The sequence below is a fragment of the Candoia aspera genome, chromosome 4, assembly GCF_035149785.1.
Source record: "Candoia aspera isolate rCanAsp1 chromosome 4, rCanAsp1.hap2, whole genome shotgun sequence".
In the NCBI taxonomy this organism is placed as follows: Eukaryota; Metazoa; Chordata; class Lepidosauria; order Squamata; family Boidae; genus Candoia; species Candoia aspera.
Genome location: NC_086156.1, coordinates 11,538,015 through 12,114,730, shown reverse-complemented (window position 1 = coordinate 12,114,730; position 576,716 = coordinate 11,538,015). Strand labels below are relative to the sequence as shown.

Genomic DNA, 576,716 nt, shown 5'->3' with positions numbered 1-576,716 from the left:
TTGGCCTGTGAAATTGTCATCTTTGATAGCCAATAAAGACCAAGAGACAGACAAACTGATAAGAAAATAGACTGACATGCAGATCATATTATCCAATAATAGACTAGATTTAGTAGATGCCTTTTCACACTTGTCACAGACATAAGGTAAACGATTCACATTAGAATCTCATACTTTCAAATGTAAGAATTTATTTTCAGTGTTTTCACAGCTCTGTATGCTATTATTCTTGAAGCATTATAAAGCACCAAAGGTATCACTGGAGATCAGAATTCAGTTTCTTCAGTATATATGTTTTAATATGAAAATCAGGAAGATTCTAGTCCTCAGCCTGAGAAATTAGGCTTGAAAATAGGCAATTTCTATTCATAACTCAGTTACGTAGGGTTGAAAAATGATATTTCTAGTAGTTATGAATAAATGGACCATATAACCTTCAATAAACCATAGAAAATTAAATCATGGAATCATAAAGTTGGAAGGTACTTCAGAGGCCATCTGGTCAATCCCCCCCTGCTCTGGACAGGATGTGCTATAGCATTTTGGACTATCCAGCCTCGGTTTGAAGACTTCCAGTAAAAAGGCATATACCACTCAATGAAGCAACCATTTCCGCTGGTTGGCAGCTCTTTGACTGATTATGTGCCATCAAGTTTGTGTCAACTCTCAGTGACCACATTGATAGATTTTTCTCCAGGATGATCTCTCCTTAGCCAGGTCTTTCAGGTCTTCCAACGGTACACCATCACCACTGCAACTGAGTCCATCCACCTTGCTGCAGGAAATTTATTTTAACATTTAACCCAAATCTACTAGACCATAGTTTTTGCTCACTGGTTATGGTCTTGCCCTTCAAGGCATCAGAGAACCCTATGACAACCCTTTAGATATCTGAAGACTGCTGTCATCTTCTCTTTTGCAATTTAAACATACCCAGATCCTTTAATTACTCTTCATAAGAGTTGGTTCCAGTTCCCTCACCATATTGGTAGCCCTCTTCTGAACTTTCTCCAGTTGGTCAATATCCTTTTTAGGATATTAATCAACTCACACCTGAACACAATTGTCCAAGTGCCAACACTTTGCCAACACAAAGTAGGGTCTTCCTGTGATTAGGACTGTATGGTTCTGATAATACATCCCATAATAGCATTTGTCTTTTCAGTAGCTGCATCACATGGTTGGTGCACATTCAACTTTTAATCTACTAAAACTCTTAGATCCTTTTCAAGTGTACTATTTCTGTCTTTCCTGTTTTAGAGCCAACATCTGCTCCTCTTCAGTCTTCTGGGGCTTCCCCAGTTCTCAGACATCACACTTAGTGGTGTGGTGATCATCTCAGCTAGTTCTTTCAGTTTCCCAAGACATAAATTCATTTGGCCTAGGGGACTTGAATTCATTTAAATAAGTTAAGTGTTCTTTTACCCTCTCTTTTCTATCCCGAGATAGAAGGGAGCTGAGATGCAGCTCCTTCCTTCTATTAGTGTCAGGATGGAAGGAATGTGGCACTGGAAGTCCTGGAATATGCAAACTCTTCCTTTCCATTTATTTTCAAAGGAGAGTAAATACAAAAGCAATCCACCCCCATCTTTTTCTCTGGAACCAAACACAGAAATTCTAGAAGGAACAAATCCTTCCTTCATCCTCAGTAAGCTATACAAACTTTCTGGAAGCATCAAAAATCTGTCCTTTCTCTACCTTTCAGCAATCCAGGCAAGTCATCCAAGAAGGGGGTGCTAGTACTGGCCTACCACATGCCAGTTAGGGCACCTGTCTTCTCACCATCATCTATTATCAATTCATTCCTTTCTGCTTACAACTTGACTTACCACCTCTTTGTCTTTCCTTTCACTTCTGAGGCACCTGAACAGACTTTGTTGTTGGCAGCATTTCTCACAAGCCTCAGCTCGTTCTGCACTTAGGACTTTCTGACACAGACCTTTATTCTTCGGTTACTCCCTTCCTTCCATGTTTTACACACTTGTCTTTTCCTTTTCAGAATTTTGGAAAGCTCTGTGTCAATCCACACTGACTACTGGAGATATTCCCCCCCACACTTTTTTTTTTTTTTGTAGTAAGACTTGTTTCCAACTACACCTTCAGCACCTCATTTTGCAGATTTCTGTCATGAGCACTGATGGTGAGCAGGAGGGGGCCCCTATCCAGGGGGAAAAATGCATGCGAGAATTTGAGCTGTCATTCAAAGAGACACAGAACAGACCCGCCTTGACTCTTGGGGTTTATCTGTCTGGGTTTTTCCCACGCTTCTTCAGTTTGTTAGGATTTTCTGTCTACTGTAGCAGTAATAAAACACTAGAGACCTGTTCCTCGTCTTGGAGTGGTTACTGCTTGTCAGGACAATTTCCCATCCTACCCACTTACTTCTCTACTCAACAATTTCAATCTACCACATCTCACCTACTTTCTGTCCAAGTTCATTGAAATCTATTCCTCTGGAATCCAGTATATGAGTCTGAATCTACTCCATTCCTCCTCCCCTTGATATTAACTCAAGGAAAAATAAATTTGCTCAGAATACATACTTGATGCATGTTGCAGAATTCAGCATGTCAGTGCGGCACTGGAATTCACCAGGTGAATGTAATGCAAATATATATTTTAGCTTAAAAGAACACACATCCCCTGTTGTATCCTTGATCACCAGAAAGGAAATGTTATGATACCTTTCTTTTCCTGAAAGAAGCAAATAATGTCAAGTGAAGAAAACAAACAGTGGACAAGATCTTTAGTTAGGTAACTCCTTCATAATTCTTCAGACAGGGTGGTTGTCTTTTTTTTCGCTCTCTCTCTCTTGAATTTTACAGAATGCTTACAGAATATTGACACCGCGGAAGAGTTTGTTCATGCAGACTCATTCTCTCTTTCTCTCTCTCTCTCTCACACACACACACACACTCACACACAGTTGTGCACTTCCTATGCTGGAAAGGAGTCCCTTGTGTTTAATTTAATCTTTTGTTTACTTGTACAGGTAGTTTAAACTGCACTGACATCTGTTTCATTTTGACATCTTAATGTAATCCTCACAGACATGTTTTGACAGTGCTTATTGGTGCTGTGACAGTTTGGATGTCTCTTTGCACCCCCTCTGAAACTTGCACACATCCTGCCATGGCACTGCATTCAAGCAAAAAGGCTGCTGCAGTTACTCAAAGGTTAAGGCTGGGACTACTCAACAGTTAAATCATAGTTTCAGTCTGAAGTAGTTGCAAGACCAATACTGGAGAGGGGACATGGAGCTGAGGAAAGAGATAGCAAAGTTGCTGTAAGTAAGGTGGCTAGTCTCAAAGATCAACAAGGAATCTGTCTATCTAGTAATACTTAAGAAAAACAACACTTTCTACAATTATCATTATTTAATTCCAGACGCTTCCCTGGATTGCAAGAAACATCCAACAGGATTTCTACAGACATTCTGAGAGCTTTGGAAATAACAGTCTTCTTTGAAACAAGGCACGGTTCTGGTTGGATCTCCCTGCTGCTATTTGTGGATCGAAAATGCACCCCAGATATGAACTTAACACACTGGTATATTTGTATCTTAACTCCAGTTAAGATCAACAATTATGGAGCTTTTCCTTTCTTTTCTTTTTGAAGGAAAGATTGCTCACTAGCATGCACTGAGCAATCCTTGATAAGCTTATGAAAGCCAATCAATACAAAGGTTTTTCTATAGAAGAAAAACAGAATAAATGGAATGTGAATGCTACAACTTCCTTTGTTCCACCCAATCCAGATTGGGGCTAGCAGGACTAGGTGTTTGCCAGAACATCATCATGATGATGACGATGACGATGATGATGACGATGATGATCTGAAGAATAACATACTATAAAGAACAAGCAAAAAGAATCACATCTTTGATTCATGTTCTTTGGAAATTCAAGTTTCAGTCAGGAACCTAGGAATTATCCAAGTAATGTCTTAAGATATAATATCTACCCAGCAAAGATTTTTTGTTTGTTGGTTTGGTTTGGTTTGGTTTTGTAAATCTGCTGGTGATATAGTTGTAGTATTTAGTTCTTCTCAAAGCTTGTTTAATCCGGTCACTAATCCACCTAATGCACCAATAATTATACAGATGATTTTGCAAGATCTTTGCCATTTGCAAGATCATTTCCATTTCAACTGTTAAATCTCTGTATTTAGAGAATATTTATATCCTGTTTCTGCTGTCCCTAAGTATTGCCAAATCTACAAAAATTACTCTTTTCTTTTCAATTATTGTTCTATCTCGTATGTTATGTTCTAGATAGTGAAAATCCTATAAAAGTTTAATATTGCCATTTTCAACAACTTTTTCAATTTTATGATTATACCACATTTGGGAAACTCAGAAATTATAATTTTTGCACAGATGCCAATGGATTGTACTGGCTACTCTGTAATGACTTGTTTATAGTCAGTCTGAGCAATTTTCTTACATCCATTAATTATGTGATTCACATTTTTCATCTTTTTCTTATTCATATCATTATCATCATACCCCCTCCAAACACCCCATATATGGTTTGTATGGTTTTCAGATTTGGTTAGCTGCCCAAAATCACATTTGCAATATGGGCAGCCTTATAAATTGATTAAAATAAATAAATGAATTCACCATTTTTATCTTATCTTGCTTTAGGAGCTCATGACTGTGTCATGGTCTCAGCCCTCACTTTATCTTCAGAACAAAATCCCTGAGGGATAGTTGGGCTGTATTAACTATTATATAATTAATAAATAATTATTTTTATTATTAAATAATGACAGGTCTAAAACATCCAGCTGACAATCCTTGGCTGATGGGACCAGCAACAACCTGTCCAATCTGTCAAACCAAATTGGACGGATAGAAACTATTGGGAGAAGGTGGTCCCTTAGGTAGCCTGGTCCCAAGCCATGAAGGACTTTAGGGGTGACAACCAGCACCTTGATTGCACCCAGAAACATAACAGCACCCAATGCAACTCATGCAATAGTGCTGTTACACAGGTTGCATTTCCAACACCATTTACTACCCCTGCAGCCGCATTCTGCACCAGTTGAAGGTTCCATTTTTAACTATAAATACAACTGAGAATGGAAATACTGTAAGTACTGTATAGAATACACAGGAGCTGGGTTCATACCAGATATTTAAATTGGTTACTGAGTTCAGCTATCTTTTGGGTGAAAAATGCCATCAATTAATGAAAAGGGTTGGGTTTGCACATACACTGACCCACAAAAAGAAACTCTTGAAGCTTAGCAGGTTAGACCCAATCAGGACTACTCTGTTTGGTCCTTGAAGCAACATGAAAAGATGCCTTATGCTGAGACTCTTGCCCAGTCAATTTCATTTCAGGCTCCTTTGAACCCAAGCCTTCTTAGTCACATGTCTTGGATTTTATTTGCTGTGTCTGCTTGTCCCACGTATCTTCCTACCTGGTCACTCTGCTATAATTCCATCATTTGTTTCTCTCCTTTTCCCCAGCAGTCTTTCCCCAGTCTTGAAATATTTCCTTGAAAATAATAAAAAAGTTGAAAAATAAAATAACCTCTAAGGTTATTCAGAAATGACAGTGCAATTATCTCAGGAGAAAAACCCAACCAGAGTCCATTATTATCCCCAATTTCTTTTTGAAGCACTTAGGGGAACTTGACAGATGAAAGGAATGGTGAGGACTGAGCTGCTAATTCTTCAACATTATGCATTTTGGCGCTGCCTTTCACCTGACAACAATCACTTCTTGAACTGGAGAAAGCATTGCTGTTGTATAATTAGAAGATGTAAGAGTTAGCAAAAGCTATTTGCTTCTCCCCACCACCACCCCACCTTTCCAATTTTATCAGATCAGAATTCTTTCAGACCAACATGTACTCTTCCCTGAATGTGTTATGTATAAATCAAAATCTATTAATCCTGTCCATGATTAGAATTGCAACAACAACCAGATTGGTCATAAGTATTACAGAAACGCTAACAAGCAAGTTGTTTTCCACAGAGATTGAAATCCAGCTTTGCTGCTGGCAAAAAAAACAAGAACAAAACAAAAGACATGATTGAAATGACAAGGAAAATTGCACACATATATAGAAGAAAACATAGGAATATGTTTTCCAATATCTAACTACTTTTAATCACTCTTTTATGTCTACCATCTTGACTTGAAGAAGCTGAACTCTTCACAAATGTTGTTTAGTAGGTTTTTTTTTTCCCAAAATAAAAGCCACCAGTCATATCTTTCTCCAGGATAATCCAGTCCTTTCACTTCCTCCTTCTCTCCTGTGCTTTCCCATTATTGTTCATTTTGCACCCACTGGGGCAACTTCCCTAATTCTTTAAGAAGCTCTAGTGGCAATAGGGAAGCAAGAATGGTGCAGAATCACTGGTGGAAGGAAATTGGGTTTCCCCCCCTGTCTGCCCACTCCAGTGTTTCTCAGCCCGGACAACTTGAAGATGTGTGGACTTCAACTCCCAGAATTCACCAGCCAGCTTGTTTGGCTGGACAATTCTGGGAGTTGAAGTCCACACATCTTCAAGTTGTCAGGGCTGAGAAACACTGGAGTGGGCAGACAGTGGGGGAAACAGGGAGGAGATGGGGATCCAGGCTTCTCCCTTCTCCTAGCACCCCTGCTCCAGTTCCTCACTGGTAATAGTTCAGGATCATTGGACAGGGAGTTCATCTCCAGTGATCCTGTATACGTGCACATCTGTGCAGATATACTGTGTATAGCTGTGTCACTATTCATAATGGTCTATTTCAGGTTTAAGAGAAAGGAGTAAAGCTGGGTGGTAGAGCATTCTTCCTCTGTTTAATCCCTAGAACCTCCAATTCAAGAGATCAGATCAAAGGTGATGGGAAGTCCCCTTCTGGAGTTTTCGGATAATTGCTACTAATCGGAGGAGGAAACATTCAGATGCACATGGATAAAGAATCGGACCTGAGAAAAAGCAGCTTCCCATGTTTGTGAGCACAATGCACACACCAGTGTTCCCAACATGAAAAAGTTTCCTGTTCATTTCTACCCCTGTATGTACCATGAGAAACAGGCAAAAGTTTGTGAGGAGAGGAATATACTCTTATTTATACTATCTCTGGGTACCTATCAAAAGGCTCACATACTGTAGATTTTGTATCAAATGTATCATCTGATATCATTTCACTATTTCACTTATATTGAAAAAAGGATGTGCTGCATTCATATATTCATGGATGAGCTCATCTGTTGCCATAGGGTGGGGTATCATCAGTACACTGATGATAAGCAATTATACATCTCTGCCCCTGGCAAATTAAGCGATGCTGTGAACACCTTATCCCAGTGCCTGGAGACTGTGAGGGTCTGGATGGAGAACAACAGGCTTCAGCTGAACCCTGGCAAGATGAGTGGCTCTGGGTTTTGGTGCCTGCCCATTCTAGGACTACTCCATCTTTGGTTCTGGATGGGGTTACACTGCCCCAGACAGACCCGGTGTGCAATCTGGGGTCCTCCTAGTCTCATGACTCCTGCTCAAAAAGCAGGTGGCAGTCATGGCTGGGAGGGCCTTTGCATAGTTTCGTGTTGTGTACCAGTTGCACCCATTCCTGGATCGGGAGGTTCTACTCATAGTCACTCATGCCCTAGTCACCTCCAGATTACTCCAGACTACTGTAATGTGCTCTACACTGGGCTGCCCTTGAAGATTATCCAGAAGCTCCAGCTAGTGCTAATTGTGGTGGCGTGGGCAGTTATGTGTGCTCCCAGAACAGCACATGTCACACCTCTGCTCTGCGAGCTGCATTGGTTGCCAGTTTGCTTCTGGGTCCAATTCAAGGTGTTGGTTTTGATCTTTAAAGCCCTTCATGGGATGGGGCCAGGTTATCTGAGGGACCACCTCCCCCCAATTATAGCAGCCTGTCCCATTAGAACTGGCAGAGAAGGCATGCTGTAGGTATCATCTGCTAAGGACTTACATTTGGTGGGTCCCAGGAGGCAGGCCTTCTCTGCCATGGTGCCCACCCTATGGAACATTCCCCCCCTGAAGTTAGGTTAGCTCCATCCCTGTTAATGTTCCAGAAGTCCCTCAAGACCCGGTTATGTCACTAGGCTTGGGCGTCCCAGGCAATCAGTAGGATTCTGAGAGGGCTCCACTATTGTGGTTGATATATTCACTCTCTCTGTGCCTTGTGGTTTGTATATTTTAGTTTTTAATGATATTTTAATTTTTAATAACGATTGTTGTATATTTTATACTGATTGTTTTATATATTTCTTGTTTTATTTGATTGTTATACGCTGCCCAGAGTCACTTCTTGTGAGATGGACGGTGATATAAATTTGAAAATAAATAAATTCATATATGAACATATTCCTTTTCATGCAGAGAACGCTTCTTCCCATTGAAATAATGGTATGCAAATTGCACCTCTGCCTCTGAGTAATCACTTGAATGCAAAGGGGGATTCAACTTCTTAATTGCATTAAAATTTATTCAAGTAATTTAAGCCAAGGCATTGTAACTAAGAACTTGCAAACAAAATAACTATTAAACAAATAAGGACAAAAGCAAAGAGAAAGATATTCACTGCGCTCTATGGGTTGCTCAATACAATAATTAAGAATTACTGTTTACTGTTTGGAAAATAATCTTGATTCTCCATTAAGAAGACTCAGCTAGTTATTTATTTATATATTTATTCATTCGATTTTTGTCACCACCCGACTCCAGCCGACTCTGGACAGCTCACAGAGTGAAGAAAATAAAAACAATGAAATACAATGAATTAGACCAGCCTTTCTCAACCTTTTGACCCTGGAGGAACCCTTGAAATATTTTTCAGGCCTCAGGGAACCCCTGCACATTCAGGCGCAAATATAGGCCATAAGTTACAAAATTATTCTATTTGTTTCATGGGTAGGCCTGTATATGTGCATCAACAGTGTTCTTAAACTAAAAATAAAGAATGAAACTTGCCTCTTTAATGTGAAGTTGCCTGAATTTGAAATAATTTTTAAAATTAATCATGATCTCCCAGGGAAACCCTAGTGACCTCTCGCGGAACCCTAGGGTGGCACAGAACCTGGTTGAGAATCCCTGGATTAGACCAAAACAAATGACAAAATAATTGTAAGATGGCAATCCAGGCAATGCCTCAAAATATTAAACTTCACAAGCAGGGCCTTCCAGAATCCCATCAGGGCAGGAGCTGTATGGATCTCAGGGGGAACCTCATTTGAGATGGCAGGTGCCACTGCAGAGAAGGCACACTTCCAGGGTCCCTAACAATGACAATGTTCAGTTGAGGAGAGCTGGAGTGTGCCCACTGTGCCAGATCAAACTGGCTGGGCAGACAACATGGGAGACAGCCCCAAAAATGACCAGGTCATGTGCCATGTAGGGCTTTATAGATAATAACCAGCACCTTCTGAAGTAGTCAGAAACAAATCTCTATAGACATGTGCAAAATTCTTTGGGAAACAACTCACATTTCTGAAAGTATTAATCACATGCTACTTTTGCAGGGATTTACTTCCCTCCTGTTTCCTTATATATTCTTAATTAAAAGAAATATGAAGACATGAAGGATTCTGAGGAAACTTAATAAGGGAGGCTTCCTGTTTTTACTTCGATATTGATTGATTGACTGATTGATTGATTATTCATTTATTTATACAATTTATAGGCCACCCAACTCCCAACAGCTTACAATTTAAAAGTTTTTTTTTTAAGGACGAAAGACAAAAAAGAGATCAAGCAGCCCCAAATCAACACAAAAATTTTAAAAAAACCCATCCAGCAAGGGCTCAACCTTCACCCTGTCCCAAAGCCTGGGAGAATAGCCAGGTCTTTAAGAACTTCCTGAACATTATCAGGGTGGGAGCAATCCAAATCATTGGGTAATGACTCAAACTATTAAGTGGTGCACATTTTCCAGGGCAAGACATATGCTGCTCCCAGAATTAAATGCTGGTGGTCACACTCCAAAAAGTAATTGCAATGGTATGTGGGAATGACCTTGGGAAACAAGTGGAAGAGCCACAGGCTAGGCAACGGTCAAATAAGAGGCAGCTGAGCCCACAGAAGGAATGGGAGCATGGCAATAGTCTCAGAAGGGACCCTCCCTAGTTTCTTGGACTGTAAAGGTGGGTGGGGGCGGGATGTACTTTCAGACTTGCAAGATCCTATTAATGTAGCCTTGCAATCAAGTTAGAGCTAGTACTTCTGGGTGTGCTTCTAGTCTGGACTAGTTTGCAAGGCTGACAGTAATGGAAAAGAGGGTAAGGAATAGAAATAATTGATTTATTTACATATAAGCTTAATGAAAGTAAATACCATTAATGTAATTACTCTCCAGTTATGTATACTTTTCCCTTTCCCTCACAATAAAAATTGCCATTTCATACTAATAGAGTGGTATGATGGCCATGTCCACATGCCTCCCAGGGCAGGGGTTTCCACAAGGTGTGGTCAAAAAAAGTCAAGATGGCAGCCTCAACAGTGTGATTGAAGCTCTACCTACTTTGTGTGTGTATGTGTGTGTGTGTGTGATTGCACCATCACAGCCACCATCTTAACTTTTTTACCATGCCCTACAGACATCCCTGTGCCAGGGCTATGCCTTGTGTAACACTGATGTAAAATAAAAGTAGAAAGGCAAAATAGAAGAGTTTCATCTTTCTTTTAATGTAGCAATTCATCACTATTACATCAACAGTCCTTGGAATATCCGATGCTTTTCTTGTGGAACCCCAGAGATTTCCAAAAGGACCTTTAGTTGGTTGGAAACAAGACCCCCCCCCCCCTCATAAAATAGGGGAATGCTGTGTGATCTGCAATTTTCTGGAGGAGAAAATTGGCCATTGTTCTCCTAATTTAACAAAATATTCAGCCCAAATGATGAAGAGAAAATGATGTGTTCTGTAGCCTTATCAGTGCCGCTGTTTTTCTTTACTGTTAGCAAGGTCTGTTCTTCCCACCTAATTAATTTAGTTCCCCACCTGCTTTTCATCCCCTCAAGCCTGATATTATTATTACTATTATTATTATTATTCTAACTTGCACTGATCTTAGTTTCTGGTCATCCTGACCTTAATATCCTTTATTCAAAACAAGTGTACAGAAGGAAATTATTCAGGAAGGAAATGAACAGTTTACTTTTATTCCTCCCAATATAAAATGACGATGCAGTAATTTATATCTGCCCTCCAGTAAAAGTGATTCAGAGAGAATCATGATTTAGATCTATGGGAAGAATTCATTGCATGACCAAAAAAATCCTCATCTTTATTATTTATTAAGGCTTTCTTGGTTACCCAACATTTTGAGAGAATCCCATAGTGTGTTTATGCCTCACAGCATTTTTCAGGAGAGGGAGGACTTCTGAACATTCCTAGCAGAATGCTATTTGTCATACTACATAGGGGACAAGTTGGTTTTTGAAGGTGTCTTTTATTTGAAAAGTTGGGTAGCCAAGAGTGGACAGCAGAAACCTGAGGTAGTCATCAAGACTTAAGACCTCAGCAGGACACTGACCACAATCTCCTCTTCATGGAACAATGAGGGGTGGGAAGAAAGATGCTAATGGATCCCACCATCATTGTCAAGCAAAGTACAGTAACAATAGAAGAGAACATCTGTAGCTTAGGGTTGAACTGTGGAGTTCTCGGTGCTCTCTAAGCTTGGTTATTTGCTTGCAGACTTTTCATTACCTGACTAGGTAACATTATCAGTGCTACTGGGTGTGAGTGAGATGTTACCTAGTCAGGTAATGAAAGGTCTGCAAGAAATCAAGCAAGTTCAGAAAGCACCAAGGACTTCAAAGTACAGCAAATTGGCAAAAATGGGAATTCCACCACTGCCATTTCTGATCCCAGATAGTGACACCAAAATTGTACCTTATTTACCTAGATAATATTATTGGCTGTAGAAGTAAGGATGACACAATTAGAATCAGAATTTAAACATGACTTTTTTTAAAGTAATGATAAAGAACTTCGTTCCAATTATGTTGATGTATGTCTGCTAGAATGGTGACAACAGACAGATCGACACCACATTGGGCCCAAAATAATTCCCAGTTTATATGTATTCATGAAGGAAGGTTAGTTTGCTGCCACTTTGGGGCAAAGATATGCATTCCAACATGATGGAAACTTCTCCCTCAAAAACAGCTCTCTACAATCCAGCTCCATGCTCCTTCTGAACCAAAGATATTTTTCTTATACACCTGAATCCTCTCTGAACGCAAATGGATGCAATTGATAAGCATCCTGTGCTGGACTGATAAAGATATACTTGAGTGATAATAGTAATCAGGTACATCAAACAAAGGCTGGAATCATAGAGAATTCTTGGTAGAACAGATTACTTTCTAGGAAAAACATGTAGGTCATTGTTACTTCCTTCCTGACACACAGGTGCATCTGCCAAGGTTTTCCCATTTTTCTTCTCAGAATTTTGGCTCAGCTCGTTAAAGTGGGAACTAGCCTTTTACTCAAACCACACTGCTTCCCACTGGCTTTCCAGCAGAGACTGTGACTTTAAGTCCTTTTGTTTCAGAATTTGATCTCTCTGCTTCAATGCTGCTTATTTCTTCCAAATATTTTGTTGATGCTGGCACCTCCCAATGGTATATCTTCCCCTCAGCTGTCGTCAACCTCTTTTATTCAGTTTTCTCCAAGCCAGCTTTCTTTAAGTTATAGTAATTCTTCTAAATGTGTGCCCTCTTTGGTGATTATGCATTTCTTTTCTTTTTCTTTTCTTTTAGTAATCTGTAAGTGCCACCCTAATTCCTAATCTGCTACTAGATTCTGTTTTTAAAATGTGTCAAATGAATTCAGGAGCTTGTTTTAGATATCTCAGACGGTTTGAAGAAAATTGATTTTTTTAAAATATAACTTTAGCTAGGCCAACGAAATACCTGGATGTCATTTGGACCCATTCCTACATTGACATAGAGTTCATTGTTATGTCCTTGATTTTGTTAGCAATTATAAACTTAATAAATTGAAAGGTGGTGGGGGTTTTCTTTTCCTTTTAAATTACCTTTTCTGAGTCATTTTGCTTTACCTTCTGAAACATTGCCTCTGGGAATAATCAGCCATGTTGTGAATTGCTCCAAGTTAGCTTGATAAAAAGCTGCTTGATGACTGCCAAAATCATTTCTTTTTCATGCCTCTAAGGCCAAACGTGGAATAGGAGGGAGAGGAACCTAATACGGAATTAGCAGATTGGTAAGATTTTCTTCAAGAGGTGGGAAGGGAAGACATTGATTGAGATCTGTCGGGGTCTCATTAGCATTGTTTGTCTTTGAGAAAGTTCTTGTCAGGATGACAGATGAAGAGATGTTGCAGAGAGAAATGAAAATGAAGATAACTGTTGCAAAAAATAGAAAAATAATGAAGGGCCATACTGTCGAGAACTAATTATATTAAGACTGATATCACTTAGTAGAAGAATGTTGTTTCATCATCCCCAAATGCTTGATTATTTAGACAGCTCACTAAGAGGCTTTAGAGTCTGAGACATCATTAAATATCTCACAATTATGACTTTCCGAGGGCTTGGGGCACTCAAAATAGATGTGGGGGTTTAGCAGTTGGAAAAGTAGATCTTATTAATTGCCTCAATGGCAATATCAAAACAATCTCCCAAGATCTGAAGACAAAGCCTGTGTTTATGTGTTCATATAGACAGAAAGGGGACGTGAGGCACCTAAATAGATGCTTTTGTTTATTTTGGCTGAAGGAGAACTATGCTTCTCCTGCAGTTCAGAAGCCCAAATGGCAATTTAACTCCCTTTGTTGGCTGAGAAAAAATGATAAGGGCCATTTCACCAAATTTCTGCCAGGAGATGAGAAATCCATTATCCGTTTTTCAGAGCACAGCTCAGCATCAAGATTGGGAGCTGGAATTCTCTGGTGCTGATTAGAATGAAGAACAGAAGAGAAAGGGGTGCATGGAAAGTTGAGCAGATGAGTTTTGTTTCAGATGCCCTAGAAAATTACAGTTAGAAAGTTCAGGTTTGCAAGGAATAGAGTGTGTAAATTTCTCTTCTGTGACCTTAGGAAATCATGGGAATGTAGATTTCTTATAGACAGGCTCCAACTGTCATAGTTTGGGCATAGTATGCAGAAAGCAATTGCCTTGAGAAGTCCACAGTGCTTAGAAAAGTTGAAGGAAAAAGAGGAAGAGGATGGCCAGAGATAAGGTGGATGGACTCAATTACAACAGCAATGAAGAGGGATCATTCTGGAGAGATTCTGTCTATGTGGTCACTAAGAATCAGCACCAACTAGATTGCTTGATAGATAATAGATAGATGAGAAAGAGAGTGTCAGAGGCTTGGCCCCAGAAGCCATGAAGCCCCTTCTGGTCCTTCTCCTCTGTCATGGGTTGTAAAGGAAGGAGGGGGAGATTTGATTGCTGTGTAAAAAGAGACATCACAGAGAACTCAGCAAGCTGAAGCCAAAGTTGTGACTAAATCCTTATCAGCAAACGGACAGTGAAGAATGCTGCTGGGAATCATGTTGTAAAACCAATAGCAGTTGTAAATATTCAATTTCAAGTGAGGGCAGGAAAACTTGGGTTAGAAAAGGAGGGAACTGGGGGGGGGGATCTCATTCACTTGAGTCTTCAGATGAAGATGGAGATGGTACTGTATCTTTCAATAAAGGAAATACTTTACTGAGACCTGACAGTTCCAGAGAGATTTCTTACTATTGGGATATCTGAACCTACGATCCTCACAGAGAGTGAGAAAGAATCTGTCTCTGGCATTACTTATAACTGAAAATATAAATGAATTAAAGAGGTTCTCTGGGCCAATTATTACCTTTCAGAATAGGACTATCATAAATATCATGTTTACATTTTTATTTAGTTATCTAAGAACAATTATGCTAGATACCATGTAGGATCACCTCTAGTTCAACACTAAAAGCACCCAACTAGATTTAGGATACGCATCTTCAGAGAAGAAAGTAACTGCCATCCCATAGTAACTGTTTCTCTTACATTTGGAAATAACTGATTAATAACTAATGAATAATAATAACTGATTAATGTGATGTGATAATGCAATCTAAGACTGCCTGATACTCTGCCCTCACTGCTACAGGAATCTGGAAGAGTAGTTGTGGAAATGTAGAGTTAGGCTGTGAATTTGGCCCATTAAGTTAAGCTGAGTCCATTAAAATCAATGGGAGTTTTGCCATTTATTTCAATGAGAAGTGGAATGAAACCATTACTGCCTAATTTATGTGCGGACTTTATCTCCTTTGTAGGATATTTGAGATGCACATGCTGTTCCAAAGGGCCTTGGGATACATCGCTTGAAAGGCACTCTGAAAGAACAGTTGTTGTCCTTATTAGAACACACCACAACAAGGCAGATTAAACATTCAATTAAACAGGAAATTTGCCCATGTAAAAAGCTCACAGGAAGAGGCTTAACAATGTTCATGTTTATGAGCTGCTAAAGCTTTCCAAATTAATCATCTAAAAAAGTCCCTACTTTTGCTTGCTGGTGAAAGACTCATTTGCTTCAACTCAACTATTCAAAAAATAAAATAAAATAAAATGCAAAATAAAATAAAGTCAAGTCAAGTGTTTTAACCATTGAGAATTTAGTGAATAGAATTTTAACTGGCTCTAAGAACTATTTTAAAAATCAGATGGCAGGAACATAGTATGCATATGCAAAAGCACAGTTCTGACTCACTCAAAGATTAATTTTATGCTTGTAGCTTAACAACACTTTTGAATGATTTATTCAATATTATGCAAATGTGACAGAGATCAAAATCTTTATTTCTGTGAAAGGAAATAAAGCATCACCATAACAAACTCACATGGCAAAGCTTTTGTTTGATTTTTAAAGATGCTGTATTCCAGAGATGGTTAACTATCAAGCAGACCCATCAATCTCCTGGTAAGGTGGGATCCTGACCTTCTTCCAGGTGAGTATGCATTTTTTATGTCTATTCATTGCCTATTCATTGCATCCCAGTTGTGCCTATTCATTGCATCCCAGTTGTTTTTCCTGAAAATACAAATCAAAGATAGAAATCATTACTATCTTCTAAAGAAGGTAAACTTCTACCAAAAGTATTATATAGGAGGGCTGAGCAATATGTGGCAGTTAGGTATCATCAGACTGTAATTCCCCATCTCTCATTTTTGTCCAGGCTAGCAAAAGGTGATGGGAACAGGTATAATCTGAAGCGCATGAATTGCCCATCTTTGCTAATTATAGGAGAGAGAGAAAAGAGAGGGAAGGATGGAGGGAGATAGATTACTCTCTACCAAGAGTTCTGGTATCTATGCACTAGATGGCTATGAATGCGCTAGCTTACAGTAGTTTGAAATCACAACATCAAAGCATACCATAAAAATATTATATTAAGCTGGTGATCTTCATACTAAGCAAAACCAAAACTAGCAAAGAGAAAAAGAGCAAAACTTGTAAAAAAAATGGCTGCAAGGACATCTGCCAAAGGTGGGAAAAGGGACAGACGCCAACATGCATTCTGACATTATGATGCAAACCCTGAGATTTACTGAATTTTCTTCTGTTCACTGACAGGATGCAACTATGACAGTCCGAGGGGGTTGTCTTGTCACAATGCATATTTTGTCATTTTTTTCATCATTGTGGTTTGTAGTGGTTACCTATCAGTTTCACACAGGTGCCAAACAAAGGATACATTGGGACCTTCTATCTTCTTCGTTGTTTTTATTATTGTAGACCTTGGTTGAAATACTGTACATTTAGGCCCTTTTATTCATTTAAAATATACTTCATCTGATCCCCAACTGAGCTGACCAATTTATGTTTTCTATATGCATATATATTAGGAGAGAGAGTAGCCATTCCTCGGGATGGTTAGTTTCTTAGAAGGACCCTGCTCTGCTTGCAAATCACAGAGAACTTCCAGCCATCGGGGTTTTTATCATATTTATTTTATTGTGTATTATAGTGTTTTACAGTTTTATATTTTTCTTATTTATGTTTTATTGTAAGCCGCCCAGAGTCCCTTTTGGGAGATGGGTGGTGATAAAATTGATTAAGAAATAAGAAATAAAAACAAATTTGTCCAAGCATCAAAATATTTCGGAAAAGACAAGCATGGCCAATATTGATTAAAAGAATCCATCCATACATTATTCTCTACACAGGAAAAATGAAATAAATAAATCAGAAATGGCATGCTCAAGGAACATCAGGTGAATGGTGTAGGTCAGGTAACATTCTAATTCATGAGTATGCAAGAAATAGCCACCATGTGATATGTGTAACCTTGAGATTCTACTCACCTTTGTAAAATAAAATGATTCTGTCCTGGGGCTTAAATCAAGAACTATAGTATATCTGTACTGCCACTTTATGGCAACCTTTGAGGGATGGTGGTTATATTTGGAACTTTGAAAGCAAATATTGGGCAGTCTCACAAAATGGTGCCCTTGGTTGCAAGAAAAAAGATGGCTTTCCATAATCTCACAGAGCTCTAAACCTGCCGGAGACTGCTGTCTTTCAATCTCCTCACAAGGAGCAAGTGTGTGGAGCATTTGTGGGTGATCTCAAGTCCTCTCCCTATCCAGAGAGGAATTACGAAGAGCGGGTCTACTGCTGACTCTTCGTTCTGCCATGGTCAAAGTGGAGCTGTCTTCAGTTTGCCATTTCTTCCCTGGACCTGCTATTTTCTTTTCTGAAGAATGACATGAGGCCTACTAAGGATTTATAGGCATTCTTGGAAATAAAAACAATGCTAAAAGTTGAAATTTCACTTTGCAGCTTGACTGTTTCCCATTTATTTATTATGGGATCATTTAAAAAAATTAAAGCCAGATTGAGGTCTCCCTGGGATTATGTAGTCTCTTCTTATGGTACTGTACAGATTCAAGGGAGACTATTTATAGATGTGAAATAATCCATAAAGCATTTTGCACAGTAGTGTATATAGGAATATATACATTTACCTAGGGGGGAAATATTTCATTTTTAAGAACCTCTTTTTTATGTCTCTTAATAAAGCTTTGCACTTTCTTAACATCAAAATTACATTTGGCCATCATGGCTGGAGGGATTACAAGGCAAAGTGACAATTAGAAATTGAGATATGAATGGGAAGCATGCTGAAGAGAGGTGTTAATGCATCACTTGAGGGTGAAAGAGGTCTACCTCAGCATATTAACATACAGAATATAAAATAATTGGCTATTCTTTCATACAGTTGAACTGTATAAATATGTATATGTAGAATATGTCTCTTTGATAGGCTTTTTCATAGTTTATTTTTGAACAGTTATTATTGTGACAGTGTGGTTAACTCTCCTGCTGGAATGAAAGTTGTGTTTCAATTTTTCTTTGTCAGATAAGATCAAAGACTTATGGACCAAAGACCATAAGATAAGTCCATAGGCCAAAGGTCAGTTTTCTTGTACTGTTTTCAGATACAGCAAATTAATTATTCACTGACTCTGTAAATAAAAACTCAGTCTTCCTATATCTTCTTCCATCTTATCCTTTAGACCAGAAGAAATCAGATGCAGTCCTATGTTAGAAGCAGGGATGTCAATGCACATATAAAAGGGCAGGGCTTCAGCTGCACCATCATGACCACCCTCTTGACATCTTTGACCCCACCCTGGTGAGAAGGCCACTTAGGAAATTGAGTATAGTCTTATAAACAAACCATTTAAGTTATCAAGAGAGTACCAATCAAGTTTAGGCTGTCCTGAAAGAAAACTTGCTTACCACCATGAATTTTCTTCTTGCAATAGGCAGCTCTACATTATTGTTAGATATAAGCTAGGGTTCCATCTCCAGGTACAGCTGGAAAAGTGTTCTATCTGAATTAGACCTGACCCAAGCATTCAACTTTTTCATTTTTCACTGTGGAGGGAAGAGGAGGTGGGGGACATTTGAGCAGGTGAACATTTATCTGTGACAGATCCATGATTCAGATGTAAATTGGTCAGAGTTCCAACCCTGTGCTATTTAGCGTAGGCAAGTTGTTACTGCAAAAATGATATTTAGTGGATCATAAGCAGCAGCCACACAGCCTTTCTAGCTATGAATACAAAGACCAAAATTTTTCATTGGAACAGAATTCCCCTAAGAAATTTGAGCCACTATTTGCTCAGGAACTGCAGTACAGCCAGCAGAAAATTCACACAGTTAGCATTTACATGGAGTGAACTTTATTAAGGGGTGGTGGGGTAGCTTTAGAGGAAAATTTGTGAAAATGCAAAGAACCTTCAATTTTTTCATCACCTTGTGAATTTTCAAGGTGAATGCCACAAGTTCCAGTTCTCCCTAAAATTTCACCAAAATTCTGCAAGCATAAAATCAGCAAAATGTTCTCACATATATGTTCTTTACTGGATGAATACGTGAGACAAAGATTTTCACAAAATCTGTAATAGGTATAATTTTAGTCTGCATAAGCTACAGAATGTCACAACAAGATGGACTAAAAGTCTTGACTTGGTATCTACCAGTTTTATGTTCTATTTTTCTGGGAGTTGAAGTCCATACCTCTTCAAGTTGTCAAGATTGAGAAACACTGGTCCAAAGGATGCCAGTGACAAAAAAACAGGTTCTGTGGTGACATTGGTCATAAAGTAGTTGCATCATCTCTTTCTTTTTGCAATCTGATTTAAAACATTTGTTGGTGAAGATGTTTTGCTTCTGCTGGGCAGAACCCTCTTTACAATCTCTATCCTTATGGGCTCCCACAGCTACATCTGGCATCTCTCCCTTTCTTATGGGGATGGGAATATTTCAGAGAGTACAGATTGGAACCTGCATATCCTTCTTATATGCCAAAGCACAGTTGGTTCAGCTGTGCATAGTGTGATCTTTGCAGAAAATTTCCTCATATGCATCACATTTCAGAAGAAAAAATCCAGCTGTTTTCAGGTCTTTTCACAGCAGTGTTTTCCTAGGTCTAGGAATTCCATTATTCAGAAGCCACAAACTTCTCAGAATTAACTGGTCACCACTGCACCAAGTGTTCTTTTTTTTTTTTTACACAAAGTATTGTTAAACTCTGGAACTCACTGTTTTCAAAAGAAATGGTGGCCACTAATTTAGATAGGTCTAAAAGATGTCTGGACAAATTCATGGAGGGGTGGACAATCAATAGCTAATAGTCCTAACACCATGAATACGAGCTTCCCAGAAGCATCTGTTTTGTCACTGTGTGGGCTAATGGTCCAGACGTCCCTTGGCCTGATCCTCCAATGCTCTCTATTTTATTGAACATTAAACCATAGAAATAGACTACTAGACTGCACCCATTTGCTATATGTACCCTTAGTAGGTATGGATGAATCTCTCAGTTTAAATTTGTCCTGTATTCAAGTTTTTTACATGCCATTCATGAAGATATCCACAAATGTTAGTAACATAAGAAATGCATTGTACAAAATTCCTATCCATCCCTACCAGCCAAATTCAGGAGACACAACTATTATATGAAAAGCAAGGGGCACAATGTATCTATCTGACATAGAGCCATTAAAGATGAGGAGGCTGTCATGAGTTAAAACAGAACAAAAGATCCAGACATTTAAGAACTAAGTTTGAAAGCTCTCTTGCTGGATGAATGAAGCTGTCTCTTTTCTTTTCTTTTTTCTTTTCTTTTCTTTTCTTTTCTCCCAGAGTTCATTTTTATCCTTTTTTTTAATCCCAATCCTGAAGAATTGTGCAACTTTGGAAAGTTCTTGTGTAAAGTAAACAACAAATAATCTTGAATGAAATTCTTCTGCATCCCTAGCCTTTAATTGGCAAACTTCTGTAGGTTGTAACTGGCACTTGATTCCTGAAATTTCAGTGTATACTTGCAACAACTGCCTGGGATATGCACCATTGTGAGAACATAAACTTTGAGAACAGCTAACCCAAGTTCAACTATCAGAATTTCCAGGAAAAGCTGGAAAAATTCACTGCTGAAACCTAGAGATTTGTTTTCAGTCGACCTTACCAGGCCAACTGCATTGAGAAGATGGTAACTTCTTGTGTCTTTTGGTGTCTGGTTCCTCTTAGCAATGTAAACACTTAAGTTTTTTTGTGACCACAACTTTTAGAATCCTCACCCAGAATGAGAAAGGTTATACTAAGTCCTGGGATGTAAAAAAAAATAGGACTACGAACATTCCCAGAATTATTCAGAAGAAAGGATTTGAACTTAATGGAATACTATGAGCCTAGGATAGGAACTGATGTTTGAAGAATATTGTAGGACCAGAACAGATGTATGTTCCTTCCTTCTTATCAGGCAAATGGATAGCAATATCTCCCCTGCACCAAGAGACAGTTAGGAAGAGGTTCAAAGGCATCCAGAAGGCTCTACCTTAACATGTTTACTGATAAATGGGGGATAAAATATACATATTCAGTCTCCAAGATTCTGTAACCTAATTCTTTTTTCCCTTGCAATAAATCTGACTAATGGGATTCAGTGAGAAGCTACCTTTCTTGATTGTAAGTGGCTGTAGGGGCTTGTCATGGACCTTCTAGGAGCACAGGCCCTGTCTACTACTCATTAAAGCTGCTGTGCCTTTTTCCAGGCTTCCATACAAGTCTACAGAGTGATGATGATGCTTTAAGGAATCCGTACCTTAAAACTATGATGTCTCTTAAAGCAGTGGCATTTTTTTTTTCCAGGTTCACCCAGAACCCTGAAAAGGGCCAGGTGTCTTTAAGGAATAGCAAAGGGAAGCTGCACTCATGTCAGGTCTACAGCACCTCTTCCAAATAATTTTCGAAGCACAGCTCGAGTAGCTAGATGTCTGCTCCAGCAAATGCATAAATGAAAAACCACTGCCTGTGTGTGCAGCTCAAAGCTATCAGATAATGCACTAATGCACATAGACAGCTATAAAGTCAACTCCATGTTTTTCACATCAGGTGTCACAGAGGCCTCTTTATTTAAAGCCTATGGAGAAAAATAGAGAAGCTCCTTCTCTGAAGGATTTTCATGCTTACGACTTCAAACAGCAGATTTATTATCACTGTTATCACTCTGAAGTCTGGGCAAAAATACTATCTTTTGTCTGCAGACAGCAGAATCTGTAAAATGTCATACGCTTCGGAAAAACCAGTGCAGAATATTTTCAAGCATAATAGACAAAAGTTAACTTGTTTCTAAGTCCACCACTGATTAGCGAAAGCTGTTTTAATTTGTTCTTATCGTAGCCATCTTTTTAGCCAGTGGGTATTAAAGAAGTTTGCCATACTTCAATTTCCCAGCTAACTGCTTTGTTGGCTTTATATTTCTTCTGGTGACCTGGCAGAACCCGATCAGAAGTGGTGAGGCCTAAATCTGAAGCATATTGGATAACCTTGGGTTGATCACAATCTCTCTATCTGACCTACATTAAGGAGTTGTACTATGAATTAATGGAATAAAGAACCAGGCCAACAACCCTGAAAATCTTGGAGAAAACCTAGATATAAGTACAATAAATACAGTTATTAAATTTATTTTAGATATCAAATAAATAACATTGAAAAGCATTTGCTTCCCACAAGTATTATTCTGCAGGTCAGGACAGTGGATCATACTTGAAATCAATGGGATGAACAATTTATGGCTAACTTGATTTAAATGGCTTTAGGGTAACGATGACTAAGCCTGGATGCATCTCATATTTAAACCAAAGAGAGGGTTCAATTCTGTGTGCCTTTTAACTGTACATGCAATTAATATACATGATGATGCCTCTTCAACACAAAATCTCTCACTATAGAAAACAAGGTTGCAGAAAAATGTACATGTAGAATAGAATACAATCATTAACATTTCTACCTGAAGTTTAAATGATATACTCCATAGAGCTTTTGCCCACACAGAAAGGACTGTAGCATATCTAGGGGCCTGCAGGCTAACCAGTGACTCTAAGCACAGCAAAAAAAACCCTTGATTTAACATACCAACCAAGTTGCTGGGAGCTGGGCGCTGTAAAAGTTTAATAAATAAATAAAGAAACTGGGGGAAGAGAGTATCCAATATTCCCAAGTGACTGTTGGAATCTTTTGTGTGATGACATTGCTATGGAAAAGGCACAATTTACATAATCTGCTTCATTTTACATCATCTACATAAATAACCTCATCTGTCAAGCCCTTCACAACAGCAAAACACAGGAAATAAGAACCATTTGGATTTCTGGGAAGGCCTTTATTGCTAGTAGGATGTTGTTCCAGGATTTTGAACATTTGCAAAGTAATTCTCCAGCTCAACTTATACCTAGCATAATTAAGATGGAGTTACTCTGAGTCTCTTTTCCATGTTTCCTGCCTTCCTTGGACTCAGGAATCTTCTTTGCAACAGTCAGGCTCCCTGTTCCCTATTCCCAGGGTTTGTTAGACACTGCATCAAAGCATCATAGAAATGATAGAAACAATATCATTATTCAAAGGATATGGACTTCTGCAGAAATCTGGTCTGCTACCGTACATCCATTTTACAGAAGCCCAGTAAATCAAGGCTTTGTTGTATTCTATCGTGAAAGTTACTGTTTTCTTTCATTAATAGTTGGGGGACTGAGATTCAGGATGAGAAGTTTCTTTGTCCCCAAGCTGTTTGAGACTGCAGCAAAAAAACTGTAAAAGCACATTTTCCTGATTGGACCTGGCACTAATGCTTCTCAACCCCTGGGAGAACTGAAACCAGTAAAGTAAAATTGGCATTAAAAACATAAATAGATGAGTCAGGAATCTTTCTAATTTTGTTTTTGCTCCCATTCTCTATCCTTCTGTTTCTTTGTTTGCTCAGTCTGTTTACATGTTAAAGATGTCTAATTTTGGTATGCAGAGCTATGCCTCATGTAACTTGTCTAGTCTACTTTCTGAAGCCCTCATTTTGTTGTCTTTATGAAAACAAAAACAAAATATTATTCTTTATTACACTCCAGAATTCCTTGAGCCTGGAACTAGTTCTTGAAAAGCTTAATTCTGTTCTGCCCAACCCAGATTTCAAGGTAGGGGTCATTTCCCCATGCAAGAACAGGTGATAGCAGTGGAACTACCTGTCCAGAGGAAGCAGGTATCTGGGGAATTGCTCTATCCAGATACCTTGGAACTCAAGAAGAGGAAACATGAGATTGAATATCTCAGGAATATATCTGGGAGGCTTGAGGGAGATACACCTCTTCCTCTTTCCTACAAGGATGCTTAGACAAAAGCATTTCAGTGGGAGTAACATGGCTGGCAGTCTGATGGATGCTCGGTTGGGTTGTTTATCTGATGATTCCACACACGGAAGGTAGCACTGAATTGAAAATGAGATGCTAATTATTAAATGGCTGTTTACTCCCAGCCATAGGTAGCAGTTATACCAAGTCACGTGGTTAATCCTTCTAGTTTAGTAAAGTCACTACTGAATATCAGAAGTCTCCTGGCAGGATTTCACTATCTGGATCTGCAAGGTTTCCTACCTGGAGTTGCCACAGATTGAACATCTATGTTGTGCCACTAAACGTGGCCCTTTCCTTTATATGAGATCTGGATAAAAGCAACCTTGACTCAGATGAAGCTGTAGAATGGCCTGCACTGACTGGTTGTGGTTCTAGCTAGAGATGCTGGGGCCGGACCTAGGAAATGTTTCAAGCACTGAGCTACGGGCCTTCTGATTTCTGATATCAGGATATAAAACTACAACACCATACCTGAACCACATCTGGAGAGAGAGAAGGAGATTCAACTAAAATCAAGAGGACTTAAAAACAGTTATGCACAGAAACTCTTTGAACTGACTACATTTTCCTGTTCTAACTGGCAGAAAGAAGAAAAGTTTTGGGTATATAATTTATTGAAATGAAATGCAGCACAATGGTATGCACCTAGGCTGTGTTTAATCTTTTTTTTTTAAAAGAAAGAAAGAAAGAAGCGACAGAAAATTTCAACTGCACAAGTTGAAATTTCCTCCTTTTTTATTTCATACATTCTTTGAAGATTTGGAAAACTTGAAGAATCAAGCCGTACTGGGGAGAAAAAAAAAGGTTGATGCCATGGTCTCTTTCTCAGTGAAAGAAGAAAGCAAGCTACTTCAAACCACAGTCTTCTCCAAAAGTTAGACAATATTTTACTCAACCTATAGAAGAAAAAGATACGGTAATGGATTTGCAGGTTACCTGAGAATTGTAGTTTGGGTTATTAATCTAAAACCCAGGAAAGTTTCAGCCTGAGATTTGCTAGGCTAATGATCCCAAAAGGTGAAAGAAGATCACATTCTAAATATATAAGGATCACATATATATCTACGGACATGTGGCTTTGAAAGAATAGATTTTGTGACCTCAGGAAGATAGCAAAAATGTTTTGATTTCAGGCTTTATTCTTAGAAGGCTAAGAAACCACCTGTTAGCAAATGGATACTAATTGGGAGCAAGCTATGGACAAAACTGAAGAAAAGCAGAGAAGTAAAACAAAGTCAATATAAGAGCAATTGAATACACAAGAATGTGAAACCTTTTATGATCTCACCAGAATCTCAGGAGATTTCAGTTATGATGTTCAACATATAGCAATTATGGAGAAAAGAATCCGAGTAGGGAGTGACTGCACCTTCTCAAAGTTGCAGATACTGAAAACATGGGTGGAAAACTTTCTGAAGTCGGGAGCTACATACTGGCCCTGTGGCAGGTGGATGGGATAAACAAAAAAGTGACATGAGAAGGTAGTACCCATGTCTCAAATATATTTGAGATCCAAACTCAAAATAGCAGAACTTCCAGACTGCAAGAGCACTTAGGGAGTGGAATAGAGTCATGGGTGCTCCATCACTGAAGGTTTTTAAGCAAAGGTTGGACAGTCATGGACTCAGCATTCCTATCCTGGGCAAGAGGTTGGACAGGAAGACTACTGAGGTCCCTTCCAACCCTATGATTCTATGATAAACCCTATCCCCTTTTTTTTCAAATATCATGTTTATCCCCCACCCCTTTCTGCATTCACCCTTCTATGTTATCTGAAAGCTATTAATAATATTTTTAACTTGCAAGTTGAAGCTAAATGTTGTTACAGTCAAACTTAATGAAAATTGTGCAGTGGTGAATCTGGCCACAGAAACGATCAGACTCCAAGTTGTGCATCCTCTGTCTAAAACAGCAGTATGCAATTCATGGGAATCAAGACCACACTTGGATGGAGTGATACACTTGGAGAGTGATCACTTCACCTGGGGATGGCTGGCGCCATAGCACCTCTTAGTGATTGTGTTCCATCTCCACTTGGATTTTACATTTGTTTTTATGTATATTTTAATGGTAATTTTAGGTGGTTATGTTTTTAGTGTTATTTTATTGTAAACTGCCCAGAGTCCCCCATTGGGGGAGATGGGCGGTGATATAAATGTAATAAATAAATAAATAAATAAATAATAAATGTTAGGGCCATACTCCCAAAGAAGTGACACTAAGACAAAGACATTGGTGGGACCAGCAGAAAACTCAATTTGATTTGATTTAATGTTTGTACATTTCATGCTTTTCCATGTATTCAATATTCCCTCCCTTCTTATCATATTAAAAAAAATACAATTTAGAGGCAACTTCAGAATGAAGGCAGGGATCTGGGGGATGTATCTCATATGGGCAACTTGTGGCCCTGAGATCTGTGGTTGCACACTCATAATAAAAATGCATGTGTCTGAGTATTGCCTCCCATTTGAGGCATCTTTCTGGCTTTTAAAGCAACTAGGATAGGAAGTTGAAAAATTAAATCAAAAGCCTTCAACAAAACCCAGTGATCCTTGGGTGGGACTAGGAATACTGATAGAATGGCCACTTTTTTCCATATTGATAGCTCTGTGCACTAGCAAGGGAGGGGCACATACTGTCTGCAATAATGCAAAGTTGCAGTACATTCCTACCTGTACCCTTCATGGTCAAAGACATTAAATGTGACAAGAACAGCTGCCTTATCACTCTTAAGTCATTTGTAATGGCCTTGCAGGGAAGGAATGCCCATGATATATTGTATATTTATGACAGGAATCCAGGAGGTGTTTTGTTCCTGTGCGAAATAGTCACTGTGCCTTGGAAATAAATGGAATGCTTGAGAAGCAGTTGAGTTCAGGGGGGGAAAACAGCCTTGTGCAGAAGAAGAGAAAAAAATAGGCTTCACCCAGGCAGATCACATTGTGAACATACGTCCAACTCCCCCATGACAAAGAATCATTGGCAATTTACAGCTGAGAAGAAGCCCTTACAGATCAAACAACATGTGGAGGTATTGTTGCCATTTCACATCTAATGTTAATCCCTCTGAGCTTACATCTCAGCCCATCTCTTTCCTGGCTCTTGGCTGTCCACCCTCTCAATCAAGGAGAGATTGTCCCCAATATGACTGGTTGCATGTACATGTTTTTCATAGCAAAATCCTCCTTGCTGGAAAGATTGATCAGAATTCCAGTTCCCATATCTGCAACAACAATTCTGAAAATATCTGTGTCCAAAGTCAAAATCTACAGCCACCTTCATTCACCTGGTGTGGCTACTGTTAGCAATAAGAAATAGGAAAGTAATGTCTTGTACTATTATAATTAACACCTACCTTAAATGCAAGGAAAGGTGTATGAATTTATGAAAGTTACTGAATCATAGAACTGAAAGACTCCGTACAGGATGTCAAGTCTAACCATCTGCTCAGCACAAGAATCCAGTTCAACGCATCCCTAGCAAACATCTATCCAGCCCCCTTAGTGAAAAATTTTGCATTGTTTTTGGACCAACTCTGTAATCTATCATGATTGTTCTGACTTTTTATTTCTTCTAAAATATTAACTTCCTTGCTCAATTTCATATAATCTAAAAATCTGAATTATCATTCCCACTATGTCTTTGTTCAAGTCATTAATTTAAGAAGCTGAAGAGAAGTCACAGCAAATGACAATACAGTACATAGTTGAACAGTCATGGTAGCTACATAGTTATAGTTGACCAATCTTGGCTGCCCCCCCCCCAAAAAAAGTAATGGTGCACCACTTCCATACTGTGTGGTACAATGAGTAAGTGGTTGGACTAGGCCCAGAGCGATTTCCCAACCCCAGCCATGAGAGCTTACTGGGTGACTTTGAGCTAGTCATGTTCTCTCAGCCCAGCCTACATTACAGGGTTGTTGTTATGGGGAAAACAGGAAGGAGAGAATGCTATGTACACCACCTTTTGCTTCTGGAGGAAAAGCAGTATATAAATCTAAGAAACTTGTAAATATCATTGCTGAAAAAACAGTTTGGATGAATGTATGTAGTCACTGGAAGATTTTGCATTTGTGGGGGGACACTTATAGGTTTTGTAAAGGCCCCTTTGAATCCTTATAATGTAATATAAAGCAAAAGCAAAAAATATCTGTCCAATTTGGTTGTATTGGGATTTTTTTAAAGGGATGGAATGAATAAGCATCTGCAAAGGGTATGGCAAACGTTTTGTCCATAAAACACCAAAGATGCAAAACACACTGGTCTAAACCAAGGACATTGGTGTGTGTGGGGGGTCAAAATGTCAGGATGGCATCCATGACTGCACAATTGAAGCCCCACCACTTTTTAACATGTAGGTGTACCTGCCATCTTGATTTTTTTGATACTTTCCTCCAACAGATGACCCTGGTCTAAAATGTTGTCCTTGCTGCCTCTAGGGAATTCTGAGAAGGGGGGGGTAGGTTCCACATCTCACCCCATCAGACCACATGTACCAGATGCCTTCCAACCTACCACTCAGAAGGAAGCAGGGCCCAAACCAGAATGAGATAGGAAGCCACAGAAAGAATGGGCACACCACCTTTTCCTTTTATTTTCTCTCATCCTTGTTGATTCATCTGTGATACTTTCATTCTCCCTTACATTCATTCTTTCTTGCTCATGCACACACATTGAAATGCAACTGCACACAAGCACAGAAGAGCAAAGTTTCAAGTGTGCAGCAGACTAGGATATCCACAACTCCTAGCAATTCAGTTTTTGCAGATCCCAAGACAAGTCAACTTGCTCCATGCCTCCTAGTCTAACGGGCAGATTAGAACTTCAGTTCTAATCTTCAGGATGTTCATGCTTCCCAATGGTCAAACTCTCCAAAATACTAGTAGACATCTAAATTGTCTTAACTGAAAGAAAATATACTGAAATATGTCTGTTTTCATACCAGTCTGAAAGCAAACGTTCATGTTTTCCTTTCTCACACCTCAGATTGATGCAGAAATGGAACAGAATGGATTGGCAGGAGAGCACTAGAGACTGGTATTCAGCTAATTTGCTTCTATCTACTGAGTTACACCGGCCTTCTAGGAAGCCCTGTGGAAAACCCTGCCCTGTCTCCAGCAAAGAAAGTCACCTGTACAGACTAGGGACACACAAAGCCTGCTTCTTGTCACTGTCAGTGGGAAAACCTCCCAAAAGAACTCCAATCAACTAGGTTTGATGGTTCAAAGAAAAGGATTTATTTGTAACGCATTTGCAAAGGCGGGTTCCTTCGTGCAAGAAGAAGGAACCCTGAACAAAACCAGCTCAAAGCTTTTATACCCTCTCTGCCGCCCCCCCCCCCTTAGAGGGCTTGGCTTACAATCTTTCTAAATTTCTTCTTTTGTCCGTTGAGACCCATGTACAACCCCATGAATTTGAAACATTTACCCGTTTTATGAATTCGAAACATTTACCCGTTTTATTTCACCCCCAGCTCACAATCCCCCCTTTTTCTTTCTGCCCACTTTGTCTCGAATTCAAGTAACATTGCTTGCTCATCTCTCCAAGAGATACAACAATTCCCCCAACAATTCTTTAAGCTTTGAGTACATAATGGGGCACACTGAATACAGCAACACATACACAGAAAAATACAAATTACAACAAGTATAATTAGCAAAAGCTGTTTTACCCATCCAAACCCTGGTAGCCAATTCCACAACCAATCCCAGTCACCCTTTTCACTGGACGAAAACCACTCTTTGTGATGTTGACTAATGGAATTCTCCATCTCTTTGATTGTGAGAGTGATATTGACCTGATTATCTGATATATAAACACAACGGTATTCGTGTAGGAGTGCACACACTCCTCCAGTAGTGGCCAATATGTGATCCAATGCTTCCCGATTTTGAAGGGCTACATACCTCATCTGTCCCACCTCCTGATTCAAAGCCTTAAAGTTTTTAATGGATGAGTTAAACATCCCTTCGATCCAATTGCTTAAGAGGAGAATATCTCTATAGTATAGGCCTACTCCAAGGTTCGCCCATATTGCTCGTCCTACTGCTGTTCCCACTCCTTTCTCTCTCCCACGAAGAACTCAGCAGGGTTCAAGTTCTTGTCCGTCCCTACCATAATCATAGGGTCCGTTCTCAGCAGGGTCTCATATTTTAAAATTCGGCCCTCATTCATCCAAGTAGTAGCTAGCTGGCTTAATACAGAAGTTATCTGGTGAAGGGAATGTACTATGATTGCCCCTCCAAAAGTTAGCTTCTTACTTTCAACCACCAACACTGCAGCTGCCGCCACTCCCTGCACACAAGCGGGCCATCCCTGGGCCACGGGGTCCAATTGCTTACTTAAGAAAGCCACAGGTTGGAAACAACCTCCTCTCTTCTGGGCTAGGACCCCAATGGCGGTTCCAGCATTCACAGTAACATACAAATGAAAGGGCAATTTTAAATTTGGTAACGCTAACACCGGAGCCGAGGTCAGCGCCCTTTTCAACGTTTTCCACTTTTCCTCATCAAGTTCGGTCCACCCAACCTGATCTCCCTGGCTCTCAGTTAGCTTTCTATACAAGAATTAGGCTAACACTGAATATTGATCAATCCACAAACGGCAGTATCCTAACAACCCCAAAGCCCTTCTCACTTCGGTGTTATTCTGTGGAGGTTGTAAGCTCATTATCCCTTTTATCCTTTCAGGGTCCAGGGACCTGATCCCCTGGGAAATATAATGTCCCAAATATTTCACCTTGTTTTCCACAAACTGCAACTTTTCTTTTGACACTTTCAATCCTTGCTCTTTTAACCAATTCAGCAATTGAATCGATCTTTCAGTCACTTCAGCTTTCTTTTTCCCTGACAACAATAAGTCATCCACATACTGGAGCAATGTTACCCCGCCCTCAGTACTTCCTGTAAACTCCTGAAATTTTTCCTCCAACGCCTGCCCAAACAACAACGGACTCTCAGTATATCCCTGAGGCAACACTGTCCATCTCAACTGCCGGTTTCTCCCTGTCTCCGGGTCTTTCCATTCATAGGCAAAAAGTGGTCGGCTGCCTTCATCAAGCGGGCAAGACCAAAAGGCATCTTTCAGATCTATAACAGTGAACCACTTATCCTCCACCGGTATCTGCCCCAGAATGGTGTAAGGGTCCGGGACAGTGGGAAAGCGGGGCACGACTATTTCATTAATTTTTCTCAAATCCTGCACCAGCCGGTATTTCCCATCCTTCTTGGGCACCGCCAAAATAGGAGAATTAAAAGGGGACATAGTTGGTTCCAACAGTCCTTGTTTCAAAAGAGTGTCTATCACTGGTTTGAGTCCCTCCCTTCCCTTCTTACTTAAGGGATACTGCAGGGTCCAAAGTTTAGTGACTCCTGGTTTAATCATGATTTGAGTAGGAGGAATGTTCATTTTGTCTATTCCCCCATTCTCTGACCACACACTTGGATCTATTTTCACCTCCTCCACTTCCGTTAAAGGACACATTTGGGTATCCTCCTTTTTATTCCAAAGTTCAAACCCAAACACATGCCACAAATCCCTTCCCAACAAATTAATTCCTGTCTGGGGTAAATACAATACATCCATAGATACATGATCTTCACCCCTCTCCAATTCCACTTCCTTGAGCACTTCAGCCAGTTGCAGATTTCCACTAACTCCCACAATTCTGAGACTGCTTCCTCGGACCTTTTTTCTGCCAGGCACCAGCTCACAAAGCGAAGTTCGGCTAGCGCCCGTGTCTACCAGGAATGTCTGTTCCTGGCGGTCGGGACCCACTAACAGTTTTACCAGTGGCTCTCCGTGGGTCCCTCTTGGAGAGCCGGAACCTCCCTAATCGTACAGGGCATAGGCCTTCCCCCTCCCTTCCTTGACTTCATCCCAGAGAGGGCATCTCCGCACATAATGCCCTTCTTTGCCACATCGGAAACATTTACCGGCAAAATGGTCACCATTATCCCTCTTCTCATCACCCCTCCTCCCCATATTTCTACTATCCCAATTCCTCCCAGACCTCCCCAAGTTACATCTCCTGTCCCCCCCTTCTAGGGTGACCCCTCTCTTCCCACCTTCTCTGATTCCCCTGGTCCATCTCATTTTTAGCCGTGGCCCGAACTGCGGCCATCATCATTTGAGTTTTTTGCCGTGTCCTTGTAGACTCCCGATTCACAAAGACCTGTTGGGCCACCCTTAACAATTCAGTAATCCCAGTGTCAGTCCACCCGTTGATCTTCTGAATCTTCTTCTGGATGTCCGGCCAAGCCTTCGTCACGAACTGCATTTTTAACATGCTCTCGAAGGCTGGCGATTCAGGCGCAATGCCAGAGAACTTTGTCAACCCTTCCCACAGATGATTGCAAAACTCACCCGGAGATTCCTCCCTCCCTTGAGTTATTTCAAAAGCCTTTGTCAAATTCTTGCCCTGTGGTATAGCTGTTTTTATTCCTTCTAGGATTATTGATTTCAAGTCCCTCATATGTTCTCGGTGAATTGCATGGTTAATGTCCCACCCTGGGTCAGCTGCCGGGTATTTCACATCAGCTGCCACTACCTGAGGTCTCCCACCTCCTCGCCTTCCCCACACTGCCATGGCGCTTCGCCTGATCAGCTCCCTCTCCTCTGGGGTGAACAGGTGAGCCAAGATGAACATCAATTCCTGGTAGGTATAATCGGCAGGCCCCAGGAACAGCTCCAACTGTTCCACCACCCCATGAGCGTCCTCATGAAGTTTCAGAAGAGTTTTCTTTAAATCCCGTAATTCTGCAGGTTTTATAGGTATGGCCACAAACACGGTGACCAGGGCTCCTTGGGCATCTAATCCATTTGGGACTTCTCTGACCGGGAAGGCCGGGACGGGTTCACCCGGTCTTCCTCCTAGAGGCAAATTCTCCAGGTCTTTGTGCAATTGAGCCAGTTCCCTTCGTAAGCCCGGATAAGCCGGGGAAGCAGCAGGAGCCGATGGTGCTGCTTGAGGAGGAGGTAGAGGAGGAGGAACTGGCACCAACGGCACGTGTCTCGGAATCCAGTCCTCGTCACTACTATCTCCTTTGCTTACAAAAATATCCACTGGCGGGTCTGGCCCTTCCCAAGACACATGGTACCAGACTTCCACATAGGGAACCTGGTCCGTGAGACCATGTCCCTCCACATAGTTCCTTAACTGCATGATCCAATACCCATCGGACATTCCCTGGGGGTCCCAAAAATAGGGATGGTCAGGGTCCACCAACGGGTATTTCGGCCACTGTTTGGTGCACAATCTAATCATCTTCACTTTCTCTAATACCTTTTTAGCCATGGCATATTCCACTGATTTATCACCTGTCCCAGGGGCACATCAGGATCTGGCCCCTTTCCTGGCGCTCCTGCACCAGGGCCCTCCAGTCTCCTAGGTAGTTTACTCTGTCCTTTTCCCATGGTTGGTCAACCTTCTGGTGGTTTGTTCCCGAGGTAGAGCACTCCAGCCCGCGCTGGATTTGCCTTTCAGCAATTTGAAGCCTCTGACTGTCGGGCAAAACCGGGCCGGTCTCCCAGCAAGCGCTGGCTAGTTTTAAAGTCTGACCCACAAAGTTCCCGTCCCCAGTTGGATACACTACAGCCGACCTGGGGCACCGGACTCTCATGGCTGCCTTCAGGAACTGCGACTGTTTAACCACCCACAGTTTAAACTTGACCAACCATCACACTGATCACACAGCAGCCAGTTATTCTGGACAAGCACTTACCTGCTCCAGCTCTCGTCAGAGCCCTCGCCTGGCTTGCCCACACTCCGGCCCCTCTGCCGGGTTTTCTCTGAACCGTCGCGTTGGGTCGGAGCCCTGGGAGCCGAGCTAAGAGGACCGGGCGGAGTCACTTCATCAACGGGGAGCGGTGCGCACTTACCCCACCCGGGTCCTACCAGACCAGCATCTCTCAGAGGGCCCCTGGCTGGCTCACCAAAATTGTCAGTGGGAAAACCTCCCAAAGGAACTCCAATCAACTAGGTTCGATGGTTCAAAGAAAAGGATTTATTTGTAACGCGTTTGCAAAGGCGGGTTCCTTCGTGCAAGAAGAAGGAACCCTGAACAAAACCAGCTCAAAGCTTTTATACCCTCTCTGCCGCCCCCCACCCCTTAGAGGGCTTGGCTTACAATCTTTCTAAATTTCTTCTTTCGTCCGTTGAGACCCAAGTACGACCCCATGAATTTACCCGTTTTATGAATTTGAAACATTTACCCGTTTTATTTCACCCCCAGCTCACATCACTCAGTAAGAAGAATGTGAAGTTAATTGTACTTTCTTCTATTCCTGCTCTAGATCCAAGTTAGCCAAATGAAGCTGCAGGATGCGCTCCAGAGTCTGATGACATTAACAGATTGGATGGAGCTTCGCATTTTGCTAATTTCACTTAAATGCATTCTGTCGGGGGGCAGGCTGTTGGGACCAATCTTGGCCTGTATAAGCAATTGCTCCAGAAGGGGGAAAAAACTGTTCCCTTTGGCTATTTCTACTTTCGCGATTTGTAGCATCTTACTGTATCGTCCATCCCTTGCTGTGGCGATATAACAGCGACGAAGGCCGGCGTTACATCGCCACAGCAATGGCTGGATGACGCTATGAAGTCACAATAAGTCACCCGTGTAAAAATGGCCACTGATCGTGGCCAAGAGACTCTGCAGAAGACCACCGACTGTCTCATCACCAGAAACTTAGCAGAGTGACAAATCATTTCATCCTGAATAACTGCCTTAAACCCAAACACGGAGCAAAACAAAGGACGACCATTGTTCAAATGGCTTTAAATCTACATCTGTTTAAAGTTGCAAACCCAAACATTAAATGAAATGTATTTGAACTCAATCACAGAAGCCAACCAAGTTTCCAACAACGCCATTTCTATTTAAAGTTTAATTACTCTTCTGCTGCACATGCATGTGAAAAGACGAAATAAGGCTACATTATAAGTTTACTGTCCTCAGAGGTGTCTGCAGGGGAGTAAAAAAAATCAAAAGCGCAGCCACAACATTCAAGCCCCCCTCTTGATTGTCCTTGTCCAAACTGCTTGCCAGGTATTCTCTGGGATGGTGTAGCTCTGTGGCAGAGAAACCCCATCTCTGGATTCTTCCAAAACTAACTCCAAGAAAATCTAACCAGTCACGCTGTGTGAACATATTTCATACTGTGCTTTGTCAGGAGAAATATAAAAGCAAGTTGGATGCCATGGGAATGGGATACGTAAGAGGTGCGTGTAGTAAAACAAGAGACAGGGTCAAATGAACGTGGACTGAATACAAAAGTGAGTGGTCAGAACAAAGGAAGCGCATTGAGCTGGCTTGGACATATACAGAGAATGAATGAGGGTTAAATAAAAAAACAAATATATGAAGGAAGATCGAATGGGCTGAGAGGAAGGGAAAAAATAAGGAAGTTGTGGTTGGATGGAGATGACGAAATCATCAGAGAGAATGAGAAGTTTATGAAACAGGAAAGAATGGATGAAACAGTAAATGGACATGGTGGAAACAGCGATGGTATATAAGAACACTTTTGAGGGAGATGGGCAGTGATGAAATCTGATAAATAAATAAAAAAGCACAACAACATCTGCAGTATGTTGCTGCTTTCACCAGTCTGACCCCCTGTCCTCCCACCCCTCAGATGCCACCACAAGAACAGAAGAGTCTGGAGAAATACAGAGAATGGTAGATTGATTGATTGATTGATTGATATTTATTTATCAAATTTATACAGCCACCCATCTCACAGGAAGTGACTTTGGAGGGCATACAACCATTAAATAAAACAATAAATATTTGTTAAAAATCATTATTAAAAATATAAAACAGTCATATTAAAATATACAAATCACCAGACACAAGAGAGACTAAATTAATCACAAGGATGGCACCATCTTAGAATAACACCAGTCCCCAGGGACCTCCAGGCCTGATGACCTAGCTGAGCACCTGTCTGACCAGTTCTATATGTTCCTCCATTGTTTCAGTATAGATTAACACATCATCCAAATATACCAAGACCCCTTTGAATAAGTGGTCATGCAAGACCTCATTGATCAGTTGCATAAAAACCCCTGGTGCTCCCGCCAGCCCAAAAGGTAACACTTTATACTGGAAAGAGCCCAGAGGACAATTGAAAGCAGTTTTCCATTCATCCCCCTCTCGTATACGAATGCGGAAATATGCCTCCCTCAGGTCCAACTTAGAGAATATTTTCCCCTTCGCCAGATGTGATAACATGTCCTTGATTAATGGGACGGGATATTTATTTAATATTGACACTGCATTCAATCCACGGAAATCCGTACATAATCTCAAAGTCCCATCTTTCTTGGGTCTAAATAGAACAGGAGCACCCACTGGGGAACTGGCTGGTTCGATAAAACCCCTGGCTAGGTTTTTATCGATAAACTCTCTTAGCGTTTATCGATAAAACATTGGAACGATGAACATGACGCTAGCCAGGTCTTGAGGGACTTACAAAACATTAACATTTATATTTTCTCTTATATTATCTCCTGCCTTAATTTATTTGGCTGACGACTTCTTGCTCTTTTTCTGCACCTTGCATAACTTTGTTTCCCCTGACAGGGAACAGGTAGGTGGGTAGGTACCTTAAGAGAATCTATGATTGGGATCTAGAACTAAGGATATTTAGAGCAGACCAATGGAAAATCTACACAACTCTTCCATCTCGATGAAACGTTCCAGTTGTTCAGTAGATCTGCTATAGGCATTACTAAGTCTGACTCCAACTTACATTGACAACAAAAGTTTGTGCCTGGTAGGGTAGGGAATGCCAGATCACACATCGACTAAGGATAGTAGCACAAAGCCAAGAAGAAACATTTAAGAAAGGAATTACTTTGATGGTCATTGATAAATCAATGAATGAACTGAAATGGAAATATAATCTAGGAAAGGTCTTGGTCTCTTTCTCCATAAACAATTAATGAACAGGCATTACATTTACTTACTAAGATCTGGAGAGAAAATTTATCCACCTGTCATCCTCTCACGGATTTCCTCTGTTACATTATATGGGTAACATAATTAACTGAACAATCCAGCATGTTTCAATAGGGCCTATTTTCTTCCAGGAATGAATAAAAGAATGATTGGAGGGCAGATGGAGTGGGGGGGTTTATACTGAGAACTAACAACAAGGGACACACAGGAATCTTAATTCCTGCTATTAGGCAGGGCATTTGGGTGGGAGAAAAAAATTCTTTTTCTTGGATCATTCTTTGTACCACATCAACAACTCCCGTCTCTGAAATGTGACAATTGCTGGTGAAGCGGAGTGTGTCATTATTTTGTTATCTTATTGTGCATTATTCCCTGGATTAAAGAAGCATGATGGAAAGGGTTACTCTAAAACAATCATCTCAGAAGCAATGAGGGATTTGGAGAGGACCAATCTTGAGACTGAATTACAGCTGGATTCCTGTCTCCCAACCTGTCATAGATAAATACAAACTGTATATCTTTGCATGAAACCATCTGGGGAAAGTTCGGAGCAAATGGCTGCAGAAGATTCAGCCGATGGACACCTTTGCCCCGTGTTCTTATTCAGTTACCCTAGTATATGCTTCTTTGAATAGTGAACCTGGTGTGTTCTTTTCACAGATACTGTATGTTTTAAAGCCTTTATCATTAAATGGTGAAACATGTATGCATTTGCAACAACAAAGGGAGTTCCTTTATGGAATCAGTCCATCAATTCATCATTACTGTCAGTAGAAAGAGGCAGAAGTTCTCCAGAATTTCAAAATGGAATTTCTCCCAATCCTATCTCAGGATGTGATGGACTGATTCTGGGGGAAAAACTTTACATTCTACCATATATATTTTTTTCTTCTGTTTCTGGAACCTTCAAAGGAAAGAAGAAGCCTAGCAGCTTGCAAAACCACTGGTGCAGTCTCCAATTTTATGTATGTATGTATGTATGTCTCAAACTTGTACTACTGCCCCTCTCCCCCCAAGGAGGGATTTTGAGTGGTTTACAAGAAATTCCTCTCATGCAGGAATAATGTCTAGATAATAGTTATTCTAGATGATAAGTCTTCCAACCAAATTTTGCCATCTTATACTCAACTAGTTCAGCTTCTTCAGCCAATCCTCTCCACTCACCCAGCTGGTGTAAATAGGAATCAGTGCTCTTTCAACCAACCTTGGTTTGATAGTGAATATCATGCAGCTAAGAAACAACTGATTGCCTGTTTTAAGGAATATAACAATTATCATCTCTCTTTTTCAACCCAGGATCTGTTGTTCCTCAAGAGGAAATATAAACAGTTGCTACAGGCAAAGAAGAGGCAGGCTCTGAGAGAGTCTTGGAATCAACTAATTTCTGCTACTTGTTCTAAGAATTCAGTTTTATTCTGGAAATGTGTAACTCCCCAATCTGCTTCCTCTAATTTACGAATCTTGTCTCTTATTCCTGCTTCAGCCTGAGAAGACCACTTCAGATCACTGTATACACAGAGGGAACCATTTCACCCAAAGAGGGGATTAGACTAGGAAGCTCACTTGCTCCCATCCCGGCCCACTGTCTCAGGCTCTGTGATTATAAACCTGATTAAATATCTGAAATTGAACAAAGCTCCGGGATATGACTTCATTTCAGCAGAGGTCATTCACAACAATTTAGATTGGTGGGCACCGGTTTTGGCTTCCTTATTCACCTATATTGACAACTATGCTAAGGCCCCTGATGATTGGGGTCTAGCTGTGGAGATTCCAATCTATAAAAAAGAAGGCAGAGATTTACCTGCCAATTATTGGCCCATTAGCCTTCTAAGTGTAGTTAGCAAATTATATGCTAGACACCTATACAACAAGCTCCTGGATCGAGTTATAACTGAGAATATCTTGGCTGATGAGCAGGCAGGTTTTAGAGAAGGCTGCTCAATCTTCGACCACACTTTAACTCTTCAACATCTAGTCGAGAAATATTCCTCCAGAGCTCGCTCAACACTCTATACAGCATTTATTGACCTTAGATGTGCTTTTGATTTCATTGCTAGAGCCAAACTATGGGAGAAATTGAACTCTTCCTCGATTGATAGAAGATTACTTGTTCTTATATATAAGCTTTATGATAATTCCTGGATGAAGGTGTGATGTAATATGTATGGACATTGCACCAAGGAAATCCCAGTCAACCGAGGAGTGAGACAAGGGTGTATTCTAGCTCCCCTTCTTTTTAATCTATATATTAACTCTCTCATAAACAAACCGAATAGCCAATCTCTTTATCCCCCAAAACTGGGAAATAGACACATCTCTGTTCTTTTATATGCAGATTAGGCCATGTTGCTTTCTCGGACACAGGCGGACCTGAAGCGGGCGCTCTGTATACTTGCTGAACGCTGCCAAGAAGAATGGTTGGAAATAAACTACTCGAAAACCAAGGTTAGGGTTTTTGCCAAGCACCCTAAGAACAACCATTTAATAGAGTAAGTTAAGACCTTTAAATATTTGGGGATTGTTTTTCATGCCACAGGTAACTGCAAATTCCACACCAACTATGTCAGCCTGAATGCACAAAAAACAGCGTCAGCACTACAATCTTTCTATTTCCCCAAAGGAGCTCAACATATACGAGCAGCGATCAAAGTTTTCTCAGCTAAGATCTGAGCTCAGCTCCTTTTTGGAGCTCAAGTTGGGCCCCTCCAGGTCATTCCTTTCTCTTGAAAGGGTTCAATCCAAGTTTCTAAGATCTATCTTTCAAATACCTTGCTGGGTCCCCAACATGGTGCTTTGCCGTGAAGCTGGCCTACTAAAAATAGAAACTTCTGCTTGGATTTACACTTTTTCTTACTGGCTTAAGCTTTCTTTCTTCCCAGCTGGCTGATTATGACTGACAGCTTTCAGTCTTCTTGGTGCCAGGCAATACACACAAAACTGCAATCATATGGCTTTCAGGGGCTGCCATCATCTTGTTGGGCTATGAATGTGCTCTAGCTGATCACAAACAACGGGCCATTGACGTAGAGCTACAATCAGATTTATCAGTTCTACCTAAAAACTTATTTGGGGGCCGTTCTGCACATCTTCTCCAACCAGCCAGGTATCTTAGCTGCATAACGATTCCAGAATTTAGAAGGGCCTTATCTTTGGCTAGATTCAATGCCCTTCCAACAGCTGTTACTGAAGGGAGATATCGAAATATCCCTTTCGATCAAAGGCTGTGCCCATGTGGCAGAGGAGTAACTCAAATGATGGAACATGTCATTTTGTATTGTCCTCTCTAGGCAGATGCTCGCCAGGAATTATCATCTCAGTTTTTTTACTAAACATCCAGGTCGTTCGGATTTGTTTTATCTCAGGTTGTTTCTATCAGACCAATCTGATTTTACTTCATTGACCGTAGCTAAGAACTGCTCTATAATTTGTATAGCGTGCGGCAATATCTCTTCCAATTTTTCTTAGATTTTTTAAAATTTTAAGTGTTTCTTCTTTTATTCTAATCAGATGTGAATCTTCTGTTTTATCTGCTGGCCTATGACCGAATAAAAATTGATTTGATTTGATTTGAATTTTCATTCTTCTAATAGAAACAGCTACACCCTTAGCTTACATCCAGGGTTGGATGGTATCCTTTTGCTTCATGAGGATGAGAAATACATGACCTACTGGACTGTGTAACCAATGACAACCCTTGGTATATTTGAAACAGGCAGCATACAGGTAATCCTCATTTAGTGACTGCCTCATTTAGCAACCATTCCTAGTTACGACAGTGATGAAAAAGTAACTTTATCACCAATCCTTGCATTTACCATCTTCGCAGGCCTGTAACATAAAAGAAAGCTGAAGTAAAATCATAAGCTCAGTCAAGTTTCACTTAGTGACCACTTCACTTAATGACCAAGTTGCTGGTTCTAATTGTGGTCACTAAATGAGTACTACCTGTATTTCCCTCATCCATTAAAATAGATCTGTATTGCTAGATTTTAATCTGCTCCCACCCGTTTATGCCACAACAGCATAGAGCAAGAAAATATAGTTTACAGTACATGGAGGATTGATCTTAATCAATTTCTGTGGTCAAGGGAGTGATAATCATCCGTGAAACCAAACCAGTCAAGATAAGAGTTTACTTTTACATTTATTGCTTTATTTTCATTTTTACATTTATGCTTGATTTTCATTTCGGTTGGGAGAAGTGTCTAGAGATTGTTCTCTTGTGTGAGGGAATACTCTCAACAGAGCTGTGTTCTTTCTAAAATATTAGTTTGCAGATTTGAGGTTCTCTTGGATAAAGGTTATTAATTAGGACTGAGAGCTATAGAGGGTGAAGAAGAACTGCTGAAGTTGACAACACTCAACTGAACGCTGGAGCAGGGCAGAGAACGTAGTATCATGTCTAAAATTATGCAAAGAGTGAATTGGCTGATTCAATTCAGAAGCAATTCAGCTGAATCTCAAAATCAAACTGATTTTTTTAACTGAATAGCCAGAATGGTTAGGAATTTTTAACTGCATTGATTCAGTTCATCCATCCAATTGTGTCGTACATGCATAAAAGGACCTTCCTCTGAATCAAAAGATTTTAATCGGATTGGTTTAATTTGATGATTCAGATTGATACCTTGAATCAAACCTTTTCACCATTTCAAGTTACTTGAATCAAAATGATTCAACATTTCAATCTGAATCAGTGATGCAAATCAGGTTGGGGTGATTCACAGACCCACAGCAGTGTGCAGAACTCACCCAATGGCCACACTATTTGTCTCAGATAACTCAGTCATTAGCAGAATGATGGAAGGGCTCCTGAGCATTCCATTCCACATCAGCACCTACGGAGGACGCAGGAAGCCATGGCTGCGTATCATGGAAGGCTCAGGTTGCCTCTGTGCTGCAGTGACTTCAGCCAGCTGTATTTTCTTTCAACATGGCAGAAAATGCTGGTGAAATTCTCACAGGTCGGTGGCTGGGTCCTTGCACCTTATTAATTATCAGGGGGGGGGGCAAAGTATGTTGTGAGTGTTCTCTTCTTTATTGTACAACCATTTCTCCATCACTCCGTAGCTTCCCTGGGTTCCCATGCTTCTCTTAAAGCCAGGAGGAACTTCCTAAAGCAGAGAGCAACCTGTGGCCTGTGAACCCCAGGCGTTTTCCTGGACCATCAAGTTCTTGCCACCAGGGTTGAACGACAAAATGACCCCATTTCAGTGGACCAAATGGGGGTTTAAGCAAATTGAGCTCATTTTTTTTTAAAAAAATATTGTTGTTCAAAAATAAGAAAGGAAATAGAAATGGGAAGTAGGAATGGAAGTAGGAATGGAAGCAGGAGGCCTCTAAAAGACATACCTGTCCTGTTCCCACGTTGGAAAAAAATGGGCTCAACATATTCAATCCTGCCTCTCTTGGTGATCTCACCCAGCCTCCCGATGGCCTCCTGCGACCCTTTAAAATGCCAGGAAGCCAAATTGTGGCTTCCAACCCCCGGAATGTCACTCACCCTCTTCTCAGCTAAGTGTCCCTATGGCTGTTTCTGGAATCAGGGATGATTATAAAGACACAGAGAGTGGTATTACCCAAAATAAGCAAACAAACAAATAAAAAATCCCTGATGGTGAGGCAAAGAAGAAAGAGGAGGAGGAGGAGGAGGGAGGGGGGGGGAGGGCTGGTTCAGAGAAGAAAAACCTTTAGGAGACTGAATATCACTTTTCCATGGGTATTAATTTTAATATTAAATATACTATTTTAGTGATAAACAGCTAGGAGAACCAGAGATGGGTGACTTTATGCTGATAATAGTTAACCTATTTGGGATTGTCTTTTAATCTGACGCAGACAGTGTGAATACAAACGAGAGCCACTCACTCAGGGACTGGCTTTGACTCACAGCTGCTAACTAGAGGCAGGCGAAGTTTTCTGGAAGCCGCTAACCATCAGTTAAGCAAAACAAACCACTGCTTCTTCACATCACTTCTGTCCTCCCCAACTGGGACAATCCATTTGGTTAAATCTTATCTTTATTTCCCAAAGGTCTCAGGAGCCCCGGCCTTTTCTTTCCGTGCTCCTGAATGTTCCAGCACACCATCCCTGCTGTGGTAACTATGAGCAACGCATTGGCCTCAAGCCCAGATGAATTGGACCCTGCTGTTTCACAGAATACGGAGATGATATTTGCCCACATCATGAGCTAACGTTGCCCTCGGACTTCTTCAGTCAAATGCAGCATTATAGGGCAAAAGCAGTACAAAATGTTATGGCAGTGTTGCTGGCCAACTTTCATACAGTGAGGAGATTATCAGATCAATATATAGCCCTCTTTATCTGGGAACAGACTGTGACTCTTCTGTGTGTTTGTTGTTCTCTGTCAAATCATTTGTGCCCATACATAAATCGAACTTCATAATCCCAGCGCTGTAAACTTCAGGGTTCATAGTTAGGATGCCCCACTCACATCTATGTATCCATGGGAATCAGGACTACATATCAATGGTTGACTCAAATAAATCAGAAAACTCTAAGCTGTTATTGCCAGGAGTCAAACTTTGCTGCAACTCTAATAACTTCTTTTGTTCCCAGTGAGAAACCCACTTCTTTCACCTTTTTAAAATTAATTCACAGTCTTTTTTTTATTTGTAATAGTTTCTTCAAAATCTCTAGATGAGATATTAAGGAAGGGAAAAAGCCTACAATTGCTTTCAGAAAATCAAGCAATTTCACTAGTCCTAGGACCGAACATTCCCTACCAGATTGTCCTCCAGATGTGGGACTTCAACCTCCAGAAGGCTACCCTGGCTGAAGAATTCTTGAAGTTTTTGAAGAATTTGAAGTCCACACATGGGGACTTCAACCTTCAACCAGGTTGAAGAAGGCTGCCATAATGTTGCCATAACATGTCAATCAGACAGTTTTGTCATGATCTTAGTCTTAAATAAAAATCCTCTGGGTTTCTGGGCTTAGCCTAGTGATTAGTGAATCAGTAAGGTCACATAATAAAATGGTCTCCCTTCTTAATTCCCAATGTGAGCCTACAGCTGGTCCGCCTTCGGTCAACTTCCTGCTTTCCTCTACAATATCCCATTTTCCCCTATTATTGGGGCAGTGTGATGGGACAATCTGCTTTAAGGGAGTGCCTAATGCGGAAAAGTGAATTATTCTGCTACCAACACATCCGATCAAAATGTGAGGTGGGCCTCCCACTTTGCTGAAACTGTCTTCTGCAAATGCATATGCAGCAGACTGTTGAAGGCCAGCAAAGCATCCAGTTCAATATGATAGTTTCAGTGCAGCTCTTATGAAGTACTTCTCTGAAAACTCAGTTGAACCAAAGTCCTCATGCAAGCGTACTACTAGTTAATGTATTGCCCTTTTTTAAAAAAAAAATATTAATTTTTCAAGATATAATTAAGAAATAATGCAGAATATAAGACCGATAGAATACAAGGCCTTTTTTGTTTATTCCTGCATCGTTTTAGTTAATGTATGGCCCTTGATCAAATAACAACCCCCACACCCCTAAAGTATTTGAAAATTCCCTGGATAAGCTTCTAAGTGGAATAGGTATACCAGGCAAGCATGATAATCCAAGCAGAATTATGCTTCATTATATATTCATTATATAACTAAGCAGTGAGAACTGGGCTATCATCCAGGCCTGCATTGGAATAAACTTGTTTTATGAAGCTGAGTTCAGCAGTTGCTTAAAACAACATGTGTGCTGGTGTGGAGCAATCCCTGGTCTTACCATTTTCACTTCTGATCATCTCTGTCAACTTGCTTAAATTAGTACAGGTAGTCCTCACTTAAGGACCACAATTGAGGCCAGAATTTAGGTCACTAAGCAATGCAGTCATTAAGCGAATCCAGACCCAATTTTATGGCCATTTTCATGGCAGTCATTAAGCAACCCACATGGTCATTAAGCAAACCACGTGGTTGTTAAACTAAACACATGGCTCCCGATTGATTTTGCTTATCGGAAGCCAGTTGGGAAGGTAGAAAATGATGATCAAATGACTGCAGGATGCTGCAACCACCGTAAATGCGAGCTGGTTGCCAAGTACCCAAATCGCAATCATGTGACCGTGGGGTTGCTGCAATGATCGTAAGTGTGAGGAATGGTTGTAAGTCGTTTTTTCAGTGCTGTTGTGACTCCAGACTGTCACTAAACAAATGGTTATTAAGCAAGGACTACCTGTACAGGGTTTCTTGACACATCTGTTCTAACCCTATTACAGATGCTGAGTGTCCTTTTGCACCCAATACCCTGTAATCTTGAAGCCCACCAATAAATGATATTTCCTTCACATTATCCAGCCTTCTCAAAGTTGGGTGAACTTTTTAGAGTTTAGGTCCTCAGCATTGCCTAACCTATTGATTTGCAGTCTCTGCCAGCCTGGTTTCATGGCCTTAAATTGACTGATTCTGGGCCTGAGTGTCTAGGAAAGTAGCATTTAACCTAGCATTCCTTTTACTCTTGGGAATGTCTGTTTACCACATTTTTTTCCTGATTACACCTACTGCTAATTAGCAAGGAAGTGCAATTATCAAAGAAGGCCAACAAAAATGGTGTTATAAACCAAATTGCTCACAAGCCTCAGGTTCATTAGGCTGCACATAATTTCCAGTCACCGTCCCCTTAGTGATCTTCCAGCGTCTGCAGGAATGCGCTGCTCCGTTTGCACCAGGGCTGAGCCAAATTAACATCAATTAGCATCTAAATTGCATTCTCAGACAAATGCATTAATACATGCATGCTGTTTATCGTCCCTGGCAGTTTTTCTCATGCTCCAGAGTTATCCATCTGACTTGCAAGGACTTCTGGCCTGCATCAATGTAGGTGGCACATGCTGATTAAAAGAAAATTCATACAGGTTTTGTCTAAATTTATAGCCGTGTCTGGCATGTATTTCACAGCAGATACCTGGCTTTACTACCATAGTCCAAGGGCCAAATCACAGTGTGATTTACAACCAACTCCCAGTGATTGGTTCCTTTGGGTGTTTTCCCAGCAACTTGTTTGGCCCCATATATCAAAACAAATGTGCCCCACTCTGTGGCACGACACCTCTTGATTGATTCAATGGATATTCAGTGGCAAAGCCTCTCAATTTCGTACAACGAGGAGTTACACGGTTTTCAGTCCAAACAAGTGAAAAACTCATCTAATGTTTCACCTGATCCTCTACTACCTAGTCAAAGGTGAGATATAAATATTTTAAACATATGCTGCCAAACTTGGAAAGAATAGCACAGAATCAGCAGAGGAGCTTGGCCTTGTACTACTCACTCTGGCCAAGTAAAAAGTGCCATTTGCCCTGATTCCTGCCAGTTCAGGACTTTCAGTGGGCTGGAAAGCAAAGGCCAAGGGGAGAAAGTTAATCAGAGAGAACGGCTTCCAGAAGCTTGGAAAATCCTGTCCTTATCTCTGTAATGAACAAATATGTCATCCTTTTTCATAGCATAGCTTTAAAAATGATATATGAAATGTGGATATATGTATATAGTAATGAATGCAATATTGTGTGTGTGTATGTGTGTGTGTGTGTGTATGTATGTGTGTGTATGTGTATGTATATGTGTGTGTGTGTGTGTGTGTATGTATGTGTGTGTGTATATATATATATATAGGGACAAATCCTAAGAGTTTGCACAGAACCCAACAACTTGTTCTTCCCTGGCAGATGGAAAGGGCATTGAAAATATCCCTGTGATGAGGTCTCCTCCTCATTCTCCAGACTCCTAAGATGACTTATCCCATGTCATGATGTCACCATTCTGAAAGTTTCTTTGACTCCCTTCCCATCAACAATAGCCAATGGTACTCAGCACAGAAGTTCATGGTGTGATGACATCACAATGGGAAGGAGGGTGGTCATGCTTGAAAATGTCACACAGGAAACAATGAGGACTCCCTATATAGACAGCCTATGTGGTCCAGAGCCATGGTTCTTAACCTGGGGGTAATTGCCCCAAAGGAGTAATTGGGGCATATCCTGGGGATAATGGGGCGATTTGTAATTGCTTGTTTGTGAATCAAGGATCCAGTTTGGGACTGCTGCTACTGAGATACATGCGTAAAACAACAGTCTGATTTTTTTGTAGGGATAATGAATTTTGAGATTGAGAAAAGGGGCCATTGGGCCAAACAGTTTTAAGAACTGCTGGTCTAAAGATTAAGGCAGCATTTCTCAACCTTGGCAGCTTGACGATGTGTGGACTTCAACTCCCAGAATTCCCCAGCCAGCATGGCTGGCTGGGGAATTCTGGGAGTTGAAGTCCACACATCGTCAAGCTGCCAAGGTTGAGAAACACTGGATTAAGGTGTTGGGCTGGCACTGGGAAGACCCACATTCAAATCTACATACAGCCATAAATCTCAGAGGATGGCTTTGGGTGGCGACTATCTCTCAACCTTCCCCACAAGGTTGTTGTAGTGGGGGGAAATGGGAGGAGAGAGTGCTGCACCATCTTGAGCTTTTGTCCTACGAAAAGTAGGATATAAAGCTAACAAGCAAACAAATACAGTGGTATCCTTTGTTGCTGGCCATGATATGCTATGCATCAGATACACTTTCAGCCTTAGCTCTATTCAGTGGCATCACATGAACTTATTCCAGATCTTTGTGGTGCATTTCAGAAGAGAGCCAACTTAGTTTTCACTTTTCAGCTATTCACTTTTATTGTTTTTCATTATTTTTTTAAAGATGTGTTTCCTTACATTTGATGGTGGCTGCTCTTTTCTGCTGTGTTTTGCACAGCATTCACTGAAAAGCATCTACAATCGTAAATAAGTTCATGCGTTAATAACTTGAGTTAATCAGTTGTTCTGGCCCCTGGACTCCTGCAGTTATCCCCATGACCTGGGAAGAACTGAGGAACCCCTGTTGCATTTGGGCCTGGTTGCTGGAAAACTGCATTCTTCTAGGTTCAGAACCTTGACTATATAAAGCACCATTCCACTCCTTTCAAGAAGAAACACTTGTATGTAGCTCATTGGCAGCATATGGAAAAGCTAAAAAAGCCACTTAGGTATATCAGGAAAGGCTGTGTGTTGGAACTATTTAGAACTGCTTATGATACATGGGTTGGTGAAACAAGCTTAGCAGCAAGATGAAAAGACTTAATTAAAACTTCACAAACAGAGAATATGCAGACAAATTAGAGCCACAGAAAGGACAGAATGTGGCCAACTAAGCTTTATGGTGATAGGATTTAGGGGTGGAGGTGTAGGGAGAGAGAAAGAGAAAATCCAAATGAAAATGAAGCACTCTCAGCAAAGCAGAATTGGTATAGCATAGAAGATAAAACCATTGTGTGATTACTAGGAAGGAGTTAGTTCTAGATTAAATCCAGATTCACCCACACAATCTGAGCTATTTCTATTGCCTTGGCTCTATTTCAGAGTGGATGGGAAGCTCTTAGACTCCAAAGTGGGCCTGACTTGGAAGACTTGAAGGTCCTAGCATGACCATGAGGTTTGCCACCCTCCTCATTTTCCACCAGACTCCCTACTTGAGCAGCAAGAAGTAGCCAAATAGATATTTATTTATTTATAAGCAGCTCTAGATGGCTAACAAGACATTAAAAACAGAAGAAAAATAAAAAGAAACAGACATACAATCCAGCCATTAAACCATATCATACCATCTCCCAAGATGAGCATATCTAACATCCTGGCCTGAATGACTGGGGGAAAGACCAAGTTTTTAATGCCTTATGAAAAGCTAGTAGAGTTGGAGCCAATCGAATCTCAGGTGGGGGAGGTCCTTCCAGAGGGTGGGCACCACCATGGAAAAGATATGCTTCTTAGGTCCAGCCAGATGATATTGATGCAGAGCAGGAACCTGGACCATGCCCAACATGGAAGAGGGATGAGATAACCAGAGATAAAATAGTCCCGCAGATAGCCCAGTCCTCTGCCATGTAGGGCTTTATATGGGTAATCAGCACCTCAAATTGCAGCCAGAAGCCTATTTGGAGACAGTGCAACTTGAGAAGTAGTGGTGTTACATAGACACTGCAGTCTGGGCTAATAGCAGCTTCCAGATGATCTTTAAGGTAGCCATATAGACTACATTATTGTAATCCAATCAGAAGGTAGCCAGAAGGCCATGAGTAACCATGAGGAAAGCCTCCCTGCCCCGGAGCAGGTGCAACTGGCTACTGCAACAACATTCTACTTGTTCAAAGCTTTCCTGGCCAAAGCTGCTACCTGTTCCTTGAGCATGAGCCATAGGTCCAAGAAGACCTCCAAACTGTACATAAGTTGGAAGTTGGAGAGTGAAGCCCCTTCTCCCATAACCAACATTGGAAAAGGTCCCATTCCACGATCTGAGGAGCCCAAGAGCCATTCAGTTTTGGTGGGACTGAGTTGAAGCCTGTTCTCCTCATCCAGACCCCCATTGCCTCCAGAAAACTAATTTGATAGCATGACTTGGCCAGTCCAGCATGGAGATGTATAACTGATTGTACTGATTGTACTTGACTTGTACCAACATATTACCTCCCCCAGCAGTTTCATGTAGATATTGAATGAAAGTGGGCAGAGTGTGGTGCCTTGAGGAGCCTAGGGCTAGACTGCTCCCCTCCCACCAGCACTGACTAGAACCAACCTCGAGGAAGGAGGAGAACCACTATAACACCATGCCTCCTTCTCCCAGGCCACCAGAGATGGTCCATGATACAATAGTTGACAGTATCAAAAGCCACAGAAAGGTCAGGGAAGGCTAACATGGATGCACTCCCCCCATTCCAAGCCAGCCATGGGTCATCCACAAATGCAACAAATACCAGTACTATGTCTTTGTCTGAACCTGGACAGGGATCAAAATAATCTGCTTCCTTCGGGGCCCTCTGGATTTATTTATTTAAATTAAATTTATATACTGCCTGACTCCTATATCTCTTGGCTGGATGTGTATGAATACATATGTTTTACCAAATCCTATCTCACATGAGAATGTGAATGTCTTATCTTCCTATGAGGGAGTCAGATGACCCCAGAATAGCATTTGCTTACTATTTCTTTTTTCATAAATATATGGAAAATAATATTTTGGAATAAAAGCAATCACATCTGAAATTTAAAACTGCAGTGTTTTAAATGGCTGCTGAGATGTTTATAGGAGAATGTAAAGAGCATGATAAAAATGATGTAGGGTTCCCAAACAATACTACACATTTGGTATGCTAGGGTGAAGTAATCAGGTTATTTTATTGTTAGCATTTGTAAGAAATATATAGCACTATTTCTCAAGAATGATGGAGGATTCTTGTTGTTTCTAAAGGCACAGTCCTAGATCTTTTTTCCTAACCTATGAGAGGGAGAAAAACATACTTCACGCCTGAAAGTAGTCACTGCTGAGAAATCTCTACTCGAAATAAAGAAATACATAAGTGTAGACCAGTCTGGACTTTATATCCATTTAATACCAGTTTGTTTGGCTTGGCAAAAGAGCCCTAATCTTGCATGCTACAGGTCCTAGAGCCAACCTTCTCCATCATAAACTAGGAGCTGAAAGCACCCTGTGTGCCTTTGTCAGTCTGCATTGCAAGTAGTCCTTACTCAGACTGACCAGTGGTTTAACTGAACATAGAAATGGATGAATTAATTAATATGTTTGATGTACATCCTGCTTTTCTCCCAGAAGCAAAAGGAGATATACCTACCAGCACTCCCCCTTTCAATTTTATCCCCACAGCAATGACCCTGTCAGGTTGTTTGAGCTGAGACCAAGGGACTGACCCAGATCATCCCAAGAGCTTCTGTGATTTAGGATGGACTTCAACCTAGCTTTAATCCAGCATCTTAACAACTATGCCTCACTGAATTTCAATATTGCAACTCACTGACGAGTATTTCATGGAGTGCTGTCAGATGCTGACTCAACACATGTAAAATGGTGGTGACCTTACTGTCACCTGACATTATCTGAAAGTGTATCCTAGAATAAGGCCTAGATTCCCCTGACTGCAGACCACTGGGAAAGTTTATTCTTCTCAGGAGTTTGCCTCTCATTACCAATTCATATGGGGCAGCACAAGAGAGCAGGCTGCAAAAACTGTAATGGTCACTAGACAGCAGTAAAGAGATACAGAAAGCTCAAACTTATTGCTTCCATCTAGTGGTCTTCAGGTTTACTGCAGCCTTAATCTGATAGCCCTACTATCAGATTAAGAGGTCTCATTACTTGAGGTGAGAGGACTGTCCTTTACTTACTTCAGCTGCCTTCTCTCACTCACCTTCCTTTGCTAATACCTCACTTGGGTAAGCAGATATTGTTCATCACTGATCAATTAGGCCCATTTGTTCACCCTGGTGATATGCATGAACAACCTCTGCTGGATGAGAGTGTGGTTCAACAATTGATAACAGGTATAGAGAAAGGTACAGAGGAATCTGGACTCCTTTGTGTCAGGAAGAAGACACAATGCAGGATAGTTATCCTTTGAAAAGTGTAAATGATCATTGTACTGATCATTATTCTAACAGTTTAGTTGTGCATCCCACTTTGAATGGGAAGAGTTGTAAACACACCCATTATCACCATCCATGAGAATACTGCAGTTTATGAAGATACAAAGTTTGTGAATCAAAGGCCATTCATTCATGTAACAAATGTTACAAATTCAGGAAGATATATGCATCATGAGGGAGTGGTCATGGCATGTATACAGGGAAGATACTTAGCAATTAAGGCTGTTGGTTTAGACATAGTAACATTTATGTCAAACAGGAAAACAAAGACAGAACCATTGTCAGATATGCATATCAAGAATAAATAACCGGCGAGATCCTTAGATTTGTCCCCAAAACTTCTGTTGAGTAATCAAGTGTTTAAAACAATGAAAACAGGAAGCCTTACATACCAATTGTAGGATTCCAGACCTTGCCAATCTTAATATGGACAGACATTCCGACCTAAAGCACAGAGTGACACAACATGAATGCTTATTGGAGTGTACATTAAAGGTTCCAGCAAACATCACAACTCAAAGGATGTAGCAAAGTAAGTTTGCTTTTTTTTAATGATTCAGGTTTAAATGAACATTTGCAGGCCACTTTTTCACAGATAAGACAGGATGCAAAATGACCTGGAAGGAAAACAGTGGCCATATACAGGCATTACACAGGGGAAGTCCTTAATAGCCCAATCCCACTTGTGCTGTTCAGTTGGTTTCAGATACCCTGGAGATGCATGTATACACTGAGCATAAATGATACCAATGAACAGTGTTATTAACTTATTATTTACGAGTGCACTAATTCCGATACCAAGTAAAAATGAAAATACTCTTGCAGATCAGTGAAGTTCTCCATTGCCATTCTTGAGTGGCCTGAAGAAGCTCATTTGTAGATGTTATTCATTCATTGACCCACCCATCCACTTTCAGGGACATATTAAGTATTAAGTGTGTTTTTTATGATATGAAATATGGATGGTATGTGGGGCACAGCAGTATTCTTCAGACCATCCTGAATCTTGTTCTTTGCTCTGTTCAATGCCAGTTTCCTTAAACAAATAAAGCTTAAAAAGAGGGGGGGGAGGGGGTCAGAGAGCCTGGTGCACAGAAAGAGAAGTTTCTGTGGATGCACTGGAGCCCATGGACACCACGTTGCTTCCCTCTGCATTATGGGGTGAATTCAGTGGTGGCCTCCCTTAGCAGAATTCACTTCTGTTCATATAATTAGGATTCCTGCTTTCCATTGGTTTAAATCCTCCAGCTGTCCCTAAAGGGCTCTAAGTCAAAAGGTGGCAGGCAGTGTTTTTGCATGACGGGGATGGTATTCCAACCATAAACAGTTCAAGATCTTAGCCTTTTGGAAGATATATTTAGTTGGTTTACTCACTGAGGAAAAAGTACGTGGTCAAGGTTACTATTCAAAATAAGGAGAATAACCATAATCATTGCCATAGTTCTGTCATTATCCAAAATTGATGGGATTGTGTTTTCTCCTGAAGATGTCAAACCTAGAAACATAAGGTGCTTGGCCCATTTTTGAAAGTTACCTACAGATTAAGATTTGCATTACTTTATTAACGTTTTGTACAATTTTAAGTAAAATCATAAGATTTTTTAAAAATGCTCTCAAAATCAAATTCATCTGCACATTCCTTAATCAACAGTTGTATCACTCACACATTCTGTGCGATGAAGAGAAGCTCATTTTATGCCTGCCAATTATAGCTATAGGTTATCTAATGTAACTTTTATAGAACTTGCAGAATAAATTTCTGTCAGGTTTATAAACCACACATGCATATACATTCAGATATGTTTATCTTGGCTGGAAAGGATATCTGATGCTAAAGCTGTATCTTATATAATCCGCATATGATAATGGAAACAAATGTCCCTGAATGTTCAGTACTGTTTAACCTACTTACAATTACAATGTAATTTTTAAAAAATCCTGAATTAATAATATAAAACACATGACACTTGTATCCCTCATATAGAGGTGTTTTAACTTTGTAGATAGGATCAAGATTTAAACTCTTTCTAATTTTAACCCAAAATAAGTGAAGGGGTCACCATATCAGGGATCACCAAAAACCGAGGAAAATATTCTTCTACATCAAAAACAAAAACAAAAAAACCCAGCAATTGTCCACTGGGTTTACTATTATTACAGGAGTTTGGAATTGCCAGGTGTACCCATGAGATAAGGATTCCAAATTTAAAACAAGTGTGATAAGACGGCTTAAAAAATAACTTTCTAAAGCTAATCCTGGAAAGTTTCCCTTGGTATTTTGTAACTGCCTTAATGGCTGTTGCAGGGGTATCCATGGGGGGGGGGAGTTTTTAAAAAGTCAAGATGGAGGTCACAACCACGCAGTAAAAGCTCTTTCCATTTTTCACATGTGACACATGATTGTGGTTGCCATCTTGACCTTCCCATGAATGCCCTGGCTTGTTTGTTTGCTTGTAGATGTGTCATCATCAGTGAAACATTGATTGACAACACCAAAAGCTAGAGTACATTTAACTATTCTACCTGAGCTCCATTATAAACCAAAGTCTTTTCTTTTTATTGCAAATCATAAATAAGGGCCATAGGTCCATGCTGTTGGGTTCCTGATAGAAGAACAGGATTAAAATTCCCAGCCCATGCAAATAACCCAAGCTATAATGAAACTGAATGAAAAAAAATACATTTATGTTGGCTATGATGGTCTAGGCCTAAGGCCAACAGCCTAATTATCACATGTAACCAAAAATAAATATTTTGTTAGGAGAGGCCCAATACTTTATAAAAATCCAATGTTGAGTTCTGCCCTGCAGTTTCCTGCAAATTTTATTTTCCTGCAAAACATGCTACATTTCTTTCTCTACCTTTCTCAGAATACATTATTATGGCAAGAAGGCAGAGGAAAATGCTGCTGATGTTTATTTCTCCCATATATTCAGTCCTCGAATTACTCTGTGATCTCCAAAATTTCTCTGCTTTTTGAGCTGAGAAGAAGAAACATGAAGGAAGCTCTCTTAGAATTCTGGGCATTAAGTTGAAGCCACAACATCACTTGTATTGTGACATCATCATCCCAGTGACACAAATGACGTAAGATGAGTCAGTCATGTCATGATGCAAATGACACACAGTATGGCATTTGAGTGATGACATGCTTCTCCAGGTGGATGTGATGGTATGTGAGAAAGACCTTGGGAGACTGGGCAAAGAGACGCTGCCAAGGGAACAGTCAGATAAGAGACAGCAGAACTCGCAGCTGGATAGTGGGTGGGGCAAAAGACCCAGAAGAGACCCTCCCTAGTTTCTCAGGCTTTAAAGGGGACAGGGGACAGGATTATACTTTCAGACTTGCAAGATTCTGTCAATGTAACTTTACAATAAAGTAGAATTAGCTCATTTGGTTGTGATTCCTATCTGGTTTACCCTATGAGGCTGACAGTGGAGGACCATGTTGATGACACCTTCACTCAGGAATTATTGGAGGCAAAGGAAGCCATAGAGGAACAAACTTCTGGACTCAGACACACCCTTTTTGGCAACCTTATTACTAAAGAAGATGAGATTCTGTATATAAGCAGTAAATTATACCCATCAATGAAATTTTTAAAAAAGAATATAACATTGTTTAACTGAATAGAACTTGATGATCTGAATGTAGTTTCTCAATTTCAGATTGATACAGGTGGACACATGAGGGCTGGACCCTAACTGTCTTTATAGGTGACCCTGTTGGATTTCATTATGGCAGCTAAGGAAATGCAGTTAGGTCACTGAAGTCCACTCAGAACTAATACTCTCCTTTTCAGCTGAGTGGAACTGGGGAGGACCTACTGCATCAGATCCTGTTTGGAGAATATGCTTTGGGTTAAAATAAAACAAAACTTCTTGCAAATTTATCTGTCACATCATGAGTGCATGAAGTGATAACACCTTTTTCTTGGCATCCTGGAAAAAGATTCTAAAGGAATAATCATCCAATGAAATGGAAAAAAAACATAGGCATTGCTCCTGATTAATATTCAGAGGAAAAACTTTGAAAGCATCATTTAATGTTTTTTTACCATGAGCTGAAAATTCTAACTGGCATTTTTTTTATAACTGGTCAAAATATCCCTGTTGTAGGAATGATTTTTTTTTAAAGGAGGCTTTCAAGGATTTTTTTAAAAGAGAAAATGACATTTGTCTGGAGCAAAAAATGGAGTTTGCTATGCTCTAATCCTTGAAAATGTCAAAATGGTGGTGATGAAAGTTTTGGAATTGCAAAGTGGCAGTGACATTTCACGTCTTCCCCGTGACAGCCTCTTTTGAATAGCCTTCGTCAGGGAGCACTCAAACCACTGTATCTGCTTACCCAATTGTACAGTTGTCACTTCCATTTTTATGATATCTGCTCTGAAACCTACGAAATGCAAACCCACTGAAAATGGATTTAACCACACCTAACAAAGGAGCCCACAGAGGGTGAAGGATCGAAACAGTATGTTGTCCAAAGTTGCATGGGGCAGTTGGCTGCACACTAGGAGTATTGTATCCAATCATCAGATGGCAGCAGGGAGTTGGAGATTTCACTGTCTCTTTGTTGCCATCTAGTGGTCAACCAGATTTTTCAAATTACTTTTTAATTTTTTTAAATCATTACAAAATAAACACATGAATAAAAAAAAAACATTTATAGATATGAGAAACAAATAAACTGACCAACCAAAACCTGAATAAAATTCAACAATAATTACTGCTTTGTGAAAATATCTACAACTTAGGTAAGATTAGCAATAAGAGGACCCTTATTGCAGACTGATCTGGCATTCAGGAGCAACAGCCTAAAACCCGGGCAATTGTAGATCTGCTGACCAGGCCATTGGGTTGAGCTCAGGAGGGTGGAACATGAGATCGGTACGAGGCATTGAGATCACGTTCCCTGAAAACAGTGCCCCCCATCTCCCACCATATTTCCCCGTACCCGACACCACTGAGATCTGCTCCCCCATCCTATCCACCCCACGCATCTCTCCACCCTTGAACCTCCCTTCTTGATCTAAAGACAGCCCCCTCCAAACAGCATACATACAAAATACACCCAGCCAAGGGGCAAAGTAAAGACCCAACAGGTGCTACAGCACTAGCTCTCAGCACCCGTAGGTCATCGCCCACCCCCACTCATATCCCAACAACCATAAGCGCCCCCCTGCCTGGTCACTCTCACCCACCCAGTAGGGAGCCACTCCACCACCACCACCGGTTCTCACCTATAGGAGAGAATGAACCACACACACTACAATCCCCATCTGCCACCCCACAGGCCCTGGATCATCCCCAGGTAGCTTGACGGGGCAAGATCACAAGCTCTGCATCCCCACACAGAGCAGTCCAGGAATAGCTTCCTAAAACCCAAAGTACAGGCTTCTCATGAACAGCGTGGGGTGCCCATGCAGCCTCTTCAGCAGCTCAAGAACAGATTTCACTTCGCTAAATGCTGCTGCTGCCAGTGCTGGCCAATCACCACATAGCACTGATCTGTAAAGCCACCGTCTTTGTCACCTCCAAGAGTCCGAGGCTTCTAATATCCGGAGCAGAAAGTCCAGCCAGCAGCCCACTCTCCTCCACGATGCCTCTAGCATCCATGCAGGTAGCTCCAGCTGCCACCCTTGGAGAGATTGTCTTCCCCACCTTCTCTGCTGCCATCACACGGCCTGCATCATCTTGCTGGAGCCGCAGCTTCAGAAATCCAGCTCCCAGACACTGGCTCTCAACTGCATCAAAATGAAGCCCATCCAAGAGGAGGTCCCAGTGAAGCCCACAGGGGATCCGGGGGGTCAGGCAGAAACCAGTCTTCAACACCAGCTCAGTCCTCCAAACAGTCCCACATGGCCTCTGCTCACCACGCTCTCTCCCTCCTGCCGCATGCGAGCTCTCCGTCCCAACTCCACTCCACCTTCCCCTCCAACTCTCCAACAGGTTCCAACTCTCTCCAAAGCTCAAGTCACAGCCCTCCACACTTCACAAGGCCTTCAAAAGCCTCATGATCAACCACATTTCAAAAGTTACTACGGAGCCCCTCAAACAACCACCCTTACCGCCACCATCTTTAAAAAAAAAAATTACAATGGTGCATCTCTTGGAAGACCTGAGGGGCCAGGCTGACGACAGATCATTCTGGAGAAGGTTTATCTATGTGGTTGACCACAACTTAATGGCACCTAATCCATCAGTCAATATGTGCTTTCTGGGGGCTCATGTCTACTAGATCCTTTAAGAAGAAAACGATGGGAAAGACAGGGGAAAAGGAAGGAGAAGGGAAATAAATGCCTGAAGCACCTTGTAGAAATTAATAGGAATGGAGTGCAGGCAAAGTTCCAGCCTTCATGTTATTTTTCCCATGGAATGCAGATCCCTTGAATTAATTCAATCTGCTTAATCAGATGTGTTAAAATAGAACATCTTCCCTATGTAAGAACCAGTGCCTGCTTTTTGACTGCCATCCAACTCACTCCAAGATATCACTTCAGTGTCAGATTAAATGACCTGATGTTCTGCTTTCAGCACCCACACACGCCAAACAATTTGCTTTAATTAATTTTCTCTAAGCGATAATAATGCTATTATAAAATCATAGCAAGAAGACAAACAGCTCCATTACCTAGTACAGTGAAGTTGTTTCACTTAAACAAACATTCCCATTAATGTTGCATGTGAAAGAATCCCTCAATCTGCCATGCAGCATAAAGGCACCACCACCCCGGGCAGCTGCTCACCTGAAACTCTTATGCCACTAATATTTAAAATGGCTGGAATGAGACTTAATAACATGTATTGCAATAAAATTCAGGGGAATATTTTAATACCCACAGAGAGCACTTACAAAGGTGGAAATTTAAATGCAAGGATAATTATGGCACAATGCGATAAAGAGAGGGGAAGCGTTAGAAAGCTATTCTGAAGCTCAGCAATGTTATACACGCTGAGTGCATGTTGCGTAGCAAAAAAAAAATTGAGGTTCTTTTTTTTTAAAATGTGGTTTTGATACTAAGATGAGAGTAACACTTCAGAGTAGAGCTCAGGAATAGAGACATCCCCAAGTTCAACAGAAATCCTGCTGGAAAATGCACAGAAATTGGGTACTGTAGGATGAGTGAAGGTGATAAGTAAGGCGGGACCCATCTAGCTCTCAGCCAGAAAGAGAAAGGAGTTTAAAGTTGTACTGATTATTCAGCTACAGCATATGCTGGCTGGGGAATTCTGGGAGTTGAAGTCCACACATCTTAAAGTTGCCAAGGTTGAGAAACATTGACCTACAGTAAGGACTAATTGTCTGGGGCTGCAAAAATAGCCATCACCACTAGATGGAAGCAAGGAGATACAGAAAATAATAACCATTTGTCTCTATCTGCTGGTGGGCTGGGGTTTGTTTGGGGGTTTTGTTTTTTGTTTTTTTGCACTCATCTCTAAGAGCCCTAATCTGAGTGCACTTCTTGAAAGTGTAATATACTACATATTTATGTCTTTAAGTTTGAATAAGAAATCATTCTAGTCCCCCTCCTTCTTTCTAACCTCCCAGACGTGGTTCATATTACATTTCAAACTATTGAAAAGTATAGAGGTCCTAGGCTTTATATCAGACTCAACATGTTCTTAAGGTACAATCCTTTGCTTACTCAGCTGGGAATAAAGCTCTACTGAATCCAACAGGTCTTGAGGAGACATGCATAGAAGTCATTATAAAAAACTAGAACAAAGAAAAGAATTTCAGCTAAACTGAAAAAAACATGAAGGTAGCCACTAGCCAACCTTCTTTGGGAAGTCATTGCCATATTGGGGTTGCTGTCCTTAAAAAGGCTGTACCTTCAATGACTCTGCTTTACCTCATCATCCATATGAAAGCCAAGTAAGGTAGATGTAGAGAGAAGGGAGAAGATTCCTAGATGTTCTCCAAGCAAGGTTAGAATTTGATCTAGAGCACTTTCAGATGTCATCCTGGAGAAGGTCTGTCTATGCAGTTGCTAAGAGTTGACACCAACTTGATGGCATATATCAATCTATCAACCAACCAACCAACCAACCAAAGCATTCAGATTAACAATCCGCCATGCCCATTCTGAGATAGTACAGTTATGTCAGATTACATTGCCATGGTTCAGTCTGAACAAGGCCCAATAAAGCTCTCTGAATTGCAGAGCATTCACAGACAGCACTAAAGCTGCTGTTGGCTAACCAAGAAAAGAGGGTGGAAGCTGTTTCTATAGCAGGTAACAATATGAGCAACATTAGATAGCATTTACATTGTCCACTACACATACCAGAAGAAAGCATGGACATCAGGGGTGTCCTCAGGGTGTGTGAAAAAAAGCCAATTTCTTGGCTGTGACAGTGCGATCAAAGCTCCACACAATGCAGACAAAAAACAAGCACAGCTTTGATCACATCATCAGAGTCATCTTCTTGACTGTTTTTACCATACCCTGTGGACATTGCTGTGTGAGGTTTCAGATGGCTTCTGACTCAGAAAATGAAACTCTGAGTCAGAAGGGGAAACAGAAACTTACCAGGCAGAAACCAGGAAAGCAAAACCCAGAAGTGACTCAGCAGCACAGGAGAAGTTACAGATGCTGATTGGCCAGTCTTTGGAGGATTTGAATCCTCCAATCAGCATGCAGGAAAGGCATGCAGAAAAGGACGTGAAGGAGAAGGCAGCCCAATTGTCTGGAGAGGGTAACAGGTGCACAAGGGATCAGCATAAAAGGCAGACATGTGAAGAGCAAGCTGCCAGAGAGAACCGATCCTTAAAGCTCACAGCCCCAGCAGAAGAGTCCCTACCTGCATTGGAAACCTCATCTATAGCTGGAGAGGAATCAGTGCCTGCATTTCCTAGCATCAAGGACCTGCCCACTGCACAAGTTGCCACAGAGGATCTTCTTCCTGCCGATTCTTGCAATCTCAGCCTCATGTCCAGTTCCAGACCTCATCACCACCATTTAGAGCATCCCAAGCATGTTCCCAGCCTTGTCTCTAGCTCTCAGCCTAGTCCAGGATCTCCAGTCCAGTCTCATCATGCTCCAAGCTTCCAGCCTTGTCCAGGAACTCCAGTCCAGTCCGGTCATGCTCCAAACGCCCAGCCTAGTCCAGAATTCCTAGTCTGGCCCAGTCCTGCTTCTAGTTCTCTGCCTTGTTCAGAATCTTGAGCCCAGATAATTCTGGCCTCAAGTTCTCAGCCTTGCCTTGAATCTCCAGTCCAGTCCAGCCTAGCCTCTAGAGCCAAGCCTTGTCCAGTGGTTCCAGTTCAATCTCGTCTAGCCTCCACATGCCAGCCCAGTTCAGTTGGTGTTCCAGATTGTGGATTCTCGTCTTCAGTTCCAGTCTTGCCACATTGCCTAGAATCATCCAGTCCCACATCTCTGGTCAGCGAATCCTGCCCTGCGGTTCTGCCACAGTGTGATCCTGCAACCTTGCCTGTTCTTCCGTTGTTGCCTGGTGTTCTTGGTCAGAAACAGTCTTATCTCACTTATCACATGGACTTATTGTTGCAAATAGTTGTCTTAATAAAGAGTTGTTTTGACAACAATCCTGCCTGGCCACCTCATAGTCTGAACAGGACACGCTAATGGACATTCTTGTGATGATGATGATGATGATGATGATGATGATGATGATGATGATGATGATATCAATTCAATCATGTCCAATTCCCGGCGATTCTATGGACCAGCTCTCTCCATATTTTCCAATCTTGTACCACTTCTTTTAGTTGCTTTATGCTCTGGCTGGTGTCAGCATGAACAACTAATGACAGTAGGTGCATAAAGGCTACTGTGGACATCATTACAATTTTAACTTGCACTTTCCTTCCTTCTCTCTTCTGGGTGATAAAGCAAAAAAGGGGCCCTTAAATCCTGGGAGAAGGGTGCAAAAGCAACATATCACATTTGTTTTCCCCAACAAAGTGCCTTTTGTAAGCTGCTGGAGTTGAGAGGTATTTGTGAGGTGTAGCGGCTCCCTCCAATTCATTTTAAAAATGCACACCACACTCACCAGCTTAGAGGGAGCTTAATTACAATCAATGGAATAATTAAAGGGGGGGATGTGCATTACAGAACAGAAATGAATAGGAAGCATATGCGCAAGTGCACCTTTGGGCAAATGCATTAGAAGCACAAGACTGTCATTAACCCTCTCAAATCACATCTCTATTTGCTTACGTGCCTGGGAAAGAGACATCTACTGCTTTTTAATGCAAAGCCTGAATTATATTAATGCTAGATGATGGGGGTTTGTTTTGTTTTGTTTTCCTCCTGAGCATCTGTAATTCCAAGTGTGCAGAACTGCTCTCAATGTATTATAAATACTAAAATTAAAAAGATTGTCCTGAGCTTTAAGCATCATCTTCTCTCTCTCTCACTGTCCATTCCCCAACCCCAAACTCAGGATATATAGGTGGTCCTCTCTTAGCGACCACTTGTTCAGCGACCATTCAAAGTTACAATGGCACTGAACTAGGAGACTTACAGCCTGTCCTCGAAGTTGTGGTCACTGCAGCATCCCCATAGTCACATGATCGAGATTTGGGTGCTTGGCACCCTGCACAAATTTACAATAGTCGCAGTGTCCCGCAGTCATCTGATTACCATTTGCAACCTTCCCAGCCAGCTTCTGACAAGCACAGTCAATGTGGAAGCCAGAGGAAGTCGCAAGTCACAGTCATGTGATGTCACAATTAATGGCCATACTTGATTCTCTTAATGACAGCAACCAGAACTGCCAAAACTGCTGTTGTAAGTCGGCAGGGGCACATGATTTTTCACTTTATGACCATGTCATTTAGTGATGGAGCTCCCAGCCCCAATTACAGTTGTTAACTGAGGACTACCTGTAATACATGATGGAGGGCTAGGCATGATCACAGCCCTCTCCCTGTCTAACCCCTGTCCTGATCCCAAACTCAAAACTTACCTCTATCTGCAGTGTATAGCATCATAGTTCAAGCCAACATTACTTCATCACAGTTCGTTTTTCCTCAAAAGCAAAGGGTGAAACCATCCCACTCAAAAAGCAAAATTAGTACTGGCATAATTATTCCAAGATCTTCTCCTCTTGGTTCAGTTTTATTGGTCTCTACAAATAATAATCGGCCTAAGCAAAGCATTTATTACTACTTTACAATACATTTCAGATCACTGAAGACCTTATTAAATCAACACATCTATAAAAGTAGTCTGTGATTAAGTGACTTTCACAGAAAAGAGGGCTATCACCTTGCCTTAATACTGACACCAGGTCTTACGTTCAATTTGAAGCATCTTTTATTAATCTGGAATTCCATGAACTAGAGGCAAATATTATAGAAATTAAACAGCCCACTTGCAATGAAGGGATTTCAACCCTCTGTGCCGTAAGACACTTTTTTTCCTTTCCAGACAATTGAAATTGGCACAGTGGGGAGAAGCTGCATCTGCAAAACAGTTTTTACAAACTTCTGTAATACTTCAAGAACCTGCAAATATTGTTTCTTTCCACATCGGAAAAGATAGGACAAAAAAAGTGTCCAGGTTACCTGTGGAACCGTCTCACCCCCATTACATCAACCTGTCCCACCTGATCATGCAGAGAGGGCATGCTACGGACCCTATCCATAACAGAATTCCATTTGGCGGGGTCCAGGAGGCGGGCCTTCTCTGTAGCAGCTCCCGCCCTTTGGAACATCCTTCCTCCAGAAGTGAGTTTAGCCCCCGCCTTCCTGGACTTCAGAAAACAGCCGAAGCCACCTCACAGCCCAACCAACCTCACAGGGTTGTTGTTGTGGGGAAAAGAGGAGAAGGAAGGAGTATTAGGTATGTTCGCCGCCTTGAGTTATTTATAAAAATAATGAAGGCGGGATAGAAAATAAATAAATAAAACAAAACAAAAACAAAAAACTGGAAAAAATAGGAAGGCTATTTTGGATAGGGAGGAATATTTTGGAATCTCAACATAATGTGGAATCCTGGGTTCCAGATCCCATAAAGGCCTCCATGTCTCAACCTGAATATCTCTACAGATTTATCTCTTGGCAATGAGAGAACTTGGCAGAAACATAGACTCCTCCCAATTTCACAAAGAATTTAAATCCGGGCCCAGCTGTTCTCCCTGAATAAGTTTGTTGCTCAGTATGGCATAAATCTCCTTTATGATCATTTCACTAGGCTAACCTGTTGGCTTAACTGATGAATGTGTAAAGGAAAAGGAATACAGGGATTCAATTTAATCCATCTTTGTAATATTGACAGCCTTGCATGGTCCCCAAGGGAACATCCTGCTATGCTATGCATTTCACACTGGTTAGCATACGCTTGTAGGGCTTGGGTGTTGAATCGGATTGATGAGCTTTGTTATGGTTATATAAAAGCCCAATAAATTAGCAGCTCCTCAAAAACAACAATAACAAAAAAGATCATGTGTAACAATTTTGAAGTCAGGGAAACTCCTCTCTGTCAGGAAAATAGATCAGGTGCGCTGCTCCTATTTTACTTCTTTGAACAAAACCTAACAGCTATGCCAGCTTACAAAACCTTTGCAAAGTCACAAAATCTGACAGTGACCCCTCACCGTGAGACCAGAACTGCAGATGAAAGAATGATAAATTATACCCCCAATTTTGGAACTAGGCATTTCAAGAGATTTTAAATATAACGGCACCCATTTTCCCAGGAGCATCCATTGAAGAGAGTCAAGAAGGCAGCCACAATGGCACAATCAAAGCCCCAGCCTGCTTTTACAGGCACAGCCACTGTTGTTCATATTTGACTCCCCTGTCCCTCCACGGATTCTCCTGCATTTTCCCCTTCAATACGCTTCAAACTGCTCCTGTTTACTGGAGACTGTATTTTCAGATGCTTGCTTTGGATGAAGTGTTGGTTCTCCTTGGAAAGTTTGTTTGATTTGCAAGAAAATTATTACTCTGGGATACTAAAGTTATAAACTTTCCATTGTAATTTTGCAATCTCCTGTGGCATCCTATGTTTCAGTCCTCCATCAATTAGTTATGGAATCAGCATCTAGCCATGAGTGACACCAAACGCCTAATGCAATGGTATGTGAGAAAGACCTTGGGAGGCTGGGCAAAGAGACGCTGCCAAGGGAACGGTCAGATAAGAGACAGCATAGCCCGCAGCTGGACAGTGGATGGGGCAAAAGGCTCAGAAGGGACCCTCCCTAGTTTCTTGGGCTGTAAAGGGGACAGGGGGAGAAATGCACTTTCGGACTTGCAAGATTCTGTCAATGTGGCTTTACAAGAAAGTAGAATTAGTTCATCTGGTTGTGATTCCTACCTGGTTTACCTCACGAGGCCAACATCTATAATGGTCCCAACAATTAGAAATAGCGACAGTTAAGTCTGCTCTGGGAACCCGGTGATTTAGAAGGCAGATCACAAATGGACCCTGTGATGGATCTTCCAATATTCATTTGTTAAGGAGCATTATTTTTTATAAATATGGTGAACTATATTTGTATTACAGATATTTGAGAACACTATAGCTCAACACATTGGGAAGGAAAGATGCCATTAAACATCTGTGAAAAAGAAATGGTTCTGATATGATCTCTTCTTTCTTTCATACAGGCCTACTTAATCTTTGCAGTCATTACGTGAAGCTCTTCTTTTTATTGTCACCACCACCACAGTTAGGACTTTATTCTCTGTTTTATTCATTACACTAATATCCCGTCTTTCTTTCAGGTCATATGGAGAGTCATGTATGATGGAGTTTTTAAATGTTAATAAAAGAACTCGAAGCAGCTAACAGGAATCTTGCAGAGTAGAAGCGTGGAAAAAAGAGAACTTGCACATCAAGCTTAATTATGTTCAGAAATAAATTCAGTCTTCTCCCAGCAGTTAGATGAAGAAAAGTAGAGGTAGCTTACTTTTATTCAGCAGATCTGGGTACAGGTAGGTTCATGGTAGAAAGTACTTAATCATCACTGGTTCTTTGGTAGACACTCTCTATCTGGAATAGAAAGGCTGTGTGCAAGCAAGATGTTAGAGAATGAGGCCTGCATTATGCAGCCCTCCTGCCTGCATGTCTGCCCGTGAGGTAAAGATGGAGGCTGTGAATCTCCCAGACCAAGGAGGAGGAGGAAATCAGGTGACCCATGTGACTTCCCAGAAGCACAATAGAGACACGCCTGCAGACAAACCCTCTTATTATGCTCGTGGGACTATGCTGAGTTGACCCCTGATAATTCCAACAATGTACACGGCATATGAGTCATTGGCAGGACTACCGCCTTTAATTATTTCTGCCCACTCCATGAGATCTGACAGGCTGACCATGCTCTAGGTCCCTTTGATTAAATAATGTCATCTAACAGGACCTAAGAAGCATGTCTTCTCTGTTGATGTATCTACCCTGTAGAATAGCATACCACCCAAGATTTGAATGTCCTCAACTCCAGTCTTCTTTTATAAGGCTTAAAAGCTTGGCTCTTTCCCCAGGCAGTGGGCCAGGAAGCGTGGTAAGCCCATTGGTTATTGATGTGGATATGCATGCCCCCAGGCAGGATGTATTGACTATGAATGTTGTATCTACAAAAATGTCCTTCTCTTCATGGGTGATATTTTGGAGGAGGTACATTTTGACATTTGGTTCCAACCTTTCGGGTGAACATTAGCAATACAAGTAATTCTCAGGTTACAACGGGACAGGAATTTCCATTGTTAAGCGATGCAGTCATAAAGTGCAATGTCACATGACCACATCACTTAGCAACGGTAATCCCAGGAGTCCCAGTTGCTGTCGTAACCTCAGGACTACGCAGGTTGTTAAGTGGGAAGAGGTGGGAGTCCCAGGCAAAGAGCACAGGGAGGTGTGCGGGTACCATGGGAGGGGGTGACACGGGAAGGTGCTAGGGAGCGCAGGCGGGCCAGTGGGGACCACAGGCTGGTGAGAGCTACTGGCAAGGGCTGCGGGTGGGTGGGGGTGTGCTGTGGGCGAGCACATGCTACGGAGGGCAGGAGGGCAGGGGGTGCTACAGGGTATGAGATCCCTGGGATTTATGTCGCTACATCAACTTGCAAGGCCTAGAATGATGGAGCTAACCCAGAGGAACAGCCTATTGTTGGGGAAGGTACGTGCCACAATAAAGCTGTGGGTCCAGAGATCTGCTCCGCTGCTGCGGTGTGTCTGGACCTTGGAAAGCAAAGAACCCTCACAGCAGGGGAGCCTCTTTTCTGCCTAGCCAATGACAAAAAATTCAGACCCAAAACTCTCTGAAAGAACTTCTTTATTATGACATTTTCTACATCCCCCATTCCTACTGTATAGCTTCAGTCAAGGAAAAAAGCTGCTGGAGTCAAAAACTGCCATTTTAGTTTCCCTCCTGTAGGCGGTTCAGCAGCATTTTTTAAAAAATTTTATTGATATTGTTCAGTCAAAACTCACTGTAGGCTTGCTGCCATCTGGGCGTAATAACATAAGGTATTGATTTATTCTCCTAATATAGGAGGAAAACAGGCTATGTGAAAGCATATGTGGGGTGTTAATATTTCACCAAGTGATAATAATGAATCACTGCAGGGATTTTTTTTAAAAAAATTCATATGCAGCATACTATTTGCATATATTAACCAGTGTGTTTTGCCTGCTTCCTCCCTTCCTTCTCCTGTCAGAAGGATAGGAGCTGAGTTTGGTAAACTCCGCAGCTGAAACCTCCATCCCCTTTTTATATACTGCACTTAGTAGCCTCACTCAAGCTGGCTCAGAACAGTTCACACCATATACACTGTATCTCTCAAGGATACTAATGCTTGTTTTAAGGTGATGGCAATTCCTTAGGTCAGTGTTTCTCACCTCAGCAACATTAAGATGTGTGGACTTCAACTCCCAGAATTCCCCAGCCAGCATGGCACGTCTTAAAGTTGCTGAGGTTGAGAAACACTGTCTTAGCTGGATGAGAGTAGAAATCCATGCAGGCTGGCATCTTTTCTCCAACAATGCTAAGGAGTATCTACCTGCGAAATGTGGATTTATTTCATTTCATTTCATTTATTTCATTTATTTCCTTTTCCCTTTTCCCTTTTCCCTTTTCCCTTTTCCCTTTTCCCTTTTCCCTTTTTCCTTTTTCCCTTTTCCCTTTTTCCCTTTTTCCCTTTTTCCCTTTTTCCCTTTTTCCCTTTTTCCCTTTTTCCCTTTTTCCCTTTTTCCTTTTTTCCCTTTCCCTTTTTCCCTTTTCCTTTTTCCTTTCCTTTTCTTTTTCTTCTGCCATTCCAAATACCAAAATGTCCAAGATGATCCAAAATATATGGAGTTGACTGCCCACAGTAGTTATAAATGTTAAGGCAAGTTAACATATGGTGACTGAACGAATGAATGAAAACTTTATTATGGTCTTAGATCAGAGTGCAACTGAGCATTCCGAAACTGCAAACAGATGTACAAATCTATCATTTCTGCTCATTTGTCCATGATTTTATTAATAATTCAGTTCCACTCTGGCTTCAATTTGTATCTGTTTTGGAAAAAAATGTTTTAAAATATAAACTTAACTATACATTTTCTCTTCAGACTGTTGGAAACTATATTGCAGCATTTAAACAAATGAAAAAGTTCTTGGATAGCTAAATGTTGATTTGCGCAATTGCCTGGGAGAAGCAGAACAGCTAATTTACAATATTAATTTGCGAAAAAAATTGCATCCCTAAAACCGTGGCTCTGTAAAGCACCATTGAATAATTTCTAAAATGGCATTCAAATGCAAATCACTGCACTTGTTTTGAGGAAAATAATGAGCCCAACACTGCAGAACATAGATGTTGTGGGAGATACACAGCTCCTGTGGAAAACAGCAGCTCAAATAATGTTCAGTGACATCTTGGAAAGCAGTGGCCAGTTGTGTTTACTATTTATATGAACATTTATAACCTGTCTTTCTAATGTCTATGTATCACCAAAGAGCAAACTACAGTATTGCCATGATGATACCATACAATGTAATAGTCTCCCAGATAAATGAGAGATTAATGCTCTTCCATCTGTAGCTTTGCTGGTAAAGGGAGGGAGGGAGGGAAAGAGAAATTCATGTGGAAGATATAGAGAACAGATATATGTTTCTTCTGAAACTACTTTATGGTAATGGCATTATGATGCAAAACAGTTCATTTAAAGGGGGGTCAAAGAATCAGAGAATGTAAGGTTGTAAGTAACCTTGAAGATCATCCAGCCCACCCCCTTGCCCAATGTAGGAGTCCATTACTCCAGCATCCCTAACAGATTGCCATCCAGCTGTAACTAAAACACCTCCAGGGAAGGAGAGTCCACCACCTCCCTTGGCAGGCTCTTCCACTGTTGAACAGCAATTAGGAAATTCTTGGTGAAAGGTGAAAGGTCCCCTGTGCAAGCACCAAGTCATGTCTCACCCTTTGGGAGGACGCCGCTTTCGTGATGTTTTCTTGGCAGACTATAGCGGGGTGGTTTGCCATTGCCTTTCCCCATCGTCACCTTCCCCAGCAAGCTGGGTGCTCATTTTACCGACCTCGGAAGGATGGAAGGCTGAGTTGACCTGAGCCGGCTACCCGAGAATCCAGCTTCCGCTGGGATCGAACTTGGGTCGAGGGGAGAGTTTTGGTTGCAATACAGCCGCCTACCACTCTGCACCAGACAAGGCTTCTTAGGAAATTCTTACTGATGTCCAATAAAACTCTTGTGTGTGCACGCGCGTGCACGCGCTCACACGCACTCATGCATGTGAGTGTGTGCCTTTGAGTCAGTCTTGATCCTGGCAGCTGTCTGCACAAGTCCATGAAGTTTTTTTAGCAACGTTTTTAGAAGTGTTTTGCCATTGCCTTCTTCCTAAGATTGAGAGAGAAGGATTGGCCCAAAGTATTCTGCAGCTGCATAATACTGTTGGCTCATGTTCAAGTAGACCCCCAGATTCTTGTTGCATGTATTATATTTGTATTTTTACTGTATTTTGTATTGTAATGGTTTTGAATCTTAATCCTGTTTTATTGTAAGCCACCCAGAGTCCCCCCGTAGGGGAGACATGGGTGGTGAATAAATTTATAAAATTAAATAAAATTAAATAAATAAATAAATAAATAAATAAATGTATTGTTACCCAAGATGGTCTCCTCCATCCTCTATTCAAGGCTTTGATTTTTCCTACCCAAATGAAGGACTTTTCATTACTCGCTGATGAAATTGGGTTGGGTTTTGCCTATTTTCCAGCTTGCCAAGATGTTCCTAAATCATTTCTCTTACTACTGGCATAGCTCACAAAACCCCTTTTTATTGCCATTAGTTTTCCCCTTATGAACCTAAGATTGATTTGCACATAAGTTTTCCTGACTTTCTTCCTGCAGATATTAGGTATCTGCTGGTACACCTCTGAGTGAATATTCCCATCGTATTTTCCCTGCACATGTTCCTTTTAACTAGCTTCCTGTGCATCTCCAATGGTTCGCCAGGCCCCTCATTCTTTTTTCACTGGAAAGTAGTAACGATAATACTAGGAAATTGTACTCCCAGCATCTTATTTCTAAGACCTTCCCAAACATCTTATGCTTCGTTTGACTTGAGCTGGTTGAAATGGACTCTCCTGAAAAACCAGAGGCAAACAATTTTTATGTAAACATTGCAGTTATGTTTTTTCCATTTTTATTATGTTGTTATAAATCTTAATACATTGTGTTGTTTCAATACATTGCTGTTTGTATAATACGACTGAAGATTGTGAACATTCTATTATTTAGATAGCTTAGGGTATTTAGACTAGAGAAGAGAAAGAAAAAATATTCTATTAACAATTACACTTTAGGGTGTCAATATTACAAGCATAAAAACATTTGGCTTTTTCATACAAAATTGAGTATAAAATTGAAAAGAACCACTACAATTCACATCAAAATATTTGTTATATACTAGAGGTTTAAATCTTAAACTAATTACTTAATATTAAAGTCTCCCTTGTATACACACACACACACGTCATACGTGTTAGTAAAAGGAAAAATAGATACACAGAGCAAATTTAACAAGAATTAAATACCCCAAAAATAGGAAAAGAAAAAATAAATAAATAATAAAAATAATAAAAATAATAAAAATACCAGTTGGGTTTCTGACTCCCCGTTTCTTATACATCTGCTAATTTGCAATATTTGTAAATGTTTAAACCCTCTTAGAAGTCAGATTGGAAGTGATTATATACAGTATTTGCCATGCTGCGTGATGTATTGTATGCATAGGAACCGTTCTTGCTTCAATTTAGTTAAACTTCTATTGTGTATATATAGTGTTAGCTTTGCCATTGCTGTATGTGTTCTCCAAGTTAAGTTCCCAATCAGATATTTGTGGAATTATGCCTTTCTTCCAGTGTTGGGCAAAATTTGTTCTTGCAGCTGTAAGCTTATATCTCATTAAATGTTGATATGTCTTGTTCGTTTTTTCTGAGATAATACCAAGTAGGAAAAGTTGTAGTTTCATTTCACATTTAGATTCCATGATTTTCTGCATTATAATATATATGTCTTTCCATTACTTCTGGGTTTTTTTTACACACCCACCACATGTGATAAAATATTCTTTCTGTTTCATGACATTTCTAACATTTGTTGCTGTATGATTTGTCTGTCTTAGATATTATTGATGGAGTTGTGGACCATCTCTAAAACATTTTCTACCAATTTTCCTTCGATTTATAACTTGGTGTACATTTTATAGATTTAGTCCATAATTCTTCCCACTGTTGTGTTGTAACTGTTCTTTGAAGTTTTTCATCCATTTTATCATAAGGTTTTTTGTTTGTTCTGTCTGTCATATCTAAGTAAAACAGAGGCAAACATTTTAATCGGGTTTTTTTTAAATTGGAAACTTTGAAAAAACTATTTAATCAAATACAAAAGGCAACATGACAAAAGGATGAAAGAATATAATATAGATACATACCCCAGAGGTTATAGCTGCCCAATATATCATTAATTAATTGTAAATAGTTAGATACATATCACAAAAGACTAAAAAACACTATTAAACTTAAGCTAAAACTGAATATCAAGAACTGTGCTTATTACTATATAAATCACCAAAAGGAATTGCACACTGTAGTAAGTACAGTTCATATTGCTAAAAATTTATTCTGATTTAGGTATCTTATAAAATTGAAACATATATTCTTTCCAGAAATAAACCACAAAGTTGGATGCAGCACCAATGTATTAGATTATAATTTAAGAATAATTTCCAGTCTGAGCTGGTGTTAGCATCAGATTTCCATTTATGGTATGAAGTTAGTCTAGATACCAAGGCATACAGTTGCAGCTTGGTTAGGCGTTCTCCACCGAGGGGATAAAACCACCTTTCCAGTGAGAAAATGTAGTATCCTTGCAGCAGAGTATATGGTACATAAAGCTAATTCACTTGCCATTGAAACCAAGGTTTATATCCAGAGTGTTCATACGGCACAGATCTTTTGGGATTACAGCATTTTAGGATAGAGGGGGTAGGATAGATCAATGGTTTCATGATTCCCTGATGGTGGTTGTTCTTTTCTTTAATATCAACCTTTTGTATGGACTGGTGGAAGACATAGTCTCCTCTAGCATTTAATGGGATATGTTGACTTTGAATGTGTATTGGACATGTGAAAGTCATGCAGGCTCATGCTTGCACATCCAGTAGGTGAAAAGATGGATAGTACTTAACTGCACATCTGAAAAGAAGGATCTAGGTTAAAGTATGAGATGTTAAAACAAAACCATTTTAGCGATGTCTGCAAAGGATGATATTAGCCATAGCAGCTTGATGCTATCAACGAACCTCTTTCTCTTTCTGGAATGTATTAGGAGAGTTGGGCTTGACTGAATTCTGTACTGTGCTCTTGGGATGCAAGAGCATCCCTCCACCCTGCCTGCCATTTTAGTTGCCTCTGTAAAGAATTCTTTGCTTTCCAGTCTCGCTGGTCCTATCCATTCTCTGCTGCTGAGATGTTTCGCCATAGCCAACGTCCTTTTCCAATTTGGAAATCAGTTTGTAAAGACCTTTGGGATGGACTGTGCTGCACAAATGTGCATTCAGTGTCATTCTGAAAATGTCTGGTATTAAGGGCAATTGGCCACATGTATCCCTGGGCAGCTCAGCAAAGCCGCAGGGTTAGCCCTGAGATGAACTTGATACCCTGCGTGATTGTATTCTAGCCTGCAAAACAGGAAATGAGAAATTGAATGCAAGTCTTCCAGTCTCCATGGGGATGATCATTACCATCCTTTTTTTGAAAGAAAGCCACTGATGGCTGGCAGCCCTGCCTATACTATATAGACAATTGTCTTCTGCTTATATAATCTGAAGTGATAAAAGATGTATTTGGTTTAAAGAGTTGCAGGCACCCCAAAGCACTCTGAAGCCCTCTTTTGCCTTTAGGCCTCCAGTACTACACAGCTCTAGTAGCAATTTTCTTCTTTTCACACAAGTGCTAATGAAAACCAAAGCAGAGCCAAATCAAACTTGTGCTTCATGAAATTGAAAACTGAGCAAAAGAGTCCAGTTTAACTTATCTATACTGTACTTACTCACCGTTTTACAGGATTAGATTTTTTTGTCAACAGAGCAAAAGTTGGATCACTTTTTATTTATTTATTTATTTATTTATTTGATTTCTATGGCAGCCCATCTCAGCGAGTGACTCTGGGCAGCTTACAACATCCTGCTCAAGATACTTAAAACTATGTTTTTTGTAGCGCTAAATTAGATTTCTATTTCTCTTTTTTGTGACTCATCAGACTTAAGCAACATTCTCCTCATTAGGATGAGCATTGGGCTGGTGCAGATGGGTGAAAATACAATCCAGTTTTAGACAACAAAGGTTTAATACATTCCTTTATCCTTAAACCCTGAGATTTTAAAAAGTGGTGTGGGAAAAGTGCAAGTGAGGATTCATCATTCTTTGGAAATCATGTGGTAGATAGAACCAATCACCACAAGAGCATGATCAACTGGATGGCAGGCAGGGATAAACAAATCTAGCCCCCCACTTCTCCCTGCTATAACATATGCTGTTCTCTTAATCCATCCAATTGTGTCCGATTCTCGGAGACTGCCTGGACCAGCCCCTGCAGTTTTCTTGGAAGGTTTTTCAGAAGTGGTTTGCCCTTGCCTGCTTCCTACGGCTGAGAGAAAGGGACTGGCCCAAGGTCACCCGGCTAGCTTTGTGCCTAAGGCAGGACTAGAACTCACCATCTCCTGGTTTCTGGTCTGATGCCTTAATCACTACACCAAAGTGGCTCTCTACATATGATTACCAATTATTTGACTAGGACCATATCTGTGTACAGTACCAGTACCTTGATCAAATCAGAAACCAACTTTGTTTACCGTAGATACGTACGTGTCTTAAGTGGATCAGGGTGAAATTGTCTACAAGGAGCTCTGGCGAAAATGAAATATTTATTTATTTATTATTTCACTATATATACAGTATATTGCCACATCTTAAATTCATGACTCTGGCCAGCTAACAATATTAAAAAAAAGAAAAAGTACAAAAACACCTTTAAAAAAAATGAAAGATAATGTACTTTAAAAAAAAACACAGCCAAGGTGAAAAAACAAACTCATTGTTAACTAATCAGCATAATCAATTTATGGGCTCAGCCACACCTTCTGACCCCCAGACCTAGTGACAATGCTTGCATATGAAAATAACTCAGTCTAAACTCTGTGTGCTGAAAAACAAGCTCAGTGATGTTTACTTCCACGTAAATGGATAGAGAATTAGGTGCTAACACTGTGGTCTTCTCCAAGAAGTGAGTCCCATCAGGTGGGATCAGCCATTGTTAGACTGAGAAACAATAGAACTGAACCTACTCATAGGGTTCCCTTAAGTATGATTAAATCTGGATCCAACCAATTTTGAATGAAATACGGAAGTGAAGCTTAAATCCCAATGAAATTAGTAGCATTTGGATCAGGCTGTAAGAGAGATAAGACTTGTGAGAATGGGGAGCAATTAGTGTCAAAGAGTGAAATAGAATTTCTTGTGGTGATTTGATCTAATCAGCAGTATTATTTTTTTATATGTTTTGGCTGCTGCTCTTTAATAATATACAGCTCTAGTTGACTGTTAATAATGAATCAGATTCAGTGGCATATCATGCTCAGATAATCACACTGGGTATTTCTTTCTGATTGTGTGTGGGTTGTTTTTTTTAACGGGACCTTTGACTCCAGAAAATACAATAGCAGCTTCAGAATGGAGCATACTAACTGCTCTTGACGTGTTTGGCTGTCAGTTGCAGAGAATCTGCTTTCTTACCACTATAGAAAAAGTTTTGTGATGACCCAAGTCAGCTAGGTTACCTTAACTTATGAAGAGCCTCCTAAGCAAACAACAGCAAAGAGAACACTTTATAAACTTTAGAAAGTTAAAGAGGGCAAGATAACAGGAAAAGCAGGAAACGAAGAGGATTTCTAATAATAATTGTACCTCCAGGGGGAAAAAAAAACCTTGTGAATTTCAAATCTATGTGACAAAAAACTTTAATAATTGGAGCAAGGTTTAATTGCTTTTTTTAGACCTGCAAATCTAAAAAATCATCTAAAAACTACTTCAATTAAATGATTAGAAACTGTTAATTTACTAAAGGTGTGCTTTTCAGTCAAGCAGCAGGGACTCATGTATGTTAAAAGAAATAAAATATTGTGAGAAATAGATGAACAGGATCTGTACCCAAGGAAAAATGCAGAGGCGTAGATGGGGATGAAAAGCAAAGGAAGCATCTAGACTGAGTCTGGATACCAGCTACCAGAGATAAAAATTGCCATGCAGCAAGTTGTAGGGAAACAATGCATCAAGATCAGACAAGGCCAAGAATGAAAGCTACCATGAAGCAGGCTTCATGTAATGAAGTAATGGTAATGGTCAACCAATGGTTGAGCTGATGTAGAAAGGAGTATGTGATGGATACTCCTGGCAAGGGATTAAAATTTCACCATTTGTGCACATGACCACCAGATTTTTTGCGCCCTGTCTCTCCCAACACCCTTCATGAACTTGGCCAATTCAAAGTGAGGAAAAGTAAGTATGTGAGTGCATGGGTGTGAGTGTGATACTTAAGCAACCTGTTGTGGTGGACTACAGTAATGCAGCTGGTTCTCAGGAAGGAGGGAGCACATTCCAAGGAGGGGAGCAAGGTAAGAGACAACACAGTCCGGAGCTGGAACGTAGGAAGACTAAGAGGTTCAGAGTAGCCCCGCCCTAGAACCTTCCCAGGTTATTTCCCTTTACTTTAGGGTAGAGTAGGTTTAGTCTGGCAAGATTCTATCTATATGGTGTGAGCAAATAAAGAACTGAAGTTTGGCTGGATTGATTCCTTGTCCTTCTTGGGCTGGGCCTGGCACCTGTAGCCAATAAAATGTTTGTAGGTTGACAGTAACTCTCTGTGTTTCATTGCTGCATAAGATCCTGAACTCCTACATTTCCACTGAATGTGTGTGTGCATCCACTAAGAAATTTTCCCCCCATTCCCAACCAAGACTATGTGCTGCTAAGCCTCAGTTGCCCCTATCTAGCCCCAGAGACCTGGATACATCCAGTGGTGGCTAATTTCTTTGCTGAATGAGCAAGAAAGCAACAAGTTTATCCAGTGGCCAAAGAATGCTTGTTGGGACAGGAACAGAGGGAGATAGGAAATGGAACTGCCCTCTAAGCCAACTCAGAGAAGATATTATATGTTGTAGACCAACCCTGGCCACACTTTGCCACAGGTCTTTTCCATAATTATGGGATGTAGACTTTATTTTCGTTAGAACCTTTGAATCCACATAGGCCAGGGTCTTTTAGCTTTGACTATCATCACAACTTGCAACAGAAAATAACAACATTGACCTACATTAATTTCAGGTTGCCAGTAGGCTATTGTATATCTTTCCTAGCCTGGTAAAATCCAGATGGATTGCGGTTACGATACCTAGAACTCCCACTTAGCACGTCCAGTAGTTCAAAATGCTGGGCATTGTGGTCCAAACACAGTTTAGGAAAGACTAACATTGGTAAATATTTTGAACCTCCAAGGGTGCTCTACAGAGGTGTAACACACATCAGAATGAAAAACGAAAGGGTGCTGCTGCTGCTGCTGTAGATAGGAGTGTCAACATGTGTTTTATTGTCTCAAAATGTTTTTTGCTGTAATTCCTTTAATTGTTGTAAGCCACCCAGCCATTGAGAGTTGGGCAGCATATAAGTTTAATACATCATTATTATGATGATGATGATTATCATCATCATCATCTCAAAATGTGTTTTATTGTGTTCACCAAAGGTATCTTTGCATTATTTGAGTCCATGTATTATTATAGCTTACTATAAAAATTGATGTTGTTGTTTATTCGTTTAGTCGTTTCTGACTCTTTGTGACTTCATGGACCAGCCTACGCCAGAGCTTCCTGTTGGTCGTCAACACCCCCAGCTCCTCCAGGGACAAGTCCGTCACTTCTAGAATATCATCCATCCACCTTGCCCTTGGTCGGCCCCTCTTCCTTTTGCCCTCCACTCTCCCCAGCATCAGCATCTTCTCCAGGGTGTCCTGTCTTCTCATTATGTGGCCAAAGTATTTCGGTTTTGCCTTTAATATCATTCCCTCAAGGGAGCAGTCTGGCTTTATTTTCTGGAGGATGGACTGGTTTGATCTTCTTGCAGTCCAAGGCACTCTCAGAATTTTCCTCCAACACCACAGTTCAAAAGCATCGATCTTCCTTTTCTCAGCCTTCCTTATGGTCCAGCTCTCGCAGCCATATGTTACTATGGGGAACACCATTGCATTAACTATGCGGAAGATCCACATTTTGTCATTGTGATGTCTCTGCTCTTAACTATTTTATCGAGATTTGTCATTGCTCTTCTCCCAAGGATTAAGCGTCTTCTGATTTCCTGACTGCAGTCAGCATCTGCAGTAATCTTTGCGCCTAGGAATACAAAGTCTTTCACTGCTTCTACATTTTCTCCCTCTATGTGCCAGTTATCAATCAAGCTGGTTGCCATAATCTTGGTTTTTTTGAGGTTTAGCTGAAAGCCAGCTTTTGCACTTCCTTCTTTCACCTTCATCATAAGGCTCCTCAGTTCCTCTTCGCTTTCAGCCATCAAAGTGGTATCATCTGCATATCTGAGATTGTTAATGTTTCTTCCAGCAATTTTAACTCCAGCCTTGGATTCCTCAAGCCCAGCATGTCACATGATGTGTTCTGAGTACAAGTTGAATAGGTAGGGTGAGAGTATACAGCCCTGCCGTACTCCTTTCCCAATCTTAAACCAGTCCGTTGTTCCGTGGCCTGTTCTTACGTTGCTACTTGGTTGTTATACAGATTCTTCAGGAGGCATACAAGATGACTTGGTATCCCCATACCTCTAAGAACTTGCCACAATTTGTTATGGTCCACACAGTCAAAGAATAGTCAATAAAACAGAAATAAATGTTTTTCTGAAACTCCCTGGCTTTTTCCATTATCCAGCGGATATTGGCAATTTGGTCCCTAGTTCCTCTGCCTTTTCTAAAGCCAGCTTGTACATCTGGCAATTCTCGCTCCATGAACTGCTGAAGTCTACCTTGCAGGATCTTGAGCATTACCTTACTGGCATGTGAAATGAGTGCCACTGTTCGATAGTTTGAACATTCTTTAGTGTTTCCCTTTTTTGGTATGGGGATATAAGTTGATTTTTTCCAGTCTGATGGCCATTCTTGGGTTTTCCAAATTTGCTGGCATATAGCATGCATTACCTTGACAGCATCATCTTGCAAGATTTTGAACAGTTCAGCTGGGATGCTGTCATCTCCTGCTGCCTTGTTATTAGCAATGCTTCTTAAGGCCCATTCAACCTCACTCTTCAGGATGTCTGGCTCTAGCTCACTGACCACACCATCAAATCTATCCCCAATATTGTTATCCTTCCTATACAGGTCTTCTGTATATTCTTGCCACTTTTTCTTGATCTCTTCTTCTTCTGTTAGGTCCTTGCCATCTTTGTTTTTGATCATACCCATTTTGGCATGGAATTTACCTCCAATGTTTCTAATTTTCTGGAAGAGGTCTCTTGCCTTCCTATTCTATTGTCTTCTTCCACTTCCACACATTGCTTGTTTAAAAATAATTCCTTATCTCTTCTGGCTAACCTCTGGAATTTTGCATTTAATTGGGCATATCTCCCCCTATCACTGTTGCCTTTTGCTTTCCTTCTTTCTTGGGCTACTTCTAGTGTCTCAGCAGACAGCCATTTTGCCTTCTTGGTTTTCTCTTTCTTTGGGATGTATTTTGTTGCCTCCTCCTGAACAATGTTGCGAACTTCTGTCCATAGTTCTTCCGGGACCCTATCTACTAAGTCCAGTCCCTTAAATCGATTCTTCACCTCCACTGCATATTCCTTAGGAATATTAGTGAGCTCATATCTAGCTGATCTGTGGGTCTTCCCTAATCTCTTTAGTCTGATCCTAAATTGTGCAAGAAGAAGTTCGTGATCTGAACTACAGTCAGCTCCAGGTCTTGTTTTTACCGACTGTATAGATGTCCGCCACCTTTGGCTGCCAAGGATGTAGTCAATCTGATTTTGGTGTTGTCCATCTGGTGAAGTCCATGTATAAAGCCGTCTCTTAGGTTGTTGGAAGAGAGTGTTTGTTATGCAGAGTGAGTTGTCTTGGCAAAATTCTATCAGCCTATGTCCTGCTTCGTTTTGTTCTCCCAGGCCATGCTTACCTGTAATTCCAGGTGTCATTTGACTGCCCACCTTAGCATTCCAGTCATTCTATCATTTTTTGTATCCAAGCACTGCTTTAGCCACTTGACTATTAATTATGAAGGCTACTCCATTTCTTCTGTGGTCCTCTTGTCCGCAGTAGTAGATCTGGTGGTCATTTGATGTGAAGTGGCCCATTCCAGTCCATTTCAGTTCACTGACGCCCAAAATGTCTATCTTTAATCTTGACATCTCACCAATAACCACATCCAATTTGCCCTGGCTCATAGATCTTACATTCCAGGTTCCAATGGTGTGTTGATCCTTAGAACATCGGATTCGCCGTTCACCACCAGCACCGTCGGCCGCTAGCCGTCCTTTCAGCTTTGAGCTAGCTGCGTCATCACGTCTGGGGCTAGTTGAACACATCCCCTGTCCCTCCCCAGTAGCATTTTGACCGTCTTCCGACCTGGGGGTCTCATCTTCCGATGGTATACCGACATATCTCTGGTTGTACTGATCCATTTAGTTTTCACGGCAAGAATACTGGGGTGGGTTGCCATTACCTTCCCCAGGGATTGCATTTAGTCTGACCTCTCTGTCATGACCTTCCCGTCTTGGGTGGCCCTTCACGGTTTAGCTCATGGCATCACTGAGGTGCTCAAGCTCCAGCACCACGACAAGGTAACGATCCTTTGCTGAAGATAAAAATTGATGCAAAGCTAAGATAGCTAAAGGAAAGATACAGTACAAAAAAGTATTGCCAACACTCAAGTAAAATCTGTTTTGCACATGTGTGTGCACACATGCACATACACACACACACGTGTGTATGTGTTAAACAATTAGTAGGAGGATGTTAGACAGAGATGTGCTACAGTGGGACCTGGGCCAACTGCAGGGGGTGGTCATAAGATGCTGGATGACTATACAGGTAAGACGATACAATCAAAGCTGTCTCATAGCTGAGTGAGTCTCTTAAAATCTTTACTGGAGAGTTACAACAGGGTCTGTTTCAAAAAATTGGGACCTTTGCCAATTGCAAAGAAAAAAAATGCTTATTTAGAATTACAGAGTTAATTTCCACCCCCTCCATGCAGTAACTGAGTGTTTTCCTGTTGCTAAGACTATATATGTAAATGTCTGTTCTCAAGAGGAAAAATGTGATGTTGCAAGAGTTGTTTGAGCAAGTGCCTTCTTCAAGAATTTGGGCTTGCAGGAATTTCTGTTACTATATACGGTTCACAAATATAAAAATCACTTCTTTTGCCATGGCAACTAGAGAAGGCTGACTCTCTTCATTTGTGAACAATTGCTGCAGAATTCCCAAAGAAAAGTCCAGCTAGAATGAGAAATACTTAATGTTCATTGAATCAATCAATAATCAACTTGTACTTTGTATTAGGAGCCTTGTTTTCTATCCAGGATGTGTCATTTCCAAGTTCTGGATAGTAAGGTTTTATTTACTACAGTTGTAGTAAATAAAAAAGCAACAAGCAAAAACTGGCCTTTATTCCTGGAATTGGGAAAGCTGCCATTCAGAAATACCTTCTACTCCAATCTGATTAAGGTCTGATGTGGTGCCAAGGTACCTTCCAACAGACACCTTTTTATGTCACTAATGCATGCTTACAAAATGTTTGCTGTGCATATTAATTTGTCCTCAAATAGTATTTCTGTTTGACTTGACTTTGCTTCTTACCATACCTATTGTTTTGCCTAGAGAGCGCTGAGCTTGCATTGGAAGCAATGTAAATTTGATTGCATGGTGGTCCAGTAGTGTGGCTTGGGACTGCAGAGAATAAGTTCTCCTTTTCTCCCTCCACGTGCTAGGGGTGTGGGTGTCATTGTGCGTCATGACATCATACCACAAATAACATGAGTTAGGTACCTGTATCATGACACAAAAAGATACAAGGATGTCTCTTTCGGGTGAAAGAGAAGGAAACTGTGCGTGTTTCCTTCCCTTCAAAAAATTGTGATTGTGATTCTGTTGTTCTGCTCTCCATTGATTGGGACAATTCCATTGTAACTGTAAAGGTGGCTGTGTATCACACAGTCCAGATCTTGATGATTAATACCCTCCTGGTTAGTTTAAGTCAGAGAAATCCTCCAGAGGACTTAGGATGGCTCTCCTGTTTTGCAGAGATCAGAGAAGAAATCGTTTTTCCCGAGTTGTGCGTGTCTTGTGTAAAGAGGATTTGTACAAGGGAGTCCCTCATGTAAAAAGTATTGAAAAATTGTTCTAAAGGATTAAAGCTCATCTAATGATGTGACCCAGGAAGTCTTTTAACAGCCTGCATGGGTGTAGCAAAGGATTCAACTTCAAGTAACAAGGCCATAAGTAGCAATAACAGTTACTGAAGTTATGAAAAACGTAGGTGGAATCCATTTTGTCTTATTTACAGCACTGAGGATGAAAATTTATGATGAGAATCGAAGTACAGAGTTGTTGTGGATGAGCAAGGTGTTTAGAGCACCTTGATCGGGCTTCAACCCTTCCATCTCAACCTTAAAGGCCTTGAGCATTCCTTCTCTTGGATGACAGATCCCTCAAAAGAATAGAGATTGCACTTAAGATGGTATATCATTACTTATTTATAAACATGAGTCCTTTTTCTTAACTCTTTTATTATAATGTCATTAAGAATAAATATAACAGCAAGCTGCGCATAGAAAAGCAATTATTGTGAATCAAAGAATAGCTTAGATTAAAGATTCTCTCTCATACAATCCCATTTGCCTTCTAGTAATTTTTTATACAGTGCAGGAATACAATTATGAGTATATAAAATGAGTGAAATAGAGCTCCGGCATATATGTTGTATTTGCAAATCTGAATTGGTGATAATGTCTTCACAGACTTCATAAACAGCACACACGTCTAGGTACCAGGTAAGTGATGTCAGGCTGCTTGCCCAATAACAAAAAGAAAAGAAAAAAAGGCTGAATGAGAAGGAAGGGACATCAAATGGCAGAAATAACTCAGTATGTATCTTTCTATAAAGATCCCAGCAAAGCCGAACGGCCAATCATTCCACAGCATTAAAACAAACCTTGGAAAGTGTCTTCTGGTATTTGGGCATAGTTAAGAGGACAGTTCCCAAGTGGGATTCAGCCTCCAAGATTTGAACTGTTGAGATATTCATAGAAAAGTTCTACGTCAAAAATATCCTTCTTAAGATATTTGGCCCATTCATTGTACATAAGCATTCCACGCACGTGTGGAAGTCCAGACAGCAGCAGTTTCCTCAAAATGGCCTTTAGGAAAGGAGCCAACCCAAACAGAAGATATTTAAATTTTAACCAGTAGATAAGTTTGGATAGCAGAAGTTCTGCCAACCACCTCCGGCTTCCAAGCAAAAGACTGCATTGCATGCACATCTAGCCATTTGAAAGAGGTGTCTGAGAAATTTCAGCTGCATCCCTCAAGTCATGACAAAAACAAGAAGAATTGGGCCAGTGCTCAGGGCCCAGTGTTTTTCCTGCAAAGAGCATTATTGTTGCAAGGCTAAGCTCTCATAGCCTTTGGGAGCCAGTTCCTGTTTAATCCGTACAGGAAATTTGCATTCTAGAATAAGATAAGCTTATTTGCTGTAAGACATGGGGACAGGGGGGTCTGCCGAAAGCCTTGATTTCATACAAAGTGACTTTCTTTCGCGTGAAAAACACCCCCAAAGTGTAATGGTTGCCTATTCTAAAACACCATCAGACTCATGAGCAGGAATTCAAAGATATCTGATTTATTAAAGAATAGTATGCAGGACCACAGAGAAAGCTGAGAATGATGAAAGCGCGCCAAATTCAAACTAAAAACCCTTGGTGCAAACGAGATCCCTCCCCCCGTAGAATCTTCCCAGGCTCACAATCCCAGGTGCTCCTAACGGCTTCTGATGGTCTGTGGGAAAAGGCCTTGAACAGATAACATAACCCAAACACATTCCATTGTAATGAATTCAGATACAGAGCTTGGTACAAGGTTTCACAGCAGCTCCCTCCCAAACAGAAACGCGCATCAGCGCCATGGCATGTGAAACGTTACGATGTATGAACTACATTGAATCAGTGAACTTGACACAAAGAACTGTTGCGTTCTTTTGACCCATAGGGTGGTATAATTAACCAAAATTTATTTCTTCCTGAGTCCTGAAATACCATGCCTAGGTATTGAAAATATTTGACCTTTCAATAGGGTTACCATCAATGTTCACTAGAATAGTCCTGGTCTTGTAGCAAGACCCTAATTTTTGTCTTGTGAAAATTTGTCCAACAGCAAGTGGCAGCAGAATCCCATTGGTTAATTTTTAGAGAAATTGTTCTGCCTGAAAGTATATTCCCCTTTCTCTCTATTCTCTGTTCTCCTGTTTGTTTGTTTGTTTGTTTGTTTGTTTTATTTAGAGGTTAATTCACCTCCTTGAATTCATGGACATCCAGAGGTGGGGGGTAAGGCAGGCAAATGACAAAACATACATCACAATGATCATACATCATGGGCAGAGTTTGCATTGTGATGTAATAATAATTCATCCTGTTGATGAAATCATGGCTTCAGCAGACACCTCCATTCCCGTGTCTTACAATAAATAAGCTCATCATATTCTGGAATGCAAGTTTCCTGTGATGATTAAACAGGAACAGTTTTCCAAAAGCTATGACAGCCTAGATCTCAATTATTAAACAAAATTCTCCTTCCCATCATTTGTGAAAGGCAGAGAAACTGGTGTCGATGAAGTAATAGAAGGGCCAGAGCTCCAACCTGCTCCTTAGATAATAATCCATGATGAAAGAAGGCAATATACTCATGCAGGACAGAGAATCTAAGGAAATCATCCTTTGTATCTGTATAATGACAACCCTCATCTGCCTTTGGAAGTGGATGCAAACTCAGAAATATCATACATATACTGTATGGAGGGGAGGAGGGACTTGAGTGAACTTAGCAGCAAGACTGGTAAAGCAATGAAAGAGTTCCTATCTTTTCATTTCAAAGACAATATTTTTCTTTTTAAATCTCAGACCATGTTCAACATCACTTCTATTTCAGTAGATGTTAGAACTTCAGACAACTGTCAGAATAATTGCTACAATTCAGGGAACCTCCCATAACCCAATTCAGATGGGATGTGTGTATTTCCTATTGAGCCAGGCCTGATTTTAAGGAGGGTTCCTCTATTACTGTGTCATAAGTAGGCCTTCAATGAGAGGTCTGTATTGATGCACGGCCAAATATCTGAAGGCTTGCTAATGTCTGGTTGCTACTGTCAGGTTGAATCCAGGCTTAGTCATAGTTAAAGTAAAAGCACTGAAATAATGGGATGAGTTGCCATTAGTAACTTAAGGCTCAGTAGGTTATCTTTAAGTATAATTAAACTGGAACTACATTTATTTGCCAACATCTTTCATTTATCAACTCTTGCTCCATTACTTTTAATAAACAAATTGTTCTATAGCTATTACCTAATGGAAATCCATCTTTCCTCTACCTCATGAAAACCACAGTCAGTTAACCTATGCTCTACAGAAGTTTTTTCCTGTTGTTTGTTTGCTCAGTTTTGATAGCCACTCCTCATCAGGCACCTTCAACCAATTTGGCCAAAGGCAAAAGTTTCTGGGGAATTATAATCCCAAACATTTCAAGAGCACCATATTACCCTGATATGAATATTCCCCTGGTAATCTTCATCACAGTTCTGTGAAATAGGTTTGGATGCAAGAAAATAACTCATCAACAGCTACCCAACAAGTTTTGTGCTTGGATGGAAACCTGAACCCATCTTTTGCTTATTCCATTAGGCAAAAATGCTGATGACCACCAGGTGGCAACCAAGAGATTCAGAAATGTACTTCTGCTGCCATCTAGTGGTTATCTGGGTTTTGCAGCCCAGATATAGTACACCTAATCTCAAATCAATACTTTACGAAGTACACCATAATGGCCTCTTATATTCATAATGCGTGAAGCTTTGCTAGCTGATATAATTACTGTCATTTCGTATATAGCAGAACAGTTTATGGGTTGTTTTGTTTTGTTTTGTTTTCAATCAATCAACTGCACCTTTCCTCCTATATTCTTCTCATTTTTCTGGGTCTGGACGCTGGGAGATCAAACAGCTCTGCTTCCCAACAGCTATTTCTGCCTTTTTACAGAAAAGACATTATTAGTTCATGAATAAGCAGCTCACAATCAATCCCCTGTCCCATTGATTTCAGACAGCAGAGCTATTGCCACTGCTGCTATATTAGTTACGCATCTCAGCACTGGAGCTTCACCACCCAGGCGCACAGGCCAGGAGCTTGGTGCTACGGTACAGCCAGCGTTGGTTCACAAAAGTATATAGCAAAGAATTAAACTAAATGTTTTTGTGGTTGCAAAAGTCCACATCTTAAACTGCTTTGGGCATGGAGGGGCACTTCACAACGTCCATACTGTATAGCTAGAAACCCATTTAGTATTGTTATGGGGGTGTCTGCAGAGGGGCTCACAAAAGTCAAGGTTGCATCCAACACTTTTTGAAGTGCATCATTCATGCCGTCATTATGACCACCATGACCTCTGACCATCAGCTCCCATGGACAACCCTTTATAGTTATGGACCTATATTTTCTTAAATGGTAGTAACAAAATATGAAAAAGAGTAGAATTTTCCAAAATAGTATCAAAGGAGCAGACCATGCTTTGTAATTTGTTAGGTACTTCTAGTTCCCTACCTTGCATTAAACCATGGCTCAATTTGTCCAGGGTTTGTTGGTGGATCAAGTCACAGTGTCCTGGTTAACACACCATGCTAAGCCATAACCCATGGTCTACAAACCACAATCTGTAGGTTCATACATGACACCAAGCCAAAACCAAGCCAACTGCATTACCATTTAGTGAGGTATGTGGACCAATTGACCAAATCAATGTTGAATCCATCTGGCTCTAAATGGTTAGCACTGGTCAGCAAGTTTCTCCAGGCTTCAGTCATTGTCTCTAGCCCTATCTGGAGATGTCAGGGATTGAATCTGGGAGCTTCAATACATGCTCTGTGATTTAGCTTCCCAATTCAAGAGCTACCCTAAAGCAGAAGGAAATTATTCAGCTAATAGCATATCTGCAGAGTCTGTACTTTGGCAAACAGCTGCTCCAATAGCTCCACAGCTCAACAGAATAAGGACTTGCTGGCAGCATCAGTCATCCTGCCAGTTCTGAAGTGTCCACTCCAAAATTAGTACCAACTTGAGAATAGCCTCTCCAAACACTAGCAGTGAAATTGTTTCAATGTGAAAATTACAGTGGAGGTGATTAAAACTGCAGCAGGCAGTGAAAAGGCTTGTAGAAACAAACACCAAAGATAAATAATACACTATTTCTTACCATCTCTTACACTTGATTGGAAAACACAACTTCCTCAAGTCTCAAGTGGTTATGGCCTGGGGGAAAGATGTGTTTCAATCCAGACCCTCCAAGGTCAGTTGCTGGAGCTGAAAGGTAATAATGGAGCCAAAGGAAAGTCGAGGAGAGTTTGTGGCTAATAATACATGGTTAATATTTTTATACCAGGCTTGGCCAGTCCAGAAGCTCTAAGCTAAGTACCAGTTGGAAGGGATACAGTTTAAAATAAATAGATGTGGTGATGATGGAGGAGGAGAAGGAGAGACGATACAGAAACACTTGCAACCATGATCCGTATCAGATTTAGAATTATTCTTACCTGTAAACATTTTCACATGGCTGGAACACTAAGAGTTGATCCCACAGGTTTGCTCCAAGTTTTTGTTTATTCACCTTTGGATGTGGACTGAACATCTCTATTTGAACATCTCATTCTGAACATCTCCATCTGACCGAGTTATGCTTGTAGCCCCCACTCATCCATTTATTCAGCAGTTCTTGAGCTTCCGAGTCCAACCCTCTCTTTCCACAGCACCTTCTTCTGTTCCTTATCTGCCAAATGCTATTTGCCTTTCTCAGTCTTTTATAGCTGGTCAGGAATGGAATTATTAAACGTGAATGCCATTCTTTCACAGCCAGCAATCACCTACTATAGAAAATATCTTCCATCACCCCAAGCAGCCTTACATATTACAAGTAATTCTGTAATACAACACAACCTTTACAAACTTCAAAATGCCAAGGAACTGGGAACCATATGTTTGAGCATACAGAGTCACACACACTTGGTAAGCACATGGAAGTATCTTGCATGTACGATTTTTGAGCATGGGATACAGAAAGAAAGCCCATGTGGCATGCTTTTTAGCTCCTTTCACATCTACTCTCTCTGCATAATTTGAATAGAAAGATCTGGCTGAAAAGAGGATTTGCAGATGTACAAGGGAACATTTTCACTCACTCTGATAGTCTGAATGTGGAATAAATGGTTAGCAATTGAAACAATAGTTACTGAATAATCAATAAAGGCAGCTACTGGTTTGCATTAAATGAATTGGGAGGGATTGTAAAGCCAGTGGCACAGATGAATAAGTGATTTGGAAACCTCAGCAGGAACAGGTTCAGCATTGATGTGGCTTGTAAACTTGTCATCTCCCAAGGGTTTCGGATTGTGTAACATTATTTCATACTCAGCACTTGTATGCTAAAACAAAAAACATGAGCTAAAATTAGAAAAGTAAAAGAACAGGCCTGCACAACCTTCAGCAGGCAGTTGTAGCTCCTCATTGTAGCTAAGCAGAACCACAAGAAAAATATTTGTGGTCTTTGACTTTCTGCAAAATTCTTCAGAAGTTTTAACTCACTCAGATCAATTCCCCGTGACACTTTCTGTGTCTTTCTACCTTGAACATATGCTTGTACTATATAAGTGAGCTCAAAGAGATCATACAAATAGAGCATGCACTGGACCATGGCTGTACTTTTTAGTTATATCTCCTGGCTGATGAATTGCTTGCTTTCCACCTTGTCTGGGTTTACTGGCTCCATAATTCACAATTTCCCAGTAAATGTGTTTACCTCAAAATGATATGGTCATAAAATGAACTGAGAATTATTTCTTTCTGTTCTTCACTGGCTCAGGTACACATGAAATGGGACTTTACACATTTAGAAACAGCACTAGTTCACATAAGAAGGCAGGCTACAATTTTATTTATTTCTTAATTTTGAATTTCTGCTCCAGTGAGCCTGCTGACTTCCCTAGAAGATCCTCACTCTGGTGAGCACCCACTTTTCAAGAGCCTTCTTCTTCAGGAGCAGATAAATTGCTTTCTGAGAGATGTTTTTTTACAGGATAAATAGATCCCTGAATTCTGAAAAAGCACCCTCATCTGCCATGAATCTATGCCATCTCAACAACAGATAGCTGCTGAAATAGAATAAATTGAAGTGTCAGAACTGCCAATAGGAAAATGTAAATAGATATTTTGCTATGAACATCAATAACTGGGCCAATCAAAGATTTCCCCAGGTATGATTTGCTAAATGGATGGATGGATGGATGGATGGATGGATGGATGGAGAAGGAGCGAGAGGGAGGGAGAAATTCATATAAAACGTGTGGCTCCTTTTCTACATGTAGCCAATCTGAATTTTAAGGGTTATTCCACTAGATAAATGCTACATAGTGAAGTGGAGATTATAAGTTACAAGAGGAGTCTTTGAATGGGTACTCCCAGGGTGCCCTCCAGCTAGGTCTAGAATGCCAATCAATTGACCAACGGGAGGAACCATTATGTACAGTTAATCCTAAAGTAGTCAAGCACTTTTTTTTCAGATTCACTGTAAACACTGGATGGAATGTAGAAAGACCTACATAATTACACAGCACACAAGGCTTACAATCCTGATGTCAGGCATACACAGAAGAAAGTTACATTCATGGCATCTGATAGCAAATGGGTCAGAGGCCTCAAATTCATCTTTCACTCTTCCAACCATAATATAAACATGGTTCAGCTCTAGAAGAAACTGTGTGTGTGTGTGTGTGTGTGCGCATGCACGCGTGCACCTTCAAGTCAGTGTTGACTCCTGACTACTGCCTGGACAAATCCTTGCAGTTTTCTTGGCAAGATTTCAAAAGTGGTTCATCATTGCCTGCTTCCTAGGGCTGAGAGAGAGTGACTGGCCCAAGGTCACCTAGTTGGCTTGATGCCTAAGGCAAAGCTAGAACTCAAAGTCTGCCAGTTTCTAGCCTGGTGCCTTAACCACCACACCAAAGGTAGGGTCAGAATTAAGCCCTCAAACAGGTAGGAATTCCATTAGAATGAAATATTTTTCCCCTTTTGTGTTCTCTCAAGCACAGATAGTACAGTATATAATTTGGAAATTAAACATGTCTCTGAGAAGCTTACCACGTCAATCTTCATTTGAAACAGGAGAAAGTTCTAAAAAGGATAGTTTAGGATTGCTATCAGAGAGTGAGGATGGGAAGGATGTAGGAAGGGGGGTGCGGGAGAGAATCAAGCAAAATCAAGTCCTTTATTTAAGAACTCCAAGTCAGAGACTGGAGTCAATATCCTTGAAGTGCCAATAGACCTTAGTGCCATGCAATAATAATCCCAACAAAAATAAGTACTGTCTTTTTATCCTGCCAGTCCTTGTATTGTTTGATGAGAGAAAAAGAAAGCTGCTTTCGAAAGTTGTTTCCAATGCACAAATGTATTTATTCAAAAATAGGGAAAGAAGAGAATTTCAGTTAAATTCTCAAGGGTGACATGTGGCGTTCTGCATTTGTTACATTAGAAGGCGGCAAGGGGTATGTGTGAACCTGCTATCTTTCAAGGCATTATCGTCTTCCCAATCCTTTGATCTGGTTTTCCATGTTTGCATTTAATCCTGAGAAGACTCTTATTGGGGATTCTTCAGACTGTGAAGCAGAGGCAACGAGAGCAGCTACAAAGTAATGGAAAGAGATGGAGAACATCAACCCTGTTGTACTTCTGCCTGTCATCTCCAACAAGAAGGAAGCTCAAAAACCTCTTCCTGAGAAATTCTCAAAAACCCTGAGAATAATTAGAAAAACAGCAGCCCCTTTCCCAGGGATCAGAAACCAGCAAGACAGATTTCAGCACTGTACTATTACATCTACCATGGCAGTGTTTCTCAACCTTGGCAACTTTAAGATGAGTGGACTTCAATTTCCAGTATTCCCCAGCCAGTTCTGAAAATTGTATTCAATAGATTGAATAAAAATCCCTATACAAAGTTGAAGTTGCCTGAGAGGATAGATAAATAATCTCATGTCGTTAGCTCACACCCACCACCAAACATGCCAGAGCAATCAGGTTTGTTGATTTACTTGCTTCTGGTAAGAGATTTTACGTCATTTTGGTTTTCACCAAGAAAAGGACAACTTGAGTGCCAGGACTAGGCAAACCTATTTATTTAATTTTATTTATTTAATTCAATCTTGAGGCCCCCTGACTCCTTAGCAACTCTGGGAAGTTGACAATTTAAAAAGGAAGAAACAATACATATTAAAAAAAATTCACCACCCAGAAGACTAATTCAGTAACAGTAAAAACAACAACAACAACAAAACCCCAAATGTATCGGGATCTGCAACCATCTTATCCTGAGGTTGGGGAGAACAACCAAGTTTTTAATGATTTTCTGAATGTCTGGGAAAGTTATCCTGGAAAGACAGAGCTTGCTGGTTGCTGGTGTGTACCAAGAGCATTCTGCAGATCTGGTGCAAATGCATGTGCAAAATCCCCCAAGGCCTGTTACTGGACAAAGATCACATGTAGAGATGAAGGCCATGATGAGGATGCTGGTGATGATACCAAGTATGGGGTACAGAGATAGACAGGGCTAAGGTTAGCTTTTTTAAACTTTGGTTTGGGAGTATTTCCTACTTTTTTTTACAATGTCTTCAGGGTTTATTCTATTAGGTTTGTGTCTCATGCTTCAAGCATCTGCAGAAGGGGAGGCGGGGAATGATGGCGGAAGTAACCTCACATCGATACGATGCAACCCCCAGGCCTTTGTAATGGGGAGTTTGTGTCACAACACCACAATGCCACTTTTGTCATTTTGACAAAAGTATAGATCCTGTAGACACATCTGCCTCATTCCAGTGATTTTCAGCCATTAAGATTTTATGGCAGCTACAGACTATTAAAAGGGGATTTAGGGGTGATTTGCAGGCCTGAAGCCAAAGATTATCCACTCCTGCAGAAGAGGCACACATAAATGGAAAAATTCTAAAATTCCTTGCTCTTTCAAGATTCTGAATTAGCAAAGATTTAAACTAGAGACAAGCAGATTGCCTTTTCTCCATTCATTAATCCTTATGGTATCCTGAGGTCTCTACACCCTGAATTAGACACCTCCCAGTTTCAGGTTTAACCAGGGAGTTTCTGAAAATGATTTGCAGGATGTGAGCATGGAGAGATTTCCAACTTATTTTGGAATTGGCATCTTATTTTTTTTGTTACTGATTTGATGACAAAATGACTGTGCATTTTGTTATTGAATATGCATTAAAAATAAAAGACTGCAAAGATGCACCAAATCATTCTAATAAATATCAGCATGATCATCATAATATAACATTCTTCTCTAGAAGGTGTTGTTTTATAGTAAGTTATAATGTTTATGATTACCATGATTTTAATGATTTGGGGGTGACTATATGGGAGTGACTATTTGGGGGTGATCTTGTCAACTGCTAGCAGGAGCATATTGATGTACAGTAAAACCCACCAAAAAATAAAGATGTGAGGTTTCCTTCAAGTCGAGCTGCATTCCATGTACAGATCCATGTAGTTTTCTTGGCAACCCTACAGAAATTGTTTGTTACTGCTTTCTTTACTTCCTACTCTAACTTCCCTTGCTTGAAATCTACTATCAACTTTGAAGCCCCTATATATTATCTTTGGGATAACTCTTTGTGCAGGGGGTGGGTTGGACTGGAAAGCAATACAGGTAAGATGGTTCTACAAACCAAGGCTAAGTGGATCAACACAGGCTTCAAAGTTGTAAGTCAGGAGATGGCAACCTGCAGCCCACAAGCCCCCTTTTAGTGCCTCCAAAACCTCTCAAAATCTTGCTGTCAAATTTTACCAGCAACCACCAAATTATTGTGATGCAATTTCCCACTAATGTTTGGCAGAAAAGAAATAGATCCATTGAATCTGCAACAGGTTTAATGTATAGTTATTGTTAAAAATAGCTCCCAGTAAGGGAAGTGAAGGGAATCCCATCACTGCCAAGAACTTTGGATTATCTGTTATACCTTATGCTATAGAAGCGAAACAATTATAGATAGGTTGAACAGACTTCCATTGTTTGTTTTGAGCAAAGGTTGGAGGGAGAAAAAAAGAAAAGGGTCATTAATTGTATAACTGCAGCTTTTAAAGCCAAGGTATTTATAGTTAGAGAAAATTATAATATCTGCACTTGTAAATTATAACAGATTAATATTCAGTTATCAGCTTACAAACAGGCCTGTCTCTATTGTGCTGAAGCTTAGTAAGTTGTGAAATAATCACACTAATGGAATTAATGTTTGGTTTTCTGAGCCACCTTTTTATAGGAAAGAATACAGGACATCAGCATGGACAGGACAGTTGAGTGTGGCAGTAAGACTGAAGGGCATGACAGCTAGGGGAAAAACCTCCTTCCCTTGGTTCCCTAAGCATGGACTTATTTTGTTTAATGCAGTGTTTCTCAACCTTGTCAACTTTAAGATGTGTGGACTTCAATTCCCAGAATTCCCCAGCCAGCATTGCTGGGAGCCAAAGTCCACTCATCTTAAAGTTGATAAGGTTAAGAAACACTGGTTTAATGGTTAAGCTAGGGCTGTCCTCCAGATACTTTAAGACTAACTTCCATCAGGACCAAAGAGGAGGGCCAATGATCAGAGATGATAAGGGCTAAAGTACAGAGCATTTGGACAACCAGCCTTCCTGAAAACAATTTAGAAATGTTCCAAATTAACAGAAAATTGGAATGTATACAGATGGAAAACCATTTATCATTGGACTGACTTGAAAGAGAGAGAATTGTTTACCAAAGGATATTGTAAAACTCAAGAAGTTTGCTTACAAGAAAAGTATGTGTTACCTTGGATCATTAAAAAAAATGGTGAAACTTTTCCTCACAGATGCAGCTGGGTTGTTTTGGGATTACTTTTACAGGAAAGTGGAGTTTCAAATAAATAAGGTATCAATAAATAAATTAAATACATAAACAGTAGCAATGTCTCATTCCGGGAAGAATGGATCCTGTTTCCAAATATGGAGAAAATACCATACCATTAAGAGGAATGAAATATGAAATTCAACATCTCAACAAAAACAACAAAGACAAAGAAGCTTTCTGAAAGTGCACAAGGTTTTGGAAGTTTTGGGATGGAGTTTCTTAGCTTTTTTGTTTTTGTTTTTCTAACTTTTTCCTTTCCCCCAAATCCCTCTTTCCAAATTAATCCTATGCTAAAATCCATATTCCTTCCTGAAATCCCCAAATTGTAAAGATTGCATTTGCACTACCTTTCTGCATCTGCATATCTAAAGTGCACATTGCCTCTGCTTTGATCAAAAGGAAGGAAAAAAAATACGGTAATTTCCAAATGATTGCAAATCAGGTGAGCTTCAGATTTTCCAAGGCCAGATCCCAGGATGGATTGAGATCAAATCAAGCAGCCTCTGAAGTTGTTCACCAAGGAGCAAAAGTGGATTTATTCTTCTCTTAAAATAAAGAGAGAGGTTAACTTAGGTTTTTGCTAAAACCACATTGTTTCTTCTAAATAAGAAACATGCTTTTGAATTCCTAATAAGTATTGAAAAATGCCTAATGAAAAATAAGACCATCAATATTGTAAAATGGGAACAGGAAAAATGGAACAAGTTAGGCTTGCAGCATTATATTTATGTAAAAGAGCTGTTCCTATTTTTGCCCTTCTAAAGAAGAAAAATTGTCTGAAAAAGCAATATTTTTTCAGAAACTATTTTCCCAACTGCAGCAAAGGTCACACAGAATACTTAGCTTGGGAGTTACTAATCAGCCTCTCTGGATGATTAAAGGGAATCCGGTTCTGTCCCAGATCAGTACAAGTCCCAACTCTGATGATTAGGAAGGTTTGCCAAGCATCCATGGCCTGCCTTTCACCCACCTCATTGCAATCTTTTGTTCCAATTTGCAGCCAACATTTTTTTCATGAAAAGTTGAGGATAAGGCTCAGATAAATGAAAGACAGCTGTTTTTAGGGTAGATACATAATATATAGGAATTTTTGTGGAGGGTCAAAAAAAGTCAAGATTGATGCCCCATGATTAATGCCCCACACTTATCTTTACATGCATGAGGGCTTTGACTGCCTGTGTGGTGAAGGGAAAACGTTGGCCTTCTTTTTGAGTGAAACACAGCAGCAGGGTATGAGTACCATAGACTCAGTGTCTGCTGAACAGAAAGGCTGCTCTGATGAAGGAACAGGAAGAGGCTGGAGAAGATGGTTGAGGGAGATGGCAGATGCCAGAGGACAAGAAGGAGAAACCTGAAGAAAAAGCCCCCTCGAAGAGAATATTTGTAGCTCCTGCTGGATTACCCTGTACAAACACATCGCCCACCCTTCTACCCTGCCTGGCATGGACCCTACTTGTTGCTCAGGCAGAATAAAGAGCTGATTGCTCAAGCTGGGAAGCCTTCCTCAGGAGGAAAGGGAAGGCTTTGCACCCTAAATATTAAAATAGCACAGTGGACAAATGTTTTGTGTAGCATATAAAAGGTTGCTGATTCAAAATCCAACAGAAGGCAGTTTTCTTAATTGCTATGATCGTTCCCTCAGCTAGCATGTTTCTTTATTTTGATTTGAATTGATTTGATTTTTTAAAAAGCCTTCAGTGAGCTAGGGAAATCTAGATAGACAGAGAAAAGAATACTGTAACTAAAAAAAAATCAACTGTGTTTTGAACCAGCAATTTCTTACATACTAGGTAAAGCTCTTAGCTACTGTGCTGTTTCAGTTCTACTGACAGAGGGAAGTTATAGAAGATATTACAGTGGAAAATAAGGGTCAATTTTTATTTTATTTTAAAGGTAGTTGTTGAATTTCATATATCTATACTTTGTATATTTGTGTGTAAGATAGATAAATAGATATCACATATCACATATACACTGAATGCATACCCATATAAGATATATGTGATCTATTATCATCTCTAGTGCATTGAGAGAATCATATTCTATGGCATATATGACATGACTATGAAAACACAGCCTGCCATTCTACCTGTTCCCATTTCTGGAGTATATGTTCAATGTTGATCAATAATATGGCAAGTCAGTGATTTTGCACTGAAGATGGACTATTTACTTTAAATTTGTATTTAAATACATTCTTCTGGCACAGATGCTGCTCCATACACAACATAATTGAGAACTTCACTATCCTGAAGGAAATATAGGGGCAGCCAGTATAGGAAGGGCAAAGATGCTGGGCTGTGCCTGAGGAAACTCAGGTTCAAGGCCACCCTAAGGTCATGCACAGAAAGACTTCATTTCGAGATTCTAATGATTATTGCTTTTTATCAGACATTATTAGCAAAAGAGAATTATTCTACACAGGGGGAAAGACAACAGCACTCCAGATGTCAGACAGCAGATTAAAGTAGACATGTTCTTTGTCAGTTTTTGAAGCATCTTTACAATATATTGTAAAAACAGGAAAATGGAGACACATGTTTCCATATGATCTAGTTCTAATAATATGTTAAAGATCTGAGCTGGTTGTATATTAATTCTTTATGGGCATTTCTTTCTTTCTTTCTTTCTTTCTTTCTTTCTTTCTTTCTTTCTTTCTTTCTTTCTTTCTCTTTTCACTATTATGAAATATTTTTATTGTAATACCACTATTTATTCTTATATAAACACTGCTTGTTAATCTCACCATAATCTATAATTTTTAAATATAATTTTTTAAAAAAGACCTTTATTAGAAGACAAAATCCATGCGTGCGAAGTGCTGATATCACAGTGGTGGGTTCTAGCCAGACTGCTACTGTAGCAGAGTTATGACTGTCATTATTACAGACGGGAAAATACAGTCTGAGATTTGATTACAAGGGTGCTACTGTCTAAGCTTAAAAAAAAATCAACTCCTTATCTGTATTAGAAGCTGGCTTTGGACCAGCTGCTGCAAATTTAAAGCTAATTATGTGGCATCCTGGAAAAAGCTGCATCTTCTCATTGGTGGATGGTGGAGAGAATTTGGATCAACCAGTTGAGAAAGGAAATACAGCAGCAGGTCAAACCATCATGTTATTTGGCAGTTGATCATATTAATGTACCAATTCAAAAGACTGGGAAATGATAAAACTAGGACTTCAAACTTTAGGACAATAAAATGTACACACACACACAGATACCCCAAAATAATGAAGAATGGATCATCTGGAAAGCTGACATTTTCAGTGAAAATAAATTAAAGCCAAGTCAGATTAACTCTAGGATTTAGAAATGCTCCTATGAAAGTGGGGAAAAAGATAAAAAGGAGTGGGTTATGGAAATGCTTATATACAGATGGAAAAAGCTTATTAGTAAAGCTAGAATTGCTGGCAGCATGCAAACGTTCCTTGCTGGTGATGATGTTATAGGGCGAGTCAGGTCTCAGCCAGGGAATTGAAGGAGGGGGAAGGTTTATCTAAAGACGAGATGGTTTTGAAGAGAAAACTAAGGCTGAAAAGTCTGTGTGAAATAGTCCTTAAGAAGTAAAAGAAAGGGAATGGAGCCTTAAATGTGATTATAGCACAATATGTTGCTAAATACTAATCCTCTAGGGCAGTGTTTTTCAAATTTGTCAACTTTAAGTTGAGTGGACCTCAACTCCCAGAATTGCTGAGAATTTTGAAAGTTGAAATCTATCCTCCAGAAGTGAATTAGGGCAAATTTCCCCAAACTTAAAAGTATTAAGTCCAAAAGTATTGAAGCTGGATATTCTGAGAGTCACTAGTCCAGATTGGGTAAAGCAATTCTAGGGACACAGTGACCTGGTTCTTGGTAAATAAGACCACCTTCATTGACCGACATGGTTTCTTTTGCCCTTAAGGCCAAGAGATGGAATAGGTAACAAGGCCCTTCATAGATTTCCATGGACCCCTACTTTTTCCAGCCAGAGTACTACTGTTGATGGCCTTCCTTAAATTGTGTAGGGGCAATTTTGTGGGGGGGGGAGGGGACAACCTCATAAGAGTCATCCCTGCTGGTTCTTTCTATGGAGCATCACACTCAGATGGTATATGTATAGATTCCTAAGCTTGCTTAGTCCTTGAGACTTTAAAGAACAAACTTGACACATTTGCTCATCAGACCATGATGGTCAGACTACATGCAATATTAATCATGAAGTAAGCCACAGTTCCTCTTTTTTATTATTAGTTTGTTTCATCTGTAATTATGCCCCCCCACACACACACACACATGAGAATGGTTAATCTTTCTCTCCATCATGCACACTTAGCATGCAACTTTAAAAAAAAAAACTTGATGGATACAAAGAAAAAGAAAGCTAAACCAGGAGGTCAAAAGATATCCTGGGGCTTGGGCGACCGTAGATGATCATGGGGAGCAACCTCATCAGGTGGTCTTCTGGTAGATGGGCATTAGCTCACTGGCCACATCCACCCCTTTGTGACTAGCAAAACCACATCCTTGTTTTTTATTTGGTAGGGATGCCCACACTGAGCTTTTAAAATTCCAGATGCACCATTATGTTGGCTACCAGAAATGGATTTATATGTGCTACATAGTAAATTTTAGAATTGTAATAAACATGGGGTGGGGGGGTGAAGCATGTGTGTGAAATGCTGAAGGCTGAGGTCAGACCACTCTATAGAAAAGATTAAGCTAGACATATCTGTGTTCTTTCCCTATCCCTAGATTTCTATGGGAAAGCCACTTTGTTGAGTGAAAATGCAATGTAGTGGATTAATAGTGAATTGACAATCTGGATTTTTAAATCCTAGTATTTGCTGTGCTTTGTGCATTCTGTGTTACACACATAACCTAAAGTCTGAATAGTCACTTGCAAGTAGTCATCAACCAAAAACGATTACCGAAAAGCACTCAATAAGCATCTATCTAATCTTCTGTGTCTAGGCTTCTGTAGGCTACTAGCTACCTAGTCTGTTGCTCTGATTACAAGAAAAGTGGTTACATGAAACAGAGCAATTTCCAAGTAGCTTCTTACTATGAGGTTCATGTACACCTCACAGTAAGGGACAGCCTGGAAATTGCTCCATCTGTCTTCTTCTCTGTGTGTGCGTATTTTCAGTTCTCATTTTTCTTTTCTAACCATTCTCATTCAATTTGGCTGAACTTAATTTTCTTTTGATTTCTTTTTCCTAGAAGAATTAATTGTTGCTGAGAATGCTACTGACATTCTTATAGGAGAATGTAGACATCCAGCATTTACTATGGTTACAGAGTAGGTGAAGAGTATGTGTAAGTACTCTGCCTTTCATAAAAGGGTCATCTCTCCAGCAGTCTGCAGCCACCCTGGCTTCACCTTGGTTGAATTAAACCCAAAGGAAACCAGACATTTATATAAGGATCAGAGCTATGGGAAGCCAGGGTGGTTGCAAAACAATGGAAAAATGTAAAAGGAGCGGGGGAGGAAGAGACAGCAACAGACTATTCATCTGTCACCCCACAATAAAGACAGCTGAAAAGAAATTCTGTCATCTATATTATCTCTATCTCTATCTCATATAGGTTTTCCTGTGGAAAAGGGAAAAGACATCTATTTAACAGTGGAAGAAACTTTCTGGAAATTGTAAAGAGGATTACAAACCAGTATTCAGTCTCACACAGGTGTTACTTACCTGATCCATTGCAAAGAATCCAAATCCCTGCCTCACTAGATCATAAGCCTATTTCTATCTTCCTTCACAATGATGATACCATCGTCCTTTCCCTGATTCAGACTGGCATTCAGCAGACACTTCAGTATCTAGCAACATTCTGCCAGGATGAAAAACTAGGCATTATTTATTCTAAAATGAAGGTGGTCTTATTAACCAAGAAACATACCAACTAGCATCATAATTGGAAAATCAATTACGTCCAAATTGACCAGATTAAGGGTTTCAAATATTTAGGAATCTGTTTTCAATCTTCTACCACTTGGGAATAACCAACTCAAGAAATTACAACATGTGCCCCCAAGCCTCCAGTGTTGTAATTAGATTCTCCAGTTGTAATAATAATAGCTTTGTCCCTGCAATACTTAAATTATTTAGTGCCTAGGTACTGAGCTTTCTGCTGTATGTCACACAGCTTTGCACCTACAAATACTGTATATAGCAGCCTTAGAAGTGGTCCCAATTTCTAAGAACGATGCATACACTTCGTTCCAAATGCATTTCTGTGATGGGAGCTGAGTTTTGTTCAATGGCTAGTTCTCAGACTGATAAAGATTTAGAAGATGGTTTTGTAAACACCTGGCTGCAAACTCTTGTGCTAACAGTGAAGAGACCAGCCACTTTGCTGATTCACAGAAAGGCTCTGCTCTATTTTACTCTTGATATCTGGATTTTTATTTGGGAAATTCTTGGGATCCTATCCCTTTCTTCTCAGTGAATCTTGCTAAAGAGATTATGTAAGAATCATGCTTAGAAAAGAGCTACTTTCAGTTTGGGCAGGTACAAAGAGCATGACACTGTGCTTCCATGGAGGCCCCCATTAATTTTTTGCTGTGGTTGTTCAAAATATTGTCTGAAACCATTTTTTTGGAGTGAGTCTCTGGTCCAGAGTAACTTCACTGATTGGTCTGTTTCCTCTTGGAAAAAAGATGTGACCTTTAATTTGTCCTACTGGGGCCTTCTGCTCAATCCTAGTTAATGCTCGGGCCAAAGCTATGTTGGGGTAACACCGAAGTACAGAATGACAGATCCAAAGTTTTAAGCTATTGTTATGGGACCCTCTGTAGCAGATCTGTCCCCATACCTAGTTACTTGTCCAACATTCTTTCCATCTCGCATACAAGGTCATTGACACTAGCAAGGTTTAATGTGAAGCCCTTGGTGCTCTCTGAGCTTGCTTGTTTGCTTGCAGTCGTTTCATTACCCGACTAGGTAACACAGTCAGTGCTCGGCACTAGTTGGGCAACAAAACATCTCCAAGCAAACAACCAAGCTCAGGGAGCACCAAGGACTCCACAGTTCAACCCTGAGCTAAAGATACCATCTCCTATTGGAAGGTTTAATGTCTTACTCTCCAAAGTGTTGGAGGGGAGGGGCAGTAATATACCATATTTGAGTGCTTCTTCCATGCTTGAACAAATCCATCAAGACAGTTAATACATCTTGCAGTGCCTTCCCTTGTACCCCATTTGAAGCTCTGAGTTAATATTCTCCCTCCTTACTCATTACTTACTTATTCATAGGTTGGGCTAAAATAGAGGTTGCATGCTTTCCAGTAGCACATTGGTCTTTCAACATGTCTACAAAAATTGCTCCATTCTGTCAATTATGACTGCTGTCAGAAGTTGGTGGGTTCGCATTATGCTTCGACTTGGATGGTTTGGTTACCTATTACAGGCTGGGAAGGGCAATGCTTTTTACCGATTATCTCTTTCTCCGTCTCCCTAATGTGTAAATGCCTCACTTTTTTATTGTTTTCCGTTGTACCTGTATTTTCTGTTGGTCTTTGATGGTAAATCAATAAATAAAATGAAATGGAAAATGAAGTGAAAACAGTAGCTTTAAAATCAAATCCCACGGAAAATGAAAGAGCTGCAGCCACAGTGGATACTGAAACAGATCTTTAGGGAGTGATTAAGTGCTTTCCAGAAACACTGTCCACTCTTCCACAACTTGGATGCGCTCCTTAAAATTGGTGATAGTATTACATAGACCTTTAGTGCATTTCAAGGGATCATTGCCCACAGATTTTTTTTGAACATTTTTCTCCAAACCACTTTCTCTCTCTAAGAGGGGGGAGATGAAATGGATGAATCCATATTTAGCTCTTTTTTTGTTATAGAGTAACAGAAAGATAATTTTCAAAAGAAAGTGGATTTCATGGGCTGAACAAGAAGCAAAACACATAATGAATGTTTATAAGAGTCTGAGAAAGTGTTTGAGCTTCCGCAGTGATCCCAAACCTTCACTGGAGCACAGGACCAAAGAACTAGTTTGGTGTAGTTGGTAAGATGTTGGGCGAGGAACTAGGGGACTGAGTTCTAGTTCTCCCTTAAGCATGAAAGAGTGACTTTGGGTCCAGTCAGTCTCTCTCAGCCCAACCTACCACACAGGGTTGCTGTTGTGGGGAAATTAGGAGGCAGGAGCTTTAAGTATTTACACTACCTTGAGTTGACCCCCCAAAATTTTTATTTTATTTATTTTTATTTATATTTCAAATTTCATCACCGCCCGTCTCACTCGAGAGTGACTCTGGGCAGTTTACAATAAAACTAAAATAAATACAGGTTAAAATACAATAAAAACAGTATTCTTAAATAACGATATAAATGTAAATGTAAATTTAAAAATAAAAATAAAATCCAAGATGGGGATGATAAAAAGTTCTTAATAAAATTTGTGTAATTCACGGGGGCTCTGAAGGGCATTAACACCCCCAGGATTGATTACTCCAAGTGAGATGGCAGAGCCAGGTGTTCACCCCTTTCTGGAAGGCCGGGAGAGTGGGGGCCTGTGATGGTTGCCTTAATTCCAATAAAACGCTCAGACTCAAAATGACAATTCAGGTTCTGAGTTTATTTAGAAAAGGGTGCAAACAGGTAAAAAGCTGAGAATGAGAAAAGTGCGCCTAAACTCAAACTAAATAGCATCTTTACAAACAGCAGCCCAGCCCCTCCCTCACATACAGTTCACCCCACATTCCCAGGTGCTCCTAACGAGCTCTGCTGCTCAACGGGCAAAGCGACCTTGACATTTCAGAGATAGTCTAAACACATTCCTTCTGGCACAGATCAGCACGTTTTTAGTACAAGGCTCGCAGCAGCACCCTCCCAGTCAGGACACGTATCAGCACCATGGCAAGTGAACCGTTACGATGCAGAAACATTGGAACCGTGAACATGACAGGGCCTGCCTCACCTCTGGGGGAAGAGTGTTCCACAGGGCGGGGGCCACAGCAGAGAAGGCTCTCTTCCTGGGCCCTGCCAATCAACACTCTCTCCTGGACAGCGTCTGTAACATGTCCGTAAAATGTGGGATAAAAATCTAATAAATAAATATCCAGTCAGAGCATTGGTCCATCTACATCTATATTGACATTAAGCATTAATTTAAAATACTCTATAGACATTGTGGCAATTATACAAACTATTGATCAATATTAGCTTGAGACTACTCTTCATCCAACTCATAAACTGCCTAGAGTCCCTCTTTTGGGGGAGATGGGCGGCAACAAAATTTGAATGAATGAATGAATGAATGAATGAATGAATGAATGAATGAATAAAATAATCCTGCGATTAATAAGCCACTTACAGAAGCCACATTTCAAACTATGATTTTAGAGATCAACAGCTTTAAAGATATTTTCAAGAAGAAGAAGATACATTTCTGGAGGGTGGAATAGTTATAAGCCCCATAGTCATTTGAATTCTATATGTTTTGAGAAAGAAATATCACTGATATAGCTGTACATTGAAGAAATGATGGTAGTCTTTCAGCCATGGATCAGCTTGGCTAGGGTTGACAGGGACATCTTGACTGGAACTTTGCTTATCCTGGTTTATCATGGCTTGAGCAAATCTCTCCTCCGCTGGAGTTAACATGCATGTGCTCCTTCATCCACATAGTGTAACATATGAAGCTGATTTGTTTCAAGTAGCAATAGTTATTAGCCATAATTAATATTAACTCCAATTCCTGGTTTGGATAAAATTACAAACTAGGTTAACTAAAAGTAGAAGCAGAAAAAAACTATAGAGAGAACTGCCAAATTGTGGAAGGAGGCTGATTTCTTTAAGAAGTGTAAAATCATGGTTTAGAGCAATCTTCCCATAATACAATGCCCTCCAGACATTTAGAACTCCCTTCTCCACCATTACTAATTGTTGTCTATGCTTGCTGTGGCTAATGGGAGTTTTAATTTAAATCGTCTGAAATGAACAAGGTTGTGGAAGATTATTCAGAGTCATTTCCAAATATACCCAATACATGTAACTTGCTGTATTTATTTCGCTATTAACCTTAACATATGTCATTTTCATTGGCTTTGTTTCATTCTAGGTCTTTTTTTAAAATAGGATGGGTTTTTAGGATATCTCCTCTTTTTGGATGATCCTGCTTGAGGTCATCCTAAAATAAGACAGCACAGCACTGTAGAAACACCATCTCCTCACTAAGTGATGATTCCCACTGAGTCTAGAAATATCAGAACATATCTGACTGCTTTTTATTATTCAGGTTGTTGTCTGAAATGGTAATAATCAGCGTAGCAATAATCAGGATGAGAACATTTCCCAGAGGATCCACTGCTTAAAAGACAAAATAATAATAATAATAATAATAATAATAATAATAATAATAATAATAATAATAATAATAATAGATTACAAAGTAAGAAAACAACTGAAATTAGATGCTGTTCACCAGGTAATATAAAACATGTTTCCTTAATTCTTATGAATTGATGGATGGATTGCATATAAAACTGAGTTAGTAACAGATGTGACAGGGGAAAAAATTGTCTGCATTTGGAAAACCTTTCCATCACAGCTGATTTTTCCCCATTCCTTTCAATTTTTGCTTTTTGTAAGATTAAAAGCCTTGGACTCTTCCTATCCAGAAACACTGAAATGAAACAGAGCTAACAAAGAATTTATTCACATCACCAATATCACATCTGAAATGACAAAAAGCATAGGGACAAGTTATACATTTAGACAATTAAAAGCTGAATTTCTGAATGCTTTATTTCAGGCTGTTGCGCACATCACTGGGGTTACTATAACTGCTTTGTAACTAACCAACGTGGGCCTAGAGCAAAGTGGGAATTTCCCTTGGATCTTTGTTGACAGGAAGTTAGCAAAATATGCCTTGTTTTTTCATAAACAGAAAATGTGAAAAAAAATCTCTTGCATCTGGCCGGTGCAGATGGGTGACAACATTGCTTCAAAGAACTATCAGAACTTATTCCAATTCACATGTTATTTAATCAACAACACATAAAAGCTTTTTTTAAAAAAAAACCTGAATGCGAGCAAAAAACAAATGATCCACAAATCTGTCATATTTACTGCTCTTACACATCATTCCCATATTCTGTTCACACCATGACAGTCGGGGAATAGCTATGAGAGGCTTCCTTTTGATGAAGTGCAGCTAAAGGTCCTTCATCCATTAGTTCTGACAGTTTCTAAAAGCGAAAGTTGGTTGTCTCTTTTATTTATTTGCCTATTTCCGTCACTTTTGGTAAGCTTACTTCATTCATATCATGCAACTAATTTGGCAGAATCACTTCTAAGCCTCTTTGCTTTAAGTTGATACTTGGTGTGTTCCTCTGCAACAATATGCAGTGACAACAATAATTACACAATATCTGATTTTGCACATGCTTACATAGAGCACAATAAAAATCATTGATGCATTATCTGCACACTTACACCCTTGATACCTATTGTTGTTGAAAGTAGGTAGCACAAGAAAATAATACTTATTTTCCAGAATGAATGAGTTTCCTGTGTTTCCCTTTCGAAGAGAGATTCCTTCTCAAAAAATGCAGTTGCTTTGCTTGGTAAGATAATTTCTGGGGAATGAAGAATAAAATTATTCCCTCCCCCAACAACAATATCCAACAATCTGAAAAGGTCTGTGAACTGTCTCAGAGAGACTTCATACAGGAATCCCGCAAGGAGAGCACGTAACTCGCTTTCCTCAAGCCCTCTGTGACATTGGAATCAGTCAGCTTTTGTGTCTCTTCTGGATAGATGTCTGAAGTGTAACTGGACTGGAATGACACAATGCATCTTTTAAAGGAGAGCTTCTAAAACTCTTGCTAATGTTTGCATGAGTTCTTTAAGGGCTGCTTTTTCCCTATAGTAACCTGGTTATCAGTTGATAGGCTACGGAAGTCTTTTTTCAAATGCTTCTAAGGGTAGGTAGGTAGTGGCCAAGGAAAAGGCCTTTTCCGTTGTGGTAAAAAGAAACACCATCTCCAAGATAGATTCAAGATGAACATCAACACTTCTTCATTTATGAAAGCAGACAATATTTTTTTCCAGAGTCTTCTCCGGGTTGATTGGTGAGCTGTTGCTTTTAGAGCATGTTCTTCTTGTTTTCCGCTGGTTCAAACTGTTGCTGCTGCTTCCAGGTGGAGTGTCCTATCAGTTTGTCATGGAGCTTGACCTTGGAGAGCTAAAATGATACCTAAGATCCAGGTTGGATGGAAGAAGATGCCATATTCACTGTTCTTCCTGATTAATTTTAACAACAACCCTCCCAATTTTCTCTAGGTAGAAGAGGACTGGAAAGGCTTAGGATATTTTGGGGCTTTTTCAGGGGATCTTTAGAGGCAAGCCCAACCCTAACTCTACCTCATCCTCAAGAAATCTCTACCATTCCCCAATCTGATGTTGGGATTTCCCAATGGTGCAAAGAAACAATCTTTCCAAGCGGGTTCTGAGGTGAGGTTTTCCACTTATTTCAAAATCCCTGTGCAAAATGTCCAGATCTCAGGTATGAACTTTCTCTTCATGTTCTGAAGCCTGCCGCATCAGAAAGAAAGAAGATGGTATTAAGGAAAACGAGAAGTGTCAGGCACTTTTGGCTCTGGTCCTGCCCATGATGCAGCGCCCATCAGAGTAGCCCTCAGCTTTGGGCCAGTTACTCTCTTTCAGTCCAACTCACCACCCAGCATGGTGGGGAAAAATGGGAGGAGGAAGTACTGTGTACAATGCCTTGATCTCCTTAATTAAAAGTAGGGCATAAAGCTATCAAGTAAATACAGTAGATATAACTAAAACATTATATACATGCTGAGGATTAGGTCTGATCATTAAATATGGTTATGCTTGATAAAGGCAGGCAAAAATCAACAGAAGGCATGTATCTTTCTAATAACATATCTTTTTTTTTCATATCAAGTGATTTCTATTCTTATTTTGTTCCATCCTCACCTTCATTTTTTCCATCACTCTTTCTCCTGATAGCTCATTCTCCACTACCATGCCCACCATTCAGATTGTAAATCATAGCTTCTCTCTGTGTGTGTTTGTGCATGTGTGTGTGTAACCACACAGTGAATCCAAATGCAAAGATTCAACTGCTCTTTTCTAAAAAAACAGCAATTATAAAGAAAGAGGGGTCAGCATGGGATGCCAGAGAACAGGTAAAATAACACTTGTTATATTTAACCAGAGACCAAAAAAAAAACCCCCACTTCATTTTCAAGAACATATCTAAGTACTACAAATGAAGAGTTTACCAAGTCATGAATTATTGAAAGAATGAAAATCTCATTGACACTATCGTAACATATGTTTAAGACACACACCATTGGTACAGTATGTATGCATTCCCCTTGGAGTTGAGCTTAATTCCTAGTAATTTCATGAATATTCCATGTAGTTTTCAACTATGCAAAGTGATTTGCTATGGCCTCCTTCCATTTTATTTATTTATTTTATTTTCCAGTCCTGATATTCCCAGGTCCTTGGAAGTCTCTCATCCAAGTACTATCAGGTCTGACTGATGTGCAGCTTTGCTTTTCAACATCTGGGTATAGAATGATCACCCCCAGAGATTATTCCTCAGTGGCCCCACATCAGCACAGAGGAGTATTGAGGAGGACAGGGCCACACGCTGTTTTTATTAATGACCTGGATGAAAAGGTTGAAGAGAGGATTATCAAGTCTGCAGATGTCACAAAACTAGAAGTGGCTAAGAAAAAAAAGAGTCAAGAAGGTCTAGACAGGTTTGAATAGTAAAATGAAATGAACATGATGCCATTTAACAGGGAGAAATGTAAAAGTTTTGCTTCTGAAGAAGGAACTTGAAAAACAGAAGTATCACAGACTGAGAAACACAGAGTTGCTGGGAGTCAGGTGGCATGTAAATGTAATTTATTATTATCATTGGTATTATTATTATTAATTACAGGATTATTATTAATTATTTATTAAGTATAGGATGGAGAAGACCTGGCTTGGCAGTAGACCTGATTGGCAGTGTGAAAGGGATCTGGGTGTTCTAGTAGATCACAGGTTGAACATGTGCCAACAGTGTGAAACAACTGCTAAAAAGACAAATACTGGTGGGGGGGGGGTTAGGTTTTTAATCCCACCTTTATTATTGTTTTGTGAATAACTCAGGGTGGCAAACATACCTAATACACTTTCCTCCTCCTATTTTCCCCACAACAACCCTGTGAGGTGAGCTGGACTGAGAGAGGGACTGGCCCAAGATCATCCAGCCGGCTTTCATGCCTAAGGCGGGACTAGAACTCTCATACCACGCCTGATTGGCTCTTGGGCTGAGAGAGAGGGACAGGCCCAAGGTCACCCGGCCAGCTTTCATGCCTAAGGCAGGACTAGAACTCTCAGTCTCCTGGATTCTAGCCTGGAGCCTTCACCACTAGACCAAACTGGCTCTAGTTCTGGGGTGTAAACAAGAGCATAGAGTCCGGATCAAGGGAAGTAATTATTCCACTCTGCTCTGCCTCCCTCTAAGATTAATGTAATTAAGTTTGGGTCTCCACAGTCTAAAAGGGACATTGACAAACTGGAGCAAGTTCAGACAGTGGCTAACAAGATGTTGGAAATAAGTCCTCTGAAGAATGGGAAAAGGAACTGGGCATGTTTAAACCAGTGTTTCCCAACTTTAGCAGCTTTAAGATGTGTGGACAAACAATCAAGCAGAAAACAATACCCTAATCAAGGAACTACCAAGGAGAAAACCACAGTCCCACCAACACTGGCAGGTCAAGCTACTGTATATAAATAGGGAGCCAACCCCACACTCCCTCACCCTGATGATGTTACCCAGTCAGGTAATGAAATGTCTGCAATCAAATAACCAAGCTCAGAGAGCACCATGGACTCCACAGCTATTCTGATTTCCCAGGAAGCAAAATATACAAAGCAGTAAGCTAAGCTTCTAACATGGAGTTCCTTCCAAGGAAGGAATTCCAACCACTTCATCATCAAAATGTTTTCTACCTTTCCACAAATAGACCTCTAAAATCATAATTACTATCAAGAAGAATGTTTGTGCAAATTTTAGTTACTGAACAGATTCCCAACCTCCCTTAAAATAGTGTTGCTCATAAGTGTTTAGGATGTTAAAAGTCAGAAACCAATATTTTGATCTTAAAGTGAGCCCAGAAAAAAATTGGTGATATGATTTGGATACCATGATTAACAGAAGCATAGGATGAAAATAACACACTTTCTCAGACCCACATTTATTTAGTAATGTCACTTTTCATATCACAAATACTTTGAAGTAATTTAAATACAAAAGAAATATAAATTAACAGGTAAACAGTGCAATATGTTTAAACATTTTAAACCTCAAACCATCTGCATACCCTGAAGATTCAGATGGGAAAGGCCTGGTTGAAGAGATGATCTAAAATAGGTGCCACTACAGAAATGGCCTGTTTTTGTACAACCTCCACTGGACAACCTCCAGTGCACAGGGTAGGTGAGATCTCCTTCAAAGGGTGTAGCAATTGCCCAAATCTGTAATGGGGAAAGCATTCAACCAAGTAACCTGATCCCAGGTTGTTCAAAGCTTTATTTTTCTTCAAAGCAAAGAAGCAGATAATTTGTACCTCAAAAATCCAGGAAGAAGTGTTCATAAGGAGGATAATGGAGGCATCCCAGAGTTTAGGAATGCAACCCCCCAAGAGAGAAGAATGATTTTCTATCATCAGAACATTGGGTCTGCCTGTGCTAAGCGGGGGTAGCTAAGCATTTGCAGGCAACTGATTTAGCTGGTTCCCAGCTACCCTGCGATATTTTTCCCAGTCAAATCTCTGTTTGTTCAAGTGTTTGTCTTCGCCAAGCAACAATTATATGAAAGGAGTCACAGGGGAAGCACTTTTTGACTTTTGCTCTTCAACGCAAGCGGTAATTTATGTGGTCCTGTTCTAGGCACACTTGATTTGGGAGTCCCACTTAAAACTCCCTCATGGGATTACCTTTTCATACTGCCAAGTAATCGCTCATTACAAAAGCCACTTCCAGACTAAAACTCCATTTCTTGCTTGATTTAACACTCTCCCTTAATCTGGTGTTTGGGATTAGCAAAATTGCATGTGCACTGAGGTTCTGCATGCCCGAAGAGATGGGTAGAATATTTTGACCATGAAATGAAAAAGAACCTGTAAGTGGAGGGGGAGATATTGGGGATGGGGGTGACTTTTGGCCTTTTGCCGAAACTGAAGTTTCTGCCCTGACAAAGGAACACTTTAAATTAGCTTTGTGCCAAACTGTTTGGAGGACAGTTCAATTGCTTATCCAAATTGCTAAATGGAGCTGATATTCCTAGTCAGCCCTGCTCCGTGCAAACAAGTTACAGGGACAACTGCTGTAAAAATTCTATCTGCAATGACCAACAAGAGATTGTGGATTTTTCTTCCTTTAAGTACCCTTTTTACAAGATCATACTGAATTATTGTCAGAATAAGCACCCTTCCAGCTTTCACAGGATTCTTAGGCCAGCATGAGGGACTTCTGGACTGTGATCTAAATGAGGGATAATCAGTCTTCTAAATAGAGACTGAAAGGTTTTTCTGGTGCCCCCTTTCCTGAGAGAATAGCTCAGTATGATTATGAGCTGTTTCCAGTTAAGCTAGCTACTGCTGTAGGCTACTACAAGCTAACTCCTGCTTCTGTTCTTTCTGGTTTCCTCTTTTGCTGCTGTCACTTTGTTAATTTGCATCCCCGTCTCCCTTCTCTTTGGAGTCCTCGGTGCTCTCTGAGCTTGGTAGTTTGCTTGCAGACCTTTTGTTGCCTGACTAGGCAACACCTTCAGTGCTAGAAGGGAGTGGGGTTAGTTCTCTTTATAGACAGTAATTTGCCCTGCCTGTGTTGGTGGGGATGTTGTTCTCTCCTTGGTAGTTCCTTGATTAGGCTGTTGTTTACTACTAGATTGTTTGTCTGAGTTGGTACCAACTCAGAGAGCAAATCCCACTCCCTTCTTGCACTGAAGATGTTGCCTAGTCAGGCAACAAAACATCTGCAAGCAAACTACCAAGCTCAGAGAGCACCGAGCACTCCACAGTTCAATCCTGAGCTATAGATATTCCCTTCTATTGGTCCCTTCTCTCTCTCTGTTCCTCCCTCCCTCCTCCCTTCTCTTTTGCAAAACAATGAACATAAGAGAGATCTCATAGGCCACTAGCTATACCTGACTACAAACGTTCAGATTGAGCATTAGAATCTTCAGTATCTTGTTCCTGCCTGATTTTTGCAACCCAGATCTAGTAGCACTTCCATTAGCAAGCAATTACAGGATCCCAGAAACCTGACCATTGTGTGACAGCTGGAGCAACTGAAGATGCTCTAACATCTGTGGTCCATAGTCAGTTTTCATACTTCTACTACCACTCCATTGTTACTCTGAGTAGCTGCCTGGGCTCTTCTGTAGAGGTGTATTTGGATGGCTGTGTGCCTGTGGGTAGATGAATTTGTGCCTGAGCCCCTGTGTGTAACCCCACCAGACTTAATCTCCTCCTCCTCCTTCCTCCCCAGATATATTTTTAATATATTTTTATTCTGGTTTGAGCTGAGAGCTGCACTGAAACATTTAGGAAATGTGAAAAACACTGAATACATTGTGACCTACCTGTTAATATGGGTGAAAAATGTCAATGAAATCAGTTCCAAAAGGTCCAATTTTTCAGTTGGATCATTATGGTTAGGCTAAATGTGAACCCTAACTTGCTGTTTTAGTTACAATAGCAATTTTTTCAAAGGAAGCTTCTAAAACATCTCCTAAGTTTCTATGTAAAAAGAAAAAGATAGTCAGAAGCATTAAGATAGATCTGGGTATAACAATGCAATAGTTCAAGTCTCAACTCCAAATGAAGCCTTTTTGAATTCTATGGGACATCCTACATTTTAAATGTCTTAGTCCTTATTCTATTTCTTTTCAAAGCATGCACACTGATAGAAGTATTTTATAGAGCTTTTTATCAGCTGAAGTATCTATGCTAACACTGAATAATGTGTGAAGCCAAAGCATGGAATGTGTGCTGATAAATTCATATTACGGAAAGTATTCTAAGAGTGGATATGTTTCCATAAAAATATGTCAGCTCATAATGCAGATAAGATCTCTTCAGCTCTCCAAATAATTTCAATGCATATATCCTATGTATACAAATTCTTGCAATGATCTTGAAGTGCAGTGAAATGAACTTGCTGCCAATCCTGTGTTCCCACTCCACTGAAATGGAAGGAAGATTAATTTTGTTTGCACCTTGCTGGCTTTTGAAGCTGGGAAATCTTTAAAACGAGGATTGTGCAAAGAAAATCTCTCTTGAATTGTCATCTCCATATCACCAACATTTTCATATTTAATACTTTTGCACCTATAAAAAAAATAATCCCTCATGGTAAACTGTAAATGTATAACTAAGAGAACAAAAGGTTAATTCTGAAGGTGGGGATTACTTTTTAAAAAAATCTACCAAATATATCTGGGCAAGACACTCAACATACAGACTGTAACTTTTGCTATTTGCATTTTGTTTGCTGTTAAGTTTCTGGGATGATTCACAACCTTTATGTACCAGTTTGAGTATTGAATTGCTTTATGCTCTTAACCTGGACTTGTTCAGATCCTCTTTGTCCAAACTCAGCATTTGCTTTCACAGTTCTTGCCCAGACAGTTACTCCAACTCAAAGGGTAGCAGACAAAGATTCAAGGACACAGCTCTTTGATAAGCTAGTTATATTATAGCTACTAGAAAAGCTGTAATTAAAGCAGAAAACAAGCAACTGCCTATTATAAGCCTGGAGAGGATATACATGTCTCTGGGTTCAAATCTTACATTTCTTTTTCCTACTTGTGCCCTCCAGTGGGCTGATATCAGACCTCCAAAGTAGACCAAACTTGGGAACCAAAGACACACAAGCTAATACTACTTTGATTACAATGTTATAGTAACAGAATCTTGAGAGTCTGAAAACACTTCCCCCCTCCCTCCCATTATCTTTATAAGAGCTGGGGAAGGTCTTGTCTGAGACGCTTTCTCAGGTTACAGTTCTGGCCCAGAGTCAGAATTCTTTCACCTGACCATTGTCTTGGTTGTAGCTCTTCTTCCTGTTCCTCAAGGTTATTCCTTCAGCCTGTTACAACTGAGAATGGGTTTCTGCTCAGTGCTCCCGCTGTGTGGTCAAGTTCTGGGCATTTTTGCTATAAAGGACCTGTCTAGTCTCCCATTTTTTTGCTTCTTCTGCGCTTGGTCCTTCTGTTCTTCACAGTTCTCCTGAAGCAAGAATATTGTTTGCTGCAAAAAGAAGAGGCTGTACAAGATGCAGAAAGCTATGAATCTTGAACATATGGAGGTACCCACCACAAGATGGAGCAATGTAGCTGTAGAACATCCCACTGAGAGTGTTCTGTTTTTCCCTCAAAATGGACCAGTCCAACTGTGGTTGAGGGTGGGCTAAAATCTGTGTCTTCCTAATGCTAGTCCAAACTTTAACTAATACACCACACTGGCTACATGCAGAAACCCTATCTCTATCTATCTATCTATCTATCTATCTCTATCTATCTATCTATCTATATCTATATCTATATCTATATCTATATCTATATCTATATCTATATCTATCTATCTATCTATCTATCTATATCTATCTATCTATCTATCTATCTATATCTATCTATATCTATATCTATCTATCTATCTATCTATCTATCATCGGTGACCAAACTACTGTGATGAGAGAGGGAGCCTAGGATAGTTTGCTTGCTGCAATTCCTTTTCCTAGAAATGAAATTCTGTAATAGCAAGGTCCACTTTTTAAACCGCATGGCCTGAATAATCTGGAATCCATTCCCTAAATGACTCAGAAGCAAGATCCTTTCTCCTGTATTATTGCTTTCAATAAAATATGTGTAAAACTTCATATTTCATTAACATTATTAGTTTTATAAAACTAATTATAGAAATTAGAGATTTTGAAAATGAAAGATCCAAAAACATCCTTTTGTCATCACTGTCTGTCAGCCTTGTAGGGTAGGAATCGGACAGGAATCGCAATCAGATGAGTTAATTCTATTTTATTGTAAAGCTACATTGACAGAATCTTGCAAGTCTGAAAGTACAATTCTCCCCCACAACCTCCCACCCCCATCTCCTTTGCAGCCCGAGAAACCGAGGAGGGTCCCTTCTGAGCCTCTTCCCCCTCCCACTATCCATTTGCGGGCCATGCTGTCTCTTATCTGACCATTCCCTAGGCAGCATCTCTGGGCCCAGTCTCCCAAGGTCATTCCCACATACCATTACACTTTCTCTTCTTTACAATGATGATATGGAATATTCACCCAAATGAGGAGATGAGTCATAAATTGAGTTATGAAAGTCACAGTCTATGAAGTACAAATGTTTTCAATTCTTCTACAAAAGTTGTAGTGTCAGCTTCCCTTGACAGAAGTGACTTTTGTTCATGATGACTTTAATGCCTATGTAACAGGTGGAAGGATAAAGATTGTGTTTAGAAGTCTATATAGACTTTGAAATGGAGGCATGTAAACCCTCTATGTACTTGATTCATTTTTTCTTTTATTTTTAAGCATCTTAAGCCTCTAACAATACTCCTCCTTAAATCACCAAGTTTTTAAAAAAGTGTTGAAAGCTTTCTTCTTCATGATGCCACAGCTGTGACAATTAGATTATTTTTCTGTGATGTTGCCCATTGTGTGCTGATTAGAAGCTTTGAAACTGGTGAAGTGATTAGATCAAAAAGAGATACTTCTTTAAAAAATATAACATTCAGAAGAAAGATTAATGTTATTTATTACGATCTCTCAGCTTTATTGCACACATTGACAAATAAAAGCTTTGCTCCAGGATCTTAGATGGATGTCAAGTACTCTGGGGGGAAAATCCATCTGAATATCTGAAACTTCCTTTCAAAGAAGCAAACCATGGCTATCTGCAAGGACTCTGTTGAGCCATGCCAATCACTTGCGGCCACATTTGCCCCATCTCTGGAGCCACAGCAGAGTACAAATTGCATTGATTGGCATATAGTACAACCAATGACATCACTGTGCAACCTGAATTGTGATGTCATGAGTGACAAGGCATGCCACCTTCTTTGTCCTACTGGTCAGACACAATGAGCCATTGTGGTTCCTCCCTCATCTTCCACCAATCTTCCAAGCATTCCTTTCACTGACATCACCCGCTCTACCCTAATGGTCGAGACATGGCTGATGCTATCAAGAACAGAAAAGGAAAGGAGGAGGAGAGACACATTCTTTGGCTGTCGGGACTTCCATATTGATTTGCATTTCAGAAGTTCAGGCAATAGCGCAACATTGTTTAAACAATCCTTAAAAAGCCTTGCCAGATAAAAGAGAACTATTATCCAAAGGCAGGCTATTAATCAATATTGTCTTGCTACACTTTATATAGCCTGGCCGTTGGTTGTTACCTAAACCCTAAATATGGCTGTGAACCAGGGCTGGGAAAAATTGAGGTTTAACATTATTCTTCCCAGCTTCTAATCAAAGTTTGGAATCTCCAGGAATCAGGGGGAAAGTCTAGGTAGCTTAAAGCAGAGGAAAAATATGTTTACAGAGTTTTCTATTGCTGCAGGAATAGATAAAAAAGGTTTCATCAGGATTCTGCACAAAATTGTCGATTTGTTTTTCTGTGTGGCACTAACCATCTCTATTTCTCTGTCCTAGTTATGAATTTGGGTTTCAGGTCTACCTTGAATAATCAAACCTCAGTCACATGGAAGAATATTCATTGTGTTTAGAAACGTCTTGTTATCTGTGATAATTTGAGTATTGTTCAAATGACATGTGAGATTTTGTAGCAGACCAGCACCATCTTATGGTCTGTCTGGAACATTGCAGTTTTGTTCTGTCATTCACATACCAGGTAAGGGGGAGGACAGCAAATAGCTGGTGGCAGAAGAAACTATTAAGCTGTTTCCCCAAAACAGGAAGCAGGGTCTGAGTGTGAAAAGAGCTACTGGGAGAGGACATTCGAGACCTCCAGTCTTCCACCCTATGGACTCAGCAGGTCCTGCTATAGGAACATATTCATGACTGCTAGCCACTGTTCAGAATTCCTAATGCAGGTTTCTCCAGGAACATTTTTTTTTCCATCGAAGTCCCTAAAATTTCATTTTTGTGGGTTCTCTGGACCAGTTCAGACCATACATTCAGGGTAAAGGCAAAAACACTTTTTAATCAAGCTCACCTTCTGGTGACTATCTGGACATCCCTATGTAGTTTTCTTGGCAAAAGAATGGACCTGGCTTGCCATTGCCTTCTTTGTTGACATCTATTCTAGCCTTCAGCCTGAATTCAGAGATGGTTCATCATCCAAGCGTTGATCAGTCCCACCCTGCTTAGCCTCTAAATCCAGACAGGTTCAACCAGATATTGTCACCTTCTTTACTCAGTATCTCCTCATTTTAAAGGTCTCCAAATTGCATAATGGTAATAGTGTTAGACTAGGACTTGGAAGTTCTCTCTCACCCATAGAAAGGCACTGGGTGATTTTCAACCAGTCACAGTCCCTTAGCCTATCTCACAGGGTTGTTGTAGTGAAAATAATTGGAGGGAGGTCTTACATGGACAGCTCTGCAAGAAAAGCCAACATATTTTTTTTTAATGTTAAAAATTATTTTACACTTAAAACTGTACCTATAAAACAATTCTCTTTAGAAGCATTTGAGGAGAACAGAAAAGTTCTTTCTCTAGTGTGTTAATGAGGAGAACTGCCCGATATTTGACCCTTGAAATCTCTGGTGGTAGATTACTGGAGATAAATCTTAGGAAAGAGCAGCAGGGTCCCAGAATCGGACGTTTTGTCAAAAGCAGCCTCTTACTATTGCAACCCAAGCTCCCCTCCTTTTGCATATGAGTGCAATGTCACGATACAGATACAAAAGGGGTGGAGCTTGCATCACAATGGCAAAATTCTGCTTTGATATTTGGACAAAAGCTTCAGATCCTGCAGATGCCCCTGGAAAAGAAAAAGGATGTATGTATGTATGTATGTATGTATATTATCGTATGTCATGTTCCTCCTTTCAATGTTCTGTTAACATCGTAATGTTTCACATGTCAAGCCGTTTTCCGTGTATACCCGCCTTGCTCCTTTCTGGGGTTTTTCCATTCCTGCGCTCCCCTTTGTTTTAGATCTTTGGAATGTATGTTTGGGTTTGCAATCCTATTCAAGGTTACTTTCCCAGGCGCGTGTAACGGCTCCTAGCACCTGGGAGGGGGTGCGCACTGACGGGTGATTGGGGCGGGACTGGCTCACAGACAAAGCTTTTAAGTTTGTATTTGGCGCGCTTTTGCTCATTCTCAGCTTTCTCTGTATTTGCATACTATTCCTTTAATAAATCAGTTATCTTTAAGCCCGGGCTTGTGAGACTGAGTATTTGGGATTAGGCAACCATTACACGTATGGCATAGCAGTTTGGTGTTCATGCTGCTTTTTCTTGCTGGGAAATCCTTGTGAGGTCCAGAGCCAGATGTGTAGACTCTTTAGCCATGACAAGTCATGTTGCCTGGGGTGCACCATGAGGAGACTAGTCTACATGGCACTGAGCTGGGCTGAGAGAGAGCAACTGGCCCAAGGTCACCCAGCCATCTTTCATGCCTGAGGCGGGACTAGAACTCACAGACTCCTGGTTTCTAGCCTAGCACCTTAACCACTAGACCAAACTGGCTCTATAAAAAAGGATTGTGCTTAATGAATAGCTTAGCCCTGTAGGTAATATATATGGCCATACCATTATGAATATTTATACATGTGCAAAACTTACATGCTGTATCACTGAATATGGCCTGCGTGTTAAGCTATGGGTAACAATACTGTAGTACATTCAGATGCATTTTTCTTAATTTCCAATAGCAGTTGTAATACAATCCAAATTATATGAACCCAATCTCCAGACAACAAAGTTGCATTAATATAAAAAGGCTACCTTCACGTAGATTTTCTCCCCACCCCACCTCTCTCCAGTAGCAGCTTAAGTATCTTCTTCGTTATAAACTTCAGAATTAGACAAGAATGCAAAAGATAAAGGAGATGTTTAATTTGGGTCAAGAAGTTAAAAAGAGACAAGGGAGAGGGGAGTAAGTGATTACAAACCACTGTTGTTTCCAAATGTATAATCACATTATACTTTCTTGGTCTGGAAAAGCTCTAGAATGAAAGAGCGAGGAATCTAAATGGCATTGGAGAGGTTCCTGCTGGGGTATGAAATGCCACCGAGGGTGAAACTTTAGCAATTACATTTTTCCCTTCTCAAGTAAAGTTTAGGCCACAGATGATCCTTCAAAAGAGAGGGGAGGGGAGGGGAGGGGAGGGGGCAAGCAATCCTCGATTCAGCTGAAGGTTAAGTGGAAATGGGGAAAACCTTCTTTGGTTTTCTTCAGAGCTGTTGCTTAGATGCCCAAGTCACCTACCTTGCTCTCTGCTTAAATGCTCTTTATCAGAATTCTTTGCAAGTCACTTTAATTGCTATCTCCCAGGATCCATCTGCTTAGTTAGAGCACCTCACATTCTGCAAGTGTCCCAGTAGAAATACGAAGATTTTGGCCTCATCAGTCCCACACTGAGACCTTTATCAGTTGCAAGCAGCAGTGGCTTCTGATTGGATTAGAAATTGATTATATACTAATCAAACCATCTTGACAGATAGACAGGCAGCTTGTGGTCAATGGGATCTTGTAATCAGCAGCAGGATAATTAGATGCATGCAGCTAGGCTTGTCAAACAGCAGGCTTTGACACACAAGCCACTGCACTATTTGGAAAGAACCCATTTATATCAACAGGATTTCAAGAGAGAAACAGATAGAAGATCTGCATGCAGAGGCACGAAGTTGTAAGTATTTTGCAAAGTATAAATCTGTGATCTACAAAGAGATGCTCCAGGAAAGAAATCTAGAAGTTGTCAACGTTTTCCCCCCAGGCACTGGGACAGTAAGGATGGAGCCCAGGGGATCGACCTTGGCAACTTTAAGATGTATGGACTTCAACTCACAGAATTTCCCAGCCAGCATGGAATTCTGGGAATTGAAGTTCACACCTTAAAGTTGCCAAGTTTGAAAAACACTAGTATAGATGAATGGGTGTAGTTGTTGGATTGGTGTCTGTTTTTTTCTTGTACTGTTTTTCTTGTTGTCTTTTTATCACTGTTGTTAGCCTCCCAGAGTTGTATGTCACAGGATGCCATCTAAATCTTTTAAATAAACAAATAAATAATGCTTTCTACATGTACAAGATCCCTATTCTCATACTCTAGTTTACTGCATGACATGAGGGATGCATGGCCCTCCAGTGCTTCCCTATGCTTCATTAATTCAGGAAATAATACTGCTGAATTTCACCTACAATTTCACCTACACCTACACCTGAGAAATGGCTGCACAATTTCCCACCAGCTTGTGTGAGAGTGGGCAAAAGCTTCTAACGTGTCTCTGTGTGTGACTTTTCTTAGTATTTTTTTTACTTTTATTAAATCTAAGAACTCCCTTGACATTAGTCACTTCTTCCTGATCATATTGGTCGCTGGCCACCAAAATCAATCAATCTCCCTTCCTCCAGCCATCAAAAAGGCCTTGCAAGAAAATTTCAGGGCAGTTGTTCAGGTGAGAAGCAAGATTCTCACACTTAACTTTGATGCTAATGGATAGGAATGATGCCCCACCTTTAATTTCCTAGGCATTCCTTCCACCTGTTTGTGGTCTTCTAGAGAGCCCAAGGAGACATAGCATGAAGGAAGTCCTCCCTTAAGGCTTTTTCAAATTAGGAAAAAGAGGTGCAACAGGTGCATAGCCAGTGGCCACTGGTGATGAGGCTGACATCAGCTAAAGGAAGAATGAAGCCAAAATTCAATAGGCAGACACTGTTCTACCCATTCTATCCACAGGGCCTAATTTGCAAATAATCCATCACTTCAATGTCAGCCCTTCCAGAAGGCCAGGTCAAGAAATAGATAATACAAGAAATACCAGAATTCTACTCTTATTATGGAGGCTATAATATGTTTCTCCTTCCCTCCCTCTTGTGCCAAAGGGAGTCAAGGCAAGGCAGTCTTAGTTTCATTCTGATGCTTTTTTTGTTTTTCCAGGCTTAACTTTTATTTTACTAATGGATGCCGCCTAGGTCATCCCTTTATGCCCCATAAACAGACATATCATTTATGGAATCTGCTAGCATCCGTCTTGAACATTCTCTCACATTTAAACTTATACCCAAACAAGTGCGTATTTGGAAAAGTAATGTATACAAAATGTGTGGGGTGGGAGACATTTCAGAAACGTTGCGTGTGCAAACGCATATATTAAAGACTGTTGCCAACTAGCAATTCAGGGGGAAATGCTTATGTTGGAGAGTAAGTTGGAGAAAATTTGATGGGATGGACTCATGTTTGGTTGCATCTGTAAAAAATATATATACATTAACTGCTCCTCCCATCCCTAATCCTAATTCTTGACCTTGGTCTAGCCATCTTGTGAGCCAATGGACCAAATGATGCACTTTGCATGTTCCAGTCTGGCAGGGCCAGTCATTGTACCACGCAGCTAAGCATTATTTCCTAAGGATATACTACATTTTGAAAAACATTTCACTATCTCCAGAGAGAGAGGGAGAGGGAGGGACATATTTCACCATTCCTCTCAGCTTGTAAACATTTGCAGGTAGTGATTATCGCGTGTCCTCAGCTTGCAGGCTATAATTACCAGGCCTAGTACTGCAATGAATAGAACCTTAATCAGGAAAGAAGGCTATTAACCTGCAGAATTTAAGCAACATTATATTCCCCCCCACAAAAAAGGAAGCATAACTGCAAACTCTTGACACATCAGTCACACACACACACTTTTTGTTAAGCTTGCTTTAAGAAAGAAATATGTAGGGGAGATTAGATTCCCCCAAATTCTGCACATTTTAATGAGCAAATTAGTCACATTTTTATGGTAGGGGTTTTTTTTTATGATACCAATTTCCAGCATTCCTTCTGCCTGTTTTTAAATGACTTCTGTATGTTATGAGGACTGCTTATACTGTATTGCAGTCTTATATGGTGATTCACAGAGTCTGACTGTATTTCTTTTTATTTGCACAATGTTGAGGGATGGATTTCCTATGTGTATTCTATTTTTGCATTATTATTTTGCTATTCTTATGATTATTGGTGTGTTTAATTTTTTTTTTTAAAGGATGAATCACTGGGATAAAATCCAAGACAACCATCAAGACATGGGTTGAAAAGGATATCATTTGATAGTTGAAGCTTGACACAACTTATTTTCTTGTTCTTCTTGCATTTCTAAAAATATTATGTAGAGGAGCAGTTGACAAGCATGTGCATAATTGGCTCACTATGTATTCTTTAAAAACAAAAGGCCAGGATCTAAAACTGCCTAGCTACACTACCACTCAAAACCTTTGCATTTAACCTTTGTTAAGCATTAATCACAGCCTCCCCTCAACTCAATAATCCATATCACGTATCAGTTTTTAAACTGTTAAGAAAAGCACCTAGTTTTCCTGCTCAGAACCAAGGAGTCACCTGTCCCTTCAAGCCTTTTCCCATTGATTCCTCTGTTCCAGGGTTAGATCTTGCTTTCAAAAAGAAAATCAACTACAAATGAGCAGCCCATCTCCCAACCAAGAAAACTAATCCTGCAATATCTTGGGTATTTATTATGCAGAAAATCCATAATTAGTCTCCTGGCTTTTAAAGAAAATTGCACTCCAAAATGTTAGAGAATGAGATGGCAGCATGCCATGATATAAGAAAATGGGTTTATGAGTTTACTTAGCCAGAAGATTGGGGTCTCTGTTGGATAGGAGTGGTTAGAAGCATGCTAGGCACAATGTAGGAATATTTGAGCAGTCCCAATTTCTGCATCTCCCATTCTACAGTGCAAGAAGAGGGAAATTTGCCTCTTTGAACACATGACTAATATTCCAATGATTCTTCATACAAATTGATAGAATATATATCTTGATCAAAAATGAGTTCCCAGTAATCATACCCCAGTGCCTATTCATTCATTGTTCGTGAACTAAGGACCATGTATCTCCTTTTCTAGTACAGGTGACTTGACTGACTAGATCAGGGCTTCTCAACCAGGGTTCCGTGGCACCCTAGAGTTCCATGAGAGGTCACCAGGGGTTCCCTGCAAGATAACAATTTATTTAAAAAATTATTTCAAATTCGGGCAACTTCATGTTAAAGAGGCAAGTTTCGTTCTTTATTTTTAGTTTAAGAACACTGTTAATGCATATATATACAGGCCTACACATGAAACCAATATAATAATGTTGTAACTTCTGGCCTATATTTGAGCCTGAATGTGCAGGGGTTCCCTGAGGCCTGAAAAATATTTCAAAGGTTCCTCCAGGGTCAAAAGGTTGAGAAAGGCTAGGCTACAATGTGAGTACTATCATCAGACTAAGCAAAGTGTAGTTATAGGTACATGAGCCTTAATCCCTCAGGGGTTCACTGAATAAAGGAGGGGGGTATTGGAAAATCCTGATAATTTTATAGGGCATATAATTATTCTCACTTAATCCTTTAGCACAGTATTCTCCTGATGTGAGACCTAAAACACAGAATCCTTAGGAATGGCCAGGCACATTAAGAAAGCTGGACCTAGTGTAGTATAACATTGATAGCTTTTTAACTCAGGAGTAGGACAAGGATGGCTGTGGCTGGAATGGACTTCAGCTCTCCTAGTGATGCCCAGGATTTGAGAAGATTCTGGTCACTTGTGTTTGTATATGTGACTGTTTAACTGTAGTTGATCCAGGGTTTTTCTAGAGTTGAGTGGCCTTGAAATTTGATAAATAAATGAGCACAAGCAGAAGACAGAGTTGGTGCTACATTGAGAAATAATAAAACAGTTTCAGTAAACAGAGAGAAAGAGATTTGCTTTTAAAAGGAAATGGAAAAGAACACACAAGAGAAGGTGTTACAATGGTGGTTAATTGACCAAGTTACAACAGAACCAGTATACCATTACTAGTGGAGAACTAGTAATCTGGAAAGTGTTTCTTCCTGAAACTTACAGGGATTCCTGGTCTTTTAAAAAATCCACAGAAGAGTAAATGAAGGAAGCAGCTAATCAAAGAATGAAAGAACAAACCCAGTGAAAAACCTTATGAATTTGCTTGACTTGCAAAGATGTACACAGTTTTATACAGTATTGTTGACCTGCAAACTACATTGGCAATCTAGAAAAGGGCAGGCACCCAGTTTAAATGTGACACATTACATGGAGCTACACAGAGACGAAGTTTATTTTAGACATTATTATTATTGATCATTAGCATTATAATAATTAATTATTATTAATTTCTATCATCCTAGTTACTCAGTTACTTCCTGCTTAATATATAGCACCCAGAGGATCAGGAATTAATGTGCATCTCAGTTGGACAATAACTGGACACACTAGTCTACTCTTTCAAATCAAATCCGAAATTCTAGATCAGGATTCCACCTGGATTCCATCTTGGATATATGTTCCTGTTGATGCCACCTCTGCATGATACATGGAAGGCAGGTAAACATCAAGCATCTTGAAAATCAAAGCCAATCCTTAACAGTATGTTAATTTATAGCCACAGAACATTAATCAATCCATTAATTAAATCACAATCCATTGATCATCACAAGACACACACCCCAAGCATAAGAATCTTCCAGCCAGTCATAGTAGTCAACCCATATTAATTAGCCACAATATTATTTCAAACAACAGTAAAATGAAACAAGCCAACAAATGAAGATAATACTTATTCACTCAATGCATATTTTTTAAATCCCATCTTTCAATTACTGCCTTTCATAGCAGCTCACAGAAGAGAGGGAGAATGGGCTAAAAAGGCAAAACATGTGAGTGACAATGAGAGAAAGGACAAAACAGGAAAATCAGTTCTTCAAGGCCAGGATAAATCAGGAAGCTATAAGTGGGCATTTCTTTCCTATTTGGGCCAAGCTGATCTTTCCTAGCTGTTTTTTTTTTTTCCCCTTGAAAAGCAATTGGTAGTTTGTGTCCTTTTAACTGATATATGGGCCAGAGAGTGTTCTGTCTCCTTGCTTCTATGGTTCTAGCATAACAAGGCAATTGGAGAAGATGAATGAGGTCATTTTTCTAGCTAGGAAGGGGAAGTGAGCCCACTGCAGCTGTTTCTTCTTTGGTGGAGGGAAGGACCAGGATGGACTCCACGCTATTCTTAGAAGGCAAATGATGCATGTTCACAACCCATCTAGCTTCTCTTGTTTGGTGGCACAGGCATGAGTGCACAACATTTGATCTTTGAACAGCATGCTGAGCATCACACTCAATGAAATGCTGGGTCCAAGATGGGGAGTACAAGATGAAAACTAAATGCAATTTAGTTTAATGGCAGTTAATATGATTTTTTGTGAATTAAATCATTTTTCACTTCTTACATTAAATATGTAATGGGGGGAAGGGTTCTGGATGCTATAGAAAAGGCTTGCAATATTTATATAATTTGTTGATATCCTGCCTTTACTCCAAAAGTTCAAGGCAGTTTACATAGGAATCACCTTCCATTTTTATCCCCAAACCAGCAATCCTCTGAGGTAGGAGGATTCATTCATCCAGATTCACATCCGTTCTCAGCCATGGAAACCAACTTAGTGATTTTGGACCAGTTACTCCATCACCAGTCTTAGTTCAACCATGTAACCGTCACATTACACATGTGATCCTGGGCCTTGGGTCATGCTTTCTTCTTGTGGGAGCCCAAGAAACGCCTACCTCCCCACCTTCAATTCTAGTGATTCCTCTAATTTGCCTCTCAGCTACCCAGGTCAGCACTAGAATACTGCTATTTGGTGAATTCTGGATGCTGAAATTCACACATCCAATGGGAGTCTTGATTGCCGAAGGCTGTCTTCTACTGATTACATGCAGCCTAGCTCTCAACCTTTGGGGATTAGAACAGCAGAAACTCTTGTGTCCATCAAGCAGTCCAGAAGCTTGTGTCTTCTTAACATAAAAGGATAAAGTTGTATTGCATGCAGGAGTATACATGATGATTTCACAGTACTTGGTACACCTGGAAGAAGGTATATAGCTCCTCAAGATTTAACATTCATCATATGAAGCTCTGCAGACCAGATGTCAGGGAGACTGGGAGTCTGCTTGCCAAGGATCTGAATTAAATCATTTCAGAGCTGAAAAACTCTTTAGATACATCTAGAATACTTTTTCTCTGAACGTGATATATACCATGTTTTTACAACTTGCTGCTTTAGTTCATCTCAGCTTGTGCTTCTGATATCTAAGGTAAAGGTAAAGGTTTCCCTTGACATTAAGTCCAGTCGTGTCCAACTCTAGGGGGCGGTGCTCATCTCCGTTTCAAAGCCGAAGAGCCGGCGTTTGTCCATAGACACTTCCGTGGTCATGTGGCCAGCATGACAGTCACAGAACGCCGTTACCTGCCTGCCGAAGCAGTACCTATTAATCTACTCACATTTGCATGTTTTCGAACTGCTAGGTTGGCAGGAGCTGGGACTAGCAACGGGAGCTCACCCCGTCATGCGGATTCGAACCGCCGACCTTCCGATCGGCAAGCTCAGCAGCTCAGCGGTTTAACCTGCAGCGCCACCACATCCCTTTCTGATATCTACTGGTTGTCAAAAAAAGCAACCTCCTTATAAGTTCAGCCATGCCAAACACAAAAAGCCCAGGTAAATATATTTTCTATCTTTCCTTTCAGTGCTGTGAAATGAGGTTCCTTTGTTTCTTCATTCTTTCTTCTTATAGCTTTTAATGAAAGATGATACCATGACATCAAGTCTGCTATAGCTCCTGTTGTTCTGCTTTACATTATCGTTTCAAGAAAGAAATGTGATTTATCAAAATGCAGAAAGGAGTAGAGATGTTACTTCCGTTGGAATTGTCATTTGAAAAGCATTATTCTGTAGCGGAGATACAATGAAATCCAAACCCACATTTTTACTTAAAAACCTTGGATGATATAGACTTGTTTTCATTTATCAGATGTAAAATTAACATTTTTGGTATTATCAGGGGCCTCTTAAGGCTTCCAATGTGGGGTGCAAGCTGAACATGTAATAGAATACTTATCAGGAGACCAAAAATGGATATTAGACAACAATAGATATCCTCTGTAGCAACTACAGAGAGAAAGAGAGTGAGAGCAGGGTTTTTTAAAAAAAACCTTTGATTTAATTTGCTTAACAGTTTAAATGGAATGGAAAATGCACATTGGTTCTAGCAAAGGTAAGAATATTTTAGCTTAGTTAATATTGCCAGCCAAGGGCTCATACAGAAAGAAAACCTTAAAGGTTACACTATACATTACTTGACAAACTTTGTAGAGAGTCTCCCCAGAGATTCTCTATAAAGCTACTATTATTTGAAAATGTGTGTATTTGAGGAAATGTGCTTACTTACGTTCTCTGCAAATCTTTTTACATCTCTTATTTTTCCTCAAGACTAGATAATTCATTTCAGAAATCAGGTCACACAGAATTAAGACCAGGGTTCTACAGTTTGGAAACAGTTCCCATTAATAATTCCAACTGACTTATTCCATTGTATCATCTTACCTGGGATGAAATGACTTGCATTATTTGCAGGAACAGTTGCAGGAACAGCCAAGAAGCACATTCTGCAATCATTCATATATGAAAAGTATTTTTTTTAAAAAAATGCACATTAAACACCACTAATTACAGCAAAGTACAGCCATGTAAGGGACGCGGTGGCGCCGCGGGTTAAACAGCTGAGCTGCCGATCGGAAGGTCGGCGGTTCGAAACCACGCGGCGGGGTGAGCTCCCGTTGTTAATCCCAGCTCCTGCTCACCTAGCAGTTCGAAAACATGCAAATGTGAGTAGATCAATAGGTACCGCTTCGGCGGGAAGGTAACGGCGTTCCGTGTCGTCATGCTGGCCACATGACCCGGAAGTGTCTATGACAACGCCGGCTCCAAGGCTTAGAAACGGAGATGAGCACCGCCCCCTAGAGTCGGACTCGACTGGACTTTACGTCAAGGGAAACCTTTACCTTTACCTTTACAGCCACGTACTCCAAGACTTCAAAATGTTTAAAGTTACCCACTATCTATCGAAAAACAACCCACACCAACCCAGTGCTCCATTACCAAAGTAACAACCCAACCTTCCACAAGAGGAGTTGGGTAAAAACATTCAGATGAGCACAAACACACTGCAGTAACACCAAAAAAAACACCAAAAAAAGAAAAAGAAACAGACTGCCTATACAACATTTTCCAACAAAATGGATTCCTACTCAACTTTATCAAAAAGTGCCTGACCACTCAACCCACTACAGCACAAGTTATAAAAAGGATAACACTGCCCTTCATCAGAAGCACCTCAGAAATAACCAACAGACCACACGGCATCACCATAGCACACAAACCAACTAAAGCCCTCCAAAACATCTTAAGTAAACCAAAAGACCCAGTAGCCCAAGAAGAAAAAACAGGAGCCATCTACAACATACAGTGTAAGGACTGTAACAGCCACTATGTAGGACAGACAGGCCGAAGACTAGCAGGGCGCATCCACAAACACCAACCAGCAGTCAGAAGACACAATGAAAACTCCTTAATCCCAAAACATATGGACAAACTCAACCACAGGTTCAACAGGGAAACTGTGAGCATCCCAGACTAAGCCAAATCCAAAACCTCTAGGGAACTCCTGGAAGCTTGGCATTCAGACAAATCAGCCATCAGTAGACACAGAAATAAACCACATTTACACAACATTCAAAAGAGACAATGAAAAAGCTAAGAAGGAAACAAGACCAGAACACATCCCCTCCAGCAGGCAACACCCAGAGAAGCAGGGATTAACACCAGACAAACAATCAAGCGGAAAACAATGCCCTGATCAAGGACCTACCAAGGAGAAAACCACTCCCCCACCAACACTGGCAGGGCAAGCGACTGTAGATAAACAGGGAGCAAACCCCACACTCACCAGCACTGATGATGTGACCTCGTTCAGTAATCAAATGTCTGCAAGCAAACAAACAAGCTCAGAGAGCTCCAAGGACTCCACAGTGTTCCACTAATCAACTACTGCCACCAGTAGGAGCACCATATTCAAAAGACACTCAAAATGGCAATTACAGATCATTAAAAGCTTCCTATTGCATCTCTACTAGAGAGTAGAAAAGCAGCAGTTACAGAGCTAAGCAGACTTTTGGGGGGACATCACTCCAAAGGATTACCCCCACAACCATGACCCTGTCTTTTGGGAGATAATATGAATTAAGAGTCCAAATTTTGAGCAGAGCCCTAAAGAAGTAACATATCCTTGCACTGCCTAAGGACCAGGACCAGAGGCATATTCTATTTTTAAAGCGAGGAGGAGGAGGAAATCTGTAATTATGTACATGCCTAGTCAGTTGCTCTGACTTTTAAAAAGTTTTTAAAATAAGAAAAAGAAAGGATGCTCTGATGAGCAACAGCAGCCCCATTGTGTCCTTGTCAACCCATGTATTAACACCTGGCCGGTTTGCCAATGCTCATCCTCTGCAATTTCCTGCATGCTTATCTGCTTGCTTGGCTGGGCTCCAGCTTCAGTCTTCAGCACTTTAGCAGACCTAGCATCACTACTGCAGTGCAACCCTAGCTGCATCTCTGCAGTAAATAATCAGACTAGGACTTCTAGGCTCTGTTGCTTAAGCTCAGTCAACTCTGTGGAATCTGGAGCAGGCTGAATATTTCTGAGCATATTATAAGAACAGTCACACATATCCTGGTAGACCACTTAGCAACACAAGAACGAGTGTGGTAAGTCAGTGGTCTTCCAGAGAGGGCAAAGCTAGAGTGCTAGGTACTCTTAGGTAATGCTGTCACCAAAGCAGCATTGTGGATTAAAACACTGTCAAGATATGAGCCTCTATCTTGAGAAGACTCAACCCATCTATCCAAAACCAACAGTATACATAATCCCAAATCAAATGGATGTCATTTTCTCTGTCTCTGGATTCACTTTAACTTCATAGCATGGCATGTCTACTCTTACCATCAGATAATAGATTAAGGAAAAAGAAGGCAATTCCTAGCTCCAAGCTACCCTTAACTGTGAGAGTTATGGGAAGCCTTAACAATCAACGGGCTGGTAAAGACCAGATCTTTCTTTTCTACTTCAAATGGAGGACAGAATGGCAGGGGAGGAGTTGTCTTTCCTGCTATGTATATAAATACAAAATTGTAACTATGAATATGTCTATTGTAACCACTTTCCTAGATTTCCAGAGCTAAGTTTCATCACATATTACTGTGTTCTTTCCAGGGAAGACATACAGATGGAGTGAATCCTTGCAGACAATATGGCTTATCATCCACTGCAAAGACATTACACAAAAACAAGGACTAGATTAACAGCAATCATTATTCTGCTCAGAGAACTAAGTTCCCCAACCAAAAACTGGTAGACCTTGAATAAGTTTTGGCACCAGATTTTCTCCATTCTTCCTTCATCCAGTGTTCTCCAGATCAATCCCACCTTAGAGCTGCTATAGCTAATTCTCTGTCTCAAAACCAGTTCTGAAAAACAAAAAGTCAGGACACTAAAAAGTCTGTTAAATTGTTCCTGCTTTCTGAGTTGACAACCTCTGGAGGTGAGAGAATGACAGTCTTTGGGGGACTCTGGCCAAAACAGCCTTATATTTACACACACAGAGAGTCCCACCAGGATGTTTCTTTGTTCCGTCTTTCTTTTTCCTTTGCCCTGCAATCCTGCCCTTGGGATGATTTTCCAGGATGTTTCTCAGTGGCATCTGGAGGCCCTCTAAAGAAGGGAAACTACTAGGTATGACTGAAGCTTCTGGGAAGATGTTCAGATATTCTAAGCCATCCTTCCTCAACCTTTTGACCCTGGAGGAACCCTTGAAATATTTTTCAGTCCTTGGGGAACCCCTGCACATTCAGGCTCAAATATAGGCCAGAAGTTACAACATTCTTATATTTGTTTCATGGGTAGGCCTGAATATATGCATTAACAGTGTTCTTAAGCTAAAAATAAAGAATGAAACTTACCTCTTTGGTGTGAAATTGCCTGAATTTGAAATATTTTTTTTAATAAATCGTGATCTCCCAGGGAACCCCTAGTGACCTCTCGTGGAACCCTAGGGTGCCACGGAACCCTGGTTGAGAAACCCTGATCTAAGCATTAAGAGAAATGGTGCTGCAGCTGATAAGGTGGAAAGATTGAGCATTGGACAAAGGAAGAGAAGGAGAAAAACAAAATATAAGAGGGCTCTTGAGTGGGGGATGAATGAGCACCTTTTCTAAAAGTGTGTGTTTGTGTGCATGTGCATGCATGAGTTGGGGTCTGTGGGAGGACTTGATTGCATTTGCAAAATCCTTTGGGTTGTGTGTAATCCAATCACACTCTTCTCTATTTAGATGGGTTCTGTAATTGTCTTTTTTGACTGGCCCCATCTCCGTGTTTCATTTTCAGTTACAGAGAGCTTTCCTGCAAAGGATCTGACAGTTTCCAGGGCCCCTCCCTTAATGAAAGAACCATTATCTATTCCAGGTGTAATACATTTTATTTTTCCCACTTGTTTTCCCGTGGTTTCTATGTTTTATTCTGGATGAATAAATGTATTATGTATTTCAATTTGGTTTGGTTTTGTAGTATGCCGGTGTGAGAATTTCATAAGAAATGCCTAAAGAAAATAAATGGAACTGACACCTTTCTCTGTATTCCCATGATTGAGCCATTAGCATTATATTAATGCACAAGGGCAGCAGCAAAACCCCTGCTTGCAGATTTAGTATCAGTCTGGTGGATTGGTTGCTCTAAAATCTATTCTTAAGATATTTGATTGCAAAAAGTATCCTGAGATGCTGAGATAGTGCCGGAAATGAAAATAATTAGTGGGGTGGGGTGCCGGAGAATAGTTTCCAACAATTCAGGCAAGGTCTAGCTTAAAAGGTTACATATATGTATACGGAAGCAATTTTGGAGTGCTTGTGCAGAATGCTCGCGCTTAAAATTAATTAATCGTGAAATATTTTAGTCTTTTCAAATGAATTCACAGTGAATTGCAGTGATTAGAGGGTGCACTGGGTGTGAGGCAGCTCTTTCCAAGGTTGTTTTATTTATAACCTTGTTCAGATCAAAGTTTCTATTTTTTTAGAAAATGTTAAGAACACAAAGTTTTAAGTCATACGTATGGAGAGTCCCATCTTGAATTGAGGTTGGGGCAGAGCTAATGAGGGAGTGGGGGAGTCTTTCCCAGGTCTGAATTAAAAGCAGATGAAACTGTATCCCTCAGGAACTATTTAAGGCCCCCCATGGCCATGCTGACAGAGAATGATGGGAGTTGTAGTCTCACATATCTGGAGAGTCCCAGGTGGGAGAAAATTGTTCTGCCATGTTGCAAAGCAAGTTTCTCAGAGTGATGTGGGTCAACATAATTTCTATAGAAGATTCAGGCTTTCTGTCACTTGTTAAAACATTTCTCTAGTGAAAGGTCCTGTTAAATCTCCCAATAGTTTTTCAGGTGGAACTCGCTAACAGACAGGACCCTCCTGCCTGACCAGACAAGATGGAGAGAAGTAATTGGGGGGAGTCGCCCTGTCTCCCTGAATCTTGATGGAGTTTTTAAAGGTTAATAAAAGAACTCCAAGCAACTAACAGCAATCTTGCAGAGTAGAAGAGTGAACCAAAAAAGAGAACTGGCACATTAAGCTTAATTATGTTCAGAAATAAATTCAGTCTTCACATAGTAGTTAGATGAAGAAAAAATAGAGATAGCTTACTTTTATTCAGTAGATCTGGATACAGGTAGGTTCACAGTAGAAAGCACTTAATCATCACTGGTTCTTTGTAGCAGAGGATGGTTGGGGGGGGGGGCTGCATTCCTGCAGCGCCTCCTGCTTGCATATGTGCCAGAAGGGAAAGGGAGACTGTAAATCCCCAAGCCCAAGAAGGAGGAGGAAGTAGAAATCAGGTGACCCATGTGACATCGCACAAGCACAAACATTTGCTAGAGAGACCCCCTTATGCTTATGAGACCCCTGATAATTCCAACAAATCTAAGCTGCAAATTTCAAGGGTGGGGGTTGGTTTCAAGAAATTTTGTAACAAAAGAGAAAATGATTCAGGAGCGGCTTTGCTTCTGATTCGCATCTCTACACATTTCATTCACCCTGGTGGAACAGCTCTGTTGCAAAACTCTTTTTAAAACAAAAGTCAAATATGTGCAAAACGTTCCAAATTGTTTTCAACTCTGCAAAGAAAGGCTATTGTTCAGAAAAAAGTAAATTTCCCTCAGACACATCCTATAGCCTCACTGCAGCCCTAGATCCCTTTCCAAATTTGCCACCAAAGGGTAACTTTTCATGGAGGACGCATATTCTTTAAATCATCAAATTAAATTTAAATTCAATCCAGTTTATTTCGTGTTCTGGCTCTGCCTCCTACATTGCCCTGACTCTGTCCCTCTTTTGGAGTGTGCTCCCTGTGTGCAATACAAAGGTCAGGTTGGACCCTCAGCCCCAAGGGTGTCAAAAAAGTCAAGCTGGTGGCCCTGCCATCTTTTTATGTACAGAAGCCACGTTGTCTTTTTTGACTCACCTCCCTGCAGACACCCCTCCTTTGCCCCAAAATGTTTCCTCAGTGTGTGGGACATGGAATTTTGTCCATCTGATGCAGCAAAACACCACCTTTATCTTGTCCAACTTGTTCATGTCTGCCATGATGCAGGTTGCTCAGCAGTTGCATAGCTCCTGATGGCAAAATACAGGGGTATATGCAGGGGAAATCGCAATTTGGCATTTTGACCCCCCGCCCCAACATCCTTGAGAAAAAAATAAAGGGAAGAACCAAATGTAATTGTTACAAACATTTATCAGGGTGTGAAAGCATCTAAGACAATTATAATCTAGCAGGCTTGGGGTAGGAAGGCAAATGGAATATATTTCAGGATCATCGCACCTCTCCGACAGGCTGAAAAAAAGCCCAGCTTAATTTTTAAATAATTAGTTCTTTTTTTCATTTTTAAGACATGAACATCTGCAAATCAGAACACTTACATGACAAGCAAAGTCAACCTCCCTGTGTACCTTCAAAGCAAGAGAACAGATGCTGCATTACCATTACTGTGCTCCAGCGTTTGGAACACATTATTGGCAACACACTCCTCCTGGATTGAAAAATACAACTGAGGAAAGCTAATGCAGAAATGACAGAATGAAAAAAATGCCATATGAACAAAACCATTGAGGTGTAAAAGTTGCATATTAATGGGCAGAATTTTTTTTTTAAAAAGAAGAGTTGCTGAAGGTATCATCATCGTCATCATAATCATCATCCTGAATCAGTCCATTGCAGGATGGTCTCCTCAGTGAAGGTTATTAATTTAATTTATTGGATTTGTAAGGCCAAATAAATATTCAGAAATAACTCTAGGTGGCATACGGATTCTAAGGGCTTTTTAAAATAAGGGAAGGGTGAGAGCCATGCAGGAGACAGGAGCAGCAACAGAGAAGGCATGGTTCTTGGTGTAGATTAGTAGATGGATGTTTTTTAACTTCCCAGTCCAGGGCTCATAACTCAGAGATATTCAGTAGTTATTTTAGTCTAGAGCTAAAGAAGAATAGCTATATTTGATTGCAGCAGCAAAAACAAAGCATACACATAGGCTGTTTTCACACAACATATACACCATGGTTTGCTCATCCCCATGTTATGGTTGTTTTTTTTAATCCATTCAATCATGTCCAATTCTCAGACACTGCCTGGACAAGTCCCTGCAGTTTTCTTGGCATGGTTTTTTAGAAGTGGTTGCCGTTGCCTCCTTCCTAGGGCTGAGAGAATGTGACTGGCGCAAGGTGGCTTTGTGCCCAAGGCAGGACTAGAACTCAGGGTCTCCTGGTTTCTAGCCTGATGGCTTAACCACTATACCAAACTGGCTCTCTTTTCCATGACACACAGCCATAAATTAGCCAAACACATTTTAGACTGACATGCTATATAAATGCAGCCACACAGAGGCATGCTATGATAATAAAAACATTTTTTAAGTGGGGGAGAACAAGAACTTCTGCCTAATGCTGCTTGAACAGTTTATTGCAGAAGATGGAATTTGGGATCCATGGAAGGCATCTTGACAAGACGCCCTCAAAGTCGATATCACTTCTACCCCACTTTTCATTACCATCAGATAGGTAAGGTTGAGAAGTGTACAAGTGACTTCAAGTCAAGTGTACAAACAGTTTTTGAAAATGGGTTAAGGGACTTTGCAACTAAAGACTGAGATTGGAAGCTACAGGGGAAAAAATCTGGAATGACATTTTGTATTCCATCAAGGCATGAAATAGAAGCACAACATCAGTTGTTGCTCTTCCTATCCTTCTCTGGCGATTTCTAAGCAGGAGGTCAGTTTAAAGTACATCTCTGGTAATCATGCGCTTATTAAAAAAATGAATTAAACTTAATAAAAATCAGTATTACAAACAATTAAAAGCCACAAACTCATTATTTGTGAATATCTCCAGTCAGCACTGCAAATTTTTACATGTGAGGATAAATATGCAGTATGTTTGCTTAAAACAGAAAAACTTAGTCCAGAGTCCTTTGCTTGAGTGAGCAATCAAAGGGAGTCAAGGGCTGAAACTGGTGGATCAGATGGGAAAAGTAAGTTTTTCTCCCTTTTTTATAGGGTCATCCGGTGAAAATGAATGGTAGGAAATTCAGGAAAGGTTAAAGGAAGTATTCCTTCATACAGTGCAGAGAAATATCATGGGGCTTGCTATCACAAAACTGAGTCTGGAGAAGCTTCTCAGCTTCTGCTAGAGTAACATAAGCATTTTGCCTGTTGCAAAAGCCCCGGCTGTCTTCCATCATTTCTATCTCAAAATAGAGTTACTCTTGCTTTGTGACAAAGTTTTATTAATATAAGTGGTCTTCCCTTCCTCCTCCAGAGCAGGTTTTGAATTTTTCACTGCTGACAACTATCAGTCAGCATACAGTGGGAAATTCCGTTGCAGACTCAAAAGTATCCCTCCTCCAACGTATTTTGAAGGAGAAGCTATTTTATTTTTCCTTCAAAACTAGAAATCTAAAATGTTCCTCTTAAATCTACCTATAATACCGCCCTTCTTTAAAAAAATAAATAAAAGTCATATTTCACATTTATATATTTAGCTATGTAACTATCCCTGAAGATAGAGTAAACCAAGAGATGGATCACATAATTTAGATGATGATGGTGTCCTAATTTTTAGCAAATAAACCATCTCGATCTATATTTCATTCAGTGAAAAACAGGCACGCAATATTCCAGGGAATATTTACACCCTCCTGGAAGATAATTAGAATCTGTCAGATAGATAGAAGAAGAGAGATAAAGATATCTAGCTAATGCCCATCACTTTGAAAAGTGGAATGGGCAGGGAAGAATGCTTTTTCATTGCAGAGAATACTGCTGGTAAAAATGGAATTACAGTTTATCTCAAACCACTCTGATCAAAGAGGGACTGCTTCTCCTGTGGGATTTATTAAGTGACAGATGGGCCAAGCAATGTTGGAGAAGAGGTGATGCCGTCATTATAAAAGTGTAGCCCTGGCAGCGGAGCCAATTTGCTAGGGGAAACTGAGAGCCACCAAGAAGTGGCAGTTCGGAGGAGGAATTTTTTAATCTTTCATCACCAAGAGGCAGCAATTGTATCTGTTTGTTTGTTTCCAGTAGGGAGATGGCCACTACTACCAGAAAACACACAGTTGTTGAGAATGGTCATTGGGACCTGGACACAGAATGCTGACATCATCAGGGACAGCCACCCATTCAACAGTGTCCTTGGCTGTTTCTGAACACAGCATGCCTTCCCCTCTGCTGTTGTTCCTGGGCAATCAAAGGTAAGTAAGGGTAGGAGGTCATCTCTGCTTTCTGTTGCCTGTTAAACCACTTCACTGACCCCAGTGCATTATGATTCCTCTTACATTCCAAGTCATCCATACACCATCATTGTCATGAGATGGACCCGCAAAGACTGGCCTCCACCACCTATCATGGCTTTGATCAATCAAGGCTGTCACATAACATTTTTTAATAAGACTGAGAAGGTGTAGACTATGTTAACTCTAAGAGCAGTAATGGTCAGTTCTGGCACATTTGGGACAGTTTGTGACGAGCACAAACCAAACCCCCTTTCACCCCAAGCTTGTTCATCCTAATCTAGAACTCTAGTCTAAAGATTATATGCCAACCTATTATACTTGCATCTCATCCACTAGGAGGTATATGTGGAGTGTATTGGCACACTTCCAGAATGCCTATACAAGAAAACTATTAGAGGAAAAGACTGATTGTTAGAGACTTTTCTTGTGGCAGTATAACAAGGTAATTCACGACCAGTTTAGTAACCTTTTCGGTAACTGTATAGTTAATCAGGGACTTCTTGTTCATACTAAAAACTGGGATGAGGAATAGGGAAGAGAATGGCTGCTTATCTTTCTCACTTTTTCATGGTTGTTCCATTGATAAACTAGTGAAAAAACATGAAGATTGTTCCTGTAGGTTTTTTAATATGTTTATTCCCCATGCTCATAAAGGTTTTTCCCTTCTGTCTGATTGAAGTTACAGTTTTGTGGCAATTTTTGGAAGAGTTCTAGGGGCTCATTCAGCACAGTGGTTATATTCCTCTTCCTTTGTTGTTTTCAGTTGAGGAAAATGTGCATTTTTTCCCCAAACATGTGAGTTAATATTTCTTAAACTATTTAACCAATATAGCTACTGGCTGTTTAGAAATATTTCCTAGGCTCATAGAAGACTACCCTTTGGCCTCCTTTGGGGATGTGGTACGTTATATTGTATGCAAGGGATTAGAAACTTTAATTGCTTCCCAATTAGATTTCAACCCAAACCCACATCCCATCCCATTCCACAATAGAGGCAGGAGGCAAGTTCATCAGGGTTCGCCCTCTTAGATAACAACGTGGTTAATCTTTAATGCCAAGTGAAGCCGTGTGACTCCAAAATGGTGTTTCAGCAGATATCTCCAGGCCAAAGAGTGTCGCTCAATTATCAAGCAGAACCGCATGTTCAGACGAAAATTCAACTAATCACATGCTCAGAATTGCCCTAAAAGCAGAATATAGATTGAAATTGCTATTTTCTTGCAGGCAATCTGGCATGGCCAACCACAAATAGATTAATTATTAAAGAGAGAAACACGGTTTTATAGTAAGAAACCAATCACCCCTTTCCCTTTTAAGACCTTATAGATAGACTGCATTTACCTAAATCTACCTCCACCACAATAATTTACCTTTCATATGGGAGAGTTTTCTTAGATTCATTAAGAATACAGTGATAGAAACAGGGATGTTTTCCTGTTAATATTCTGTGGGGTGGGGTTAAATTCAGGTCCATCTTCCGAAAGTTGACTAAACTGAAAATTTTCCACTAATAATTTGGAGCTCCTATTTTCCTTGCTGTCACAAATAGTAAGTCTGCAGCTGTGTTTCCTGGCATTCCCATCACTGAGGCCTTCACATTCCAGGAATCTTCAAGATGTGTCACATTTTAACTTCTGGAATCCCATACCTCCAGAATGATTGACATAAAAGAAATGGCAATGCTGGCCAACAAGTCAAGACTATAGTTGAATATTCTGATGGGAAAGTAGCGGGTTACGGTAATCACAACAGAGCTTGGTAGCATTTATATTACATGAGTGGGGCCCAATTTGTACTGAAGCAGGGCATGAGAATGGTAATATGCTTTTCCTACTTGGATGTAGGTATAAGGGGCCTTTCAAAATTCACCAGCAAGTTTCAATTCAGCAAAGAATCTGAGCTAACAAGTTCTCTTTAGTTCTCCACCAATTTCTGAAGGACATGACTCACTTTAGCGGCAACTATAGCATCTGAAAGAAGCCACATGGATGGGGTTCCGTTATGATATCTTCCATTGGGATTGAACGGAAGAGTGGGGAGCCGAAGAAACTGCACACTGCTGGAGCGAAGATGACAGAATGAAAAACGGGATAGTCACACACACCTCATACCTCTTGGTATGAGAGACACCACCCCTATGTGAACATCTCCAAAGTCCTCTTCTCCTTTGAAACGGTTTCAAAAGCAAATTCTCTTTCATCAAATTGATGATGGTAACTACAATGCAGAAAATTTTTTGACAGCAGGCACTAATTCTAATGCAAATCTGAATTTAATCATATTACAGCATAACAATGAAGGGCAGACTACTGTCATCTACCTTTTAGCAGCCTTTTACTTAATATTTTTTCACATTCTGTCCTGAAATAACAGCCTGCTCTTAGGAGCAAGAGAAAGGAAAATGGGAAAGGTTCAGATTAAAGTCCAGTGAACTTCTGTGTATGAAAACTTCTGTTGAAGATGGTGATTATATCTTACCAAAAGCTTATGTTTAAGAAGCTAATGTATACTTTGCCTAACATTGCTTTTTATTGTACTTTAGTATTTATAATCTAAGCATACGCATTTATAATCTAAGCATTTATAATCTAAGCATAGGTATAGAATACCAACCAGAGCAGGACCCAATCAGCTATCCTTCATTAACAATACTACTATTTTTTAGATTCTTATTAAGAAAGACATCTGCTTTCTTAATGGTGAAACTTTTCTTTTTTTAAAAAAAAAAAGTGGTTTATAAAAGCATTCACCCAAACCCTGATCAGGCTTTATGGTACATTAATTTTTTACTAAGGTACTCTAGTCCATGAAAGTTTATGTCATAATACATGTGTGAATGCTTAAGATGTTACAAGGTCCTTTCTTATTTTGGATGAAATAGAGTAACATAGATCTTTAGAGTATGAAAGATAGAAGTTTTATGAAAAGCAACATTCAGCAGTAACTTTTCAGCTTTCGAATCACAAACTGTGAAAGTTGAAATAAATAGAAAATGGAGGGAGATCTCTGAATTCATTCTCTCTGGCTGAACTTAGATATATTGTTTAATATATGAAATATCCTTTAGATGGGCTAATAATCATCCCCAGTATTTTTAAACAAAACCTAGTGTATCACCAACTGATTCCAGCTTTCAACAAAATGTTCTAATTTTATATGCCTTTTCGATACCTTTCTTTAAAAATATTGGTGAGCAGTTTTCAGTTTTTCACATATTGAGCAAAAATGCATGCCAGAGGATAAATATAGGTAAGAGCAGTAAAATAAAAGTAGAACAGCTTTTTGCAGTCTCCTAGAACACCCCACACCCAGCAATCCTCAAGGACACCGGGCTGGGGAAAAGTAAATTATCCATAAAATATAGAAACAGAGCTTGTCTGCGCTGCTGGATTATCTTGCTACCAACATGGGCCAACAACCATTTTGGGATGGCAGGAATAGATGAGGTCACCCTGTACTCACCTTTCATGACCATGAAAGCCACCTCTCGGCATGTTTTTCTGTTCCACTTTCAAAGTGGAGCTTTTTCTGCTTCTGCTGCCTGAAGTGATGCTGTCTGTTTTGGCGCCGTCAAAGAGACAGGGACACCTCTTTAGCTGAGTCAAGTCTCTAAGGCAGTGTGTAATGAATGCCTATTCTAAAACACTCTCAGACTCATGAGCAGGAATGCAAAGATATCTGATTTATTAAAGAATAGTATGCAGGATCACAAAGAAAGCTGAGAATGATAAAAGCGCACCAAATGCAAACTAAAAACCCTCAGTACAAATGAGATCCCTCCCCCCGTAGAATCTTCCCAAGCTCTCAATCCCAGGTGCTCCTAATGGCTTCTGATGGTCTGCGGGAAAAGTCCTTGAACAGAGCACATAACCCAAACACATTCCATTGAAATGAACATAGATACAGAGCTTGGTACAAGGTTTCACAGCAGCTCCCTCCCAAACAGAAACGCGCTTCAGCGCCATGGCATATGAAATGTTATGATGTACAGTGCACATTGAAACAGTGAACATGACATACTGCCCCCCCAAAAGAAAGAAAACACTAAGCAGCAGGCTTTAAAGGGTACACCAAGTGGAAACGGCGAATTAAATCAGGAGCATTAACGTGGCGAGCAGACACCCATTCAGGATGAGGAAAGTGTTTCCATCGGACCAGATACTGGAGGGCGCTGCGAAGCTTGCGAGAATCAATGACCTCCTTGACCTCAAAGTGCTGTTGGCCGTCAATCATGATCGGAGCAGGAGGAGGAGGTTGGGGATGCCAGCGGGAAGAGTGGTGGACAGGCTTGAGCAAGCTGCAATGGAAAACAGGGTGCAAGCGTTTCAAATTGTGAGGCAGATCCAACTTAACAGTAACTGGATTGATAAGACCAACAATAGGGAAAGGACCAATGAACTTGGGAGCAAGTTTTTTAGAGGGTTGTGGGGACTTGATGAATTTGGTAGAGAGACAGACTTGATCCCCAATCTTGAAATCATGTTGCAAAGAACAATGCTTATCGGCTTGAAACTTGTAAGCAGCCTGGGCATCAGCCAAAGCCTGTTGAATCACCGGCCAGGAATCAGCAAGCTTAACAACCCAGGCTGCTTACAGATTTCTGGGAATTCTGGGAGTTGCAGTCCACGCATCCGAAAGTGGCCAAGGTTGAGAAACATCACTCTAAGGTCTTCTACAGCTAGATTTTGCTTATTCAAAACCTGGCAGAATGTTTTATTGATCTGGGTTTCTTTTTAATCACTATTTTTCTTTCCCCAAGCTACCTAATTTTCCACTGGGTTAAGTTTTTTTCTTTTAAAAAAAGGTCCAGCAATGTACCATTTCATCAGTTCTGCAATCATTTGAAATAATAGGGATTCACTCCCTTTTATCTGAGGAAAAAGGGTTTCACCCTCAGTAACCTGAGGTGAAAGAGTTTTACCCCTTTTACTTTAAACGACTGGAGAAACGATGGAAGGATACACAGCCAGACTTACTAAAAAAAAAAAGAATAAGAAAGAAACTGTGGAAAGGTAGGTAGCTCAGGGTGGGAAAACTAATAATTCTTAAGAAAATATTTCTGCTGTTTTGAACAAGCAATGTTCTGTAACTTAGACAAATTTTATAACCACTGCACTATTATAGAATTAAAGATAACTTTTGAAGACATGATAGACCAACAGGGTGGCAAAAAATTGATTTTTATTTTGTGCCTGCATGCATGTGCATTTTGATGCTTTAATTCTGTATATACAGTATAAATTTAACTTTGCATCTTTATTTATTTATTTATCAAATTTATGGCCGCCCATCTCCCCCCAATATGTGTGCACGCAATCAATTGAAACATACATAAACACACACTTATTATTATTATTATTATTATTATTATTATATTTTTATCCCACCTTTTTTCCCTTGGTCAACTCAAGGCAGAGAACATACCTAATACTCCTAATATTCCGTCCTCCTCCTATTTACTCCACAACAGCAACCCTGTGAGGTGGACTGGGTTGAGAGAGAGTAACTAACCCAAAGTCACCCAGCCGGCTTTCATGCCTAAGGCGGGACTAGAACTCTCAGTCTCCTGGTTTCTAGGCCAACACCTTAACCACTACACCAAACTGGTTCTCATATATGTGTCTACTAAGACCCACCCAGAGATGAAAAACAATGTTGCACACACATTCAGACAAGGCAGGTCTTGCATTGCAAGGCTGTATCCACCATCTTGCTGATTTTGACCCCCACTGAGAATGCCACTGCTGCACCCAATATTTCAAGTGAGGTCTCATCATAGCTTTCTAATACAGATAGTCCTCACTTACCAATGGTAATTGGGACTGGGAACTCCGTGGATAAGCAACGCAGTCATAAGGTGCGATGTCACGCGACTGCACCAACTTACGACAGCAGTTCCAGCAGTTCCAGTTGCCGTCTTTAGGCAAATCCTGTGCGGTTACAGCATCCTGCAGTCATGTGATCGCCATTTGCGACTTCCTGCCAGCTTCCTCATTGACTTTGCTTGTCTGAAGCTGGTAGGGAAGGTCACAAATGGTGATCACATGATCACAGGACACTGCAATGTCATAACTGCGAGCCTGTTGCCAAGCACCTGAATCACGATCACGTCACCCTGGGGACACTGTGACTGCTTTAACTACAAGGACTACCCCTCATTCAGTGCTGTCGTAACTTCGAATGGTCACTGAACGAGTGTAAGTTAAGTGAGGACTACCTGTAGGACATTATTATGTCAGCTGTTCCGTTTTCAATTCCAAATGACTCCAAGCTAGGAGACTTTGTTTTGTTTTGTTTTTTTGCTTTGTTTTCTTTAATAGCAGCTACATATTGGGTTGGCATTTTCCATTCCCTCTGATTCCAAGATCTTTTTCCTGATCAGTCACTGCCAGCTTGGGTTCCATTCGTAAACCTAGATGAAATTTGGATGTTTTTGAGCTAGCATGCATCACTTTGCAATAGTTAACGAACAAAGAATGAATAACTAAATGAAACCCCATTGCAATTCTCTTCGCCTTAAGAAGAAAGTTGGCAAAAAAATGTCATCAAATATAGAGAAGAACAAGTAACATATGGTTAGTAGCAGCGTGCAGCTGGGCTGCAATGTTTCACAGCGATTTTATGTCCATTAGCTACCCCAAGAAGTAATGAGGGTAACCAAAAAGGTGCTAATCATTGACTTGTAAAATTAGCAAAGGATTCGAAACAGTTGTTTGCATGGAGTGGCACATTTTAGAGGCCAAGGCAGCTGGGAAAAAGTGAGGTCAAGGAGAATTGTCTGTTTAGACGGTAAGCTTGGAATTATATTTTTCTCTTTCAGTGGCTGGTGCCCATCTTTTAATATATATATTTTAAATTGAAACAGAATCCTTTCATAGACTTGTTAATAATATTATCTTTGTTTTATGACTTCCTTTTCTTTTTTTACAAAGAGCTGCTGATATTTTTTTCCCCCTTTCCCCTGACTTCTTCTGATAAGCCAGTGTGCTAAAGGGAATACAATGAGGACATTGGTGCAAATTATGAGTAGATAATGTTGTATGACATTTAGGTCAATGGTGTTGTTTGCTATGGGAAAGGTAGTTAAATTTAAATAAAAGATTGCTCCAATTAGGGGGACCCAATGTCATGGGCTGGTCACCATGAATAAAATTACAAAAATGCAAATAGACTTTTCTCTCATAATACATTTATTTTGGTTCTACTAAGATAGAAAGGAAATCCATAGTTAAATATATAGCTGGTAATTTTCACATTATTCTCAGAGGCTTTTGGATTCTGATTTTTGTATTCATACAGTGTGCCATGATGAAAAAGTTGATCAGGATTGATGCTTTTCTCATTATGAGTTTTCTCAAACACTTTTTTCCAGTTTGCCCCCCCCCCCCCACTTTTGGAGATGGAGGAGACTCGATGGACTTAGTATCACTGTAATTTTGGCTTTAGTTGTGATCACCCCAAAGATCTCCATGAACGTTTTACTTACTTGGATGGATATGTCCATTTCCCATTTTTAGAACAAGGCAAAGTGAACACATAAACTTTGCAATCCATTCTTCTCAAAAAAAGGGGGGGAACAGATTCCCCCTCCAACACGAATAGAAGTTGTCAACTGGAGAATAGCCAGAGAAAGTACATTATTTCAATTTCCCTTAAATGCTTTCAAGTTATGCTGAGACTGCACTTTTTAATTTATTTATTTATCAGATTTGTCACCGCCCATCTCCTCCCACTGGAGGGACTTTTCATAATCTTTTCACTATAATGCATACTATTGTAGCCTATGTCAGCCGTGTGAGGTAGGCCAGACAAGTAGCATACCCAGAAGTACTAGCTCTACTTTATTGTAAGGTTACATTAACAGGAACTTGCAAGTCTGAAACTACACCTCTCTCCCCCATCCCTTTTACAGTCCAAGAAACTAGAGAGGGTCCCTTCTGAGACGCTTGCTACTTCCTCATTCCTTTTGCAGGCTCAGCTGTCATTTGTGTGATGTTGTTTAGTCTACAGCTCTTCCACCTGTGTCCCAAGGTCATTCCCACATACCATTACACCTACCAATATGAACCAAAGACCACAAATAAACACATGCAATCATAAAGAACTAATAGATTTATCATTTTCTGAATGCTTACATCTATTACGGTTGTGCAAATTTTCACAGAGGTGCTTCACATTCATGAATGATGCTTTGAAGCCTCCTCCCCACTCCCTTTGAAGCTGCTTTAGAAAGCATAGTATCCGCACTGAGTTCTAGAAGCAGGTGAAGTGAAGCAGCTGCACTGCTTTACATTCTCCCCCTTTGGGTAGGAAAAGGGTTTTCCAGAAGAGGTTCCTGCACTAATGGACTTTCCAAACAAGATCTTGGAAGGCTCCCCCGAATGTCGGGATGAGGCCTGGGAGCAATATGGAGTGCAGTTGCATCACACAGGTGAAAAATATACAACAGCCCTGTAGGCTGGACTGAGAGAGTGTAAGGGGCCCACAGTCATATTTTCTGCTGTCAAGATCAACAATATTGGCCAGACTAACCATCAACAAATCTTGTAGCATCTTAGATATATTATACCATCAGCTTTCAAGGGCTGTTCAGTGTGGGTTTTGCTTAAGATAGTCCTCCTCTTATTTCAGAGGTTGGCAATCCCTTTATTTCAAAGATCTACATGACACAATAGCCAAGGGATTGGGCTGGGGGTGGTTACACACACACACACCCTCATATGCTTGCCCTTGCTGTCACTGACTTTCTTGATTCCTCTTCCATCTCCCCAACTTTGCACTCATATCAGGGTGGGCAACTGGCAGGCTGGATGACACATTCCACCCTGACCCCTTCCCTTTGCAGTCTTCAGAGTCCTCCATAATCATGCCACCAAACTAAACAAGAACAGAATAATTTCCAACCAATTTCCCATAAAAACCAAACAAATAAACAAGTAAGAGAGGCTTAATACTGTCTTCAAATGAAAATAAATACATAAACTCCTGGAAAAGAACAAAATCTAAGGGAGCAACATGCTGGTAAGCAGGGTATGCACAGGATGTGGTAAAAGAAAATCAAGTTGGTGGCCATAACAGTGTAATCAAAGCAAGGCCTGTTGGTTAGATGCATCACAAGTGCAATGCATATGCCAAATAGGTTACAAAATAGGTAGAGCATCAATCACACAAACTGTTGTAGCTGCCATCTTGATGTTTTTGACCATACAGGGTGGACTCCCCTGAAGGTAAGGGAAGAATGTAAAGCATGGCTTCTGGAATTCTTTCCAACTGCTCAATAATAGCTTTCCTTTTGTCACATATCCAGTAGGGCAAGAGTAAAAAAAGACCAGTATTTCCAGTTGCTGCCCAGCTGCCTCTCCCATAAGGTGATGCTTATGGTGACACTTCGATTTTTTTTTTCTTCTCTGCAGTCTGCAGTCCTCTCCACCAAACAGTTTTGAAACATCAATGGGAATCCTGACCTTCCAAATGTTGACTGCCCCCAGTTTAAAACGTTCCTGTAGGACAGAACAGTGTTTCTCAACCTCAGCATGGCTGGCTGGGGAATTCTGGGAGTTGAAGTCCACACATCTTAAAGTTGCTGATGTTGAGAAACACTGGTATAGAGCATGGCCTTGAAGGACAGAGGGAAGATTCATTGCCGAGGCAACGATCAGATGAACGAGGCTTGAGACCAGACCAAGAAAGTGGGTTACAAAAACACTTCAGACAGCCACCCCCCAATGTGCATGAAGATAAAAGAGAGAGGAGGGGAAGCTCATTCAGATGTGTAAGATTCTGTGATTGTAGCTGTTCTAATACAAGTAGTTTTAGATCTACACGGTGTCTGTTTCTTAGTCTGGTCCATCTTATAGGCTGACATATCCTTCCTTGTATGTCTTGATCACTTTAAATCTTTGCTAGTAGTATGATTTAAACCACTTTGCAACTCCTTCTTGAGGGGGTATGGAGATCCCATCCTGAGTAGAACTTATTCAAGTTGGAGGTGTTCTCTCATTATGCTGAAGGGGGAAACCCAAACCTGGTCATTTGTGCCTTAAATCAGTTTAAAATAACTTTTGGAGGGATAGAATATCTGCAAGCATCCTCCAAAAACCAAGGAAAAAACTGAAAATGTAGGATGCAGCTGCCATACTTTGCCTTCCTATTCTTCTGAAAATAGCACTGCCCTTCTGAAAAAGCCAAATACCCCACCACCAGAAGACAGGAGCATCGGGGGCAGGGGAGTCAATGATGTCGGAATGGATATATTTGAGCAATGGAAGCCCTGCCCATTTTAAGTGTGTAAAAGAGGCAGAGTTTTGATCACCAGCCATTTTGATGTTGTGACTTCCGTTGAGTGTCATTGTTTCCATTTAAATCTCACTCCAAACAGCACATCAAACAAGAGTGCAATCTTGTGGACATCAAGGTAACAATACCAACATCCCAACAACCTGACAAACTCTTATCTGGCAGGCTCTCAGAAGCACACTCCTACTGTGAGCAGAATGCACACAATTATCTTATTTATTTATTTATTTACTTACTTACTTACTTACTTACTTACTTACTTACTTACTAACTATCTATCCCGCCTGTATTATTTTTATAAATAACCAAGGCGGCAGACATACTTAATACTCCTTCCTCCTCCTATTTTCCCCACAACAACAACCCTGTGAGGTGAGTAGGGCTAAGAGAGAGGGACTGGTCCAAGGTCACCCAGCCAGCTTTCATGCCTGAGGCAGGACTAGAACTCTCCTACCACGCCTGATTGGCTCTTGGGCTGGCTCTTTGTCCACCCCTTTTTGTTTTTGGCCCATCTCATGAAAAGTTTCCATCCAACCCCCTCTCTTGCTTTCTCTGTCTCCCATTCCAGAACTCAGAAATCTTACCATGAGAAAAAGGATGAACCAAAAAGCCCTATGAATGGATTTAGCATCAGGAGATGGAAAGACTATCTATCAAAACAGCAGAGACTGGATTCCAGATACCAATCAAAAGTCATTGCTCAGATTATATCTTAAGTTTCTTATATTATTCTATTGTTATTGAATGATTTTGTTCCTGAAATCTAAAAAGTGAAAGTTAAACAAAAATGGTAAATCTAACAAATTAAAACTCTTGTTGCTTTCTTATTTTATTAATGAAATCTATTTTTCTCCAGTTCAGTTTGTACCGGCAGCTGAACAATGCAGCAAAATACATTAACACAGGGTCACCTGTTTTGCATTTCCAACAATAGGCCCGCATTTTCACAAAGGGTAATCTTAAGACAGTGTGTGTGTTTTTCCAGGACTTTGTATATCTTTATCTTAAATTTTAAATTGTGTCAACAATAGAAAATGACTAGAAAAAGGGCTCATAATTATTCTTCTTTCTCTGATAAGTGGCACCTCAAATAACCTTTTCTTAAAGAGGTCAGGGCATTTTATAAAAAGATGAGACTGAAATCATCCGTGATTCTCTTCCATCTCTTCCCCCATGCTCTCCTAAACAATTGAATAACTGTAAATGTCTCAGGTTCCATAATTATATTCATGCCACTGACCAATCCTTAGTCATGAGGACATTCTCTGGTTTTGGGCAAATGAACCCACTCCTATATGCTTAGCTCTGGGCCTGCCACATAGGTTCATAACATTGGAGGTTGAAGCTTCCTGTGTGACCATATCAGCATTCCTAAGAGCAGGAATGTAACTTGAGCTAGGATTGGTGAAACAGGTTTTATACTTGTAACTGAAAGGAGGTTTATTTGCAGGAAATACTAACTAACTAACTAACTAACTACATCCTACCAGGAGAGTTAAAGAGCATGTGCTCTGGCCATGTGTAATGGTATGCGGGGAATGACCTTGGGAGACGGGAAAGAGCCACAGCCAGGTGAATGGTCAGATAAGAGGCAACTTAGCCAACAGCAGGAATGTGGACATGGCAAATGTCTCAGAAGGGACCCTCCTTAGTTTCATGGACTGTAAAGCAACGGGGGAGAAATGTACTTTCAGACTTGCAAGATTCTGTTAATGTAACCTTACAATAAACTAGAAGTAGTTCATCTGGGTGTGTTTCCTTCTGTACTACCTCACAAGGCTGACAGCATGTGTGCTTGGGATGAAAGGCAAAAGTGATAGAGAAATATGGGACATGGGGTTTAATCCTTAACTCTCTATCTGCCTCCTACTGCCCCCTTGGAGTCAGTAGGTCATGAAGTGCTAAAAGACATTGCCACTGGATTTTTACATCCAATACATAGTGAGCCAGTTAAGGTGTTGGACATGGGAACTCACTAGGTGACTTGGAGATGGTCATTCTCTCTCTCTCTTGCAAGGTTGGAGACAAACTGATAGGGTTGGGATCAAGTTGAGTTATTACTTTAAGAAATGTTTTTTAAAAGTTTGAAGACCTAAGTTGCTTTTTGCTGTTCAGCACCAATTGGTCTAAACTGAAAGCAAAGCTGGACTTTGAGGGGGGGATAAAGCTGCAGTTTATGGGCTGTCTCTTTTTCTATTACTCTTACTTCACTATGCCTCCCAGCTTCTGGGCACAAAGTCCATCTTCAGCATCAGCTGAAATCTACCTATGCTAGGAAAGGCATAACTTATCAGTTAACTCAAGGGTTCTCAAACTTTGTGGTGCTGTGACCTCCTAAAATGATTTCTGTGACTCCATCCCTGATGATGATGATGATGATGATGATGATGATGATGATGATGATATCAATATCTGTATGAAGACTTAAACTTTCTCAAACTGTATGGGTTTTTTTCATTCCAGACAATTTTACATGCACTTTGATTAGACGTGAGATGTGGTTTTGAAGAAGATTTAACTAGACTCACTTTTTGTTTCTTCAACACAATCCTTTGAATGAAAAAAATATCTCGAGGTTTGTTAGCTAGGTCTGCATGATTTGATTCCAGATGTTGTTTTCGTTTGCTTGGCGTCATACTCTCAGCAAACAGCTTTTACTGATAAATAACACACTGAGGATGTTCTTATCCCGAAACCAAAACATTTGTGAAAGCAAAAGATATGTAACTTTCATCACCCTTTTATCAGCACTACTGGTAGGTAGGTCATCTTCAACTTTTCTTTGACCACACAACAAAACCTTTGACATTTTTAAAGGTTAGAAATCTAGCATGGATAAAAACACTGATCCTCACTTTCCCAGACATTCCAAAGAGATACTGACATACGAGATGCTACACTGAAAATCACCATCTGGCAGGAAACCACTCTCCAATCCCTGCATGGTGGATGGTTTTGACTGATGACTCCTTGCAGGCTTTGCTCCTCACTTTGCTCGGGCAAGCCCAGACAAACAGGAGCCAGTTCTGATGGCAATACAGCTGGCCATGTGCAACTCGTCAAGCCTGTCCACATGCAAAGCGTATGGAATATAGATATCTAATATCTAGTTAGATATCTAATATCTATTAGATTTGTTCCTTGTCCAAGCAGAACAGGAGTCCTGACAGTGATCCAGCGTTGGGTTTACAAGCTTGGCTTGCCCACAGACAGCTGGATCACTGCCAGACCATGATCAAAAAGTGGGCATTTGAAAAGTGGGCTCCTCTGAAGAGAATTTCTCTTCTCTTTTTTTTTCTAAGTACTGCAACTCCAGTGAGGGAATGAGAAAGCAACTGAACTGCAGAACCCAATTAAGGTTCAAAGTGTTGGTTATTTTATCTGGAGTTTTTCTAGTGATGCAGCCACATAGACTGCCTGTACAAGTCACTGTCCCACCTCTTCCCAGAAGACCAGCACCATCTCAACAGCGGTCTGCTATAACTGGGATAAAGCTGCTTTGAGCATCCAGTGTAGACCTGTGCTGAAGTGGGCAAACATAGTTCAAGTGGAATGTGTGTAAGGAACATACAGGTGATTTCAAGGAAAGACTAGACCTGAGGGCAAGGGGAGGGCCATGAAAGGATGCCTACTGACCCTAGGAGAAAGGATGAAGGGGGAAATATGGGAAGGAAGCAGGGGAAGGAAGAAGGGGTGATTCTGAAGGTGGGTAAATGGAAGAAGGCAGATTGCAGCAAAATCCAAGTGAGGGAGCCAGTTCTCAGAAGATCACAAGCAAATAGTCTGCTACCAGTTTAATTAATTATCAGAAGAGATACCTGGCAACTGTCCCTCCCACCCTCGAAAGAGGCTTCAATCCTACTACAATGCATGTGGGGAGGGGGAAAAGCTCAAGAATTTGGTTGAACATGTATATTGCTCAATTTCTAAAGAATCTCTGCCTAGAATTAAGGAAAGGACTAAGGAAACTGGCTGACAATCTCTCTCTTTCAGGCTCGTTCTCTGGCAGGGAGAACTTGATCTCTCTATCTTGGTCTTCTCTCACCCAGGTAGATCGAGAACTTGATCTCTCCATCTTGGTCTTCTCTCACCCAGGTAGATCCTTTCCCATGCTGGCCCCCACATTACTTCAGCACACTTCTCTGGATTGTACCCTGCTCCACTTCAGGACTAACTCCTGATGTAGATAAAAATTGCTCATCCCATCTCAGGATCAGGAGCCAACATTGCTCTTTACTAAAACTGTAAATCTTCAGTGCTGTCTAGCTCCATCTTAGATTGCCAGACAGCCATTACACCTCCTCCATCCAAGTTTCCTTCTTCTTCCCAGACTTCACCCTGGGATTCTGACATTCCATTTTCCTTTGCCGGCCCAACAGCCCCCTTTTCTCTCTTCTATGGGAAAATCTTCCTATGAGAAACCAAGCTAACTTCTTATCCTCAGGTTCTAACAGAACCAAGGATTTGGGTTGCCTTTGTACCTCTGTTTAGCCAATCACAGGGGCTGGGAGATGGCCTCTCTGCAATGCCTTTGCTTTCCTCCTCTTGGTCCACTTTAGTTCAAGCACCAAACATCCCAGCACAAATTGGAATGGCCAACAGCGACAATTATGGAAACTGTAGCCCAACAGATTCTGGAGAGCCAGCCGTTGCTTTTCTCTGCTATATTGGCTCAAATGAGCAAAGTATGTGTTCCTTCACTTTTGTCAGACTTCTTCCCAGAAAGCTGGACTGGAAAGGGTAAGCAGGCATACAAGGATAGAAGAACTTTTGATTTGTTATTGAAAAGCTAAGAAGCCTTTACAAAAGATGCCTTTACAAAAGAATACACTGCCATGTTTCAGATGCCAGTTTTATTTACACTGCAATCAGTATATAAATTCTCATGCATCTTCCTACTACCTGTTCAGAGTCAAGGGCAAGATGTGACCCTCTTTTAGGAAGGAGAGGCAGTTTCCAACTGCTTCTTGTTTGGGTAATAGCCAGATCTGGCATCAGTCTGTCTGCTTTTGAGTCATGGGAGAACCAGCTTTCACAATTTTTATTTTCCTGTTTCACAAATACTATTTTCCCTGGGGCTGGCTCATAGGGAGAAGGGCCAAGATCCCCAATCAGGTTCCATGGCTGTGGGTAGACATATCTCTAGTCCTAGGCCAGCACCCTAAGTAGTAATCACATCAGCTCCCTGTTAGGTGCTTGACCCATGGCTTAGTAGCAAAAGCCAGTATGATTTCCAGCATCTCCAGTCCTGAGATGGGAAAAACAAAACCTCTACCAACAGTGTAAAGCTTTTGTAGCTTACAGATCCCCTTCCAGAGCAGTACAACCAAACATTTGGGCTTCTTTTGCATTTTTAGGGGGCTGAGTGGTCTTAAGAGGAAAAAGAGGTTCCTTAAGTCTTGTAAATCACTAAGGAACCCATTTCACATATTAACACTCTAAATTCCTCATCCAGTCTGACCTCTGGCCTCACCGACCTCCAGAATGCAGTTGGTATGTTACGCAAAGCCTGGTGTGGCTGGCTCTTAACCCAACAGAAGTTGTGCACCCCTGGTATAGAGTGCCGCAACCTAGATGGATCGGTAGTTTGATTTAGCAGGAGGATATAGGTAGGCAAGTGCTAAATATGAAATTTATAGGCACTTTGATAGAAGGACAACTTAGACCACAGACCCAGTTCCCCCATAAGGAACTGATTTGGAATTATTGCTTCAAAAAAGCAAGCATAAGGGTGGTGGAAGCCGACATTTCTGTTGGAATTTTGTCACATTTACAGCAACATTTGCTTTTGTTCCCAGTCAATTCTGAGGTGGGGGGGAGCCTCTATTAAAACAAATTTTCTGTAAACTCTGCGCTTTCAGTATGCAAGCTGTAAAGGAAGCACTTTTTGCCTGGACACTAAATGGCATTGTGTAGCCATGTGTTCCCAACTGCATTGTAATCATTCAAAAAGATGTCCCTTGTGTTTCTAGCTTGGATTGCAGGCAAAGGCCTCAATGTGCTCTTTCAAAGTGCCCAAAGCTGCTTTCCTAGGCAGAATTAGACACATGAGTGTTTGTTTACAATAGATTTAGGTGTGCTTAACACTGCATAGGTTCATTATCAAAATGCAGGTAAAAGTTATTATCACAAGCATTATTATCATTGCAATTAAAAAAAAATACCCACAACAGAGAAAAGATCTTATCCTTCTATTTTTAAACACTGCATAATTCTGTGATGCCTCTCCCCCTTTAATTAATGTGCCAGTACAATAAAATAACATACAAAATCATTATTTCATGACATTAATGAAGTCGACTTTTCTAGCTCAATTTGAATAGGCAATTGAACAACAGAGCTCTAAAACACATTAAAACCAGGTCATCTGCTTTGCATTTCTAACAATATGCCCACACTTCCATGAAGGGTAATCTTAAACTACATTTTTTTCCCCTGAGCAGACAGAACATCTTTATCTGAAAATTCCAAATGTTTCAACAATGGGTGATTGTAAAGAACTAGACAATTATTTTTCAGCACCCATTGATTAATGACTTAGTCTATGACACAGAGAAAAAAGTGTAGAACAAAGGAGTCCATTATAATAATGCATAGGCATTAAACCATCTTCATTAATAGGTCCTGGATGGGGGGTGGGGCTGCTTCTGGTTAGCTGAAAACAAAGTGCACCATAAAGAAGGTGAAGGCAGGGCAACTTGAGATGTCTTTTTAAATGCAATCAACAGAAAACATGCCTAATAATGCCATCCTGGTATTTGCATTAGACATACTCCTGAATTCTCTATTTGTGCTTTTTCCACCTCCCCCAGGAAGCAGGAAGTGTTTTGAGCTCCACTGTCCACTGATGAGGCCTTCAAGGTGTTAAAAAGAATTTTTGCAGATGCCTTTCATCACAGAGATTCAGTCTCTTTTTATTCAACAGCTAAAGACATTTCTCTTAACATTCAGTCACTTTATGTCTGGTTTGCTTCCCATCCACAATATTTTATTTTATATACTTTATCGGCTGTAAAACACAACTGAAATATAATATTGCAGGTCACCAATCTTCTCCTTACTGCTAGGCACAGGCCAGTGTTCCACAGATGGGCAAAGAGAATTTGATGTGGAGAGGATCTGGTTATTCCCTGCAAGTGGTTGTGCTTCATTTAAACTAGAAATGAGTGGATCTGTATACTGTAAATCCAGTCCAATTCATGACCACTTTGGAGGTTTCTGCTTTGGCAGATGGATGTTCAGGTTTTCAACAAAAGATACAAACACAATTTCAGGGAGCAGGATGGTATCGACTTTGAAAATGTACATGGGATGGAGGGTTGGCTCCCCCCTTCCTGTCTTCGCACAGCAAAATGCTGTCTACACAACAGCACTAAGTTTCAATTTTGCAGAACGTCTTGAACTGACCACGTGATCTCACAGTTGCTGCCCTGCTCAACCTAGGAAGTGCTCCTGGTTGGACTTTAGGCACATCCTTAGTTTGAACTAGAGCTTACCAAAGTTCATTTTGATCTTCTGTGTTGCAGTATTCTCCATGCTGTTTTTACTGCTAAGAGACTAGTCCTTCAACTGGGGAAGGAAATTTATGGCTCCAATTACTCAGTGGATTGAAGGCTTGATGCTACTTGCATTTGTGAATGAATTGCTTATAGACATAGACTATGTATGGACGTAATCACTGGTCAATGACCGTAATAAATTTGATTAATTCATATGTATGGACAATTATAATGAAAAACAGTCATCCTTTATTGAAGCAGTTATTTAAATCTCTCTCTCTCTCTCTCTCTCTCTCTCTCTCTCTCAGCAGCCCCTTTATTTATTTGTTTCTTCTGTTTTATTAAATAAATAATGGGAAAAGGAAGGAATAGTGGGGAAAAAATCCATTTTCCTGTAAGAGAGTACTCTCAATTTAGAACATAGCATTCAGTTATTCTATCAAGGACTATGAAAGTTCTATGTATTCAAAGTATTTAGCAGATATTCTCCAACAATTTCAGCAGTTGGAGAATGTCAGAACTATTTTTGAAAAGTTCAGCAAGTTGTTGTTATATTACAGATTGGGTCAAATGAGGAAGAATGACCTGCCTTCGTGGCTTGCCTTCATTAAGTTCAGAGGTGTTGAGGCCTATCAGGCAGCCATGCAATAAATACACACTTGCACAATCACCTATGCTGGTTTCACACTAATTTAAAAGAGGGCAGCTCAGATTTCAGAAGGGATAGCGCATACAGCCCCATGCATCTATGACTGCATTTCGGCCATTGGTGGTTGTGTCAGTTTTTAAAAGAAACTGGACAAATGCTTCATGGGTGGAAAATTGGTTTTTTCCCAATAGTCCCCACTTCAATTGCTTCCTTCTACTCATCATAATGGGAATCACTGTAACTCTACCACCACTGCTTCCTGCTCGGTTACTTTCTGCCATTGTTTCTACTTCTGCCACAAGTTTTTCCCATCTCTACTTGGGGCTGCAGAAAAACCTTCAAGGAAAAAGCTGCAGGCAGCCAAACCAATCAAATTCTGGTTTGGGGAGCACATTGTCTTTATTGCAGCTTCTGTTCCCTCATTGGTTACACAACCACAAAAGGTTCCATCTGATTGGCTTAGTGGGCTTGTACTCATAGTCTGAAGAATTCCATCTTTTAAAATGGCATGCTGCTTTTATGACTGGCACAGTAGCGTACCTGTTTGTAGGACCCTTCTTGAATAGCGAGGGCATGGAATGAATGCCACCCAATCTCGTTTTAGCAAAATCCCCATCTGCAGTTGCCCTACCTTCTCGGATTACTTGTCCAAACAAGTCAGATTTATGACTGAGAGGTCATTGAACCAGGTGAACTCCAGGATCTTCTGACCTCTTAAATTCTGATGTGAGGACCTTTGCACTGTTGGTTTGGCTCCAGAATCAGACAGATATCTGCCTGAAGACCTTTGCATTTTGACATCACCTCAAGGCACAAATCCTTAACCACACATAAGGTAATGTACAACCAAAAATGGAACCAGACTTTTAAAAGTAAATAGAGCAGGAGAGATGTGTGAAGCAGCATTAATTAGTTGACAAGGTGAGCCATTCTTTTTCTGGCGGGATATGAGCAAATAGATCTCACTGTTCTTTGGTCTATGCATTGTGTGTAGTAATTTCTAGGAAGATCTTTGAACTGACTCTTTTCACTTGTATATCGTTTTTCAGGGTTAGAGCAGCATTACTGGGACATAAGTGCAGTAAGTTTATTTACCGGAATCTCAGGCCCATCCCATCACACAGCAACAACAACAACAAAATTTGATGGAAGAGTAAAACTAAGTGGAAAGACCACCATAACATTCTAATGAAAATTGCTTTAAATATAACAGAAGGTAAAAGCCAAATCACTAATTTTAACTCTTCTTCTGCCCCAGCACTGAGCTCCGAAATGAATTACTTGCAACACTTATTTGTGGTACAGTACTCGCATTCAAATGCAACAATTCCCACAATACGGATAGTCAAATTTGCGTTTTGGAACTCTGATTTAAATTGGTGATGGAAAGACTCTGAAATGGTTGGTGAAGATGACAGAATTTGCAGAGATGGCAAAATTGACTTGTTTGATTAGGGAAAAGACAGTAACTACATTTGTCAGTAACTGGAAACCCTTTATGGACTTTTTGCCAAAAATGGAAAAAAATGAACTTGTGATTTATGGGTTTGATGATTAGAAAGGGTGGAATATTGAAAGAAGGGAGCTCGGATGCAACCTTAGAGAGAGAGGATAAAATACAAATGCATTTATAACTGCTGTAAAAAATATCAGAAGCTGCTCCTTTTATATCTATTTTATTTTATTTATTTTATTTTATTTTTCTTCTTTTCTGTCCCTTTTTTTAAAATTCTTTCTTATTTACTGATTGCTTTTCTTTATTTTCCTTTTATCTTTAAATTTGTATTGTTTTTATTCTGTAAAAAAAATCCTTCAATAAAAATTAATTAAAAAAAAGAAACTCTGGCTTAAACTGGGACAAATTCAGTTGATATAATATGGAAAACAAATGCAAGTTATTTACCCTGTTCATTTAACAATGGGCTTTAAAAACTACCATTTCAGAAAGAAGGCTAAGCTAAAATTCCTTTGCCTGCTATGCTGACTTGGCATCAGCAGGAAGATTTAGATGAAAGGAAGCATTCAAATGGGACATGACCCCACCTGCAGACAGAAATGATACAGTGCAAAAATGGCCATGCCACAACATATTCCAAAATGCATTACCCCTGCATTCCATAAGGCATGATGCTGTTGCTTAAAAGAAAGGCAAATATTCTGAAATTCAGCTTTCAGAAGAAGTTAAGTCACTGCAGTTTTAATTACCAAAGCTGGTTGTTTTCTTTCTCAGTAGAGTGGTGAGCCATGAAATCATCTGATTTTCTGACACTACTTCCACTTTGGGTATTCTCATTCCTGTACGATGTATCTTAAAGAGATAATTGCTGTTAGTTTTTGTTTTTCATCCAGTTGTAACAGTGTGTTAAGTGGGTTGTTTTTAAGTTTAATTGCACCAGCTTAAATATGTGTGTCTGATATAATATTTACTGACAGCTTAGCTGCAAGGACATACACGGTTCAATAATCATGGTGGTTATATAGGTTGTACATACGTTACAACTTTAATTTGCTGGTCAATGTTTACAGCTTAACGCTACTGCATTTCATCTTGTATTTGGGGAGGTTTATTGATAAACTATTATGCTATGTATTCTAAATGATGTGGGTTTGTTTGTTTTTTTTTAAAAAAAAGCTCTCTTTATGATCTCACGACTGACATGGAGTAAAATTAGCATTAATTAAAATGCATTTATCTCAGAGCAGCCCGTTATTTTGAACATGGGCACAGAAGAAAACACATTGCATTACAAAAGATCTGTGGTTTTCTTTTGGGGGCTGGTCCCCCTCCCTAAGTAGTAATTAAGCTGCTTCAAAAATAGCACAAGGGCTCTTTGTGATACACAGAAGAGCTTTCATCTATCAGTTAGTTTGGGCACTATTGTTCTTAGCAGATGCTTTTATTATCTATTTTAATTCCTTTCTATTCTGCTTCCTTTTATTTTTACTTCATAACGTGTGGTTCTTTGCATGTTCAAGTAGCTAGTTGCATCTCCATGTCCCAGAAGTTCCTCCAACAGCTTTACTGAACATTTCTGTGACTTGACACACACATACACACACACACAGACAGACAGACAGACAGACAGACAGGAAGATGATGATGATGACTGGAAGGTCAGTCCCGCCTGCAATCAACTCAGTGTAATAAACAAGCAGAGTTTAACACCAGGCCTCTGCGGACCAGCCCTGAGTTCACATGAGAGATTCAAGATTCAAAGAGGGCAGGGTTTGATTTGAATGTGTCGTTCAAGATTTGAAAGGAACTTGATCTGGTTGCATTTTTAAAAATCATCCATAGGCTCTAATGGAGAAGCATCAAAATACCTGAAGCTGCTTTGTTGGTGGTGGTAATGGCGTTTTTGGCAGAATGCAATGAAAATGAGTGGGAGAGTAGGCCCTTGGCAAGTTTCAGTTCAATGTTGTACTTCTTTAGAGTACAGGTAGTCCTCAGTTAATGACTGTAATTGAGACCAGGAATTCTGTCGCTAAGTGATGCAGTCATCAAGTGAAGAATCACATCATCATGCTGACTTATGACAGCAGTTGCGTTGCTGTCATTAAGTGAATCCAGGGCCGCAGCTAGGGTCTGTGTCACCTGGGGCAAACATGGATTCCGCACTCATTTTGGCGCCCCCACCAGCGCGGCACCCGGGCACATGCCCCAGTTGCCCCCCCCCCAGTTGCGGCCCTGAGTGAATCACACACGGTTGTTAAGTGCAACATCACATGACTGTGACATGTACTTCCTGCCGGCTTCCCCACTGACTTTGCTTGCCAGAAGCCAGCAGTGAAGGTTGCAAATGGCGATCACATGACTGTGGGACACTGCAACCATTGTAACTGCATGCTGGTTGCCAAGCACCTGAATTGCGAACATGTGACCGCAGGGACGCTGCAATAGCTGCAACTTCAAGGACTGGCTGTAAGTCTCCTCGTTCACTACCATTGTAACTTCAAACGCTCGCTGAACGAGTGGTTGCTAAGCAAGGACTACATACCTGTACTGTAATTGCAGGAATGAAGAACAACATTACAATGTTGTAATTACAACAACAGCAAATAGTCTACAAAGAAGTTCCTGAAACAATGCAGAAAGTTTCCTGCTCCAGTTTCACAACTCATTTAATTTTCTCAGGCTTGGAATGATTACCACTGATTTCCCTTTATAAGGTAATGTACTCGCTGCCTCTAATCACCACATCTGGTGGGGAGCCAAGAGAATTGGTACTGCCGGGTGGCAAGCTCAGCAACTCCTAGTACAGACCCAAGAAATGGCTTGTGCCATGGACATCTTCTGAGATTATGTGTGTGATGCATGTTAGAAAATGGCGGGGCTCGATCGCCCAGTTGCGCCTGCTATTTGAAGCCAGGGCAAACACCCATCCCTGGTCTGGACCTCGGTCTAGGTGAGTAATGCTGCCTGTGGATTTGGGAGACTTAATCCTTGCCCCACCAGCTGCTATAATTCTATATTCCTTCCCATAAAGAAATCAAATCAAATACACACTTTCCTACTAATGTGACGCATATGTGTCTACATCTACCTATATATATATATATGGCAGCCTTTCTCCACCTTTTGACCCTGGAGGAACCCTTGAAATATGTTTCAGGCCTCGGGGAACCCCTGCACATTCAGGCTCAAACATAGGCCGGAAGTTACAAAATTATTATATTTTCATGGGTAGGCCTGTATAGATGCATTAACGGTGCTCCTAAACTAAAAATAGGAGGAGATGGGTGGGGATAAATTATAGATAGATAGATAGATAGATAGATAGATAGATAGATAGATAGATAGATAGATAGATAGATAGATAGATAAAAATAAAGAATGAAACTTACCTCTTGAATGTGAAGTTGCCCAAATTTGAATTAATTTTTTAAATAAATCATGACGTCCCAGGGGACCCTGGGTGACCTCTCACTGAACCTAGGATGCTACAGAACCCTGGTTGAGAAACCCTGCTCTGTGGATATACACCTGTATCACCACTCTGCTGTTGTTTAGAAGAGCCATGAAGACCTGGCTGTTCACCCAGGCCTTTGGCGAGGGAGACTGAGACGTCTCACTTCATCACACCTGCCATCTTTTATCTTTCATTGATTGTAATTTCTCTCATTGTTGTAAGCTGCCCAGAGTCATTGAGCATATAAGTTTAAATTATTATTATTATTATTATTATTATTATTATTATTATTATTATTATTTGTTGGTATGGGGATTTTTGCAAATCTATGCCAATGTTTGTTTGTTTTGTTTTCTTCTTTAGAAGTATATTTCCAAATTTTTTTGCAACCAGTCAATCATCATTCCAGGCTGCCAATAACAATACAGGCCTGGAAAACTTAGTCCAATGTTTTTCAAACTTGGCCACTTTAAGATGTGTGGACTTCAACTCTCAGAATTCTGGGAATTGAAGTCCACACATCTTAAAGTGGCCAAGTTTGAAAAAGATTGCCTTAGGCCATAGGAGGTGACTGACCTGGCTGTTCTTGGTTTAAGACAACTGGATATGTGCGTGACTTGGGAAAACTTCTACACTTGGAAAAGGTTGTTTGACAACACAGGCTCACAAGATGCCCTATACATAATGGGCTGTCAGCTGACCGTATAGGAAGGAAGGAAGGAGGGAGGGAGGGAGGGAGGGAAGGAAGGAAGGAAGGAAGGTCCTGCTAAAAATCCAGCCAGTGGAACCTATTGCCTCCCAGATCCTTACCATTTTCAGCCCAAACTTACACAGCGACTGCATTTGACCTTAGCAGCTTTGCGCACAGTACAGGCAAACAAGCTTTGAATGATTGCTGTGGTACAACATAACAATTCCATTGCTATGACCCTGGTGTCTGGCAAAATACAGTAGAACAATAATTGTCAATCCTTCCTGTACAATGTGTAACATTTGACAGAGGTCAGCATTAGCTACACGACCTTTGGCTGGTACTCAAAGAAGTAATATCTCTTCTCCAGTTCAGCTGATAAAATGTTAAATAGAATCAATGTTGGCCACGCTTTGTGGCGCTGGAGACAAAACCAATTTTTTACACTAAAGCGTGCCTTTTAACAGACAGAAAAATAGCTCTGGTGACAGCTTTTCTCCAACTACTTTGGTAAATATATTATTTCAAATGTCAAAAATTTAATTTTCTCAAGAAAAGTGGCATAATTCTTATTTCCAGTTGGTGGAATGGCATGATTAATATCATAAGGCTCCAATGTATTGCAGGGGGTAGAATGAATTTTTGAAAGAGGTCTTTCAATAGGAGAGCAGGAACTTGCTTGGATTTGCAATCAATATACGTGATCAGTTTCCAGCAGTCAGCATCATTCCTTTGCTATCCCACTAACGTTATCTGCTTGTGAAGATACAAGGATCGGTTGCCCAAGTCACAATTCCAGTGGTCTAGTGGTGTACGCAGTGGGACCATTATTAAAACAGCACAATTTTATTTATTTATTTGTATGCATTTGTTTGTTTCTTTACTGGCATAGTTACAAAGAAGAATTTATGGCTGGAGAAAGGGATGTGTAAAAGCTCAACTATCCAGGTGTCCAGAAGGGCAGAGCGTCTAAGAAAATGGGGAGAGATGTTTCCTGTGCCTATTGTCAAATATGGGTGGGTGGGATTGCATGTCTGCGTGCGTATCTCAGCCTGCCTCTCTTTGCAGCTGATCTGATGTGTTTCATTTAATAGCCTTGCTAACTCAACATGGGGAAGAATGGGAGGTTTCTTTGCAGGAGAATTTGGTTCATTGCCATTTCCAGGAGAACTGGAGAAAGACTTCTTGCCAAAAGCTTGAAGAGCTGCTGTCTAATAGTATAAACTAGGCATACCCAACTTGTTATGGCTGACTGTGGAGCTGAAGGAGCCCATTATCTGTATAAAACTTCTATATTCCTGACTTTCAGCATGATCCTATTCATGGGACTATCGTGCCAATGATTGTAGGAAACCAGGAGTGTCCACAGGCTGTGGTCAGAAATGTCAAGATGGTAGTCATGATCAAAGCACCACCCAGTTTTAATATGCAACGCACATAAGAAACCAGCAAAGCTTTTATCACATCGTTGTGGCCACCATCTTGACATTTTTTATTGCAACCTGCGGACCCCCCTGTAGGAAATCCTATTTCCCAAAAGGAGTGGTTGTACAAACAAGCAAATTCACCTAAACTGAGGTAGATGCTGCCTTCCAAGCTTTTTCTATTTTATACAATCTTTGTGTGAAAACCATTAGTACATTTCTTTAAGAGTTGGGATCAAGACAGTGTTCTAGAGGATGCGCCTGGATATGTTGCTTCCTGCAGCATTAGATCAGCTGTCTGGCAGAGAAAATTTCTAGTTCAATAGGAGCACCACCCAGGTTGAACATGGATCCTTCTCCCTGCCCCATTTTACTGGTTTCTGCAAAGTGCGTCAACGTTCTGCAATTTTCAAGGGACAGGAATGTTGCAAGGGAATGTCAGCTTAATTTAGGCTCTAAACATGATGGCAAATGCTTTGATTCACCCCTTGACTGCAACCTTTAAAAAAAAAGCTTGCAGTTCATAGTCACTGTATCATGCTTTTACCAGCCTGCTGCATTTCCTGGACTGCCTTGGGAAATCCCACTTTGGACAGCCCTCTCCCCTAGCCAACTAGGAAGCACAACTCAGTCAGGTAGATACTAGGAGTGCCGTCCTGTTTTAATAAGCTGTACATTTTACAAATTTACTCCCACTGATTCCAATGGGCAATTGAAAACAAAATTACACTGCCATCAGAGGCAGTGAGAAGAATGTATTGGGGGAAGATTAAGAGGAAATCACACTGTCCAACACTGGGGTGGGGGGGTTCAGAAACTGCAAAACAGGTACTGGAAGGCCACATGTTACCAAATCTTGCCATAAACCATGATTTGGTTTACGAACTATGGTGGTTGAGTTTACCTAGTGTGATAAACAATAATGTAGTTCATTTGGTTTAGGCTGAACACAGCCCTTGCCTTCTTGCAGACCTGCTCCCTGAGCCAAAATGAGCAGCGTTATTCAGAATGCAGGAAATGGGGAGAGTCCTGGCATTCAGAACTTATATTGGCCTTATCCAACATATCCAAGTCACCTGCCATCAACTGTGCAGCTGGGAGTCAGCACAGGATGCAAGAAATAAGTATCTTAATTTGGATGGTGGGAAGAACAGGATAAATGTAGAGTTCAGGGGTGACTGAAAGTCACAGAGCAGCTAAGAAACTAATCTTCCACCTAAATTATTCTGTGGCATCTTCTCCTAGTTTGTCATTTAGGGGTCTGCCTTAAATCAGGTGTGGGCCACAATTTTGTGACAAAAAGCTACATTTTAATCTTTTTTGTGGGGCCCTAATTGAGGGCTTATACTGCCATTTTCATCTGTTTCCCACAAATTTGGCAGGCCATCAAATTTTAGCAGTTACGGTCAGAGGGGGATTGAGAGCTGCCCGAGGCTGTGTGGCTAGAGGTCACTTGCTCATGTTCATCTGGCTTCTTATCCTCTTGCATCATCACTCCCAGCTCTGGGTTTCCTACTCAATTAAGTTATTCCACAGTACCAAATTTCCCCAAAATGCTGACTATTCAACCATCTTTTTTTCTCACTAGCGACTCCTTGTTGTGGAAGAGAATATGCTGTGATGCTTATGCAGAGTGCATATTTACTGCAGTATTGGGTTTATGACTGCCATTTTGAAGGATGTAGTAAATTGTTATTTACATTCACAGTTGAAATAATGCTTCTATTTGTTAATGACTGTGGGAAAGAGCTGTGCATCCTAGCCTCGAAAATAACACAAAGTAATTGTTTAAAAGGTCTATTTTGTAGGAATGAACGCATTACAGAAATTAATTAAATCTGCATATATTTGTGTGCTCTACTTGCATTCTGTTTCCAGTCTCCGTAATGAACAAACATGAACAAGATATTCTGTTGATTCAGAGCAACAGAGCAATTCTCTGGCTACTACAATATCCATTCAGAGCTAGGGTTTAGACCAGTGTTTCTCAACCTTGGCAACTTTAAGATGGGTGGACTTCAACTCCCAGAATTCCCTAGCCAGCATGGCTGGTTGGAGAATTCTGGGAGTTGAAGTCCACCCATCTTAAAGTTGCCAAGTGTAATGGTTGCCTAATCCCAAATACTCAGTCTCACAAGCCCGGGCTTAAAGATAACTGATTTATTAAAGGAATAGTATGCAAATACAGAGAAAGCTGAGAATGAGCAAAAGCGCGCCAAATACAAACTTAAAAGCCTTGCTTCCAACCCAGTCCTGCCCCGAGCGCTCGTTAGCAACCACCCCCTCCCAGGTGCTAGCAACCGTTACATCTGCCTGGGAAAGTAACCTTGAACAGAGTTGCAAACCCAAACGTACATTCCAAAGTAGCAAAATAAAGAACAGAGCAATAATGGAAAATACCAGCAAACGTTCAAGCATGTAAGACATGGATTAAAGGTTTGACATGTGAAATGTTACGATGTTAACAGAACATTGAAATGGTGAACATGACATATCGCCACCCTAAAAAAAATGCTAAGGAGCCGGCTTGTCCGGATAGGCAGAGTGAAAACGAGCAAGAAGGTCGGGAGAGCGAACATCGTGAGCAGAAACCCATTCAGGATGAGGAAAATGTTTCCAACGGATGAGATACTGCAAAGTGGAGCGCTGGTGGCGTGAGTCAAGGATTTCCTTAACTTTGAAGTGTTATTGGTTATCGATCATGATGGGAGGTGGTGGGGTTGGCTGGGGATGCCAGCGGTCCGACTGCAGGTATGGTTTGAGTAAGCTGCAATGGAAAACAGGATGCAAACGTTTAAGATTATGGGGCAGATCAAGTTTAAAAGTAACAGGGTTAATTTGTGCAATAATAGGGAAAGGACCAACAAATTTAGGACCAAGTTTTTTCGAGGGTTGTGGTGATTTGATGAATTTTGTGGATAGATAGACTTTATCCCCCACAGCAAACGTAGGTTGGGGGGAGCATTTGGCATCTGCATGTCTTTTATAGGTGGTTTGGGCATGGCAAAGGGCTCGTTGGATGTTTTGCCATGAGTCTTTTAGAGTTTCAGCCCAGTCAGTGAGAGAGGCTGGCAGTGATTGTGGATGCGGGAGTTCGGGTATCGGGACAAACTCACGGCCAAAGACAGCTTTAAAAGGAACTTGTCCAGTGCTTTGATGTACGGCGTTGTTATAGGCAACTTCAGCAAATGGGAGCAGGTCCACCCAGTTGTCCTGTTGATAATTGACGAATGCCCGCAAGTATTGTTCCAGTGTTGAATTAACAGCCTCAGTAGATCCATCCATTTCCGGATGCCACGCAGTAGAGAGGGCTTGTTCGGTGCCAAGCAGTTTTAAAAATGCTCGCCAAAATTGTGACGTAAATTGTGAGCCCCTGTCACTCACCAAACGGGCGGGGATTCCATGAAGGCGGTACACGTGTACGAGGAATAGGCATGCCAGCTGTTGCGCGGTGGGGATGGAAGCCCATGGGATAAAATGCGCTTGTTTTGAGAAAAAGTCCTTTACCACCCAAATGACTGTTTTTCGTTGACTGGGTGGGAGGTCAACAATAAAATCCATGGATATGTCCTGCCATGGGTAGGACGGGGTTGCCACAGGTTGCAGAAAGCCTTGAGGCTTGCCAGTTTTGCGCTTGGTTGTTGCGCATACAGGGCAAGCAGCCACATAAGCTTTAAGGTCCTTCAGAAGAGTTGGCCACCAGAATTGACGTTTGATGAGGTGAAGGGTTTTAAGGTACCCAAAATGTCCAGCCAACTTATCGTCATGGCAGCGTTGGAGGATCGTCTTTCGTAAAGCCTCAGGGACATATAGACGATCGTTTCGCCAGGCAAAGTCCTCAGTAAAAGTTACAGTGTGTAAGTTCACCTGTAACCAAGTGTCAGATTTCAGGTGGAAAAGCAACTGTTGTTTCAAGTCTGATGGAATTGGCAAACGCGCCGGACGGGAGGGAGGCGGAGCGGTCTGGCGTTGAGCCTGTTGCGCTCACGTCTGACTGCGTGTTACAGCTGCCAAACTCAATTGTTTTTCAGTCCATACAGTACCCTGCACCATTGGCCCAGGGCCAGCATCTTGAGGTCTGCGTGATAAAGCATCTGCTAAAAAGTTTTTCCTGCCTGGTATAAATTTGAGTGTGAAATCAAAGCGACTGAAAAATTCAGCCCATCGAAGTTGTTTGGGGCTGAGTTTTCGACTGGTGCTTAATGCTTCCAGGTTCTTATGATCAGTCCACACTTCGAAAGGGTGGACCTGCTCCCATTTGCTGAAGTGACGCCAGGTTTCCAGGGCTGTTTTGACAGCAAACGCCTCTTTCTCCCAAACATGTCACCTTCTCTCTGTTTCTGTGAACTTGCGAGAGAGGTAGGCACAAGGTTTTAAAGTGCCAGATTGGTCTGCTGGAAGCAGAAGTGCTCCGATGGAGAAATCAGAGGCATCAACCTGCACTACGAAAGGTTTAGTTGGGTCAGGATGCTGCAAAATAGGTTTGGTGGTGAAAATCTGTTTGAGCGTATCGAATGCTTGTTGGCAGGCTGGGGTCCATTTCAGGAGCGTTCCTGGGTTCTTTGAATGTCACGTATCCCCCTGAGCTTTAGTTTTTAATAGTTCAGTAAGGGGAAGGGCAGTTTCAGCAAAATTTTGGGCAAATGCCCTATAGAAGTTGGCGAATCCAAGGAAACTTTGTAATTGCTGCCTGGTACCGGGAGGTTCCCATGCCAAAATGGCTTCAACCTTGGCAGGGTCCATCTCAATGCCCTTTGCTGAAATTCTATATCCCAGGTAATCTATTTGTGATTGATGGAAGGCACACTTAGACAGTTTCGCATACAACTCTGCTTTTCTCAGTTTAGCAAGCACTTGACACACCAAGTGAATATGTTCTGCCATGGTTTCAGTATAAATCAATACATCATCCAAATATACTAATACCCCTTTAAATAGGTGGTCATGCAAGACCTCATTGATGAGTTGCATAAAAACCCCAGGTGCCCCAGACAGACCAAAAGGCAACACTTTGTATTGGAAAGCCCCGAGAGGACAGTTAAACGCTGTTTTCCACTCATCCCCTTCCCCTATGCGAATGCGAAAATAGCCTTCCCTTAAATCTAATTTTGAGAAGATTTTGCCTCTGGCTAGATGTGATAACATATCTTTGATGAGGGGTAAAGGATATTTATTTAATATTGATACTGCATTGAGCCCACGGAAATCGTTACATAGTCTCAAAGAACCATCCTTTTTTGGTCTAAAGAGAACAGGTGCCCCCACCGGGGAGTTTGCTGGCTCAATGAAACCCCTAGCTAGGTTTTTGTCAATGAATTCCCTCAGCGTGGCCAGCTCTTTAGGAGACATGGGATAGATTTTTGGGTGAGGTAATTTCGCATTGGGCAGAAATTCAATGGCACAGTCTGTCTTTCGGTGAGGCAGTAAGCGATCTGCTTCCTTCTCTCCAAACACATCTGCAAAATCTTGGTATTGCTTAGGCAGTCCTTCTAGGGGTTCAAGTGTTTGTACAGTGGTGGTAGCCACCCGTCCACCCTCAATATCCTCCAATAAGTCTTTTTCTGGTGCTTTATAAAATCCATCAGCAAACGTTACAGTTCTATGCAGCCAGTTGATAAAAGGATTTTGTTGTACGAACCAAGGCATTCCCAAAATGACTAAAGGACCCCCCACTGGAGCTATGACAAAAGGTAATTTCTCCCAATGGGTACCCATTTGCAAAGCCACCAGTCCTGTGGAGTGGGTGGCCGCTTTTCCCCCAGCCATAGTTCCATCTAATTGCATGAAGATCATTGGCCGTTGCAAAGGGAACGTGGGCAGTTCTAAAGCGGCTACAACATCGGGATGCATTAGCGAATGTGAACAACCCGAATCTAGCATAGCCCAGACTTCAACAGTTTTGGTTCTAGATCCCAATTTCACTTTGACAGTCAGTGTAGGAAAATTCCCACTCACCGAATCGTGGTCGCGCCCGGTTTCTTCCACCTGCCCAACGGCGCCCTTCAGAGCAGGTGGTAGCCTTTTCCCGCTGGCTGGTCAAACTGTAATTCCTCCTCGTCTTCCCCAAATGGGAGGTCTGAAGGGTCGACTTCTGCGCAGGCAGCCCTCATCTTACGCGGTAATGATGGCGATTTTCCCGACGATTTCCCTGGCCGTTCCTCTGGTCTGCGTCTCGGGCACAAAGTGGCACGATGCCCTTCCTTCCCGCATCTCAGGCACTGACCTTTCACAAATCGTCGTTCTCTTTCTTCCTCCCAACTTTTCGTTTTAGGGCGGCTTGGAAATCCCATGGCACGAGCCCCTTTACTTGCTCTGCCTTGCTTCAGTTCCTTGCTATGGGTGAACGTTTCTAGAGCGTTTTCCGTGCTGCCCGCCAACTGTATCCACTCATACAACGTTTTGGGATCATCCCGACACAAAGCCCACCGGAGGACTTCCGTCTCCAGTCCTTGTTTAAACATTTCCACTAAAGTTGACTGGGACCAATCCTCCACCTTTCCTGCCAGGGCTTTAAATTCCAAAGCGTAGTCTGCGACGGAGAGGGTTCCCTGATAAAGTTTTTTCAGTGCCCTTTTCGCTCTCTCTTGGGCCAAGGGGTCTTCAAAATGCTGTTTTAGTGCCCACAGAAACTCATCAAAGTCCTCTAACTCTGTAGCTTCTGTTTGGCATAACTGCACATACCAATCCGCTGCCCTCCCCTTCAGCTTGTTGGCAATAATATTAATTTTGCCCTGTTCCGAACGAAAACATCGCCCCCAATCTTCCATATAATGTCTAGCATTAGTAATGAAAAAAGATAGCTTGGTAGGGTCGCCATCGAACTTTACCCCAAACAGTGGAAGGGTTCTTATCGGCTCCGCCGGCTGTGATGGTTCTGCAAACGTCAACGCACGTCGAGCCCCCGGTGGTGGCCGATCCGTGGTCGCACTCGACTCCTTTCCCCTCAATTGTAGGGAAGTCCGAGTCCTACTTCTTCCCCTGAGTGACGGAGACCTCTCTCTTGGGTTAGCCAGTTGGGTGGGGTCTTCTTCCCAATCTTCCTGCAGGGACCCCAACCCTCTGGGGATATTCTTCAGGAGGGCCACTATCATGTCCATTTTATCCTCTATTGCTTTCATGCGGGCAGGGGTGACAGGCTCTTCTAAGGGTCCAGTGGTCACTACCACCCTCGGTGATAAGGGGATTTCATGTTCCCAGATGGCTGTGGTGATTCCCTCCCTGTTCTTGCTTCCACCTCGGGTTGGAGTTCACCCCTTGTAGCACCCTGCACCGCCAACAATAGATCATCCAATTGGGCATCCCGCTTATCTCGACGTGCTGCCCTTTGGGCTCGCGAACTCAGAGCTACCAGGGTCTTTGTCAAGTCCGGCTCTTCTTCGCTCCCATCACTCTCGCGCAGTTGAGGTTCTGTCATCGCTAGCGCTCCCCTTTACCCAAAACTTGGATGGGGCTAGCGGAAGATGATATAAATGATTCTCAGCTTTATGTAATGGTTGCCTAATCCCAAATACTCAGTCTCACAAGCCCGGGCTTAAAGATAACTGATTTATTAAAGGAATAGTATGCAAATACAGAGAAAGCTGAGAATGAGCAAAAGCGCGCCAAATACAAACTTAAAAGCCTTGCTTCCAACCCAGTTCCGCCCCAAGCACCCGTCAGTACGCGCCCCCTCCCAGGTCCTAGCAACCATTACATCTGCCTGGGAAAGTAACCTTGAACAGAGTTGCAAACCCAAACATACATTCCAAAGTAGCAAAATAAAGAACACAGCAATAATGGAAAATACTAGCAAACGTTCAAGCATGTAATACACGGATTAAAGGTTTGACATGTGAAACGTTACGATGTTAACAGAACATTGAAATGGTGAACATGACACCAAGGTTGAGAAACACTGGTTAGACAGTCAGCAGAACCCATTGCTTAAAGCTATTCAGTTGGGTTTAAGGATGGCTAATTGTTGGATCTCAGGCAAGGGTGTCAGGGAGGAGGGGGGTCAAAAAAATCAAAATGGCCCATGATAGAAAACCCCATCCCTTTTTCCGTGCATCACACACACGATGCATGTCAAAAAGAAGCAGTCACCTTCTTGCTTTTTCACACACACAAACACACACATGAATGCCCTGCTCGTGGGACGTAAGGAGAAGATGCTGGGGACCTCTTTCTACTAAAAGCATATTCAATGTGACCATCACAGCTGGACCATCAGGCTCAGGGGTCCCCCAATCTGGAAAGTCATCAAATTCTGTTCACCAGCATCCATAGTTCTCCCTCTCCATATCTGTTTCCCCTTCCCATAGCTGGAACTTATTTTTTTCACTTTACCAAGTATTATTTTATTTATTCATTAGGGTAATATCTTGCCTTTCCTCCAGGAGTTCAAAGAAGCGTATCTAGTATGCCTTTGGTTCTCCATTTCTTCCCGAAGCAACTCTGTGAAGTAGATTGGGCCTGACAGGGCGTAGACCATTCCAAAGTCACCCAATGAACCACCATGGCAGAAATAAAGGTAGCAGCACCTGCAGGAAAAGCTTGAAAAGGCGAGGTGTCAGAAGTGGTGTCGCTATGTAATGGTATGTGGGAATGACCTTGGGAGAAAAGGGGAAGAGCTGCAGCCAGGGTAATGGTTGGGTAAGAGGCAGCTTAGCCCGCAGGAGGAATGTGGGAATGGCAAACGTCTCAAAAAGGACCCTCCCTAGTTTCTTGGGCTGTAAAGGTGATGGGGAAGAAATGTACTTTCCGACTTGCAAGATTCTGTTAATGGAGCCTTACAATAAGTAGAATTAGCTCATCTCGTCGTGTTTCCTGTCTGGTTTACCTGGGAGGGCTGACATTGCCCTGAGATGCTTCCACAACAGAACTACACATCAGTTTGTGTAATGGTATGTGGGAATCACCTTGGGAGACAGGGCAATGAGATGCCACCAAGGGAACAGCCAGATAAAAGGCAGCTTAGCCCACAGCAGGAACGTGGGTGGGGCAAGAGGCTCAGAAGAGAATCTCCCTAGTTTTTGGATGTGGGGGTGGGGGGGCGGAGAAGTACTTTCAGACTTGCAAGATTCTGTTAATGTAACCTTACAATAAAGAAGAATTAGCTCATCTGGTTGTGTTTCCTGTCTGGTCTACCTTGTAAGGCTGACAGTTTGAAAGCAGCTAAGCCACCATGTTCAATAGCTGAGCTTATTTCTGGCTCAGTTCCAACATGTTTGAAATACCAGTAAAAGTACCCTTTTATTTGAAACATCGCAGTTTTGTACACCTTGTAGACAGTTCATTTTCTGGAATACCTGCTTTGCCCTGCCTTCCAGCTTCTGGGCTTCAGGTACGCTAGCAAGGCTTTCAAAGGGAAGGTGGTATGATGGCTTTGCAGCTCCTCCTCCTAGCAACACTAGAATGCTATATTTATTTGTTTTTCATGCAACCAGACAAAAATGTTCATCATAGATGTGGAATGGGTGGGAATGAAAATTATTTTTTAGATCCCTTTTGCATGGAACTGGGCCTAGGGGTGGAGGGGGGAGAGAAATAAATTTTATTTTGGCAGAACTTGCAGCAGCTGGGGTGGAGCCTTGATGGCTACTCCTTGTTTTCAGCACTGCAAGATTGTATTTTTGCATTGGGTGAATTGGGGAAAATGACCCTAATCTAACCTCTTAACTTCTACACCGTTGTATTTTTAGGAGAGATTAAGCAGAGGGAACTTCACTCTTCTCTAACACCTTCACTTCTCCAGGGGTGGCTAGAAGCCTTCTGGGAATGCAAGGATCTTGGGGGGAGAGGAGAGGGGGGGTTCCCAGAGCCTTCCTTGCCCAGAACCTCTTTGGCCTTAGCAGCAACATTGGACAAACCAACTTTATTATGGTGCTTGATCAGCAGTGCCAGATCAATTTGTGCAGAAAGAAATTCTTTGCCTAGAGAACTGAATTACCCTAAATAATAGATGCTGGATATTCCTATATTAAACATTGCTTATTTTCAACAGTATTTTGGCTGTTATTGATGTTTCAATCCCAATGGTACGCCAGCTTTAAGCCCTCACGGGGTTTTGTTTTTGTCATTTAGTTTTTAAAAAAATACTCCAGAAATGGCCTTTTAAACAAGTGAGTTAAATGGACAAGATGTATGCCACCTATCACTGTTAAGATAGATAGAGAGAACCATAAATAAAAACACTGACATTTCAAAGGGGGGAAAATAAACTCCATAAATGGCAGGCTGCATTGATCAGTGATAATGAAATATCAGCTAAGTCCACAGAGTGCCTGAAGTTTTCCTCTTCTCTTTTGATCATGTTCAAATGTTAAACTTAATCCTTAAACCTATAAATGGGAATCAGGCCAAAAAGACTCAGGGAGATGAGATTTCAGGAAAGAGCTGCGGATGTTCAATTCAAATGTCAGTCTTAAAATAACGCAGAGATTCTCATGAGCTTCTATTATTATATAATATTAGAAATCAATAGGTCTGTTTGGGACCTATTCATTTAATGAATGTTTAGGAGTGAATTTAATGTATTTCTGTAGACAATAGACAGATCTCAGCTAATTCTAATAAAGTTATTGCATCTATGTGCCATTTCTCTTTGTTTACAACGTTAGGAGCAAGGATTAAAAGTAAGTCTGCCAAGATCCTGCTGGAAGCAAATCTGAGTGGTTCATTTTCAGCAGATCCCAAAGAGGATGAATCCCAGCAGTTAGAATGTGTCCTCCCCCTCCCGATTCCTTGGTGGGACAGAGCAGGGTTGCACTTAATTTCTAAAACATGTAAGATGGTGAAGAGGCTCCTCTATCTTCCTTTTTTTCTTTTAAAAAACCAAAAGGGAAGATTCTGATCTGCAAGAGCCTGACGCTTTTGGAAATCTTTCAGTCTTTGATATAAATTAAACGGAGTTGGAAGGGACCTTTTGGCGATCTCATATATCTTAACAAGTAAACACAACCCCTGCCCAGCTGCCTCCCCAGGCTGCTGTACAGAATTTTGCTATGGATTGTTTAATTAAAAATTCAGTAGGAAAATTTGCTGGACCGAAAATCGAACCCACAAAGCATACAAATAAATAGATCGTAGCTTGGTTTATTTATCTCTTGTCAAAAAGCTCCTTGCCTTTCCTGGGCTGCATGCCAATGGGACTGCATGTCACCGGGGCATCTGCAGGGAGGGCCATAAAGTCAAGATGATGGCTCTTTGGGGCAGGGCTTTGATGCCACGGACATGGCTCTCATCTTGACTTTTTGAGAATGACTTTGATGCCTTATGGTTACCCAAGCCAGGAGGGCCCTGCCTTCTAACAAGTAGCAGATTCTAGTTATTAAATTCTAAGACCTACATTGAGCTTCTGATAATGTGAAGATTTACATTGAATCAATTTATGAACTGATTAGTCAATAAAAGTGTGGCATTTAATCAACAAAAAAGTCTACAGCCGGTGGACAGTTCTAATAAATGCCAGAAAATGGCAGAGAATCACAATAAATTTCCATTAACATTCCATGGAGTCTTCATCTTCGTTGGCAGAAATCATTAACTTAATGAGCATATGTGCCAACTTAGGTAGTAATCTTTAATAGAATTCCTGGGACAAGGTGTGCATTTTAGATACAGAGGAAGTGTTCAGAGGAACCCTTTTTAAAGGTAGAAAGAACTGTTTCCACTGAGGCTGTGCAGAAATGGTACGCGGTGGCCGATTCCTGTCATCCAAAGGGCGAATTTCTGATTTAAATGAGATTCTGTGTCTTGCCCACTTGGGAAGTGGTCTACAGAATGAATCACATTGTAATACAGAATAAATGAGGGCGGACCACCTGCCCCCTCCCCCAATTGTATTCAGCCAGGCACTGCTGCCACTTGCAATTACAAAGGACAAGTAGAAAAAACCAGCTGTGGGGAAGCCACGACCTGCATGGCGTAGCTCATTTTGCCCTGCACTTATTCAATATGCACCTGCCCTATTTCTGGCAGTGCTGTGATCTGCTAGCCAGTTACAAAGTCACACCTTCATTACATCCTCTGTTCCCAGCATCAAGTAGCTTGTCACATCTATTGATTGTACTCAAAGGGGAATTTACATGGATCTGTTTCGACTGGCCCCAGGAAAAGGAAAAAGGGGAAACCAATCTCATACTTCCTTCAAAGGAGTCATCAGCTTTCTCCAGAGGTCCTCAGGAGATGCCACAAACTGTCTGCTGGAAAGCAAAGCTCCATCAGCATATATGCCACCGCCTATCAGAATCTAAGATGGGTTTTGCTTTGACCAAAATCTCAAGGTGTCACTCCCTTCCCATTTGCTAGATTATTTGTGAAGTTGCTTAAGGCAACCAAAGGTCAAGGAGGTTATTACATGGGTGGTCTTTGTCTTTCCTACCTGCCATCAGCAATATCAAAAATCAAAGAGTTTCACAATGTTTGAGCAGCAGCAATGTGGAGTTTCAAACAAAGCTGACTGCGGTTGCTGTTGCTGTTACTTCCTGGAATGTATGTGTCCTGTTCTGGATTAAATGAGGAAATCCTGCTTTGTTCACTCTAGGCCAGTGTTTCTCAACCTTGGCAATTTGAGGATGTGTGGACTTCAACTCCCAGGATTCCCCAGCCAGGAAGGCTGGGAGGGGGCGAATTCTGGGAGTTGAAGTCCGCACATTTTCAAGCTGCCAAGGTTGAGAAACACTGCTCTAGGCCTTATGATAAACTATCCCAGCTTCCATCCTTCCTTCTCTGGGCCATCCGACTGATTCTTGTTCATAGAATTCCAGATTTATAAGGTTGGAACGGATCTTGGAGATCTTCTAGTCCAACCCCATCCCAGGAATCCTTATATCATCCCAGACAAGTGGCTGTCAACCTTTGCATAAAAATCTCCAGGGCTGTAGTCTCCATGAGTCCAGGAGACAAGTTGTTCCACTGCTTACTTACTTGCATACTCAGGAAATTCCTCCTTATTTCAAGTTGGGATCTCTCTCTTTAAAGCTTGCACCTGTTGCTTCTTGACTTATCCTTCGGTGCTCTAGAGCAGTGTTTCTCAACCTTGGCAACTTTAAGATGTATGGACTTCAACTCCCAGAATTCTGGGAGAATAGAGAATAAAGCCATACTCTCGTCTTTATGATAGTCCTTCAAACATTTGAAGACTGCTATGATGCCTCCTTTTAACCTTCTCTTTTTTATCCAGTTCCTTGGAGCTAAATGTTGGCTGCCACAGCCTACAAATTCAACTTTTTTGGCTAGAAGAAACTAGACTGTTAAATGGTTGTCCAATATGGATCAGGTGACTTCTTGACAGCCACTTACTGCATTTTGGAGAATTTATGGTGCAGTACAGTATGTGTGTATGCTCTGGTTTTTTAGGGTATAATTATCTCTGTAATGGTCCACAGCCTTCCCAGCTTCCTACATATCTATTAAACCCCAAGAAAAGTCATAATGAGGGAACTTCTCCAAAGGGGCTTTTTCAGTAGTGGGACCACACTTCCTTCTCATAGGTAATCCTGCTCTTGAGATGTTTGTGGAAAATTTCCTTTTCCTGCAGAAATTCAGCACCTTAATACAATTTCTCTCCCATCAAATCTGGTGAAGTTTGGAAGGCCAGTCTGGCTCAGCATTATTATAAACAGATAGCCGGGCACAAGGAAGGAGACAGACTTTTACATAAAACTTGAAATTTATGTGGCTAGTTTCAAAATATCAGTCTCTGTTGAAGGCAAGTTTGTGTTCCTGGTACAAGTGCCAGGGGAAACAAATGAACACTGACAGCAGGGGCAATATTATCATAACCTAGGTCAGTGTTTCTCAACCTCAGCAATTTTAAGATGTGCGGACTTCAACTCCCAGAATTCCCTAGCCAGCATGGGAGTTGAAATTCACACATCTTAAAGTTGCTGAGGCTGAGAAATACTGACCTAACTAGTCAACCACCTGAAGATTGTTGTAGGCTACAGATGAATTACATCCTTTTGTGAGACCTTGGTGATGTGACCTTCCTGTGGCTTTCCCATCTTTTGAAATAGCATTCCCCCCAAAAAAACTCTATATGACCCCAAACTTGCTCTCATTTAAGAAAGCCCTAAAAACATGGCTTTTTCAGCAGAAAATTTATGATACTGAGATATTTTCCTTCCCCCATATGGTATAGTTTTGTTTCTAGTTACTGTTCTTTTACTGTATTTTTGTTTTACATATTGTATGTCATCCAGAATTGCTTCAGCAAGTGGGTTGGCTTGTAAATTGAATGAAGGAAAAAAATAATAATAAATCCATCTCAGCTATTGCCACATTTCACTCAAAAAAAAAAGGACTGGGCAGGTAAAAAGAGTGACACTGCCTCTTCCTTGCCCAGCAACAGGCCATACATGTTTTCTTGTTAAGTAATACAGAAGAAACAGATTCTCTCGGTGCAGACCCAGATTGCTCTATCTTTTTAACAGGTCGGGAAGCAGGGACTTAGGAAGGCTGAAACTGCATTTCAGCAGAGGATGGCAAAGGAGTCCAGAGATGAATTTTATTTACTCCCTTTTTATTAGCAAGACCTGAGGAAAATCATGTCTAGAAAGCTGATAGTAAAGATCATCACAGTTTTACAGTACATCCCAAAGGAACAACTTACAGTCTGAGGCATGTAAGTACAAAATGGGAGGGGGATCCCCAAAGTCCCCCAAATATAAAAAAGGGAGAATACCAGCTTCTTTAGTACTGCCATTATATCACTGCCCCACCTCCTGTGGAGAATTTGCTTACCTGTGTTATAGAAGACACAATCATTTTCCTCAATGGAGTAAGATAAAACAGTTGTTAGAGGATGTCCAATCCTTCAAGGACATCAGACGTTTTCAAAGCTGCCTCTGACACGGTACCTGCTACTCTCAGATGTACTTTTATCCCCCTGAGCATATGCAGAGTTTTGTTTGGTGTTTAGGTTGTGTTTTCTTGAAAACTAGCTAAGAAGAATGGACCATGGTACGAGAGAAGAAAAGATTTCTCCTGGTATTTCAGTGTTGGCTGAAACCAATAATTCAGTGTCATGGTGATGATACAGTGAGGTAGGAGGCATGAAATATTTACAGAAGATCCTTTGTTCAGCTATTTTTTTCTGCACCCAGTGACTCGGGTTGTCAGCAGAAGGCATAAAACAAATTTTAGATTCTAACTAAGGCATCTTTATGTAAGATACTAATACATCTCTTGAATGAAAGATGGATGAAAACTGAACTGAGTTCTGTTGTAGAATTTTATTTTATTTTTTTGAAGTGCTTTAGCTTGTAATCCTGATGGATGATGCTAATGAAGTTGATTTATGATCTAGATGGGAAGAATGATTATTAAAACTATGTTCAACAATAAAATTGTTAGTTGACAGGATTTTGTGAGTCCTTTTTTTCCTGACTTGACCCTAATTCTAATCTGTCCAGTAGATCATCCTTAATTTATGGGTTGCTTCACCAATTGTGTATAATATTTTAAGCATTCCCCTTAACGTAGTGGGAGCTGAAGTTTTTTGAAAACTGCACTAAAAATATACAAGGCAAAGGTGAATGTATACCAGTTTGTGAGCCAGATTGGTTGAATATTTGTCAGCCAATGTGGGCTTGCTGTTATATGATTTTATTCACGAATCATGCTAAACCAAGTTTCTTCTAATCATTATTTACTAGAATCATGGTTACAAGCCAAGTTTCCTTATAATTATAATCCATAACCAGTGAGTTTGTACATCCTGCTGAGCCATACACCATATTGTACAACAAGCCTGGCTGGGGAATTCTGAGACTTGAAGTTCACACATCTTATTATTGTTGAGGTTGAAAAACACCGCTATAGAGACTGGTATCTCTTGCAACTGATTAACTCGACCCAGAGAGCCAGTTTGGTGTGCAGTTAAGGCATCAGGCTAGAAAGCAGGAGACTGTGCGTGCTAGTCCTGCCTTAGGCACAAAGCCAGCTGGGTGACCTTGGGCCAGTCACTCTCTCTCAGCCCTAGGAAGGAGGCAATGGCAAACCACTTCTGAAAAACCTTGCCAAGAAAACTGCAGGGACTTGTCCGGGCAGTCCCCGAGAATCGGACATGATTGAATGGATAAAAACAAAAAGTTGGACCCACCATCCAGAAAGCTATTTCTTTTGCTTACCAATGACAGAGGAAGAGACTTCCTGTTCTCCTGATCTTCTCTTCTGCTTTGATCTAAGGAGGTGTCCTTATGGAGAAGATACAGCTTCTTCACTGAGCGCTGATGAAGCTATTAGCTACAGCATCCTGCTCTACAGTCTTGGATGGAACTCTACATTTGTGGCAGTCTGAATGCATCCAGGTGGCATGGACTCTTCTATTTAAGTCAAGAGAATTAATTAGGCATTATCTGCCTTGGTGACAATTTACTTACCCATTCCCGCGTGCTCAACTGAAGCATATTTAGAAATAAACAAAAATGTTGTTATTCCATAAGATTTACATATTTTCTCCTCAGAAGTAAAGAAGCAGTATAAAAATATGTTCCATCTGGAGTTTCCTTAACTGCTCATGGAAGTTACAAAACCATAGCAATTCACTAGATTTACAGTTTCTACCTCCTTTTTCATTACGGTTGTGTTGCATTCCCCTGAAAAAGTCTGACAAAATGAGAACTTCTCTTCAAGGAGGACCTATCATTGACAGCATGGCCAGGCTTCACAAAAGTTACCCCTATTCTTTTTTACTTTAGACAAAAATGGCCAGGTAGATGCTGCACTTTGATTTTGCAAATGGGTAGATGATGGCACAATTTAATGCCAGGGAAAGCCATTTAACTTCTGCCAGGTAAAACTCAGAATCCTTTTAAGTTCTAATCTGAGGGGGGTTGATGAGAGTTCAAAGCAGCTTTGTCTGGGCCTCAAAATCTGCCTACCAAATGGAATGACTAAAAAATATAGTTCTAAGATGTGTACAAAAACCAGGCCACCTTTAAAGAAAGAGACACGCCTGGAGCCATTCCTCTTCTTCTTCAAGATGACAGACGTTATTCATCAGGTCGAAATCCTTTCCTTTCGTTGGGTTCAAACATCCCTAGCTCTCTGCCTTCCTGCACTACAGTCTCCCGGCAAACAACCACCCTGTCAGATGCTCTTTCAAGAAAGTAGGACAAGAGCAGATGAACGCAGGAATTTTGCAGTATGAAGCTTCCGCGTCTCACCTGTATGAGCTCAGGACTGCATTTACGTCCTGCTTCAGTGCTTTTGAAGGCTCTGCCAGGCAAAACAATGAAAGGGATGGGAGTTGCAAACAAGCAGCCGATCAATTCTGGTGTTCTAGAGAATGTCTTCTATGCAGAAAAAGCATGTTACTTCCAGCTCATCAAACCGCTTGTAAAGACAGGACAATCCTGAGCAGCTGAAAGTCTGTACAGTACAGGAGGATCCCTCAGTTATGTATTTCCTGAATTGATTGGCTTTTTGCAGACTGACCCATTGCCAGGCTAGGAAGTGTATCTAAATGTATACTTTCATTGGTACGCCGTATGTTAAACGCCTAGTTCTAAATATTTTAATGATGCCTTGTGGCCTAAATTGGCTGGACATCACATTATGCCAACATGTGGTTTGCTTTGGTTCACTTTAGAGTGATATGTTCTCTTTGCTATGATTTATGGCTGAGTGTGATGTGTGGACAGCCAATTATGGCCTAATTAACAAACCATGGTTTGCTTAACCATGTTTTTTTGAATAAATCACGGCTGGTGGGGTTCATAGCATGCTACGTGCCTTATATCTTCTCCAAAATGTTTTCCCAACCAAAATCTTTCATAATGCTGCTTTTCCATTTGTAGAAAAAAAGGACAGATCCCTAGGAAAGTTGCTGTCAACTTTGATCAAAAAAGTTTGATCAGAAAACCAAACTGCAGGGAAGGAATTAAGCATCTTTCCCCCGCCACGTTGCTGCTAAGTCAGATTTGCACAGACACACCAGATCCATATTATTAAAAACTCATATGTCTCATCTACTTTAGCCCTGAAATCTGTAGGACTTAATTCTGAATAAGAATGGACATATTTGCTTTAAACAGATGTAAACAACCCCTTAAATATCCCTCTTAGTCTTTTGGAAGTTATTTATCCTTTCCTTTCCTTTGCTTCCCTTCCCTTCCCTTCCCTTCTCCCTTTCCCTTTCCTTTCCTTTCCTTTCCTTTCCTTCCCTTCCCTTCCCTTCTCCCTTCCCCTTTCCTTTCCTTCCCTTCCCTTCTCCCTTCCCTTCCCTTCTCCCTTTCCCTTCCCTTCCCTTCCCTTCTCCCTTTCCCTTTCCTTTCCTTTCCTTTCCTTTCCTTCCCTTTCCTTTCCTTTCCTTTCCTTTCCTTCCCTTCCCTTCCCTTCCCTTCTCCCTTTCCCTTCCCTTCCCTTCCCTTCCCTTCCCTTTCCTTTCCTTCCCTTCCCTTTCCTTCCCTTCCCTTCTCCCTTCTCCCTTTCCCTTTCCTTCCCTTTCCTTTCCTTTCCTTTCCTTTCCTTTCCTTCCCTTCCCTTCCCTTCTCCCTTTCCCTTCCCTTCCCTTTCCTTTCCTTTCCTTTCCTTCCCTTCCCTTCCCTTCCCTTCTCCCTTTCCCTTTCCTTCCCTTTCCTTCCCTTTCCTTTCCTTCCCTTCCCTTCCCTTCTCCCTTTCCTTTCCTTTCCTTTCCTTTCCTTCCCTTCCCTTCCCTTCTCCCTTCTCCCTTTCCCTTTCCTTTCCTTTCCTTCCCTTCCCTTCCCTTTCCTTTCCTTTCCTTCCCTTCCCTTCCCTTCCCTTCTCCCTTTCCCTTTCCTTCCCTTCCCTTCCCTTCCCTTCCCTTCTCCCTTTCCCTTTCCTTCCCTTTCCTTCCCTTTCCTTCCCTTCCCTTCCCTTCTCCCTTTCCCTTCCCTTCTCCCTTTCCCTTCCCTTCCCTTCCCTTCTCCCTTTCCCTTTCCTTTCCTTTCCTTTCCTTTCCTTTCCTTTCCTTTCCTTCCCTTCCCTTCCCTTCCCTTCTCCCTTCCCCTTTCCTTTCCTTCCCTTCCCTTCTCCCCTTCCCTTCTCCCTTTCCCTTCCCTTCCCTTCGCTTCTCCCTTTCCCTTTCCTTTCCTTTCCTTCCCTTTCCTTTCCTTCCCTTTCCTTCCCTTCCCTTCCCTTCTCCCTTTCCTTCCCTTTCCTTCCCTTCCCTTCCCTTCCCTTCCCTTTCCTTTCCTTTCCTTTCCTTCCCTTCCCTTCTCCCTTTCCCTTTCCTTTCCTTCCCTTCCCTTTCCTTTCCTTCCCTTCCCTTCCCTTCCCTTCCCTTCCCTTCTCCCTTTCCCTTCCCTTCCCTTCCCTTCTCCCTTTCCCTTCCCTTCTCCCTTTCCCTACCATTCTGACTCTTTTGTTCTCCCAATTGGAAAGGTTATATTTTATGCTATCACACCTAGCTCAGCCAATCATTGTGATCCATGAATATTTATATCTGTATCAATCAAAATCTAAATCCAAATCCAAATCCAAATCTTGAAATGCTTAAAAATGCAGTCTTAACCTTTGCAGATAAATTTCTGCCCAATTATGTATCATCTTCTTCAGCTCAGTTCTTTTTAGCCATCAGCCACAAACTACTTTATACAGCATATTCAATTTATTCCAATCAGAAAATTAGGCATATCACATTGCCACTGGTAAGATTTTTATTAATATAATTTGGAGTAGGTTATGTCTTGTATTATTTTTTTAACATTCCTAGCAGGAGAGGGTGTTTTCTTTAATTGACAAGCAAATTATAGCTACAAAATTTGCTTGAGGATTTTTCCAGTCAATTTTGTTCAGCCCTGGATGCTCCATTGTGCTCAGAAGCTTTGTAAAAGCAGTGACATGGCCGGGTGGATAAAGGAGAAGTAATTTTGTTTTCCCGAGTGCCTTTAAATCTTTTCCTTCACTTTGCCTACGTTTTATATTTTCTGGTTCCTTGAGTTTCTCAGCAGACAGATGTTTCTTAACTTTTTCCTTTGTTTTCTTGCCTTAAGACTCTCTATACCTGTTGTACAATACACTTTCCTAACCATAGCATAATGACCTCTTATTCTATGTTTGCTAAACTTTCATTGTGCAATCAACAGATTGTCCTTGTATTTTCCTTCTTGACATAAACAATTTAATTCTGATAGGGCGCATTCTCCTTTGTCAGTCATACTGCTGTTCTACTTAATTTGTTGGAGTTGTTATTATAAACTTTTAAAAATTGCATAGAAGAGGAAAAATGCAGGGGTGACACTTAGGTAGAAGGTGAGGACAGATGCACTAGCTGAAATTATTTCTTCTGTTCAGTAAGCTGTTAAAAGTATAGGAGTTCATCACAGTAATACAGAATACTGTACATATGTTTTTAAAGGGAACACATTCTCCTGGGCCTTTATGAGAATTCTCCACATTTGTTTCAATCCTTTGTTTCTAAACAATGCTTAAAATTCAAGGGCATTAAGCAGGCGTTCCTCCTAGAAGAGCATTGGGGTTCCTGCACCTTTCAGATTTGGGGAAGGGGGGATTTCAGTAAAGGATGCTTTTCTCACCCCACATGACAAGGAAGTTTTCATTTTTTTTCCTGTCTCTGTACCAAGTTTGAGTCCTAATAAGGAAAAATAGTAGAGTCTCCTTCAAGTCAAGCTTGACTTTTGGTGACTTTTCTTGACAGCAATAAGGAAGTGGTTTATCACTGCCTTCTACAAGGCTGTTTCCAGCTTCTCAGCCCAGGCTGCAGTCCTGGAATCCCATGGTCTCCAATCTAAGGACTAGACTAACCTACATATTAGGTCCATGCCTACTTACTTTAAAGTCTAGACAAGCTCAACCAGGTGCTACAACTTGTTGTGACCCATTTTAATAGTCCTGTGCGAAGCATTTAAATGGGTTGGGACAATCCCCATGGAAGTCTTTTCTGGGCATGCTCAGAAGATTAGGACCCCAAAGCAGTCACACCAAGCCTCAAGAGACACATGGTTGCTTGGAGACCAACAGCAGGTTTGGAGATGTCCTTCACCCATTTTGCTAAGTGTGTCCCTGAAGGCTTTGTGTTCTGCAAATACCTAAGCTCCATTAACAAGAGTGGGACTTAATTTCAAGTTTGTTGTTGTTAGTTGCCGTCAAGTCGTTTACAACTCATGGTGAGCCTAGGTATAACAGAACAAAATGCTGTTTGGTCTTGGGATGGAAAAATCTGTTGGTTTTGCTTCCTCTCGCATGCAGTTTGCTTTCCTATCCCAAATTCTTTCCAGTCTTCTCATGAAGAAATTTGTGAATATGGGCACTTTCTTTTTACAAAAAAATATTGTTCAAGACAGTTCTTCCTCAGATTTGATAGATGTGGCTATTCCCAGTAAGGGGAGGACTCCATACTACATTGGACTTGCAAATAAGATGAATAAGGAGTAAAGAAGGGAGAGTGCAGTTTGGTGCAATGGTTACAGGCACTAAGCTAGAAACCAGGAGACTGAGAGTTCTAGGTCTGCCTTAGGCACAAAACCAGCTGTGTGACCTTGGTCCAGTCACTGTCTCTCAGCCCCGGGAAGAAGACAATGGCAAACCACTCCTGAAAATCTTGCTAAGAAAACTGCAGGGACTTGTCCAGGCAATCACCAGGAATAAAGACCGACTCAAAGGCAATAACAACAACAACAACAACAAGCCTGTTAAGAGAAAGAAGGCAATCCAAACAAGGATTCCTGAATAAATGGACATTCAAACCAGACTTTACAGTTAAAGTCTCTTTTTTGAATGAGCAAACCTTTGATTTCTCTAACTTTTGATCTCTTTTAATAAATATGCAAAGGATGATTAGGTTTTATCAAAGAGGAAGACCAAAAGAAATGAGATCCTCACCCATTCCTGAACAGGGCTGGCACTACCACCAAGCAAAATGAAGAAACTACTTCAGCTGGTAAATCCTGAAGGGCGGTAGCAATTGCTCAGTCATTTTCCTCCTTTTAAGTATAAATTGTGTCCTCTGAAAATGGAGCGTGGCTCATGGTACAGTGGAGACAATTAGCTGTTGCTGGTGCTGAGGTAAGATTCAACATCCAATCCAGTCTGCTTCATTGCATGGAATGGAGGGATGGTGCCATCCTGTCCTTCTCCTCAAGCACAAAAGTTTTCGGCTGGTCCTGCTCCTGAGTAAACATTATTAGCCGTTTGTTGTTGTTGTTTATTCATTCAGTCGCTTCCAACTCTTCGTGACTTCATGGACCAGCCCACGCCAGAGCTTCCTGTCAGTCGTCAACACCCCCAGCTCCCCCAGGGACAAGTCCGTCACCTCTAGAATATCATCCATCCACCTTGCCCTTGGTCAGCCCCTCTTCCTTTTGCCCTTCACTCTCCCTAGCATCAGCATCTTCTCCAGGGTGTCCTGTCTTCTCATTATGCGGCCAAAGTATTTCTGTTTTGCCTTTAATATCATTCCCTCAAGGGAGCAGTCTGGCTTTATTTCCTGGAGGATGGACTGGTTTGATCTTCTTGCAGTCCAAGGCACTCTCAGAATTTTCCTCCAACACCACAGTTCAAAAGCATCGATCTTCCTTCTCTCAGCCTTCCTTAAGGTCCAGCTCTCGCAGCCATATGTTACTATGGGGAACACCATTGCTTTAACTATGCGGACCTGTGTAGTCAGTGTGAGGTCTCTGCTCTTAACTATTTTATCGAGATTTGTCATTGCTCTTCTCCCAAGGATTAAGCGTCTTCTGATTTCCTGACTGCAGTCAGCATCTGCAGTAATCTTCGCACCTAGAAATACAAAGTCTATCACTGCCTCTACATTTTCTCCCTCTATTTTCCAGTTATCAATCAAGCTGGTTGCCATAATCTTGGGGTTTTTTTGAGGTTTAGCTGCAAGCCAGCTTTTGCACTTTCTTCTTTCACCTTCATCATAAGGCTCCTCAGTTCCTCTTCGCTTTCAGCCATCAAAGTGGTATCATCTGCATATCTGAGATTGTTAATGTTTCTTCCAGCAATTTTAACTCCAGCCTTGGATTCCTCAAGCCCAGCATGTCACATGATGTGTTCTGCATACAAGTTGAATAGGTAGGGTGAGAGTATACAGCCCTGCCGTACTCCTTTCCCAATCTTAAACCAGTCCGTTGTTCCGTGGCCTGTTCTTACTGTTGCTACTTGGTCGTTATACAGATTCTTCAGGAGGCATACAAGATGACTTGGTATCCCCATACCACTAAGAACTTGCCACAATTTGTTATGGTCCACACAGTCAAAGGCTTTAGAATAGTCAATAAAACAGAAATAGAAGTTTTTCTGAAACTCCCTGGCTTTTTCCATTATCCAGCGGATATTGGCAATTTGGTCCCTAGTTCCTCTGCCTTTTCTAAACCCAGCTTGTACATCTGGCAATTCTCGCTCCATGAATTGCTGAAGTCTACCTTGCAGGATCTTGAGCGTTACCTTACTGGCATGTGAAATGAGTGCCACTGTTCGATAGTTTGAACATTCTTTAGTGTTTCCCTTTAAGGATATAAGTTGATTTTTTCCAGTCTGATGGCCATTCTTGTGTTTTCCAAATTTGCTGGCACATAGCATGCATTACCTTGACAGCATCATTTTGCAAGATTTTGAACAGTTCAGCTGGGATGCCGTCACCTCCTGCTGCCTTGTTATTAGCAATGCTTCTTAAGGCCCATTCAACCTCACTCTTCAGGATGTCTGGCTCTAGCTCACTGACCACACCGTCAAAGCTATCCCCGATATTGTTATCCTTCCTATACAGGTCTTCTGTATATTCTTGCCACCTTTGCTTGATCTCTTCTTCTTCTGTTAGGTCCTTGCCATCTTTGTTTTTGATCATACCCATTTTTGCCTGGAATTTACCTCCAATGTTTCTAATTTTCTGGAAGAGGTCTCTTGTCCTTCTTATTCTATTGTCTTCTTCCACTTCTGCGCATTGCTTGTTTAAAAATAATTCCTTATCTCTTCTGGCTAACCTCTGGAATTTTGCATTTAATTGGGCATATCTCCCCCTATCGCTGTTGCCTTTTGCTTTCCTTCTTTCTTGGGCTACTTCTAGTGTCTCAGCAGACAGCCATTTTGCCTTTTTGGTTTTCTCTTTCTTTGGGATGTATTTTGTTGCCGCCTTCTGAACAATGTTGCGAACTTCTGTCCATAGTTCTTCCAGGACCCTATCTACTAAGTCCAGTCCCTTAAATCTATTCTTCACCTCCACTGCATATTCCTTAGGAATATTAGTGAGCTCATATCTAGCTGATCTGTGGGTCTTCCTTAATCTCTTGAGTCTGATCCTAAATTGTGCAATAAGTTCGTGATCTGAACTACAGTCAGCTCCAGGTCTTGTTTTTACTGACTGTACAGATGTCCGCCACCTTTGGCTGCAAAGGATGTAGTCAATCTGATTTTGGTGTTGTCCATCTGGTGAAGTCCATGTATAAAGCCGTCTCTTAGGTTGTTGGAAGAGAGTGTTTGTTATGCAGAGTGAGTTTCTTGGCAAAATTCTATCAGCCTATGTCCTGCTTCGTTTTGTTCACCCAGGCCATGCTTACCTGTAATTCCACGTGTCATTTGACTGCCCACCTTAACATTCCAGTCTCCTGTGATGAAAATAACATGTCTTTTAGGCGTGTTGTCCAGTAGGTGCTGCAGATCCTCATAGAACTGCTCTACCTCAGCTTCTTCAGCATCTGTGGTTTGGGCGTATATTTGGATCACTGTGATGTTAGATGGCTTGCCCTGAATTCGAATTGGGATCATTCTATCGTTTTTTGGATCGTATCCAAGCACTGCTTTAGCCACTTTACTATTAATTATGAAGGCTACTCCATTTCTTCTGTGGTCCTCTTGTCCGCAGTAGTAGATCTGGTGGTCATTTGATGTGAAGTGGCCCATTCCAGTCCATTTCAGTTCACTGACGCCCAAAATGTCTATCTTTAATCTTGACATCTCACCAATAACCACATCCAATTTGCCCTGGCTCATAGATCTTACATTCCAGGTTCCAATGGCGTGTTGATCCTTAGAACATCAAATTCGCCGTTCACCACCAGCACCGTTGGCCGCTACCCATCCTTTCGGCTTTGAGCTAGCTGTGTCATCACGTCTGGGGCTAGTTGAACTCATCCTCTGTTCCTCCCCAGTAGCATTTTGACCATCTTCCGACCTGGGGGTCTCATCTTCCAACAGTATACCGACATATCTCTGGTTGTACTGATCCATTTAGTTTTCACAGCAAGAATACTGGGGTGGGTTGCCATTACCTTCCCCAGGGATCGCATTTAGTCTGACCTCTCTGTCATGACCGTCCTGTCTTGGGTGGCCCTTCACGGTTTAGCTCATGGCATCACTGAGGTGCTCAAGCTCCAGCACCACGACAAGGTAACAATCCTTTGCTGAAGTCTTAGCCATTTAGGGAAGGAGAAATTGGCAATTGCAGTATATATGTGTGTGGGTAGACGGGTGGGTGGGTTAGCTGAACTGCACACTCTTACATAGAAATAAATCCAATTAGATGTGGTGGAACATGTTGTAAGTCAGCATGATTAAAATTAAGAGCCAGTAAGCATTTGGGTTGGGTCTTGAGGACTGAAATATTACTCTTTTGAGTCCCAAGAAGTATTTCTTGGACAGTTGGTTTGTTTTTAAGGAAAAAAGAAGGTAGAAGAGACTACATAACATCTTTGTAAGTGCAGCATGATCCAATATATATATATAAAAAGGGCTGGGCTTTGATCACACAGGAGTGGCTGCCATCTTGATTCTGTGGACACCTCCTCCCACTGCCTGGATGACCCTGGCTGGAAAGAAACTGAAAAGCTTCCACATTGTTTTGCGTGGTCTTGAGTTAGCTGGATAAAGGTGTTGCCTATTTCTAAAACATTCCTCTTAATAGGACATGAAAGTGCATTGTATATATACAATATAGAGCGTTGTTTCTCAACCTTAGCAAGGTTAGATGGGTGGACTTCAAACAAGCTGGCTGGGGAATTCTGGGAGTTGAAATCCACGCATCTTAAAGTTGCTGAGGTTGAGAAACACTGCTATATGGAGATATAACTTTGTTTTATTCCAACGTCCTCCAATCCGTTTGGGCTAATCCTTGTGAGGAATTGGGGGACATGGGGTCCTAAACACCAAGAAGGCTCCGGATTAGGCAAGATTGCAGTAAACAGGCATTACTGGGAAGGGGGAGACACGGAAGTCTTACAGTATTTCGCTTTTCAGCATTCTCTTTCTCATCTCCCCCTTTTAGGCAGTGCTGATGAAGAGTTCTATAGAACCCGAAAGCTTGCGCGCTTTTTTTTTTTTCTTCTGTAACTGGCGGGCTCATCAGAAAGGATCACCGGGCCATTACATTTTGGATGGATTCGGCATCTTTTCTAAAGCTACAATTCGGGGCGCGTGAAGGTGAATCGCAACGCTCCGCACGGAAAGGACCTCCGCCATCGAGTTTGCTCCCTGAGTAGATTCTCCGGACTCAGCGGATCACACTCTTCCCCGATCCCCCCGACCCCCCCCCCCAAGAAGAATGCATCGCATCGGCCCTTGGGATGACAATAAACCTGCCCCGCCAACTCTGCGGACAGCCTGGTTCCTTTCGATTTCCTTTTCCCGCCGCCAGCGCGGCGCTGCCTCCCTCGCCTCCTTCGCTGTCAGGTGCTGGGCAGAGCTGTCAGCCCGAAGGGGAGCTGAGTTTGCAAGCTGGCGAGGGAGGGGTGGAGGGCGGCGGGGGGGGAGGGGGTCTCGGCGGGGGAGGGGGAGGTCTCCGCTGCTGATGTCACGGGCAGCGGAGAGCTGTGATTGGACCTAATTAGACTTCGGGGTAGCAAATAGGGGTGCCGGCTGCATGATTGGCTTCAAAGTGGCTGCTGGGGCCAAACAACTATCGAAGGTGCAAAAAAAAAAAAGAACGAACGAACGGACGAAGAAAGGAAGGAAGACGAGAGAGAAGAAAGAAAGAAAGAAAGAAAGAAAGAAAGAAAGAAAGAAAGAAAGAAAGAAAGAAAGAAAGAAAGAAAAAGAGCAGCGCGCCGGGCTTTGCCAGTCCCGAAGAAAGCAAGTCGCCTCGCGCGCGAGGGCAAGAGTACGCGGACCGAAGGGAAAGCAGCGCGGAGCAACCCCAGCGGGCGGGCTCGGGCGTCCTGATATTCCCGAGCCCCCCCCCGCCGCCGCCGCCGCTGCTCCCATTTTTCTCTCCGGGATCGACGGCAGCCGCGGCGCTCGGTCAGAGCCTCCGCGCGCCAGCCACGCGCGCCGAGCGCCGCCGGTGGAAGCAGCCTGGCTCTTGCCGGCTGGAAGGCAGCCGGAGCGGCGAGGCAGGAGAGGGAGTTGGCGTCCCGCCTGTCCAGCCGGCCCCGGCCCCGGCCGCGTTGCTGCCGCCCCCCACGCTGCTCTGGTTTACCGGGCGGGAGCCATGACCTCGGTGCTGGAGAGCAGCCGCGCTTCGGGAGGAGCCGGCGGCCAACTGAAAGGCAAGGCTAAGCGGCGGCGGCGGCGGCGTTCCAAGAGGAAAGGTACGCGCGGCGCCTTTCTTCGCCTCTCTTCCTTCCCCCGTCCTTTTGCCGCCCCCTTGTCTCCCCCAGCCTCTCTCTCGCGACTTCTCTGGCGAGGGCGCCGCTTACTAGGGCCGTCGACCTCTTGGGGAGAAGGACGAGGCGCTGGGGCGCCCCTCCGGTCCTCCCTCGGATGTGGCCTGAGCGGGGCAGGGAGGGAGGGAGGCGCGGGCTTCCGAAGCTCCTCTCCCCTTGCAGCGCTAGCCAGACAGGCAACCCCTGGAGCCGGAGCCTCCAGAATTCCATTTACGGGACAGCTGCGTCTGAAAGTCTAAAGGGGGAGGGGGCGATCAACCTTCCCGCTTTCCCACCCTCCTTGTGCCAGAGAATCAAAGGCGCCAGATCTGTCGTAGCCAAGGGAAAGTCTTCCTCCTCCTCCTCCTCCTCCTCCTCCTCCTCCTCCTCCTCCTCTTCTTCTTCTTCTTCTTCTTCTTCTTCTTCTTCTTCTTCTTCTTCTTCTTCTTCTCCTCCTCCTCCTCCTCCTCCTTCTTCTTCTTCTTCCCCCCTTCCTCTTCCTCTCCCCTTCCTTCCTTCCTTCCTTCCATCCATCCTTCTTTCCTTCCACCCTAGAGGTAAGATCCACATGATTCATAATAAAGGCAGAGGGGAATTGCTGAAGCATTGGGGAAAGGCATCTAGACGTTTCTCAGGTTCTTCATCCCCCCTTTAAAAACCAAATAAACCATGTTGCTGAGGGTGAGGGGGGAAGCCCCTAGTTTTGCTGCAGGCTCCACATGAGCATTTCTGTTCCAAGGGGAAAAGGTAAAATCAAAAACGGGCATGCAGAATTTTGCCCCATCCCATCCTATTCTCCAGGAGCACCTTTTAAAACAGAGAAACACAATTCTGGAAGGGAAGGAGAAACAGGAGGGGGGAAAGGAGGATACTTGTATGCTTCTGCTAAACTGTGGTTAGTATGCCCTGTGGTGGGGGGGATGGATGTTGGGTTTGTTGCGTTCTTCAAAGTTGAGTGCATTAAGGCTCCGCTCATTCTTTTAAGGAGACCAAGATTCTGTGGATGATACCAGAGTAATTCTCCTAATCCAGAAAACAAATAAAAAACAAGAGTGGCGCAGAACATTGAAAGACAAGCTGAGATCTAACACTTTCCCCAAGCTGACCTCTTTCCTCCTAAAGATGTGAGACAGTGCCTGTGGGTTGCTAATGCTGTGTCTCCACAGTTACCCTTTTAAGAGGTGGTGAAAGAGCTGAAATTCAAATAAGTATCACAAGTACAAAGTAAGGCAGAGCCTCATTCAGTGAAATGAGTTGTGCAGCAAGAATGCTCAGCTCAAAGTCGCTTAATGAGGGCAGCACATGCCACATTGTCTGTAGTTATCATTGCTGCAGGAGCTTTTGATAAGTTTCTGTCACATCTGTCACTTTGGGACTGATTTATTCATTCGTTTTTTTTGCAGGAGGGAAGATGGAAATGTATCTTTCATCTTGGGGAATTAAGTAGTTGGACTGTTAGAGGCCTAAAAATTGTTTGCACAAGTTAAAGTTTACTTGTATCGCAATCCACAATATGTATGCCTGGATAGGTTTGGGGGAGATTTAGAGAACAACTCATCTGCTTTAACCTGGTTGTACCTGTGTTGTAGATAGTATCTTCATTGGTTATGAACTTCCCCCGGCAAGTTTTCCAAGAAACAAATCAAACTTAAATGTGGCCATAAGGAAAAGGGATGAATAGCATAGTATTATATATGCCATTTTTCTTTACTCCATTTACTTAAATGTACAAAAAAAAAAAAGAATTCTAGAGGTGACTCAAATACCAGGTACAGTTCCTGTAGCGTAGGAGGAAGATTGGTGTAAGTTCTAATAATGACATTGAATAATGTCATTCCTTTCTCTCCTTAAACCCATCAAAATTACACACAGATAATTTACCCCTTCATGTTCTCCCAGGATTTTAGATTCTATCTCTAATTTTATCATGCAGTGTTTCTATGAATAATACCAGCTTTCTATGAATCTGAAAGTTAATGGCATCCTAAATTTATCTTTTGGAATATAGAAAATAAATTTATCTTTTGAAATATATTGATTTCAACCAGGATCCTAGCGATGAGGGGCTTCGTGTGCGCATTCCACCAGTTGCTGTTTCTAAGCTGATAAGTTTGGGGGGACAAAAGGTGTGAAGAAAATTAATCAACTTCTTATGGTCCATTCTGCATTTCTCTGAGTATTACCTGAAGGCAAATAAATAAATGAAAGAACAATTCTGAAAAGAAGAAGTTTGACAAGTCCTGCTTCAAGAATAGTGGCATCAAAGCTATATTAGAGAATACCACTTTGTTACACAATTTAAAGGAATGATATAAACATGCCAGAACTTAAAGGAGTCCTGTGTGTTTATCCATGTGAGTGTGTACATGTGTACCTTCCCTTCCTCCTTCACAGCCTTCTGAGGTGCATGCTAGCAATATCTGTTTAGAAAATCAGCTCTGCTCCTGAAAAGCCATAGCAAATATCCATGCATTTTCAAAAAAACACACCAAATATATTCTCACAGAAAACATATATCTTAAAAAACACCTGATATTCAACTTGTTGATATAGGAGTTTGATAAAAGTGAACATCAGTTTTCAAAAATGCCATGTTCTCAGTTAGAGGGGCTAAACAGTCCTGAGATTTTTAAAAATGGTGTATATAGCAATAGTTTTATAAATGACAAGTAAAAGCAGGGATTTCTATTGGCTACAGAAGTGAATTAATTTTTAGAGCACTAAAATGAGATCCCCACGTTAAATGTTGTTGTATGTTCCATAGGGTTTCCTAACCCCTTTGGGAAATCTTATTAAATTGTTATTAATGTTCCTCTAGAGTATATTTCATTGCCTTCAGCAGATCAACTCTGCTCTTAAAGCCTTTGTGTATGCTTACAGAGGTATTTCTCCATCAACTTAATTCACAATCCATAAAATGGTCGGCAGTTCCTTTGATCAATTTAGGTCTGGTTTTGAATATGGTAGAAAAAACCAAACCAAAATAAAATAAAATGCACATATACGCTCATTGTTCTGCTAAGAAAACAATATCCTCCCTAAAATGCTTAAGTGACACTCTGGTTTATCTTGTTGCAGAAGTTATGATTTTTCCTAAATCACTAACCTGGAGCTGAACTTGCTGACATCCATTTGATAATGCTTAGAAAGAACCTTGGTATTGGCATTACGCTGGACAGGATGGATAAATGTTAAGCTCTATTTGAAATGACAACAGTCTCCTAATTCTGTGACAAGTTTAATGCAAGATTTGTATAGTCTAAATTAATATTCTGTTGCATTTTTCTTGAGAGCATGATCTAGTCAGGATTTAGGAGTTAAATTCCACTGATTTCAGTGAGATATAGAAACATACTAATAACTTTGATTGTATCCTTCTTTCTGTGATCTGTGTATTCCACATTAAAAAAGTGTAAGTATTTCAGAGAATATTACATTTGAAATGTTACCTAATGTCCTTTGTGAACCCACGCTGCATGAAGGATTCTTTCCACTTATATCTGAATTCTAAGCTTTAAAAGCAATATCTTTCAAAAGGATTTTCAGTGAGGGGAATTTTTTTTAAATGCTATTGCAAGTACATGGCTTATTTAGTGCCATTTTCAGAAAAGAGAATGAAAGAGACATTTCCAGTCATAAATAAATAATACAGTTTCTCAAAAATAATTTACAGTAAATTGATGCCAAAATGGTATCATCTATTTGATTATAATTTTTTTCTGTAGCATTTATTTTAATGTCCATCTGTACCATGACGCAGGAAAATAGATTTGATGAAGAATTTTGCATTTTAGTATGTAATTTGGTTTGATTGTTTTTTAAGCTTATGCTTTTAGTCTTATACTGTTTGATGAAAATTTGCAAAACCGAAAAAAAAGCCTGTAAAGTACACATTGATGGATTTTTCCCTTGTTTTTTTTATTTGCTAGTTCATCACCAGTAGTTAAGCTAATTCATTATTTGCATATGTGTTTTCTGAAGTAAGACTATGCAGTAAGTCAAGTAAACATACAATGTGAAATGCTACCATACGGAAGAGGATTGGGGGTTATCGTTGATGTAGCAAAAAGAACAAAATAATCCAGCCAGGTGTGTGTGTGTGTATGTGTGACGAATGAGATTACAAAGTGAGGAAATTTTGTGAAAATTAATGAAATTTGTGAGGTTCAGGATGGGACTGTTGAATCCTCGTGGATTACCATTGCATGTTCTCATAATATCAAAGTAATAAATGATAAGTGTACTTTCCCTCAACAGATTGGTGTCATGGTTCAGGATGTTCGTGGCTTATCTTACCTCTTGCCAGCATGAGAGCAAGGATAGGATTTGGAGCTAAAATTAAAATGGTTAAAACTTAATCTCCCATCTTATTTTGAGCTTCTCTTCTTCCTCCGTCCACTCCCTCCCACTTCCTTTTTACCATTACCTCTGATTTCTTGCGATCCGTGATAATGACTGCAATTTGAGATTGCATCAAAGGTGTTAGCTGCGATAGCCAGACTTAAATTTAGGATGAGAGGAAAATTACAGAATTCACAAGACCATATCTGCTTGGTGGTAGAGTATAGTACATCTGTGTCTTTCTGGTAAAAAGTTCCAAATGCCACAGGAACAGGAAGATATCCAGGTTTCAGGTTAAAACGTGGAATGAAGGAAATTAGATTATTTGATTTATTTGCATTGTTGCATCTGCCGACCTGCATTTAAAAAACAAAGACAGAATTTGATTACTTTTTTTTATTTCTTTGTTTATGATGACTGTGTAAAGCTTTGGTATTCTAAGTATTCATATGCAGGAAATGATGATACACCATTTCAGATTTATCATTTTACCTGGATTAGCTGAAATCTCCCCCACAAGTGCACCCGGGCACAGTCTGCTAGTTGATAAAGATGAATGAAGTATTTAAACATTTGGCAGTGGGGCTGCCTGAGCTGATTCTGACATGTGTGAAATGCTGCTTTTTAAAAATGAGCGTTGGTGTGATAATATTTAATAAAAGATCAAAAGCACCTCCCAAAAAATCTATTCTGTTTTATACCAGCATGTTTTAAGAGGAAGAGTGAGTTTTACATTGTTTTACAATAAGAAGTAACAACCCACTCCCCTTTTTTTCCCTATATAAGTCGTTTATTTGGTTTTATGTTGTACACAAAAATGGGTCTGTGTGCCATTGGATCTAGAAAGACTTTATTCTTGAATACCATGTTCAGCCTTATAACACAAACACCCTCTCTTTCCAACTATGACCTGATTCAAAAAACAGGAAAATAATTCAGCTAGATCAAACTAGCCTCCCTACAATTATTCAGCTATTTAGGATATATGAGGAAGTAGAATTTCCTCCCAGCTTGATAACCAATTATTTCTACAACCTTCTAGGCTGTTTACAAGTTTGGCGTGCATGTGGATGATTCGTAATCTAATTTAATCTAAATCCATCATTTCATAAGGTCTGGAATCCTGGGTCGGTGTGTTTAGCCTTACGCTTCCTATAAAAGTTGCACGATTCTGTGCAAAATCAGAGTTGCTTCCCCCTTTCATCTGATCGCTTCCAGACTGTTGCTTTGTTTGCAAGATCTTGTGAGAAGCAGATTGCAGTGATGGATGAAATGTGCCAGTCTGCTAATTTTTCACAGTGGCTCACTAGCATCTTGGTTATTATGCTACCAAATAATACGCCTTTAGTATGAATATGTGAAATAATTTGGCTGTTTAATGTTGTTTGGCCTTTTTAATGCCAGCGATTCAAAGATAAGTTATTGGAGGGCTGGCTTAGTTGTGTGTGTGTGTGTGTGTGTGTGTAATGATGATTAGGCTTCAGAAATGTAATTGTTTGGTATGAAGAGCAAAAATTCATCAGCCATTCCCAATGGATAGCTTAAGCACGCTGGTTGCCTGGAGCAGAAATGCAGCTGAAGTGTTTGGAAGTAGGAACACTTGAATGAAATCCAAGGTGGAAATTGAAGGAGATTTGATAATGGGGCAAGGGAGAGGCATGCTTCTTTGAAAAAGTTATTGATAAAAATGTTTACAAATTTCACATGTTCTTCTGTGTTCCTGGAATTGTAATCCAGAAGCTGTGATGACAAAATGATAAAAAGTTGTACGGCAGGTAAATTGGTGGTAGAGTGGGGATTCACCTGCCTGAGGACAGGGGAACAAAGGAATAGCCATTGGTACTGAAATACAGTGATAATATTCTAAAGCTCCCCACTTTCAGCATATACAGAAGAAGACCTGTCCCATTCAGTACTAAGCAGCGCAACAGCAACAGAAATAATAGTGTGCCAAGGCATGTGACGCTTTGGAAATCTTAAACTACTTGTATTGGACTGAAAGAGGATGAAACTAATAAGTGGCATACTCTGCATCTTTTAAACATCAGTTTATGAGCCTTAATCTGCAATAGAAAGTACTAAATGAGATAATGAGGGCTTTGTATATCAGTAAAGTGGTACCTTTTACCACTCAAGCGAATACATAACAGCACTGCAGATAAATTAATTAGGACGTGGTGCTTCAGTCAGCAAGCGTGACAAGGCTACCATACGACAGTCTTGAGACTGGTGAGCCATTATTCGGAGAAGCATTGAGGGTGTTGCACCCAGTTAATGGGTGAGCGTTGGTTTAGCAAGAAAGGTGTGGATCTTGACTATCGCACAAACAACAATGCTCATGGTTTTTCAATAAAATTACTACCAGGGAATGGTAGAAGAGGCAAACATGCAATCCTGGTTGGATTACATGCGTTGAGGTTGTAATCTGGTGTCCTGTTCCAGCTTTGTCTACTGGTAGACTTGGAGTACTGTATGCCTTGATAAAACTTTCCACCCTGTTAGCTGAGCATCTGTGCTTGCCAAAAGGTTCATGTTTATAAGAAGATTATTGTCATTGTTTTCTCCCTCTTGTTTTTGCACTTTACTGTCAGATATGGCTGAGTAGCCAGGCACACATCTCAAAGCAGTATTCCTGAAACAGAGGAAGATGATGGCATTTGAAATTTCTAAGGAAGGAACCACCACCAGGATAATTCTAAATGTCTAAGTCTGTTTGGGACTTGTTTTTAAAAAAAGAGAAAATAGCAGCTCCTCCCTTGATGGGCAAATTACTTCTGATTTCAGGAACTGGTACCCAAAGAAAAAGGTTGAAAGCTTGTTGGATTTATTTATTTATCATTAAACCTATATGCTGCCCAGCTCCCAACAACTCTGGGTGGCTGGATACATATAAGTTGAGGGACATGCGTAACCCTATTAGTTATTTGATTTTTAGATCCCTACAATCAAACCACCTGGTATTTAATATTTAATCAGCGCTTTGTTCCATTTTCCACAAGAAATGGTCAAGTGACAGTGGTGGCAGAAAACAAGAGGCAAAATATATTCTGTGTCCCTCGTGTTAGAGCAGCCATTCCATCTGATCCTTTTCCAGATTTTTTGGGACTACAACTCCCAAAATCCTCAGTCCGCAAGGTTGTAGATACTCTAGTTAAGGACTGCAGTAACAGAAGATACAGCGACCCCTGCGGCAGGCAAGCCTGCTATCTGTGAAGCTTTGGTACCGTCTGGTCCTCTTTTCTATAAAGGGAGTATCTGTACCATAATCTAGTCTTCCAATTTATATACTCAATGAAAATGGCAAACTCTAACTAAACTAACAGTCAAAAAATGTTTGGAGATTTCAGAAGGAGTAGAGCAAATCTGTTGGTTGCACAAAGGCAGATTTCAGACTCAGGAATCTGCTTCAGTATCTTCCAGAAGATAAAGAATTGTTAAAGAATTAAATTTAACAATTGTTAAATTGTTAATTGCTAAATTAATTCTTGTTAAGGAATTCTATTTATTTGTATATTTATTTATACAGATACTTATATGCTACCCTCCTTCAAAGAATTATGTGTGGTTTACAATTTAACAAAATAATACAAAAACAAACACAATGAAAATCAAAGCTGCCTAGGTCTTCCAGCAATGCCAAAAGGTCATTCAAATTAAATTATTTTAACTGCCTTTAATTGGTAATAGCATTCTTGTCTTTCCAAGCCCAAATAAAATACTAACCTTGAATTATCAAAGGATTGGAAGCTGATAACTGATGGAGAAAAAAGTCAAATGTGACTAAGGCAATCTCTCTCTGCCAGACAAAACATTGGTTTGATGTTTAGGCGATGTAGATTCACTTACCTATTCCTTGTATGGTAAGACAAGCTACACATAAGAATGATGCCAGGAGATTAAAGGTCGAATTATTGAATAATAGCCTCCCAGAGAGAAAGAGAAAAATGTCTATGATTATTTCCCCCAAGCAAGGAACGCTTCGTTGCAAAATACAGCAACCTGATTGGTGTCTAATGTCAGTGCAATGCAATTTTGCATAGCTAATTCCTGGCCATCTACACTCATTGAAGATATAACATCCTGAGCTCCCAAAACAAATTGAACAATGGCTGTTGAGCAGAACAAAAAATAAAATACAATTTTAAAAAATGTGGTTTCTTGATTTTTTTTAAAAAATAAAACGTTATAGAATATTTAACGTTGAAATGTGGTTACCCATGTGGATATAATTGACTGCTTATGCCCTTCACGTGTCCCACGGAAGGATTTTTTTCCTGCTTTCCACCCCAATTAAAATTGATCTTTTTCATTTCTGTGCCTTTCTGTAAACATGGGCTTTTGGGCATGCAAAGTACAGTTAAGGACAATAGCTGCTCAAAATTTGAAATTGCACTAAGGCAACAGCCCGCTGAAGAAATACAGGCAGGAGAAGGATCAAAATAATTCAGTTCATGACCTTCAACAGTTCATATGCTTTTGAAGGATGGAGGTGTTCCTGCCCTTCTCGTCCTCTGCTGGTCATCCCCCACTCTTACTACGATACTTGGCTGAATGGAAACCTGAAAGCGGAAGAGGGAGTGAACACATTAAGCATCTGTATCGTTAAACAATGCAGACAGTAATTAGATGACACCTTAACACTTGCTGTTTACATCTTCGAGTTGAAAGGGTGAAGCGGGAATAGCTTTCCCTAATGTCATTGACAAAAGATCTTCTTCCAGCTATAAAGCAGACATATTGATTAATCCATGCCATACCATTTATTTATGCTAAGCATCCGATGTTTGTTTCTGCAATCTGGTCTTCCAAAATCATGATAATATTTGAAACACTGGCATCAGCCACATGGTTTTTTGAAGTCCCACATCAGCCAGGCGACTTTGTTTTGCTGTCTACGGTTTGCGGAGCAAACACGGCATATTCAGGGGCAGCAGATAGTAGTCTTAAAAAAGAATCACGGTAATCATGATTTGTTCTTCGTTTCCCTTCCCAAAGGGTCATGTTGCATTTTATGGCCCAGGGTGATCAATCTCTCTGCATTTTTATTGTGCTGATTCTGTCTTTAAAATGTTACAGGAAAGTAAGTACGTGCAACCTGGGATTCTTACATGGATGTATGGAACCCTCTGGGTTTTGATTTTAATTGTTCATTCTCCAGATAGGTTTTGGGGTTGAAGAGTGTGCTGCAAGTAGAAAATAGGTGGAAAGGCAGGGGAAAAGGCACATCCTTCGAAGAATGGTTAACACATCGGAATAGGGTCTTGGGGTGTCTCTTCCTCCCCCCCCCCCCCACGTTCTGGAATCTTGTGCTCTGCATGTAATATATTCAAAGGTGTGAATGATGGCTACAAATGTCATAGTCCCTTTAAATGTTTTGGGGCTCCATTTACAGTATTATTGCTTCTGATCCTCTTAATAAGTGAAGTTCTCCAGCTGAGTTACAAAACGAATGCTTTGAGTCCAAGGGATATTGGCTGTGATCACAAATTCTTATGCCTGCGTATGTCATACGAACAGGGCTTCTCTCTCCACTGATATTGGTGAGGAGCAGGTACCCTTCCAGATATATTGGATTCCAGCTGATGTCAGTCCTGACTAGTTTGGCCAGGAATCAAGCATCAAGAGAACTGTAATTCAACAACAGCTGAAGTGCTCTGGGAATCTTCTTCCCAGCTGTAATAAGAAGGCTGGTGTAACATAACATAACGTTAAGTCTCATATGGAGTATAAACTCACTAGGTGGCTATAGTGAGCTGCTGTTTGGCTAGCCTACTGCCCCACAGCCTGTACAGTAGGATGATATTAAATTATTGGGGCTCTACTAGGCCTATCAATCCTATAAGTCTGTGATGCTTATAAAGCCCATTATGATTCAAATAGATCCAACCTGTCCAGTCTGTTTATCCTGAATAAGAATTTGAGGGCTTCCCCCCATGCGTGTGATTCACAAAGGGCAATACTTTCCCATCATTGCTCCATCCCCTGGAACAGCCTCTCCCCAGAAACATCATAGAATCATAGGGTTGGAAGGGACCTTGGAGGTCTTCTAGTCCAACCCCCATATGGGTGCTACCTTCTTTGATGGTGTTTAGGAAGGCAGTTAAGATGGAGTTTTTAAACTTAAATGGGAAGAACTGCAATCTGGATAACAGACTGATGGAGGGGGGGCAGTCATTGATCATGATCATGATCTGTAATACTGTGAACCATGAGAAATCTTTTTGGGGTACAGGGATATATGAACATGTAAGTAAATAACTATGTGGAATATACTTTGAATATATTCAAACTGATCATATATTTCAAGCCTTCATCATTAAGTAATTAGGTAGCACTAAGTGGATGTATTTGTCATGGGGAGATGTTTTCTGGTGTATTAGGGACCTAATGTTGTTTGTGTATTATTTCTACTTGTGTGGGGGGGGGCGCATTCCATTGATCTAACTAAACTCCAGGTGGCACAGTGATGACTAGAGAAAGCTGTTTTAATGCTTGAAAATAAAGTAGAAAAGAGTGCCACATTGGTCTGAGAAGAAATTATAATGGATTATTTGCATGATCTTGATCAACTTTTGGAGACTTTAACTGATGCAAGACTTGAGGTTTCTTATCAGCTTCTTCATCAGATAAAGTGGACAAACAGAGAACTTGTCATAGAAAGCGAGCAAGACAGTTTGCAGTCCATCTGTTTTAGACACTTACAATGAATCTTGTTCTCTGCATATCCCTTCCGTTTTCCGCAATGAAATGCTCTGTGAAACTTGAAAGACAGATGGATATCATTTTGCCTGCTGTGCGAAGTAAATGAAAACACACAGAGGTCTAGACCTTTGCTTAGGATAAATTTGGCTTAGATAAATAGAACAATGAAACCATACCTGTAGGGGAGCCTGCTTTGATAATGCTCAGTTGAGCCAAACTAAACTGAACATTTTCATGCGCAAAAGACTACATCAGGCAACAGAAACTATGCTAATGTGGAGGGAACAGAACACTTGAAGATCTTTACTTCCTACTCTTTCACATCTCAACCATGTAGAGTAGAGGTTTTTCATGTCCATCATCAAAAGATGTACAAGCTGTTTGCACACTGTACAGGGAGAAGATGGGCAAAAACCTCAAGATTGGTCAAAATGTTGATGTGGAAGAAGGTACTGTTGGACCTTTGACATTGGCCAGGTCAAGAAACAGGCATTGCAGGGATTTCTTTATCGTTGCACAGTATAACAGAATCTTCAAGGCCTCTCTCCTCTCATCAGAGAGGTATTGAACATGGTCTACTCATTCCCTCCACGAGGTCATCTCTGCATTCTTTTACGGGTACCTATGCGTGATCCAAAAGCTTGAAGACCCCTCTAAAGTCAACTGAAGGAACAGCTGAAACCCATTTGAATGCGATATGTGCACTTTTCCAAATTTTACAGACATGTTTTAAAAATATTATGTTTACTTTTTCAAAACAAATACGTCAGTCAAGCCTGTCTGTTTTAGATTTGAAGAAGCTTTTGTTCATGTGATGGCATCCTCTGTGGTGCGTCTGTGTGTCAAAATCTGCAGGATGGCAGGCACGATGTTGCAATGCAAGCTCACCCCATTTGCATGTGCAGGGCTTGTATAGCAACTTCACACTCACCACCTTGCTGATTTTGACCCACACACAGACCCACCCCACGGATGCTGTCGCCTCTGCACTGGATTTCAATTTCAGTTTTCTGGAATAAGTTTCTATTGAGACAATAGGAGACTAGCCTAATTACTTTCCCCATTTGTTCCTCTTTCTTCAGAGGCCACTTTGTGCTGCTCTCTTTTAAAAGTCTGTTATCTACATTTAAGAATTGGATTGCATTAGTCATCAAGATCAGTGCCCTCTTGCAAATATTTTAAATTACAGCTTGAATGAAGCTCGCTTTGCTGACCTTTCAAATCAGAGGCACTGGACCAGGAGTGAGTTGACTAATCCCTAAAGTTGCCATTCTGAAAGTGCAGTAAGATGGAGAGGAGGCAAGAGGAGGTGCGCTAACTTAGGACGCCTTGCGTGCTAGCTGATTTGTTTAATAATGAGAAATAAGCACATTGCAGGAGAGAAATTATTTTGCCTCATTTGTATAGATTCACCATCTCCCAAGGCTTTGTAGAATGCTGACTGAAGGGCATGTGGTAATGGCTCAGCAGAAACTGCCTGAATTTATTGTGGTTTTGTCTTCACAAAATATATGCTGTAAATATAAAAGAACTGAAGAAATGACCATCTTCCCAGTAGGTAGTCTATTAAAACAAAGTCCTGCAAACTTCCCACCACAAAAAAACCCCTCTAGATGCATAATTCATGTTCTATAATTTTCTCAGCTTCAAAATTATACTTCAGTGACTGGCCCGGTCCTTGCATTATCCTTCTCTTAAACCCAGTCTTCTCAGTTCCGAAATATGCATTTGGGTGTCAGCATGCATATTCAGAAATGGCCACTGTAGTTTGCTAACCCTGTGGGGAGAACAAAGATAAAATGCAGTTTGTGTTTCACATTCTGGTTCAAAAGTCTTCAGACCTGTGTACAAAGGTATCTGGAAGTTGCTTAAGGACAGCAGTGTGCTAAAGCCAGCTTGTACGAGCTCGCAAGAACTGATTGCTAAATTTTCTGGAATGTTGTGAGCTGGTTGAAAGTGAGCAGAGCTGAGCCACAATGCCTAGCACACTGATCAGCTGTTTGACAGCACAGCGATGGCAATGCAGCCTGCAGAGTCGGTTGTTGAACATTTACCAGCACACCACTGCCCAAGCATTTATTTTATTTTATTTTATTTTATTTTCTATCCCACCTTTATTATTTTTATAAATAACTCAAGGCGGCGAACATACCAAATACTCCTTCTTCCTCCTCTTTTCCCCACAACAACAACCCTGTGAGGTGAGTTGGGCTGAGAGAGAGGGACTGGCCCAAGGTCACCCAGCCGGCTTTCGTTCCTAAGGCGGGACTAGTACTCTCAGTCTCCTGGTTTCTAGCCCTGCACCTTAACCACTAGACCAAACTGTCTAGAGGCAACTGTAGCATCTAGGAAGTGTCAAGAGATGTTGCGCATCAGTTGTACAAGGAATGAGCTTTGTGTACCATTCATATGTGGATATTTCATTCTGGTCTAAAGTTTAGATTCAAAGATGGGTGTGAGCAGCCATGTTGAATTGTTCCAAGGCAGTGCCCAAGCCTGCTCCTTCTAGCAGATCATTTGACTTTGTGGGTAATGAAGGAACCATAATAAATGGAAGGAGCAGAAAAGCAACTTTGTGGGAGCTGAGTTCTGCTTATCTATTGTTTGCTTCTTTATCTCTCAACTCAACTGGAGATGCATATTTACATATTGTCTCTGCAATACTGAAGTTCAGTCTGGGGTATATTGCTGATAAATTCAATGAGGTAGGTCCATCATATACATCTTGGACATCCTGCTTTCCTACTGACTACTGAGATTACGTATGAAGCTGTCAGTCTCTTAGTTTTTTGAGACGCTTGCCCCTACAGTTTTAAAGTAAACAGGAAAGTGAATAGGAAAAAGTATATCACAGATGACAGATTGCTTAAACCAGATTGCAGGGCTGTGTTGCTTGGCTATTGCCATGCACTGCACTTTGCAAGCTAAACAAGCAAGACAAAATTTGATCTAAACTTCCATCAGTGAATGCCAAAAGGAGGAGGGGACGCTGAAGACAAAGAGAGTAGGGATATTTTTATTGTCACCCTAACATTTATTTATTTTACTCATTTATTAAATCAATTTATATGGCTGCCTGTCTCACAGATGTGACTCTGGGCAGCTAACAACACATAGAAACAATATGAAAAAAACAGTGTTAACTGTTTAATAAGTTAACTGTTTAATAAGTTAACAGATTAATAAGTTTTGCAGGAAAAAAAAGTGATTTTGGGTGGTGGTGGTGGAAAGAATTCAAGGACAGGGGCTTGGAAGCAGGAATAAATCAAAACCTGGGCCATTTCAGTTCTGCATATATTTATTCAGCCAATTTCAGCCTCATTTTTTAAAAAAGAAAAACACAGGAAAAACTGTTTCCATGCATTTATGATAGTGCAAGTGCTTTGTACGCATCTTCTGTGATTTTTACAAAACAAACATATAGTAGTTGTGTATCAGTTCTTGCAATAGTCCAGGAACAGTTTGCTTAAAAGTGCAGGGAAAATAAAAGTTGGTGGCATTTGCATTTGGAAGGTACTACTTTCATTTTAAGGCACCAGGGAAGTGGTGTTTCTATGGAGCATCTTCCCAGCAATGATGATATTAAGCAGGAACCAAAGTGATTTTTTTTTAGTTCCCAAGATTCTGAGTTAAATTTCCTATCACTTAGGCTGATTCTACATATCTTGAATTGTGCAAGTAGAAAAGTTCCAGACAGTTACCGCACTGCATGGGAAAGTAACTAAAGAATACCGAAGAAGAAAACAAGTAGGACTCCAGTTTGAAGTCAAGCACATACCTGAAATCTTACGTTGAGGAAAGGAATAAAGTTGAACTTGGCTCCAGAGACTACATGAACACATCCATGTTGTTTTCTTGGCAACAGGATAAAAATGGTTTGCAGTGATCTTCTGGGATTTAATGCTTGTACTTCCCTGTCTCGTCTACAGATCTGGATCTTCCTGGTGGTTGGTTATCTGAAAACTAACAGCAGATCAAAACCTGCTTAGCATTTCTGAAATCAGCCCAAGTCACCTAGGTGCTGTCACTTGATGAAGAGTTGACTTTCCCACAGAAAAGCCATAAGTATGAAGGGCTAAATGCTCCTTCACTTCAAACAAAGGCCTGCCTGCTCTCTAAACTTTTTTCTTGCAAAAAATAGTTCTTTGGGGTTTTCCTGTGTGCATCTTTCTATAAAGCGTGATTTCATTCTCTGATGATTTCTCTGAGATATTCCACCTTCCTTTTATAACGTAAAATCTACAGGTCTTAGATGAAGTGGCAAATTAGTTTCCTAAATAGTAAAGCAGAGTTACTCAGCCTTGACAACTTTAAGACGTGCGGGCTTCAACTCCCAGAATTCCCCAGCCAGCCAAGCTGGCTGGAGAATTCTGGGAGTTGAAGTCCGCACATCTTAAAGTTGCCAAGGTTGAGAAACAGTGGTATAAAGCTATCCTCTTTTTGCCCATGATGCTTCTAAAACATTCTTCCACAGTCACTTTTCTGCAGTTGAATTCTGTTTTTCAAAAGAACCCAGATGTGTGGCTATAGAATTTCTTCTTTGGCCTACGAAGGTTCTACCCTATTTCCAAACAGTCCAGGACTACATTATGAGCCTCTGTAGGATATTATAAAAAGCACTATCTGAGGCTGTAAACCCCAATGTGAAACCTCCAGCTTTTGTGGTTTTCTGTCTTTAACGTCTGAAATGTATGGCTGAGAACATAAATACTATGAAATAGTCTTCAATAAGGAGATATATTTCTCTTCTAGTATTCAGTAGCAAGACACTGTTTGGATCAACTCATGAAGATTTTTGTTTTTTTCAGAGAAGCTCGGTAATCTAGTTTTATCTATCTCTGAAAATATACTTTCCCATCACAAAATCCATTATATGAAATTAGGCATGCACCGAAGGGCTAAAAAAACACCTTCTAGCAAGAGACGGTGTACAGGAACTGGTTCCAATGCCTTGTCTGGATTTTGGAAAGCATTATTTATATCTTTTGCTTTTGCAATTGGATTTGGAACAGCATACATCCTAAATATATAAAAATAAATTGGAAAGGAAGCGCCGTTCCTTGTTGAAGAAAGGTTTGATTACCTCTTGCTCAAAATAATTGTCATGCATTTTCCCCATTATAACATCTTTTTATAAACTTGCCCTGTAATGTAGATTAAGGTATAAATTCCATTTTGGCTGCCTCAATGCATATTCATCAGTTGAAAGCCCAGACAATTATTCTGATCATTTTGCTGCCAGATGGAACGTGTTTTAGGCTTTGACAGACACTTGATTTGACAGAATAATCCCTAAGAAATTTTCTGGATTATTTTCTGAATTTCAAACGCACCCCCCCACACACACACCAATTTGGAGGAAAGGAGATTATATGACAGAGTGAGAATGCAAGCAGATTCTGAAGTAATTTCATTATTTCCTTTATACCAGTTTTTTTTTTTTTTTACGTTTTCCTTTCTGTTCCTTTATGCTCGTAAAGATTTAGAATCAACTCGCAGTTTGGGCAAATTGAAGTCTCTCCTGGGGTAAACAATGAACTACAGAGGTAAATACTGCATAAACAATCCAGAATAAAATTACATTAGTAGGGTACAGCAATATTCCAGAGGGGGATCATATCACATTATCTCTCCCTAAACAGCAGGAAAAACAGAAGGAATGTTACACTTTTCACACCTGTTATATCGTGTTAGTTTTGATCGTGTTTGAATATGTATAGAGGAATATGTACTGTGAATCTACTAAAGCAGCATTTTGGATAATAAACGTTTTCCCTGCTTGAACATATAAATCCGACTTTTCTAACCTGAGGCTGTCCAGATATGCTATAGTTCAAATTCCAAACTTTCCAGCTGAAAATTCTGAGAGTTGAAATCCAGTGTATCTGGAAGCATCTGGAAGAAGGCAGGTGTGTTTAGGTATTATTCTTCTAATCCACCTAAGAAACTAGGAGGAAGGTGATACAACTGGAAGTTCACCATAATGAAGATCTCCTGTATACTGGAGAGTGTTGAGCTTTGCAAAATGGAAAATAGAAGCGTGCAGAGTTAAAATAGCTTTGCTGTTCTGTTGGTTTGTCCAAGGATTTTAAAATTTTAAGTTAGCTTGAGTCTAGGAATCCTTAGAAAGTGGAACTGTTTTCTACACATGGTTTGTGTAAAACTAGACTAATGTTTCAAAACTGTTCCTCCTAAGCCATATTCTGCCTGGGAATACTGAGTAGGTATTAGGGATTCGGAGAAATTTTTGAAAACAAATGCCCAATGCTATTTCCTTACTTAGAAATCTTGATTTTTATTCCTTACAGAGAAAAAAAATGAAGAGTTTTCTTTACTTACATTGTAGTTAACTTATTAGCAAGGTACCCAGTTTAGACTACTAAGATTTTTTAAAAATCCATCTTTCTTTAATCAACAAATAAATGCAAAAACATTTGCACATTCCTCTTAGTTAAAATATTAAAGAATTTAAAATATATTTCAAGGAAAATGTAAACCTGGCTATTATCATTTTTAAATATATGTATTCTTTTCCTGTTACTGTAAAATTATCTCACGGCTACTCTTGACTCAAATCTCCACTAATTAAAAACATTCTCTCATAATAAATTGTAGTTTTGACTGATGGACCTAAATTGTTATGGGCTGCAACCCTACTTACTGTAATATCAGTAAAAGTTTCCAGATCTTATGTGGGAGGGCAGGGTGTATTATCTAGCTTTACCAATTCAGCAGCTTCAGACTAGGTTTCTTTCAACCTCTACTCCTTGTTCTTGATTGTGGTTATTTGCTTCATTTGATTAATGTCTTTCTGCAAGGGCACTCAAGGTGGCAGTTCATGTATAAAATAATGCAGAAGGGGAAGAAAGAAGAAACGAAATATGTTGTCAGAATCTCTTAGTTGGGCTACTGCGTTGACTGTATTTCAGTCTTGCCTTTGGAAAGATGCTTTAAAATAGGGCTGTCAGATCTGGGCTGCAAAACTCCAGATGATTCCTAGGTAAAGGTAAAGGTTTCCCTTGACATTAAGTCCAGTCATACCCGACTCTAGGGGGCGGTGCTCATCTCCGTTTCAAAGCCAAAGAGCTGGCGTTTGTCCGTAGACACTTCCTCCGTGGCCATGTGGCTGGCATGACTAAACGGAACGCCGTTACCTGCCCGCCAAAGCGGTACCTATTAATCTACTCAGGTTGGCATGTTTTCGAACTGCTAGGTTGGCAGGAGCTGGGACTAGCAATGGGAACTCACCCCGTCACGCAGATTCGAACTGCCGACCTTCCAATTGGCAAACGTAGAACTCTTAATTATTTTCTGCCATCTGGTGGTCATCTGGAGTATTGCAGCCCAAATCTGATATCCCTACTTGAAGGAGCGCTGACCCAAATCAGAAGTGATAGTGTCCTTACCCACAATGGAGGAATGGTTGGTGAAGATGGAACTTGCTGAGATGGCTAAATTGACTTCTTTGATCAGAGAAAAGACAATATCTACATTTATTGCTGACTGGAAACCCCTTATAGACTTTTTGTTTGAAACAGAAAAAAATGAACTTAAGATTTATGGCTTTGATGTTTAGACAGAATAGATTATAGAAAAAAGAGAGTTATATTGTAACCATAGAATAAGAGGTAAATTTATAATTGTACTTATAACTGGTGTAAAGAAGATCGGAGGCTACTTCTTTATATCTTTTTTTCTTTCTTTTGTATTTTCTTTTTACTTTTTTTTCTTTCTTGCACTTTTAGCTCTCTCTTTGATTTCTTTTTTCTTCATTTTCTCACTCTATATTAGTTTTTATTAGCCTTTATCTTCCATATATATATATATATATATATATATAATGTGTGTGTGTGTGTATGTCTCTGAATGTGTATATGTGTGTGTATGTGTGTGTTTGTGTATATATGTGTGTGTGTGTGTGTGTATGGTATAGTCATGGCAGCAGCATCCACGGGATGCATGCCCACATTGGCAAGATGGTGAACAGAGCATCACAATGCATGCCCTGCCCCTTTGGAGCAAGCATGCAATACCGACGCATATACAAAAGGGGCGGGACTTGCATCTCAACATTCTATCTGTCATCTTGCCAATTTTGACATCTCCCCCCCCCCCCATGCTGCTGAGTCCAGGAACAGCTTCCCAGTTTATTTGGGATTTATCAGAAAGGCACACTTAAAGCTCAAGCCTACACTGAAAGACTAAGACACAGACTTAGAGGGGAGTGTATTCTAGGAAAATTAATGAGCAATAAAAAGCTCCCTAATTTATTCTACATTTGTAGAGGTAAAATAGTGTATATTCAGCCAGTCAAGGTTATCCTGGTGGATACAGTGACGAAAGAACAAAAACTACATTCCACATTCACTGGCTGGCCCCCAGACAACTTTAAGACCATTTACCCCAACCTGGTGAATACAACCCAGTTAGTTGGATAGTCTAAGAGTTACAGGCTCAGCACATCTGAGAACTAACTGCAAGTTAGCTAAGCCTTGTTTCTTGTTAGTTCAGCATGCAAACTAACCCATTACTGCTTAGAGCTAGGCTTCTATGGCTTTTTCAAAAGACTGTGTTTTTAAATTCCTGCCTTAACATTATATATGACTGCAGCCTCTCTGTTATCACAGAGCTAATATCTTCAGGAAGACCCTCAACTTTTGAGCATGGAGGTAGAATGAAGGTGAAAATGGAAGTCCTGTTACACTAGAAAGTTTTCTGCCTTGGAAACTTGGCCAGGAATGATTGTCCTTTTGAAGAACTCATGATCCTAATAATTGCCTCGTTAACGTAAACATCTGTATGAATTCTAGCAATAACGTTAAGTTCTCTACATAATGCATGCAGTGACTTGCATTGCAGAAATTAATTCAGGCTTTATCCTTGGCTCTGAAAAGAGCTAGATCAATGTACTTCTTAATACCAATAACTGACTGTAGAATTTGACTTGTATGTCTTGCTTTGTTTTGTTTTAATTACCTGCCATCAGGAATCACCAGTTTTGTAATGCAAATCCGTGATAACCTTTTCTTCTTTCACATTAGTGTCGTTTTTTGCATGCTTACGCTAACTCTGTTGCCTGTCTCCAGCTTCTCCTGCTTTATCTCCTATTTTTGTGCAGCTTCCCTTTTTAAACATGCGTCTGTTATCTTGCCTTTTAGTCCGTTATGATATGTTAATTGATTAATTAGCAATCTGAAGTATGGGCTTTCCCCTTCTGTCTCCTGAGCAATTTATAATGTTGGCAGGAAAACTGAGATTTAGCCCAATAATTAATTACTTCATATCTTGCATTCTTTGAGAAGGGCTCTCCTCCCTCTTTTTATTTAGACCAGTGTTTCTCAAGCTTGGCAGCTCGAAGATATGCGGACTTCAACTTGGCATGTGGACCCTTGCTGGCTGGGGAATTCTGGGAGCTGAAGTCCACACATCTTAAAGTTGCCAAGCTTTAGAAACAATGATTTAGACATTTATAAGGCCTTTTCCAAACAATCTTGACTTTCTATCAGGAATTACAGAGTTGGAAGGAACCATAAGGATCATCTAGTCCATCCCCCTGTGGTGTTCAGGAAAGCCAGTTAAACCAATGTGGCTTCCAGCCTCTTGAAAACCTCCAGAGATAGAGATCCCAAAACATCCCTAGGCAAGCTCTTCCATTGTTAAACAGATCTTACTGTCAGGACATGGTATGATAGCCAATCCTACTCTGGCTTGAATCACTGGATGATTTGGGCATTTTTGCTGTAGTCTGAGTTGTAATTTCTAGGAGAGAAACCAGGATGAGCAACTAGCTCTTTTGTCAGCTAAACATTGGATAGGCCTTAATTTGCAGCAAATCTGACCGTACTGCCTAAACAATCAGCCCAGGATCAAAAAATTCAAATGTTATTTCTGCCTTAAGGTCCCTGTAAGTAAATCTCTCCTCAAGAGAAGATTGCCTGATGACAGTGCTGAGCAAGGCAATACTGTTTTATTCTCCTCTGCTTTTAAAAATATTTTTCAGTGCACCCTGAACATATTTAATTACTTCTTTTTCCCAGTTAAAAGTTCTGAATTTGCTGCTTTGAATCTTGTTGTGTTGTATCATTATTTATACTGGTTTTCTTAATATTAAGAGCGGCTCTAATCTGTATTTTTCCCAGACAAGCATTAAAGATACGTATTGAAATCAATAAATCATCTTACTGAAATAAGGTTCTGCTTCCTGCTGAGACTATATAATTTTCCCCAGGTAAGATTTCCAAACGGAAGTTTACAAGGTCCCGAGTGGCATCTGCTGTAAATTGATGTTAGCCACTTCCAGAACTGGTGCGAATATACAGCATGCCGTGCAAACCAAACATACCGGAAAACCTTCTATAATATTGCAGTGTCTGTTCAGAAAGCTTATGACAAGATTCCCTTTTCCTACTTCAAGACCCTACTTTTTCCAACCTGCTTCTCGGTGCAGGAATCCAATTTAAAAAATAATAATAATAAAGCATGGGGGCATAAATTCTTTCTGGAAAGCCACACCTATTATATTTTGCTACCTTCATTGGGTTGTGTGGCTCCAGATTCCAAGTGAAATTTCTCTAGAATTCTAGAGCTTCCTCAAATTCCCATTTCCTGCATTTCACACATGCTGCTGCATAGCCGTGTCACTGCTTAGCAGATAGTTGCATTCTCCTAAACCCAGACCTGCCACACAGCTACCCATCTTTTCACTTTCCAAGAGTGCCTGCTGGTCTTAACTATCACAACGTACTCTACATGGGGGCTACTATTAATATATACCAGAAGTTCCCCTTGGTGGTAAATGTGGCAGCTAGGGCTGGTAACCGGCATAAGCAACGGAAATCACAGTGGCTTACCAGGCATAATTTAAGGTGTTTGTATTGACTTTTAAGCCCTAAATGTTTTAGGATCTGACCATCTGAAGGACCATCTCACCAGCTGCCAAACTCTTTGGTGGTTCAGATCTGCAGGAAAGGCCTTTCTCATGTGTTGCTCCCCACCTGTGAAATGTAGTCCCCCTGGATCTGTGACCTGCCCAACACTCCCTCATCTTTTAGAAAACATTCATCTCTTTCCAGGGTTTTAATTGTTAATTGATCTTCATATTGGTTTCATGTTTTTAACTTTCTTTTTCTTACTAACTGCCTTGAAGGCTCCTCTGAGCAAAAAGGTGGGGAATAATTGAATAGCAATAACTTTCTAATGCTGATGCTACTCTAATACCCTCCCTCAAAGTAAAATTCCTAAGCACCCTTGTTTGACAAGCCTTGAAAGGTTAACAGGCTTAAAATGGGATGTGCAGATATGCAGCTGGTCAGGTTGCAATTCTTCATTAAAAAAACAAACTTTTTTTTTATAAATCAGGCAATAACTTGAACACAGTAAATGCTTTGCAATTTGCTCAGGAACAAGCAAGAATATATGTGAATCCAATCTGTATTTCCTTGTTCTCTTTATAGTAGTTTAACTCAGTCTTTCCGCCTCTAACTAGGAACATCAATAAGATTTATCCGTCTAGGAAGCACTGGTTCTCAGCAAATGTCCCATAATTTTCTTAGCAATTACTGTTTACTTGCTACCAAAGCAAAAACACTTATGGATTTGTCAGTACAAGGAGTGAGAGTTTTCGATTCTACGTGGTGTTTCAAGGAGGGAACACACAGTTTTTTAAAACTTAAGGGCTTTACTTCCCAAGCATGGCTGTTTGGGAATTGATGAAAGGGCCCTCGCAAGCTTGCTTCTTCTGCTCTGTTGTGCAATTGCATTATTCTTCTCTGAGATACTGTAGTTACTTGCCTTCTGTTTGCAGAGAAAGTCCCCAGCTTCCTATCAGTTCTTATCAATTTAATGGAAGGGAATTTGCTTTTGAGATTCCTTTCAAAGGAAACAAGCATTTTAGTGAAGCTGTCCTGGGTAGAAAGGGTGATGTTCTTGGTCTTATGTAGCAATGAGGTAGCCGAATGTCTTTTGTTGAACAGACTCTGGTACAGGTTGTCCTTGCGTAGCGACTGCCTCATTTAGCAACCGCTGGCAGTTACAACAGTGATGGTCTTTAAAGCAAAGGAAAGCCAAAGTAAGAGCATAAGCACAATCACAGTTTCACTTTGTGACTGCTTCACTTAGCAACCAAGTTGCCGGTCCCCACTGTGGTTGCTAAATGAGGACTACCTGTAGTTTTCAGCCTCTCTGGCTCCCTTTCCCCCCATTCAATTGCAAATGAAAACACCACAAAGGAACTCCTCCTAGGTGCCTTTTCCAGAATGGGAAGTGTGGACAACTAGGGAGGCTACTGAGTGATAGAAAAATGTATCACAAACATAGAACAGCCCCTCCCCAGTAATTGCACCTAAAACCATCTCCACAGTAAAACAAAATTGGCTCAAAAACACCAAGAAAACATTTGAAGTAAATGTTCAAGCCTTCTGTGAATGCAGAAGGGAACTAGAAACTTCTTGTACTGGGGAAGAAAGCTAGAGAAATGAAAAGCATATTGTGGTATAACATTGCTATGCAAAGGGTCTGTTGATCTTCTGTTGAGAAAAGTGGCTTTTGGGAAGAGTTGCTCAGACAGGTTGATTAGCCCTGGCCTCCTAATTGTAAAGGTAGAAGGACCTGCTATCCCCACACCCCTGAGGGCTTAGTCAGTGGTTCATATACTTTGTTCACCCTGCTAGGAATTCCAGGCAGGATTGGCGACTCGTCCAGAAAACTTGTTGAAAGAGGATTTTCCCACTTCCAACCCCCTTTGAAACTCTCCTGGGTCCTTGTTACTGTAACTGAATCCAATAGTAAATCCAGTAGCTTGTGAAGACTGATTTTGCTCTGAAGTTCAATGTAAAACCAAAACAAGGTTGGGTTTTGTGTTCCACATTTTAAGGTTAGCACAATTTTTGAGGTGCGGAAATTGAATTTCTGTTGTTTAAAATTGGAAAAGGGGGAAAGGCGCAGCACATTTAAGGAGAAGCTGCTGTCTCCGAGTACTTTTTAAAAACTTCCACTATAATATTCTAAAACAACGTGTGCCTTCAAATGATGCCAGGCTGCACCATCCTTTGTTGGGAATATAACTGATATAGTAGTCCCAATGTGTGTGAAAGGTGATATTTTTGGGGAAAAATAGAATTATAACATTTTCTGGACAGAGACCACATTCCCACAGCTTCACTGAAAAGTCACTTTCATTCCATAGGTGGGGGTAAAATGAGAAAATTAAAGCAAGACACAATCTATAGAAATATGAACGTTTGCAAGCTAAGTGTAGGGGACGTTTGAAACAGGAATTGGCAAGGAATAATTTCTATTGTAGCTTCTGGAAACTGTCCAGGGCTGAGAAGTCTTCTGTATGTAATCACACGGATTGAAGCAAATGAAAAAAGCTCAGATCAGACTGAGCCACAGATAGTGTATCTTAAGCCATAAACCAGGCACGTGTACCACAGCAGCTTGGTGCACACATCATGCTACAAGTGAACAAACCACATTATTCCTTAATGTGAGGCATGAACCCATCTCCTGTTGTTTTCAGACTGCGTGCCATGACTTGGCAGAACGTTTAAATCCAGCCGGTGTGTTCACCCAAGTGAAGACTGTCTGATTAGATTAGCAAGTGCTCCTTAGGTCTTCAAGCAGAGATCCTGCTCATCATCTGCACTTCTTACATTTATCTGAAAATGCCATGGACTGACCTTGGGGCCTTTTCTGTTCCTCTCTTCTGTGGATTAGTGGTTTTGCCAACCATCTTTCAGACATTGATTAAATTGGAGATTGCTGTCCTAAATATTTTAGAAAATGTGGCCAAGTACAGAAGACTACCAGAATGTTACATGAGATACCAAAGCATAAATTAAAGTATTTTGACAATCAGTTTTACAATCTGCTGTTACCAGTATTTCATGTTATTTCCTTCTTGGCAGAAGTAATCTTTTAAACAGAAATCATAATGCACTGCTCTTGTGTAATCATGACATTTAGAGGGACAAGCTTCTTATTCTGCGATGAATTTGGTTCCACTGCCTTCTTCTGGTAAAAAATACAAATGGGGCAAAATCACGCAAACACAAGCATTATTTTTTTAAAATGTTGTTGCAGCTAAATGGTCTCAAGAGGAATTAAGAAATAGTTTTTATCTTTAAACTAGCAGTATACATAGGCTGACCATATTTCCTTGAGACAAAACAGGACATTGGGATGGCAAAACGGGGCAGGGCTGGGCGATGGGCTGGATTGGCAGGCAGGAACTTCTCCGGTTTTCTCGGGCTGGGAATCTTCGGATTCCTTCATTTGCGAGAGGCAAGGCTGGGCTGGAGAGTCTAGTGAACGGTTGTCCCCAACAAGCCGTTCCTCCTCTGGCCGTGCTTTTATGTTCTTTTCTTCCCGCCATTTCAATCGGCTCGCCCTTTGATCACCGCCTATCCTGTTTTTTTCTTTTTCGGTTTCCCGCCAGGTTGAGCTCTGCAGCTTTTTTCGTGCCATTTCTGCTGAGCTCCCCTTCCTTCCACTCAAAGTCAGACTGCATTCTGACAGGTTCGCGGGAACTTTCAAATTTTTAAGTAAGGTTTTTAAGAAAATGGGACAAAATGGACATTTATATTAAAACAATGGGACGGTCTGGAAATGTTAAAAAAGCGGGACTGTCCCGTTCAAAACAGGACATATGGTCAGCCTAAGTATATAACATGTTCTGTGTTCAACAAGCTCTGTTCTGAGTTTGAGACAGTTCTGATCATTCTGGAAGTGACCTGAACTTGCAGTTCCCTTGTCTTGAGTTTAAAATACCTGTTTCAAACTCAGAACCATTCTGGGATGGTCCGAACAACATTAGAACACTAGTGGTGCAGTCAGAATGACCCATCTCAAATTTGAAATGTATTTTGCACACCCCTTCTTTAAACCATACTTCTGAATGGGTTTTACAAATAATGCTTTGCATAAACAGTGTTGGATCTGCGCTAAGCAAAGTGGGGATTGTTTTCTCATCTCTCCAGCTCTTCTTCTAGACAAATGTTAAGTAGATCTTGCTAATGTTTATCAATTAATTCTCCTTAGCAAACCAGTTTTATTATACACGTGGGATCTTAGTCAAGGATAAGGTGACAAACTCTGATTAGCTCCAAACTGTGATTAGTCCTTACATATGAGCTCACACATTCTGTCAAAGCATGGTTTACTGAATAAACCATTATTGGCTCGGTTTACACCTATCAGAAAGCCATTAACTGTGCTTAACAGACCACAGTGACTGGACGCATTCAACATGCTAAGTCAAACCAAGCAAACCGTACAATGGTTTGCATTAGGGTCAGGCTCTCAGCCACTCCAGATATCCCCTGGGAATATGAGTTTTATCTAAAGCCAAAAAGCTTCCTTTTTTATATTCTTCATTCATAACATCTGTTGGAAAGCTGTAAAGGTGCTCAGTATTCTAATCGCAAATAAATGTTTTATTTCAAATTGAATTCACTAACAAAACATGTATCAATATAAGGACATGCAGGGTATAAATGCATCTTGGGATGATGGAAAATTAATAAAATTAATAAAGCCACTCATTAGCATAAGTTCAGTCAGCTCCTTGTCTTTCTTCCTCTTCTAATTCATTGCCAGAGATCCTGATTAATTGTAAAATATTCCCAGGTTTAGGACACACTGTCCTCCACAGAGGGCTTCGGCAGAGAAAGGTTATTATTAGCATTGAATAGGGACTCTTCTCTCGGGAGAGCTTTGCAGATCAAATGACCAGGGAAAGAAATAGCACAACTTCTCAAATTAGCATAATTAGTAATTATCTCTTAATAGCCCACTTGGCTTTGGAGACTTGGCACTTGAAATTCTGCTTAAAGTTCAGTGAGGAAAAACAAATTTCACGCTGAAAATGCCTCAATAACACAGCTGAGCTGCTGAGGTAATTGGTATAGGTAAAGGCATTGCCTCTTTTTTTTTTTGCTATATTTGTGGGTGTGTAAAGCACTAGACAAAATTAAAGCCAGGCCCAAATCTGGCTTGCAGTTGCTCAATTGCAAGCCTCCCCTCTGAAAGAGGCTTCTGTTTTTCTAACTTATTCTTAGGGTGCTTGAGAATTTCTTTTGAATTTCTCTTACGGTGGTGGTTTGAGCAGGCTTCGTTATTGGAGGAGGCCCAAAGGGCTATTATCAGTCTTGATGTTACAGTGGTGCTTTCCTGTCCCCACACTACCCAATCTGAAAAAAGCCTCAGGGGGAGTTATCCCATTGTATTTTCCCTTGATATTTACTAAGTGAAAACATGCTACAGTTCAGCCATGAGTATTTTATTTTAAAAAAATCCCTTCTCCTGTTTCACTAAACTCAGTGAGATGTGGTAGACAGACCCAAGATAATTTTTCTACATGCCACTATTGACGGTGCAATTGCAACCCTTCCTTTAGGTCAGGGACCTTTATTTTTCCCTCACTGAAAAAGAAAACACAGACCTGCAGTTCTTTGTCCTAAATTTTTTGCCCTGTTTGTTTTTGCAAACCTTTCAGAGGCAGGACGGAGGAATTTTAGCAGACAATTTAATAAAGGCAATAGTGAGTTGCAATATAACTCTTCAACGTTAAGACTGCAGGCAAAAATCAGCTGGGGAGAAACTATAGTGTTACTTCTTTTTTCTGGATTTAGGTGAAAAAGTAGTTGTTGACACCTTTAACAGAATTCATTTTCCATATGTGACAGTGCCAAAAGCCACCCAGGCCTCTTTCGTTGCAGAATTCTTATGGCAGTATTCACATGATACATTCAGCCAAAAAGCTCAGTTAATGAACATGTGCATGCCAACTATTTCCCATGCATCCCTCCCATTGTGCACTGTGTTCATTCAAGGTTTGGTGCCATCTTATGCCATCTGAACCTAAAACAACTACCATTTACAACTTTGTTGTAAGTTACAAAGTCTGGCTAATGCAAATCCAAAAAGGCAGCCATTTTGAGTTTGTTCATACAATAACTTTCAGCTCTTGCTTCATATTCTGTGCATGACAGGTGATAAAATGGCAGCCTTGTTGCTTAGATGCAGAAACAATCTATGAGGTGACTCCTTCGTGAATTGCTCAGGTTTGATTATTTAATGGGGCCTCTACTTGTCAGATCCCCCCGATCAAAGGCTTCACAGAAACCCTTATCGGAGCATCTCCCATCATTTCCTTCTCCAAGGAATGGAATCTGTGTCTCCAGATGGGAGGGGGTATGCAGTTGGAGTGTGAAGTGGTTTAGTATGGCTATGGAGGACATCAAGGACGCCGGGTTGAGATATGCCAGGAGTACCATCTGGATGGGAGGGGGGTGGCATGGTTTCATGGGACAGGGGACTAACGAAGGGAATGTAGTTTTTAAGTTAGGTTTGAGCGGGAAATCTTTATTCACAGCTTGCCTTCTGTACGGTTCATTATGCTTCATTAAAACAGTTAAAGGAATCCCAGCCTCCTGGCTGTGATTGTGTGAATGCTCAAATGATCAGGTGCTGGCACTACTTATTTTCCGAAGCCACACATATTGAATATACAAGATAAAGGAAACCAGGTATTAAAACTCCTGGTGATGTGTCTCAGATAATGCCTGCCAAACAGTTACATGAAACCAATGAGATCTCCAGTTGGGATGAGGAAGAAGGCTGGAGATTCTATGCTTTGTCATGTGCTCAATCTGTAGAAAGTGGAGGCATGGCTCTTGTAAATTTGTAAATTTAAACAGCTTTTAAAATTCATACATTTAGAAAGCTTGCTGTCTAAAAAAATGGCAAAATGATATTTTGATGCTTTTCTGTAATCCAGATATTATTTGCCTCAGCATGCCTTTCCTATCGAGGGTGTTGAAAGCTGGTGAATACGATGTAGATGTCTAGAGATGTTTGTTGTATGAATTAAACTTTCTCAAACAGAGGCACCTTTTGAGAAAAAGGGATAGGACGGGGAGAGAATAGAAAGGGTATGTGTACACAGACATGGAATAGGGGTCAGGTTCATGCAGTTGGGCGCTGGGGGTGGGGGGAATCTCTTAAACAAATGATGCAGATAGATTGCTTTTGTCCGAGAGGAGGAGAGACTCAGATTGTCTTTGGTCAGTATTGCTATCTACAGCACTGTTTCTCAACCTTAGCAGCTTTGAGACGTGTGGACTTCAGCTCCCAGAATTCCTTAGCCAGCATGCTGGCTGGAGAATTCTGGAAGTTGAAGTCCACACCTTATAGTTGCCAAGGTTGAGAACCACTGGTCTATAGCATGAGTGAAGTCAGTTTTAATGACACTTGCAATCCATTCCCATAGGAACTTATGGGAGATTTCTTTTGCATTACACTGTTTCAGAGTAATGGTATTTTGAAATTAAGGTTCTGATATCTGGTAGGGCTTTGCAAAGCACTCAGAAGAGACACTCTACAAAGCATTTTGGCACAAGTGAAGCAGCCCTGCTGCTTTCTCTGGAAAGCTTAGAAAGGGCTGCTGTGAAGGTGGTTCCTGGCTGCGTGCAGGCAGAAACATACCTTTGGCTGCAACCACCAGCAAAGCAATTAATATTTAGCAGCCCTGAAATATGGTAGTATTGGGGGTCATGGGGCAGTCAGTATAGGGAGAACTACCTGCTCTTCATTTTTCTGATAAATGCATGTTACTGTTGTGCCCATCCAGCCCTCACACACCAGAAATAGAATCAAGGGCTCAAAGCAAATTGACGACTATTATAAAACTGATCCACATGATCATACGTATGATCAAAACAGGAGAAAATGACTTGGCTGGAAAGTTTAAAGCTCTCCAAGGTCCATTAGCTCCCATTGACTGGTACAGTCGTGATGCACACCCAGCAAATCACCACTATTATATCAGTTCTAGGTGAGAAATGAGATTAAGCAATCTGCAAAGGCTGTACTTGTTAGCAGCCCTGTTTTCTCCTGAAACCCATTTCAAGCAACCTTTTGTCAACCTGTAAGTTTCCATCTGAATTACAGGAAGCATCAAAAGAGATTAAATGATAGGTTGAAAAGTATGGAAATGAGAAGAAGCTGAATTAATGGCAAAGAAAATAGCCCACAGAGAGTCAAACGTATATATTAACAAGCAAGAGGAACTGGAAGCAGGATAAGAGTACAAGGGTAAAGGTAAAGGTTTCCCTTGACGTAAAGTCCAGTCGTGTCCGACTCTAGGGGGCGGTGCTCATCTCCGTTTCAAAGCCTTGGAGCCGGCATTGTCATAGACACTTCCGGGTCATGTGGCCAGCATGACTCACGGAACGCCGTTACCTTCCCGCCGAAGCGGTACCAATTAATCTACTCACATTTGCATGTTTTCGAACTGCTTGGTGTGCAGAAGCTGGGACGAGCAACGGGAGCTCACCCCGCCGCGCGGTTTCGAACCGCCGACCTTCCGATCGACAGCTCAGCGGTTTAACCCGCAGCGCCACCGCGTCCCCTAAGAGTACAAACATCAAGCTAATTTCTGCCTTTCCTTTTGGCAGTTGGGAACTCACAAAATATGTTCAGCTCAACAAAGGCCTTATTCATGGTAGCAGTGACTGGTTTATTAACTCCCAAGGTCTGAGGCACATCTTACTCTGGCTGGTTGCCAGAAGCCTAACTGCTGTAGGAACAAATAACAGCCCTTCTTCATTATCTCTAAATGGACAAGTCACGTACAAGGGAACCAAGTTAATAAATTAGTACGCATGTTAGGATATTCTAGGATAGGGAAGTGATCAGACCTTATAGGGAACAAAGTATGCAAAAGAAAATAAAATGTGAAGCTTAACCACTTAATGCAAAAGCATATATTAAGCCAGTGTTTCTCAACCTTGGCAACTTTAAGATGTGAGGACTTCAACTCCCAGAATTCCCCAGCCAGATTAAACCAATAAGAAATGGACCCATTAGGCTATTCCTGCAAAACAGATCCAACCACTGTTGCTGAATGAACTTGTCTTGTTACCTGTTGGCTTCTTCTACTCATTGGGCACAGAATCATTTTTGCAAACACAATTCTCCCCCACCGCCCCCCACAAAACCCAAAGCCTATCATGATGCCATTCCTTTCCCCTGTTATTCTTTCCAACCTACTGGAATTATATAAAGGGGCTTGGAACTCTGACAGTTGTTGGTCAGCAGGATAACTCTTCAAAAACTGAACAGAACACACCCAATTTGGTGTGAGCGGCTAAGCTCCCTCATTCCTTCCTTGTGGTCTTGGGACCCAAAGTAGAGCTCTTTCAAAGAACTCCCAAGCCAAGCTCTTGAACAGCAACACCTAGTAGCTTCAACAAACATACTGAATGCCTAAAATACTACTATCAAATATATACAGTATGCTGAATTTTATTTGCAATACTTTCTGTGTAAAGCACATGCTGTATATCATAAGCCTGAGAAAAATATCTATGTCTGAAGAGGACAAGTAAGCTAAGAAACCCAGGAAACCCTAAAGATGCCTTTTTTCCTGCAATGAAAGTAGGCTAATGCTTTTAAGGTGCTTATATACATATTATTCATTTTTATGGTTTTTACTAATAAAATCTAATGGCTACTTAAGCATTATAGATGGATATGATTTTCCAATAGAAGTAACAATAAATAACATTGGCAGGCTATAGCTTTTAAACTGTTATATTAACAAAATCCCTGCTTTGCCAATTCACATATACCAAATTCATATATTGCAAAATTTTTAAGATTGCGTAATAGAAAATGGTCTCTTAAAAAGCCCACAGGTCCACTTTATTTTGATTTTTTGCTCTGCTGAGTTACTTTTTTTGTGGGGAGATTGTGACAGGGAGTTTTTCTGTTTATACTTCTTGTTTTATGCTGGTTATAGTGTATTTAATGCCAGATACTTTGTTAATTCTGCTTGATTAATTTTTTTAAGGATTTCTATCTGATCCGCTTCCTCAGGTTCCCCCTAAAGTAAATTTAACATTTTGAAAAAAAGGGAGGTACTCAACCCATTAAAAAATACTCAGAAAACAAAGTACCTGCAAGGCTATTGGCATACTGAACTAGCAATTGTTGACAATCACTAGGGCAGCTTATCCCTGGTAGAACTTGGTAGTGAAATAACCAAAGCTGGTCACTTGTGTCTCTACTGAGAGGACTTCATCTAGGAGCACCTCAGGACTGCAAACCTGGCTGTTCCTGGAGATTGCAGCTCTGTTCAATACACTCCACTGTTCCATCCACACCAACAGATTCCACAGCTTGCAGATCCACTGCCAAGATTAAGCTTGCATTAGTTTATCCTTATCTGCTTCCAAACTGCTTTCAAGTATTCTTTACATTGTCCACCATTCTTGACGGGATTAGATGATGGAATACATATTGTAACAGATAAAGATCCGTTTTGGCTTCATGAATGGCCCTCATGGTGGAATTGATTATGTGCCATCAAGTCGTTTTCGACTCCTAGCAAACATGTCAATTTTCTTCAAGATGATCTGTCCCTAACCTGATCCTTCAGGTCCTTCCATGGTGTACCCATTGCCACTGTAACTGAGTCCATCCACCTTGCTGCTGGTTGTCCTCTTCTTCTCTTTCCTTCCTCCTTTCCCAGCATTAGAGACTTCTCAAGGGAGCTAGGTCTTTGCATAATGTGTCTGAAGTGTTATAATTTGGGCCTGGTCATTTTTGCCTTGAGTAAAAACACATGCTGTTTTATATTATGACATTTCACTAGACAATATTCTCAAAACTGAGGTGAGGTTGGCCCCCACTCTTCAGGCCTTCAGGAGGAGCGTCAAGACCTGGCTCTGCCAACTAGCTTGGGGACGCAGCCCTGGGGGTGGCTGGTGGCTTAAAGACACTCTCTCTGCCTTTGAGTTTCCCTCTTCTATCTTCTTCTATTTTTTGTATTTTTTCTGTTTTTATAATGGCTTTATAATTTTTATTTGTAAGCCGCTCAGAGTCACTTTTATAGTGAGATCGGCAGTGTATAAATTTAATAAATAAATAAATAATAAATAAATATATACATATTGTAGAAGGAGAGCTGTTTTAGTCTACAGTTGCAAAAAATTAAAAGGTCTGGTAGCACCTTTCCTGGCTACAAATTTTATTAAGCTTTGGTGAGCGAGTGGCTCCCCACTATCGCTCTAATCTCCCTTTTTCTGGGAATACTTTCAACAAGAACAGAGAATAGTAGTCCCCCATCATATTTATTTTCTAACCTAAGAAGGAGGGGAGTCCAGAAATTGGCAATTTACTTTGTAGCACAGTGGTTCCCTGTTTATTTATTTTTTTTAAAAAATAATGTTTTAGAAACTGAATGTTTAAAAAATTAAAACAATACTGCCAGGGTGTAGATCATGGCAGACACTAGGGGAGATAACCATGGGTGCATATGGGCCTGCGGATGCCATGCTGGGGATTCAAGCGTTGCAGCAATAGGAAAGCAGCTGTAAGAACTTACAAAATATCTCTTATTTTGAAGCCTAGCTTAAGTTGCTTAGCCTTGGCAGTCACCCCTGCAAAGAATTTTCTCAGTCTCCATATCTTTTTTCATAATCACAGAAATTCCACCTTGCCTGCTGAGCCAAGGACACCTACCAAGCAATTTAAGATATTAGCAAGTAGAGGAGCCTTGTAATTAAGGGATAAATAGGACAAGTGCCCTATTTTGTCAGGTAGTAATCTAGTCGGTGAATGCATTAAGCAACAAGGCATGCTGTGTTTAGTTCTCCCTGCGTAACTGTCAACATTCAGTGCAAGTCTTGTGAGATACAAACCTATGAGCATATGGCTGAATTGGAATCCATTAACCCAGTGTTACCAATGGAAAATTTGCATTTTGCTCTGTTTTCATATGGGGGCAAACTATCCTTAGCAGGCTTGAAGGAGAGTTAATAAGCACTTTCAGTATGTCCTCAGTAGAACAATTTGCAATATAAATTTGGGATGAACAAACTGCAAGGTGCAATCAATTATTCTTCCTGTCTTTCTTCTCTCATTATCTGAAATGGTCCTTACTTTAGAAGGCATTTGTCTATTACAAACTTGATTCAGATCAAAATTTAAGATCCTGGGCAGGGTTATGGTTCTCAAAGACTCTGTTCTCCAATATGGCAGATTTCTTTGTGTAGCAAGAGATGCCTAGGCTAGCAAAATTGGATCCAAGATGCTAACCCAACAGGGCATGAATTTCCAGGAATTTTCTGTTGAACTACCCACAGCCTTGTTAACTGCAGCTTTTTCTTTAGAAGGCAAACAGTATTTAAATGTATTCCTGTTCCAAACAAATTGGCTGCTTGTCTGCTCAGTTGGTATTACACACTGCACAGCCTAAGAAGTATTCTGATAAGGATCATTTTAAACATTTTCCAGCAACTATTTTCAGTCATTTTACTCAACTGCTTAACTAGGCACTGTGCACATTATTGATTTACATACGGCATTTATATACTGTTCTTGATATTCATCTAATTGTTAATTGCACTGTAAATTAAATAAGATGTACAAGGAATAAAAAAATAAAATTACTAAAATACCATGGTAATTTATTGGCTGGACTTTAATAGTAACTGGGTTTTTCAAGCAATGTTTCTCAACCTTGGCAACTTTAAGATTAAAATTGCCAAGGTTGAGAAACACTGTTCTAAAAGTGCGTAATAAATATAATCACCTGAGGGTGCAACAGCTGACAACAATTTCATACAACTAGACCAGACAGTACTTCTAACTGGAGTATCTAAAACTGTAAGCTAGCTTTCCCCAACCAGATGGCCTCTAAAACCCTCCCACCTCCAAAATTGCTTGGGCCATGCTTGATAGGGGCATCAGGTTGGGTAAGGTTGTTCATGCTTATAGTGCATAGGAACTAGTTTTATCCACAAAGTATATTGTAAACATAGCAAAATTCTGCCTTGAAGGCTTCCACACCAATCACACAGGTCAGATCTGCAGAGTTCAAGAACGCTGAGGCCATTTGCTATGAGTGTTCCACCTCTTGTGCTTTAGCTGTCACCTAACTTGCTTCATCACACTCAACATCGTAAACGGTTAGGTAAAGGTAAAGGTTTCCCTTGACGTAAAGTCCAGTCGTGTCCGACTCTAGGGGGCGGTGCTCATCTCCGTTTCAAAGCCTTGGAGCCGGCGTTGTCCATAGGACACTTCCGGGTCATGTGGCCAGTATGACTCACGGAACGCCGTTACCTTCCCGCCGTAGCGGTACCAATTAATCTACTCACATTTGCATGTTTTCGAACTGCTTGGTGTGCAGAAGCTGGGACGAGCAACGGGAGCTCACCCCGCCGCGCGGTTTCGAACCGCCGACCTTCCGATCGACAGCTCAGCGGTTTAACCCGCAGCGCCACCGCGTCCCATTCGTAAACGGTTAGACATAATCATATAAGTCTTTTCTATATTCTACTATGTGATTTACAGCTTCACCAAAAGCATGTCGCATGTCAAATGGAAACTAATTTAGCTTCCAGGACTATCCATTTTAAGAGGCCCTCACACCTGCATTTCTAAAGCTGACTAGGGAATGCTTTGACAGTGCCAAGGGACCAGAGCAGTGTCTTCTGTCTGCTTAGCTCATGCCACATCCCATTATATTTCCAGCCACATGAGTACAGCCACTGGCATACTGAGACATGATTATAAAATGAATTTCATGTAACATATTAATTTAACCTTTTTCACATGGTGTTTGTCTTTTAGGTAGGCCTGTTCCTTTTATTCCTGTAAAACCCATTACAAATGTTTTAATAGTATATATAAACTGTTACCACCAAATGATGCTGAAAATCTGTTAATTCACCAGTCTTCGACTCATTATGGCTTATCCCTTCTGGCTGTATTTTAAACTTAAAAAAAAAACCCCAAACAGCAATTAATTAATCAGACGAATCAGTGTTACAATGTTGTGTTCCTGCACACAGAAGTGTGTGGGCTAAGAAGAAACAGACAAAATACAGAAGCTGTTTAGGAAAATTGGCTACAATTGCACAATTTCTATGGGATTCAACTCATGTAGAAAGAAGTCTGCTTCTAGTTATCAAGAATCACGATATATGAGTGCCACCACAGAACTCAAGGTAGTTTACAATACAGGAAGGGAAAATATAAATATATAACTTTCACAGGAAGCAAATCATAACCAAATTTAAACCCCTGTTTCTAAGGCTGTTAATGCCCATATGATCTGCAAAATAAAAAGGTCTTAAGTGCCATCTGAAAGATCAAGAAGATTGTGTGTCTCAGGAGCAAGGAGTACCAGAACATGGAAGAACTCAAAGAGAAAGACTGTTGTCGAGCCTCTGATTCCTTCACTTTACGTAGGGTGAGGAATCTCAGCATCTCTTTCCTGGAAAAACCTCACAGAATGGGGTGAAATTTACTGGGAGTGAAACAGGACTTTGAACTAGCCCTGGGTTTATCTGCTTGTTTGCAGTGAATATATCAGTCCACCCAGTTTATTGTCACTCCCCCCAGCCCCCAAAGTATCTTCTGATTGGCTGAAGTAGACACTAGTGGATCTGGGTGGGCCCACTAATGGATAACTGCTGGGAAATTCGATGTCCTTTTGGTCTTCACACATTCTAGCATGGATATCAGAAAAGTGGCCATGGACCTAAGGATTTCACCCCCTTCCTCTAAATGTATATATAATATACAGGGGTTTTGTTTTGGTGTTAAGGGTAGGCTGTTAAAGATTAAGAGATGAGGTGAATTCTATGTGAAATATGTGCAAAGTTATAATTTTGTCATTTTGTGTCCCATTCTTTTACCTGGGAACAAAATCTATTGAAAATCTGGGGGATTCTTTGCCATTGTGAAAGAGGCAATTGATTTTCTGCCTACAGTACTTTGCAGAATTTGATTCTCTCTCTCCCTCCCTCCCTCTCTCTTTGTCTCTCTCTCTCTGACTAGGATTGTCTGTGTCAAACACACTAAAATTATGAGGTAGCTGAGAAATGCAGGTGGTTTGCTTTAAATTTTAGAAAGATATCTACCCCAAGTACAGTTTACTGAAGGAAGCCTGCAAACTTCCCCTTCTTGCTCATGGAAATAGTTTAGGGAATAACTGAGACCTGGGTGACTTTTTAAAAAAAATGTGAAAGGCGGTAGTTTCACTAAAAAAAAAAAAGTTGTAAACTCAAGGTGCACTAATTTATTAAGGTAAATGAGAACGAACTTGACCCCTATAAAAATATAAACGTGTGTAACATTTTCCCTCTTTCTCTTTGGATTGAGAAAATAATCTCTCCCTCCAATCTTTTGATGACCTACACTGCTGATTACTTACCTTGTGAAGCCTGTGTGCTTCCGATTTTTTCCTGTCTTCCTAACTTTTTTTCCATCAGTGAATATCTCACAGCTAATCATAGCTAATTCACCAGTCGTGATCAGTTTGACTGCACTTGGAAATCACCATGACAACGTGCAACTTATTTAGACTGAAAGCCGTGCCTCTTGGACATGGGGGATTGCAACCTATGAAGGTGCCATCACTCGAGGATGAATATAGTCTGTGCAGAGCTGTGCTTATTGAACACTTTTGCCATCTTTTGCAACGATTCTTTTCTTCCCCACAATTAATAACTGTGACTTCAAGCACAGGTGAACATGTTTGTAAAAATGTGTGTTTCTTTTTAGAGATGCTATGCATATGATGCAGTGGCAGAAATGTAACAGGGGGAATAAAAATATATATATTTTCTCTGCCTCTCTGAAGAAATTATTTTTGTAACTTCCTATAGCCTCATTTTATTTGTTCCTGTTACTGTACTTAACAGTGTTTAAGCATAATGTTGGTTTGGAGGGTATGATACCTTGTGGATTCTGTACCCTCCTCCCTCCCCCACCCTTAATTACAAAGCTGCTCTGTTCTTGCTGGTCTGTCAAAATCATTTCTTACGAGGTCGCTTACTCTTGCTCTGAACTTTCATTGTAATAGACGCTGACCTTTGAAATCACTGAGCCCCTCTAACAGGGGGCTGCATTATAGACTTTGACTCCCCAGGTTCCCATTAGTTGTCATAATGAAGTAAGTTTACTGTGGGAAAGTGAATGGAGCAAGCATGTTTTGAGGCATATGGTAATTATCTGCTATCTGTGCAAAAGATATAAAGTGTTGTTTACCGGTTGTGAAAAGAGCATCTGAGAAAGAGTTCCCTGGAGAAGTTGGGAAAGGAGATTTGGCACTGTAGCTACTCTTCAGATGGCTGTTAATAGACCCTATAAATTTGGAATATGCTGCTGTTAATCAGCTGAGATTGGAAACGGTTGGCTCATAATGTTTCAGTTTAAAGGGGCAGGTGATTGCCTTGCCAAGCAGGGTTTTTTTAATATATAACTGTAACTGAATTATGCAAATGATAATTACTAGGTGGGGGGAAAAATCACAAATGTGAGAAAGAGGATATTAACTCTCTGAAGTCAACAGAAGTTTTAATGAAGGAAAAGAATCCCTGCGGATAAACGGTGGAATTGGACGTTTCAAAGAACGTGAATAGCCAACTGAAGAGACCTTTCCTAAAGGATGAATTCTTGCTATTTAATTCTTTTGAATGAGAGTACTACAAGGGGAAGCATTTCCATGTCCTTGCATCCCTCAAGCAGTACCTTTCTGATCATTTTTGCTTGTGAAAAGGAGGAAGCAATTCTGTCTTGCAGCAGTCCAAAATTTGAAAGTTGTTTAATTCTTGGTATTAAATTTTTCTGAAAAATTGTCAAGCCTGATTTGAACAAATCTCCTTTAACCACTTTATTATCAAAACACCAAGAAAATTACTTATGAAATAATAACATAATATTCAACAGCTGCAGTTCAGGAATTGACTGGCACCTTCTGTCATTTGTTTGAATCATAGAGAATAGGTGTCTGATACCTTTCAGTTATAAAGGGAGCTTCTCCGTAACTGGTTAACTGGAGGTTGAGTATAGGAACACATGAGCATAACAGTGGTCCAATTTCACGTGCAACATGAAGTGACATTTTATCACAGCCTTTACCTATCTGGTGCCATCCAGATAGCTTGGAATGGCAAATCCCAAATTCTGTGCCAGCCTGGAATTTGTAATCTCAACATATCTGGAAGGCACGCGTTGAGAAGCTTAGTTTAGGATTGTGAGATGGAACCAGAGTAATTTTCAGCTTGATAACTCTTCACTCCCATCTTGTAAGGGAGATTGGAACCTTTTACTTCCATTACATTAATTGCCATTATCATTACTGATTGACTGAATATGTGCCATCAAGTTGGTGTCACTTCTTAGTGAGCACACAGATAGATTTTCTCCAGGTAGCTCTGTCCCCAGCCTGGACCTTCGGTCTTCCAATGGTGCACCCATCGCCACTATTATTAAGTCCATCCAGCTTGCTGCTGGTCGTGGCCAAACCTAATTTTAATTGGGGCAAATGTATACCAACTTTGTAAACAATGGTTTGAAGTTAGATTAGTTTCACTAACCATAGTTTGGATCCACTAACCATAGATAAGGTTAGCTATTGTTTTCTAGTGTCAGGAGTGGCTGTGCTTTGACTAAAGTAGCAAAATATTCTGAATTGGTTGCAGCTGAAATAGCAAAGGAGAGAATGCAATCCCAAGACTGCTGAATTGTAACACTAAACCCTAGATTAGAGATAGCTATGAATGAGGCCATGCATTAATTCCTGTGCTGCACTTGATGTGTGTGCTGTTATATTATTGTTTTGTGTTACACAGTCCAGAACCTTTTGAGTACCAATATAAAATATTTGTAAACAAATTATATGTGGGCTGCAATAATCCAGGTGTCTACTAAATGGCAGCCAAGGGCTACAGAACACAGTAACTCTTTGCTGGCTTCTAGTGGTCATTTCAGGTTTAACAGCCCAGATATTGTAGCCTAATTGGAATGTTGTAATCTTTGTTGGTCAGGTGGCCATCTTGTAGCTAAGGAGAGAAATTAAGGATAGAAGGGGACCATTCCTACCTACTGGGCTTCTTCCTTTAAAGAACAAGAAAGAAAAAGGAGATCTTTGAAGCTCCCTCTCCTCATCCATTTTGAACAAGGCAGGAAAAAACCCACCTCTTTTGCAGGGAGAAAAGACTTACAAATGTCAACCCCTGATCCAGCCTGGTATTATTCTTAAAGCCATGATAATGGAGTGGCAACCAATCAGGGACACCTTTTGCTCTTTCAGAATTTCTCTTCCCCTTTCTGAAATGCAGGGCTTAGTCTGCTCCAGAAATGACTTTCTTATTTCATGGGAGGCTCCTTTAAACAAGACCATACTGAATACCCAGTTCAAAGTTGTTCTCTCTGACTACCTGAAGATCTAGTGTAGTGTTTCTCAACCTCAGCAACGTTAAGATGTGTGGACTTCGACTTCCAGAATTCCCCAGCCAGCATGGCTGGCTGGAGAATTCTAGGAGTTGAAGTCCACACATCTTAACGTTGCTGAGGTTGAGAAACATGTCTCTAGAGTCTCAAACCCCTTCCCCATTATCTGTTATCTGGTCCTTTTAACTAGAGATACCGGGACCTTTCACTTGAAGGACCTGTGCTTTGCTATTGAGATATGATTTTCCTCTCACTAACAATTGGAGTATAAAGTCATGAACCGTTTTCCTCTTTGCATGGTGAAGAATAGCTGACTTATGTAAAGGTTAACAGTGTCCAGATTACCCAGTACGATTTAGCCGGCTAAGTTAATGAGTTAAGTAGCAAACTTTGGAGACCATGCTAAATCTGATTATTTTTAACCTTGGCAAGATAGCTTAGTATGTTTTACATATTCAGCCCATTTAGTTTATGCTTAAATGTAGTTTACGAATCCTGAAAGTAGGTTAATTCAGAAATCAAGCTGGGTGTGTGGTGTCCAAGGGTTTATTCAGAAGTCCACATATTGAAACAAAGCAACCTGATTCCTTTCTTATGATCTAGCACATATATTACAATGTGTTTGTCCTTTGTGTTTATATAACCTAGTACAAGTTTTCATGTAGGCTTTAAAAAAATAGATTAATTAGGAAAGCGGATGGAAAGGATCATGGGTGGACACCAACAAAAGTGACATGAACTGAAAATAGAATGAACTGGGCAATCAACCCTAGATATAACAATAGCAGTTTTTCAATGATACCTTTTATTCTTTCTCTCTGTTGAATGCCTTAAACAAAACAAAAGTCTATTGCAATGTAACAGTTGTGTTTCTGGCCCAGACTCATACTGCCCCAATTTCTTCATTAACTTGTTGCTGTGACTATATAATTATGTGCAATTTGGTCTGAAGGCAACACCCGCCATTACATTTTTAACAACGTGTCTATTAAGATTTTGTGCCAGTAATGTGAATAATCTGAGAATAAATAGCACTGAAGTGGTGTCAAAATTAAATGTAGAACAGTTGGAAGACTGGGGGGGGGAATTCATATTTTATATTTAAAACAAATCCTGCCTCCCTGTTACCACCACCATGTTCATGAAACTGTTCACTCCCTGTGAAAGGCACTTTTCCTTTAACCTTTTTTTACAGGAACTAAATGAACCTCAAAAAGAAATTTGAGAAGGCAGTGATGGGAAGGGGAGTTCACTGTATTTTTTTGTAGATATTACATTATTCTATTTTTTTTTTAAAGGCCCTGCTGCTCTGTTAGAAAGTAAGATCAGACCGCACTGTCTCTTGTATTCCCTCCAAGCAATGATGACTAGCCAATGCTACATAGTTACCTGAATATTGCGTAAGCATGTCATCATTCTTTGAAGAAAATAGCAAGAACCTGCACGCCATTGCAGGTGAGCATATAGATTCTGCCATTTCCAAAAATATTCCTTTCTGCTTGCCTCTTTAATAAGCCAACCCATCAATGGAGAACGTTAAGGGGAAGAGCAAATAGGAATAGCATTATTTCCTACTCTGTACCCCCATTATGTCCCACATTATAATCCCAGGTGCTCTCAGAAAGCTTTCCAAAGATTTTCACAATAGAACCACAGTCAAGGATAGGAACAAAAATAAATCTTACTCAGATGCTGCTTTCATTGAGTTCCTCTGCAATGAAGATCTGATGCCGTGGGGAATAGAAAGATCCCCATGAGGCTTCTCAATGCATTTGTTTATAGTTGTAGGAAAGTAACCATTGTCTACCAGACTTACGCACATAAATATATATACAGGGTATGAGTAGGGAGGGAAGGAATGTTGAAACTTCCTTATCTTTTTGTGATACCATGCCCTTCATTGTTCATACAAATGTGGAAGCACACCAAATATAGATGGGAGACTTCAGTGCAGCATGGAATTTAAAGAAGAGTACAGAGTAGTGCGTAAAGCAGTGGCACTCTGCTTTGGCCATGGGCTGTGCTTTTGCGTGTTCTGCCTCAATGGGAGATGTCTTTTCAATATGCTGAGGTGATCCATTCCATCAAAGTATTCAGACAATTGGCCACTGTGCCTTGCTGAACTAGGTTTCTGCATGTGCATGGAATCCTATTTGCCAGTTAAAGTGTGGCCATTCCCCTCTCAGCTAAGGAAGTGTGGGGAGGCATTTTGCTTTATCCAAGTGCTTCAGAGGGGCCCTTTGATCAAAACTTAATTGAATGGATATACATCTGCCAGATTCCACAATCTCCAAATATATATCTTATGCCATTGAAGAAAAGCACTCAGTGTGAAAAATTGGAGTTTAAATGTCCAAAGAAATAATATCTTCATTAATGGATGGGGGCGAAAGACTGTAATCCAACATATTATGTAAAGAGTAATAGTTCTAGAGAAGCAGATTGAAGTAACTTGAACCTGCATTCTACCTGTGTAGAAATCAGTCCACAGTCAAGATTATTGTTCAGCTTTTATATTAGCTGAGAAGGCTGTAATGTAGAGCTATATTTTGCTTATCTGCCTTTTCCTTACTATAAAAAAAGTACAGAGATCTTATGAACTATTTCTGGCTTATAACATTGATTGCTTAATGTACTCCAATCAATTTGTTAATCACCATTTTGAAATGTTCGATATTAGTCAGGAGTAGAAGCTGCTGTGTATCCTTGCCATTGATATAGCAGCAAGAATATCCAGATTTGATATCTTTCTCCTGTCTTGGTCTTCTGAACTTGGACAACAGCATGAAACAGAAATGACTAGAACCAGGCATACCAAAATTCAGAGTTAGTAAACCAAATTTGTTATAAATAAATAAAACCTTTAGACCTATTGCCTGACCAATTGTGTCATCGCTGTTGTCATCACAAGCTCATAGGCCCTGCTTCAACCTGTGTCTATCAAGAAACACTCCCTGAATTCCATCTCTTGGCAAGTTTGAGAAATGCCAAGTAGAACTTTTCCATATACATTCACCTGACAGATCTAATAGTCTTAAATTCCAGGAAGTTTCCTTGTTTCTCATTATTATTAAGTTTGAAGGAAGGGGACTAATGGGGAAAAATGCAGCTTCTAGGCTGCATCAATTCAGTGATGGCTAACCCAGAAAACAGAAGCATTTGAAGCCGAAATCAGGAAGAGCAAAGTCCAGAAATTCAGTAACTGTTGTTGTTATTTTAAAAATGCCTTTCCTTAATTGACTATAAATAGATTTACCAGATAGCTCAGGAATGAGCAACTTTTGGGGTATGAGACACATTTAATATCTTTAGGAGAGACAGGATTCCCAATGGAAGGAAGGATAATGCAGAAGGAGACCTTTTTTATCCTAGGCTTTTAGTTTAGCCTGTTTTAGGGCACACACTACAGTTTTTGTCTGTTTTCTGCCTCAAAATTGTAAGAAATCACTCTTCCAATTTCAGCAGTTGTAATCTAGGACCATAGAAAGGTTGCCCATTGACATGAATAGAGATCACCTTGATTGTTGATAGAGTGCATAATCCATGTGTAGATTTCTGAGAAAGACTCACAATTAATTTAAGGCATAGAATTATATTCACATGCCTCCTTGCATCCACAATAGAAAAACAATAGGAAATAAAGATGGAACATTACTGGGTGAAATAATTTTACTTTGAAAAATACAATTCAAGCTTTGCAAAGCCTTTGAGCAAGACCGTGGTGTAACATTGGGTCAGTCTTGTTGGAATCAGATTGAAGTATTTGGGGTTTTTTTTTAAGAGCAGATCTAAGACATATACTTGCTCTTGGGCTACCTTGAGGAGAGAAAACCAGAGTCATATATGGAAGTATATGATGCAAGTAGAGGAACTTATAAGTTGGGTTTCACCTGGATATCAGTTGCTATCGTTGCTGATATCACAGGAGATATCAGAAACAATCATAGGAGTTCAAAACTTGAGAAACATATTATGGATGAAGAGAACAATTAAAGCTGCCTCATACAGAAAATAGCTTCCTGCTTGTTGAATATGTTTATAGCAAATCTATCTGATTAAGTTCAGGAGAGAAAGTGGCGATGATGTGCTTAGAGGCTCCAATTAATAAATATTAATGTGAGTATATGGCTACAGAAACAAAGCTTGTTTCATTTTTAGCCCTATGAAAATTGTTTAGCTTGATCAAGTTTGCTGCTTCTAAATGTGGGTTCCCCATATCTACATATGGCTGTGAAAGTTGGATGATGAAGAAGCTGGATAGAAGGAAAATCGATTCGTTTGAACTATGGTGTTGGAGGAGGCTCTTGCGCATCCCTTGGACTGCCAAGATAACAATAAAGAAGTGTTGAAGTGCATAAAACCGGTCATGTCACTAGAAGGAAAAGTAACAAAACTTAGACTTAGTTACTTTGGTCATGTCATGAGATCAACATCGTTGGAGAAAGGCGTTATGCTTGGAACGGTCAGTGGCAAAAGACGACGAGGACGCCAAAGAACACGCTGGTTGGATGTAATCAAAGCAGACACAGGCCAAAATATAAAGCAACTGAAAGAAGCTGTACAAGATCGGAAATCAAGGAGAGAGCTGGCTTATGGAATCGCCAAGGGTCGGATACAGCTGAATGGACAATTCGATTCGGTTCGAAATGTGGGTTAGCTTTTCTTGACACCTTTTAGCACCAGAATTAAACTGTTTTTGTAAGTAGCTTGATTTGTGAGCACCTGGTCGCTTAAGATATACTCTGTGGGACACTTGGATTGAGGCCAAGTTACATATTCCTTAAAATGAACAACGAAGATAAGTGACTCTTTGGGCATTTTGTGACATTCTCTTTTTCTAAGCATAGTCTGACTTTTTTGTACATGTGCAAAAGCTTCTGCAGGAATTATTCATGTCCCTAAATATGCAGGAGCAAATATATGTCAGGCTGCTTGAACCTTGGTTGAAAGGCCAAGGAAAACAATCAAAGATGAAGTACATACACATATACCCATCCCACTATTTCCTTTCAGCATAAGCAACATTATGCAAAGTATAGAAAAGGAAATAATAAGCAAAGGAATTAAAGGTGTAAGTTAAGGAAAGGAGATCAAGCTAAATCTAGTTTACACCAATTATACTGTTTATTTTGTCCCTTCATACCTTCCTAACCTTGCCAGCCATCGTTGCTTCCAACGGGTTCATACATTGCTTTTTCTTCTTTAAAAAGTTAATGAACAACTTTATTTTAAGTTGAGCAGCAAGCAATTTAGCTTGAGGAAGAAATACCCAGACCAAGTTTTTCTGGCATTACAGATGCAGTGATGTCCAGGACACCTGATTGTAATAAATTTGCCATATTAATTTGTTTAATAAAGAAATAAAATGATAAATAAAGTTTAGCGGGAAAAAAGATACTTAAGATCATCAATGAAGGGAGCCTGAAATCATAGTTTTTTGGACTTTAATGTTCAGCTGGCAGTTGTGAATGGATGGAGTGCTTTCTCTCAGCTTAAAATTAGGTCTCCACTATATCTGTATATCTTATTTGGAGGTTCTGTGGATGTTTTGGGGTCAATCTCCCAGAATCCTGAGCTTGAAGCTCAGAATTCTGAACATACCATTCCAGTGAATCTGGAACACATTGATTGGAAAAGGCTGCACTCATTGCAAAAATACAAGATTTAAGAATCAGTGGGATCCATTCTCTCTGAGAATGCTGGGACTGTGGAGTCCTTGGTGCTCTCTGAGCTTGGTTGTTTGCTTGCAGACATTTCGTTACCCAACTAGATAACATCATCAGCGCTGGGAGTTTCTGAGTGTCTGAGCTGATGTCAGTCTTCCCAGGTAGACCAGACTGGGAAACATGACCAGATGAGCTAATTCTGCTTTATTGTAAGGCTACATTAACTGAATCCTGCAAATCTGAAAGTACAAATCTCCCACTGTCTTCTTTACAGCCTAAGAAGCTAGGGAGAGTCTCTTCTGAGCCTCTTGTTCTTCCCACATTCCTGCTGCGGGCTATGTCTTCTCTTATCTGACCGATCTCTAGGCAGCACCTCTTTCCCCGTCTCCCAAGGTCTTTCTCACATACCATTACAGCTGGACATTGAAAAAGGCCACCAGAGGAAAATGTTCATCCTGGGGAAATAAACAAGTAAACTGCCAATTCTCTGGATACAGGGAATTTCTAACCACTCACAACAATAGGGAGATACACAAACAAACAAACTTCTGTCTCCCTTTTGTGTCTAGTACTTGACTCTTTTTTTAAAAAAAATCTATATGAATGGCACTACCAACAAATTATGAATCAGGTTCCAGTCTCTTGTGGACAAAGAATATCTGTGGGAACATCTGTTACCTCTTTTGCTACTCCACCTTTCACTTTCACCCAGACATGCCCTCCAGCTTCCAGTTTTAGAATGTGGCCCCCAATATGCCAGGCAAATGGAAGATTGTCCTCAAGTTGGTGGAAGCTGGCATGCTCCTGTGACAAGTAGGAGAAACATGCATGTTGCCAAACATCTCTTCCCCAGCTCTCTTTACAGGATTTAATGCATGCCTTTCCCTTCCCCTTTTTCCAAGAACATCTAGTACTATAAATTAAGGTGATGGTAATATTGCTTGAAATGTTTTGGACATGTGCTCTGTTGTAGTATCAAGAGCACCAACTTGTCATGCTGTGCAGAGTGTTCAAGAGAGGCTCAGGGCAGCAGATCCTTTTGGGGGAGATGGGCGGTCGCAAAATTTGAATAATAAATAGGCAGGAGCACAAACAAGTTGCCTCTTTCAGAATCCTTAATCAGCCTCATCCTTTGCAAGTTTTGTGAGGTTGCTTTGTATGCTGTCTTTGTAGCACAGCCCTAGTAATTCATGTGATGCCTTTGTAATGAGATATTTATTTCTTTAAATCATATCTACCCAGCTCTTCAGCCAAAAGGGCTATTAACCGTGGCTGCCAGCAAAGTCATAAGATATTCCTTGGCATCAGTCTGAAAATAGGAGGAGGAAGGAGTATTTGGTATGTTCGCCGCCTTGAGTTATTTATAAAAATAATAAAGGCGGGATAGAAAATAAATAAATAAATAAATTGGGAAGACACAGTATACAAGGAAGAAAGGATGGGGAGGGAGGAAGAAACAAGCTCAACGAAGAATCGTGTGAAGAGGATCCTTGGGAATAAAGAAGGTGCAAGCCAGGCATTAAGGGGAGAGTTGCAGAAGAGATTACACAGTCCTGAGAAAGAAACTCAATTCTACTTTTATTAGTATAAGATGGGACCGAGATAAAACTGCACAGGCTTTCAAGAGTCTGTTATTCTTTTTTTTTTTAATCTGTTCAATTATTTCCAATTCTCGGAGACTGCCTGGACAAGTCCCTGCAGTTTTCTTGGCAAGGTTTTTCAGAAGTGGATTGCCATTGCCTCCTTCCCAGGGCTGAGAGAGAGGGACTGGCCCAAGGTCACCCAGCTGGCTTTGTGCCTAAGGCAGGACTAGAACTCACAGTCTCCCGGTTCCTAGCCTGGTGCCTTAACCACTACACCAGGGTGAGTCTCCTGTTATTCTACCTTGGTAGAATAAGGATCCCTTCTGAGATTCTTTCCCTGCTTGTTCCTTGCCCTGGTCTACTGTCTCCGCCCTACAAGACCTTACAGTTAGAATTCTTATCCCAACTTGCAGGATGGCAGCAGCTCCAGTAGTTTGGGGGAATGGGAACCAGCCATATGCCAGACAGGGAGTGCCAAAGCAGATACCCTAAAATTAGTACCAGACATTTTTTTCTACCCATGCACATTGACTTGCTTTTGAATTTTCTTTCAAAGGAGAAGAGAATACTCTTGGAGAATATTCACATGGGTGAAATATAGGTTCCTGTGCTTGCTTAGTTTCAAGGTAGCAAGAAAGATTTGGGTCAGGAAGAATCTTGTGAAGAAGTTTTAGAGACCTACACAAATCTCATTTAAATTAAATGATTTCAATAAAATTTCCAATTTTTAATTTAATTTAATTTTTTAAAAGTCATTGATTTTTATACTCCTTATCCCTCCACCAAGTGACATATGTGAATGGCCTGTATTTCATTGTCCAAACATCTCCCTGGATTCCTGTGCTTCTCTCCCAGGGTGGACATAATGAGAGAACTCCTCGTTTGGGACTTTTTTCAGGTTAGAAAGTGTAGGCTGCCAAGGAGGCTTCAGAGTGATAGGAAGGTATATGGCAACAGGAAACAGCAGCAATAGTCTACTCCAACAATAAAGTTAGCTCAAAAACCCCTGCAAGAGAAATCTGAAAGAAATTCTCAAGCACCCTGAAAATAAGGTAGAAAAGTAGATGCCTCTTTCAACAGGAAAAAAAGGAGACCAACCAGTGCTGACACAACATACTGTAGTAGCTATCTCAGTCTTTGATCAATATATTGTGCTGCATCACCTGGTAGAAAAATAATTCTACCTGTCCATGGTACACTCTTGCCACCTTCGACAATACAAAGGCAGGCTTTGATTCAATATCTATAGAAAAGCTGTGGGCTAGACTGACAGGTACAACTATACATCACTGTTTACTTTGGGTGATCAAGATGCTGGATGAAAACAATGTCATGTTGGTCAAGTGTAACCATCTGAAGGTCTCTCTGCTTCTGTTCCCATTGCAGAAGGAGTTAAGCAAGGGTGCATAATTGTTCCCTTCTCTTTACTTTTTTAATAGTTTTAGCTACTGTTAATGTTCTGTCCAAAAGTGAGTTTCACTCTCTGCTATCATCCAATACACCAGTGTTTCTCAAGCTCAGCAACTTTAAACGGTATGGACTTCAACTCCCAGAATTCCCCAGCAGGTATTATTCCAAAGCAGAAGTGGTTGTGTTCACTATGAAGTGTGCCAGCTGCCTTCTTAACTGGAAAATAAGCGGCATCCATGCTGACCCAGTCCAGGACCTTAAATAATAGGCATTTTTTCGCAGTGAAGAAATTGCTGCTCCAGCGCAGAGGGTTTCCAATGCCATAATTTGATTTGCTGGCCACAGTGGCACCAATTTAGTCCTTGTTGCAATTAAGTTATTCAGGGCAAAGGGGTTGAATTCTCTGCTTTCCGGAGCTCTGTTGTGTGCTTATAAGCAAAATAAAGCTTTGGAAGCAGTGCAGTCTGAGTTCCTACGAGCTATGTGGCATGTTCCTCACTGTCTGCCTGATGCTTCCATAGAGGCTTGGTAGAGATCCTGTTGAACAAAGTATGTGAACCTTGCTGGCTGGGGAATTCTGGGAGTTGAAGTCCACACATCTTAAAATTGCCAAGGTTGAGAAACTCCGTCCTAGAACTTAAGCAGCACATTCTTGATCTGTATCAAGATAGTCTCCGATGTAGATCTTTCTCTTTGCCTAGTTATTTCAAAACCTTTCCATTCCACACAGTCAAATATTTTCATTAGCCAGACACAATGGCTTGCCACTGATGGTCTTGGAGGGGAGATTTACAACTCTGGTGCCCTTGTCCAGACAGAGCGATTGAGACAGTCTGCACATATTTCTGCACTCCCCTTTCTATCAGCCATGGTGCTCTGAATTAATAGTATCCTTATTAACCTCCTGCTTGGGCTGGTCTGATGAGGGGAGTGCTCTAGTTTTGTTGGCAGACTACAGATCTATCCAAATGGTGATTGCTGTGAGAAGGCTTCGGTTTCACATCGGCACTGTCTGCTGACTAACGTATTTTCGCCCAGAAGATGCCACAATGGAGGAGTGGGTTTGCCAAGACGGCGGAATTTGCAGAAATGGCAAAATTGACCTGTTTGGTCAAGGATAAAAATATAAGTACTTTTATAAAAGAGGAAAACTTTTATGGACTTTTTTTGCTGAAAATGGAAAAAAACTGAAACGGTGATTTTTGGATTTGCTGATTAAAAAGAGTTGAATATGGGAAGAAGGGACCCATGTAATGTAACCTTAAAGAGGGAAGAGATAATAAATTTGTAACTGCTGTAAAGAAGATCGGAAGTCACTTCTTTAGATTTCTTTTTCTTTTTTCTTCTTCTATCTGTATTGCACTTTTTCTTTTATCCTTCTTTTTCTTAATTTTTCTTATATTTCTTATATATTTTCATGTTTATATTTTACTTATGTAAAAATCTATAATAATAATATTAATAATAATAATATATGCTCACTATACCAGAAAGAGATGGCAGTGGTGAGGTCCCTTGCCAGCCCATTGACATCTTCATTGGATGGTGGTGTGCCAACAATGAACCTGGTGGTTTCTGGATCAGAATATTACCAGAACAGCACAAGATGACATAACCAGCTCCCTTAGCACTAAGTTCAGTAATATAGAATGTGTCCCTCTGTGATTTTTAAGGCAATGTCTTACTTCTCATTGGAGATGGGTTTTTTTTTTTCCTGATCAGCTCATTTGTAGAAGGAGTGGCTAACTTGTGCTGTATATTCTCAGAAGTAACTGTGCTTTATCTAGAAGTCATTCATGGTCTGGAGTCTTGAACTGGGTTATCTTGTATAAGCTTTCATCCAGTATTCAGGACCCTTGAACAGGCCAGCAGCTTCTTTGTGATCTGAATGGAAGCCAGACAGTTTGTACCATTATGAAGCATTTGTTTTCAGGCAGATGAGCATTATACCAAAAAAGAAAAAAAAAGCAATTTTCCTCTTCTCTGTAGGTTTAAATTTTCCAGCTGCAAACTTTGTAGCATACTCCGATTAAAACTTCGGAGCCAGACCTATAGAACAGATTTGCCAGTTGGCCATTAATTAGAAAATATTATTTGTCCAGGCATAGGTTGAGTCCTAGTTTGGTTGAGAGCCAGGTTGGTCTAGTGGTTAAGGCTCCAAACTAGAAACCAGGAGACTGTGAGTTCTAATCCCATCTTAGGCATGAAAGCTGGCTGGGTGACCTTGGGCCAGTCACTCTCTCTCAGCCCACAACATCAGGCTCGGGTGACAAACCAGTTGGTCAATTCATGTCGCATCCAAGGGATCAGCATTGATCAGGGAAAAAAAGCAGACCCTGCACATGCAGGAAAAACTCTAGGAAGAAAAAAAAAACATAGGTTGAGGTTAAAATCTTAATTAGCCAGCAATGGATTGCTATGTTACTCATAAAAATCTGTTTATGGGTTTTTCTTTTAGTTTTGAATAAGTCACCTGGAGACATTCAAGTCAATGGCAAATAAAATAAAATAATTGCAAACTTTTGCTTTCGGTTAAATGTACAAACTCACCGTTTACCCTCTATCTATAAGGGAAAGAGAAGAGTTTTTAAAAATTCTAAAGCAAGCAAGCATACTCCCCCTGCCCCCAGAAAAAAGAGTATTTCTTGCCTGCCGTGTAAAATGTAAAACAAAATATTCTGTAGCAACTTGGGCACTGTTCAGAGCCCTAACCATTCCTTGGTGTGTGTTTCAGCATAATTAGTGGTTGAATTTCCCAGCAGCAGCCTGGTCCCTGGTCAGTGGTGGGAACTACAGTTCTGAGGAGGCAATAGGGCTTTTAACCATCCTCAGTGGAAGCAGGCATTCGCTACAGTACAAGCCAGGAACTTACTTTTGAGAGCAGGTGGAGAAGCTACATTTGTTGGTTTAGTTATTGCATTTGCATTTTACCAGTTCTCTTGGAGCAAAAGGCACCGTACCAAGTGGATGGGTTCTCCCCTCATTTTATCTCTACCATAACTGCGTTAGGTGCTTGGTGAGCTTTCGTGGTGAGGGTCAAGTGAAATCTGCGACTCTTCAGTCAAGTTCTGACACATGAATTCTTACCTTGTCCTTGTACTTTGAAGCTCTCTCCAAGAAATCTTGGAATTAAACTCCAGTTCCAAATGGAGAGTCTGGTGATTATGGCCTCCCACCAGTACAGCTTTTAAGGAGTTATGAAATAAAATTAACTTTGGGCTTGACTATGTCATCTTCCAGTGATGCTAAAGTCTAGTTTTCTGCTAAAATGGAATTAAGAATGTATAATCAATCTGCATTTCGTCAGGGATAGACAAATCTCCCTTCCTTCCCTTTTAAATGGCTTTGGCATTTCCTTCTAGGTAGCAAAGCCTATGACCAATCTGTAGTCTTCCACAGGTTTAAATCTGATTGGAAAGAAAAAGCATGGGGTGTCCCTGAAGATAGTCATCACCATTTTATTCAGCAGGCATGGAAATGAATTGGCCTGATTATTGGAATGCAGATTTACAGTGCATTAGGCAATCCATTTTTCAATTTAATCCACTGCCTCTGATAAATTAACAGATGTCGATTGATTTTTCCCCACCCTTTCCCCATTCGGTCCCCCTGTTTACACCTGACAGCCAGTACTTTATAGCTGAGCAGTTATTTGAAGTTATAAACATTATAATTAGCAATTTTTTAATTAGGCTGACAATTAACAGGAGATTTGCAGAGCTGCTAATTTGACATGTCATACTCTCCGCAGTGTTTGTTAACCACCACTTGAGTGAATTCAGTTGAATAGAACCAGTGGGGGGAAAAATTGATCTTAAGTGAACTTTTTCCCTTGCTTTGCTACTGTTGTTACTTTTCCAGGAAGAGAAAAAAGTTCATTAAATGGAAAGGGAAACCCCAAGTTCACTCTTGGAGCATAGGAGCTGTAGTGATGCTTACCTTAAGGTGCATATCTTGTACATCTGGACAACATAAGCAATTTGGGAGTCTGCAGCTCAAAATAATGCTCTTATGAACTTAGTCCAAAAATCACAAATGAAAAAATATGCCACTAAATATTGTCCTCCTGCTGATTTGGGGGGGAGAGTTGGGGGGCAGGTGTCTCTGTAGTGGGGCTTGGAGACACATGTTGGCCTCAGGGTGCTCATTCCAGCTTTAGAATGACATTATTTAATCTATCGTGCCAAGACCGCTGCCGCTAACCTGTATGGTTTCAGTCTCGGAATTAGCCATTAATCTGGGTTCTGAAGCAAGATTACCAATCAAATGAAGCACCATATTCCCTTTTTCTCGAAAAATCCTGATCTCTTTTAGGGTAAAAGAGAGGAAGAAGCAAGAACGCTCTTGAAGTGCTGTCTGCTGATCGATAGTGCAGAAAAGCACATAAGCTGTACTTTAATTGGAAGGAAACTATTTATTTTGAGCTGTTTGTTTAAGCACAGGAGGATTCCTAATGGAGCCATCAGACCTCACTCATTGGCTAATAGTTTAATTAGGCCCATCTGGTGGAGGCTGTGGAGAGAAATGTCCCAGCTCCAATATTGGCAGAGAGGTAATTTGTCATCCTTGGCCTAGTGACTGGCCCAGGAACGTCTTCAAAGCCAAACAGAAGCTGCCCAATCTGTCTCACATGAGAATAGTGGAGAGTTATTAGAGGCATTTTGAGCCATTCACCTTGACATATTCAAGAGGAGAAATGCCACAACCCCCTTTGTAGCCTTGAGATAACTTCTATATAGAAATCAGAGGAGAGTTTCTGAAAGTCAGGTTGATCTTGCCTTCGTCAGCCAAATCCATAATAATTGAAAGCATTTCTGGAGGAGGAAAGGTGGAAAGAGGGAGGGGAACGAAGGAAGATATTTAAATGATAATGTCTTTTATTGGTGTCTTTGTGAGGCAGTTCTGGCTCCAGCAGTCAGCTATCAGAAGAGTTGCTTCAGCCATGAGAAATGTTTTGGGGGTCTCAGTAAAAAAATAAAAGTACAAATTGAGTTCAGAGGGTAATAGGAATGCACCACTGAAGTGGAGTAAGTCTATAAATCTTGACTTACATCAAAATACCTTGTGAAATTTGGTTGTGAAAAACACTGCTTCTCCTTTTGGATGTAACATAGCAGCCATGTGTTTAAAGCAGCATGTCTCAACCTTGGCAACTTTAAGGTGCGTGGAGTTCAACTCCCAGAACTCCCCAGCCATCAAAGCTGGCTGGGATGTTCTGGGAGCTGAACTCCACGCACCTTAAAGTTGCCAAGGTTGAGAAACGCTGCTTTAAAGGGTCATGTGGGATATATGTACACAAGAAGTAGAGAATGTTCTTTCATTTGTGGGCCACACATGGTCATACCGAAAACTTCAGGAACCTCCAGGGAGAGGCAAGAGAGGAAGAAGATGTGGTCTAAATAGAACATGGATATGCATAGAATAAATACTACAATTTATTTTGATTCCATCTGCCTTTTTTCATAATTTCACTTACCTACATTGCAAAGATTGATCTACTGCAGGGGCCATATGTGTGCATAAAGGTTTTTTTAATGCCATATCAAATGTTTACAGAGTGACCGCTTATCTAGTCCTCGGTTACTGACAAGAACTGGGCCATAGTTGTGAAAGATTGTGGGTGGGGGGAGGTGTCTGGCAAAGGAATGGAAGAAATAGGCACAGGAAAGTCAATTAACAGTTTATCTCATAAATGGCAACTTCCCTCCCTCTCCTTCTCCTTTTCCCTTTAGAGGGGGGTGGGGAGAAATCTGGGAAAAAGCATCGCTGTTCAGAAAGACTCCCCCTTCGTTATCTCACTATAAATGAGGCTGAGAAATTCCTATTACAGTTTTCAAGATTCTGTATATGCCTAGACTAACATTCCTTCCTGAAATCTGTGTAGACCAATTCCTTGGTCCTGCCCAGCTGTATGGGGCTTAACGGTGGTTTTTCTGGAGCTAAGTGTGAAATTTCTCATCCTCTGGCTAAGAATATGCCTGTGGAAGAAGGTGGGTATTAGAAATGTAAAGGAATTCTGCCACGAACCCTGCTGGAAGTAAATGTGAATTACATTCTCCTTGAGTTCACAACGGGGCAAAACCTGGTAGCATGTCTTTTTCTGATTAAAATAAAAATCTATAAGACTCTCTCTATGAAAGAAGACACACTTCTGAAAATTGTGTGTAAAAAGCAGGAGTTACCCCCAAAAGGAACTTACATTGAAGATATTTCCATTTTTAAACCTGTATTAGGGGAACGTGTGCATCAAAGAGCAAAAATAAGTTGCTTTTCATTTAACAAACAAAAGGTTTGTGCAATTTGCATGAACAGTTACATAAATTAACAAGATGAGTACTAAACCTCCATATGATGTGAGGCATTGTGAATGTAAATAATTGCTATTTTTTTGTGTGAAGGAAAAAACATAGAGGAACTAAAACATGGTCCTTTAAAATGGATAGTAAAACATACAGTTTCACTGATTTGCACATCTCTATTAATGTAATGATAGTTCGTAGTTTCTTTCATTCATTCATTCATTCATTCATTCATTCAATTTGTATAGCCGCCCATCTCACATTTGTGACTTTTAGTTGAACAATAGTTGAGAGCTATCTGGGCTGAGCCTTGGGTGATAGAAATCCCAATCTCTCTCTCTCTCTCTGTTCCTGTAAATGTCCATTCTAGGACCCTCTGTTCAGCTTTTCACAATACTTGCTTAAGTTGATAAAATCCTTCATGACTATTTGTCCTGCAGTAGATATATGAGACACCATTTCTTCTTTAGTTCACACAGAAATGACCACCTCCCTTTTTACTAAGCTCCTCTAATGCAGTTAAGTTGTCCAATAGTTTATCAAAACAAACCAGTGAACAAAACAGGCTTATAATGCAGATGCTGACAAAAAGAAAATCAAGTAGGACGCTTGCCCAGTGCAAGCATAGCCTTTTCCTCTACGAATGATACTTAGTGAATACAAGCGTTCTCCAGGAAGTCCACAAAACGTTCCCTTTTAATGTTAATACTAATAAATAAAATAGGTAGAATATCTAAATATTAAAAGGTACACTGTTGCTTAATGAGGCTGTCCATCTTTCATATAGACATCTTCAGGGCAGTGCACCTCAGTCCAAGGCAATTTCATCCATTGTGAAAGGTGGAAGGTCCCCTGTGCAAGCACCGAGTCACGTCTGACCCTCTGGGGGGACGCAGCTTTCGCGACATTTTCTTGGTGGACTATAGAGCGGGGTGGTTTGCCGTTGCCTTCCCCAGTCATTTCTTCCATTACTGAATAGCAATTAGGGTGCAGAAGTTTTCCAAAGTACAAGCAGGTCACGATTAGTGCAGTTAATGAATCCCACAAAATTATTCAAATTTGCACTATTCAAAGTGATATTTCTATGGAAAATAGGGTAATTGGTTCCAGGTCAATGGAAATAGGCAATTCAATTTTTGGTTTATTATGTTTATTAATTAATGAAATACTGTATAACAGTAAAAGAGGATAAACCCATATCCAAGGTGTACCTGCTGTCTCCTGTATTCTGCTGTAGTTCTTCAAAATGAGCTCTTCTTTTAGAGCTTTCCTTGAACTGAAGCTTCCTTTTCTCCATTTTAGGCAGACAAGTAGTGTCTAAAATCCCAATGGCAACTGTGTATTCACAAGCCTCAACTGCCCATACGCGAACCTCAACCGTGCATGCGTTATCCTCGCACTAACTGAATTTTGGTTTGCATTGAACACAACCTGGTATCAATTTATAAATCACACTAAATCGAATTTCGCACCAGTCGAACTTGCACTAATTGCAATGTACCTGCATTTATCCAAGTTCTGCATTGTGTGATTTCCTGCCGATGGTCTTGCCTTTGGAGCCACAGCACATAACAGGGGGCTCCATCTTTACATGATAACGATTCAGATATCTGAAAACCCTGATTGCATCCCAAAAGCTTCTCTTCTTTGGAGTAGATCTGTATATGCAGCACTTTCAGCTCTTCCCCACTGGAATTTGATCTCAAGACTAGTCCTCCTCACAACCCTTGGCCATCCACTTCCACTTCGTTAATTTTCTCTGTATGAAATGGATTGGAAAGCAACAGCCTTCGTGGTCTATTTGCAAATTTCCTAAAAGCCTCTGCCCAGTTTTCTTTGGCATCGGTTAGTTGTTTTTTGTTGGATGCAAAATGTTAGCTGGACCAGGCTTTCCTCTGATTTGAATTCATTAAAAAAGATATCATCTTTTAAAAAATATTATGCTTCAAAGAAAGAGGAGTTTACATGTTTTTGTGGTGGAAAAACCAACTGGGCCCCAAACTGAGGGCCCATCCATCTTAATATACAATGTTTAATGTTCCTTGGCAGTGAATCCAAAGAAGGATGTGATGCATGCTGTCAAAAGCTTTGCTGGATCCATCTCAAGGCCACTAAGGGGTTATTCCAGAATGAACAGTTTGACTGGCTGCTTAGTTCCTATTATGACTGCAGTCTCCAACAATTCAAAGGATAGCTACTTTGATAGAGCAATTTAGTGCTTTTGAAAAAAATGGCTTTCCTAATTGATATTCAGTACTCCATGTCTACTGAGGAGGTTCCCTGTGCTTTTTTTCCCCCCTCTTCAAAAAGTGCCTTCACATTTTTTTTTAATGTGCTGTACAAAGCTTGTGGATTACTTGGGTATCCTGAGGTCCATGGCTCCATTTTGTTAAATGCTCACTATTAAAAGGACTTTGCTTCATCTGTTTATGTCCAACTGCCATGTCCAACCACCCCACACATAGTACCATAAGAAGTCCTGTTATATGTACTTAGCATACCGAGGTTCCTTCCATGTAAGCATAACATGATTTAGTATCTTTACAATTCAAAAACCAGAGGAGGTAGGTTTTTCCCATCTGATCCTGGAATCTCAGAAAGTTCCCAAGGCCTGAACCTGATATTGCCAATGCTTACCGAGAAGTTATCTCACTCAGATCTGAATTCAGGAGATTGAAGGCAGAGCCAGTCTCTGCCAGCTCCAAATCTGACCATGTGCTGTGTGGATGGAGTATAAATGCTGAAAGAGGGAGATACGTGCATTTGGCTGAATGCAAGTTAAGTTCCTCCTTCTGATCCAGAATCCACAGAGTCCCTAATCATCCAGAGCAAACTAAGTATAGTACATTGAGCCAAACATGTGTATGTCTCCTTTTTTAATCTTCAGTGCATTGTATGATGTCAGCAGTAGAAGTGCTGGGAACAGGAAAGATGTAAGGTTCAGTCTGTATGAGTGGTAAAAACAGGGCTGTTGCGGGTAGGGTCTGGATAAGTGACTGTTCTCCTTTCTCAAAACAGTATTGAATGCACAGAATACAGGCCTCCTGAAGGAAGAATACATAACACATTAACCCTAACACATTATTATAAGGGATATAAATATATAGGTACAGGTATAGATCTCCTAGTCATTTGGCTAGCCTTTCTGCTAACTCTTCATGTGTAAAATCTAGAAGTTAGGTGCCAAATGATGCTGGTGTCACTATGTAATATATTCCACTCTCATCACATCAATACACTTCTATTCTGAACTAAGTAACTAGGATTTTTGAAAAGCTCTCTGCTTAGGATCAAATGCCAGTGTTGTGTAGGAAACAGCCAGGACTGACTTAGATATCGGTAGAATATTGTTTCCTTGGGAAGGGCTGTAGTGGAACAGCAGAGTTTGTGCTTTGCGTGGAAAAGGTCCTAGGCTGAATCCAGGGAGGGCAGGGAAAATATTTCTCCCTGTAATCCTGTACATTACCTTTTCCACCCTAGGCCCCTCCAGATGTGTAGACCTCTATTCCCAGAACTCCCCAATCAGCATGATCATTGCTGAGAATTTTGGGAATTGAAGTACACCCTATCTGCCCAGATTGGGGAATGTTGATGGAGCTACAGTAACTCAGGTTGACCATTGGTCCGACATGGTGATAAGGCAAGTTGGTATATTAAAATGGAAGCCATGTGATGTTTAAAAGAAAGACAGGTTACAATAGACCGCAATGCCATTAGTGCTGTGCCGCAACAGTACTGTAGTTCCTGTCAGGTGAGAAATCATGTCAACCAAAGCTCTGAGAAGACTGATTAGGTGACTAACATCAGATACGGAGAAAATATAGGAAGGAACCAAATTGTGACGAGGCAATTACTGAGTATAAAATTGCTTCCCAATCTCTAGCGTAGGAATTTCTAATGGGCCCTGATGTTGGGACTCCAGCGCTAGTGTCTATTTCGAGGCAAAAGCCTGATGTGAGTCTCTTAGCATACCATGAAGTCATTGCCCTCCAGGATAACCACCGCAGCTGGATAATGGATGACCTTATTACGTTGTCATAAACTCAGTGACTGCAGTATGGGGAAGGAAGATCAAAATAATCGGACTTCCTAGGTGTTTTTCTTTCCTATAAAAGGTATCCAAATGAAAAGCCTGAAACATTCATTTCTTCTGTACAAGGGGAAACGTAGTACGCCCAGAACAGCCCCAAACTATCCATTTATCTTTGTGAACAATGATATGGTTATTTATCTTTTTTAATTATACCTCAAAAGGCACATGCTGCAGCAATAAATAAAGCTCGGCAGCAGCAAGGGAGAGCCACATAAGAAGGGTGAGAAATTGGGCTCTACGTAGCATCCCTGCTGGCGAAACCTCATTTCCAGAAGCTCCAGTTAGGGAGGTTAAAGGAATGGAACTAGAGATGTGTGGCGTAACTGGGCTTTCGCCACGTCCTCTCTTTCTGTTTGATATCTACAGAACAGCTGTATCTCTGGAATCAAGCAAGACACAGCTGTTGGCTGATGAAGAGTATGCAAAAGGTGGCAGGACTGCGTTAATAGGAAGCATGTGCTCTTTCTCCAGGACCAGCTAGTTCCATTGATTGATTGATTGATTGATTGATTGATTGATTGATTGAGGCATAGCAGAATGCAGCATGGTTGTATAAAAATCACAGAAACAATGTATAAAAGTGTATAAAATATAGGACATTGGGACAATACATTATTTTAAAAACACGCAATACAAATAATGAATAAAATTATGAATAACTTAAGTTATGTATGAGCAGTTACTAAAGTAACTAAGCCTATGGCCGGATATCTAGATCGTTTAGCCATTGGACAGCAGTGCCTTCGAGATGATGTAGTTCTTGCAGGGAGCCAGGAAACCTTCCGAGGGGACATTCCATCACAATGTGATGTAAAGTTTGTGGGACGTTCCCACAATCACAGTTTTGGCTGCTGGACCTTGCAAGGATTTCCCAGCAATAAGAAGCAGCATGAACACCCATTTTTAATGATACAAGCACACATATACTCATATCCATGTTTAAAGTTCTGGGGTGCTGATTGTAAGCTGTTTTTAAAATGTGAATAAAACACTCCATTGATGTTTAAAAGTTTTGAAAAATACAGTATCAGTTAAAGCCTACCTTCCTTGCAATACTTTCTGAGTAGCTTGAAATTTTTTAAAAAAAAGTTTTCAAAAACAAAACTGGGGTGGGCCATTCTTAAGGTGCAAAATAATTGCTTGGTTTGATCATGCCGTTTTATTTCACAAGTAAACTGATGGATAACAACAGCTGTATAACATACATCTAAAATACAAAACGCAGTTGCGTAAATTTGATTTGAATAGGCAATAGGATGTGAATGTCAGCAGGCTTGGAATGGGAGGTGGAATAGTTATACCTGGGGATAGCTAGTGCCCTGAGTGATTTTGTGGGGCGTCCTACACTCATGGACTGATTAAAATCTCTTGCCACTTAGATTTTACTGTTCTTCTTTTATTTTATTGTTATACTGAAATGGTTTTAAGTTTTAACTGCATTTTATTGTAAACCGCCCAGAGTCCCCCATGAGGGGGAGATGGGTGGTGAATAAATTTATAAATAAATAAAATAAAATGTGAATTGCACATTCTTTTCCTGGAGTTTGGAAAATTTAGACAGTTGTTTTGGCATGTAGTGCCTATGAAGGATTTGTGGTCCTCCAGATCCGTTGGGCTACAATTCACAACACTGCTTGCCTTTGGTCATGCTTGCTGCTGGGAGTTGTTGTTCAGCAACATCTGGAAACCTACTGGATCCCAGTTGGTCATCTGTGCAGTTGTTAGCTTGAGTACAGTTCAGCATGCTGGCCTTCATAGGCTGTTTTTCAGGATTCCTAACTATGCAACAGATTGTGCTCATATTCAAGCCAATCTGTTTAGAACTTCCTTTCAGCTCCCCACGCAATATCAGTGGCTTGAATACCATAAATGTGGGAGCAGTGAGTGTGCCCCTATCTATTTTTATATGCTCTTGAATTCGATGCAGACATCACTTGGTGATTTTGGGCTGTTCACTTCCTTTCAACCCATCCCACCTCATGGAGTATTAAAAATAAATCCAAACAAAAGCCCCCCAAAAAAGCATCAGCAATCAAATGTGAAAAATGCATTCCTGCCCTAATCGAACAGAATGATGCAGAATGGCTGCATTTGATCAGGATATAAATGTTTAGAACTCTGGAGTGGGAACAAATGTTTCTACTCTTGGTTTTATTGTTTCTTTCTCATCCTGAGTTGAATTAGGGCCACTTTGTATGTCCCCCATTTATATGGCTGACCTTGTCTGGGCTGAGAAGCTAAGGAAGGTCAAACCTGGTTAGTACTAGAGTGGGAGATCTCCAGTGAATACCCAGACTAAACATTCCAGAAGAAGGCAGTGACTAACGTCTTCTCTATTGTTGCCAAGAAAACTACATGTACGTGTCCAGAAAGTCACCAGGCGCCGAGCTTCTACTCGAAGACTGTACCTTACCCATCGATACGTATGTGCTGGCAGATATAGACATAGCTGATGCAAAATTATGCCTATTTATCACAAGATGTGCTGGCTACCAGCTTAGCTAGCTTCAAAAAAGGGTTGGATCAATGGAAGTCATGGGGATCAACATCAATTAGCCTTGATGGCAGTGTGATTGCCTCTGAAGGCCATCTGCTAGGTGACTAGTGGGCATATCAAAACCACCCATTGGGTGACAGCTTTTAGACAACCTTGACCATTTCCATGCTCATTTTTGAGCTGACTTGCTTTGCCACATGTATCTGCTCTTTGAAAGAAGACAGTCTATATTTCTTCACTCACCATGGGCCCTGAAAACGTGATAGGGAATTTTGCATAATAGATGCAGGTAGCTAAAAATAGTTATGTTGAGTGTAACATATAAGCAACTGATTTTTAATGTTTTATTTTGGCTTAAAGCAAGTGGTCTTAGGAGTGCAGCAACCTGGACCAAAGCAGTGACCTTGATTGCAATAATAGAGCATTTCTTGTACCACAGTATATTTGACGTAGAAAAGCTTAGCAAAGATGCAAAGATTGCAGATTGAGAAATACCCAAGAGAAACGCTTTCTGCACCTACACGTTTGGATATACATCTTGTATTTGGTGGTATGTATATCCTTCTGGCTCTCTTGACAATTCAGTAACAAACAAAAGGCTTGTCTTTATTAGATATAGTATTTTCTCCTCCCCAAATGTCTTGGTCATGAACTAGTGTCTATCATTAATTTAAATGAATTCTGCCATCTCTCTTTTGGTTCTATAGCAATTGTAAAGCAATGGTTAACCAAAACTGAAAGCCACCAAAACTACCTCTATTTAAACAGCTTCAGTGTCACAACAGTGTTGCTTTAAAAGGGGTAGGGATGTACACTTGATTGGGTTGGCATTTTCAGTTTAAGGTTGACATTTTGCATAGTCATTTCTGTAAAAGTGCTTTGTGATATGTCCCGATTTTCTTTGTTACGAAATAAATGCCTAAAGAGAATCTGCCTATACAGTACTAGCTTTCAGGATGTAAGCACTTCTGAACACTGAAGTAGACAGGCATTTAATGCCTTCAGTGAAGTTGGCTTGTGATCGTATGTCAGCAGCAAGTCAAATGCTACTCTACTGCTATTGGATTATCTTGAGCTCTGGAAGACTGACTTGTTCCACAAACTTCCATGATAAAAAACTTCCATTGCTATAAACACTGGGGAAAAAGCCATCCATGCTTCCATGAAGCTGAAGCACGGTGTGGAAACAGCAGAAAAAATAATCCGGGGTGCCTAGTCTAATTCACATCATTGCAGTGGTGGTAAAATTGTTTCTGGATTCCTCATTTCAAATTGTAGTTGGAGAGGTTAATTTCTGAAGTATGGAGAAGTCTGGGATTGAACTCTTCCTTGGTATCCTGATTTTATGAGAGTAGAGGGAGGAGTTTTAGACATAGTTAGAATTCAGTTGGGTCAGCCTCTTTGGGAGGGACCATGAAACATATGCTTTGTGTAAAGAAGCTCTCAAATTCAAGTTTTGATGTTTCTAGTTGAAAAGGTTGAGTAGTCATTGATGGAAAAGAAGTCAACTGTTGGATCATTGCTGCCAGAGTGGGTGATCCTGAACTAGACAGACAATCAGACTAACCAGGTATAACACAAGTTTTCCATGTTCCTCTTCTGGCCATCTAACAGTAAGCAGTACCATTTATTTATTGTTAGCTATGCTATTAATTAATATGTCTGCAAGACTTGGACCATAGGGAAGGCTGAGCGAAGGAAGATAGATGCTTTTGAACTGTGGTGTTGGAGGAAAATTCTGAGAGTGCCTCAGACTGCAAGAAGATCAAACCAGTCCATCCTCCAGGAAATAAAGCCAGACTGCTCACTTGAAGGAATGATATTAAAGGCAAAACTGAAGTACTTTGGCCGCATAATGAGAAGACAGGACATCCTGGAGAAGATGCTGATGCTAGGGAGAATGGAGGGCAAAAGGAAGAGAGGCCGACCAAGGGCAAGATGGATGGATGATATTCTAGAGGTGACGGACTCGACCTTGGGGGAGCTGGGGGTGGTGATGACCGACAGGAAGCTCTGGCGTGGGCTGGTCCATGAAGTCACAAAGAGTCAGAAGCGACCGAACAAATAAACAACAACATGCTATTAATTGCTTATTAGAAGTAGGCCTTCAAGCGGCATATCAGCCATTGCAACTTGAAGTTGTTTTCTATGGAAAACAGTTTCTTTGGAATGTCAGGCTTTCATGAGAACAATTCCAGCTATTCTTTCTAGCAGAATCATTTAGAGGCCCTTTTCTTACAAGAGAGTCTGAGACACAAGGAGGAATCTGGAATCTCACTAGGGCTTGAAAATATTTTTCTGTGCTGAAGACTGCCGTCAGTGACAAATGCAAAAATGTATTGCCCAGTAAAATTATTTGAGGAGATATCACATAGTCAATTATGTTATTACGCATGTTTTTTGTTGAGGTCCACCCACACATTTGTTCCCCTGCTTCAAGAAAGGATAGTGGAGAGTGTGTGTGTGTGTCTGTCTGACAGACAGAGTCCCTTGTTCTTTTCCTATAATAATAATTTGTTCCCAGTGCCCACACCTATTCATTCATTATGTAAATAGGAGAAATGTGCAATTCCCCACCATCACGTAGACTCTGTGCGTGCACATCATTAGTTTAAATGAGATTGCAATTATGCCATCTGCATTCAGTTGCTCTCAGTCCAAATCCTTTCATCACCTTTGCCAAAGTGAACATCTTTTGGGGTGTTTTGTGTGTAAGAAGTCTCTGCATCTCTAGTCTATTTAAAGATACCAAAAATGAATATCAGTTCCATTGCAGGAAGATGATTGCCCTGTTAGATTTTCTGTTTGTTTCAAAATAAAAGAGAAATCTTCATCTTATATATACTGGATCACATTTCTCAGCCTGAGTTTTTAAAGAAGATTCTTTCCTCTAATTTGCCTTAGTTAATTTTATTCATTGCGCTTTGTTTTGCCTGACATGATAGTTTGTAAAGCAGTTGTTTATACATTCACTCCATATGGGTTCTGATGGGTCCTGTCAACTGTTTTCTTATAAACGTGGAAGTAAAGTTTGTTTGTCAGATTTATTTAGGTCTTGCATTTTCTCCAGGCAGCTCACATGGAGATCCTTTTCATTTTATTCTCACAAAAACAACCCTGTGAGGAAGGTTGATCTGAGAAAGAGTGACTATATCAAAGTCACCAGTGAGCTTCCATCAGTGAGGGTAGACTGAAACTGGATCTCCCTGGTCCTAGCCCAGTTCCTTATCCACTCCTAAAAAATGTCTTAAATTAAAAATATCTCCCCAACTTAAATATTTATAGAGTTAGAAGATTTGCCACACAACACTGGGTATCAGAAGTGAGCAAAAAGAAGAGGCCTAAGCTACTTGTAGATGATGAAATGATTTTCTTGTGATGGAGAGAATAAGGGAATTACGTGCAGGGAGGAATGTGGTGGTCAAAACAAGCTGCAAAAAACAATGAGAGGAACCTTACCAGGTACAGCCATTGTTAGATAGCCACCCAACTCGCAAAAATGTGGCATAAAATAACAAAACACGCAATGGGACCCACCAACATACATTACATCTCACAGGATGAGCTCATCAACATTCTACCCCAATGCCCAAAGGAATATCCAGGTCCTCAAAGCCTTCCTAAAGGCAAACACGGTTGGGGCTAGTTGAATCTAAGCGGGGGAAGAATCATTATATAGAATACTATTGATAATATATAGCTGTGTTTAGTAGTAACTCTTGATAATCTTATCCTCCATGAATTTACACCATTCAACTTGATGGCCATCTCATAACACGCTGGGGTAATGAATTCCACAATTTAACCACAGATTATGTGAAGTACTTCCTTTCACTTATCCTCATTGTTCCACTGTTTAGCTTCATTGAATGATTCCAGGTTCTGAGTCATCTGATTTAGTTGATATAGATTGTGTGTGGCTCATCAAACAAAGAACATCACTTGCTGAACATGTTATAGCTTACTCATATTGAAAATACTGTCCAAACCTCGACCTGGACAATGTTTAGCTGGAAGCTGCATCTTTCATCTCCTGTTAAAGCAGAGTTTTTTATGTTGGGTTTTACATCTCATTTCCCCTGCAGCATCCACAATCTTGTAGTGTGTTGGGTATTGGATGCAGATAGATGACCTGTCTGGGACTATAAATAATGCAGCCATGTCCATTTGATTAATGCCATTGGAAAGATATTTCTTGCTCATCTCTCCAACCAGTTTTCTAAAGTCATCTCTAATGTCATACATGATGAGTGTGAGAGGAAAAAAAAGAGGAACTGAGAAGATGACCATTTGGGTAGAAATTAGGGCTTACATTATGGAAAAAGCAAGGTTACATATCAGTAAGAGATAATCCAGCACAGTAGTAGGGGAATGTATGAATATTACATGAAAATATTTGGAGATTAATAATATAAAAATTGCTGTATTGTATAAGGCATTTGTCAGTACATGCTATGTAGAATGTAATGGTTTTGTTTTTTTTATTCTCCTGATATGCTGATGTGCTCTGTTCCACCTCTGAGTCCTACTCAGTGTGCTTTCTAACTGCATATGGGTAATGGGTACTTATTGGAAGCAGGGCCTTTTTTGTTGAGGCACCCTATTTCATGGTTTAGCTCACCATAAGGAAGTCTAGGTAGCTTCAACTTTACCTTTTCACTCCAATCACCAAGCTTTTGAAGTTACTAGATTCTTTATTGTTGTGTTTGGTTCTTGTTCTGTTGTTTCCTTTTTCTTTTTAAATTGAGTTTATGGATAAATTGTTATATTTACCTCTTATATCATCTAGATTTTAAATGTTGCTGTTAGTCATTGTAACAAAGGTGAATTATCAAACCTAAAATTATATACAAATCACTTTAAAATATCTAAGTGTCAATAAATATGTATGAAGGTTTATGCACTGAGAACTGATTAGATTTGAGGCGGGGTGGAAATTGCTTCCACAGCCCCAGTACAGCATTGCTCTGGTTCAGCCTTATCATTGCTTATGAATGACTGGCTTTTCTAGTCCTTCATACTCTAGATCACTACAGTGAAATATATATATATTTAATGCTATTGCTTTTGGGGTAATGAATGTGGACATGCCTAACCACTCATATTCTGGGAAATTGAAGAGATGAGAACATTTTGAGGTTTAGAAGCTGAGAACATCTCATTTTGCCATCATGGCTGCCATTTTTAACCGCATTGCCACACTACTAGCATGCTGTTCTCCACCAGTCCCTTCAACCCAAGGTCTCACCATAGCTGCCAAGCAGTTTTTAATGAAATGGTTAGTAGTGGAAGTCAACTTTCTCTGAAGCTAGCCAACCTCTAGCAATGCCCCCCTGCTCTCTGCATTGCAGGGTGATGTTGAGCATGGTCAAAGGTACCCCACAGTTGGTGAAAATACGGGGTGAGACAAAAGAAGACCAGTCAGCTTCCCAGAGGAACCAAGCAAGCATCTTAGGCCATTGCTGAAGATCTATTGTAATGAGAAAATACTAATTTATAGGATCATGGTTGTGGAAGGTAGCATTTTTCTCTTCTCTTTATTGAAGAGGACCCTACAGGGCTTTGCTAGCTCAGTTTGTGTCCCCCTACCATCCCTTCCACATCTCCTAGTGCTTTGCACACAAAAAAGTGAGGCACTGATATTTCATCCAGCTTGGAACAGCACACTCCAGCTCTGTGGCTTATTGATCTGCTGGCAGTTACAACAGCAACTTCTATTATTTATCATTTGTACTTCCCTACCTGATGTCATCACATTAACAAGCCTGTATAATCGTTTCGCATCTCAGTGAAGGTTGGTGTTTTCGGGCTGCAAAGCCGGAAGGTTGTGGGAACACGTGTCGTCATTTTCCAAACCATCAAGCCTCCTTTTTCATTCAAATGAATCCCACCTTTATCAATGATTAGGAGCCTGTTCATTTCTCCACTTAGCATGATTTAGTGTGCTTTGAGAATCGTAATGTCATCTAACCAGAGCTGGGAAGAGGTTCTTTGCTGTTGAAAGCCTCCAGTACATCAAAATGGAGCGAGCCAAGATTCCCTTACCCTGTTTATGACCTGACTCCAAATGATACACTCTGCTGGAGAGAAAGTAATTTAATGCCCATTATTATCATACAATCCTGAGCCTTCTTTTGAAGCTATCAGCTTCAAAACAGAGCTCTAGCCATCTAAGTTCATTTGAAAACATTATCTAAGCTTTTATCATCCCCCTCCAAGAGAGAGATATACCTGTTTTCCACCAAACGCCTTCCTCCTTGCTTGCCTAAATTAACCACTTTTTCTTCTTGTAAGCAACAACAACAAAATACTTTCAGGTTTCAGGGAGATGTGCAAGCAGCAAAAGCCAAGGGGAAAAGCAGAAGAAGAAATCTACTAAGTAAATTACTTAGATCCTTAAAAACCATTTCATTCTGCGATGGAGGTTAGCCCAATTTTGCTGGCATGTTAATTTGCTTGTAAAGTAAATTATTTTAACTAATTGTTATTAAACCGTTAACTACTTTTTGTTGTTGAAGTACACCTTAAATTGTTAAAATGCTGGGATGCTTTGCAATTTGTATGAAGGGGGAAATATGTGTATGTCTGAAGACAGTTTATTTTTATTTTCAAATAATCCTGCAGGGCTGCCTTCTTGAGGCCAGAGTTCATCCTGTAGATTAGTTCTTAATCCTGGAGCTGAGAAGGAAGACTTTTCAGTTGCTTGGCAGTGAATTAGATATTTCTCTAACCATATTGTTTAAAGGAGAAAAGTCATCACTCAGTGCAAGAATACTGTATGTGCTGAGTGCTCAGAGGATTCTGCCCTGGTTTTTTCTGGTAATAATGGGAAAGAAGTCAACACTATTGAACTACATGGACCAATGATTTGGAAATGATTGAATGTAGCTTCCTGTGTTCTAAAGGACTTTACAAGGCATTCCAAAGGAAAGTTTTCTAGGAATCATTCCTGTCCAAACTTTCACTTGCAAGAGAATGTCCTAGCCAGCAGCTAGAGCCAGAAAAATGGAAAGTGGTTTTGATGTCAGACGAAAAAGCAGCAGCAGAATTGTATTCAGATGCCATAAATACAAGAGCAGCCCATTGCGCTACGGATCAGCTTTATGGCCAGGATGGTGACAATGCATTTCCCTGGCAAACAAGACCCAGTTGTCTCTTGATGATCAGACAAGCCAAGGACAGCCCAGAGGCATCTTAAAGGTCTAAAATGGGACCTACGGTGTGACTGGCAACAGGAATAGGAGAAGCTGGATATTATAAAGCTCCCCTCCTTTCCACGTGAAGATAAAAGGAGTCATACTCATAGTATGGGACAGATGGAGCTTGTCACAGAAGACTAATTCTCTAGACCATTGCCGAAATCGAAAATTCAGCAGAAGAGGCCTCCTTCCTCTCCATGGCATTATGCACATTCTGGAAAACAACAATGTCATATAGAAGCTTGGGTTGTTGGGTTTTTCTAAGAAGATTGATTCATTTTGCAAACATTCAAGCGGATTTATCCATAAATTTTACTCCTTAAAATGGTTTGCATTAAGAAATGATATTCAAACATTGCTGAAATTGTATCTAGAGTGAGCAAAAATTTTACTTCAGATCAATGGGGGGTGAAGTGCTTCATTCCATTGCCTCCATGTAATATGTATGTACATGGAAGCATTTGGTTTAGCTCAGTTCTGTGGGGCTCAGTGGCGACTGGTTCCTTCACCAATTTTGAAGAAACATGCTGTGACTGGCGGTGTGTTATTGGGGAAGTAAGTTCAGCACTCTGTGATCACAGCCTTTAATTAAAAAGTAAAAGAAGTATAAAGATTTTGGAAAAGAGTGAAGAGGTATACAGAGAGATAATGTTTGCTGGTTACCAGTACTGTCTTGATGGGCTTCAGATATACTCAAGGTTCTCCTTTTTGACAGAGTGTCAACAAAGGATCTGTCAAGTACCAGGTGGGAGGAAGGCTTAAGGATTGTGCTCAGGCAACCTTGAATGAAAGAGCAACATGCCTGAGTCATAATGTACCTAACTGGGGTTTTATTCCTTGTGTGTGTGTACATGGTCAAAGAGACCATCTCCTTAGAAGAGGTGAGAAGAACTATCAAATCTCTGACTGGGATCACAAATCACAATTAGGCATAATGTACTTGGTTGGGTGTTGGCTTAGCATGAATTCAGCCATTGTGGTTTGTAAATTCCGGTTTATGGCTTTGTGCCCAGCCAATTGTGGCTTATACAGCAAAACATGGTTAAGCAACTGTGGCTTAGCAAAAAGTAAGAACCCAGTCAGAGGTTCTTGTACACCATCTTGCTTTCTTTGGAAACCAGCCAGTGTTCCCTTGGCAGAAAACTACTGCAAAAATGAGGAAAAATGTATTTCATGGCATCAAGTCTGCTTGCTGTTGACATCACCTGAAAATTAGGTCACTACTGAGAACCAGGAAGGACTACACAAGTCTGTTAGAAAGTGAGCCAAACATTTAATATGCAAACCAAAAGGCACAACATGTCCCACAAACCAAATCTTTCTGATTGTGCCATGTGATCTGCAATATGGGGAAAAATGCCAACCTGTATTCTTCAAGGAGCCATGCATGCATACAGATTGTAATGCATGCTCTAGAGTCATTGGATCAGAGTGAATATAATTATATTTGAAGTGGATCAATATATATATAGGGTTGGAAACTATGCAAATGAGCCATGAGAGACCCGAGTTGGTTCAGTAGCAGCCTATTCCATTTCAGAAATGTATTAGTTTCAGTTAATATGCATTGGAACTGAGAGAAACATTGAGGCTGTCTTTCAAGGGCTTCAATAGATTGGCTTCTATAAATACCATCTGGTTTACTTCGGTGCATCAAAGCATGCCAAAGGAGGGGGAGGGCAGCCAGCAAATCAGTTAAATTAAAATGCATTTGTTTTGTGCCTAGTAGTTTTGACTTTATTTGGGATAGGGAGATGTTTTCTGTTTTAAAAAGGGGGAATGATCGTGGTATTCACTGATTTATTTAGACTGCATTGTTTCCATATGTCAGTGTTGGTTTCACTGCTAATGAAATGGATTCAGGCAAAGTGTGTCAGTTGGAAAAGTTAAACCTGCAATTTGATGCAAAAATGAGCAAAGCCACTAAAATGATCAGAGGATAAACGAATGCAGAATTGAGTGAATTATGTATCAGGGGGTTCCTTGGAATGTGCGTAAGGGTGTTGATGTAGTGACAGGCACAACACAGATCTTCACCCCATCATAGTGTGGGTCATATATGTGATTTTTTTTTCAAGCTCTTCAGAGGTACGTCCATGCGCGCCTTGAATTTCCTTTGCTTGTACTAGCACTGTTGACAGTGAGCAGTGGCATTGATGTCATAGAAGGTGTATTTCACACACATCCTGACACATAAAATAGCAGAATATTATGCTGCAGGCAAAGAAAGCTCAATGAATATCATTAAGGAAAGCTTTGAGACCAACCTGGCTCCAATCACTACTAGGCTCTGCTTTGTCAAGTATATGAGTAAATTCATCACCTTTAATTCAGTATGGAAAAGAGCAGATCAAGCACTAAAGTAATAAATATTTATTTATATATGTTCATGTTTATCATCACCCCAGTTCTGCGCCTGCTGCTGCTTATGTAGTCTCTTTTGGAGCAACAGACTTCTTTTAAAGTGTCTGTCCCAACTGTCAGCCTGTGCAGTTATCCACAAAGTTACACTGAATAGGATAGTCCGCGTTGAGGCAGACATGAGAGACGGGGCAAGACATGCTAGGGAACAGTCAGATAAGAGAGGGCATAGCCCACAGCTACATAATGGGTAGAGAAAGAAACTCAGAAAGGAACCTCCCTAACTTATCAAGCTGTAAAAGAGACAGTGGGAGATTTGAACTTTCAGACTTTCAAGATTGATGTCAGCCTTCCCAGGTAGACCAAACAGGCAACTCAACCAGATGAGCTAATTCTACTTCATTGTAAGGCTACATTAACAGAATCTTGCAAGTCTGAAAGTACAAATCTCCTGCAGTCTCCTTTACAGCCTGAGAAGCTAGGGAGGGTCCCCTCTGAGCCTCTTGCTCTGCCCATTATGCAGCTGCAGACTATGCCCTCTCTTATCTGACAGTTCCCTAGGCAGCATCTCTTCGCTCTGTCTCTCAAGGTCTTTCTCACATACAATTACAATAGGTAATGGTACCTATTCAGTGTTCATGGTAGACAGCAGGGATTAGACAAAATGGCCTTCTTCCAAACACCTTGGACCTCAGTTCCCATCAGCTTTATCTACTACAGGTCATTGCAAGAGGCTTGTAAGCTGTAAGAATCACACTACCTTGCCTAAGTTAAGAAATCTTGACTCTCCTTAAAAAGAGAGTCACTCCTTCCTCTAAAAGGTAAAGGTTTCCCTTGACGTAAAGTCCAGTCGTATCCGACTCTAGGGGGCGGTGCTCATCTCCGTTTCTAAGCCGCTGAGCCGGCGTTGTCCGTAGACCCCTCCGTGGTCATGTGGCCATACCTTCCCGCCGAAGCGGTACCTATTAATCTACTCACATTTGCATGTTTTCGAACTGCTAGGTGAGCAGGAGCTGGGACTAGCAATGGGAGCTCACCCCGCCGCGCGGTTTCAAACTGCCGACCTTCCGATCAGCAAGCTCAGCAGCTTTGCCAAAAATATCATGTCTGGATCAGCCTAGAAATTTAATGGCCCCAGAAGGAATGGCATTCTGACAGACAATAATAGCTTAAGTTTGGGTTACCTGAGAGAAGACTTTATTTGCATGATACCTGTCACTCAGGAAGATTCCCAGGAAAAATCTGCCTTTGGCTGTTGAGAATGGGATTTTTTCAGACATTGCCTCTGAATTGTTGAAGCACGCCCTTGTAGATACCTTCTTCAGAGGCCTTCAAGGCAGTTGGAAAAAAAACAATTTTTAATAATACTTAATAATTTTAAATGGTTTTGATACTGTATTATGCTGATTTTAGTTTTAATTTTTAAAATGTATTCAGATGATTTGAATTTAATGTAAACTCTCCTGAGCAGTTTAGGAACATGATATAGAAATTAATATTGAAAGAGGAGGAGGCAGCTGTTGACAATATCGAGTGATGATCAGCCTTGTCAGACTCATGGTCACGCCAGATTTTGTCCTAGTGCTCACTGGTCTCAGATTTTGGGGAATTGTTTAACAAGTGCAGCTGGCACAGAAACCAGAACTTCCATCATTCCAAGAACGTATTATTTGTCAGCCTTGTTCTTGTATAACTATCAACCGTTCTTGATCATTTGCTCTCAAGAAGAAGTGAAGATGAATTGTAAAGGAGGACCCTTACTTAAGAATCACTTTTTGGTGGTAGTTGGAAAGGGCTAAAGAAAATAAAAAGGTTTTGTAAAAAGGAGAAAGGTTGAACATTGAGGAATTGGCATTAATGAGAAGAATATAAAGATAAAAAAATGACAAAATGTGACTGTTATTTCCAGTTCTCCTTTCTCTTCAATATTTACCAAAAAATAAGTTGGCTTAGGAAGGCGACCAAAGGAATTTTAAAGGAAGATGCCTGCCAATTGTAGTGAAATCCAGAATGTAGTGAATGAGGCAATTGGGTTCAAAAAAACTCAGAATTGCTGTAAGGTTTTTTCATTGCCTTAGGAAAAATTACTCTGTACTCTGCCCGCTTTTTTTTTTACCTTTTTCAACTTAATTTATCTCTTAAGGCCATAATGAGAACTGACTGGGATACAGGAATGCATGTTCCCTGGTGAAAGAGCAAGACAAAAATATACCAAATAGCTGAAGAAAAACAAGGCAACGGTTCTGTTGACGGATAAAGCCAGGACATCCACAAGTGTGTTACCTTTTTTCAATGAGCCATTGTCCCCTTCTATGCTGAGAAAGTCAAGATAGAAACGAGGGCATTGCATTCTTCCATCCCATTCCCTTCTCTTTCAGAGAGACTGGTGCATCTAGGGCAGCTTTTGATGGCATGGGCTAGAATATTTGCCAGGACTATCTGTCAGTTTTCTCCCCTCTGCATCACAGTTGAGGTGTGAGAATTCTTAATTGTGGAATTCAGGAGTGGTATTTAAAAATTGTCATCTCTACAGCCAAAGTAAAACTCTTCTGAGAAAGTTGACTTTTGGGGTCTCTTTGCTAAGTTGAGCTTCGGCTCTTATTTTGTTTCCAAGATTTCTGTCCTCAGTTCTTTCAACTAGGAGCTCTTGTAAATGTCCCAATGTTGAAAAATAACACTGCATTATGCAATGTGCAGCCTCTAGTTAAGAATTCGTTCATTCATTCATTCATGCAGTAAAACTCTCCAAGTGGTTTTCAATAAAATGCGATTATATATAACCTTATCATGTATGCAAACTCCAAAAGAACAAGGATAAGGAAAAAAAGGCAAAAGACCCTAGTTCAATAGTTTCATTCAGGTTCTTCGAAATTAAAGTACAGAAAACCATTGTAAGTCCAATTCTGAATGAAAACAGAGTTTTTTTCTCTTTCCTCTGAAAATCACATTGCCTATTCCAGAAAGGTATTTGTTCTGTCTTAGTGCAGGGCATCCCCCTTCCTTTGCAAAACAGGGTTTGAAATGGCACAATGACATCATCAACCAGGGGTAATCAGTGTTTGTGTCAGCCAAAGACTGCTGAGGATTAAGAGCCCCAAAATGGGTGGGACTACATCATCTGTTATCAGAAGAAGGTTTGGGTAAAAAAATCTTTCTTATTTGTTTTTTCACCTGTGATCTGCTTATTTTAGGACTCTCAAGGGCTTTCCAACAGAAAACAACAGGAAACCCCATTTTCAACAGTTGTGTTGCAGAGTACAATCCAAGAGGATGTTAAGGCTGCTGCTTGCCAATCCCTTTTTAAGCAATCTCAGGACATTTTTTAAAGCTTGACCAGTCTTTGGTACTGCTAATTATTGTCACATCTTGCTTGTCAAGATAGATACAAGTATCAGATGTGGCTTGCTACGTCACAGTGCTGGCTTATTAAGTTCTTCTTGGTGCCATGATGGTAGCAGAAAATGAATCTGTTTTGAAAACATCCCTTAGAGCTAGACAATAATTAACAACATGGCAAGTGTTGAGATGTGAGTAGTTGATAATGACTCAGCTTAATCTCACTGGAATGCAATTCATCATGGTGGCGCTGCGGGTTAAACCGCTGAGCTGCTGAGCTTGCCGATCGGAAGGTCGGCGGTTTGAATCCGCATGACAGGGTGAGCTCCCCTTGCTAGTCCCAGCTCCTGCCAACCTAGCAGTTCGAAAACATGCAAATGTGAGTAGATTAATAGGTACCACTTCGGCGGGCAGGTAACGGTGTTCCGTTTAGTCATGCTGGCCACATGACCACGGAAGTGTCTATGGACAAACGCCGGCTCTTCGGCTTTGAAATGGAGATGAGCACCGCCCCCTAGAGTCGGACACGACTGGACTTAATGTCAAGGGAAACCTTTACCTTTACTACTACATGTAGACTTTAGGATTTATAGTTGCTTTTTTAAAAAGCCCTGATGAAGCCTCTTTTCCATCCCATGGGCACTGGCTGGGTGGAGATCTTCTCTCCATATGTGGAAGAAAGCAGAAAGGAAACCTAATATATTTATTACTGCTCCATTATGCAGTTATTCTCTGATATTCTCAGAGGATACTGTTATCAAGGATAAGCAGCAGCTTATTTTTCTAATCTTTCCAGCAGCCATGATAGTTGTCAGTCTGTCTCTCTACCTAAATGACAGGGGTCTGGATATTGGGTCAAACATCCCAGCCTCTTGGGTGGTGGTTTCAAGATTGACCCGCACACACACACACAAGGTGTCAGCCTTCCAGGTAGGAAACACGACCAGATGAGCTAATCCTACTTTATTGTAAGGTTACGTTAACTGAATCTTGCAAGTCTGCAAGTACAAATCTCTCACCCTACTTATCGCTTGAGTGTTTGGGGTGGGTCTTTCCTAAGTTTCTTCTTTAGACTGTTACCCTCGCTGGGACTCCCTTTCCTTTTATCTGAGCTGATCATTCCCTAGGCAGCATCTCTTCCTTCTGTTCTCCAAGGTCACCCTCACATTCCATCACACAAGGATACCTGTTCCCAGTGAGCTTTTGTTTTCATTCAAAAGACATTTGTGCTGTCTTTTGATCTGAAGGGTATCCGCAGGGGATTCAAAAAATGGCAGCCTCGACCACGTGGATACAAGTCCCATCTTGATTTTTATGATATCCCCCGTCCTCAATATTTTTGCTTGGGATTTTTTTTCTTTTTTCCTTTTTTTCTTTAACCTTACCATCACTGTCTTCTCTCTCATGTGCATGCATAACAGACTATTAAGGGAATTCACTGGGACAGCCCTCAGTGTGAAGAATATTCAGAATAACATCACAAGCATTACCACTGGCAATTTACTTAAATATCTATGTGGAGAAGGAACAAAAAAAAGGTGGGTGGGAAAAACAAAGGACAAAAATACCCAGCTCTAGTATCTGCTTAGTTGCAATGACTCCAGTTGTACCTTCCCATTCATTAGATCCTCAGGGCATTTTTTTAAAACTATAAAACAGATCAGATGAAGGAGGCTAAATAGCACAAACCAATGGGATGTTAATTAGAAGTTCAGATAAACGTAGTATCTTAGACCTGGTATCCAAAAGATAATGGTGTTGTGGTGCACTTGAAATGTTTATAACAAGGTCACCACCAAAGAGAAGTCTTAAAGAAACAATAGTTGGGGTAACATAAATGTACCCTACAGTAACACAGCAAAACTAACTTTAAGCAGGTCCTCATCTGTTTGTTCAACCATTTTACTCATTTCTGTTATCCAGGAGCACACCTGATCACATCAAAGCTACTTAAACCCTTATAAGAAGCCAGCAACTCTGAATGTGCCTTATTTTCCTCTAATGAAGCAAAACTGAGTGAGCCACAGGTATGCAAATGCTTGGAACTGCCAAACCATGAGGTTCAAATTCCATGTCCAAACATAATTCTATTCTACATTAATCTTTATGCGTTTCAATGAATGGGAAAGTGAGGAAGACTTGCAGATACAGTGCCTGCCTGACAGTATTTTGGAGCCACTTCACGAAAATCACCAGTCTCAATAGGCAGAGAAAACCTGGAATTCCAGCAAGGGCACAGCCAGAAGCCACCGCAAAAACAAATGGATGCTTACCTCATTTGCAATCCTTCTCTTTCTCCAAGCAGCCCTTGCTTAGTTTGAACATTGTCCATTCTGTTCAGATGTCTTCACATTTCTCATTTTTTTAACGTACACATTCTTTTTCCTTCTTTTGTTGCACCTGCTATCGTGTTCCACTTGATCGATCTACTCTCATAGCTGTTTTACCTTTGGCAACTGACTTGAATGTTAACCCTCTGAAGTACATTTGCATCAAGCAGGGGCTTAAAAGACACTGAATTCTGGGAATATAGCTAGTTGAGAGGGAACATGAATGCACACACAGACACGTATTGTGAGGCCAGTATCTACTGAAGAACAGTTGTCCCATGAGCCATCTCACTTTCAGCCCTCCTTGAAGAATTTCCTTTGATTAAGTTGCTTATGGTGTCCTGCAGAGATCTGAAGTAGCTGCTAAACCTGTTAAGGTTTAGCTTTCTGCCTATTTTCCCTGTAAAATGCTAAGAAGCAGGGATGTGCGGATCAGCCTAAATCCAGCCAGTTTCACATATAGTCACTTATTTTCAATGAATGTTTGGAAAAATATGCAAAATCGATACGTTTTCAACATTTGTTAATACATAGCTTTTAATTAATTTTCCCTAATGTTTTCTATTTACCATTTATTTATTTTCTACATATTTGTCATACTCTGTAAGGACTTATGGCAGTGCACAGTAAAATCCAAAACAATCAATAAAACAACATGACAGAAACAATTCTTATTAAAACCACAACAACTATATAAAAAAACCAATATAAATACGTATGTACATTGCATGCTTTTATATGCAACTTATACTTTTTTGGTACACATCTAACTCAAGTGTGCACCTCTTTGTATTAAAGTTTTGGGTAGAAAAGGACAGATGCATTACTAATTCATGTGCTATGACCCAGTCTCCATTGGCAGATTAGACCAGCCTTTCTCAACTTTTTGAGCCTGGAGGAACCCTTGAAATATTTTTCGGGCCTCGGGGAACCCCTGCACATTCAGGCTCAAATATAGTCCAGAAGTTACAAAATACTATATTTGTTTCATGGGTAGGCCTGTACGTATGCATTAACAGTGGTCTGAAATTAAAAATGAAGAATGAAACTTACCTCTTTAATGTGAAGTTGCCTGAATTTGAAATATTTTTTTAAATAAATTGTGATCTCCCAGGGAACCCCTAGTGACCTCTTGCGGAACCCTAAGGTGCCATGGAACCCTGGTTGAGAAATTAGACCATATTTTCCTATTAAAGAAAACTATGGTGAATTTCCTTTTACATTTCTAATGCTACAACTGAATGGCTGTAGAATAATCATTGAACTGATTTCCTCCTGCAAGATTTTCTGAAATAACTGAGATTAAACCACACGAAAACTTCCTTAGGGGCAGTTCTAGATATGAAGCAATACAGTTGCAAAACTATCAAAATGGAATTCTCAATATGATCAGTGAAATAAAACTCTTCTTTTAGCTAAGCAAAATCAGTCATCTGGACCAACCTTGTCCTGACAAGCAGGAACCACTCCAAGATGAGGAATAGGTCTCTAGTGTTTTATTACTGCTACAGTAGACAGAAAATCCTAACAAACTGAAGAAGCGTGAGAAAACCCATACAGTTAAATCCCAAAAGTCAAGGTGGGTCTGTTCTGTGTCTCTTTGAATGACAGCTCAAATTCTCGCTACTATGCATGCGTTTTCCCCCCTGGATAGGGGCCCCCTCCTGCTCACCATCAGCGCTCATGACAAACCTAGTGTCACCTTCCTTGGCTATAGTGATTTAGAGCCAATTGTAAGTCAGAGCTTTTTTGCATGCAGTCTGACCTTTTTGTTTACTTGTATGAATCAAATACTTGATTAGGTCCCCAGGGCTTGATTCAACATACTCTCATCCACAAAAGCGTTTTGAGAAAAAATTGCTTTACTTTTGAAGCCTAACTTGGACATGATTGATGTCAGTTTAACTCCTGTTAGCCTCCAACAATTAGGCTATGCATCATAGACAGCTGTTTCCTCAGGATAGAAATGTTGATAGCTGTTGGGTTCAGAAGACCATTAGGACTGTTACAAAATACCTTCCCTCAAAAGCATAGTGAATGGAGGATAGGCTCTGGCTGAGTTTTCAAGTAGGCAGGATCACTGTTAGTAACACTGGTGTTGTAAGGAATGATGTGGCAGGAACCAGCCAGTTCCAGGTGAGGGAACCATTACCTCAGCATAGATGGGGTGTCTCTCAAATCCACCAAGAAATCAGGCAAAAATCTGTTGACTCAGAAAGAAAGGAAGAAAAAGCCTAGGATTTAAACTCTGGAGCACAGATCTTTGTAAGGCCATTGATTTCTGTATACTGCAGTAGGCAAATCTCTCTCTCTGCATATACAGCATGTAGGTACATGGCATTCTTGTCTCCAATAAAGAGTCTGATTTACTCTAGTTGTATCTCAGAGCCTTCAACCAAATAAGCCAATTCCAGAATAGAGGATTAAGTATCTGGAGCCTGGTGTGAAAACTAATAGGTGTCCTGTTTCACACTTCCTTGTTTTAATTTTTTAAATAGAACTAGCAGTGAAAATGATAATAGCAGAGCCCCCATGTTGGTTACTATGCTGCCACCATGTACCCTCTAGTATTGCATATAAAAAACCCAAGGAAGGAAGGAAGGGCCATTCTCAAATTCATGGGATGCTTTTCATATTATATGATATGAAAATCTATTGGCAAGCCCAAATTTCATCTGTTCTCAAGTGTGAGCACAAAATTGTAGTTCAACCTTACTATATGCTATGTAAAAAAATGTCAGGGATCTACTTTCTAGCCTGCATTAACAGTAACTTCAAGTTACATAGCTTAGATTTCTTAGCATAATTGTGAAACTGTACTTGTTCAGAGGCTTTACCCAAATACTAATCGTATGTGCAAAATTCATGAATGAAAGGACAGTCAATTTACAAATAAAATGTAAAAAAAAAGAAGAAGGAGCTATTTTCTCCTACAGCTATGACTTGGGGAATGTTACTATATAACATTTCCTGCCTATATCTATGTCCTTCCTCCTGCATACTGAAAATTATGAATCAGTGTTTTCACACTTCCAAAATACTTAACAACTCACTTGTTAACTGCAGTGCATTTAAATCTAGGCAACAGAAATTAATGTGCGTAAAAAAACTTGGTAAAGATTGAGATGAAGCTAAGAAATACTTAATTAAAATTTAGGGTGGTACAAACATTCTGTTTGGAAATTTCATTCAATGGTGATTTGAATCTTTGATTCAAACCCGTTTTCTGCATTGAATCATAAAGTTCAGTCAAATTGGATGTTTGTTCATAGAAATAAGGTTTTTTTTTAAAAAAAATTGGAAATCCAGATTTTATCAACCTGAATAAACAATTCAGACACACAAATTGGATCAACTTAATTTCCCAAGTATGCCATCAAATTAAAATGCATTGATTTTCTGAATCAAATTGACAGTTCAAGTAAGATTTCACTAAATTTGACCAGATATACTATAATTCCTAGTGACATAGAATTTGCTCAAGTGAGAAACTGAATCTCCAGATTCCTAGCGATCACTTGTGTATAGCAGTGAGATTAAATTTAGAAAGCAGAGAGTGCAACCCACTTCCTCTCCAGCTTGTTACAAATGAAATACTACAAATACAATTTAGGGCTGCACAAAAATTCAATTCAGTGATTCAATTGAATGTCCTTTGATCAAATCTCCAAATTAAATCAGATTTCCAATTGTGCACGCAGGCCTAATTCATCCAATCAGATGCCCCAGATGATTCACTGCATGTGCAGGATTTTTTTTTCTGAATTAATTTAGAAAACTCAAATAAAATTGACCTTTTAATTATCTGATTTGAAAATCTCAAATTGATTTTTCAAGTTGAGTCAAATCAAAACTCATAGATTTGCCAAATTGAATTGACTATTTGAATTTAATTTTGCCTGAATCATTCATGCCGACTGCTGTTCCTATATAAATTTGGGATAGTGGTTGCTCATGCTGGGACTCAGTGTTTCTTTAGTCTGAATCGATATAATGGCCCATTCACGTGTTATACTGCTGCAAGCTCAAGTATGCCATTGACTATGTTTAATACAGCATGAGCTGATTCTCTGATGTGTTTGCTTTATTCCCATTTTATATTTTAGATATGCATGGAAACTGAAATAAATATTGTGCTATACAGATATATTCACTTCCTGTCAACCATTTCATTCTTCTAACTTGGTTTCTGATTTTTTCCCCCCTAGTTTACATTGACCATTCAATGGTTGTATCATTATTGGCTCAGACAATTTAGTATGGTAAGAATCATAGAACATAAGAATATTCAAGATCATCTAGTTCAGCCCCTTGCCCAGTGCAAGAATTCTCTATCACAGCATCCCTGACAGCTGGCCATCCGGTCTCTGTTTAAATACTTCCAACAAAGAAGAATCCTCCACCTTCTAAGGCAGCTTGATTCTTTGTTGGTTTGGTAGAGAATGTAGTTCACATGTCTATGGGCGGCACCTTTTACCAGCACAATGCCTTTCTTAAAATGTGGCAGCCAGAACTGTACAAAGTATTCAGATATAGCCTGGCCAACACAGAATAGAGAGGAACAGTGACTTCCCTTGACCTTAATACTGTATTTCTGTTGATACAGCCTAGGGTTGCATTTGCCTTTTTCATACCTGCATCATACTGTTGGCTTTTGTTCAGTCTGTCATCCATCAAGATCACCAGATCTTTCTCACATCCAGTATGTCCTGGAAAAAAATCTATGTGGTCACTAAGAGTCAACACCAATCAATAATCATAATATCCAGCATGGTTCCTCCCAACTTCTCCCAATTCTAAACTCACACCTTTGATTTTTCCTACCCAGCTGCTGGTCTTTGCATTTGTCCCTGCTGAAATTCATCTTGCTGGTTTCTTCCCAGCTTGTGAAAATAGCTTGTCAAAATCCTCCCAAATCTTGAAGGAATTTACTGTTCCCACCCCACCCCACTTTGTGTCACACACAAATTTGATAATCATATTTTCTGACCTTTCATTCAGGTCATCTATAAATATGTTGAATAGCATAGGGCCTAAGACAAAGCTGTGGAGACCTGCATTTCTTCTTCTCATTTCCATGATATTGCCGTAAGTGAGTGGGAAGTTCTGGCCTCATTTCATTAGCCTGAGGAGGATCTTCCCTCAAGAGAGCTTGTTTCTGTACCTTTAAAGCTCGCACTGACACCTCTCTTTCCTTTTACCATGGACCCATTTTGCCTTGGGTATGGTCCCTGGTGAGTTCAGCATTAGAAAGAAGGATACCTAAATCATAGGCCTTCACCTGGGACCACAAAGTGTAACAGACTCGTAGGCAACAGCTTGGAACTATTTATGCCATGAAAGTGATGTGATTCAAGTTGAAGAGGCAACTCAGTTTGCTCCGATAAGGTAATTTGGGTTGCCTTGAAGCATTCATGCCAGACTTCCGATAGCCTGAAGAGACTTCTGCGCAGAGCAGGGGAAGCATGGAGAACATTTTGCTTGTGGCTTTGCAAAGCAACTTGGAGGGGTACCCTTGCTTGAGCTTCTCTCAAAGCAGTGCAGCCCTTCAAAGATCTGAAGGGCCCTCCTGTGTAAATGGCTCTGGACATATCAGAGGAGCTATTTGGTTGAGCAAGCTGATTCAGAAGAGAAGGTTTTATTAAGTTTTCCATAAAGGCAAGGAAAGGAAAGAAAGCCAGCAGGAAACTTAGGTCCATCTGCTTCTACACACTTCCTTATCTGACGTTCCTTCAGATAGCAGGGGAATGCAGAAGTACACTGCATTGCTTTCCATCAAAGAGAAGAATGTCATTTCTTAACTGCCCTGGCTACTGCAATGCTGAATTAATGTCTCGACATGTGTGTTACACTCATAATGAACATTTAATCTTCCAGGTATAATATTCAGTCAAGAAAAGTCATTTTATTTCCAGTTGAATAGGCATTCTATTGTAGTGAGCGAGTCAAAGTTATTATTTGGCTCCTTGCCAAGATGTACAGTATGGAAAGGTCATATTTTTAATAACTTTGTACTCCATAGTAATCACATTTGTAAGCCTGGAGAAATAAACTACTTGAATATATCAATGTGCCTGTTTAACCACTGCTGTGCTGCATTTAGTGTAGAGCGAAGTGTGTTGTTTCTTTGCTTACGGGCTTTGTAGATGAGTACATGGCCAGCTAACTGAAAGCTCACAGCCAGCAAAAAGTATTCAGTGCAGCTCCTATTTGGCCATCTGTGCAGGATACACACCCAATGTATGGAAAAGCCGAAGCTTGGCTAGTAGTTATAGCCATCTACTACATAACATGATGGTAGAAAAATGATGAAATGTGATTGTGACATCACAGCCCAAACCTGAACCTCTTATACTTGTGTTCCAACATTGCATGCAAGTATTTAAGTCATGTGGTTTCTCTCATTATGCTTGTTGTGTCATTTCACCCCTAACCCTAACCTTAGTAGGGAAGCCCATGCTCGTTTTATGGTGACCACCAGCAAAGAGGCTGAGTCCAGCCTGGAGTGTTATCAGAATGCTCTGCAGGTGTTTTGAGAAACAAATTGCAAAAATTCCATGCAAATGGAAGGAGTGGGGGGTGGGAAGAGAGAAGGGATGTAGGAGCCTGCTGTAGCTGATCTTTGTTACTTGGGTTTTGTTTTTGCTTGTTTGTTTCTGCATCTGCAATAAAAGCAACTTCTCAGTCCACGCTTTGTCCTTGATTCTTGCACCACAGCCTTTGAGAGCTGGTTTGAATTTCTTGGAACAGATTTATTGGTGTGTCCTGAGTGAAGCTCTGAGGCCATGAAGTTGAGTGGAGTGGACATGGATTACCCATTCAGTTTGTCTTCAAGCCAGAACCTGAAATCATAATTTGAATATAGCAAGGAAATCATGGCTTGCCTGCTATATTTTGTCTGGTTTAGGGGGGAAAAAGCAACTTATTAAAACCAGAAATTAAAATAATGAATTGGAATCCCCTGTTTAGTTTGAATGGCCATGCAACCAATCTATTGAATTAATTCATTTAATAAATAAATAGAGAGAATATATGAGCCTGAAACACTAGCCCTAGTTATGGAACCATTATTTTGTTATGAGTTGTCAGGCTATATAGTAGCTTAGATGTATAGAGCATCTCTACCCAAAGTAGATTAAATGAAAATTTGTTCTCCTTATTGAAATGATTCATTGTCTGTCGCCTTTGCTGTTTTCAAAACAATCAACTGTTTATCAATGCAGGAAATGTTTGGTTGAAATTTCTCCCACAATTTTTTTATGTATGGATGATTTTAGATTGTGTTAAATGTCTAGGACAGTGTTTCTCAACTGCAGCAACTTTAAGATGTGTGGACTTCAACTCCAAGAATTCCCCCAGCTAGCACGCTGGCTGGGGGAATTCTGGGAGTTGAAGTCCATGCATTGTAAAGAGGCTGAGGTTGAGAAACACTGGTCTAGGAAATGTTATGGATGCCAAAGCAGAAAAACCTTGAAACATTTAATGGAGAGAAACACTAACTCTTTCCTCAGTATTTGAACAGACTGGAAGGACCGGGGAAGAGAGACTTTTCTTCAGCATTTCAGCCAGCCACAGGTCTTTGTGATTTTAGATTGGCTTCTATTTTTGTAATTTTGTGGTAGCAGTTGTTATAAATTGGCTTAGACTCAATGCCCAATCTGATTGGCTGCAAGATTTACTAAGAAATAGCACAATAGCTGGGAATTGAGCGCCTGCCAAAAGCACTAATTAATGTCAATTGTATTGATGTTTTTCCCTGATATGGGCCCATGTCAGCCTTCAACAATAATGACAAGTTATCCTGTACGCAGCAATATCTCTTAAGGTCCCTGGTCTCATTTGACTCAGCCAATCAAGGACTTAGGGAAGTCTGCCCTTTTTTTTTTTTCAGTTTACTTTCCTTGAATTTTGATTTATACACTAGATTGTGTAGGCCTTTATTCTTCTATTTCTCTTGGGCCTGGGGAGAAGGACAAAGAAGATACCGGGAAGCTGTGTGCTGGGCCCTGCAGTGGTACAAATTTGAATGGAGTTCATAACAAATCACGGCATCTATCCTCTGTAGCAGTATCCCCCCAGAGAACTATGTAGCTCCCTCCCTGATGTTCCAAAACTTCTTGAAAATGTGTGGGTTCTCCAGGCCTTGGGGTAGGGTGACTGAGCCCCTGACAGTTACTCTTTTGGTATGTGTGGGTTTGTCTTCTGGACATCAGTGATCTGTTTCTCTACTTTTTAATGTGTTTTTTTGCTTTTAAAATATGAATCACTCAGAATAGTTTGGAGTCGGGCAGCTTCTAAATTAAATATATATATAGATAGATAGATAGATAGATAGATAGATAGATAGATAGATAGATAGATAATGAGTGAGTTAGAGGTGGGATTTGACCTTGGGGTTTTCTTCGGCAACCAGTTTGCTGAACAGCTATAAGAGAAACTGTTAACAAACCAGCCTGTACCTTAATTCAGAAGTAAATTCCAGGAGAGAACAAGGCCACCAAAGAGACACTGAGGTTGAAACGTGTTGCTTATGTTGTGCTGAAATCTTCCCTGAAATTTCTCAGAGGTTTTCTTGCCCTGTGAAAGAGGCTTCTGATTTTCTGTCTTTTTCCTCCAGTTGCTTGATAATTTCTTTCAAATAGTTTTATAGTGTTTTCAAACTTTGGGTGGTGTTTTATGAGTCAGGAATCTCAGAGAAGCAAAATACCATAAAGAATGTTTTTGTTGACTTTGGTGCACAGGGCTGATGACGTCTCCTGACCCCTAAAATAATCCTACCTATTCTGGGTTTTTTCTTCTCTCTCTCCTTTCCCTTTCCCTTATCCCTACAAACTGTATCTATTTATAAACTCTTTCTCACCAGGATTGGCTCCATTCATCTGATAAAATGACTAGATGCATGGAAGTTTATGTTATCATAAAATTGGTCAATCATAATCTACCAGTTTTTTTTTTCATGGGGGAGTTGCTGTTAAAAACTAAAATGGCCACGTCTTTGGAAACTCACTTTTAAGACATTTGCTTTTATTGCAAATTTCAAATTGCAGTAACTGTTCAAATTGAGTTGCTGCTTTTATTGCAATATTCAGGCGTATTCAGTGATACAATTGGACCAGATAGCCAATACCCATGAAACTGAGGAAATGTTAAATGAATTGCCTTTAATTAAGAAAAGCAGTTCCATCTTTTTCTTGGATCTCCCACATGGCACCCACCATGACTCTTCCAACAGATTTCTTAGCATCTGCCAAAATCCCTACCCTATCTAATTTTTCAAATTCTTTTAATTTAAAAAATGAACAGGAAGCAAGCATGCTGCCAAACCAAACACCAGACTCAAACATAACCTTTATTTTCAAACATGTCTCCATGCCCCACAAGACCTCAGAGGCATTCTTATAAACTAAATGAGTGGGTGGCTGCAACTTGATGCTGGGTTTGCTTTTGGTTACTGGTGGTCTTGTGATTGGCAACATGCATCACCGTCAGCACATGTTTTGTGAGAGTCCTCAAAACATGCTCCCCCAAAATTCCAAATATATATCCACTGATTCCAGAAGTTTGGAGATGCCATTGTAGTATCTTGGTCGGAGAAGGAAGACTGATCCAGAAGCAAGTATAGGGCTGAGAGATTGTTATGTGTGTATTGTCTTCTGACTTAATTGTACGATAAAATTTTGCAGAGCGGCCGAGCTGTTCCCCTCTCAGCTACTTACTCACTGGTAATAAATGTGGTGAGAGAGATAAGGCTGAATTTGCAGATCTTAACAGCCAGACAGCGTATTAATGGGAAAGGTAATCTCTGTCAGTTTTGAAGCCATTTAGGGCTTTCAGGATTAGTACCAACAACTTAAACTGTGTCCAGAAAACCACTGACAACTAGTCCAGTTCTACAAATTCTTTGATCTCCATCTCATGCACCAGTTAGCGGTCTAGCTGCTGCATTTTACACCAGCTGCAATCTCCAGACTCTTTTTAACAGTAGTATCATGTTAAAATTATTGCAATAATTGAGGTGGCATGTACCATATAGTGAGCATGTTTTCTGCTAAATAGAGGCAACAGTTACTCACATTTCCTTACGATGCTGTCCTTAATGTGCTGTGCAAGATTTATTTTTTATTCACCTCAGTTTTCTGCTGTTATTAGAGAGGGGAGAAGAGAGAGAAAACTTGGTTCTGTATTGTCCTGAAATCCTCAACAGAATGAAGTAGGTATATGAAAAATAAAAGGATCCATTACAGCTTTAAACCCCAGTGACAACTACAGGAATAAATAATTCTACTATGTACTTTGCAGATCCCTCATTTGAAAAATCCGGTAGTTCGTATTTGAACTACATATTTCCAACATTTAGACTTGTACAATGAACGTGTTCGATGTTCTCTCTGGATTTGACAGTCCCTTCCATTGTTGTGAATTTAGGTTAGCCGCAATGCTTCTGATTAAGAATGGCTATTTAGCAAGGGAGGAAAAAAGTTCAGACAACCCAGTCAAGTTACTTAAAAATGAACTGAGATGACTGAATTGTATCAGCGTATCCACTGATTTTCTTTAAAAATGTTTTTAAGTTGAACTAGGGGTACATCATTAGGAAGGCAGGTTGATTGTCTGTGAAAAAGTATTAGTTAAGCTTGAAAGAAGAAACTCAATGAGCATGAAATTCACAGTAATACAAGTTCACAGTTTGAATGTGTCAAAAACAGAAATGCTAATATCTTAGTATTTAGTGTACTTTCAGATACTTTTTGAAGAGTTTGGAATGGAATCTGAAGCTAGAATTCAGTTGTGGTTCATAGTCCACATACATACATACATATCTCTCTCTCATTGACCTGCTCCTACTATACTTGGAAAATAGAGAAGTCATTTTTTGCTACCTCTGTCCTGCAGGGTAGATAGGTAGGTGGGTAGTAGATGGATAGATACTGATGCTGCAGAAGCTGTGAAAATCATTATTCTTCCTTTTCATCTATGGTTGCATCCAGATAGCTGACTAAGAACCTCTTCTGAATCTGACTCCTTTTTGTAATCAGAGTAGCAAACTGGGTTTTTTAAGAACCTTAAGCAGATCTTTCTTTAGAATCTTAAGCAGATCTTCACTGTCAAACTGCAGAATGACAACTTTAAAAAACATTACTGCATTTCTAAGGTGTAGCTTTAACAGTAGAAAGCAGCAACTGTATTGAGTCACTTTTCCCCGCTCTTATTTTGTCTGTGTGTTTGTAGTTAATTGTTTCAGTGAGTTTTTTATACAACAATATTGTTGGAAACACCATAATGTCATTTTAAACCCCCAAAGAACTGGATTTAGAATGAAATAATAACATAATTAAATTAACAGGGTACACAACTCTCCTGTTCAAGTTTCCACCCAAATCACAGAAATCAGTATTGATTCTATTGATATACAAGGGTTACTCTGCTGTAGCTTTTTCCTATCAATACCTGTTCCATATGTCCAAAATCTGGTGTCATGTTTTCTTGATGGCATTCCTTTAGCTGTTGCTTCCTCATGTCCCATTTTTGGAAATTCAGGCACATTCGCCTTCAGATGCAGAAGTATTATCCCAGAAAGCTTGGGTCCTTTTACCTGGCATGCAAATCCAGTGAAGACACCAGATGGTGGAAAGTGTTGAGACTTTTATTTGCAAATAAAAGGTTGCCCAGAAGTAAATTCCAAAATGGGCACACCCCCGCTTGGAGTTAACCCCCATTTATACAATTTTGAACAGAGTACAAAACTAAACCAATCAAAAAACATATATTACTGCAAACCAATCATGGAAAGCAATGTCATACATAAATTCTCAGTAGTCATAGTAATATAGTTCAACTAAAGGTAAAAGGGTACACTAAGGTATAACATTCCTACACATTCCTGAATAAGGTACCAGGGTCTCATCCATCCCCTTAAGAAGCAGGTATTCCTAAGAAAAAGGCAGATGCTCTGGTTTTCATCTATTGCTGTCAACCACTGATCAAGGTACTTCTAACAGATTCAAAACAACATGGCCATTTCTATGTGCTAAATAATAATCAATGCATGATTAAAAATGGTTCATCAGTATATGCATAAAATACATGAATGAAACTGGATTAAAATAGACTGTCTTACCGGAAGCAACTTCCAAACAATATATTTGCAGCATCCCAATGAAGTCAATTCAGAAATTAAATGGGACGGCATTACGTAACATTATAGCTTTGGTATTAATTATTTACCCAGTTGTGTTGCTGGGCTGCTCTTTCTCTGGATCCATGAGAGGTTTATTTTATTTTTCCTATGCTCATAGTGACAATTCTATAGGAAAGAAGCCTATTAAAATAAATTACCAAGGACAGCAGCCAACTCTTTCTCTTAGCATGTTGCATGCCTCCAGACCACACAGTTTGTAAGAAAGCTAGACAGTATTATTAAAAGGCTCAAAGAGAGCCTTATGAGAAGGGCAGAGTTTATACCAGCCAGCCGAATTGCCTTTAATTGCCTGCCTTTAAAAGACTGATAGATTGAAGAAATAATGCAAGTGATCTGTGCTTAAGCGAGACATAAAATCACCTAGTAATTCCCTAATGGTGTTCATTTGTATGGCTCTGCCACCCCCAAAAAAAGGACAGGAAGAAATTGCTTCCAGCAGAAGACTGCAAACTCCAATCTGGAACCCAGCGTTCAATTTATAGTTTTAACAACAGCAGGAGGAGAAGAAAAAGTAAGAAAGAAAAAAGAGAGTATTAAGCTTTACATGAAGGCCAAGGAGAGCCTGTGAAATATTTTAGATGCAAGGGACGAAAATCCATATCCCAACTGCCTGAAAGCTTAAATATTAAATATCTTATGTATCTCTGATCCTTTTGGGTTGGGGTGGAGGCATCGTACTTATTTTAAAATAGAAAAATATTTCCAATAAGCCCGTTTTATATTCCTGCAGAAATTCAGAGCAACAAACCCATTCTGTTCGGGAGGAAAACAGTGGCTTAAGGTATCCTAGTCTGTTCACCTTATCCTTTGCTTCTCCCTCTTTTTTCCCCTTCTTTGCAAATTACGTATTTATCTCTCAGCCCAAGGACAGCCAATGGTTAAGTGCCAAAGAGAAAACCCATTGTGACAGGCAGGTCTCTGCACAATCATCAGAAGAACTAGCTATTATAGCCAATTTAATAGCTTGAAAATGAACTCATTAGTGCTCCTTTATCAGTAGAAAAAAGTCTATTAAATCCGGATGTGTGAAGAAGCTGTGCAGGGACTCATTTCCATCCTGCTGATGACCTGAACAAATCAGAAAAATGGTTTTCAAGGAAAAGGGTCAGGCTTGGCTGCAATATGATATTTTTCTCTTACAGGTTTCTCTCCTTCAGGTTTCTGGTGCAATTAATTTTCATTTGTAGAGCATTCACTGTCCTCCCCCCACCATTTTGTTCCCATCATCCATCCATATACACTCATGCTTTTTCACTTGCCATATTGGTTTGCCACGCACTTTATGCCATAATATTGCCTTTCTAAATTGTGCGTGCAAGTGCGTTGTCTGAGTCACGGTTTGTATTAGTGCCGTGCCAAAAAAAAAAAAGATTTTTTTTTCCTACCAATTTTCATTCAGTTTGATGAAAGAGGATTGGCTCTTGCAATTTATTTGAAAAGAAAAAGAGAATTTCGGTGAAATTCTTGTAGATGGATGATGAGGCCCTTGCATTTATTTATTTAGGAGGTAGCCTGTTTTTTCAAGTTGGATATTCTGTTTGCAGGTTGTGATCGTTCTCTTAGCCATTTGCAGTATCTTGCTAGCTACTTTGCAGCCTCTCACGCTTCCACCACGAGAGGCTCTCCCAGTCAAGAACAGATGTGTAACCAAAAGCATCACCAGCTGCAGACCCCCTTCTGCCACTTCCCACGGTAAAGGAAATTCAAAAATACTTGGGATATGTTCGGACTTCCAGAAGAATACATAGAAAAACAGAAATATTTTTTGTAGTGGGAGTAAATGTTTGAGAAATTACACTGCTGATTTTATATATACTATATTGATTAATACAGAAAAGGAGCAAAAAATTCAGTATATTATACTTAAAGAAATGTGATACCTACATACCAAAAATTCATCATTGCTTCTTAAAACGTATCTAAGGCTTGAAACCCCATCGATCTGGAGTTCAAACTGAAGTAAGGACTGGATTCTGTGTTAAAGTAACTAAATTTTAATTTAAAGCCTGTAATGCTCCATCCAGTCTTCCAACTGCATTTCCTAGGGATGGGCAAGTCATTCTACCCTGTATATGAAAAAATTGTGAATTCTTGTAAAAATAATACATGAAACAAAATTCTCATCCATACTGAGGTATTGGTATTATTAGCACAGAGCAGTCCACTCCATACTTGGCTACATTTATTAAAGATGAGAAGATTGGGGGGGAAATGGGGACAGGCAGGATCTTTTTAACCCTCTGAAAAACTCATTTCAGTCATTTCCATATACAGATACTTCTTTCTCTTTGCATGCCATGTCAAGGTTAGTTTTTAATTCATTTTTTTTCTATTGAAGTCAAAGGCCCACTAAATCAGAGTATGTAGATATTAATTAATTAATATTTATAAGGCAGCCCAACTCACACACAGTGACTCCTGGCAGCTTACAGGATTAAAAACCATAAAAACACAATAGACACCCGCTGGCAGCAGCAAACACATTTATACCAGCCACTTGATTGACTCCAAAGCTTGGGGTCCCCAGGCCCATTGACAAAACCACATCTTTGGGACCTTCTGGAACTGGAGCAAGGAGGGGGCCAATCTTATATCTGGGGGAATGATGTTCCAAAGGGAGGGAGCCACTACGGAGAAGGCCCTTTTCCTTGGTCCCACTAGATGTACCTCCTTCACTGAAGGGACCCACAACATGCCCTGCCTCCCCGCTCTGGTGGGCCAGGTGGATGTGACTGGGGAAAGGCAGTCCTGCAAATAACCTGGCCCCAAGCCATGTAAGGCTTTAAAGGTGATAACCAGCACCTTGAATTGGACCCAGAAGCAAATCAGCAACCAATGCAGCTCCCACAAAAGAGGTGACACATGGGCAAGTCTAGGCTTGTGCAAAACTATGCAGGCAACTGCACTTTGAACCAACTGAAGCTTCTGGGTACTCTTCAAAGGCAGCCCCGTGTACAGCGCATTACATTAGTCCAAACGGTTGGTGACTAGGGCGTGTGTGACTGTGAGGTAAACCCAAAATATTGAAATAATTTTTGGGATTCTGTTTTAATATAGCATTATGCCCCTGAATGAAATTAAATATTGAACTTTTATTTCCCTTAAAGGTAAAGGTTTCCTTTGGCATTAAGTCCAGTCGTGTCCGACTCTGGGGGGCGGTGCTCATCTCCGTTTCAAAGCCGAAGAGCCGGCATTTGTCCGTAGACACTTCCGTGGTCATGTGGCCGGCATGACTACACGGAACGCCATTACCTGCCCGCTGAAGCGGTACCTATTAATCTACTCACATTTGCATGTTTTCGAACTGCTAGGTTGGCAGGAGCTGGGACTAGCAACGGGAGCTCACCCCGTCATGCAGATTCGAATCGCCGACCTTCCGATCGGCAAGCTCAGCAGCTCAGCGGTTTAACCCGCAGCGCCACTGCATCCCTTATTTCCCTTGCCATGAACTAAATATATGTGATTCATTCCTAATCTTTTGAGAGTGATATATTTCAAAGGCCCTCTGCCAAAATTGGTAGAAATGAGTTTGGGTTTTTGTCTCATTCATTTTTTTTAATTCAATGTCTTTCCATCGTGTTTATGAAAAAAACTTACAAATGGGGGTGGGGACCCCAAAAGATTCTCATCCATCTCTAGCCTACAGTTTTTTTTTAATCCATTCAATCGTGTCTAATTCTCAGAGACTGCCTGGACAAGTCCCTGCAGTTTTCTTGACAAAGTTTTACGGAAGTGGTTTGCCATTCCTAGAGCTGAGAGAGTGTGACTGGTCCAGGGTCACCCAGCTGGTTTTGTGCCTAAGGTGGGACTAGAACTCACAGACTCCTGGTTTCTAGCCCAGTGCCTTAACCACTACACCAAACCGGCTCTCCTCAATACAATATTAATACAACATTTTAAACATAATACAGTGACAATGCACTATTCTCAGTACTGCTGAGAATAATATCATTACCTTAGTCACAATACCCTAATAATACAAATCAACCTCATGTTTCATTTCTTCCAGATTTAAAGCACCTTTTTTCTTTCTGTAATTCGTAACAGTTAAGACTGTTATTCCTTTATTGATCCCTTTCTCACAATTGCTGAGGTTGAGGTGCAGAAATAAACTGTAAGGAAAATCTTAGTCTGGGAAAGAAGAAGGAGGTTTTCAGAACATGGTAGACGAGGAACAGTTGGAAATTTCAGCCGTATCTCTTAAGTGAAGCATCAGTCCACCCATTAGGGAGTCCATCAGAAAGAGGACCCAATGGCTCATAGAGTCTCCACCTTAATGTACTGTATGTACTCACTAACAAATGAGAATTTGGGTGTCTTTATCTAGTTTCCAAGACTCTGTAACCTAACCCCCTTTTCCCACCATTAAAACTGGTTAACGAGACTTTGTGTGAATCTTGCTTCCTTGATCTTGTACCGGTCTTAGGAGCTTGACATAACCCTCTGTTCATAACCCCAAGAGGAGTTGGGGTTTTGAGCTTATTCCAAGCGAATAGGCTCAGCAGTAGCCCAATAGTATTTGGAAAGCCCTCCATTTCCTGCTGCCTTCATTTGTTCAACCCAGGAACAAAGAAACCGACTCTGAAGTAGGGAAAGGGAGAGGCAGACTATTGATTGCAATCCCTAACAACCTCTGAGGACTTGAGCCTGCAAATCTGTGGTGAGAAAGTGATGCTCAGCTGATTGTTCCACATAGATGTTGACCATGGGGATCTTTTCTTCGGTTGAATGAACTGTGCAGCACCATTTTCTGGTCCCAGCCTCCGCAAGTAGATCAGAATTGGTACCACCATCTCTGTAAATCGGGATTCTTGTTCTCTAACCTTTCAGGAATCTGCATTTTAGTCCCTCAGTTTTGATTGTAACCCCTCTTCCTTTCAGATACTGTGTTTTTATAATTTCATTCTGATTATGGGCGTAATTTCTGACATTGTTGGTTTATAATCACTTGTGCTTCCTACTGATTTTGTGTGTTTTTAACATCAGTGCAGCACCTAAAGAGAGGCATTCTATTTGATGGATTTGGGAAATGTATTAATAAACAAATAACTGAGAATCTGCACAAGGCCACCAATGAAATCCTTTGGGGACCAAGGCTACAGTTACTGATGTTTGTGGGGGTTGCAACTGGCATGTTGATACCACAGAGTGGATAGAGCCACATTGCAGAAATGATTTATTTTCTTTTACTCAACATTTTATATGGTGGCACTTTTCATTGGATCTTAGAGTTGGAAGGGACCATTTAGGCCACCAAGGCTGACACCCTGCTCAGTAAAATAAAAGACAACCATCCTTGTTAAAAATCTATCCTGCCTCTGTTTGCATCTGTTGAAGGGAGCTCATGGTTGAACTGTTCTTACCATCAGAAAGTGTTTCCTAACATTGAACTGGACTCTGTTTTATGTAACTTGGACAATTACTATTTTCCTGGGACAACAGAGAACTTAATCTTGGCCTTTGTACTACAGGTAGTCCTTGTTTCACAGCTGCCCTATTTAGTGACCGTTCGAAGTTACAACGACACTGAAAAAGTAACTTTCGTCAGAGATTGCTGGAAAGCATTTGGCCCAAGAGATCGGAAAAAACATACACCAGCATTTCTATAAAAATAAATGTATTCACAGAAAGCACAAAAACATATTTACAAGCTTATGCACTCACACGCCCTCTGAGAGGACTGGAAGGAAGGCAGATAGAAAGGAAACTGAAACTAGTAACAAACCCAGGCCAGTTCCTTCCAGGCAATTTCCTTATATGGTCATTCTTTTCACACCCAAACTGAGGATACTTAAGTTTGACCTGTTTTCCCTGCCAGAGTGATTTGTTACCATAGTAACATAGTGGCTTGGTCCTTGCAAAAACAATCAAATGCCAACAACTTTACTGCTGTAGCAGCATCCCGCGGTCATGTAGTCACCATTTGGGCACTTCACAGCCAGCTTCCAACAAGCAAAGTGGAGAAGCTGGAAGTAAAATTGTAAGTTGCTGTCACTTGATGTCTCGCTTAACAACCATGGATGATTCACTTAATGACTGTGACAGAAGTGAGGTTGTAAGTCTGTCACAGTCACCTGGTGACTCACTTAATTACCGTATTGCTTAGCAGCACAGTTGCCAGTCCCTATTGTGGTCATTAAGCGAGGACTACCTGTATTTAACCCTTTTTAAGTTGTACATTTCCCTTTTCGTTTGTTTTTTTCCTTTCCAAATGGCAGACAAATGAAGTCAGTGCCTCTGGAGGCCACTAAAAAGGGGGGACATTGAGTTCTGTGTAATCCTGAGAGTTGTAAGATGCTCCATATCCTGTCTTGAAGACTAAGGCAAATACTCATTGAAGACAAACTTTATTTCCTCCCCTGCAATCCTGACTCAGAATACCTTCCCCGGCCATATTCAGTGGATGACCACATGATTATTTTGTAGGGGCCAAAAAAGGATATTTTAGTTTGGCCAAATTTCTCAAGTTGAATACAGATAGGTTTTTTTGTCCTGAAGAGCTGAGAGTTTCCATGTTATTTTTTTAACCACATTATTTTCTTGTGATATACCAATTATCTTGGTATAATTGTAGCATTTGGATTGTATCTTCCAATTATGATTTTAAATTGTTGTAAACTGACTGGAATAGTGGGACAGAAATCTATCTGTGAAGAAATTATTCTGCTATAATCCTTATCAGTAACCTTGAAGGAGTAGTTTAAGATGACTGTCTACATCAGTGTTTCTCACCCTTAGTTGGGGCTGGGGAATTCTGGGAGTTGAAGTCCATGCATCTTAAAGTTCCCAAGACTGTGAAACATTGGTCTACATAATGTGGATGGAGGGTGGGGGGAAATGCTATAGCAGACCAGTGTAAAAAATTATGGGCAGTTTAACAATATTCCGATTGCTGTAAGAATTACCTAAGAAATACACTTTTAAGGACTCTGCCTGACCTCAAACTGCATCTTGGCATATTACAATAGGACTACAAGGTTATTATAAAGCATTGTTACATGTGTACAATCACTCTGGAGAATTGCTTGAATGCCCTTTGCCTGGCGAGACTTCTGAGTTTACACACTATAAATTTGCATGTTAAAAAATTGAGGTCTTTTTTAAAGAGCCCATCTATGAGCTAGTAACTAGTGGGAATGTATTTATTGTCATGAACTTAATTTAGTGTTATCTGAAGTCCCATTTTTCCTATTTCAAAGGCTTTTTGCATACATCACTAGGATTGTTAAGCTTTCACAAAGCCGAGGTGGGGGTGAGGGATGGCCTTTAAATAACATGCACACTGTAAAATTGCTGCCTTTTTAATTTTCTTTTTCTCCCACAGTATGTACCATATAAGAAAAGAACATGGTCACCTATCTCCTTGCTAAAGAAACTGTCATTCTTAATCCATTTATACATGGTACTTAAGATGCCTTAAACAAAACAAGACAGCTTTAAAGGGATATTAATGTAGTTTGACAGTAGCAAACTAAGGTTTCTCCCCTTCCTTCCAGACCCTCTAGATGTATAAAATATTCTTCTCAAAGAATAGGCCACAGATTCTTTTAAGACAATTTGTGGGGTGATAAAATTGGAATTCCACCCCATTATTTTAGAGTAAAGTGGAAGGTACTTCAGGAAACATGAAGAATACTACAAAAAGCTACTTGGAATTACTTTGAAATATTCTCCCCCGTTCTCATTTTTATAGCAGCCAATACAACTAACAATAATTGCATTTAAATTTTTACTGGTATTTTTATGCCAGCCTACACCAAAATGACTCCAAGTGGCAGAAATAGAGGTTAAAACATCAAAACAGTGGCATTTAAATACATTACAGTAGGGCTAATTAACAGAGGTCGATTATAAAAGAAAACCTAACACCCACAAACGCTCTGCTCCAGAGCCAAATCTTCATCTCCTTTTAAAACTCATTCAGGAGGAGATGACAGTTTTATGGGGAGACAAACCGTTCCACAGGAGGGATGACACCATTGAGAAAGCCCTGATCCAGGAGAAGGAATTGTCTTGTGGGTGGATTCTCAGCAGGTCTTACAAGATGGGTAGATTTACTTCAGAGAAGATGACACTTGGAGATAGTTAAATCAATAGATAATATGGAGATTTACTTCACTGACACAGAAGCAAGATCAGTATCATATTCAAATGAATCAGATTCATTTCCAAAGACTGTCCGGTTAAGGTCAGATCACAGCTTTTGGTAATCTGGAAATGGGTTTAAGCCATGCAAGAAGACTGAGAAATGTTGCTGGGGAACAAGCCACAAGGTATCAGCTCCTCAGCATTAGTTGTACTTATTATTTGTATAAAGCTTTCTAATATAAAAAAGTCTTCTTATGGCAATCAGTGCATATTAAAATATGTATATGCAATAAAATAGTTTTACAAGGTTTTACTAGTCCTTGTTTTCATGCTCCTACAAATAAGTTGCCCAGAGTTGCATTTTGCAAACTGGGCTGCCATATAAATCCAACAAATAAAACATAAAAATCACATAGAATTAGTGCCAGATAGGGAAATTCTGCATTTTTTTCCTGCCCATTTTCATTCAGTTTGATGAAAGACTGTTTGCTATAGAACTTCTTACAACAAAGAGGAGAATTTTAGGAAATTCTCAGATGGAATGTGATGCTCTTCCATTTACTAGGTGATAAAGTAGAAAACGGATGCATGTTTGGACCGAAATCTGACATTGCTTACTTTTCTCCAGTTCTTCCAGCTAAGAGTTAGATAACTCCCATCATCATGTTTCCTCCCATTATCAAGCACCATTTCTACATGCACAAAGAAGGATAGAGATAAAACACAAAAAGTTATCTCTGCCTCCTGGGGATAAAAAAATTAATGACTAGGAATCACATCCAATATGGTAAAGCATAATCATCCTGTAAAACTCACACTCTTGATTTATTGTTTTCACATCGTCAAAAGAACAGTTGCACTCCTTAATAATAAGAAAATGACAATTAAGCTTTGTTTTATATCAGCTGGTTGAAAATGTCAATATGATGTTAATCAACAGCGTAACAACAATTACCTAGTGACTTGTGCAACATATGTTGCGTAAATCTTTTGAAAGGTCACAAATTATGTTTTGTTCTTTTTGGTTGGGAGAAATAGGTTGCCCGGGAAGTATGAGACTTTGAAAAAGTCACCCAACTTTTAAATTTCCTCTGGTACAGCATTCTGCAACATGCCAGATGTGTTGGCATTTGAAGAAGCTGCAGTAAGGCAGTGACAAGTGTTACACATTGCTTCTTCAACTTACCTGAATGTTTTAAGAGACAGATTCTGACTTTAAAAAGGGGATCCATAAAAACAAAAAAGGAAACTCACATCCCTTCCTTCACTTTTTAGGAATGGTAAATCATAAAATCCTAGGCCTTTGGCCATAATGTCTAGGAATTTTGGGAGTTCTAGGCCAACATGGTGAGAGCCAGTCTGGTATAATGGTTAAGGCACCGGGTGAGAAACTGGGAGACTCTGAATTCTAATCCCACCTTCAGCACAAAGCCAGCTGGGTAACCTTGGTCCAGTCACTCCCTGTCAGCCCTCGGAAGAAGGCAATGGCAAACCACTTCCAAAATCTTGCCAAGAAAACTACAGGGATTTGTCCAGGCAATCACCAGGAGTCAAAAGTGATTTGAAGGCACCCCCCACCCAAAAAAGGCCAATATATGTACTTTGCCTGGGGAGAGATTAAGGACTGAATCTAAAATCAGATTAACACTATAGAACAAGGGTTGGGTTGCCAGGAATCAGGGACAAGTTTTGTCTCTTCCAATGTGTTATTTATTCCTATCAATGATGTTTTGTTTGTTTGTTTATAGTTAAATTTTAAAAGGTATTTCACTCTTCAAAATAGAATTCTTGCAAGATGGTGAAAAACAAACAAACCCACATAGAGCTAGATCATGTGTACAAGCATGAGAGACAATGTATAGTGGTTGCCCCATCAGATTGGGAACGGGGAGACTCAGGTTCAATCCCGACCCCTCACCCATCCACCCACCCAGCCAGTGAGGGACTTGGGTCGGTCAACATTTCTACCCCAAATTGTTACAAGAAAAAAAAAATAGGAAAAGGGAACGCTATGTATATCCCCTTGAGTCATTGAATGAAAAGGAGGATATAAACCATACAAAGAAATAAGTAAACATACACATACATATTGATTATAATGCAATATATAAACAACTGACAGGTTCTTGAAAAGCTTTACTGCAGCCTGTAAAGTATTAGTGTGTTAATGTAGTACAGTGGAAGATAAAAGAACAATGAGGTAGGCACTAGGTTTGCCTGACTGAGGAGGGATTCCAAAGCTGGAAGAGGGATTCCCCACCACCACCACCAGCAAAGAAGACTCACCCACTTACTTTCCAGAATTCATCGCAGGAAGACACTTGAAGAAGTCCTCTGAGGGTGGCTGAGAGTATGCGTAAGAACTAATGAGAAGCCATTATGAGCCATAGTGAGATCATTGTTTCTGATGGGTAAGGAATAAATGTACTAGATGAGCAATTAATGCATGCAAAGGGAATGACGGCTGATGATCTTTCTGGAGAATCAAGGTTTTAGACTAAGAACTGGGAATCAGAGATTCAAGTCTGCCCTCTTCTATAGAAAAAATTCAGGCAAGTCACTATTTTTCAAAGGAATCCCCTCTCACACATTTGTTGTGGGGAAGAAAAATGCTATCCACTTAAGTTTCTGTTGGATATGAGATTAAACAATGAGGTAGAAATCTAATGAATAAATAATAATAAAAAAGGAAACTGGAGTCCTTATTGTTTAAGTTAATTCCATTATGCCAAGGTTGGTCATCCAGGACAACAGAAATCTTAGTCTATGTGAATGTGAGACTGTACGAATTAGCAATATAGGACTATTTAAGAGTTATGCCACTCTTGCTGTAACAAAAGACAGGCCTTTCGGTCATTTCTTTTCTTTGTCAAATTTGCCCCCCTCCCCCATTGGAATAGCAGTAAATGAAAGCAGTGTTATCTTGCCAGTCTGCAAATTGCTGTACATATTCAGATGGCCCCTTCCATTAAATTAAAAAAAGCCTGTCCTGAATAAATTGCTATGATGCTAAGATGATGCAGCAACTGATAATGACTTACATTTCCTAGGCCGTCCTGTATCACGGTTTCCATATTCTAAGGGAAGCATCTCATAACACTACCCAAGATGAGCACAGTAAATAGACGCTCTGATTCTTGAGATGCTGTCTAATGAAAGCAAGCTTTGAAGAGGCAAGGCATGATTATTCTGATTGGCAAGATGAGGGAAATCATATTTTCCTATAACAATTATCTGCTGTGGAAGAATGTAGTTGTTTGCAGCATCTGGTCTTATAGTTTTATCACAATCACTGTGGTTATATATGTTCCTTTTTATTGGTCTAACAACCTGCACGATGCATTTCTGACCTTCCCCATCCAAATTATAGACTTACTATAATTATAAATCAAATGCCTTTAAATATGATGCACTTACATGCTTGAGGATGGAGCTGTATCACCAGAGACTGTGAACTAGGATGCTTCAGCAGTTAGAATCCCTGTCTATAGAGTTTTCCACCCCAAAGAGGTCACTCGTCAAATTGCATATCAGCAAAAAAGGAGTGTTTCCATCACTACCAAGAGTCATGTCACATCACTTTACTCACCTTCAAAATGCTAGCAAGAACTAGATACTCTGGGAAATATCCAATAGGGCTTTCCTTCATCAGGAAGGATTTCATTTCCAATCTTCCAATCTTCAACTGATTTTGTTTCCAACCTCTCAGTCAGTCCAAAGGGTTGACCATTCAGTGTGAATCATTTAAGGCAGGCCTGCCTCTTTTTCTTAGTCCAGATCTTTCAAATTTAAACCTATAGTCAATAACTAGTATGTCTGATACGTCACTTGGGCCAGATTTTCAAGGAAACGAATGTAAATGGTACTATTCCATTTGTTTTGAAGCACAGTTACCATTCGGAGGCAGGTTTCTCCAAATATTGCAGTGCAATTGTCAGCTTGAAATGTGGGTATAAAAAGCAGTTTCGAGGAAAAATTGTGTGCAATTTAAGTGCACATTTTCTTTTTTCTTTTAATCTCAGAAATCAAAATGGACTGGATTTATGGCTGAATCCATGCAAGCTGGGGAGAGGCTGTAGCTGAATTTACATCTCCATTTAGTGATGCAGAGCAGTTGGAAAAATCCGGCTTGGTTTTACATATTCTAATTGATAAATAGTTATGACTGCTGTTTGCAATTTTAGTTTCTGTTTGCAATAGAGTTGCTGCATCCACACCAGCTTTCAAGTAATGAACATTTCCATCCACCCACCCACTATCCAACATTTAGGGCAGCTAACAATGTTTTCAGAAACATTTGAAAACTGTAAATACAGTTTGCATCATCTTTAGTTTTAGGTGGCATTCATAAATTAATTAATTTATCAAATAATGAATTCGTAAATTAAATCCCCGTTCTCTCCTCTGTTTGCTGACTGACAAAGAATAGGGAACCACCCTTCACTCCTTTGAAAACCAATTCACTTTCAGATTCTGTTTGTCTTCCATTTTTAGAGAAATTAATACTGTATTCTGTACTGCTGTTAAATTGTTGCTTTCTTACTGGTTAATTATGCACTTGAATTCTCTACCTTGCATCTTTCCCTCCTACTACAAGTTAGCGTTTCAATGGACTTGAACAGGCTCAAGAACAGTAAGGGATTCTAACTTTTCAACTTTGCATGTGTTGAGTTGCCATGACAATGTCTTACTCTCTATTTGACAAGTAAGAAAAAGCGGAGATGCTGTAGCCAAAATAGTCAAGGACTGGCACTGTAAAGATTTTTAAGATATCACTTTTCTGCCACACTTGGTTTCCTTCCTTCCTTCCTTCCTTCCTTCCTTCCTTCCTTCCTTCCTTCCTTCCTTCCTTCCTTCCTTCCTTCCTTCCTTCCTTTTTTTGTGCTTCATTTCCTTTTCTAACATTGTCATACCAGCTGCGAGACCCAACTGGCAGGTCCTGCTGGAACCCTAACCCAGTTTTTGCTCCGTGAACCCTTTTCTGTCTCTTTTTCCTTTTCTGTTTTTACCACTCTAAACTATGGGTGTTGGATCATTTCCCTAATTCAGTGCACAGATTCCCCCCCCCCCCCACTGGTGCTTAGAAGCTTTCTACATGTGGGATTTCGTTTTTTTAGATTAAACATTGTCACCTTTAAGCTTTTTCTTTTTCAATTAATTTCCGGGACAGCTGCATCCATCGAATCTAGATCTTTCCTCCTTGCAATCTAACCCTTTATTTATATTTTACAATGTATACATTCTCCTTTCACCAGAAAGATACAGGCAGAATGGTAGACGAATTTAATACAAAGTGATGTGATTTAATAAAATAAATCACAGCCTTAAAATCATGGATTGTAAAAGCTGACTTAAAGGTGGAAGTTGGTTTTTAAAACTACAAATAGGCAGAAGCAAGGTCCTAGCATTTTTTATTTTTCAGAACAGACAACAAAGAGCATTTGCTGGGCATTTTTCTCAGCAGACTCTACAATTGTCTGATCAAGGAAACTCAACAAGTTTCTATCCCTCTGTCTACAGAAAAGGAAAATAAAATAAGTGATTAAGGCCCCTCCCCACTGACATTATTAGTTTGTGTCATGTACATTTGCTTACTTAATTACAAAAAATTCAAATGGGATTTTATGAGGAAAGGCCCTCCCTTCACAAAGCCAATATTTCCTCCAATACCTGAAGCAGGGTTTCCGAACCTTGGCAACTTTAAGATGTGTAGACTTCAACTCCCAGAATTCCCCAGCCAGCATTCTTCATGGCTGGCTGGAGAATTCTGGAAGTTGAAGTCCACACATCTTAAAGTTGCCAAGGTTCGGAAACCCTCATCTAAAGGCATCTAGCAAGATACAGCATTTTTGCAACTGGGTGCTTTTCCTATAACTTTCCCCCATATTTGCATGTTGCTACAGTGGTTGAGAACAGGAGAAGAGGAAATGGACTGAGTTAGATCATCTGCCGCTTGGATTTTATTTTTATGTGTATATTTACTGTCTATTTGTAATTGTATTTTTATATATTGCATTTATATTGTATGTCTATTGTTTTAATTGATTATTTTGTTGTAAACTGACCAGAGTCCCTCTGGTGGGAGGAGATGGGTGGTGACAAATTTGATAAATAGATACCTTCTAAGAATAGGACATTAAAGTTCATAATAGGAAGTTAGAAGGCAAGGTTCTCATTAGTGGGAAAACAAATTGTTCCCAGTCTCTGGAGAGCCACAGCATTGCTCCTGTTTCCAATAACCTGATGCAGAACTTGAAAAAATAGAATCCCAGTGACATCAATAGAACTTGATGTCACTGGGATTTGGAGCTCAGCTGGCATGGAAGCACCCTTACTCATTTTCAGTTTGGGATCTCATACTTGTGGAAGACTTGCTTTTAACAATTATAAAACCAGTATAGATTCTCTGCTGAAAGAAAGGATCTACCTCGATCATAGTTTTGCTCTTGAGCAGGATCTCCACACTGAAACATAAATACCCGGTTTTAATTTATTCAGTGACATAAAAGGAAGACTGGCCTTTCGTTTCCAGCCCAAGAGATTTTGCTGCCTGAAATAGGAGGCCGTATAGGACTGGGAGACCCCATGTCAAGTTCACCCTCTGTCCGCTCCTGTGAGTGTGAAAACAAGAACCACTTGGATTTCTGGAAGGATCTCTATTGCTAGTAAAGTAACAGAATCTCAAAAGCCCACTAAAGCAGTTTTTATGCTCGACTTACACCTAGCAAAACTGAAGCGGACTTAACTGTGAATTGCTTTCACCATTACCCTCCCCTGGGCTGAGATCTCTCTTGCAAAAGTCCTGTCTTCTCATCTCTGTTCCCAGCAGGGCCGCAACTGGGGTGGGGGGGCAACTGGGGCATGTGCCCTCGGCGCCGCGCTGGTGGGGCGCCAAAATGGGTGCGGCATCCATGTTTGCCCGGGGTGACACAGACGCTAGTTGCGGCCCTGGTTGCCAGGGCCTGCCGGATGTTTCTTCACACCCTCAACCATGAAGTTCATTGACTGTGGGGTGAGTCTTATTCTCTCAGCCCAGCCTATCTCACAGAATCACCCTTCTGAAGGAAAACTGATAGGAGTGCTATTCCCAGTGCCTTTTGCTCCTGAAGGAATGTTGGCTGTAAATCAAATACATAAATTAACGAATAGGGATAACCCTGTTACAGATTTAATTCAACTTTAAGAGCCCCTACTTCCCTCTATACCCTTAATGCTACTTCTTGAACCAACCTGCTTCTTCTTCCTCTTCCTCCTCTTTCATTTCCTCTCTTGGAAGTAGTTCTTCCTCACGAAAGCATGTGACAGCCAAGGGACCGGGCACTGTGTTTCTGTCTATAGGACCCAGTTCTATTTTGCGTCTCCCACCATGTTCAAGACTAATCAGAATTCTGTTTTCAATTCTTTTCTATCTGCTTAACAAGGGAATGCAAGGGAAAAAATATCACTGCAATAGCTTCCCTGCCATTTCTCCTGAGCAAATCTATCTCGAATTATAGCTGTCCTTTTCCAGGTAGGTGGGTGTGGCTACAGTACGCAGCTTAGTTACGCTTTGCACTCAGCCCTGTAGAATAGCTGCAGTATGGTATCCTCTGCAGCCTTCAACAGCTAACAGCCCTTTTTATCCTTGGAGTAGCTCACCTGTTCCTTCCCAGAAACCAAGCCTCTGCTAAAATTGTAGTGCAGGGAGAGACTACGAGCAGAACTGGAATTAGAGAGCATCTATAGATGCATTTAAGAGAGCCACTCTGATGTAGTGGTTAAGGCAAGAGGCTAGAAACCAGGAGACTGCGAGTTCTAGTCCCGCCTTAGACATGAAGCCAGCTGGGTGACCCTGGGCCAGTCACTTTCTCTCAGCCCTGGGAAGGAAGCAATGGAAAACCACTCCCGAAAAACCTTGCCAAGAAAGCTGCAGGGATTTGTCCAGGCAGTCTCTGAGAATTGGACACGATTGAAGGAATTAAAAAAAAAAAAGATACATTTATTTTTTTTTAAATCAAACACAAATGAGTCCGTATTTGAAAGTTTGCAAAAAAAAAAAAAAAACCCAAACCCTTATTATTCAGTGTGTCCCTTATAAATGTAAAATGACATTCCAATGACAGACAGGGGGAAACAGTTTATGTGTTTGTTTTTTTGAAAGCAGAAAAGGGGGAAATCCTGAAAGACCCCTGACAGACAAGAAAGGAGTGGACTCATTGTTTTAGTTCATTTCACAGCCTGTTAACTTTTCTGCTTAACTATCGTGATGTTTTGACCTTTTCTGTTTGTGACTTTTTTTCCCATTATCTACTTCATTGCCGGAAGTTATCACACACTGCGTTTTACATAGTCCCTGGGAGTTGGGCAGCATATAAATCATTATCATGATTATGATCAATTTATGTAATATATATAAATAGATTGATTCTTTATGTGTCATCCAGTCATTTCTGACTCCTAGCGACCACATAGATAGAATTTCTCCATGATGATCTATCCCTAACCTGGTCTTTCAGGTCTTCCAATGGTGCCCCCATCGCCACTGTAACAGAATCCATCCACCTTTTTGGTCATCCTCTTCTCTTTCCTTCCATCTTTCCCAACATCAGAGCCTTCTCCAGAGAGCTGGGTCTTTGCATAATGTGTCCAAAATAGGATAATTTGAGCCTGGTCATTTGTGTCTTGAGTGAGGTCCTGGGTTGATTTGTTTGATGATCCATTTGTTTGTTTTCCACAGTATTCTCAGGAGTATTCTCCAATGCCAACATGATATATTCCAGTAGCAGTTGGAATTTGTACAATTTACTGTGATCACCCTAGGAAAACAGCACCTTACTGCATATAATGCAACTAGGTGGGTGCCTCCTGAAAGTTTAGAGCAGTGTTTCTCAACTGTGGCAACTTTAAGATGTGTGGACTTCAACTCCCAGAACTCCCCAGTTAGCAAAGCTGCCTGGGGAGTTCTGGGAGTTGAAGTCCACACACCTTAAAGTTGCTAAGATTGAGAAACACTGGTTTAGAAGTTTCTCCTCCCACCTTTTATAAGGAACAAATCTAGAAGATAACCAAAGCAAGGAGGATGACCTAGAATCCAAAAGAAAAATGAGACTTAAGATCCATAAAACTTCTGTTTAAGTTAGTTCAAACTAATTTTATAAACCGCTCACCCAGTTCTGCTTTCTGTTTCCCATCTCATTTTCTTTTCTTGCTAAAAAAAAAAAACAGATGCAGCAAGTACCAGTAGACCTTGAAAAACACATTAAAATTGTGTGCATGGTTCCTCTTTCTTTCAATATATCTCTACTAAATTGAAACACCACCATATTTTCAAAATGACAGGTTGAAACAAAGAAAACAAAAAGGATGACACTGTGTGTGAACTTTTTAAAAAGAGAAAACATACAAATTGCCTTGCTTTGTTTTCAAAAGTTTGGGCAAACAGGAACCTTCTTGACCTGCTGTGTAAAGAACATTTATCAACAGCTTTTTCCAAATATACACTTGGATACTACAGCATATCCACACCATTATATGTTATCCTGACTTTTGAAATGAATAACAATAAAAAATGGCATATCTTTTGTTTCAGGGCAAGAGGCAACCAGAAATTTTTATTTCAGATTCAAAGAAGCATTTCTTTCTATTTGTTCAGGATTTGCCAGTTACAGTATGTCTATTGCTAGAGCTTTAATTCTAAGAGTTATTTCTCTCTCCATGCGTCATGTCAAATGGGACTTTTTTTTTATGCCCAAGCAGCACCTGAAAAGTTTATGCAGAGGCATCAGTTTGAATGTTTCCACCTTATCCCCTGGACACAGAAGCAGAGAGCTTGTCTTTCTGTTTTTATATGTAACTTTATTAAAACGTGAAAAAAGGAAGATAAAAACTAAAAAGAAATAATATTTAGAATAAAGAAAAGAGAGAAGAAAAAGACAAAGCCAAAAGTGCAGGGGAAAAAAGGAAATAAAAAGAAGTGGCTTTCAATTCTATTTACAGCAATTAAAGGTATAGATGTAAATTAACCTCTTACTCTATGGTTATAGCATGACTTAATTTTTTTTTCCATAATCTATTTTTTTTCTAATCATCAAAACCATATATCATAATTCCATTTTTTTTCTGTTTCACGCAAAAAAGTCCATAAGGGGTTTCCAGTCAGCATTAAACTTAGATAATGTCTTTTCTTTGATCAAAGCTGTCAATTTGGCCATCTCAGCAAGCTGCATCATCTTCACCATCCATACCTCCATTGTAGCAGAGAGCTTATCTTTCCTTGATATTAACGTGGGCAAAGAAGAAATAATTTATGTGGTCTAATAATTTGACATTTATTTTATACTTGGTGGTCTGCACTTACTGATCTCATATTTCATGAGAAGCCTTCCTTAAAGCCATTGAGAACCTATAGTTTAAGATGTCAATAATAATGCCATTTGTAGAATTAGCATGCTGTTAAGTACCAGCTGCTCATTTGGCAGAGACTCCTGTTCTGCTTGTGAGATTGTCACAGGTACGGTATCTGATTCAACTCTGCAGAAAAGATGATGTTGATTTAGACTTAACTTTTCCAACCTGATTTTCTCCAAATGTATATCTTTCATCGGCTCCAATCAATAAGGCTAGTGGTCAGGATGAATAGTAGTTAAATATATAACTAAACCTGAATTGCAGTAAGAGAAAGCACTGGGATAACCTTGACTAAGCTTGGAAGCTCAGCAGATTCAGGTCTAGTTAGTACTTGGATGGAAGAGCATTAGGGCAGTAGGACAGACTGGGAAATTGAAAAACCTTCTAGAAGAAGACAACAGCAAACCACTTCTGTATCGTGCCGAGTAAAACTACATGGATATGCCTGTAAATCACCAGCAGTTGAGTTCAACTCATAGGAGACTTTACTGAAGTTGAGGAACTACATGGGCCTTTGGTCCAGACAATCCCTTGTGTATTTGAGAAGAAATGCTTAATGAGGTAAGAGGGAGATCCAGTGCCATCTATAGACCCTTATTCTTTAAGAGAGATAGAAGAGCAAAAGGCATTGTTCAAAATGTAGGCACTTCTACACTGTCCTTCTGCCAGTTCAGAATCTACTGTCCAACCATACGTTGTTAACTGTGTTTCTTGCTGGCTTAGCTTCAGTACATCTGAAATTGCAGCTCTGATGGGGGCAAGAGCCTTTGAAGTACAACAGCTAAGAGATCTGTTTTCCCATTGGCAAGAACTCTTGCTTTATTTATTTATTGTATTTATTTATTTTTCAAATTTCTATCACCGCCCATCTCTCCCGAAAAGGGGACTCTGGGAGGTTTATTCTGCCTCCTAGATCTTTTCTTTCCCTCCCTTACAGAAGTTCAGCCACTTTAGCATGGTTCTCAGTGTTTCAAGGTCTGTAGATGATCATGATCTGGCTTCCTTCTGCTTCTGGAGCATTAAGGAGTGGAAACGGTGAGCAGGATGGAAGTGCCCTAAGTGCAGTAATGCCAGGGGTCATTGCAAAATGGTGGCATGTACAGTTTGCATGTTGGATGGGAAAGACACCTGACTGAAACCTTGGGGAACCACTATCAATCAGTAGAAATAATCCTGAAATAGGATACTCATTTTTAGCAATAGACTAGATGCAGCTTTGTGTTTGATCAAATTCTGTTTGATTTGTGCTTGTGATTAAGGTGTTGGAACTGACTATTAATTGGACAATTTCAGCTTTCTCTTTTTATCATAGATAAATGCAGAGCACTAATAACCTATGCTCAGAGGGGCAGAGTTAAGACTATTTGTGCATCAGAAAGGCAGGAGAAGCTTCAATGGAGTTGAGTTCTTAGTCATGCAGCCTGAGCATTTATTTATCATTGTAGCATTCAATAATCTGTAATAATAATAAACTAGCTGGGAAAAAATCTCATTCATTTCTATCCTGCTGCAAAAACTGGTGGCCTTTTTATAGACCAAGCATACTTATGAAAATTTATTGTCCCTACATATTGTTTTGAAGCTAGATAATGTCGTTTGTCGAGAGCAACTATAATATTTTGCATAATTCCCGTTCAAATGAAAAATAGTGGTCTATATACTGATTTCATTTGACTTGTTCCATTTCCATTTTAAAACTCATTAAAATGTAAATGGTAGTGATAGAGAAATAATTCAATTTACCCTTTTATGGGGATTTTTTTTTAAAAAAAATGAAAACTTGGCATTTGCTTCAGCAGGGGAAAAAGATAAACCAAGCCCAGCTGATAATCCATTGCAAGTAAATCCAATACATATGATAAATTCAGACCAAAATCCATGAAAGACAACACCTGCCATGAAAATGCAAATGTATTTATTTATAGCTAAAATCATCATGAACTTAGCTCAAAAGGCAGCCTTCCCAAACCGGCAGCATTCCCACTGTGAATTGAAATATATTCTTTTGCACTCATCACATAGAGATACATTTTACTAGCCATGAGTATATATTCTTTACAATGTGCAAGACTTCCATCCATACCCATCAGGATTCTTAAAAACAAGAGGCATGGTATAGAAGGATCCATATTTAACAATGTTATCAGTAATTTGGGATGTATTCCCATTTTCACTTAGGAAAAAGATGCCAAGATTCTCCCTCCATTGCTTTAATCAAAATCAGAGCTGCCCCATCAAACAATTGCTTTAATGGAAATACAGATCACACCACTACACCACTTTTGCGTAATGGTGATGTAGCTCAGGGTTTCTTAATCTTTGGACCACCTGCTCCTGAGGATAACATTGAAAGGGCTGAAAATTACAGAGGTGATTCCCCCCCCCCAATTGATGGCATGTGTGGGTGGAGCCAAGTGTAGGACAAACATCACTGTACAAAATATGGTTTTATGAAGAAGGGTTTGGTTTAATAAAAATGTATCACTTTCATTTAAAAATATCAGTGTTTTAATCTTTTTCTAATCCTTCAAAAGCCTTATAGTCCATTTCCCTCCATTGCCTCTTTCATCATAGGACTGTAGGAGGAAGCTATGAGATTCCAAGTCCTTCCTAGGTTAACACTGATGTTTGGTAATGGGTTCAGATGTACAATTTGTGAAATGCTAAGGAAGTCATATTTTGTATGCCACAGTTATGATGGTTATGATTGCTCCATAAGAACACAAGAAGTGTTATCATCAGTCTACATCACCGATGTTCATTGGGAGTACAACTCTCCAAAGTCCTCAACTGGCACTCTCTCGAAATATTAGAACTACGTTATATGGGAAATGGGTAGTAATGGTCTAAACATCTGGAGAGCACTAGATTGGAGGAGACTAAGTGAGACCACTGGTGCTGATCAAACAGGGTATCTTTCTGGGATCTGTTTGAGACCTTCTGTTGGTAAGGTCTCTACACTTCACTTTGACTCCTCGAGTTCAAAGCAGGGCATCCTATAGCTAAGAAAAGATTATGAAAATTAGCAAGTAGTTTGAATACTTCCCATACAATGCAAAGCTAAAATGTTTGGAGACTTTTAGAGGGGAGAAAAGGACAGTTAAGTGTATCAAGACAAAATTGTAATGGTGTGTACAATTTCTGATTGATCCCAAAAAATTGAAAAGAGGTTGTTTGGTTGCCTTTCATAATACTGGAACTTTGGCTGCACAATAAAAGCCATTGATGTGAAGAAAGAAACTTCTTCATACAAGACCTAATTAACTAGCAACATTTTGTGCTATGCGGTGTATTAATGGCCATCAGCTTTATAGGGCAATTGATATCAGTGCTCAATGAGTAGAGGGCAAATATATCTGATTATGAGGCATTGCAAGAAAAGAATGAGTAAGCTATTATTTATATGTTTTCCTTGAAAGTTTAAAGGTATATTTTTCCATTTATTCGTAGAAGCAGGAAGCCTAGACAGGACCCCTATTTTGATCCAGCAGAGCTAGGAAACAGTTGGGAATTTTTGGAAAAGTTCTTATGATAGCTAAAATATCAGTGATACAGACTACCACAGTCACTTTTTTCCTTGTCCCAAGGTACTCATCTACTATTTAATTCATCTTCCCTTCCCATCCATCACATAAATGAAATGTGGAACAGCCCCATGTTTCTTCAAGAGGCTATTAGCCTGCTAAAGCAAGTATTTGAGACTTGATTAGATTAAATAAGTAGACACGGACTTTACATTACAATGTACTCTGTATTTAATTTATAGCTCAAATGTCAGAAAATCTGATGAACCATAATCATACTTCAGTATCACCAGCCCCAAGATATTTCTGTGTGCTTTTATTTTCAGAAAGTCAAATCTTGGAACACGTGTGTGTGCATGCACACACACACAAACACAAAAAGACTTGAGCTGAAATCGCAGTGAAGAATCTGATAAAAGTTTAGTCCATTTTCATAAAGACAGCTTGTAGCTGTTACATTCCTAGATCTTTTTTGTATTGACATCATGGAATTTTATGTTCTCCATGTTTACAGGCAACCTGAGAACTTCCACATACAACTAGGGCACAAATGGTCATTTCCAGGTGTGAACTGGGCTATGAAGAGCATTTGTGACCTTCCCCAAGGATTCCACGTTCCAGTAGCACAATTACAATCAGGGCAAAAGGTGACACGGTCCTATGAATTGCCGTGGCTATATAATGTGAGGTAGTCTGATATTCATGTGAGGTAGCGTGGTACAGTTGTAGCTAGTGCATCAAATCCCCATTCAGCTATAAAGCTCACTGGGACTTTTGTTAGTTCTTTCTCTTTTTCAACTTGCCCTACCTTACAAGGATTGCTATGAAGATAGAAAAAGGGATGAGGAACATGTATGTTGCCATTTCCTTCCTAAAGGTATGTGAGAGGCACCATGTCAGAAGTATTTCCTGTGGCAAGAATAAAAAAGGATTGTCTCTTCTAACATGGCACCTATCTTTTATTGCTAAACTTATATATATTTATATTTATATAAACATTTTATGGTATTTTAAAATTCTGATTTCAGTTTGATAAGGAATGTGTTTTAATTTTTTAATATACTAATTTAATTTACATTGCAGCCCAAATGTTGCCATTCTCAATTTGCTGTATAGCTGGATGATCAACCCAGCCTTTACATATCAAACTAACAAACAAGTGATAATAGATGTCCATGCCCATTCACATGGAGAGTTGCTCCAACTTGTCAGTCTCCTAGAGAATATTTTCTCATATTGTGGCAGGTGATGAATGAATATGCATGTTTTTATTTCTTCATCAGATTTGTCCTGCCTTTCATAGCATAGCACTTTCCCCCATAAGTTCGGTCCTTTGAGATAGGTAGTGCTGTGACAAAGAGACTGGTTCAGCATCACCCAGTAAGATTCCATAGAGGCATCTCCCTGATCCTAGCCCCAAATCTTCACCATTCACTGACATATACATAACATAATATGTCATGGAACAGCTTTCTTTTTTTTTTATATATATGAATCTTTATTAATTTATTTAAATAAACATAAAATCACATACAAACAATAATACCTTACAATACAAAAAAGAGAAGAAGAGAGAAGAAAAAGAAAAAAAAAGGGAAGAGGAGAGAAAAAAAAGAGAAAAAATGAATATATATATATATATAATAAAAAAAATAATGAAAAGGGATAAAATGAAAAATAAATAAATAAATAGAAAGATTTGGGTTTCCAACTTTCCAGACGGTACAGCTTAATATCCTAGCATGTTATTTTTTTTCCCTTAATTCTCTAAATTGCCTTCATTAATTCTAATGAGAGATTAAATAATTAAAATAATTTGCTGTTTACATACTATATGTTCATATTAACTTTTTGAGTCCATTCCACATATTTAAAAAAGGGTGTCCAGTCCTTTTGAAAGTCTTCCATATTTTTATCGTTTAGTTGGTCCGTTAGTTTTGCCATTTGTGCCAAATTTAGGGATTTAAGTATCCATTCTTCCATAGATGGGATTAATTCTTCCTTCCACTTTGCAGCGTAAATAATTCGGGCTGAAGTAATCAAATACAGTAGAAGTTTTCCATAGTTTTTTTCCAAATCTTTGTTCATAAAGCCCAATAAGTAGAATTCCGGTAATTTATCAATGTTAACTGCCAACATTTTACAAATTATATTATGTATAGATGACCAAAAATTTTTCACTTTTTTACAGGTCCACCACATATGGTATAAAGTTCCAATTTCTTTTTTACATTTCCAACAAACATTTTACGTATTTTGAAACATTTTCGATAATTTTTCAGGAGTAATATACCACATGTACATTTTATAAATTTTTTCTTTTAAATTATAATTTAATGTAAATTTTAATCCCTTAGTCCACATCCTTTCCCAAACATCGTATTCAATATTGTAGCCAAAAATTTTCTCCCATTTGTTCATACATTGCTTAATTTGTACATTTAATATTTTCATTTGTAATAGCATTTTATATGTTTTAGAGATCAGGTGGTCATTATTAGCATAGATTTGTTCATCCCACCAAGATAGTTTTTTTGTAAATTTATAACTTTTGGCATCTATTTAAATTGTTCTTTTAACTGAATATATGTAAACCATTGACATGAATATCCTTCATTTTCCAGTTCTTCTCTTGTCTTCATTGTAAATTTGGTCCCTTCAAATTTTATTAAATCTGAATATTTTAGCCACTTATGGTTTCCTATTGTTTCTCGCCTTACAAAAGCTTCTTGTGGGGAAATCCATAGTGGTATTGTCGATGTTAAAATAGATTTATATTTTTCCCAAATTTTAAGAATGGACCATCTAATACAATGATTGTTAAATGTTTTATTTACTTTCAATTTGTTATACCATAAGAAGCCGTGCCATCCAAATTTTAAATCATGTCCTTCTAAATTTAGTAATTTATAATCTTGTAGAGTGATCCATTGTTTTAACCATAATAGAACACATGCCTCATAATATAACCTGAAATCGGGAAGACCCAAGCCTCCTCTTTCTTTATCCTCTTGTAGTAATTTGAATTTAATTCTTGGTCTTTTCCCTTGCCAAATAAATTTTAAAATATCCTTTTGCCATAATTTAAAAATTTTATCAGTTATAAATATTGGAATGGTTTGAAATAAAAATAGCACCTTCGGCAAAATATTCATCTTAATTGCAGAGATTCGTCCCATAAGTGATAAGTTTAATTTTACCCACCTCAATAAATCTTGTTTAATTTCCTTCCATATTTTAACATAATTATTTTGAAATAAATCACTAGTTTTGGCTGAAATCTCTATCTCTAGATATCTAACTTTTTTAACGCTATTAAATCCTGATTTAATTTCTAATACATTCTGATTATTTTGTGGCATGTTTAAATTTATCATCTTCGTTTTTTGATTATTTATTTTAAAACCAGCTAATTCTCCATATTCTTGTAGTGTCTTTAATAAGTAATCAATTGATATTAACGGGTTTTGTGAAGTGATAACTAAATCATCCACAAAGGCTCTTAATTTATATGTTTCTTGTTTGATCTTTATCCCTTCAATTCGATGAGCCTTTCTGATAGCTTCTGTTAGAACCTCCAATACCAATATAAATAATAAAGGAGATAGCGGACAACCTTGCCTTGTTCCTTTTTCTATTTGACATTCTTGTGTTATCTCTTCGTTGATCACAATTCTGGCTTTTTGAAATGTATAAATTGATTTTATTGCTTTTATAAATATATCGCCAAAATCCATCAATTCTAAAGTCTTAAGCATAAAATTCCAATTTAGGTTGTCAAAAGCTTTTTCAGCATCTAAAAATAACATAATCTATTTTTCATTATGAAATTGAGCATACTCTCTTATATTTAAAACCGTCCTTATATTGTTTTTTATATATCTTTGGGGTAAAAAACCATTTTGGTCATAACTGATTATTTCTTGAAATATTGTTTTTAGTCTTTCAGTTAGAATTAAAGTAAATATTTTATAGTCATTGTTTAATAACGAAAAAGGTCTATAATTTTTGCATAGTGACGGGTCTTGTTTTTCTTTTGGGATTAGTATGATATTTGCCTCTGACCAAGATTTTGGTATTGGATTTCCTAACAGAATCGCATTCATTAAATCTTTAAGTGGTAACAAAATTTGATCTTGAAAATATTTATAATAACCTGCTGAAAATCCGTCTGGACCTGGAACATGGAACAGCTTTCTGTTGGGCTAGCACAACTTGTAAATGGAGCCCATCAAAAATTTGATCAACATCCTATTCATGCAACTGCAGGAGGAGTTAGCAAGCTTATGGTACTTTCTACTGGACCTCAGAAGTCATGAGTTTGTGCAGGCCCAGTTTTAATTTCCTAGCAGCTTTCTGAGAGAGACGCAACAATGGTGAATTGTTAAATAGTATGCCTTCAACCAAGACTGTAACAATGCCTTTTGTATATGTTCCGATACTCTTTTTTCTTCTATCTATCCAGATGCTTCATGTCTTTGGGGTCTCTGTTTTACTGCTGATACTGTATATGATTGAATCATAACTCCTGTATCTTTTTATCTAGTAAGAGTGAGGTGATGTGAGGGCTCCTCAAAGCAGTTGCATCCTGGAATTTCCATATCAGCATAATGACAAAGCCAATCCCTCAGAACCTACAATTTCTCAGTATAAAAGACTTGCATGCACTGTCAGTGCAGTGCCCTTAATGGATGTAGTGTTGAAAGAAATGTACTCCAATAAGTGGATGATGAGGATGAGGATGATGTTATCCATTCAATCGTGTCTGATTCTTGGTGATTCTATGGACCAGCTCTTTCACATTTTCTGATCTTGTATGGCTTCTTTCAGTTTTATGTTCTGACTAGTGTCGGCTTTGATAGTGTCTGGCCACCATGTTGTTTGGAGGCCTTGTTTCCTTTTACCACTGACCGTTCCAAGCATAACTGCCTTTTCCAGTGAGTTTGATTTCATGACATGGCCAAAATAAGTAAGGCGGAATTTAGTGATTTTGCCCCCCAGTGTGGTTTTGTATACTCCAGTACTTGCTTGTTTGTCACCTTTGCTGACCAAGGACTGCTCAGGAGCCTTCTCCAACACCACAGCTCGAATGAGTTGATTTTCCTCCTGTCTATTTTTTTCATGGTCCAACTTTTGCAGCCATAGGTAGCTATGGGAAAAAACGATAGTGTGGACTAATCTGCTTTTAGTTGCCAGGCTGATGTTCTTGCTTTTCTAAACTCGATTCATGCTCACCAATGCTGTGCAACCCAGAGCGATTTGACGCTTTATTTCTGGACTGCGTTCACTGCTTTGATCAATCTGAGATCCTAGGAAAGTGAACGCTTGCACGCATTCAATCTCTTCACCTTGTGGAAAGGCTCTCAAGCCAATGAGTGAAAGCAGCCCTTTAATTCCCTTTGGTGCCAACCATTCACTTATTAGTATCCCACGTAACCTCCATCTCAAATCAAACCTACCACCTGCTTAGAATCACAGTTGCATTTAATTTAGTTACCATGAGAATTGCCCCAACACCCTCTTTGAACCTCAGATTACTTTTAAGCTACTACTGGGTGAGCGATTTTTCCTCTTGACAAGGAAGAGCTGCCAGTTAGAAACCTGAAACCTAATAGGTGGAATCCAGCCTTATTGTTCATTGGACTCATCGCCTGAGTACGTACAGCACAGTAGTGGCAGGATTCCTCAGCCCAGATATATAGACGCGAGCAGGGATGGGTGAAAAATTTGATCCGTTCAGACTTTTATTTCCTGTAGTTGGACATAGTTGCACACCCCAAACTTAGAGTGTTGGAACATGCATGGCTATCAAAAACTGCCCTCATCAGAATCTTGGAAGAATACAATACAGAACACATACAGTTCCAGGTGTGTGTACATGTGTGTATGAGCAAGCATGTGATAGGAAAGTCCCCACAAAAAGAGGCATATATTGGAGGAAAATTGTGTGTATGGGTGTATGAGCAAGCAAGAGAGAGAGCAAGAGAAGTCACTGTTGGAGATCCAGATCCACTGAGTCTTCTGCACCTCAGGAGGCAGGAGGGTGTAGATAGAGAATTAAGGATTTACTTGGAGCCTTCTCTTTGTCTAAGAGATTGCCAGTGTGAAGTCACTTCCTTTGCCCTTCTTAGGCACATGTGTGCACACACAGACAGCCCATGGTCTTGGACTCTCCTCGTGGTGGGTTGTAGCTAGCTAGGTGCTAGGCTTCGCCTTTCCCTATAATTTATTTACGGTAAATGAATCTTCTTTCTGTTAGAGCTGTTTTATATCAGAAAGGAGATTTATTTACAGCAGTGTTTTTCAAGCTTGGCAACTTTAAGATGTGTGGACTTCAACTCCAGAATTCCCCAGCCAGCATGTTGAGCTGAAGTCCAAGTCCACACATCTTAAAGTTGCCAAGCTTGAAAAACACTGATTGACAGGAATACATGAGTAAAGGATATTTTACTCATCTTTGCTCTGGTTAGGTTTCTGCTACCAGGAATGAACGCACACACACACACACACACAGTGTCAATCTCCAACCAGCTTAAAATTTAAGCTGAAGTTTTGTCCCACTTCAGAAAAACATTTGGCATTTGAAATATATTGAACTCAAAATATGGCATCTTTAGAGCTCACACCATGGTTTATCGCTCAGGGCTGCTTAGACTCAGACTGTTTCTGGCATAGGCAGAACAGCCAATTTCTGTAGAGGGCAGAGGGAATGGCCTTGAAGGACAGGAGGAAGAGCCACTACCAAAGCAGAGGTCAGATAAAGGGGGCCTAAGTCCATGCCAACAAGCTAACTTGAGAAAACCTCTCAGACTAACGCCTTTATCTAGTTCACATGGAGATAGAGGGGGAAGTACATTCAGATTTGTGAGATTTTGTACTACAGCTGTTACAATCAAAGTAGTCCTGACCTACATGGTGTTGGTTTCTTAGTCTGGTCTACCTTCTAGGGCTGACAGTTTCAGACTTGAAATGGAGCATTTCATTCATCTCTGACAGGCCAACCAGTTTACTTTCTTCTACAGAAGTTAAGACTGCTTCAACACTTCTTCTTCTTTCATGGAGTATCATCTGTGTCAGCCCTCTGTGTCATCCTGAACAATCTGTGCTCCCATAACAGCTCAGTCAGGTTTTCCAGCCAAAGAGGACTGCTGATGTGTCTAAGATAAAATAACTCAGAAACGAGAGCCAGCCAGGGTTATGATACAAAAGCATACGGAAAAATGAAAGAGAGGTTGATAATGTATTTTCTGAACTGTTGGATAATTATTGTTACCTTACTGAAATAAGAGCAATGTTTCTTTTGTTCAACAGTGGAGAATTCAGGGTGGGTTCACACCCTGCTCCCCCGGATTTCACAGCGATTGCAGGAACGTTGTAACACACAGTTTGGCACATGGTTGGAAGCAACAGATCACCGCCTCTCCACGCAGTTAGAAACACCACGTGGTAAGTCTTCAGACTGGGCATTCTGGTGTGTGGAAAATGGATTCACCCCCTGATCATGATTTATTGGTGGTTAACATGATATACAATATAAAAAAATAAACCTTGCTTTAAAAAAGAAAGAAGGAAAAACACATTTTTTAATATCCCAATCTTTATAAAATCATAGTAACACAATCTTCATATGAAGATGAGTCAAGTTTTGGAGTATATATATAGTTATTATTGGATTGCTATCTCTTTTTCAGTCAGGCTTTTCAGCAATTTCCAAAAACAAAGCAAAAAAGAATCTGCACATTTTCCCAACCAAAAAAAAAGATAAATTATTATTTTTTAAGACAGTTGAAGGTAGAGTAGCCTCACTAGAAGGGGAAAATGTCTGGGGCACTCCTATGTTAATGTCTTGATAAATCTTGTAAATCATGAGATTCCTGTATTTTGACAAAAAGGACTCATCTCTGGAGTTTTCCTCTTCAGACTTCAAAGGTAGGAGTAATGTTGTACACACACAAGGAATGTATGCTATAAATTCTAATAAAGTCTCTAGAAAGTGTATTGTTCATACTAACTGGGATGGGCAACTTTTGATGGCCAGAGACCACCTCTCTTTTGTGGGAAGAAAGATGCTTTTAGGGGAGAAGCTGTAAATGCAAAACCTGTGAAGCTGAGTCATACACAGAGGCAGCTAAAACTAGGATTTTTCTTGAGTTTTAGGAGAGAGAGTCTTTATTTTTTGACAATGTTAAGCTTATTCTAGAGATTATCTTACCATTTCTTTGAATCTCCCACTTCAAAAATCAGGCATTCCACTCATGCATTATGAGGAGGGACAAAAGCGTGGTAGAAATGGGCATGTGTCACGCTCCCCTGTTGAATCTTCCCAGAACACGTTATCGGACTCGCATCCATCTTCCAGCAACCCGTGTCAACCTGCGAGTCGTCAGCAGGGAGGGAGAGTCAGGCTGGAGTGTGAATCATTTTGTTTGGGCTAGATGCTCCTTGCCCCAAGGTGAACAGGCAGAAAACTGTTCAAGCCATCTGCCGGCACCAGGAGGAGGGGCACATACCTATGGGGGCAGTGGAGAGGAATTGAAGCTTCTGTGATTTTAAATGTAGAATTGTGTGGGAATTGGCATTCACAACTTTTTCCTTGCACTGGACGCTTCACTTCATTAAATAGATTTCTAATCAATTGCTTTTGAGTCTTGTTGGAGTGAAAGCTCAAGCAATCCGGTCATGACATCATGTTTCTTCCAGAAGTAAGACATTCTTCCCTGGCTTCTTTAGTGTTTTAAACAAGGATCAGGTGGAGGATGGGAGATATTTTTTTATGCGGTGGATTCAAGGGAGCCAGTCTCAGAGCAGACAGTACTTGGTTAGATGGAAAGTCTGATATGTTAGAAGGCAGCTTCTCACGTGTGTCCTGGAGTAGATTTGAACTGGCCATTGCTTAAGAAAGTTCCTAGCCAAACCATGAACTGTGAAATTGTGTGTTCTAAATCTCAACACATAAGATGTTATATTCTACTGCAGTGCTCCTCAACCTTGGCAAGTTTAAGATGGGTGGACTTCAACTTCCAGAATTCCCCAGCCATCCTTGCTGGCTGGGGAATTCTGGGAGTTGAAGTCCACCCATCTTAAACTTGCCAAGGTTGAGAAACACTGATCTACTGTATGAACTTCTTGGTAAAAAAAATTGGGAAGGACAAACAGGCCACAAAGATCTTACTGCTAGATTAGACATTCCTTTTTTCTCTTATTACATGGACTGGCTCTCCAGGTGGGCTTTAAGCACCCTGTGAGACCTTGGCATAATGAGCTTTTTCCTGCATCAGGTTTGCCAAATTCATTCTGTAGTTTTGATATATGAGGATGGAAAACATTAAGGAAATTATACACATAAGCACGGTGTTTGGCATGGGCTGTTTCTTTCCCCACAATTGATTTGCTGCGGTGTCTGGTAATTTATTCATACAAGGAAACAATGATGGATGGTGTAAATTATTCTTCTTTTTCCCTTTTGACTTAAATAATAATTGCCAATATCTCACAACTGTATGGAAAAATATGGGGGGGGGGGTAAATAGTATACACAGAATGTTGCAAATGATGATGTTTGGTGATAGTATTTTTCATCCTCCTCTTTCAAGGGAGGGCAGTTTTAAAAGGGGGGAGGTCCAGAGCCAGCTCAAACTCTTTGATCAAGTGTTCTTGAAAATTTAGCTCTTTGCAAAATATGTAGAATCACATTTTTCTTAAGCCTGTTTTTCTCCAAAGGTAAACATTGGGAACTTAAGATAGGGAAAGAGGAAAGAAGGAAATAGAACAATGGGACAACTTCTGAAACTCAGTCTGAATCAAAATACATTCAGACCAGATTTATGATCTCAAAGTATCTTCAGGATTTCTATTCACTGCCCGCATCAGTGCTCTTTGAGAAAAAAGTACAGGTAGTCCTTGCTTTGGGGTTGGGAACCCGTTGAGAAACAACACAATCATGAGGCACAATGTCACATGACTGTGCCAACTTGCAATGGCAGTTCTGGCAGTCCCAGTTGCTGTGATTAGATGAATCCCGCACAGTTGCAGCATCCGCGGTCTCGTGATCACCATTTGTGACTTTCTGCCGGCTTCCCCATTGACTTTGTTTGTTGGAAGCCAGCAGTGAAGGTCGCAAATGGTGATCATGTGACTGCGGGATGCTGCGACATCGCAACTGTGAGCTGGTTGCCAAGTGCCCAAATCACAATCGCATGACCACAGGGACACTGCGATGGCTGCAACTATGAGGACCTATTGTAATTTCCCCTTGTTCAGTGCCATTGTAACTTCGAATGGTCACTGAATGGCTATTCCTTCACTTACACATTTATGGGCACACGCATGAACGCTTAGAGTGAACTGCATTTTTTAATGGGGAAGTTGGCTAGAGTAGCTGTGAAATCCAGAATTCCAGCCAAAGCTTGTCTTTCCTAGTCATGAATGGCTTGGTGAAACGGTATGTGGGAATGACCTTGGGAGACAAGAGAAAGTGCTGCAGACTAGACAACTGTCATGCAAAAGGTATCTCAGCCCACAGAAGCAAAAGGGGCATTGGAAGTGTTTCAGAAGGGACCCTCCCTAGTTTTCTGAAAAGTAATAGTAATGGAGGGGAGAAATGCTTTCAGACTTGCAAGATTCTTACGAGGAAGGTAGTGTTTGTGTTCATGATTTGTACTTACCTTGAGTCATTTGGTCTATACACATCTTTGTGTGGATCCTTCTCTTTTGAGTTAATTCTGAACTGTCTTTTCTCATTATGGCTCTGTTTGAGAGCCTATAATTTGATTGTAGACCAAGATGAATGTTAGATTATTGTTTGTTGGGAGTCATTGCAAACCCTCACAGCAAGAACACCCCCTTGATCCTGTCCTGGGAATGTTTTTTCCTTCTTTTTTTCTTTTTAGGAGTGGCAACATTAACTCTGAAATCTATCTAGCCTTTGAAGCATTTTCATTTGGCAGCCTGAGCAATGTCAATTGAGAATGAAGGAGAAATTAAAAACTTTTTTTTTTGCCTGAAGCAATGGCACATGGACACCAAAGACAGATCACCTGCTAGGTTAAGAGGGGGGAACAGCATGAAAAATGGCTTTAGGATCAGCTTTCTGTGCTCACTGTGTATATTTCATCAGTTGAGGGAAAATAGAAGAGAAGGAAATGTTTAGGCTTATGTGGTGGCAACTGGATGCAGAAATACAAAGACACTGTGGCCCATTTTCTTCATCTTTCTTTCATTTTCATAAATAGCATAACTATGAACGGCATATCCATGGTCATGTGAAGGTGGTGATTCTGCTGCTAGTGCAAGACAGTTCAGTAGAAGGGAGCTGCAAGAACTTTATGTTGGGCAAAGTAGAAGTTGTCATCATCATCATCATCATGAAAATAATATTAAGTAAAAAATCCAAAGTAAAAAAAAGTATCCTGTCTTCCCAACTGTCCATCACTCTTCTTTTTAGATTAATCCCCACTATTTGATCCTGTGTGTATTAATCTATAATGAAAAGTAAGACTGGGACGACCCAGATTTCATTTCTGAAGCCTATTGCATGACTTTGGGACAACCACTAGCTCCCAGCTGAGTCTGCCCGCCTCCCATGTCAGAATATAACAATGGGTGGAGAGTATGTCACCCATGAACTGAACTGAACTGTTCCTTTTAATTGCCTGCTTTTATTCCACTACCCGTGTTAATATTTATTTATTTATTTATTAATCAAATTTATCACCGCCCATCTCCCAAAAGGGACTCTGGGCGGTTTACAATAAAACATAAATAAAAATATAAAACTATAAAACACTATAATACATAATACAATAAATATAATAAAAACCTCAATGGCTGAAAGTTCTTTATGATTTGCAGGCAGAGCTGGGTCCTTCTAAGAAACTAACCATCCCCAAGAATGGCTAGTATGGCTAATATGCTTACCAGTGCCAGGATCTTGGCGACCCATTAGGTGGTTGCTTAGATGATTTGACATAATTGCCTAAGAAGTAAACCCAGTACTTCTTACCAGAATTTATTCTAGTATTCTCTTGCCCTCTGACATCATAGTTAAGGTCTCCCTCTCTTCCCCCAAATCAACTTTGAAAATAAAGTCTCTTTCAAGTACATTTTACAAGCTACATACATTTCTTGGCAACAGGACAAAAGTGGCTTGCCGTTGCCTTCTTCTCAGGTGTTTTCCAAAAGCTTACGTCCCTGTTATTTCCTGGTTAACTCCAGTCTCAATATTAACCAGATCTGCCCTTGTTTAGCTTGTTTGAAGTTAGCCAAGATCAGCTAAGTGCTGCCACTTAACTGGTCCCTTGTCAACTAGAACAATGTTTAATACATCTAGGAAGTGGACTGTAGTCCATGAATACTTATGTCACAATTTGTCTGTCTTTAACATAACACAACATTCAGTCTGTTCTGCTGCAGCACAGCTATTTCCTCTGGAAACTGTCCCTTCATTGACATAGCTTTCACTAGAGGTGTGATCAGTGAGCAAAATCCGATTGACTCTATAGGGTTGGACATGATAGTAATTGTTGGATTCTGGGTAACTGTAACATATATATGACGAGTGGGTTGGGTCAGCTTGGTGATCAAGAATGGGAACTGTCTGCTTTACCTAAAGTTTCATTAAGAAGTTGTGTTGTTGTGCGTCCCTTCCCACAAAGAGCATTGCTTAATGCAAGTGGACTTTCTCTTCTCTCTTGAGAGAGAATCTTGCTTTTAAATTATTGTGCCTTTTTTTTTGTTTTTTGGCCTTTGCTCCAGCCTGCTGCTGGTGCTAATGTTTAGTGACAGTTACTCAGTGCTAATGATCACCTTTGGGGATTTTTCAGAGAGTTTGCCTCTTGCTGGTCACTGGTGAAATGTAATCAATAAATCTGCCAGCCAAGCTTTTCATGTCGCTTTTCCGCTTGGAACGGAACAAACACTACTACTATAACTGATTTGTGACCAAGTCCCCCTTAATGGCCAAGGGAGCCCTCTCCCCCATGGGAATTTGGCTGGTCCTATTGATCTATGCAGCAGGCTGATAAATCTGAAATGAATGAAAGAGGAAACGAGGAACATTAATTACCCCGAATAAGTTATCCTGCTATGTAGATGTCTTCCTTCAAATGATACCAAGAGGAAAGATATAAACAAGGGAGTCATTTTTTTAAAAAAAAGTACCTTTGCATCTCACATGCCCACTAACATCTATTTTATAGATACTGTGCCTGTGTCAGGATTGTACCTCAATTTATTAATGTTTATACTAATAGGTACAATGTGCACTGTATACCATATAAGTGTTGGTTTGCAAGGTAATTCACTTGATTATTTATTTAATATATTTATCTATTAAATGTATGCCTGCTTTTTCATTTGCCTAAACACTCAAGGTGGACATAGTCAATCCAATCTCCATTGCAAGTTTCTCTTGGGCTAATTGTAAGTGTCACTTGACAACCCTGTGACCCGTTTGGTCATCCTTTGAGAGAAAGGTAGTGTCAGAACCAAGCCTGCCTCTGACTCGGAAAGTGAAACTCTTTCCGAGTCAGAGGAGGAGTTGGAAACTTACCGGGCCAAAACCAGGAAAACGAAACTCCAGGATGATTCAGCAGTGCAGGAAGAATCCATGGCACTGATTGGGCAAGATTCGGAGGAGGATTTGAATACACCAATCAGCGTGCGCCAACAACGAGCTGAAAAGCGCGCGAAGGAGAAAGCAGCCTGATTGGCCACCGGAGACTCCAAGCACACCAAAGAATGGAATAAAAGGCAGCCATGCAAAGAGCGAGCTGCCGGAGACAACTAATCCTCCAAGCCTGCAGCTTCGGAAGAAGAATCCTTACCAGTGTCGGAGTCAGCATCTGTTGCCGAAGAGGAACCAGTGACTTCGCTGTACTCTGAGGAGGATTTGAATCCTGCTTCTTCTGCCAACGAGGAATTGGCGTCAGCCGCACCCATCAGCCTTGCTTCCAGCCTTGAATCTCCGCGATCTCAGCTGTGTGGTCAAGTCTTGACGTTCCAGTGCCGTCATCTGCCTTCAGTCTGGTGCACTTGCACTTCATATGCTCCATTGTGCTCAGGAATTTCATACCTATCATGCTCAGGATCTGGGTGCCAGCCTAGTCCGGGGCATCCAGCCGAGTCCAGCCTTGTTCCAAGTTCCAAGCCTTTCTCCAAGTCTCCAGTCCAAAGAATCCATCCTAGTCTGGGGCTTCCAGCTGAGTCCAGCCTTGCTCAAGTTCCAAGCCTTGTTTCCAAGCCTTCAGTTCAAGGTACCCAGCCCAGTCCAGAACCCTCAATCAAGTCTAGCCTTGCTCCGAGTTTGGGTCCTGCTCCAGGTCTTCAGTTCATCCCTGTCTGCTGCTCGTAGTCCTGCTTCCAGGTCCAGTGAGCCTGTGATTCAGAGCTATTATCGCTCCAGTATTGTTCCAGGTCGAGAACTGCTGCCTCCAGCCTTTGTGTTCTAGTTGAATCCAGTCTACCCTTCCAGTGGAAGTCCTATCCACTACCCTGCTGTGGTGCAGTTGGGCTTGCTTAACTAAGTCTTCGCATATCAAGGACTTAATTATTGTAAATAGTTGTTTAATAAAGAATATTTATTGAGAAACAGTCTGGTGTGTAGTCTGAACAGGACAAGTAGTGCAGTCTGATGTGACCAGAATGAACATTAAATTTTAAGCTGACCATATTTCTTTTACTCCAATGCTGGATGGTCCTGGGATCATCTAAGAAGAGTATATATCATAAATAGGAAAATAGTTGTAGTGGCAAATGAACTTCAATAATAAATCAATGTTTCCTTACCAGAATGACCGTGGATGGGCAAAAAAGCAGTGGGAATGGGAGTGACTTCCAACTTCTTGCTGGCTTCCCCATTGACTTTGCTTGTGGAAAGCTGGCAGGGAGAGTCAGAAATCATGATCACGTGACTGTGGGGACGCTGCAAATAAAATTGGTCTGAACATTGTGGAAATTTCAATTCCACAGGAGTAATTTACGCATTCTTCAAGTTAGCGGACTTTAGGTACCTTGATTCAAAAATTGTTGTGGTATAATGTACCGTTTGGGCTAACTTGAAAGTACAAACAGATAAACACATTGAGCGTTTTAGTGGATATAGATGGATGTCCCCCAAGAATGTTCCAGACTTGGAATAATATTTGACATGTTAAGATGCAATTCCCAGATCTCCTAGAGGAGTATGTAAGAGCTTAATAGAAAATCAGCCTGGCTTAGATGTTCTCATGTAGTGCTCCAGAGTTGCTGAAGTTCAAATTCCCAGTAACTTTGGCTGGTATGGGCCATCTTGAGAGAGCTTAGGAGTTAATTCAGCAATATCTGAGGTGTGAGACTCCCCACTCTTGAGGTAAAGGAAATATATTTGCAGGATTTGTAAATTGAGGGTCTGCCATAGTAGAAATACATGACAAAATGTCCTAGTGCTACAACTCTCTTCAAAGTAGCTCTTTGTGTGCGTGCACGTGCAACACCCACTTTTAAAAGAATTTCATGGTACCCTATACCACACTAAGAAAAGGATAGTAAAAATATTTTGTGGGCATCAACATTTGGCTTTCCTGCCTGAGAGCATATGGACTCTAGTAGCTAGAGAGACTTGAAGCTGTCCCAGGTAAGTTGTGATATTGTCCAAGAATTATTGGCTTGGTCACTGTTTTAGAGTAAGTAAATGTTATGCCTGTTCTTCCATGTTATACCACAATATACTAATTAAAAGGATAGCAATATTTTCTTGCCTTTCAATTAAATACCTATGAAGATTTTTGTCACTTTATACAGCAGATCACTGTATATGCTGACATTTATTTTTTAATTAATGGCTAGAGTAACTGTTCTTTCAAGTTACCCGCTGTGGACTAATCAACAGCAGTGAGGCAGATGCCAAACGCTTTCCCAGAAATCATTCTACTGTGTCTGACAAAAGTGTTATTTACTTTGATATTTACAGTCAAAAGCTTAACTTAGTGAACAGTACTCCTCTTAACCTTGCATTAAAACATATACATAAACCAAGAGAAGCAAACAATGCTTTGACTTTTAATGGCAACCAGGGATGTTTGTGTCAAAATTTCTTGGTGTTGCTATAGAAATATCTACCAGCTCTAGTTTTCTCCTTGTTTCATACCGTTCAGCCATCACATCGTAAGGATCACTTTCACTCCTACATTCTGTCCCCTTCATTCTGATCAACATCAGGTCCAGTTTCACTTTCCCCCTGCAACCAAGGAGGACAAATGCGGCAGGCAAGTCTTTCTCTTGTATGGCACTAATATTCTAGAATGTTTTCTGCTTAAAAGATTGCCTGGCTGACACCTTTACATCCATTTCTCTGCCTTGGAAAATGAGTCTTACCTTGAGGCTTTGAGGGGTAGCTGACTGAGCAGAGTCCTGGCGATTTCCCCTGGAGATTTTACTCATTTTTAATTGACGTATATTTCTGCCAGTCTCCAAAGCTTTCCAGTGTGGCTAATAACAACTAACCATAGCATCAAAGCTCAAAGAAATGCTAAAGAGGTTCATTGGAAGAGCTACTACTGTATCCATAACTTTACCGGTTTGCCAAAGCTGATATGTGATGGGCTTCACAAAACTTGAGGAGAAATTATAGGTTTCCTTTAGTGGACGTGTTCAAGCTGAGGCTGGACCATCATCTTCAGTGATACTTTAATGTGGATTCCTGTACTTGGAGAAACCAAGATTATGTCAAAATGATGGCACACTAGCAGGGATGTCATGATGCCAATCCCATTCATATGTACTTGCATCCTGACATCTGACTACTGAAGTATGTAAGTAGTGGGTCTTGTTTCATTACATCACAACACCTGTTTTGTTAACTACCATGCCTTGCTCTTCTTGCAGACACCTGTTTGTTGGACCTGATGGACTGAATGCCTCTTTCCAATTCTATGATTTTAGAGTCCCATCAACCTTGTTAAATAAATGTTGGGCCTTTGGAAGAGGGTATTCGTACCTAGCCCCATTCTCACCGCCACCAAAACATTCCAGACTGAACATCTGTATTGAAAGATGTGCATATTCAAAGTTTCCCATTAGGGTATAGGAGATATGTGGCAGCATGTCATCCTGATTGCAGAGTAGCTCTCTCAAACAGCAAAGCATTGACAACAAAATAGATGTTAAAATGACACAAAAACAGAATGCATATGAAATTGCATCTAAAATGCACTGGAAAAAATAACAGAGTTCAGGATGTAGGTTCCATTTTGTTCTACTGAATGTTTGACATTTTTTAAATTAGTCCATGCTGTCATTTTCTGTTCCTTGTCTGATTTTTTTTCCTGAGATTTTGCTGTCACACACTTGAGTGGATGAATTTTGGCTACAATTTGTGTTTAGAGGACCCTGCTTGTCATATCCAACTAGAAGGATAAGCAGTATTGGGACTTGTAACACACCATATCTCTTGACTCAGCTAGTCAGAATAGGATTATGAGCTGATGGTTGGCTGTTCTTATACGGAAGTTTATAAATTTATAGTAGAAATTGCGTGCTTATTGGAAAATACAAATTGTATTTACATGTATCATAAATACTGTATATTTGTTTCGTATATTCTAGTCTGGTACTAAGATGGTACCAACTGTCGTACCCAATGTCCTACCCATTGCTTGTCACATTGCAAGGTGGTCTCGTGTTTAGCCCCAAAGCATATATGGTACACTTTTATTTCAGGGCTGGGCAAACTTTTTTGTTCAGTAAGTGTATTAGAAATGTTGAAAAAGCATTTTAGATATCCGCGATAATCGACAAAGTTACAAAACATTCATTTCCCAGAAGACAAATGTAATGAAATTATAATGCCTTGGATATTCCTTATTAACCTAGCTTCATCTCCCCCCACCTCAGTCATGTGGGCTTACTTCTAAAGAAAGTACTAGATAGTAGCCATGCACCATTTTTTAGCTGAATGCTTTACTTTTATTATTTTTATTTATTATTTTTAATTCTGTTATTGCTTTTCTGAGCTCTCTTGGGAGGAAGAATTGGATGATGGAGGAGGAGCGGGAGACCTATACATGCCTTTTTATTGATATATATGAAAAGTCTGCTAAAGGCAAGTGCTTTGCTTTGTGGCATATCAGCTCGGATTTTTTTTTAAATTATTATTATTTAAGGAAGATTAGATGGGTCAGGAAGCTTGGGAGATGCCATGATTGAATTGCCTATTGCTGGTCTGTGTCATTAGACCCACAGGCTTCTATGTAGACATGATGATCTACATATAGAGTGCCTTCACCTTGCAAAGCATAGAAACAGAGACGTTCATGGAGGAGGAAAAAGTAGGAGAATCAACAGTACTAATAAAATGATGTGTTTAAACAATGTTTCAAGCCTCGAATCTTCTGAAGTATTTTGTATAAAAATTGCAGTTTGTTGACCTGTTCACCAAATGACACAAGAAGACGACACGGGTAAGATGTCGAAGATACTGTATATTGGAATGGAAAGAGAAGTTGCCAATTATGACCTGAAGCCCAGTTCTGAAAAGTGGATATTCATGAATTGTTTTGCTTTTCAAATGACTTTAAACTTCCAGTTTAGTATATGGAATAATTGCTTCCCCATTTGGAGGTGGGGAAGAACAAAATAACCATGGATTTCTCCAGAATTATATCCTGTGTAATAGTTCAGGTTTCCCTCCCCGCCACACACACACACCTCATTCAATACCTGGCAAATATGTACTTGTTGTTAATCTATGGTATATTTCTAGGCCTCTAGGAAGAAACGTCCTTGTGTTTCTCCAAGGAGTAATTGGTACGGAGGTAAACATTAGCTGCTCTGCTTTGGGTGTTTATGAGCAATGCCAGAATAAATGTTCAGGGTCTAGTGCCGACATGTGATTGGCAGGTCTATTACAGTTGCCCTGTGCTCCTTCTTGTATTTCTTTTTATTAGTAATTACAATATGGAGACTCAGGCTTCGGAAGACTGGGCATGAGACTTACCACCATTAATGAGATGGTTGTCAATAATAATTGCTAGAAGTCAGGATTTAATTTGGGATCACGCTCACCAGGGCCTGGGCCAAGGTCTCTTTTCAGTTGCAGAGTGCACCCCTTGGACGCCAAGTGAAATCAATACAACACATAAGTGGCTTTGATCTCTTTTCAATAAGATTGCCTCTATTCTTCAAGTAACAGATATAAGAGACAGCACAATGTCCTTTGGTTCCTTTTAATATATTTCTCTTTAACCATTTTTTTTAACCATCATAGTGCTATTTGTTTTTTCTGCATCAGGTACCAACACATTTTGAGCCATCTGTTTAATGGCATCCAAACCAACCTGTGCAGCAATAGGACCATTCTTCCAAGATCTTCCAGCTCCAGCATCAGTCATAGCTGAACCATAGGCATTTGTTGAATAGAAAAAGAAAGCTGTCAGGCCAGAAGGTCACAACTAGAGAAGGAACCAGTAAAGATTCTGGTGGAACAGTTTACCTAAGGAGGTTGTGGATTCTCCATTTCCAAAGGCCTCGATTCCATGATCCTTGTGCTCCCTTCTAATTCCATAATTCTGTGATTCTGTTATTGTTGTCATAAATCATAATAACCTGCACAGGAAGTCTTTGTAGTCCTTCCTGTTGAGGGAGAACAATGGCCCATTTAACCATTCATCTAACCATAGGCTGGTTAGGTTAATCACAACTGCTGCCTATGGAGATATTCTAACATAGTTCATCACAGGTGTGCATAGAAACAAGTTAGCGACATTTTGTACGACTTGATTGCTTGCTAATTAATATGATCAACTGATGTTTTTAGAGCTAGTTGAAGGAGCTCACTTTTGATAGCTTGAGATGGCTGGTGGCTACCTAGTGATAAGTTGGCACACCAACACATACCCACATTCTTAGGAAATACTTGAGAATTGGAATGTTTGTGGAAGAATTTGAGTTTTAATACAGTAGCTGTCTAGAAAATAATTTTGGAGGACCTCCAAGCTCATGTTGCTTTGCTAACAGAGAACTGATTTTGCATAGAGACTGATGTTGTCTTTCTGTGAGCTTGCTCTATTCTCCATGCTCAGATATAGCTGTTATACCATAAACCTCTAGTATTTTCTCTGTACTGACTACATAGCAGTTGCCCCTTAACATTTTTACTGCTTGGGAAATAGGTGGACTCTATATTTAAAAGTACTACTGTGCCTCTGTCTCATAATAACTCATTAACTGACTTGGCTAGGAGTGTTATTAGCAGTTCCCTTAAATTAAATGTCATCATTTGTAAGCTGCATCAGAGTCAGTGGGATATCGGTATATAATGTATTAAGTGGTTGCAGCATGTTACCTTTGGCATTTGGCAATAAGAGAAATTCAGGGCAAAGTGAAGCTGCTTCCCATGCTTAACTAGACACCATTGTGTTGGAAGACATTGAACTCTGGAGCATTTTCACAGCAGGGACATTTTCATCCCTGCATTTCAGAAGGCTGGTGGAATGAATTCAGAATAGTGAGGGAATTCCTTGGTTTTGGAAGCTTTGTCAGGAATGAGTAGTGCTACCTGGAAAAGCAGCCTTAGCAGTCAGCATTCAACAATGGAGGGAATTTCGTTCCAAATGGGTATCATTTGTCATGCATGCATGCATGCATCTAGGTCATCATTTGTCATACATACTTACATACATACATACATGGGCTTAGTCATCATCCAAGAGCTTGCTAGGTCCATTTGAGACCTGCATCTGATCCTCATCTGCCCGCCAATACACTGCAATGTATTAATCTTTTTTTACTGCTTTGCTACATGATTTGTGGTTCTCATTTCTCTACCCCCCAAAGGCTATCGTTTTCTAAAGCGATGGGTATGCTCAGATCCTTATAGGGAGCAAAATTACATACATAATACATTTATGGATCCCTTTTAGTTACTCTGTGATGGATTCCATATTATGGGTTTCTCCCAACCCTGAAGAATGTTTCAAGAAAAAAAGCATTAGGGTTTTACGAAGGCTGTGACTCCAGGTGGGATGTTGCTAAGCTCTTGTTCCTATCCCTTGGCAACAAAATGAACACAGATGGAATGTCAGTTAAATTTTATTAGGTATTTTATGCAATCCCCATTGCTAGAGCTTTGCTTTCTTCCTGCTGTTAATAAGGTACCTAACCTATCAAGTTGCAGGTTTGAAAAGGCAACTTGATAAAAGGAAAATGTTTCTTATTATTTTAACTGTACTTTACCATTTTGACCTTATTTAGCCTTATAGTAACTCTCAAGCTTGGGCCAATTCTTGCTCCATTTACAGGTTGATAGCTGAGAAAATACCACAAACTGAGTCCAGTTTCAAGTCTCAGCAGGATTGGAAACCAGTGGTCCACTGAATGTTGCTGAACTGCAACTTCTGTAACCCCCAGCCTAGATAATCCATATTCAGATATGCTGAGAGCTGTAGTTCAGCAACATCTGTAAGGCCAGAGATATCCCTGCTCTGCACTCTTATCTACACCTGCATGCTGGTCCAAGATTTAAGTAATGATGTTAAAGCCTTAAACTGTAGGTTTCTAACATGGAACTCAGGAGTGACATTCTCTCTGCCCTGTTTATTTTTTTTTTCTAAATTAAAAAAAATTAATAAACGAGAAGCTAGCATTTTTGTTAGCAATTATGTCATCTCAAAAATAAACTCTGTTTCCAACAATGCCACAACTTCCCACATTGACAATTTTAGAAAATAAAATGGCTAGGATTTCTTTGTTTTATCTTGCAATATATGGATGTTATGGGATATACATGGGATATATAGCACACCAACTGTTTTGTGAGAGTTCCCATAGCAAGATTGGGGAGCCCTGCTCTAAATTTTGTGTGTGCGTGCACCTTTGAGTCAGTGTTGACTTCTGACGACTGCCTGGACTAGTCCCTGCAGTTTTCTTGGCACCATTTGCATAAGTGGTTTGTCATTGCCTCCTTCCTAGAGCTGAGAGTGTGTGACTGGCTCAAAGTCATTTGGCTGGCTAAGGTGGGACTAGAACTCATGGTCTTCTGATTTCTAGCCTGGTGCCTTAACTACTACACCAAACTGGCTCTCCTCTAAATGACTAGGGACTCCAATATTTGAAGGGGCACCTCTTCCTGTATACATTATTCAAGTTTTAACATTTTCTGAGGACACTGTCCTATGCATTACACCATTATGCAAGGTGTGACATACTTTTGATAGAACACTCTCAATCCCGAGGTTCAGCTGCCACCGACATTAGTTTTATTTCAATGTGAAACTTAGCTAATTCATCCAATTTTTGAAGTTTTATGGACTATGAAATATTTATGTTTTATCTGTTGGTTTAATTTGGGGCGTTCTGGTCATTTTATTAATTTGTTTTGACTTGTGTTATTGATTATATCTTACCCTGAGATCTGTGGATATAGTGCAACTTATAAATAAGCAAATGTATTGCAATTGACTCCTTCTAATAGCCACCACATTTGATGATACTGTTATTCAGTGACTTACTTGTGCTGATGGGAAGCAATAACAATTCCTGCCTCATGCTATCAGATAGCCCATCAGAGCTTAATGCTGAACTAAGTCATATGAGCAAGCCCAGAATACATGGTCAGTTCCAAAATCTGAGAATCTAGCCCTTTCTTCATATAACTGTATACATGCACATCTTGTGTATTAATTATTCCCTTTGATGGGTGTCCAGTAGCATCACAGGTTGATGGGCAAACAAGATGAAAATTAGGGAGTATCTTCATTCTGCCACAGTAAAGAGCCAGAGCACGTAAGACTGATGCCTAATCATGTCAGTGAATTTAGGATAGAATGTGAAATGGGAGGGAGTACTTCTAATTAGTTTTAATTCACATCTCAGGGAAACCCTGGGAAGATTGCTTCCCACTACTGATTATTTTTCCCTGCAATAAAATATTGCAATAGCGATAACTGAGTACTGGACATATTCTCAGGAATTCATGTAAGGCAGCAGTGATACACCAAATTGCCCTATATAAATGTTCCTGCTATAATACATTCATGCTAGAATATGAACTGGCTTCTTCTGCAATACAGTTAAATCCTATGTGACAGATATAGAGGTATTTACAAATGGAGGAATGAATTTGAAGAGAGTTCTTGGAAAGAAAGTTAGAAACAGCCAGTTCCTTACAGGTGTTACTCGCTCATGTATTCAAAGGATGTACAGAGAATGAATAGATCTGTCCTTACTGGCTCTATCATCCCACGCTGAGATGGAAATTCTAGGAGGGGATTCTGACTGTGTTGGCTAAGCTTGTCTAGAATGCCCCTCATGATCTGGAAACTTAAATGTGAAGAGTTCTTGAACATAAGAAGGATTCAAAGCATGGTCAGATAAATATGAGCAACCTGCTTCAGACCTCCCTGCTCATGGGAGGAAGATGAATGTGGGAACTAGTCATCATGGGGGCACTGGAGAGATGTTATCACATACATCGCTGCTCCCCTTCCATGTATGTGAATGCACGTGGGGTTAATACATTTGCTGGGTTTGGTTTTAGTATAATGTCCACTGCTGGATTTTTTCTTCAGCATCTGGCTGACCTTGGTTGATCTAAAAAGCTAAAAAGGGTCAACTCTGGATAGGACTTTGGGTGGGGTATCATCTGGGAAACCCAGGGTTTGTATATTAGACTGGGAAGTGGGGAAAAAAAAAGTGTGGAAGAAGGCAGCAGCAAACCATTTATGTAAGCTGTAAAAAAAAAAACCCACATGGATGTGTCCCTGTTAATTGGAGATGTTAAACTTCACCTGAAAGCAAGTGATTTTTTTTAAAAGCAAACTTGCATATAACTTTTCCCTCTTGAAATATTTTGCCTATGTTTAGAGTCTGTCAGATGGTTCAAATGAAATATAAAGAATGTGAATAATTTCAGAATAGGTGGCCAGTCATCATTAATTCATTTCGGGCTCATGATAATGCCATTAATCATGATTTATGCATTGGGTACTAATATGAAGTTGCACTGAAACAGTGCTCTGCCTCTAATTTTATTTCAAGCAAATAATTGGATTGCTTAAAACTTGACCCCTTGTCCCTCAGTCTTTCAGAAGTGATGCCTGTGGGGAAATTAATCATGTTGTTGAATGGCAAAAGAACCTATCATTTTGTTAAATTCTCAATCTAACACAAGGCAAAACAGAAACCCATGACAGTCTATATTAAATAAGGTGATGGTGGCCCTTTTAGGTTAACATAAACCAGACCAACCATTAATCCAGATTAGGACCGTTTCATTGTTTTACTTCCAGTAATTCAGTTTTCCTAACAAGGAGAATGTCACAGCATATCACTGTCCTAACAACAACAAGGTTTTTCCTCTGGGAAAGACATATTCCACTGCTTGAAATAGCTTGCATTGTTTCTGGGGATTGTGGCAAATGGGCTGGATGAGGACTTTCTAGCCATGCTACTCTCTAACCAGGATACTGGATTTTCACGGCACTAAAGGTCAGTATCAACACCTTGAATAGACCTAGAAAAAAGAGTGCAAAGCAATATAGTTGTTTAACAGCAGATGTGATATGTTTGTGGAAACATATCTTCATTAACAAGCAGCGGTAACAGTTGTTTAGTTCCTAAACAGCAAACTTAGTATTTGCCTCCGCTCAAATTAAATGCAAACTGTCTGTTAAACCTCTAATTATCTGCTTGGTTTGTGGGCAAGATACTATTCAGTTATTAGTTTTTTTTCTTCACTTGTCAACTGCAAAAAAAAAATCAGAATAAACTATATTACTACCAAGCAGCGTAAAAGACTGGAAATTTGGCAAATTGCTTTCTCAGTATAGTTATGTGAACCAGGCACTAAATTACATGAAGGTATAGATACCATTACAGGGACGCAGTGGCGCTGCGGGTTAAACCGCTGAGCTGCTGAGCTTGCCGATCGGAAGGTCGGCTGTTCGAATCCGCGTGACAGGGTGAGCTCCCGTTGCTAGTCCCAGCTCCTGCCAACCTAGCAGTTCGAAAACATGCCAATGTGAGTAGATTAATAGGTACTGCTTCAGCGGGTAGGTAACGGCGTTCCGTTTAGTCATGCCGGCCACATGACCACGGAGGAAGTGTCTACGGACAAACGCCGGCTCTTCGGCTTTGAAACGGAGATGAGCACTGCCCCCCAGAGTCAGACACGACTGGACTTAATGTCAAGGGAAACCTTTACCTTTACCTTTACTATAGATTCCATTATAAATTTAGAGGCCTAAGTTCCATGCAGAATGTAGAAGCTCAGGATTTATATACAGTATGCTGCAATTACTTTCATTCTGACAACATCTTCTTTGGTTGTTTGTGTTATATGGCTGCCCATCTTAACCAATTTAACTCTTAAAAAGAAAAAAGAAACACAATAAACAAGCAAAAACCAATTTAAAAAAACAGTCAAAAATTTATCAGAATAAAACAAAAACACTTAGGGTGGCTCCCAATGAAGCTAAATGCAGTCTAAATTAACCTGTCTTCTGACAATCTGACAGCCTTGTGTGGCGCAGAGTGGTAGGTGGCAGTATTGCAATTGAAAACTCTCCCCTCGACCCAAGTTCGATCCCAGCAGAAGCTGGATTCTCAGGTAGCCAGCTCAGGTCAACTCAGCCTTCCATCCTTCTGAGGTCAGTAAAATGAGCACCCAGCTTGCTGGGGAAGGTGACGGCAGGGGAAGGCAACGGCAAACCACCCCGCTCTATAGTCTGCCAAGAAAACATCACAAAAGTGGCGTCCCCCCAAAGGGTCAGACATGACTCAGTGCTTGCACAGGGGACTTTTCACCTTTCACCTTCTGACAATCTACACTAAAGTGTTAGGTGCCCCAAAATCATATACTTCTTTCCTTGGCTTGGTCTGCCTATCTAATCCAAGGCCTGAATACTTTTAGAGATGGTATAAATGAAAAGAGGAAGATAGGTTATGAAATAAATATGTAAGGAAGCTTTTGTACACTAACAGTATAGAAAACCCATCCTCCCTTACCATGCATGCTGGGGCTGATGAATGTTAGGAATAAATGGCCAGCTGAATGTTTTTTTTCCCAGTCTTGCCAAACATAGTTGAATGTATTGCAGTTTATTTCCAATTACACTACTAGTAACTAAACTACTAGTAAGTAGTAGTGAGGAGGAGGAGGAGGAGGAGAAACAACCCCAGAGATCCAGTGGCATTCCCTAGAAGGACATGATCCAGTTATAGGCTCCTGCCCTAGCTCATAGATTACGGAATGGACCACTGCCAGACATCCTTTCCACACTGAAGGAATGGATGCTCTAATTATTAGAGCGTAGCTCTATAGCTTCATTTTTTCAGTCTTCAGTCTTTTTCACAGTACACTAGTGTGCCCTTCAGCATGTAAACTTGAAGGAGCCCTGTCCTAAATCTGTGTGTATTTCTTCCTGTTTATGAGCATTTTCTTGTGGAAGGCTTCAGTCCAAGAAATTGGGGCTTGGCATGCACGTTGGATGACATTCATTCCTCTTCTTTTCCATCTTCCTTTTACTGTGCCTATGATGCTGATAATAAATAACTTCCTGCCATAAGACATTGGAGCGAGCAGTCTTAAATGCTGTTGCTGGTGTCATTGTGCTCATAACTGCTATATAGCGGAATGGTAGAGGCTGTCACATTCTTGAGCTAAAATACAGGAATACATTTAATATTTGACACATTTGCATCAACCACAGTTGCTAGATGTTTGAGGCTATAGTTCCTTCGCTTTCCGTTTTAACAAAACCTAGATTGTCAAAGGACAGCATCAAGGAGGGTTCCACTCACAACTATTAGAATCTCTCACCCTCTCTTGTTTGCCAAAGTAGTATGTAGACTATGGTTAATCAGTTAGTATATATGAGCTGTTGTTGTTATTATTGTTACTTCAATTTTTATCTCATCTTACTGCCCACAGGCCACTCTAGGCAGCTGTGGGATGTGTGGATTTTGAGGAGGGTGGATAATTCCTTTGACAGCTGAATTCAGTCAGGAAGTTTTGCCAGTAGAAAACCTCCATATCAATTACAGATAGTCCTCGCTTAGTGACCACAATTGGGATTGGCAACTGAGTGATGCAGTCACTAAGCAAAATTGCATGACAGCGACGGACTTACATCATTTCCCATTTGGTTGTTAAGCGAGACACCATGTGACCGCAGTTTGCTATCATACTGCCAGCTTCTCCTTTGACTCTGCTTGTCGGAAGCTGGTTGTGAAGTGCGCAGATGGCTATTCCATGACCATGGGGACACTGCGAAGTCGTAAAAGGGAGGAGTGGTCTTAAGTTCAAGCAGTTGCTAAACAGGACAGTCGTTAAGTGAGGTCTACTTGTATAGTAGTCCCAAGCATTGTTTCTGTATGATCTTTTCATATTCTTAGGGAAAAACAAGAGAGGAAGAATAATAATATTACGGAAAGGCAGAGATCACAAGAGAAGAAAACTAGCCTTTGTACAGATCACAAAAAGGAAGCCACAAGAAAGGTGATAGGGTATAGTAAAAGAGTTTTTAAAAGTAACTGAGCTTTAAAAAATAACAGTGATTTTTCCCTGTACTTTTAGCATAGCACTGTTTTAATATAACAGTGAATGATATTTTGTCATAGTGCACTCAAGTCCTATTATGTAACAATACTTCATCATTTGATCTGACCCATAAATTAAAATCTCGTATCAGCCCCACATGTATATTCTCTGAAAGAAAAAAAAAATCGTGTGAGCCGTATTCCTCTGGAAATAGGGAAATTTGATTATGGCCCTGTGCTTCTCTGAGACTTACTCCTTCCTGCAAGGATGGTACAAATTCTGGGTCATAATTGGTATGTGAAGAAGCAGTTATATTTTCACGTTTTAAATCCATTGGATTTCTCGGTTTATTCTCGCTCTCATTTCACACGTCATATTGCTGCTTACAATCATGTGTTTCATGGATGTGGGAATCCCTAAATTTCAACCGCTGCACACAAACGAAGGGGAGGGAGAGAGGAAAAGAGTTACCCAAAAATGTCAGCCGCAGCTGGAGCGCAGGAAGTATGTCCTTCCCACAGTTTTTCTTGGCGTTCCCATCACCACCTGCCCTTAGTGTGATGACAAATGATGCCATGACTTCTATTGAGTGAAGAGAGACCACCGGGGTCAAAGGCAAGGAGATTCGGTGAGGTCAGCCATGCAGGAGAACCCAGTCATGCCTCATTAGTAAGCGTGGAGGTAGTGGAGATTTTAGATTTGTTTCAGGGCCCATTGCAAAATGTGCTCTGACAGCTTGAGTTATGTTGACAGGTCCCCCTCAAAGGGAAGTAGTGTTTCACACAGGAGAGATGAAACATGTTTCACTGTCAACCTCCACACAGAATAAATGGATGGCCTAGAATCTTCCCATCAGTGCCATTCCCATCTGAAGAGCAGAGTGAAAGAGAGTTGGGTTTCATGTTATAAATCACCATAATTTGTTACAATTTCCAAAGACAAATATGACAGACCGGAATTACTTTGCAATGCTGAGATAGTCATTTGCAAGGGCCATAAAATGCCAGTATAAATCTAGGAACGAGATATATTTAATCTGAGGAAACAGAGGCAAGTATCTTGCTTTAGTGCGTTAACAAAGAACGTCGAGGCGCAGATGCTGTCTAATTGCAAGTTGCTTCTTCTGTGTAGTTCTTCCAAATCGAGCTGGCTCTTGTGTAAGAATTACATCAGCTTCAGAGGATTTTTAAAGTCAGGAAAGACAGGAAAACCCAAGACTGTGCATTTAGTAGAGGATGTATGATTGTTTTGATCAAAGATGACTTCTGTACAGATTTAAGATTGTTTCCAGAAGGCAAAGGAGGACTCAGAGGGTGGATAAATGCTCTATGCCATTGTTTCTCAGCCTTGGCCACTTTAAGCTGTGTGGACTCTGACTCCCAGAATTCCCCAGCCAGCGCATGCTGGCTGGGGAATTCTGGGAGTCGGAGTCCACACAGCTTAAAGTGGCCAAGGCTGAGAAACACTGCTGGAGCATTTATTTAAGCATACTGAGGGTGTGTGAATATCTCCAGTTTGGTGGATTATAGTAACAATAGGTTGGCATGCAAGGTTGGCTCTGGATTACAGATCCTACCTTACATAGAACAGTGTGAGCATGCTTGAGATAAAACTGGCTTTGGCTGCACTTATGGCATGCTAGCCCAAATATATCAAACTGTCCTTGCTATTGCAGAGAATGCTGCCTATGGTGTGGCTACATCTAAGGCTGGTAAATTAGTTATGGAAGGGAGTTTAGGCTTAAACAATCAAGAAATGGAAGAAGAGTCAATTGTTATTTTATTAACAGCAATTTAGCCCAGGTAACAAGAAAAATAGGAAGAAGCATTCCAAATAAGTCAGAGAAACTCTAAAGAGCTCACTGTAAAGGAGGGTTTGAAATTCCTTTTGCTGTTTCCAAAATTCTATTTACTCCTGGACCTCTGATGTCTGGGTAATTCTTGCTCCCGAGCTTCCCCAGCTGCGTTAACAATGCCATTACAGACGTTTCTTCAGTGTAAATATTGAAGTAGAAGACCCCAAGCGATAGCTCACTGGGACAGCAAGTATGCCACGCTTGAATTCAAGCATGTTGGTGGGTAAGGGGAGAACAGCCAAAATGATCCAGGTTTCAGTTCGGCTGGACCATGATCCATCCAACATGATCCAGCTGAATTCCTCAGCCACAATGTATGTGTTCTGTGCATGCAATAAAAAACATTTTCCATTTCATGCACACAGCTATAGTAAAGGTAAAGGTTTCCCTTGACGTAAAGTCCAGTCGTGTCCAACTCTAGGGGGCGGTGCTCATCTCCGTTTCTAAGCCTTGGAGCCGGCGTTGTCATAGACACTTCCGGGTCATGTGGCCAGCATGACGACTCGGAACGCCGTTACCTTCCCGCCGAAGCGGTACCTATTGATCCACTCACATTTGCATGTTTTCGAACTGCTAGGTGAGCAGGAGCTGGGACTAGCAACGGGAGCTCACCCCGCCGCGCGGTTTCGAACCGCCGACCTTCCGATCGGCAGCTCAGCGGTTTAACTTGTTCTGCACCGATATAAACTTTCCCCTTCTTGTCCTTAGAAACCAAGGTAGTAAAGAGAATGAGTTCCTGGGCGGAAATATTCGGCTCCTTGTTCTCAATGTTGTGAGGCCGGCAGGTATCGCAGTTCATCTTCACACTGATTTTCAGAGACTGGAGGGTGGGAAATAGTAGCAAGTACTGCCAGATAGTGCGTAAAGGTTTCCAAAAAGGGAAAGACTACTCATGTGTCAATGATAACTCTTCCATTGGTGAAATATTCTTACTGTCATAAAGTTTCTACTAATACTAAACTAAAATTCGATCTGCTGAAATGGAAGTCCATTAAAACGAATCCTGCTCTTCCGAAGGAGCAGCAAGCAGCTCCATAGTGTGTTCAGGTATTTGAAGAAAGCAGTCATGTAATTCAGTGTTCTCCACGCTAAGAATACTCATTTCCTTTCATCTTTCCCCACAGAACTTATGGCATAACTTTTGCTTTTTTCATGCAACCAACATCTTTGTTGTCTTTCAAACTTGCTTTCATTTGTCAATATCCTTCTTCTGAGTAGAACAGGATATAGCAGTTGAGATATGGTCGAATTCAGTGTTTCTCAACTTTGGCAACTTGAAGAGGTGTGGACTTCAACTCCCAGAATTCTGGGAGTTGAAGTCCACACCTCTTCAAGTTGCCAAGGTTGAGAAACACTGATCTAATCAGAATGGAGTGAAGGAAAGAAAAGAAAATGGATGTAGCCGTCAAGTCCTGTTTCCAAAACTAACCATAGTATCTGTCATGCCTGTTTCTGAAACAGGGATAGAAAGACAGTGTTTGAAATGTAAACTTTTGCCTTTTCATTTAAGGCACCTCTGGCTGGATTCACTCAATACAAAGACCAATTGCTGTGTTCAAAGAGGATGCTGTGACTAAGCAAGCAGGCAAACTACATTATGGCTTAATACGATGGCCTGATTTGCAGAACCTGCTAAGAAAGTGACTGAATCATGAACTGTTCAGTCTCATTTACATTGTCTGAGCCTTTCCCCTTTCAGAAATGCCAAACAGTATTAGCCCCATGCTTTTCCAGCCTCAGTTCACAGCTTCTCTCAAAGTTTTGCCTCTGGGTTTAAACGACCCAGTCCATTTCTGTTTTCAGCAAAGGGGATGGGTGGTTAGGGTATCTGACTATCCATGTAGGTGACAAAGAGCACCTTTCCCTCACATGAATGTGTATTCTGCATGTGGCTAGCACCCTCAGTAGTATGAATGTCTGGTAAGAAGGCTACATTCACAGCATTTTAAAGAAAATATGCATTTAAATATGCACCCTATATTTATGTAAACAGTATTTTATCTTCAGGTATACATTAAAATGTGTATTTGGAGACTTCTACTTTGCAGAGAACTGTGTGACATCATCTGGATAGCTTGGTCTGAGGTACAGGTAGTCCTCGCTTACCAACTGCCTCATTTACCGACTGTTCGAAGTTACAGTGGTGTAAAAAAACAGCTTTGAGACCAATCCTCACATTTATGACCATCGCAGAATCCCAGTCACGTGATAGCCATTTGGGCTGTTTGCAACACACATACATTTATGACCGTCGCAGTGTCCCACGGTCATGTGATCACCATTTGTGTGCTTCCTGACCAGCTTGTGGCAAGCAATCTTAATGGAGAACATGGAAGTAAAATCACAAGTTGCAGTCACGTGATGTTTTGCTTAATGACCAAATGGGAAGTGACATCATAAGTCTGTCGTGGTCATGTGATTTTCCACTTAGTGACCTCAGTGCTTGAAACAGAGTTGCTGGTCCCTGTTGTGGTCACTAAGTGAGGACTACCTATAGGCACATCAGGTCATTCTTTGTAGGAAATTTCAAAAGGTACAATTCCTTAAACACTTCTGAGAATCTGATGGCCAGAGTATGCAAAGCAATTGTGCATTTTTATCCCCATAATTTCCAGCCAAGAAGGGGTATCAGATTGAGGGTATCAGACTGAAGGAAGTTGAGGCCTGTTGAAGGTTAAATCAAATCTAATCATGGCAATGAAAGGTCAAATTAGATGTCATCTGCAAGCTTTGTAAACAGTTGATCCTTTTTTGTTTTTATATTGCAGTTGCTGTAAATTTGATCAAAAGAGAATTCCAAGTAGAAGTGCTTGCCCTTTTGTTGTAAGCCTTTTATTGATCAAAATATCCTCTCTGAAGCTTTTAACGTCTTCATTAAAGTGGTTTTAAACAGAAACAAAGATTTCACAGAACAACAGTTAATGTTCCCCATATATGCACTGTCTTAATCAAATCCACAAATACTTGTTATTGGATTTCAGTTTAAAAAGACTTGGGGATGTTCATCTGTTTCCTGTGCCGTGTCTAACTTGTATTGTATTATCCTATTTAAGGAGTACTTATTCCTTGGCAGAGAGATAGATTATATAACCTAGTAAATTTCTTCATACTATATACGGTCTACACATTTCTGACACCTGATTCTGTCCAAGAAAATGCCTGTAACTATTAAAAAAACACCTAGGAATTTAGACAAAAATGGCTTAAAAGCATTTGCAGCTTAGCAGCTCTTTTCTCGAGATCATTTTCTGTTTCTGCTCGCTCAGCTCAGGTGAGCCAAAGAACGATGTGCTGATTTCCTCTGGTTTGTATTTACAGTTAATCAAGAGCTTCGCAAATCCCAAAAAGATGGTACAGAAGCACTAAAATATTTCTAGAGAACCTGAAGAGAAAAGGATCTCAAGGCACTAGTTTAATCTCCTTGGACATATAGGTGGTGCAATATGACCGTAAAGTTGTCAGCATAATAATGCCCACGGATTTCACCAGGAATCTTTCTTCCTGTGTTTTGCTGTCTGGCCACAGGATCCTTTTCTTTTTATTTTATTTGCAAATAGGTAGGGAGGCTCACCTTACCCCCAAACAAGGCAAAACAAGGTACAGTTTTGCATGAAAACAAGCACACGCTCAGTTTTGGGTGTGTCTAAATTTTAATTTAGAAATAATTAAGGTAATCTGAATAGAAATAGAATTCTATTTGCCTCACTAAAGTGGGGAAGACCTGCTCAGAAGTCCTGTGCCCTATCCAGCTGCTTACCAAATTTCATTCAGTTTCCAAACCAAGAGTCATTGCACTAAGGTTTCATCCTCATCTCTCTCCAGCCACAAAATGCAGTTGCCTCGCCAACTACTTTTAAGAGCCACTGGACAACCCATGACCCACTGGGTCATCCTTTCAGAGATATTTCCTTTCCTAAACACAGAAGCAGAATGACCACGGGTGGGCAAAAAAGGCAGTGGGAGCAGGAGCAACTTCTGACTTCGGAATGCCGGCTTCCCCATTCACTTTGCTTGTGGGAAGCGGCAGGGAGCATCAGAAATCACTCCTCCTCCTCCTCGGCTGACCTGCGGAACTGCCTGCCACTTTGCCGGAGGGAGGGGAAACAAAGGGAGCCACAGACCGCAAGGAAAACTGCACCCCCACTCCCCATCCTGGCATGTCCTCAAGGGCCCCCTCCCTCCAGGGAAGAAGAGGGCTCACCCGTCGACTGCTGGCATCCCCCCAGCCAGCCCTGCCTTGCCAGCAGGCATCTGTGTTGCTCCCTCATCCTTCCTTCACCACTCCCCACTGTTAAGAGATTTCAGATTTCAGCCTCGGTTCCAAAGCAGCCAATTGCCGCTCATCCGTCTGGCCTTGCCGCCAGCCAATTGGGTGCAGGGGCCAGAGGGAGGCGGGAAAGAGGGCAGGGATACACCCCTTCCGTCGTCCCTTGCGCCACGCAACCTACAGTTTTCTGGGAAGTGTAGTGGGAAGGTGCAGTGGTGCTGAAGAGGCCACAGCGTTGCCAAATTTCAATCCCACAGGAGTAATGGCCCCCAGATTTTGGATGCATTCTGTAAGTTAGCCCATTTGGGGTACCATGGTTCAAAAATCGTTTTATATTTCGAATTTCATCACCACCTTCTCCCTCAAAGAGCAACTGTGGGTGGTTATTGCCCTACGATGCACCGTTTCTCCCAATTGAAGGTTATAAACAGACAAACGGACATGAGAGTTTTAGTAGCGTATAAATAGATGTCCTCACGACATCACCTCTGTCTCATTCCCAGCCCACTCCAGATGCAGCCTGAAGTTGCCTTTAGATGTTCTGCACTTACAGTAGTATTTTCCTTCTTCTCCCAACACAAGTTTTGCCATATATCCAATCGACAGTGCACCAGTGATAACACTGGCAATGGCACCAAGTGTCCAAGTGGAATGTATGGGGAAGGAACTGTTGAGCACCATCCTAACCAGCAGGTGGGGATTTATATATTTATGTGCACAGGGGAGATGGCCATAAATTAATTCTTGGAAGCCCCTCACTGCACCCTGCCGTGCACTTTGAGTAACGGTTGGTGGTGGGTTTTTCTGCTAGTAGGTGATGGTGGGTGAGAGAGGAAAGAGAGCTGTTTTGAAACTGTTTTGCATTGAAACTGTAAGGATGGCATCACGGCTTGCCCTCATTGCTGAGACGAAGTTAAGCTTGGCCTTGGGGGCAAAACAAATTATATCAACACGCTTTTCTGCTGATTCAAGAATGGAAGGAATGTGCATTAACGAGGAAACATCCTTAAGTAGCTTCACATTATGAAATGAGGAACAGTTGGGCGGTGTGTGTATGTGTGTGTGTCTCCATATAATGGGAATTCCATTTGTAGGCTGAACACATAGGCAAGATTAATGCAAGTTGAAGAAGAAAGATTTGGATCCAACCATGCAAGAAATAAAGGGTACATGCAAGTGAGCAACGAGAGCTGGTTTGATATAATGGTTAAAGGCACCAGGCTAAAAACTGGGAGACTGTGAATTCTACTCCTGCCTTAGGCATGAAATCAGCTGGGTGGCTTTGGGTCAGTCACTTTCTCTCAGCCCTAGGAAGAAGGCAAGGGACAAACCAGTTCTGAAATGTTCCCAGGAAAATTGCAGACTTGTCCAGGAAGTCACCTGCTGAAGGCACACACACCAAAAAGTTAGTAACTCGTTTACTATCTTCTGTCTCAGTCACTATAAGCTCTTCTGTACCACCCCCTCTCAGGAAACACTCAAGAAATACCTTGTTGATAACTGTCTTTTTAAAAGTATTTGTATTTTCTTAACTGAAAAACGCAGGTAACCAGAAGTACTTCAAAGTGACTCCCTGGCCTGCTGTGGCTAGATAAGAAGTCGGGGCATGGATGTCGCCTGCTTGGAGTATGGAATGAGAAGGAAAAGGGAGAAGATTTGAGGAGATGTTTCTGAGGGTGAAAGAGAATGGGGTTGAATTGTGGTCTTCAGATCCCACTCCTGGTTTGTATAAAGGTTCTTTGCAAATGGCTTGGAGTTTTCCATTTGATGAAATGGGTGCGTTGTGACTGGCCACGCTCCCCATGACAGCCACTTTGTGTATGACCCCCTCTCCATGGCTGCCATTTTGTGTATGACCACCTCTCCATGTCTGCCACTTTGTGTATGACCCCCTCTCCATGGCTGCCATTTTGTGACTACAGTCCTGGCCCTTTCTAGGCATTCCAAACATGGCCACTTTATCCTTGGAGACCTCATCTCTGCTCTACTTTGTCCTGGTCCCTCCTCCCATGTTCTTCCGCATTAACAGCTGGCCGCTTGCTGTCCTCCTCTTGGTTTTCATCCCTTCTGCTCTGGCACACCTTCTCTTCTTGAGGATGGTGGGAAGAGCATTTTTTAACTCCATGCATGAGAGCAGTAATCACCGAGCTGGAGCCTGCCTGAAGTGAGGCACAGTTCTTAATGGAATGTGCTGGGGACGGAGGTGGCTTTTTTTGACACAAAGTGCAAGCCTTTCTAAACGTCAGCTGGCCAGCCCACGCTGTGCAAACCATTAACACCGCCATTCCCCCTTCCCTAACCCTCAGGACTCAAACAACCTTTTGCTTCAGTGTTTTTCACTGTGGAAGGTAACTTCAATATTTTTAAACTGCCATCAAATACAACAAGAGGGGAAAAGTGCAGGTACACATTCAGAGTTCTGTCACCTTTTGGAAGCTGTTGCTAAATCACATAAAGGTTCTGGAAATGGTTTGGGGGCAGTGTCAACAAGAAGGCAAGGGAGCTGGAGAGAGGGACCTGAGAAATAGCACAGGAAATGCTTCAAACACTTTTGGGCCACTCATTTTGAGAAGGCTTTGTGGCAGGGTTGAATTTTTTTTCTTCTTGAAAGGTCCTGCAAAGATGGAGCTGGGGACAGGAAGAAGATGCAGCTGGCTGATGAGCTGTTTGGACTTCCTGCTACCCATTGTCGGGCTTTGTGATCTTTAATATAATATTACCTGTTCAGAACTGTGAGTCTCTAGGGGAGGCACGCATTCATGGATAATAATTTTAGAAAGATGCTTTTCACTAAGAGAAGGTCTGAATTTGTGGGTGGGAGAGATGTAGAGAGAGGTGGGATGATTCATTTTATTCCTTGGCCCACATTGTTTTCGTAGAGTAAAAATTTAGATTTGTTAACTCACAGCATGCTGAACATTGTAAGGGTGTTGCTAAATCACTGGAGTGCCTGTTTCTTGACCTGGCCTAACTCAAACGTAGGCTAGGTCAAGAAACATATCACAGGATTCCAGGAATGCTATGTTTTTGTAATAGGGTACATTTAGAATCCAGAATCTTTAGAGCTTGTCCAAGTTTCTCTCTGCCTCCTCTTATCCTAAACAAAAACAAGGCTGGGTTATTTTGAGTTTCTTTCTAACGCTTCCTGGACTGTGGAATCTCTTCTCCAAGCCCCCTTAATGGCTCTCCTACCTTCCCCAAAATCAACTCTACATTCCTTTACATAGAGTAGGTCTACTTAGGTCACTGAGTCCAACTCCCTACTCAGTGCAGGAATCCAAATGAAAGTGTCCTCATCAAATGTGTACCCAGCCTCAGCTGCTCAAATGAACTTTATTTTTTATGTTATTTATTTTATATTTCAAATTTAATCACCGCCCATCTCACTCAAAGAGTTACTCTGGACGGTTTACAATAAAACAAGGATAGTCATCAAAATACAATAAAAACAATATTCTTAAATAAAAAGTATAGTCCAAGACACAGATGTTAAAAAAGTTCTTAATTTACTGGAGCATCTTCAGGGTGCTAACCACCCCCAGGGTTGGTTACTCCTCCCCACACCCCACGTGAGGCGGCAGAAACTTCCATTTCTTATGAGGTAGGGAAGCCATTCTTAACCCGCACACACATGTTTACCCAGTTTTGCTCTAGTTGGGGATCAGTAGCTCTAATCTGAAGTACTTTTTGCCCTGATCTGTCTGGTCCTCTCACCAGTAACTTAGTTGTTTATTAATTATTTATTTGTGGAATTTCTAGCCACCACAGTCTAAAGTCTCTCAATGTTTTACAATACAGTCATCAAATACGCTAAAACAAATATGGTATAATAATAAAATAATAAATAATGAACAAATACTACATCATGAAGAAATCTTCATAAGCATAACCAGAAAGCGAGTTGCTTAAATTGAAAGAAAACAATTAATTAATTAATTATTTATTTTATTTCTATAGCCGCCCGTCTTAACAAGTGACTCTGGGCAGCTTACAATCATAAAAATCATAAAACAGTTAAAACAATAAAAAACAATTAAACAGTACAAAATAAATATATGTGAATATAAATACATGTTCACCAAGTGAACAATTCATGGATGTTAATATAGACAAGAAACTGGGCACATAACCAGGTCTTCACGGCCTTACGAAAGGCCAACAGGGTCGGGGACATCCTCATCACTGGAGGGAGAATGTTCCAGAGGGCAGGGGCTATGGCAGAGAAGGCCCGCCTTCTAGTCCCCGCCAACCAACCTTCCTTGGCTTATGGGACCCATAGCATGCCCAACCTTCCAGACTGAATTGGACAGGTAGAAACAACTGGGAGAAGACGGTTCCTTAGGTAATGCGGCCCCAAGCCAAGAAAGGCTTTACAGGTGACAACCAGCACCTTGAATTGCACCCAGAAACACCCCGGCAACCAATGCAGCTCACATAGTAGTGGTGCTACTTGTGTTGAATATCCAATACCATTTACTACCCGTGCAGCTGCATTCTGTATCAGTTGAAGCTTCTGAATGTTCTTCAAGGGTAGCCCCATGTAGAGTGCATTGCAGTAATCCAGACGGGAGGTTATGAGGGCATGAGTGACTGTGAGCAAAGCCTTTTGGTCCAGGAACGGGCGAGAGTGAGTGATCTTCCTTAGTACAAGGGATTGCAGCCTGCTGTGAGATTACTTGTCCTTTTATTGAAACTGCTGGAAAATAGACACATGGAGTTACCTGAAGTGCCTGCTGGAGTGACCGGCCATCCAAATGCCATGCTCTGAAGACACTTCTGACATTGTACCAGGGAGTATCTTTCTTCAAGAGAGATGTATGGCAGCCCTGATGACTGGCATAGAGGAGCCTGCACAATCATGCATTGAGGTGGCTGGTTGTTTCAAGTGGCAGGCCGGGAGTTAGGATCTGGCCCCATCCATTATATTTTCAGTTTCCAGTCAGCTGCCTGAGTGTGCCATCGCCCGCTCAGTAATGACAGGATCAGAGCCCTTGCCTTGATAATCCAATCCTTTTTAAACTATATCTCTAAGCAGCATTGGTATTCTTAGTGCACTTTGAGATAGTCTTCAGGGCCACATCCAAAGTAATTTAGAGGAAGGCTGATGTGTTCCATATACATCAAAGAGCTGTCCCAATTTACAGCTTACACTTTTAAAACTGCAGATGATAAGCAGCCTGCCTCACCAATCACATAATCTCTTCTTGTGTACAGCACATACAGATCTTGCTTTTTTGGGTTGTGTCACTGGATACAAGCATATTAATTTTTAAGCACCTTCTCATAAAGTAATTTCAAAGCTAGAAAAAGGGCACAGCCTGCAAAGGAAAACCATTCTGGTCTCTTGCAATTGCCCCTTACTGTCTTGCAGCTGTTATGCTGACCTCATCTACACCAGAGGGGGAGACGTCTCCAATTATGATACAAATAAAGACATGAGCCAGCTTTGATGGACTAAAATGGCTCTTCCAAGGAGCTTGAATGAGCATACAGGTAGTCCTCACTTAGCGACCACAACTGGGACCAGCAACTTGGTTGCTAAGTGAAGCAGTTGTTAAGCACAAAATCTCATGACCACAACAGACTTACAACATGACTACCTTACTTCCCCTTCAATTGTTAAGTGAAGCGCATAGTCGCTAAGCGAAAAATCACATGATCATGACTTACAATTTTACTTCCTCCTCCTATATAGTATTATCTTAAGTAGCTTTTGGCACCCTTCATAAGACTTTTGGATGTGGGATGATTGTTTGTGTCCTCTAGGCAGACATTCGGCAGAGAGCCTGCCTTTCACATCTGCTCCCTCCTCGCCTTTCCCTCCCACCCAACCAAACCAGAGCACATCCTCCCTCCCTGTTCCTCACACAAACACACACACACACACACACACACACACATACTGCCCAGCATTGCATTTACAATGTTTTATTTGCAGAAACTTTTACCTTGCCAGCCTCTGTGAAATCCTGTTAGATACATAAATTATGTCACAAAGGATTCACTTATATGGACCATCTGTATTAACTCTGCTGGTCACAAGCAAAAATGCACGTGCATGAATATGGTCACATGACTGCAGGACACTGCAACAGCCATAAATGCAAGGATTAGTTGCAAAGGTTTTTTTTTCACCTGTTGTAACTTCGAATGGTCGCTGCACGAGGCAGTCGGTAGGCGACGACTACCTGTACCGAGTTCTCTCCCTCGCTCCCTGTGAAATCCATTGAGCTGAAATATGGTGACCAGCTCAAGGTGACCTTAATAGCTGGATCTCTCCAGCCCCTTTAATTCAACACTCTATCCATTGGGAGATTGTTCTACACTCCACTAGATCTCATCATTAGCAAATGCTCATAATATTCAGGAACTTTGCTATGGATCATTACTTCTTCACTTTTGAATGTATGTGCCCAAACTCCCTTCTCTTGGTAAAAAGATATTCCATCTGAAAATAATTCTTGTACTCAGATAGTTGATGTGCTTTTAAACAATGTGTCTCCATTGCTTGCTATCTTAAGCAGCAGCACTGTTTGCATTACAACACTTCAGAAATGTAGTTTGCTGTGTATGAAATGGTGAAGCAGCAAAGGGAAAGCGTCTACACCACATTCAGTATAATGCTATCCCTGAGAAGCGGATGCTGTAAAGGCACCGAAATATAACAGAGGAGATAAAGATTGGGAGTTGATGAATTTCTGAGGAATGGCTGAGGTGTATATCAAAAACAAAGGGAGAGGCTTGCCATAAATAACAACAGTGTGTGTTTGCATGCTGCACCCAGGGGAAAGGAGGAGTAATCTACAGTTGAGGATTTTGAAAAAAGAAGATGCATTCTTGAAAGGAATCCAGTTGCAATCCCCTATCTGCTAAGTAGCTTCGCCACAAGCTGCCAAAGTAGAAGTCGCTATCCATACAGTACAGAAGCAATATGGATTAATAAAACAATGCAAACTCACATGGTAAATTGGCCTGTCTTCTCACAGCCAGACTAGCCTTCAGTTACTACAATCCTTTTGCTGTTTTCTTAAGCTTTTCCTCCAGCAAGTCACGCTCCTAAGCCTCACAGAAAGGATCAGATGACTCACGTTGCTCCTCTTTGCATCAGCGGTGGTGGGGCCGGCAGTAGCCTTGATGAATTGCTGAAGGATTCTGTTCTTTGGAAATGCCTTTGAGATAGACAAGCTTATGAATGTTTTCCTTGGTTTGGTAAAGAATATGCAAAGGGTACAGTGCATAATTGAGTGCTAAATGAAGGATGGACATCTACCTTCCTAGGAACCGTGAGGAGAAGAACCACCTTATGATTGTTGTTAAAATGTTATTAAGGCTCAGGTCCACAGTTGTGTTCCATCCCAAAATATGCAGTTCATATTTTACAACCTTTCTGTGGCAGTTGTTAAGCGAATCACCATGGCCAGTAAGCGAACCACGTGGTCGTTAAGCAAATCATGCAGTTCCCCATTGATTTTGCTTGCCAGAAGCTGGCTGGGAAAATCAAAAATGGCAATCATGTGACCACGAGATGCTGTGATGGTCATAAATGCGAACCGGTTGCCAAGCTCCCAAGTTGTGATCGTGTGAAAGCTGCAATGGTCATAAGTGTGAGGACCGGTTGTAAGTTGTTTTTTTCAGCACCATCATAAGTCTGAACCATCACTGAACAAATGATTGCTAAGTGAGGACTACCTGTACTTCCACTTACAGTATTATACAGCACATAGGCAACATAGCCAATGTATGTTCTACATCGATTTAATAACGTGGAATATAGATACAGATATTCACCAACTACACCCAAGTTCTGCTTTAGCTATAGATCTCTATAAAAGTCAGATAAGCTAAAAGCCTTGCTGAGCTATTCTAGTGGGCCAGGAAATAAGAGCAAAACTAGAATATCAGTAGAAACATCACTTGATAACTATAATGCAGTCTATATACATCTTCCTTTGATGCTTAAGTCCAAAAATAATGAATATGTATGGGTTCTCTAGCCCTTATATTCATGCTGTTGCTATAAGAAGCAATCCATCAATGATGGGGTTTTTTTTTCTTTTTTTGCACAGCCTCCATCCATTTTCATTGGGCTCAGCTTGTACAGGAACGTGTACAAACCCTATGGAAATGATTGTTTACCTGGCTGCAATGCATGATGGATGGGGTCTTTGGTAACCTCCCTGTCCAAAGGCAAAGGTTGAAGTTGGCTGTCAAAAGAGAGGGTTTTTTTTAAGTATTTTACCACCTTCTCCCACTCAGTGTATCAAGGGAAAATACACTGGTTTTGTGGAATCACTAGAGCGAGTGCTAAATGATGTATGAAACAAAAAAAATCTTTGTCCACTGCACACAGGGAATAAGACAGCACAATGTATTCTCAATGGCCTTGTTCTGTCTGTTGTGCCAATCAAAGAAGACAGGGTCGAGGAGGAAGAAATTCAGTAAACAGGAAGCTACTAGCAGGAAAAAAAAGTTACACAGAAGAAAGTAAGCAGAAGCTTACGTGCTCATATCCATACTTTATTGCTGAACAGCTCACTCGAATTCATCCTGCAAATGAATGTCGGAAAAGTTTTCGCTAGAATGCACAAGTGTCCAAGCTGTGATAAGGATTTGAGTGTTGTATTGATGGAGCTTGATCTGTGGTGGCTGCATCCAACAGCTTAGGACGTTTTATTTCTTTTAATATCACTGTCAGTGAGGCTGGTGGCATTTGTTGAAAAAAGAGGCGTTACAAAAGACGTTTGGGAATGCATTCTAGTCAGACAAAACTAGGATCATCAGCAGTGGATTCCCTAAATATCTCTGGGTTTGTGCTGGGCAATTACCATTAATGCAGTTCTTCCCACCCTCCCTCACAAACAACATGAAGAAAGCAAAACAACCTCAGTTTGCACACAAAAGGCATCTGTTCTTTGGAAGAAAAATTAGAGATTGATAAGAAGGGAAGAGTCTAGTACAGGTAGTCCTTGTTTAGCGACCACAATTGGGACCAGCAATTTGGTAGTTAAAGCGAAGCAGTTGCTAAATGAAACCGTGACTGTGCTTACTATCTTACTTTAGCTTTCCTTTGCTTTACAGACCTGAGAAGGTCATAAATGCAAGGATTGGTCGTAAAGTTACTTTTATATATTTATTTATCAAATTTAAATACCACCCATCTCACTATATAAATGACTTTGAGCTATACTTTTGTACTTTTCCATCACCATCGTAACTGTGAACCATTGCTAAATGAGGCAGTCACTAAGCAAAGGCTATCTCTACGGTTTCAAGCTTTCATAACATTTTTCTGGCATCAGTGGAATAATTAAGTTATATAAGCAAGTGAAGGTTGATATATGGAATGTCTGATTCCTAGTAAATATCTTCAATATCTTCCAAAAACATTCCATTTGGTAGTATTTGTCTGTTTCATTGGACAGTGATGGGGGGATATTTATTTAAGCTAATTGAGTGTACTCAGTTTTAAAAAGAACATCTTTATAAAATACGCCAAAGGAATTCAAACAAATATAATACGTATTACACCCCTGGATCTTAAGGTAATTAAACTTAAGGAATTTCCTCAAAGGGAAGCTTGCTATTTGTTTTTCTTCACCTTAGAATCTGCAGATTTCAGGATTCAACCTGAACAATGTGGAGCTGATGGGGTGGTGTATTGTCCAAATGGGTACTAATTGAAGTTATTTAAGAAGATTGCTAATGTTGTTCCATCAAAGACGTTCAAGACAACCCTCTGATTTCCAAAGAAATTTTTCAGGGGTAACAGGAGATTTGAGCGGGGGGGGGGGGATCCTTCTGTGAACTTCTTTAAATTAACATGCTTTGGTACTATCCTCAGGGAAGGCAAACTGAATTCCCCCAGAACCAGTAGTCTGGGCAACTCCATCACCAATCCAACAGTGAGGTTCAGCAGGTAAGATAGGGATGAAACTGTACAGCAGGGAGAATGGTACAATGCCAGTAATCCCAGCTTGTTCCTCAAGACCAAACTCACAAATAAGGTCTTGCATCCAGTTACAGGTAGTCCTGGTTCATCAGCTGCCTCATTTAGCGACTGTTCAGTTACAGTGGTGATGGAAAAGTAACTTTATAACCAGTCCTCGCATTTACAGCCTTTGCAGGTCTGTAAAGCAAAGTAAAGTAATGGCTATCGCAGCTGCAGCCATTGATGTACAAATAGATTCATATGTCATGCTAAGCCAAGGTTTCTTTCTAACTATAGTTTGTCAAATAACAGTTGCCTGGATTCATACATAATGCTTAACCATAAATCATGATTTACAAACTGCAGTATTTGCATGCTCACATAATACTACATCAAAGTCAAGAAAAGAAAGACTCCTTGAGTAAAGCTTGACTCCTGGTGACTTCACGGACATGTCCATATAGTTTTCTTGGTACCAATATGGAACTGATTTGCTGTTGCCTTCTTTCAAGATAGGGGTGTGTGTGTGTGTGTTCATATGTATTTCCCATAGGATTTTCTGGTGGTTTCCTATACTAGCCAGGTCTCAACCTGCTGAGCCTTTTTCAAAATCAGCCAAGGTCAGCTAGTGTCATGACCTCGTTGCAAGGCACAAAGAGCCTCACAACGTAGATCATGATCATCAAGGAAAAGAGGAAGAAGATAATCAGAACAGGGATTAAAACAAGCACCCAAAGCACCCACACCCATGGACCCATATGCAGCTGAAAAGAAGGACATCGGATGAACAGAGATAAGCTGCACCTGGTGCCCTGGAGGACACACCCGAATCGAGAAGACAAGAGAAAACACCGGGAAAACGCCCAGGCAGCAATCAAGGGTCCCATCAAGAAGGATTGGGACAATGGAGGGTGGAGGAGCCCGGGGTCATACAAGAGGGTATAAAATGGGCACCTCCACACCACACACCCCGTTCCCGTTTTTCGTTCTGTCAGCCATCATTCCAATAAACCAGAAATCCTTAATACCCATTAAGTGAGTCTGTGTCTTATTGCAAAGCGAGACTGACCCTGACAGCTAGGTGCTTGGCCTGAGCTTGGCCAAGCAAACCACAGCGTGGTTTTGTATGATGTGTAAACCCAGGCATTGTTTTGCTGCCAATGGATTTCTAATGTTCTATTTACTTGCCAATTCCTGGAAACCATTTTATTTTATCCTTTTGGGCCAGGAGAATTAAGATGGCATATTTTCCCTTTGTGCTCTTTATAGATGAAATTGTTTCATTCCCAGAATGTATGTTAGGTTTTCCATTTGCAAAGTTAGTCTCTTCACATAACTTATCTCCTACCCTTTCAGGCATGAGCTTGAGTGACAGGGTCCCTCACATGCTCAATACTGAGGACTCATAACTGAATTCAAGAGATTTTTCTTGAGTGGGGGGTTGAATGAGCTCATGGCTGTACATCTGCTCAAGGCAGCACTATGAAAAATTTGGGAGGGGGACAGGTCCTGAGGGTTTTACAAGATGAAGTGGCTTGCCATTTCAAATTAATATTGACTGTCCAAATACTCAGACCCTGTAAATTCGAAGCCTGAACAAATGTCTTATAAAAGCATTATCCAATACAACATTTATGTTGATTGTAATAGAATTTTAATATAAAAACCTGTGAATTTAATATAAGCCTTCTACCTTTCTCCCATCATGTGTTTTATTGAAATTCACACAGCAGAGTCTCTATTTCTTGCATCCCCATTAGACAAAAAGAAGAAAGTCTGTGGAAAGAATACATTTTTACTACTGCACACCAGATGTTTTTGATGCTGTCACCTGATAGATTCTGAAGCCATTAATATATATCATCCCCACCGCTTTCAAATCTTTGAATTTTAAATCCATGTGGTGCAGTCTTCCTTAACCATCAATTTTATGAGCCCGGGAGGGGCGGGCGGGAAGACGCAGGGACGGGAAGTGTGTTTAGTGCCCATGCTGATAAGCTGGATGGAAATCAATCCAATCCAATCAAAGCCAAATTCCTATAGAATATCCAATGAGGTTTCACCTCACTGAAGGTTATTTGTCCGGGCAAATTTCAACCTATCATATTGTGTTGAGCTTGGAGGGAGAGAGGAAAATATTGTGATTCTTGTTTTCCTCAGACCAAACTGTGATAGTGATGGTAATATCCAAACAATGCTTTTTCAGGAAAAGCATGAGAGAGCTGTGTTTCTTTTTCTTCTGCAAACTCCTAGTTGTTGTTGTTGTTGTTTTTAGCATTCATAATCTCTGAGTATTGTAACCATACAGTATAAAATTAACAAGCAAGGGTAACAAATATATTGTGACATACAGTTTCTTTTTAAAAATGATTCATAAATGCAGAAAATGTTAACCTGAGTTACAGGCTGATATAGACATAGCTACCAATGCAACTCACAGAGAAAATCTACCTTATCTATATGGTTGGTAGGAGTTGACAAGAACTCGATGGCATATAAACAATCAATCACCAATGCAAAAATAATGTTGAATCTTTTATCAGTTTTCCTGCTCTGTTGTAGCTTAGAAAGGTTCTAGTATCACTGTTATCTCCTGCCCCACCTTGTGCTATTTTTCCCTATGTGTGCTTCTCTTTCCTACCTGAAGGATGAGTAAACTTTTAGGAGGAGATTGTAAACCATGAGATTACAGGGAAATGAAATCTAGACTTTTGTTTTTGTAACAACTTCTGGATATGTTCCCGAAGGCCATCTCCATGGCTCTCTACAGTCACAAATAACCCCTTTGTATCTAGGAGGATGGTGGCCAATTATCTTAATGCACATTCTTGGAGATACAGATTAACTGGACCCATCACAATAGGGTTTCAGGCCTGGGGCTGGTTTCAGCATCAAAACTGCCTTGGTCACTCTGACAGATGACCTGGTCTGGAGGGAAAGATAGGAGTGTAGCTCTGTTGACCTTCCTGGATCTCTCTGCAGTTTTGGATACCATCAAGCATGGTATCCTGCTGATCCATCTGAGGTTGGAATAGGATGCACTGTTCTTCATTGTTTCAACTCCTAGCTCCAACATCAAATCCAGAAGTTGGTTTTGGGGGCTTCTGCTTGGTCCTGTGCCTCTTGGGCAGTGGGGTCCCAAGCAGTCGAGTCTATTTTGTCATTCTGGCATTTAATATTTATATGAAACCACTGGGAATAAAGTAATCAGCTTTTAAAAGTGCTTCTGATGATGCCATGACTATATAAAGGAGGGCCTCCTCCCTCCTGGACTTCAGAAAACAATTGAAGACCTGGTTTTGCCACCATGCTCAGGGTGGGGAGCGGAAGAGCCATTCTTGGGGCTAGTTGATTCCATAGTCCTGCCCAGGACCGGTCTTACCGCTTTATGGGCTGAATTAGATCTGCTGTTACTTGGATTTGACTGTATTTTATATATTTATTGATTACTGGTATTATTTATGATTTTATTGAATTTTAAATTGTTTTTATTGTGAACCACCCAGGGTCCCCCGTGTGGGGGAGATGGGCGGTGATAAAAATATGATAAATAAATTTTAAAAAAACAAATAAATATAAGTTGTGTGTGTATGGTGATGTGTGTATATTTGTCTAATTATTTGAAACTAATCATTCTCTCACCTCCAATCAATTCATGCTGCTGGTCACTGTACTTAGTGCTTTTTAAAGATCATACACCTTAATTCTGTCTTGGAGAAGTTCCCACAGCTGAGTTTGATTTTGTGGACAAGCATTACGATCTGTTTAATTAAATACATTTTCAAACATTACTCTTACCTTCACAGTTTAACTCCTTATGAAAGACAATATGCACTTAATCATTCCAAGTTCTTTTATACCACACCAAATGCAAATATATGCTATCTGCAATAATTATTGCAACCACAAAAATACTACAAAGTATTACAGGTCTCTAGAGTTCATTCATAAATTTGTATTTCATACTGAATATTTGGTGTATTATGAATTATAGTACACTATTACCAAGATTCTGTTCAACTGCTTAACTATTCAGGTTCACTGGCCTTTGTCATTCTTTATAGTGTTTTGCAAATATTAATGTTGCTACTACTTTTTGAATATAGAAGCCAATATAACATTTCTGTTATTGAGAAAATAGGAACTAGTCAATCTTCCATTAACTAGCCTATTAGGGTAAAGCTATTTCTGTATATTTGGTAAGTACATATTTTAGCTCAAAACTAGTTTAGTGATTATAAAAGAAATTTATCCTTTAAAAGTAGACTTAAGAGAAATTCATGAAGTTAAAATCAATTCATATTTCACAAAGTTATGCAACTAAATAGTTTATTTCATGGTTCAGTAGGAGGTAAATCTATGACCTTAAAATATGAATTCTCTCAAGTCAGCATTAGACAAAACAAGTTAATAAACAAGGTGGTATGAAATTGCTTTCAGCTGTGTGTTAAATAGTTTTTAAAGAATATTTGAAAGGATATAAAAATTCTCTCGGAAGAAAAGGGAAATATAGCAAAACACTATTTTTAGTAATTTAGCTTGTTTGCATTCTTTACACCTAGTTTCTCTTTTTTCACTGAAGTTGTCTTCAGCACCCTATATAGAGTTCAGATGGTATCTGTTGTACATGTTTATAATCAAATAGACCCAACTGTCATGGTTAAAGATAGACTGGGAATGAGTGAGTGTGTGTGTTTGTGTGAGTGTGAGTGTGTGAGAGAGAGATGTACCTTTTTCTTAACAGTGTTGCATAATTAAAAGCAAATCTGAATTCATCATAAGGATTAAAAACTGAAATCCAATATTCTGAATCCTTCATTGATTATACTACTCATCTCCAAACTAACAGCTCATATGTAGGACATAGCTCCTTGTAAAATCCATAAAAATGAGTCGGGTTCTTGCAGGTTGTGATGTGGCACCAGACTTAGGTTGCAATTCAAGAATTAATTAAGGAGCTTTCTTTCTGGAAAGACAAAGCAAAGTTATCTCTTTGGACAAACAAGACAACAAATATATTCAAGTGGGGAAAAGGGAGAGGGGCTGGTGTGAATATATGGGTGCTACATATTTATTTATTAAATTTATATGGCCGCCCATTTCATATATGTGACTCTGGGCAGCTGACAGTTAAAACAGGATAAAAACAGAATAAAAAGACAACCAATAATTATAAACACAAAACATAAAAATAGCAACTGAGAAACTCATAGCATCCCGCAATCAATATAGCCAAGAAACAGGCTCACCCACACTATCACTATATAGACTAATGAACACAAAAGGCATGTAATAAATAACCTTAGAGCAGACCTAAAAAACTGTAATTGTGATCCTTCCTACCTTCCTTCCTTTCTGAAATCAGAATACAAAGAAGAAACATGTTCAAATTTAAGGGCAGAGTGTGTAGGTGTCCATGACTGTAAGGATGGACTCAGAATGAAGCATAAGGGAAGAATCTTTAGTCTGAGCCTGTGGGATAAATGGGAACTTTAGTGATGTTCCTGGCTGCTGTTTGGCAGAATTAAAGTGAATTGGACAGAATCATGTGAAGACCATGCTATGGAAGACACATAAATACCATGAGTAAAACATGCCTAAAAAGCTACAGAGGTGCCTGGTTGGTACTTTAGCAAGTGGATCTATTATAAAATGTGAAAATTTCAGGACTGGGCAATTCTCCATATCAAGGCTATAGATTGTCCAATTCATGAAAATGTCTTGAATTTGAAGGCTAGGTCAAAACTTGGCAGCCAAGAAGCACTACCAGTATCTGCAATTTTATGAGGACAATTCCCTTTAAGCAGTGACAGAACCATGTCAACAGTTATACAATAACTCCATGTGGTTATCTTGGACACTATTCTTCTGGGCAGTCTCTCAAGCCCCTGGCTCTCCTGCTTTTCTGGAAAAACTGGATCATGGTCATGTTAACCAAATATAAAATGGAGAAAGGCAGTGTGTCTGAGGTTGTCTGTTTTCATGGGATTCATGTTGCAGGTTAGGATAAAGAAGTGTCTGAAGAATGTTGATTTACTGGCCTAAATATTGCCAAGAGAATTGTCATGTTAAGTGACAACCATGTCTTACATCATGGGTGGCCCACAACATCCTCATTGTTGGTGGATCTTTTTGTCTTATACCTCCACTGACATACATGTGATCTTCCCCAAGCTTTTTGATATTGTCACACACTTAAGATAATGTTTCCTTCGTATGACAAAAGATAGTCATCTCACAGTACAAATCCTTCAGAATACAGTGTTTTGATAATGACATTTAGCAGGGACATTGTGCTGATGGCAAAGAACACAAAAGCAGTCAGTATTTAAAAACACCATCCCAAAGAGAATATCAAGTTCAGTATTCCGAGGGTCAGGGGGGGGGGGAAGTCTTTGAAATATTTTTACCTAGCCGGCTCTGGTAGATTTATTTAGAATTAGTTAACACTGAGAAAACATTGAACTAAATTTATTGGTTATAGTCTCTCATGATTATATGGGGGGAGGGGGATTAAAGGGAGGCCTCTGTAGAATACTTTATCAAGCCTGGTAATAGCATCATCTCTGACAGTGAGGCAATAAAAACGTATTAGTGACCCCCTGATGAAATATGTTTACAAGCAAAGTTGAAGAGATGGATCATTTCCATCTGCAAAGTGACATTTTAAGACTGCATACCCATTCAATTAGTCACAAAAGTACATGGATTTTGCAATGTATGTGGAGAGGTAAATTGCCTGAAATGTGATCTAATAATTAAATGCCATCTACTTCTGGGAGGGGGGGAAGAATGTCCCCTGTGATATGTGTTGTAGATTAAATTCAAATTGATACCCCACCTACAATCCGCTTTCTGTGGCCCTAGACTTTAAAAGGCCATCAAATCATGTTCAAATTCTACAACTAGCTACAAAATGTTGGCATGATCTTTCATATTTTTAAAAAAATTAAAATAAAATAAGTACATCTGTTTCCCTTTTTTTCTCTCCCTCTGGTGCTTTCATCATTTCTTTGCCATGTTCCCATTGGCCCTTGATGAATGAAAAAGCTCAATGTAACCACTAGCCACATAAAGGTTATTGCCACTTAAATCAAATTTCCATAGCCACCATAAACAGCTGTTGTGATGCACAGGAAGGATCAAGGGAGTGTGTTACCTGAAAGTAGGACTTTTTAAATGTGATCTTGCCAGAGTTGCTACAATACACAAATATTAAATCAAGCAGAAGATTTTTTTTTCTCCGTAACAAGCTAGGGGGCAGTGAGACCTAAAGACAATTTTCCACCGGCGACTCAAAAGCTTCATTAAGTGCCTAGCTGATCAACAACCCCATTTGAATCAGTTGTTGGAAATAATGAAGATTATTACCCAAAGATCATTTTCAGGGTTCTAACGCCAAACATCTCTTCGGTACTTACCTCTCCTTTTATGCACATCCCACAGCCAGCAACGAGAAGTCAGCATGGGATATAATATACTGTATCAAAACTGATTGAAATGGAAACAGGCACCGTCTCTTGCAATCTTGTTTGTTTGCTTCCCTTTTCAGTTTAAACAGGAGAGAAAAGGCAGTTACGGGAACCAGAAAATAAATGAGTTGTTTAGCTGGAACTGGTTCAGCCAGGAGGGAAAAGACAGCAGCAAAGGATAGATAAGAGAAAATCAGGAGCTTTGTTTAAGGTCCAAGTCAACAAGACAAGCATAATGTCCTTTCTTTTCTAACCCCAGAAGGTGGTGACCAGAAATTTGAGTTGTTGGAAAGGCAGCTTTCAGTGCAAAGGGAGTCTGTGATTTGCTGATTGTTAGACAGAAATCTAGAGAAGTTTATTCATTCATGGCCAAAATACAAGTTGTGCTGCGCTGGTAACTCAGTGTGTTTATGGTGTACCCTTGAATGCATTTCTTTTGTGTTTCAGGGAGGTAAAGTGGAATAGGTAGAACAATGTCTAGAATGAATGGACATTTGGGACAATGAAGCAAAATTCAGCTAATCTTCCTTGTTAAGGAGTAATGACCAGCAACATAAAATTAATAAAAATAACAAATAAAATCAAAATAAGTCAAATGAGTACAATTATATATAGACAACTATAAATTAAAACAATTATAATATAATCTATAGATCCCTATTACAATAATGACATATTTATTTACCTAAACATTAGCAGATCTAATATATTAATACTGTATTGTAACACTGTATTGTAAAATATATCCTCAAAAATGTATTAAAAGATAACAAAAGCTAATCTTCCTTGTTAAGGAGAATAATTACAGATCTTGAAGTGGTAGGAGTATTAAAGTTATCCCAACTTCAATTTAATTGCCCCATTTTATAGATCTGGAATCATGCTATCATTTCTTACATCAAGCTAACAAGTTTTATAAGTTGTCTATATATGTGAGGGTATCTTTTGAAAGAAATGACAGGAACTTCTGGTTTATAGGAAGCATGTATAAAAAGTTAATTTGCCTGCTGTGGCAAATTGATCCATCAAGTTAGGATGGATGGATGGATAAAGAACTCCAGACTTTTCCAAGGATTCTCATCTAAAAGGCCCCAATTTTTCCCAATCAGCAGATCATTAGGTAAAATAATCAGAGTAATTTGTTGAGATGGATGACCATAAAACTGAATGAATGAATTGCTGCCTTTGTTTGTATTTGGCAAAACATTATTTTGGGATTTTGATAACAAAAAAAAAAGATAAACCTAAATAGTTATTTTGATATGGATGAAGTGGCTCTAGTTGATCCTTCTCATTGTGAAACAACCCTGTTAGAAAATCTGCACCTACCTTAGAAATGTATTTCTTAAAACTGGAGTCTAGAAACAGTCCTGGATATTCATGGAATCCAGTATTTTTTTTTTCACCGAAAGTAACAGGAATTCTCCCTAATTTAAGGATTGCCTATTCTAATGTACATCAGACTCATAAGCAGGGTTTCAAAGATACCTGATTTATTGCAGAATAGTATGCAGGATTGCAAAGAAAGCTGAGAATGATGAAAGCACGGCAAATTCAAACTAAAAACCCCTCGGTGCAAACGAAATCCCTCCCCCTGTAGAATCTTCTCAAGTCTAGAATCCCAGGTGCTCCTAACAGTTTCTGATGGTCTGCGGGAAAAGACCTTGAACAGAGAAAACAACCCAAACACATTCCATTGAAATGAACATAGATACAGAGTTTGGTACAAGGTTTCACAGCAGCTCCCTCTCAAACAGAAACGCGCGTCAGCGCCATGGCATGTGAAACATTACAATGTATGAACTACATTGAAACAGTGAACATGACACCTAAATTATGAACAGAAAGCAATATTATTGGGTGTTTTCCACCCAAAGTCTTAAACTGGTGACTAAAATGATTCAGGCAACTTTATGGGTGTTACTAAGCTGAGTACTTAAAGAGCCAGAAGTGCCAAGATGCTGAAGCAATGGCAGAGCGGTGACTCTTTTCTGAGCAATGAGCAACTCCAACCATACATGTGAAAAAGAAGAAGTGTGGCTCCCCTCCATTTTTTTCAATGGGAAACCATAGAACTATAGAGTTAGTTGGACTTTTTAAGTTAATAGAAAAAGCAAAGTTCCCTTTCCAAATCCATAGAAAATACTGAAACTCCTAATGAGATTAAAGGAGCTTAATTTGGGTGTATCCTGGGGGTAATGGAGCAATTTACAATTGCTTGTTTATGAGTCAAGGATCCAGTTTGGGACAGCCACTGCTGAGATGCTAATGTAAAACAACAGAGTCTGTTCTTTTGTGGGGGCAATGATATTATTCGAGGCCCGGAAAAAGGGGTAATTGGGTCAAACGATTTAAGAACCACTGATCTATGTGTCTAACAGGTTCCATGTTGTCCCCTGTGCTGTTCAACATCTTCATAAAACTTCAGGGGACAGTAATTCGTACTTCTGAAAGACACACACTCATGACAGTCAACTGCATTGCTCCTTTCCATCCAATTTTCAGGAAGCAGTCAATACCCTTGAACATTGCCTGAGTTTAGCACTGGACTGAATAAGGGAGAAAAGGTGAAATTAAATTCAGACAAGATGAAGGGGCTGTTGGTAGACAAGAAACTGTACTTCTTGATCGAGCTTCAATCTGTTTGTATAGGATGGGGATTCATTCCCCCTTCACTCTTTGCTTCCAAGCTGTCACTGGATTTGTGGTGATACTTAATAATAATATATACTTGTTTAGTGCGTTTTATTTATATCAGTCATCCAGTTGCAATCCATATGAAACACATGAGACCCCAAAAAGCTAGGCATTTCATTATTCTTGAGTGGGGGATCAACAGGAAATCCCAGATGTGTAGCCTGGATTTGGGAAACTAAAAGGCATCCCAGAAGGCGGCAGTGGCAAACTACTTCCCTATTGGTGCCAGGACATGCCCATGGCATCACTAGACGTTGAGCTCAACTCAAGTGGGTGATTACTTTTGCAGTATTATCTACGCTCACATTTTTTTATTATTTTATTTTATTTTATTTTTATTTTAAAGCCACCTAGAAAATTCATGGAAAAGCTGAGATCCCCACTGAGGAAATCTCGGTGCACTGCTCATTCTCTTAGCTGTTCCACCATATTAGTCTTTGTAATATGCTCAGGATTGAACAACCTGTCTGAAAAGGGAAGGGCATCTGAAGTCTACTGATATTTCCATGAACTGCTTAAGGAACAGAAGATGCTACCTTTAAGGGATGACAGCAGCATCAATGTGATTTTCCTGTTGGCTGCAGGCCTACTAAAGCTGTACATGACATGAGGCCAGATTATTTGTAGGAACTCTATCCCCCGTGGTGTCTGTCTGCCCTGCTAGATCCAGGACAGTAGGCATGTCCCAGTTCACCTCAGTCATCTGGTGGGGCCTAGAAAGCATGTCTTCTCTGTCATGGCACCTGCCATGTAGAATACTCTCTTCTCAGAGATTTGGACACCCCCAACCCTATTAGTCTTCTGGAAGACTGTGATGACCTGCCTTTTCTCCCAGGTGTTGGGCTGGGTTAATAGAGCCCAGCAATGGGTGTGTGTGATATATTGCTAAGGTGTTTGTCACAGTGCCTTGATGGAGTTCCTTTAATTGATTTTTGTACCATGTTTTTGTTGTTGTTGTTCACTGTCCAGAATTCCATTGGTAGATGGGCAGCCATATACATTGGATGGATGGATGGATGGATGGATGGATGGATGGATGGATGGAATACGAGTAATGTAAAAATAATTAATGCTGGGTTGGAGAGGAATGGAATTTAGTGCCATCTCCTAGCTTGTTGCTGAGCAACCATCTTAGCATTGTCTATTCCTTCTGAAAGTATAGTTGAAAAAATATCTAGAAATGTGAAAGCTGCACCCATCTAGGGGGAAAACAAGAGGGACATAAATAAAGTTGGTGTAGAAAATGGTGGTTTTAGAAAATGGCCAAATGCATTAGGAAACATAGAGCCCTTATCAAATGGATTATAATACAAAATAAATACCTGTTTAAATGGAATTATCACAGCACAAGGTATCAAATCAACAATCAGTATCCAATATCAAATCAATTTAGTAGAGTTGCTTAGTAGAGTTTGCAACCAGATGAAAGATAGTAATATGAAGTGTATGTCACTGGATTAACTAGGGGCACAGATTTATTTAAGCTTAAAATAACAGAATTTCCAGCAATCTCTGCAGCTGTGGAGTATAGCGTCAACACAGCAAGTTTCTAGCAACTGTCCTTGCTTCAGATGGGCAGAAACCCTATCTAGCTATGCGTTGGGCAAAGTGTAATTGCTACTGCCTCTCCTCTTCAAAGGTTGGAGGGATTCCTGCCACTGCTACCACTGTTGTCTGAGGCTCACAATTCTGGGTCAACAAACTGGATATTCCTCAAAGACTTCACATGCTTGCCATGTCCCATAAGTGGGATACTCAGGAATCCTTCATCATCTTGGTGGTACCCCTGTACTCAACTATATTTTCATTATCTGAATATTCCTGTCCTCTCCTATCTCCAACATTAATTCTTATGCCCACTAGAGAGGTAGTGTAGAGTTATCAAAGGAACCTGTTCCACAGGGCCAGTCTAGAAAGAAGAGGGGGGGAAAAAATCACCCTGTAAGCAACTACATAATCTTGAGGTCAGCCTTCCTCAGCCTGGATGCTATCCAGATGAGTGGACTTCCACTCCCACAATATTCAGCCAGCATGACCATTGCTGAAAATTCTGAGAATTATTTATTTGTTTATTTGTTTATCCAATTTGTCCCCGCCCATCTCCTCCCATTGGGGGTCTCTGGGCGGTTTACAACAATCAATTAAAGTCTAGATATCTGAAGGATGGCCAGGGTGGGAAAGCTGCCATATACTGAACACTTAAGATGGTTATGTTGGTCACCAAGTTTGCAGCAAGAGAGCTGGCTAAGGATGGAGCAAGCTTCAGAAGCCCACCTAGCATTCACAGTGCCCATGTGTTGTTTCTACAGTTACTCTGCTTTTGTTTCTTGCTGATAAAATTTGCCCCAGCCTGAATCCATTAAAGTCAAACAAAAGCAACAGAATTCTTATAACTATTTAAGGAAAAAAAGCCTATTCTGTTTAAGATGAAGTACCTATAGATCAAGCACAATAGATGTAAAACTTTTGTTATCAGACCATTCCCCTTAAATGAATATTTGTCTAATTTAGAAGATTTATCTTCATCCAATTCATATGAAACAGCATAGCAAGTCAAAGTACTTTAACACATGAATGAATTATTTCAGATCCTTATTCTAACAATGTTGCTACTGTCAGCTCATAAATAAAAATTGGTTGTGAACTATTAATGACAGAGAATAACGGATACCTGCTTTTTCTTTCCATGAAGAGATCAAGTTGTCTTTCATCATTTCTCTGTAAACTGACTTCTCCCTAATAGACTAGAGTAACATTCACACTTCTTACATTTCATTTCGTTGGGGATCTCTTAACAGTCATACTGTGAGAATAATGTAGGAAACTGTTCAGCTTTTTAAAAATTCTGAGTCTACATAAATATTTTCAGAACATTTTCAAAATATGAACTCAGACCCTAGCAGTAACTAGAACTGCCATGTGATTGAATGATGGAGTGGATTTTAACTGATTAAATTAATAGATGAGTCTGTCACTAGGTAAAAATGGTTGTTCTCCACCAATGATACTTTGAAAGATAAAGATGCCCTTGGGCTGAACTCAACTCCTGGTGACTTCATAGAAACATCCACATTTGACTTGTCAACATATGGAAGGAGTGTGCTGGGGTGTGTGTACTTACGATAACCAGGGTTGCAAGTATTATGATACAGTATGATGCTCATCAGTCTCGTGGAGGAGAAGTAGTTTAGAGTAGAAAGAGAGCCAAAGTGAAGGGGTGAGAACTGATTAAGAGTACCAAGAATCTGGTACATTAGCCTAGAGAAAATTGGAGAGAGGATGGACTGTAGTAGGCTAGATAAATCATTAGTTGGCAATCTACATAGCCTTTGGGTGAGAATGATCAGGAATAAGTTGTCAAAACGAACGGCCTATGGACATATTATAACCAGATTTTAGCTACGTTGAGAATAGTCCCTTAAATTTGACCCTTTACATTAATATCTCACATTTGTTCTTTTTACCAGATCACTTGACAGGATATTATTGGCATTACATTGTTTTCTGGTACGACTGCATTAGATACGAACCTAGCAAACCTGCGTAATAGTGAAGTAGCTTAGATTCTGTGGTAAGCTCCTGGAAAGGATTTTGCAGTACGGGGCACTTCAGGCAGGAGGAAATATCAAGGGCACAGCATATGGTATTAATACTGCATCTGGAAACAGCCCTGAAGCCATTTGTTCTCTTATCATAACTTTTATGCTTGTAAAGTGGAGGAAAATGGGAATAACATTGGCTGAGTTGAAAGGAAAAATGTTAATCCACTGTGATATCCAACAATTCCAGGGTGAGTTACAAGAATGAATATGTAGTTTAATATCTCTTTTGTATTATTCAAAACTTCAGTGGCTTATTAAGAAAGCATAAATACTAAATTTTCTGTTTCTCTTCCTTTCATACAGACACAGAGAGAAATATGCATCCATCCCTCTCTTTCACAAGTTAGCAGATAGACCTCTCCAAAGCTGTGCCTGATTTGCTATCAGCTGAATAAATCTGCATTTCTTTATTTCTTTAGATTTCCAAGACTGCCCAGCTCATTCACAATTCTTGATGGTATACAAATTAAAAACAGAACTACAGTGCATTAAACAAAAGATTAATGTAACAGAGGGAGCAGACATACGCCCTAAGCAAGCCTCACATAAAACAATCCAAGTGGACCCACCCCAATGAGCCCCCGCAAGCTGAAAAGCAACCAGAGAGTGATCTAACAAAGGACTTTGGGTAACATCCTCCACCTTTAAAACATACCACAACTGCCCCATGGAAAAAAACAAATGTAGCTGGTGACTACTACCTTGGGGTGTTGAGCCCTTAATAACTCAGAACATGGCCAAGGCTGCCGTGGTGGCTAGGAATTGCTGAGCCATTCCAGACTCTTGCCACGTGAAGGGCACTTAAAGTCTCTTGGAGATTCCACTGCCAACCAGGCAATGGAGTAGGACAGCTGGCAAGGATGTCACTGTGTGGCAGGGAAGTCAATAAAGCAGCAACAAATCCAACTGCTCTCTAGAGTCCAGTTTCAGCCACAGGGTCTCACATCTGGTTATCTGTGGAACAGTGCTTCTGACAGTCCTTAAGGCTTCCCAGAAAGCAGCTGCTACTGCGTCTCACCTTGACAGATGTAGGTTTTTACAAAAGAGGTTAACTTTCAGCTCTCACCGTGATCCCAATCCAAACTGGGTCTCCAGGGGTGCCAATAGGAACTTTCCTCCCATTGCAAATAATAGGTTTGAAGAATACTAAAGCTTCCCTGCTTTAAAAAATCAAATGGGATGTAAAGAGCTAGCCAGTCGCTATGCACTTAAGCACCCCAAATAGTGGACCATCTCCTTTCTTGTATTGGAAAGACTTTGGAGATAAAATGTTACGGAGGGCAATCTGAACATACAAGAGACTTTTCATCTGCTTTACTACCACCACCTGGTGACTTGTCTTTTTTCTTTCTTTAGAAGGGAATTTTGTCTTGTAACAATGTATGCAATATATGTATGTACAGGTTGTCCTTGCTTACCAACCACAATTGGGACCGGAATTTTGGTTGCTAAGCAGAGCTGTCATTAAGCAAATCCAATCTGATTTTACCACCTTTTTTGCGGCAGTCATTAAGCAAATCATGCAGTTCCCCATTGATTTTGCTTGCTGGAAGCTGGCTGGGAAAGTTGAAAATGGCAATCACGTGACCGTGGGACGCTGCAGCAGCCATAAGTGTGAGGACCGGTTGTAAGTCAGGGTTTTTTTCAGCACTGTTGTAAGTCTGAACCATTGCTAAACAAATAGTTGTTAAGCGAGGACTGCCTGTACTTGTTGCAATATAAGCAATGCCCTAGCTCAGTCCATTGTTAGATGAGGAATAATTAAAGGAGCAAGTAGACCAGGTCCCTGTGGCAGAGAAAATGATGCTCATTAAGCACTAATGATTTTTTTAGGAACTGTATAATATGTGCTATCATTTCTTATTAGATGTGCATATTCCCATTTTGGAGTGTTTATTGTTCTTTCATTCTTTCAAGCTTAGATGTATATTTCTCATACATTATTTTTATTTAAAAAGTTTCTAGACTGCTGTTTTGGCAAAACAACTCCAGCTAACAGCAAGAAAATAAAGAAATAAATGCTGAAGCTACTGGAAGTCTCTGAAAGCATCTGAGCAAAATCAAAATGATAGCGATAAATGCATTTTGTTAAAACTTTGGAAAACATCCAGCTTAACTAAAGAACTTGCTCAGATCAGAAACATTTTGCCCTTCACAAAGGGCTGTAGTGTTTGATGAGCGTTATGGTCCAGGATGTCCCCAAGGGATCAGAGCATACATTAGTCACATTTAGATGTAACAGTAGCCACAGGTGTTCTGGTAAAAGCCATGATGGTATCTTGCGCATCATGTTATCATCATGCAGGTGTTGCAGATACATCATTTGTATGATGGTGTCATAATGCATGTGACGTCACTTGCCTTCTCTTAAGATGCCCATAATAGTACCCTCCCCTCCTCTCCTCCTGTGTGACCAGCAGGATATGAGAAGCTTTTATTTCAGCTTTTGAGTAACAAAACATCCACTCCTTGGGATAAACTGTAGGAGTTCAGAAACTCTTGTTTCTGTTTTTAAATAACTACAAGCTGGTATTATGTCCAGCTATTTACCTGAGGAGAGTTTAAACAATGGGTTGTAGAAACAAGCCAGCATCTTAAACTAAGTGTGTGAAGTTCTCTTGTTTTTAATAAATTGTAATTAACTCTAGCTATAGTTTTTCCAGTTTCAGAGTAATGGAGAATTCCTGTTGCTCAAAAGCTGAGATAAAAGCTTCTCATCTCCTCCTGGTCATACAGGAGGAGAAGAAGGGAGGGTAGTATTACGGGCATCTTCAGAGAAGGCAAGTGATGTCACATGCATTATGACACCATTATGCAAATGATGCAAATAATGTAACTGCAACATCTGCATGATGACGACATGATGCGCAAAAGTGGATGAACCCAAGACTTGACTAGGTTCATTTAAAAAAAAACAAGAACTTTCCCCAAGCCAGGTATTTCCCCAATATTTGTGAAATTCAGCTCCCAGAGTTCTTAGTAATAGGGTGGCTGGGAAATTCTAGAACTTGAGATTCATGCATCTGGAAGATACCCAGTTTGGGAAAGGCTGCTGGAAAAGATACTTGTTAGAAAGAACATCTGGACATTCTCTCTTGTGTGGCTTACCAATTCATGTGCCCGTGTCCATTCGTTTCTGTACCACATCTGCCTTGTTGTTGACATATCATATTTTAAAGTCTGCAGTCATAAAATATTAGGTGTATATGTTAAATATGCAATGTGTGAAAAGGTTCTCAGAATCAAATGTTAGTGGAAAACTGATTTTTTTCAATTGTGATTTTTGAAGAAACTGTACTAACCTTGCCTCCTCCACCCCAAATACCATTCCTTTGGAATATTACGTACAGTATTAGCACATTTGTATCGCTCCCCTCTCCTAAAGTGCCTCAGTGTAGCGTTGTATCCATACAGCAATTTTGCTAGAGAGAGAGGGAGGGAGGAGGAAGCAGTAGTTTTCCCAAGGCAATATAATGGGCTTCCTAGTTGAACACGGTTTTGAAGTGGTCCTCGGGTTCAAATCCAGCAAATTATCCATTAGATTTCACCAAGTTCATAATTAAACTCCAAAGTGACTTCAAAGCAGGTGAGTAAAACCATTTTTATTAAGGCATCTCAATACAAGCAGAGAGGGAGGCTGAGAAATAGGTCGATAACAGTAATCAATCAATGCCTGATTTTAAAAGTAGATGCCGCTAGTGTAAACGCTTCCACATATGTTGAAAGAATAGATAAAATGGGCTGGTTAGAAGGCATTTGTTTTCCTACTGGAATAGACAACATAAAGATTCCGAAGTCTGCTCAGCACATGGAGCTGGTTTTTAAATGCAGCTCTGCTGGTGCAAACATACTGTGGCTTATTGCACAGACCTTTTATTTATGTTGGCAAAAAGCTGAGTATTAAGACCCAATTTTCAAAAGTTATCCTCAAAGACATTGCTTAGATAGTAAACAGTGGCAAAACCAATCTGGTTTGCAGACAATATTAAAAGTCACCTTGGGGTTCCTCTGAAATAGTGCCACTAACATTTAGACTGAAAGATTTGTAAAAGAGAGAAGGGATAGTCTCAACTGGTGATTCAAAGAATCTTCTATCTTTACCCACCATCCAGACCACTCTCAAAAAGATGATAATGGGAGCTCAGGTAAAGTCCCAAGTTTTCAAAAGGACCAAAAGGGGATTCATAAGGTCTTAAATATGCATGACTACAGTAGGGAAGGTCTTGTCTGAGGTATTTTCTTGGGTTACAGTTCTGCCCCAGACTCAGGTTTCTTTTATCTGACTACTGTTTTGGTAGCAGCTCTTCCTCCTGTCCCTCAAGGTCATTCCTTCTTCCCATTACAATACAGGTAGTCCTCACTTAATGACCACAATCGGGACCAGCAACTCAGTCAATAAGCAACACAGTTGTTAAGCAAGACACCATGTGACCGCGACTTGAAATTTTACTGCCAGCTTCTCCATTGACTCTGCTTGTCAGAAGCCAGCTGTGAAGTGCACAAATGGTGATCACATGACTGTGGGACACTGTGATGGTTGTAAGTGCAAGGACCAGTCATAAAGTTACTTTTTCAGCACCCTCGTAACTTCAAACAGTTGTTAAACAGATCAATAGTTAAATGAGGACTATCTCTGTGTAGTAGGGTTTATGTAGCCCAGTGAAAAGTGAGTATGTAGCAAAGACACAGAAGGCAGCTGCCGATGGCGGGGAGAATGGAAAAGGCAATGGGCTTCGGAGAGAGGAAACTGAATTGGAACCAAAGATTTGCTACAGATTTCACTTTTGTGTATTAATAGCAGAAATCATTAGGGCTCTTTGGTTGCCTGTCATACTTTTCACCTTCAGACAAGAAAGCTTACTGATCTAAATGTATTTTGTATCTAAATGCATCCTCATTATGGCACATTATTGTCATCAGGCTAAAGTAAGCCAGGAAACAGAGCTTAAGGCTAGATCAAGGTTTGGTGATCTGCCAAGCTGAAAATAGCATTTAACAGGCTTTTAATCTATTTCATAGGTTATTGTCCCCAGGAGGGCTGTTAAGAGACTGCAGATAAGGGGAAAATATAAGAACGAAAGGTTACTTTCCACTTACAATTCAGCCACTGATGGTTGGGAACGCAACTAATAACAATATCCTTGTATTTGAGGAGGTTTTTTAAACTGTGCTTTTAAAATCTGGTTTTCGTATTGCATTTATAAATAATTATGAATTTGTGCTGCTGTATATTGATTTTATCCTTGGCTCGTGAAACTGTTTTTAAGCAGGACCGAGCTGTCTTTGATACTGATTTTGTTTTATTGTTCTGAGTCACCAACAGAACATATGCTGCTACTTAAACTAACCAGGTTTAAATATACGGGCATACATAATTACGAACGTGGAAAAAGAAAAAAGAAATATTCTTGCTTTGTTTCAAAACCAGACAGGCTAAAAGACATTTGCCAACTGTTTTTATCCAGGGTTAATAAGTAAAAGCGGTGGTGGCTGATCCAGGGATTCATGTTTGGTCATTGTGAGAAAAAAACATGTCAGAAATGATGGATTCAGAAATCTTTTAAAAGAAGTAAAAATGTGCCTCTTCCCTTTCTTTTTTCAGGCTTTAAAGGACATGTGGCAAATGGTATCTACTCTGATAGGTTTTTAAGGATGCAGCCATTTCAGCATTTAATTTGCTGCTTTTAAACTAGCAGAGAATGGGTTCGGCTGATCCACTTGGATCAGTTTTTACCACAAGTAAAATCTCTGCAATTAGAAAATTGGAAGATTGGGGTGAGAGCTACATTAGACCTTTTTCATTGCGGAATTAATTTTCCAAATGTAGGGAGGTTTTTATGTGGAAAAGCAATACAAAGAGTGATGATCTGCATTTCCAAACCTCTCGGTTTTCAAAAGAAAGAGGGCATAGCTGAAGATTCAGATAAGGTCAGCTCCTCAACTCCGCAATTAACGTAGTAAAAACAAGGCAGCCATGTGATTAGTACTCACTAATACAATGACATTGCAGGAAAGGTTTGGGTGGGAGAATCTCTGATTAAAGCAAAACAGTTATAAAGCTAAACTCATCAGAACGATTCAGTGTAGGCCATGGTTTCACACTCCTATTACATTAGGTTAGTGCAGTGCTTCCCAACTTTTTCCTTCATTACTGAAAACCGCTATCAGAAAGTCCTTTTTACCTAACGTAGGCAAAACACTTGAAGTCAATTTAATGGGTCTGTGTGTCGTTACCCAAAGAAAAAACACTTTTACCCAGGTTTGGGTAATTTCCCCAGGTTTGGGAAGTACTGGGTTAGTGCAGATCCTCCGATGAACTATCTACTTCAGTATATACATTTTTTATTGACTGTGAAAAGGCTGTAGGCCTATCACACCTAGTTCTCATTAGTACCAGTTACACCAGCCTTTCTCAACTTTTTGAGCCTGGAGGAACCCTTGAAATATTTTTCAGGCCTTGGGGAACCCCTGCACATTCAGGCTCAACTATAGGCCAGACGTTACAGAATTATTGTATTTGTTTCATGGGTAGGCCTGTATATACGCACTTTAGTTCTTAAACTAAAAACAAAGAATGAAACTTACCTCTTTAATGTGACGTTGCCCAAATTTGAAATATTTTTTTTAATAAATCATGATCTCCCAAGGAACCCCTGTTAACCTCTCATGGGACCCAAGGGTGCCAAGGACCCTGGTTGAGGGTCCGCCTTGAGTTACACTGTGTGATGTTGAGGACAGTGATTAATTTTTGTAGAGGGAACTTCTTGAATGGGAGAAAATTCTACAGGGAAGAATGTGTGAAGATGTGTGTGAATAATACAGTTATATAATTTAATCATTAGGAGGTGATAGTGTCCTAACCGTCAGAAATCACGCTGAGACGAGGAGTAGGTCTCTAGTGTTTATTACTGCTACATAAAACAGAAAATCCTAACAAACTGTAGAAGCGTGGGAAAAACCCAGACAGATAAACCCCAAAGGTTAAGGCGGGTCTGATCTGTGTCTCTTTGAATGGCTGCTTAACTCCTCAGTACTACACATGCGTTTCCCCCCCTGGATAGAGGCCCCCTCCTGCTCGCTATCAGTACTCATGACAGATAGACTTGGCTGTATCTGTATCTGGATGGAGTGAAGATTTTCATGTGACTGTTCTGTTCCCAACTCTCTGTATGTTTTCTAACTCTCAGAAAACTTGCTGTGAGAAATGGGATAAGAACCATCAGCTTTACAAATCTCAGTCTCTGGTACAATTGGATTCAAAATAGAAATCTGTCCACAGTCTGTTGTTCCTTTTCCACACCACTGCTGAGCATGAGTAATAAAGCCTCACTATTGATAAAAATAATTGCAGTGCATGTGTTTAAAATTTACAGTGTATGCAGAACTATGATGGGAAAAGTGGCTGATCCTGGGCAATACTGTAATATCAGATACTATTTGTTTGTTTGTTTGTTTATTATATTTTTATCACCACCTATCTCCCCCATATGGGGGACCCTGGGCGGTTCACAGTAAAAACCATTTAAAATTCAATAAAATTATAAATAATACCAATATTCAATAAATATAAAATACAATATGATCTAGATTAGTAGTGGGCTCCCTATTGATTTGTGATATAAAGGGCCACTACAAACAGGTAGAGAATGTTGTTTTGTTTTCCATATTTTTTTAACACGAAAGTTGGACTTTAAAACCTAAATCTTCTTTATCCTGAAAAAGTAGATGAAAGAGTCAGAAGAGGATGGGAGCCTTCTCTGATCTACTAGAGCTATTTTGGTTTCTCTCCTTCCATGAAAAGGCAAAGCCGTAGGATGGGAGCATTTATGAGGAATTGGTGTGGAGAAAGGGCACAGGAATGGAAAGAGCTTGCTGGAAACTTCTGCAAAGTTATTTTAAGATTTTTTTTCTTTCATCTTCAAAATTGAAGTAGCTTATCAAACTCAGTGGTGGCTGAAATCAGATTTCCTTATCCTAGAATGTATGTCACCCTTTGGTTCACCACCAAAGAGCTCTCAGCTGACAAGAATAAGATAGTAGGGTGTGTGTGTGTGTGTTGGTACTGCTGATTTTGCAGGGCTGATTCAAGCAGTATAAAATACCAAACATTCAGGGATTCCCAGCATTTTGCATTAAGCTCCTGCTGAAAAGTCTTTAAAGGGTCAAGCTGCACAGAAACAGCTGTTGAGATGAAGACCTTCCCCATTGCCTTTGTCTGCCTTTGTCCAACCCATAGAGAGAAGGGAGGAAACTGTGGGGTGGGCGGGCAAATGGCCAATTTGAGGCGAAGACAAGTGCCAGATGACTAGCAAAAACTGGATGTGTCTGTTCCCTAGCAAACAGCAAGGTAATGACAGCAAATAACAATTCGGGATTGCATTTAACAGGGCTCCTTTCATAGTTTTAGGTCTTTTGTCTATTTTTACACCAGTTCAGTGATGCTGTCGCTGAAGGTCACTCTTCAGGAAAGTCCCTAATTAAGATTTCTGCCTGCAGCAAATGGTAAGAACTATCATAAATCACGCTAGAGCAACCCAGCTACCAATCATTGACTATCCTGGGTCATGTGGTAAGAGCAAAATTAGGTGGTTTTGTTGAGCTGAGTGTCATTTGACACTGCGATTAAAAATGCAGCTCTTTGGAATTCCCAGTACAAAATCACTTTGAAAAAAAAGTAATCTTTGTAGCTAAATAGAATTGTTTAAAGTACAAGCAAAGAAGGATCATAATGAAATTATTATTATTAGATGTTAAGATTTTATTTATTTATTTATCAAACTTTATCAGCGCCCATCTCCCTCCCAAGGAGGGACTCTGGGCGGTTTACAATAAAAAACAAAATTAAAATCAGAAACATTTATAAATACAATAAAAATAAAAATATAATGGAATCTAGATGGCTAAGAGCTCTTTATCAGTCTGTGAGTGTAATAGGCCCATCGAGAATCACTCTAGGGTGTTAGCCATCCCCAGGTGTGGCTATTCCCCCTCCCATTCCAAGCCTGCTGGCAAAACCAGGTCTTTAATCTTTTTCAAAAATCCAGGAGCGAGTGGGCCTGACTCACCTCTGGGGGAAGGATGTTCCAAAGGGTGGGAGCTACCACAAAGAAGGCACATTTCCGAGACCCCACTAAATGGAATTCTTTTACAGATGGGGTCTGTATCATGCCCTCTCTGCATGACCAGGTGGGACGTGTCGATGTGATGGGGATGAGACTGTCCCTCAGATATCCTGGTCCCATGCCATTTAGGGCTTTAAAGGTGATAACCAACACCTTGAATTGGACCCAGAAGCAAACTGGAACCCAGTGCAGCACAGGCAACGAAGGTGTTACATGTGCAAACCTTGGAGCACCCAAGATTGCCCATGTGGCTGCATTCTGGAGCAGTTGTAGCTTCTGGATATTCTTCAAGGGTAGCCCCATGTAGCGCGTGTTACAGTAGTCTATATGGGAGATGACCAGGGCCATATGTGACCATTGAGTGACCATTCGAAGGGCCTCTCGGTCCAGGAAAGGGCGTAACTGGCGCACAACACGAAGTTGCACAAAGGCCCTCCTGGCCACGACTGCCACCTGCTCTTCGAGCAGGAGCCGTGAGTCCAGGAGGACCCCCACGTTATGCACCGGGTCTGTCTGGGGCAGTGCCACCCCATCCAGCACTAAAGATGGCAATTTCCCAGAACCCGAGGTGCCATTAATTCACAGCCACTCTGTCTTACTGTGGTACAGCTGAAGCCTGTTGTTCCCCATCCAGGCCCCCAGGCACCCGGAGAGGGAGGTCACGGCATCACTTACTTCACCTTCCAGTCAATATTATTGACTGAAAGGTGCTTGGGTCATAGCATGGGCCTGGCCCATAACTATATATATAGACATTATTTTCATGATGGAACAATATGTGTCTTCTTTGGCTAAGACGGATCTATTTGGGTTGGATTTGCACAGTCAAATCCAGTGTGATGTAATGGTACCATTAGAGTATTAGATAAGGAACATGGAAACCCAGGATCAAATGCCCCCTGAGTCATAAAACTGACTTCCTGACTATCATTTAGCTTGCAGATCAATGTATCTCAGAATTGTTGTGAAGATCAGAAAGAGGGGAGGTTAATTATACTTGAATTCCTTGGAGAAAAAGTAGGGATATACGTGTAAACAATGGCTGTTATTACAGTCTTTATTATTTCTTTTATGAAACGCAGGCCCAAAATAGAATACAGTCAAGACAAAACAAACAAAACAAAACAAAACAACATCATCCAGGTTTAGAAGGTTAAAAGCATAAATTGCCACCAAAATAACAGTTACAACAACTAAACAGTATAGCGGCATGTTCAGCCGAAAGGTCTTTAATTGACCCCAAAGGCTAATCAGATTCGGAGCCAGTAATACGACTGCTATTCTCCCTTTCAGCTATTATGACCGTCCTTATAGATTGATTAGCCCAGTACCCAGGAACAATGTTCATGTAGATTTAATGCTTCCCAGCTGCCTCAGATGCAGTATTTTTCTGTAAAGCCAGTAGCTATATTCATGCCCCTAAATGGTGAGACTGATTTTTCAAAAAAGGTGAAATCTATTCAGAACAACTTTTGTGTATAAACCTGGACTGGCTCTCTTACCTATTGGCAACAGTGTGCCTCCTTTTGTTTGTTCAATTTAGCACACTTTGGCTAGTCTACGTTTGTTCCCTAGTTGTTAGATTCTCTAAACCTAACAATTAAATCTCTTTCGGCTTTGGTCCTTTGATGAATAGAACATATGCAGGAAATTAGGGAGGTGATTCATTTGATGAAATGAACACTGTAAGTCACAGAAACAGGTCATTTACCCACATCTCTTGTAATAGGAATCCAAAGGAGTGGTCTGCATTGAATCTCTGTTGAATTCTCCTTTGTTTGGCTTTAGCCAGAGGTTCTCTCTTCTAACACAGAGCTGCATTAGTAGAATAACCTTTGCAGAGCATCCTTAACTCTAAAATCAAGGGACAGGAAGTATTGGATACCTCTTGACTTGGCTTTCTATGCTTTGCAGGACTTCTAACAAAAGCTTGAAGGTTATTAGCTTGTTTAAAAACATCTTCAAAAGGGTTGAGGAAAATACAGCTCATCGAAATTCAGATTGGAAGGTTTTATTTATCCCTGATTTTGTGATGTTTTAAAGTGTAAATGCTACCAGAACAGTCAGAACAGACCCATTTTTTTGCTCGCACTACTTGCAGTCCACTGGGAATGGCCTGGCCCAATGCTCCATGATGGAATGTTTTGTACACTTCTACCATATCCACACACACCCCTTTGGTGTCCTTTGGTTTACTCTGATGTAGCATGTCTTGCACAGCTTTTAAAATGGAAGATCTGAGTTCTTTTCATTCAAAGACGTAGCAGAAAATGAAGATTAGCATATATTCCCTTGCTATAATCAAAGCAGTAAAAGAAAGACAAATACAGCGTGGGAAATGGCAGGTATAGGGTATATATGTGCTCTCTCCTTCGAACACCTTTGCAGACTTCATAGGCTTAATTTTTGGAGACTGGAGGAATGGAGAGGTTTGCTATCACAGGGCATAGACATTTGAAGAGGAACATATCTCCAGACCTTCCTGGCCTCCTGCTGCTGGTTCTGTACTTGCTTATTCACCTGCTGCCGTCTCCTATGTAAGCAAGAGAAAAATGAAAACAAATGAAACAGTACGTGCTTAGATTTTGTCTGTCTGTCTCTTTCTTGGCCATGTAGATTTGGTATAGTGTGGATCAGTGTTTCCCAACCTTGGCAAATTTCAGGTGTGTGGACTTCAGTTTCCAGAATTGGTGGGCTGGGGGATTCTGGGAGTTGAAGTCCACACATCTGAAAGTTGCTAAGGTTGAGAAACACTGGTGTGGATAATGTCATTATATTGTTTAGTCATTAGGTAGTAGGGCCTATATCTGGATGGATTCAGAAGTTTTCTCAAGCTTAATAACCATACTTAACCATACTCATGCACTTAAATCTGAAGGCAGCACTCCAGGGCTGCAATGTTGTCCATTACTTCAATTTCCAAAATCAGTTCTGTCCAGCTGCCTTGACTATAAATTTTAAAATCATGTTCCTTTAAATTTCCTTGTATTAGTTGGGAAAGGGAAAGGAAGAATCATGCTTTGGTTTTAGAACATTAAGTGTTCTTTTTCAAAATCTTAGACTTGATTATAAAGAGTTTTTTTTTACTCTTTTTAAATGGAGCATTTATCACTGCAAGCTGACAGTACCGGAAAGAACAAGTTAAGAGTTCTAACCTTGTGGGTTAAAAGGCATTCAGTTGTCAGTAGCAGCTAGGAAGAGCTTATGAAGCATTTTGCATGGCCCTTTAATGCAGTGCAGCAGTAGATAAGGCCTTGAATGTCCATTCGAGAAAAACTATGGCAAGCTTTTAAGATGTGACATGCCCCTCTGAGCAGGGAGAGAAGCCATCATTTTCTGCCTCCCCCGTTCGGAAATCTTCTTCATTGATATGAGATATTTAATGGAAGACAGGGATGATATTTCAAAGTGATCAAGAGTTCGCTCACAAAATATAACCAGTATCTATGCAAAGAAAAGGAAGTTATCCCATAAACACAGCCATTTACCTATGACTTTTTTAAAAAAAATTCACATGTCAAATACATCCTCAAGTACTCATCCCCTCCTGTTTCTACCCACTTCCTCCCTCCTCCATGAGAAATATAGCCTGCACATGAGAGATAATATTGTCCTGGGAAATATCCAGTGGATTAATGCATTGTGACTGAAACTAGTGAGAAATTGTGCTGCAGTTCAGAAATTGTGCTCTTGTCTATACGTCATCTTTGGAACAATATGCTAAACACATGCTGTATGGGCATACAGATTTACTGGTGTCTCTGCAACTGGTTCTGGAATATGTTTTATATTTGTTTTGCTCCTTCGTTCCACTCATATAGAAATCTCCCATGTCTCAATGAGGAATTGTTATCTCTGGGTTACTGCCATACAATTCAGCCTCTATTAATTATTCCAGTGTTGTTTATTTATCAACTCTTCTTTTGATGGCTGAAGCGTGTTTGCAGAGGGATCTGGTTTAGACCAAATGGGTCATCAAAAGTGTATGGCAAGGACTTCGGGGTGGAAAAACGATTTCAAGTTCTGCCTTTGGAAATGGTAACCCTGGGTGTAAACTCAGAGAAATCAACAAAATACTACAGTAAATACTGATTCACAAGAACTAGATGGCTTCAGTGAAGTCTAGCCAAGACTGACCTATGAAGATTCACCAGTCAGGAGTCTGCAAGACATCCTGTTTGAACTATTTGTAATGTTGTTGCTTGGATGTTGACAGGGGAAACAGAGTCACCAGTTCTCAGCTGTACTGTCAAAATTCATACAGTGTGTAGAATTTGCCTTTGAGAGGGAATTATACACAACTATTACCAACCATGAGAGAGTCCACTCACCTGCTGATAAAATGAAGTTGTAATAGAGAAAAATGTTTCCAGGGTTCCTAAACTTAAACCATACTCTACAGCCACAATCCATTAATAATATCCTATTTGGTAGCTGGGAAATACTGCCCACCCCACCCCCAGTTTTTGACAGAGATCATTCTTGAGACCACAGCCCAACCTACTTCACAGGGTTGTTGTATGGTGAAAGTAGAAGGCAGGAGTATTAGGTATGTTCACCACCTTGAGTTATAGTGTGTGTGAGAGAGAGAGGGAGGGAGAGAGAGAGAGAGAGAGGCAGGATGATGATGACGATGATGATGATGATGATGATGGCCTGATTGACATTTCACTCCTAGTTGCTATTCTATGGTAGTTTCTGAAGCATTTCTTTTGCACAGAAATTCATATTTAAGCGTATATTGGAAAATACGTTTTAAAATGTGTGTTCCTCTCAAAATATATATTTTAAATGAATGAGCTTGGCTCGGCTCGGCTCAAAAACTGGAATTGTGAAACCAAATTCTGGTCCACAGGCTATGAGTCCAGAAAGTGTTGATCAGGTAAATTCATAACTGTGGGTGCAAAGGTTTAATTCCTCAGATATCCCTATACTGAATTGTGCTCTAGATTTCCAGGATTATATGGTCAGGAAAATGTAGTACACCATATTTTTCCCCAGAAATTATTTCTTTCTATCTACCCAGAGGTATCTTAAAACAACCCATCTGTCTGCCTTCCAGAATGGTTGAACTTCAGCTCCTGCTGAGATTTAGGGAAGCTGAAGCCCTAAATTTCTAGAGCGCTTCAAGTTAGAGAAAGCTGCTTGCAGCTTGTACCAATTTTTAAAAGATAGGTTTTGGATTTTATTTTTTATTCTTGTTTTCTGGTGAAGCAGTTTCCTTTGTGCTTTAAGTTTTTATTTCTTAAGGCCTCTGGGTCTAAGATTAAGATTGAATTAATTCTACCACCAGCTCATCTCTATATAAGGCTTTGCTGGCCAAATATGCATATTCTTATAAACAATAGGTTCTCCCTCCCCATGCTGCTTAAATTTTCCATAATCACCTAATAGGAAGGGATAGTAAATACCAGCTGACGGATAGTAACAGCTGCCTTCTTCACCTGCTTGAGGGCCTCCTGAAAGCATCTTGGTGGCCTTGGTCAGAAGAAATTTTGTGGACTAGGATGCAACAGTGATCTGAATCCCAGAAAGGTTTTTCTTACATTCATAGGAAAGAGCCCTAGCCATAATTTGCATGTAGAATATTGCACATTCTCTTCCCTGAGTTTCTTGATGGGGATTTAAAAATCTGCTGCCTGAAATGCTGGAGATCCTCTGTCAGTCAGCTTCAACAAAACTGGGGCAGAGGGACCAATACTGAGTATCTCAAATAGCTTAGATTGCAGCTGGATACAAAACATCCCTGTTTCCAATTCTTCCATATCTGCAACCTGCTTACAAACAACTTGGTCCTGTTGAGTTATTTCACTAAAGATAGAATAATTTATCACTTAAGGGAATGGGGGGAAAGGTTACCTATTGTTCAGGTGTACATCTACCAAGGATACATTTCCAATTACTCTGTTTCGTGAGCACAGAGGAAATATCCCCCTGTGTCCTGTCCAGGTTCAAAGCATTACAAAGGTAGGAGTTAATTGAAAGAGCCACTGACAACAGTTGTGCCCTAGAGCCTCTAAATGTCTGCTGGCTGACTATGGATGGTAGTAAACCATGTGTGTTTCTTTTTAAAAATGATGGACTGCCTAGCTAGGGTGTCAGTCTGCCCTGGAGACCCTTCTCTGTGTATCAAGTCTTCTCTTTGAAACTCCTCCATAGTGGAGTCAATTTTCAAAGCAGGAGAACTTGGGAAAAATCAGTTTTAGGAAGAAGAGTAGGACAGCAGAACGATGGGCTAACATTTCATCTCTGAAATGAGGACCAGCTCAGCAGAAGTCAGGTGGAGGGAGAATTGCAGAGGATTTGCGCTGAAAACTGTTTTGATCCGCCTTGCTAATTGCCTGGCAACAACCCCCCACCCCCCAAGAAGGCCAAGCACTGCATGATGAGTAGTTCTGCATCAATTAAACCGCTTCCCATTGTTGGTAATTGTTACCATTTATATTTCGATAACAGTTCGAGCCATAAAGCAAGCACTCACTGAACTAGAGACAATATAAAAAAGCATACAGAAAGGCTGTACGAAGCCAAAGGAGAGATAATGCTATGCTGAAATCTTCCTTGCAATTTCTCAGAAAATTTCTTCCCTTGCAAGATAAAGGGTTTTCTCACCTTTTTTTCAGGGTGTTTGAGAATTTCTTTCAAACTTCATACAGGTCAGTTTTGTTTTAGAACTTTATAGTTGGAGGTGGCTGATGGGACAACTGCTGATTTGGTTGTTGTTTTTTTAATTTTTTTAATTTTTATCCCACCTTTATTATTTTTATAAATATCTCAAGGCGGTGAACCTACCGAATACTCCTTCCTCCTCCTACATTCTCTTTCACAGACCTTTCTGCCCCCTGAATCTTCCCAGGCTGCCTGCATTTCTGAGTCAAATCCCCAAAGAGTTCCTACATGATGGGGTTTAATGGAAATGTGAGAAGCTAGGAAGTCTGCAGACCACCCAAGAGATTACTTATAGGCAGGATATTCATACACACTTTTGACCGCTTCATGACAAAATCAATTCAAGAACACACTTTTTATGCATGGGAATTGCACCCCAATTCTCTTTTCCTAGGAAAGAAATTATGATGAGGAGCAGGTAGAAAATTGCAGTAGAATTTTTCTGGATACTACTAGATGAAATAGTTCAGTCTACACTTACACCCCCAACTTAGTCATGAAGTTTTGTAGGTAGCTCTTTAGCATCACAGTAAATCTCAGCTTCATTTGTTGGAATGAATTGTTGTGTAAATAACATGGATACAACTAAGCAGGACTTTGTTTGTTTCGGTTCGGTTCTTCCTTTCTTTAATTGATATATTTACCCCAAAGGAGGCTGTCTCTTAATTTAAGATGTTCTCCTAAAAAAACAAAAAGAGCAGACAGAGAACAATTATAAACACATTTTAAAATCCTTATGATGCCTAGCTTCTCAGCCTCTGAGCCATACTACTGAAGCCTGTCCTGAAGAGCTCTCTTTCCCAATAACGTGTCAGTATTCCGCGTGTGCGTGTGTGTGTACACATTGGCCAGAAGACACATTCCAGAAAGGGACAGGACCAAAATACCTCTTCATACATCACAATCAATTGAATTAATAACTACCAATTAAAATTACTAAAGCACCCACTGATAAAAGCAATTGACCCTGATCTGTCTCCTTTCAATGGGTAGGTCAGCTTACAAACTTTTGTACAGAGCTTCTGTGGTGGGTCTTCAACTAGCCTTTCCAATGCACACCAGACTCTAGCTGTCCTTAAGTCATGTGAGATAGTCTTAACTCCTGTCACAAATATATACAGAGAGTGAAAGGCTTATTTATGTGGGCGAGGGATGGTCAACTGCAGGCTCCAAAGCCCATAATGTAGCTACCAGAGTCCTCTTTGACTAAAATCTGATCTTGTGGTTCCTTGACATAGTGAGCAAGCTCTACGTCGGCTCACTAAAAACCAAGAACTAAATTCTGCCCTCCCCTAATGAAAAAGCCCACCTTCATTCATGCCATGGGCTCTGACTAAACAAACAAGCAAAAAACAGGCAATCAAGGAGAATGCCTACATAATAATATATAGCAAGTCTCCGTAAGAGGCAGAGTGAGACTTCTGAAGACTCTGAAGAAGCAATGATCGGAAATCTCCACTCCCCCAATGCCAGGTGTTTCTCTGTTTGGGGCTGCAGCTGATTTGAGTGCTGCTTCTTGAAGGTTTCTGGGAAACCCAAGAAGGTCTCCACCATCTGAGGTGAGTCCTACCTAACAAATGGGACTGGATAGTGCCAGATAATGTTTTTGACCTTTGAAGGCCATCCTCCTACAGGAAACTGGACATCTGTAGTTCAATAGGAGAGGGGCTGATCAAGATTCATGGATGGAAATAATAGAAAATGTCCAGCTCCCATATTGCTGCTGTTTTTAGTAATTAAGATTCTCTCCAATTGCGTAAATGAAGGAAAGGCTCATCCACAAACAAGTTTTATTCAGTTACAGCAGAAATCTTGACAACAATTTATGGCTAAGAAAAGGAACAAAATTAGGAAAGGAACATTTGTCTATGTGCCTCCAAATGTTACTGAATATCAACTTCCAGCTTCCCTAGCTGTTTGTCATGCTTGCTAGCATTTCTGCCCATGGAAGTTTAGTTCCAGCTTCTCCACTACTGGTTTAGGTTGTCATATCGCACACAATATCTGATCAAGTCCCACTGAAATTAACTGGATTTAAGCAGTCCAGCACTGCAGAATTGTAGCTTTGTGATCTCGCTGGATCTTTTGTTTTGCAAAAGCAATATAGCAATATTATAAACATTAATGCAATGGGGACTGTTGACTCTAGCCATGAAGCCGCTGTGTAAATAGGATTATTCCTGGCTATGACCCCCTCCAGTGTATTAAAAATGCATTGCCCAAGAACTCACTATTACAAATAGACAGCATCGTAATTCAATACATTAGTGGGTAGACTTTTGATTCCTCTATAATTATAGAATGAAAGCTTCAATCCCCAGCACTGGGGGAGCATTAAAAAATTACAGCTGAGGCAGTATATTACTGTCCCTCAAATCTCCTCGTTGTACAGATTGCTTTCAGTTCAGAGAAATACCGAATTATGTTAGACCTAAATTCCTCTAGTGAGTTTAATGTGTTCTGTGTTCTGTTAAAAGTAGTACAGAAAGTAGTCATAGATGAGTGTTTTTTAACAATTCCCCAGCATCAAGCAGCTATTATATATAACTGAAATCAAGTTACATAAGTCTTTTCATGAAGACGTTTATCTGATTTTTATTGCTTTTATACATCAATTTTAGAGCATCTACAGTATCAGTCACAAGGTGGCCAGGCGAAGATAGGTACCAAAAAAGGACATCAGTTTGCACAAAATTAGAGTCTAGCTATACAGATGCAAATTTGTATTGCAGATGTTTGTTAATCTAGATGGACATAGATAGAAACACAGAATCACTGATTTGGAAAGGGCCATTTCAGCTGTAGTTCCTGCTCAGTGCAAGAATCCAAATTCAAGCATCCATCTGTTTAGCTTCCCTCCCCCTGAACCCATCCAGTAAAGGAGATCCCACCACCTCCCTGTATAATTCATTCTACTGTCAACTCCTACTGTTAAATTTTCTTTAATATTCAGTTGGAATCTGCCTTTCTGTACGCTATCCATTATTTATTTATTAAATGTTTATACAGTATACTATACTGTATTCTGAAACCCCAGAGAACAGATCTTGACAAAAAAAATGAGGAAATAATTACTGTAATATAAATAGAAGTAAATATGTATTCTACCAAAGTGGAGAAGAATGGGATGAGGTGACCTGAGTGCCTACCCATAATCTCAGACCTCCCCCTAATTGGCAGCTTCAAGGCTTTTTGCTGAACTCCACTCTTAGGACTCTTTAAATGAAATAGCCATCCCCAAAGAACTGACAGCTTTTCATGTTCTATAAAACAGGGCATATTGCCAGCCTATCGTTCTGCCTTTCTTGGGTTTACTGGGGCTTTCCTATAGTAGCAGTATTACTGTCCAGTAAAGTCTCTGCTTAGAATGTTAGTCCGAGCCTAATTCTGTCATGCAATAGCTAAATACCTATCCTATTTTCAGAGCCATTATGAAGGCTGGATAGGTTATGTATCTTCGCCTGAGCTACATTAATAAAAGAAATGTCATATCTGTTGTGTAAAAAGGTAAGGTATCAGGGGTTTAAATATGCATGCATACATACTCTTTTAGGCAAACTTTAGATAGATTTGGTGTAATAACAGATTATTCTCGTGTAATATAACTATGAGTGGAGAGAAGTTGCAATCTGTTATGTTTTCTTGAATCGTACATTCCTAAGCTGCTTTTTAAGTTAAATTCCCCCAGTTAATTTCAGTCATTTATTCATAACACTGTGGAGTGGTGCTTTTACTGTAGCAGTAAGGTGACTAGCTTACCATTACCCATGATTATTTCAATGTCTCTCCAGCAGTGACATTTACTCTTAGGAGAGATCATTTCAGAAGTTCCAATGATTATTTCCTGAATCAGAGCTTTTCACTACCAACTTGACTTGTTCTGATATAGGAAGCAGCCATATATTTTGTCCTTCAAAGTTTATTGGCTAAAGGAGGTGAATATCCTCTATCTATCACGACCTGCCATATCAGGCACTCTGTCCTCATGAGTAAGTTCTACACTACTTTCTTGTCTGCCATCTACATGGTATTCATACCGGCTTTCTTTAAGGATGTTTTGATCACCCAAAAGTTCAGTATACCCTGAAGGTAAAATTAAAAGTATTTCTGCAAAGTCATCCAAATTCTGCTTCAAAAAAAGTCTGTTATCAGCTTTATTTTTCCCTATTTGTATTATTTATTCAGCTTCCAGCATTTGAATATCTTTGTTCAGTTCTGTGATGTGGCATTTCGTCTGATATCTACTCAATATCTCAGCTGTGATGGTTTTCCAAGTCCCATACAGTGAAATAGACTAGTAGATATTTAAAACTTTTAAGTGGAAATATTTCTTAGCACAGTGGGGAATGTGCTGTAACAAGATGTCATAAGGTGTGGCGTCTAGTTTAGATGGCTTCAAAAGGGTGGTTGAACCCCTAGAGGACACATCTATCCGTGGCTTCTAACCTTGATCATTGGGTGCTGCCTTCATGCGCAGAGATAGTCTGCTTTTACATGCTAGGTGCATGGCAACAGCAAGTGGGAATGTAGTCAAGATGGGGAGGGGGAAGCAAGATTGCATTTGGGCAAGATATGGAGACTGGCCAGGGCTGTAATTCTGTCTCTGCATACATTGAATAGAATGATACAAGCTACTTTTTAGATGTCAGACTAGTTTGCCATTAGCATCTACTCTGAGTGGCCGTGCATCTCAAGGGGCTCAGGCAGAAGTCTTTCCCATCACCTCTTACCAGATCCTTCTGACATAAGGTGATAAAGGATAGACATTCTGCTTTGCTGGGCCACTGAATTACAGACTTTCCTGTATGTATTGCTTGGAAATGAATTGTGCCTGTCTTTGCAATTGAAAGGAAGGAGGGGGGGAAAGATAGCCTGAGAATGATCTCTTTTTTACACACACTACAATAACGAATTCTCAGAACCACACAATTTACATAATCCTGTTTATGTTCCATCCAGAAAGCTAAGCCACTTCTATCCCCATTAGCCTGAAACTTTCCCTTACTGTTCCTTTTGCAGACAACATTAATCTTTGCTATTCCCTTTTTTCTTGTACTTTTTCTTTCTTCCTCCTCTTTTTCTCTAACCTGATATGAATTATTAAACTGCCAGCCTGTTTCTGTGCAGTCCAATTCTCCCCATGAATTCGGTGGGGCTTATTTCCAAGAAAGAGTTCTTAAAATTTCAGTTAACTATGGTTTCGGAGTAAATGTCCTCTGCTTTTCTAGCCCTTTATATACGGTAGCACATAATCCGTATGCATATTTCCTGGATGCCTTATTTGTGCTACATTTATTTTAAAGAAGGAGAGCTACTGTGGAAACCTACATGAAACTTACTTGCAAGGACTCAATACTAGATTTACATGATTTTTGCCAAAGATACATGACGTAGTTGTTAGGACACAACAGGAAATTGCACCAGACAGTGATGTGCATGTCAGCTAATGAAGTATGTCTTCCAAATGTTCAGCTGGTTGAAGGACTTTGACAGTAGCAGTTCAAAAGCAGATTTTGAAAAGCATTAAAAAAAAGCTGTATCAATTCCTGGTGGTTCTGTCTGGAACATCTCAAGACAAGCATTACAAGGCTTTTAATATCTTTCCTTATTTGATCATCCTGTTGGCCTTTTCTGAGTACTGCAAAGACTAGGGGGAAAATTATTTAAATAAGTGAAACAAGAAGACTCCAAAACTTAATAAATATTCTCATTTAAACATGAATCTCTGACAAGCCCAGATGGATTTTGTTTAGGTCCTGTCCTTTATTTTGTATTGCTTAACCCTATTTTCTGGACATATATTAGTTGCATTCTGACCAGATAATAACATTTATTGAACATGGTAAAGGTAAAGGTTTCCCTTGACGTAAAGTCCAGTTGTGTCCGACTCTAGGGGGCGGTGCTCATCTTCGTTTCTAAGCCTTAGAGCCGGTGTTGTCCTTAGACACTTCCGGGTCATGTGGCCAGCATGACGACACGGAACGCCGTTACCTTCCCGCCGAAGCGGTACCTATTAATCTACTCACATTTGCATGTTTTCGAACTGCTAGGTGAGCAGGAGCTGGGATTAGCAACGGGAGCTCACCCCACCACACGGTTTCGAACCGCCGACCTTCCGATCGGCAGCTCAGCGGTTTAACCCGCAGCACCACTGCGTCCCACATTGAACATGACAGTATTTTAAAAATAGTTCCATTACCACCAAATTAATTTGGGATTATCAGTATCAACAAGTGCCAACATTAATAAGTATATTGATGTGGCTTGAGTATTCACTGCCTGATACCATAGTTCTAAATTAGCCATTGCTCTAAAGGCAACTGCAGAAAAAAATATTTTAGAAAAGAGGTATGCGTCACAATATCTGTAACTTCTTTCCACATTTAGCTGAGCCAGCCTTCCATGTCTTGGGTCCCTCCAGGTGTCATGATCTTGAACTCCCATTAGTAGAAGTTGTAGTTCAGAACAGCGGGAAAGCCTGGGGTGGAAAACGTTGAGGCAGAGAGTTGGCTTCATGGACTTCAAGAGTTATTTACTGTGAACGGTCCCAGGTCTTTTAAAGGGACTAGAACACCTTTAGAAAAAGTTTGGGGTCTCAAAACAGCCATGCAGCTATTTGTGTAACAGCAGCTATCCAGGACTCAGACTGGAATCTTTCCAGTTCTGTTTGAAGATATCAGGAATTACACTGAAACTCTTCCCTTCTTTTGTTTTTCCTGTTTCTAGTGTGACTGCTCAGGAAAGTACTCTGCACAGTCTCAAAATCACTTCCCATCCCTTCAGGTTAAAAACAAACAAAACTGAAGTATATTTCTTTTGAGAAAGGAACGGAGGAAGGGAGGAATTGTATTATCATCAGTTCAAATCAACCCACTACAGGATGAAACCATCTTCACGGAAGGTTATAGACTGTAATCAGGGAGGGAGGGAGGGAGGGAGGGAGGGAGGGAGGGAGGGAGGGAGGAAGGAAGGAAGGAAGGAAGGAAGGAAGGAAGGAAGGAAGGAAGGAAGGAAGGAAGGAAGGAAGGAAGGAAGGAAGGGAGTTATCAATCCAAATCAATCCACTGCAGTGTGAAACCCTCTTCACTGAAGGTTATAGACTGTAATCTACCGCAAAGGGAGGGAGGGAGGGAGGGAAAGAAAAGTTGACTTGTAATGACAGAAGTCTTTGCAAATCAACCCTTGCTTCCTCCTTGCCAGACATCTGGTAAGCTAACGTACCCTTTAGAAATGAGGTTTATCAAGCATGTTATAAGCTCCAGTAATTTGGCAAATCTACAGCTTTCAGCCTCGGGCTTTTGCGTCATAAGGGCCTGCTCTATCACCTAACCTTTTTACTGTGCAGACTGTCAAAAAGAATTTCACCCTTTTTCTTCATTCAGGGGATCAGAGTAGATTTAAAAACAACACCTAAGCTGACCTTTTCTGCATTTCCTTCCACCCCAGTGTTCTTTTTATAAAGTAAGCCCTGCTAGCATCCCACCTAGCATATCTTAGGGAGAAATCCAGAAGTTATTGGGTAAACAAAAAGTATTGTTTCTGAAATAGCTGCCAACCAAGATGGAGTCAAAGAAGAAAGAGGACCTTTCAAGTCCTGCGACATCAGAGCCTGTTTTGTCTAGTTCACTCTATAACTGGGGGGTGGGGTGCGGTGGGGGAAAATACAGCAAGAAGTCTTGGTTGGTAAGCCTTTCCTAGGGCACTAAGTACATCCTAACAAAACCGATGAATTGACACCACAAAATGTCAGCTGGATAATGAGAGAGCAGGTTATCAAACAAAACCAACAGAAAGCAGCTCTCGGTCCCTGATTATTACAGTGCTGATCTTTCGGCTCATAAAGTGCCAGTTCAATAAATTAGATTGAAACTCTTTGGTCACTCTGTAATGATATATTTGAGGTTATCCCATCTATTAATTATGCAAGAAGAACACATTAATATAATAATTCTGGACTGAATTTATCCTCTCTGGGAATTCATTTGTTCTTTTACAAATGAACTTTGTCCCTAAAAAACACAGATGTGCTTTATTTGCCATGTAGATTATCTTGTACAATTAGGCATAATTTCCAAGGACAAGTGTTCCCTCTGTGAAATACGATGCTTTCATGTCCCTCCGCTCCAGTACCAGGGTTAAGTGAGGCCAGCTCTACCATTAGACACTGGATGGCTTATACCTCTGAAAGCTGATCTGGGGTGTTATTTATTTTATTATTTATTTATTTATTTATTTTATTTTCTATCCCACCTTTATTAGTTTTATAAATAACTCAAGGTGGTGAACTTACCTAATACTCCTTCCTCCTCCTATTTTCCCCACAACAGCAGCCCTGTGAGGCGAGTTGGGCTGAGAGAGAGTGACTGGCCCAAGGTCACCCAGCCAGCTTTCATGCCTAAGATGTTATTAAAAAGGCAGCAAGACACTGGTTATTTAGGAGCCACTGGGAAGCAACCAGCTGACTATAATGTCCCCATTTTTTTCCAGGCAGAAGGTTCAAGAACGGGCACTGGGTTTTTCAGCCTGGCAGTTCCATGTTTACATTTCACTGTGACGTATCCACTCCTTGACTGAAATGGGGGAAATTATTTATGCCAGCTCTAGGGCTGGCATGTTTGAAATTAACCAGTAAACTCCTCCCACTCCATCCATAAAATGCCCTATTTGGAGGAGATGATGATGATGAAGATGATGATGATGATCCTTCTCCTCCTCTTCCTCACCTGCCCTCTCTAGTGGACCACAGCTGATTGCCCAATCCATTGCCCCATGGTAGAGCTCAGCACCATCACCCATGGAAAGATACTAACATGCCTTTGCCAGGCACCATCAACAGAACAAGGAGATTTGCAATAATATTATATTTTTACTGCAGGGAAGTACTTCAGGTGCCAAAATAATCCACCTGGCCTTTATATAATAGGAGGGATATCATCTGCTGCTCTGTTTCTAGTAACTAAGTGATTTGGGTTGGCCTTCTTTATGGTTGCTGCTGGTAGTTATTTTCTGTTAAGAGAATGATTTGCTATATTGCCATGAAGACAGTATACCAGCCTCTGCCAAGTTGGTATGATTGATTGATTGATTGATTGATTTTTATATACTGCCTGACTCCCCGCAACTCTGAGACATGCTTCAGATGTGCTGGGGCAGCAATTCCGACAATTCTGTTGGCCATGCTAGTTGAGAAGTCTGGGAATTACCATTCCAATAAATCTAGAAGGCATAAGGTTTGGAAAAGTTGTATTTTATAATTTAGAATTCTGGTAGTTTCTGAAAACAATTAAGTGAAAAGTGGTTTAAAATTCTATAACCTCAAAATATTCTGCTTCCATATAAAGTAGAATCAATTAGAGCTTATAGGTTGGACCATCTGTCACTCTTATAATCCGTATTCTATTGATGAGGTGTTCTATGTGTTCTATATGTTCAGAAGTGTCCCAACACATTGCTGGCTAGTTCCACACTGTAAGGTTATTGCTCCTTAAAACATCTGTGTGCATCCCTCCAGATGTCGCTGAACTGCAACTCCCCTGGGCCCACTGGCATGACCATTAGCAAGGGATGCTGAGAAATGTAGGTCAACAACATTTGGAAGGACACATGTGCGCACTTGGGAAGCGATGCCATCTCATCAATACATTCTGTCTCACAGGAACACAAGACATTTTGAAAAGTCTACTTTTCTATAATCTCTTTCCAAATGTATTTAGCTCTTTTTTAGGGTTGTACAGTGGATTTATGGAGGCCATTAGTAAAATGGGGAAAGCCTTTACTCAAATCAGCCACATGCCAAATGATTTTGGCTCAATGCCTATGTGACTTTGTGTCCCTGTGGCCAGTCCCATGAGACTAAAGCAGTGTTTAGGAAAACCAGTCTCGAAGGGAGTAACAAAGTATTGTCCTATACTGAAGTCATAAGCTCTCTGAGAAGGCAACAAAAGAATATGTATTAGTTATTTATATTTCTTCTATTTTGCATTTCTCCTTTCCATTCTAGGACACTCAAGGTGACTAACAGTTAAGATGCAACATTGGAGAATGATTCTAAAATGCATAAACAGTAGCTAAGTCAAAAGTCATTAGATTGACTTTTCTTTCTTTCTTTCTTTCTTTCTTTCTTTCTTTCTTTCTTTCTTTCTTTCTTTCTTTCTTTCTCTTATCTTTTTGCTTTGTTGTTAGAAGTTCAGGTTTGGGAAGATAGAAATGGTCATGGAGAACCAATGATAGTACCTCACCCAGCCAACCAAATAATGACTTTTAAAATGTAAATTTATGTGGATATATAACAGGAGTTAAATATCAAAAGGTAACTTGAAGGAAATCATTGCTGATATTTCCTAAGCAATTGTTATGCATGACCCTGATAAATTAAACTTTCAGATTCAGAAGACACTAGGCCCAGCAATGTTTTAGAGTGACATGAAGGATTAAATTCTTTCCAGGTGCTGCTTGAAGTACACCTGGCAAAATGAACAGGGAAGCAGCTGCTCCTTAATAAGGAGCCAGTCTTTCTCTTGGACATCTGGATAACAAGCATCTGGCGGCTGCCTGTGTGCAGAAGCAGGACTTGGATCACCCTGACCCAGAAACCTGTTCCTCTGAAAGCCACACTGTAAGGGTGAGTGCAGGGATCCTCAGTACACAGAGACAAGTTAGGGAGGAAGAAATCATTATGACTGACCAGAAAGAAGCAGGGTCTTGATCATGTTTCCCCCAAGATTTCAGAATGATACAGTGATAGCAGACCAAACTATGCATGTTAGTAAAAGTGCTTTAATCTGCACTTCGGAGAAAGAGCCAAAGGGGCAAGAGAGCTAATGACTTGGCTGACTTCCCTTGGCACCAAAGCCAGAAGGCCACTATCAGAAAGGCCATGGATTTACTAACTATGTCTCTGACAGTAATTTATTTATTTATCAAATTTGTCGCCGCCCATCTCCTCCGACCAGAGGGACTCTGGGCAGTCTACAATACAGAACAATAAATATACAATAAAATTCTAATAAATATACAATAAAATTCTAATAAAATCCCTCTAAAACAATTTCTTAACTACCCCAGCTCATAAAATCCAGATGGCTGTAATCTCCTTCAGTCATTATGTAGGAGGGGCACTTCAAGGCACTAGCCAACCTCAAGTATGACTACTCTCCTCCCTGCCCCAAGCCCAGTGGCAGAGCCAAGTCTTCAACTTCCTCCGGAAGGCTAGGAGCGATGTGGCTAAACTCACCTCCAGGGGCAAGATGTTCCAAAGGGCAGGTGCTACTGCCGAGAAGGCCCGCCTCCTGGACCCTGCCAGATGGAATTCTCTTATCGACGGGGTCTGTAGCATGTCCTCTTCGCATGATTGGGTGGGACGGGCTAATGATATGGGGAAGAGGCGGTCCCTCAGGTAACCCGGTCCCATGCCATGTAGGGCTTTAAAGGTGATAACCAACACCTTGAATTGGACCCGGAAGCAAACTGGTATCCAATGCAGCTCGCGCAGCAAAGGTGTTATGTGCGCCCTTCTAGGGGCGCCGAAAATAGCCCACACGGCCGCATTCTGACCAGCTGAAGCTTCCGGATACTCTTTAAGGGTAGCCCCATGTAGAGCGCATTGCAGTAGTCTCTATGGGAGATAACAAGGGTGTGAGTGACTGTCCGAAGGGCTTCCCGATCCAGGAAAGGGCGTAACTGGTGCACAACACGAAGCTATGCAAAGGCCCTTCCGGCCACGGCTGCCACCTGCTCTCTGAGGAGGAGCCGTGAGGTCATGAGGACCCCCAGATTACGCACCGGGTCTGTCTGGAGCAGTGCAACCCCATCCAGAACTAAAGATGACAAAGTCCCAGATACAGAGGAACCCTTAACCCACAGCCACTCCGTCTTACCAGGGTTCAGCTGAAGCCTGTTGTTCCCCATCCAGACCCCTACAGCCCCCAGGCACCGAGAGAGGGCAGTCACAGCATCACTTACCTCACCCGGGATGGAGATATACAATTGAGTATCATTAGCATATTGATGATACCTCATCCCATGATGACGGATGATCTCGCCCAGTGGTTTCATGTAGATGTTGAATAGGAGAGGAGAGAGAACCGAACCCTGCAGTAATAGGACCAGGAGAAGGAAATCTTCCAATAGAGAGAATATCTGTAGCTCAGGGTTGAACTGTGGAGTCCTTGGTGCTCTCCGAGCTTGGTTGTTTGCTTGCAGACATTTTATTACCTGACTAGGTAACATCATCAGTGCACATCACCAGCACTGATGATGTTACCTAGTCAGGTAATGAAACATCTGCAAGCAAACAACCAAGCTCGGAGAGCACCAAGGACTCCACAAGATCTTCAGAAGGTCCTTAAAAAGCTTGATCAGTCTCATAGTTTCAGAATTTTTCATGATTTCAGTATTTATTTTCCCATCTAGCCTTTTGAAGGGCATAGTTTTTTTTAAAAAAACTCAACTTCTATGCTTACAAGAGGGAGGCAAAATTAAGAGTTTGGGCCTCGTTGCTCCGACTGATCTGCAAGATTTTAACTGATGCAAGGAGACCTTTCTGAATATCATCTCTTATATCCTCAATTAAGTTTAGTAGCAACGTTAGTAGCAGGTTAAGTAAATAAACTCTACTGTACTGTGTTCAATAAGGTTTCCTCTAATTGTTTATATAAATTGCAGCATTAGGGGTAAATCCTATTTAATTTAGTGAAATGTATAAGGGTAAGACTGCAAATAACCAACACCAGTTGTACTCCTGAGTTGCAGGTCAGTAGTTCTGGCAGAAGTAAGTGGAAATGCCCAGGGAAGACATGGGAAGCTTTTGATGGCTTCATTCTTTCATCCTCTTTAGCTTGACAAGCAAGAAGAAAATTGAGTGTATCTGTGGGCATATAACTGAACACACAAAAAGAGAAAAACAGGGAGATTTGTGAGCCAAATATTATTGTACAACATGCATCCATAATTCAAAACAACCCAGCTGTTAATTTTGTATTGTTTGAGAGAACTTGTACCCTTAGCAGTGGGAGGATTTCAATTGAAAGCAATGGAGGAGGAATGCCTAAGTCTGTAAAAACAAAACAAAACCAGGGGTTGCAGTAAGAGTTCAATAAAACAACCTTTGGGCAAATGTATATCTCAGTTGCGATATTCAAACTTAAACACAGATTTTTGTGTTACCTAGAAATTGCTCCGAGTTTTAGGAGTGCTATGTTGGATACCCTAGGGTGCTCAGAAGCTGAAACTGGAGAAGTTCCCTTGCTACAAATCCCTGGTGGAGTCTTATAAGATGTTGGAGGTTTGAACCAAGGGCAACTATTATCCAAGCATTGCCAAGATAGCTTGTTGGAAGAAGGAGCATTTGGTTGCTGTTGTTCAACAGCAAGACTGCAAATGATCACTCGTACGACCACTATTGTACCTTCCAACTCAGTAGAGATTAGATAACTTGAGAGGCCTTCAGATGATCTAATAATGCAGGATTGGGGAAGCTGTCACATTCTAGATGTTGCTGAATGAGAACTTCCAGCCATCTTGGTTTTCCTGCAAGGAGATTGGTTCTCCACTTCAGCAATAAAACTAGCTCCTCAGTGTGAGCCACATCATATTCAGCATGTTTGGTTTCCTCACCATTATTTATCAGAGGCCACAATCCTTGCCACAGATTCTTTAAAGTAAACAAGCAGGTCTAGCCACCAACTCATAAGATTCTTTGGTCTTTCAGACACTATGCAGTCATCAATTTTTGGTATCTATTTAATCCATTGTGAAGACTGCTTCCTATTCTATTCAGTGAAGTATCTGAAAATGAATTGAATATGATCTCTTGCATAAAGACATGGGAATGTATAGAAGCAATCAATCACTTTACAGCAAGACATGATATACCTTGGAAGCCTATATGTGCTAAAAATATATATAACACAATGTGAAGCACATTTGTTTGTTGACTTGTGATAATTGATCTATATGTATCAGTCCTATAACATGGGTGATACATCACACATTATCATTTCAAATTTAACTCTTTCTTCTGATGCCAAGTTAGGCAAGATATTGTTTTCATTTGTTTCTGTGGCTTAAGAAGATAATATTCAATAGAAATGAAACAGGAAAACAGAAGTGATTTTTAAGTACAAGTTCTTACTATCCTCTTAGAGACATAATGAAAATCTCTGTATGTGTATTCATAGGGTTTCAAGCATTTTAGTAGGATAAAATTAGTTATTCAGTGTAATCAGGGGTTGTAGAAGGTTAAAAATGGTTTCTTCAGAAATAGATGGCAACTGGATGGCATGTTATAGATGGTTAATATTATGGGTATCTCAATGAAATACAGTAGAAATGGCTTTGAACAATAACAGCAAAGGCCTACTGATTGCTCTGCCTCTGTAATAATCAGTTACCGTTGATTAACTATGTATTAAGGTAAAGGTAAAGGTTTCCCTTGACATTAAGTCCAGTCGTGTCCGACTCTAGGGGGCGGTGCTCATCTCCATTTCAAAGCCGAAGAGCTGGCGTTTGTCCGTAGACACTTCCTCCGTGGTCATGTGGCCGGCATGACTACACGGAGCGCCGTTACCTGCCCGCCGAAGCGGTACCTATTAATCTACTCACATTTGCATGTTTTCAAACTGCTAGGTTGGCAGGAGCTGGAACTAGCAACAGGAGCTCACCCCGTCACACGGATTCGAACCGCCGACCTTCCGATCGGCAAGCTCAGCAGCTCAGCGGTTTAACCCGCAGCACCACCGCGTCCCTAACTATGTATTAAACAGGCAGAAATAATTTTCCTAAAAGTACTTTCACCTAAGTATACATTCAAAAGTGGCACTGTTTCTGCTCTTTGCACAAACCAAATCAGAATCAGTGGGCATTGGAATGTCCTATCTGAAGTTCTGATTTTATTGCCATAGATGATGATGATGATGATGATGATGATGATGATGATACGGCAATCCCATGTCTAAAGTAAGACCTTATTTTATTTTTTTTTAAAAGTAATATTGCTGTTTTCTTTTTCAATCAGTGGTAAGCAGACTTCCTTACTCCAAATGATGTGTTCCACATGACCTCCTAGCCCCAGCCCACTCAAGATTACCTCTGGTTCATTTAAAAAAAAAAAACAAGAGGAGCTCTGCTGGCTATGATTAAGATACTGCATCTTGTTTCTATAGAAACCAGAGAGATGTCTCTAGGAAGACTACAAACAAGATTTGAAGGCTATAACCTTTTATAATTGCTTGGAGAGTCACTGCTAGTTTGAACAGAACAGCCAACCTGAAGCCCTCTAGATGTCTTGCAACAGCTGGGAATTCTGAGAGTCCAACATATTTGGAGGGTGATAGGTTAGGGAAGCCTGATGTAGACAGGATTGAGCTGGAACATGTTTCCAAACCTGAGCCACTTCCAAGTGGGTGGACTTCAGTTCCCAGAATTCCCAGCAATGTCCATGCTGTCTAGGCAGTTCTGGGAGTTGAAGTCCACCCATCTGGAAGTTGCCAAGAATGGGCAACAATGAGATGGATGAACTAATGGTATAACGTTTTGTAAGGTAGCTTCACAAGCTGATCAAAAGTCAGTCTTTCATATGGCACTCCCTTTGCAGTGGAATGACTGAGATTGAGGAGGTAGAAGGGTGTGGTGGAGGGAACTGCGGGACTAAGAACACTTAATGGTTTTGTGACTATAATACTTGCTGGCCAATTAGTTCTACAGTATGAATTTGAGGTTGTCAAGATGGAGCAGAAGTATCTGAAACTGGCTATCAATTGCAATTAATAAAACTTACTCTTAGTATTTACACATTGTCTACAGGTCATTTTGCACTCCAGAATGTAGTCCAGAAGAGATATAAACCACAAAATATAAAGTGGTGTTTTAAATGCCATGAAAAAAAAGAGAAAGAACTCTTATTCTACAAACTGAATAAATTAAAATCCCATTAAGTTAGCACCATATAAAAATCATACAGTCAAAATATAATAATGTATCTGTGCTTTACTTAGGCTACAGCAGTGCTTCTCAACCTCAGCAACTTTAAGATGCGTGGATTTCAATTCCCAGAATTTCCCAGCCAGCTGGGGAATTCTGGGAGTTGAAGTCCACGCATCTTAAAGTTGCTGAGGTTGAGAAACACTACTGTAGGCTACAGTTTCTGACATCACAGCGGGTAGCAATGCCTAGCTGACCTTAGCTGATCTTGAAAAATTCTGAGCAGGGTCCAGCCTTAGTACGTAGATGGGAGACCACCAAGACACCCCAAAGTAAGACTAGGAAGTTGATAAAAACATCCCAAAAAAGTCAATTCAACTGAGTTCTTTTTTTAGTTTTCCACAAACTGCAGGAAGAGAGAAGGCTGTATTATTCTGTTAACTCAGGACTTTTGCTTGCTAGTGGTAGCAAAATCTTCTCAGGAGTGAGAATAGAGACCACATTCATTTTAGCTGAGTTCTGAATTCAGTTAAACCAGGAAGAGACAGATCAGTGGTAGAGCTTCTGTCTGCTCCAGTGGCTGGGGGGTGGGAGAAGGTTTCTGAACTGGGACAGTTCATATTCCAAATTGACCCCCTTCGCAATTTTTTTCTTTCCCACCTACAGAACAAGAACAGATCCAAGGATATAGGGATTATCCATGCCAACTGGGGCAAAATAAGCTGCAAGAAAATCATTTGGACTTCTATGGAATTTACATGAAAGGGATTTAACTGTTCAGTTCGATTCAGGCATCGATCTTGGCAAAGGAGTATTGAGAACCTGAAAACATAACATATGCTGTTCTTCCATTGCATAATGGAGTGTTCATTTGTGCATGTAGAACTGGTTGCTAGCCAAAAAGAAAAAAAAACCATGGTGATAAATGCCTTTATACTACTGGTGACTACACACAAAAATTCAGCTCCAAATCAGAAATTCCAAATCCTCATTATCCACCTAAGTTTTTTTCTTTAAGATAAATGAGATGCCAGTGGAGAAATAGTTCAGACTAACCCTTCAAGGTTAGTTTAACTAAATAGGTTATTTAAATGCAGATTTTTTTTTAATGGTACAGGATTGTTGTTGGCTTTTTTTCCCCCCTCTCTCTCTTTTATTGAACAGACTGACCCTGTGACCTTTTCTTCAGTAAGGATGTCATGACACTGCCATTTCTGGATTATCTTCTTCGTTTCCTTCTAAATTTAACAAATACAGTTGACTGTGAAAATGAATTGATGGCTTCCTTAAGAATCTGTTAAGCTTTGTGTATTATGTAAATTGGCATAAAAGAGATGGAGGGACACTTTTACCTGTAGAATCAAATGAAAAGCAGAATGTCCAAGAGAAGGTAGAAGATCAAAAAGCAAAACAGTATTTGGGCAGTGAGAATTAACGGAAGGTGTGTCCCTGTCCGTTTTTAATAGATAAATCAGTTCTAAGTGTGGATTCGGCCCTTTAAAATCCAAAGTAGCATGAGATCTACTGATACTAGCCTGCCAGCGGGCTGATCATGCAGCTTGTATGAGACAGAGCTCAGCAAGTAATTGTTGCCCCTTAATAATTGTGATGTACTTATACATAGTACTTCAGTTTCTACATAGGATTTTATATCCAATTCTGTGTGATGTTCATTTTAGTTTACAGATAGTCCTTGACTTACAACCACAGTTGGGACCAGAACTTCGGACACTAAGCATTGCAGTCATTAAATGAAGCATCATGTGACCATGACCGATTTTATGACCTTTTTTGCCATGGTCATTAAACGAATCATGTGGTTGTGAAGCGAATACCAGCCAAAGATACTAATACCAGCCAAAAATACCTCTTTCACACTCTAGCATGAGTTGCATTGGAAAAGGATTTGCGAAAGATCCTCCCAAAGGATCACATCCATGTTTCAGAGCTTTTGCTGCAATAATGACACTCTTCCATATGACCTGGGGAGAAACTTTTAATTCTCTGTCTGTTTCCTTTGGAAATCTCAGTTCTTGCCACCGAACTGTCTTTTGTAGCCCTCCTTGAACTGCCCTGCATGTTCCCTTCAGCATTTTTGGGAGAAAGTTGGTAAAAATCTGTTCAAATAAAGAAATAACCCTGAGTCATTGCCTCAGGATCATTGTGGCAGGGAACCAGAACAGCAGGCCCACAAGCCTCTGATGAACTGTAGGATGATTCAAACTATGTAAATCTAGCAAAATGAATCAGTGTGAGAGCAAAGTGGGCTGATCATACGGCTTCTCTGAGAAAGAGTTCAACATGTAATTGTTGCCCCTTAATGATTGCAATATACGTAGTTCTTCAGTTTATGTGTAGGTCTTTATACCCAATTCCGTGTGGTATCCTTTTTAGTTTACAGATAGTCCTTGACATATAACCACAATTGGGACAGGAACTTTGGTCACTAAGTGATGCAGTCATTAAATGAGGCATCATGTGACCAAGACCGATTTTATGACCTTTTTTGCCATGGTCATTAAGTGAATCATGTGGTCATGAATCCAAGCTGGCTTCCTCCACTGACTTTGCTTGTTGGAAGCTGGCTGGGAGGGTCGCAAATGGCAATCACATAACCCCAAGACGCTGCAGACTTTGTAAATACATGCCGTTTGCCAAGTGCCTGAAGTTTGATGATGTGACTGCTGGGATGCTGCAACAGTCAGAAGTGTGAGGACCAGTCATAAGTCACTTTTTTCAGCACAGTCGTAACTTCAGTCACTAAACGAATGGTCATAGGTCAAGGACTACCTGTACACTGCAATTTGAACATTATGGACGTGATCTATAGGCAATTCACATCATAGTTCCGCCATACAGTCCATCATATTTAGGTGCTTGTTAAATTGATCTTTGGGGTTACATTAAACAGCTTTTATTTTCATCTCTCACTGCTGCTATTTAAAAAGTTTGCTGCTTTCTGGGATTATGTATTATTTATTAAACTTATGCATATTATTTAATATTATTAAATTTATTAAATTTACATAGCCGCCCATCTCACCAAAAGCGACCCTGGGCAGCCTGCAACAAACTGATAAACAAGAAATATTTTTTAAAAACATATAAAAATATAAAAACCACATTAATAAATACCATAAAAAACCAAGATACAAACATCATGTGAGTGTTTGATATTCTCCTAAAAAAGATAAAACCAGTCTACAAGTATGGTTTAAAATGAAGGTGCTATGATCAGAAAGGTCCTGCTTTACATCACTTTAAAATTCATCCATAGATAGAGGTTGAAATTATCTCATCCAAAAATGTTGCAAAAGATGGTCATACTTTCTTTTTTTCTTTCCATCCGAGCCATGTTTAACTGAAAGCAGATTCACTGGTTTCCGCAAATGTGCTTTGAATCAGTTTTTCTTTCTTTTCAGATTTCATTTTCTCTTTGACCGCCTTGCTCAAATTGTGCTGTTTCCTTCTAAAATGATTCATTGCTTTTTATGAGGTCATTACGGCACAATGTAGTTTCAAATAATATTTCACTCTCTTGAGTTGGGAGTGCAACACCATATATGCGGGGGGAGAGGTGTCTCATAGGATAGATTATAATTTTATCTTGGCAACATAAAAACTGCTCTGTTCTTTGATTAATATGATTAATATTCCTGTCCCAAAGTTTCACTGTCTAGGAAGCTTTGGAATGCAAGGTAACTATGAGAAAGAATTATTTCTTAGCTCCTTATGTTCAGCAGGCAATTATCTCAAGGGAGTTTCCCTAAAGCAGGATTGTCCTATTTATGATTTATAGCCCATGAAGTCTCCTTTTTATGCTTCCAGTAATCAAGCAAATAATGAGGTATCACTGCAGGCGTCTTGTGAAGGATCCATAGAATAGAGCCCATGAGCTGTCTTGTCTGTCCAGCCAGGTTCTTGACTAACCGCTTGTTCTCAGAAGCACCACACAAGTTGCAGAACCCGAACTGGTGAACTTGAGCTAGCCGTATTTATACCTGGACTGTATTTGTTATAATAGCACACGAGTTGATCAAACTTGAACATTATGATTGGTATGCCTACCAAGTTTCAAAAATTACCAATAAACTGATCTTCAGAGAAGACCCTGCAAGATGAATCACCTCTGTCTGGGGTTCAATTGGCAGTCACAAGGAACGGGACCTTCTCTGTTAGGCAACCAAATTATGGGAGACACTGCTTTGAGACATTCAGGTAAACCGCCTCCCCCCCTTTTTTTTTTTTACAATTTTAGAGGCCAAATAACAACTTTGTTATTCAGGCATACTTTCCAGAGGTGTTTTGATTGGTAGCTTTGACAGTTATTTGCTGTGTCGTCAATGAGATTTCCTATTCATATCTGGTGTTTTGATTGATCTTCAGTGCTCCGAGGGGAGGAGAAATAGAAAATAAAGTCATAGTATCTCTTCCAATATCACAAATTTAATTTTCTCACCAGACATCCAGACTTCCTAGATATTCTTTTTATATAAATGGCATTGAAATGACTATATACTGGTGCAAGTTACCATTTTACTGAATTGGTTGCCAAATACAAGCTCTTCCTTACTAATTGTACCCATTTGGCTGGCCAAAAGAATACAATCTGTCATTCTTGGAAACTGCAGCTCACCTTTGGCAATGTGTGCTGCATTTAGAAATGATGTGTATTTCCTACGTGGAGCAATGAAGATTGTGAAGCAGCAGCAACAACCAATTTATGATATCTAAATGTGAAAATAACATGTGTTTTCTGAGTATGTGGGGGAAAGTATATTGTGAAGAGACCAGCTCCAAAACATTCTGGGCAGGAACAATATCAGAACATCTGAAAAAAGTGGTTTTGTTTGACTTGTTTGTTGTTACACAATGGCATTGTGCTCACAGGCTTAATGTAAAGTGAATAAACCTATAGTTGCGTCCATCAGAGTGTTGTTGGCCATAGAATGATTGGTTGGTAAACTGTGAGCTTTTTGTCATGACCTTTTCAAGCCAAGACTGCCCTTCAACACATCTAGTCTCCCATAACAAAAATTTTGGTGCTGCATCAAAAACTAGCAGATCTATGGTAACATAGCAGAATGGATTCTCCCCTGTATGGAACTGCCAAACTGCTCTCCATCTGTATTATAGTATTTGAATCCTCCAGAACTGGGTAGAAATGGCCTTTCAAAATTCTCCATCCTGTCTGCGAGCAGGAAAAAACCAATGAATTTCTTCAGGGGATGGAGAAATTTCCCAACGTTTGCTTGAGGGCAGGGTTCAATATTAGAACAGTGTCACACTTTTTCTGTAGGGTCTGGTTTGCTCATGTCTCACTATGGAAGAGGGAATGGCATCAGCAATCCCATGAGAACTTAATGAAGTTCTGTGAGAGACTACAGCAGCCTTTCTCAACCTTTTGACCCTGGAGGAACCCTTGAAATATTTCTCAGGCCTCAGCGAACCCCTGCACATTCAGGCTCAAATATATGCCAGAAGTTACCAAATTATTATATTCGTTTCATGTATAGGACTGTATATATGCATTAACAGTGTTCTTCAACTGAAAATAAAGAAAGCAACTTACCTCTTGAATGTGAAGCTGCCCAAATTTGAAATAGTTTTTTTAAGTAAATCATGATCTCCCAGGGAACCCCTGGTGACCTCTCGTGGAACCCGAGGGTGCCACGGAACCCTGATGGAGAAACCCTGGTCTAGCACGTGAGGCTGCTGTGTGTTGTCTTTTCTCATCCTTGCTATTTCTGCCTTTAAAAAAGTGTGTCTCTGTGTGTGGTGGTGGTGGGGTTATTCAAAAATGTATTGCAGTGGAAAACAAAAACCAAAAAACCTTGAACACAGCAGGGATATCCATAGCAATTTTTGTAAGGTACAGCAGAAAGGGCAAGGCTGGTTCTCTTGTATAAAAAAATGCCATGGGCATCATTTTGTGGATCTGGTGCTCCGAGATAGGCAGGCAGACAGAAAGACAGACAGATATGAATAGGTTTTGCAGCCTGAAAAAGTTTGAAAACCCATTCTAGACCTAGCATCCATTAGAATGCTCTCAGAAACAAAAGGATCTTCAGATACCTTTTGGGAGGGATTTATCAATGCTGGGAGTTGCAATAGTATCTTGTATAGGTATAGAAGAAGTTGGAGAAGGGTGCTGTTTTTATTGCTCTTTTTAATACCTAGGTTAATTCAGTTTTTTGTGAAGACCTGCTTTGTTTTTATTATACTATTCTCTGCTGTGGATGTTTTGGGGAAAAGAGGTACTGAACAACACTTGAAGAAGAAAAAAAAAAGCAAAAATTCAGTCAAATGTTAAAGTGAAACCGAAAGTTCATGTGGAAATTTTAGGTAAGAATTTTTGAATATGAGTAGGATGGCCTAGTGGTTAAGGTGCTGGGCTGGAAACCAGGAGACTGAGAGTTCTAGTCCTGTCTTAGGCATGAAAGCCGGCTGGGTGATCTTGGGCCAGTCCCTCTCTCTCAGCCCAAGAGCCAATCAGGTGTGATATGAGAGTTCTAGTCCCGCCTTAGGCATGAAAGCCTGCTGGGTGACCTTGGGCCAGTCACTCTCTCTCAGCCCAACTCACCTCACAGGGTTGTTGTTGTGGAGAAAATAGGAGGAGGAAGGAGTATCGGGTATGTTCACCACCTTGAGTTATTATATATATATAAAATAATAAAGGCCGGATAAACATAAAATAAAATAAATAAAGGGTTTGATCTGCTAATTCTCTGGTGTACAGCTAGTCCTCGCTGAACAACCACAATTTGGACTGGAATTTTGGTTGCTAAGCAAAACAGTCATTAAGTGAATAAGTGATTTTACAACCTTTTTTGTGGCGGTGATTAACTGAAACACCAGTTGTTAAGTGAACCATGTGGTTGTCAAGCGAATCATATGGTTCCCCATTGATTTTGCTTGCCAGAAGCCAGCCGGGAAGGTCAAAAATGGTGATCACGTGACGATGGGACACTGCAATGGTCATAAATGTGAACCGGTTGCCAAGCACCCAAATAGTGATCATGTGACTGTGGGGATGCTGCAACGATTCTAAGTATGAGGACCGGTCATAAGTCTTCTTTTCAGCACCATTGTAAGTCCAAACTGTCACTAAACGAATGGTTGTCAAGCGAGGACTACCTATAGTACTTTCCAAGGAGTCTGTCATGGATTATCAATTCTGGGATAACATTTTCTAGGTGTGACTCCCTGGGGATGATTCTTAAGATACTCCCTGGAGGGAAGTATTACTGACCCATAGATGCACATGGGTGAGCTATTTTTTCTCTTTATCACCTCTAAAACCACTTTTAGCCTTTTCTCCCATGAAGCCTGATCACCACTTCACTGAAAATGTACTAAACATTAGCTCAGCTCTCAGATTATACATCTTTTTTTTAGCTCAATGGGGTGATAAACCAAAAGCTAAGCACAAAAGGAATTTTGTGTGTTTGAGTATGTAACAAAGCATTACTCATTTTATCAATTATGGCTTAAACTATTGGAAATATGACCATTTTTGGAGAGAAAAGGAGTGAGAGAAAAGTCTATTTTCAACAGAGAGTTAAAAAGTAAAAAGTTATTATGTCAGATAGAAAATGATTAACCTGCTCCTAATTCTGGATTAAATATGGATTTAGGTTATTTATACTTTCCAGGTATCTGGAAAGACAAAAATTCACTAACATAGTAAACAGATTAAAATGTTAAAATGAAAGGTGAAAGGTCCCCTGTGCAAGCACCGAGTCATGTCTGACCCTTTGGGTTTTCTTGGCAGACTATAGTGGGGTGGTTTGCCATTGCCTTCCCCAGTCGTCAAATGTTAAAATAAGATTCCTCAAAAAAGCTTTTATAAACAAAAAGAAGCTTCATAACTTCTAGGGCAACCTTTGGTGGGGCTGGTAATGATGCCAAAGGGGTTGGGGGCAGGACTGTATTCCTTTTTGTGTTTGGAATAAATAGACTTGTGGTTTTATTTTGTTTCTTAAATTATGTAAAGCCTATTAACCTAAAGAGTTTCGCCTCCTGAAACGGTAAGAAACCAACTGTTGGTACCACAGAGTTTTTGGGATCTGCAAAGAAAGGGTTTAAGGGGGCTGTTTGCAGCCCTGGGAAGTCCCCCCCCCCCATTTTAAAATGACAATAAAATGTTCTACTTTCCAATGCTCACTGACCACTCTGGAAATAACTCTGGCGGCTCTTCTGGTTGCTTTAAGGAATGCGTGCCTGGGCCTTTTTCCCACTAACACCATTTTCACTCCCCAAACCCTTGCAAACCATTTAAAAGTGACCGTGACCGATGGTCATCTTTACTGCCCCCAGTCTTAAAATGCAGACAAAATAATGTTTGCCCATCAGTGTTCCCTCCTGCTAAAAGCCCAAAAACAATACTGTACAGAATCAGCCCCCTCCTCCTCGTTCTTAATTCAGCCTTTGAGCATTGATTTGGTGATTTGTAAGAAGTCTTAGCAGTTGGCATGACGGGGAAAGTTGAAAGGTGCAGAGGAAATAGCCCTCTGCTTAGTTTAAAATATCCATGAAATGTTAGCATGAAATGCTCTATAGGGAAATTGGAATAATAGATGAGCCAAGAGTTTGCACCAGTAAGAAAACACATCCACACAAACCTAGCTCCACCAAATCCATTTTGAAAGCAGAACCAAATTTACTAATGTTGGAGGTATTTCTTCTGAATCAGATATGCCAAACAGATGGTGTTATTGGATCGCACATTGCAAAGCTGATTTGGAGTGCCCTCAATATAGGAAACTTCATGCATGTTCCTCAGTGCCTCTTGACGCTAGCAGTTGATGGTCAAGAAAACTGTTTTGCAAACCAAAATACTGTTTGGATGAATGCAGGATTCATTGCAAGTAATATGGGATATTAGCTTTACACTTAGGTATCTAAGGAAAAGTCTGTAAATATCCTATCTTAAAGACCTGTACATCTACAATATTGGTACTTACTTTGGATTTTGATTCTAGTTTTTGTAGAAGTAAAAATGAAGTTTTTATACCCTTGGCATTTTAACACTAGGAAAGGGAATGTTACATGCTGAATCTCTGACATATGTTAGATACATACAAACACTGACTATTTATACGCGGATACAGTATGATCCATTTCAGGGAGAAGTGTTGCCAGCTGTACAAGAGATCATGGGCTGCTATTGTCATATAAAGGGGATATCCAAAAGCCAGACTCCCAAGTTACAGCTGTGTAAACAGAATGATGTGGTTGAAGTGCTAAAACGGATCATTTGTTAAATAGGCACAGGAGTAATGTGAAAAGAAATGTATTAATGGATTTAGAGGGACAAGGAAGAGAAGATGAAAGAAATTTTCAAGAAAAGTAATTGTTCTTTAGGAACACCTGTAAATCTTGGGGGAGGGGGGGAGAGTAAAAACTGCTGCTCTGGAGTTGCCACATTTCCCAGTCTGCAAAAGCCCCATGGGAAGGTGTTCCCTCGTGATGTCTTTCTGTAGGACTGGTTGAAGCTTCAGAAAATGCACCCCACTGGAGATATGACAGGACAGTAAAAGACAGGACCTGCACCCCCACTTCTTGGCCTCCTCATCACCAAGTGAGGAGTAAAGGCACAATGCTCCTTCCATGAGAATTCCTATGAAATTCTCTTCTACTTTGCAAGGCATTTCAAAAGCACAGTCTCTTGAATTAATGAGAAATGGTAGGAGAAAATTGCAGGGTAATTTTTTGGGCTGTCACTGCTGTGTTGCAAAGCATTCTTGTCCATTTTCTGCAGAGACACAGTGACCCTCACCCACATCCCCAAAAAACCTATCCATTTAAGTCTGCACTTCCCCCAATGCTGTATGTATGTTCCTAAGAAGAACATAGACTTACATAGGATAATTTTAATGGGGACAGATTAGGAAACAATTGGGATTATGGCTGTGTCTGTGTCCTGCCCAGAGCTCTAGAAGTCAAGGTGTTTCCTGTCCCTTCACCTGAAACAAGGTCTCCAGTTATTTTTATTATTTTCTATCCATGTGGTTTTCTTGGTTAAAATACAGGAGTGGCTTACTTTCCCTTCTCCACACAGTATGAATTGATGCCTTTGCCATTGTCACTGAAGTGATCATCTGCCTCCAGCATCTTCCTATATCACTGCTCCCCAATATAGGTGCCTGCTTGCTTTAACTGGCAGAAGGGATGGCCTTCATGGCTTGGGTGACTCTGCTTGAAATATATAGTCTTGGCATACACTCCTGATGTTCTTCACTCATCCCTCCCAGGAACACACACACATACATCTGCCACGATAAGGCAGCACAGCAGGACTTGGGAGGCTCCAATTATTGCTGAGCTACAATTCCCAGCTTTCCTCCCTATTTGCCATCTAAGCTAAAGGTCCTGGTAGTTGTATTTCTGCAAGGTTACACAGTGAAAGCAGAGTTCCACAGACATTCTCAGAAGTCACCAATGAAAATGATTAGCCACCCAACTGTATCATCCAAACAGTCAGAATGCATGGTGCTTCCCTGCACTGGAGAAAGCCAAGGTAGCAAATAAAATGGAGGCTGCATCCATTTCCTTCCCTGTCTTTTGGACAGTGACTAGGGTCAGACCCACTCCAATCCTTGCCTAACCCAAATTGACCCTCCCTGCCCCCAGACAAAGCCTGCCCCCCTCGAAGTGCCATCTAACCAAAGAATAGAAGCTTCCTCACCAGCTCACAGCACAGCCCAAGGGCAGCCCTAACAAGGAAATTTCAACATAGTAACAAGGTGGAGGAAAATTCTGAGAGTTCCTTGGACTGCAAGAAGATCGAACCAGTCCATCCTCCAGGAAATAAAGCCAGACTGCTCACTGGAGGGACTGATATTAAAGGCAAAACTGAAATACTTTGGCCACATAATGAGAAGACAGGACACTCTGGAGAAGATGCTGATGCTAGGGAGAGTGGAGGGCAAAAGGAAGAGGGGCTGACCAAGGGCAAGGTGGATGGATGATATTCTAGAGGTGACGCACTCATCCCTGGGGGAGCTGGGGGTGTTGACGACCGACAGGAAGCTCTGGCGTGGGCTGGTCCATGAAGTCACGAAGAGTCGGAAGCAACTAAACGAATAAACAACAACAAGGTGAGATACCTCAACATTCCATCCTCAATCAGGGACACGCCCCCCATTGTCTCAACATTCCCTCTCCTTAGCAGTGGGCTTCTCCAGCTGGGCTGCCTTCCTGAAAGGGTCACTTTGCCTAACAATAGAAATATCCCCAGGTACAGGGACCAGACCAGCTTCCCTAAAACTGGCCAGCAAATCAGGATTTCCTGCCTTTTAGCCATCAGCGTCTGCAAAAATCTTTGCAGGCACAGTTCCTTCTCCTCAGGGTTGTGCTCTGCGCTTCTGAATTTTCCACAACATTCCCATCTTGTTTGTCACAATAATGTGATGCAGAGATACCTTTAATACAGACTGCATATATTCATGGCAGGCAATTATATTAGTCTTGATTAGGTCCAGAACCTTGCCCACAAAAATAAAACCTCCATAGTCAAAACAAGAATATCTGTGCCAGGTATAGCACATAGACTGTTGGGTTCCTTGCCTTGCCTCTGCAGGGATCTGGCTGGCTGTGGTCCAAGGAAGTGGGCAGGGATCTTCATAAAGCAATTTTTCATGTTCCAGAAGTTGAGGAATAATGGCCCACTCAGTCACAATTTGGCATCACCACTTACAAAATATTCACAGGTGCTCCTCTGGCAAAGGGACTGGGAAATTGGCTCTGCGTGTTGACTTAATGCAGCCGTTCCTAAATGAAGAAACTGCTGCTTGTAATGAGAAATAAAGATATTCAGTACTTAAAGGATTCGTAAAGCTCAAACAGCATCCACAGCGCAGAGCCTCCCTTTGTATTCTGGATAACAGAGCTGGCTTATGGTACCATAATCCCTTGTATTACTGATCGTTGAGGTTACAAAGTTTGGTGTAAATGATTGGAAGGAAGGGGCCCCACTCTGCTGTTGTTCAGAAGAGAAGTGAAGACCTGGCTCCTCACCCAGGCCCCTGGTGAGGGAGAACAAGATCCCACTTCATAATGCTTGCCATCTTTTATCTTTTATTGATTTTATTGTAATTCGTTTGATTGTTGTGAGCCACCCGGAGTCGTTGGGAGTCAGGCAGCATACAAGTTGAATATATTATTATTATCATCATCATCATCATCATCTGAAGGACTATCTTTCTCCAGCTTTATCTTTCCAGACCATAATATTAATCTGCGGCCATTTTCCAAATATCCTGCTAAAAGAGGCAAGAGAAAGTCCCTTTTAGTAGTGTTTTGTATCTTTTGTTTGTTTGTTTTTGCCTTTGAGTCACTGTTGATTCCTGGTGACTGCCTGAACTAGTCTCTGCAGTTTTCTTGGCAAGATTTCAGAAGTGGTTTGCCATTGCCTGCTTCCTAGGGCTGAGAGACAATGACTGGCCCAAGGTCACCCAGCTGGCTTTGTGCCTAAGGCGGGACTAGAACTCATGGTCTCCCGGTTTCTAGCCTGATGCCTTAACCACTACACCAGACTGTCTATCAGTGGTGATCTGGGGAATGTCTTCTCCAGAGAAACTCACTGGGCACCTGTTATGATTACTTTTATAGTCACCTTTCTGCTTACATGAGGCTCAGGGCAGCTTCAACTATTAAACAAATACAAAATGCAATAAAATCAATACAAATCAAATCAATATAATTAAAACTGATTAACAGGTACAATCTTTGCAAAAGAGGTGCATTTTTGCCATTTTTCCTACATACCTACAATTGTCCTTCTGGAGTCAAGGGGAGACATTCTTGTTTTGCTAGGCATTTTAGGAAACTATTTTAGAGTTAATGAATATTGCACATTGCTGCTTCTACCATGATTTTATTTTCTGTATATTGTTGTTAGAAGCAGTATTGCTATTACCGCTATTGGTACATATTATGCTGTTGTTTTTATCATTTTATGTATTTTAAATGGGTTTAAGAACTGCCCAAGAATTGTGTATTTTAGAGCTACAAAATCACATTCTAGTATGTTAGCTTATTTTTGAGTAGATGTCCATAATTAACAGAAGACATCTGTTGTTATAAAATGAAGGGATGACTAGTAGCTTATACCTGCAAGAGACGATGACCTCATGATGGCAATATGCAGTAATTTTTTTTCCCAACATGGTGCCAAGGCAGGTTATGTTAGTGGAGCGGGCATTGTTAGTTGGTGGTATTTAGAATGTTGCAGATGGCTGGAGGATACAGCGTCTTGCTTGGATGGTGGAGGAGTCCTCTGGGGTCTTCCTTCTCCTGGTCCTGGACTGGGCTGTTAGCACTTGCCATTGGGCTTGTGGGTCTATATCCTAGGTAAGTCTTGGCTGTGGCTTGGGACAGAGCCGCCCATGGTGCCCAACGCTTACCTCTTGTTCCACCTGCCAGACGGAGGACTGCTTTTCTCCACTCTTATTGCATCTGCAGATAGCTGTCCAATGGCCCTGTTTTGGTTGACCCGGTCCCTCCTGGTTGGGAGTGGTTCTGAGGTTCACCTACAGAGCCACTGTGAAGAGCACGCAAGGCATCTGACAGGCAAAGTCTATCAGATCTGCTTTAAGTTGGACTCTGGCCTTGATGCAGGTCCTGTGGAGGTTACTGGGGCTGGGTCTAGCTTGGTTATCTAGGGGGAGTTTGATCCTGTTGGTCCTAAGGAAATGGACACGGTCCTCAGGGCTGTTAGTGCAGCCACTTCTGTGTTAGATCCATGTCCCTCCTGGCTGGTTAAGGCCTTCTGGGAAGGGACGTGTGGTTTGGTTCTGGCAGTGGTTAATTCCTCTTTGAGAGAGGGAGGCAGTTCCGCCGTCTCTTAAGGAGACAGTGGTTCATCCCCTCCTCAAGGGGCCATTGCTAGACCCCACCATTCTGGGCTATTTTTGTCCAGTTTCCAACCTTCCCTTTCTAGGGAAGGTTGTAGAGAAGGTGGTTGTGTTGCAGATTTAGAGGACTCTGGAAGAAGCGGATTATCTGGACCCTTTTCAGTCAGGGTTCAGGCTTGGGTATGGGACTGAGATGGTACTGATCACACTCTTGGATGACCTCTGGCGGGAGCAGGATGGGGGTGGTGCATCCATTCTTGTTCTTGATTTCTCAGTGGCTTTCAATACCATCAATCATGGCTTCCTTCTGGACCGGTTCTGGGAGTTGGTGGTGGGCAGCACGGTGTTGTGCTGGTTCTCCTCCTTCCTCTAGGGTCAGTTCCAGCTGATGGGGGGGGAGAGATCCAGCCGGTGGCCCCTCCTTTGTGGGGTGCCTCAGAGCTCAGTACTCTCTCTCCTCCTGTTTAACATCTACGTGAAGCCACTGGGTGACGTCATCTAACAGTTTGGGGTGAGGTATCATCAGTATGCTGATGATACTCAGCTTTATATCTCCACCCCAGGCCTTCTAAGTGATGCTGTGGAGCTTCTGTTTCGGTTCCTGGAGGTTGTGGGGGCCTGGATGGGATACAACAGAGTTCTAGTCAACCCAAGCAAGACTGAATGGCTTTGGGTTTTTGGACCACCTGGTTCTGGGGACCTTCCATTCTGGATGGGGTGGCACTGCCCCAGACAGACCCAATACGCAATCTGGGGGTCCTCCTGGACTCATGGCGCATGCTCAAAGAAGAGCAGGTGGCAGCCATGGCTAGGAGGGCCTTTGCACAGCTTAGGGCTGTGCATCAGTTGCGGACGTTTCTAGACTGGGGGGCTCTGCTCATGGTCACTCATGCCCTTGTGACCTCCAGATTTGACTACTGCAATGTGCTTTACATGGGGCTACCCTTGAAGAGTATTCAGAAGCTTCAACTGGTGCAAAATGCGGTGGTGTGGGCAGTTCCTGTTGCTAGTTACTCAGCACATGTGACAGCACTGCACCGCAAGCTGCATTGGCATCTGCTGTGCTTCCAGGTGCAATTCAAGGTGCTGGTTGTCACCTTTAAAGCCCTTCACAGCTTAGGACCAGGTTATTACGGGACCATCTCTCCCCAGTTGTTTCTACCCGTCCTATCCAATCTGGCAGGAAGGGCCTGCTCCTGGTAGCATCAGCTAGCGAGTGTTTTTTGCTTAGCGGAAGTCTGAGAATTATCTTGCACTGAAGTTTTGTTCCCATCCAGTTTTGTCATGCTTATCATCTTTACTCTTTATTTTTGTTTTTTGTTGTTCTGTTGCAACAATTTGTAAACTGCCCAGAGTCACTGGGAGTCAGGAGGCATATGAATTTATGATGATGACTTTTTTTACTTGAAATATTTAGGGTTCAAAATTCCTATTAGCATTAGGGTGAAATTAGGGTTAGGGTTCAGCTTTCTTGAAACCCTAGTGTAATTTTAATGTGATTTAATTTGGTTTGAGAGCCAGTTGGGTGCAGTGGTTAAGGCATCAGGCTAGAAACTGGGAGACTGTGAGTTCTGGTCCTGCCTTAGGCACAAAGCCAATTGGGCCAGTCCCTCTCTCTCAGCCCTAGAAAGGAGGCAATGGCAAACCACTTCCAAAAAACCTTGCCAAGAAAACTGCTGGGACTTGTCCAGGCAGTCTCCAAGAATTGGACACGATTGAATGGATTAAAAGAAAAGGTTTAGGATAATGTTTTATGCTTAGTGCTAATCTTAGAATTATCCTACGGCATCGTTTCTGTTTAATATTTTGGGTTAAAAATCCCTATTGACATTATGAGTAAACTTAAAGTTACTGTTAGGTTTCCTGCATATCCCTTTGATTTAGGTTGAGGTTTTGTGTTTAGTAATAGCTTTAGAATTATGATGCAGCACAGGTTTTCTTTAGGTGTGATGCTTAGGTTGAAAATTCCCATGTAAGGAATTCCTAGAATGAATTTCAGGTTAGGATTATGCTTCCCTGAGATTTTAGGGTAGTTTTAGTTATAGGGTTTACTTTAGGGTGAGGTTTTATGCTTAACAAGGCAAGCTGCCTTGATCCTACATTTTGTACCAAACAAAACCTTTTCACAGCTTGAAATTCAATTAGCTCTTTAGTATATGAAATCTCAGCCTGTAGTGTATGAAATCTCAACAATAAACATTCAAGTAAAGAATATAAGAATTCAAAACATCGGCTTTTTTTAAAGGAATTCTGTATCTGTTAATGCATTTGGAGGTTTTTTTCCTCATTCTTTCAAAAGAGGACAGACAGACAGACAGAGGATAGATCTACAGATAGGATCACTGGAGAACAAGATATGTATAACACAATAATATTTTGAAATTTTGAAATTCTTGTGTTTTTCTCTGTAGAGAGAGGTCAAGATTTTTTGCATCAGTGATATCTCCCTTACCATCTCTAGTAACACACAATAGCTTACTCATTCAGGATCCATTCAGTCTGAAAAGGAACTCTTCCTCCACCCCCACTTTTTTTTTCCCAGAAATAGGTAATCACCACATTTACCAGTTTCCGTCTCTCCAAATTGTGTGACTATGGATAGGATGAGATTAATAAAAAGTGTCACAGATGTATGGAGCCTGACAAGAAATGCCTTCTGAAAGAATCTTCTCCTTGAAGGGGTATATAGTCAATAATAAATCAAAATGCTGGAAGGATACATGAAGCACCTGCATTTTCATTTTATGGGAAATCAGAGCTTTTTATTTAAATGGAGTAGCTGATTTAAAGGCAGCATGTAAAACCTTAAATGACAGCTAAGGCAACCTATCCTCAGGGGAAATTTGGATGCACTGAGGTACATTATCAGTTTTAGTACTGGGATTTTTTTTTCACTTAAAGCTGTTCCAATTTAAGGGTTCTTTGAAGACTGGAATTAAGTGTTACATTCAGTTATACATTATAGAAAGATACTGGTTTAATATGAGTCAAACCCAATGGTTAGCAGAGATAAGCATTCTCATAATTCATTCATGAATTTAGGCAAGCTATGAAAATGAAAGCAGTATTATTTCAGTAATAAACCTTGCAAATCAGGTAGATTTTATTATTACATTGGATTAAGAAGGACAGAATTGGCATTGAACCTCAAGGTCCACATGGTTCTATGAAGGAAAAGCTGAGAAAAATCAGCATTTTTTCCTGATTTCATATTGAAGCCCAAAGCCCTACCCCAAAAACATCTCAATTGCTGAAGCAGAAAATCTTAATAACCAGCACTTCCATGCATTACATGAAGGCAATAGCTAACTGTCAGAGGCAAGGTTTTGGAGGCATCTTTTCTGGGAAGGCTTTCTCTAGCTGCAGTTAGCTAAAAACAGGTAGAAACCTTCACATGTTCCAACAAAATAAAGCTTCGGGGTTCCCAGATCTTCTCCCCTCAGGGCCTACTTTAGAAGGCAAAAAAATTATACAACCAGTTATTCATAATACAGCATCGTGTGCAGGCAGAGCACAGAGCCCCATTTTGATTTGATCAGGGGAACATTTATTTTAACAAGAGAAATCATTCAATCCTATTAATTATTAGTAATCAGCTTTCAGTAGCTAATTTCTTCATAAGCCTTCAAGCCATTTGTGTACAATTCTTCTCTTATCAGACTGGAAGAAGCATGGTGGACCGTTGATGTTCTGTGGCTCCATGGTGGCTCCTGAGCCACAGTCTGAGAAATGCTGTTTTGTTTTTAGCTCAGTGAAAACAGAAAATCACTTCTTATTCCATAGGGGCATTTTAGTAGCACATGGGGCTTAACCTCCTAAATATTCAGGCAAGCCTCTGCTTAGGCCTTTGGCCTGCCACCATTAATATGATGTCCTCTGCTTCTTTCCCAAAAGAATGTTGGTCCTCAGTTCTGAACTGATATATCCCCAAGACTTTTTAATGCAGAAACTGTTCCTTAAAAGAAGAACATTTGAAAATAAACAAGCATGTCTTCTGCATATCTGATCCAACATATGTAGTAAACCACTCCACTCTACCAATGTTTATTTGGTTCCTAAGCTGTCTTCAGAATTAAAATAGTAAATACAATGGCAAAGATTTAAAGTGACACTTGGACCACTTCTTATTTCTGTGTTCCTTTTTTGCCTGGAATTATAACACTTCCCAAGTGTCATAGCCAAATATCATGCTGTTAGTAATTATAGGAACTGATGCCCAAAATCTCCAGAGAGAATACAACTTGGGAGGTTACAGAGAGAAGTTGGGACAATCCCTCAGTAGCCAATGGGGAGAACGCTCTATGTGAGGGTGGCTGGTCTTCTACCAACTGTCTAGGTCACTGCTGAGAACCACCTTCAACTCATCTTCATTCTAGTGACTAGTGTTTACTTGGATTCAGAGCAGCAAAAAGGAACAAGCATCTTTGAGGGAAACATGGCATATTATCTTACCAGCAAAAAAAGGCAAGGGATTTAACATCCTACCCTACACAGGGAAGGATTTGGGGAAATTCCCATTGGAGTTGGTAGTAAAAAGTTTCCAGGTGACTACCAGACACAACTGGTTCTGAAAGCTGGTGCAGCAAATCAAAGACAGTCTTCCACACAGGGTGCACATTTACACACACACACACACCCATGATTTCTCTTATTGCAAAATGGGAAGACTCAAACTCTGATTTTGCTGGCAACCCAACAGAATGCAACAATTATCATTTGTCCCCTTAGCAAGTAAGAGGAGAAAAACTGTTCCAGCACAGCCTACAGTGGCTTCCTTCAGAACCTGTCTGTATTCAGTATAAAAGTCACTTTTTTCTGTCATCCAGTTCTTGCATCCTCTTTTGTCCCTTTGAACAAAATCTTCCATTTTTCCTTCAGCCTTCGCTCAAGAATGACATTCTGCATTTAATCCTCTCATAGGTCACACTGTAAGTCTCCAATCGATCCAACTTCTTGTTTATCTTCCATTTATCCCTCAGATCTTTGCTGGGTAGTGATGAATTAAGACAGCAGGAAGGAAAAACAGCCTTAGAAAATTTTGGAGACTTGTGCTCCCTCCCTTTCCCAGCAATTTTTTAAACCTCTGTTTTAATGGGGATTCAGAAGGAACTGCAGGAACTAGCCTGAGACATGCAGGATTAACACATTGAGTCCCATTCAAATGTAAAATTCATAGAAAAGGAAAAGATAGTTGCAAAAACCTGTCACATCTTATTTGCACTAAGAGGGAACATAACTGACAAGCAAGCCAATTAAAAATTAGGTTTTATTTAGTTGACCCTGACAGAGCTTTCTGCCTAACACAAGAGCAAGGGATGCAGATCTCTGCATAATGGTGCAATATACACACACGGACACGCACACACACACACACATTCATACACACACATACACACACACATGCACACACACACACACAAACACACACACACACACACACAGAATGCTCTTTTCTTTCAGGCTAAACAGGATTGTGCAAAATGCAGAAAAAGAGTGAGAACTAGTGAGCCGATGAAAATGAAGGCATGAAATAAGAGAAAATGAAAGGAAAGATTAATGTATTTTATACCCAGACCCTTCACAATACCTCTCCGTACCTTTCTCTTCTTGCACCATGTTTTTATCATGTCCATATACCAAGTCACCTATTGTTTTCCTTTTGTTCTTCAAACTTCACCTCTCTCTGAGAATTTCATTATCTCCATCCAACCTCAGCTTTCTTAGACTTCCCCTTCCACTCAACCCGTTCACTCTTTCATCTTACATGTTTTGCCGTTCGATCTTCTTTTATTCTCTCAGTATGACCAAATCACGTCAGCATACTTTTTCATACTGCCACTCACTTCTGTATCCAATGTTCAATCAGATAGGTTTTACCACACATGCTTCTTTAATACCGCATTCCTACTGCATTCAACCTATTTTTATGTTTCCCCTGGTATATCCATCTCTTACCTCCACATAACAAAGTGCGCAGACTTTCATGCACAAGCATTTTCACTTCCTTCGTCAAACATTCATTCTTGGCCACAAACCGCATGCACCTAGCATTTCCACATCTAAAACTTGCCCCATCCATTTCCACATCTTTAGTAAACATTCTAACAAGATACACATGTAGTTGCTCTAGTTTTCTACTGTTTGTTTCTAACTTGCAGTTATTCAGTACATTCTCCCTGTCAATACAACTACCATGACAAATTTGCAGATCCATACTCCTCAATGCATCATACATTCTATCTAACTTCTGCTGCAAATTATTTTGGTCAACAATATGCACCATCTGCATGCAAAAACACAGACACATTCATGTGCCTGATCAACGTATCTCTAATTTCATCACAAGCATTTCTTCTACATTTGTCTGTAAATATGTTAAACGATTAAGAGGACATCCCACATCATTTGTTTGTTTGTTTCAACAATTTATATAGCTGCCCATTGCATAGCAATGACTTGTTCTACTTCCTGCTCAGTGTGGAACTACTCACTAAGCATTTCATTTGTTATCACACATGCATTATTTCCATTATCTTCTCTCATTCAGCAACCAACCATCAACATACTGATGCAAAATGTTCATGATTCAAGCTTATTCCCTTTGTCATATGCTTCCTCAGACTCAGCAAATGCGCAATGAGTGGTATTTCTCACATTCATACATTACTCCATGATCTCCTGAAGAACAAAAATCTGGTCTGCACATCCTCTGCCCACTGCACTTCCCGAATTTTGCTCATTCTCCCTTCTCATTAATACCCTTTCAGTCAGCATTCCGGGCAACGGTGAGGTCACCGGCAGATCCTTTCAATAAACTTGTGCCTTGGTAGGTGCTTCTGACATGAAAAAAAAAAAGTCAGAATTCCCAGGCATATGTTACAAAGTGATCATACAATCTTTAGTCATGCCCATAAGGTGTGCAGCATTTCCTGCTAATGGCAAGGAGGGTACCAGTTGTGCCAAATATGCTACAACTGCAACCAAACTCCAGTTTCACCCCAAGCACATTCACACTATTCTATGCAAACTAGAATCACTCAAATCTAAAAATTACTTAGCAAGTCAGCATCCTGTTGTCCACCTCCTGCCAGCTAAGATGTACATGCAGGGTACTGACACACTCAGGATAAATGCATTCTTTTCAGCTCAAAACCAGCTTCTCCCTTCCTCTTTTACTGTAGTTGTACTTTTTGGAAAGTAGCATAAATCCTGCATAACATTCCAGTGCTAATCTTTCTGTGCTGTTGGATTGCATTTTCTGGCTAAAAACCAGGACACATGTAGTGACATCTAAATAACAGAGGTTCACTTCAGAAGATAATAGCATCAACAGTAAATTGTATGTTTTTTCCTGCAGCACCAGGGCTTTGGAAATGAACTACACCTGCTAACTTCAGTATATCTGTTCCACAATGACATACTTTATGACTGAAGTTACTATAATCTGAGATGTATAAATTCACTTCTTTTTAGAAAGCTCTTTATGGCTGATACAGTTGAGTACTGGAAAGATATAAAAATTTCAACTCTCCCATTCTTTTCACCTACTCTGTGCAATGGACCCATAAAACAGAGCTTTGGTTTCTCCATCTTAAATCCCAGGTAGGGATTGAACCCACTGTTGACTAAGCCTTTGCCTGCCTCACAGTTTACCCGCTTACACTACAAGACATCAGCTCACAAACTCGCACTTAACGATAGAATGCTATTCCTTGTTCATTTTTAATGCAACTACAATGGCCAACACATACAGGTGGTTTTCACTGAGAAAGGTAATTGTGCTAGGAAATCTGTGCAAGATTCCTAGCATTCCACCCATCCACACACACACACACACACACACAAAAGATCCTTGCAGTGACTATTTAGAGCAGGGTTTCTCAACCTTTGACCCTGGAGGAACCCTTGAAATATTTTAAATCGTGATCTCCCAGGGAACCCCTAGTGACCTCTCGCAGAACCCTAGGGTACCACGGACCCCTGGTTGAGAAACCCTGATTTAGAGTCTGAAGCCTATATTAAGGAATGCAATATGTGTAAGGCTGAATTTAGACAAGAAATGTGCACAAGTCAGAAAGAAAAGCCTGGGAAAACATGTTTACCAGTCTGATATTTAAAAAGCATAGATCTTACATTCTTAAAGATTTTGCTTTCTTAAGATTATTTCTTCCTGCACAGACCTTTTTCATTCTAGTGCGGTTTACTCCACATATGATCAAACAGAGAATGTTGGAAATCCTTCATTTCTGTCTATGAATCTGCATGCAGAACCACCTTTTCTTGTTCTAAATCTTCACTTAAATGAAATGACGGTTTGACACACAGAGGCATACAAGGGAAAAAGATTCAGATGATTTCTCTTCCTGGTAGTAAATATAGATCTGGCTGAGATTCCAACATACGTCTGTCCACCTGCCTGGTACTTCCCTCCTTTGATGACATTTGAAACAGCTGGTCGTTTCTTCCAGTTAACCCCCAAGAGGCCAGCATTCTCAGTTTGTGACTAGCCTCATCTTCAAACATCTCAGGGCAACCAAAATGTGACAGGATGACAGATAGCCCTCTCAATGGATACTGACAAACAAATTAGTGCCAAGATGCTTTGCAGAGTATACCAGATGTGTTGGGTTCGATCATATGGAGCAAGCAATGAAAAGCTGTCTGTGTCCCATCTGTGCTTTCCAAGCAATCACTGTTGGTAGAGGAAACGGCACTGTAAACATTTGGTCTTTGTTTTTAAACAGTCTTGGGTCCTGGCCTTGTCGTGCTGAAAGCTTTTTCTATTTAAAATTCTTTTTTAAAAAACACAGCGCACAAAAAACCAGCCCCAACTTAAAAATAAATAAATAACTGGAAGTAGAAATCAGTTTTGAATGTTCTGGAATTGGAGCAAAATACTGTAGACCAGGAAATAAATTGCTGTTCATTTCCTGCATATGGAGGAGGTGAAAATAGGATTGAGATGAGGGCACAGATTGGTAGGGTGCTGCTGGTGTCACAGAGGTGGCAAGTATAAATATGTGAGACCTGGCATGATGTAGTACATTGTTTTTCAAACTTGGCAGCTTTTAAGATGTGTGAATGGACTTCAGCTCCCAGAATTCCCCAGCCACGTGCTTCCAGGGGAGGTATGGCGAACTGAAGATGGCTCCATGAAAGCGGAGCCGACAACTGTGGCAAAGACCAAGCAACCAGTGATTAGACCCATTCCTTAGAACCACTCCAGATAAGGAGAGGATGGGAGATCACCCACGTGTGCTCCAAATGGCTGCTCCCTGCGAGGAGACTACAGGACAGTGGTTTTCCACAGATTTCAGCTCCAGGAGACGACAGGATTAGCCATCTTGCTCACAACCACAGCAGAGTCTTTTAAAGGACACTAAGTTTGCAAACCTCACTTTCAGAAATTGCTCATTAACTAATAAGCTATCAGAGACCTTTGGAATGACAAGTTCAAAAAATGCCTGGTGAGTCTGCCTTTAATCCTGAATGAAAGTAAACTTTAATTAAGAATGTACAGGGTCTGAAATAAACAGCAAAAAGCTAAATAAGATTTCGATCTTACAAAGTTATAAATGGACTAAGGGTCCAGATAAAATTGGAGTATTGAAACTTTTACAATAAGATTTTGGACTTAATTATAAAGTACGACAGCTTCTCATGGGAAATAGATTCTGTTTTGGTTTTTACAAGACACAATATAAATAATTTCATGATTTCAGAAACTGGACACTAGAGGGGACTAAAGATTTTTGGTAGAAGAAAGATATACAGGCTTGCAAGATGGCTATGACAATAAAAGTACTGAAGGAGACTTTTGAAGAATGGAATCAGAAAATAGTAACCACAATGTCAGCAATGATGTCTGCTTCTATGGATAGTCTATGTCCGAAAGATGTTACTGAAGAAATGTCAGATGTAGAACAAATTTTATCTGACAAGATAGAGATGGTATTGAAAGTGGATTTATACCTGACAGGCCAAGATAATGCTTTAGAAAAGGCTGGGTGGGAATTCTGAGAGCTGAAGTCCACACATCTTAAAGTTGCCACGCTTGAAAAACACAGGTGTAGTAGTTAGATATTAGACCTGGACTAGACAGTCCCATGTACAAGTCCATGCTCAGCCATGGATGGCTCATCAGTTGACTTTGGGCCAGTCACTCTTTCTTAGCCACACTTTCCTCATAGGGTTGTTGCAAGGATAAAGCTGAAAAAGGGAGCACTGTATACCTTATCTTTTGCTCCTGGAGTTATAAATCTAAGAAACAGAATAAACAATTTATAAGGAAAAGTTTCAGGTTAAAGTGATGGGATCAGGGAAGTTCAATCAAAACAAGAAGGTTCCCTGCTAGCGGTGCTAATAAAACTCATAATTATTCAGTGCATACTTTGCATCTAAGTTATTCCCATGAATATAACAAGCCCTGACTTTGATCCACTGCAACAGTACTATTATCATAAATAAAACTTGGGTTTATTACAAGCTAATTTCTCTTTTCTGCACCTGCATCGTCTGTGTGATTGGCATGGCTAAATAGTTACATTGTGCCAACTTGGTACATGCTTAATTGTTCCTTACTGTAACGCTTGCTATTAAGAAGGCAGAACGAGCATAAAGAAAATTATTTTTATTTTATTTTTAACAGTTTTAGTTACCTTTTACTAAAGAAACTAGTACTGTGTAGAGAAATTGACCTGTAGTATATTATTTTAACTACCAGGAAACTTGCACTAGAAAGGTAGAGCATTTCAGAGAAGGTACAACGTGATGTTCTTGCACTTATTTAGTAACAAAGGGCCAAAGGATATGTATGGCAATCCCATCTTTAATTCATCATAATCTACTGTCTGCACTTTCCTTGGCTTCTTATCTCTACTGAGATCTGCAGCCTCCCTGGCTTCCCATTCAGTCTCAGGGGAGGGAGCTCTCCTGTGGGGCTTTGTCAGTAGCAGAGCCACTGTCAATGCTAAGAGTGAGCCATGCCTTGGAAAAAGGGTTGGAGAAGTTCTCCTTGTCCTGGGAAAATTCAGAGAAATTGTTCACTCTGATGTTCAGCCCAAATTTCCTAGAGAATTTCAAAAATCCATTTGAATCCAACTGGGGAAAAAATCTATTTGAAAGCTGAAAACATACCATTGGAAGAATCAGACATGGTTCTTTATTGATCTGTGCAGCATATGTGATAAAAGCCAAATGATTTGGAGAAAAATGTCTGATTAAACGTGACATATTTGTAATCCACATTCTAATAACGAACATGCTCTAATATTCAGCCTTGTTTTCATGCCATTCTTAACCAATTTTCTGTAGAAAAATAGCTAATTATAGGTTTAATTCCTGTTTTAGGAAAATAAAATCGTAAGTATTGCTTTGCTACTGTATATTACAATTGCCTTTAACAGAGCTAGTGTCCCTAAGCTAACTTGTACATAACTAACTCCAGTTGCTTACCAGTTATTATAATTAATATGCAATCAATATTCAGTCATTATTTTCAAGTAATAGTCATTTATTATTTATTTATTTATTCATTCATTCATTCATTTAACAAACTTATATAGCCCTCCCCCCATCTACCAGCAGGAACTCTGGGCAGCAAACAAAGTAAAAAAAACACATTACACTAAAAGGACTTGCAAGATTGTTGTCAGCCTTGCGAGGTAGGCCAGACAAGAAGCACACCCAGAAGTACTAGCTCTTATTTTATTGTAAGGTTACATTAACAGAATCTTGCAAGTCTGAAAGCACATCTCTCCCCCCCTCACCTTTATAGTTCAAGAAACTAGGGAGGTTCCCTTCGGAGACGCTTGCCACACCTCTGTTTCTTCTGTGGACTCAGGTGCCTTTTATCTGACCATTGTCTAGTCTGCAGTTCTTCCTCCTGTCTCCCAAGGTCATTCCCACATACCATTAGAGTTTCATCAGCATACTGATGGCACTTAACCCCATGTGACAGATGACTTCACCCAACAATTTTCATGTAAATGTTAAATAGAATTGTTAAATCTTACAGTCATACCCTTATTCAACAAATACAGTACATAAAATGTATAAGTACATGATCATCCACTATTATATTTTTTCCTCATGTTTTATATGGATCCTAGCTTTAAGTGTTGGCAAGGAACTGTTGGAAATCATGGGTATATTTTCCCCCTCTGAATATTTTAAAAAAATAGTTGCAGACTAGCTTTTGTTAGAAAAAAATGAATCTAAATCTGAGTTTTCTCAGTCTCTTAATGCACCAAACCACTTGTTATCCAAACAACTTGGGAACTAGTTAGTGACTTATATTAGGACTTTTTTTAATCCATTCAATCATGTCTGATTCTTGGAGACTGCCTGGACAAATCCCTGCAGTTTTCTTGGCAGGGTTTTTCAGAAGTGGTTTGCCATTGCCTCCTTCCTAGGGCTGAGAGAGAGTGACCAGCCCAAGGACACCCAGCTGGCTTTGTGCCCAAAGTGGGACTAGAACTCACCGTCTCCCAGTTAAGCCCAGTGCTTTAACCACTACACCAAACTGGCTCTCAAATATTAGGACTAGTTAGTGATTTATATGGGGATACTGTAATGTGCTGTGAGAATGACCTTGGGAGACAGGAGGAAGAGCCGCAGCCTAGACAACGGTCTGATAAGAGAAATCTGAGTCCAAAGGAGGGATGAGGATGGAGAAAGCGTCTCAGAAGGGACCCTCCCTAGTTGTCTGGAAAGTGAAGGCAGGGGAAGGGGGAAGTGCTTTCAGACTTGCAAGATTCTGTTACTGTAACCTTGCAATAAAGGTAGTGTTAGTACTCATGGTTTTAGTTTCCTGTCTGGTCTACCTCAAAGGGCTGACAGATACAAAAAGTGCCTTCCTGCAGCTTTTGTTGCTTTTTCATTGTTCATTTGACATCAGGATAGATGGGGGAAAATGTTGATTGGCGTAGCTCTATGTTAGAAAGTTAAAACACCAGCAAAGAAAATACGGGGGGGAAATGTGGTGTATGCTAAGGGATAAATGGAAGCCTTTTTTAACACAGGTAGATATGGGGCTTTTAAATTCTCATTTGATCATTTACAAAAAGCTTCCAACTTGATTGTTAAATGTTTTCTCTTGTGCTTAAATTTCATGCTGGAGATTATTAAAAATTGACTTTACAGTATTTATTTTACTTATCTGTTCTAGCCAGGCTGTGCTGAACTCATGGATTTGGTGAATTATTAAATTTTTAAAAGCCATTTGTTTGGAATTTTATACTGGCTTTCTCTCCATCTGTAGGGACAAGAACCTCTAGTCTCAAAGTTGGAGAAAAAAGATTTAATTTATCTTTAATCTTTTTTTTAAAGTGTGCATGTGTTCCAAGATGTAAGACATAATGACAGTCTCTAGTGTAACGCTTAACTAACTGCTTGTTAGTGTTAACATTTAGAAGCATATGATGAAAAGGGAGAACAGTATGGCTTCCAATAGGTTACCCAAGCAGTAATGTTAGGCAAAATAATTCATTCTGTCAGATAACAAGATCTATTTTGGAACATAATGAGATGCTGATAAAGGTCACCATGCCTACAAGCCCATTTTATATGCCATATTAACAGGGCCCCTTGTATCTTGAATATGGGCTCTACATTTAATTGAAATCCCCTGGAAGTCTGTGAGAGACTGAAAGAGGAGAGAGAAAGACCAAACATCTGGAACTCCCTAGCCTACGTCAGCTGATCTGGGTAATACGTGAACCTCTGTAAAATCCCAGAGCTGTAGATTAAACTTGGAACTCAAAAAAACATCCAGCAGAAGGCAATGGCAAACCATTCTGTGGTGTTGCCCAGAAAATCAGGGGACGAACACGAATAGATTAGTGGTTTTCTTAGGAATAATACAGAAGTGGTTTGCCATTCATCGCCTTTTTCCAGGATGCAACTTAAGGGAGATATTTAAATTCAAGCAAATGAACAGAAATATCATACCCGTTCTATCTGCATGTCCGCACTGGATCAGGCTGTCAACCTATCTACTCTAAGCAACCAGATACATTCTGGAAGCTTGTAAGCGGGCTACGGTGCGATAGCCCTCTTCTTCTCTTGTCTTTTAAAAATGGATATTGGAGGCATGCGGCCTTTGACCATAGGCAAACCTTTTGCCCACATGACAGAGGATTGACTATTGTGACACATTTTATATGGGAGCGACTTTGAGAGGTGTTCAGGAATTGCTGTCAGTCCAAAATAAAACTCTTCAGCTCTTGGCTGAGACAAGTGAATGACAAAAAAAGAGAACTTCACTAATGGTCATTTCTGTTTCCAAGCACTGTTCATTCAAAGGGTTTTCAATCACTATATGGCCGAGGAACCTTTTCTCCAACAGAAACCTGCTTCTATATTGAATGTACTTTCAGAAGTTCTCTTTCATGTTCTTCCACCAGGCCAGGTAAGTATGGTGTCAACCGGAGTAGTCCTCCCAACTATAGTGCTCTGGCTACCATTCTTCCCTACCAAGTGGGAGGCCTCTTGGCACAAATCTTTATCCTTTCCTTACCAAGTAAAGGTGCTTTTATTCTCTCTAGTGTTTTCATTTCCAGAAGGGTAGCTGTGCTTTTATTGAGAAATTAACAAAGAACTTTGAGGCATTCTAAATACTGATTTTTATATCATCTAACAGTTATTCTTCATTGCATTTGAACTATGTTTGTTGAAGAATGTTTTGTCAGTCTTTTGGATAAATAAATAAGCTGGCAATCCAACAAGGCCCAACAGCATTGAGGTGGGTCCTGAGGATCATAAGGAGAATGCTCAGGGAGAAAATCTAAGAAACTTCAACCAAAAGTATCAAAAAAGATTGTCTTCATCTTCTCCTCAACTTGTATTTGAGTTTTAATTATTTTTAGTATAAATAAAAAATTCATATTCTTTTCTCTTAAAAAAATTAAATCCATATACTGCCAGAACAACATGTTATGTGGCATACCTTATTTACAGTACTCTTTAAAGGGGCTGATTTGATTTTGGCTTAGTGTGATATGTGAACCTGGCCCTGTGCTTCATATACATTCAGTAATCAGCCCATGAGATCTCGTTTCCACAATTCTCTGTGCATCTTAAAAACACACATGCAATCTGCAAGGTAAATATTCTTGTTCCACATATTAGTTTAGAATATGTGAATTAGTAAACTTGCTTGCTTAAGATTTTTTTCCCTGACTCCTAGCTGGGAGTCCAGCTAAATTCCAACAGAATATAAAACATTCTGCATACTTAGATGTTAAAGCCTTGGTCTATTTAATCAGTCTTTCAATGAATATGCATGAAAAAACTATTAGAGAAATCTTTGTTTGGAAGATTATTGAAAAGGACCTTAAATTGCATCCATTAAGTCTTGTTTACAATGTACCAAATAAAGAGCTGTAAACTGCAGAGACTCAGAATTAATAATTAAGATTTCAGTAATTGTTTGCATGAGAGAAAATGACTGTAAATTTGTGCCAGAGTTTCAAAAAATCAGTCCTTACATTTAGTCAACACCATTTATGGGAAACATGTTTGGATATGCATGCATGATAATGTATCCATGTGAAAATATGAGGGAAATAAAAGGAAATTCAGCATCTCATAAAGTATTTTCTGTTCCTTTGAGAATCTATGTATGTATGTAGCTCAAGAGTTCTTCATAGAGGCAATATGTATAAAAGACAGAGAGAAGAAAACAAAAAGAAATAAAAAAGGAAAAAAGAAACAAAAGTGTGTTCTATATAAAATACGCATTTTTAAACACATCATTAAACTTGGATCCCATGAAATAATATTAATCAGTCTTTCTATTTCTTGATAAACAGCCAGTTCATAAAGAGAATGCAAATAAATTTTGACAATCCAAAATTTGGGCTTTTGCTGCTTTTCAACACTGAAGACCCGTAGTTGCGGGTAGGCGATGTTGCTGACTCCATGATCTACCATCTGTGATTCTTGAAACAGTGATTACGTTTTGGATATATAATTCAAGAGTACTTTCATATCTTTAAATTGTATTGATGCTTATAACACCATATTAAAACATTCATAGACACTAAACCAAAATGAGGTAATAGTGGGACAAGCCACTATTCATGAGTAAGTGTCCCCATACACATTTTACACTTCCAGCATAGCAAGGTTGATAGCCAGTTCTTTTTAAACATTCTCTGGGATATCCAGTAAATGGGAGGATTATTCTTTCTTGAACCAGTCTTGAAGGCATAAGAAACATATTTTATATTCATTAAAACCCTTTAACCATTAATTTGTATTTCAACTCTTCATTCCACAGTTCTTGCAAATAACTAATACCCACTTTAGTGATACTCTTTAAATTGCTTATTTTGCAAGCACTGTAGATTTAGAATAATTCAAAACACATTCCAATGCTAACAGTAATTCAGATGTTTTAGATACTGGTAATGCATCTGGAGAAAACTATGAAATCAATGTTTTAATTGAATATACTACTATTTTTCAAGTGTAAGCAGTGCAGGTTTCTCCTGCAAAAATTCAGGTGGTTTGAAAACTTGGCAAAAAGCTAATTTAAAGTATTAATATGCCTACATGTAAAAAGCATTTACCTCCAATATTCAAACTGGAATTGTCCTAGGATGTAAGTTTCTTATAAGAATAAGGTTTGGAATTATACAAAAGATTTGTTAACGTCTTCCAGCTATGTTTTGCAGCCCTTAATGCTGGAAATGCAATAGAGCTGTTACCTGTATGTATTTATGTATGTATGTATCTCCAAGCTCTTGTATTATGCCAAAGAGGTCATATAATAATTTTCTAATTGTGTCTATTGTTCTATTTAATAGAGGAATTGAAATCAGGATATATATCTAATGACAAAGATTAAAATCAGGAAAGTTGAATCCATGTATCATATGACACCAAGAATTTAGACAAAGAAAATACAGGGATCTGTCCTTCCCATAGAAGAACAAATTAATACCATATCAGTCTGCTTTAGAGATCTTAAAAATATTAACATAGCAATACCTCAAAATAAATATATCAGTCTTGAAGTAACATTCATTTTTATAACTTTCATTTTTCCCCATAAACTCAGTGGGCTTTTTGACCACCTTTTGTCAATTTTTATCTCAGATAAAGAGTAGTGATATTTATTTTATTTTATTTTGTTTTATTTTCTATCCTGCCTTCATTATTTCTATAAATAACTCAAGGTGGGGAACATACCTAATACTCCTTCCTCCTCCTATTTTCCCCACAACAACAACAACCCTGTTTGGTGAGTTGGGCTGAGAAAGAGTGACTGGCCCAAAATCACCCAGATGACTTTCATTTTATCCACAAATGAAGAAAATTTTCCTAGTGTAATTGTTCCCAGATATTTAAAAGAATTCTACTTTTTGATCATAATATCAAATCTTTCATTTAAATCCCCAAATAAAATCAGCCATTCTAAATGTGTATATCATGGTAAAGAGCTTTCAAAGTAGCAAGAAGTTAAATTGTTTTTCTTTTTCTCATGGATCTGGATTACATTCAGCTAAGGCTGCCAGTTCAGCTGAATGCTGTCCTACAATGAGAGGGGAGACTTGTTTTCTCTGTCTTCTCGGTCTCAATCCCACAATTAATCAAGAGAGAGAAATCACTTGCCAGTGCTTGAGACAGGGGAAAGTTTCTCTTTACCAATTTGAAAAGTGGAAAGAAAAGATTACCATCTAGTTGGAAAAGATCTGAAATCAATTGAAGCAAAAGATCTGAAATTGCAATTCAGTATTTCTATATTCTAAACCAGAAGTCTCCAAAGATAATTTACATGATATTATTTACAAAAAGCTGTAAATTTACTGATTGCTAATATCATTTAAAAGAAATTCATCGCTCTTGATCTGGTCATTTCAATGATGTTGAGTCATTATTGTTATTGTTTAAAATATTTGTTTTAATTTGGGATTGGCTATCATTTCAAACCCCGGGTGCCCCCATAGAAATACTCTGCAGTATTGTGCAATTTGGCAAGATCTTGTGAGATTTCATGTGAGGTTGTCAAAATCTCTTGAGAGTTTAGTGTTCACATGTGAGATTTGCAGGATCTCATTTATGAATGTCAGTGATTTGTTTGTTTGTTTGTTTAGGGAACTTATATTCACCTTTGAAGAACTGGCAGTTAATCTAGTGCTCACAGGACCAGGTTTGCCTTAATAAGTAAGCAGACTGTAAATGAGTTTGTAATGAGTTACTGTAACTGCAAGGAGATGTCTCAGTTAGGAACATGGAGGCATCAACCATATTGGTGTTTGCCTGAACAGGCTAAACAATTTCTTCCCCTTTCATTGAAATCATTGAAAAATTGAAGGAAAGACATATTTCAGTGGCTATGTCATGGCCGCAGGCAGAAGTCCATGGAGTTTAAAGGTGAGGTAGTCAATCAAATAACAAGTCAAGCCAGAGTAGAAACATCACAAACAGTAAACTTGTTCAGCTGAGGCCTTCTGTGTTCCTTCTGGGACTAACTAGGTCTCCAGGACTCCCATCTGTCTCCCTTTCTCAGGAAAATGAAGTTTTAAAATGATGGAAGTCTGGCTTGAAAACTAACATTCCTCCTCAGTTCTGCTAGCATGAAATCACAGCCAGGGCAACTATCAGAAAACAATTAGGATTGCTTTGTATTATCCCTATTATATCCACTTCCCTTTAAAGGCATTCATCACCAAATTGCATGGAGTCCCTGAGGATCATTTTGTGAATCACAAAGCAAGGATACAGGTTTTGGTTCTCCTGACCTGTTACCAAAGGCAAAGCAGATTTCTTAGAGCTGTCTCTAAGCAGTGGCCCCTTGGGTCACACTTTTATCAGCAAAACCAGCCTGCCAGATTTCACAATGGACAATGGTGTGTACAGGAAGGACAAATCCGCACAAAGGATTATTGATGGTATCATTCCAATTAAACTGTTGGAGGGAAGCCTCTGTCAGCAGAGTCCCCTAAGTTTGTAAAATGACCTTTCTTTGCACTGAAAAAGAGATATGTATGAGACAAGTCATGTTATTTTTTTTTTCTCCTCATCAGTGTAATTAATAGAGTACTTTTTTCAAACGAGTCCCATTGGAAAGACTAGGAGCTAGTCACAAGGTCTTGGGCAGATAGAGACACTGAAATTTTGAGGCAAAGTCATGGGTACCATTGCAACCCTGGTTGCATTTGGAAAAATTAAATCCATATTTCTGCCTCTGTAATCCCATTCCTGAATGGGCTCAAGGGGATTGCAGGGTCTTCTATTGAGAGAGAGGACACAGCAAGAAGGCAACATGGAGCTTGCTTGCTTGCTTGCTTGATATAATTATTTCTTAATACTTTTTTTTTCTTTTAAACAAAGCCAGTATGGGGGTGGGGGGATTTGAGAGTTTGGGAGGGAAATGTTTACAAATGGATGCAAAGTATTCATACATGAATGCAAATTTAAATAAGGGAGGAATTGGGAGGGGGAGAAGATCTTGAAAGGGAGTTAATTTTAGAGCTTGCAGTTTGCAATGAGTTACTGTAATTGCAAGACAGATACACTGTTCCTTGAAGGTGATTTGGAGGTGATTCATTAATTTGGAGAAATAAATTCAGTGCACCGTTCCCAAAGTTGATTTAGACTTCTAGAGCTCAGGAGCAGTCTGAGGCCAAGATCTCTGAAGGACTTCCTTTCTTCATATAGATTCATATTCCCCCTTAATCTAAGGCAGAAGATTAAGAACTCTCTTGGTTCTCTAAAACTTCTTAATAGCTAATTGTCTTTAATCTGCTGAATTTTTAAAATATTTTCAGCAGACTTTGACTCCTGTGTTGATTTTATTTATGTGTTTGATTGTTTAATTGGATGGCTTTATTCTACTATAGAAGATTTTAATAAAAAGATGGCATATATAAAACTCATTATATTAAAAAGTGGGTGAGTGTGTTCATGTCATAAGTGTGGGTAGTTGCCTAGGTCTGGCTGGAATTTCTGCTTCTCTGTAATTTGGCAGAAGACAAATTCCTTGGCATTAATACTCTCTCTAGCTTCTCCATGTATAAGAATCCCACATATTTTAATCAAAGTACTTGGAAGCACAGCCATGCCTTAGTGAATAGGATCACTAACTGCATAATTACAGTAATGATCAGCCCTTTAAGTGGATTAGACCCAGCCAATTATTGGTAGTGGCATGGAAGGTTGAATATATCACTGGGAAACAGTTGTGTTGATTATGCTGGATGGTCTTCTGCCTCCTCCCGCTTGCCTAAGGGATGGGGGAACCAGTGCACAAGTGTTGATAAAGAAATACATAAGATCAGACCCAAACTGCTTTTATTTCATATTCATCTCATCATGGATTTGCACTGTATTTTCAGTTTTGCTAGGCTTATTTTTAATTACTGATGAAAGCTCATGCCCCTGGAATTAATACAATAGGAGTTTTGAGGAACATAATTATTGGCATTCATGAATAGAATCCAAATGTGACGGCTCTAGATGCATGCATTCCTAGATCCTGCCACTCCTTTGCAAGCTGGAGCAGACTGAGGTCGGTAGAAATATAGGTAGCAAAGAGGAGGCAGGAAGTGAGGCAAGGGCCAGTTGTTGCATAGAGAAAGACCAGCCAATCAAAGGATATAGCAGAGGGGAAATGCCAGAATCAAGCAGGGCAACCTTGACTGTCCAGAATTTGTTCAACCACCATTCTCCTCAGTCCCAGGTAGCATGGCCATTGGTTAAAGATGACCAGCATCAAGGTCCAATAAGATGAAAAAGGCTGCAGATTCTTCTGCCCGTGTTGAAACACAAAGCGGTGGGTCAAAAGATGTCAGAGAGGAAATCCAGTATGTTTGCCCTAAGATCTCTTGGAATGATGACTGCTTTGTAATGGTTAAGAGTTTCAGAGGTCCTCTCTGGGCCTAAACCTGAGTGACTAATGTAATCATTGGAGTACAATGTCTTGCAGTTAATCCAAGGCGGTTCTCAGCAGGACAGCAGTCTGAATGTGTGATGGAGGAGCCAGGAAAACAATGTATGATTGATTCTCTGTTCACAGAGGCTGATTTCTAGTTGCATGTATTCTAAGGAAGAAAAGAGGCTGCTCAGTCAGAAAGTCTCTCCTAGCCAGCTGCTATTGCAGACATCCTCCAAAGGGAGACAAGTAAAATCCAAAAAGACAATATGAAGTTAAGTACTGTTTTCCAGCTAAGCTAATCAGTTTTGTCTGAAGATGGAGGGATGTGTGCCAAACGAAAATCAATGCCCTAAATCAACAAGCTGCATGCCTGAGCATTGCCAAAGTGTCAGCTGCTAACAAGGGAATAAAGAAAACAGTTATTGGATACTTAGGAGTGCTTTGTAAGTGCTTGTGTAAAATAGCATATTTAATTTAATGCAGTTATAAGCTTAATTGGGCTTTATAGTTATTTCAGCAAGGAAGCTAAAAATAAGTTGTCTCCTCCCACTGCTTCGAAAAGCTGCTTGAGCCTTACTGGTTCATAGATCTGTTGATCATGGTTATTAAACATTGACAGCTACTGTTTCTTCTGTTATTCTTACTTTGGCACATCTTCATCACCTCTGCTGCTCTACACGGCTATCCTCTCCACCTGTCCTTTCTCCCAGATTTTCTCCTCCTTCTGGTGTCTCCTTCCTGTTATTCCTCTGGTCCACATCCTCTCCCACGATCCAATCTCCATTTCTTACATTTCTCTTATGTTCTCATGTACCTAGTACCTTCTCAGCATCTGTTTTCTGCTACTGCTACTGTAGACTGCTACTTTTTCCCTAGACTTTCTGTTAACTTTCTGTCTCTCCTAGGTACAGTTAAATGAAAACATAAAAAGGTAAGAAAGCAAGAACAGCCAAAGTGGGTCTGCTTAAAGTCCCATTTAGTCAATATTCTGTTTCTTGGTTGGGATATAAAAGTGATATGACTGATATTGTTCTCAAAGGAAAAAAAATTGTAGCACAGATAGCACAGAAGTTCTTATGATGCTTGAGTTTTGATAGCAGAGTGCTTTACATAACAGTATAATATTTTTGTTTGAATACTTAATTTTTGCATATTTTATTGACCTTTGCAATAGTGATTTAAAAAAAATTTTTAAGGGACCCACTGCTTTTAAGACTGCATCTACCAACTAGTGGTAACACCTGATCTGGTAGTAATATCAGATTTTTTTCTCCGTAAAGTTGTGAATGTGTTGCTGCACAATATCACAGTCTTCAGAAAATAACCTGGAAGTAACTCATACTATCTGCATTCTTTATTTATCCAAATCTCAAATCAGCTCCCCAGTTTTTCTAAGTAATCCAGGTTGTTTTGGGAAGAAGCTATGTGGCTTGTTGTTTTTGTTTTTAAGGTTAGAAATCAGCAGAAACTCCAGCAGCTTATGAAATAGCTCATTCATTTCTAGAAAATATATTGACTTTGCTTATATTCAAGAAGGATTTTGGCAGCACGGTGTAAAGGGACAAAGATGCAGACATCTCATTATTACCTCTGATGGGATCTGCATACTGTGTCTTGCCCTCACTCTTCTCTGAATGCTAACTTTCAGAGTTTGCCAGATGTTCTGTGGCATAGTTCTTCAGCATTTTTTTCAACCTGTCTCCTTAATGGAAAAGACATTGCTTCCAGTTTGGGGGAGAGGTGAAAGTCTCCTAGGTGGGTTATATAGTCATTGCCCAGTCATCTGTCCAGGTGTCTGTAGCTTACCTGGCTCCCCAGTTTCAATTCAGTCTCAAGGAAAGGCATCACAAGAGAACTGCTGCCATATGTTGGCCAGCCTGAGCAGTCAGGGAGGTGTCAGAGCAATGATAAAATGTATAACAGCAAACAATACCAATATAGGTCAGAAACACTACTCCAGCAGTTTAGCTTGAAAACACTACAGTACTTTCAAAAAATTGAAATAAAACTTTGAGCAGCCTGAGAATTCAGGAGAAGACTTTTTTCACAGGGGAAAAAAAACACTTTCAGGAAATTGGAAGAAAAAATTCTACACGGGATTTGCCAAAAATATTCAGCCATCTGAAATTCACAGGAGAACTCAGCTAAGGCTTCTGCAGCATGGGCAGTTGACTGGAAATCAAGAGACCCCCAAGTTGTGATTCAATGCAATGTTAGATTCATTGGTTTTAACCCCATCTTAAACCCATGTTAGATTCAATGGCCCTAAGCCAGAATTTCAGCAGCTACACTTCGTTGGGTGAGGGAATTGCCAGCCAAATTTCTCTGTAGAACAGCATAACATCACCACTGCAGGTTATCAGAGAATAGCCTTATAGCATCCTTGGCAGGAGATCCTAAGAAAATGGATTTCTGATCTTATAAGGCTATAAAAAAGATGACATTTCCTTTCAAGGAAGTTATTTAGGTGATCCCAGCATAAATATCTGGTGTAAGCATATTATTCCTGTTTCTAGACTCCAAAGAGTTTTGTTCCCCAATTTTTAGATAGTTTGGGCTACAGCTTCCTACATTTCAAGCCAAGATGCCCATTACCTGAGAAATCTGAGAGATGGAGTCCAGCATTCCTGGAAGTCATTAAGGGATGAAAAGATGCTGTCCACAATCTTGGTTACTTCCACCCACCCGCTGTATTCATTCCTCAGATCTTTAGAACCACACTCAATTGCTATCAGTGCCACCATCCTGGAAATACTGAGGACTCTGCAGTCTAACACTCCCTCTAGCTAATCAATAGGAAAACCCAAAAATCTGCATCCAGCAATCACAGCACCATCCCCACATCTGCATGTTTCCTTTGTGCTGCATCTTTTTCTTCAGCAATTTCCAAAAATAACTCTTAGTTGCTGTGAGGGTAAATGGCAAAACAGTTCCTGTGTCCGCTTTAGAAAAACTGTGGAAAGCCGTCATGGTGGTGTGGAGAGCAGGAAACTAGGAGAAGGCGGTGGGGTGACAGGGGAGTTCCCATTAATGGGAAGATACCAATTTCAGCTGCAAAACTGAATGTGCAATTATTCCTCTTGTACTGCATCACTGATTACGTACCATTAAGTTGGTGTCAACTGTTAGCAACCACATAGATAGTTTTTTCTCCAGGACAATCTGTCCCCAACCTGACTCTTTAAAACTTCTATGAGTATACCTATTACCGCTATAATTGAGTCCCTCCACACTGTTGCTAGTCATCCTCTTTTTCTGTTTCCTTCCATCTTTCCCAACATTACAGACTTTTCAAGAGAGCCGGGTCTTTGCATAATGTGGCCAGAATTTGAGTTTGGTCACTTTTGTCTCATATAAGAATTCTGGATTGATTTGTTATATCATTTTTGGGGGTGGCTCGCACCCTAGAGTCCCTTCCACCAGCTTGGAATTTTACAGCCTCTTGGATTTTATATTTATTTACTGCATTTTATAATTGTAATGTGTTTGATTTTTATGAGATTTTAACATGTATGGCTGTAGTTTGATTTTATTGTAAACCACCCAGAGTCCTTCTTTTGGGGGAGATGGGCGGTAATTAAATTTGAATAATAAATAAATAAATAAATAAATAAATAAGGTACATTTGTTTGTTTTCTTGGCTATCCATGGTATTCCCAGGAGTCTTCTCCCAAGTTCAAAAGCGTCAATACTCTTTCTATCTTGCTTCTTCAAAGTCCAACTTTTGCTTCCATAGAGTATCACGTAGAATCCCTTGCCTACATGGTTTTGATCTTTGTAGGTATAGACTCATTCTCAGTTCAGAGAGCTTTTGGAATACTTTTCTTGCTTTTCCTTCTGTTTTCATCTTCAATGTCTTTACAGATGTTGTTGTAATACTACTTGTTGTCTCTTCTAGCTGCCTCTAAAATTCTTTGTTAAGTTCCTTCCTGGGATCTTTACGTTTCTTGGCTTTGGCTCCTCTTCTCTTCTTGAAAATTTCTCCCATTTGTTCTGACATCTAGTTTTTTTGTTTGTTTGTTTGTTCCTTTCTTCCTTTCTTTCTTTCTTGGTCTTCAGCAGTCTCTTTTTACATTCATCCTTAACAGCTTTTTAAATTTCATTCTACAGTTCTTCCGCTTCCCTACCAATGAGGTTCAAAGCAATTCCTGATGTTTTCCTTGAAAATGGTGGGTATATGTTCAAGATCATATCATGGAAACGTTCTTCTTTCACTTTTGCTTGGCATGGAACTTGCACATGAGCAGTTCATGATCTGTTCCACAATCAGTCCCTGGCCCGTCTTTGTGGTTATAACTAGCTTCTTCCACCTCCTTTTACAGATAATATAGTCAATTTGATTTCTGTGTACTCCATCTGAATAAATAATATGATTGGCAGAAATTGGTAAGTTGTTCCCCTGATTCATTGCAGTTTCCTAGTTCAAATATAGTCCAACTATGTTTTCCTCTTTAATTTTTCCTGCGTAGGCATTCCAGCCTCCAACAACAAGAAGCACATCTTGTCTGCATGTTCTATTGATTTCAGGTTGAAGTTAACCATAACTTTCATCAGCCTCCTCCTCTTCTGCATCAATGGTTAGAGCATTATGCTTTGATAATGATAATTGGATAATACTACAGCAGAGCTGGAAGTTAATACTGCTGCATAACAAAGACAGGTCTGATTAGGGAGAGGTGGAAATACCATGTGTGATGGTGCCCTCTGTTTATAGCCTCAATGACCCTGTCCTCACCGCTGATGCCAGAAGAGAAGCAGCAATCTGCTACAGGATCATTGCAAAGGAGAAAGTGTTGGCTTCAATCTGGATTCAACAGCAATCATATGTATGCAAAGCATATGACCAAGCATCCATTGCAGCTCTTAGGTTGAAAATGTGGCCCACCCCTTGCTTAGAATGACATTTTCACCCATGCTTTGCTTGTTAATGTGAAGTGGTTTACCCAAGCTATTGTCATCCTGCCATCACCTCTCTTAAACAGAAGTAACTCATCTGCCTCCCCTGTTTGAAAATGCACCATTTTTCTGTGCCCCTAAGAGAATCCTGGAATGGAATGAGCAGTAAAAGATCAACTCATGATATAAAGCAGAGGCTAGAGAGGATTAAGGTTAAATATGCATTATAAGAGGAGATCAAATCTCACCCAGTTTCTGGTAGATACAGGATTAAACAGAGAGCCTTTAATCATTAATCATTTATTTTACCTTTCAAAAGCCATGTAGAAAAGAAACAGTGAGTCAGCTTATATTGTACTGTACATCCTTTCTAAATGTTTAGATTTTAAACTAGTGACAGACAAGGGGATTGGATAAAAGTTTAAAATGTTGGGACATTTGTGGTTGGATTGCAACTTCACCTGCCTTCCCACATATATTTTATATGCATGTCATAGATGATATGATTGTCCATAAAGCCTTATACCAGTATTAGGTAGGAAGGTCTTTATTGTGCATAATCACACCATAAATACATGCTCTGTTTTCCATAGACCCAAAACTTTTAACGTTCTGAAAGTAAAGAAACAAAATGCCCTCAAATTGAACTCAACTTCTGCTGAATACATGGATGCATCCATGCAGAGTTTTTTGGTAACAATATGGGAATGGCTTGGCAATGCTTTCTTCTGGGATTGTTTTATGACTTGCCATTCTGATCTATAGCCCTGGAATTTCCTAGTGGTCTCCTATTCGGGTATTAACCAGGTCCGATCCTGCTTAGCTTCCCACTCCAGACAAGGTTGCCACCTGGTGAAGCTGAGTATACTGTAAGATAAACGTGTATCTGATTAGTGTGTGTACAACAAAGCTGATTTGCACAATTGTACAAATCAACTTTTCAGCAAGACTTCAGTTTGTAAGCAATATCAAGTTTATATTGTTAACCTGGCATTTGTGTAGCATAGCTGTCATTTTACACATAAGGTCGCAGTAAACCAGCTGATGCAAATGCTATTAATTAGAAGACAAATAACCTTTTCTAGTAAGGATCTGATTATATATAATTGTATACCTGAAGAACAAAACAATAACAGCTTTCTGAAGTGCATGCCACAATCTTCAGCCTCTTTTAGCCTAAAATAGAATCTTGTAACATGCACTGAGTGCGGATGCCTGCCCAATAGCTAACTCTGGGATGGCAATATATTATTTCCAGTATCAGGGGCAATATGATTATGGATGCCAATACTTGAGGAATGTAAGGGTTCTGTGACACTCATTTCCTGCTTTAGGGCTTCCCAGAAACATTTAATTGGCAAGAAATAAAGCTGGTGAAGAAAGAACCAGTGGTTCCCTGGCCAAAGAAAATGATTATGCCAACATTGAGTAGGTACCTCCCAGCCTCAAGGCTGCAAAGTGAATGACTTGCCACTGACTCAAAAAGACAGAAGGAAAAGGCCTAAACTCTGGGAGATAGATGAGAGAGAAAGAGAGAGAGAGAGACTTTGATTTCTGTGTATTACAATAAGCAGGCCTTCTGTGTTCATTCTCGTCTGCACTAACAAAATTAATCTAGTTGAATGAGGTCTGTGAACTTTTGCTAAGTGCTCCTTTCCGGAATAAAGGGTTAGTGCCTGGAGAGCCAAGTTACGGCTAGGCCAGGAAGAAGCATACAGAAAGTTGATAATAGAATATTGGACTAGATACAAGGATTTTCCTAGAATGGATTAATAAAGAACAAAACCTTTACAAAGCAAGGTGGTACCATCCATACTTTGTCAAGATGGGTGCACTTCCCTTCTTAGAACTGCCTGTGAGAGATCTGGAAAGAATTGCTTCAAAGAGACTCCACCTTAATTAACTCATTATATCTGTGGCTGGAAAATTACTATTACACTTTTCAAGATTCTGTGTTTACCCAGACGAGCATTAAGGATGCCTTACAGATATCTGTGTCGTTCTCGCTTCCTTGATCTTGCTCGCTGTGCAGGGTTTGATATTACACAAGCTCCATCCAGAGCTTCAGATCTCACACGTAATGAATATGCCAAAGGAAAGGGAGATTTTAAACTTCACTGATCTTCAACTTCTTTGAGTCCCTTTATGAATTCCAACTTACAGTTTGAAATGGTACGGTCCAAACATTATTTTATCCACATCAGTGAAAAGATCGTTTTGAAAAGAAATGTTCTATAAAGTGGAATGATTTTGCAACTGAAAGAAGGTTTGATGAAGAAAATCAGTGGATGCTGTCCCAGCAACAAATGAATAAAGCAAGGTCAGACTTAGATTTGATCTTTTAAGATAGCAAATTGTTGGTTATCTAATTCAGTATTGTTGTATTTTTAATGCCAAAGAAAGAAAGAGTCAGATTTTTGAATCAGATACTAAAATAACTTGAATAAGACTTGGATATTCGTCCTGATGAAGAGAAGTATAAATTACTGCTAAGCCTCTGGCAGCAGAATATCTTAGGTCAATTCTTATTCATGGAAAAAAGTAATATCTGTATTTCCACTCTAGTTCCATTAAAATCTTACAAGACTATTGGAAGACTTGGAACTGATAATTTTGTAGATAACTGAGTTTTACGTCAAGGCAGACTGCTGACCTTAATGGGGAGATGATTTTAAGGTTTGCACATCTGGTATATTATTGCTTTATATCATGTACATTCCTGCAGCTCTTAGTAACCCACTAAATATTCTAAAAGTGTATTTTAGCAACAGTTTCTACAAATGAATGTAAATGGGCATTTCAATAAACATATCCCACCAGTCCTTCAGCATTTCCTAACAACCTACTCCAAGCCAGCTTGAAAATGAACAAACACTTATAGCATGTGGTATGTTACATTACTTCTAGTAAACAGCAAAATAAAATAAGTTTTAAAAAAAACCAAAAAGAATCCTAGTGCATGAGATGGATTTTCAATAAGAGAAGCAAAGTATGTGTGTTGGTCTCTATTAAATTCCATAGAAATCAATGTGAAATCTGGTTTAGGCTACTAAAATTAGATTTCGAAACCATTTAATTTGGTTTCAAGAGTGTTTTCCCCCTTCTGTTGCCTAGCCAGAGGACACAAAGAGATAAAATACCTAGAGTTATCATGACTTTATGGGCATCTTCATCTCTAGGTAAGGATTACACCAAATTAAGCATTTCTCATCAGTCCAGCTCGAGTGGTCTTAGCAATCAACAAATAATGTGTTTTTTCTCAAGTATCTAAAAAAGGCTTTGATCCTACTTTTACATTTATACTCTTTCTAAGGTGCTTACAGAAAAGAAACATGAGTGTTCAAAGTATATGCCCTGATTATTTCTAGAGGAAGACAAAGACGTGCTATTGTTATGCAGTGGAATTGGACAGTGTTAGTAAACAACAAAAAGCCACTCATTTACCACCTAGCCTTCTTCAACTAAACATCTGCAGGGGGCAGGAGAAGGCAAGTGATGTCATGTGCACCATGACATCATCCCACAACTGATGAAAATTACGTACAGTACATCATGAGGTGACTGATTCAGACTGGATGTGAGGGCGATCTGGCTGCAACTGATGCAGATTACATCATTCACATCTGCACGATGGTGCATCGTGGTGCATGTGATGTCATTGTAGCGCCTACTGAACACCTGTGATTATATGTGGACTAATTTCTCCCTTAAGAATTTCCCCCAAGCTTTAAGATAGGCTCTCCTTCAGAAGCTAGGAAGCAGGGCCTTTTCTATGACAGAGCCAAAGCGGCATCACCCTCTCTTGGGGGAATCTGTTAGGCTTCTCCTGTTCATGCATTTAGACGAGTATTTTTGACACACTTGTTTTAGTAGAGTTTTGATTATTTCTGATTGCCATGTCTGAATATTCACTGATGCCACTTACAGTATGTGTTTGTTAGATTCATTTGTTTTGTTTTATTTATTTAATCAAATGTTTGGTCAAGATCAAGAGGTTAATTTGTTAAGGAAAGCAGGTTGCTGACAATTTTGCAAAGGGGGCTCTGTAGATGCAGGGAAAGATACAGACACAGGAAACTGCTTTATACTAGGTCAGACTATTTGTCCATCTAGGTTAGCTTGGTACTCTGCCAATAACTTGGGAGACTCCGATTCCAAGAATTCAGAGAGCCGAAGTACCCCCCAGTCAGAGAGAAGGGGAAGGCTGAACCATTGTATCCTAACAGCTGTAGCTCAACTAAGCCAATTTAATTTCCTAACGATATGTCCACATACGCTTTTTTAAAAAGTAATGTCGTTGCAAATACAACTGTTCTCATCAGCCCCACACGTCTGGAGAGCTGGGAAAGCTGAAAATGGCTAAAAGAGAGGATTGCAAGTATCTCCCTCCCCCTCTTCCACCACGCACCCGTACTCCAGCAAACTCTTTAACCCGGTGATCACTGCACACATTTGATCATTTGGAATTGCGTGTGACTTCTAATTTATAGGATACCCCTCCTTTCAATACAGCTTTTTAAAAAACAGCTCCATTTGAGAAATTGCCAACGTGCAAAATACCTTAGAGTCATCAGTTAGAATACGATGGTAATGGAAGTAATTCCCTAAAACATCACTAATGCTTATACGGCAAGCTACCAGTTGTAATCAATCTAACCCTTGCTCTGCAATCAGAGAGTATATAAAACACAATTGTTAATTGCACTCATTAGCTTCTGAGCAACAAGAGCAATACTGTACCACATTTCCAAACATTGATGATGGCTTGAGTAAGGAAGTAAGACATTGCCCATTCTTGGTTTCTTAAAATCAAGAGAACATAAAGAATGGCGTCCGTAGCACTATGCTGGCTCTCCTAGCTACCCTTTAAGAAGGCTAAAGAGATATATGATCTGGCTAAACTTGATAAAGGGGTTCAAGATGGAAGAGAGTGTGGGGTGCATCTATAATTTCAACACTGTACAGTATAGTTCAGTTAGCCCAACTCTTTACTTGCCTAAAGAGCAGATCAAGAATAACGGTGTTTCTGCTACAGGAAGTTTTCACAACCTGAAAGCCTTCAGATAGGTTAGATATCTATTCCTGTGATTCCCAGCCAGCATAGCCAAGCATGGGTATGTTTGGGGTGAGCTGGAAATTGACATTCAACACGTCTGGAGGGCACCAGGATAGGGAAAGCTCTACTGAATCATGGAGTGATGGGTCACTATGAACTGAGCTCATATTACCTCCAAAAATGCTTCATGGTAGAGCCACCCTGTCATCATGGTCCTTTTCAGTTAAGCAGGCAGGAATCAAATGTTTGCGAAGTGGAGGGTTGTGTGCACGTGAATAAGCCCAACACATTGATTAATCAAATGAGGAGGTGGTTATGGAAAGAAGGTGCCTGGCAGATTAGCCCTAGCTTCTAACCTCAGGTACTATCAGTAAATTCTCAAGTACAATTATTTGGCTCATCCAATAGAGGAAGGGGTGATCACGTTATATGCCTAGAATTCTTTCTGTTGTTATTAGTCATAATGGTTACAAATTATCTGTAGCATCATAAGCTTATCAATATTGGTAGCCTGGGAATGTGGAAAGAATGGTGTACTGAGCTAATTGTTTACTTGTTTGTTTTCTACAGGCATCTCATCAGTCAATAGGGGGACAGAATGCTGGATTAGAAAGATGCTGGACTTTGGGTGGGATCCTGTATGGTTCTTGGCTGTGCTTTTAGTTTCACTGCTACAAACCAGGGTTGTATTTTTGTATTCAGTCCGGTGCGTGTTTATTCAGAAGTCAGTTCTTTTCAGTGCACGACAATATCATTGTCTAGTGCATTATGCCTAAATTTGCCACTATATACAGGTAGTCCTTGCTTACCGACCACAATTGGGACCACAGCATCACGTGACTGACAGATTTACAATGTCACTTCCCATTTGGTTGTTAAATGAGTCGCTGTGGGTCATTAAGCAAGACAGTGAATGACTGCAACTTGCAGTTTTACTGCCGGCTTCTCCATTGACTCTGCTTATTGGAAGCCTGTTGCGAAGCGCCTGAATGTTGATCACGTGACTGCAGGGATGCTGCAACAGTCATAAATGGGAGGACTGGTCGTAAAGTTACTTCTTCAGCGCTGTCATAACTTCAAACGGTTGCTAAACAGAGCAGTCATTAAACAAGGTCTACCTGTATAGTTTTCAAACACCTGTGTGTTTGTGTGTTTGTTTTTATTCATCTTATTTTTTTATTTATTCAGTTTGTATGGCCTCCCACCTCAATTAATGACTCCAGGCAATGAACAATCTGAAAATAAATTTTAAAAAATTCCCATTGCAAATATAAAAATGAAAATACACAGCAGCCAAGGAAAATATCACAACTGACAGTTGCTAGCACAGGCAGGAGATGGGGCCCTTCACACACTCAGGGGACCAGGCCCAGAACCAGGTTGAGGGCCTTATGAAAGGCTTGCAGGGTCAGGGCCATTTTGTGTATGTATGACTATGGAAGCCAAAGTAGATTCTGCCCCTAGCTTCATCATGGCTGGCTTCACACAATATGGAGTCCTTGGTGCTATCTGAGCTTGGTTTCCTGCTTGCAGATCTTTTACTACCTGACTAGGTAACATCATCAATGCTAGTGAGTGTGGGGTTTGCTCCCCACACTCACACTCCCCAAGCCCCACACTCACTAGCACTGATGATGTTACCTAGTTAAGTAATGAAACATCTGCAAGCAAACAACCAAGCTCAGGGAGCACCAAGAACTCCACAGTATAACCCTGAGCTACATATATTCTCTTCTGTTGGATTCACACATACTGTCCTGTTCAGACTATGAGACGGCCAGGGAGAATTACTAATAAACTTCTTTATTGAAATAACTATTTACAATAGGAAAAGTCCTTGTAAAAGATTAGACAATGCAAATCAATCAAGTCCACTCAGGTTGCAAAGGACATTCAGACAATACTGCAGGTTCAGACTGTGGCAAGACAGCAAGGCAGAACTCAGCTAATTCTCTGATTGAAGCTGCAAGACTTGAAGGAGCTAGAGTGTGTGGCAAAGGAAAGGCTTGACACACAAATCTGTGAACGGGCACACAAGTTGGACCAGGCTGGAACACAGAGGCTAGACAAGGCTGGACTGGAGCATCTAGGCAAGGCTTGGATCTGGAGGCAAGACTGGACTTGGCTGGAGCAAGCCTCGGCTCTATAGGCAAGGCTGGACTGGGCCGGAATGTGTAGGCACGGCTCGGAATTGGAGACAAGGCTGGACTGGGCTGGAATGTCTTTGCAAGGCTCAGATCTAGAGACAAGGCTGGACTGGACTGGAGTGTCCCGACGAGGCTTGGGACTGGAGGCAAGACTGAATCATGCTGGAGTGACGAGACAAGGCTTGGAACTGCAGGCAAGGCTGCGCTCAGCAGGGAGAGACTCAACTGGAGTGGCTGGTGCAGGAAGCAGGTCCGCAATGGCAGAAGGGGCTGGTTCTGGTTCCATGCTGGCTACAGGCAAGGCTTCTGACTGGTGCAAGGACTCTTCTGCAGGTCCTGTGAACTCGAAGGATTGGTTGTCTCTGGCAGCTTGCTCTTGGCGCGCCTGCCTTTTTAAGCGATCCTTTCTGCGCCTTTTCTCACCTGCAACCAATCAGGCTGCCTTTTAATTCGCACGCTTCTGTGCTCGTCCTTCTCGAGTGCTGATTGGAGGATTTAATTCTACCTCCAAAGTTTGACCAATCAGCGTCTCTGATTTCTCCCGCTCTGCTGAGTCACCTCTGGCTTTTATTTCTCCAAGTTCTTCCTGATAAGTTTCATTTTCCCCTTCTGACTCCAGATAAGTTTCATTTTCGGAGTCAGAAGCAGGCTCAAACCTCACATGTACACTTAATGTGGTGTAGTGGAGAGCAGCTGGCCCTTTAAACCATAAGCCCACCTTTGATGTCCAGAGGGAGTCACCTGACCCTGGGAGCCAATCAAGGAAAAGGAGGGGGTCCTGTCAGGTTTTGGGCGGGAAGAGTTTTGGCAGCTTTTGTGAGGGAGTTGCCTGGAGCCCTGGAGGAGGCGGTTGCCTCGGGCAAGGCTGGAAACTGTGTTCTTTAGCCGTAGTTAGAACTGCATTAGAATATTTTTGTATTTTATCTCTTTTTAACTGTGTGTGGTGTGTGTGGAAATTTATCTTCTTTTGGCACCTTTCATAAAGGTGAACTTTGTTTAAACCCTGAAGTTGACCAGTGGCCTTCTAGTCCCCGCCTCAGCTCAGCTGAGCTATTGACTCCCCCAGTTTTTATTTTCCCTTTCTCTCTTTAGCCAGGCCCAGGGCAGAGCAAATATTGCCCCTTCAATCCTCTCCTGTCTCCCCCAAGAGCTGGTGGGGAGGGGAGAAACCGGTTTATAACTGGGGGGGGGGGGAGGGAAATGGCAAAGAGGCCTAATTTTCCAGTTGCTGCTCACCCTCAGTTGCAGGTTACCTCAGAACTGAGAGGAGGGTCTAGTTTGACCCTGAGGCCACCTTTTCCCTTATTATACCTGGCTACTTAATTAATCCCTTTTTACAATTTAAACTTAAACTAATTAAATGGGAGCCTAACCAAAACTGATACTGATCATTTGTGTGATATTGTACAAAATGGATTAATGAACCAGGGTCTGTCAAATGCCCTCCCTACCCCATAAAAAATATGTTATACAAATGCAGCTGTTGGGTCTTTAGCTGACCTACTTAAAGATAAGTTGTAAAAAGGCAAAAAAATAGGTCATTCAACAACACCCCCCCACCTTGTTGAAATATCCAGCTCATAGTGCATAGCTTTACCACTTGTATGCAACTTGGCTATGGAGCCTTTGCAACAGGACCCTTCATAACATTAGTTCTTTGTCTAACTAAGGTTTCCAACTCAGACACTCTTTCAAAATGAAAGTTCTTTCTGCCTTGGCACTCAATGGGCTGTTTTTCTTTTATGCTGATATGTTTTGTCTTATTTTAAAAAATACATTTTAAAAAATTGTAAATGTTTTACAATTTCAGAAGTGATGGCTATAGTAGAAGAGTGCCAAACCATTCCCATTACCACTCAGTTTTCCCATTCATCATTCCAGTGTTACAATGTTACCATTCCAAGCAACAAGATGGAAGTACATAGCATTCAGATAAATAGGTGATGATGGATGGATGGATGCTGATTTTTGCCAGCAGACAATTCCATTCAATGTTTATTTCATCTTTCTTGCTATTGTTCTCTATTTAGCACATACTTTGTCTGTATCATGCATAGTGCACTTCTTCTGATAGATCCCTCATTTAAAATTTATTCTCCCATTGATTTCTCGCAAATATTATCACCTTTTAGATCAAAGCAAGTGGCAGAATCCAAGTGGCTGATACAGAAAACACTTAACCAGTATTGGACCTAATTAGTACCTGGATGGGAGACCATTAAGAAATTCCAGGGCTATAGGCTAGACTTCGGAGTTAAAAGGTATCCCAGAATAAGGCAACAGCAAACCTCTTCCATACTGTTGCCAAGAAAACCAGGAATCAAGATTGAGAAAGTCTTTACTTAATTCTTTAAGTTCATAGTTAATCTTTCACTTGATCACCAATAGGGGTCATTCACGGATTTGGTCTTTTTAAACTGAGTCTTGTATAAATTAGGACCACAGTTGTATTCAAGTCAAATTTTGTTTCATTCCAGAAGTGGCAATGAAGAAGCTGCAGGCTGAAAGAATTTAACTTCAGCACGTAACTGGAAAGTAGGGAGATGATAACATGGGTATAGAATTTCTGAAGTTGGGCACTCAAATGTTTATTCTGCTGTACTAGCTAATCTAGAACTGATTAGCAATTAGAATTCCACCTACATACTCCATTTTGAGGATTCCCTTTACCACTGGAGTAGTTGATTGCCAAGCCCAGTTTCCCTTCTCAGATGTTTAAATAGTAATAAATGGTACAAAATAAATCCAGGTTGACCACATCTCTACTAAAATTGAAAAATGCCGAGTAATAAAGGTAAGTTGGTTCAGTGACTTAAGCTAGGTACTAATTGGATATGAATACAGAATTGATATAAAAGAAATATACTTGACTGGTGATTTGGGGAAAAATCCTCAAGATTTCATAAATATGTGTTCTCCTGCCCTTTTGTCTCCTTACAGAAAAAGTAAGCATTTTGTCAACTTTCATTGCACCCTTCAAGTATTTGAATCCTGCAGCAGCAAACATGGAAGATGAGGACAATTTAAGTAAGCAGTTTATCTTTTTCATGTTGATCAGGCAGAAAGTGCTGTATCATATATCCCACATTTTCCTGTAACAAGAATTGCAGAGTCCATCTTTGGAACTTTAAGGAATGAAAAGTGCAAATAAATCTGTCTCTCTGCTGAATCTTTTAATCTTAAGCCAGCCTATTTGCCATTTATTGTGATCTGCAGGGGCTTGTTAAACATTATTTTTGCCAATGTGGGGCTGAAAAAAAGCATATTTATAGAATGTAAATGTGTGCATGATAGGCCTGTGGAGATGTGAATATATGCTACATTTTACTGTAGAGATACTAGTGTTCAAACTGGAACACATCATTGCATTTCCTTGCATAAGCTACCATCTTTAGGGTCCCACAGGTAGGAACAGAGATTTGCATTTGTTTAACTTATTGCCAGAAAAAGTCATATCCTCATCAAAATCAGGCAGAGAAAAAGCTGTTGGTGGTACTGTTGATATAGCTGCTGGGATGAAGCCCATATCCTGTCAAAGAGCCTGAGTATCTCCAGATTGGTTTTGAAGTGAAATTTATCTTTTCCAAGCATGTCAGTAAGTGATGGAGGTGAGACCTCTTCTCACTCTGTACTTTGTGTGGTACAGATGGGCAGCAAGTAGCAGGTTCTCCATGAGAAGGTTGAGGAGAGTCAGAACTATCAGAATGTGAGGAGTAGGAGATAAAAGGTGTCAACTCACCATTCACAATCCACAGGCAACAGTCTTAACAGAATCAGTCAGGCTGCATTATGAGTCTCATGAACGTAAATGATGAGAAATACTTTCATGTGTGCCCTAAAAGATTTGTTGATGGCCCAGGCTTTGACTTGATAGATCATGATGAGTGAAGAACAGCTGTTCAGACAGTGCAGCCACCATCCTACTCACTGTTTTCCCATAGTAGGGAAAATTTGAGGAGAGAAATTAAAATGGGCTGTTGCTTCTCTGCAGGGAAAATTTATGATTGTTTTTTCACAAGAACCACTAAGAAAATAGATATAGATACAGATGATATAGATATGTATATGGAAGTCTGCTGCTTTAGACCACAACTAGTAAAATAATTCATGTACTTGGACCATACACAGTCTCTAAAACTTTGCATGTGGCCTCCAGATATCTCCAAAACTGCTTATTTTTAGTGTGATGGAGTGGGAAAAATGATTATGTGCATAACTGGAGAGTTTGAATACCTATAAATGAAATCAAATAAATTTTAGTGTTCGTCCTGGCCCTACCCTACATTTTAGAATGTTGTCAACACTTAAAGCTAAGCATGGCCCTCTGCCCAGAAAGGAACAGTGTTTCCTGGCCTATTCTTAGCCCTTCAAGATAGACCAGGTCAGGCATCAGACTCCACTATGAACTCAGCTTTATTTTGCAGGGTATAATAAAGGAATCCTGAAAGCTTGGCAGAATTTCTCCCAAGAGAATCAAAGTGGGGCGATTTTGAGTTTCTTTCTTCCTTCCTCCTCTCTTTCAGGACAAAGCTGATGTTTATATTACCATCCTTGCATTCCTCCTCCAAGGTTATCTTTATTCTCCTCTACACCCATCAAGTCCAACACCTATCAAGTCCAGGGTTCAGGTCACGCAGTGCCAGCACAGTGCTTCTGGACAGCCTACAAGCTACATGACATTGTGCATATATTGACTTCATTGCGCAAAATATGCAAATTATGTAATTTACGTTAGTTGTGGAGGCAGCTAATCACAAATTATATAACCTGTGTGCATTTGCTGATGCAAATAATACAATATTTGATCACACAATGACTCACATATTGATCTGCGCCCCTCTCCCAGATGCCCATGCTTAGAAATGGTACAGTTCTCTCCTAGTTGTCCTCCAGAGACAGTATTTCTAAGCATGTGGCTTTGGGTATCAGAGATAAGACATTTTCTTTGTTACTAGCAGCCATCAATAATCCTGTCCTCAAGGTATGTATCTATTCCCCTTTAAAGCCATCCAAGTACTTCACATAAGAGTGAATTCCATATTTAGCTATGGCTGGGGTGAAGTTATGTCTGTCCTGAATCTCCACCATTTATGTTGACTGAGGTTGAACTATTATGCCACTTCTCTCCTCTTTTTTCACACTTTATACACAGCTCAAATGTTAATTTGTTAATTTAATAAGTTAAAAAATTCCAAATGTAGCCTGCTACAGAGAGGAACTGATTCCCTTAGTTTCATCACTGTATTTGTCCTTTTCTACAGCTTTACAATGTTTCTTTTGAAGTGTAGCAACGAACCATAGATAGTATTCCACGTATAGTCACACCATTGACTTTTATGAAGGCATTATGATATTGGCAGTTTTGTTTTTTATTCCTTTCCTAATGACCCACAACAAGGAACAAATCAGCCTTTTTAATAGCAGACACTCACTGGACCCATGTTTTCCTCATGCTGTCTGCCACAACTCCAAGATCTTTTTCTTGGTCAGATGGCAATACCACTAACTTTTTCGTTAATGCACTTTATGAACACTAACAATACTTTTAAAATCCACCTTCTGATCAATTTGCTTCCTTCCAATTGATTTCTCATTTTGGCATAAGTGTAAAAATGTCCTTTTATAGAAATTTTGCATGCTTATCTCATCTCTAGTCCATTGCTGCACTTTTATCAAGTAAGTTACAGAGACTATCAGGTGTCCATAGGGAGTCAACAACATCAAAATGGCAGTACAGTACAACAGTCACCTACCTCTTTTTACGTCTATGTGATGCAAAAGAGCTGGGATTTCTATTGCCCCATCGCACCCACCATTTTGATGCTATTGATACCCCCTTCCAACAAATGCCCCTGCAGGCTATCTTAAAAGCTCTTCCAGTAATTCATAGATGCAACTGCCTTACATAATTGCATGAAAAAGAAAGTGAAAAACTTACAACACCCCCCTCCCTTTTTCAGAAACTGGGAAATATTTGTGCTTTCTTCCTGTAGCCTCTTGGCTAAACTTGCTCACCTCTAAAACTTTTCAAAAAAGTTTTAGAAGTGAGCAAGAAACTACTCTGTGATGATTATATATACCCTAAGAAAATTTATTATGGACGTAGAACACCTTTGTGTTGTTTTTGCAACTTTTCTTGTTAATATGGAAGTTAACACATTCCTCTTCCAAGCATATCTCTATTTCATTTTTGGAATTAGGAAGGAATGTTGAAAAGTTTATGGTTTTGCTTTCAGATGGCTTTGCTTCTCTGTAAAAAATGAATTAACAAAGAACAAAATGCTAGCATGGAAATAACTTCTGTACTACAAATGTTCCCCTCCTTTCTGTGAGTGGTTGCATAGAAGTCTTGTTGGCAAATTTCTAGTTTAATTGCACCCAGCACACACCCATTCAATCCCTACATCCAGATGAGAGCAAGCATCCATAACAGAGCTATACAAAATATAGCTTGATGTTTGTTTATTAAACATCAGCAAGCATCAAAAACCTAACTGGCAAAATGGGACAAAAGGTAGTCAAAAACAGGGAAAGAGAGACATGAACAACAGACAAGGCAAGGACAGAAGGTTTTATCTCAATAATCAGGTTCCTCTCGATTAATTATCTCAGTTAATCTGGACTATACGTGTAGATATCCTCATAATTGTTTAAGACTCATGGAACAAGAATGCCAACACCCACACTGGTCTAGATAGGACAGTTTAATCTTTTAACTCAAGAGATAATTGAGCTAAATAACCTTTTCTTTCTTCCAGTCTATTCTTAATTCCTCTTTCACATAACTGTTGAAAATGGAATTAAGAAATAAAATAACCTTTATAGTTATAGAATTTAGAAATCTGGATCCATGTATAAGTAATGCTTGTGGTGACTGGTTGGGTATTTCTGTGAGCAGAAAATGGTGTATTGTTGGCTGAGAACCTGAATGATTTGCAACAAATGTTAGGTAGATTGTATGATGCATTGAAAAGCATAGATCTGAAAACTAATGTATCCAAAGCCAAGGTGGTTGTGTTTGACAGGGAAAATGATGTGAACAACTGTAAAAACTAGAGCCAGTAGATGAAGGTAGGATTAGGGTTAGCTTGAGGATGAGTTTTTATATTTAGTGGTATTCTTATGTTTCATGTTATGATAGGGATTGTTTGATGGAAAAACTTCAGTATAAACATTTCTGTTCACAGTATTGTGAAGTTAGGATTAGGGATAGACTTCTTTGAGATCTGTAGTTAAATTTTACAGGAGACTCAACTTTTGGGTGAGTTTTTATCAGTATTGGAGTCCTATGTTTAAAAACACCCTATTGGCATTTGGATGAAGGGAGGGTTAGGGTTTGGCATCCTTTAGTTCTGTGGTTCAGTTTTGTGTGTGGATTAGATTTAGAATGAGTTTTTCACTGTCATAAACTTAGATTTATCGGGGTGTTGTTGTTTTTTTGTTTGTTTGTTTGACTCCTGACAACTGCCTGCATTAGTCCCTGCAGTTTTCTCGGCAAAGTTTTTCAGAAGTGGTTTGCCATTGCCTGCTTCCTAGGCGTGAGAGAGAATGACTGGCCCAAAGTCACCCAGCTGGCCTCATGCCTAAGGCAGCACTAGAACTTACGGTCTCCCGATTTTAGCCTGATTCTTTAACCACTGCATCAAACTGGCTGTCTTGGACTAACTTTGCTAGGTTATTTTGCCAGAGTAACTTTTAGCATAAAAATTTATATTGGCAATAAGGTGAAAGTAGGGTTTGGGCTAGGCTTCCTTGAGGTCTATGGTTATATTTGGTTGGTTAACTTCTCAGTGACTTGCTATCATTAATGGTATTCTTACTGTTCTATTATGGGATTGCATGCTATGGTCTAAAACATTTACATTGGCATTAGCATGCCAGTAGAGATATCAATATGTTTTTATGGTTAGTGGTAGCCTTAAATGTTTGTTATGGTAGGGATTTCATGCCAGGAAATGTTTAGGGTAAGACATTTCTGTTGACATTAGAGTGAAGGTAGCATTGGTGTTAGGCTTCTTTGAGGTCTGTGGTTCAATTTGCTATGAGGCTTAGGTTAGTAAGAAACCAGTGAAGGCTGAATGGTGCATCTGTTCTAGATTTGTCCCATATATCCTTTTGTCAAGTCATCAGGAGCATTATCAGTTTAAATTGCTGGTGCTGATCTGCCATGCATACAGGAACACCCCGTTATTTGACAACCTTGATTACAATTCATGCTCCTGTGTGCTCAACTCAATAGCGCAATCAAGGTCAATTAGTTTTTCCTCGTTGGGGGGCCTTTTCCCATTTGGCTGCTGCTCTCTGGAAGCAAGTCCCCTTTGCGCTACATCTGGAGTCTGATCTCTAGTGGTTCTTTTTGCAGGACCTTTACGAAGATGGAAAAACCACACATTTTGCTTTAGATTTATATTAAAGTTTTGCTAGTATTAGGAAATGTTCATATTAGTTATTAGATTGTATTGGGAAATTTCTTACATTGTTTATTAAAATATTTTATTATGATAAGCTATGATTGTTTATGTATGTAATTTTCATTTATCTGTACTACACTTAGTTATAACTGCACATTAAATAAAACTTCTACTGTTACTACTAATTTGTGCACCTTAGTAGAATGCTTACTAAAGATGGAAAAATAAATGAAGTTTTTTTAAGATGTGCAAATGCAGGTAGAATGGCATGTGGCCTGTTGTAAGGAATGAATGTTTGTCAGATAAAGTGAAAATGGAGCCGCTTTGTTATATGGAAATGAGAGTTGAGTAACTTGAATGCAGTGGCAATAGGGTACTTAAAAGAGATAGGGTCAAGAATGAATCTATACTAAATGAATGTGGATTGAATACAAGAGCTACAGTGCAAAAGAAGTACATGGATGTGAATTGGTCATGTAGAGAGAATGAATGACGGTTGAATTATAAAATAAATATCTGAAGGATGAGTGAATGGACTTAGAGGCAGGATAAAACAAGAAAGTTGGGATTGAATGGAATTGATGAGTTTATTTATTATTAATTTTTCAAGGTATAATCAAGGTATTCTGTGGTCTTATATCCTGCACATAATGCAGAATATAAGACCACAGAATACAAGTCTAAAAGAGAAACAGGAAAGGCTAAAACAGCGCAGAAATGAAGCAAAAGGCCATTTATGAGAATGGAATATAGACATGACTTTGGTTTGCAAGAATAGAAAGTTAATGAATGGCACTTGTTATGAACTAGATTTAGCTATATTTCCTTTCCTTTTTTAAATCTCATGTCCTTATTTTCTTAGCTTTCATCCTCCCTGTTGATATAAGAGATACCCTCTTCATATGGAAATAAGTCACAACCTGGAATATATTCTTTGCAGATAATCATAATGAGAACATTATTGCCATACGTTTCTTTTCCTACGAAATATTCTAGCCACCTGATAGCAGAATACCCTTCAAGAGGAACAACATTATCACTTCAAATTTAGCATGGAGTATCAGATGGCTGGTTCTTCTGACTTGTAACCCAGAGACAGAAGCCGTACCATTTTAATGTGCATTACAGTCCTCAGCAGCACTTCATGATGCAACTGTGCCAGTTAACATTGTCCTACATAATGACCAGAAAAGAGAGAAGGCATGACTCAGAGACAAATGAAGAAAGAAAATGAACAGAGAGATCTAGGATGAATCTTCACAAATTTACCAATACAAACTGTTTATTTTCATTCTGCTAAATGAAATTAAATAAAGATTTTGGAACAAATAATTTATTCAGTCTAATATAAATCATTGGGTTTAATTATCCTACCTTCCCAACTGTTTTCATGCAGGAACATTTTATATTTGAGCCAAAACTAAGAAGTGAGGTCATGACAAAATGTAAAGTTGGTTTAAATTAATTTATATTGAATCAAAATGGCATTAATAAAAACACTTAATATGATTGCTCCCCCTACATTTAGTAAATGCCTCCCATATATTTAGTGATTTTCCCCCTTCCATCCTATGAAAAATAATAATTTGGTGGGAACCATGGACTGGAACCCAAGGTTTAGGAAGATTGCAGGTAGCCTTGCTTTGTATGGTATTTGTCTTATATCACTTACTGCAGGGTTGTTTTTGGAGCCACCATCCAACTCATTTTTCTGGCCTTACTCCAAAGTTTGTCCTAATAGCCTCACAGTGGATGAATGAGATAGTCAGGTTCTAAAATGGTAGAACAGATTGGAACAGGAGGAACCAATTGTTTAAGTTCCCCTAAAACAGAACTATTATTTTCTTTGGTCCTTTGACAACATATGAGTACAACATAGCAAGTCACACATTTCCACCAATCTATGGCTGAAAAATAACAAATTTGAGAGAGACAGATACAGAATTCTTCTTGTAGGAAAAAGAAAACATGGGCCTTCATAATAGTAATCCAATCATAGGATTTTATGAAATAATTAGTAGGAATAATTATGAGGTACTGTAGTTAGGCTTGAAATTACAATGGTTCCAAAGTTGCCTGCAATCTTTGTGGCTGCATACAGTTTAATTTAGATCTCTCCAGTTCCATTTCATCCCATAAACTATTTTTCCACAAACTCTACAGGGTAGATATAGATACAGTTCCCTTTCTTGTCCCATAGGACAAGATGCCTCTTTTATGATGGAACTTTCCATTTAAAATTGCAAATGCGATTTTGCAAAATTTGGAAATTGCAAATTTCAACTGGTTTTAAAGTATTTTTTAAAAATTTAAAAATACTGCTGACTAATTAATTGGGATGTAACCTATTATTCTAAATCAGTGATGCTACCAACAGGTAATGCTCCTTGATATTAGTCTAAAATCCTGCAGCCAAGAGGACTGTTCCCACTGACCACCCAGAAATCAGCAAGAGACAGACAGTGACAAAGCAGTCACTGGACTTACTGGGTGCCGCCAGAGTTTTCACTGCACACTACAGTATCTTTTTTTAGCGGCCAGATAAGCAAGTGATTATAAATGCTCATTTTATTACTTTTACTTTCTTATTTTTGTATCAAAAGAGTGCTTATTCCCAATTAAAGGATATAGCATATGGCCATCTGAAGGAAGGGATGAGCATAAGACTATTAAATCTTGGGTCTGAATTTATTGATCTAAACCACTGCTTTAAATGATTACTCAACAAATATTGCAGTCCTAATATACAGAGCCACACAGCCAGAGGGAGAGACGGGATTTTCTTTATGTCCCCGTTATATCACACACAGATGGATCAATAGGTAGTCAGGCCAGGCAGATGTATCCCATAGATCATGTCTGAAGGAGATCATAAAATCAAGTTTCCCCAAAATGCTGTGTAAAGAGCAAAAGATAATAATTTTTTTCCCCAACCAGGTTCCCTAAATTAGGAAGTGGCCAAGGCTGTTCCTTTCCATCAGTTTTCCTCAGCCTTGTGCCCTCCTGATATGTCAGAACTGCAGCTCCCAGAATTTTCAGTCAATTCTTAAAGTAGTTAGGACTACAATTCAAAGTAGTTCTGAAGTACAGATTAGTCAGGACTATAATTCCCAGAATACTTTGTCATCTGCATCTACTTTCAGAACCAGTAAAGTGTGGGGACAGAATATTGGGCTTAAGCTGAGAACATACAGGTACAGTTTTTAGTCTGGTCATGTTAGCTTGGAATGCTGGGATGTATAATCCCAGGAGATCTAGGGAACACCAGGTTGTGACAGATGCACCATATAGATCGTGTTAAGGTCATAGAGGAACTTTCAGGTCTCAGAGGGTATTATTTACTTTGTATTATCAGCATCAGTCTCTCAGTCTGTAAATGAAGGAATGTGGAGGCTTAAAGATGAATTTACTCTGTTCACAAACCATGCAGCCAGCATTATGAAAGTAAGAGAGGGGAATAGAGATTGGAAAAGGCAATATGAATTATAAATACAAATAACCCCCTGTGTTTTCCTATTCAGTGGTGCAGAATCAATACAAATTCTTTTTGAACCTGAATAGAGTGTGAAACAAGGGTTACCTATCTTTTCATACTTCTTCACTTCCAGTATCATTATCTACAGTGATTGGGTCAGTAAAAACTATTAAAAGAAGAGAGGAGAGAGGGATGAATTTCAAGACCTGCCACATTATTTTCTAGACAGATGTGCCTGAAAACAATAGGTTGTCTCTGCTTTGAGGGGGTGGGGAGGGGAGATCAGTTTTAAGTTAGTGTTCAAAGAAATTGCCCATCCCAGAGACACACTATGGCTGGGGTCTCACTATGTTGTATGAAACCTGACCATTATCTTAGCATGTCATGGGCATCCTGCTATCTTATTAAACCATAATATGGTGTATTCTATGGACAAAGCATATGTTGTATACTGTATAGCAATTGTGTTTTGTTAGCCCAGGGTAGGGTTAAGCATGTTGTGTGATCGTAACTTATTCATTTCGTATGTACATTAAAGAGATGGAAATTTCTATACTTAAAAGCTTTGTACAAAAGACAGGAGGGTAAGAGTTAAATTCTGAACCAGGGTAGTATGTAGACAGAGTATTGGACTTAAAGAAAATTCAGCTACAAATCACATTCTACCCCACTGAGGGAAATGGTTGCTGTGTTATTATTCATTTATTTGCTTGCTTGCTTGCTTGCTTGCTTGCTTGCTTGCTTGCTTGCTTGCAACATTTCTAACCTCCCCAGTCTTGAAAGAGTGTGGGCAGCGAACAGCAAAACCAAAATTCCAGTAAAGCAGCATAAACTAAACTAATACAATAAATTTATAAATGCCTGGCCTATCACAGTGCCCTAATCAATCCAGAACAAAGGTAGAATGGAATAGGGCTCTTTTCACTTGATTCAAACTACAAGGAGGGTTGGGGCTGCACATATCTGTGGAGGAAACTAGTTCCACAGCATGGGCAATATCACCAAAAGACCTACCACCTTGTACCTTGCATGGAGAGGGATTCCCAGTAGGCCCTCTCTGGATGGCTGGACCAGATAGGCAAGGCAAGAGTTGATGTAACCCAACGCTGCATTAGGTAGAGCATTAAAGATAACAACTAGGACTTTGAATTGGTCCTGGAAGCCTACTGGTAACCAGTGTAACAACTTTAAAATAGGTGTTATTTTGTACTGGTGGGATTGTCCCGCCATTGATCATACATTTTGTACCACCTGCAGCTTCTGGGACATCTGCAAAGGCATTGGAGAATACAAGGGCTTGAGTATTTCCCCTGTACCACAGAGTGGAGCTGACAAATCAAGATGAACATAAGTGCCATAAGACAGTGCCCCAGCCCGTGCAGATGGCCCAGAATAATACCATGGTGGAATGGTTTTGAAAGCTGCTGAGAGGCCTAATAGGACCAAGAGGGGCACCCTCCTCCACATCCTGGTCCTGATGAAGTTCATCCACCAGAGCAACTGTCATTTCTCTCCCATGAACAGGCTTGAATCCTGACTGAAAAGGATCTGTTTCTGCTAGGATCCTGTGTAGCTAGTTCCCCATTACCTTCTCAACTATCTTCCTTTAGAAGAAGAGAAGGTTGTAAATTATAATTGTAAAAAGATTATCAAGTTGTCAGGGCGGGCTTCTTTAAAAGAGAGCACAACTCCATCTGTATCAGAGCAGACAGCATTATGCCCTCGCTCAAGCGTTAATTATCTCCTGGAATCATTCGTTGACATTGATCATAAGAGCATTACTGGATTAAAGCCGATGACTGTTTTATGTGATTGCTAAGTCAGATATCTATGGGAAGTACGCCAGTAAGATATAGCTATTGTTCCCCAGGAGATGGTATTCAGTTACATGTTCATGCTGACCTTGATCCTGGTTGTTGTATACAGCCACCTTGTCTTGCACTAATTAATAAGCTTACTTTTTATAAATTTGTTTAATACCCCTTTAAAACACTATTTATTAGCAGTCATAATTACATCTTATGGTAGGGAATTCCATGATTTAACTGTGTGTGGAAAAGTTACTTTCTGCTATCTATTCTAAACCTTACAACATTCAGCATCTCTCAATAAGCCACATATTTGGAGGAAGAAAAAAAATCTTCATATCCATGTAGCTAGGTTTTTGCCAAATTGATTTAAAAAAGAATAACTTCAATCAAGATTTATACCAATACTTTTGAGCTCTTGTTCGTAGATATTGCACTAGTACCAGTAATGTTGGTGGGCTTTCTTTTGCTTTTTTTCCAAACAGGTACAAGCAGTGCTGAAGTAAAGGAGAACCGTAACATTGGCAACTTAGAAGATCATTCAGTTACTTCTAATGAAAGATCAAGAGTAGGAGCTTCCAGTGTCAAAAGAAAAAGGCCTCTAGAAGAGGGCAACGGTGGACATTTCTGCAAATTTCAGCTGATCTGGAAGAAGGTCTCATGGTCTGTAACACCAAAGAATGCCCTGGTTCAGCTACATGAACTTAAACCTGGTTTACAATATAAAATGATTTCCCAAACAGGCCCTGTCCATGCTCCAGTATTTGCAGTCGCTGTGGAGGTCAATGGACTTACATTTGAAGGCACTGGGCCAACAAAAAAGAAAGCCAAAATGAGGGCTGCTGAACTAGCCCTCAAATCATTTGTGCAGTTTCCCAATGCATGTCAAGCTCACTTTGCCATGGGAAATTGTTTCAACCCTTCTACAGACTTTACGTCAGACCTGGCAGACTTTCCAGACACTCTGTTCAAGGAGTTTGAACCATCTGCACACAATAAGGACTTCTCAGTCTGCAACCCGGTTAATAACGAATTGCTTTCTAAGGCCTACCGTCATGGGAAGCTACTCTACCGCACGTTGGACTTCATGGGCCACCCTAAACAAAACAAGATGGCATCCACCGCCAAGAGTGAAAAGAACCCAGTGGTGTTGCTCAATGAGCTGCGGTCAGGACTGAGGTACGTCTGCCTTTCAGAGACTGTGGAGAAGCAGCATATCAAGAGTTTTGTGATGGCTGTGAGAGTGGATGGGAGAACATTTGAAGGCTCGGGACGTAGCAAGAAGCTGGCTAAAGGTCAAGCAGCACAGGCTGCGCTGCAGGCCCTCTTTAACATTCGTCTGCCCAGTCACATTCCCAGCAGGAGTAAATGTAATCATTTGCCACAGGTGAGAGCTCTGAGGTAGCCACCACCGAGCTGAAGGGATTCTGTAAAATTAATGTGATTTCTTGTGTTCTAGCCATAAATTGTGACTTTATCAGAACGCTCGCCCAGAGGGTGCTGTACTTCAGCAGTGCCTCTTTCCTTGCCAAAGCCACGTGCAAAGACATTGGCATTTTCTTCCCCTCTTACATATCTAAGAGCCATTAGATGGGTTAATTTCTAAAAAGAAAGTTGAGCATAGAGACCTTTGAAGGACCGTCAATATTTCAGCTGCAAATTCCACATGTAAAGAAGGTAGAGCCCTGTTCTTGTCTTTTTTATCAGAGTGTATTTGTTCTTAAGGGAGACACCATAATTAACATACAGTGGGGTGTCCTTCCCCCCCCCTACCAAGTTACAGTTAGACAAAGAGGACATAATTCTTTAAAATGTACAATGTGTCTGTTTTCCAGGTTCCACCCCCAGACTTCAGACAAATATTAAGGATCTCTGGGGAATGGTTGTCAATCAATTGACTGTGTTAAAGGAAAAGGCTGGTGGTGTTTTGCTGGTTATATGTTTATGCGGCATTTTTGTGTGCTGAATCAAGAAAACAATCCAACTTTTGTGTCCTCTAATTTGAAAGTGTCACTAGTTTCTAGTTAGTAACTAAAATAACTAGGTTGTGATGGGGCTAGATTGATTGACTGGTTGATTGATTTTGTTACCTGAATCTTCTCTCAGTGTTGTCCTTCTTGGTAGCTGTTTTTGTCATGGACAATTTTCTGTTCAAGTGAGATTTCTTCTGCTTTTCCTAAGCTTTTGAAAAGGAGGTTGGAAAAAATAGAGCTCCCTGTTATAACTTTTCCCTATGAGATCTTTATCTGCTTTTAGATTTTTCCCATTTATTTTAGAATTTACTGACTATTCATAAATTAGAGGAAAGGACTATTCATGTGGTATTTCAAAATAAGATCTAGGATCCAGACCTGCATGGAAAATCCTCCGAGAGAGAGGTGTTTTGCTACATATTTATATTAGTTTATTCATTGTGTACCCCGGCTTTCTGTGGAATTAGAAAATATATTTCAATTGTAACCCTTCATGCAGTTTTGATGAAGATTCTTGTGGACTTCTAAAACAAAAATTACTTTTCATGCCTTGATTTCAAATCAACTGACCATAGCTTGCATTTACTTTCATTTTTGCCTTGTAGTCAACTTGTTGAATTAGATGGGCTAGTTTAGAATTCAGTCATATTTGTACATTATTCTGTTTTTAAATATCTTACAAAATCCACACAAAATCAAGGTTCATTGAGCAAATGTATGGAGCCAAGTGGTCAGATTAAACTATTTTTGTGCATCAACAGAACAGGATATATGAAAAGGGAATGAAAACAGTGATAGGACAAAGATATAATAGACTTTCTGTAAAGGTAGCATGAGCGAAATGTCAACCATAAGTCTGCTCTACACCCTGTTTCAGAAATATATTAAAGGAATTCCCAAATGGCTACAGTTTAAAGAATCAGATTATATGGTGTTTTAACTAAAAGAAAACATTGGTTGGAGCTTGAGACAGGGAAGAAATTTGGTTGATTCACGTTGCAGTGCAAACCTACTTAATTTCACCCTTTTGAATCAATATTCAAACCAAAATTCCATTATCTTTCCAAATTCACAGTTTTCTAAATTTTGCAAAGCAGTTCTCCAAGTCAGACATTCACTTACTAGTGAAAATGTACAAAATGCATTGTCTTAAATGAAAATAGCACATATAATGCAGGGACTTGTATGTTAGAAAAAAAATGAGCACAAAAAGAGTATGAATTTTCATACATATTATGTCTTAACATTTCAAACTGGTGTGGAAATGGAAGAAACCAACGAAGCCTGGAAAAATAAGAAGCTGTCAGAAACCAAAACTGAAAGATTAATCAGTCTCTGGATGGACCCAACCTAGCTGGGAAATATGATTTGTGAAATTGTTTGTTCCATGGGGATCAGAGAAAGTTACCGTATATAGTCATAATAAGCCAAGAATTTTAGGTGCCAAAACACACCCAAAAAATTGGATTCAGCTTATCTGTGGAAGGGCTTATCTGTGAGTATATATGGTAGGTTTTCCCCTCAGCTTTTTAAGTGCCTGTATACCCCTTATATATTCATGGATAAGCCCATCTGCAGATAAGCAGACCCTCAAATTTTTAACCAAAATACCATGAAATATGCACCACCTGCAGATAAGCCAATTGTGAAAATTAAAATGTATGAAAATTTCGGGGTTGGTTTATCTGTGGGTGGCACATTTTTCATGGTATTTTGGTTAAAAATTGAGGGTCAGCTTATCCACAGATGGGCTTATCTGCAAGTATATATGGTATATATGCCTTGCCACACTTACTACAGTAACACATCTGGGTAAGAAATAGTGATTGGCAGATAGGTGAAGAAATGTATTTTGGACCCCCTCCTAAACAGTAATAGGGAGGGGTTCTGCTGAACTCCAGCAACTTTAACTTCCTTCACCCAAAAGGTACTGAACTTCTCTGCCAGAAAAATTTCAGTAACTCTCAGTGAAAGACAAGCATTTTTCTCTAGTTGGCTTGCAAAACAGACAAATTCATCCCAAGCCATGGAAAGGGAGAATGAAAGTATTGGGGAAACAAAATGTTTCTATCTGTAGAGATTCAGGAGAGCTATGCAAAAGGAAGAAGCTCCAGACAACCAGTAAAAAAGTAGTGTTTTCTTGGAACACCTAAGAAACACCATCAGCATCTGTCAATGTCCCTGTGGACTTAGACAAGAGGTATAAGCTCCATGCTAGTGGAAATTTTGCATCAGTAGAACCTGTCATTGGAAGATATTTTTACATTGGTGGAATACTGATAGTACAAGCAGGAAAAGCAAAATGGAATTATGAAGCATTAGGGGAGGGAAAGATCTTAAATTAGACCTATGCATCGTAAAGTTAGGGTTAACCTGCAGTGATGCTATTACATTAGACATATAGAAAAAGAGGCACAAGTAAGAGTCTGGTATGAGTTAATAAAAACTCCAGTCCTAATTGTAAACATAATCCCAGACAACATCATCTTTCCCTTGCATTTTAGGATTCTTCCAGTGGCAAATTACTTCTGTACTGTTTTCAAGAAAACTCCATGAATGTATCCATGCAGTCACCAGGACCTGAGCATGACTCCAGGGATACTTGAGTTACTTTGCTTTGCTCCAGGTGAACAAAGCACACCCCCAGGAGTATATAACTTCAGGCTATAGGAGCAGATCTCACACTGAAGAGGCTGAGCATGGGCTGTATTACACTGTCCTGTCAAGTGGGGACTTGATGATTGCATGCTTAGATGATGAGGCACTTGGCACTTGGCGCCGTAGTGCCCTCCCTATTGAATGAGAGCTTTTCGCCACAAGGGTCATATATTTATCTATTTATAATGATATTTATATTGTAATTTATGTTTTTTGATTTTAATTTGTTATTGTGTTGTAAACTGCCCAGAGTCCTCCTTGGGGGAGATGGGTGGTGACAGAAATTTGAAAAACAAACAAATAAATAAATAAATGGAATACATTACAAAAATTAAGCGGATAGAACTTATAAAATGTATATACAATAGGCTGAAAAAGAGCTCTGTTTTCCCAGAAACTTTACAGTTGTTTTGAGCTCACACGTAAGCATTAGTCCAAGAATCTTAACGCTATTGTTTAATTGAGACTGCAAAGACAAAGACACCTCACCCAGGTAAGCAGAAAGAGGTCCACCTGAAGGGAAAGAGAGCATCCCTCAAAATATAAATTGGAATTACTTCCATCGAGATTTCCTGGCAAACACAGGAAGTGATGCAGAGTGCTCATATTCTCATAGTTACAGAACCTCCCTTCCCTGGAAATATAGGAAAATGTGTGTTGATTTCACAGTCTCCCATTATTTAACAGATTGCAGAAGTGTGCCCCAGACAAAGGACATTAAATTAAATCTGTCCTATGCACGAAAGGACACCCTTTGAGCACAAACTTCAAGTAAAGGTAGGTCAAGTTTTGGTTTTTGGAACTAAAGAGTATGCTTCATCTATTATTACTGCAGGAAAACACTCAAGACATACTTGTTCCTTGCAGGATCACAGAGAGACTGAAGAAGCACAATAAACAGTAGCAGCAGTGTTCTCCACTGGATGGGTGAGTTCTACCAGAGTGATTGTATTCTCTTTTCTGACTATTAGAGGTCCAGGCAGAGATTCTGGGAAGCTTATGAACAAAGGAGCACCAAGGGGGCAAGGGCATGGGGAACAGGAAAGCATCTGACTGGAGAGAAGCCATTGTTCCTCACTTGCCAATTCCTACTAAGCATTTAGTCATAGGAGTTTGCCATTGCAGCTGCCCTCAAATTTTCATCACTGTCTCCATGTCTGTCATCTCTCTGTAGGCAACCGGGCAGTCATTTAACACCCACAGAAGTAAAGCTGCTTCCCAGCATCAGTGTCATGTTCCCACAAGCAAAGCCTATATCACCAGCAGCAATGATTAGAAAGCCAGCTGTTCCTCTGTGAAGTCATTTTTGCCCTCGCTGGGTTCCTTGGCCATTCAGAAAAGGATAACAGACACTGTGGTGACAAACGTGCCATTACTGTGACTGCAGCTGCAGTGATGGAGAAACTTTTGCCTGTCCTACAGCTTTTTGGGAAACAGGAACAGTGCAAGGCAGGTGCATGACAACTCCATTCCTCTGTGACGTTACTGAAGCTCACAACTGGTAAATATTAATAAAGGTGTAGCTACTGTATTCATGTCTCCATTGTTATGGTGCTAAGGAGGCAAGAAAACCTCCCTCAGGAATGAAGGACAGATTTGTTTGGTTTATTGTCTTACATCATTTCCATTTTTTGAACCATGCTCAGACCTCATCTATCGTTCCGTATAATATTCGCACATCTTCAAATTATGTGACATGGTTCTCCTATCAAAAACAATGCAGAATTGCATACATGAGGAGGAATAACATACACATGATGCATATATTATGAAAACCACCTACCAAAATGAATTTAATGAGAGGAAGTTACTTGGAAAGGTATGAATATTAGGAAAACTGCATACAAAAATATGTATATTACCAGAAATATGTATACAAATGCATATGAATTTTCATTCATACTTCTTTAAAAAGAGAATTCACAACTGATATAGAAACAGTATAGAATGAGGATTAGAAAAAAAAATTTAAAACCTGGGAGAAGCTAAAATGGCAGATTCACCCATACCTAATTTGCCTTCGAAGTCACTTACCTGAGATATTTTCATGTTGTGGAAGACAAAGCAGGTAACCATGAATCAGTATAACCACACATTATAGCAGATGATGCAGCAAGAACATGAAAAGAATCACACAACAGTAGAGAATGAGCCAACAGAAACAACAAAAATCCTTTAATGACAATGCAAAATCACACACCCATTTTGGTATTTGCTTCCATGGACTAATCCACTTTTTCAGAAAGAAAATTATACTATCGGAAGTTTTCTGCCTTCCTGGTTGTAGGTAGGAGAGGCAACTGTAAACAATGAGATCCGAAGGAAATTAAATACGGAAGTAAAGGCAGTGATAATTACTTCATTATGTATTTTTAACTCAGAAGCCCCTGATTAAAATAGCCTCCATGGATTGAACCCTTCTAGGTAAAAAAAGAAGAAAGCTAAACCTTTTGTAAAAAATTTGCTTCTTTAATAAAATATTTGAAAATATGATGGTATTATTGATGTTTTTATTATTATTTGGATTTATATCCTGTCTTTCTGCCAAAAATGATACTCAAGGCAACTAACAATGAAAATAGTGAAATGAAAACCAATTAATTTAAAAGCTATTAACACGAATATAAAACATCAGCATCGGGAACAACTTGTTAAAACACTTTTGAAACTATTTAAATTTCCCCAAACGCATAACAAGGTTATATTTTGCTAGCATGATGGTGCTTGAAAAGAAAAAGAGGACTCCACACACACACAGACACACAGAGTAATAGAATTATTTGCAATTATATTGACAACCAGCATAATGCAGTAAATCTCACTGATTTCAGTTTGAGAAGTTTGGAGCTACAGTGATATGCAAAATATCTTAGAATAGGCCCCATATTTATGATTGGAAATACATAAGAGTGTATTATAAATCTGTCCTTGAAATAAATGGAGGGGAAAAAAATAACCTTGGCTAGATCATAGCTATAGTGTCTCCATTAATTTCCTGCTTCTTCGTCTGAAAAGTCAAGGGACATTGCTTGATATATGAGCAGGCCCACGACTGATTTTCATTTTAAAAAACATCCTGTGCATGTGCAGGACATGTTTCATTGGAAAAAAGAGTTCTGCGTATCTCAGAGTACTTGCTTCTGGCATTTTAAACACTGACTAGATTCTTTTAAAAAAGGTTTTTCCACACTATGAAGATGGTGCGATCCATTATGGTTCCTAATAACTATGTCATCTATTAATTTACACCAACTTCTACAGGGAGTCCGTGGTGAGAATTGTTCCAACTACTGAATTATTATTACTCTGAGGCATCATTGCAAGAGGGGCTTGTTTGGGAACATTACATCTTGAGCAAAAGAACAACACTTTATTAGATGAAAGCTTGGAGTCTCACTCTAGAGTCATCAGCTCATAAAGTTGGCTTTAAAAGCAGCCATTTTCACATCCATCAGGCACTATTTTTGTACAGCTCTGAATGAAAGCAAGGCCCATATTTCAGAATGTGAGGATCCTCATTAAAGCTGCCACTTCCTCTCCAACATACATCTTCAGTTTGTTTGTGAGACCTGATTGTTATCGACTTCACACTACCTGACGGCATCCTGACCCTCCAAGTAGAGTTGTGACACTAGCATGTAGCACAAGTGACTATCTGAGTCCCATTTGAAACTGGGATGCTGGCATTCTTTCCAAAATTGCATTCTTTATCTGTTTGTGGCTAATGTTCGGTTCTACATCTAGGAAGGTTTAAATTTATTACAACCGCTTTTCATCCCGAGAATGCAGAGCAGCAGGTTGACATGGGCTACTGCTGAGTTCTGACTCCCTCTTGTGGTGAGAATTGCATCTTAGTTTCAGAGGAAAAATAGAAGAAAGAAGGGAGGATGAAGCAAAAACAGGTTGTTTGAGATTGTTGAAACAGGCAGATAGGGAATCATTCCAGTGTCTCTTTGGCTCTTTATTGTGCTATGCATCAATCGATAAAGGGCCTTTTAATTGCAGGCAATTTCTACAGGCTGACGTGGTTGGTTCTTTGAAGATACTTTTATAGTATTCTTCTCAATGAGACTGATAGTGAACCAGAAAGAGGATCAAACTGCAGGTTACATGAAAGGCTTTCTTGAATCTCACCTTTTACTTTCTAAAAAGCAGCCATGTGACTCTCCAGTGCAGATGGTTATGGCAGAGAGAAGGGATTTAGTTCTTTATCTTTCTACTTTCTACACAGTGGGGAATATGGGGATTTTTAGAAAGAAAGAACACCTCTCTGAGGAATTTTGGAGGAAGGAACATCAATGAAAAAAACCCAGTCTAAATGAGAAACTCGTGCACATTTCTACGGCTTTTTTTTAATAAAAAGAAGTGGAGAATCCCACTTATGTGAAATTGTGATTGACATAAAATACAGTGTAGCCCTCATTAAATAAGCCATGGTCTTCAAGATGTCACTAAATTAGAACACCCAATTTTGCCATTAAACATCCATCACCATTGGCCATGCTTCCTAGGATACTAGGAGATGCAGTTCACTAACATCTGAAAGGCCACAAAGCTTTCACTAGAATGCCTCTAAATAAATGTGATGGCTGCCATCTTCTGGGAGAACCCATTGCTGGCTTCTCTAACAAAAATTAATCAAGTCAAGTCCCTGGAACCTTCAGTAGGAACCCTTCGATCCTGGAGGGTTATTAACCAGAGGAGTGAAAATTGAGCTGCATGAAAAAAATAGGCATTTTACTCATAAGGCTATAAGAAAAGTATGATGGGGACAAACTGAAGACTTAGCTAGACAAGATACTGTTCCCACATTGGCCAACCAGATGCCAGTTGGAAATCTATGGGCAGATATGAGGATTAGCTGCATTCTCCCTACCTATCCTGGTCTATATAAATACTTAATGGTTCTCACTTTGGTTTATTTAGTCAAATAGGTCTTCCTGTAATAGCAGGAGGGACAATTGATAGACTGCCTTCACGTCATATCCTCCGGGCCTCCTAAGATTTTTGGGAGTGGCTAAATGGTCTATCATATACGAGGCAGTCAGATAATCCTATGGATCTCTTGGCTAGAGTACATCCATTTTTTTGTCACCTCTAGGTGTAACGGTATGTGGAAAAGACCTTGGGAGACCGGGGAAAGAGATGCTGCCTAGGGAACTATCAGATAAGAGGCAGCATAACCTGCAGCTGCAAAATGAGTGGGGCAAGAAGCTCAGAAGGGACCCTCCATAGTTTTTCGGGTGTAAAGGAAACAGTGGAAGAATCGTACTTTCAGACTTTCAGGATTGATGTCAGCCTTACCAGGTAGACCAGACAGGAAACACAACCAGATAAGCTAATTCTACTTTATTTGTAAAGCTACATTAACAGAATCTTGCAAGCCTGAAAGTACATTTCTCCCGCTGTCTCCTTTACACCCAAAAAACTAGGGACGGTCCTTTCTGAGCCTCTTTCTCCACCCATTTTGCAGCTGCAGACTATGCTGTCTCTTATCTGACCATTCCCTAGACAGCATCTCTTCCCCCTGTCTCCCAAGGTCTTTTCCACATACTGTTACACCAGCAGATAACTTTGTGTTAACATTACGCATCCACTGTGGGGTCCTTGGTGCTCCCAGAGCTTGGTGCTCCCAGAGCTTGCAGACATTTGATTACTGAACTAGGTAACATCATCAGTGCTGGTGAGTGTGGTGTTTGCTCCCTGTTTATCTACAGTCGCTTGCCCTGCCAGTGTTGATGGGGGTGTCGTTTTCTCCTTGGTAGTTCCTTGATTAGGGTATTGTTTTCTGCTTGATTGTTTGCCTGCTGTTAAACATCCAATTGTAGGTTTTGATGCTCCTGGTAGACTATATCTGTGAGCGGATTTTCATCTTCTCCCCAATTACTGTGTTGCAACATTGCCTGTATTCAGATTAAAACTACTCCTAAAGGACATCTAAAGAGAAAGACTATCTGGAGTAGCTTTCTTCTCAGCAATAAGAGAATGATTTGCCAGCATCCTCTTTCCAGTCTAGCCTATAGCCCTGAGATTTCCTGGAAGTTTTCCACCCAAGTACTAACCAGATCTGACCCAGTTTAGCTTTACCAAATCATACAAAGCTCATTTGTATGATTGTACTGCCACTTACTTGGGGCTTTTGTAACAAGTAAAGTGAGGAACAAGGAGCTAATATAATTGCAGAAAAGGGGAATGCTGTTGGAGGGAGCTGAAATCTCTCGACCCATGGTTCTTCATCTGTAATCCTGCTACTTCCTCCCAACTTTTGGCTCCTTAGGAGGCTAGCTGGCTGGAAATAAAAAAAAAAAAAGATGGAGATATTGCAGGAGGAATACTTAGTTTTATTCATCCTCATGCTCATTTGGCACTTTAAATTGCACCTCTACTTCTTCATTGTCTGCATGATACACATGTAAAGTCAGTGAACACAAAAATCCATGTCTTGAGTTTCACAGCAGTAAAACAGAATGCATGGATGCTTGTGTCACACCTGACTTATCAGGACTCATAAAGAATAGTAATGCTAACGTGTTTAAACCTCTACATGTTATCTCCTTGGGTACAAAAATATATCTGTTGCAGAGAACTGATATTACACACACAAACAGGTGAAGGCTGAACTTACTGAGACTCAAAAAACTGAGAATATATTGACTGTATAATGAAATCTTGTACTAGCAGACCATGTGCAAGGGGAGGAAGTTCTGTTAATCCCAAATGTTTGTTAAATATGAAAGTATATCATCATGATGATTTCCATAATGATCCTATTATATAAATGATGTAATTTGCCTCATTTGCATAATGAGAACATCACACAAATTATGATAATTGTGGCAGATGTCATAAAATTAAGACACAATTAGCATAAAACCAACTGTCTTGTCCAGTTTTCTTTGAATACAATGGACATGTTATTTTGAGGAGGGGATGTTCAGAAAAAAGAATGGTCTATTACATCTAAAGTCCATTAAATCAGGTTTCACTGTGTGCGCTACCACCATAATTAGCTGTTATGCTTATTAAAGTATTTTTACTTATGGTATCCCTTGCTTTCACATAATACATTTTGTTAGACAAAGACATTGTAGACTTAGTTATTTATTTGTTTGTTTATTTAAACAAATTGTATGATTGCCCATCTGAAAAAAGTGACTCAAAATTGTGTACATGGGTTAAAAACAACAATTTAACAACCATAACGCCCAAAGTCACAAATACAAGCCCAACTCATAAAAAGATAACATTATCTAGCAAAGGTCACCTAACCAGCCATACTAAATGCCTGGAGGAACAGCCAGATGTTTACAAAAGGCTAACAGGTTCAGGGCCTGTTCCATAGGATAGGCACTGCCACAGAGAAGGCACGACTCCAGGATCCAACAAGGTGGCATTGTTTAAAGGAAGTGACTTGGAGCAATCCCTCCCTGCTAGATCTGGTGGGGCAAGCAGATATGATGGGAGATAGGTACTCCTGTCACACTCATGCAACATGCAGCATTCCCTGCTAATGCCCAGGATGGCACCAGTCAGTTTTGGCCACTGTGCCCAAAGAATAATCAAAGCCCAGTTTTACCCCAAGCACTCATGCTATTTATGGAAGCCAAGATCTCTAATCTAAAGACTACCTTGCAAGCCAAGATGCATTTACGTGCATGCCACCAACTCGAAGGTTTGCATAGTGTACTCACAGACACTAAGGTCCTTCAGAAATGAACCGGCAACTTACGGCATAGAGAGTAATAGTGGATGGTGTTGGTGTAAACCCAGATGTAGCTATGTTTCCTGTTCTCTGTCTTACCTCACATCACTTATTATTTCTTCCTCCTTTCCTGCACTTTGAATAACATTGCTTATTCCAAAGATTATTCTGTGATGAGTTGTATGAGTATATATGTTATGCCTCATTGATCTGTGGGTGTTCTGTGCCTGTTCAGTAGGGTGAACAAAGCTTAATCAAGACCAGATTGCAGAAACCCTGGGGCTAAAAAATTATTTGCTATTTTTTATCTATTAAATGCCATTCCCTCTTAGATGGATCCTCCTTCAGTGGATTACAACTGGCTAGATTTTTGTGGTGCTTTGAAGTTCAGAGGTACAGACCCATTTTCATTCCAGGTGCTGCTCTAAAAATGTTAAGCTTTTTAGAGCCTATACCAGTGTATCCTAAGTATCAGAATGTTAAATTTATAGAAGTTGTTTAAATCAAAATCATAACGTTCCCATATTGTTGTACAAATACTAAGCCAAAAATAAAGATGGGCTAATATGGAGAAGGAACACATTAATGTTCGTGAGTATCACTAAAAGGAGGAGTCCCCTGTATTTACAGGGTAAAACCTTTGGCTCTATATATTGCTTTAATAGAAATTAAAATAGAATGGTATGGATACTGCCAGTCTGGAGATAAATACTGTATGGAACATCCCCCCAGTTTTTTCCAGAACAGAAAACTGTAATAAACCCAAGTGCATTAATTTATCTCTTCACATTTTGCATTACATCATAGCTCAGTAAAATACCTTTCAGCATTTCTAGTCTTTGATGTTATTGCTTTGAAATCTTTTCTAGGGACAAGGGAAAGGTAGAAAAGGATGTAATTTTGTGTGTGTGTGTGTTTTCTTTCTGACATTGAGGATGCATGTAGGGGAAAACACAATAGAAACTTCAGCCAATCTCCATGTTTCAGAAAGCGCCAGGAAACAAGACCCAAAATAAAAGCTGGGTTTTGTAAAAAAGAAAGGAAGGCCTAAGGGCTCATTGTTATTAAAATTAGTCAAAATGGATCCAAGCCCAAAGATGCTGTCCCTGCCTATCAGGGTGACCTGCATGAATAAAGGGGATCATTAAGTAAGCATGCAGTAATGACAGGTTCTCAGGATAAATGCCAATGGCACCAGATTGATCTGCAGGAGACAAAGAAAACATTGCCCAGGCAAGCCAGGAAGTGGCTTCCCATCAGCCTTTGACAGAAATTGATCTGAGTAAATTAAGTGCTTAGAGTAATTGGGGAGAAAGAGAAGGTATTGCTGAAGTTGGACGTCAGGAGTTTCTGCTGCTTTTTTGTTTGTGTGTATTTCTTTTCTGTTCTTTTCTTTTTGGAAAAGGCTGCAGGAATGATTGTTCTGTGGATACAGTCACTGGAACAGATAATGCAGGAAAGGATGGGTGAGCCAGGACATTTGATGAAAACTAGACATTGGTTCCTTCATCCAATAGTGCCTGAGACAAATTGCATCCCAAGCCATGGAAGTGTGCTGAAAACAAAAGGCGCCCCTAATGGGCTGCTTCAACTGCCTTCTACCATTAAATCACTATCCGGATGCCAAAGAAATGTAGGTTCAATTTGTAGCCTGAAAGGAGTAAATATTTGGCCTTGTGCTAAGTAAGAAAGCATCGAATTGTGTTAGTTCCTGCCTATGCAGTTCCAAGGGAACACAACAGCCTGCACATTTCCCCCCTCCAAGGCTAAAGGCCTTAACTTCGGAACCAGATAGCGCTTGCCTATTTAGTTGGCGTTTTCCAGCCATGGGAAGCCTTGACCTCAAAGGAGGTGTAGAGAAGGCAGAATAGGAGGGGCTTAGGATTCAATGCAGTTAAAACCCTATGCATTTCCCTGTCCCAACTTAAAGAGGGAGGCTAAAAACCTGAACGTTTCTCTATCTTTAAATCTGCTCTGGCCAGCAGGGTTCTGGATGGACTTGAATGCTCCAAAATCAGAGCACCCTGATCTAGATTTAAGATTGTTCTGTCCACTCTTTCAAAGTTGCAACAAATGTAGGCCATTGATTGCAGTGCTGGACAAATATAGCTAGCTTTCTTTGGGATGTGCTGCTTGTATCTACTCTGTCTGCCCAGCTCCAGGCCTAGCTCATACCATTCCAACTAGATTACTTCTTTTTAGTACAACAGCTGCTTTCGGGGCAATTGGTCTGGCTGACCAGCCCATTTGTAACTCTCAGACGGATATCTCAGAGCTTCCATGGCAGATACAAATGACCACTTTGCTTATACATTGGATTGAATTTAGTAGTATTTGCACTTAATACATTAAGGTTTTATCTACATTCTTCCAGTTGCTAAATTGGCTGCTTTTTTAACAGTTTTCTATCTGGCTTTACACATGTTTACATGAGCAGTGTGGAACTGCAAATGTGGAATCAATAAAAACAAGACATACAACTCCTTTATCACAAAGGTTACTGCAGCAGGAAAATAGCTGCTGACGACTGGATGTAATGACCTGGAACATCCTGAAAGTAATTCCTTGCAGCACTAAAGACAATCATGTAATTGCACCTGACATGGGGAATCCTCAGTAGACTATTGGGGAGGGAGGGATAACTTTTCTGGAAGAGAATTTTGTGGCCTGTAGAGAGCTGGTAATGTATGTATGAATTATCTTCCCAGTGAGGAGCAGTTCATAATTCATAGCAGGTGGAAATCACACCAAGTTACAAAGGTCATTTTGATTCTATTACCCAGGGGAAATATTCACTGCTTGGTAGATCACTCACATGGTCTGTCTTGAAACTAATGAAGTCTGCTTGTATGTGAGTCCCAATGATTTCAGGAGGATTCAGTTCCAAATAATAATTTTTTAAAATTATTACATGGTTTGCTATAGGTAAAGGCATTTTTTTTTCAGGTCAGTCTTGATTCCTACTTCACAGACACATTGATGTTTTCTAGGCAGTAAGGTAGAATAGGCTTGCCACTGCTGGTTCCAGGATGTTTTCTAGCCCTGAGATTTCCTGACGCTTTCCTAAGTACTAGCCAGATCTGACACTGCTTAGCTTTTTGAAATCAGCTATGTTTTGATAGTGCTACTACCTTGTTTTTCTAGGAACAAATCCTGTTCCTGACCTGTTCCATATACTGTACGAAAGAGTCCTGAGCAAAACGCTCTATGGTGGGCCCTCTGAGACCTACCTGGCAGGGGTAATGACAGCAGGACAGCAGCATTTCCAGGAGTTCTTGTCCAGCCTTAGGCATGAAAGCCGGCTGGGTGACCTTGGGCCAGTCCCTGTCTCTCAGCCCAAGAGCCAGTCAGGTGTGATATGAGAGTTCTAGTCCCGCCTTAGGCATGAAAGCCGGCTGGGTGATCTTGGGCCAGTCCCTCTCTCTCAGCCCAATTCACCTCACAGGGTTGTTGTTGTGGGGAAAATAGGAGGAGGAAGGAGTAATAAGTATGTTCTCCACCTTGAGTTATTTGTAAAAATAATAAAGGCAGGATAAAAATTAATTAATTAATTAATTAAATGTTGGGAGACTGCCATTTTATTTTCCCCCAGTACAGTGGAGTACCAAATATGCTGTTGCTCAAGGGCCCTGTGGGAAATTAAATAGGGTTGAAAATCTAACTCCTCAAAGTGGAGAGTCCAGAATCCAGAAGGTAGCAATGTTCTTGAGCCTTGAGTTGCCATACACTATCGCTGGCCATGTTCTTATTGCAATAAATTGAGCCCATTTGAAAAATTGCAATGAATGTTTCTTTTTATTCATTCTCAGTTAAAAGTTTTGAATAAGAATGAAACTCAGAGGGGTTGACCTCAGCTGGCCATGTTGAAAAATGCATCTAAGTCCTCTGTCTCCAAGCTATTCCCATTTTTCCTTTTCTTCTCCCCACTACCGTATAATGAAGGCTAAGTTCGTCTGTAATACGGTGTCATCTAAACAGGAACTGGAAGCAAATACTTTCATCTACAAACCCAAAACAGTGTTCACTGTGTTGCAAAGTATGAAGGCATTGTGGGTGGTTTCAGCCCCATGTCTGCATTCTATTGTGGGAGCTTGAGAAACATACATGCAAGTTTTATGCTTGCAAAGAATTTGCTGCCAGTGGGAACAAGTTCATGAGGCCAAAGGAGACGCAGAAGTAGCTGCCCTTTCTTGGAGTGGATGATAGAAAATATACTCCAGCAGAAGCTCCAGATGGTTTCCAAATGAGCATGAAGCTCTCCGGCAACAGAGGATCCATAGTCAGCATTTGGCATCCTTGGGTAACTCCAGGATTGTCATATCCTGGCTAGCGTTACAATACCTGTCCTGGGCCTCCTCTTATAATTGAATGATGTTTCCAGCATATCCATTTTCATTTCCCATAGTGCCCTAAAACAGGAATGCATTGGATACATGTTGATAGAATGACTAGACCCAATTAGCTGGCACTAATCAGAATATTGCTAACTGTCCTCCTCATTGGGGCCGAGTGATAAGAAAAAAGATTGTCCGCTAAAAGGGCATTTGGCAGCGGACCCATCAAAACTGGAACCAGCATTAGTGTAGAGAACCCAGAAGATTAATGGAGATGATAAAGATAATGAAGTAGCTCGATGGTTTGTAATCAGGGTGGTTTAACAGCCAGAGGATTGACCTGGTTCAAATCACTCTCAAGCTCAACTGACAAGCTTTCATAAACTGCAATTTCACAACCCAGTCTTCTTGTAGGATTGTTGGGTAAGTAAACAGAGAAAGGCTTTCTGTAACGTCCTTTTGAGGGAAGACAGCATAGACTATGCTGTGGCAAGCAAAAGCCTTCTTGCTTTGATGGGTTTCTGGTGTGTTGGGCTGTATCCTTTTTCCTCTTGTTGACTGTTAAGCTTTCATTTATTTGGCTACTGGGCTTTTGGCTTCTTTTTCTCATCTATCTTTTTGACTGCCTCTTTTTTATATACGCTTTTCATATACTGGTTCCATGTTCTGTTGCAATTGGATTGTATTGCAGCACTGTGCTTTTCAGTGGCAAGTCACGTTCAGGAAAATCAGGCTGGGGTAGGAAAAAAGATGAGAATCAAAATGTAAATAAGTAAAAAGAAATACATAATAGCTCATTGTATGTTTCCCCAATCTCAGTGGAGGAAAGGCACAACAATAATATAAGTGAAGATTTGTAAGGTGGGGGTAGGATGTAAGATGGGATGGTTTTGTAATAGTTTGACATGTGAAATATTCAAATTGGAAGCTCTACCTGCCAATCACTTGTAATTTCCACCTATTTTAATAATCTCTATCTCTCTTCCAAAATAACAGCAAGCAGCACTGTAATCTTGACAGGAAACTATGAACACAGTGACATAAATTACCAGCGTTCAAAGTGCTCCTGTGTAGGGACTGCCAAACATATTCTGATACTTCTCCTATGAACTGTATATCACTTCAGATATAGTTTATTGTGCTACTTTGAGTGGGAGAATGCAGCATCTGATCATATTTTTCCCCAGCCAATCCTCTAGGGTCTGATTCCTTTTCTCCCTTTAAAGAATTGTTTTTATCATCTATCTTTTACTTTGTGGCGCAACATAATCTCCTCCTGTTAGGAGAGAAAATGAATGGACGCACCGTGTGCAAGGGACTGACAGCAAATCCTTGGTTAGATGCTCCTTTGAGAATGTCAGTGATATCCTAGATGGAATAGTGACTAAATAACTCATTGAGAGAAACACTATTTCCTGCAGGCAGCTATGAAATTTGAAGCATTACAGGAAGGCTATGTGTGGCTCACATTTGCCTTGATTATAATGTTTCTCTGGCAGTAGATGAAAGCCTCTTTTTTTCCCCTTTTTTTGGCCTCTTGGACAAAGAGGCTGCTGTGAAATGGGAAAAAGGCCAGGAGTTGACAGTGGATGTGATCCAGTGGGGATAGTCTCTGGATAAGAGCACAAGAGTTACTGGGCCTTCTCCAGCCTAATTTGTCATACAAGCAAAAGGACTTGGCTCACTGAGAGGGAACAGAGGCCACTGCCCTGCAGAGCTACCAGCCTTTGTTGAGAGCCAGCTGGACATTAGAAGTGATGGAGCTACTGTGCATTTCACCGCTTCAGTAAGACTGACTCTGACTTCAGTTGCCCCCTGTTCTCTCTTCACAAATAGGTTGCTTATTAAAACAAAAAACAAAACACTCCAAACCAGTTATTTAAATGTTCGTGTCCCCATTAGATATGATTTATTGGGAATCAAAAGCTGTACTTTCCTTGGGCATAGTTCTTGTCTGTCCTCCCATGAATCAAAGAATTTGATTTGTGAGATGCTTCATTTTGCCATTTTTTATTTTATTTTAACTTGCATGTTTGCACTGCTCTGCGCAGCCTGGCTTCTTGGAGCGCAGCTTTGTGAGATGTTCCTTGCGGCGCTAGCAGAAATAGGGTGCCTGTGAGATGCAAGCTGTGCTGTAGAAACATCACAGAAAAGCCATATACTTTTCAGAAGAGAAGAAAGAATTAAGTGTGGTACTGGTGAGTTTCAGTCCAAAATTCAAACTTCAGCTATATGACTGACAGGGAATCATATGCAGTAGTGGATAATTTCCTTTCTGCTTAAAGAAGTTTATTAGTAATGCAGATGTTTAGTAAAAAATGACTTTGCATCCTCTTGCAAGTGGTCACATGGCAGCCAAGAGTCACTCACTGAATCAAGGAGTTGGAAGGCACTGCGGCCACCAAGCTCAATCCTCTGCTCAGTGCAAGAATCTAAATTAAAGCATAATTGACAGATGCTTTTCTAACCTCCCCTTGAATCCATCTACTGAAGGTTCTAATGTCATTCAGTTAGAATCTGCTTTTCTCTCTTAAACCTATTCTCAGTCCTGCACTTTGGGGTGATAGAAAACAGTTTGTCATCTATGGGTTAACAGAAAATCAGCCCTTCTCCAGCCAGAGAGGAATTATTTAAACATTCGAGAACTTCTCAGCTACAAGGCTACCAAGAACTGCACAAAGTCCATTAATTGGTAGGGAGGACAGGAAGAAAAAGTTATGGGTTTTGGCCACTGGGGTTATAAGAAACGCTTATCACTTTGTATTGGCTGTAGATAATCAACTGTTTTGTATGGCTGTATTTGTCTCTGTGTGTGTCTATGAGACTTCTGCCACAAAAGGAATGCAGCCATGCAAAATCAGGAGGTCTGAAATTTACTGCTGAGTCCTGACTGACGTGTCTGACAGCATGGGACATCTTTTCAAATATTTGGAGACTGCTATTATATACATCATCAGTCTTTTGTTTTTGTTTTTGTTTTTTTGAGGCTAAATCTTCTCAATTCATTTAATCTCTCTTTATGAGATTTCATTGTTGGATTCCAGATCATCCTCTTTGTCCTCATGTAAATCTATTCAGTTTGGCTCAATCCTTCTTAAAGTGTGGTATCCAGAACTGGGCATGGGATCTATCCAAAGCAGAATAAAATCAACTATTATTTCTCTTGATTTGGAAATGAGAATTCTCTGGATGTAGCTCAAAACTGAATTTTCCTCTTCTGCATCCATATTGCACTGCTGGCTCATACCTGCTTGCAATTAATGGCTTATTCCAAGATTTGTTTGACAACTACTCTTACAAAAGTAGTTACTTTTGATTTATACAAAATGGCCAAATGTGTGTTTTGACATCATGATGCAAACTCTAGTCTTTTGTACTTGCATGCTGACATTGGATACGAATACATAAATCACAGGGTGTGCATTGCGACATCATCATAAATATTTCATCACTTACTACTGCAGCAGAGGCCTATGCCATGTAACGAATTGGTATTCGTGTCTATTAAATTTTATTATTTTCTGCTATTTCTCTAACTTTCAAGGCAATTTTGAATTTTGTATCTGTCTTTTAGGGTATCAGTTATCCCACCAAATTTTGCACAGTCTGAAATTTTGAAAACCATTCCTCCACTAGGTTATTAATAAAAACATTGAAGAGTAGAGGGCCTGGGACTGAACTTAGTGCATCACAACTCAATATTTTCCTCCAGTTTGATGAAGAGCCAATGATGAGCATTCACTGAGTACAATTTTTGAGGCAGCTACGTATCATAGCATCTGGCCCAAACTTAACTAGCTTGCTTATCAAGTGCTTTGTTGAAATCAAGGAACTTTGTCCAATGCTTTGCTGAAATGAAGATACAGTATGTCTACAACATTCCCCAATCAAGAAATTGAATAAGATTAGTCTGTCAAGACTTTTTCTTGATAAATTCACTGACTTCTGATAATTGCTTAATTATTTTCAAAATGCTTACAGAATTATCTCTCTATGTTCTGCTCTAGAATCTTCCCAGGTAGTTTTCTTAATACAGACCAACTAGTCTGCAGTTTGCTGGATTCTCATTTTCTCCCTTTTCGAAGATAGGGGCAATATTTGCTTGTCTCCATCTCTTCAACATTTCATCCGTTTGTCATGACTTCTCAAAGATAATATATAAATGTTCAGCCAGACCATGAGCTATGTCCTTCATGTATTTATTTATTTGCAAGTCTTTTTATACCACTTCAGTAATAGTGAATCTAACTAGATTACAAAAACAGTAAACCAAAAGTAACCATGCAAAAATGCATTTCATCTGACTCTAGAGATTTAAACTCGTTCCAAGTTAGTCAGATTTTTCTTGCTTCTGTGCCAAGCTTCAACTCTTGTCATGAGTACTGATGGCGAGCAGGAGGGGGCCCCTATCCAGGGGGGAAAACGCATGCGTAGTACTGAGGAGTTAAGCAGCCATTCAAAGAGACGCAGTTCAGACCCGCCTTAACCTTTGGGGTTTATCTGTCTGGGTTTTTCCCACGCTTCTTCAGTTTGTTAGGATTTTCTGTTTTACGTAGCAGTAATAAACACTAGAGACCTACTCCTCGTCTCAGCGTGATTCCTGACTGTTAGGACAACTCTACTCCTTTCATATTATATAGCTGTTTTTTTCCACCTCATCCTTTTTAATCATTGAAATGGTATTACAGAGGGAAAAAATTGACAGCAGCTTACAAAGCAAGTGTGCCTCCCCGATATGCTCAGCACCACCAAACTGTAAAAATATTTATGGTGGAAGATTTTCATTTTTCAAGAGGAAAATTAAAAGCTCTAAAGTGAAGTTCATATATACTGTAAAATCCTTGGCATTAATTCCTCTTGAACATTTCTGTGTACTAAGAACTCTAACATAAAAGTTTTAATTTCTATGCAAAGTAGATAGGATGATTGAGTTATAATTAAAATGGTAATTATACCCTTAATGCTCCATATTTGACTTTTCAAGAGAAAAAAAATATGCTCCAGGAAAAGCTATTTAAAGATCTGAGAAAAAAACTGAAAATGAATGTATTTTGAGTCATTTTTACAGTGCAATCCTAGGCATGACTTTTTAAAAGTAAGTCAGATCATATGTAATGAGCCTTACTCCAGGGTAAGAAAATTTGAGGTTGTTCAAAACTCGTTGTTTACTAATTTGCATCATCAAAGTATTTCTTCATTCATTTTTGCCACTAGTCACACTACAAAATCATGTTGTGATTTTTACAAAGTTGTGGCCAGCTGCTTTTTGTTAGCTCTGCTCCTGGGCAACTAAGACAGAGAAATGTACAGTTGGCAGACTGAGAGGTGATGGGAACATGTTTCTTGACTTTGCTGTGTGGCAGCTATTGAAGCCAGAACCTGAAATAAAGGTGAGAGCCAGGCATTTAACAGATGTCTAGTACCCCCGTATCCACTTTTGATCAAAATGCTCAACATGCCTCTCCATTTGCTACTGACTGAGAGAGCAGAAGGCAGTCGTAGCTTCTCCACTCATTTACCCTTTGTCTATTTTTCCCACTTTCTGTACTGGGGTGCACAATTTGTATTGAGCTCAGTGCACCTGTGAAACTTGCTATTAAATTATACCTTTCAACATAGACAGAAGGGGGGAAATTACATAAATGCTGGTGGAATATTCCTGTTTATTGTGTTCAATATGTTTCAGGTAGACACGCCTATACAGTGATTAGGAGTGACTTTTGTTCAACTTGAGGGAGCCTTTACCTTTGAAATTATACTTACTTTTAGAATAATTTAAAAAATGCCTTTTCCTCCCTAGCGCTGCTCATGTTGGACCCCGTTCCAAAACCAAGTGTGATGCTTAGCCTAAAAATGGTTTCCCACTCACATTTTCTAGTGCAGGGTTTTTCAGACTGAGGAACTATAGGATTGTCAAGAATTAGATGGGGTCCCCTGGGAGACTGGGGGGGGGGAAAGTCACTCACTCAAATGCAGCAGCTTTTCTATCACTAGAGCTTTATCTTTTAATCAGGGATTCCAGTTCTGCAGCCTGAAAAGGTTTGAAAACCCCTGCTTTGGTCTCCTGATGACTTTATTGATATCTTCATGTAGTTTTCTTGGCAGCAATATAGAAGTGTTCTGCAATTCTCTTCTCCCAGGATGTTTTCTGAACTTCCTTGTCTAATCTTCCTCATTGTCTCCCAGGTAATCATAAACGAGGTCTGACCCTGCCTAGCTTTTTAAGAGCAGCCAGGTTTGGCCAGGTGCTGCCACCTAGCAGAACCTTCTGTACAGCAAGCCACAAAGTCTCTTAAACATTGGAAGACGTGACGCTAGAAGTATTATTGCACGTTTAGTGCATCTAAGTGACATTTCGCTTAATGACCACATCACTTAGTGACGGAGTCGCTGGTCCCAACTGCAGTCAAGTAAGCGAGGCCTACCTGTAATGATACTTACCTCCGTGCTGCTAGTGGTGTTATGTAGGTGTTAATCTACATAAGGAGCAGAGAAATAGTAAAACACTGTGGAATCTTACACATTAGAGATTCAGGGCTGAAATTCTCCATCCCTACCAACACCAGCTGGAACTCATCCCGGAGGAAGAAGAACCGCAACACAGTGCCTCCCATGGCTGATTGTATCAAAGGCCACTGAGAGATGAAAGAGAGCTACCATCCCAGTCCCATGCCATCTCACTACTATAACGAGGTCTGAATACTGATGGAAAGTGGTCCAGACCGTCAGTCAGCAATTTGTGGATGTCATCAATCATGTTTCTTTTATCACCACAAGATTGGTTCTTCCCTTTATTCAGTCAGATTTGCTCTTCTTAAAGCAGATCTAGGATCAAATCTAGGCCTCTTCTGCTGCTTCATCTCCCAGAGCTCCTCTAAAAACCAGGGTGGTCTCCAGGATCCATGAATGTAAGAGATGCAATTCCATCCATAACCATTGTCACCTTCTCATTCCAAGCAGCAATCAAGGGCCTCAGTTGAATCAGGTATCATAGCCTCAGGAATAAGGATTCCAATCTCCATCTGGAATCCAAGAGGTGCCTGGGACAGGCTGTAGAGGAAAGAAGGAATGGGCTTGAGAGACAGGAGGAAGAGCCGCTGCTAAGACAGTGGTCAGATAAAAGGGAGCTGAGTCCAGGGCAAGACTGTAACATGCATAAACATCTCAGACAAACCCCTCCCTAGTTCACACAAAGATAGAAGGGGAGAAAGGGGGAAGTACATTCAGACTTGCAAGATTCTGTTATTATAACTTTATAATAATTTTTTTATTGTGCAGTACTCTAACTACATGACATCGATTTCCTAGTCTGATCTACCTTGAAGGGCTGACATTGACTGATTGAATAGATCTTACCTCCCTGAGCCTGGAGGCAATCCAGGAGAACTCCAACACATTTAGTGATCTGACCATGACAAGAGGCTGATGTTAATATCCTTCATATCCGGATCACATCACTGCCTCAAGATAAAAACCAGATTCAGCATGTGACCACTACTATGTGTCAGGCCTCATTAATCTGGCAGGTCCATGGTTACTGTGGTGGCCATAAACTCCTGAGCCACTTCCAATTCTGCACCTAGGCAAGGCAGGTTGAAATCTCTGAAGACATTAGTCTGGGAAACTCCACCACCAGTCAAACAGGACCAGCAGTGAAGCCACTACACAGCAAGAAGGCTGGTACAATAGCAGTAATCCCAACTGATTCCTATAGCCCAGTTTCACAAACAGGATTTCACATCTAGTTATCTGTGGCACAGCACCCATGAAAGTCAAAATAACTTATCTGGCGATACCCCTGCCCCCACCCTCGGGTCACAGCTGATGCCACGCTCAAAACCCAGGACAGCACATCTCTGAGAGGGGAGTCCCCACTTCACACCCAACCATGTGTCAGCTGTACATGCCAGATTAACCCCCCAATTCACAATTACAGGCTGACCTGGCATGCAGCAGCAGCAGCCAGAGACCAGGGGCCCTTACGGTCTGATAACTGGCCATAGGAGAGGAACCATGGGAGATGGAATGAGGAATTGATCTAAGACATCAATACCACCTTCCCTATAAGCGGCCTGCCCCCAGTCCCTCATATCTCCCTCTGCCCGCCACCACTGAGATATTACTGTCTGTCCCATCCCCATCTTTGAATTCCTTGGTTCCAGTTGGCCAGCTGCCCTCATAGCATACCTACAGACCAATCACACCACAACCCCTATCCCCCACCCACCTCCCAATTTCACTGCCGGACCACAGGCAGCCAAAACCAATCACCCTCACCCAGAAAGTCACCACAACACCTCCCTTATCTCTCACCGATGTAGCCTCCCCCACTTCTGATCTCTTGGAACAATACATGTTTTGGATTCACTTTTGTTCAGCAAGTGGTGGTCTGTACATTGCACACTGTAAAATGGTAATTTCCTTTGATTCCTTGCTGACTGTTAAGAGGTGTGTGTGTGTGTATGCTTTTAAAAAATAATAACAAGGAACACCTAAAGCCATATATCAAATGTCAGATGTGGAAGCCTAGTGGAACCATATCAATATAATGTGATATATGGCTTGCTGGGAGGCTTTTGAAACATTGACCATGCCAGAAATGACACCTCTGATGCTTTGCATTCACTCAGCCATGCTATGCGCCTAAAGCTGCAGTAAATGAATGCAAGAGTCATCATTAGGCATGCAGGGAGAGCTGAAATGTGTGTGTGGCTGGAGTCCTAGCACACCAGCACTGGAAAAGAATCCACCAAAATTACTAGGCTGGGACTTTCCTGCTTTAGAGAAGCCTGCAAAGCATGGGAGAGAAGGGCAGGTTTTTCAAGCTATGACTTTGATATTTTTCCCCTATCCTATGAATAGAAGGCTCTGTTTATTTCATTGCTAAAGAAAGCATGCAAATGTAATTGGTAGTCTGTGTGCAAAGGGGGATTCTCACTATTACAAATACAACTCTAGTTTACTGAGCACAGATACTCTGTCCCACTTGAAGGTCTGTAGAATGGAGGAAATCCAGTGTCCCCTGCTGTAGGAATGGAGTAACTAGCTTGTTCTGACCCTTTTTAACGGTGCAGCTCATTTTTCCACTTTCTGTTTCCAACTGCCTTCTTGTACCATACATAGAGAAGACCAAGACTTCAGTTCCCATTGTCAACTTGATTCCCAATTACAGCCCCGCTGATTTTTTTTCCAGAAAATTAACAGGGATATCTGAAAATCAAGCCACCAGGCAGCAGTGTAGCCTAGTGATATCAGAGATGGAAGCACTGTTGTACATTATGATGGGCAGCCATACTACTCTTTATTCAGTAGATGTCAAAAAAGGCATTGTGATAAACTGGAATACAGTTTATAAATATTTTCTTTAATTCAATGCCTTTTTAAAAAAAAGTTTTGTATATGGTTACTTTCAAAGCCTCCTGACCAAAAAAGAAACAATTTATTTCTTTAATGTACCTAATTAATAGTTTTAATTACTTTTGATCTGGAGCCACTCCTTTACTTGGTCAAGTAAAAATGAATCTGATTTGCCTCTAGTAGACATCTGTTGCACCACGGAGCCCTAGTTTTAGGAGTGCAAACAGATTGAAAGCTCACAGTGGTCTTCAGGAACTGGAGGCATCTCAGGACAACTATCTGGGTCCATCTCTGATACCTGTTCTTGAAGAGTCCTGGACCAAACTGCAACCCTATCCAACTACTGTTTTCATTTCTTATCATTCTCCAGACCTGCATTGCCAATAGCATAAGTAGGAAATTGAAACAAGAGACCTTAAACTTTTCTGCTGCTCTCAGGCACAGCCACCTGAGTCCCAGGGAGCTCGCCAGTGGAGGAGAAGGCCCTTGAATGGTTCAGACACAAAATATGAGCAAAATGGGGAATTTATCAAGATCCTGGGGTTGCCAACCCATTTGGCTTGAAGCTTCACACACTCAACATCTCTTTTGGAGCTAAAACTGGTAGGAAATCTCTTTGTTCAAACTGTCCAAAAAGTGGTTGAAGAGAAAAAGACTAGGTTAATTATCAACAGAAAGCATTTGTTTCAGATCACATTCTCCATGAAGAGGAAACACGAAAAGAATCAGTGAGGCTGCATGTCCATACTTTCTTGATATACGCTTTTAAAGCATAAAAGAAAGGAGTGTGATGGAATTTAATACATCCAAGCTATATTATTCTCAAAAACCCAATGCAAATTTAAAGTTCTTGATTAGCAGTAGAAGGCACTGAGAGACTAATTGAGAAGCCCATTAGAAGATAATTAGTCAACACAAAGACACATGGCAAATGCATTCTAATACTAACACTTCGTTTTTTAAAAAACAGGATTTTGGCTCAGATCTGTTTTACTGCTCCAAGAAAAGCTTTTCTTGTTTAAAGATGGGGGTCAACCAGCTTGGCAAATATTTATATTGCTTGTTAGTTTAAATTTAAATTCATATGCTTCCTGTCCCCTTCAGGCCAATGAGTCCCACCACCACAAGAAAACACCAAACTGTAAAACACTGTATCAACTTAAATATGTAATTAAAAAGGACAAACTCTCAAACTACCAGGAATAAAAGAAAACAAAAACAGCAAGTTCAAGGATAATAAAAGGATCAAACATTGCAAGGCCTTGGTAGAAAATATGAATTAATAGTTCTAATCGGCATCCACAGACAAAAGACCAGACTCAGTAGATTTTCTTTCAGAGAAGCTCTGGTGGTATAACGAAAAACAGAATACAAAAAAGGGGATATGGGAAAAAATATTGATTGTTTCTATGGATGAGGAAGCTTTACAATAGAGCTGGGTACAAAAAGCTTTTTAAAATTCTCTATTACATTTGCAAGCAGAGAAATTTAGTGGAAATTCTTTAAACATTCCTCAAGGACAGGACAATTCCTTAGCAGTGACAGGAGCAGCTTGATGGGGAAAAAGGAGAACTCCCTGGTGATGTCTTCCCTTCCCATAAAAGCATGGAAGCCAGGGAGGCTGCAGACAGCTGTGGACAAAAAAAAGGGGGATATTATACAACCCGCCTGGGGTGTCTATGGAGGGAGGGTCAAAAAGACCAAAATGGCAGCTGCAGCTGCAGCCCAGATGTTTTTTAAAAAGCAGCAGAACCTCAATGTTTTGGTTACTATCTCCCCCACTGTAGACATCACTGTAACCCTCTCATCTACCCCATTTTTTATGTAAGTGCAAGGACACCCCATTCCATCCATGAAAATATCTCCAAAATTCTCTTCTTGGCAAGAATTTCAAAAGCAAATTCTTTTTCATCAAACGGGGGGAAAAAAAGAATTTCTCTGTCTGAACCAACTTTAAAGCTCCCTCTTTATAGCAGTTTGAATCACAGCTCATCCATTCAAGTGTTCCTCTTCAAACAGGAGATGAATCGACACACAGCAGCATTTAAACATTAGCTATAAGAGTAATATTGATACCTTTATGGCCAGTGACTATATAAGTGCTTGGTTGCCCCCCCCCAAACCCCTGATACCCCCAAATAATACTTGGAGCTGTACGCAAAAGAGGAGGCAAGATTGAGATAAAGAAGTGAGCAGTTTCTGGGGAAAACGTCCAGACTGTCACAATAAGCCAGCTTACAGTTTATTTAACTGCACAGAGCTTTTCATATTGAATGCAGCAGTTGCATTTCATATTGAATGCAGCAGTTAACACAGGTTTAGGGTTTAGTTCTGGAACACAGCCAGAGACCCTTTGCAGAGTTAAATATGGCTGGTCATCAGTCTACTTCTTGGCCAGGTTCAGACACTTAAAAATGCTCAACTCTAATTTCCTTGTGCTGATAAGTGAGAAAGAAGTGAAAAACTGTGTCATGCCCAGAATCAGGGCTTATTTAAGCACCCAGTATCTTTATACGCTCACTAGGTACCTAACCTCATAGTTGGATCTCCGGTTAATACTGTCCCCAGTCTAGCTGCCACATTAATTTCCCACAATCCAACAGCATATTAGGAAATAGTGAAAAGTTAAAAGTCTGGGCTCAACACTGCTGGTAAACCTACCATGGTCTACCAATTGAGGTGGAGGCCCACCCAAGAGCTTTCCTCAGAGCCCTCTCAACCTGATAGTAGCTGTTGTTAGGAGCAATGGACATGATTATTAGGAAGGAATATGAAGGGATGGAAATGAAGGGAGTCATAATCCCATACATTCTTTTCCTTGGAGCAAGACACACTGAACCAAGCAGTGCATGTTTTCAGATAAATGATCATATGACAGTGGTGAGTAGATGCATTTGTAGGAGTTGCCTGAAATGACCAGATATGAAAGAATTCTAAGCGTGTGTCAAATTCATAACTTGTCATTTTTTTTCTATCAAACTGTGTTTGTCCATTTAAAATAAATACTCAGTGTAGGAGGTCAAAAGAATATCAGATGTCACTGATATGAACAGTCTAAAGCAAGATAACAAATCTCTCTATATAAATGGTTCTTGTAAGAAGTCAATACATAAACATCTATTTTTGAGAAAAGAGAAGAGCAACCATATAATTAGCCCATGGGAAAATGTGATTTTAAAATGGACAAGCTGGCTGATAAAAAGGAAAGTGGGACAAATTGAATCAAATAATTGAAAGAGTCTCAAAAATTCATCCAAGAGTTTGAAATCATTGATATTACTAACCCCTGGAAAGCTCTGTCTTCATTTCGGTTCTATAAATTAGCCTTCCTATTACTAATGAGCTAACAGTCTCAGGAGATGTGGGATATGAACAGATGAGAAGATGAAATAATTGGAGTAATGTACTCTGTTCACACAATATGCTAAGCAGAGCTAGTTTGAATTTTGATTAGTTATTTTGCAGCTTAGCATGTTATACAATTTCAGCTCACTTGATTAATTTACAATTTATTGTATGGTGCAAACAAAAATAGGTCAATCCAGTCACCACCTTAAACCATTAGAAACTCTGTGTGCACCCTGGTATTTTAATTCCTGCTGTGAAAACAATGTTCACAAGCTCTACCTGTTCTAGGTAGGCCACCTTTCTTGTGGAACTTGTTCTATAGCTTCAGGGTTCAAGTTGAAGTATTCCCTCCTTTTAATTGGGAGAATGGATAATGGATAATGGTTAACTGAGTAAGCTTCTATCCCCCAGACTTGCTTAGGTAGCAGTGTGGTTCATGAAAGGGAGGCTCTCAGAGATGTCTGCAGAATCCTGTAAAAATGACAAAAGCAGCACTGTGCCATCACATCCCAACTCCACCCCTTTCATACATACATGCAACATGTACAAAAGAGGTGGTGTGACTGTGCAATGTTCCTTTCATCATTTGGCCTTCTTGACCTCACTACTACCATCAGTCCAGCATCTCAACCTGTACACCATATTTCTAGGTACTGGAGATCCATTTCTAGGACATTTTCTTGGGTTGAAAGGCATGGTGATTGTCCATCCATTCCATGCTCTACTTTCCGCTCTCAGATAGCAGTGTCAGAGAGGGAAAGACTGAAAATATTGGATTTCCCTCACAAGGTCATATCTTTGACCAAATTGGAGGAAGAAATTTCATCTGCAGTGTGGCCCCTTAGAATGTTGTCAAAGAGGCCACAGGATTGAAGCTTTAAAGAACTAGATTATGTGACTTTATAAGCTACTTTCTATGTTAGCTAACACTTGAAGGGAAGTACTGTATTCTTTGGAAGCAAAATGTTTTGATTGCATCCATTATATTTTGGAGCTTTCTCTCAAACAATGAAGAAGTGGCTATTCTTTCCTTCAGCTGACCCTTTCTAAAGAACTTGCTCACTCCCTTCCCCATGTCTCACTTTCTTCACAAACAGCCTTTTTCTGTGTATTTACTAGCTCTTGGAAGAAAACAACCACCTGACAACTTAGGAACACCAGAGTCTGTTGTGCAAGTTGTAAAGATGTAATCCAGTACAACTTTTGAGGTTGATTTCTGGTTTTTGTTTGTTTTGATCAGTCACAGAGCTTTAAAACGTTTCGTTTGAAGGGTAATAAGAATGGATATATAAATCTTTACAGGATGGTTTGACAAACATATTGGAATATAAAAAATAAAATTAGCAATAAAATACAAGAAAGAATAAAAAAATAAAACAAAATATAAAATAAAATAAAGGTGTCTGGACTTTATCAGAAGCTGTTTAGACTTCGGTTTGAGTTAAATTTTCAGTTCCAAACCCCTCCTAAGATATTTGCAACAAAGGACTCTCAAATACTTCCAGAAGTTACTCAATAATCAGGAGACATTAATATACCATATTGCATTTACTGTAGGTCCATTGTTACCAATAAGGCTGAATCAAAGGAACTAAAGTAATTGATGTTAGTCAATATTCAGTGTACACCCTTGGGATCCAATTCAGATTTCATTATTTGGAGGATGCCTTCTGGAAGATAGAGTTACTCACTGTTTTGCTGTCACTGTTCCGTATGTCTTTAATAATAGATTAATCCACAACAAGATAACAAGAGAAGATGTTCTTGGCACGGAAATGAAATACTTTAGCCTTTCAAACATGGCGCCTGCCACATTGTTAGATCAACTCCCATAACCCCTAAACTTCATGACTGAAGATTGTGGTGGCTGGGATATTGCGGGTCTCATCCATAAATCTAGAAGAAGCCACATTGGGAGAAGCTGATCTGTCTTGTCACAATATCCTCTTTCAGAGCACACATCTAAAGTAGCTCTCCACTCTTTCAGTTATTATTACTATGAGGGAAGATATCTTCCAGATTCAATTATAATGACATTTTAGCCTTCAGAATCAACTTAGAAGGTAAGATAGCCTGGTCTAAGACATGCTAAGAAACATTGTTTAAAGATTAAGGAACAAATTATTAGGTAAAGTATGCTGAGAACCTTCAGCAAAGGATTGTTACCTTGTCGTGGTGCTGGAGCTTGAGCACCTCAATGATGCCATGAGCTAAACCATGAAGGGCCACCCAAGACGGGAAGGTCATGACAGAGAGGTCAGACTAAATGCAATCCCTGGAGAAGGTAATGGCAACCCACCCCAGTATTCTTGCCGTGAAAACTAAATGGATCAGTACAACCAGAGATATGTCGGTATACCATCGGAAGATGAGACCCCCAGGTCGGAAGATGGTCAAAATGCTACTGGGGAGGAACAGAGGATGAGCTCAACTAGCCCCAGACGTGATGACGCAGCTAGCTCAAAGCCGAAAGGACGGCTAGCGGCCGACGGTGCTGGTGGTGAACGGCGAATCCGATGTTCTAAGGATCAACACACCATTGGAACATGGAATGTAAGATCTATGAGCCAGGGCAAATTGGATGTGGTTATTGGTGAGATGTCAAGATTAAAGATAGACACTTTGGGTGTCAGTGAACTGAAATGGACTGGAATGGGCCACTTCACATCAAATGACCACCAGATCTACTACTGTGGACAAGAGGACCACAGAAGAAATGGAGTAGCCTTCATAATTAATAGTAAAGTGGCTAAAGCAGTGCTTGGATACAACCCAAAAAACGACAGAATGATCTCAATTCGAATTCAGGGCAAACCATCTAACATCACAGTGATCCAAATATACGCCCCAACCACAAATGCTGAAGAAGCTGAAGTAGAGCAGTTCTATGAGGATCTGCAGCACCTACTGGACAACACGCCTAAAAGAGATGTTATTTTCATCACAGGAGACTGGAATGCTAAGGTGGGCAGTCAAATGACACCTCGAATTACAGGTAAGTATGGCCTGGGAGAACAAAATGAAGCAGGACATAGGCTGATAGAATTTTGCCAAGACAACTCACTCTGCATAACAAACACTCTCTTCCAACAACCTAAGAGACGGCTTTATACATGGACTTCACCAGATGGACAACACCGAAATCAGATTGATTACATCCTTTGCAGCCAAAGGTGGCGGACATCTGTACAGTCAGTAAAAACAAGGCCTGGAGCTGACTGTAGTTCAGATCACGAACTTCTTCTTGCACAATTTAGGATCAGACTAAAGAGATTAGGGAAGACCCACAGATCAGCTAGATATGAGCTCACTAATATTCCTAAGGAATATGCAGTGGAGGTGAAGAATCGATTTAAGGGACTGGACTTAGTAGATAGGGTCCCGGAAGAACTCTGGACAGAAGTTGGCAGCATTGTTCAGGAGGCGGCAACAAAATACATCCCAAAGAAAGAGAAAACCAAGAAGGCAAAATGGCTGTCTGCTGAGACACTAGAAGTAGCCCAAGAAAGAAGGCAAGCAAAAGGCAACAGTGACAGGGGGAGATATGCCCAATTAAATGCAAAATTCCAGAGGTTAGCCAGAAGAGACAAGGAATTATTTTTAAACAAGCAATGCACGGAAGTGGAAGAAGACAATAGAATAGGAAGGACAAGAGACCTCTTCCAGAAAATTAGAAACATTGGAGGTAAATTCCAGGCAAAAATGGGTATGATCAAAAACAAAGATGGCAAGGACCTAACAGAAGCAGAAGAGATCAAGAAAAGGTGGCAAGAATATACAGAAGACCTGTATAGGAAGGATAACAATATCGGGGATAGCTTTGACGGTGTGGTCAGTGAGCTAGAGCCAGACATCCTGAAGAGTGAGGTTGAGTGGGCCTTAAGAAGCATTGCTAATAACAAGGCAGCAGGAGGTGACGGCATCCCAGCTGAACTGTTCAAAACCTTGCAAGATGATGCTGTCAAGGTAATGCATGCTATATGCCAGCAAATTTGGAAAACACAAGAATGGCCATCAGATTGGAAAAAATCAACTTATATCCCCATACCAAAAAAGGGAAACACTAAAGAATGTTCAAACTATCGAACAGTGGCACTCATTTCACATGCCAGTAAGGTAATGCTCAAGATCCTGCAAGGTAGACTTCAGCAGTTCATGGAGCGAGAATTGCCAGATGTACAAGCTGGGTTTAGAAAAGGCAGAGGAACTAGAGACCAAATTGCCAATATCCGCTGGATAATGGAAAAAGCCAGGGAGTTTCAGAAAAACATCTATTTCTGTTTTATTGACTATTCTAAAGCCTTTGACTGTGTGGACCATAACAAATTGTGGCAAGTTCTTAGTGGTATGGGGATACCAAGTCATCTTGTATGCCTCCTGAAGAATCTGTATAACGACCAAGTAGCAACAGTAAGAACAGACCACGGAACAACGGACTGGTTTAAGATTGGGAAAGGAGTACGGCAGGGCTGTATACTCTCACCCTACCTATTCAACTTGTATGCAGAACACATCATGCGACAAGCTGGGCTTGAGGAATCCAAGGCTGGAGTTAAAATCTCTGGAAGAAACATTAACAATCTCAGATATGCAGATGATACCACTTTGATGGCTGAAAGTGAAGAGGAACTGAGGAGCCTTATGATGAAGGTGAAAGAAGAAAGTGCAAAAGCTGGTTTGCAGCTAAACCTCAAAAAAACCAAGATTATGGCAACCAGCTTGATTGATAACTGGCAAATAGAGGGAGAAAATGTAGAAGCAGTGAAAGACTTTGTATTCCTAGGTGCAAAGATTACTGCAGATGCTGACTGCAGTCAGGAAATCAGAAGACGCTTAATCCTTGGGAGAAGAGCAATGACAAATCTCGATAAAATAGTTAAGAGCAGAGACATCACACTGACAACAAAGGCCCGCATAGTTAAAACAATGGTGTTCCCTGTAGTAACATATGGCTGCGAGAGCTGGACCATAAGGAAGGCTGAGCGAAGGAAGATCGATGCTTTTGAACTGTGGTGTTGGAGGAAAATTCTGAGAGTGCCTTGGACTGCAAGAAGATCCAACCAGTCCATCCTCCAGGAAATAAAGCCAGACTGCTCACTTGAGGGAATGATATTAAAGGCAAAACTGAAATACTTTGGCCACATAATGAGAAGACAGGACAGCCTGGAGAAGATGCTGATGCTAGGGAGAGTGGAAGGCAAAAGGAAGAGGGGCCGACCAAGGGCAAGATGGATGGATGATATTCTAGAGGTGACGGACTCGTCCCTGGGGGAGCTGGGGGTGTTGATGACCGACAGGAAGCTCTGGCGTGGGCTGGTCCATGAAGTCACGAAGAGTCGGAAGCGACTAAACGAATAAACAACAAATGCTGAGAACTGTTGGGTTGAAAGAACCTGTTTATATCCATGTGTGATATGGGAGCAGGATTTTCATAACCAAGGATTTGGGTCATTTGGACTCAGATAAAAGCATGGGAGAAAATAATGCTTTTCAAAAATCAAACTGTTAAAAGGAAATGGCAACCCTTATGGCATATTTTAGCCAGTTTAAGAAAACCTCAGCAGTGGAAATCTTCCTATATATTCAACAGTAGTGCTTAAAAATGTATGAAACTTGGTAAAATGTGTGTTTTCAAGGAAAAAAAAACAAGGAAAAGGTATGTAGCAAATGAAGAGCAACTGATTGTGACCAGCCAAATCTCTCATCATGGAGCTGTTTGGGCAGATTGTGGTATGGCAAGCTAGTGATTGTAATTTATCAAAATGCCCTTTGGGTTACATTCATTTTGGTAAGTGAGCTATGATCCTCCAATTGCCTTAAATATAGTTATTGAAAACCCAAGTGATATATTAAAAGAGCCAGATGTTAAAACCCTGATTTTTTTTTAGTGCTTCCTGCAAAATAAGTTTAAAAATTAAGGCAATTGTTGGTGGTTTGAATGCTACAGGAGCCTTAAAGAATGGGCTCCTAAGCCTGTACAGAGTGCTAAGAATATGATGAATAATTAAAAGCAGAACATCCCACAGACCCAGAGTCGCTGTGTGTGAATTGGTCAGCTACTCGTGTAACATTTATACAGACAATATCACACAGGAATTTTGTTGTTATTTTTAAATTTTTCAATATAATACAAGCAGTAAACATTTACCTGATTCTACCCTTCATTCTCACCCTCCCCGCCCGCCCCAGATTCCCCCCTAGTCAGTTCATAGCTTCTCAAATTGAAAGAGTGGAGCCGGTCATAAGAAGAAGGAAACAAAATAAGTGAAAATTAACAATCATGCCTTAAAAAGAAGGGAAGAAATTAAAATAAAAAGAGTGGGTATTATGGCCTTTCATTTATATATCTCTGTTGCTTTGCACAGGGAATTATATTACTCAATATATCATTCTTAGCTCTTTTGTTTCCCTTTCTCTCTTTTTAGGAATTATTAGGAAACTACTGAGACAGTTACTTGATTTTCTTTGGTTAAATTAAGGTTGTCATATGAGGATGGTGGCTTTAACCTGCAGATTTTCAACTTTATCATGTGACATGTTCTTAGCTTAATTTAGAGTAAGCAAAGGCTGACTTTCCCAGTTTTGAATGCTGTCAAACACATTTAGGGAAAGTAATTGCATTTTCACCCAGATTCACGTAAGAAATTAATGTGGTGTAATCCTGATTTGAAGATAGGGGTGATGGGATGATGGTGGTGGTGATGATGATGATGATGATGATGATGATGATGATGATGATTCTAGTTTTGGGGGAAATGGAAAGATAATTATAGTTTTAATCATGTTTTTTCCAATAAAAGACATGATTAAAACTATAATCTTATGGCCCCTAGGATACAATAAACCAAGGGGATTGCTGGACAGGAGGCAAAGCTGGAATCCACTAGGCCTCCAAATTGGGGGAGATATACAAATCAGCTGTTTCATTTATCCATTTGGTTGGTTTGGGCTGATCGTTAAGAAACAGAGATGCAAGTATCTGCAGCTAGCAGGGATCGAATATGATCTTTGTTAAAAGATGTTGTTAACATGGGGTAAAATACAATGCGAGGTGCAGAGTAATCATGGATTCATAATTCAGTGTTCTTCATGGTCCCTTGGCTATTAAAAACAGAGTCAGTTATTGGAAAAATTAAAATGTTTTCATTTGCTACATTTCCATGAATCATTTCAGCCTGCAGCTTATCTTGAATTAGAGTTAGGTTTATAGCCAAGTAATGCAACAGAGTCTTGAGGAATTGGTTACAAAAGCTAATTTGACACTGAATCACTTGGTGGCTTTGGACATGTCGTACTTACATTGCCCCTGTCTTCCCATCTATGGACGGGGCATAAGAGCTATAAAGCTCTTTGGATACTTTCTGTATAAGCTCAAAATATCTAAGCAGGGAAATTTGGACAGCATATTCTACTTCATATGCTTAATTTCCTCCCCTCCCCCCAATATTGAATGAATTGACTTGATTGTTAATCATTTAATTGTATAACATTATGAAAGTATGTATGGGACCGCCTTATGTTTAATACATAAAAGATCACGCTTTGAGAGCTTCATTCTGTTCCCACCCCCCCTTTTTTGCATGTATTATTTTTTAAAAAAATTAATCTTGGTGGGAATATAGGTATCCTAGTATTTGGGATCCAAAATAGCTGGCGATTAGTTGAACTCTGCACTGAGATTTGCTTAGAAAGTGTAGTCAAGGGCTGTTGTTACAAGAGATTTAGACCTCAGCCAAACCCAAATAATGGCACTTTTGTGACAAAACATAGGATGGTGGGGCTATGGGTACTGTTGTGTGTGAGGAGGCCATTCATATGGGTTTACAGAGTGAGAAAGAAAAAGAGGGGAAATTGAGGTGTTTCTCAGATTAGACAAAGGAAAGATTTTTACTACCAAGATCAGGTTTGTAATATCAACTGAAAATCTAATTTTATTTTGTATAGCGCATAAAAGGCTTTTCCAAGGGTTAGCTGTTCCCAAGTCCTAGTGACATTATAGAGCTCTTATCTAGTTAAAGAAAACCCAGTTGTGCTAATTTAATCTCTGTAGTAGTACAACAGCTTGGCACTTGAGACTTGTCCCAACACAGTTGGAAAACTACAAATTGAAAAAAGTCTCCATTTTTTGTGTTGCATTATTCATTCCTTACAGCCAACCTTGTATTGGTCTCCTATAGGTGTAAGCTATGGGGCTAAGCATCAGTCAAGTACCATCCATTTGGGAAACACTCCCATCCTCTCTCTCTCTCTGTCCCCCTCCGTCTCTCTCTCTCTCATTCTGTCGGCACTTGCTGATAGAGTTGGGACTGATTTCAGGAATTATTCTGCGAAATTGGCTTTCATGTTCTTCATTACCCAAGCAATAAAATGCACAAATAATGTCACAATTGACCCACCCAAACCCCCAAGCACCATTCAGCTTTCCTTTAGGGAACAACTGCTTTTTCAGTTGAAAAGCTTATTTTCTCTCAATTCATTGAAATGGGGCAGTTTGCATGTTTTTAAAGTGATATGATGGGGCAAACAGCAATGAACTAAGCTCAGATGGAAAGACTCATCTGTTAACATCATCACATTAACACATGAATGTGAATTTAAAATTTCTAAATGATTATGTGCCATAAAGTCATTTACAACTCCTAGCGACCATGTAGATAGATGTTCTCCATAACAATCTATCCCTACCCTGTTCTTTCAAGCCTCCTAATGGTGCACTCATCCCCACTGTAACTGAGTCAGCCCCCTTGCTGCTGCTCATCCTCTTCATCCTTGTCTTCTCTTTCCTCTTTTCTCCCCCCCCCCCCGAAGTCTTGCTGTGCTGCCTCATTGTGGCAGTGGGGGTGGGGGGTGTTCCTGGGAGGGATGAGTGAAGAACATCAGGAGTGTATGCCAAGACTATATATTTCCAGCAGGGTGACCCAAGGTGTGAAGGTCAATCCCAGCTGCCCAGCTAAAGCAAGCAGGCACCTATACTGGGCAGCAGCGCTATAGGAAAACGCTGGAGGACAATGATCACTTTAGTGACATGGCAAAGGCATCAGTTCATACAGCACGGGGGAAGGCAATGATAAACCACTCATGTATTTTTACCAAGAAAAGCAGATGGATAGAAAGATTTCTAATTAGTTGGTTCTAGATACAAAATGACTTGCTGTTCAATAATATAGTAGTGGATTCCTCCTCCGTCCTTGCTTTCCTTCTACCAACCAGCTACTTACTTCTCTTTTGGGTTAGTGAATAGGAAACACAAGTTCAGGATGTACACATTATTTAAAGATGCTAAGCTACAAACCATGTCTTAAAACCCTCAAAAATTCAGCTTATGCAGTATGCTAAATCCAACGCAAACTATGGTTTGGCTTAGTGCAATGTATGACTTCAGCCTATATTAAATATGATTTAGCCTATATTCCATTGTAGTCGACTGCCAGCACCCATGGAATTAAAAGCTATTTCTCAAATGTGCAGAGAGGCTGGTATTTTCCATTCCCAGCTTCAGATTGTTCTTGTACTTCACCATATATGATCTAGAAATCTTCCAATTCCTTTTCATGAAACATGAGTGAATGAAAAAAGTGGGAAAACCAATATGCTTGAAAGAGCATCCATGTCATCCTTTGGATTCTGAGATATAGTATATTGTAAATCCAGTGAGATGTGGGTCTGAAGCATTGGACTGAGAGAGGATACTCAGGATCAAGTGCCCACTCATCCATGGCTCCTTGTGTATCTTGGGCCCCTCTCTCTTTCTCTTTCCTGTGTCACACGATGGCTATTGCAAACAAAAGAAAAAGCTGGTATCCTATGTGCACTGCCTTAAATTCTTAGAGGAAAAATGGAATACCATAAGAATAAATGCATAATAATTAATGTTATATTTTTAAAAATCAGATTACAGTACTACAATCAATTTCCTGCAATAAAATTAATGGATGAATGTAAGAATATAGCAGTAAAACAGGGGGACATAGCCCATATTAAATGTCGATAAAATGAAAAAATCTTAGCAGTTTGCTTGAAGTCTAAAAGTCAGACCATGCGTATACTAAACCTCTCTAGAGGTGTTTCACAATTCACAAGTTTTGCAGGAAGGGTGTTTTTTTCTCACATAGCAAATGAATGTGGAATTTTTAAGGGGACAAAAACTTTTAACTCTTTGAACACACATAGGATGGCCTTATGGTGTCATCAACTTCCATGGGCTGGAAATTCCAAGCATGCCTTTACATGGCATTCTGTACTTCCATTCATTCTTTCCAGTGGGAACTACTTTCAGTAAATATTATTGGGAGTGTGTAGGATCGTCTTTATATTTGAGTGCTTCAATCAAAATCCTATACTGATCCCAATTTGTTTTAAGGCAGGGGTGGTAACAGGAGGAATTAGGATATCAGTATTTGGACATAAATGGCAGAACAACTCTAGAAGAAACAAACTGCAAGCAAAAATATATACCAATTTAAAATTGGTCTTTTCCATGCAAGGTCCACCCCCTTTCTGTACCATTATAATCAGTCTGGTTGAAAATCTTAAAAATTATACTGTCTTTTACTGCTTATTGTCTGAATTTCATCCTACTTGTCCCTAAGTCTGCAAGCAGCTTCTTTGCTCACTGGTAAATAAGAGGATTTAATTTGAAATTGTTAGGCTTTGATTTAAATTGTACACTAAAAACTCATACAGGATACATTTTCAGGTCCTGCTTATTGTACAAGTTTGCTTCCCCTCCAACCCTCTTGAAGGGAGGGAGGGAAGGCATCTTTGAATCAAGTTGCCTCAAGAAACTCACTAAAAACAGCATAGTGGTAACAAAGAAGAAAATGTAAAGATGATGATGGTGACATGTTGACAATTGTCTTTCTCCCCCCCCCCCAAAAAAAACCTTTAGCAGTGAATTGTGATGAATACAACACAAGCTATGACCATGAGAAAAGTAGCTATCAAGTACTTTTTTCAAAATAGGCTCTTTGGCTGGATGTTTTAAGTGCCCCTTCTTATTTCAGGAAGGGTGAGTTATGAAAAGAACACACTACTTCAGGTTTATCTTCTATACTCATCAGTTGTTTCTCATCACAATGGATTCTGAAACGCTTGCCAGAATGAAGTTTCTCCTGTTCAATCTTCTATGAAGACAAGGCAGCAACATACCCAGTGTCATGTTCACTGTTTCAATGTAGTTTATACATTGTAACGCTTCACATGCCATGGTGCTGACGTGCATTTCTGTTTGGGAGGGAGCTGCTGTGAGACCTTGTACCAAGTTCTGTATGTGAAATCAGTACAATGGAATGTGTTTGGGTTATGTGCTCTGTTCAAGGCCTTTTCCCGCAGACCATCAGAAACCGTTAGGAGCACCTGGGATTGTGAACTTGAGAAGATTCTATGGGGGGAGGGACTTCATTTTCACCGAGGGTTTTTAGTTTGAATTTGGCACGCTTTCATCATTCTCAGCTTTCTCTGTAGTCCTACATACTATTCTTTAATAAATCAGATATCTTTGAATTCCTGTTCATGAGTGTGACAGTGTTTTAGAATAGGCAACCATTACATAAAGCTGAGAATCCCCAAAGTTGTACCGTTAGCTCCTACCAAGATCAGTTTCTTGCAAGGGAAAATAGTTAACGATGGCTGAGTCCAAGCTCACGACCGGGGGACTTGAGGAGATGGCTAGCTTGATACCCAAGTCGATGGTCAAGAGCGGAGAACTGAACCTCACCCCAGAACCTTCAGACTCCCGGGATGGATCGAGTTCCAGTTCTGAGGTGGAGGAATCTAACGATGGGGAAGAGCCAGAGCAGCCAGCCCCCAGCGAATTGCTCGCAGAGTTGATCACCTTGGATGAAGTAGGGGAACCCCAGCCAGGGACATCGGGGGCATCCTGGAAGTATCGGTTCCCACTAACCCCAGATAAAGCATCTACTACGGTGTCAACAGAGAGAAAGCCGAACACGCGAGGGAGGGAGGACTCTCAAACCCCTGAAAGACTAAGAGTGATGGAGGCCAAAATAGAATTGATAAAGTACATGCTAAGAAACCTGTCTCTGTCACTGGAGGGGCAGGGGAGGTGCAGAGGAGATCCCAGCTTCCCGCAACCATCCCCCATCCTCCCATCCGGACCACCGGTGGAGCAGGACTGGAGACAGCTCCGGGATGAATCTCCACCCCGCAGGGCTCGATCACCAGTGTCCCCACCCCGAAGAGGGAAAGCTGCTGTAACCTGGGGCCCAACCACTCAAGTGGCTGCCGATTCCACTCCAACCAGAGTGGGGGTGAGAGACTTTTCTGTCAAGTTTGATGGGGATCCAACAAAGTTATCTTTTTAACTAATGCTAAAAGTTATATGAGGCAGTTTGGAGCATACTTCCCTTCCAAAGAGGCTAAAATAACTGCCATTGCTACCAAGTTGAAGGGTCGAACAGCTGACTGGTATGTTCAGTTAAGTGGTGCTGACTCCCCTGCACTTGATTATTTCGATGATTTCATGTGGGCATTAAAGCTGCATTTTGAGGATCCTCTGGCCAAGGCAAGAGCTAAGAAGGCACTGAAGGATCTTACCCAGGGTCAAATGTCCATAGCTGATTACATCCTGGAGTTTAAGGCTCTAGCTGGGAAAATCCCTGACTGGTCTCAGTCAACCCTAATAGAACGGTTTAAAGAGGGACTCAACCGGGATGTCCTACAGTGGGCATTGTGTAGAGATGACCCAGAGTCATTGTACGACTGGATCTGTCTGGCAGGCAAGGCTGAGCACGCTCAGCATACCTTCATGCAAACTAGAAAATCTGAAAAACCACCCACCACCATGAGGGGACCCTGAAGTGCTACAACTGCTGCCCAGCCAAGCTATAGAGCTTGGGATGAGGAGAGAGATCGGCGCTACGCGAGGGGTCAGTGTCTCCAATGCAGAAAGGAGAGCCACCGAGCAGCTGATTGCCCAAAAGCCAAAGCTGGAGATCGAGCGGGGAAGCCGCCGGCCAAATCGCCCCCCCCCCCTCACGGCGGATGACAGCAGCCAAGGGGACAGCCAACGCTGAGGAAGTAATCTACTTCTCAGGAGAGGCTGAAGATGACTCTAAGGAGCCGGCAGGAAACACCAGCCATCTGCCATGAAGAGCGCCTGTGGGCAGGTGGAGGAGGATGGGCGCAAAGATGCTATGGTGAGTGCTGACTGTCCCACTTTAGCAGTAAAAGTGAAATTGGGTTCCCGCACAAAAACTACAGAGGTATGGGCTTTAGTTGACTCTGGGTGTTCCAGGTGTTTAATTCACCCTGATCTGGTTGCTGCTTTGGACCTGCCTAGCTTCCCCCTCCAGCAGCCTTTGATCTTCACACAGTTGGATGGTTCAACGGCAGGGGGGGGCCTGGCAACCCATTTCACTGGAACTGTCGCAATGCAAATGGGCAGCCACCGTGAGACTTTGAAATTCATTGTAGCACCTGTTGGCAATCCCTTGGTAATTCTGGGGATCCCCTGGTTGACCTATCGAAGCCCCTATATAAACTGGGAGCACAGAACTGTGACTTTTAAAGATGGTTTTTACCAAGCTCCTACAGCAGAGAGAGTTACACGTGTGGGGGTTGGAAGGGCAGCGATCACCATGCCGCACCCTAACTTGCCACATTTAGAAGGCTTGCCTGATCAATACCAAGACTTTGCAGATGTATTTGGGGAGATGGAAGCAGATCAGCTACCCCCCCCCCCACGGTAAAACTGACTGTGCAATAGAGTTGGTCCCCAATGCTCAATTGCCCAAGCCTAAAATTTATCCGATGACTCAGAAGGAGCTTGAGGCATTACGGGACTTCATTGACAAAAATCTGTCAAGGGGATTTATTGAACCTGCTACTTCCCCAGTTGGGGCCCCTGTGTTATTCCGGGAAAAGAAAGATGGCACGCTTCTACTCTGTACGGACTATTGAGGGTTAAATTCCATCTCTATTGTCAATAAGTACCCTCTCCTGCTCATGAAGGACATGTTAGCTCATTTGTCAAAGGGCAAGATTTTCTCCAAGCTCGATCTTCGTGAAGCCTATTTCCACATTCGCATAAGAGCTGGGGATGAGTGGAAAACTGCTTTTAATTGCCCACTAGGATCATTTCAGTACAAAGTCCTCCCTTTTGGGTTAGCAGGGGCACCTGGAGTCTTCATGCAGTTGATTAATGAAGTTTTACATGATCATTTGTTTAAAGGGGTCCTGGTTTACTTAGATGATGTTCTCATTTACACTGAAACTGAGGAGGAACACAAACGCCTCCTCAAACAGGTGTTACGCAAACTTAGAGAAGCCAAACTCTATGCCAAACTTTCCAAATGTGAATTTCACAAAACTCAACTTGACTATCTGGGCTATCGGGTGTCTGACAAGGGTATTGAGATGGACCCTGCAAAAATTCAGGTGATTCTAAGTTGGGAACGTCCCTGCACCCGGAGGCAATTGCAAAGTTTTTCCTCAGGTTCAGTAATTATTATCGCCGGTTTATCCAGGGGTTCGCTGAGATTGCCTTGCCCCTCACTGATTTACTCTGTACCAAGGGCTTGGGGGAGACATGCAAACCATTACACACAGGTATGAAGTCAAGTTCATATTGGGATTGGCATCAGATAAGGTTCTTCTGTCTCTAATTTCTTCTCGCAAGCGTTCAGCTGAGGCTGACCTGTATGGCTTGAAAATTCCCATATGAAAGGCCTTCAGTCTTGCCAGTCCAGTGCCTGCAATGGACTTCCTAGAACATTTCCTATTCCTGCTTATGTGGGACAGAAAGAACAAGAGCAGGGGCAGGAAGTTGTGAATCACATGTTACTGAAGATTAAAGTGTTCTCTTGAAGCTCATGGATAGTTACAGGAAACTCCTGCAAACAGGAAGAAACAGCAGGATATCCATTACAACTTTTGGTTTTAGCACCATGATTAGAGAAATGGCAGTGAGCAATGTCAATGAGAAGACAGCAGAGGAAAAGGTACTCAAAGTATTCTTTACAATTTAATCAAAGGTAGAGATGGAAAGATTTGACAGTGCCCACTATGGAGGAATGGTTGGTGAAATTGATGGATCTTGCTGAGATGAATAAACTAACTTCTCTGATTAGAGAAAAGACACTATCTACATTTATTGCTGACTGGAAACCTCTTACGGACTTCTTGTGTAAAAATGAAAAAATGAATTTGTGATTTATGGTTTTGATAATTAGACAGGATAGATTATAGAAAGAAGAGCCTTGTGATGTAACTTTAGAGACAGAGGTGAAAAGATAATTTGTACTTGTAACTGCTGTGAAGAATATCGAAGTCACTTTTTTCCTTTCTTTCTTTTCTATTTTTTCAACTTTTTCTTGTACTTTTTGCTTTCTCTTTGCTTGCTTGCTTTTTCTCTTTTCTTCTTTACTTTATACAGTATTAGTTCACATTAGTTTTTATCTTTTTAAAACATTTTAATAATATACACAATTTAATCAAAGGTGCCCAAGCATCATAACTTTAGGTCTTATATAAAGTTGTTACATACTCCTCCCATACACATGCAGCAATTACAGTATGTCTTGATTTTGAAAAAAAATACTGAGAAAACAAGAAGTGAATAGAGGATGGAATAGTTTCCTTTAGCTTTTATATAAGTTGCATAGCCTTACTTTTCTCACTAGCTGATTTATATTTACAGGGAGACTGTTGCTATGGGATTATTCAGTCAATATTTCACAAATGCATAAATGCTATATTTACCTGAATTTAAGATGCTCCCTTCCTTCCACCCTAAAAAAGCCTACTCTTTGTTTCTCAGTGAAACTCCCATTTAAAAGGTGAATTATTTGGAGAAAAAAATAGAATAGGCTTTTCATGTAAAACAGTAAATGCCTGTTGTAGTCTATCCATTATCAAGTTTATCAAGATATGAATATCTTATCACGAGTATTGTCTTGATAAATTAGCTGTGAAATATTGTCCACAAAGTTGAAAAATGAACTTTGAAATCTTGGAGGTTGTGTTATGTGCTTCCCTCTTCCTGGTAACTTTCTGGCTGTCAGATCCCATTGGTTCTCTTGTCTATGCATAGTAAATGACAGCAGGAGGCGTCATCCCTAGGGAAGGTTCCAAGAGGTAGCCATGGGTACTTTGATCACTTCCACAAAATGAGATTCCTTGCTTTCCACCCCCACTCCCACCCCACCTCAAGCTGGAACGTTACAGCAAAGTGTTAGGCAAAACAGTCACTTTGTGTAATACATTGTATAACAATCACATTATATTTCAATAAAAAGCAAAATCTCCATCAAGTCAGCTTCGGATAACATCATGAATAAGTCCATGTACTTTTCCTGACAACAATATGAAAATGATTTGCCATCACTTTCTTCCAAGATGTTTTTTCAGTCTTCCAGTCTATCCCAGAGACCTGGGGTTCCCTAAATGTCACCAAGAACTAGCCAGGGCCAACTTTGCTTAGTTTCTAAGCCCAGGTTAGCCTGGTGCTGCCATCTGCAGATGCATTATTGTGCTATAATTAGATAGTCAATAGTCATATCTCCAGATCTCCAGAAAATAAGACAACCCCTTTCATAGGCAGAATCTGGGCTGCTTTATGTCAGCAGGTGGGTGGAGTGCTCTCTCTCTCTCTGTGTATGTGCACAGACTTAAGGAGCCTTGGGTATAAACCTGCAAAATATATATGATGTTGTTACTTTCTATATTAAAAAAAACCAGATTGCTCTATTCTGGTGGGGAAATGTCAGAGAAAATTAGAAAATGCAATTAGTTCTACAATAGACAATTATATTAAGAACCATCATCAGATGCAGTAGACCTCTTAGAAGGGGACTGGGTGCATCAATGTAAGCCGTTTCATAAAATGAAGACTGTGCTGTAGCTTCAAGTAATGAAAGACACACTCGTGCTCCCCAGAGCTGCTGGTTTATTATCAATGCTGGCCTTGGTCCCCTTCGCTATGGTACAGTGAAAACGGATTATCCTCTCCCCTGCAGATTTGAGACAACCTAGGGCTGACTTCTCTTGCCCTCTCTATCGCCATCATTTCTGCTCTGTGTATTTGGTTAGGAAAAGGAGGATCAGGAATGTGGACTAGAAAACTGGGCTTAAGCCAAAAAGATGTTACATTTTTAAGAGGACTTTGTTTATACTTTCAATAAATCTGAGACAAATCAAGCAAATGATCATGACCATTACAAAATGTTTTATGAAACAAATATCTGAGAGAATTGTAATCATTCCAGCAGTCAACAGGACACACACATACACACTCCAGAAATAGTTGACATCAGAAGCATGAGTAGGAAAGTGTTTTGGTAGTCTCTAAAGAACCCCAGGTCAAATGACAGGTCAAGGGGGCTGGAAGAAAGCTGTCACCTTCTCTTGAAGTGATGTAAATTGATCGGCAGATTGGTTTCTTGTCCAAGTAGGTACATTCACTATTGATTAAAAGGTGAGTAATATTATCATGCCTCTTAATTGAAGACAAAAAGTCTTACTCCCCAATAACTCATCTGCCCTTCCAAAGTAGTCACCTCCCATCTCTCCCTTATAATAGTTAGGGATGTTTATCTATGCCCTTGTGAATTTACAGTCAGCAACCATTTATGATATAGAGTGAGGGACAGGGCCCCTGTTGAGGGCTTCAAGATGTAGGAAATTGTACTAAAATGTCAGAAGAAAGAAGAGCTACTCTTTTCCAACAACCTTTTCAAGCTGACAAGAGTCTGTATGAGGATCACACCAAACAGTAAAAGCCAAATTTAAAGATCTAGAAATGCAAGAAATCCTGGGTTTATATTGATTTTTGAAATAAAAGAATTAGTGTTTCTCTTTCCTATTTGATGTAAAAAGGCTGCAGATGAGACTGAGGTTGTGTACTTAAGCAGCATAAATCCCTTATTACCAATAGGAGATATTCCTCAAATTTTCTGTTCGCTGTGCTCAACATTTGCCTCCAAATGTCAACGAAAAGTGCTGGGGTAGTGAAAAAGCAACTGCACAATTTGATGGTGCCTGTTTAGGAGAATATTTTATCCTGCCTGTATGCAAATCTAACCTTTTTAATATTTGAGTCCAATAAGCCAAAAGACAGGATTTCAACAGAAAATGTTTACTAAAGACTTTTTCCCCAAATAATCTATTGATTTTAATATCCATTCAAAATTCCTGTTGAATGTCAGTTTTTCCCCAAAGACTGCCATTGCAAATAGAGTATATTTCATTTATTTATGCCATTTGAAATAAACAATAAGGCAGGAATAAATGTTATTTTTTGCTGATGATCTAACATTGAGATCCATAATTTAATTATTTGTTCCCTTGTGTATAGTCAAAGGCATGTTGAGATGGCACTCAAAGATAAGAATATAAGGAGAGGTCTCCTGGATCAGAATAAAGACTCATTAATTCCAGATCTAGTGCATTGCATCTGATTTCTATTCAAGAAATTGTTTTGAGCTCCACTGAATTTCTCCCAACATGTTAAGAGTACAGCCTTATTGTATTCAGGATTCCTTGTTATGATATATATCAAGATAATATAAATAATATGTAGATATTATTTATATAGGCAAGTGGGGGGGTTTCTTCCCATCTAACAATTTTATTATATAAATAAAGTAGTAGGTTTTTGAAAGCAAAGAAAACCAAACCCTTAAAAAAGAAAACTATAAGGATTTTTTTTTAAAAAAATAATGGAACATATAACAATGAAAAAATTATATTGTTCCTCTGATTCATTCTTTAGGGAAAAAAATATGTTACCTGTAGTAGCAAGTAAGCAAAAAGGCAAAGGATACATTTTCTCCCTTCTCTATTGTCCCCCTTTCCTTGCTTTTTTAGCACAAGGCTAATCTCCCAGTACTTCCCCTTTTCCTATTCTAGAGTGTAAGATTAACACTATAATTAAACAAGTGTCATTTTCGAGGACTATCATGGTTTATGCTCCATTTAGCACAACAACGTGGTATTAACAGAATTGGCAGTGCTCAGTCTTGCAAGCACATCATGAGAGAAAGGAAATAAGTGTCCAAGGATTGGACCTATCCCAGCTTCTACATGGGGTTCATTCTTCTTCTTGTGCCAATTTCCAAGGTTATCATCAGACTCAATGGCGTCTACAGTATAAAGATTTCACTTGGAAAAGGGCCATTGCTTTGTACTAGAGCACTAGAAAATGCCTGGTTCAATCTCAGGCATTTAGAACCATGAAAGGTCTTTTATTTGAAACTCTGGAGAGTTGAAATTGGTGCAGACAATAATGAGTTAAATGGACTAGTAATCTGGTAAATAGTTGGGTGAACAAATCCCACAAGCAGAACAATAAGGTAATGGACTTCTCCAGCTGCTGTCTGTCAAGAAATATTCAGAAACATATTGCATCTGAAACAGTCACACTGACAACAGACATTCTCAGCCATCAACATTAAAATCACCAACAAATAGAGCTTTCATCCCAGAACAAAACAAAAGGATAAAAGGTTTCATAAAGCAGTTAGGTCAAAGTCAAATCCATTCACAAAGAGAGGCAGCCTAGCTGGGGTGTCAGAAAAAAGTCAGCAAATCATTAATTATCAAATTCACTATTGTTGTATTTTTACTTCAAGGGAACCTACAGCATATGCCCATTTTCTGCAGCCCTGAGAGCCCACTCAGATCAAGATTGCTGAAAAATAACTGCAGAGTTTCCCTGGGAAATCCATGAAAACTGAAGAATTAAGAATTAACCGTAAAATAGGCACAATACCAGTAAAACCTAAACAAAACCCTTATCCCCAAATGCTAGCCCTGGCCATCTGTAACATGTGTCCAGATTGTTAAAGCTGGCCCCTGAACACCAAAAGTATAACCCTGGAATAAAGGAAGATTTGTGTTTAATTTTCTGCCTTAAAAGCCATTTCTCTTTGCTTTCAGGACATCAAAAAGATTTTGCTAAGGCAGCAAAACGTTTTAGCCTGTTTTATTGGTAATACAGAAAAAGGATTCAAGTGGTGATAGACTTTATTTAAAAAAACTCTCTGGCAAAAATAAAAGGGGGGAAGTACTGTTGCTTCAATTCTCTAACAAATCAGTTTTTCTTCTTAGAATGTGTTCTACTTTTCTTTAACAAATACTCATCATTATATCTCCTAATTTCTCATGCAATGAATTAACTAATCTTTAAAAATCCCCAGTCAGTTTTTTGACTTCGGCAAAAACCTAGACTCTTACCATCTTTCTCTCAAGCCACGTGGTTATTTGGCCATGATTTGATCTCCATGTTCATTTGCTTTGGAATCTGCTGCCAAATTGAGTAAAGAAAACTCTGCTTATTGAAATGTCTAACTCCAGTATTAAAATGTGTTGGTTCTTTCTAATGTTTTAAGGACAATTCTTTCAGAAGCTTTATGTCCCTCTAAGCCAGCCAGTGTTTCTCAACCTCGGCAACTTTAAGATATGTGGACTTCAACTCCCAATGCTGGCTGGGGAATTCTGGGAGTTGAAGTCCACATATAGTTGCCAAGGTTGAGGAACACTGCTCTAAGCTAATGAATTCAAATGTGCTGCTTACATGTAGGGCGCTATAGAAAGAATGATGGACTAGACTGTAGGATTAGAAGAAATTAAGATTATGATTTGAACTTTTAAAAAAAGAGTCAACTCTTTTATTGTTTTGTAACATTGAATCATTCTCACCTTTTTCTATGAAGGAACCTATTACAGTTTTCCTTGATGGATAAATTTTCTTTCTTTGACCATCATGTTTGATGTCAGGAAAGAATTTCCCTGTAAATCTGGATTTTTCTTTCCTTATCCTTCAAGGCACTTCTCAAGCTTTTAATGATAGAATTAAAATGAAATAATTAACCAATTAAAATACATTACATCCCTTAACATTGAGCAATAGCAATTTTTAAAAAATCAACAGCAGTTAATAAAAACAGAAGTAATTAATGAAAAGCAGATTATTTCTGTGGATTGTGTCCACAAATGGAGCCCAGAACAGCCTAACTATGAGGCTGAAATGGGTCTGTCCATCATATCCATCTATTTAATATTGATGGATCTCCACAATGCTTGCATTGATTACAAGTTAGATATGCTCTGTATGGCTTAAATACTTCAGTTAGTATCAAGTACAGCAGGTAGTATTGTTGCAGGTGATTCTTAGACAAATTCTTCATAAAAAACATTCAAGTCCAAAACCTGTGGTTCAAATTCACCAGGAATTGAATAGTGGCCCAAATAACTGGTAACAAAATGCTTGACCACTTGCCAATATATTTACCTTTGCAGTTACTGCCAGTCAAGTCTCGCAGAGCCTGAATGAAATCAATGAATGTCTCATGGAAGTGAAATCTACTTTCTCTAGACAGGGCTGGAAATTAGAAGATCATTTCATAATAGCTTCTGGAGGCAGCCTGTTGTAGTAGGTCCACCACTGAGTGGGGAAGAACAGCTACTACCAGCTTTCCTCTCAGGAGATAGCAGATTGACTATTGCAAGAGAGTGACTGAGAAGGTCATAGTTACTGACCATTACATAGAATTCCCACATGGATTAATCATCAGTACATGACAGCTGTTAAGCTTTGAGGATCTCAAATATCTCCTCTGTGGATATTGACGTTACTCAGAACAGTGTTCCCATCTCCACACCATAACCAAAGTAATCTCTGTTAACACAGTCACAAAAATTATTGGTTATGGACGAATCAATACACCCACCTTATTCCTCAAGCCCAACACTGTGTACACTCAGAATCATCACTCAGTTTGACAAGCTATAGATTGAAATCCCTATAGACTGAATGGTTCCTCATTGTCACCTCTCAAGTTAATGTTGATGGGATACTAAAAACCATGGAGGGCAAAGCTAAGAGATTTGCCCCATCTTCTTCACCCTCTCAAGTAAAACTTGCTCATGACTAAATCATAGCTGATTATGTCTTATTGTAAACTGATCCAACATTACATAGCATCACCATGAAACCAAATGGTTATTTGACATGACCGATCAAAGTAATGTGCTTAGCAAAAGGTACAGCAGACCTGAAGATGTGGAGCCTGCTTCTCCCCAGTTCTTGTATCCTGATTGCATTACATGTTCCTCTGCCAGTATCCATAGGTATATTCACTCCTTCCCCTTCTTCCTCAGGCATCTTCCATAGATTATTGACGTTTACAGAACAAAACTGATCAAGCAGTTGAAAGGTGGTGTGAATGAGTCATATTTAAGAGTCACAATGGACTGCCATAGCCATAGAGGTTCAGTGGCAAACAAGTTTGCAAGGGTGCTCTGTTGTATGCGCACTGGAAGGAGATATCATATCTTGGTGTCCTGAAATGGGTGATGATTACATTCACTTTTAGAAAGACATGGGGAAGAGGAGGGGGAATCAGGGAGATGTCAACAGGAAAGAGAATACAGAACTTACATCTGTGCAGGCACGGCTTGCACCTCATACTGTGAGAGCAAGACAGCTTTTCTGTATTTATTTACAGCAAAGCTTAATAATTAATGAACACTTATTATTATAGCTGCTCTAAAACCATATGGCATGCGGGATGTGAACAAATCTTTTGAGACAAAGCACTCAGTGGAAGCGTGTTCTGATTTAGCTACTTTTTCTTAGAGCAGAAGGCAAGATGCTTTCACAGCATGGAGTGTTTACTTGCAGGTCTTCATTTAAATAGGCTTCTGTTCTGTTCTGTTCTGTTCTGTCTCTTGCTTCAACAAATTGCTGGCAGGTATTGGCCAGATCTTACATCTGTAGAACTTAGCAGAAGTCAGTGTAAGTGGGATGATAAAAAGTTGGAGGCGGCATCTGCTCAGCTGCATGGCAGATCAGAGCCACAGCATATGTGCCCTCTCCCCGCTCTACAGAATCCAGAAATAATTATTTAAGTGTGTGGTCCAGGAAGACATAGACCAGTTCCAGTAGGTCAGACCTGTCCAAAACTTCTAGTAAGCTAGTCAGATCTTTAAAAGCTGCCAAATTTGTCCAAGCAGAGAACACGTGCTAGGAACACAAAATGATCTGTTGCTGACTGGCTGTTAGCCACCAGCTCTTTAATTAAGTAGCCCTACTCAGAAGCTGGAACCATGCTAAATAGCATGTAGTTCCACAGATTCTATGAATTACTCCTGGGAGAAACAGGAATTGGGTTGATGACAAGTTGCCTAACAAATGGGCAAATCATGTCAGCCTACAAATTATATGCTACCACAAAATTATTGGCTTATATGTTGTCAAAGAACTATGTATTGTTTTTAATATTACTATGAGCTTCAAACATCTGCTCCCATGTTTTGTAGTCGTTTTAAAATGCAAGAATCTAGGGGTTTAGCTACTGCTCAAGGACCCTCCAAAAGCATTATTTAGCAGTATTAAAGATGCTGCTGGTTTCATTCACTGTTTTTACTTTATTTTAGTTTTAATTCAGGTTCAGCCTTTCCTGTTGTATCTTTGAAATAAATGGCAGGTCTTTGCAGGGATGGATTAACAGTTTCTTTCTGATGAAAAGAGGTAATAACTATGGTTGGATAGATTCTGGATTCTGGATTTGGGGAAACAGTCTGTAAGCACTGTGCAACATCCAAGGGAGTGAAAACAACCTCAGACCAGGCCTGAGCTGCAACAAATCATGGCCAAAATGCAAGTAAAATGAAAGAAAATGAATTGGCTGTCAATGACTTGACAGCCAATCACAGTCTGAAAAATGTCACAAGGATCAAGAAAAGACTGATAATTGTGCAATACAGTTTGGCAGCCAGGTTAGAGTCTTCTACTTCAGGACAGTCCTCAGTTTGAAGGTATTTTCTGTCTGAACACTATGTGAGTGCAAAGAGATGGGCTGCACAGTTGATGATTTACTATAGTCAGTGACACAAGCCATTCTGGTTAAAGGAGAAAGATGGCCAGTGGGTTTGAAACCTGAAGATGCAATCCAATGCTCCAGTCATGCCAAGTTGATAGAATGGCTTCTTTTTATGTCTTTCCAGGAATTTGCTGATTCTGTGTACCAAATAATTACAAAGAAGTTTCAGGAGGTGACGGATAACTTTGCTGCCCTGCATGCATGTCACAAATCCCTTGCAGGAATTGTAATGACCAGAGGTAAGCTTCTATTTCCCTTGCTTTTTGCTTAGCTTATAGTTTTATTTATTTGAAGAAAAGCCCACCCATTGTTTGCACTGGTTACTTGAATAAGGGTAATACCTGTATGTGCACTAGGGGTTCTATTCTATTTGCACCTAGTGATTAAAAGTGAGTGTAATGGTGACAGCTATTCTGAAATTCAGTGCAGTCACTGCTATAGCTGGAACATTAAGTCAACCGGTCTGAATCTCCAGTGGGGTATGAAGCTTTTACCTTGAAGAGAACTCTCCCAAGCTGCTTTGAGCATCTCATAGTACAGCAGGAAAGTGAGATAATGTGCTTTAAATAAGCATACAAATAAGCAAAGCATATAAGCGCTTCATCCTTTTTATAACATTATGGTGAAGCTAAACCCCTATTTCAGAGGAATGGTGGGATGCAAAGATGTCTTTCTCTTCCAGTTGTTAAAGCAGCCACATCTTGTGCAGAACTCATGTGGCTACTTCAAAAGCCGTTTGCCAGTTCATGTGCATATAACTCCACCCACTGGAACTGCTAGTGAAGCAAAGCTGCTGCATGTGCAAACATGTAGAGGCTGGGAGGAGGGTCTTCAAAGCAGCCACACAGACCTTGCAAAAGCTGTGGCTATTTTAATCATTCAAAGAGGGGAGCTTTCGGCATGCCAGTACATGTTTCATACCTTTTAAAATATTTTGAAATGAACCAAATCACTTTTCCTCAATGCACAAATTAGTCAGGGTATGGTGGCTACACAGAGGATGGTAGAGAAAGTTTTCTAAATTTCTGTTAGTTTGAAAGGATGCATGCAATACTTAATTTTGAAAAATGATATTTTACTCATAGCTACTTTGGGGTTAATTAGCTGACACACTGGGGAAAAAAACTTAACCAGTTCCCTCTCCAGTTAAATCATCTCATCCTATCTGTGGGCCCATGGCTGTAGTGTTTTAGTTTTTAAATTATCAGACTTCAACCCTTCTGTAAAGCCCTTGCTCTTCTTAGACCATGGAAAAATAAGTACATAAAATAAATACAGAGGCCCTTGCAGAAGAATGATGTTCTAGTGTTCATAAATTATAAACTAGTAGAATCATAGACTCAGAGTTGGAAGAGATCTTAGAAGTCATAGTCCAACCCCTTGCTCAGTGCAGGATCCACTACAACATCTCTGACAGATGACCATCCAGCTTCTATCTGAAGACCTCCTGTCAAGGAGAACTCATTAGTTCCTGTGACAGCCTGTTCCTTTGGCTGGCAGCTTATACAAATAGGAAGTTCTTCCTGACGTCTACCCTAAATCTTCATCCTTGTAATTTTAACCTATTGATTCCAGTCCTGTCTTCTGGGACAATAGAGAATAAATCCATATCCTCTTCCCTTCAAATCCTTTAATTCTTATGTCTCTGTGTGTATTCACATTCATACATACATAATCATTTTATCTAACTCTTCACCAAATTGTTATTCCTATAATTGTTTCATTTCATTTCATTTCATTTATACTTTGTGCTAGGGAAATATTACCTCATAACAGCTAAAATCCAGTGCATAAAGTTGCTGGTAAGAATAATCAAACTTTCCCATACATATGTGTTATTGAATGTCACATTAGTAGGGATATTAGGTTAACACCTATACTAGTTGCAAACAGAAATGTATTCTTTAATCTACCAGCTAACAAAGACTGTCATTGGGATCATGCTACAGCATAGCACTCAGTGGTGTCTGCAGAGAGTGTTAAAAAAAGTCAAGATGACAGCCATGACAGTGAAATCGACGCATCACCTGTTTTTCTGTGCAACAAACATTAAAAATGGTCAAGTTTTGATCACACCATTGTGATTGCCACCTTGCCTTTTTTTACCATATCCTGCAGACACCCCTGATAGAACTATGAGTCTACTTTCCTATCTATCATTATGATTTTTCAACAGTTTAAGAATGGCATTTTCATTATGCCCCAGAATTCTATAGATGAAATGTAGGAGCGTGATCTGATTCCAGCTGTTTTTTTCCTCTCCTACATAAAGTTTGATTTCAGCTCAGAATAGAGTACAAAGGCTTGAATTAGTATATTAAATGTAGATTGTAACCTCATATGCATATGTTTAGAGTTTGTCAGACAATTTTTCAGAGAAAGCAGGAGGTGTCCAATGCATATTCAGAGGGGCTTGCTAAATTATCTGGAACAAACTGACATTATGTTGTAGATTCAGGCTATGCAATATGTTAACTGCCAGGGGCTCTAACTAGATCACTAGACAGAAGTGAACCATAATAAACCAAACACCCTCTTCCTCAACATGGTACTCCCCAGCCACTTACCACATTGGGGAATTCTGCACAAGGATGCAGTAAAAACTAGCTGAGTTATCTTGATCCATCTCTTGGCCAGGAAAAGCCAGTTCTAAATGATCATTCCAGGATATGGAATCACAGAATACCAAGAACCTCCATGAAACATCTAGGCAAATATTAAGGCCTGGGGAAGACTCTTCTGGGGAATATGACAGGTCAACAATCCTGCTGCTATAATAGATAAGCACAGAAAAAAGGCAGAATCGATCCCCACTAGAAGGGATGTCCTCTGCCCAAGGCTCTGATCGAATTTCACCTGTAAAATCACTCAGTTTATAGAAAGAGAAGTACTGTTCAATTATTGGAAGGTGGTGCCAAAGTGCTCAGTTATAGGAGAAAGTACCTTAGGAATAAAAGTATGAATGTTTCAGTTCATTCTGGTGAGTTTACAGCCAAAATAGCTTAATGTGTCCCAGGAGAGAGTCATTCATTCATTTATTCCTGCTGCAACTGAGGAGACACTCAGTAGTTCATGCAACAAAGCTGCAGACTTTAGTGTGAAATTCTAGTTGAGAGCAACTCATAGCTGAAAATTGTCTTAAGCTTGTTAGAATGAACAACTAGCTACTTGTATGCGTTGAACCTTGGCTGACTGAATTCTCTAATCTCATGACTCTTTGTGTCTGGGCCTAACTCTGAAACTTTGAGTAGGCCTTTGATTAATTTGGTTTTGGCTCTTGATTGATGTGCTGGTTATATTCCGGTGTGTCTTCCGCAAGCACTGTTTTTGGACTTACGGTTTTGCCAGTTATGTTTTTGGTTCTTTTATTTGCCAACCCTGACCTGTGATAAGATAGTATTTGTACTCTTGGGAACCAACCAAGGAGTCAGACACCAAGATAGGGGACCCATAAGTAGACCCCTAACTGACAACCTGCACCAGAGGTGAGTTGAAAGTGCATCCCTGCACACAGGAAAGGGGAACTGATTCTTCCATCCATGCATCACTCACCACTCCAGAAATTCCGAAGGCCCTCTGTGGGTTGCAGTGAGAAATAGACATGCAGGACTTGCAAAAGTTTGAGAGATAGAAAAGAAATGAAATAACACAGAAAAAAGGAAGCACTGTGCAATGCTTTCGTTCCACCCACATCAGATCAAGCTCTTCCCATTGCTAGTTATGTGTCCAATTTATGTATTTTTCTTGTGGGTCAATTGCATTTTGGAATGCAATTATTAAAGAAATAAATTTTAAAAATTGAATATTTGAATTTGTAATATCACCTTTCCTCTTAACTGGCAATTATTGGACAGAATAAAAAACTCCTGTCATTCATACTGTGGCCCATCTTAATATTTTCAAATGATAAGGGGGAAAAAAACCTTCCACACTTAAAATGGATGAAAGGTAGCAGGTATTTAAATACTGTTTTTCCTATTTAAATGTGATGCATCTGGACAGTTAAATATAGATAGAAATGTTTTCTGCCTTCTTTTCTTTTCAAATGCATAATCTAAGAAGTTTAGTCTCCTTCTGAGGAGAAAGCAAGGATGCCCAGAGAAGAGTGATATACACTGAGTTCTTTTCTCTGCATCAGAATTCATCTCTCTCTCTCTCTCTCTCTCTCTGTCTCTGTATGAACCTGACAATCACTTTGATCTTAAAAGCAAGCAGGGATGCTTCTTCTATTATCTTATATGAAATAAAGATGAAGTGGACGAAAGGGGCTCTAAACAGCAATTTCATGCTGTGATAAAAGTTGGAAAATTAGAGTCCATATTGCTTGAAATGGATCTTAATCATCACTAAGTGGGGTAGCTGGAGAAAAGTAAAAGTTGACAATCTGTCTCCATGGATCCTTCTAGTCATTTTAAGATTCAGAATGCATGACACCTAAAAGGAATAAGGAATATTAATGGGCAATCTACTACTGGCCCTTAGTTGGAAGCTGGTAAAATATGTTTGTGGAACAATGCGATAGTCTGTCAGTTTAAGGATCCAACCAAGATGCCTTTTGAATGAAATTAATTACACAGGTCAACTTCCTTCACTAGATGTGTGTAAGAGGAGGCTAGATAGCCATCTTTCAAGGATGTTTTAATTTGGATTCTTGTACTGAGCAGAGAGTGGGGGCCTAATGGCATAAATGAACCCTTCCAATTTGATAATTCTTTGAACCATTGTAAAATCAGCAAAATCAAACATGAACTGTTGTGCAGAACTCTTGAATGTTGAACAAAGTGTAATGATTGCCCAGCCCCAATACTCAGACTCACAAGAGGCTGCTAAATGAAATCTGATTTATTAAGGAACTTATGGCAAATACAGAGAAAGCTGAGAATGAGCAAAAGCGCGCCAAATACAAACTTAAAACCCTCGGTGCAAACATACCCCGCCTCCCTGCTAACCGCCCCGCCCGTCCCAGGTGCTGGCAATCATCAGAACTGCTAGCCTGGGAAAGTAACCTTGAACACAAAAGATAACCCAAATACATTCCAAAAGCAGAGCCAAGAGATAAATACTCCCATCCTCCCGTGAAAGATGAAACACGCATTCAGCTAAAGACATGCGAAACATTACGATGTATCAAAGACATTGAAACGGCGAACATGACACAAAGTCTGGAAACTCTTCCCACACTGTAGCCATGAACCTTTATTTGTCTCTGCCTGGACATATAGCTGGGAGCTCAGACCTTCTTGCATACTAGCAGAGTAATACGTCCACCTGTCCACTATGTTGTATGCCTTAGTTATTGTCTTATGTTTACATCTCTCCATGTATGTGGAATAAAAAAGAAAATGCAGTTATGGGATCAAACCTATAAGCAAATTCCACGTGAGTTTACCTGTAACATTGTATGTGCATTCACAGAATCTTGTGAAAATTTGGGCAAATGGAGATAATAGTAACAATAATGATGTATATACAAAGTATATGTCTCTCTATAGCTACATAAATATCAGACTGTTCTGTCAAGTGTCCAGGCAGTGATCAGGTGCTCAGATAGTTGGTTCTTTTAGATCCAGAGACAATAAGCATGCCAGTGGATAAAGAGCTTTTAAGCTTTATTATAAACTTAAGCAAACAGATTTAAACAGAAACGCAGTTTAGGAAGATTAAACAGACGCATAAAGAGCATAGCATAATATAAAGAAAAAGAAAACATAACATACCAAGCAAGTTGAAACCCTATCTCCCATACGCTGTCAGGAGCCCCTTAATAAGGACAGCAGAGATACCCCAGGAGGGCTCAATATCCACAGCACCCAGCGCTGAGGTCTGTGCAGGAGTTCCCAAACTCAGGAGGAAATCCTCAGGTTTTAATCAAAGTCTGGCTCTAAAACCTGGTGACCCTGTTTCCATGGTACAGAGACTGCAGGATCTGACCTTGAATGGATAGTTCCCAGGGTCTGGACCACCTGTTTATGACATAATCCAAGAGCCTGGGAAGCTATACAGATAAGCTAGTGCTTAACAAAAACAATCTTGGGGTTTTCTCTTCTCTCTCCACCCCCCATTTCAAACAGAAATAAAAAACAAGCCAGCTAAACATTAGTATAACTCAAAATAAACTCTAAGCCATGTGAAGAAGAAAATCAAAATATGTCACTTAAACTCCTTGAAATAACAATGGTCTTCCTCATTGCCACTACACAGACACAGCTGTAAAGATACACAAATAACTTGGGGCAAACAGCACATGGAGGGGCCCATCTTCTGTCAATGGCTTATTTAACTGTGAAAAGAGCCCTTTTAGCACTGGATGTCTATTTAAATTTTCAATTTGTCACAGGACCCAGAATGATGCAAGATAGAATCATTGTGAGGAATGAAATTAGAACACTTCAAGATAGGCAGGTGTGGTAAACCATTCCAGGCCCATAGAGCACTCTAAAGATGCCTCATGAAGATGGCTGTCGTATCCAGGGTCCTGTGGATATTATGGAAAATATAAAGAATCCTTGCCTGTAGGAAGGTAACATATCAAGGAGATGGCTCAATTAAAAACAAAAATAAAGTGTTCCTGGAAATGTTTTTAGAACTTTTAAGCATGTCACTTTCTTGTGGTCTGTCCTTGCAGGAAAATATGATTGGCTTGTCTACACTTACAGAAGGATGTTAGTAAAGGAAGTTCATCTTAATATTTGCCCGTAAGTGTATTGAGCCCAAATTGTTCAGATCAGTTGACATCCAGGGGGTTGCAAATATGCAATCTATATGTTGGGCCAGACCAGGAGTCTTCTGGCCCATGATACATTGAACAAGACAGACACAGATCCTTGGAAACAGTTTTTTTTCCCCTTGTTCACAGAAGAAAGTAAATGTAACGAACCATGGAAATTAGAACAGGAAGGAATGCTAAGTCATCACATTTATGTATCTGCCAGTGCCCAATTACTCCCTATAGTGCATTCTGGAGTGCCTTTCTTTTCTGCATCAAAATTGTATCCTGTAGGTTTCAGCACTTCCTCTGGGAGATCTATCCATTCTAAATTTCTTTGGTTGTTAGTAATGATTCTGTTCCATTCTTTGATTCTCTATTTTTCTGCCTATGATCTTTATTGAAGCATTCTTCATAGCATCATTCATAGCATCCTGAACAATGCCTAACTTCTGATTTCCACGACTCCTCTCAGAGTCTGGCGGATTGTTTTCCTGTTCCTGAATAATCCGTTAGGTAATCTATGTATTTTCCATTGTATTAATCTCTCCCCTTTTGAATCCCTTCTCCACTTGCAAATGTTTAATCAGTTCTGTTACCACTGATTTTATAGTCAGTGTGTCCACACTGGTTTTGTCTGAGTCCCATGAGCCTCAGTCTTCTCCTAACATGAAGCAAAGCAAACACAGTGAAATAGAGGGGAAAGCCATTTCCAGAATTCCCTCTGACATGAACACAGAGGAACAGAAAGGCTGGATTAGTTCATGTTTCTTTTTATGACACCATCTACTTATTTCCCTTTCAACATCTTGAGACTTTATTGAAGCTTCAGGGTTCTAGTTTTGTCAATGGCTGCCTTGTCCATGTAGCTTTGCCAAGAAAGTCAGCCAGATGATGGAAACTTCCATTACTGGTCCTCCTGTGTTTTGTCAGCTACAACTTCCATCTTTTTTCTTAATAGGGAGAGATGGAAAAGCTGTATAGTATCTTTTAGTGATTATTAACATCTCTCTGGAAGCATTTTATGTGCTACTATCACTGTTTTTCTACTACATTTCATACTGGCTTGGGAAATGCACCAGAATTGTTGTGGTGGCCCTCCAAAAAGCTTTCTAAGAAACAGTGAACGTCACACCTATATGACATACAAGCCCACAAGCTTTCTATTATTGTCCTCAATCCTTCAAAAACATTAGGGAGTTGCTTCTCAGCGCTAAAAGCTTCAAACTGAATTGTTTTTGCTTTCCATTCTAAAAGTAGACTGTGTTTTGTCTCTTTGCACTGTCTGCTACATTCTTCCAGATCAGCAGCTTTGACACTGACGTTCTATGGATATGGAGGGAAGAGTTCCAAATTACCTGAACTCTTGTATTCAATGTATATTAAATCACTTACATATTTGGAAAGTTTCTTCTTAGGAAATGTAATTACTCCCAGTCTACTTTGATACAGAGGAAGGAAAAAGAATGGGAACAGGATTTGGTAGACTTTCACAGGTCACACTAGAAATCTCTCGGACCAAGTTCTGGCCTGCCTTAGACATGGCACCAGAAGGTTTATTTAGAAGGCTTCATAAAATACATGTTTTTTTCTGGCAATTCTTTCTTATATTCAGAATAGAAACTATCTAGTATAACTATGGAGATACATAAAAGAAAGCCCATAATATCCAAAATGGCCATCTAATGCAAAGAAGTGTTTCATTATTTAGTTTCTTTATTTGCCAATTTGATTAATTTCTTTCCTTCCCCCTAGAAAGTGGGTGAACTTAGCCCTTTCTTTTGCCCAGTAAAGAGATAGTAGAAAACAGCCCACAGCAGCATTTTGTGAGAGTGATCTCAAAAGTGCCTACAAATGCTTGATTGAAGCAACACGTAAGCCCCAATAAGTGAGTGAATGAATGAATGAATGAATAAAAAGATAAATAAATAAATAACTGGTTGGAGACCCCAAAATTGTATATTTTATTACAGTTTAATGCCAATGTTCTTCCCATGAGCGTAAGAAGTTCACAAAATGCTCTCCCATCCTTTTTGATCTCTAAAAGAGGGAAATTTGACTGACTGATGATGACTCGCCCAGTATAATCCCCAGATATAAAGGTAATCAATCTCTCCTCACAATATATACAGAATGTTCTGCCTCAGCTCTTCAGGAATCAATGTCCTAGGGTCTTCCATTTATTCCAGTGCCTCACTTCCTAACTTCAGCAAAGGATCGTTACCTTGTCGTGGTGCTGGAGCTTGAGCACCTCAATGATGCCATGAGCTAAACTGTGAAGGGCCACCCAAGACGGGAAGGTCATGACAGAGAGGTCAGACTAAATGCGATCCCTGGGGAAGGTAATGGCAACCCACCCCAGTATTCTTGCCGTGAAAACTAAATGGATCAGTACAACCAGAGATATGTCGGTATACCATCGGAAGGTGAGACCCCCAGGTCGGAAGATGGTCAAAATGCTACTGGGGAGGAACAGAGGATGAGCTCAACTAGCCCCAGACGTGATGACGCAGCTAGCTCAAAGCCGAAAGGACGGCTAGCGGCCGACGGTGCTGGTGGTGAACGGCGAATCCGATGTTCTAAGGATCAACACACCATTGGAACATGGAATGTAAGATCTATGAGCCAGGGCAAACTGGATGTGGTTATTGGTGAGATGTCAAGATTAAAGATAGACATTTTGGGCGTCAGTGAACTGAAATGGACTGGAATGGGCCACTTCACATCAAATGACCACCAGATCTACTACTGTGGACAAGAGGACCACAGAAGAAATGGAGTAGCCTTCATAATTAATAGTAAAGTGGCTAAAGCAGTGCTTGGATACAACCCAAAAAACGACAGAATGATCTCAATTCGAATTCAGGGCAAGCCATCTAACATCACAGTGATCCAAATATACGCCCCAACCACAAATGCTGAAGAAGCTGAAGTAGAGCAGTTCTATGAGGATCTGCAGCACCTACTGGACAACACGCCTAAAAGAGATGTTATTTTCATCACAGGAGACTGGAATGCTAAGGTGGGCAGTCAAATGACACCTCGAATTACAGGTAAGTATGGCCTGGGAGAACAAAATGAAGCAGGACATAGGCTGATAGAATTTTGCCAAGACAATTCACTCTGCATAACAAACACTCTCTTCCAACAACCTAAGAGACAGCTTTATACATGGACTTCACCAGATGGACAACACCGAAATCAGATTGATTACATCCTTCGCAGCCAAAGGTGACGGACATCTGTACAGTCGGTAAAAACAAGACCTGGAGCTGACTGTAGTTCAGATCACGAACTTCTTCTTGCACAATTTAGGATCAGACTAAAGAGATTACGGAAGACCCACAGATCAGCTAGATATGAACTCACTAATATTCCTAAGGAATATGCAGTGGAGGTGAAGAATAGATTTAAGGGACTGGACTTAGTAGATAGGGTCCCGGAAGAACTCTGGACAGAAGTTGGCAGCATTGTTCAGGAGGCGGCGACAAAATACATCCCAAAGAAAGAGAAAACCAAGAAGGCAAAATGGCTGTCTGCTGAGACACTAGAAGTAGCCCAAGAAAGAAGGAAAGCAAAAGGCAACAGTGATAGGGGGAGATATGCCCAATTAAATGCAAAATTCCAGAGGTTAGCCAGAAGAGATAAGGAATTATTTTTAAACAAGCAATGCGCGGAAGTGGAAGAAGACAATAGAATAGGAAGGACAAGAGACCTCTTCCAGAAAATTAGAAACATTGGAGGTAAATTCCAGGCCAAAATGGGTATGATCAAAAACAAAGATGGCAAGGACCTAACAGAAGAAGAAGAGATCAAGAAAAGGTGGCAAGAATATACAGAAGACCTGTATAGGAAGGATAACAATATCGGGGATAGCTTTGACGGTGTGGTCAGTGAGCTAGAGCCAGACATCCTGAAGAGTGAGGTTGAATGGGCCTTAAGAAGCATTGCTAATAACAAGGCAACAGGAGACGACGGCATCCCAGCTGAACTGTTCAAAATCTTGCAAGATGATGCTGTCAAGGTAATGCATGCTATATGCCAGCAAATTTGGAAAACACAAGAATGGCCATCAGATTGGAAAAAATCAACTTATATCCCCATACCAAAAAAGGGAAACACTAAAGAATGTTCAAACTATCGAACAGTGGCACTCATTTCGCATGCCAGTAAGGTAATGCTCAAGATCCTGCAAGGTAGACTTCAGCAGTTCATGGAGCGAGAATTGCCAGATGTACAAGCTGGGTTTAGAAAAGGCAGAGGAACTAGAGACCAAATTGCCAATATCCGCTGGATAATGGAAAAAGCCAGGGAGTTTCAGAAAAACATCTATTTCTGTTTTATTGACTATTCTAAAGCCTTTGACTGTGTGGAACATAACAAATTGTGGCAAGTTCTTAGTGGTATGGGGATACCAAGTCATCTTGTATGCCTCCTGAAGAATCTGTATAACGACCAAGTAGCAACAGTAAGAACAGACCACGGAACAACAGACTGGTTTAAGATTGGGAAAGGAGTACGGCAGGGCTGTATCCTCTCACCCTACCTATTCAACTTGTATGCAGAACACATCATGCGACAAGCTGGCCTTGAGGAATCCAAGGCTGGAGTTAAAATCTCTGGAAGAAACATTAACAATCTCAGATATGCAGATGATACCACTTTGATGGCTGAAAGCGAAGAGGAACTGAGGAGCCTTATGATGAAGGTGAAAGAAGAAAGTGCAAAAGCTGGTTTGCAGCTAAACCTCAAAAAAACCAAGATTATGGCAACCAGCTTGATTGATAACTGGCAAATAGAGGGAGAAAATGTAGAAGCAGTGAAAGACTTTGTATTCCTAGGTGCGAAGATTACTGCAGATGCTGACTGCAGTCAGGAAATCAGAAGACGCTTAATCCTTGGAAGAAGAGCAATGACAAATCTCGATAAAATAGTTAAGAGCAGAGACATCACACTGACAACAAAGGTCCGCATAGTTAAAGCAATGGTGTTCCCCGTAGTAACATATGGCTGCGAGAGCTGGACCATAAGGAAGGCTGAGCGAAGGAAGATCGATGCTTTTGAACTGTGGTGTTGGAGGAAAATCCTGAGAGTGCCTTGGACTGCCAGAAGATCAAACCAGTCCATCCTCCAGGAAATAAAGCCAGACTGCTCACTTGAGGGAATGATATTAAAGGCCAAACTGAAATACTTTGGCCACATAATGAGAAGACAGGGCACCCTGGAGAAGATGCTGATGCTAGGGAGAGTGGAAGGCAAAAGGAAGAGGGGCCGACCAAGGGCAAGGTGGATGGATGATATTCTAGAGGTGACGGACTCGTCCCTGAGGAAGCTGGGGGTGTTGACGACCGACAGGAAGCTCTGGCGTGGGCTGGTCCATGAAGTCACGAAGAGTCGGAAGCGACTAAACGAATAAACAACAACACTTCCTAAAAGAAAAAAAATGAAGATGGCTAAAACTGGAGACTGTGATGGAAGCCCCACCCCTTTTGAACACACGTGGGACAGGGCTTGCATCACAATGCTTTGTTCACCATCTTGCCAATTTGGACACACACACTCCACCAACACTGCTGAGGGATACTGTATGGTGTGTATATATGGGGGCATACATACACATGCATGGTATTGTAGTAGCAACAACAATGACCATATGTAAGCTTGGTTTCACAGATCTCTTCATTAGGTAGAACAGAAAAATAGCTGATAGTCATAGATCAAGCGAGAGAGCAAATTAGGTTACATGGGAATGATAAAAAAATTGCCTAGCTGATAACAGTCTACTTACATGGCTGAAGACATTTGCATTGCCAGTAGTCTATTTGCAAAGCTGGTTACAAAAATCTGAAAACATTTTGCAATTTACCCAAGTATTCACTGGAGGGTTACAGGCAGTTGGGTTTACTGTGACTGAATGGTAACAAAAAAGGAAAAGTTAACCCTTGGATGGCGATTCAGTCTCTTGCAAATATGGGATTGGCACTGTTTCAGTCATAATTAAAAGGAAAATACATTCTAGAAAAGCCCATTTTGATTAGCCTTCCTATATAACTGGGATTATAATTGCCACCTTACCCCCAAAAGTCAAAAGTGTAAGGCAAGGCCCATAACTGGTTGATAGAATGCATTCTTTGCATACAAATCATGTTCAGTATCTCCTTTTCAGAAATCTTTACCTGGTAAGTATCCTGGGGTCAGATGTTGTTCCCAGATGCACATTTAACACTGACATTCTAAAGGAACCCAATAAAATATTCTTCATTTTGTTATCTGCGTTTCCCCCTCTTCTACCTGCACCTCTGCAATATTTTAATGTTCCCATAAAAGTAATGAAATAATTAGGCTGCTGCCCTTAGTTTTTCCCAGACAGATTTGAGGGAAATTATTTTTGGTCGTTTGCAGGTGATGCTGTTGATGCCTTCACAGATCACATCTGAGTTTTTTGCCCCATCTCAGCTTTTTCCCTTTCATTTTCTTGCAGTGTGATCAGATTGGAAACTATTCTAAGAATTCAGTTCAATGCTAAAACCCCACTTCAGTTTTAAATTCCTTGCCCATTATGCCTAGTTTCTTCCTTCTATCACCCACCCACCCCCATCATCCCTTAAGCTGTTTCATGCAAAGTTTTGTGGAAGAAGACATCTTCAAAACTCTTTCCCGAATAGGTAAGACAGGCATCAAGGCTATAACGGGAAGAAAATGTTGTTTCCTGTACTTACCATTATTTCTGGGAAAGTGAGTCTCAGAATATGACTATGCAAACATTGGGTTGAAGCAGGATAAAAATAGAAAACGTGTGTGTGGTTTTAATGCAGCATGTCTCCTGAGATTAATTCTTTTTAATAGTTATTTAATTACTTGGATTTTACTTAGGCTATGGCATCCTTCACCTAGTTTACAAGAATAAAACAAAGCAATTGTTTGTTGAAGGAGATTGTGAGGCAAATTACTTTCAACCATTTATAGCTTAATACTTGAGGCTGTCTAAACTGAAATGTTTAAATATAAAACCCTGGCCTATGTATGCAACAACTGCTGCAGTAATGTGTATCATATAGATGCTATTATTGTTGTTATTTTCTATTAGTTGCATTTTCTACCTTTTCTGCAGAAACCCAAAGAGGTGCGTGCGTGTGTGTGTGTGTGTGTGTGTGTGTATCTCCTCAAATTTTATCCTCACAAAAACAACTCAGTGAAGCAGGTTGATCTAAGAAAGGGGCTTGAGGCCAGTCACCTAAGTGAGCTTCCCTGGCTGCGACTTTGAACCTTGGCCTCTTAGTCCTACTCCACCATATAGAATCTCAATAAAGGCCTGGCATTTGGGGATCCCCATAGCCCACATGAACAGTTGATACCATAGCATTTCTATTTATGTCAGCCGTAATGTATAGTGCAGCTCTAAAAATGAACATTTTTCATTTTCATATTATATCCTGCCAATGCCTTCTCAGTTCATGATGTTGCTTTGCTCTCACACAAGTAGAACAATAATCGACTTGTAAATCTTTACACAATGCATTTTTCCTTCAAATATATAGTAATAGATAGGCTACCATCATGGAAGCTACAAAAAGCCAGTCAACCATAAGAAGGCAGTAAGGAGATATAGAAAACTCAAACTCTGCCATCATCTCATAGTCATCTGGATTTTCTTAGATCTGGAAGCCTTAATGATAAGGGTAAGTGGTCATTAGTACCTCCATCTACTCATTAATAATCTACAGCAGTTAATGTAACATGAGATTCTTCAGTATTATGTATCAATACCCAAGTTAATCAGCAATACTTCATAAGTGGTTAGAGAGACCAATTCTGGCCTCCTGAATAGTTCTCATCACTTTCTTGAGATCCCTCACCCAATTGTACTAATGGCTTACAGTTTCCCACTACCTACCATGTTTCTTTAGAGTAAAGAAGTTTGGAGAACCAATAACTCATTGGTTCCTAGAAAATCAACCTGACAACTTTGAAAAAATTGAGAAGCAGGTTTTTGCTCCGTTCTCCCAGCTACCAAACCTTGGTCTTCTACAGATAGGACCTAAGACACACTTCATTCACCTGTTTTTTTAAACATCACTACAAACAGATGCAAATATGAAGTTAAAATTCATAATATAACGACAAACCATAATAATGTAATAATCCAATCACCTGGCTCTGCTTCTTCAGGAAAAACAAAATTCACATAATCCCCAAAGGCCATCCAAGACACCCTGGACCTAATCACCTTCCATAACACCAGCAAACATAGAACCACCTTATCTCTGGGGTGTGCTGTTCCAAAGGAGGGAGTTGATTATGAAGGAAACACGCCCTCTCACATCTCCCTGGACTGGCAAATTCCTCTTGGGGTGGACATTCTCAAGGATGTCTATGTCTTCAGTTATATTGCAAGGCAGGAGGCACAGCCCTGATATTATTCCCCTTTTATAAAGAAATCCATGTACAGAGTTAGTAACTGAGCAGTGTTGCGATAGGGATTTGTGCACTGAGAATTTCTAAAGAAAAGACACTCTAAAACTTACTCTTTATTAGCCATTCCAGGGCCAAGGAAATGAAAACTCACATTATAGGGAGAGTATGTTTCTATAATAAAAAAGGAACAGCAGCAACAATCACAAAAAAAGCTCCCTGGAAGGTTATTGTTCACCAGTGCTGCAGGAGCTTCTTTTATTATCTCCTTACAGGATATATCATCTCTTGTTAATAATTTAACAAGTAAACTTTCTGGTTGACTTTGATGTGGGAATTAGTGGTCCATATTGAAACAGACCATACATTATTTCACTAGCACTGAGACCCAGGATTGCTGCTTATCCCCAAAGCCAAGTAATCACCCTCTTAGAGCTGCCTCTGGTGCTGCATGAAAGCATGATCTCAAACCATGATGAGCTTTTGATTGTGTGTGCTGTTTTTTTCCCACAGGTATGGACATTCAGCAGGCTCAGGTTATTGTGCTCTCTTCAGGCACCAAATGCCTAAATGGAGAATACCTTAATGACCAAGGACTCGTAGTCAATGATTGTCATGCAGAAATTCTGGCAAGGAGAGCTTTCATTCATTTCCTTTACTCACAGCTGGAGCTGCACTTGAGGTAAGCTTGGTTTGGATAATACACTACTCAGAAAAATAGTGATTATCCAAGAAGTCTGAAGTACATTTTAGAAAACAAACTAAGTATTTGAAAGAATGTGTTGTCTTTCTGAAAAGTAACAAAGGAAAGACCAAATTAGACCAGGGTTTCTCAACCTTAACAACTTTTAAGATGTGTGGACTTCAACTCCCAGAATTCCCCAGCCAGCATGGGACTTAAAGTCCACACATCTTAAAGTTGTTAAGGTTGGGAAACACTGAATTACACACACACACAATCAAAATTGATAAATAGCCAAGTTGGATCAGGTTGTTTCATCCAGCATTCTCTGGTCCCAGAGAAACCAATATGGGCCTGTGGGAAATTTGTCAGCATGTCATGACAATAACATCTTCCTGTTCACATTCTACAGCAACTGGTACTTAGCAGCATGCAATCTTTGACACTGGAATATTTGTGAATATATAGCTATAAAAACTAACTCCAGGGGAAAATCTATGTGGTTGCTAAGAGTCAACAACAATATGATGGCATAATCAATCCATCAATCATAACTAGAACCCCTTGACAGTCAGCCATGAATTTGTCCTATCTGTAAAGACACCCAAATTCATGACCACTACATCTACAACATTTTGTAGTAGCAAATTCCACAGGTATCTCTGTCCTTCTCCTGGCCACTGTTTCTAACACTGCTGCTTTAAAAAAAAACATCAACCAGGAAACAGCAGCAAAAGCTTGCCAGCTAACCAGCCAGTTAGCCTACCTGCAATATCAGTAGCCACAGCATAAAATAGCTGTGCTGTCATCCTAATGTCATTGTGCATGCAGTATGTTCCCAAATGAGTTTCAGGTGGTATTTTGGAGTGTATAGCTTGCAAAGACACTGCAGTAGGAAGAAGTGCAACCATCATCCCCTGAGGTACCCAGCTTGCAGCTACATTTCAATTCTAGCAGAATGACTGGTTGTAAAATAACCATCCATTTAATTTTCTTGCCTCTCTTGGCTTCTATCCATGATGTGGATAAAATGGCTGTTGATGTCATCAATAAATGCAAGTAGGAGGACAGCGCTAGAAATAACAACATGGAATGTATTTGACTCTTTAAGTGCTGTGATTTCACAGGCTTGCCACTCAGCTGCAACTTCCAGTATCCAATAAAGTACTTAGCATTATAAATACTACTAGCCCAGAAGCCAAATATTGTAGCCTGCCAGGTTTTGACAATCCCTGATTTTAGAAGCCTCAGGCAGGCAGCATAAGAGTTTCCTCAAGCCCCACATCCACCATCACTGCTCTCAGATTTGGCTGATAGTAGACTAATTTTAGCTTGATTGTTCTCAATAGTTGTATACAACTACATTGACTTGTTGGGTTCATGGTAGCAATCCATTGAAGTCAAGCAACCAGAACCATGGATTAAATTAGATGGAAATAAGAAAGTTCTAATGCAATTTTTTGGATTGTTCTCTTTTTTTAACTCACCATTGCTGACTCATGGAACCGGTTTTGGATTCTCCCTCCCCTATTGAAACACAGCTGTATAACTATACAAGGCTACCTAGAACTCTTTTCTGCTGGCCTGTTTTCCTTCAGCAATGATTAGATGTTCATAATAAAGTCATGTTTCATGAAATCTCTTGCTTGTTTCTGATTAATGCATTTATCAAGATCTGATAAAAACAGGTGAATTAAAGACTAATTACCTTCTCATTATGGGCATTTTCTTCCTTCACGCTTGCTGAGTCATATTGGGAAAGCTATTTACAATGAGTATAGTTTCTTGTATTCAGCTTGTCATTAAGGCACTTTTGGACATAAAAGATCTCTCCACTGGCATATGAAACAGATAGCAGTCCTTGGGGTCCAATAGTACATAGTAACACTCTTCTCTGTGAAAAATTCACAGCATAAGTCAGCAGTCAAAGCATTAGCCTGGTCTAGATGTTTCTTGACTGCTAATGCCTTATTGGAGCCCAGTCTCCCCCAAACTTGTATCTTCCACATGTGTTGGGAAAGATGGCCCTGCTATATTCTGCTGAAATATGTGTTACTCAAATATTGGGTTATTTGACTTATATAGATTACCTGGAAGCAGTACATGAGCAGTTTTGTCCTGTATTGGGATCATCAGACATTTGTATCCAGATCTTTTTATGGGATTCAAACCCTCTACTGGGAATTGTACTCATGGACCATTGCATTTTAGATGACTATATACAGTGCATTAAGATATTAGATTATGTCATGTCCCCATGTATGCAGTTTTACATGTTGTTTGATTGAATATTTAATCCTGCCTCCATCTCCCTTCTGCAGATGAGAATTCTGGGAAATGTAGTACCAACCCATCTGGCATTGGGACATGAACTTCAGATTTTTCTGCCTAGTGAGGCCAGGAGAAAGCAACCTGTAGCAATCCATGTATTGCTGAATCACAACTTCCTTCATCCCTTATCATTGGTCAGATTGGGTGAAGTTGCTGGGAACTGTAATTCAGCAACATCTGAAACACCAAAATTGCTTTTCCCAAAGATAGGTTTCAGGTTCATCAACAAGGATTGTCTGAAGCTAGACATGACTTCAACTGCAGGAAGGTGCACATGTGGGATTGGTTGTGTTTGCTTTTGTTTGCTATGTAAATAGCAGAATCAAAGTTCAGGTTGGGGAGAGAGTTTTTTCCCTCTGTACATTCCAAGCAAAACATAAACATCAAACTTCCTTCTAGTTGCAGCTTACATTGGGAGGAAATTGCCTCTATTAGCATGAATAGAGGCTGCTCTTGAAATGCAAAGTGTTTTCAGAAAAGGAGTTGGTTTTCATTTCCTTGTTTCTTTTGTGAGGGCCATAACAGGAAAAGGAAAATTTACTACATTAGTTACATTAATGCAATTAATGTCATAGTTAGTTTAGCTTTATTATGGAAAACGGTTAGAATTGTGGCAATAAGAGGAACTGGAGTAGCATGGGCATCTGCACTGGTGAGAAGTGACACATCATGATATCATGAAGTCTTCCCCCAGATAAGTATGTCAAGTAGATAGATCCAAGCTCACATATCATTCAATAAAACATTATTTAGTAACTTGCCTGTGAACGTGTGGATTGCTTACACTGAGAAGCATTTCAGATGCAGCAAGGTAATAAGAAAGCTATTTGGTCTATGGTAGCTATTTTATACATAGGAAGTCAGGCAGTTGGTTTATCTAGTTTAGCACAGTCTACTATCCAGACTGCAAAGAGAAGTCTGTCCCCACTATACCTAGTAGGGTAGCAAGCTCAACCTGGGACCCTCTTTATACTAAGAATATGTTTACCCTGCATTGCTGGATGCTACACTTGTCAAATGATAAACAAATGTGTGTGAACTCTTATGCAGTCTGATCTAATACTGATTCCAGCTGTGTGATGCCATGGTCACAATTCATATATCACCATCATACTATGGAAGTAGCTTCCTTGCCATATTGCTCCATTGAATGATGGGCCATTTTGGACCAGTCCATCATTCTCTTGCTGCTAGGTTGAGTTCTACAGGAAATCTCACATCCCCTGCAGCAAAAATTATTATGTATTGTAGTTGTTGTTGCTGTATGCTGACTCTCAACAACTATGAATTAGTATTTCTAATTGTTCAGTTAGAGAAGTTCATTTATATAATGGCTATACACTCTTTAAAACCTTGACATCAATAACAGCTGTTGAAACCAAACCAAGCCCTAATGCTCAGATGGATCCCTTGTTCAATTAACTTCTTTCTGAAATCAGCCCACTCTTATCAAACAAGCATGGGTATCTGGGGTAAGGCACAGAGGCAAAAGACATAATGCAAATTCTGTGACTTACATATATGTGTCAGATATCAGGACACAAGTATATAATGGTAGCATTTGTGCAATGATGATATAATGCATTTGTGATCATTTTGACATTATCATGATTTGCTGGTTGAAAATATCCAAGTTGGACACTATGAAAGCTGTGCCTCTTTTTTATTTTGTTTTGCACATCGCTTCAATTGCATTGTTCCAGCTGCCATCTCGACTTTTTTTAACCACGCCTGGCAGGACAGCGTAAAGAAGACATAAATAATTTTTTCACATAAGATACAGTTTAATAAAAACAGCCAACAGAGGGTCAGCAAACCTAAGAAACAAATGGGAATAAAAGCATTTACAATGCCCAATCAAATGGAAATGCCTTTAGGTGGCATCCGTAAGGTTACATTTGGTGTTGCTTTGGAGAAAGGGATTCTAAAACCAGTTGGCTATCTTATTACACTGGATATTAATACCCTGGAAATTCACATGGTAATAAAAGAGGCGAGGAACATAACTTAAAAAGACAATGAGACAAAGCCAGAACTCTAAAATATTCCATGTATCTGACCTTATTGCTCGTATAATCCCCAAGTCCCACTCAGCCCAGCCCCACTCAACCTTACATTAAATTATTATGTTTTCTCCATTTAGCAGTCCCTGTGCTTGCTTTGTGTTAAGCATGGCATCTGTGCCTCTAAGGATAAAAGTGCAATCACTGTTTCTTATGCCTCTGTATTGATCCAGTTTCATAGCACATTCAGTTATGTTGTTATGTTATTTGGATCAATGCTACGTTCTTTTGTGGGGGGATTCTCACAACAGCAGAAAATTCTGCTTACAACAACTTGTCCAGATGATTCTGTCTGTTTAGCCAGGAGCTGAAGTTCTTCCTGCGCTGACCCAGATACAGATACACACAAACACACACCCTGAGAAAGAGAACCTGATGCCTTCTGAAATGCAAAAGTCAAAGCATTGCAGAGTGAGAGATTAATCTCATTCATAATGCAGTAATTATAGGGTTTATCCAATATGCCTCATCCACAAATTATTTATTTGTGGATGAGGCATATTCTGGTAAAATTATTTACCAGAAAAATATTCTCCGAAACAGTTATTATTGAATGAGGAGGACATCTTACATTCTCCATATCTAAGGGGGAAACACCTAGCTGCAAATTATACAATCACATGTCTGGAAGTAAGCTGGAGTAGAGAGGAAAATGGCACCTGCTCTTGTTTGGGACACCTTTTCTTTCATTTTCTCACCTTACCTCTGTGCCATTTGGTCCTCCCCTTCCTCTTCCTCCCCACTCCTAGGATTCTAGGAGGTAACAGCAAAAGGCTGATAGGGAGAGCCACAGGCCATGCATTTTTTTCCCCTGTGCTTCCACTTCATCTTCTGCCTTAAATAATGCTGGATATAATGTCCAACATGAGCACTGAAGAAAGGTTAAAAGTATCATTTTGGATTATGTCTCCAAGTGGAACTGGATGCTTGGAGCACCATTTCATTCTCTGACATCAAAACATGTTGGGTAGCTCCTGTCTGAATTGAGCTGAACACTGGCAAAAAAAGTTCCCCTACCAGGTTGCAAAGGGCTTTTTCTTCACCAGGATTCCATTGCATCCAGGCTAATAAACCCCTATCAGGAGTCTTCCACTATAACATAACAGTGAGAGGCAACCTGTGTGGCCTGTACAAGTGAAGGCTAATTTTGCACTTCATTATTTCAAAATGAGTATGTTTGCTTTAAATCCTGGACAGGCAAGATCTTTAGGTGTTTCTCTGTTCCAAAGGTTCCTGTCAAGCAATTAAAGTGGCTGGGAGCTTTTGCAAAGAGTGGTAGGGAAATGAGGCAGTTGCAGGCATCCACCCTCTCTCAAGTGCCTTTCGAGCGGGGAAATGTGGCTGTAAATTTCCCTCGACAGAAAACGCATCGCACCATCAAAAGAACGCATTGCAGCATCAGAACCTGTCAAAACAAGCAAACCATGGAAGAGTGACAGCCCAACGGTTTTAACAGTGTACAGATTTTGTGCAGCTAGAAGAAGGTGGTTGGGTTTCAACTCAAAGACAAGCTGGTCAAAAACCAATGCAAGCAGTTGCTGAGGTTCTTGACTGGCCTTGTGGAAGAAGAAAAATATTTTATGTACATTCAGAGTCAGCCAGAACAAGAGCTGTCCTAGGAAACACCTATTTAGCTATCAGTATGAGAAAATTCCAAGAGCATTGCTCATGTTAATCTGACCTATAAACCTGAATCCACTTCAGATATGATTTTTCATACATGCACAGGTAAAGAGATAATTTGAGGGGAAAGTACAAGAATATATTTCTACCCTTTTGTCTTGGGCTTTTGTATAGTTTTAGCATTACCACATGAGATACTTCAGGTCTCTCATTCACGCTTGACAAATAAGCCATCATATTATTTTACAGGGCATTTGGAAGTTAAGCTGCCATCTTGATTTTTTTGACACCTTCTCCACTCCATACGCCAGGCCCTTGACTATGTGTCAGTGGATTGCCTATCAGCATCCAACCATCAGAAAATCAGCAATGTGACTAAGAAGAGAACTAATGAAATCTTTCTCTATGTGCTTTTTGGTTGCACTCCATGTGTTCTTCAAAGCCATGCAGCTTCAAACCATACAAAGGCAACACCTGGCAGCTCCAGTTCCAGATGTTTACAGTGTACAAGAGACTGGAAAGTTGCTGCTGGCTGAATCAATCTCAATTCCACACTGACACGAGGCAGCTTTACATCACAGGCAAGCTCAGAAACATCCAGAAAAGGAAAAACAATCTGAGCAGTCATCACCCTGCTCCGCTCGTTTGTTACATAGCCCTAGGGTTTGTAGCTGAAGATAAATCTGGTAGGATTCAGGTTTCTACATTTTTCCCAATGCCCTTCTTAGCACAGACAGAAAGTTATAAATATCAGGGAGCTTGTTTTTATCAGAATTTACACCATCCCAAGAAAGCCAGGGATCAAACTAAACATTCAAAGTTGTGTAATTGAAACCTGCCCAACTCCACAGGATGAGCATATGGGAAAAGTACACTTATTTATTTATTCAATTTATACAGCCGCCTATCTCAAATCAGTGACTCTGGGTGACTGACAATCATAAAAACAGTTAAACAATTAAAACAAAAGAAATTAACTACAAATAGCAGCCAAGAGATATTAAAATCCATTGGCGTCAGCACAACCAGGAAATGGGGTCCTTCACACACTCAGGACCCCAAGCCTGGGCACATGGCCAGGTCTTCAAGGCCTTCCAAAAAGCCAGTAGGGTCAGGGCCATCCTAATCTCAGGAGGGAGGATATTCCAGAGGGCAGGTGGTACAGCAGAAAAGGCACGTCTTCTGGCCCCCGGCAGCCAACATTCCTTGGCTGATGGGACCTGGAGCATGCTCATCCTGCTGGACTGGATTGCATGGGTAGAGACAACTGGGAAAAGGCAGTCCCTTAGGTAAGCTGGTCCCAAGCCATGAGGGGCTTTAAAAGTGACAGCATCCTTAAGGACTGCTGTTACAATAGTCTTCTAATTATAATGGATGGGAAATCTAGTGGTAACTTAATAGTTGGTGCAGATTCTGGGCCCAGAAGGAAGAAAGAGAGAAGGACTGAGGTTATTATGATTCAATCTGGAGACATTTGTACAGTGCTTTCGCCCATCATCTCTATCGAACATATACAGTAACTGTATTGTATGCTTCTTTTTTTGTCAAATAGCATTCTTGCCCTGGCGTTCTGGATTCCCTACCCAGCTCCACTTAGGAGCTGTGCTTGTATAATTTGCTTTACAAGCAGAACAAAGAGAGATGCATTTTTTTAAAAAACTATTACACAAGATTGAAGGCAAGAAATAGTAAAACCCAACCCAGGAGATTGGCTGAGGTTGTTGGAGCTGAATGACTGAAAATGCTAGGCAAATAATATGCAAAGTATGCAAATAAGCATGCCTATATACCTCGTTTTGGACCCTGAGATTTGGTGAACCTACAAAGGAAGGCAATTCCACCACATGCTCCCAGCTATAGAACATATATGTCAATAGACATTCAAATGTAGGCAAGGAGGCAAGTGATGACCCACATGGCATGTGTTGTCATTATGACATCATTGTGACTTGAACATGATATCTAGGTGTGTTTGTTAGTATCACAAGACACTGTTGGTTGTCATTCATTGTGACTTTGAGAAAGTTGATTCAAAGAGATGAGTGCTAATACAATCCTGTTATTTATTAATAATTGAAAAAATATTTTTTTCAATTATTAATAAACAGCAGAATTGTATTACCACTCATCTCTTTGAATCAACTTTCTCCATGAATTTGCAGAAAAAAGTGTGACAAGTATGTAATGTTTCTAAGGTTGAAATGGTTTGCAAACAATTCTGGTTGTGTTAGATTAACTGCTGATGAAGAGTGTTGAAACCCATTCAACTTTTAAATTCTTTATTATTTGTCTTTTAAAAGGCATGTTATGGTACAGTAACGCCAGTACTGTGATTATGATTGTATGAAATAATAAATTTTCTGATAATATTCCTTATAATCATTTTTGTTTGCTTGCTTGCTTGCTTGTTTATCAGTTTGATGGCTGGAGATTTGAACTCCCTGTGATACTGTGGAGTTCATTCAAACATCAGCTAGAGAGAAATTATACAAGGTACCATAAAGAGAATATAACAAAGAGTCTGCAAGCTAACCCATGGGGAGAAAAGAATTAGTTCTGATTTGGAATGTAAGAAATGACCTGCAACCTCTCTTTGTGATCCTAGCAGACAACGAGAAGACAGCGAGCGATCAATCTTTATGCGGTTAAAAGAGGGAGGCTACAGGCTGAAAGAGAACATTCTGTTCCATTTGTATGTGAGCACGTCACCTTGTGGAGATGCACGCCTCAATTCCCCCTATGAAATCACAACGGACTGTAAGAACTGTACTTCTCTAGTTTTGTTTTTCTGTATTTCTATCTTCATAAATATCTGGATAGCCATTTTTGTCTTCTATTGACGTTTTTGTCCTTAAGTAGGCATCTTTTATGAAAATAATGCAACTTGACTTTTCTCAGTGGACTGGGGTGGACCTAGACCTGATTCACCCCTCGTTAAGCTATGGTTTGTTTAACCCGACCATATAGAATAAACCATAATAGGTTGGCTTCACACATTGCCCATAGCCATTAGCTGGCTTTCCCTTGGCACAGTAAGTCAAACAAACCCCACTCAGTTTTAGCACAGTGTATGAAGTTAACATAATACTAGTTAAGAAACTGGGAAGCAGACTAGAAAAGCAAATCTATCTTGCCACCACCTTCACGCATAGTTCCTTGGAATTGGGATGAACTACAGGTATGTTTAACCAACTAGGTCCTTTATTCAGATCTGAAATTATGATTTAAAATAGGTTTCATCTTGTGTTAAAAGCATCTCTATTAATATTATCCAAAATTGACACTAGTGTTGATAAATGACTTGGCCAGAGCTAAGATGGGATGCTAGGTGCAAAGTAAATGTTGGCAGAAATCCTAAACAAGATAACTTGATGGTGAAACATTCTCTTGTTGAATTAAAATAAGTGGGAAATCCCTAAAAACATATCAAGAAGGAGGGCATTCCAGAACTTTGCTGCCATTACAGCAGAGATCCTGTTTGTTAGGGTTAGTAAAGCTTATGCAAATTCATATGGGAGACCACAATGTTTGTAGCCACCTGGATCTATACCCTTAAAAGTTATAAAGGGAGTGTTCTGGGCCCTCTAGGATATATTTCACATCCTTGCCCTTGCCCCAAGGTGAAACCAATTTTCCTCTCACTCCACTGAGTGAAGCCAACTTTACCTTAAAAAATTCATTAACAGCATTTAAAACTTACATTTGCATCTTTTCCTTTGGCAAGCCATTTTCTTCGTAATATACTTTTATGAAGATATGCTTTACATTCATGAGTCCTCTGAATTGTCTGGGGCTAGTTAATGGAAGCTTTGCTTTCTTAGTTTAGAACAATTCTTTCTTTTTGTGAAGTGGTGATTTAAAGGCATTATCTAATCAATTAAGATACTGTTAATGTACTACCTATTTCAACGGCACATTTTAAATCTTTCCTGATAATCAAGGGTCCTCCCTAGATTTTCAGTCATGAGGTCAAATATATAGATGATATTCTTTCAAGAAACTAGGGCACAGGTTTTGGAGGGCCATTTCTTTGGGGAATTTACATAAAGGTTCTGAGAAAGACTGATTTGTTGCCAGATAAGTCTGTTCCTCCATTCACTTGTGGGGCTGAGCTCTATGTTCTCAGAGGGAGCTTCATATGCTTTTATTCAAAGTTAGCCAAAAGTAACAGGAGAACTGAAATAAAAAGTAATATGAAAACTACCAGTCTTCCCCACCTCCCCTTAGGTAAAGGTAAAGGTTTCCCTTGACGTAAAGTCCAGTCGTGTCCGACTCTAGGGGGCGGTGCTCATCTCCGTTTCTAAGCCTTAGAGCCGGCGTTGTCCGTAGACACTTCCGGGTCATGTGGCCAGCATGACGACACGGAACGCCGTTACCTTCCCGCCAAAGCGGTACCTATTGATCTACTCACATTTGCATGTTTTCAAACTGCTAGGTTGCCCTCTAGATGGTTTGCACTACAGCTTGCATCATTCCCCAGCCAACACTGCTTTTGTTCTTTCAAATCCTTCCTCTTATCTCCTGTTCTTTCTTGTCTCCTGAAAGAAAGAAGGAAAACAACACAAAGCAAAAGGCAAAAAAAAAGGAGGAGCAGTTGATTGCATTTTCACTCATTCTACTTGCCTCTTTACTTCTTCCCTTGTCTCTTGCCTTCCCCAGTGAAATAGGAAAAATCATCCTACTCCAGATTTATTTATCTCAACCAGCATGTACAGTCTACACATCCAACATACATGGAGAGAACAGGGTTGTAGACCATTGAGACTATATTGTTAGTAGTGGTGGTGGTAGTAGTAGTAGCAGTACACTTTTAGGCTTTTCAGATCCTTTACTTTTTAAAAGATGGAAAAAAGATTTTCTAAGGAAAACAGTTAAACTTATTGAGAAGTTTATCCTGGTCTTCCTGTTTTTCATCCTCTTTGCTTTCAATCCATTTTTCTTCCATTGCTTGCCACATTTGCTGACCCTATACAGGTTGGCAAAGAAGATAGATATAAACCTGCCCTAGGGCTGTTTCTCTTCTCTTCCCCTGGGCAGCTTTTCTATCTTTTTGCTAACATGTTGTATTGCCTTGTGCCATTGACTTCCTGATAGCCCAACTCCTGTTTTATCCCACAGTCCCGTTAGGTCTGAAACACACCATTGCATCTTCACGGCATGCAGCCTTCCTCCTGCTTGTCTATTAACCTACAGCTGTGCCAAAGTTGTGATATAGACACATTTTGTGGCACTTCCATCTCAGCAGGATCAGCACGCAGCACCGGCAGCTGGGTCATTGGGTTCATAGGTAATCTAGTAGTAAGAAACAGACTCAACATTTCTCTTCCCCCAATAACAGCTCTAGGAATAGATCCACTACACCACCATATATCTGTGGAAGGAGAATGTAAATCAAGAATAGGCAAGCTGTGCTTTCCCCCAAACTCCTGGACATCTCCTGTAGTAAACAGTGGAAATCTAGTGTTTTGAAATACAGTTGAACCCATTTTTCTAGTTTTTTAATAACAAAAACTGACCAAAAATATGCCCCCCCCCAAAGTAAATAGGAGAAATCAGCCTTATTTTACTAAGTCATACATCCCTAATTGACCCTAATATAGAAGTTTCTTTAAAGCCCCCAGGCATTCCAAAATACTGGATGTGAAGCTAATATCCTAGAAAATAAAAACCACATTCAAAACAAAAGGTTAGAGGAATGGGCTGAAAACAGCAGAATAAAATTTAGAAGAGATTAATGCAGAGTTCATTGTTTAAGAAACAGAAATGAAATGCACAGGCATAAGATGGGGGATCCTTGGGTTGGCAATAATACTTGTGAAAGGAATCTTGGAATAGTAGTTGATTGCAGCCTGAATATGAATCAGCAGGGAGATATAGCTGCTAAAAAAGCAAATGCAATCTTAGGCTGCATCAACAAAAATATCATTTCCAAATCAAGGAAAGTAATAATTCTACTTGTTTCTGATTTGGCTAAACCCACCCCTCAAGCATTATGTTCAGTTCTGGGCAGGTACCGCACTTTAGGAAGAATACAGATACAAAAATAGGTTCAAAGAAGGACAACGTGGATGATAAGGAGACTAGGAACTAAGCCCTGTTAAGGAAAATTGAAAGAACTAGGAATGTGTGGTCTTGAGAGGTAAAGATTGACAAGTTTCTTTCTTCATTAATTTGGTAGATTTCTATTCTGCCTTTCCTTCAAAAGCTTCTACCATTATTATTTTTTCAAAAAATAACCCTAGGGAATAGGGTGGACTGACAAAATAAATGTCTGGCCCAAAGTCATCCAGGAAGCTTCCATTGTTAAGGGGAGACAAGAATCTGTGTCTCTTTGGTACCAATCCAACACCTTAACCATTACACCAGCCTGGCTCTTGCTTTTCAGATACAGCATCTGAAAGGATGTATCACACAAAGTAGGCCAAGGATGTTCAGTCTCCCTGGAGCACTGGATATGGAATAATGGGATTAAGTAACAGGAAACCATATTCCAACCAAATGTTAGAAAAAGTTCCAAACAGTAAGAACATCTCAGCAATGAAACCAGCTGTCCCGAGAGGTGCTGAGGAGGCTGGAAAAGCTTTTCCCTAGATGCTTTAATTTGGTTGCCTGCACTGAACAGGGTGTTAGACTTTATAGTCTAAACCAGTGTTTCTCAACCTCAGGAACTTTAAGATGTGTGGACTTCAACTCCCAGAACTCCCTAGCCAGCATGCTGGAGAATTCTGGGAGTTGAAGTCCACACATCTTAAAGTTCCTGAGGTTGAGAAACACTGGTCTAAATGGCTCCTTTCAGCTCTTCTTATTCTGTGATTCAGGCATCTTGTGTAGCTACTTTTAGTTGTTGTCTTCTGCCTTTATAGTATCAGTAAAAAGTGTTGCTTCTGAGCAGTTACTGTGATTTTATCTGTTTGGTATCTGAAATATACTGTATTTGTTTTTATTCTATTTTAAACTGTTCTCCACTGTGAGATGTTTAAGCAGAAAGGGCTGCTTGTAAAGTCATTAAACAAATAAATATATTAAACAGGAAGGAACTGGCCACATACCGGGACACTTTTCTTTTTCTTTTCAGAAATTGAGCAGGGCCTTATAAACATCCCCTGTGAGAATGTTGTCAGGGAAATTATTCCTAACTCTTCCCAGTGAATTGGTGACATTGGATGGGGGACTGTCTCCATATAAGAGACAGAAACAACATGACAATGGAGGAACATTGATACTTAACTCTAATTGTTTGTCTTGATGGCCTGTGGAGCTGAAATGTCAGCTTTGACTATGTGTAATTTCAAGCCTGGGTGATGAAATCAAAATAACATTTTAGACTCAAACAAGGCTGTACATGGGGCAGTTTCTTATTAAATATAGGAAGCTGCATAGAATCCCTGCCAGATGGTCAATAGGCCTCTGCTTCAACACTGCCAGCAACCAAGAGCTTCCCATCTCCTGAGACAGTCCATTCTTCTCTCAAGCAGCTTTTGCTGAGAGATAAGTTTTTCCTAAAGTTTGGCCAAAATCTGCTTCCTTGCAGTTTCCACCCATTAGTTCCAGTCCTGCTCTGCTTCCTTGTAGTTTCCATCCATTAGTTCTAGTCCTGTTCTTTCAAGCAACAAAGAACAAGTAGATTCCATCTTCTGCATGACAGATATTTGAAGACTTGGTGTCCTTAATCTTCTCTTCTGAAGGTTGATATATTCCCAGAACTTTCATTTGTTTTTTGATAGGATTTAGTTTCCAGACCCCTCAGTCTCCTAGTTGCCCTTCTCTGGACACGGTCCACAGAAATTTTGCAAGCACTGTGTTTAGATACCAGCAGGATATAACTTCATGGGTCTGATGATGTGTCTTCTTCACATTCATCTTGTTCCTTATAGGAGAATTTTATGCAGCTTTCCTACTAGCTGGAGTATCTGTATCCAGTCTATGATTTAGAATCTGGGATGTAGACTATATAGCTGCTATCCTTGTTAAAACATTCAGAAAGTTCTATTTAGCACTCTGAAGTTTAGAAGCTTTATTTAAACACAGTGATAATTACAGATTTAAAGTATAAGCTACAGAAAGAGAATGTAGCAGTCTTAGTGTAAGAAGCAAGTCAGATCAGTTGAGTTAAAATACCCAACATAATTCAGAAACTATTGTTTCTATAAACAAACTGTTTATGCCTTATACGGTAAGTCATCCAGTTTTCCAGATCCCTTGATTAGGTTATGGGTCTTGACATTAACATTTCCTATTTTTGAATTTACATGGATGGTAGTATTAGACTTTTGATCACTTTACATTGGGTAATCTGAGAAGAAGCTTCAATTCCCTTTGTGGTTATGTTTTGCCAGCTTGGGCATTTTGTGATTTTTGTAAGCACATTGCCCAATTACTCTTAATTGAATTTCTACATTTGAGTTTTAAACTTACTTAGCCAAAAGCCCAAAGTTTCTATGGCTGAGTCAGATAAACTTATCCTAAGCAAATGTACCAGGGCCAAAGGCTTCATTTTGCAATATTTTTATTCAGAAAGCCAATAATTTCACCTGTACCTTGCAGATGAAAGTTGGCTCTATCACATAGTTTTGACTATTGACATCAATGCAGGAGTCACACTGGGGGTAAGATTTGTGTGTGAGTAGTTCAGTAACTAAAACTTAAAATACTTTGCTTAGGTATTTGAAATCAGTCAGGATCAGCAAGGTTCTCTGCTTAGCTGTGCAAAGGAGTTTTTATTTCTCTGCTGAGATAACCTTTTCATTATAAATGAAGGGAATGAAGTATTGGAAGGAATTCTTTCCAAGATAACGAGGTTCACCATATCAACTTTTTCATACACGTCTCCATTTTCTAAGGTTAGTGCATCCTTCCCCAACCTGGCCTCCTGAGTATATGGAGTATATGGAGACTATAACTCCTAGAATTCTGAGCTGTCCCCTACTTTATTCCCTCAAAATTCCCAGCCTCCTCTTAATTCTGGTTTGGAATTCTGGGTTCTGCCCAATACAGCTGAAGACACTATTTTGCTGCAGCCTTCCAGATTTGCAACTTTTATTTAAACATCTATCTTTGGAGGGAGAACGAGATCTTTTATGAATATTCTCCTCTTTGGGCATTTTGGAGAGGAAGAGTAACACCTTTGCAGGCTTAGGGTCCAGGTCCATGAAACAGGGTTCTTCATTTCCAGCCTTGAAAGCTGACCAGCACCTTTGGTTATTCATAGATAAGCAATTCTGTTTTGTTTCCGAAACACATGAGAAATTGACATTGTAGAATAACCCAAATTTGAAAGTAGCAGGGAAGGTGTTTTATTGGAATGCTTGGGCTTAACAAGCGATCAACACTTTAAATCAGTTGATTTCCAACGGTTGTTTCAAAGACTTTAAGAGATTGTGTGTTGAATATGACCGACCTGCAATATTTGCTGGGTTATATATACAGCTGAAACATGCTTTAATTAAATGATATGGCCCAGGTGCTCTAGAAGCCTCCAAGGAACCTGCAATTTAAGGATCCTTAAGAGATACAGAATTGGAATGGAAACCGACCATTCAATTTTATATGGGATGAAAAAGTAAATGAAAGTTATGTAACTGAATTATAGAATGAAGAATTGGAATATCTCCAGTATCGGAGAATCAGGGGGTCTGGGTGTTAAGAAATGTAAAATATGCTTATCATTTAAAAATGAAATTAATTCATCAGAAAATATTATGTTGTGTTTTATCGGACTCTTCAAAGCATTTTTAAAAAGAGATAGGCCTTAGATGTTTTATGTTGACTTTGTAAGAAATTATCTGGTCTTGTCCAGGTAAGCTTCTCTGTGTTCTAAAAATATGAAGACGAAGCTATGTATTTTTATATGGTCTAAATTTAATGATAAGCTTAAGGATTGAATTTTATAACACTATCTGTAGTTATTATATGGATCTTTTTCTATTTTTTTTTCTCTTTTTCTGTTTTCTTCCTCCTTTTTTGTCATCTTTTGTTTATTTTAATCATTATACCATACTAATTTTTTTTGTTTTATGATCACAATCTTTTTCCTGTTGCTGCTATAGTTTTTTGTTTTTGTTTATTTCACCATTAAATTAAAAAATAGAGAAAGTCTGAAGACACCATTTTTGAGAAGATTGGTTTGCAGCAGGCAGAGATAAAATGTTCAGAACAACAAGATGGACAGAATAGCCTGACAAATACAGAGATATTAGGACATTATTGTAAACATTAGTCAATCAATAGGATTTTAAAAACCAGGAATCATATGTATTTGGGCAAAACTAAAGGATTTTGAAAATGTCCCACATGGCAGTGGAGTCTGCAGGGGAGTCAAAAAAGGCAAGATGGCAGTTGTGGTGGCCCAACTGAAGCCCTGCCCCTTTTGTACATTGCATGCATAAACAAAGGGGCGGGGCTTCGAGGGCACTGCCGCAGCCGCCATCTTGCCTTTCTTGGCCCCTTCTGCAGACACCACTCCATCATGGCATTTAGTTAAGTGTCTTGTGGGCATTATTAAGGTTACTAATGCTGTGAGTGATGATTTACGATCTAGAGACAAAACCGTGTTATGGTTACGATCAGCTATTCCTTTTAGTTTCTGAACATTTACTTTTGAAAACCAAATACAAAATGGCAGCCAGCATTTTGGAGCTTTTCTCCTCAGGTGTCCATGTTTTCCCCTGTGGGACCTGCAGCATTTTCAAAATGGTGGGTCTGAAGTGCTAATTATAGATGAACTGTGCAATTAGTAATTAAAAATAATACTCTTGAAACCTTGAAGCTGCACTTGTTTTGATTGGTATCTCTAAGCAAGCCACCTGTGCAGAATTTTGATTCCTCTGATTAATTTGCATTATTTCTACATCGACATTCAAACCCAAAGACAGGAAGAGAAACAGAGAGATGTTGTTTTATCCCTAGAGACAAACCAAAGGGGTGAAAATACTAGTTTTGAGCCATTTTTTAAAATTTTACTTGTGAGAAATAGCCTTTTCTCCCTTTACACGAAGGGCAGGAGAAAAAAAAGGGGGAATAAATAATCACTTAAACAAAAAATATTCTACATTTAGTAATGCCCTGCTTTACCTTTAAAATAACCACTTCATAAGTTTGCAGTGCTTTGTTTAGTAGAGGCTATTTAAACTCTCAAGGCTGCAAATGTCAGCATATAGTAGCCAAATGGTTCCGTAGAAGCCCTTGGCCTAATTTTATAAATCGTCTAGAAGTTATTAAATTTTTGGCAAGAGAGGCCGGTATTCCTCCTTGGCAGCATGCTAGGTTGGATAAAAAGAGTGAGAATGGGACGAGCACTGCCTCTTGTTTTCCAAACACAGATCTAGCACTGTTTCAGAAAAGCGCTAGACTTTTGTATATAAGGAGCCTGTGTAAGATTTTACAAGTCCTTTGGAAAGTGCTATCTAGCATTACATAGGCAGATGCATCTGTAGAAGCCAACTGGCCTGACCCTCCTGCAAATGACCGTGCAGGACATTGTCCAGCAATCAGACATGAGGAAGCAAGCCTATAATAGCCTAACGTTAGCTGTTCTATTGGCTAATAGAAGCTGGACAGATCCCAGCCCCTGATCACATCAACTGCATCCTTGATGAAGGGCTCTAGATCATGTCCCCCACAAAAGTTGAATTGGGAAAAGAGGAAAAATGCTATTTTAAAACTGCAACAGCTGAAAATGACTTTAAGTTGCCTCAGTTTTTGGCTGGGGAGGAAACAAAGGCATCATCACAAAACTATGGCGTAAGTAGAAAGTCTACATTAGCTCCATCAACCAGAACTTGGGTGTGTTCATGCAGCAGTTAGAGCATGAGCCCAGTGAGATTCAAATCCTCAGGCTTGTATTATAAGGTTCTTTTCATGAGATACGCTGCTTTTTTAAAAAATCCAGGCTTTTAAATAACAAAGTTTTAATACATTGCAACTGTATGGATTGCATTTGATCAGGCTCCCTCACTCCCAGATGAAGGCTGCAGGACTGTGCATATTTCTTGGAAGTAATGCTTGGCTATACACAACTGGCTTTTGAGTGAAATTGTGCTCCACACCCAGGACCATGATTATTTGTTGGTGTGGTGAGAGGGAGCTAGTGATAATGACCAAGATCCGTCCTCAATACGTGACAGGTGAAGTGATAATATTCTGATAACTGAATTTGAGCATAATTGGTTTCCTCTGTAATGCAATCTATATCCATGCATTTTAAGAATTGAAATACATTTTTCTAAGAAGGGGTCAGTAGGTTTCACCAGACTTTCAGTGAGGTCCAGGGTACAGAAAGATTAAGAACCCCTGGGCTGAAGTTGGACCCTAGATATTCTGGAATCATGTTATGCCCAGAACATCCTAGAATTTTTAGTAAGAAGATTAATGGGATGGGTTTTCCTCAAGTTCTAGCTTGACCATTAGTGTATTTGGAGTTGATTGGCTTTCTGGATTGATTTCCTCTATGCCATGACTCTCATAGGCTCCACATGACTGACTTACTTACAACGTGGGCATTTGCAGTGAACAAGTCAAAAAGTACATCTGAAATCAGGATCATCCATGGGAGGATAGTGTCAAAAAAAGTCAAGATGGCAGTCACAGTCACAGTATCGAAACCCTGTGCCTGATCTGAACCAACCTCAAACAGGTTCCTTGGCATAACTTTCATGGCCCACAGACAACTTGAGTAAATGGATGAATTGTTTATGAAGGTATTCCAGAATATATTCTGTGATCTTTACATTATTGCAGGATTATTTGTTGCTTTGCTCCAGCAGAATGGCCACTCCACTGGCTTTTATTCTGTACTGCTGTAATATAACAGCACTCTAAAGAGCCTCAAAATAAGCTTTTGAAATAACTTGAAGCTCTTTAATAAGTGGTCTTTAATTTTAATATGTGGTCTTCCCCAATTAATCAACCAAAGAGTCCATTGAAATCTTACAGCACATTTTACTGCAATTTGAACTTGTTTTGGTCATCAAGCATTCTTCCAATACTTTATAAACTATAGTGATAAACTCAGAGGCCAGTATATAAGGGGTAAAATGAAAGATAGCTTCTCCCCCTCCTCACCCCCTTGACAGAGGGAAAAAAAACTAGGATTCAGTGAAGCAGAGAAAGAGAAAATGAACTTCTGAGTCAGCCACATGTGAATTTCAGACAGGTTTTTACTCATATGATTCTGTTTAATCACCATTCATTTCCAGCATTTTTTTAAAGAGGAAGAATTATAATTTGCCTTTTACTAAAAATGCATTGTCTGTCATGATAAAAAAAGGCTGACTCGTTGCAGATTATTGCAGAAATAATTGAACTTACTGTGTATTGCATTTTTAAAGGGAGAATTTATCTCTATACATTTAAAGTATCTCGTTGGTATTAGTAATTCGGCACTTTTTCTTCATCTTTTCTTCTATCTCTGAAACTCCAAGCAGTGATTTACACATCTAAGGTCTAGTCAGGCACACACCATAAATGTATACCAAATAATTTTTAAATTGGTCCTCTCTAATGCTTGGGTCAGACTGACATCTGGTTTCGGATGAAGTCACATCTTTGGCTGCCTTTTCTCAGCTGCTTCCTCCTTTTTTCTTCCTGCCCCACCCCCAATCATTAGTGAAGATAATTAAGAGGGGAAATAATTGATGCAAAAATCATGAAGATTTAGAATCTATTGAGGTTTGGATCAACCTCACCATTTAGTGCAGAAACAAGCAGTGGCAGATGGGGGCTTCTGACCAAGCAGCAATGATACCACTCTAGACATCTTTGAGAAATATCTTTTGGAACAGCCTCAAAATAATTATTCCAAAATAAATGGAGCTCCCATTAAGTGCAAGAGGTCCACTGGCCAGGACTGACCCATTTGGTACATGTTTTGGGTGGTTATACTGAGCTACTTGCTCATATCCAAACCAGTTTTATATAGGCCCAACTGCTGCAGAATCTAATGATTTTATGGATAGGAGATCTTTCTGGCCACCTTAGAATTATGGAGGAATGGGAGGGGATAGTGAAATCCACCTATCTCCTCCATTTTTCCCACAGTTCTAACCAAATCATGGGCCCTGTAGCCTTCTGAATCCAATAGGCTTCCTACCTCTGTAAACTGGGTACTGTATTATGCATTACACCAGCAACACACAACTGGCAGAACCCAGCACTCTTTCCCGTTTATCTTCTGAGCTAGTACCCTCTCCACATAAGATTGTTTTTTAAATCCAGGTCTAGCAACCTTTCCAAAGAGTATTCAGCCTGTGCTTAACAAAGTGGTCTTATGTGCCAAGGGGCAGATTCCTCCTGCAGTCTGAGCCAAACCAGCCAGAGGAGATATGCCTGTCACAACCTCAAGTGGGCAATAGGAGCAGGACAGATCCCAGATCCTGATCCATCCTCACCAACATCAGTAATGAGTGGTTGTAGGTTGTTAATAGGGCAAGACTTCTGCCAGAAGAAGGGGAGAAAAACAAAAACTGAAGACAGCTAAAAATGAATTTCAGCTACCTCTGTGCTGGGCAAGTGATGAGATGAAGGTGTCTTCATGAAGATATGCCCTTTAAAAAGAATTAGGGAGGCACCTTTGTGCTGTAATTAGAGGGACATAAGTATGAGCTCCTAGTCACTACATGCAGAGCATGTAGGTTGTACGTGTTATATGTCTGTACCTGTTCAGGAAATATTCTATATTTACCCAATTATTTTTCAACTGGAAGAGTTCTGAAAATCAAAAATGTTGCTTATGTTTCTATATCCCCAATTCAAGCATTGCTTCTTAACCTGTAAGTAATGCTTTAGACCTGTGTATCAAGATGCAGAGGACCTCCCATGTCAGAAACCTTTCAAACCCTGCCAGGTTTCCTAGCTGCAAAAACAAATGCAATTCTCAGAGGCTCTCTTCCTTAATCTTTGTATGAAATTATGTCAGAGGGGTCGGCAACATGGCAGCAGCCCAAGGAAGCATCTGGGGACTCCCAAAACAAAGTAACATTTCTTATATTTGCATTTTTTAATTAAAATTGTGAACTTTTGCAAGATCTTGACATCCCACAAGATTTTTGGCGTTCTCTTAAGAGATTTCACCATTTTCGTATGAGATAGTGACATTTTGAGATTTGACTGCCAAAATCTTGCAAAGATGTTAATATCTGGTTCGGTTCAGCTTTTCATATTTGTTTATTTATTATGGTGGTGCACCCACACTGTTGTCTCAGATTGCTTAATTGCACCTGAAAATGTTGCCAACCTCCATCTTAAACAGGAGCCTGGCCTTAGAACATGTTTAGGGTTGAAGAATTACTGGATTCTTTTCATCTCCATAGCTTTTTATATAAGAGAATGAACATGAAGTATAAAAATGGAGGATTCAGATATTTCTGAATTGGCCTAAAATAGGAGTAAAAATTGGAAAATGTCTGACAAGAGTGAGTCTGAATCAAGTTTGCATTTGGCAGTCATGATTGTCAGCGTACCTTTGTTCAGGCTTTGATTCTTGGCAGCTAACATTTGCTTAGTATAATGAAAGTCATGTAAATTATAGTATGTGCAATTGGTTCCAGAATTGCTGATATTTTCAGACAGTGCCTTCTTTCTGCATGCTCACGTCTGTCCTTTCTACTATTTCTGCTTTTCAAGCTTTGAAATACAGAATTGAAGGCAGGGTCCAGGTAACAATCTGAGATCTGAAATTTGAAGAGTAGCTCGATGTGATAAAGGAGAAAATAGCTTGAAGGCATGTGTGTTGATAAGGATGAAACAATGAGAAAATTAGGTGAGCTATTGGAACATCTGAACTTTTTCCAAAGCCATGCCAACCCAGCTCAGATTTTCACTACCCAGATATGTGCAGGAGAGTAATGTGGAAGATCTATGGAGACCTCTTGTTTTTCCTGCAATTACTATATTGCAGAAGTCCCAAACAAAAGATGCCTTGCCTTGTCTCAAGACCAATTTTCACAATGGGCAGTCTCTGGCAATGATGACTTGCTTCAGACCAGAGGGGAAGGTAGAGAATGATCTTATACTATAAAACTAACACTAATTCTGGTCTCTTAAAACCTGGGAATATAAGAATAGGATCTCTGTTCACCTGAAAAAATTCCCAGATAGGAATATTTGGACTTCCAATCATAAGCATCCAGAAAAGAGAAGTACAAGGAATTAGGTCAGGATAGAAAAAATCGATCACCATCTATGGCTTTCTTAACAGATGGAGATCCACTTGACAACCTCATGGCATTACTTTGCTGGTAGTTGAAGGTGTTTTTTATTTTGTTTTTTTGGTTCTCCCAATTCCTGACTATCTATTTATGGCTTTCTCCAATTTCATAGGAGCTTAAGCCACATGACCTTGTTGGACTGTGACCATCATCTAAAATGTCTTCTATAAAACATAAGTAATGATATACTATCTTGTGTTGAAAGAATGAACAATGTAACAGACTACAGTGCATTTTCTATGTAAAAATTGATTTATGCTTAATAATTAAATTGCAAATAACACTTGCTAAACCTTAACTACAGAAAAGGTGATGACCAGATCTGGAGCTGACAGAGCAGTTAACAGCGAGGTAACTCGACTGTACCATATGAATTTGTTCTTAGTAATCCCAGGTTACTAAAGCAATTTATTTTTTCCCATTACTGGTTTTTCTCTTGCCATTGGCATCATTCAGAGTCAATACATCGCTTCAATTCTTGCCAACAGGTCCTAAAAATACACTATAGGTATTTTTATATAACAGGTTGAAAAAAAAAACAGGAGAAAGGCAGCTGAGGAGTGAATTCAACAACCACCACTTTTTTTGCTGAGTACTTTGACAAAATTCATGACTTTCCAGCCCTTTGGGGGGGGGGGTTTAGTCATACAAGCTCATTAATCCAAAACTAAATTCAGTTTAATTCAGTGGGAATTTCTTCCAGTTAAAATGTATTCAGTACTGCATCCTTAGAATACCATACATTGCACATAGGATGGCTCTTGAAGATGTCCTATAAATTAAGCTGGTACAGATGAAGTGGCTAGAAGTTCAACTGGGCAACTCAATAAAAATACCTTTCTTCACATTTGAAGATGCTAATGCTTGCGTAAGAAACTCTTATTGCCCATGTCCCAGCAAGATGGACTGTGAAGGAATGGCATCTCTCATAATAGTCTGCCAGATACTGTGGTTATCTGACACAGTCTTCCTCTGAGTATCCAAGCCATTTGAGATAGTGGGAGGTGAACAGAGAACTTGGCTTTATGCAACACAACACTTACTCATCTTCAGTGGGATTTATTATCAGGCAGATGTCCAAGGGATGAGAGCTTCAGTACATCAAGTTGGAATACTGTGCATGGAATGGTTGAGATAAACAATTGTCTTCTGCGCCTGCTTACATTTGGTGATTTTAGGAAATAAACATGCAAATAATGATTCTGTTGTCTCTTTCTCACTGCACTGCTTTCCTTTTTAATCTAGTGAACAGCATTAAGCACATAGTAAGAAAGTATCATGGGCATCTTCGAATGAAGATCGAATCTGGAGAAGGAACCATTCCAGCTCGATGTCCCAATGCAGTTCAGACATGGGACGGTGTGTTGCTGGGGGAACAGCTAGTCACAATGTCTTGCACAGACAAAATTGCCAGGTAATATTTTAATGAAACTAAAGAACAGGAAGCAGTAAGCATGGAAATGGTATTAATTAAATAAATCCTAAACTAAACCCTAAAGAACCTGTTTAGTGCTGCCATATAATTACATTGTTTTAAACCATTGTGTTAGGATTGGCTTGACCATTTTGAAATGCCATATATCTATGCTTATTGAGAATGCCTCTCTTACACTATGGAAAATGAACTTATAACAGTAACTGAGAAACTGTGATAAACCTAGACTGAAACAGAGGAAGAGCATCTATGCAGGCCAACAGGTAGAAGGTAAAGCATGCACACCATCTGCCCATTTGGATCCTAATAGGGAAAAAACAAAAACAAAAAAGGTTTCAATGGAACAAAACATTCTATTTATAAACCACAGCTGTAAGAAAGAGTACAGAAGTTGCCTACATATATATTTGTTTGTTATAAACACTTACAACTTACTTATCTGACTAAGAAGCCCAAGCAATGTGTTTCTTCTGCTGAGCTATATAAGCAGTTGTCCCTCTTAGTCCAAAGAGAAAAATTAAATCCGAGTTTGCAAAATTTCATTATCAGCCATTCTAAATGCTCCTCTGGTTCAGCACAGTACTAGATACTTGCAGGTTATGTTTCTGCAGACTACATTAGTTCTAAAACAGCAGGCCACCAAAACAGTCCCCAGTCAACAAATTACATCTTGGAGGACATAGCTCTTTGATAATAATGAAAACCTAACAAATAATATTATATATAACATCTTGTTCTCTTGCTAATCAACCATGCACAGGTATCAGTTCAATTTACTTTATACAAGGTGATAAGATCCAATAAACAGGATTCCACTCCTCAATATTTAGCTCCCCAGTGGAAGAAACCTTTTCTTCCTACCTCTCCTCCCCTGTGAAGTTTCATCCATATTGGGCTAAATTAACAGCTTTGTTGGGCTCACTTATGTACATGCATTAAGTTCTGTACACAAGAGAGTGGTGATGCCTTACAGAGAAAGATAAATGTTATTTTGCTGTAAGCAGCACAAAAATGTTTATTTTAAAAGCTTACTTTACTAAATAATAATCTGTTTGAAGTCAATAGTATTGTCAGGATATGTTTTCTTCTGATTGATCCAACTCTAACAATAATACAGGAGTCTAATGACACTACATCAAAATAATACAACACATGGGTAATAAAACAATCTCAAAATAATGGCGTTAGATCAAAATTTTCTCTAACATTTTCTCAGAGAAATAAAGGAATAGCCTCTAGTGCTATTCCCCCACAGCTTCTGAATACAACCCAACTTCTGAAATCAGATTTCAGAAAGAAGAGAATAACTAAATCAATTATGGCTTCCCTGACAAAATGTTGCTGTCTCTGGTTTTCTGTATGTCAATACCTAATAAATTAAATATCATCTCAAGAACCAGATTATATTTTAATATTGATGAAAAAGTCAATTTCAGTACTGAGTGTCCAAAGCTGCATTTTCCTCAAATAATGGAAATCAGCTGAGAACCTGAATCTCTCCTACAGACTTCTACTGCTGCAAAATAATGTGATATGTTATCATGCTTGATTCCAGGATCAAAAGACAATCCACCACCTTAATATTCAAAGTATTCTAATGGTTAATGTTATTATTTATTAAATACATATTAATATAATTGCGCCATGGGCTTTTTAGTCAATTTTAAGCCTATTAAAATCAGAGAAGAAGAGATGACATACAGGTGAGGTTACTCTCATAAATCTCAGCATCCTTCTCAGGATTCTGTCCATTGGCCCTACTGGCTGGAAATGACTAAAGTCTGGATCATCTAAAGAACTTACCATGAAATGCAATTCTACCATCTTGTGAGTTTTTTCAGAACAGCCCCATCAGCATTAGTAATACATACAGCCATAATAACGTCTACAGTTAGAAACCATCAAGGGTGGAATGTGAAAAAAGTTATGTGCACAGGGAAAAAATGTACCAACCTTAAATGAATGTTAGTTATGGATGCAATATAAATGCCATCATACTCAGTTGAAAGACTCCACAGCATAGTATTAGGAATTTATTTTAATGACAGCTCACTATAAAAGAAAAAGAGAACATGAGGGGGTAGCCATCCAAAACATATCTTTATTGGTTCCTGCTGTTTTTAATGTTGTACATTGCCCAGAATCTTTATGGACTTGGGCAGCATTCTCAATTTAATAAATAAATAAATGTCTCTTTGTTTGAATATATACTAGTTGTTTCTCTATAGGATGCAAGGGTCTAAATATTCATATATGCCTAAATAAATTTATTGACAAATGGACATTTGATTCTATTTACTTTTTAGAGGTTTTAGTGATTTGGAGAAAATTCCCCATTGAGAACATCAGTCATAGTTGCTTTAAAGCAATCTATTTGCCTGACTTACAAAAAGAGAGTGAGTCAAAGTAGTATTTTTTGATAGATTAGAAAGAATTACTGGAGCCTAGTGAATTATGCACAGTTAATAATTTATCCAACAGCTGTTATATTTCTGTGCTCACAAGATATGGAAGCAAGAAAGCAGTTTCATCAATCTGATTATCATTCAAAGCACTCAGCAACATTATAGGATCTTGAAGATCTGTAAATTTTGTGATAGCATTCCGTATTGTGAGAGACCATCCATCATCTGGAATTCTCAGTTCAAGGGAAACCTGAAAGTGGCATTTGATATTACCCTGAGATGGCTTTGAGGGAGATCTTGGCAAAGTTCTCTCATATTCAAGAGCCCACAGTTTATCTAGCAGTATCACTATTTTAAATTGCTGATAGTTTCTCCCTCTAGAGCAGTGTTTCTCAACCTTGGCAACTTAAAGCTGTGTGGACTTCAACTCCCAGAATTCCTCAGCCAGCAATGCTGGCTGGGGAATTCTGGGAGTTGAAGTCCACATAGCTTAAAGTTGCTAAGGTTGAAAAACACTGCTCTAGATCATGGTGAGACTTTGGATATATCCAATGCATGACACAAGGTAGGCTTCAGAACAGACCTCAGTTTCTTTGGTTCTTATGTTTCACCAAAGATAGTATGGCCTGATGCTATATAGGGGCTACCTGGAAGTGAAAATGTCATTGTACTTCCTCTTATATTTTGGACAATTCAAGTGATAATTCAGAGTAAAAATTTAAATAGCTACCTAACCTCAACTTTATTTTTATTTTCTTGAAAACAAAACAGTTTTGTCACTTGACATTTTAAAATAATCGTAGAAAGATAACTTATAGGAACCTGAATAAATTTTAGGTTGCCCAGACATCTCCCTTCCTTTTCTGCCGGGACTCTCAGAACTTTAATGCCACCTCTGCAGAAACGTTGGCACCAAAAAGGAAGTGCTCTTACATACAAAGCAATTAAAGCAAAACAAGCTGTTCACAAGAAAAAACGTTACGTTAAAAAAACCTAGTTCAAGCTTTAAGAAGTCATTTTAGTGATAGACTGCTTGGATTTTCATCTGTTAGCTGTGGAAGGTTCGATCCTGGATCCTGCCACTTTGAAAATGAGCTACAAACTAACGGCAGCAGAAATCAATTAAAAAGGCCAGCTCCCCAACCAGAGACAATCTGTACAATCTTACTTGACTAGAGATTGATAGTGTCTTTCACTATCAGATACAAAAAGTGGAGTTACCCCCACTGCTAAAATACTGATCAAACTCTGTTGCAGTAGCTCTTGTTTCCAAAACATAATAGCCCAGGGGTGATATGATGAGAAAAGCACCAGGTGTCCTGGAAAGTTCAAGACTACCATGATGAGCAATCTTTATTGTGTGAAATATAGGAGGAAGCTTTGATAATTGGCTGCATGACTCTCTGGGACAGTAAATTGCAGAGTGTTACCCCCACGCTCATTAGATTTGCTGCGGATGGCCACAGCCAGTCCACCCTTCCTCCTATGCAATCGATTTCTTTACAGAATCATAGAAGTGGAAGTGACTCGCTGGTCATCCACAGTACTCCAAACCCGTGCTCAGTGCAGGATCTACTAGAGCATCCCACCTCTGTTTGAAGACCATGGTAAAGGAGAGCTCATCATTTAATGTGGCAGCCTAGTCCAGTGGTGTCCACAGGGAAGGAAGGTGGGGTACAAATGACAATAGCTGTTTCAACCCTTCTGTACACATGTATGAAAGGTGCAGCGCTTCGGTCGTAGTGGCGCAACGCTAACTTTGACATTTTGATAAAAGCAATACGTCTTGGAAACACATCTGGTTCACACAGTCAGAAAGTTCCTCTCAGTCTGAACCTGCTTCCCTTTAGTTTTAACCCTGCCCTTAGGGGCAGTGGAGAATAAGTCCACTTCATCTTCACTTACTAATCCAGAGTGGGTAATCTGACATGGTCAGGAGATTGGACTTCTACATTTAGCTCCAGGATTGTGAAGCATAAAATCTTCACAGATCAAACAATATTTGAGGCACAAAAACATCCCCTTCTTGGTGCAATGCAGATGAGTTGGGGCAGCATCCCAATACCACCCTCACTAAACACAGACCTGGATTTGAGCAGAAAGGTATGATAGCAGGATTTCAATGCCTATTTCTTTTTTTAAAAGCTCTTTTCCTGGACTGGCTTTCCGAAAATGACACCCAAGGTCTTTTTTAACCCCATTTTCCTAAGCAGAAGTATCCATGGAAGAAGGGGGCCTAGGGAGGGCAAAGGGCAAACGTAGCAGTGCGCTGTCATGAAACAAACTCCACCCCTTTTGCACTTGTCTTGTGACATTGCAAGCACATATGAAAGGGACAGGGCTTGTGTTGCGACACTGCAACATTGTTTTCATAGTTTTGAGCAGTGTTTCTTAACCTCAGCAACTATGTGTGGACTTCAACTCCCAGAATTCCCCAGCCAGCATGGAAGTTCTGAGGGAAACTCTGACTCTGTAAGGTCTCTGTTCCTAAGATTTATTTTTAAACTAGTGATGCTAGAGACTGTATTTGGGATCTTCACTTGCAAAAGATGTGCTTTTTCATTGAGTGTAGCTTTTCTCTCTGCACAGCTGAGTTTCGATACTTAGCTGGTCCAAAATTTGGTAAGAAATGTAATTCAACTTCTCTTGGAAGAGGGAAAAAGCAGGTTGGATGGTTAGAACTGAGCAGAGGTGTCCGGTGTTAAAAATAAGCAAACCACGTGGATTAATATCAGTATTATACTGTACAGGAGAGGAAGATAAAAATTTTAAATTGGAATATTGACAATTCTCTGTGTAATTTTTTTATTCTCCCTCACTTCCTACTATTTGTCAATTGGTTATTTTCAATTTGCTGATCAGTCATTTGTTTTCAGTGTATTGATGAAAGTAGAGATCATGTTCTCTCAAAGCTGTGTTTAAAGTTTTTTTTTCACCGTATTATTATACAGAAATGTTTCCATTTACTAAACTTTTGGCTTAAGTTTCAACATGAATCTCTTCAATATGGTCTGAAAAGAATCAGTCAGAAAAGACTTAAAACTTAAGAACCAGCCTAAGGTCATGGCAGGAAGAAAGAACAATCTGAGAAACATTACGTACTAAGGCTGAGAGGGAAGGTCACTTGTTTGCTTTTAAATATATCTTTCTTTGAATTCCTTCCATTTTGATTCTGGCATTTCAGTTCTTGACAATAGAAAACCATGTGCATATTAATAGGAATTATTATGTTACAAAAGGAGAAATAACTGCAATGAAATGTGTTTCTTTAGCTCACTGTATTTTCTTATTACAGTGAGAAGAGATTGCATTTAAAGCCAAGTTCACACTAAAATTCAGTCCCATGAACTCGGGTTTAAACCCACCCAGATTCCCTGGTTTCAGTAAGATAGTTTGGCTTAAATTCAAGTATTTTATTTAAATTTATTTATTTAAAAGACATAGAGTACATGGCCACTCATCCAGTCACAACTCTGGACTGCTCACAACAGCAATAAAAACCAAAACACAAATTTTTTTAAAAATTGAAGCTGATTGGAGATCCTGCTCCCCATAAGTAAATGAGTCTGTTTTCCCTTTGTGAAGTTACTTCATTTGGGCATGTGTCCTTGAAAGGTGCTCTCAATGTTCTGCACAATTAAAAGAAAATAGCCATCTATCCATCATATGCCTTCTTAGCAAGACAAGTCACATTGATGTATTGAGTGCCTGGAATGCAGTAGTGCCTTCACTTTCTATAATCATGTTAATGTTTCAAAAATGTTAACTTTGAAAATGCTATCTGTGGGAAAATCAGTTAAATCATAACTACAACTTTCTATCTAAAGAAACGTAACTGATTCTGGAAAGCAACTTTACTATTGATCATTTTTGTTCCTGAAAAGACGTAATAAAACTGTTTCTGGGCTTTGGACTGCTGGAGAGAAATCAGACTGAATCCTTCTCCATATGGAAAAGACTACTTTAGCTTTCTACCTAATAAATTAGTATTGGAAGAGTGGGAAATTTTAAAATGCAAACCATTGGTTGTGATCCCTACTTACTGATTGACATAGTGATGAGTTGAGAAACTGATGTAGATAAGGATGTGTATGGCTGTAGAAACCATATAGAATCCATATACTGATCTGTTGACTTTTTCCAGAGTTTGTAGGGATGACAAGGAGGACAATATTTGAGTTCCCTCCTCTCTTACAGTCATTTAGCAGACCAATTTCAACATGCATCCTACAATCATGGAGGTCTCCTTCAATGTCTCCTTGATGAAATTCATAATGTCAGTTGGATGACTTTGAAGTAACAAGGACATTTGCTTCTGAAAAGATTAGAATGGTTTGCAGAAACACCTCCACATCCCTTGGAATTTAGTGGCAGTATTAATTGATCAAATGGATCTTAAAACATATATTGCAGTCCAAGTTTAGGGCCACTGTGGAGTGCACAAGAAGAGCACCACTGAATCAGGCTGATGGCCAATCTAATTAAACATCCCGTGCCGGTCATTTGCATTCCAGAAGTTCATAGGCATAGACAGACAAACAGTCCTCTTGCAGTGTTGCTTCCGAACAGCTGGTATACAAGGCAGGCTGCCTGTGATTCTAGAGGTAAGAAGTACCCCAAAGACAAGAATCCATTAGCCTGATCCTCCATGAATCTGTCAGATACCGTGCACTGCAATGTGGAACAGTCAAGCTGTATCAGAATTCCTAAACTGCTACGTGGAACTTCCATGCTTAGTGATATAAGTTGAATACCAGACAGTAGAATGAACAATAGGAAAGGATCATAACCACAGAATGACCATTGTCCAGATTCAACTGGGCATGAATCTTCTTAACAACAAGAAAATACTAAGGTTTTATCTTAGACATTTTGGAGACTGCTCTAAATTACTGCAAAAACAACCATATACGTATTTTTACGAAAACAGAATTTCTAATGACAAATCAGTTCTTTTATTTTAAATAAATGTTATTAAATGTTTTAAAGAAACATAAAAACTAACACCAACTAATAGAAAATAGAGAGAACAAAGAAAGGTAAGAAGAAAAAGGAAAATGCAAAAGTACAGTGAGAAAGAATAAAAAGAAATAGAAGAAGCTTCCGATTTTCTCTGCAGCAAATATAAGTGTGATTACAAAATTATCTCTTACTCTATGATTACAAAAAAAGCTCACTTTTTTCTATCATCCTTTTTTTTTCTAATAATCAAAACCACAAGTCATAAGTATATTTTTTCTGTTTCATGCAAAAAGTCTATAAGGGGTTTCCAGTCAGCCATAAATATTGTCTTTTCTCTAATCAAGCACATTAATTTAGCTGTCTCTGCAAGTTCCGTCATCTTCACCAACCATTCCTCCATTGTGGGTAGTGCCAAACCTTTCCACTATTGAGCATATAATAATCTCACTGCAGTTATTGCATGTAAAAACAAAGTTCCATGATTTTTTTCTAGTCGCCTGTCCATTAGTCCCAAAAGAAAGGTCTCTGGTTTCAGTTGTACTTTAACCTTTAAAATCTTCTGAGTTAATGTGTGTATTTGTATCCAATTTTTTTGGCTTTTTAACACACCCATTAAACATGATAAAATGTCCCTTCAGGTAGTTCACATTTCCAGCAAAAATTTGAAATACCTTTATACATTCTAGACAATTTCTCTGGTGACAAATGCCAATGATACATCATTTTTTAGAAATTCACTTTAAGACTAGAATATAATGTAAATTTCAATCTTTCCAACCACATATTTTCCCATTAGTCCATTTGTATATTATTGTCAACATTTTTAGCCTGTTTTATCATACATTCTTTCACTTACTCTTCCTCTGTTTTAGAAGAAGTTTATACATTTTAGCAAGATGACAAATCAATTCTATTATTAAATAGATCTAAAATTGTTTAATGTATGCAAAGCTTGCCAGTTTCCTTTGATTTCATTCTTGATTTGTTTTAGAACAGAGTAGCCTTTAAGTGTAATAAGTTGATTGGTAGGTAGACAGATAGATAATCTGCAGAAATGGTCATATATGCTTGCATTTTCTCCCTCAAACACACAAACCCCAATGAAAATATGCAAATCTGATAGACTAAAGCAAATGTTTCATAAAACCAATGACTGTTTAAATGGTGGGACTAAATTGTTTGTATATAAATATTACCTTTTATCTTCCATTTGAGTTTTATGTAGGATGAACACATTACTTTAATGACCTGCATTTAGAGAGAAAGAGAAGGGCAGTCTCTCTCTGAAATCCTCAGCAGCCAGATGGCTGCCTTGTCTTCCATGAGATTAAAAGATGTTTCTCATTCGCAGGCCTTGCTTCTAAAGCAAATTAATATAGCCAACTAAATTGCCTGTGGTTTGCTCTTTTTTGTGTGTGTGTGTGTGTAAGTGTGTGAGTGAGTGGAATAAAATTTAAAGAGAACTTCTGAAAGCAATTTTTGTCACAGGTTCCTTGAGCAGATTGCTCTCCAGGTACAGCATGCTGGTTTTAAACATTCAGTAATTAATGGAAAGTATTTCGTGTTAATTGACTGCTTCAGGAAAGGGAAGTATAATGGCTCCTTATTAATCATGGAAAGAGACGTACGGCACAGAGGCACCGCAATTATAGCACTAACAGTTGAGAAATGTTAATTAATGAAAAGAACAATGATGTAAGAAATTAGCTACATAATGCTTCCTGCTGGTACAGATTTGCACTTTAAATGCTTTTTTTTTTCCAGCACGGCAACCGCTGGATGTTGCCTTAAATAGCAAAATCTCTAACCTTTTCTAAAATGTCTCCTGTATTTCAGCTCATCACCATTAAACTCACTAAAGACAATGTTTGTGTGGTAGGGTTTTTCTTATGGAGTGTTCTTCAAGAACGGGATGAAGTGTTAGGAATACGGAATAACTGTCTAGGAGGAAAATTACATTATGTTAGCTATAGACAATCCCCAAACTCTCTGACCAAATAGGGAAGCCTAGACCTCGTTTCTAAAGGCTGGTAGGGATTAGTGTCCACCCTCCCAACTTAGATAAGGAAAACATTGCATAAGCTAGGTGCCATTACTTTTTTTAAAAAATACATTTTATTAAAAGTTTGAAAGAGAACATAAAAACTAACACAAATTAATACAAGATAGAAAGGACAAAGAAAGAGAAAAGAAAAATGCAGTGAAAAAGAATAAAAAGAAATAGAAAGAAGCTTCTGATTTTCTCTGCAGCAAAAATAACTATGATTACAAAGTTATCACTTACTCTATGATTACAAAAAAAGCTCACTTTTTTCTTTTATCCATTTTTTTCCTCAAATCATCAAAACCACAGATCCTAAGTGCATTTTTTTCCCATAAGCTAGGTGCCATTACTGAAGAAAAGTCCTATGTCATTCTGATCTCAGTGAAAGAAGGTTTCCAGAATGAACTCCAACTCAAAACATTTATAAGCAGGAGAGACGAAAAGGCTGTTCTCCAGGATACCATGGACCTAAGCAGTTTAAGGTTTTGGAGGCCAGCTAAACATTAATATCAGCCCATAGAAGCAGAGAGCCATGTAATGGTATATTTCACATATCTGACTCCTGCCTATCATAAAGTATCACAAAAAGTGTTTTTAGCAGGATCATATTTTCCCCTCCATGATGGCATTAGTTCTAGCACTTACCAGCTCAACTTCTCCTGACCTGGTGCCTTCCAGATAGGTCTGGACAATTCCCAGAATTCTGGAACTGGAATTATGGGAGTTAAAGTTCCAACGCATCTGGATGGCATCAGATTGGGGAAGCTTACAGCATTCTGGATACTGGTTTAGATCAAAGAATGTGATCCAATACAGACATAGCCTCTGCATCCGCTCAAGACTTTTCTCTGCAGAATAAACATATGCATCCACCTACAAGTTTCGCTATCTCATTGTATCTTATTTTGTTACCTCAATGTAACTCATTTCTAATTTCCTGCTTTGCAGAACATCTTTTTCACTGTTGAATTTCTTTTCCAGATGGAACGTCCTTGGGTTACAAGGCGCACTTCTTAGCTACTTCATCGAGCCAATATATTTGCATAGCATTATTGTGGGAAGCCTCTCTCACACTGGTCACCTTTCACGGGTAATGAGCCATAGATTAGAAGATGTTGGTCAACTGCCAGCTTCATACCGGTGCAATCAGCTTCTCCTGAGTGGTAAGCTTATGTTGGCTTAGAAACATAAACTGTCTGCCTTCCCACTGCTTGTATCATTGGACTCTAAAAGAACCCTTCCAAGCTGCACCACACATCTTAAAATACTTTACCCTCTTTGTTGTTTTATGGCACTGATAATGATTCATTCTATCCTTAAATTAAAACAGTTGAAGTTGAAACAATTCCTCCCTGCCTCTCTGCTTCCATTTCTGTTCATGATAGTTGTATTTCCCAGAAAATGTTCTCATCTGTCAGCCCTTCAAGGTAAGACAGGTCAGGAAATAGATATCATAAGGATTGTAAGAATGGCACTTTCATGTTATAGGGTATAATAACAGAAGCTTGAAAGCCAGCCAGAATTTCCCCTTTGCTCTCTCTTATACCAAACATAATCAAAATGTTAATATTTTGAGTTTCTTTCTCACGTTTTCTCCTTTCCCAGGACTAAGATGTCATTTCCTCTCCTTTAACCACTCCTGCATTTCTTTACCAAGGTTATCTCCACATTCTCTACATTCTTCCCTAAAATAATCACTGTGGAATATGAAGGAGAGCACTACATTTATTTTTTTGTTTAAAATTTAAATTTCTAGGGCCATCCACTCACCAATGACTCTGGGCAGTGTATAAGGATTAAAAACAGAAACAATACATTAAAAACCACTAATAGAAAGGCCAGGGACTTGCTATGGTTGATTCTACTTTTTAAAGGGTGGTGATAATAGGAGGATGCTACACAACTTTCAATTTATGCTGGAACCAGAAGTCAAAATTACTAGTGGGACCAGAAGTCGAAGACTAGAGGATAGGCTTAAATAACAATATAGGGAATACTTATTTATTTGTCAAATTTATACTCATCACAATCAACCACATTCCCAATGATTCAGTAGTTAAGAGCATCAACAAAAACAAAGGCAAATTAAAACATTCATGGGAAGGACCATAAGCATATAATCAGCCCATCATGAACACCCAATCACTCGCCATAGGCCCTCTGGAACAACTCAGTTTTCAATAGTTTTTGGAAGGCTAAATCTGTGGGGGCCAGCCTAATTTCAAAGGGGAAGCTGTACCATAATGTGGGTATTATGGCTGAAAAGCAATGCCTACAAGCCTCTAATCCACATGGAAATGTGGAATCTCTTATAGTTTCTCCTGAGATACATTGGGCATGTTAATACTGGCTGGGGGAGGCAATCCTGCCAATACCTTGGTGCCAATATAGGACATAATAGGTAAAAACAACATTTTGAATTTCAACCAGAAGAAAAAAGAAAGCTGATACAAATGCCAACCAATACTCAGGTTTTTGCATTCTGGACTAATAGAAGTTTCCAGATAGTCTTCAAAGGCAGCCCTGTGTACTGTGGACTGCAATAGCAGAAGTATGTAGAGATGATGGCAGAGCCCCTGGCCATAACCTCTATCTGCTCATAAAGCAATAGCCACAAGTCCAAGAATACCCATAAGTCATGTCTTTCAGGGGCAGTGCTACCCATTGAAAGACAACACTGGAACAGTCAGAGCACCTTGATGAATAAACAGCAACACCTTCTTGCTGGATTCAACCTTAGTCTATTTCATCCCATCTAGGCCCCAGCAGTCTCCAGATACTGGGGTAAGAGATTGATGGCATCTCTGCTCGGCCCAGGATCCGATGTTCAGTTGAGTATTATCAGCATACTGATGATATCAAACCTGAACCAATGGATGATCTCTCCCAGTGACTTTATATAGATGTTAATCTGGCCAATCTCTTTATCTGATCATCACCAAGAGAAACTACACACTAAGGAAGGAACAGAACAATATCGGAATCACGCCTCCAATCCCAAACTGTCCCAGGTGGTCCAGAAGATACCATGGTCAATGAGAGTGAAGGCTACTGAGAGTATGCCAGAGAGACATACTACCTCCATCCTGACAAAGTCATCCACAAGAGTGACCAATGCCTTCTGTCCCTAGATCTGAACCCTGACTGAAAAGGATCCAGATAATCTATTTCCTCTATTGTGCTCTGTAGTTGCTCAGGGACCACAGCCTCTATAAATACATTGGTTACAAAGGCTCCCACAAAATCTAATTTTGGAATCTTCATGATGATCAATGTTAGAAGTGTTGAACACCAAGAGAAGACATCATATTTTGTGTGTGTGTGTGTGTGTGTGTGTGTGTTGTTCCTATAAACAGTTTAGCAGGAGTCATTAGAAGCAAAAGAACACCTAACTGGATGTGATAATCCTTTAGGTTGGCCTGGCGCCTTCCAGATGTATGTATAAAAGGGAGGATGAACTTCCTGCTGCCTGACCTAGTCCAGCCCAAATGAGATATTTCTTCTTTGTTCAGAGCCCCCTTTCTACTTCCCTTATCACCAGTAGTTCATTGGCTTCAGCCATCCACACTTTTCCTAACAGGTAAAGACACAAGAAGGTTATAGTTACTGAGCACTCCAGTGAATTCTGCACAAAGAAACAAGATTTCCTGAATCAGCATTGTTTAAATTCATTGGTATTTGAAAGGGAACTGTTCACATTAATGGTTTCCCACGGCTCTATGTGGATATATGAATTAGACCTTTATAGTAGCTTGTTCTATGATTAATGCATACTAGTTTTTTTTTTAATGGCTTGCACCATTAACCATTGTTAAACACATCTTTGGATGACTAGAAAGGCTGTAGAGTTAGATGCAATCATTATCCAGTACAGCAGTTTTTCCATTATTCTTGGTGTGGGTGTGTTATTTATACATACACATACATACACACATCCTCTCTTAGCCAAAGACCTTAAAGCATCACATAAGTGTTAAAACCAAACTAGAGACATGGATCATAAAATTTACTTAAGAGCAGATTTAAATCTATTCACCATTCAGTTATGTGCTTAAGCACATCAGCTTAAAGGGCTAAGTGCAATATTGAATGAAATGGACATCAATTGAAGAAGAAGGACCGTGTCAAGCCACTAAAGACTGCAACATCCTGCATATGCCAGATGGACGAGTGGTAGAATTAAGGATGCTTTCAAGTAGGAGACTTAATCATTGTTGTCAAAATGGGACTGAAGCTAAAAATGCCAGCCCTGTCTAGAATTTTCATCCTGAGATTGCCATGTTGTGTGTTTTGCTCTTTCTTTATATTCTTGGTTGCTTCTTGTAGGAGTCAGGAGCATAATGCAATAATAGCCCCATTTAGGAATAGCCTTCCATGTGCATCCCTCTGAGGAGTTGTAAACTCTCAGTTAGTGGAGGATTGTAGCTCACATAGAGGTAATTGCATGGAAACTGAGCTGTCCCCTGCAGACAATCATGCTGTAAGCATGGAGATCATCTGTTGTCATCACTAGCCCCAGAAGGAAAAGGGAGGGTGGTGCTCATCTTACCTTACACAATGAGTTATAGATATCTTTGTAATTCCTGAACAAGGTTCAACAGGGTAGGCAACCTGCAGTCATCAGGCCTCAGATAGCCCATAGCCTGATTTCAGAAGTCTTCACCCAACTGTAATACTTCTCTTCTAGCATAACATTCGGGGATGGCAAGAGAATGCGACTCAGAAACACAAGAAAATTATGTCATCAGGAGACAGACAGAGCAAACAGTTGGATATCAGAAACAGGGATGGGAGGAAGTATCATCTCCTTCTTTTGGCTACAGCCTGTCCTATCACTGATATATAACCCCCTGAAACTTACTCTGAAGAAAATGTGAGCTTGTCCGGAAAAAGTCAATTACCCTATATCATAAAATGAATGTGGAATATACTTCCACTGTTTGTGTTGTGTTCTAATGATGGGTCAAACCACTGGTCCAACCTCACACAGTGTTGTCTGTTTGGACTTTGGATGTTCTGGAATCTCAGCCGAAGATATCTTTTCTAGTGCTGTCCCTTGATTTCCTGCGTGTACCGGTCTTTGAACATGCAGACTCATGATTTGCTTCTAAGCTACAGCCTTCCCTGGAGGGCAGTGTTTGCACTAGCTGTGCAAGAGAGACTCAGAGGCTTTTTAAGTGTTCAAAATGTTTTGGACTTATTATTTTTTTAAAGGTAAAGAATCTAAAGTAGGAAAACAAGGGTCTTGATCCACCAATTAGCATCTAGTGAGTGAGACCGAAAAGGCACTCAAGTGACCTGGATGGTCTTCCCTACTAATTAATAAGTGCAGATTTGTGTCCTCTTTTATCCTCTGTGTTAACAATGTGTAATCCTTTCTGACAATGCATTAATGAGTCACCCCAGCTCTTTCGAACAAGTTATCACTCCAATTGCACTTTTAATTTGCAAAGGATTCGTTGTATTTTTCAGCCCTCTGAGGTAGATTCTTTAATCACTCCTACTTCAGAAACGTAAGGCCAAAGCCTAGAGATGGGGACCTACCCAGCCAAGGACATACAATGGCGCCCAAAATGGATATGATGCAAAGGTCTCCCAGATTCAAAACCAATTATTTTCTCCACAGGAAGAGGATTAGAGGTTGTTGCCACAGCTTAGAGTTCGTACTTTGCTACAGTGCTTTCCTATTTAATTTCTCCAAGTTCCCTAAATCTTCTTCCACAAAAAAATATGCTTTTGGAAGACAAGGGATAAAAATGCTGCAATCTCTGCTCACCAAATATATTTCTTAATAAGCAGACTTTAACTCCCCCAAGCTTCCATTTCTTTTTATTTTCTAACAGAAATGTTGATCTCTTGATAGGAAGTGTCTGGGGACAGTTTGTACTTAGCTTTTATCTTCCGGATTCTTTGGTAACGCATGCATGCAAAACCCATTAATTTACCAAGTGCTTTATTTTCTTCTGATCATTAGGTTGCTGCATCTGTGTTTGTCCTGTTACCTATGGCTTTATCCTAGAGAGGCCTTATCTGGCACATGTTGTCATAGGTTGGCACGCTATCCACTAAGTTATGTCCTAATTCTGACAGAGGCTGACACATTAGTGTCAAGTCATACAGTCAGATCTGCTTGTAACGGTTGTTTGATGGAAGTATTTAAATAGTGCCATGATGTTAGTACGCACATTTATTTTATAGCATTTTCCCCTAAGATATGAGCTGCTCAGTTATCATAGTGAAGGAATGGAGGTTGCTATTAATGTGGCCTAAATGTGATTACAAGTTCAGCATGAAATAATAACTCAATTATATTTTCATTTCAAATCATCTGTACACAGTCACTTAGGATAATGCCACTTAGCTAAGGAAATGGGTTCCTTCTGGTAAGAAGCTCAAAAATACAGAGGATTTTTAATAAACCTTCAATAAATAAGCAGCCATTTCAAGTTTATTTTCCAGTTGCCTCTAACTGATGCAAATTCATACAGTGTTTCAGTACCTCTAATTTACTTAATCCCCATATACATTAAAGCTGCTTTATCTAATATCTGCATAATATCTATTATGCAGATATTTAATTTAGAGATTTGATTTAAAGGCATGTCAGTTGAATCTCCAGATCAAATTGGCTTTCTGAATTAACTCAGAAGTTTGCTTTGTATCATCTTGGATGTTTTGAATTGATATGGATGATTTTGGATGCTTCTACCCATGTACAGAAAACAGCTTGTGCCAAATTGATTTTGAAATTCAAACCTAATCTATCCATTTCATTGATTCAGCCTGAAGAAATTGAATTGAATTGACTTTCCAAATTGATAGGCATTGTCAGATTGGATTAATTTTCCAAATCAAATGATTTGAACTGCATTTGTATGTTTCATGCAGACCTGTTATCTCTGTAGTATATGTAGCATAGCATAATAATGAGCAATTATTTATTTTATTCTGCGTTTTTTTTCTTTGGCTATTTTCTTTGTCAGTTTTATTAAACCAGGGCTAAAAATATTAAGAATCTATATTGCAGTGATGTCTCTGAGACTGATTTGTATGCTGGTAGGTAATAATTAATAAAATAAAGTTTAAAAAATGAATATTTTCCTTATTTTTACATCACATTAATATCTTTATTAGAACTATGAGAATAAAATGAAAAAGTTTGCAAATATAAGAAATCTCCTAAACAATTTGTCAGGCAAAATGGCTTTATCTATCACTTTACCTGGTAAAGAAAGCTGATTGCATGTTTTTGTGTCATTTTGGCTAATCCCATTAAATAAATTATTCAGCTATGGAATTTGGAAACCACCCATCCCATGGACCTACACTTGCTGTCTTTATTTTTTATATGCCCTGATTCAGAATTTTCTCCATATGAAACACTTTTTTTTTTAATCTGTTCAATCATGTCCGATTCTCGGAGACTGCCTGGACAAGTCCCTGCAGTTTTCTTGGCAAGATTTTCGGAAGTGGTTTGCCACTGCCTCCTTCCTAGGCCTGAGAGAAAGCGACTGGCCCAAGGTCACCCAGCTGGCTTTGGGCCTAAGGCGGGACTAGAACTGAGGGTCTCTCGGTTTCTAGCCTGATGCCTTGACCACTTCACCAAACTGGCTCTCATGAAACAGTTATATGAAGTGGCAATTAATATAGATCATTGTCAACCAGATGGTGATTTCATAGGAACAAAGGCTCTCAAAATGTATACATGCAAACAAGAATCCTAATTACATTTCAACAGCATTAATTGAACTGTTCCTAAAAATGTATATTGCGCCAAGCAGATCCCAGTCAAAGAATAAGAATATTATTATTTATTTGTTTGTTTGTTTATTATCCCGCCTTATTTATTTTTATAAATATACTGATTTCTATATAGGTATGGAAATACAGTTTATTTCCCAGTAAAATGGAAGTTCCGTTTCTTATATGCCAGAACTATTGCTTTGAACGCTTGATGTTTTCTGCTTCCCCTTTGACAGGAGTAAGTAATGCCGAGAGAAGGCGGGCAGGGAAATCTCCTGGTTTCAGCGTGAATTGGATAGCAGGCACAGCAGACTTAGAGCTTATTAATGCCACAACAGGGAAAAAAAACTGTGGGAGTTCTTCACGACTCTGCAAGCACATGTTTTACACTCAGTGGGCAAAGCTTTATGGCAAGGTAAGTGTGAGTTGCATTGGTGAAAACAAAACTGGGTCACTTGGGTGGTAGAGGACATCTTTCAGCTTCATCTCTCACCAAATTTCATCAACTGCAAACCTTTTTCCCAGGAGATTCAGTAGTTTAGCATGGACATCCTTGTCCAAAAGTCATGGGCTCCCCTTGCAAGTATGAAAATCAAATGTACATATTTTCCCCTCTCTGCATCAGAGGAACTTATTTAGACGCAATTACCAACCATATAAGTACATATTTTGAATAAATGAACACGGAAAGCTTAACTGATGATTTCATGGACACATCTATGCAAGTTTTTGGCAGCAGCGTGGAAGTGGTTTGGCCTTGCCTTCTTCTGGAATGTCTTTTGACTTCTTAGCCCTGGTATTTCCTGGCTGTCTCCCATCCAAAGATCAACCAAGGCTCACCCTGTTTAAGTTCAAACTGAGGTAAGGTCAGTTGGCTTTGATTTCTGCGTGAAGTAGGAATCGGGTCTTTCCAGTGCTATGATTCTGTGACTCCTTTCCACTTGCTAAGGCCTGAGGGTGGTGTGGAAGGATCCAACTCCCACTCCATGCAGAAACCAAAGCCAAAGCATGCCTTTCAATGAATCAGAGAAATCAAAGTTCTAAAATGTACTATGTTTTCATAAGACTTATGGCTGCTTTTCTAGATGTGATTGAAATCATTCTCTAAAAATTGTTAGCAGGGCATTTATTCCCATGGTTAGCCAGGTGCAAGGATGAGCCTTTCTCTAATACTTTCTCCAATGGCTGTTACCCTATTGTGCATCACTAAGGTACAAACTGTTAATTATAAAAGCCATGCCTTTTTTTGTCCCCTACTGCTCAAAATATCTTTGTACCTCTGGAGATTGCATGAAATATGCATGGAGCAATTGTTTGTTTTTGATAACGTCTCCTTCACACCTTGGTTGCATCAACTTTAGAGAAAGAAAAAGTAGCAGACGATACTTTTCCTAGGTTATCAACCTTTTGAAGGAGTAAAAATTGAGATCACCCTAGTTGGACTCCAGCTGTTCATTCATTGGGGTCTGTATTTAGCAGACCATGTGCATGCTGGTAGAACCGAGCCTATTTGGAGGATGTAGAGGCAGATTTTTGATGAAAAGGGGAAAGTTTATTCAGGAGCTTACATGGTGCAACAGATGACCTGTATCTCTGAAGGGTCTATCCTCATGGTTGGGGAAAGGATGAAAGAAAGGAAATCCTCTGTTTCCTGTAGGAAGAGGGCTGAAGAGGAGTTTTGACAAATCCAGCTTCCCATCAGGAGAAAGCAGAGCAGAGAGAAAGAAATGAAGAAAGAATGAGCCTCTTGCTCCTGTCTCTGCTTCAGTTCCTTTGACAAGATGTCCCGTGTCCCCTCTGTACACATGCCTGTGTTTCAGAATATGTGACAGTCATAAAAGGAACATCCTCAGGAGGGTGCCGGGTCACTCACTTGACTGAATATTTGCTCTCATATTGGATTCTCCAGACTCCATGATTTCCCCCACATTTTAAATTCTCACTCTTAGCTTGGCTGCAGTGTGTCCTAGGCAGTTCAGGAACAAGGTCATTGATTTAATCATGCAAAACAAGTTAATAAAACAAAAACAATCATCCTCTCCAACCCAGATGCACAGGGGCTGGCAGTAATGATTGAATTACAAATGTGTGCTCTAAAAGTTAAAGGCTGTTTCTGGCAGGCACCTCCCTTGCAAGTTATTTCATAAAATTCTCCTGCTCAACAAGGCAGCCTCTCAGCTCAGCACTCTGCACAAATCCCTGATGCTCAATTGCTGCGTTCTGTTACAGCATCCATGATCAGTATCACATCAGAAGGGAGATTTTTACTTGTGCTTTCACCTGAAGCATCACCTTTTCTCTGCCTCAAACGTTCACTCGTTCAAATCCTTCCTCCAGATGACAGCATGCATTTTTAATTTCCATCACTGACATGGAGTCTTGAGCATTTGTATATTTACAAAGCTGGTTTTCAATTTAAGACCTTAGCAAAACACAACAGGAATTATACACAAGTATACATATATAAACCACAACAAAAATAAAACTATCATCTTTTTTTTAATTCAAAAAAGTCAACATGTTGGTTGCATGATCAAAGCCCCACCCTTTTTTGAAATGGCATAGGTGCCGCCTGACCCCCACAGATACTCCTGGCCTTGGCTGTGCAAAGCAGAACCAAGTCAGAATGTCAGAAATTCTGCACCAGTTTGACGTGGATCCCTGCTGTCACCACAGATTGGCTGTCTCTATGAGCTCCATTTGCTTAAAGAATTAGATTACAGCTTTCAAAATTCAGTATCAAAATAATCTTATCTCAAACCATAGAAAGTAAGGATGTGACTTGGGCAGGAAGGATGTCAATGACTGCATATTAATAGATGGGCAAGAAAGCTATGATACCTATGCTTATTTTTCAGTATATGCCATACACAAGGTTCTCTCAGATGAAAAGGCCCGTCCAGTAGCAGGAATGTGACTGCCCAGAAGAACGGTCTTTGTAGGAGGAGGAGGAGAAACTGAGAGGGACTTGCATATGGCAGGAAGGAGAATGTTTCAGTAGAGGGTATCTGCATATGTAACAATTTACTCTGCACATGGATACATTTAATTGGATATAGACCCAGGTCAAGGAGATCAAAAATGTCAAGATGGTGTCCAAAAGTACACAGTCAAAGTTTTGCCTCTTTTTTACATGTGTCCCCCGCAGCATATGTAAGCAAGGAGCGAGGCTTCCATAGTGTGGCCTTGACTTTTCTGAACCTCATTCACCTTCAGATACTGCTGTGAACCTTAACCTTGAAAATCTATTTCTACTAGTCTGCAAAATTATTCAAATTCTTAATAGCCCAATGTTTGGAACCCAGGAGTAATATCAGAAGCTTCACAGAACAGCAAAAAGGAGAGGAGGGAAATTCTGTTCCTCCCTCCACCCCCCAAGAAATTTGGAGAGATGATTCGCTTTTAAATAAAGCATCACCAAATTTCAGATGAAGTGAAGCTTGGCTTCTATGAATATGAATTTGGGAATGCTGTGACATTGTTTTTTTTTCAAATGAGCAATGCCATTGCTGGTTGTTATTAGAAACATATTGGATTATTGATACCACTGAACATAGCAGTCTTTTCAATTTTGCTTCCCTCTCCCCCAAATGACAAATGAACATGGCCTTCAAAATACTTTGGTTCCTTCCAAATGAGCAAAATGGAACCATTTAGAAGAATGGAGAATCCATTTGGAAGGAACTAATGCATTCCAATGACCATTGTTTGTCATGGGCTTTACGTTTCTAAAAAAAATCTGTCCAAAAGAGGAATGTGAATTAACTGGTAGCATTTACAAGTATAGCACTCTGGGCATTCTTCCAAATGATGTACAAAATTGGTTGGTTGGTCTCTCCAAAATCCCCTTTTGTGTGAAGATGGCCGTCTGGCACTGCCTGTGCAGTGAGACCCAAATCTTGTCAAATGTTTCTTGCCTGAATACTGTTACATGTAAAGCTCACAGTTTCTTTGTGGCTTAAGAGATGCAGATGAAACAGTGATACGGAGCTGCAGAAGTGCCCGATGCTTCGGCTCTTTGTTCGTTGGCATTTGACTCTCCCCCTCCTTTCTCTTCCCCCTGCAGCTGAGCACACCGATACCAAGCCATGGAGAAGTGCCATCAGTGTACAGCGAGGCCAAGCTGGTGGCACACATCTATCAGTCTGCCAAACAGCAGCTGTTCAGAGCATTTCAGAAGGCAGGCCTGGGCACTTGGGTGAAAAAACCCCCAGAGCAAGATCAGTTTCTACTGACGGTGTGAATCATTTGGCATCTTGGTCACATGACCCCATTGAAAGGACTGGAGGGAAGAGCAAATCCTGTACTGGAGCCGGAGAGATGCAATCGGAGACCCCGCTCAACCCAAGTCAGAACCCTGTACCAGAAAAATGTGCTAGATATAAGATACATTCTGGTTAATGCACTGAACCTGACTTTAGGAAACTGCTTTTAAACTTACCCATCCCTTCTCAAGGATGTACAAGCCCAGGTTACAAAAACGACCTTCACTGTTTGTTCCTTGTTTGTAGCACATTGCTGTAATTATCCAAGCAGCACCTGTATTTCAGGCAACAGCAGGTTGCAGGTTGCGTCTGGCTGAAAAACAAACAAAAGCATCAGCCCTCTGGGGTTCCTCTTCACCGTTAGTGCAATAATTATCATTGGAGGACAAGAAATTTTTCTAGGTAGCAAACACGTGCAGGAATTAGCATAGACTGAAATATGGAAAGTTGTGTGTCTGTGTCTCTCTGTATGTGTGTGAGAAAGAGGAAGGAGGTGGGATTTCAGACTGCAGCCCTTTACGGTGGCACCCCAGAGCTTTAGGAAAGCTGTTCAGTAGTTCCAAATCACGAGAATAGAAAAGCAAGCTGTTGCCCAAAGTCTAGGTTAAAAGTTTCTGGGTGTTCACTGCAAGGGGCAGAGTATTTCAGAAAACAGCAAGGAAAATCTTGAATGACTATATGTTGCATTAAAGAAACAAAGATTCCAGGACTGATTGACGTCACATCATGGCTACCTTCATCCTGTTCCTAGCATACAAGGAATCTATCGTGCAGCTGGTTGCACCCAGCAAATATACAGCACGTGATACCCATCATCTCCAAGCCAGTCTGGTGTAGTGGTTAAGGCTCCAGGCTAGAAACCAGGAGACTGAGAGTTCTAGTCCCACCTTAGGCATGAAAGCCGGCTGGGTGACCTTGGGCCGGTCACTCTCTCTCAGCCCAACCCACCTCACAGGGTTGTTGTGGTGGGGAAAATAGGAGGAGGAAGGAGTATTAGGTATGTTCCCTGCCCTGAGCTATTTATAAAAAATAATAAAGGCGGGATAAAAAAATCAGGCATATTGAACTTAGCACCAGAGCAGCCTACCTGCCCCTCTCAGAGAGAATCAAATGCGTCCATCCTTCTCTGTACTCCAATCCATGGGAGACAACTGCAGTTCTCAGAAGAAGGAAGATAGTGGATGTTAATTTCTATAAATTAAAAAAAAAACATGGTAGAAGGCACAAGAAGACATCGCTAAAGAGTTGAGAGGCAGCAGGTGGATGGCTCAGGCTGGAGTCTGGCAGGAAAGGGAGGAAAGGCAATGATCTGAAAACTCACACTGAGAGGAACTGGAGGAGGCACCTTCAATGGAAGAGGGTAGGTAAAAGGCACAGCAGGGTCACAGAGACCTGGGAGAAACGGGAGGACTACAAGGCGGTTGGTAGAGGTCATATTCTGGAACTTGGGCATCGCATCCTGCACCAGATGGCCCGTTGGGCTGCATGCTTCTCAGAAACCACATTTTTTGCACTCTGGTTATAAGAGGTACAGATGTGCTTGTTATTGCAAGAGCTGGCCTGGTCTGCAAACCTCAAGTTGGTTAAAAGCACATCACAGGGAGACCTCCCTGATGCAGATACCATATTAAAGTCAAGCTGCATTATATTCCATTCACAGATCAGCTTGCAACTATATGCAGAATGGAAAAGATGTTAATTGGGCTCTGAAACTCAGTGGAACTGTCAGCAACACACTCCTTTTGTCCTTAGCACAATCTGTAGCATTTAAGTCTTCTGAGATCCTTATTACAGTCTGACCTAGGGCCAGCCAGTTCAAAAATCTGAAATTGCAGGACCTGGAGAAGAACATTAGTACTGCACAAATGCCAGTGGAAAGCAACTTGGTTGTATGTTTAAAATATTCCAATATCAGCATTGTGTGAATTGGGGTGTTTTCCTGAGGGGGGAATGCTCAGGAAACATTCCATTTGGAAGAGGAATTAGCATACGCTGGTATTAGCAGAGTTGCGCCAGCCCCAAACAGGATGCTAACTCTTCTACGCTGTTTGCTTATATTCTCTCACCTGTCAGACATGACGTGGAAGATCTCATACTGGTTCTCTAATTTATTTGCACAGCAGAGATGGACCAGAAAGAAATGGTGGGGGTGAGCCTTCCATTTCATGTTTGTACACACATCTGTTGGCCAGGAAAGCTTCTGCCCCCAATTCTAAATGAGGGCGAATTTGAAGCCCATCTACACACGATGGCTTCTTTAGATGCACAGGTCAGAAACCTGATCAGATTTTAAAATGGGGGGGGGGAGGCTCCACTCTTCTGCATAGCTCCGATCGGTTTCCCAAAGGTGCGCTAGTCCTGTGGACAGTCTCAAAGAGCACAACATCCTAGGAACAAGGCTTCCTTAGTTTCCTAGTTAGCACAATTGTGCCAACAACAGGCATAGCATTTCTTTCACCCCCTGACTTTCTCCTCCTCGAGTGATTGAGGTGCGCAACCTGGCATTCTTTTTAAATATGCTGAACAGTCCTCTGTTGCTGCCATCAGTCAAGGTACGTGCGTAGAGCACTTTTGTGAAGGGAGAAATAACCTCTAATTTACCTTTCCAAGATTTGTGTTCTCCGTACGTGTTGGACTGCACACCCCATCACCTCCATGTAACACGGTATAGTCCAGCTCCACCAGGTTGGGCTGGGGGTATCTTAAAGGGTTGGTGTGATACTCATCTGATGCACGTGTTATTTAGGAGGCCCAAAGGAAAAAAAATAGTTTTGGAAAATCTAAGCACCTCCAGAATTAACCTCTATCTAAACTGTAGTTCTTTTTTTGTTCTACATGACAGGATTTGCGGGTATAGCGTTATCGTTCCTGACTTTTGGTTTTCATGGACTGTGTATATATGAACCTGCTGCTCCTGATCTGTCTTGGCGTGTCTTCTTAGAGCTATCCAACAGAGTTACGTCTCAGACCCAAGCCCAGAGCTCATTCCCGCGCCTGCTCCATCCAGACCTCTGCCCTAGAACTCCTTTGATGCTACCCGTTTTCTGCGAATAAAGTTAGATGCTGTGTATATAAGGTCTTGAGAGCCATACTGAGTAAATACATTTGTTTATTGATGTCACAGGATAGGACTAGCAGCTGTATTTTAATGAAATTTTTATTTTTAGATGATAAATTACAAGATGTAGCTATAGTGTCTTGTACCAATGAAATTATTGTGATAAACTAGAAATTTCAATTAGATTTTAAAAAGAAGAGAGGAACACTCCCCTTACAGAAATGTTTTGAACAAATAATACATTCCATGTTAACTACCAAAAAAAAAAAGCCCTATTTAGAATAGAAATAGTAGAAAACACAAATTCAGCAGGTTAGGAATAAGAAAGCTTTGAGATAACAAGTGCTTAATCTTGTAATTGAGACTTTCCACTAGATCTGGAGCTAGCATCTCCGTGGACATCTCCATGCCTCCACCCAACTTGAAAAAGAAGATATAGATTCAAGTTTCAAAAGCATAAACATTCGTCATAGAGCAAAAGGAAGCACTGGTTCCAGAGTTACCTTTACGTCCAGGAAAGCCTTTGAATGCCCCAAGATTCCTGCAGGTAGCCTCAGAATATTAAACATGTCAGCAACACTCTGTGTGGACCTGTACCCGCCTGCTGGAAAAAAGAAAAAATCTGGGGCATGATGGGGAACGTCCTGTGAAAGGGAATGGCAGGAAATGTCCTGCCAATTTGCTTTCATAAGAGGATGTTTTTTGACTGGCCGGCTTCCTAATGGCCATTTTGTGAGCGCACCCAGAGCCATGTTCTCAAATTTCCAAAAATACCCATAAGCCCTGAAGAATTGGAGCTGCTCCCTTAAGTCTTCCAAAAAAAAAAATGACCCTGGGAAACATTGCTCCCTTCCCTTGATCCAAGAATGTATGAAATTGGGAACAGCAAGAATAGTTTCCGGAAGAATCCAGAGAAGGGTTAAGTACCTCTAAATTTTGCTGAAATTAATGGAATTTCATATTCATTGTCCTATGCAGTCCGGCCTCATCCACGTTTGCTCGGAAGTAAACTCCACTGGTTTTAGTGCTCCTTATTCTAGCAGAAGATAGGGCTGCATCTTAAATCGCATCACAAAGAGCCTGTCCATACGTTTTTAAAAATCCCAGGTTCAGAATGCATCTGGATGCCCCCATCCCCCAATTTTCCCTGCTAGGAAGCTAGATATTCTTATCAACTTATTAACTTTCCAAATACAGGATGCTTTTGATCAACCTCATACCCAGTTACAAGGTCCAGACCATGTGGGCTCTAGCACATTAGCCTTTTTTTTTTTTTCACGAGACTCAAGCACATAGAAGGAGCTCCCAGAGAGCCAGTGCAGAATCATGCATGGAGTGGCTACTTAGAAAGGATTGGCCTCTCCCTGAAACTCTGCCTGGGAGCCTGTGAGTCAGTCGCAATAGCTCAGTGGAACCTACCTCACAGGGTTGTTGTAAGCTGAAAATGAGAACTGATATGTGAATGCTAAATGAGAAGGTAACCTTTGGAGGAAAGTTAGATAAAATGTAACAATAACATCTCTGCAACTTGGTTTTGTGTTCCAATACTTGGGCCAAAGCTGCTAATAAATCACATTAAAGTGCCATTTTACTAACAGGGTGGTTTTTCCGAAGTTATCTTTATAGTTGAAAAATATGTAATGCTTTCTTAGAATTTCCACATAAATACAGAATTTCTCGTCCATGCATGAAACCAACTTGCGGAGTTTCACTGAAACACAGTAATACATGGCATTTCCTGTGCTCTAGCGCATACAGGGATTTTCCTCTGCCCCTTCCTTTCTTGGAAGCTGGCTGCAGCCCAGGACCCCATTCATACCCGAGAACTTCCTGTGAACTTCTATCGGGAGAAGTTTGGTGAACTGCCTTACGTGAGGCCTGAGGAGGAATAAGGCTGTTCACGTTGCACCCTGTAATCTTGGTTCAGCACAAACTCCATGTTTGCTACTTGACCTACCCAAGATTCCATATAAGATTTGAAACATTTTCTTAAACTCCTAACTGTTGTTGTCACAGTACTGATGATGGTTCTTTTGGGAAGCTTTTGTGGGCAAAACTACCTAATACTTAGCAAATATGTTGCCAATCACAGAGCTCTGGATGATGATGATGATGATGATGATGATGATGATGATGATGATGATATTTTTACCTTGCTTTCTGCTTATACAAACACTCCTGCAGTTTTAGGGATGACCAATTCACCCAACCCACCAGTTAAAGACAATACAGGCTCAACGAAGACGACAAGAATTATTGCAGGTGTTTCTCACACTATAAACTTTACCGTGGGGAATATTTGATAACTCCATGGAAAACCCTGAAAAATTTTAGCCTCGTCCTTTCAAAGTTTGAGTTCAAAGTCCAAAGTTCATGCAATACCCCAACATTTTGTAATGAAGCTTCCCAATTCTACATCCACGTTTCCGACACAGGAGGGAATGGCGCTGCACTAGGAATTCAGAGAGAAGGCAATGTATATAGTGAGCATGAATGAATGGCAATACTGTACGAATGGATGTACATTTGTAAGATTTGTACAAACAAAAATAACAATTTCCAGGTGTGAATTTGCTGCTAAATTCTGTAAATTGCACTTCAGTGATACCTGATAAGTGAATGTTTCTGTTATAAGTGAATAAAATGCCAAGAAAAAAAATGCTCTTTGATTGTTTACTGATTTTGCTTCACTCTGTCCTCCCTTTGCAAAGGTGTTCTTTTTTTTTTAGCCACAGCTGAGTATAAATGTCTGTTTGAAATCGAAAATTTTTGGAGACTGGATGGGTTCCTCTGAATTTCACCAGAGGGGAAATCCCCTTAGCAACGGTAATAGGACCACTATGAAAAAGGCTCATGAGAGTAGTTCCTATGAAGTCCTAGCTGTGGGAAGCCAGAGATGGTGCAGACCAGTGGAGAGATTATGATACAATGGCCTCCTTCACACACCCTCTTTTACCAACGTCGATATTTTTCTTGTTCGTTTGTTTCTTTCTTTCTTTGATGGCCCTATAGGCTGCTCCAGTGGCTAATGACTGAGTGCCATCCATTGCAAAATACATGAATTGGGTTAGAACATAACATAGAGAATAAGAATGGCCTAGGAGTCATTTGTTGAGGACTTATCCTGACAACATCATGGTGCCAGCCTGCCACTGAGGCAAACTGAAGCCAGATCAAAGTGATCCTGCAGGAAAGGGGTCTTTTCTGTCAGAAAATGCAAAACGACCTCCTAGGCAAAGATTCCAATCTGCATGTGGAGCAACCTGCAGGGCTCCAACGGGCCTGCTGCAGGACCGCCTCTCCTGTCCAGCCCTGGGACGCTGTGCCTCCCTGCCATTGAAGAGAACAGAGCCACCCCAGCAACCCAAGTGAGGGTGACCTCGTGGGCTTTTCTCGTCTCCAGCACATAACGAGGAGGAACAAGGGAAAGAGAAGCAACTGTGGCAAGCACAGAGAAGGTCCAGGCAGACATGTGCACCATCTCCTGGGTTTCCTAACACCTGGGGGCATGAACGCCCATTGATTTCAATAGCTCTGCTTTAGCAGAAACCCTAGTTAGAAAGCAAGGGAAGGGCTGACAGTGGAGACACCTAACCATGACAAGGCTCCTTCCAAACAGGCATTCAACACTACTTTTAATTCATCCTCTATTAAAGGGATTGTGTTTATTCTCCTGCCCCTTCAGGAAATTAGAAAAGCCATTAGTTTTTAATCCCAGGCAAAGTTAGTAGAAGTTTGTTTCCCTTTCTTTCAACAACAGCACTGTTTTGGCTGAGTTTTCTTCTTTAGTACAATTTTATCCCAAGCCGCTCACACAGCTGTAGTGAGTATCCAGGAGCCAAATACGATTGCACAAAAGCAGTGAACTCCATCTGAGGAAACTTTCAACTTTCCCCTTTAAGAGCTGGGTACAAATTTGCTTCAAGCTGAAATCGAACACAAAGGATCACTCCTGGCAGGGAAGAGCGAGAGAAGAGGGAAAGAGAGAGAGAGAAATGAGTTTGCTCAGTTTTGCTCACCTTCTGACATTCACACGGGCAAAAAGAAAGATTAAACTAATTTTAGTCAATGTCATAAGAAGTTATTGACTGATGATTTCAGAGACTACATGGATGCACTCTTTCTCACTGTTATTCTCCTGTTTCTTTTCCAGGAAGCCGCTTCCTCGTTAAGAACGCCCCACTCGGCGTAGCATGATCTCAGTAGCTCTGCTGAGGATACTGTTTATTTTGGTGTCCACATCCAAACTCAGTCCTCGAGGGCTTCGATCTCTGCCTGCAGACACCTCCCTTGGTCATACCAGTTTAGACTCTCACACATCACCTGGCTTAAAAATGCCTTTTAATGCCTTGGGGGGGAGAGAAGTGCTTAAAAGGCTGCAGCAGGGAAGGAAAGAGACCTCGTGATCTACCCTCCTACAGGGCATTACTAGTCCTTTCCTGCAAGCAGGTTTTCATCCAGGACCTTTTTAGTTCCCTCAGGCATGAAGTTAAGCAGACCAGCCCAAGTGGCTCCCGTTAAATTAGATTTCTTTCTGCGTTGCTCACCAAGATACTGCTGCCCTCTGTTCGTTGGAGGGCTGAGACATATTGCTTTTCCCCAGCGTGTCTGCACAACTGCAGTCTCTTATTTTGTTTGGGGTTTTTTTCCCCCTCGCTTTCCTTTTCTCTTCTTTTAAAAGGAGCTAAGGAAAAAAACCAAACCAGACATTTGGGTAGAGCATACGGATGACTTCTGTGTTTCTGAACCTGGTTTCTTGAGAGATAAACACCAGATTTGTATCTGACCGGCCCTTTGCAGGCAGGCAGGCAGGCAGGCACCCACGCTTGCTGAGTTGCATTGCATGTGTGGGTTGCCACGTTCATTGTGATGCAGAGAGCGCATTCTGGTGCCTTCTCTGGCACAGCACTTGCCTTCTGGAACAACCCCTCCCCAGAAATTTGTTGGTCCCCGGCCCTGCCCTGGCCTTGGTCAAAAAAGTCCTTAAAACATGGCCACCCAATCGCCCCCTTCTTGCCCAAGAGTCTCACTTGAGTCAGGCAGCCTTATAAATTTAAGAAAAAAAGAAGTAGGAAGGTGTGGGCTGTGGTTGACACAAATGAAAAAGCCCATGGGACGGAAGGAGACTTAGGGGTACGAAGACCCTGTTACGCTGGTCCTGAGGAATTAAGTCACATCCAAAACAGATCTGAAAACTCATGAACTCAGTAGCCTCCTCTCTGGCATGCACAGTTCTTGTCCGATCTGGGGTTTTCACACTTTTTCAGCCCACAGAACCTATTAAAACGAAATCCTGGGGCCCCAACCACAAGGCAAAACTCTAGCGATGGAAACACGGCTGCATTCCGGTGAACCTTTTTTTTTTTTCCTAAGTCCAGGGTTTCTGAACCTTGGCAACTTAAACTCCCAGAATTCCCCAGCTTTAAGACGTGTGGACTTCAATTCCCAGAATTCCACAGCCAGCAAGTTGCCAAGGTTGAGAAACACTGCATTAATTTATCACGAAAGCTCATCAAGTTCTCATGGAATCCTAGAGGTTCTCCAACGAGTTTGGTTTATTCCTATCTTTATAACCCAAGGACAGGCCATTTTTCTGCATGGGCAGAGGGTGATGGTTTGCAGTATTTCTCAGAAACATAGAAGGTTGGCCTCGGTAGGTCTCTGTCAACCCTACTAGGTAGACCAGATGGGGAAATCAATTGCTAAACAATTTTACTGAGAGTGACTGTAATAACAGAATCTTGCAAGTCTGATTTTGCTGAACTTCCTTCCCCTTCTTATACTCCATGAATTAGGGAAGTCTCTGCCTGAGGTGCTTCCAAATTTTATCTCATTGCTCTGGACGTTAAAAATGTTTCAGCTCCTTGCCTAGGTAACAATGCTGGCTTATCTCCAGCAAGATCATCTGCCTTACTCTCTACAGCAGCCTTTCTCCACCTTTTGACCCTGGAGGAACCCTTGAAATATTTTTCAGGCTTCAGGGGACCCCTGCACATTCAGGCTCAAATATAAGCCAGAAGTTACAAAATTTATTATATTCATTTCATGGGTAGCCCTGTATATTTGCATTAACAGTCTTCTTAAACTAAAAATAAAGAATGAAACTTACCTCTTTAATGTGAAGCTGCCCGAATTTGAAATAATTTGATCTCCCAGGGAACCCCTAGTGACCTCTCATGGAACCCTGGTTGAGAAAATCTGCTCTACAGCCTCACAGTGTATAGCAGTGATATAATAGCCTCATGGAAGGAAGAACATAAATTATTTGATTTATTCATTGGTTATTAAAGCCAAAGCCAATGCATTAAGCTTAAGAGAAGTCTAATTGAGCATTTATTATGAGGGTTTTTTAAAAAAAAAAACTCTTAAAAAATTATACCCCTCAGAAATACCATTTTGCTGCCCAATTTTCAGAACTTTGTTCAACTGCCAAAATGCGTCCCGGGCCATATGGCTGGAATGCATGGATTGATGACTGTGAGTGTGTACATAGAGGTTACTTCATGTTACATAGGGGGAGTCATTTACCCCATGTTTAACATCATCAGTTTGTACTTCTGCCCACCCGTCACACATCAAACCAGAGGTGTCTACCGTGTATGATCACAAAAGTCAAGATGACGGTCACAACAGTGTGACTGAAACTTTGCCCATTATTTAGGTATTTATAAAACACACTTATTTACCACCACAATCCAAGGAGACTTTGGCAGCTTACAAAGAAGTGATACAAGCTAAAACATCCAGGGTAGGGAATAAAAACAAGGCTAAACATAGGAAAAATAAAAAACATACAACATAAACTGCATGTAAAATAAATAAGAGATGGCCACATTCATGTCATATGCCTTGGAGACAAAAACCAGGGAGGACATTGATTGCATCATCATGGCCACCATCTTGACTTTTTCGACCATGCCCTGTGGACATCCCTGCATCTAACAGCTGGTTTCAGAGAACACAGTTAATCTGATTACTGGGAGTGCCCTTGAGGTGTGTGCGTGTGTGTAACAGTCAAGATGGTTGTCATGACTCCACAGCACTGACCCATTTTTACATATGTTACAAACCAAGGTTAATACCAATCCAGCTTAACTTGTTTCATGTTGTGCCAATGTGGTTGCTAGACCTTAAGCAACGAGTTAAACAGCCTGGGTGGACCAGCCCTAACCACAGAGCCTCTTCCTAAAGACATGGGCCGAACTGGTGGTCCTTGGCATTGTCCTTGGGCATTCTCCCGTGCCCATTAGAAGTTTCCACCGCCCTAGCAAATGGCAGATGCCCTGCTCTCTCCAGGAGCAGAAACAGCCCTTTTCTTTGAAAGGTGAGGATGCTTTGCTACATTTATCAGCACCTCAGAAGCTGCCAATAAAAGCTTGCAGTCCACCAATGTGCAAAACTTGTCGGCCCCGAGGCTCTGTGAGATAACTAAAGCAGCTTCAGAGAATGGGGATTAATAATTGCTGACTTCCCTGGACTGAAATGGTTCTGCATGAATAACCTATTTGTGACGGCTTCCCAGGTAATTAAATTCCTCATTCAGGGCCGCCAATGTTCTTTTTATCAACTCCCTTCATGACTCCAACCACTTCCATTTGGCTTTTTCAAAGTTTGTGTCCTCCCAAACGCCACCCCCAGAAACACGCATTATTTCATCACTTGAGCTGGTGACCTGTCAAGCTGTGAGCACATTTAGTGAACTTGCGCCTTCGGTCCTCTGAAATAGAAAAGGTGATATTGCTAAAATCACTTTTGGGCACCAAGCTCCAGAATCCCATTTTGAAGGAGATAGCAATCTTGAGTCAGGTATCCCCTTCAGGGGAATTCAGGTCCAGCAAATTGCCCCCTTCCCCATCAGGTTCAGATGCTGCCCCAAGGTGGAGCACGGCCCTAATAACATTGGAAATTGCCAAGGAAGAAATTCAAGTTTCACATTGTTATTTAAATTACCAATGTTTTCACTGCAGGCTTCTGGCCTCTCAGCATCCGTGTGTGTTTGTGTGTATGTGTGTGTTGTGTATAAACACAAACCCATACCGTCCAGAGAACTGCCACTTCTGATTCACCATCTGTGTGGAGAATGCAAATGGATTGCCTTCTACGGCTCTCTTTTGGAGTTCTGGCCCCATCAAGAGGATGGGAGGATGGTGGGAGTCCAGATGAAACTGTGCACTTCAGGCCATGTAACTGCTTGGAGATCTTCAGGGCAGAACATGACTTTGACTTCCTTGATTTTTACCAATTGTTGGAATTTGTGCACCTGCAAGAAGGTGGAAACCCGCTGTCAAGCTCAACGTGTCATTCGGAAAGCAGCATTTAGCTGGTAGCATTTTGAGTGATGGAAGGCCTTGAAGTCAGAGGAAACTCAGCATCCAACTGTTCATTTAAGATCAGCTTCAGTGAAGCAAAGGCATTTGATCCTTCTACCATCGCAAAAGCAGATAACTGAATGTGCAACAGGTTCAGGCTTGAATTCTCATCTACCCCAAAACAATTTACTGTTTGGTGGTTTTTCATGCAAATTTAGTAGTTCACCAGGGGCATCCACAAGGGGTGGGGGAGGAAGGCAAGAAAGTCAAGATGGCCACCATGACTGCGGGATGAAAGATCTGCTTCTTTTTTGGTCCTCGTCTTGATTTTTTTGACCCACTCTGTGGATGCCTCTGTAGTTAACAACATGTGTAGTCAGGGCAAAATAAAGCAGTCACCCATCCTTTAATTGAGGTCCAAGGTAAGCTTGCTCCACAGCCACAAATACACACATTCACAATTCCCTCCCACAAATCTCATGGCACATAAAAGCAACATTTCTACTTAAATTCTGAAATTCCATTTTCCATATTTCTGAAAATGCATACCTGAGGGACCATCTCATCCCCATAACACCATCCCACCTCACCATGCAGAGAGGGCATGCTACGGACCCTGTCTGTAAGAGAATTCCATCTGGCGGGGTCCAGGAGGCAGGCCTTCTCTGCAGTAGCCCCCGCCCTTTGGAACATATTGTCCCGGGAGGTGAGGTTGGCCCCTTCACTTCCGACCTTCAGGAGAGCCCTGAAGACTTGGCTCTGCTGTCTCGTGTGGGGCAGGAAGGTGGGTAGCCATTCATGGGGGTGGATCGCACCTTAGAGCCCCTCCCACCAGATTAGAATTTTCTAGCCTGTTGGATTTTACATTTATTTATATTGTATTTTATATTTTTTAAATTGTTTTATTTTATAGGATTTTAATTGTTTATTATTATAGTTTTAATTTTATTGTAAACCACCCAGAGTCTCCCTTTTGGGGGAGATGGGCGGTAGCAAAATTTGAATAATAAATAAATAAATAAATAAATAAATAAATAAATAAATAAGGGTTCAGTCCATCTCCTGCTTAAAAAAAATAGCATTCACTCTGAGGAAAAATCGAAAGAAATGTTACGGGGCAGCATGGAGAAAAATAACCTTCTCAAGCATCTCCTGGACCTCATACCCTCCACCAGGTTGCAATATCATGCACTGAGAACTCTATAGGAAGAGTATGGAAACGGCATTGAAGAGAATTTTTTAAAAAATTGCTCAGGACTTTTTATTTAGTTTATTAGATTTCTTTTCTCCCTATCCTTCAGGAGCACAGTGGCATACACAGCACTTCCTCTTCCAACCTTTCCCCACAACAACCCCTCTGTGAAGTGGGTTGAGTGAGAGAGAGGTGACTGGCCCAAAGCCACCCAGGGGCCTGTCCTGGCTGAGGAAGACTGGAGCCTGCATCTTTTTAGCGCCACTCCAATACCTTGCTAGCCCTCTGAGGTAGTCCAGACAAGAAGCCCAGCCAGGAGCATCAGCACTATCTTTATTGTAAGGTGACATTAACAGAATCTTGCAAGACTGAAAATACTTCTCCCCTCCTTTCTTTTTACTCTCTGGAAAACCAGGGAAGTTCCTTCTGAAACACTTCCCACAACCTCCCCTCCTTCTGTGGACAGAGGTATCTTTTCCATGCTGGTTGTCCCATCTGCAGGTCTCCCTCCTGTCTCCCAAGGTCATTCCCACGTACCACGACACACCTTCACCACTGCATTACCCTGGCTTGCTGTTTTCCGTAGATAGCTCTTTGTAAATCTGCTTCAGATTTTTTTTTAAAAAACAGAGGTTTTTTTTCAGTTTGTCAGTAAAATTATTGTAATCCAGCCTTCTCCAACTTGGCACTCTTCACATAGGTTAATTAATTAATTAATTGCATTTGTATACCGTCTATACCAACTGCCCAGAGTTGTTGGGGTTGGGCAGCATATAGACATTATTATTATTATTATTATTATTATTATTATTATTATTATTATTATTATCAGGGCTGTATACTCTCACCCTACCAATTCAACTTGTATGCAGAACACATCATGCGACAAGCTGGGCTTGAGGAATCCAAGGCTGGAGTTAAAAT

At 40.2% G+C, this 576,716-nt stretch overlaps 1 protein-coding gene across 1 annotated transcript; it reads left to right on the top strand.

The window, feature by feature from the left end:
• Positions 1-188,116: 188,116 nt before the first annotated feature.
• On the top strand, positions 188,117-563,571 carry ADARB2 (adenosine deaminase RNA specific B2 (inactive)). Its single transcript, XM_063303417.1, has 11 exons — positions 188,117-188,250; positions 306,880-307,014; positions 438,392-438,478; positions 449,631-450,532; positions 502,485-502,599; positions 517,992-518,160; positions 526,783-526,934; positions 541,625-541,793; positions 552,207-552,388; positions 559,205-559,383; positions 563,035-563,571. Exons 1-11 carry the CDS (start codon positions 188,151-188,153, stop codon positions 563,209-563,211), a joined length of 2,367 nt encoding a protein of 788 aa, XP_063159487.1. The 5' UTR covers positions 188,117-188,150; the 3' UTR covers positions 563,212-563,571.
• Positions 563,572-576,716: the final 13,145 nt, after the last annotated feature.

Bases quoted from the DNA above. Each gene is read 5' to 3' on its own strand.
- ADARB2 (XM_063303417.1), top strand. From the start codon at position 188,151: ATGACCTCGGTGCTGGAGAGCAGCCGCGCTTCGGGAGGAGCCGGCGGC. The intron at 188,251-306,879 runs GTACGCGCGGCG...TTTGTTCAACAG, and splicing joins GCGGCGTTCCAAGAGGAAAG to TGGAGAATTCAGGGTGGGTT. The intron at 526,935-541,624 runs GTAAGAACTGTA...TTTTTAATCTAG, and splicing joins CTATGAAATCACAACGGACT to TGAACAGCATTAAGCACATA.